Source organism: Myripristis murdjan, chromosome 13, assembly GCF_902150065.1.
Source record: "Myripristis murdjan chromosome 13, fMyrMur1.1, whole genome shotgun sequence".
In the NCBI taxonomy this organism is placed as follows: Eukaryota; Metazoa; Chordata; class Actinopteri; order Holocentriformes; family Holocentridae; genus Myripristis; species Myripristis murdjan.
The window spans coordinates 33011919-33548805 of record NC_043992.1 but is presented as its reverse complement, the minus strand read 5'-3'; the positions used below and the strand labels follow the sequence as shown (position 1 = coordinate 33548805).

General features: G+C 42.1%; 22 protein-coding genes across 40 annotated transcripts; 9 read left to right on the top strand and 13 right to left on the bottom strand.

Moving 5' to 3' along the window:
* Nucleotides 1–35717: 35717 nt before the first annotated feature.
* Nucleotides 35718–47086, top strand: tada2a (transcriptional adaptor 2A). Its single transcript, XM_030067403.1, has 15 exons — nt 35718–35875; nt 37278–37384; nt 37458–37517; nt 37632–37723; nt 38567–38724; nt 39403–39491; nt 39718–39790; nt 39908–39971; nt 41320–41363; nt 43289–43399; nt 43928–43999; nt 45394–45526; nt 45970–46013; nt 46410–46489; nt 46612–47086. Exons 1-15 carry the CDS (start codon nt 35851–35853, stop codon nt 46795–46797), a joined length of 1338 nt encoding a protein of 445 aa, XP_029923263.1. The 5' UTR covers nt 35718–35850; the 3' UTR covers nt 46798–47086.
* Nucleotides 47087–59427: 12341 nt separating this feature from the next.
* Nucleotides 59428–67600, top strand: dusp14 (dual specificity phosphatase 14). Its single transcript, XM_030067661.1, has 2 exons — nt 59428–59746; nt 65052–67600. The coding sequence occupies exon 2, from the start codon at nt 65162–65164 to the stop codon at nt 65798–65800; it is 639 nt and encodes a 212-aa protein (XP_029923521.1). The 5' UTR covers nt 59428–59746; nt 65052–65161; the 3' UTR covers nt 65801–67600.
* Nucleotides 67601–70560: 2960 nt separating this feature from the next.
* On the bottom strand, nt 70561–119872 carry synrg (synergin, gamma). 9 transcript variants are annotated; one of them, XM_030067651.1, is made up of 24 exons: nt 119780–119872; nt 106790–106830; nt 104061–104197; nt 102930–103057; nt 102194–102299; nt 101965–102076; nt 100882–101196; nt 99261–99539; nt 97701–97781; nt 97312–97508; nt 95975–96223; nt 95753–95892; nt 93885–94003; nt 93540–93602; nt 89306–90268; nt 83744–84280; nt 82490–82653; nt 82215–82268; nt 81570–81666; nt 80913–81061; nt 79937–80047; nt 79732–79770; nt 77240–77272; nt 70561–71878 (listed from the first exon to the last, which is right to left on the bottom strand). In XM_030067651.1, the coding sequence occupies exons 1-24, from the start codon at nt 119812–119814 to the stop codon at nt 71747–71749; spliced, it is 4281 nt and encodes a 1426-aa protein (XP_029923511.1). In that variant the 5' UTR covers nt 119815–119872; the 3' UTR covers nt 70561–71746. The 9 variants fall into 9 exon arrangements, with proteins under 9 accessions (XP_029923511.1, XP_029923512.1, XP_029923513.1 ...); XM_030067652.1 differs by having other exon boundaries at nt 97701–97778; XM_030067653.1 differs by lacking the exon at nt 77240–77272.
* A 13521-nt stretch (nt 119873–133393) lies between these two features.
* On the bottom strand, nt 133394–148135 carry hnf1ba (HNF1 homeobox Ba). Of its 3 annotated transcripts, XM_030067304.1 has the most exons (10): nt 147759–148135; nt 145240–145439; nt 144687–144954; nt 144339–144562; nt 139388–139542; nt 138027–138153; nt 137749–137931; nt 136376–136494; nt 135526–135570; nt 133394–133414 (listed from the first exon to the last, which is right to left on the bottom strand). In XM_030067304.1, the coding sequence occupies exons 1-10, from the start codon at nt 148133–148135 to the stop codon at nt 133394–133396; spliced, it is 1719 nt and encodes a 572-aa protein (XP_029923164.1). The 3 variants fall into 3 exon arrangements, with proteins under 3 accessions (XP_029923164.1, XP_029923163.1, XP_029923165.1); XM_030067303.1 differs by lacking the exons at nt 133394–133414; nt 135526–135570 and having other exon boundaries at nt 136364–136494; nt 144324–144562; XM_030067305.1 differs by lacking the exons at nt 133394–133414; nt 135526–135570 and having other exon boundaries at nt 136364–136494; nt 144324–144562; nt 144687–144876; nt 147759–148123.
* A 21710-nt stretch (nt 148136–169845) lies between these two features.
* On the bottom strand, nt 169846–173114 carry dynll2a (dynein, light chain, LC8-type 2a). Of its 2 annotated transcripts, none has more exons than XM_030066670.1 (3): nt 172869–173114; nt 172136–172275; nt 169846–171832 (listed from the first exon to the last, which is right to left on the bottom strand). In XM_030066670.1, the coding sequence occupies exons 2-3, from the start codon at nt 172265–172267 to the stop codon at nt 171695–171697; spliced, it is 270 nt and encodes an 89-aa protein (XP_029922530.1). In that variant the 5' UTR covers nt 172268–172275; nt 172869–173114; the 3' UTR covers nt 169846–171694. The 2 variants fall into 2 exon arrangements, with proteins under 2 accessions (XP_029922530.1, XP_029922529.1); XM_030066669.1 differs by lacking the exon at nt 172869–173114 and adding an exon at nt 172359–172709.
* A 919-nt stretch (nt 173115–174033) lies between these two features.
* On the bottom strand, nt 174034–177135 carry srsf1a (serine and arginine rich splicing factor 1a). The gene is made up of 4 exons (XM_030066668.1): nt 176635–177135; nt 175842–176026; nt 175285–175457; nt 174034–175112 (listed from the first exon to the last, which is right to left on the bottom strand). The coding sequence occupies exons 1-4, from the start codon at nt 176820–176822 to the stop codon at nt 174915–174917; spliced, it is 744 nt and encodes a 247-aa protein (XP_029922528.1). The 5' UTR covers nt 176823–177135; the 3' UTR covers nt 174034–174914.
* A 2763-nt stretch (nt 177136–179898) lies between these two features.
* aldoca (aldolase C, fructose-bisphosphate, a) lies at nt 179899–182587 on the bottom strand. The gene is made up of 8 exons (XM_030066966.1): nt 182476–182587; nt 182073–182284; nt 181746–181800; nt 181455–181615; nt 181278–181361; nt 180446–180620; nt 180132–180331; nt 179899–179991 (listed from the first exon to the last, which is right to left on the bottom strand). Exons 1-8 carry the CDS (start codon nt 182585–182587, stop codon nt 179899–179901), a joined length of 1092 nt encoding a protein of 363 aa, XP_029922826.1.
* Nucleotides 182588–185465: 2878 nt separating this feature from the next.
* On the bottom strand, nt 185466–191498 carry rskra (ribosomal protein S6 kinase related a). The gene is made up of 12 exons (XM_030067046.1): nt 191282–191498; nt 189824–190081; nt 189655–189738; nt 189487–189555; nt 189163–189232; nt 188357–188464; nt 188158–188198; nt 188042–188069; nt 187801–187890; nt 187561–187649; nt 187346–187456; nt 185466–187254 (listed from the first exon to the last, which is right to left on the bottom strand). Exons 1-12 carry the CDS (start codon nt 191309–191311, stop codon nt 186955–186957), a joined length of 1278 nt encoding a protein of 425 aa, XP_029922906.1. The 5' UTR covers nt 191312–191498; the 3' UTR covers nt 185466–186954.
* Nucleotides 191499–191648: 150 nt separating this feature from the next.
* On the bottom strand, nt 191649–214787 carry LOC115369950 (protein KIAA0100). 3 transcript variants are annotated; one of them, XM_030066690.1, is made up of 41 exons: nt 214675–214787; nt 213919–214064; nt 213533–213659; nt 213291–213340; nt 212996–213137; nt 212793–212911; nt 212606–212666; nt 212348–212531; nt 210601–210724; nt 210350–210474; nt 210184–210251; nt 209924–210060; nt 209398–209516; nt 208754–208947; nt 208628–208636; nt 208058–208355; nt 207266–207471; nt 205826–206876; nt 205452–205643; nt 204528–204730; nt 204253–204371; nt 203921–204159; nt 203126–203316; nt 202865–202964; nt 202524–202723; nt 199690–199987; nt 199444–199601; nt 199079–199285; nt 198393–198492; nt 197989–198171; nt 197554–197675; nt 197274–197429; nt 196535–196656; nt 196255–196435; nt 195695–195781; nt 195004–195114; nt 194781–194916; nt 194233–194357; nt 194038–194139; nt 193450–193584; nt 191649–193108 (listed from the first exon to the last, which is right to left on the bottom strand). In XM_030066690.1, exons 2-41 carry the CDS (start codon nt 213990–213992, stop codon nt 192923–192925), a joined length of 6741 nt encoding a protein of 2246 aa, XP_029922550.1. In that variant the 5' UTR covers nt 213993–214064; nt 214675–214787; the 3' UTR covers nt 191649–192922. The 3 variants fall into 3 exon arrangements, with proteins under 3 accessions (XP_029922550.1, XP_029922551.1, XP_029922552.1); XM_030066691.1 differs by lacking the exon at nt 208628–208636; XM_030066692.1 differs by lacking the exon at nt 208628–208636 and having other exon boundaries at nt 203936–204159.
* Nucleotides 214788–215219: 432 nt separating this feature from the next.
* Nucleotides 215220–218029, bottom strand: glod4 (glyoxalase domain containing 4). The gene is made up of 9 exons (XM_030066693.1): nt 217832–218029; nt 217537–217586; nt 217074–217194; nt 216826–216970; nt 216328–216464; nt 216054–216140; nt 215845–215958; nt 215682–215768; nt 215220–215585 (listed from the first exon to the last, which is right to left on the bottom strand). The coding sequence occupies exons 1-9, from the start codon at nt 217919–217921 to the stop codon at nt 215520–215522; spliced, it is 897 nt and encodes a 298-aa protein (XP_029922553.1). The 5' UTR covers nt 217922–218029; the 3' UTR covers nt 215220–215519.
* A 565-nt stretch (nt 218030–218594) lies between these two features.
* Nucleotides 218595–220984, top strand: mrm3a (mitochondrial rRNA methyltransferase 3a). Its single transcript, XM_030067123.1, has 4 exons — nt 218595–219019; nt 219258–219502; nt 219594–219755; nt 220226–220984. The coding sequence occupies exons 1-4, from the start codon at nt 218640–218642 to the stop codon at nt 220831–220833; spliced, it is 1395 nt and encodes a 464-aa protein (XP_029922983.1). The 5' UTR covers nt 218595–218639; the 3' UTR covers nt 220834–220984.
* A 449-nt stretch (nt 220985–221433) lies between these two features.
* Nucleotides 221434–275522, bottom strand: nxn (nucleoredoxin). Its single transcript, XM_030067125.1, has 8 exons — nt 275000–275522; nt 234260–234377; nt 231798–231931; nt 229328–229428; nt 229038–229144; nt 227946–228125; nt 227303–227427; nt 221434–222533 (listed from the first exon to the last, which is right to left on the bottom strand). Exons 1-8 carry the CDS (start codon nt 275306–275308, stop codon nt 222351–222353), a joined length of 1257 nt encoding a protein of 418 aa, XP_029922985.1. The 5' UTR covers nt 275309–275522; the 3' UTR covers nt 221434–222350.
* A 471-nt stretch (nt 275523–275993) lies between these two features.
* txndc17 (thioredoxin domain containing 17) lies at nt 275994–278321 on the bottom strand. Its single transcript, XM_030067190.1, has 4 exons — nt 278016–278321; nt 277837–277918; nt 276785–276860; nt 275994–276485 (listed from the first exon to the last, which is right to left on the bottom strand). Exons 1-4 carry the CDS (start codon nt 278158–278160, stop codon nt 276417–276419), a joined length of 372 nt encoding a protein of 123 aa, XP_029923050.1. The 5' UTR covers nt 278161–278321; the 3' UTR covers nt 275994–276416.
* A 231-nt stretch (nt 278322–278552) lies between these two features.
* kiaa0753 (KIAA0753 ortholog) lies at nt 278553–301177 on the top strand. Of its 4 annotated transcripts, none has more exons than XM_030067187.1 (18): nt 278553–279066; nt 279244–279540; nt 279696–279960; nt 280166–280275; nt 280374–280436; nt 280529–280750; nt 281349–281535; nt 283263–283447; nt 284307–284440; nt 286828–286977; nt 287637–287726; nt 288849–288936; nt 289265–289336; nt 289812–289982; nt 290187–290268; nt 290598–290718; nt 297825–298058; nt 300222–301177. In XM_030067187.1, the coding sequence occupies exons 1-18, from the start codon at nt 278938–278940 to the stop codon at nt 300373–300375; spliced, it is 2754 nt and encodes a 917-aa protein (XP_029923047.1). In that variant the 5' UTR covers nt 278553–278937; the 3' UTR covers nt 300376–301177. The 4 variants fall into 4 exon arrangements, with proteins under 4 accessions (XP_029923047.1, XP_029923048.1, XP_029923049.1 ...); XM_030067188.1 differs by having other exon boundaries at nt 279693–279960; nt 283266–283447; XM_030067189.1 differs by having other exon boundaries at nt 279693–279960; nt 289268–289336.
* An 8211-nt stretch (nt 301178–309388) lies between these two features.
* Nucleotides 309389–392345, top strand: pitpnm3 (PITPNM family member 3). The gene is made up of 20 exons (XM_030067713.1): nt 309389–309841; nt 325494–325589; nt 338833–338940; nt 353887–353957; nt 355160–355380; nt 365151–365340; nt 366373–366495; nt 367656–367843; nt 370562–370719; nt 371676–371846; nt 376520–376726; nt 376875–377023; nt 379793–379909; nt 384113–384229; nt 384347–384495; nt 386100–386249; nt 386698–386881; nt 387181–387309; nt 387532–387932; nt 390869–392345. Exons 1-19 carry the CDS (start codon nt 309817–309819, stop codon nt 387853–387855), a joined length of 2877 nt encoding a protein of 958 aa, XP_029923573.1. The 5' UTR covers nt 309389–309816; the 3' UTR covers nt 387856–387932; nt 390869–392345.
* A 13248-nt stretch (nt 392346–405593) lies between these two features.
* Nucleotides 405594–411864, top strand: LOC115369743 (multidrug and toxin extrusion protein 1-like). Its single transcript, XM_030066409.1, has 18 exons — nt 405594–405720; nt 406061–406162; nt 406454–406522; nt 406635–406783; nt 407688–407730; nt 407960–408004; nt 408164–408261; nt 408364–408461; nt 408585–408698; nt 408781–408848; nt 408966–409074; nt 409211–409286; nt 409419–409488; nt 409637–409769; nt 409904–409998; nt 410189–410238; nt 411021–411338; nt 411861–411864. Exons 1-18 carry the CDS (start codon nt 405613–405615, stop codon nt 411862–411864), a joined length of 1749 nt encoding a protein of 582 aa, XP_029922269.1. The 5' UTR covers nt 405594–405612.
* slc47a3 (solute carrier family 47 member 3) lies at nt 410780–420728 on the bottom strand. The gene is made up of 17 exons (XM_030066408.1): nt 420579–420728; nt 420330–420431; nt 420158–420226; nt 419919–420067; nt 419791–419833; nt 419587–419631; nt 418993–419090; nt 418639–418736; nt 417843–417956; nt 417691–417758; nt 417458–417566; nt 415519–415594; nt 414598–414667; nt 414374–414506; nt 414090–414184; nt 413962–414004; nt 410780–412182 (listed from the first exon to the last, which is right to left on the bottom strand). The coding sequence occupies exons 1-17, from the start codon at nt 420726–420728 to the stop codon at nt 411989–411991; spliced, it is 1656 nt and encodes a 551-aa protein (XP_029922268.1). The 3' UTR covers nt 410780–411988.
* Nucleotides 420729–431262: 10534 nt separating this feature from the next.
* slc13a5b (solute carrier family 13 member 5b) lies at nt 431263–448152 on the bottom strand. The gene is made up of 16 exons (XM_030067692.1): nt 448013–448152; nt 446469–446511; nt 439516–439556; nt 439010–439106; nt 438360–438517; nt 437305–437433; nt 437059–437195; nt 436571–436794; nt 436230–436404; nt 435985–436107; nt 435638–435850; nt 435362–435468; nt 435133–435254; nt 434462–434623; nt 433158–433295; nt 431263–432614 (listed from the first exon to the last, which is right to left on the bottom strand). The coding sequence occupies exons 1-16, from the start codon at nt 448133–448135 to the stop codon at nt 432489–432491; spliced, it is 2118 nt and encodes a 705-aa protein (XP_029923552.1). The 5' UTR covers nt 448136–448152; the 3' UTR covers nt 431263–432488.
* Nucleotides 448153–449534: 1382 nt separating this feature from the next.
* On the top strand, nt 449535–463570 carry wdr81 (WD repeat domain 81). Its single transcript, XM_030066491.1, has 12 exons — nt 449535–449773; nt 450514–451018; nt 451581–455170; nt 455258–455365; nt 455554–455753; nt 455936–456117; nt 456385–456550; nt 457567–457732; nt 457867–458706; nt 458876–459021; nt 459172–459354; nt 461580–463570. The coding sequence occupies exons 2-12, from the start codon at nt 450657–450659 to the stop codon at nt 461904–461906; spliced, it is 6270 nt and encodes a 2089-aa protein (XP_029922351.1). The 5' UTR covers nt 449535–449773; nt 450514–450656; the 3' UTR covers nt 461907–463570.
* Nucleotides 463571–463928: 358 nt separating this feature from the next.
* Nucleotides 463929–468191, top strand: serpinf2b (serpin peptidase inhibitor, clade F (alpha-2 antiplasmin, pigment epithelium derived factor), member 2b). Of its 2 annotated transcripts, none has more exons than XM_030066493.1 (11): nt 463929–464121; nt 464224–464252; nt 464732–464826; nt 465276–465344; nt 465450–465524; nt 465673–465955; nt 466055–466198; nt 466401–466589; nt 466774–466916; nt 467102–467306; nt 467495–468191. In XM_030066493.1, exons 4-11 carry the CDS (start codon nt 465291–465293, stop codon nt 467845–467847), a joined length of 1446 nt encoding a protein of 481 aa, XP_029922353.1. In that variant the 5' UTR covers nt 463929–464121; nt 464224–464252; nt 464732–464826; nt 465276–465290; the 3' UTR covers nt 467848–468191. The 2 variants fall into 2 exon arrangements, with proteins under 2 accessions (XP_029922353.1, XP_029922352.1); XM_030066492.1 differs by having other exon boundaries at nt 464220–464252.
* Nucleotides 468192–469741: 1550 nt separating this feature from the next.
* Nucleotides 469742–503246, top strand: rpa1 (replication protein A1). 2 transcript variants are annotated; one of them, XM_030067902.1, is made up of 17 exons: nt 469742–469919; nt 470375–470422; nt 472222–472300; nt 473542–473650; nt 474112–474200; nt 474793–474864; nt 476201–476315; nt 477681–477783; nt 478262–478330; nt 478669–478861; nt 482252–482388; nt 484211–484359; nt 491461–491587; nt 494854–495030; nt 496040–496147; nt 496428–496514; nt 502428–503246. In XM_030067902.1, exons 1-17 carry the CDS (start codon nt 469890–469892, stop codon nt 502530–502532), a joined length of 1797 nt encoding a protein of 598 aa, XP_029923762.1. In that variant the 5' UTR covers nt 469742–469889; the 3' UTR covers nt 502533–503246. The 2 variants fall into 2 exon arrangements, with proteins under 2 accessions (XP_029923762.1, XP_029923761.1); XM_030067901.1 differs by having other exon boundaries at nt 474112–474218.
* A 17860-nt stretch (nt 503247–521106) lies between these two features.
* tssk6 (testis-specific serine kinase 6) lies at nt 521107–521925 on the bottom strand. The gene has a single exon (XM_030066407.1). It carries the CDS (start codon nt 521923–521925, stop codon nt 521107–521109), a length of 819 nt encoding a protein of 272 aa, XP_029922267.1.
* Nucleotides 521926–536887: the final 14962 nt, after the last annotated feature.

Genomic DNA, 536887 nt, shown 5'->3' with positions numbered 1-536887 from the left:
GCACTCACATGCCGCTCAGTGTGCAGCACAACCCTTTGGTTTACTCTCTTTCAAATGACCCTCCACTTGGTAAATGAATTGCAGGTACACCCACACAGACTGTACACAGCAATGTCGTTCCTGACTGCTGAGCTCACCCAACCTTTGGCCGTTGTGTGTTCAAAGTCAGATGCCAGCCGGGTTACAGGAGGAGGAGAGGGCGGTGGCTAGGAGGGACCGGTCCATGAGGCTTTCCTCGCCCATAAAAAAACAACACATCAAAGGCGAGCTGTGGTTTATGTCGCCGTGCCATGTTGTCGTCCCTTATGCTGACGTTAAACAATGTCTACTCAAAGTGGAGCAGCGTGTGTGTCCGTGCCTGTGTGTGCAAGTCGGTGTCCTGTTGTCCTTCAGCAGTGAGAAAACATGTCCCAAGAGTGGTCAGCATCTGAGCCGAGGTCCCAGCACAGCAGTGGAGGACCTCAGGGGTCTGATGGATGCCTTGATCCTCTGATGGGCGCGAGCAGCTCAAGGGCAGCTGATTCAACAGGGTGAAACACTCACAAGGATTTCTAGGTGCAGCTTTCAGCGGCACTTCAGACCTACTTGAGAATGGTTGAGAATCAGAATCAGAAACACTTTGTCAAGCATCACAGCTGCACCGGGACTCTGACCCGGTTAATTACCGCTGGCATGTCCTATGTAATTGCACACATCAATTGATCTGCCTTGGAGAGAGGAAGAAAGTAACAAATCACATTTACTGCAGTACTCTACTTAATTCTGAGGTACTGGGATGTCACCTGATTGCTGAGTAGTGAGACTTTATACTTTAACTAAACCACATTTCAGAGGAAAAGATACTTTTTACCAGCCAACAGCATATGGAGCAGTATGGAGCGACAACATTAAAATATTGTAAAAGTTAATTTAACACTGAAAGGAACCACTCTTTACACCATTGCTAATACTTTTGCTGCTTATAATTATTTTACATAATTATACATAAGTATCATTGTGAATGCAGGATGTTTACTTTAAATGGAGTGTTTTTCCATCATGGTCCTGTAATTTTTACTTTAGTAAAGGTTTTAGGTACTTCTCCCACCACTGGTCCTGGCATATCCATCCATTTAATAATCTAATCTAGGTTATTCACTGGCAATCCCATCCAAAAGGCAACAGATATGATTCATTAATGTGTTCATATGCAAAAAAAATTGGGCAGCTGCAAAAAAAAAAAAAAAAAAAAAAAAAAAAGTAGTGTGAAAAAATGTGTATATCATTTTCGTGCTGAATACAGACAAATCTGTGGACACTGTGGTGAAAGAGATGTTCCTGTAATTAGTAGCATTCCATGCAAAAATAATTAAAAAAAAAAAAAAAAAAGAAAGAAACGAAAAAAGTCCCACACCACAGATGAGTCATCTAATTCACTGAGAGGCCTGTTTAACTTTGGTTGACTCTCTCGCTGCGTGACCTCTGGTACACATTTGTGTTTGCTGCATTTCTCAGTAAGGCTAAATTTTCCAGCTGCCTGACTTTATAGACTTTAAGACTGCAGATGTGAAGATACTGAGAGCTGGTTTCCTTTTGTTTCCACTCCCAGGCAAGCGTCTCCGTTCATGTCAGCTGGCTCTTTGATCACAGGGCCGACATCAGAGTGCTATCAGCAGAAACTGTGGAGGACGTTACAAGGTTGTCCGCCTGCACTCTCCTCATTGATCATGACCATGACCGTGTTCGCTCCTCTGGAACAGGAGCCAGGGAGTTTGTGGTTACCTGGAGATCAGATATGGGTCATTTATTATTTAGAGAAAGATAGCGTTTCTCCCGTGTTTATCTTGTTTTATTATTACTCTGTTTAATTCATTCATTTAGTTCATTTTCTAAGAGCGTCATGTCAGATTAGATTTTGTGCTGCTTCTATATCATCCCAAATATAGAATCATATAAGTGTAGAACATTTTCTATAGTGTACAATGAGGGAATTGTATTGGTATAGAGGGTGATTTTATCCTCCATTACAGTCTATATAGGCATAGAAGGCCATTCCTATGAGAAAATGCAATTTATTGGTTTTGTTCTCATGTTCTTTTTGTCTTTTTTTTACCCTCTCTCTCTCCGTATTTTTGTTGAGATGTAAGGCACATAGCATTGCATCCGACTGTGTAGTGTGTTATAGAAATAAAGTTAGGTTGTTTTTTTTTTTTTTTTTTTGCTGACATATGTAGTCCCTGTGATCAGTGATTGATTGTTTTCATCCCTGCCAAAAGCCAGTTGAACAGGAGCAGAGGCAGTGACCCAGGGCCAAAGGCCACATTCACTGTTGCTACCTCTCTGTACAACACTATTGATCAGGCCGGATCAATCATTAGGCCGGGTGGAAGGGGCTGGTTACGCTCACAGGCCATCCATTCACCCGCATGTCAATGAGAGCTCCAGCTGATCGCACTAAATAATCTATAAAATGTGTTTGATTCTACAAGGCTGGATAACACGGGTAACAGCGGACCCTCAAGGATTTAAACCTCAGAAAATCAAAAACCAAAGCATGATGTATTAAGAGTCCATCTTTTCAATTAATTAGGTTCCCTTGCTGGAATCTCCTTGTTGTTGCATGCAAACAGAAGAAGAAGAAGGATTCCAGATGCAAATTAGACCTTAGGGAGTTTGGGAATATGTGTGAATGAATGTTTAATTTTTTCTTGAATATCTTTTATTCCAGTATTTCCATCATGGAATGTTGCACTGGTTTGAACAGCAGTCATTACCAAGACTTTCCACATTATTAGAAGATGATATATGCAGTGTTTGTTCTGTGATCATTGACTTTCACATTAATGCACCCCGCACACTGCACAAAGTCTACATCATTTCTCTGCCATTTCATCTCATGTTCAGTCTTAAAATCTTGTTTTTCTTAAAAAAAAAAAAAAAAAAAAAAAAAAATCTGCCAGTAGGATGAGATAATCCCACTTGGTTCCAATGCAAATCGACTTGTTTCCAGGATTTTCTTGACTCAAGTGTCATTTTCTTGACACTAGTGAGCTAATCTGCCTTATTTTGCCTTGTTCCAACACACTGACTCTTATTCCCAGTAAAATTCCTCAAACAAGTGAATTATATTGGAAACAAGTGAGATTATCTCATCCCAGGAGCATGTTTTTCACTTAGTTTAAGAAAAAAAGACAAAATAGTTTTTTAAGATGGAGATTTTTTTTTTTTTTTTTTTTTTTTGCATTGTTTGAAAAGATCTGAGGGAAAAGGCTAGGTAGTGGTCCAAGATGTTTTCTGCTCAACCTCACAAAATAACTGTTACATCTGAGTTTTTCATCGCTCTCGCCTCAACTGGAAACACTTTCCTCTCACTTGAAACCTCTGGACAAAGATGCACAGCACACGGACACGGGGGCCCGCCTGCCAGCCCTTTTCTCACTCAGGGCTCCGGCTTGTCACAGTAGTTTGAGGGGTTATAAAGGACACGCCGTGAAACAGCCAGAAACGCCAGTATTTGACACGTCTGTGAGGATTCTCCGACAGTTCTGATGCAAACAGCCACAGAGGTGTGAGAAGCTGTCAGCCGCTGTTTGAGCCTGGAGTGTACTGTGGGACAGAGGAGTGGATTTTGGGCTTGTGGTTTCTGCATGTCAGCTGCTTCCCAAACAGTACGCAGCTTGATAGGGGAAACAGTGCAATGCAGTGTATGATTTACAGTAATTATGATCCTTGTAAGCTGTATGCACAAGTGCATGTGTGAGTGTTTGTGGGCATGAGGACTTAAATTTAGCAGAAATTGCACAGTCCTGGGAGGCTTGTGAGAATGATTTTTTTTTTTTTTTAGTCCTTTCACTTTTGACAACCAGTAGTTCAATGGTGAAGGAAGCGGTCACCAAAAAGTTTTTTGTCTTTTGTTTTTTTGTTTTCCCCCCTCCAGCCTTATATTACATGCCTCAGACTTTGTTATTGCAGTTTACACTATGTTGAAAGCAGGTCCAGAAAATAAAAAATGTGTATTTTGAACCTGACAGCAGACATTGCATAAAAAGAGTATATATAGAGTGAATCGTGCGTTTTCTGCAGCCTGTGTGAAATGTGAGATACGTTTTCTGCTGACCCTTGTCCTAAATTTGATTTTTTTCTTCTCGTCATCAGCCCTAAACCTTCCACCCCTGCAGTAGTTTTTCACTGACACCAAAACAAGCAGCAGTGAACGAGACACTGGACAATCGCCAATCAGGGAATATTATTACCTGAATCATGCAATGTCCTACTTTACCCAGATGCTTTTCATAACTGCATTCTGTAATTGAAAGAAATACTTAATGGAAAATCATTACTTAATATCCCAGAAAGCAAAGCAAGATCCGTAACTGGCTGAATCCCTGAAAATATCGAGCGTGACTGCAGTGCGGCAACAAATTTATATTTCCTGTGAAAATGCAGGACAGAGGGCAAACAGTTACTCATTGCTTTGTTAAAAAAAAAAAAAATGTAATCAGTGATAATATTCATTGGAATCGATCGCCTCAGCAATGAAGTCTAATGGATTTCTCTCCTAGCTGGGCCAGAGCTTCCTCCTTATGAAGATTATGAAGATTGAAGAAATCTGTGTGTGTGACACCAATACAGGCTGCAGTGGAATGACTGAGGATGAAACCACAAATGGGTGGGTTGATTCAAGCAAACAGGACATTTGCCCCTTGGTGTATACTCACTCCTAGGCTTTGGCAATGTAATGAAGACCTTTTCATATTGTGCATCACATAAAATGAAGCATGTTTAAGTTTCCTGGTCATGTGGCGAGGGTAAGCAGAGGGTTTGTGGTCTGAGTCTGGCTAAATCCACGTGGTGAACCTGAAAGGGCCTGCCAATGACCAGTGACCAGCGCCGCTTACATGAGCAAGCATTCACCCTGACAAATCATCGCAGCAGCGTGTGAAGCTCTAGAGGCTCACACACACACACACACACACCATCCACATCAGAAACCACACTGAAGAATGCAGTGTGTGACTGTACATCCCTCATGGCTTTTGTATCCCTCTAAGAACACCAACTCCCAAATTCCCACACTATCCCTCTTGCATCTTGCAGTGATTTCCACCATAGAAGAATCCCCCCCGCTGAAGAATGACTAACCTAATCCAGTTTATTAGTTTATTCTTACATCTTATCAGCCTTATTCCCACAACAGCCATTTTGAATTTACATCATCCTTGGGGTGGGAAGCTCTGCCCGGCTAAATGTCAGCAGTTATTATTACTATTTCACAGATTCCTCACTGGAAAACTTGCTAGGCATGAATGGATCTCAAAACACGTTTACAGTCTGCCGTACATTTGGCCCAGAGTAGTGAGCTACCACCTACTGGTAAACTTTCTATCTTCCCTACTATTTGCAAGATTTTGCTCTTGAGACTACGAGCTAATTTGATAATTTAGCTCTATCTGAAGTGTGTGTTGAAGTGCAGTTCAGAGTAGCTATCATGGGAATAAGGTCAATATAGTCTAAATCAGAGGTTTTCAAAGAGGGGTTTTTGGACCCCCAGGGGTCCTTGCAGGGCTAATATTTAGAAGGAGGCAGAAAGCATTGGTGGAAATGTCATCTGTGCCTAAAACACCTCAAGAAAATAGTGTTTGTGTGTGTTGTGTGTGCGACTTGTGTGTGAAAAGAAACGGAAACAGACACGGAAGCGAGAGGTTACACCAAGGCTGTGAAATATTGGCCGTTGCGCCCAGAGGTTAAATCATAGGTGGACAGTAGATTTGACAGCGGGTTCTGACATTGTTGTAGGGCTTCAGGAGATCCTCAGGAAAATTAGGAATAGTTTAGTTTCACTATAATTTAATCCACTAAAGATTAAAAAAAAATTATGCAATTAATAACCTATGTATTATTTGATATTTGTCACGGTTCAAGTATAGCATCTAAACAATATTTATACAAGCCAAAAAAAAAAAAAAATCATATTAGGGTCCAAAGGGGAAAAATCACTTTACATAGGGGTCTGTTTTACTGTCAGTGTGGTTCACTGTGTCTGTTTCGGCCTTTAAAAGGCTCATCAGCCAGAATTAGCTCATGTGTGTTAATCTTTCTGTTTGGATTTAACCGTTGCTGCACCAGAATCCCCTCAGTGCTGAACACATGTGCCGTGCTGCGCCTGCGGATTCAAATCTCTTTGACCTGAAGTCTTGCAGTTAATCTTAACTCCAGTCTTTAGCCCCTAAGTGATGGTTTTCTGTGGCTCCGACCATGCAACCCGTAATCTGGTTTTATGGTGAAAGGCCACATGGCAGATACTTGAGCAGAGAGAGAGGGATGTTTAGGATCCGTCTCTGTCTTTCAGTCCAGACTAAAATTAGGCTTTTCTGTTATTATGGTCTATATTTCTGCTGCCGATCCTCTTTTTTTTATTTATTTTTGGAGCTTTACTTTTTTTTTTTTTTTTTTTTGAGATTACTGGCATGTGTATGCGTAACATACACAGTTATTTTGGGGGGGGAATGTTGAGGCAGTTCTCTCGCACATCCATTCATCATCCTAAACCTCTTATCCCAGAGATAAAGCATGAGTCCGATTAGATACTGTAATCAAAGTCATGTCCGCAGACAAGAGGAAAGCCAAATACTTCAGGGCTGTGTGTGCTCTCTCAAAATGCACTCATGATACTTGGAAATGTTGATATTCAGTGTAAAAAAAAAAAAAGAAAAGAAAAATGACGGGAAAACAAATGTCTTACAGCATACATTTTTTTATTGATGGAAAATGTGATGGACAAATTATTGCAGATTTTTATAGTTAATTTCATGTTGGCATTACAAGAAATTAGCTTTGTTTTTTGATTGAGAACAAGCAAATAGTGATATTTTTACTGCAAGAGGTTATGAGGGCTTGTGCTACATGACGGCCTTTCTGATGTTCAGTGCAAGAATGGTGCATGTGAAAACATACATTAAATGTCTCGATTAGGAAAATACATAACACTACAGATAAATAGTTTCTTTAGTCAGGGACAAACCCGGGCCAGCTCTGCTCTACCTATAAGTCAGAGTGTTATACACGCAGAGTAAAGCCCCATAGTAGCTGCGTCACGCTCTTGTCAAGCTCAGTTTAATCCTATTATAACCACTTTCATCATCACCAAGATATCTAGATTAAATTTCCCGTGTCAACAGCATCCATTATACGTGGTGGGATATGGGATTGCTGATGGATCCAGCTTTAGAGGGGCAACTGGAAGTGATCAGTAATGCATAGACTGCGCAGCTCACCACTGGCTCGGAGGGCCACACAATCTGCTCCCCCTGAACGCCATTCAATTTTCCATTCCTGTAAAACGTTTTGTTATTCTGCCTCCCAAAGATGAAGAAGTAAATCAAACCCATGTGATTTCTGAATTGCATTTCCAGATTACTTTTTTTTTTCTTTCATGGGAGGGGAAAAAAAATGTGGAAATCAGAAATACAGAGAGGAGAGGAGAAAATCTTGACCAGATGGTTTAGGCAAGATTATCCTCTAAACATGGCTTCCCAGTCACTCTGAGCCCCTAATGGCAACACTGTCATTCCAGAGGAAGAGCAGAATAAACAACTTCTGCTCTGTGTGGAGCAGTTTGCTCCGCTGGGGGTCCGCAGGCGGCTGTGTATCTATTTGAGGCTGTGTACAGATGTGTGTTTGCAGAAGTGTAGTCAGGGAAGGGTTACTCAAATAAGTGCGTTGTGTGTTTTGACCCAGCTGCATTGAAACACACAGCACCACCCACACTTGTCTTGAGCCGTATTCCCACATCTGTGCTGCGGCTCAAATATCACTGCTTCGCCCACAAGCATCTGCTATAGGCACTGGGTGCATCTTTGTGTAATCCTTTCCTTTGAGATAGTCCAATATCCCACTCACTTAGAGTATCCACCCTCAACCTCCAAGATAACCTTACCTCATAAGTGAAATATTGTGTATTCAGCTCCAGCGTATTAGTAATCTGCCCTGCAGAATCAGGAATCAGGATAATAATCCGGTGCTGTTTCACCCCCTCCCTACACACACACACACACACACACACACACACACACACAACACAGCCGACCGTGTCATTGTGGGGGTTAGGGTTTACCTCATCCCATGTTGCAGGAATGGCCCGTTTCAGTTCACTGGTGGGTGTGATCTTGACCATCTGACGGACGGAGTAGAAACTGTCAGTGAAGAGAGGTAGAAGTGGAGTGGTTGCCAGGGTGAGCGTATTCTGTTCCACTAAGCCGGCCTCTGATAGGCCAGAGCCACGACTGAGGGAAGGAAATTCTGCCAATTGGAAACAATTGATGTTTTGTTGCCGGGCCAAGCTGTCCTGACACAAAGCTGACATTTACTGGCAAGACTGGTCCTCAGGTTTGAAAAGGTGACATTATAAAAAAAAACTTAAACTGTAAAAAAAAAAAAAAAAAAAAAAAAAGAAAGGCAAACAAATCTGGTCATCTGTGTGGTTTATTGAGTAGAAAAAGATTTTGTTTGAATAAAGAGGGGGAATGTCAATAAAGACAGCTCAGTGCCTTCTCTATCTGTGTTAAATTTTAGATAAATTGTGCATTTCAAAAACAAATTTTGCTACTTTTACTTTTTGATTTCTAACAAATAAACAAGAACAAAGTCATTTCCATAAGATGCTTTGTGTTATCTATAAAAATCCTTAAATCCTCCCTACAATATAAACACAGGCCTCGCCTCCTGTACCAGTATACATTTTTTTTAACATAATTTTTATTTTGAGCTTTTCCTAAAAGAATAAGCAAAAAACAATAAACAGACATTACCAGCATCCAAACATAATCAGACATATTCCAAAACAAAAACCAAAACAAAATCCACATATAGAAGCCCCTCTGCAACCCATTGGTGGGTTTTTCTTTACAAATGGATGCTGCGTGGCTGAGCTTTGTTCAAACCCAAACAACTTTATTTATTTATAAAAATGAATTTATAAATTTTAGCAGAGACGCCGTGGTTTCTGAAGATACCAAACACGGCCTTCTGGATTACACGGAAATGTGTGTAAACTGATGCACGAGACATCTAGAAATTTTCTGTTTGATGTTTGATGGTGCAATGAGACACCAGTGACATCTTGGGTTTGAATATTTCACTGAGTACAAGCATCAGTGAAGCGGTGCCGCTGTATATGAGACACTTTTTCCACGATGATACCAAATTATTTCACCACCTTCCTTTAATTTAATCACAATCTTAATCTGGCACCAGTTTCCTGAAGGGGGTCAAAGAGGGGATTGACAGGTTTTTGCTGATATTGTTGGGATTGTGAAGCCGTATCCTGTGAAGTACCAAAAAAAAAATAAATAAATAAGAGCTCGATGTTCATCCTGAAAGAGACTCGCTTCTTATATCACTAAACAAACTCAGAAACCTGCGTGTTAACTACTGCAGCCTGCAGGTTAAAGTAGCCATGCCTGCATATATGGAGCTCCTACGGCTTATAATGACCGGCGAAACCTTGATCACCAGCAGCCTTGAGAGAGGCAGCGCTCGTCATGTGAATTTTATAAAGTGTATTAAGACGCTGATCTCATCCATTGTTTATGAAAAGCATAGGTTGCCTTCAAATTCAGTAGAATGTGTAAAAAAAATAAATAAATGAATCAATCAATAGAAATCTAGGTTACTGATATGGAATGCGCATGATGGGGAAATTATTCACATATTTTATTGAAATCCAATTCATTCAAACAGATCCTCCCTATGTTTAAAGTCCAGCCTCGAGCCACTCATTAAACTCCTAAAACATAATCTCTGTTCATCAATATTACATATTTAGATTTTTTTTTCCATGAATAAACACCTCTTAGTGCCTTAAAATGGCTTAAATGTAACTCTGCACTTCACCCTCTTTAAGAATACACACACACACACACCTGCTGGCACACAGGCTCCTAACTTGTATCATATTTGATAATCTATCCATCTATAAAAAAAAAAAAAAAAAAAATCTTTTCGGCGAATCTCTTCGTTAAACTAATATCTTCATGTGAAGCAGCCATTTTCAAGTTGCTCTTAATTTTTTGGAAATAAAACACAATCAACACCAACGATACGGACAGCACCACCCTGTCAGCTGACACGATTGGTTCACTCGGTTCATAATGTCATAAACGCTGCCTGTCTGAATCCATATTTTTGAGCTTGTCTGTGGTTCACTGCAGCTTCAAAGTGCAAAATCTCTACCACGGTGCTGACTGCTTATTTCACTCCTGATATGTCTTAGCATAGGAAAAACACCACATGCTAACAAGGTTAAAAGCTTGATTTTCATCGGAGGGGTTGTTTAATGAAAAGAGAAAAATGTCCATCTTTGACTACACGCTTTGTGAAGCTGCAGGACCTCCCAGAACTTCTCTGTGAAATGGCAGCAACCAGTATAAAAGTTGGAAAAAAATCCCAACAACAATGAGCTCTGCATGCTTCAGTGTGGGTTTGGCACGCTGTAAGGATCCTACTTTTCATGACTTCTCATTCAACTTGGGTGTGACCAAGAATATTTATTCCGTCGAGACGTTTATATCGTTCTCACCATGTAAAACTGTAAAGAAAGTTAATAATGCAGCTCTGGATGTGCACATTGGTTTCTCCTCCTTCGCTTTTATTCTTTTTTTTTTTTACAAGTCCAAATTGCAAACTAACGTTCGAAAACATCAAAAGCAAGCATCTTTTTATTTAGTTCATCACTGAGCCGAGAAAATGCCCTGCTGTTCCCACCCATGTTAACATGGACGTTCTTGTTGAGAAATCAAACATGTCTCCGTGTGTAAAATGGACGCCGGTGAACAGCTAGTTTTATTTTGATGACCGTGTCTGCAGAAAGTCAGGCATGCGATGATGCGAGGTGGCAGCATCTCCTGACGTCATTCATTAGTTGTGCATCTCAAACAGCCAGACAGTAATTGCCAGTTGCACATGAGTAATTGAATTGGGCGGGTGCGCTTAAACAATTGACTCTAATTGCATTACTCTTTTGGACCATGACAACAATTGTCAGGCTGAAATTTGCCCCTTCAGCACAGCTAATTGCATATGTAAATCAGCAATATTTGGCCCTAACAAGAGGAGAGAGTTAATGTGATAAAGGAAGCCTTTCACTGCGTTTCATTTACAGCAGGACTGGCAGGCGTCCACGGGTGGCGCCCACAGCAGACAAAAGAGACCCATCCACACAGGCAGCTTTATTTGATTGAGTCATGCATTATTATATCAATTAAACGAGAGATGGCGGGTGAAAAATGTGAAGATTTCATTGGCTCCATTTTCAAAGTTGTGTAAAACTAACCAAGGCTTGTGTGATTTTCCCCAACTCAAATGGCTGAGTAATATGTCACACAGGGCGGGGGGAGGGCTGGAGATGATGGCGCAGAGGAGGGGAGGTCACGTTTCAGCTCCCAGTGGCAGCCTCCCCCTCTCTCTCTCTCTCTCAGTCCTTCTACAAAGTTTTCATCCTCCTCAGGGTGTGTGGAGTTGTACTTCACAGAGAGACGGAGCACATCTGGAGCTGCAGCCATGGGGCCGAGCACGGCGCCAGCCCAGCTCTGAGCCAACACCACAGAAACACACACACACACACACACACACACACACACATGCATGCACACATGTACGCACACACATGCACAAACGCGTGTCCTGCGAGACTCTGTTGTTGCACGGCGTTGACAGTGAGTAAGTTTTCACAACATGGTGTGTCACACTTTAGTTGTTATTGGTGAAAATGGGAGACTGAAATATTTTTTTTTTCTGGCAAGTGTATACTTTCAATAACACAGGGAACAATTTTCACTTGGCTCAACAAAGCAAGAAAAGAGTCACTCTACTTAAAAAAAAAATCCCTCCCACTAAAGTGCCCTTAAAAGCTTCTTAAATTAATCCTGAGAAATTAACATAAGCAGATACCATTCCTTTCTCATTGAGGCAAGGCAGACCCTCATGCATGTTAATTGTTCACAGCTTTTATAATCCAGTCTTCCACATGTGGGACTTGATCCAGTCTGCCTGTTTCTGATTAAGTCGCAGCCACGTGGGACTCTAGATGTTGGGAAAAGGATATGTGGTCAATTTTTTTGAGCCTGCGGGATCCAAAACCATTGTCTTGATTGGCCGACTGAAACATCCTCGTCATCCTCACAGTTGTGATTATTGCTAATTTGCCCAACTGTACAAAAATAATACACAGCAAAGAGGGTTGTTTAACTGCATTTGTGGAAAGGATAAATAAAGGATAAATATTTTGATCTTACGCTGCCTTTAATCCTTTGTGTTGCACATGCATGAAAGTGCATCCTGTAGTTGTTAAATCCATTTTTTTTTTTTCCGCAGTTGAAAAAAATCCAAATTTTATGGGAGGAGAATGCTGTCTGGCATTCGGGTAAAGAAATGCCTCCCACTGGGATGTGCACCAGTCACTCAGATCAATACACAAAAACAAGTCATATTGTTTTCTCTCATCTTTCCTGTAGTGTGTAACACATAAACACAGCAGAGTGAAATAAGAGAGCCGGGATGAGTGAAATGTGCACCGTTCTTTCAAAAAGAGCATGCACGCTGAAACATATTGCTGTCATATCTTGTTGCTTACAAGCGCTCGATGCAACAAGGATTTCTGGGAAATGTAGGACATCATTAACTGAAGTAGTGCTTTTGCAATTCTCTCTGAATGACACTGGATACAACAAAAATGCCAAATTACAACGTTTCGGTAACACTTTACAATAAGAGTAAAACAATTAATGTTAGTTAATGCCATAATAAACATTAGGTAACAGGTAATAAACATAAAGTAACAGTTAACTAACTGTTAACTAATGTGTCTAAGAATCATTTACTAATGCTGTTCATGCTAAGGTATTAATTTATATTAGTTTATCATGTCGTGGACAGTCCCAATTAATTAACTGCAATTCCATAACAAGGAATTTAAGGGTTATTGTAGATATTATTAACATTAGTAAATGCCGTAATAATCATTAACTAACTGTTAATTAACCATTATGGCATTAACTAACGTTAAGTAACGTTAATTGTTGTACTCTTATTGTAAAGTGTTACCAGCGTTTCAATACAAATTACTCCTGCAGCAAAGTGAGCAGCACACACAGATGGTATAAAAGTGTATGAATATCTGAGGGTGAATTTTTTTCTTCAACACGCCTCTGTCCCTGCAGCATTAGTCTACACATACGGCTGAAAATCAGATGCCTGCAAAGCTGTCCCTGTGGTCCCTTGGTTTATGGGCCTTGGGTGGAGTCTGGGTGCCGGAGCAGACCAGGCTGGAGGTCTGGGAGGGGGATGGGTGATGGAGGAAGGAGACTATGGCCATCAAGCAGTGGTGCGCTGTGTTTGATGGGGCACCGGGGAGCCCTCCATCACCGCCAAGGTTCTCCAGCTTGTGCCTCCATGCTCCTCGCTCAATGTGTGTGTCAGGTTTCAAGCACATGGAGTGGATTAGCTATATGTGGCACTATACCAGGGCGTCTGCATCACCCTCAATAAGCAGTGACTGATCAGCCCCCATGTGTTAGGAGGGCCCTCTTTGTTTTCTCTGTAAACACAGTGTACATTTAAGACTTGTTGTTGCAGGACAGTGCCCATTTACGCGGCTGAGGCCACTGCTGTAAAGCTGCTTGAGGAATGTTGTTGGAATTTGGCAGTCACGATTGGGGTGAGGGTAACTCAGTTCATCAACCACAACTGACAGATAGTGCGGTTTTATTTTCACACATATCAGTGTAATTGTTGCATTTCCATTTAATCATGTAAAACATCACAGGCCTCATCAGCTAATCCAAGCACACAGCGAGGAAAGGGAAATAAGCAGTTTAAAGCCATCCTCACTGTTTTCTTGATAATTATTTTATCTAGGAAATCCCATGTTTTTCGAGTCCCTCCTTGTTTCAACATTAATCTCCTTCTCACACTGTAATTTAATAACTCTCTGGTGTCCTCCTCCTCTTCTTCTTGCATTTGCCGCCATTGCAACGCGTAAGGTTCCCAGACCAGATAAGCCCATATGTGATATGTCACACTCTATTGATCCCCCCAAGGAGAAACAGCTCTTTTGGCTCGGCCCCCTTCTGCAGACAGATCAAAGCGCAGGGTCAGCCACAGAGCAGCACTCAAGTGTGAGCGTGTTTTGCTCAAGGACACTTCAGCAGGGTGGATGCTTGCTCTTGTGGGAGCTTGAACTTGGGCCTTCTGGCAGGACGGCCTCCCTTGTTGTTACACCACCCTGCTGTCGAGCTTCATTGCTCTAGTGTGTATATCGCACGCTGACTTATGGGTTGTAAGTGGCGTTCATCCTCCAGGTTGGACTCTGCTCAACATTCTTGCTTTTTTTTTTTTTTCTTTTTTTTTCCATAAATGACTTCAGCGTCCTTTGTGTCACGCTCAAGGCTGCTCAGCTTGTTTCACACATTCCTTTTATATCGACAAAGACTTTACAAGCAAGGGAAGACTAAAGCGAACCACATTCAACAGATGGACAACTCAGGGACTTTCAGCTTGTGTCACCAGTGATACACCACTGGTACAAATCTTTTATTACGACTACACCAGCTAACTCCCTCTACCCCTTAAGAGGATGCTTGGCTGTAGTCCCAAAGCTTCAGTACAATGGTACCTGGAGTAGGAAACTGGCAAGCTCCCTCCCACTTTCACAGCATTACGAAGTCAAATGACAGATGGATAAAACAAGGGCCTGTGAAGCTCTCCCTGGGGATTTGGGTGGGGGTTGGGGGTGCGAGGGGCCACTCAGGGAGGCTGTGTGTGTAAGGAGACATTGTACTCCAACCCTGACTGCGGTGCAACGTTAGGTGTCCGGTTTCACGCTGCACCCAGTGTGTCGCATGAACAGCAAGCGAACACGACTCTTTGCTCTTTGCCTTACTTGAGTTAAAATCAGACCGCTACCCTGTGAGGGCGGCGGAGCTTCTTTTCTGAGTGTTTCACAACTACTACGCTGGATCAGAGATGGGAGGGAGGCGACACGGTGCACTCCATCATCAGTTCTAGACCAAATAAACACACCTCGGCGCTCAAAATGAACAGCGTTGGATGTATTTTTTTCTTTGCAGTAATAAAAGTGCATGAGGCTTGGGCTGCATATTTGAAATATTCATGATCTTGGCATGTATAATTCAGAATGTCATTCTGTAAATCTTTTTTTATGTCCTCTGGGTGAGATCTGATGACATGTGGTGTTTAAAAGGCCACTAAAACCAGACGAGCTTTTAGTTTGGTTAAAGTTTTGGCACAAAGCTGTCGTCTGCGTCATGTGTGAAAATCTTTTGGTTGCAATAACCATAAGTAAGTCAGACCATTTTGTATTTGCTTTTCCTGTCGACAATGCACAGTATAGAATGTATAACACGGCCTGTTATTGTTTTTATTTTAAAACATACATTATGTAGATCTAGACCAATATAGTGGTTAGCTGATATTATTGTCTGATATTGGCCAATCACAGATGAATGAGTATCGCCGTGTATGTTGTCTGATATTCAAAACATAATGCAGCAAAAGATGTTTTGGGTAATTTAGAAATTAATAATTGAACTTTGTTCCTTTTTCTTAATTCAAGTTAATTAATGCATATAAAATATATACAGTGCTTCTATCTGTGCCTTTTTTTTATTTGTAGTTATTGATAATTGTTAAAGTGAAGTTTATTAGGTATCATTGCAATGATGTCATATTGAACGGTAAAGTTTATCATTAGGCTGTAAAATGTCCTGTATCCATTACAAATCTTTGTCACAAGTTTTGAAAACCATATTTGAGGGATCACTGCAAACAACAACAACAACAACAATGACAACAAGAAACACCATGTTTGTGTATATGTCAGCTGATATATTGATATCAGAACTTTTTTATTCCCTGATATCGACATCAGCCCCGGCCAAAAAAATCCAGCACTGCTTGGGCTCTAGAGTTATGTCCACTGCATGAATGGTGTTGGCTTAATACTTGGGGTTTACTATGGGCAGCAACTAGCTGTAGTGTTGTACCACTGGTGTGCAGAGCTCCAGTGCTTCCTTCATTCCTTCATTAGATTTGCCATCTATCAAAACTGCACTCATGGTTTAGTATTCTCAGCTTCACTGCTGATGTTGTAGAATCCCTGCACTTTGGTTGTGTATGCTAGTGTGGAAATCATCTTATTAACATAAGCACAGAGGATTTCTCCCAACAACATGGTAAAAGACACAATGAGGCCTGGGGTGCTGCAGTTATTTGCAGCACATAGGAGGCAGCAGAGCTAAATCCATAAGTAGAAAACACAGACTAAGCCAGAGGAGGACTTAGCCAATATGACAAAACTGTTGCTACAGTAAATGAGCAGCTGCTCCTGTCAGCTCAGCCTGGCTACAGCCAAGGATGACTGTAATAATCAGTAGAGGATGGAAATGAGGTTATCTCACCTGAGACAGAGCAGGGTTTGAACATTTTGTGGCTGCCGCACAATGTGGATTGAGTCTTTGTCATAATCCGCCCCCCCCCCCCCCCCCCCCGCCTACAAAGATCCCTGTCTATAACCTCTCTCTTCCACATCTCCACACTGAATGTTTAATCACAGAGTAGATTCGGTGAAGTCATACTCAAAATAGATAGATAATGATGTGTTATCTCAGTCGGAGAGGCTGTGCAGTAACCTGCACCTGCACAGTAACAATGCCAGTCCCCTGAAGAAATGCCAGCGAGGATGGCTCATGTTTCCATCATGTTTTGTACGTCACGACTTCAAGCTCTTGTCTGCTGTTATTAGTCCTGTCTTATCAAGCCAAACCTGTCAATAACAATGTCACAGTGACACGCTGCACAAGAGAGGGAGCGCAAAGCTAACAGAGGCTGGCGTGGGCTATTCGAAACATATTCATGAATGACTCAGGCAAAGTTATCTTTAGCCTGGAAGGTGGAGATGGAGATAAGGTCGTTCAAATCTTCAGCTCTTTCTTCTGCATCAGCGAATCTTGTTTAATATTCATCGTGCAGAAAATGTTGTTGTTTTATGGAGGGTTTTTTTTTTTATTTTGTGGAAAATGTAAGTGGTGCATGAATTACTGAACAGCAACAGAATGCTGAAGTACTGATCACAGGCAAGACAAAAACAAATCAGTATAGAGTAATGATTAAAATAATTATAAAGTGCATAACTCAATTGCAGAGACATAAGGGTTCGTCCCTTTGCAAGGCAGCTTACCTATCAAACCTACAACACATAACAGTGTCCAAAACATTCTGCAGCTACCGTTTAAAGGTAACATTATCACACATTAGAAATAAAATATTTTGCAATGAAATTCCTTCTAAACAAGAAAAACATTTTTTTTCCCAAAGTTTCCAAGCCCAAAACAAACCCCATTCATACTCTACAGACAGCTTTGGCTCTTTTTATCGTGGGTACCCACACTTCTTCAGGCAGGGTGATGTATATTCTCTCCATATATGAGAAAAAAAAAACACTTACAAAGTTCATACAAACTATTACAACAGCCTTTACAAAGGTTTTTACCATACAGGTTTTGAAGATAAACAAAGAAAAAAATGTAGCTGCTCAATCCACAGCAGACAGACAACGGTTTGAACACAGCAGATTATTTGAATCAATCTCGCTTGAAACTGAGCATTTCATCTGAATAACAGTTTCAAATCAACTGGCAACATTCAACAACATGAAGGCAATAAGCAGCAAAAGGTTATCTTCAATTTTATTCAGTCTACACATTAAGTTATAAGGATGTACTGCCATGATGACAGCAGCGTTTTAATTTTTTCAGATAATTTTTTTATTCATAAACTGGCACATATGAGGTAATTCAACTCAACTTGACTCAGTGCATCTCTCATAAAATGTTTGCCAGTTGTCCTTCACACAGACCTAATCTATGTTTAAACAGTAATGTTTTCCCAATTTCTCAAGGCCACTGCAGATTAAAAGAGTTTCATGATGCATTCACAGTCCAGCGAGAGAAACAAAAACAGATCTATTACATGGCTTACAGCCACAGAGAAAAAGGGCATCCTTTCCAACTCAAACAAGCAAGATAAGTCTCTCTAAACCACGTTGTGGAAGATGGGTGAGAGAAGGCTGCCCTCACATGCTCAGTCACTCGTTGCTCACTGATCAAGTCAGTAAGTAATATGTCAAAAAATAGTGAGAAATAGGGCGATAACAGTGTAATGGCCTTGAGTGGGTATAAATCTCAGTCTGCGGAGCCTTTTGAAGACAGCTGAGGAGGAAGAAACTGAGGTTGGAAGGTCATGAACTGTCTTTATGAGCCTTGTGGTGACAGAGAAAATAAAGATAGATTATCGGGAGAGGAGGTGACGCAGGCCTCCCTCATTTGTCCCCTGTCACAGCCACGCAAACAGATACAGGTAACGTATGCAAACCAGGCCGCCCTTGCAAGACATCAGTCTTCCATCGCCATGTGAGCGCAGCCAAATCAACACCAAATCACTCAGTGGGAAAATTGTCTTAGCTGGATGGAAACAGCAAGCAGGGACGGAGCGGAAACATTATCCAAACAAGGCCTCGCCCACAGTAAACAAGCAGCCATGTTTGGACAATGCAGGAAGAGACGAAACCTAAGCTGCTGGTTTGATTTCAGCTTGCAGATGGACAGAGCGCTCTCTTCAACACCCCTTGCTGCTGAATGGCAGGGAGGAGGGCCCTGACCTCTGACCCCAGCTGGATGCCTACTCTAGGGCGAGGGGGGGGCTCTACCTTCTGCTGCTCTGCTGCTGTTTGGACAACATGAGGAAAAAGGCTGCGGTCAGGGAAACCAGCCATATGTCTCCCAAACACACCCCTGACAGTGGAAAAACCTCACAACTTCATCTGCTTTCATCAGCCAAAACCAAACAGAAACACTGGACACGCTATTGACCCTCCGAGGAGATTTACAACATGTGTCAGATGTGAATGAGATTTATGTCATGGCGGTCCAGTGGCCGCTGCCTGTGACCTCTGCTGATGAATAAATTCCACCCAGTGATTCTGATGGGCTTCGTGTCCCTGTAATCTGCAGGTGAAATACTGAATGACATTGTTGGGATTGAGGAGATAATGCCTCGGCCTTGGTCATAATCCCCACCTGCAATTTATGTTCTGAAATCCCCTTGAATCCCAGTAATCCTCGTTAAAATGTGGAGCTGCGGTTACATGTAAGCGCAGAGAAAATGCCTGTATCTGCAATGAGGTTTATCACTGTAACACTTCATCACACCGCCACAGAAATGTACATCATATAGTGACACTGCTGTCAGGTGAAAACCTTGTATCTCCAAAGTACCAGGAATTAAAAAACATATTTCATCAGTCTTTGTAACTCTGTAATCCATCCACTGAACATACTGGAACAATTCATCCATAAATTATTATTATAATTGTAAAATCTGTGACTTTTTAAATTGCTTCTTCTTTATTCAAAGTCAGTCATCTTTTACCTTGTTTAAAATCTTATTTTCCAACTTTCATTTTATTTGAAGTATTCTCTTTTTATCTCACAGCTGTGCAAATATTGCTTGAATGCTGCTTTCCCCAACCTCTGTCCTCCACACATAATCTTAGTTATTATTCACTCACCCCCATCCCAGGTGAATAACAGGTGAAGTGTATTTGTCTGTTAATACACAAAGAGGTATTTTGCAAAGCTCTATAGCAGCAACCAAAGTCAGTGAATGCTGCTTTTTAGAGCTCCAAACAGGGCGGAAAAATCACAAGAACAATACTCCATAAAGCTGATGTTGCCTGATTCAAGTCTTTCAAAGCTGAATGACTGCATCCTGCATGCAGGAGACTTACAGTTGAACTGATATTTAGTGCAAATCTTCACTATAGCAAGTTCTCGCAAAATTCTTCCATTGCGTTTCAGCTTGCACAGCAACTACAGTGGTGGAAAAAAGTTTTCGGACACCCCATGCATTTATGAAATATTGCATGAACAAATCACTCTTAGGTCTTCAAGTGCAATTTCTTTTAGTACAGTCACAGCCAAAATACTAAACAAATCCTAAAAAAGCCATTAAAAACTTAAAATTGATTGGTTCCATAAAAATACATAAGAAATTTTGAGTATTGGGTCATTTTGGTACCAGTGATGAAGGTCGTTCTTTTTATTAAAAGACACAATTTTTGTTGCCAGCCTTCGTGTCTATATAAAGCCAGCACATTTGAAAGTTCTTCAGACACAAAAATGGCTAAAACAAGGAACCTAACGCAGGAAGATCAAGATTAAACTGTCAAGAATTTAGTTTTGTTAGTTTTTCTTGTAAACAATAAACAAAAAAATATAATTTGTATTTGTTTGTATCTGTCTAATGCAGCCACACCTTTTGAAACACAAAAAAGATTTTTCCACAAATATTTCATGATAATATTTGAGATTGTGAGATTGTGTAAAATTTTAAGGGTGTCCGAAAACTTTTTTCCACCACTGTATGACAAAGCTGCAGTTATTGGGGCGGTCTGCTCCTTTAACGCGTGTAACTCACAAGAAATTTAGCGACACAGTTTTCACCTGACTGCGGCAGACTCCATATTTAACCAGTTTTTCACATCTTTTGAGTGTTAATTGATCAGTGATGCATCACCTCTGGGCTAATTCCTTATGCATGGGAAGCTGCACATGAAATTCAATGGATGGGCAGTGACTCATGGGCTGGTTCTGCCCCCAGAATGTGTACTTTGGTAATCTCTCTGCGAGGACCTGGAGCAGCCTGATTACCTCTCTGTTTGAAGCACCACTTCACATACACTCAGGCCAAGTGCGGCAGCGCTCATTGAATAACATCACCAGTGGTAGAAGACAGCAAGTGTAGATAAGTGTTGGAGACAAGCTTTCACACATAAAAACAGCCTTGTGAGCCTTCATGTTTGAAGCTGTCAGCATCTTTTTTTCTCAATTTTTTTTTCTCGCTTCGCTCTTATGTCATCAGCTACCCATGCTGAATAATTGAGATGGACATATTTTTATGTTCGCCAGGGGAAGGAAGTAGCTTTTCTTTAACTGATACATAGACATAAGCATTAAAACACTGGTGGGAGTTGTCACCTCCTCATGAATAAAACACTGCACCATCAAGCCCAGAGGGAGTGTTAGCTTTGTTATCTCCAGCAACGGAGGAGTAACTGGGACTGTCTGTGCATAAGACTGTAGCCACCACTCAGAGTTACAGTAGTATTAGAGATAGCACTTTCCTTGCATCATCTAACTCTAGTATTTATAACCCCCTGTTGTGTCAATGCATCCTCGGGCTCAATTGAGACGCCGGGCTTTGGAGTCGTCTCAGCACTTCTTCCCATGGTTAACATACAGGATCAGCACTTTTCTACCACACACTAACTCTTGGCACACTTGCTCTTCGTTCTCTGAGTGTTTGCCAGACAAAGTTTGCTGGTGGTCCTCTTGGGCCTGCAAGCCTTTCCTGATGGTCCAAAGTGGAGCCGTCTCACGTGACGCTCAACCGCGGGCTCAAGAGATCACCGAGAGGCTGCAGAGGAGAAATAAACAAAAGGAAAACCAGCAGCCCCAACCTGGAGAGCTCTTTCATCGCTGTGGCAATATGTCACTGTCACCAGATACAGGAGCCAGCTCTGTTAAAACACCACTGATCAGCTCAGCTGCTGGGGGATGAGAACAGACAAGCAGCCTCTGAGAAAACAAATTTATAAAAGAAAAAGAGCAAGATCAAGTGAAAATTTGAACAGGCATGGCATTATGCCAAATGCAGCTCGGCTCTCTGGAGCTGAGGATGGTAGAAAACCACATTTCCTGAACTAAAAGAAATTCAGCACTGTTAAAAATGACTGCAAGCTAAATCTAAACCAGTAGTTCCTTAATGGTAACTCTTTGTCAAGCCGGTTACATGAGTTCTTCATTAGCAGCATCTTCACAGTGTCCTCTTTTGTGGTTTTGTTTTGCATGTGATTTTGTGCATTTCTCATTGAAGAATAATGGGAATGGAATCATAATGTGTGTTTTATTCCTGCGTGTTTGACTTATTCTTGGACGTGGTCGATCTAATCCAGTTAGTGCATGTAGCAGTAAGAGAGCCAGCAGGCCTCGCCCCGTCCACACATCTACCCCCTTTGTGTGCGGTGGGTTTGGGTCCAGGGTCACACATGGTGCCGGTGACTTGGTCTGTGCTGAAGGACCATTAGGTGTCAGGAGAAGATGCGTGTTGTTGCCAGAGAACAGCAGGACCAATGAGATCATATTAAACCCAGCCTGAGCGTGTTCCAGCAGGTCTTGGCCGGAGGCTTCGCTCCATTCTGTCCTCTTTTGTAAATAGAGCCTCGATGCGAAGGCTCAATTAAAACTCTTAAAGGCCTCCTCTTCTAGTGCACTGTCAACAATTAAAGGCCTTTTGTGCGCATTTGTGTGGATGTGCGAGTGTGTGTGTGTGTCTGTGTGTGCAAGTAGGCAAATAAAACTTGAGCCCCCTCATGTGCTGCTGTGCTCTGAGAAGATAAGCTAGCCGTTGAAAACCTCGGTGCATCCCGGGGGCCGTGAGGGAAGTCCTACGGCCTAAACACAGGAAGTGTGTAAACTGAGCTAGCGCAAGGGAAACAGGAAGTGAATGATGGATTGCAGGTTATCAGCAGCAGAAAGAGGAATAGTTTAAGAGGTCCTTAATCACCCCAGCACATGGCCAACAAACTGTTAAGCTGTTGCAATGCAGGAAAAAGCAGCTTCTGGGGCTCCTTCACTGGGTCAGCAGGTCACACCACGCAGCTTTTTTAATTAGTTTGCCATTTCAGTTTTCCAGGAAGGAGCATCAACTTAAAAAGCCGACGCTCACAATCTGATGGCGGCTAATATATTTAATGGTGAAAATAAAAGGAATTAGTCATGGATTATCAGCGAGGCTCTGATAAAGCTCACGTACTGCCATGAGATTAAAATGATTGAACAAAAGAACCTGTTTTTATCTGCTGTTTTAGGCGGCAGCCATGAGATCCAACACACACAAACACACACAAAAACCCAGCAAATCAGCTTGAATATGCAGTCGCTTGTGGCCCTTGGTGGTCCCCAGCCAGGTCAGGGCCACTTGCAGTGCCCAGCAGACAGGTGCTGCCACATTTTTCTCAGGCTGCTGCATCTGCTGCTGACAGTTTCCCCCGTAGGCAAATTCAGGAAGCGTCCTCGATCGCTGACCGAGAGATTCCACACATTCTCACTTCAGAGCTAAAACTCTGTCGATGGACGTTTCATTTGTTATGTCCAAAAGTATTTTTCAGAGTGAATAGACATGTCAGCTGTGTTCACCACAGGGGTGGTTATATAATTTTTCTCACATGCCACAATTAATTAGGGTTAGGGTTAGCAACGTATCAATGATTATATTGATTTGTAGGGAAAATTATTTATTTACAGAGTAAATCTGCAACAATACCTCACAAACTTTGCTGAAAATTATATGCCAACCTTTGTGATGGCACAGGTTTTTAACAGACTAATTTTTAACAATAGAGGATCAAGATGATCAACAGTGCAAAACAGCATTTTTTCCTCTTTCTTTCTTTCTTTCTTTCTTTTTCTTTCTTTCTTTCTTTTTCCAGATGAAAGTTTTTCCAGATGACTTTTGCAGTGATAAATGAGGAGATAAATGAGAAACTAAACATGTCAGTAACAGAAAAAAAAAAACAATTGTTAATATATTAACATCTGACATATCAGAAGGGAATATAAATATGCAGGTGTTATCCTTTAGAAATATTGCAGGGTCACAATATCACATACAACATGTGCATATGTGTAGGTAGTAACAAAACTAAGCCCAGACTACTGTATTATGAACCAGACCAAAGAAATCTGAAGGAAACAAATACAAAACCTGTTTACCCTGTCAAACTCAGAGAATGTTAAAGGCTAACTTGCCGACGACCTTTGTTCCCTGTGACAGCGCTCTGAGAGTCACAAATGAAGTCAAGCTTGTTCTAGTTTATCTGGTGACATCAACTGGTTGAAATGAGGTACAAATGAGCTGTAGTCCCCGACCCGTGTCCGTAGCTGCTCCCTGCTACTTGTCCGGTTAAACAAGCAGAAGCTGCATCCTTGGCAGACCAGCAGCATCCTTTCAATTTCAATTTGATTGTTCATGATTAATTCTGGGGTTCATTAAATTTGGTTCGGGTGGGCCTGAGACTTGATCGAGGGGGAATGCAGTCTTTCTACTGTGACATCAGTGCAGTTATGTCTACCTTGCAGTGCTGCGGTCGAGTCACGAGTCCGAGTCAGTGTTCAAGTTGAATCAGTCTGCATGACCTGTGCCTGTGAGCCCAAGTATTGTTAATGTCTTGTAGTTTGCTGGCGGAGGTTACGTTTCATCTCCTAATGACAGATTTCCAAGCATTTAGAGAGTCAGTTATTCAACAATTGCAGTGCTCGAGTCCGAGTTGAGTCATGAGCAATGACAAAAAGAATCCGAGTCCGATTCGAGCCCAAGTCCTGGACTCGAGTACTACAAGTCTGACACCTTGACATGTGCAAGAATAGTATCTGCTCATCTTTTCACTTGACAATCTGTCATTTTTGATTTCACGTTACATAGTGAAAGAGTTTCATGTTTATCCTATTTCGCTGGTTATCTGTCTGAAAGTGAGAGTGGAAAATCAGTTTCATGGCACTGCCCCAGTGATTACTGCGTATGACAACAGTCCTCCAACCATTGCAATCGATGAAGACACTGCCAGAGCGGCGTGATTAAAGGATTAACTATAGACGCATAGTGCACAGCCAAAATTTGACACTGACACTGTTTCACAGGCCCACAGGCAGACAGCTGTGTGTGAGCGTTTTGTTGGAGTTGTCTACGTAGTTTGTTGATGGACTCCTTAGGCAATATGTCTCCATGGCCTTCTTCACCACCAGCACTGGAGTTCACGAGGTCAAATCCATAGCTCTCTTTTGCTTGTCTGTCTCTGGTATCACATTCCCCCTTTTGAAGAAAGAGATACTGCGAGTACAAAAGCTGGACTTTGCTTCTTGCCACCCTCTGGACCTTCTTGCCACAGCTGCAGTGCTTCAAATAGCCGTCCCTCTCACAAGTGACACGCTGAGTCACTCAGTCCACTGACTACTCACATTCAGTTCACATTCATACGCCTGATGCGTACTCACGCCTGCTCAGATGCTTGCAAATGTTGGAGTGACAGTTTTCAGACATTCACCCTAAAACATATTAAAATTGTTTTAACACAAGCCATGCACCTTCTGTTTCTGGTGCTGGTTTTTGATTTAGAGTTTCCGTTTTTTTTTTTTTTTTTTCTGTGGGCGACACAGACAGCATCAAGGACAGCTACAGCATGGCAACACTGGAGTATAATGAGAAGATGCTCCATGCTTTATTTCTCTCTGTATGATTGTCTGTGTTAATGCAGAATTGTGAGTCTAGAATGAAGCCATTGCTATTTTCTTTTAACAGGTTGACACTGAAACTTGACAGTTACCATTTCTGTGTCAGGTGGTTGAAATGTTTTCTCCAACAGTTTTTTTCTCCATTGTAGCTGCTCTGAAAATGACTTGTGGTTTACTTTTGCTGACTTAACCAAAGAACTAAAATACAGTCAACCAGCATGGCACCAGAAGACAAGATATATCACCAACTGTTTCAAACAGCGTTAACACATTTTTCTTTAATATCTGCTTATTCTTATAGTATATGCACTTAAGGTTTAAAAGGAAGGTAGAGTAAAATGTGTATTTTTTCCTACTAACTTGTTTTTTTTTCCTGTTGTCATCATTGGGTGTAGAAAATATCAAGAGACTGTAAGAATCTGAAGTTCTTTCTATGCAGACAGAAGCCAACCGGTCGGTTTCTCCTGAGTCAAACACGCCGTTTTGCCGGTGAGGAATTAGAAGCTAAGAGTGGGGAGCAATCAAATCAGAAAAAAATCACAGTTTTAACTCTTCACACCTCCATCTAACCAGATTCAACTGCAACTTTTACATTATGTTAGATTCAACAAATAATTACGTGGGAGGCTACACTGTGGCTGAGTTTCCTGTAAATGTTGACAGACATAATTGCCATTGTCACTGGCTTTATACATGTTAACTACCAATATTTGTAAGGCAGCTGTGAGTCCTTGGACCACTCTGCACATCATTTGTGTCTTTTGGTTGTAGCTGCCTGGCTGTAGCTGCTCTCCTCTCCTCTGCTCTGATGCCTGATGGTTAAGTAGGTCGGGGCTGGAGCTGAGAGGAACATCACACATCGAACAACACTGCAGCAAGACTCTGCCAGTTGTTTCACGGGCTGGAGTGACATAATAATGACTTTGACATATCACTGTCCTGTGGGCAGGGGGGCACAGCCGCGCCGTCTCTGACACAGAGCGGGGTGTATCTGCATGCCTCCACAGTCTCCCTGTGATCAGCATCCTGACTGCTCGAGATAAGGCCTGGCACAGCATGAGGCAACGTCTGGCTCGCTGCCAGGGGAGCACACAGCCCAGCATCGCCACAAACTCCATCACTGTAATGTCAGCGGAGAGTTTGGCCAGTGCCTTATTATACCACTCCACCATCACTATCCCTCTCATTATACCATTCTAACACTTTGGTTGTATAGACGGTAGTTATGAGTAAGGAGACTTATAAAAGGCAAGGCATTTTATTCAACTAAATCTATTTATACAGAAGCATTTGGTTTCAGAAATGTGTAAATCATAGCACCACTGAATAACTCCTTACTTCTGTGTGAAATGATTATTTTATTATTCTATTTCAAGATTATTTCACAGTCCGTATTTACAAGTGTGTACACTTGAATTTCATAATGCGACCTTGTAAAGAGAGAATGAATAGCGGCGCCCCGGTGGCTCACCAGATAAGTGTGTGTACCGTGTGTGAAGGCTGAGTCCTGACTGCAGCATCGTGGGTTCGAACCTGACCTCAGGCCATTTGCTGCGTGTCATCCTCTCTCTCTCTCCCCTGCCCTTCCTGTCTCTCTCTACTGAGACTGTCAAGCAAAGCAGAAATGGCAAAAAAAGAGAATGAATAGTAAAATAAATGGATAGGCTCAGCAGAAAGAGAAACATACAGGAGTAGATAAAAGAAGTCCAGTAGAATTTCACACCAGGAATATAAATAAATTCAACAAGCTCATGACATTTTGCCATCATTTTTACTATTTTCCTGCATGGAAGTGTAAGACGGCATTACTTTTGCTTAATTTTGCTGCCATTCATTTTTGTGCAGCATCAAAAACAGCTTCCACAGACGTGAAAATTACCTGCACCAGTACATCCATCATAATAAACAAACATACAAGCCTGAATATGGTTTGGTAAAAGTGTCACTGTGCCGAGCTGAGCGATCAGTGTGATTATACTTATTATCGATCACCTGACACTAGAGATGAACAAGAGGTAATCCCTAAAGAATAATATCAGCTTACATCTACATACATATAGCAGGTTACCTACTAATTCTTGGTAAGCTGGACAACAGATAATTTCAAGTTAGCTTTCACTCCATAAAGATTTTAAAAACAAGCACATGTTAAAATATCTAATGATATGTGTTAGGCTTTACAAAATGATTGAGTAAATATAAACCAGACATAGACAGCAGCGAACTGGATCCTTTAAATGGGAGCTACATCAAACCATCAATAGTTTTTGAATTTAAACGGCTGCGAGGAAGCATTAGGGGGTTCAAGCGATCTCTTTTAAACTAATAACGGCTTTACAAAGCATCATTTAGCCCACCTAAAGATCCACGGCACAGATCCTGGTTTACATTTAATGACTTCCATTCCTCCATGATTGGTATTGATCGACAGAGGGTTCATATTCTTACAGATACAAAAGCCGCTCTCTTCTAAATCCATTTCAACAACAGTACTGTACAATAAATCAGACCCCCAAACCCCTTAGTCAGGGAAATAAATCCCATGTGCAAGTTGGGCTATATTGCATCAACTGAGAGACAGTGAGAGAGTGAGAGAGAGAGAGAGAGAGAGGGAAAGAGAGAGGGAGTTTCATACGTGCAAGTCTCTGTGTGGCTGTGTGACTCGGGGCAGTTCTTCAGCCAGAGCTCCATCTTTACGAGCCCACAGACAAAATCACACTGGAGCATGTGGTTTTGATCTGCTCACGTGCAAGGCTGAGGCCAGTTAAAGCACCAGTACACAACGATTATTCACTCCACTGTGCCACAGCAATCACAACCACATGCCATTCTGAAGCCAAATACCCCGGTCCTCGTCCCTGTTTTCTGCCGTGTCCCGTCCCGTGGGAGCCCAGTTCCCAAAACTTGTAAACAATGGCTCTGTATTCATTCAAGATTTCAAACAGTCCTGAGGCGATGTGGCCCCTCCCAAACATGTTTTATTGTGATATTGGATTATAGTGGTTAATGTGTAAATAGTTGTGGTGAAAAGGAATTCTGCCTTTTGTGTTTTTTTGTTTTTCTGGTTTTCCTCGAGTCTGACTCCGGAGTGTCTGGCAGGTACGGCTCGCAGCTTGAATAAAGTTGCGAGCGTCACCCAAGATTCAGGAAGATATACACATAATACCAAACGATTTGCATTATATGCTGAAAGTTGCATCAGCGGAGCCAAGGACAGAAACGGACTCATAGGTCATTATTTTCACATGTGTGTGTGTGAGCCCATACGATCTTTCGGGGCTAATATTTCAGTCTACAGAAGGAGGGAAAAAAAACAGTTTTATTATGTTTGCCTCTGCCAGTATTTGACTCTGGCAATGAACGACTGCAGGAATAGACATGTTGAATCCAAGCCTGACAGCCTCTGCAACCTGCTCCTTCACATGCAACAAGCATGATAAATTCACTTGTCATCCGCGTATTCCACATCAACTTCTTCACTCGGCATTTCATCACCGCAGAGACCCCCGGTTGCATTTTTTATTTCGATTTAATCAGATCAGAGATAATAAAGTGCTGCAGTAGTCATGTCTTTGTGTTTTACTGAAAAGCTAAAATTTTATGCCGGATACAGCACCCGCTTTAAGTTTATTAGGGCTGAAATGTTGAGCACTTCATTTTATCTGGCAGATACGTGCTAAGCTGCAGTCACTCGTCCCTCTTGTCTCGCCTCGCATGACAACATCACGCCTCCCTGGCTGCCCCTTTGGGATGATACACTTGCAAAGTTACCCCATTTGCCCCCGTCTGGACTGAGATGTCTGTGAGTTGGCGACAGCGTGTCATCTGGTTGTTTGGTGTCATTGTGTCCACTGTGTTCACAGACCACTAGCAGTCTGTTAATAGCACTCTTTGCACTCTAGTGAACTGTAAACCAGGGAAAGACGTTCCAATTCCCCACCCTAACAGCTGCCTAATCCCTTTCACTGAACTAAGGGACACCCTGGACCTAGAGAGAACACCCAGACTGGGTCCCCGATGGTGGGTGTCTTCCATTTCTGCTGTGTGGTAGACAGTGACGGGGTGGACAGGTCATAACCCTCGACTGGTAGGGCTGTGGGAAGCCGGGTGAGAGCTGAGCCCTGGGCGAATGTGTCTTTTTATCTCTCCCTTTCTCTCAGTCTCTCTCTCTCTGCAGTCGCATTCCAGGTCAGACCCTGTAAGGCATTCACCGCTCGCTCCTGCTCTTCAGCACTCGCCACATTCACTTCTCAAGAGCAGGTGACAACCAGGAATACTTTCACTCTGTCGACAGGCCGCATACCACCACGAGGAGAGAATACGGCGATGACATGACTCGTTTTTCACTGACTAGTGAGGAAGGAGACAGATTTTTGTAAGGCCTTTCATAATGCAGAATGAGGTCATCTCGTCTCGCTGCGAGGATATTGTTATTCTCACAGCCCGGCAGAAGCGCTAGCTTGAGGGCACAAAGCCATTTATGCTCCAGCTACAATAGTTCAGCCTTTTTTTTCTAAACTTTTTACATTGTCCCGGGTGACCCCTCACTGTTATTTCTGTGCATTCTGCCCAAGTCCACCATAGATAATGCCTAATGCACGTCGTCATTCTTCCCCCAGATTAAGCTGGGGGGATATTGTGTTAGGGAGCCCTCCCCTGTGTGTTGAGACCCAGGGAGGCTGAATGGGCTGCAGGGAGCCGGGCTATAGCAACAGGCCGGGCTGTCTGCGGCGTCTCTCCAGGGCGACACTGGGAGAGCCAGAGTGTGGAAGCCATCACGGCTCCCGCTGCTGATGCATTCTGACAGTGTTGTGGTAGATCCGCTCTGCCGTAAGAGGTACATAGGAAACACTCTGTGGTTCACATGGGGAGCTCTTTTTCCATCTACAGCTTCGCCTCAGCGGGGCACTGCATTTATGTGTGCGTGCATGTGCATGTGTGTGGCCGGACTTCCTCGTTTCAGGAACAGAGATGCGCCGGGCTTTTCCCAGCTCTCCAAACATTTTCCCACTCCCACTTTGGCCTCAACGTGGTTCCTCCTGCTCTCCAGAGTGTTTGAATTAACCCGACGGCTCTCCAAACACTGTGGCCCGTCGGCGAAAACTCCAGAGGAGACCTCGGAGGTATTCTGGTTTGCGAACACATGTTTTCTCAGAGGCCGTGTGTCGAGGTGCACCGCGTGGGAAACACTTGCATTCCACACCCACTTGTTGACCCCTCTGAACTCTCACAGTGCCGACTCCTCAGAGCCACCTTGGCCGCGGGGAGGGGATGTCCACCGAGCTCTCAGGGATCGATGTGACAGGGCGCTCTGGCTCAGCAAAGATAAACCGATGACATATCCATTTAATTAGCCGTGTCCTCATTCAACAGTGCCTACTCACTCTGTTGGTTTTGAAGGAGGTTGGGCGGATCACTATTGACCTTAATGTGACATTCATGTAACATTGCCTCAAGGACCCTCCGAGTCCTTTTATTCTCATTAATATATAGAGACATGGAACATAACAAGGGCTTCAAACACCTTTCAGCCTTTAATGTTCGCACATTAATTAGCATTGTCAAGTGACACATGTCATTACATCAGGGGCTTATTAAACAACGTCCACATAAATCCTGCTCAAACCTCGAAATTCTCCTCTTCAGCACTGATAGGTGAAGGCAGCCAACGAAGCGGTGAAGTTTAACAGCTGGAAAGACTCTCGCTGTGACAAAAACGCAGGCGTCGCCTCTCGAGCGCTCCGTAAACACACGACCTCTCCTGCCCTTGAGATGTTTTGCGCCACGTGAGGAGCCCCGACGTGCAACGATCAGCTCAAAGGTTTAGGGTCACTGGTGCGATGGTTTCCTATCGCATTTGGTTCACTACCATAAAGACCCTCTCACACAGCTAATATTAAGCAATTAACAACAATATCTCGAAAAAAAAGATAGGCTTGAGTATTGCAATATTATAGTTTTCCCCAAAATGCTGTATTTATTCTTTAGCTCTCTGTATCAATATGTATTATTCATGCACAGGTGTGATTTTGTCTTAATAAATTGGAATGGGAATTAGTCGGTCACCCAATTTATCATATCTTCTGTAATTTGTAGTGTGGTCTTTACCTGCTCTACCTGTAAAGCGTCATGAGATAACTTTTGTTGTGATTTGACGCTATATAAATAAAGATTGATTGATTGATTGATTGATTGATATAACATGCTGTATAGCCTTATTTATAGATTTTTGTTGTTGTTGTTGTTGATTCTGTGGAGTTTTTCAGTGTATCGTTATACAAACTGTATTGTGAGCCATGTATCATGATATATATTGTATCGTGAAATCCTTGTCAATGCCCAACCACACTAATAAAAGCTCCATGTGTCTTCTTTATCATTGGAAACATGTTAGGTTTCAATTTCAGGGATGCAAAAAAGTGGCTTATTAAGAACTGCTGGGTGTTCAGTTTCCTGCACCAACACGATGCAGGGTACACAGACCACACAACTGTCAAAGTGCCCTTCAGCAAGGCAATTAATCTTTAATTTAGGAAACTGCACAATGACTGAACCTTCTTCCTGCTGTATCCGGGAGGAATATGCCAAAAGTTCAGTTTATTTAAGATCGCTGATGAAGTTCTAGTCACTTTCCAGAGAATTTTACACATACAAAGCCAGTGTTGCATTCATAAATTATGTCACATTGCAAGGCTTCGCTTTTCTTGACCCATCATCCTTACTTTTTCCTCTTTTCTGAGCTGAAGATTCATTCATACTGTTTATTGAGGGCAAACGCTTCGTGTTATGTTCCATGCGTTCTCATTAAAAAATAGTCTATATGGTAATTTACAATTAAACACTTGATTGTTATCTCCTAATCTCATGCAAGCTGGCATGACTCAGCATCTTAAAGCCAAAATCTGAATACACTACAGCATCACAATAAACCCACAGCAATCTCCGTGGGCTTATTTTATCATCCTCCAAAACACAGAGAAAGACAAGAACAACATAAAACGCTTGTATTTATTTTTTTCCATGTGTGATGAATTTATCCCATTCATTGGTATGAAGAGAGAAAAAAGCTGGACCTTCTTCTGTGTACATAGCAACTGTATGATAATTAGAGAGAGTGGCCAGATGGGGGCAGGTAGTAGCTTAATTAATTTGAGCTGAAAGTATCTTTTGAAGAGTGATTATGCAATTACTGCTGACTTCCTTAATCTCAAGATAAAGAAATATGATATTCTGTGGTGGCCTTATCCTTACCTATCTAGTTTGTAAATCTAAGCCTTCAGCTACATGTTCAGTCAAAGCAAGGCTTCACCACTGACAGCTGAGGACACTGACATTGTCCAGGTGTCTGTTGGCGTTGTCTTTTGTTACTAAATTGGGCTCATTTGAGGGCCTGAGTCTATGGCCATAACCATTTTACCCCTTTGCTTTTTGAAAGGACTTAATCTTGTTTTGGTACATTTTCCTCAGAGGAGCAGTTTAACTGTTTTCTCTTTTTTTTTCCAGACTCTAAGGCGTGTGGCAGATGCCCTCTTTTCTTCACAGGGGCCCTCATATTCAAATCACAGCAGCTGGGAAGTGCCTTGGTAAGGGGAGTATGACTGGGCGGGATAGGGGGAGTTTTTAAAGATAGAATGGGGCGGGGGTGTGCATTTGTTTGGCCGGTGCATAATCTGGCACGCGTCTATACAGAGAAACCCCAAGGCTCCGAGTCTTTGATCCAAACAAGCAGTTTGAGGCCTGTTGGCTGGGGGTCTGTCTGGGCTTTCAGGCCTTTCCTTCGGGCATGAAGGCAAAACAGAGGAGAGAGGGACTCTGGGTAGGTGGGGGAGGTATGGGCTGGAGACACAGCAGGTTGTCTGCCCATAGGCGGTGATGCTGCAGCAGGGGCCGTAGAAAGGGAGCGCACATGTCAGTCTCTGAGGCTGACATTATTTCCTTTGTTAGTCTCCATGTGGGATAATGGATTCTGCCTGCATTCACCGGCAAGATGTGATTTTATACAGTATGCTTCCACATATGCCAACTCTGGTGTTGCAAACAGGCTTGCACGACAAATTTGATTTTATTAAAGGCATGTGGAGGCTGCTGCACTTGCTTCACACAAATTAGGGTGCAGCACACGTCAGCTTCCTGCCAATTTCTGCTGCTCCGTCTACTGTAGTGACATCAATAAAAATAAATCTTTCAGAAACAAACGCTCTCGTCTCAAATACAGCGGTTGTGATCCTCAGTGGACTGAGATAAGGGTGAAACTTGGGTTAAAGACAATATCCTTTTCCAAGCACCATCTACATACTGTACTGCAAACACATGGAGAAGAGAAGTTCCTCTCTGAAAGATAAGTGGATCATAATGCTCTCATGGGATTGTTAGACAAACTGTGTTCTGGCAGTGAGCTGCAAATTCCACCGAGAGTGAAAGTACGACTGTCCTTTTATTGTGCACAATCTGTCGGGAGGCTGCTGTTTCATTAGTGGTGCATGTGAACTGCTCAGGGCCCTCGTGTCCTGAAGCAGCTGGTGTGATGCTGAGTTCATTTCTCCACCCGAAGGTCCCTGGCAGCCCCAGAGGGGTGCGGGGTAGGCCGCTCTTGTCACTCTGGATCCTCCTCACAGAGATGGCTCAGGGTAAGATCAGGAGAGGATTTCACTCCAGGTTTAGGCCCGTCTGCAGTTTGGCAGCCGCACTGTAGCCCCCTTGATGGGATTACAGCTCTTGTAGCAGATTTTACAGACAATTACCTATGTGTGTGTGAGCATATGTGTGTGTGTGTGTGTGTGTGTGTATGTGTGTGTGTGTGCGTGTGTATGTGTGTGTGTGAGTGTGTGTGTGTAATTTTTCGGTGTACATGCTGTGAGGCTCAGGTTTTTAACCACTAAGAAAAGAGTTCAGCGATTTTTGAAACAAGGTGAATGAATGAAATCCAAATAGAAAAAAGTAAAGTGATGGGTGTAGTTGCACTGAAGAAAAAAAAAAAAAAAAACTCTTATAAAGTCATTTAGTCTTATACTCATCCTTAAAGTCTTGTTTTCCTTGGAGAACAGCTGGGATGAGATAATCCCACTTGTTTCCAATGCCAAACAATTTTTCCCATTTTCTTTACACCAGTAGGCAAATCTTTTATTCTTATTCTAATTATATCTAAATCAAACAGTTGTGGTTATATTCAAGAAACCAGAAAAAAATCTATTTAAAAATCAGTTTGGGAATGTTAAGAGTTAGAAATAATAATTTCTTTGGTGCTAAATTGTCAGGAATGCCTGAAATTATTCAGATTTTTACTCAGTGCTGGACTGAGTAAAAATGGGAGTAGGCTGCACTTGAGCTGAGTTTTGGGAAAAACAGCGGCCAAAGTGATTTCAGCTGGATTTTTTTTCTTCTTCTTCTTTGTTGTGGTGGCTGACAGGCAGCCTTTCTGGATGAGATAGATTTTATGGAGGGGGAAAAATACTCTCAGTGGGTGTAGGTGTGTTGGTCTAATACTGTCAAGCCTTTAAGAGAGAATGGTTTTAGTTGTTGAATATGTATCTGCATCACATCTTTCCTCAGGGTCCCATATTCATAACCTCTTTAATCTCATTAATATTAGGCCTATGTAGCCTATACATACACCAGCTGGTGGTGTGTACATGACAGGGAGAGAGAGAGAGAGAGAGAGAGAGTGTTGCATGTCTGCTTTTGTAACTGGTGCAAGATCGCCACCCTGTGGTGGGATGGAGAATGACTACAGGTCATTGTTTTCTTTGCAGCTCTGCAGTTCATATGACGGACTGTGTTCAGCCAAATTAACCTCAGATTCACAAAGCAATGTTGCGCCAGCGGGCACAAAACATCACATATCTCCGGAATACTTTGACATTAATTTGAAATCCACAAAAAAATAGAGCTTGTTGTAAGACAATCTCTTTACTCCCTGTATCTGAGTGTAATGCTCCTAACCTTGGGACCCACTTACTGGAAACATGGTAGCCCCACTATTATCTTCACCTTTATACATAATGCACACAATTTATTAATACACAAGAAGGACTAATGTACATATTTCTGCAAAATGCACATTTTTTTTTTTTTTTTCAAATTTATAATGCACATATTTTTATATTCAAATTTTTTTTCTATTTCTTATGATTGCACTCATGCTTACAATATGTTCTCTGCAGTGCCTCCTACGCTTTACAAACGCAGCGCCACAGACATGTTGGTCTACAGCTAGACCCATGTAATGTCAGCCTGTGGCTAAAAAGCTTTAATTACACCTGACAGTGTGGCATATTAATCATCTCTGGCTGGAGCGCAAATATTTGGGGTCGACGGGGGCAAAGACCGAACCATCGATCCATCTTCACTCGGCTAGCTTTGTCTTCCTGCGCAGGCTTACTTGTCAAACGTGAACAACAGATTGAAGCTAATACAGCCGTTCTGCTTCCAGCTTTGTTAACCCTGACAAAACCTTATGGACCGCCTGGCATCTTTTGGAAGTAAGTACTAAACATTTCAAAGAGTTAAATGCAACATTTAACATCGCCTGCCGACCTTTGTCTACATTATCTGTGGCTAGCTGCACACATTAGACGCACGCATGCTAGTTAGCGTCACGTTACAGCCTTAAACACAAAATGAAGCTATGCTAACTCACACTGACAGTTTCAGTGTTGCCACGGTAAGCTGGCTAACGTTAGCGTTTACTTTTAGACATAAATCCCTATCAGCCTTACAGCATGTTGTGCCGCTTAAAACTTTAATTTTAGCTCGTTAACACGAATAAACGTGTTGGTGTTTTCAACCCGAGGTAGCCAGCGTGTGCTAACGTCGTTAGCTTAGCCGGCCTTGACAAAGCCACCATTCACATTAATAATTAGTCCAGTAATAATTAGTCCAGTCATTTTATGAAAAAACCTAGGACAAATTGCAAGAGAAGCAAACTCAACTGATTTTGTATCCTCAGTTTGTCCTGAGTGAGGGGAAAAAAGTCCCAAGAAATCCCATTGGTGGAAAGTTTTGAAAATCACCTATTTATGACCACATATTACCAAAAAAACACTGTTTTTAACACACAGGGGAAAGGGGTTCAACATTTTACTTTCAGGTATCACTATAAAAATTCACAAGATTACACACACAAAGACAAGAAAAAAAGTCAATTACAAGTTCTTTGAATTATTCTGTTTACACATGCATATCACACATTATATGATTTGATTTGCGCTCATAAGGAATATAAGGAATTAATGCCAGAAGAGACATTTAAACAGTGAATTAAAAAGTTACTATATATAAAATAACCTTGCATTAAAAGGTTACTATATAACAGTAAATTAAAAGGTTACTATATATATAGTAATCTTTTAATTCACTGTTTAAATATCAGTTCTGGCATTTATTCCTTATATTCCTTATTAGCGCATATCAAATCAGATAATGTGTGATATGCATGTGTAAACAGAATAATTCAAAGAACTTGTAATTGGCTTTTTTTCTTGTCTTTGTGTGTGTAATCATCTTGTCAATTTTTATAGTGATATCTGAAAGTAAAATTTTGAACCCCTTTCCCCTGTGTATTAAAAACAGTGTTTTTTGGTAATTTGTGGTCATAAATAGGTGATTTTCAAAACTTTCCACCAATGGGATTTCTTGGGACTTTTTTCCCCTCACTCAGGACAAACTGAGGATACAAAATCAGTTGAGTTTGCTTCTCTTGCAATTTGTCCTAGGTTTTTTCATAAAATGACTGGACTAATTAAATAATAACTTTGTTTAATTTGTTATGTAACCACTTTTTCAGTTTCCCAAGTTCTCATATATCCTCCACTACACGAACCGTAGTTAGGGAATAAAACTCAACCCTGTGTCTTGATATTACTGATATGTCCTTTATGTCAGATGACCCCTTCGATAAACCTCCGTGCCGGGGCTGCTCGTCTTACCTCACCGAGCCTTACATCAAGTGTGCAGAGTGTGGACCGTCGCCTTTCCTGCTGTGCCTCCAGGTCAGTCCGTCACAGTGGACAGACACCATAACAGCCCCTGTTGATGTTACTGACACAAATGGTTTTGTTGCAGTGTTTCACCAGAGGATTTGAGTACAAGAAGCACCAGAATGATCACAAATATGAAATCATGGTAAGCAAATAAAAGCTCATGTCTCTTGTCCTAACTAGAATAGGCCGACACACACACACACACACACACATGTACATTTTCACCGTGTGTCCTTTCCCTCACCTCCTCATGCAGACGTCAGACTTCCCCGTGCTGGAGCCGGGATGGACGGCGCAGGAGGAGATGGCCCTCCTGGAGGCAGTGATGGACTGCGGCTTTGGGAACTGGTTAGTCTTTTATCGGTCTGTGTTTGCAGGATGAAATGGGCATGGGATGATTGTAGCTGGTCAAGCGCTGCACATGTGATGGTTAATAATATTCAGTGCTTGAATCCTCCAGTGACAGACTGCTGTCCAGATGTTTTATTTAGCACATACTGAAGAAAGACAAAAGTAGATTAAGGGAACTAAATTAAGCAAATGACTCAAAAACATTAAACTGATTCTTTTATTTGTTGAGGAAAGTTATCCGATCTTACATGTTTAGGTGCTGATGTGTTCTCCAAAAGCTGATAGAGTCAGCTGATGATATAAGGTGATGAGATTGGTTGTAGAGGTGTCCAAAAGCGCCTGGTTTAGTGACCAAGTCTGTTCTTTTCAAGAAACACAACAACTGAACACAACAACTCTCACATGACCTCAGAAGAATTTTTATAGAGAAGCACAAACTTGGAAAAGGCTACAAAAGCCTTTCTGAAGACCTGTATGTTCAGCAGTCCACAAGAAGGCAAACTGTCTACAAATGGAGGAAATTCGGGATTTTGGCTGCCCTCCATAGGAGTGGGCATTCTGCAAAGATGACACCAAGAGCACAACATGCTGTCCTGAGAGAGGATTTGGTTTCCTTTATCTAGTTTCAGGATTTTTGTGAAAATCTGACCACATTTTAGCTCATATTTATGTAGAAATATAGAAAATTCCAAAGGGTTCACCAACTCGCAGGCTCCGCTGTACACTCACTATTTTGAAAATGAAATTGAGTTATTCAAAGACCTTGGCAGTTTTCACACACCACGTCTTTCAACTAATCCCGTACACTTCAAATCTAATAATACCTTTTCACTCCTACAGGCAAGATGTGGCATACCAGATGCGCACAAAAAGCAAGGAAGAATGTGAGAGCCACTACATGAAGAACTTCATCAACAACCCGCTTTTTTCCTCCACCTTGCTGAGCCTCCGACAAGCGGAAGAGTCTCGCACTGCAGACAGCGCCATTCCTTTTAAACGTCAGTGCACACATCTTCCACCACCGTCCTGTTCATTTTTTTTAAACCGTTACAAAGGTTATTGGAGGATTAGGGAGTGACAAAATCCTGTCAAGGGGCGGACAGGCATTCATAGCCTTGGATATGTGCTGCCACCCACCCACCCTCATTCCCATCTGCTGTTAATATTTAGCACGATTTCACTATTGAGATGAGGCTTTTAAATTATAGTTAAAAATGTTGATGTTGTGGTGTCCCAGAGCTGCCAGTGAATAGAGATATTGACACAAAAGAGAAATATGCCTTCTGGCCTGAGAGACTCGACAGTTGGGCAGAATCAGTGGGTGAGTCAGGTCTGTGCTAGTTTGCCTCAGTTCTCCATCTGTCGGAGTGTTAAAGTGCTTGGCAAATATCTCACCATGTCCGCCCAGCAAAGCCTAAGATAGACAGCCCAGTGAACATTTTTGCCATTTCCAAGTACAGTTGTAGGTCTTTTAAAACCAAATCTAAGTCAGATTGTTTTTTCCCCCCTGATTTTCATCCTTAAGTAAGAGATTATCTTCATTTTTTTTGAGTTTCTTTGAATTTAATCTAGCTAGTTATTAATTTTAAACATTGCTTTGTGGACTTAAGGCATTATATTTAAGCTGCTGTATGCACACTCACGTTGTAGCGCACATGTTTTTTCTGTCCTCACAGCCACAGACGATCCCCCGAGGCCCACATTTGACTCCGTGCTGTCTCGAGACATGGCTGGATACATGCCGGCCAGAGCCGACTTCATGGAGGTGAGGGGACAACTGTGAGCATTTCTGTGCTACCGTCGAATTTCATTCATTATGTCTAAAAGGCAAAACAATTCAATTTTGATGCATTTATTTGCATATTGAGCTGAGCCTGACTGATTTGATTTTGTTTTACCGTGAATGAAGGTATGAGACGATAAAATAAAATTGACTATGACTTGGATCAAACCAGCATTTTATGACAAGCATCTGTTGCTGTGCTGTCTAGGAGTTTGACAACTATGCTGAATGGGATTTGAAAGACATTGACTTTGTGGACGATGACTCAGACGTCCTCCATGGTGGGTAGAGTCTTTTTTTTTTTTCCTTCTTTCAGAGTAACTGACAGAAAATGGTGTGCATCTGGTCATTTACTCATTTAGCTCATCTTACATTGTGTTTTATATCCTCTTCCTCAGCACTCAAGGTTGCTGTTGTTGATATTTATCATTCAAGATTAAAGGAGCGACAACGCAGAAAGAAGTAAGTCCCTTTTATTCAAATCACATAATGACCCCAGTCTGTCAGTAGATGGCATTGTAAGCTTTCATATGGCTATATGGTTTGAGCTTCATTGGCCATAGCTGTTTGATAGTTTATGATTAATCCAGATTAGTTACTAAATTAAGATTTAGGAAGCCATTTTGAACTCCACCTATACCTTTTCAAGCACGTGAACGTCATACCAACATACTAATAACTTGTAAACAGTAGGTATTATAGGTAAAAATGGTATTGTCAGTCACAGAGAGTTTGAGAGACTGGGGCTCTTCTTGTTTTCTGTATCTCTTTTAAATCTCTCAGTACAAGCCACAGGTGCAGCATGCAAGCTGCTGGAGTTTGTATTAAAATCTTGAGTATTTTTGAAACTGGTATAATTTGTCTCCCATCTGTTAAACATTGCCCAGCTATCTATTTGTAATTTTGCCCAGTTTTAAACTGGCAGCAAAAACAGCATCTTCAGTGCAGTTGACTGCAGGATAGACTTTAGGAAATGCTCGGCAAAACATTGTTCAGCAATAGGCCTGTATACAGCAGAATGCATATAACGTTTTTTTAATCATACCATGAAACACAATTTGTCAAAATTTGCCGGTTTGACTTCAAGGCTGCTAATTAAAAACATATTTAATTTAAAGTTACACTAACAAATTGAATCATTTGTTCGTTTATTGGATGTCCTTTGTGTTCTGGCATACATTGGTCACACATGATTTCCCCATTTAATAAAACATTTTCACAGCTGGTGTTGCTGGAATTGGCTATTTTTTTTGTGTTGTGTATTCTAGTGATGTCAGTCAGTCAGCTGTCTAGCGAAGGCCTCCTGCCCTCGCTCTGCCAAGCTGTCATTCTTGGGCGCATGCATCCAATTCCTGCTCTAATGCATCCATCACTAAATCAGACTTAACGAGTTCCTGCTCCCTGAACTCCGTGGAATGGCATGTCTGGCTGGGGAGGCGTGTGTGTTGTCCAGATCCCCATTTCTGCTGCTTGTAGTCTGTCAAAGTGCTTCCAAGCCAGTGACATGGGCAGAAGACCCTGAGCAGTGACCCCTGAACTATGGAGCGCACTCGGGGATCTCACTAAGAGCTCCTCAGGCGATTTGTCTGGAGAGTCAGACCAGCACAAGTATTCACCTGATTTCACCTAGCTGCTTTTTTACACAGACATATATTTTCAGGTTTTTAAATACTTTAATCAAATAAGACATTTAAGAAATCACTTAATATCATTAAGTACATAGATTAAATTTGTAGATTAAATTAAATTTGTAGAAATATAGTTGTTGCTATCCATGTGGGCACACTGTCTAAATCTCTCTTTCTTTCAGGATTATCCGAGACCACGGACTGATCAACTTGAGGAAATTCCAGAGTGAGTCTTTTGAGAAACATATGGGCTTGGCTGCTACAGAGTTCATAACAGCTCAGAGAGGCATCTGATATCTAACAGCCAGCTTGGCCATGTGTCTGCGTTTCTGTGGATGCACGCAAACAGCTCTGGTGTAATACCACTGTTAACCTTGTGGCCCCTCGGGTGGCTGAAGGGCCGGCGGAGCTCGTATTTACGATCGAGGCTGTGAACAGTCCAAAGGGGCTGCGTGCCAGAGTGTGCCACAGCATAATTGCTTCACTATGAATAGATCCCTATGCACTGAACACTACTGGTCTGCCGGTGGGGGCTTCATGAGGTTTTATTGATCCAACCCCTCGCAGGTTGGATTTCGCCAAGCCCTGTAATGTAATCCTTTCCATCTCGGGTTTATGCTCAGGAGGTCAGGCAACGACGGCTTCCAGGAATGTATTTGTCCAATCAAACCTGTTTTTTTTGTACTTCTGACCGCACAGACCATTGTTATCTCCAGGTGTTGCCCTGTGAAATTGTCTGTGGTTTGGGAGTGGAAGAGTGCTCACCTCATGTTTTATTTATTTATCCTCCAGCCTCCAGTTAGCCCTCCTCCCTTTCCCTTATCTCTCCAGTCTTTCAAGACAAAAGGGAACCCAGAGTAGCTGTGGAGCTGCACTGGTTGTCATGGAGACTGTCAAAGATTGTGTGTGTGTGTGTGTGTTCATGGGTGTGTGTCACACACAATAATGGACGCAGTATCCAAGCTGGGGAGGCTCATAGTGTCATGCCTCGGCAATTGCCAGAGGCAGTTTGACCAACAGCATTATCGTAGTTGCAGGGCAGTAGTGTCTCTGAAGTCGCTCGGGGGCTTGTCACATTAAATGATTCAAATCTGTGTGTTGGTCCAGCACAAGCCTGAACTCCACTAGCGTTGCCTCTTTTGCAATCAGTCGTGTTTTGATGCACCTTAACATGGACGTTTGAGACATAATAAACCTCTTTGATGTTGATTTAGTGTTTGTGCACAGAGCCGTGGGTTTAACATTGAACCCTGCGTTCAGTGTCTACAGTATTTCAAAGAGCATGACTGAAATGATTTCTTAGTGGATGCACCGAGATGGTAGCTGCTAATTAGTGTGTGGATTCAGGAGCCTGATGAAGGAACTTGACCAAAACACACAGAGCCACTCCTTTCACACTCCCATGGTAGCTTTCCTCTTTGGCTTCGACACTTGTCTGTTACTCAGCAACGCCGGTGGAGCTTTGAGACGAGCACAACAAGCCCTTCAGAGCATGTGCTGCTTGAGGGGAGGGGGGGCAGAGCGAGTTAAGTGTTGGTGAATACCCATCAAGGGAGCGTTTACACTGTTACCAATCTCATCGGGGGGGGGGGGCGCTTTTGAGGCAGTGAGGTCACCGGATATTTTATTACATTTTCTCTGCTGTGTGTTCTTGAGCCACTCATATCTGTGCCTAGAAGAGTCACAATATTACGGCGCACCAAGCAGAGTTAATGCTGTAATAATCGAAGCTGTGAAAATAAGGCCCCCTGAGCAAATAATGGATCAGTGAGTCGGGCTGGTGATGAGGACCATGTAAACCCAGCCATCAAATTATGCGCTTATTCCATGTTTCTTGTCAGTTGAGTCTAAATCCACCCTCCATGATGTTGATTATTGCAACTTTAAATAAAAATGATACCTTTTTAATACTGGATCACAGTTTAACACGCCAACCAAAGAAGTCAGCATTCTTTCACTGAATAACTTTTGGAATGAACTGTGGAGGCATAAAGCGGTGATACCCAGCAGTGTAAGAGTTTCCAAGGTTGGATTTTTCCTTTACACGGTCCCCCAAGGCCTGTGCTCATATTCACTGCCTACTCAATTCTCTCTTTCTCTCTCTCTCTCTCTCTCTCTTTCTCCCTCTCATGCTCTCTCTCTCCCTTTCAGTGCTGGAGCGATGTTACCCAAAGGAGGTGCAGGATCTGCATGATGTGATGAGACGATTTGCCAGAGTGGTTGGACCCATTGAACATGACAAGTTCATTGAAACTCATGCATGTGAGTATTTGGCCGTGTCGTCGCAGCGTGAGCACGTGCATAGGCTGTGTGAAAGCCCGATCCTGTCACAAGCAGCGAAAAACACCTCCTGCAACTCCCTCTCGAACCGCCTAGACACTGCAGCTGACAGTCACAAAACATATTTAATTTATTGGGAAAGGTAATTTCATCACCACGATAAGCCTGTCGGATTCGCCCTCGCTCTCGTTGTAGTAGACGGTCTGTATGTTTGTATGTGTCACACAGACATGAGTTTGTTTATGTTTGCTGCACGACTTCATTTTGTTAGGATGAAAGAGTCGACGTTCAGGCGAATGCTGTGCGAAACAGTCTGAGTGACGCAAAGAGTGTTTTATTGTGTCAGAGGCAGCGCTGGGACTGGAGCGTGGGATGCACTGCGCTCTGATATTAGGATGCACACATCTAAAGGGTGGAAGAGTTCAAGTGTTTGTGTGTCTGTCTATAAAGGTTTGTGTTTGTGTGTGTGTGTGCGCTTCTGTAACTGCCACAATTTCTCTCTCCTTCCAGTGGAGTTTGAGCTGAGGAGAGAGATCCGCAGGCTGCAGGAGTACAGGAAAGCAGGGATCAAGTCTTTCTGCAGTGAGTCTACCTTCACCTTTCTCACCCCTCCTGTTCACTAAGGCTCTAACTCAGGGTTGACCGACCTAAGAAAAATATCTAAGCGAGGAAATTAATTCAAATTCAGACTTCAGCTGTGCGGCTGCTTAACTCCTATTTTGGATAGGGCATCCAAATTATTGAAATCAGCCATGTGCATCACAAGCATCTCGAGCTGCCAGGTTTTTTGTCAGTGGATGGGTTTTTGGGATGCGGAGTTTTCAATGCATCTGCCGCGTTCCCTTTTTAAACAAGCGCTTTCCTGCTCCAGAACAAAATTGGCATTCAGGTCTTGGTGACAGTCCATGAGTCATAGTGGAACAAACAAATAGGCTTGTAAATTCAGATGCTTAAAGCTTTGGCTACAGTTTGTAGTCACATGGTACATAAAGGAAAGGAAAACTGAGTCGTCTATTGAGTTGCTGTGTTGTAAAAGTGGCACTTCTCTAGGCCACTGTTGGAATAATGTCAGCGAACAACCGGGGTAGTGAATAAAAACAGAATAAACTTTGTGCAATGTTGTATTTGCTCTCTATTTTGTCTAATGACCCTGTCACTCATCCATGAAGCAGAAAGATGTTTATATTTCTATATTTTCTGTTTCTCAAATAAGTGGATGTTCAGTTATTTGTTTGTTATATCACTATTTGAATATTAATGTCAGTGTTCAGATGAAGAGGGGGAGGGGCTTTGCATAGTGAAGTTACATGTGGCGTGTTATTAAGCACGAATGACCTTGTAGTCCACCGTACTTAGACCATTGCATTGCTCTCTTTGGGCTCCAAATATATATTTTGTTTATGTGAGTATGCTTATGTCGCATGTAGAAAGAAACTTGCCACTTTGTTGTGTAGTCAACATTAAAAGGGCACAAATGGCTGCTGTGGCTGAATTTGTTATCCACCCCCTGTCGCCTTTGATTGGATTTCTTTCTCACAAAATAAAAAATACAGTACTGGGGGCACATTTGAATAGATCAAATGAAATTGAATGAAATGTATTAGGGGAAACTGTTATTGACAAAGTCATATTTTATTGCAAAGTTTGTAGACAGTGGGAAAACTTCCTGGTGGCACAGCAGTGCCTGTGTCCTGTTGGAGATGTATGTGTTTGTTTGGAATGCACTCTCCCATAGCCCAATTTGTTTTTGTTTTTTTTATAGGCAAATTCATTTAGAGTGAATACCCACATATTTGTTTATGAAATGTGATGATCTGAATGTCAAAATAGGTATTCAGGACAGCTCTATTGTTTTCTTACCCTAAATCCATGGGGTATCGTAGTATATTGTCTTATTTTTCAGGTGTTTTTCAGTGCAGTCCAGAAAACTCCCCTGTGATCAATCTTTTGACCTTTCCCCGCGTGTCTGCTGTCAGGTGCTAAGGTGTACGAGCAGGTGAAGCGAGTGCGGGAGGATGAGCGGAGGAAGAGGACCATGCTGTGTGACGTGCTGCAGTACATCCAGGACGGCCGGGCCTGCCAGCAGTGGCTCAGTAAACAGGCTGCAATGTGAGGCCACACTCCCTTTTACCCTCTGTGTAATGCCCTGTCATCCGTCTCTGTCATCGCACTGCACACCAGACACACCGAGATGAAAAGAGCACACGTATGCAGGACTGTCACACCTCTCCACCGCAGCCTGCCCTCCTCACGTGACACTTGTTTTTTTTTGTCTTTTTAAAAGTGCCACTGCTCTTAAATTTTTTTTTTTTTCCACCTATGGTCTTGCCCTTGGGTTTTCCCCAACTTGTGCTAATTATCCCACCTTAGAAAATGGAGTCAATGCGTTGATTAATCCTCTCACTGGACCAGGATCCCAGAGAGCGAGAATAGTGAACAGAGCCTGGACTTGCTGTGTGGATTTGCAGGCGTGTGTGTGTGTGTGTGTGTGTGTGTGTGTGTGTGCACATGTAAGCCAATAGTGAAGATAACACTTTTTCCTCTGATTACAGAGATGCTGGCATCACTCCTGTTGTCACGACGATCACGATGTCAGGTACGGAGTCGCCGTCTTAACTGCCTCCCTCCACCTCTCCCCTCCCCTCCCTGTTCTGTTTTCCTGGCATGGCCCCAGGCGCAGCCACGTTAATGTATTCTCTGAGACGCTCCTCTGTAAATACACTCGAAAAATAGGACCCAACATGCATATTTATCTCTCTCTGTTTTCCCTTTCAAATTTGCTGCCTTTTCCTTAACCTCAAGTGCACAAACGGGGCGCACACTCCCACGCAGCTATATTTACACAATTCGCACACCGTAAATATTTGTTCCCACATCCCTTCCAGCAAAGGGATTAACTGGTTTTTGTCAAGCAGCCATTATGTTATCTGAGGTGTAGACCAACACAGGAGTTGTATGTGTGTTCGCCTGCCATTGAATTCCTGTTTTACAGCAACAGGTAGGCGGAGTGCACCTCCCCTCAACCTGACCGGACTGCCAGGGACGGAGAAGCTCAACGAGCGAGAGAAAGAGGTATCGTTATCCTTTCTCTGTCCCTCAGGGTTCATACAGAGAGACTAAACCAGGACATTGTGTGCTTTTTCTAAATGCCAGCGTGCCTGTGTAACCCCCTCATATTTGTTTTGTGCCTGTAGCTGTGCCAGGTGGTGCGGCTGGTACCGGGGGCCTACCTGGAATATAAGCAGGCCCTGCTTAATGAGTGCAGACGGCAGGGCGGCCTGCGGCTGGCTCAGGCCCGAGCGCTGATCAAGATTGACGTCAACAAGACGCGCAAAATCTACGACTTTTTAATTAAGGAGGGTTACATTTATAAAGCCTAGGACAGCTTGGGATTGTGCTCTTGATGACACGGCTGACCGGGTTGTAGTTACAAGTCTTATTGTTTTCTACTCATGCCGTCGCAGTACAGATGTGTCCCTTTTCTTGTAAGAAGAGTCAGTGTCGGTCCTCTGAAATATTTTAACATTTATAACATCTTTTAGTGTTTTGGAATCTGTTTTACATGTGTTAAAATTGACAAAATCTCTTTGTACAGTGCTTGAAAATCTGTGAAAGTGAAAATGAGGATGTATTTATTTCTCCTGTAGTAAAAACATTTTCTGTAAATTATGTGGACTGTGTTGTTATTTTTACCCTGACCAAATTTGTCCAACCGGGATTTGAAATATTCTTCAAAACAGACCTGGCTTGGATACAGATATCCACAACCGCACAAAATAATATTGCAGATGAGAGAAACAGAGAAGAGCAGAAAATATTGGTCAGTTGGTCAGCTCCCAATTTATTCAACAGCAGCTTTCAAGTTGCACCTTTCAAATATGATGGTTTTCTTCAATGAGATTTTCTTTATCAATCTTAAATTGGGTACAGCGTAAAATACAGTGGTTATTTATTCACAGTTATGCACCTTATTTGCTATCAAAAGCAGAAATACAAGGCTCTGAATCCTGACTATGGGCATGCAGGCATTTTAGAATCAAAATAATTGTATATGTACACAATTTACCCTGGACAACTTTTCAACTTTTGCTATAAACTCTTTAAAAAAGAAAATATTACCATGGATTCCCCCCACCCGACCCACTGATGACTACTGCATGTTTACTTATGACTTTGATGCTACAGATGCACATTATGAATCCCCCACGATGGCAGAGCTGTATCGTTCAAAGCCAGCCGTGCTGATTTCACTGTCTTGTCAGCATTTTTTGAAAAACTGTGCTTCGCCCAAATCACAGATTCACTAGCATCAGTCGCTCCTTTTCCCTCTCCATCTGTGGAAATGTGGGCCTGGTGTGATGTGGGAGAGCTGTGACTAATGCAGCACAGGCCGGCAGGCGGCTACCAGCCTCACATGGGCTTATCGGAGCAGAGTGGAGTCGCCGCATCAACCTCAGCTAACAGGCTGATTAGAACGCCAGATTCAACCTTTGATGATAAGGCCGAGATGGCAGTGGATGAGAAAATGAACTGAAATGCAGGGACTGGATGTGGATGTGAAGATAGTTATGATTCTGGTTCCACATGTCTTATTGAAAAAAGAAAAAAAAAAAAAAAAAAAGCCAGTGGAGTGGCTGCTCATTTGACTTGCTTGTGCTCATTTCAGCCCACAATTTTCCCTCATGTCACACTTGGCGTCTTTAGCCTTGCCTCGGTTCCCGCCAGCCTCGCAAGCCAGAGTTCCCTTATGAGGTTTAACAAGGAGAGATTTGATCAATTATTTCTCTCCAATCATTTTTCACTTCAAAGCTTGCGCTTTATGGCTGCAGACTGTGGCAACTTGTGCTTGGGCTGCTTATCAGTGGGAGTGATGTGGTGAATTTTATGAACAAATATGACTTGCTTTTTTCTTGATTCAAAAGAGAGGCATTGCAATTGGAGCAAAAGCAAACCCCTCGCTGAGTACTGAAAGGTGAAGCCACTACACAGCAGCTTCCAAGGTACACAATAAATTAGATCCTCCTAATATTTGAGGCGCAGTCCCTTTTTTTTTCCCACAAGCCACATCTCATTTGTCCAAATCTCTTCTTTAATTCCTCTGCTTCTCTGTATCTCCTGCTTTGTGTTTGGTACAGATTGTTTATTACATGTTATGCTATTAAATGGCACATCCAACATAGGAGGCACAAGACACCTTTATATAACACAACCGCAAACAAACTGTGTACTTTATGAAATCATATTGATTGATTGATTGATTGATTGATTGTGCACGGTACCTTCTAGGCGAGTGGTTATCAAAGTGGAATCCCAAGACCCTTGTGGCTCCTCGAGGGACTTCCAGGGCCCGAGGAAAACGAGGACAAGTTTAATTTCTCTGTAATTTTATTCACTGCAATTTCAACAGAGAGAGAAAGACTATTTTGAATCTATTTGTCATGCCAATGTCATGGCTAAATTATTTAATATTTAACACAAAGAAAAATATCCTTCAGCTCAGGGTTCCTAGAGGAAAAACCTGCAGCTTAATGAGAGTCTGCTTGGAGGTCGGGGACATGAAAAGCCCTGCTCTAGGCTATTGTAAAACATTAAAACCTACATGCTACATGGAGGAACCTGTGAGGCTCGGGTGTATTTATTTATTTATTTTTTTCACTATCTTTTGGTGTGGAAGTATTGGCATTTGGTTGAACCTCCCCAGCTCAAAGGCCGGGTCAAATTAACTTGGTTGAGTGCTCCAGTCTATTAGTGTCTTACCACAGCTTGTATGATCTGTGTATTTCTCTGAGGACATGTGCGTCTCAGCCTGCCACCTGCCTCATACTTCCTTTGACAAGAGAGAGGAGGAGTGAGAGAGAAGACAACTGTCAGATGTCAGGACAGGGAATTCAGAGGCAGGTGCAGTAAGTCTGGAACAATATCCGTCAAAAGCACGGAAATAAAGGATTGGAAGAACGGCATGACCAGCTAACCTCTTCAATACACCTTTGTATTGTAGGCTCTTGCGTTGATTACCTATTTGTTTTTTTTTTTAGACAGAATATATGCTTTATGGGAATAGGAATCTTTGGCTTAACCTTGATTCAATTTGTTTTACAACTCACGAGTCGGTGGTTTGACTTAAGAACTGATTTTTCTTTCAATTTGAGTTGATTCAGTACTTTTAACCAAGATTTTGAATTTTTAAACATATACAGTAATGTAAGACTATCCTCTGGAACAATAGAATTACTAGTACTTTCACACACACACACAAAAAAAAATAAATGTGCAGTATTTTGTTTGACCAGTGCAGCATTAGGTCTTTTAACCCTATAAAGCCATTTGTATCATATATGATACACATTATCAAATAACACATTCCGTTTTCAGTTTAATCAATACTTGACCAAAATACTGCTGTATACATTTGGATACTTCCCTATTCACCCTGGACCATACCATTGGCACTTCAAGTACTGTCATATATGATACAACAGAAAAATCGTATAAGACATTTTTTTTTTTTTTTTACATTTTGTTATAGGACTAAATAAAGGGTTCAATTTAAAAAAAAAAAAAAAAAAAAAAAGAATTTTCTGCCAATTCTGTCATAGTTCAGGCTTTATAGGGTTAAGAATCATGAAAAAAAATTGATTGAAAGCATTTCATATCAGTTCAGACCAAAATCAGAGCAATCCATGCTATTAATTTCTTATTCTCATAGTTGAGTCAGCATGAACTGTAATGAGTGCATCGATGCACTGACTGAATGGCTACGCCCCCGATGGACTGTGTTCACATTGCTGTTTATAGGCATTTCGATGTGTCACATCACGCCTGAGCAGGCTCGTGAGCCCGGCTCCTCACCTGTACTCCCAGCGCGTGTTGTGGCATGGCCTTCTCTTTGTCACTGTAAGTCTTGGCTGTAGTGGCAGGGCAGCAGATGGAGCAGATGTTAGTGTCAACGCTCTGCATGTGGGCAGAGATGCACCATTTCTCAACTCACCCACACACTATCTTTTTAGACACACCATTTGCCTCCCTCTCTCTTGCCTCTTCTCTCGCTCGCCACGACACCAAATTGATGCTGACTTCCTTTAGAATAAAACAATGTATTTGTGCTAATCTAATAAAGATCACAGGCTGGTGAGAGAGATTCAAACAGGCACATTCATATAGCTTGCAAAGCTGTCTCCTCACACACAGTCCCTTGTCACAAACTAATAATAATCTACATCAGGAACAATTGACTATTTTTCATGATTAGACGTTTTCCTTTATTCTGCAGAAAACAGAGGATATGAAATGCAAGCTTCAAAGGAGATGATACAGCCTAGGTTGAGATGCACGTGAGCGTAAATCCACAAACCACCAGGAAGCCCTTTCTTACATGGATGTTAATTAGCTGTCAGTCATATTTGTTACTCTCAATTGCTCAAATGCTTTGACAGTGACGTATCGAGGTTTAGACAGACTGAAAGGTCTTAGATCACACAATAATAGTTAAGAGGCTCATGAAGAAAAAAATGATTTTTGAGTCGATGCTTCCATCATTTCTCTGAGCTATTATTTATCAGACCAACAAAAGCACTATATTGTGGTTAAAAAAAAAATAAAGAAAAAACACATTCTTCCTGTAGGAAATTGATCTATTGGTTTTAGAGCAGTCTGCGTCGTATTGATTTTTAACTTTGCTGCTATTCTGTGGAAAGGGAAAAAGATGTTTCCTTCCACACTGCTGAAAACAACACAACAGCACCGATTTTTTTTTTTTTTTTTAGCACTACTCCTACGTTTTTTTTTACTGTGTTGTTGTACCTCTGTTTAAAGGGACAAACTCCAGCCATTGGCATTCCTCTCCCTCGCCTATTTTGCCCATTATTGCCAGGCTGTGATTAACACAGAGGTGAACCCGTCTTCCATTGTCAACACACAAGGTTCCCCTGGCAACCAGGTCCGTGGCATTCTGAAGTCTGAAAAAAAAGGATCAGCTGTCGGGAGGAGGGGCGGGGGGGAGAGCTGTGTTGAGACACACACACACACACACACACACACACACTGTGGCCCTGTTGCTCATGCTCATCTGCTGGGCAGAGGAGTCGTGACTAACCAGAGCAGTGCACAGAATTGAAGTCTGCTGTACCCCCCACCCCCCCATCTATCTGTGTACGTGCTTTTCCTCACTGAGTCACTCTCATGCAGGAAAGAGAGCAAGCAGATGCAAGCCACTCGGCGCTCAATAAGGTATAGTTATTGCCGAATCAAGTAATACTTAAACAGCATTTTGGTTGTTTTCCCTTGCCGATTCAGTTTTTCATTTTATTTTATTTATTTATTTATTTAATTTTTTTTTTTTTTTTACAGTGCACTGAGCCAAAAAAAGGATGCCGGGAGAATCTGTGTCATCTCCTCTGGAACTGTGTGATGCTGCTGTGGCAGGTCTAGCTCAGGTCTAGCTCCTTTGTGCAGCAGCAAATGTGCCTGTTTGATGTAAGAGCAGCCCTGATCAGAGTGACAGGGAGACCCTGCTGCTCTCGCATGTTGCCACAGCAAACACTTAGATCCCATGTCTATTTACCGCAGACACAGCTGGAGTGATGGAGACGCCTGTGGGATCGGTGGCAGCTTTATTTAGACCCCGCCATTCCCCCGATAACCCAGGTCCAGCATCTCCATCAGTGACCACAAAACACTCTCCACCCGCCTCATCTTACCAGGCCTCAGCCCTCGGTCAAATGCATCAACGCGGCCTAAAATAAACATCTCTGGGTTTAAGCTGGGAGATTTACAGCGCATCCTCACACTCTTTTCGTTTATTTTCTCAGGTCTGTTCGCTCATCGGTTTGTTAGCAGAAGACATGGATGCTGTGGAAAACTGCAGAAGCTTTGATCACACAGCCTGGCTCAGTCCTCAGGCCAGTCTCTCCCAACTCTCCACAGAAGCCTGCTAACTCCACTCGCGCTCTTGGAGCTTTCCTCCTGTGAGGTCTGCACGAAAGAGACGGAGAAGCACAAAATGCCTGGGGATGGCCTGCTCTCTCTCAGCTTTGGCCAATATTTCCAGCCACCACGCATCTTTTTCTGCCCCGGCTCTCGCACCGGGGACGCTGAAATGTGTTTGCTGTCATCCTCAGCATCCTCGCTGAATGATTACCCTGGATAAATAGAGCCGGGCCTGGACGCAGTGAGCGTTTTTTTACTTTATTGGTTGGATTGATAGATCTCTCCTGGGTCAGAGAAAGTGAAGATAAGTAACCATAACTGACCGGCACAGGTTATTCATTGTCCACATATTTGAGAGATGTGCAAAAGATTTTACTGCCAAATCATTGAGGCTCACCGCACACTGTTAAAGCCCATCAGTAACCTTGTGTGAGAGGCGGTCAGTGTTAATCAATGTCACTACCCACTCCTTCAGTGCAGACAGCTCCGTTAAAATGTGACTGCAGGTGCTTGTTGTTAGGGTGATGGTGTCAGTGTAAATTTCCAGCCTCCGTGGCAGACTGTGGAGCCATATTAAACAGCAGCATCTTACCAGAATGCTTCTGACTCATCTGACATTTCAGTCTCACCTCAGTCCCTGTCTCTGCAGCCTCCAGCTCTCTCTCTCTCTCTCTCTCCCTCTCCCTTTCCTCTCTCTCTCTCTCTCTCTCTCTCCTCTTTCTACCTATCTCCTTTCCTCCTAGGTTAGCACTTCACATGTTACATCCTTCATCCCTTGCTCATTCCATTTATAGGCAGAACTATTTGCCACAGTGTCACAATTCCCTCCTCTCGTCGTACGTTCATCGGGTGATTCCTAATCAACATTGACACATAGCATGAGTAATTATCTGTCTTCAGTGCTTACCCTATAAAATGATGCATGGCATTGTACAGGGACAGGGACTCTTATTTCCCTGTTTTGCTATCCAGCTCGGAGACAGCCAGCCTTGCACCAGTTTTTCAGAAGCACTGCCGGGTACTGCTAGTGTTTGTTTCCAGTTGATTGAATTTGGAATGTAATTAGGAGTGACTCTAAGGCAGGGGCCATGGGTTTATGGATAGCGTAATATCTCCCTCAGGATCCCTTTGAAAAAGGATTGACTTTGGAAGGCATGTCTAATTATGGTTTTGTACACTGCTTATATCACAGAGGCCTCGCGGAAGCCCTGCAGATGCAGCTGTCCATGAAGGTTTCCGAGACCGTGGCATTGGATACTGTAAATCTTGCGTGGTCAACACTCCCTGACCACTGCCTGGGCTCAGCCTGGGCTCTGCAAGGCAATCAAACTGTTACTTACAGGCCGGGCACAATGAGGGCTGAGTCGACAGACGCTAAGTTGCTTACAGAACATTTTTTTTTTCCTTTTGTTTTCCATGCACGCTTTTCAGCCTGTAACTGGGGGTGACATTTAAATTGTCAGTGTATTCATTTTTTGATAAACACATCGCATATTGGAATTCAGTTCAGGATTGCGAAATACATATAGCCTTTTCCGCTTTGGATTACATTGTTTACAGTCTCTCCAAACCCCAAGCTCAGTCTCGGGGTTTGATAAGTTCAAGACGCGCAACATGATCACGCAGGTCTCCCCAGGCAGGGGGCTGGTAGCATTCAAACAAAATTCATAAACAGCCAGCGTTGGATTTCAGACCTGCTGATGTTATTATAGCAGGTGCTCCTCTGACCTTTTCTGTCTTTGTTTTCTTTGAGCTCTGAGCCACAGCGCGGAGAAGTCCTTCACATGTATGTCTGTCTGTATGGCATGTCTTTATGGTGTCAAGTTCAAGAAGACCTTTAGCTTCAACTGGCCAGTACTGTACTGTACACCAGTGCCAGTGAGGTTTCATAACCCTACATTAAAGAGCATACTGGAGGATTTAATTGCTGTCAGCAGCCTGTAATGTATGGCTTTTGACCCACTGCAGTGACTTGGCAGCCGTTAGTGTTTCCATAGAGATCTGCATTACAAGACACTCCTGTGACCCTTGTCTAAACGAATGTACTTAAGGCATGAACATTAAAGCTTTGTATAGGCTTTTCACCATCGCTAAGCTACCACAGCTTGTATTTCTCCATCAGATACAAAATGTATGATCAATCTAGCTGTGATCTGTTGTTGTTGTAATAGACAGTTTTCAGGTTCCATACTCAGCCAACCCCTGACAATTGTATCTCAGACAGCCCATTAAAAACAAATGGTCTCTTTTGAGCTACTGCGGCTGTTGTCTGTCTACCTGTGCCACATTATCAAATCAAATGCACCTCAGTGACAATGCAAATTACATCACTTTCGACGTTTTGACATATGTATTCATGGATAAAGTGCAAACTGCCCTCAAAACTTCAGAGCTCTGGCTGCAAAACTAACTGAAATATATACTATTTTTGTAGAATAAGCCTTGCCATTAATAGTAAAATATTTTACAGAAAAAAAAATGTAATTCCCCTATAGGGACTTTTACTTTGTATAAGACACTCTACAATGTGTATACTTTATAAGTAGCAATAAAGTCTAAAAATGATCTTATAGTTCTTGGTGTTTTCTCTCTCTCTCTCTCTCTCTCTCTCTCTCTCTCTCTCTCTCTCTCTCTCTTAGGTTGCCAGTATAATATCACTATATTATAGATCTATTGGGATTTCTGCAGGGAGCAGTTTGTTGCTCATGAGGAAATTCACATTCTAGGATAAGAGTAATGTACATCAAAGTTGTATTTCAGTGAGACTTAAATAATCAGAGGATTTGTACTTGTATTTCTCCATTGCTCGGGTATCCTACTCTCTTGCGTTGTGTGTTGGGGAGGCGCTTGTAGTCTTCCCACCACGGCGTTGGAGGGGCGATTACTGCCACAGGGAACGAAAACGCAGAGGAAAAGGAAGAGAAACAGGTGCTTCTGCAGATTCTTTATGAGGGGTGATTAATGCCAAAGAGACGAGGAAGAAGAAGCAAAAGTTACATTGCTGTTCCTTATTGCAATGTATGTCAAAGTCAGACAAAGCGACATACCACGAGAAGGTGCTGCCCCTTATTTTTGTCTGTGGGGAAAGCCTGTCACATGCGGCACTTGGATGAAATGGTATTTCGGTGCCCTGGAATCACGCTTTGACCATTCATGTGGTATTTTGTACTTGGGCACTGGGCTGGGTGCAAGGGTGGGAGGGGTGGTGCAGGGGTGGGGGGTATATATTTAAATGATGGCGCACAAGGCGAAATGTTGCTATTTTGGTAAAACTCATGTCATTGTGATAAATGCCCTAAGGACCACGTCTAATTTCAGCGCAATGCCACTGCCAATCACCTGTTAATTTGGCAAATTCTGCCATTCTGCCATCCCGCAGCCTTCCAGGATGCTGCAACTCTGGATGGGTGCTGTCAGGAGGCCTATTATGCACATGGCTTATTATGCCAGATATCGCCACTGATTCATCAACACGCTGTCGAGGGCAATCACTGTACAGTTATCCATTTTCATGCTGAAAATGCGTTTTAGATTATTGGGCAAGTCGGGTGGCACATTACAGTGCAGTCCTTAGGAAGTCAGTGCATTCATGGACATGCTGTGTTTTGCACAATAATATGTCGTGCATGATACCAACATGACTCGTCAGTGGAAACATTACAAAGAGTAAGGCACAGGGAGGCTGAAATTAATGTGGGGACGGTGCTGCTGGACAACTTCATGTGCAGTGCATGGCAGAGGAACCAGCTGGCATAGGAGTTGTAGCCATGGACTGACTTGTAAGGATTTTCATAATCTGAAATTTCAGAGCAGCACAGCACTTTTGGATAAACATATGAGTTTGTCACTGCATTTTGTCTTTAGTGTTAGTAGGAGCTTAACTCATACATCCATTATAATGGACAAAATTAATCAGTTAGGTATGAAACTATACAAAGCAAGAAACACAGTTTTTCACCCAGTGTAGTGATGCACCCCATCATCAACTTAATTCTGAACTGTTATCATAAGATGTGTATTTACTTTGGCAATTTATGGTCTATAGACCACTTTCACAATATATATACCATCTGCTAACCATCTGCAGGATGAACAAAAAACCCAGTAATTATTATTAATATTATTTATCAATTATTATAGTCATTATTACATTTATATGGACCCATCAATTTCCCATGATGAACCAAAACATCAATTTTCTAAAAACAAAAAAACAAAAAACAAAAAACAAAAAACAAAAAACAAAACAAACAAACAAACAAACAAAAAATCGAAAAACAGTCAAAATTCAGTGAAGGGGGGGCATTAATATTCAGATATTATTCAAATATTCATTCATGTTTGTATACAGTACAGGCCAAAAGTTTGGACACACCTCCTCATTCAATGCGTTTTCTTTATTTTCATGACTATTTACATTGTAGATTCTAACTAAAGGAATCAAAACTATGAATGAACACATGTGGAGTTATGTACTTAACAAAAAAAGGTGAAATAACTGAAAACATGTTTTATATTCTAGTTTCTTCAAAATAGCCACCCTTTGCTCTGATTACTGCTTTGCACACTCTTGGCATTCTCTCGATGAGCTTCAAGAGGTAGTCACCTGAAATGGTTTTCCAACAGTCTTGAAGGAGTTCCCAGAGGTGTTTAGCACTTGTTGGCCCCTTTGCCTTCACTCTGCGGTCCAGCTCACCCCAAACCATCTTGACTGGGTTCAGGTCCGGTGACTGTGGAGGCCAGGTCATCTGCCGCAGCACTCCATCACTCTCCTTCTTGGTCAAATAGCCCTTACACAGCCTGGAGGTGTGTTTGGGGTTATTGTCCTGTTGAAAAATAAATGATGGTCCAACTAAACGCAAACCAGATGGGATGGCATGTCGCTGCAGGATGTTGTGGTAGCCATGCTGGTTCAGTGTGCCTTGAATTTTGAATAAATCCCCAACAGTGTCACCAGCAAAACACCCCCACACCATCACACCTCCTCCTCCATGCTTCACAATGGGAACCAGGCATGTGGAATCCATCCGTTCACCTTTTCTGCGTCTCACAAAGACACGGCGGTTGGAACCAAAGATCTCAAATTTGGACTCATCAGACCAAAGCACAGATTTCCACTGGTCTAATGTCCATTCCTTGTGTTTCCTGGCCCAAACAAATCTCTTCTGCTTGTTGCCTCTCCTTAGCAGTGGTTTCCCAGCAGCTATTTGACCATGAAGGCCTGATTGGCGCAGTCTCCTCTTAACAGTTGTTCTAGTTCTAGTCTGCTGCTAGAACTCTGTGTGGCATTTATCTGGTCTCTGTTCTGAGCTGCTGTTAACTTGCGATTTCTGAGGCTGGTGACTCGGATGAACTTGTCCTCAGAAGCAGAGGTGACTCTTGGTCTTCCTTTCCTGGGTCGGTCCTCATGTGTGCCAGTTTCGTTGTAGCGCTTGATGGTTTTTGTGACTCCACTTAGGGACACATTTCAAGTTTTTGCAATTTTCCAGACTGACTGACCTTCATTTCTTAAAGTAATGATGGCCACTCGTTTTTCTTTAGTTAGCTGATTGGTTCTTGCCATAATATGAATTGTAACAGTTGTCCAATAGGGCTGTCGGCTGTGTAGTAACCTGACTTCTGCACAGCACAACTGATGGTCCCAACCCCATTGATAAAGCAAGAAATTCCACTAATTAACCCTGATAAGGCACACCTGTGAAGTGAAAACCATTTCAGGTGACTACCTCTTGAAGCTCATCGAGAGAATGCCAAGAGTGTGCAAAGCAGTAATCAGAGTAAAGGGTGGCTATTTTGAAGAAACTAGAATATAAAACATGTTTTCAGTTATTTCACCTTTTTTTGTTAAGTACATAACTCCACGTGTTCATTCATAGTTTTGATTCCTTCAGTGAGAATCTACAATGTAAATAGTCATGAAAATAAAGAAAATGCATTGAATGAGAAGGTGTGTCCAAACTTTTGGCCTGTACTGTATTTAAATTTAAAAATGAAATAAATTTTATGCCAATTATGAAAGAAGCAGTATCTGTGGAGGCAGATGGGATATCTGCAGACATCTAAGACACTGTGTGGTATCGCAGTCCAATGTACACATGGCTAAATCATAAATAGCCCAGATGTTTTCTTGTCTGCCCAGTGACACAAATAGCATTCTCACCAAAAAATAAATAATAATAATGATAAAAAAAAAAATAGAATAAAATATTTTAAAAAAGAGAGACAAATATGATCTGTTTGTTTTGTAATAACCAACATGTGTTGCAGTTCTTCTAATGTTTTGTTTCATAGTAGTTGGCATTCAGTTTTCAGGTGCATTTCTAAGAGCTAAAGTAGTGGGGTGACGAAACAGCACCGTCATAGTCAGGTGGTCGGCCACCACAAGCCTCCAGAATACTTTCACTGCCGCTTGGCATTGATTCTACAAGTTTCTGAACTTGACTGGAGGGATGGAGCTCCTTTCTTCCCAAAAGTGCTGTACACTGAGAGGGATACTACAGCAGGACTGCAGTGTATAAACCCCTGATGACAAAGACTGGTCTACAGAGATGTGGACAGAAAGTGATGTGGTCAGATGAGTCGTCCTTTGTCATATTATGGAAAGGTGGGCGAGTGCATGTGTGGGGGTCTCTGTTATACTTATGGTGGGCCTCTTCCACTTGTGTCCTTAGAGGGAAGGCTCACTGCAAATCAATGCAAAAGTTATTCTGAGTGATCACCTTGATCCTGTGATGAAACATGTCTGTCCTGATGGGAGTGGTCCACTTTGTTATCTCGGGTGAAACCTGTTTTCCTGCTTGCAGCTGTAGCAGTGGCCTCCCCTAATGCCTGTTTGTTTATGGAGTCTGTTTTTTTTTTTTTTTTTTTTGGTGATTGGTGTTCTCCACCAACATCATCAAAACATCAAATGAGGAAGAGTCACATGTCAGAATTATGCTCCATCCCTCCAGTCCCACCAGAGCGCCAAAAATTTGGAACATTAAATAAATAAATAAATAAATAAACGCCTCTGATGCAAAATAGGCCACTGCAGTGTGAATGAAGTGAGGCAGAGGGAACACCTCCTAACTTGTGACAGTAGCACACAGCCTCCCTGTCTCCGTGGCAGTAATCACCCCTCATACGGTGGGTAACGCTGCCCTGTGCACGCCGCTCCTGCCATCGTAGACCAGGCGGATGCTGTGCTGGCGCGTACATCATATTCCTGTTGACTTTACCACTGTGTTGCTGTGTGTCACGTTTTGTTCCTGCGCGGTGTCTTGACCTCATTTCGGCTGCTCGCATCATCGGCTCGGATAGGTAAAGGTCCGGAGTGTGAAACAGCAAACCCATGCCCGCCGGACAGCTGCGTGCCTTGAACGCGCGTTGAAAACCCCCCATCTCAGCCCGAGTGAGAGTGGCTCGGTAAGTTGAGTTCTGTTCGTCTGGATCACATGGAAACTACATGTCCAGCTGTGTTTTTAATACCATACGGTGGCCTGTTTATTTGTTTTGTATCATGAACCGCCACTGTAGGCGCACATTTGCCCAAATACGGGAGATGGGCAGTTTTAGGTTATCATGTATAGTTTATATTATATCAGTTTTGTAACACAATCAATATGATGGGGGTTGATTGGCAGGGAGTAACTGGGCGCACCTGCCACGCGGCTGTGCGCTGTGATTTGTAATAATGAATTCAGCCGCGCACTCATGTCGTCGCGTAATTTGTTAGTGTAAATAGCAGGCAGATTATCGGCATTAGCTGTATTAATTATATAGGCGAGTTGAGCCATTGGGCTATTTCCGTCAGATAACTTGCACACGCGCACACCCGCGCGTCACGCACACAAGCACGAGCAGCGCGTGCGCAGTGCTCATTCACATCTATATCATAAATTATTAAACTTGTGGAGTCATTCACTATAGCTGCCCGTGCGCACACGCTGTGTCGGTCAAAGGCATGCGGGATTAGACACTTTGCCAGTAAAGGCAGGCTTAGTCTATTTCTTAATTTAAAGTTTCTTTCTTTTTCCGGAGGAATGTGGTATAATTCAAGATTATGTGCATTGTAGACATAAGGGGCTTAAATATGATTGCATTAAATAGAAAACAGTACATGTGCTGCATGTAAAGATGCCCTGATCACCACATGCTACCCCGTTAGAATAAAATAATTAAAGTAGACATGCATTTCATGTGCACTGCTTATAGCCAGCATGGATGGACAAGCCTATCCAAGCATTATCATTAACTCTTGGCAGGGATATCTTTGACAGTGTTTAATGTTTGTTGATTAGAGTGATCCTGAATATAACTGCTCTCTTGGATTTCTAGAAAGTTTTTAGGCAACATGGAATACTAAAAACAGCGTATTACATGTGTGTGAAATGATAGTCGTTGACCTCTTTGTTGCTGCACAGTAACTGGATGTATCTTTTATAAATCATAAATTCTTAAACACTGACAGACGATCGATCACAACTTCTGTCTGCTGGGTGATATTCCCTCATGCAGTACATACGTGTGCTCTCCATCTGTCAGCACAGGGTGTGTGACTTCATCCCAGGCCTGTAGGGTTTGTTTGTCCTCCTTGTATAGACACAATTAAAGTGAGCCAGTGTGTGAGAGCTTCCACAGCTAGGTGTAACACCATGGTGTGTGTGTGAGCAGCACCCGGTCGCTCATACTGCAGGAGGCTGTCAGAGCCTAACCCCGTCCTCATGTCAGATTCGTTCTTCCATTTCTAAAATCTCTTTTATACCCACTACAGTTCTCATCATACTCGTTACCTCGTGTAACTGTGCTGTTCTTATTGTAGAGGTTTGAAAAGCTCCGTCTGATTCTGTTTGGAATAATTGTAGCAACTCGTCGCAGCCGTGAATACAACGGTTTTATCATTACCCCCCATTTTCTCCTGATTATTATCTGGTATGCACACTGCAGTTACTCTCAAATGACACCTAAGAGGGAATAAATGGATAGCACTGGGTTGAGAGACACTGCTGATTGCACTATGTCTGCTTGTGCCTTTCACTAGTTGTGTCAGACAGCGTCTTGCTGATCCAGGTATTTCAATGTTTTCAAACACATCTTATTCCGTGGTGTGAATGTCAATGAGGAATGAGCTGCTAGCCCAGGCAGATAAGTTCAGCTCAGATCAGGTGTCGACGTTCCACCTTCAGTGTTGCAGAGTGTTGCCGCTGTCCAGACGCTCTGGTTTCTCTGCAGGTGGCTCATGTTTCCAGTTTGTGTTAACAGAAGTAGAACCGGACTCCTGTGGAATCTTCCCATATGAGCAGAGATCCCCATCGGAGGGGTTGTGAGGTGGGTGCACCTGTTGACAGGTCCACCCTGAATAACAAGGCCGTTTTGTGGAGCCGTGAGACTCCAAAACTTTGCATTCATGCACAGAAAAGAAGGCTTTGAGTCCGGTAGCGATTGCTTAATATGGCGTAGGAAGATGCTCCAGTAAATATGTGCACTAACACAGTCAAAGGTGCTGGTCTCTGTCCCATGAATACTACTGAACCTCCACCGTGTTTATTTTGGAGAATTAATCCTCAGAGCAAATTTGATTGACAGTGAGCTGCAGTATCCCTTTGCCAACATACAGTAGATTTTTTTTTTTTTGTGGCGACCGCCTCTGCATAATTCTCCCTCCTCCACTCTCTGCAACCTCACTCTTTCTGTCCAGGCCAGGGTATAAATAACCATGTGGAGGGAGCAAATCTCAGCAAAGCCAGTGCCGTGGTACATCAGCACTTCGGAAATGGCCAGGGATTATTTTGTCCTCTTATCTCCCCCATCTCCCGTTGTTACAGCTTGCACTGTCTTGCTCTGGTCAGTAGGTTGCTGCAGCAAACACAGCTTGTTCTTGCCTCGGCTAATGGTATCTTTTCAACCATGAATGAATGCATTGAAAGTTTATTCCAGTGGCCACACAGAAAATTAATTGCATTTCCCTTTGTAGAACTGAAATCGCATGGATCGTCATTCAAATCGAAATAATTTGTCTCATTTGTTGATTTAGTAAGATCTCACAGGTGCTTTCGTGGTTGCAGTGCTGCCTGTGTGCTCTTACCTCAAAACCTTGATAATCGCTTCATTACAATTAACATCTGTTGCACCATGTCAATGCCGTTACAAGCCAATTAACTCCAAACCATGTGTTGCACACTTGCACACATTCCCAATCACCTCGTCAGGATACAAACTGCTAAAATTGCCCACACACTGCAGTCCAAAATAACAAGTGAGTGTTTTTTTTTTTTTTTTTTACTTTATACGTAGATCAACTCAGAAATAATGGTGCAGAAAAGCCGGCTTCAGTGCTGTCCTGACGTGTCCAGAAGTGGTTTGGGGTAACAGTGGGCGTCTGCATTTACAGAGCACCCCAGTGCCAGAGTCAATGTACTCGTTGTCTAATCGCCAATGGCAACTGTGCGGTGGAAAGAGGAGCCAGCTGCACCATAGTGTGATCCATAGCAACCATTTCAGAGGCAAGGTGCAGGGTGATTGGCAGCCAGGAACAAGCAAGCGATACTGTGCCTGAGCAGGGAGGGTCGTGTTGTTGTTTTTTTTGTCCTGTGATCATTGCTTGGAGAGAGTAGCGGGCCACACTGAGCAGGCAACGCTGTGCTGGGCAGCGGATGGGGGGATAGATATTTTTATCGATGGGAAGGTGATGATGAGGGAAGGCAGCTTTGACCCTTGGGGAGATAAGGATAGCTATATAAACGTTGGGGTTTTTCTGTTGCTCACAATCTAGCTCCTCTCTCCAGTAGACAGAAAGCTGTCCTTTATCTACACCATTAAGTAGAACTAACATTCATGAATATGACCACAGATGGATGCTGAAATACATACTGAAAGGCAGAAGACATGAAGACAAAGACAGAAAAAGATATATTTAACACCTATTTCCCAATGTAGACCTCATGTACTTTAACAACCCAGTGCCATAGGATAATGAGTCAATACTATGTGTGTTTTTTTTTTTTTTTCTTTAAATCCACTGATCACGCCTGGGCATTTTGACTCAGAGGTGAATACTCTCCCAGGCCACGCTATAAACACAGGTAGCACATATCCTCTACCAGGAATACTGCCAGTGCAAGGGATACCCACTCTAATCCCATGACTTTCCCATTTTCACGCAGGCTCTGGGAAATCAAAACCAGAATAACAGGGATTTGAACCATGAAACAACATGTTCCATGTGGGTGGAGACTTTCTGTGTAGGGAGTAGTGAAATATTTGACAGCTGACGTTTTCATTCTTTACCCTCTGAGATGTAACATTTTCCTGAACGTTGGTGGAAATTCATTGGGTGATCAAAGGTCTGACACTTTCATTGGTTTTTCAGTTATGCCTTTCTCTTTTCCAGTGTTTTGGGTTTCATTTTGATAACTGTTGAAATATTTGTTTTTTTGCAGCAAGTGGCATTGTGATGGATTTTTGACCCTCACCGATACTGACAGCTGTATGTGTCGGTGTGTGCGCTGTGTACACGCCGATGTGTGTGTTTGGCTGCTTTAGGCAACAGCCACTTTGAGGTTCCAAGCAATAGCACGTGTTGAGGTATTTTGCCGCACAGATAGCAGGTTTAATTCATATTTAATGTGGTTGATCTGTGTGGCTTGTTAACCAGACTGTGGCAGAGCAGGAGGGAGAAAGCCCTGCCAGCCAGACTAGTGCGCAAGAAGTGGATGACGCACGACAAGTGCAACAGTGTGTGAAGTAGTGCCTCGAGCTGTGGACCCTCTGCTGATAACTTAAGCATTTAGGCAGGTGGCTATTTCCACCATGAATACCAAGAAATGTCACACTGGGTTTCAAATAATATCCTTTTTTTTTTTTTTTTGGTCTTAAATTTGTTTCATGCATCCTCATATTCTTGTTATTGCTCTGGAAACAACTCAGGGGTAGACAGTGGTGATTGTTCTGTTTGTGTTGATGATCCTTTAAAACAGCAGAAAAGAAAATGATCACAAAAGTGTGGCGAGTGCTTTTTCTCGCCGCTGTGACTTAATCATATGTGATTACATTCCTCCCTCCTGTTTGGTTCGAAATGACATTAACAGTGGTAGCAGCCAGAGAGATGAGAGGTGTGATCTGTATGCAGGGTCTGTGGATGGATGAACATGAGATGAGGTGTGTGTGTATATGCCCTCGGGTGTGTATGCTCATGTAGCAGAGAGAGGCACATCTCTGTATGCAGCAGGTCAAAGAGGGCGGGTAAAGAGTGAGGCTGCAGCGTTGATGCGATTCCACCAATGAAAAGGGCGTCACACTCGCCCCTATAGCTGTTCCACTTGTTGTAAGGAGCTTCTTTCTCTCACACATTCACATGCCCCGTGCATTAGGATACCATAAAAATGTGATATTAAGAACATGGATCATTAGGTCACAGCTTCACAGAAGTATACTGGTGAATTACTTGACTATTAAGTGATCTTAACAAAACAACAATGACCTTAGGTTCACTGGGTGTTCGAGTTTAAAGGCAGACACAGTCTTATAGGGTTGTACAGCAAAGCATTTTCCACAAATGGCTTTCTTTGCAAAGTGCCATCCAAAAAAGGATTTGAACACCAGTATTTCGGAGCCTTTGCAAATAGGAGCAATGGCACGCTTCCATGCTGAATTTTTTTTTTTTTTCTTGGTCTGTCAGGCTAAGTGTTCACATTTAAACACAGTTTAAAACAGAAATCTCTCTCTGTTTCAGGCATATCAGAAGCTGTCTGGTCCCACTGCACCGCTATGACTTCAAGCTCCTGAAGACTTGCCTTTTCATGATTTTATTCTCAATCACTCTTAAGCCCACTTGATTCCTCAATGGGTTCCCGCAGCCAAGGCTTTTTCCACCACCATCACCATCACCACCACCACCGCAGCTCCATGGTGCCTGCAGCAGTGCCGAGGCTACTGCCAGAGAGCGGCAGCTTGCTGGGGGGCATCGCACAAATCACCCCCAACCTCTTCCTCAGCAGGGGCAACGTGGCATCCAACCGCAGCCTGCTCTTGTCCAAGGGCATCACCTGTGTGGTCAACGCCACCATCGAGCTACCCAACTTCAACTGGCCCCACGTGGAGTATGTTAAAGTCCCCCTGGCCGACATGCCCCACTCGCCCATCTCCCTGTACTTCGACAGCGTTGCAGATAAGATCCACAGCGTGGGCCGGAAGCGGGGGGCGGTGCTGGTGCACTGTGCGGCCGGGGTGAGCCGCTCGGCCTCCCTGTGCCTGGCTTACCTCATGAAGTACCACCGCGTGTCTCTGGCCGAGGCCCACGCCTGGGTCAAGGCCCGCCGCCCCGTCATCAGGCCCAACGGCGGCTTCTGGCGTCAGCTCATCGAGTACGAGAGGAAGCTGTTTGGCAGAAACTCTGTTAAGATGGTGCAAACGCCCTACGGGGTCATACCTGATGTGTATGAGAGGGACCGCAGGAACCTGGCTCCCTACTGGGGCCTGTGAAAGAGGCCTGGCTGCTCACCCACGGGGAGGGGGACGGAGGAGGAACGTGAGCAGAGATGATGGCCACCTCGATTGCATTCCAGTCCTTTCCCCCTTCCGGGCTGCAGGTTCCTGCATGTTCCCGCAGCCAGACAGGCAAAGTGAGATGTGTGAGTGTCCATCCATGTGAAGCTTAACTAATGAATACTGGTGCATTTGGACAGAAGGAATCTAAACAATATTGATGACTGGTTATTGATGGTGTGGCTCTGCGTCCAAACCAACTGGCACCCCGCACACACACATACCTCCAGTTTTCTCTGAGCAGCAGCACAGCCACTTCAAACCCAGAATCCTTCGGACCAAAGGATTGATGGGACCACATTGATGTCAGGCACCAAAACAAGATAAAATGCTCAGAGTGGAGGGAGTGTGGTAGCAGCTACCGTGGATCTCCTGGTTTGTCTTTCCAGAGAAGTCTGGGAAGGTATTTCCTGTGATCGAGACTCGGCGGTGCTGACAGTGGTGTGGCTGAAGTCCTTTTTCTGACGTAATGTCATGTGATGGTATTGTGCCAGTTTTGCGGTCATCTTTAGTGTGAGGGGCAGCAGTATGCTCTCAATTTATGGTAGCATTCAAATGACCATAATGGTCCTATTTTGTCTTCTAGTCAGCAGTGGTGATCGTATCTGTCCATTACAAATACTGATTGCTTAAGTGTGCACAGAATATCCCCTGGTAGCTTTCAAGTCTAGGCTTAAAATCACTCAGTTCATTCCCATTCATGTTCAAAAAATGTAAGAAGTGCTTTGTGAAACTTGCAAGTTGCTACGCAGTGATATTTACTAAAATAACTGTTTTACTCTGTTACAATCACTTAAAATGTGCAAATTAATACCAAATATGCATTTGAAGAGGTTTTTCCACTTTTGGTCAGCTCTCAAGTAAAATGGTGTCCTTGCTGGAGCTAGCTTTTTACTTTCGACTTATGCTGGGAATAGTAATTTGATGGTAATGTGTGAATTTTACGTGACTATGATAGTGTAAAACAGTAATTTTAGCTAACATAGGTCAGGTATTCACCAGATGAAATTACCACTTTAAAGTTTCACAGAGCAGTTTTTCACATTTTGAACATGAATATGAATAAATCGGACTAAATTAGCCTTGACTTGTAAACTACACTGATATTTGTGACGGACGGATACAATCCCGACTGTTGACGAGAAGTCAAAGTAGGACTGGTGTGGTCCTTAAAGATTATTACTGTACAGAAAAAAAATGTAGACAAATTATTTTATTGGAATGTATTGATGGTGAGGGAAAAAAATGGTTATGGTGCACTTTAAATGAACATTTAAAGATCATATTTACCTTTTTTAAGATGAAGATTATAGAAAAAAAGATCTAACATAAAATGTGAAGGTTTAAAGAAAGTCCCTATTCACCACAGGGCTGAATGTGCTGTCCTGTGACTATTCTATACTATAACAGATATAGTGCTATTTGATGCTGTATTAAAAAAGATGTCCGCTGCCTCCAGGGAGTTGATAGCGCCGTGATAGATGCTTGGGAGAAACATGATTTTTCTAACCCGCTGTTTTTGCCTTGTGTCCATATTGAATAAATGTGAGGTCCCAGAAAGAGCAGTGCAGTACAGTACAGCATAAAACTCGATATACAGTGTATTTCTATTGGTTAACCAGCCTACTCTTGTGGTTCGGCAGTCTTTAAAGAACAAAAAAAAAAAAAAAAAAAAATCACTTTTAGGGGTAAATGACTGTAGCTGGAGAGTCATGTTGTTGTCGTAAGCAGAAACGGTAATCTGACTTTACAGATTGTTTCATGCCTCAAGACGATGATATTAAAATGTAATAAAAGAGCTCATGCCACTGTTTGTGTTCAAATTTGATAGAAATAATAAATCACTAATATGCAGTCTCTCAGTCTTCTACTTGAAACACAAGAAATGCAACAGAAAACGCATATCTACATTATTTGTAGCACAGTTACATAAATCACCTTTGTGAAACCTGCACGGCTCTACAGGAGCGTTACGTATGCGTGAGTGCGTCGACATCAAGGCAGGCAAATTTTTAATGTCCTTTTTTTTGTAACTGCAACCGGAGACATCTTTTTGAGAGTGTTCTTCCATGAAAAGGCCACGCCGATTCCCTCAACAAAGCACTGTTTATGTTCCGCACAGCCATTTTCCCAAGAGATGTCTTCAGATGTCACGGAGGCATTCTATCATTCATTTTCATTTGGTGTGGCTACAGAGCAGCAGGCAGACAATGATGAGTGCGATTTGTCTTGTGCCCGCACTTCTGAGGGACCTCCACAATGGTCTACACAATAAGTGCCATTACCCGCAGAGACAGGGCCCGTCTGATGACAGGCCAAGCATGATAGCGATGGGCCCAAATTATACGTTGTACACCATTTTCCCCCCAGTAAAATGAATCCCCCCACCTCCCGCCTCCCGCCGCCTCTCTTCAGTTAATGTGAGTACATGCACAAGGCTCCTAGGGCACAGTCAAGCACTAAGTAAACACATCCTTCAAAACCATCAGGATATTATCATTTATCATTAAACCGGTAAGCAGAGCACTTAGGTCGTCCTGAACGTCTGGCCGGCCGGTCGCCAGCGGTGCAGTCCATGCAGAACGAACCGCTCTGATGAACTTGGATGAGATGCCGTTACGGCGGCGTGCGCATCAGGAACTGCGGACTTTGAAAGGGTCAAGCTTTTCTGCAGATTGCCTTTGCTTTCGTTAAACCGCAGAGCGCATCAACACAAACAGCGCCTGTAGCTGCTCTGAGTCTGAATCACCAAGTAAGGCCTTCACCGGTCTTGTTTTATTCACTTTAATCAGCTGGAGCTACCACTCCTGCATCTGAAGTTATGGATCCAGTATTACCATTTTAACAAGGCCATATGCTCAAGGTTGGCTAACGGGCTGCTTTCATTACTGCTTCAAACCCAGATTTACCACCGTCTTTACGGAACAGTTGACAACCTGACTCCGGTGTACGCGCAGCAAGGGATGGTTAAAATGTTGGTCCCGATTTAAAACACACAAGCAAATACACTGATTGTGGCCAAAATCATCCTACAATGAGTTTCAGAACAGCTGTAAACAGGATAGATAAAACAAGGTGAAGATGCTCTTTATAGCAGCAAACATTAATGTAAATACTAATGTAATGTTAACGATCCCAAAAGACAGAGGACAAAAGTAATGACAAGGTGGATGTGAGTAATATACAATGAAACAGAGGTACAGCTTGGGAAGAAAAACATTGTCCCCAACTTTATTTATAGGTGTAGTTTTATAGATATCTCAATTTTATCCTTAGGCTGAGGTTCATCCAAGGGGGAAGGGCAGGCCTTGGGTAATACAATTCGGGCAGTGGTGAAATAAGTCATTCGTTCTCCGTGAGCAGCTGAATGAGTACGATTGTGTCTTTTCTCTGGTGTAAGAGTGAGTCATCTGTCCATTGCCTTTAAAGCCAGGGCTGTCTGAAGTGATTGATAGAGTGGACAGTGAGGCGGAGGACGAACTCTTGCTGTGGCACTGTGTTCAATTTCTAATGAACATTTCAACTGTAGGAATGTCTTGCAGTGACGCCCAGGCCGTTAATGGTTAAATTGAGGCGCAGACGTCATACATCTTCTCAGTACCTTCTTTTAAAGGTAACAGTAAGAAGAGATTTCTATAGTTACCTCTTTAGAAGCGCAGGATCCTGTAGATTTGGATTTGTACGCTCACATCCGCCCCCATTTAATCCTCAGGTGGAAGTCTTTTAGCAGCTGCTTTTATGATCTCATTGACCTCCTTAATATAATGACAGAGAGAGCCTCTCTGCAAGATAGGAGGGTTTTTCAAAAAATATTAAAGCAGGAAACAAATCTATTGACAGAGAGTGCAGGCCATCAGTTGAACTTCATTCGAAGGAAAAGCTGTTTTTAATCAATAGTTTGATATGACCATGAGATACCAAAGAGCTGCATTCAATACAGGGGCACTATCACTCCCATCTGGCTTTTCCACAGTGAGCGTTTGAGTATGGCTCGGCAGACAATAGGCATGAAGATGACAGGCGAAGGGAACGGGGGGGAAGGAGAGAGAGAGGCTGCATTTTGAATTACACAGCCTTACTCAGTAATTGATTTCAGCGTTTGTAATTTTCTGTAATCCTGCCGCTCACCGTGAGTGAGGGGAGAGGAATTCATTTTCTACAGGAAATGAATTAGAGAACGGTGAGAGATAAAATGGATGTTGGAGAACACACCTGAACACAAGTATGAGAATGACAATGAGACTGGTTTCACAGAGCCCCAAGACGTCTTGTTTGATTGGCTGGGCCCAACCACCAGCTTGGGCCCAGCAGGCTTGTCAAAGGAGAATTTATTTCATTTTGTCACAAAGTGATGGAGATGAGGCCTCTCTGGCCTGAGAGAAAGTACATTACTGAGTAAAATGACTGAGGGAAATGTGCAACAATCTTCATGCATTTGGAACAGGGAGTTGTGCGTGAGAGCAGGCACAATAAGATCAAAGGCTACCTGAATTACATGACTGGTTCCATTTTAACACAATAATACTGTCATATGAAATCTCAGAACAAATGAATCCAGAAGACTGGCCCCTTTTCTTTTCATAAAAACAAAATGAAGGCAGTAGATTTTAAATTGTGCTCAAGCAGACAGCAGCTAAAATCAATCGAAACCATATAATGGCGAATTGTATTGTGGGAGGTACCGTACACAGTGTAAATAAAGTTTATGATACTCATTTATTTACATCACTTTCACATTACAGTTAGTCATGTTTACAATGCTACAGCATGAGACTGTAATACACAAAGTGCTGCTGCAATTTTAGCTCAGAATCACAGTTGACTTCATTCCAGACTTTCAGCGCTAGTCCACACACCAGCATAGCAAGACAGAAAAACACAAAACCTGCAAATATTTAAATCATTCCCTTCAAGTCCCAATATCACAACTTTTTTTCCCCCACAAATACCTAGAAAAAAACTCATTTAAATACCCAGAGAACATGAAAGTGTTGAAATCTCCTTTCAGCAGTGCAAAGGACATTCAAAGCAGTTAAATCAAAGCAAATACATAAAATGGTAGATATCTCTGCCTTTCAGCACTGCAATAACTCGTATGATAAAGTTTTCAAAATGATATTAAAATGATAACCATGGAGTACCGTTTTAAAAGACCAAACCAACCAGCACAATTCAAATGGAATAATGGGTATATGATTCAGCAGCTCTGACTCAACAGGAACAAAGCGAATAGATTTCAAGTCATGAATAAAATTCCTCTTTGCCTTCCCCATCAAACAGAAGTAAAGCTAAAAGTGACATAATGGAAAACTGAAGCTAAGTTTACATTTCATTTTATCTCAAAATGCCTTCCAGTGCCACTGTTCTCATGATATTGCATGGCTCTAGTAGTTTGAATGGCTGAGTCACTGATGAGTGCTAGTTCAGAGACATGAGATCCATTTAATACTGACAACATTTACTGCTGTACAGTGGGAAATATCTTTAAAGCATCATTAGTACTATATTTCAGTGTTAAAAAGGCTGACCTTAACGTTTTAAGTACTAGATATGGAAAAACAGAACAAACAGGTAACAATGACAGCATAAATAGTGTACTTTAATACAATTACAGAAAAAGCTTCCGAGTTTGAACAAACTACCAGAACTGCACATGAACAGTCTTGGTTTCAAAATCCGAGTTCACCAAGTTTGAGACCGAGGGCAGGTGCAGAATATAAAAGACAAATAAATAAAGAGGGATCCAGTGACTTTAAAAGTCCTTCAGTGCGCTCACTCTCAGCCCAAGGTGAGAGCCCATGCAGCGTGAGATGCCTGGCCTTGGCCGCTCCACCTATCCAATGTTGATTACCTGTGCCCGTTGCCATGGCAGACAGTCAAAGCTCAGAGCAGGTCAGGGAGAATGAGGCCCGGGGGTTTGGGCTCCACACAGTTGATCCAGAAATTGGCACAGCTGGCGTGATACTGGTGGCCCCCATACAGCAGCTTGAAGTTGTCTGTCTCTGAGTTGAATGCCTGTCAAAATGAAGGCAAGGGGTGAAATATTAGACTTGTATTACACTGCCAAGAAGCCCATTTAGGAACACAAAAGGAAGGAAATACAGGGCATGGACAACAAATGGGACTGCTATCTTTTCCCCCACACTGAACAAGCACTTGTCCTACCTACTGCTGAACTGTAAAAATTGCTAACACAACAACTGAGAGTTATCAGCCTCCTTACATTATGGCATTTACTTTGCAGGGCTCCAGACCAACTCTTACACCGGTTGCACTGGTGTGTCTGATTTTTTCATTTAGATGCCCCAGCACATACCAGCCTGGGAACCAGAGGAATCTGCGAGCTCATATTACCTGCTCTAGCAGATTGGTCTGGCCCCCCTCCCGTTAAGACAGATTTCTAGGCAACCCGACTCAGGTCGAGCCAATCACAACCCTTCATCTAATATGGGGCAGGTTTGATATGATGACTGACGTCAGTGATGCTCAGTGGTCGCTCAGCGCACCATCACATGGTGCTCTGATTGGTTATAGGTCTATCCAATTGTGTCCGGAGGCATTTTGGTCTGCAATCGTTGATAATGCCCCTTGGATATCAAAAATGAACTGAGCAGTTCCAGACTAATCGCATTTGTGAATTGATTTGGTGTTGCTAGGCGAGGACAGCCAGTAATTGAGGTGCATTTACAATACTTTTTAAGCACAACCTTTTTTGTCAATTCCCGTAGAATTTGGTCATTTCTTAGCATATTATGAAAATGACTGTAAACAGGAATAAAGGTGCAGATAAATCAGATAAGATGCATAAAGGAGTAGATAAATAAAGCACTCTTGCCAGTTATGCTTTGGCCACACTTTGAAATAAATGCAATGCATAATGTTGGCTTTTTTAATCATATCTGAGCCACAGAAATTGGACAAGCCATTCTTCGTGAAAGGTATATATTTTGGCCTTTGTGTGTAGGCTCTGGCTCTGACTTGGAGTCAGATAGGACCAGGGGCAGGGGAGACAGGTGGACTGGTTAGCTCTGCCAATGATGGTGGGTCTGTGTTGGGCCTTTCAGGGCCAGGGACAGGTGCAGTGGGCACTGCAGCATTTTGCTTGATGAAAAAATAATCAATACTTCTCTTCATTTTGAATTAGTGGTATGTTTTAAGGCTGTGATGGTGCTCGAGGAGGAGTACAGGGTATGGTCTCACATACACACACTATAGTTTTTTCCCTCCAGCTGGCTTGGCTCAACTCAGTTTCTCTCAGCCTTGTGTGTCTGGGATGTGCGTTTCCATTACAACAGGGCTACCCACTCAAAGGTGTGTCTTTAACTAACCGCAAAGGCCCACCAGTCGCCTGTGGGTGTGCTGACTAGTTTTTCCTTCCTTCTCTATCAGAACCCCCCACAGTGTTTTGATTTAAAAAATAAATAAATAAATAAATAAATAAAAATTTGAAAAACAACTTGAAATGGCAGCTTCCCATGAACAATATTAGTGCAACTAGGAGATTCCCTGAAAAAATATTTATATTTACATACATAGATTATCGGCTACTACATAAGTTTCATGAATCCTGTTTTGGTATTTCCTGGTTGTAAGAAGCTCTGTTCCAGAGCTGTTAAATTTCTCTCTGAGCAATCAATGTTTACGAAGCCCTCTGCCAATGCTGCAGCCCACTTCAGGTCCGGTGCGCTTTGGCCCTACTCGAGAGATGGTCATTCTCGAGCATGGGTCAGCACAACTAAGCACACTTGAACTGGTAAAGGAAATGCAAATCAGTGCATCATCGTTTGACTTGTCGCAGCCATAAGTGCCAACAGAAAAGCCCGATTAGTGCTGCATAATTCAGCTTTTATATATGTGCTCCTTGATGAATATTTCAACCTTGAAGTGGCACGTGAGAAAAACAGCCTCTGGCACAAAAAAGGATTTGGAATACAAATGCACGTGAGCTTGCATGCATGCAATAAGTACTCAGGGAAAAATGTTTCTCATTTGTCTAAAATGCTTTGCTACAAAACCAATAGTGACTGCTTATGCAAGAAAGACAAATGTAAAAAATAGTCCGTGTACGCAGAGAGCATAACGACTTTAAATAGCTTAAATTTAAATTCTTGGAAAATAAATGAATAATATATCTTGTACAGTCTGAGCGGCACCTATAAAGTTTTAAAGGGCATCACAATCATGTCAGCCAGATGCCATGAACTCCATATTCAACACATCTAAATCTAACTAAGTGTTTCTAGGAGATTCTGAATTGGCTCCAGAGACTCTCATCAAAGCATTTCATGATTAAGATGCTCATAGAAGAATGCTGCTGTGTCCCAATTCAGTTCAAGAGTACTGCATGCTGGGGTGCTTGAACCTGTTGTAGAAACTTGTAGATGAGTGGCAAGGCACCCTCAATATTTCTATGATGGTGGACGAGGACACATCTGAGAATCTGAAAATTTGACTATACACAACCTTCTACATATACACTCAGTGTCCACGGTATCAGGTCATGCAACAGCTCTGCCATAAATTCTGCCTTTCAAAAAAGTTGATGATGTTCATGTTTTGTTGACATTGTGGAGAATGTGTCCATTTAATTCCATGTACATTATTGAGGTTGTAGTTTGCAGAGGTCTTGCACTGGACTAAATTATATTGAGAGGTATTTTGAATTTTTTGTCCTCCGAATTTATATACAATTCAGCTTTTATATATGCTGTACTTCATAGACACAATTCATAATCAATGCTTTCATTTAAAACGGATAGACTTACAGGACTCACAGAGACCTTGCTAAGCATTGTGAAAGGGGAAAAACAAAAGCAGCAAGAGGGTGGTGTGCGTGTTGCCTAGAGACATGCTGTGGATAGAGCTATATGCTCAAACTGTGTAACAGTGAGGTAACAGCTAGAGAGAGAAGTGCAGTGATTGACCAGTAGTGCGCTGCGTTCCATTAAGAAATTATACTGGACAGAATGAGATGCAAGGCATAATCTCAAAAACAATTACTTAACTGGATTCATACAGCAAGATATGCATGTCCTTATCTAAAATCACCATGTCTCGCAAACCATTAAAAAGACATGCTTTGTCCTTTAGTGCCTGATGATGCAAATCAGTCATGCATCAACTAAATGCAATCATCTTATGTAAGTCCAATCAGCTTGAACGGAAGCAGTAGTTGTAAAGCTGTGAATCTGGGGACCAAAAATGCCGCATGGCTGTTTGTGGTAGGTCTCCTTGTGGCAGAATGTTAATATTAGCCAAAATCACTGGGCAAGAGGTCTAAATCACTAAAAGAAAAATTAGTCCCTGCCAAAAAAGAGTTCAAGATCTGGGCTGGCTCAAGTCAGGGAAGGAAATTCAAATCGCATCAGTACAGAGCCAAAAGTTTCACTGAGGAAGAAGGTGTGACACAAGTAAATTTTTCATTGTGTCTATGTCCTGTACGAGTAAATGTCAACTGCTTAAAGGAGTACTTCACCCAAAAACTCTATACACAGATGCTTCCCGGAGCCTGTGTGGCCAATAAGCAAGCTGAAGGTGGGTCTTCATTTCAGATAACATCCAAGCCAGTCAGGCACAGGTTCTCACAGAAGAAAACAATGGTTTATTTAGCAATGTTTTAGCGGAAGTCCACTGTTATGGGACATACTGAACAAATAAATGGAGAGTCAAGACTTGGGCTGTGCTGCACAAAGACTTTGAGAATTTCATTCAGATTATTTCTTATCCTTTTGCTGTTTGTGTTTGGTCACGCCAGACTGAAAGAAATGGCCACAGTGTTTGGAACCTTGAGGTATGTTACAAAACCTTTTTAGTTAGACATTCAAGGTAACTTGAAATATCTAGTTTTTAGGATGAAGTGTTCATTCACAATCCATTCATTAGGCTGAGACACAATAAAAAACAGGGTTAGAAATGGGAGACACTTCATCATTACAGGTGGAATCAGCGATTCTGGAGAAAGATTACTGATATTTGAAATTAGCAGCCAAATTTGCGATCCCTTTCGCTCACACTGCCTCCTTTCCCCCATTTCCCCTCCACCTCCATCTGCCCTGTGCATGAGCACGAACACTACCTGTGGCCCTTTTCAAGCCACTTAGTTTGTTTCCCATTTACAGAGCCACCTGGGGCTGTGTACCAACACTGTATGATTTTTTTTTTTTTTTTTTTGTTATCAGTGCATACACAGACAGAACGGACAGCTGGTGGATCTTGAGGAGATAGTCACTGAATTCATTGACCTCAAATATCTCCAGAATCGCTGACTCGACATTTAAGGTAAACAGTGTGATAAGTGAAACCTGCTGGATTCGCTCTTGGCGCCAGTGCTCTGTATAGATCAACTGGACGATGCTTATTGCATTTTTCTCTTGACACACTGTGATAATTTTAACAGCTCCCACACATAACATCTGAATATAGCTGTTTAGAGAATGAACTTGGCGCTCTGACCCCCAGTGGAGTGGAGTGCTGTGATGTGAGCTTGCAGTTTCAATGGGCCCAGCTGTGGCACTGCGCTTGCGATAAGGAGATGCTAATGTGTGTTATGCGGTTTAAGAGTTTGCATCCCTGGTGAAAAACTGGAGATGAAGCTAGAGAGAAAAATGAGTCATGTGCGGTGAATCATAGCCTCCCACACAGAAGAGGGAGATGCATGCATAAAGCAACAACTGCATACACAAACCCAGAGCACACCATGAAGTCAGATACTTTTCCACCTGCCCAAATGCGGTCTGCACCACCGGGTGAAGTGCTTTGTCACACCGACTCAAAGACACATTTTCATTACGCTTTTCTCACACACTCAAATTTCACAAGCATAGTGAATTCTTTCTTTGCTCTTTTGTGCCTCATCCCACTTGTTTCCTAAAACCTGCACTTAAGACTGCCAAAGCTGGAAATGCTGGAGAGAGAGCATGCAAAATGAAAGGCTAGTTTCACAAAGACACAGTGTAGTACCTCCTCCTTGCACTGCAGTCCTCATTCCATTTCCTTCTCAAAACTCTACCAACTGTTCCCTCTCCACTTTTCTCACATCCCAACGTCTGCTTAGACCTAGCTGCATGCTGTACATTACAAGGCTTTTGGGATAAGTAGTCACTCACAATTACTGTGACACACCAATGTGAGTATTCATGTTTTCAAGCCAGCTGGTCAGATAAAACAAAGGTCAGTACTACTAATTCACTCTGACCTTTGCAGCTGCATCTAAAGGTTAGGACTCTCGATTAGGAAAAGTATTCCTACTGAGGCTCTACTTGATAAATAAACAAGATGCAAATCTACTTAGAAGGTACAATCTACCATTCCACATTTTTTATTATTGCCAAAAGAGTAAAAAAGAAATTTAAAAAAAAATAAACAACACATAATTACCCTTAACCTCCTGTCATTGTCTTTAGCCAGTGCCTGTAAACACAAGAGGTGTCAGCATATTCTGGTGTATTCATGCAAAGGTATGAGCAAATGAATGAGGCCCCAAAATACAGTTCAGCTGTTCAGGACAGAGCTCCGTTCCCAGGTCCAAAGTTGAAAGAATCCTACATATCACCCCACCGCTCCAGGGCTCCTACACATTTTCCATGACAAAAATGTTTTTTCTTGAATTTACCTTCGTTTTTAACTGCTGTTCACTTGTGTAGACTTACTGTGCACTAGCGGATCAATGTGGCTATCAACTAGGCCACTACTGTCTGTGTTATTTTTCAGTAACCAATATCACAATATGTGAAAATACAATGGGTCTCAATCCACATATATTGTGCCATCAATTTCTGCTGGAGTGGAATATAACGTTTTTAAAATCTTTTTTTTTCTTTTTTTGACTTTTAAGATGGAATTGTCAAATTTATTTCCTCTATGTTTTCAGACTTTCCAGTATATGCGTAGGAACCCTGCTAATCTGAGTCGTGTGAAAGCATGCTGGCGAGAGAGATGGACAACTTTACAGCAGATTTCCAAAGTACAGACAAGCAATCGATTTGGAAGAGACACGCCTATTCAGACATGAAACCCAGAGAAGTTTGGTGCCAACTGTTCAACAAACTTCTGTTAGTGCTGCTGGCTTATTTCCACAACAACTAAACGCCAAAATTACACTGACTTAATGATTAATCCAAATCCTTGAGGTACTTCAGAAATCAGCATTAATATAAATAGCCAGATATGCTAAATTATTCAACTGAAAATCCTTTCCGGTGCTTCTCCCTGTAATTGCTCAAATTAGCACATCATTTAGCTGCTGAGATACTGGAGCATCATTGGGAAAAAAGTGAAACTCGTGACAAGACTTGTAACGCCTGTTGTCTTGGAGTGATAATCCAAGATTCGACCTGCCTGCTGCCTGTTGCCCATCTCTGCCTCGCGCCTTGAAGTGGAGAATGACAGAAACAATGAAACCGCAGCCACTGAGGATTATCGGTGTAACATTAACGTGGAAAGACTGAGAATTTTTATGGACAAGGCACTGCAAACCTGAACTGCACATGTCATGATTCCAGTTCTGACTTGATGCGACAATACTGTTTCCTGTTGCATCTTTGCATCAACAAAAAGCAGTAAAGACTTCAAAGACAGGCCACTGGATTGTAAAGATCAATACTCTCTGCCTGAATTAAACCGAGACAGCAACCAGTAATAATGTCCGTCATCAAGTATTTTGTACATTTCATGATGCCTTTGATGCCACTGGATGTCTCACACACACACACACACACACACACACACACACACACGCTACTGTAGATTTGGTTGAAAAATAAATACTGCCTCCTCACCAAAGGACAATAACCAAAACCAATGCAGCCTACTGCAGCTGAAGGCTTCCTTTCATTTCATTATACTCCAAGGGCACACTGTCCTCCATTTGGCTTTTGTGCTTTCTTACCAATGTGACTCTGCCAAAAATGTAATTAAAAGATGGTTTATTAATCTCATGCTAGTGGCACAGTGACAAAATAAAACTGCGTTAATTTCAAGCTGGCTCTATGTACATAAGAGCGAGCGGTGAGTGAAGGATGGGGAGAGAGAAAAGGAGAGCGAGCAGATCTATTATCAGCTGTACTCCCTGCTTATGACAAATGTGTAAGCCACATCTGCTCAGAGCCTAGATGCCTCTCAGTCAGCCATAACTTGCCTGGACCATCCATCTGGCTCTGGCTGAACAACAGAGGGAACATAAGAAACAATCAAAAGCCACAGTCTTGCCCTCCCAACTGCAGGGTCCAGGAATACTATTAGCACCTCACTCCAATAAAAATCACAGGCACCAAAGGCAAGGGCTTGACATACAGCAATTCTGCACATTGTGCCTCGGTCAGAGTTAATAATGGGGTGAGTGGTTATCAGAAATTGAAGTGAAAGGTAAAGGCACAGGTTTTTGTTAGCAGTAAGTGGTGAGGCGAGCAGTTACTGTCAGGTGGAGGCGACAGAATCGAGAAAGAGACATTTTCAGAGAGGCAAACTAGAGACCCTGAGTTTGACCCCGAAGAACCATTCCCAGAGTGCCAAAGCCCAAACTGAGGCGCCAAAGTGACAACTCCGCTCCTTTCACTCCTTTCCCGAAGAGCCAACGCTGCCATCATCACCGTGTTATTTCATCATCCTTCCATGCATAAGCTTTAAAAACAAGGATGACCTCAACAGATCCACCTGTAATTTTGAAAGTGTGAAACTGTCTGATGCTTTCTGTTTCTTGTGTGTCTCGACAGAGAGCTGTTGTTAGCTATGAAAGAGGAGCAGTGGAGAGAAGTGAATCTTGTCACTTTGGCCCCCCCGCCGACTCTGTCTATAAGTGGAGAATAGGCCCCCTGAGGCCCCCAGTAGGAAAGAGTGGAATGAGATTTGGCTGACAGTTCACTGTCTCATACTCGTTTAAACAGACGTCCAATAGTGCTTTCTTCTTTGTTCTGCAAAGCATTTCAAAGTCAAAGAAATGTCAGTTGTTATCCACTGTGGATGAACACAATATTTATGTAAAAATGTATTCACTAGAGGCAGTCTGTGTGTGTGTGTGTGTGTGTGTGTGTGTGTGTGTGTGTGTGTGTGTGTGTGTGTGTGTGTGTGCGCACAAACCTTGCTGCGAGAGTCGACATTGAGCAGGCACACCCCGCAAGCTAGCTCCTTGGCATTCTTGATGCCGTGCCTCAGAATACAGGAGGTGAAATCTAGGGAGCTTTCATCAGGCTACACAGACCAACACAAACACACACACACACACACACACACACACACACACATACACACACACACATATTACTTCCTGCTGCAGGGCAAAATGTAGTCATTACTATTCCTACAGTAAGAGCAGTGAGAACAACCTTGCTTACAATAAACATCTCCATGCATCATCAGCTTTTCCCAACAACTGTGCTTTACATCAACAATGTGGGGTGAAAACGCACACAAACTTGTACTTTCAGCTATTCATCAGCAGCAGTGACTGAAGGGGGGGAAAAAAAGCTATCTGCAAAGTTTCAATTAAAAATAATGTCCCTATTGTTCTCTCTCCCTCCCTCCTCTTGATACCGTGTCACTATTATCTTCTGGGATTTGAGAAGCAATATTCTTCCTTCGGCTGGCTGTGAGGATAAGGACCGTCCATCTCCTCGCTGTTTTTATTTTATTTTATTTTTTATTTTTTGGCGTTAGCAGACAGCTGGCTAAATAAAATCCACACGGCACTTGTCATCCTTGATCCAAACACTACCCTGCGAAAAGGCAACAGCTACAACTAAAATCGATGGGTCATCATTGATTTAACACTTTCACCATGTTATCGGTGGCCTAGTCATTGTGGATTTACCTATGATGGGGCTTGTCATTATGTGTATTTGTGTACCTGTACATCCAGAGTGTAAATATGCTCGGATGGTAACAGAGGAATAAAATGACAGCTGGATATGTAAATCTGTTTGTGTGCATACTATTTTTTACAATCTATGGTGTGTACACGTGTGTTTCTGTATGTCCCAGCTGTATATAGTCCTGTGCACGGGCACGTTTGTATGTGTGTGTGTGTGTGTGTGTGTGTGTGTGTGTGTCATCTCACCGCCAGGTTGGCCAAGGACATGAAGCCCATGAGGTTGTTCCACACGCGGCTGATGTCCTTCAACAGCTGCTGAAGCTTCTCAGAGCACACCGCTGTTGCCTTGATGCCCAGCTCCACGCGTCTGGTCACGCGATACACTTCCACCACACCTGTCGGGAGAAAACACACACACACATACACACTCAGAGACAAACAAAAAATACTTCACAAAACACACCATGCAGATATTTTTATAGTCAGGCATTTTTTTTTTTTTAGCTCTATTTACAATGGAGGCACACAGTGTTCTTGGTCGCTCGCTGTGACATGTTTGCCACTCACAGCTCATTAAAAGCAGAAAAAACAGTGAGGGTGCAGGACCTTGTCAGGCCAGGCAGAGATAAGCCATCACATGTGAGCTGGCATCCACAGCCAGCGCCAGTGCCCATTTAATCTTGTCCTCTTACCCCCTGCATCCTTCAGAGGGTTTAAGGCAACATGTGGATATAAAACTGTGTGCCTACTTTAATACACTCTTGGCCCCAGTGTACAATCAGCAGCATCTTGTTTACAGGGTTTCAACCTCACTATGCCACTATATGATGAGTGTGTGAGTGTGGGTGTACGGTGTGGGGTGTGCGGTGTTATGCATGACAGTATGAGTGTGTGATTCCTCACCCAGCAGGTACTCCATGCCCTGAGCAGACTGGATGACCTCAGTGCAGACAGAGGAGCTGCTGATGCCATTCAGGGTGTTGTTAGCTTTGGTGATGACCTTAGCAAGGACAGTCAGAGCCCAGAGTCATTATTGTTATCATCATTACCATCATCGCCGGCATTTTCATCATTATTATGCCTATCAAGGAGGTTACATTTTTACCCATGTTAGCTTGTCTGTCTCCTAGCAGGACAACTCAAAAACTGGGGAAGTGATTTCCATAAAATGCAGTGGGCAGATTTTTTTTTTTCCAGGTTTTGGGGCAGGAAGCAACTGATTACATTGTAGTAGTGATCCAATTCTGAGATTTCCGCCGTAAGATAATTGTTTTTGGAGCCCTAGTGATAAAACTACCTGAGTTCGAAACTTAATTCCAAATCCTATGGCCACGGTCAAGAAATTAAATTTCAGCGATAAGCATCATAGCTTTGGGTGTAACAGCAAGCTGGAGACTGTTGCCCTCTAAGCATCTACAATATTATAAGTACATTTCCATTATGCTTTTCCAAGAAGAGATTACACACTTGACTGGCATGGGTCAGTCTCACAATTAACAGATCACACCACGGAGAAGAGTAAAACACTGGGAGGAAACAGAAACGCACCTCCAGGGCGCTTTCCAGACACCTCTGCCACTCGTATGCGTAGCGCTCGCTCTCCTGAAACAACAAACCAGAGAGCCTGTTGAGTAAATACAAAAGGTGAAATCTGAAGAAAAGCAGCAGCTCAATGTGAAGAGTAAGCTTCTGTAATCCTCAGCCTCTCCGAGTCCTCAACATTGTGCTAAAATCCCTGTTCAGCACATCTGGTGGTTAATGACAGTGCTAACAGGTGGTGCGGTTAGCGCGGCTGTGACAGAGCATCGCTGGCGTGGCCTCACCTCCACCTCCCCGGTCAAGTCCTTGTACTTGTCCCTGATGACAGGTAAGGCGGGCTTCTCACTCAGGGTGTTGGATCGGTCTCTGAAGGGCTGCTCCGGAGCCGGCGATGGAGGCGAACGCCCAATCTCTTTCTCGCCCAAACTGTGACTGCGCTTGTGGGAGCCTGAGGCAAGGACAAGAGAGAGAATGTAATTGCATCAGAGAAAACCACTGCACACTGTATAAAGACAAAAATATTTGGTTTTATATTGACTCTGAAACCCATGACAATGGCTCATTTTGAGATATGCACCTGTTTCATTGCCATCGTGTAAGTAGGGGCTTTTATACTTCCATTGTGTTGTGGCTAATTCCTCCCGGACAAGGACGGCATAAACAAATACTTAATTTGTGACAAACAATAATTATGTACAGAACAGTGGCACAGCAATGCAGGTATGAATAATTCATAGGGACTCAGAGACATGGACAAATCCTGGCAGGGTACCACGACAAATACAGGCACATTACAGTGGGGGTGGAATTGAGTAAGTGGGTGCATGTGTGTGTGTGTGTGTGCCTATTGGAATGGAACAGGTAATCTAGCCCTCTACCCCACCAGAGACACGCATCATCCTCCCCACATCATCCTCCTCCCACGCTCTAATCTACCGCCACCACCCACTCAACCCCACAGCCCAACTATGATCAGATTACCCTCCCAATGGGCAGAGAGGCATAAGTAAAACCCTCTTATAGACACACATTACATCCAGCAGAGGGAGAAAAATCTATGAGGCAAATGAGCTTTTATCACACTGGAGGAAATGCTAATAAATTATTTGTGGAACATAACACCAGCAAACAGCAGTTAAAAAATGAACAGCCTTTAAGTGGATACGGTTAATTTCTGCTCATGGATTTGCAGACCGGCGCTAATCCATCTCGCCAGTCAACCACTGGAACAACGATGTAATCACAACACTGCCATCTAATGTCTGACAACTTTACTGCAGACCTAATGGTGATGCCATGTGGGGGTTGGGTGGGCACAGATGCTCCACAGTCTGAGGCGAGTGATAAGGAGAGTGCTGCTATGCCACATTAAGGCCAGGGGCTTAGAACTGCTCAGCTGAGTCAAAATTATAATTAAAAACATGTGGTGATTGGATACAATTTGGATTTTAACATCACATTTAGTGAGAGAGTATGAGAAAAACATCTCTAGTGACTGAAGCCGAGAAAAAAAAATGAGCTGGAAGACTGTGACTCACCTTGAACAGACAAATCAAAGGTTGCCAGTTCGTTCTTGATCATCTCCTCGCTGGACTTGACTTTGGCCTGAGAGCTGGCCTTGAGGAAGTCAGATTTGCCAAACTTGGGTTTATCGCCCTGGAAGGCCCCAAACTCATCAGAAGCTTCACTCTGGTTGCCCTCAGAGGCCGCTTCGGCAACGGCGGCCGGCGAGTCCGACTTCTCAGACACTGTACTCGCAAAGTCCCCAAAATCATCATTATCAACGCCGCCCTGCTCGGCGGAGCCAAAGTCAGCAAAGGCTTCGAATTTGTCGTCTGCCAGTGAGCCATCCTCGGCGGTGATCTTGGTTATGGAGGCATTGGCAATATTTTCTGAGCTACCAAAGGACAGTTCCTTCCTGTGGGTGGGGGCTAAAGAGGAAAGAGCGGCACCTTCCAGGCCCTGAGGCTTTCTGGGCTCAGCAGGCAGACATTCCTCCCTGTCAGACCAGTCATAGCTGGCCAGGCTGCTGAGGGCCGATGTTCCAAAGGGGTCAAATTTCATGTCGTCTCCTTCTGTAATGACAGCACAAACATACCAGTGGTTCCTAGGAATAGCATAGATGCTGACATGACAGGTGCTAGACTAATGAGCCTTGACAAGGCAGCAAGGTCTCTGTCAAACCACTGTTAGACTAAGTGACACATATACACGGTGCAAGTGAAATCAGGTTTATTATCGTGGCAATTTAGGCCTGTGTGAAAAGGAGACATGTCCTGTGTCACAGCATCATCTACGCTACGTAGTCAGGTTGTGGTAAACAACAAATAACAATGATATCAGATGTATTTTGAAGGATGTGACCCCCATATTTAGCACATTAAGTTGCAAATAGGGCTGGGCAATACGGAAAAAATAAAATACCATGATATCTGTTACCCAATACCTTGAAACTGATAACATGACAATATTGTAGGGATGACTATTGTTGCTTAATTAGATATTTACACACAGGATTTTTGATAAACACTCACTGGTGATGTGGATATGATGGTCAAGCAGGTAGAGGCAATTAAAAGAACAGCTAGATTAGTCTATTAAGTTGAGAAATTTGCATTCCTCTACAGTAACTTTAAAAGCCTTTAAATACCTTTAAAAACAGTCATGCCACAATACTGTGATATGCACAATCCCAGATGATACCTAGTCTCCTATCACAATATTTATAAAAGACTAATACTGATATATCACCAAGCCCTAATTTCAATTGTTAAGATATTCTGCACTCTGTGGTGGTGACTGTTCAATATTCATACTAGCAACTCATTTTTGCTGTTGCAACTATACTCCATATCAGACTTGTCCTGTTTATTCCCACCCACCTCTTTGAGAATTCTGGTCGGAAAATTATCTCAAAAGAGAAACCGAGCTGTTGCGATGTCTGTGCGGCCCTGTGTTTGTGAGAAGGATATTACTGCCAGCTTCTCACTGAGGAAAATCAAGCACAAACACTAAATCTTGTAGTGGACCTTTCCTTTACTGTGGCTGTGTGACAACATGTAATGTCCTCTTCACTGGCAAACAGCTTTCCTCACAATAATGGCAATAGATCTGTGAAACTAAATGCAACTGGCTGGCTTTATTTCATGACAGACCAACATCAATAAAAGCTTGTTTTCTTTTGCTACATCAGTTCTGTGTTTCCTGAGCTGTTTTGTGTGCACAGAGCACAGTTTTTGTGGCGAATTTCTATGTAACTTTATGACTGATGACAACTGAGACACTGGCACCACTTGTGCGTATTTGTCAACACTCGAAAAATCTGCTCTCCCTCCCTCCCTCTCTCTCTCTCTCTCTCTCTCTCTCACACACACACACACACACAAACACACACATGCACACACGCACACAAATTGAAACTGGTGTCACAGGTGAACCCCACTTGACGGAATACTTACATACGAAAAGCAATTTGTGAAATTGACAAGGATCTAGTGTTGTAAGCCTTGTGTCATATGCTATGATAATAACTACATGGCCTCTCAGGATAAGGAAAGAGAAAATAAGACGGTACGCATTTCAGCAATACCAATAGTAATATTTATTACGACAACATGAGTAGAGAGAGAAAGAGAGAAAGGTCACAAAATACTGTGAAAGAGGTCTATAATTACAAGAGATTTGTCAAACTAACACTTGTAAAATTAGATTCCAATCATTTAGAATACAAGGGCATGCAGAGTCAGAAAAAGGAGGAGGAAAACAAACAGCGAAAAGGTAAAATAAAGGTATAATCTGAGAATATAGAAGCAGAAACCAGAATGAGAAGGCACATTCACAGACTAAAATCAGTAAATTCTGGGGAGATGACACATGTTATGTTGTCCTATTAGGATGTAAAGCAACAGGTTTTTTTTTTTTTTTTGGAAAAGAATTGAATACAGACACTTGAAAAGCCAGGTTGAAAAGATAATTCAAAGAACAAGCTCAAGGCAGGATGCATTAACCCTTTGAGGACCTGAGGGATTCTCTGCAATATGACTGGGCAGGGTGATGGGGGCCGCCTGGAGTGACACAACTACTTGTCCCACAGGTCAGAGTCAGTAAAACATCCAAAAAATCAATGTTCAATAGTCACAGTTTTAGAGGATGCCATCTTTATGCATTTGGTCTAAAAATGAAACGTGTTTAAGATATTTTAAGTCCAGTCTTACACCACACAGCTAATCCATGGTATGTATTTGGACCTGTTGTCGTTGTATCATACATTCTGCTGGCGAAATATGGAGAGATCACAGGGACCATGAAAGTGAATGTAAACATATTCAGCGATCTTGCTCAAGCACTCAAAGGGTTACAGAAAACAGCGAGGGCTATCCTTACACCTGATATCTTAGAGAGGGCCTTGATTATGTCGAATCACAGATGTTGAACATATTTAAAGAGACAGTATCCTTTTTCTCTTGCTACAGTGATTGTTTGTCATAGCAGGCTAATGTGCACAAACTCTTATGATCCCCTAAATGCTAGCACATCAGTATTACTCAAGACAACAATGTTTACTTCTCAGTCTTAACCTAAAATATTTTTATGAATACTTTAGTCTTACTAAATAGGCTACATTTAATTTACATAGTCGACAAATCACAACAAGGTCAAGGAGTCCATCTAGTCTCAAAATAAGGGCTCATATTCCTGTAATAAAAATACACTATTAAATCTGTACGTATACCTTTTATTTTCGGATAAAAACAACTTGCAATACTGTTATGCATAAAATGTCATCTTATAATATGTTCTTGTCAATTTCACAAATTGAAAAGGCAGGCACACTGCAGCAAAAAGCAAGGCAGGAAGGGTAATACTAAATTCATTTTGTTCTCAGAGAGCCAGGCTGTAGACCCGCACATGATCATTCATGTTGGAATACCACAGATAACCATGAAAAAAAAAAAAAAGAATAAAAAAACAAACAAACAAACAAACAAAAAAAAAGAGGGATTCCTTTTTGTGCTCCTGACTCAAAAGGAGCTTCGCAAAAGAAATACTGTCTCTTTAAGATTAGCTTATGAACATGCCCAGGAACATAGTGCAAGCATGGTGAGGTGCTCAGACTGCTCGGCCTGCTACACTTTCTGAACAATTTAAGTCCTGGAGCTCTCCAAGAACACTGGATAAAATACAGGTGAGAGGAAAATGTGGAGCAGCTAGCGTAAAAGGTTATTCGGAATGTATCAGTGCCACCCTGGGCGCTGTCTTTGTACTATCAACGGTAGCCTAACTGTTTTGCTGCAGCTCCACGGGCTGTTGTTTAAACTCATCATCTCACTCTCAGTACAGAAGAGCTCGTTTTAGTTTAACCAAAATTCTCCATTGCACAGTAACAGATATAAGGCAATGGGGATGTTTACATTTATCATTTCTTCTGAACAAGAGGAGCAAATGATCTGTTTCTTGGATGAAGTGATATGATGTATATGTGCCTATTTGTCAAACTGAAAATATGTTGAAATACTTAAAGCTTAGATATAACTGCTACTCATGCATACAGTTGGGTGCACGATAACTGACAAAAAGCATATCACTGTCGTCAGATGACACCTTCAACTTTTCAGGAACTATCAAGAACCTTGTTTTCTTTTAGCTCTACAACCACACATTTTTCAGTTTGGTGGGTATTCAAAGGGTTTCATAGACCCAAGGGTCATGCAATGCTCCCAAACCCCATGAAAAATCACCAAAACTGGAGTTACAAGGTTTCCATCTGACAACAACGATACACTGTCTTGCATTACGACAAGGGCTGGCCTTGAAAGTATACTGTGGAACATGAGACATGACATGGAAGGTGAGATGCTTGATGAATAAATGATGACCACCGGAGAGGAAAAGGAGCGCTGATATGGACTGTGCCTGAATATTAAGGAAACTGTGTAGACTCCCCTTTAATGTGTCGAAGGTAAACTTTAACTCCTATTTCATGGAAGTGAGGTAGGGGACAAAATGCCAACACACTATTATGGAAAATAAACATCTCATAATTGGCGGGCCATTTGGTCCAAATAATACTGCATGGCAACTCTGAAAATACTGAAGGGAGATATAGCTGGGGACGGCTGACAAACACACACACAGAAAAGCATGCATTCACACACAAACACACTCGTCTAACACCTGTTAGACAACCTGCCACTCCACTTTAAAACAGCTTCTTCCCTGTATACATTAACACTTTTCCTATTTACGACAGAAACATTTCATTCTCAACTCATCAAAATTATTGACTTGGTATTTAGCACAAACCAGATTTCATCAGTTTAAAAAAGGTGAATGATAGTTTTAAGAGAATGCCTTTGGTGAACTGCAGCCTTGTGTGGGAAACAGTAACCAAAGATTTCTTCCTGCAGAGGCTCATCACCATAACAAGCTACTGCATTCATCTGTATTCAGCCTTTTTGTTCGCATCACTCAACATGTCAGCAGCGCACACATTACAATTGGGCCTGTGGAGACAAAAGGTACACTGAGGGGAAGCGAAGCGTCTGCTACGGAAGCGCAGACAAGACAAACGGGAGCTTATCCGAGCCACACAGACAGTAGCCGGGACCTCGTAAATGAACTATGACAGCCATCATAACCACACGAGGCGCTCAACATTGCTGAATAAACAGAGGTATGGGCCTTCTTCTTTCTGTTCTTTCTGTCTGTGATAATATACGCAAATACATATGTCACACATCATAACAAACTTATATGTGCAGGGAGGGAGTGAAGAAGTATGGTAGGGAATGGAGGGAGGGATAAATAAATAAATATATAAATAAACAAATAAATATATGTATACTGAGGTGAAAGATGACACGTGAAATGAAAGACATGATGTGTCTGATCTGACATGTCATGTATGTAGTGCTATGTTTGTCTTTAGTGTTTGAACATGAATCAATCAAATTTGGACCTCATTACTTGCCCTTTGACCCCTGGTTTAGTTCAGTGGGCACAGTTGGGTACTTAAGAGGAGAGGCCACTGCTGGCCTTGGGATTGGTAGTGTGTGTGACTGGATGGTGGCCTCACCAGAGCAAACGCACTAGTTCCTCACCTGTAGCGGGGGGCTGGTGAGCCGAGAGACCCGGCAAATCCAGAGAGCTGTCCGACATCACATGCTTCAGGTCTCCGCCCACGTCCGACAACTTCATGTCCAGCTGCACTGAGAGTGCATCTTCAGAGTCCTCTTTCCCCACGCTGCTCCCTCCGATGGACGGGAGGTCCAGGGACTTGACGGAGGCAGAGTCCTCCTTGGCCTGTTTGAAGGCGGCCACCTTGTCGACCAAGCTCTTTTCCGAGGCCCCCAGTGCTGTGCAGAACTTTGAGGACTGGAAGTCGGCAAAGTCGTCCGTGTCGCTCTTCAGGGATGAGAACGAGCCGCCGCCACTCTCCTTGGTATCGTCGTAGGCCAGCCCCCCTTCCAAGGAAAGCTGTTTGAACACGTCATACTTGTCCGAGCCCTGCTGGGGCCGCTGTTGAGCAGTGGTCTCCCCTCGCACCCCTAAACTGCCGTCGCCTTTGGGTTCCCCTCCAGAGCTGCCAAACGCCATAAAGTCTGCAAAGTCATCCTGAGGTGCCGCTGTGGCCCCTCCCGCCGTTGGAGCTTGAGCAGCATCGGAGGAGGAGCCAAACAGGGCAAAGTCCCCAAAGTCGTCAGCCCCTCCCCCTGGGGGCTTGGCTCCCCCTGGCAGGAGCACTAGAGAAGGGGGCACAGACACAGAGGGGAATGTGCTAGGTTTTGTCTCAGTAGGAGCAGGGGCAGAGGGAGCCATAGAAGAGAAAAGATCCAGGTCTGCCATGTTAAGAGGGTTTTTAGGCTGAGAAAGAGTGACTGCTGGCTGTTGCTGCTGTTGTGGTAGTTGTTGCAGAGACTGAGAGTTAGGGAAAGCAGAAGGGAAGGCAGGCTGGAAGATCTTGGCCTGGTCTGGGGGGTCTAGTGGAGAGATGCTGTCGGCGGTTTTAAAGTCCGTGAAGCCATCATCAGTGCTGACAGATTTGAAATCGGTGAATCCTTCGCCTGTCAAGCAAAAAGAATAATTTAAAACCATTAAAAAAATTTAACACAGCAGACAGACATGGTGGACACTGGCATGAGACAAAACTAGCCTCAGTTGACTCAGCCAAGATTTTTTCATTTCACAATCCTACAAGAGAGCAAGGTGGATTAGTTATGCCTTTGTCATATTGTGAATGCTCACAGGGAATTTCCAGTCTTCGCGTGAACTGTGGTGTCTGGGTCGACTTGCAGAGTGTCCAAAGAACAGCACGCATCACTGCACAAACAAAGCTATGTTGTCTGAGGAGACACACATCCCCACTACCATGCAATGAGCTGACCAAACTGGGACAGAACATTATTAAGCAAAGAAACTCCACTTTTGCACCCTGCAAAAAGTGTCCATCTTAACGTGCACTTTAGTTTCATATTCTGTCTTGCAAGACATTTGTTTGCAGTTTGTTGCTGTATGTTTTCTACATATACCATATTTTTTCTACATACACACACACACATACACATATATATGCATATATGTGTGTGCGTGTAAATATATGTATGTATATGTAATATAGATAGATAGATAGATAGATAGACATATAGGTATGTACTTGGTACATTATGTCTTTTTACAGTGTAATGTTGTGTCTTCAGCGCAGGGACGGGCAATAACAGAGGGCAGAGAGTCTGCAGGTTTTCATTACAGCCAAACACTACACCGGGCGATTTCACTGATTAGCACAGCTTCTATCAGAGAGGAGGAACTAATCAGTGAAATCACCTTGGATGTGTCTCAAACTGCGCCCTGGTTCAGTAGGTAGTGAAGTGCACGGGGAGTGAGCCAGTTTCTACAGTGTCCTAATGTCAAATTTGTTCCAGTTCACTGCAAAGTAAGGTCCCTATAAATTTCCCATGATGCACTGCAGGCCTGGAATTTCATCATTTTAGGGGCAAGGCCACTTGGCCTTGTTGTCAATATTTTGAGGGCACAGAGGCCAAATACCAGGGCATCAAGGCCATCAAATAAAACAATGATTTAAAGTACAATAATGAATTTAACTTGAGTGCTGTGGATGATTTTATTTTTAATACATAGTATAACTAGTCCCTGTTAATTTCACAAAATTATTTATTGGTATTTACATACTACCAATATTTGTGCAAACTCCTAAGTCAAAGGTTCATTCAGGCTAAGCCCTGGACTAATCAGAGTAACTGGACTCATCATTTGAAGATGGGGATAGGGGGTCAGGGGGTGTTGCAGGGTATGTATTGGGGTCACATCAAGGCCTGGAAGTCATTTTTAAAAATTCCTGCTTACATGTTCCACATAGGGAGGATTTTTACACTTAAGAGGGATACTACTTGTGAGCTTAACTTGTCCTTGTCCTATTCTTACCTCTAATTGCATTTCCTTACTCTCCTCCAAATTAGCATCAGGGATTCTCTGAAGCATAATGTTATAATGTTACATAGCTGTCATTTGATATATTCTGAGCCAGTTAGCCTGAAAATTGTCTTTGAACATTAGTCCTTGCCCAAAGCAAACGACATCTTGTATAGTCAAGCAGTCTAAAAAAATTTGCAGGGATGGGAACAATAAATCAAACGCATTCTTTCAAGCACAGAGTGTGTTTAGGAAGTAGCTAACAGCACTTCCCGGACAAATGCAGTAATCTGGATTAGCAGCCCAGGGGAGCATGGAGTAATTAATCATGTGGACCATGTGGACTCACATCAAGCCCAAGTAACTATACAACCCACCACTCTATCCAAAGTTCAATTTTGCTTTATATTAAAACCTTTGTGGATACAAAACAGTCAGGTTAGCTAAATTCAGCAAACATTATGCAGTGACAACAAGCAACTGACATGTTAAACCAGCTGTCATCATTTATCATCCAACCGCTGGAAATTGCTTCAACTGACTCATCGGTGTCCAATGTACATCAACGTAGCCACCTGACCAGTTCCCAAATTTCAGTTCACTACATACTGATTCACTATCTACTGAGCTAGGGTGTGGTTTAAGGCAGATCTTTTGTGCAGTCTGTGGCTGGAATGAAAACTTGCACTATGTCTCACATGACTGCCCATCCCTGCTGATGAGGGACCTTACATGAGGGCAGTCAGCTGGCCTGTTTAGTTTGCAACCATAGGCATTTCAGAGATGCAGAGTTCAACAAGGAAATAATAAAAATCTCAGTCACTGAGCAAATTCAGCAGATTTAGAGGTATTGAAATGTAAATGCTTGTCTTCTCAGCAAGCACAAAAAGATACATTATTTAAGAAATATCTTGAACACAATGGGTTTCCTTTGGAAACCAGTGACGATATCTGAAAATTAACTATTTCTTCCATTTGTTTTAACAAAGATGAAATTTTATGACTGAGGAGTAAATTAGATTACCAGTTAAGATGGATATTTTTGCAGTAAGAACAATCCTTATATCCTAGACTTCCAACTTCCAACTCAGCAGTGATTCATATTTGGAACAGATTCTTTTTTTCTTTCTTTCTTTTCTTTTTTTTTGGCCTTAAACAACATTTTTTTTGAAACATTAAATCGCAATTGGAATTCACATAGGAAAAAAAAGGGTATGCATTCTTTAGTACCAATGGCTACTCAGCCTATGAGGCATAATATATGCATGGGCTAAAATAGAGAATCTGTTCACACTGCTGCGGCGTGGCGGAAAAGAGAAAACTAATGGGCTCATTAAGGAGATGGAACCTGACAATTCCAAGGAAAGGTCACCGCAAAGCCAGACTTACTGGAGTTGTATGAGCTGTCCCCATCGGAAACTGTTCTAGTGAAACAGGGGCAGGAAACATACCGACATCAATATGGAACACTTGCAAAACAAAATAAAGCCTGTGCAGGTACAGAGTAAACATGGCATGAGAGTCAAAATGCACTGTATGAACCTCTAATCAACCGCCATATGCAGCTTATAACACAATGTTATTTCACTCTCTTCTCTACCAATTAAAACCAAATGACAACAAACAATGAGGTTATTTTTTTAGTGGCTGCAATATTGCGCTTGAAGGTTTTTTCCGTCCTGCAGCCATCTGTTGCTTACAAGGACCATCTCAGAGCCCACTATGTCCTCTTTGTCTTTCAGCTAAGAAACCGAGGGGATTTGGCTAAGGAACAGAGATCTAAAAAGGAACATGTATTACAAAGTGTGTGTGTGAGAGAGAGAGAGCCAGGGAAGCAGGAAGAGAGAGCGAAAGACAGTGTGTGTGACCTCATCCAAAGTATCAGGGTGAGGGTGAGTTTCTTACCAACTGGTTTCTTGTCAGCAGGTTGCTCCAGCTGTCTGAAGACGCTGTATTTGTCTCCCAAGTCTGGATTAGAGCAAAAGAACAAATCCAAAGGTTTAAGAATGGACGGCAAAATACAAAGTATTTAACAGGCGGAAAATACTTCCCCTATCATCAAGGTTTGCTACACTCCAGCGGCAAACCAGACTGTACTGTCCAAAAATACATGTACTGAACGTATAAATTATTAAGAGTTCCTTCCTAATATTGACTGGTACCCTCATTCACACAATCTGCATCAAAGATGTGTCAGCTGGGGCATTTGATGGAAAGAAGAGACACGTGCATATGAAGTATAGGACGTACCTGAGGCAGGGGGTGTTGGCTCTGCAGGCTGATCCACAGAGAGCTGCTTGAAAACGGCGTACTTATCAGACGAGGAGGAGGAGGAGGAACCAGACACTGGAGTCAGCATGGCAGGTGCACTGCAGGGACACAATAGCTATAGTCAGTCAGCAGGGAGACGGGGGTTCAATACTTGAGTTTAATCCCCATAAGCTGCCTGAGCTGATTGAGCACTTATACTGCACTCCAGAAGTTTGGACAGGGACAGATTTTTGTTGAAGCTTTTGACTTCCTATGCTGTCAATGTGCAGGCCTGACCATTACAGTGACTGTGGGACAGACGCCCAGACAGTTGAGGGTATTTTTATCCATCTCATTGCTTCATATATCTTATCTCACTGTTTTAGCGTGCCTAAAGGAATTAGATACATGTACACTAAATTAAAGTGAGTATTTAAAAAAAAATGTATAGAAAGTAAACAAGATGTAGCTCATCATCTTCATCACATCTAATGATGATGATGGTGATGAAGGCTGTATAGGCTGTAAGGCGTCAGCAAGCATTACTGTGTTTGTGGCAATAAAATTCAAGTGAAGTGTGAGTACACTGCAATACGTTCTTATTTTTGGATGTACTGCTTTTTTGTGACTTCCAAGTTTTGGCTGGATTTAGTTAAGCACTTCAATCACGTCTTTTCTAGTGCTCCTCCACCTCCATTATAGCAATTTACTGTGAATGTAACGACCACTGGCATTATGTCTAATGCTCTTGTGAGAAGACATAGAAAGACGTTGTACAAAAACTGCTGTAGTTCCAAAACAGTGTCTCTGAAATACGGCTGCAAAAAAATGCTCAAATTATAGCTGACCATCTGCAGCTTTGTACAGCCAGTCATTTCCCCTCAAAAACAAGAGCGTGGATTGCAAACTTCAGTCCCCATTAAATGTGTTGTGTGTCCATATACACATTGAGATCACTATGTATGAAAAATTATATATAACTAGACATCTGATAAAGATGGAAAACGTTCCTTTTTCTGTCTCTTCTTCCTGTAGGCAAACATGCTATGCCAAAAGTTAAAAACACAACGAAAAACAAACATCTATATAAATCCTTCAGTATATAAATATATTCTAAGGAGCTGATCCGTTAACGTACACAATTGAAAATCCACGAAAGAATCAGGGATCTTACTTTCCAGCTAATATCTTCCTCAAAGTTTCATCTGTGCCAGACAACTGACAGTAAGTTATGCCTGCCAATTCTGGCTGACTAACCAATATAGGCCTTTCAGTCTTACTTTTAATTAGACAGTGATCTTGGACAGCTGGGAATTCTCGCTACACTGCTGAAAGAGAATTGTATTTTTTTTATTTTTTTTTTTTGGGGAGACAGGGGAAGGGATGTAAAAAGTCTCTACCACTCAGATGTGAGATACTTTGGTTCTGCTTTCTCTTTGTCTTTCAGAGGATAATTGCCTTTCAGCCTCCCCTCACTGAGAAACGACAGACTCTCCACATGGGTCTGAAAAGTAATATAAAGAAATGAGCTTATCTACTGTCCACTGAAATGAATTCATTAAGAGATGACCCAGAGTCATTGTTATGCAGGGGAGGCTATTACAAGCTATTAAGACACTGTGTATGATTGTATGCTTCCTAAGACTGACAACGCAGGAGACATGAATATTATGCAGAATGACTCAACTATAAATAACCACAGAGTACAGAATGTTCGTTTCCCTCACCACAATGCTCTCTACATATCCCTCTCAACAAATGTACTTCAGGCGCAAAAGGATACAAAGATGATTCAGCATTCTGACACTGTATTATTTCTTTTATTATAAACATGATATCGAAGCTGTTCTGCAAGTTTCATCCTGTACCTGTTTTGCTGCTGAGGTGCTATGGTGGTTGGGAAGCTTCCACCTGATTCTCCCTGGAAGTCAGAGAAGGCCTGGTCTCCTGCACCTGCTTTGGGAGCCTCCTGGAAATCCTGGAAATCGTCATCGTCTGCTTTGGTCCCCTAAATCAAGAACACCTTAGTGAGCAACGGTGAAAGTTATGATGGATAGCAAATGGCGCAATCTAAGGCATGACTATATTACCTGTGCTACAGGGGGGAAATTTGTGATGAAACTGGTGTTTTGAAGTGTCTGAGCTGGAGCTGCGGGTGTCATGGCCATGACTGGTGGTGCTGGTGTGGGCATGGCCATGGAGACAGGGGGCTGGGGCATCATGGGCTGCTGGTGTTGAGGCATGACAGGGCCCATGGCTATGGCCAGAGCAGGGAGGTTGGGCACTGGGGGAGAAGGGAACTGACTCAAGATCTCCACATTCATTGCTGGGAGGCCACTCTGAAACAAAGGAAGAAGGTTTATGAATGGTTCTGAATTAGGGTTCGGTGATAATCAATATAATATTGATATATGTGATTGACATATGACTGATATAAGACTTGATATTGTCTTGGGAGTATGGATATTGTCATCTTGTGTCTTTTGCTGGTTTTAAGTGCTGCTTTACAGTAAAGGGATTACATTTTTCATAACATATCAGACTGTTGTATCTCTTTTATTATTTGCCTCTACCCGCTTGGCATTGCTAATAACTGACAAAAATCTACTGTGTGTAAATATCTTATAAAAGCACCCACAGTTGTCCCTTGAATAAAAATATAGAAGTATCTGGTCAAAGATGTTGTAATACTTAATTTTACCCAGCCCTGCTTCCAATGTGATGTCACCGACTCTCACATGTCATTTGCTTAAAAGCTGTACATAAAAATGCAGATTCTAATGCTACTGACTTGTCAAATTATAATGGCTCATTAGCCAGCTTCAGTGAATAGCTGGTTCTGCCAAAAGAAATTCAATCATAAATCAAGTACATCAAGACAGGGTGGCTATTTTGACCCTGCATTATTCAATCCAATGCAATCATCCATTCAGTCCAGTGGGAAGCAGGCTGTGATGAACGTATGTAAATTATTCAGCAAAGTCAAGTTGCACTTTCACAGATGACACAGGCAGATTCTGATTTTCTTCCAGCGTACAAGAGAATGTACTTTTTGTGCTGGTGTTTTAAGACTCTTGAAGATTTACAACACAAAAGGTGTCTTATTATTCTTCGCATGGAAGATGTGGCATGCGGTGTGCTGTGAGCTGCCTACTGATTTGCATTCTCCCGGGGTGGTAGTGACAGGCCCAGGCTGAGGATGATAAGAAGCCTGCTGCCAAACTACGCTGCGGGGGACTTAGCCATATTCATCTTACATTGCCTCACAAGCCCTCTGCTAAGACACATCACTGTCCCTTTCTCCCCTTTTCCAAATAATACCATCTAATTTTAATATGGAGTTTATGGCAAGGGTTTATGGAAACCATGGGGAATGATTGGTGAAGCCGTTTGTAAGTAGATCATTTGTTGTGACGCCAGCATCTACCTGCGCCACTCCAATTAGAGCAAGTACAGTGTACAGCTCCTCCTTGGTAAGCATGCCGGGTGTTGTGCGGTTGGCTGATGCCCAAATTTGTCCCAGTGCCTCCCTGGGAAGGCCTGATGACATGAGTATGGGATAGAGCTTGGCTGTGTCGATCCCTGCTGGAGTCATGGTGAATTCAAGGACCTTTTTGAACATTTCTGAGGATGTAGAAACATAAAGGAAATTAATCATAATCATATATGCTAAAGACATTTAGATAAAAAAAACAGACAAAATACTAATCTGAAATGTAATGCAGCAGTTCCAAAAGCAAAAAGGCAATGTTGTTTCGTTTATTTTCAGAAAGTAGCACAACATCAAATATGATCTATTTCATAGCAAATGTTTACCTGGGATGAGGCTGTCATTGTACAGCCAGCCTGGCAGCATGGGCTGGATGTGTTCTTGTTGAGGGTACACACCAACACCTGCTGTCACAAAGAGACACAAAGTGTTAGTTTTTACAGCTCAAGCTTTGTCCAGGCGTACTATCTGCCAAGTCTTTAGGCAGCCAATCCTTGCCTGTATCAAACTCAAAACTACAGTAGCATCTTACATCTGCTGTCTGGAGGATGTAATAGTTGTATACACTGACTTAATGCATGTTCTGCTACCTCAGACATCGATAAACCAGTCTTTGTGTGATTACAGACTGCTCTGTTTATTCCTCAGGAAGAAGTTTGTAAGAAAGATAAACAAAACTCACACTGACCTAAATGCTCTCATTCTCTTCAACAGACTAAGATTTACTTTTTTCTCTAAAAGCAAATTGTTGTCAAATAGAAAACTTCTAACTCCAACTACAGCGGTTTTATGGTTACAACTTTTGGACTGATAAAAACCATTCAAATCTGACATCTGGACAAACTAAAAACATAAATGGTAAGCAAGTTAAAAGCAATTCTGTTTTGTTTTGATTTTTTGAAAACATTTAACATTAACATTTTAGAGATATGAGGTTGTCATCCCACAAAGGCAATATATGATCTCTAGAGGTAAAACCAAAAATTTTCAAAATGCTCTGCCTTTTAGTCACTAACACTATATCTGCAAGACAGATGTTTACTCTAGCAGCTACTTTGCACATAATCATCCCATCAGACAGGCTCGACTGTCTTGGATAGTTAAATGAATCTTATTACAAATCTCCCTGCTCTCCATGATGAGCCACTATATTTCCCTCGATGGTGCAGAGGACACAGACACAGCCAAACAAATGAGAGCACAGAGAAGTAGCAGAGTGGCATGCAGAATCAGGCTTGGAGTACATTTGGGCCCCAGTGGCACCAGCCAATCCATGCGTATCCCTGTTAAACCAAAGCAGTCAGCATGCACCAGAGGTCATTCTCTGGGAGGTTGTTACACAGCGAGGGAACAGAAGGCAGCTTATTGAGTCAGCAGGTAATACCCCGGGCCCTCTACAGACACAGTCCATTTCCACATTGTGTCCAGAGAGGGCCAACATGAGAAAACCATCTTATGTGATTTGGCCTGAAGTGACATAAGTATGAAGCTGGCACAGTAGAAAGGAGCGAGTTGGCTTAGGAAAAAATGTAAAGACACCAGGCGGGGTCCCTCACCATCACCATGATCCCACACTAATCAAAAAGGTGAAGAAAATGTCAGTGTGATTTCATTGAACATCACTTTGGCTACAAGAGTGATACGGTGTTAGTCACAGTAATTCACAAAGTTCTGAATCTGGCACAACCCAATTATTTCCCCCCAAAAGTGTTAAAGGTCAAGTTAAAGTGTAAACGAACATAGAGGTTTACAAAGAGCGGACATATTTACCCAGAATAGAAAGAATGCTAGATCCACATGCCCTGCCCTGATAGTGTATTAATACTGCAGCAAAGCGAGACAAAGGGAGAGGCCGTGAAAGACTAATAAACAGGCACTTCTCTCACCACTGTTACTACTGGTTTGAGGGGATGAGTCAGCAGCTGAGGAGGGGACAGCAGGCGCCGACACTGAGGCCTCATGTAGCGTTTCTGTGGTGAAGACTGAACTCAAGTCCTCAGTGGCCTCAGCCCAGTTCCGGGCTTTGGTGCTGGACTGAAACTGGGCTGAATGTTTAGCCATAGGACCCATTTCGGCCAAACACTGCTGGGATTTAAAGCTAACCTGGGCCTTCTTATCAGCGGTAAAATCACATGAGGAGAATAGCTTCTCTTCCAGGGACGGGCCTAGAGGGGTGGACGAGGAACACAGTTTCTTGATATCATTCTCTACATATCCGTAACAGTCTAACTCTTGCTTTGATCTGAAATTTACAATTCCTTACTGATTTTATGCATTTCTTTTTCTTTCGATCAATATTTTTGATCAGATGGTTGGGTTCTTTATGTATTTTTTTTATGTCATTTATTTGCACTTTGAATTTTGTAGTATGTCTGGTGACTCTTGATGCCAGTCTGTGGTTTTTGTTTGGTAACCTGTGTGTTTTGGTGCTTATTATGTGAATATGCCACATGCCGCCAAAGACAGATTTCCACTAATGGACAGCTAGGTTTTTCTACACTATTCAGTTGGATTCTATTTATGTTTAGACTGCTGTCATAGAGTGCTTGTTGCCTTGCTGAACTGTATTTGACACATTTTGCTCTGCTGTACCTCGTGCATCAAACCTTTATTAAGTGAGTGTCTTTTCATGTGTCAGCACCACTTAGCACCGCATCAAATTTCTTATGCATCCTTTATACATAGCAAATAAATGCAACTCCACTTCTACAGCATTTGAGTAAGTAAAAACCATATGAAACATCAAGCTACACAGTGTCTCTCTTTAGGTGCCATTTCTAATGCCCTCTAATCTGTTTATTCCAGATGTTAAACAACTAGGTCACAAACTCCTCAAGGAACTCTGGATGACATTTGATGGAGGGCTGGGCTGCTGCCTAGCTGTTATATTTCTCTGGAGGGAGGGGGGGGCTGATCTGTCTTTCTTGTCAGTCATAGTCCATAGGCCGTCGGTCTGTCACAGAGCAGGAAACGCAGCTGCTCATCCAAGAGATTAGAAGGCAATTGACACACACCGGTGCACAGACCGTGAACAGGCCTCCTGTTCTTAATACTAGCTGCTTGATCACAATAAATGGAAGATTCAGCTATAGTGGTTCAAAACTGATTAAGAGGTACTCTAACACACAAATTCCTACATTCCCCTTTTATAATGATTACACAGATTTGGTTTCAGAATTAGAATCAGAAATACTTCATTGATCCCCAAGGGGAAATTGGGTAAATTAGTTTATCCTGCATCACACACCTTTGTTGTTTGCTTAGTAATCTTTGGTAGCTTTAAAGGCTTAGGTAATGGGGCCATCTGCTGTGCCGTCTGCATGCTCTCATACAGCAAAGCAGGCCAAGACCAACCCAAAATCCCAAGGTGTCCGGAATAAACATTTTGCATCAGCAGGAGCAGCAGGGCTACTAGTAAACAAATCATCTAGACTCATTTACGGTGTTAATGGTTGGCTCTGAGTAATGGAGATGAAGGGAGGGTCGACAAAGCAAAAGAACAGTTACCTTGAGATTTAGACTGGGAGCTGGTGTTGACAGCAGAGTGTTGGGTGGCAGTGGGAATGGGCACAGAGGCAGGGGGAGGCTGAGGGGAGGAGGAGGAGGAAGAGGAGGAGGACAGACCTGCCTTGAGGGAAGGGGACGAAGGCTGGACATGGGCCTGAGAGGAGAGGTGGAGGTTGGAGGAAGAGGAGGTGGCGGGGGGGAAGGATGCAGAGGCATCTACAGGCCCCTGAATAAAGTCACTAAATTCGTCATCATCCTCGGAGAAAGCGGGGGGGAGGGAGTGAGGGGTGACAGAGGAGTGTGATGGCGATGAGTCTGCAAAAATGAAGAAATAATGATGATGACACATGGCACACACTACAGTGGAGAATGAACAAAAGGTTGCAAAACTGCAAGAATGAAACAGACTATTTTGTGCGAGACCAGAAATTGTAGTAATGCAAATTTAAGTAATTTAAGACTTGTAAACAATTAATTACATTTAAACAATTAATTACATTTAAATTAAACAGAAATGAAATACTATATACCCAAAAAACTACCGATTATCAGTACCTAGAATTGCAACAAATCAACACCAGAATAACGATTAAGCATTTAGTTTGTGCTCATTTTTTAAATGCACAGCTACAATTTTCTGAAGTGCACAGAAATAAGTAAATGAGGAGAATCTACAGTTGTAGAAAGTACAGAAAGTGACAGTCTCACAAACAGATGTTGTACTGTACTGTAAAACTATCAACGTAAAAATAAAGACACAGCATCAATATAAGCATAATGACAAGTGTCCAGACAATGTGGAAAATGTAAAATAATAATAACAATAATAATAATGTGATAAAAGAATGTGCCAGGAATCAGTGTTCTCCATGATAAACTTGAAGTCCAAGATGCCGTACTTTGGCCTGTCTGGCTGCCAGCTGACCAGGCACCATGCTAACCTGTGGCTAATCCAATTATTACTCTCCGAGGGAGGCTTTCCAGCTGGGCTACATGGGGCAGGTCAGGGTATGGATTCCTGATGAAGAGGCACAAGAGTTAAAAACCCAGGGACCAAAACTAACAGGGTTTGGGTGAAGGTACCTGGCTTCTTGGTCTGTGACGACGGGGTGGGGTGCATCTTGGCATCTCTGCTGAAACCGTCCAGATTGCCTTTGATCGCCTCCAAGGCGTCATCACGGCTCTTCTCCCCTGTCTGAGAAAAGTACAACAGAGAGCTGAAGAGATTACACAGACTTGCACTGTCCCACTGGGTATGCCTGCACAGTGCAGTGGTCAGCCAAGCAGGGAGGGCTGGTGTGAAGAGGCTCACCTTGGGTTTGACACTGCTGAGAAGCCTCAGTTTCTGTTTCTGCTCCTCAAACTGCCTCCTTTTCCTGTCCTCCTCCAGCATCCTCTGCTGCTGCTCCAGACGCTTCCTACAGAGCACAAGGACAGAGCATAAGGCGCACAAGTCAAAGTCATGTATGTGCACACACTCACACACAGAGAGGACTTAATAATGAAAAAGTTGTCACAGATGACATTTTCTTTATATTTTTCTGCACTGAAAACTTTCAGTTAGGAACCAAAAAAAATTAAGTTTTAGTTAGTAATATTCTTCATTGCTCAACAACTGATACGCTATTGACAGCTATTTGAACCATTTCATTGTGTTACTGCTAATGTCACATTGGTAATACCTCTAATCGTGTCATACTGCGGATGTGTGGGGTATTTCACAAAGCAAGATTACAAAGTTACAAGATAAAAAAAAGATTGTTATATCCTTATTACAGAGACTTGAATGTGTAAAATAAAACTTGAATGATTACTTTAAGAATATGATTCAGTCATGCATGTTGAAGATTGCTCATAATAAACACATTTTTAATGATTATACAATTTTGAAGTTGTCAGGATAACTTGCAGATTCTGCTTTGCTAAAACACCCCCTTGAGGTTCTGTTTGATTTATCTCAAAATCAGTTTGGCATGCAGTCTTGTAATATTCAGCAAGTCAAAGAAAGTCACACACAGAACCATAATATTAATGTATAAAGGCCTTACTGGTGCTCCTCAGCCATTTGTTTCTGCATGTCTGCAGTGTACTGAGGCCCGGGAGTCCTCATGCCCATAAACTGTGGCTGGCCCATGAACTGCATCCCGGGAGTCTGCATCCCAATAGCCATCCCACCCTAGTAAACATAAGAAACATACAACCAGAGGTTACCAAACTCATCCCTCTGCATTCGCTATTTAATGCTCACGGCAACATGAAACCAGTGCAATTCAAAGCAACATTAATGAACAAACTCTCATTAAAGGCTACTGGGCTTTGCTGGAGTCCCGTTCATGTATTGACGTTTAAAGCAATTTGCCTTCCAGATTAATTTGGGAGCAAACAGGAGGAGAGGAACCAAAATACCCAATTCAAATGTTAGGCTATTTCTGCTCTATTTGTAAACACTAGACTAAAAATGGGCATTTCTGGGAATCTGGAATCTGCAGAGATACATTTTTATCTGTTTGTCCCACCCGGCAGCAATGTAGTTGTACAGATGTGATAAATAACACATTCACCCAAAAATAATACAGGGACTTTAGCTGCAACATGTTTATGAAAATCATCCAAGAACAGATTTGAAAATTTAACAGAAAACAAAGTCGCACTATTTGATTTCCAGAAAATATTTTTAATTATTTTCACATTTTCATCAATCAAAAGCAATAGTTTAGCATTAATTTTATTTTCAAACTTGAAATTCCTCAAAAAAATCCTTTTGATTTATTCTGCAGCAGATGTTCAAGGATATATTAGAATGTCTAGCAAAATGGAAATATACCCTGTCTATTCAACATTTTTGACATTATTTTAAGGCCACAGTGTGAGCACAATTTTGCAGTTTCTTTACTTGCATAAGCAAAAATGCTAAAAGAGAAAAAAAATACCACCTGCCCTCGGGAGCTTAAAAAAACAATTCTATGGAAAATGGTAAACAAAACTATCTGTTCAAAGTGTCCGCCTGTTCAAAATAATATAGCTGAAAGTATCTATCTCTGTGACCTGGGCATTTTTTCAATCTTCAGGGGTCCACGGTGCCACAGAGATAAAACTGACAATTAAATATCTAATGTGTCACTTAGATTAAGCTGCAGGAATATATGACAAACAAACCCGAGCACAGATGCAAATCTCACCTGCATAGGCATGGCACCAGGAGGCATCTGTCCCCCAAAGTTCATTCCCATCATGCCCTGCATGTTAGGCTGCATGACCTGGACCATAGGGAAGCCCTGCTGTTGCTGCTGCTGCTGTTGTTGCATGGGTACCATACCTGCACAGACACATACAAACACATTCAGTGCACATGCATCATACATTAGCATATATCCAGCTGACACTTGCATGAAACATCTAGCACTGAAAACTGTAATGGGATAATATTACTATTTGAAGCATAAAAGTAAGCACAATAAAAACTACACTCAGTAAACAAAAAAGTTAATACAATTCTAGTTTGGGGATGAAAACCCCCACTCAGGACTTGAGTCAATATTGCAAATCAATTTCCTAGAGAGTAGGAAAACAACTCAGGCTCAGCAATAGCCAAATCTGTTCTTCTAGTGACTACAGTGACGGCTCAGAACAAAACAACAAGAGTGGGGGAAAAAAGGAAAAAAAGAAAAAAGAAAAGCGTGTGTTTGTTTTCACAGATGCTCTAGCTGAGAGCCAAAACTGAGCAGCCAGCTCCTACTGGAGCCTCCAGATGAGCCTCCAGATGATTCACCATGTTAGGGCTCAACCAGGCTGAATAAATGGCTTGTTTAGGGGGCCGCATGCATTCTAATTTGTCTCACTAAAATGACAATGCCAGCGGGAGCATGTAATGACCCCTGAGAGACGCTTGTCACAATAGTGTGTGTATGGTTTATGAGGAGTGTTCCTGCAAAGTCAACAAACAGCCTAAATATGAAGAGCATGCATGGTTAAATGATAGTACATCTGAGCCAAGCAAAGTACAGCTCTGGGCATGTGCAACAATGGCACAAACTCAAATGTGTTAATTCCTTGCAAACAACTACTTATGCTTAATGGCATAAGTTACACTGATCCTTGGCTGCAGTGGGGAAGAGTGTATGAAAAACACTAATGTGAAACAGAACAGAAACACTTTCTGGCTGCTGGCTGCTTCACCGATGGCATTTACAGCCTTGAGTGGTCCACTAACATCTATTGCTTATCTTCAGTCAGCATGCAGTGAAATCTGTGCCACCAGACAACTGAATTTAAATAGTAAGTTCTATAATTTGTATGTGATTGGTGAAACTGAATGTTGCCATTTTAATCTGAATTTTAAAAAATTAACTTATGTTTATGCATTACGCCCAAGCAAGGTCACCACTATGAGTCAAATGTAAAATTCCCTTTTTTTTTTTTTTTTTTTTTAGAAGTTTTTAGACTTTCCATGACTAAAATGTTGAATTCCACTGATCATTACAAAATGTAACATGACTTTTTTTTTTCCTCACACAAAATTTTAAACACACTTCAGATTAAGAGGTCTTATTAAAATTGCATCTTCATATTTTCAAATTAGGTTAATTTTGAAATAAGCAACAGTGAACGATGAACTCTCTTCGGAATTATTTTGGGAAGAAAGCTGCGAGTCGGACATAGTGTACCCCAACTCTATGTGGTAAAAACAATAGGAAATCGGAATAAGGATTAAAAGGAAAAGAAACAATTTTCATTTTTTCCACTTTACTAGTTAGAAATTTTTCAAATTGAGGCTGACGAATCCCATAATACTGTAAAACTTCAATTAAAAGTCAACTCCCAGTTAAATATTGAGTTGCTTTTACTGGCCGGGTACATGTTTTGACAAACAAAACACCGGCCCCTAACAGATGCTAGGCTACATTAAACATTCATATCAAAACTCAAAACTGTTTGTGCGTCAGGCTATATAACCCAGCGCTTGTTGACAAACTACAGAGCAGGTGACAGCTTCTCCTGCCGGTGAAAAACACCTTCCTCTGCACAGCAGCTGTGCGTTTTCTTGTCACATCCTGCTCACCGCCCCAGGACAGAATCGGCACACTGGCAGAGGAACCAGCATGATTTAAAGTTTATAACTCTCAATCTGAACCCTATCAAGCTCAGATTATGTTATTATTCCAACAGATATGAAGGGTTGGTCTCTGTGCTGCAAAAGGCAGGTTACACATTCCCAGAGTGTGGGTCTAATGTGTGTAGTTAAGTGAAATAGATACAGAGAACAAGAGAGAAAGAGTGAAATAGATACAAACAAACAAACAAACAAAAAACTAGACTCAGGAGACTTGGAGATATATTTTTCATTATATCTATCTATATCTTTCCTTATTCAGTATCTTTTGATATTTTTTTTTTAATATTTTTTGCAGAGCAAGAATTGTGTGCAAAAACAAAACAAAGGCAGGTCCCAAACAGATGCAGGTCCCAAATACAGGCCAGTTACTTTTAATTATTAAAACAAATAAATACCAGGACTAATAACTGAAGTTTTATGGTATACGGTATATGGTGTCCTTTATTAATTTCTATGATCTGAGTGAACCCCAAACAGGTTATTGTGTTTTGTTTTTGTTTTTTTTTTGGTCACGATCCCATTTCTACATTCAGCCAGTCTCTATTCTCTTCTAAGTGGCATTTAAACTGCAGCAACACTGAAAGCTGGCCCACACAATTTTTATAAACTCAGATTTAAAATGTCAACAATAAATTTCACTTATCACACAAAAATTCTGAACACGTAATTCAAATTTAGTTGTCTGTTGGCACAAAACTCACCCCACAGCCCGGCCTCTGAGGAAAATGGAGCAGACATTACAAGGACAGCCTGGAGGGAAGACAGAAAACGAGTGCTGACAGAGGAATGACTCACCTTGTGGTGGTCCCAGGCCCCCTCCAACAGGATACATAAAACTGAGGGGAAAAAGACACAAGATATGAGAATCAGATTAAGGTATATGACAGACTGCATTTTGTGTTATGTACACGTATGCTGTGACTTTTTTATGTTTTGAACTCATGAAGTGGTGAGCTACTGAAAACCACGACCCATGCATCCAAGAACCATACAAACTAAAAGCCATGACTTAATTTTAACCGTTTATTCTGCACCAAGTGTATGAGAAAAAGTAGTAGATTATTAATTTCAGTTGTATATGAAAAATGGACTTCATAATTGTCTTAAGCCATTATGAAACAACGACATTTGTGGTAAGTGACTGTTAATTATCATTACTTTCTGTGCCGTATTATAAAACATTATTCAATAACTAGGATTACAACAGCCATAGTGCAATGACAGAAATGTGTGTGACATACAAAACTTTGCTTCCTGCTTTGACTGAGTGCAGACGCTCCGCTCTTTGCTCTCCGCTTTGCTTTCTTTTTTTTTTTTTTTTTTTTTTCCATTTTAACTCTTTTCTTTTACTTCACATTTCTTAGAAAAAAGGTCCTGGACACCTATACATCCCTCGGAGCTAAATCCATTATTGAAACTCAAGGTTATCACTACTTTTAGAGCTGTTTTATTTCGCCGGTGAAACTTATCAGCGGCGCAAGCCTGCACTACAGTGACTGAGTGTGAGGAGCTCGGCTAACTGAGGCTAATCAGCAGCAAGATGCCTCCCTTTTCCACAGACGACTATCTCAAGCTTCTCCAGAAGATTGCGGTGCTGGAAACTAAAATTCAACGGCTTGAAATGAATGTGGAGATAAATGGACAATATGGGAATGAAACAACTCTACCAATGACCCAAAACAGCACACAGGAGCAGGCTAACGGACAGCTAATTAGCAGCACCACCAAGAAGGAGAGCTATGTAAGCGGCAGTAAATCTACCAGTAGTCCTCCCTGGAACCTGCTTGGAGCAAAGCCAAAGCATAATTCAGGTAAAGACACATCTGATATGCGAAGACGGCTAACAGGCAGAACCCAGCACCAGGAGATTAGTGATGAAACTGGTTGGCCTGCATTGCCCTCACGCAGGAGTATCTCTTCAACCCCTGTACCGGTGAGAAAACAGCCATGGACGGTGGCTACAAAAAGAAATAAGACCAAACCACACCGGGACTCTGAGATCCGCTTGGAAAATAGATTTGCACCTCTTGTTCAAGACCATGACTGCCCAAAAGAAAGCTCTTCCCCAGACGCTGGAAAAAGGTATGTGACTAAATCAATCAGTAAAAGGCTGCAGAGAGAGCTGACCACTGGGCCCCAAACACTGATAGTGGGTGACGGAGCTGTGAAAGACCTAAAACGCTTTTGCAGCATGAAATACACCAAAGTACTGTGCTTTCCTGACGACATGGTGTCTGATATCTCAGAGAAAGTCCTTAAGATCACTGATGAGCATCCAACGGTCAAGTCTCTCATCATACACACAGGAGCTCTTGATATTGTGAAACAACAATCAGAGGTACTGAAACAGGACTTTATGGACCTTCTGAATAAGGTTCAAAGTCTAGACATGGATGTGTATTTGAGTGGACCTCTACCAATGGTACGACGAGGGGATGAGAGATTCAGCAGGCTGATGATGCTCAGCAGATGGCTCAAAGCTACATGTGCTGCTCTACCTGTGAACTACATTGACAATTTCCATATTTTTTGGGAACGCAGGCACCTCTTTAAGCCGGATGGATTTTACCTGAATAAGTCAGGAGTGCGACTGTTGTGTTCCAACATTTTCTACTCTGTGCGTCAGACACCAGCAGCCCCTGCCAAGGACAAGCAGCAAGACAACCCAAAACAACCGATAAGTCGGCGCTGTGGGGATGAACTGCTTGTGTCTGAGATAAGAACGGACCATGGAGGACAGCTGACCCAGAAAGATGTGTCAGCTCCAAAATCACCACCCTCACCCCAACTAGAGGAGTCTGCCCCAGCCCCAACTGGAGAGTCCCAGTCTTCACCACCCCAGTCCCCACCAAGCCCCCCACTTGCTCCTTCCAGTCCTGACTCCCCACTTCTGGATTTCACTGACAGGATGAAGGACCTTGTTAGTATTGGAATCCAACTTACACCACGTCAAATCCCCATATTTTCTCCCCGAAACCCCCCTCATGCCCCTCCCATTCCGCCACGCCTGAAACACCCATCGACCAAAAGTCATCGGGCCCCTCCACCCCCCATAAACCTTCACGACTGTGATTCAGACTGATATGTGCCGGGTCCAGGCTGTGATACTGATATCAATAATGTTCTCCAGGAAAAGTCAGGGCCCTATGGAGGTCAAATAGCCTTTTCAATCCCTGTGATAATAGGTACACATCGTAGTATTCACAGACCATATGGCACCTGTCTTAACAATCTGAAGTCTGTCAATGTTCAACAGCAGTCATCCTCCTTTCCTGTCACATCATCCCTACAGCTGAAACTAGCTCTTTTTAATGTCAGATCATTGGCCAATAAATCTTTCTTGATTAGGGATCTGATAACTGAAAGGAACTTAGATTGCATACTTTTAGTTGAGACGTGGCTAAACAGTGTTACTGGTACAGCAACACTGCTAGAGGCCTGTCCACCAAATTTCCAGTTCTATCAGTCAGTCAGACAAAACAGGAGAGGAGGAGGGATTGCAGCCATTTTTTCTACACAGTTAGTATGCAATGACATTGACCTTGGTGATTTTGCATCATTTGAATATCTTGCTTTTGAGCTCAAGTCAGAACAAGCAGTACTTATGGTTACACTATATCGGCCACCAGGATACTCATCAGCATTCCTACAGGAGTTTACAGAGATGGTCTCATTTGCCATCACTAGATATGACAGGTTAATAATGAATGGAGACCTGAATATTCACATCAACAAAAAGAACGACTCCAGTGCCATTGAGTTTATGAACATACTGGACAGCTTTGCACTCATTCAACATGTAACTGAAGCCACTCACCAGCATGGCAACACCCTAGACCTGGTAATAACAACAGGGTTAAACATTGGGAATGTTTCAGTACTTGAACTGCCCATTTCTGATCATCACTGTGTGCTCTTCAATGCCACCCTAACCTTAACAAAAACTAAGAGGGAGTACCTGGTTACAAAGAGATTTCTTGGTGATGAGGCCGAAGCTAATTTTGCTAATCTCATGAGATCATTTGAGCCACATAGTGGTGACTGCACTCTAAATGACATGATTAAGCAATTCAACAATGCCCTGTCAGCTGCTTTAAATACTGTTGCCCCACTAAAGGTGAAAAAGAAGTTTACAGACAGAATATCCCCATGGTTGAACAATAACAGTGTTAAAAAGGCAAAGAGAGCATGTCGGGCAGCTGAAAGAAAATGGAGGAAAACCAAGCTCACAGTTCACTGTAACATATACAAAGAAGCCTTGAACACCTATAACAAGGAAGTACGTCTGGCAAGAATGAACTATTTTTCCAAGATTATCACAGAGAATTCAGGAAACTCTAGAATATTGTTCTCCACTATTGATCAGCTACTCAACACTGCTCCCACTACACCACAGATCTCTGCATCCAGATGTGAAGAACTTGCACTGTTCTTCAATAACAAAATAACATCAATTAGAGCTACTATTCCTGTTAATCCATACACAAATGCAAACGCAGGTGATCTCAGAAAATTCTGCAAAAACAATGCAACCATGGGGAAATTCAACAGCATAACATTATCTGAGCTCTGTAAGACTGTTAATGAATGCAACTCCACTACCTCATGTGTTGACCCAGTACCTACAGCATTTTTTAAACGGGTGTTCAACAGTGTATCAGGTCATGTCCTGGCAATTATAAACATGTCACTTCAAACTGGCATCTTCCCAGATGAGTTCAAAACTGCTGTTGTAAAACCTTTACTAAAGAAACCTAACCTAGATAGTAATGCACTAAGCAGCTATAGGCCAATATCAAACATACCATTCATTAGTAAGATACTTGAAAAAATAGTTGCAGTGCAAATAAATGCCTTTCTTAAAGAAAATAACATCCTGGAGGAATTTCAATCAGGCTTTAGAAAACATCATAGCACTGAAACGGCGCTTGCTAAAATCGTCAGCGACCTCAGACTGAACTATGATGAAAATAAGGTCTCAATTCTTATCCTCTTAGACCTTAGCGCTGCGTTTGATACGATTGACCATGACATCTTAATCAATCGCCTTGAAAAATTGGTTGGTCTCTCTGACTGTGTGTTACACTGGTTTAAAACTTACATCAAAGGGAGAAAGTTTTACGTCAGACTGGGAGATCATGTGTCTGGGGAACAGGACAACTGCTATGGAGTTCCACAAGGGAGCTGCCTTGGTCCATTACTTTTCTCACTATACATGCTGCCACTCGGTGACATCATCAGAAGGCACAATGTATGTTTTCACAGTTATGCAGACGACACACAACTGTATATTTCTGCTGAACCAAATGATGCTACAGCGATAAATCCCATCACTACCTGTCTCATGGCGGTGAACAAATGGATGAGTGATAACTTTTTAAAGCTAAATGAAGACAAAACAGAGATCCTGTTAGTGGGCCCCAAAACAAAAAGAGAGATGCTGTCCACTAACCTGGGGAAACTGGCTTCCAGGATCAAATCTGAGGTTACAAGTCTTGGCATTGTATTGGATCCAGATCTTAGTTTCAAGTCCCACATTAACAAGGTGACGAAGACATCATTCTTCCACCTTAGAAACATCGCTAAAGTGCGACCATTTATAAATCAAAAAGATGCTGAAAAACTGATACATGCTTTTATCACAAGCAGACTTGACTACTGTAACGTACTTTTTACTGGCCTTCCAAAGAAAACTACTGACAGACTTCAGCTCATCCAAAACTCTGCTGCTCGCTTATTAACCAGAACCAGGAAGAGAGAGCATATTAGTCCGGTCCTAGCTGCCCTACACTGGCTCCCTGTAACATTTAGAGTTGACTTTAAGGTTCTCCTACTTGTATACAAAGCACTTCATGGGCTAGGACCAAGCTACATTGCCAACTCCCTTATTGGCTATGCACCCCAAAGAGCACTGCGATCGTCTGCTGCTGGCTTATTGGTTCCCTACAACAGTCGAAAGAAAATTGGGGATGCCGCCTTTGTTACGTATGCCCCCAAGCTTTGGAACACACTACCTTTAAATATCAGGGAAGCCAGCTCACTAGATATCTTTAAAAGAAGATTAAAGACCTACCTTTTCACTCTGGCCTTTAACTAGCTCCTGTTTTATTTGTCTTTTATCGTTTTATTTGCATCTTTTGTTTTATTTCAAAGTTCTCGCTTTTAGCCTTTTCCTTTTAATTTGTGTTTTATTCTTTTTAATGTTTTATTTAATGTTTTCAAATGTTCTTCTTTTTATTGTGAAGCACTTTGAGCTGCAATTCTTGTATGAAAGGTGCTATACAAATAAAGTTTTATTATTATTATTATTATAAATTGTCAGACCATAGATGCTTTTCAGAGGTTTTTAAATGGGAAAAATCAATAGACACTTTGCAACTTCAAAAGAATCTATCTCATGGTTATTCATTAGGATTTGGTACCCTCTTGTGTGGATGAATGATTTGACATGCCTGTGCTGAAACTGTTATCTTGATATGTAACCAAAAGTATCTGATTCTTGTTTTATTTAATTGAATTCTTGAATTTGTGCACACACACACACAGACTCAAGAATGTTTTTTCTGCTTTGATGTGTCTTTTGCCATCTTTTACCATTTTGTTGTGTTAGACTACATCTGAATGCAATGTGTACCTTACTGTTCTGTGTGATTCAGGGACTGCATGAATAAATTCGTATTGACCCCGAGCACTAAATCTGACAGGTAAGAAAAATTGATCCAATATATCTTTGCTGTTGCACAGAATGGCATTTATTGATCAGCAAACAAGCCCTCTCAGGCTTGTTGCAGACTGTGTCTCTGTCTAAGCCTTTGCTATACAAATAAGAAAGTGGTTTAGTATGGTCTCATTTGTATAGGCAAGACAGCAGCACATGAGCTGATTTTTCAGTTCCTGATCAACTGAGATTTGATGGCTGAATCAAAGCAGAAGCAACAGCAGCTACTAAAAAGCTAGGTGATGAAAAGGGTTAGGTTTTAGACAACTTGGACTCTGTGACAGTAGCTAGATCTCTGCTGAGTAATAGGTCTTCACAAAATAATCAGAAAAGGGCTCTGTAACTCAGCCAAGTCCGCCTCACCAGAGCTAACCTACATAAGCCTTCAGCAATAGTCAAATAATTTATTACAACTCACTCCTTCCAACTGAAACTGATGATGCAGAAGCAAACAGAAGAGAAAGATGTGGGGCCTCTGCAACCCCAGAGAAATATCAGTCACAACCCAGACCAGGCCACTGACTCCAAGCTGCATTTCAGCATCACTAATCCAATAGGTGACAGAGATTTTAACCCTGGCAAAATTGTGTTTTCAGAGTGATAGCAATGATTGAACTGTGCTTAAAAGGTTTACTGTCAAATCTGATCTGTGCTCTCATTTTATGATTAACTTGCCTGTCTCCACAAAAACAGTAAATGTGAAACATCAAAGCATAAAGCAGTAGACCTCACACATAATCTCTTTCTGCCATCCCTAAGTCAAATGTTTTTCAAGGAAAAGAGGCAACAATCTCCACGTACAGCTAAACATAACAACAGACAGAGGGGGGCGCGAAAGATGGGTGGTGCATCAATTCTGCAGGTGATCATTATTAACTGACAACATAAAAGTGATCAAAAAGACCGGGACACACCAAGCCAACCAAGGTCAACAGTGAGATTGCTTTGCATCCCCTCACATCTCCTGTTTAAAGCTTTCCATGAACACGCTGCAATGACTGTAGCTGACAAAACAACACGCAGGCACTTTGTGTGTCTGCTTGACAGAAAAACTCTTCCTGCCAGGAGGGGGCAGTAGACTCAAAAAGCCTCCGAATCATGGAGAGAAACTGGAGTTTTGTTACACAGTGTGAAAAATACGTATGTCTAATGAGAAAATGCATGAACTGTCAGTCTTTTGCTTATGGAAGAGGGCTTGTTCACTATAATTTGCTCTCTCTCTCTGGTGAGCCTGCTTGCTACTAGCTAGCTAGCACAATATCCACACGATTGAATTTCTGTTTCTTTTCTCACACTCTGATGGCTGAACAGTCAATCAGAAAGCTTTCTCTCACCAACAGCCTCCACTGATGATTTGATATGCTATTGTGGCCAATCGTCTGCTGATGAGGGCAACAAAGGGTCTTTAGAGTTGTCGGTGCAGGACACACCACACTGCACAGACTACAGAGGATCGCCGGCCACAGATGGCACGAAGAGAGCCGACAGCTGACCATCAGCTTTGTCAGGGGCTGTGCAGTGATCACATTATACTTCATTAGAGGACCACAAAGTCTCATAATGCAGGCTGGGAACCCATCATAACACATTTCAAGCATTGCCCACATCAAACTAGCAACTCTCAATGGCCAATGAAAGACACATTACAAGACACAAGCAATTTATGTGACCATTTAAATTTCATTCATATCTGTAATTTGAGCTTGACTTGTGCATTGGAAAATGTGACAGTTCACAGTATGTTAGGCCAAATAGCATTTGTCTGAGTTTGTTTTTAAAGCTCTTTAAAATGCCATGTAAAATTAGGCCTAAATATAGAGCCAATTTCAGATTCGAATTAAAAGAAAACTCTGCTTTCACATGAAAACTCCACTTCAGACAGATAATTGACCACCTCAGAAGACCATTCAAAAACCATCAGCACATTCTGGTGCGTACTTACAAAAATAACAGTGACAATCATTTTAAGTGTTTTGTATAGATTGCCCAGGTTTCTGGTAGTGAGCTACTTAAATTTATTGGAGTTTGTTGTGGCAGTCTGAAAATGCCAGATATTCATCCCAACATTGTCAGGACAAATGACAACTTAAGAATGAAGGGGATGTTGGAGTGTGTTGGGACAATGTGGACACTAAAAATATGTACATCTGTATGATGTTGCAAACATTACAAATTAACCATTTTACATAATCAAAAAACATGAAAAAGTATGTGTAGCTGCCATGGGCAAAAAAAAATTAGGAAGTTGCATTTCAGAGTGAAAGAAATGTCATCAACCCAATAAATTTCTACTGGGAACATAAGCAGATATCAGGAAACAGACTTTAGATATGATTGTCCCCAAGGGGAAATTCCTTTCCACAGCAGAGTACACATTAGACAAGACTACAAACAGCAGCACACAGTAACAATGACAGATGACAATACACAACACTGAAGCCTGTTCGGCAGGAACTACTGTTTAAGGCGGTTCTAGCTGTGAGGATCAGACTTTTAGTGAAAACAAGCCCTTCTGCACCTTAGTGTTGTGTACCTGTGTCCAGAGGGCAGGAGGGTCAGGTGGTGGCTAAGTGGGTGTGTGATGACCTGCTCTACTGAGGCTGCAATGTGTGCAATGGCCTTATTGTTTAGCTCCGCAACGCTGGGTGTGGGGAAACCAATTATCCTGGCCGCTGTGGTGGTTAGGAATGTGCATAGAAATTGAGTGATTCAATTCTGAAACTGAATGGTTGATTGAACCATTCAGTTTCTATGGGTGTGTGAGTTTGGCCCACTTCGTAATGGATAACATATTAAAGACGCAAGTGGAACAGTTTGGTAGTATGGGCTGAATAATGCTCTGGTACAGCAGCAGAAGGAGATGGAGGGCAATATTTATTTGAGTGCTTTGAGCTTGCAGATGACTGATAGTCTTTGGTGGCTCCTTTCTTGGGTGTCATTAGTGTGCTGGTCGAAGTTGAGTCTATTGTCCAGAGTCACTCCGAGGTATTTGAAACTGTCAGCCAAACTCTTTGGTTACTGATGAGAACGGGGTGGTGAGGTGACGGGGGACCAATTATTATTCCCTTTGTCTTGCTGACACTGAGGTGAAGATGGTTATCCTCACACCACTGGGTCAAGTGTGCAGCCATGTTGTGATATTCCAGAGCAGAGTGGCTGTCTTTGAATAGAGCAAGACTGAAGAAGAAATGAGCTCAACACACAACCCCGTGGTGCTCCGGTGTTACTGGTGAGTGCAGGTGTTGTGTTTGTGCCCACCTGTACAGCTTGCAGTCTGTCACCGGGGAAACTGTCAGTGTTTCAACCGAGGGCACTTCATAGCAATCACAGGACAGGGTTTGTTTTTTTAGGACTGCTACAATAGGAACTGTGCATTCATATGTAATACTACACTAGAGTGAGCCTAAGAAGCCTTACAATAGCGTCTTAAATATTTAGGCAACAGTGTTTCTGGAAACAAATCTGTATGAATAAATAAGCTGTTTTTACTCTCTATCAATCAAAATGATGTTATAGAGATATTTCACCACAGCAAGAAGATTACCCTACATGGAATACAAATGTAATATGATGGGGTTTATCTTCAACGATGACATTCAACTTGGAGCGATTCAGCGTCGGATCCCCCCCATCTGCTCACCCTAAGATTTGCAGCTTAAAAGGCTTTCATAGGAAAACTACGGCACTGCTGCCCACCATATTGCGGCAAATAGCAGGTCATGGCTTAGCAGATTAACACAGAAGGAGATCAACAATGATAGCAGCTGCAGAAACTAGACAGACCATTGCTTTACAAAAGGTCTGCACTCATCCAACAGCCATCATAAAACCCTTCTGAAGGTTAGGGACAATGGCAGGCAACACAGTCATTGTCAGATTATCACTGAAGAAAAATAAACTAAAAGCATTTCTGAAACTGTGTCTATAGTATAATAATTATGCTCCCTAAAAAAAAAAAATAATAATAATAATAATAATAATAATGATAAACACTACATGATTAGGTTCCTGTTAATCTATCAAGTGGCCTTTAGCAAAGTGACCTAGTGAAGTCCACACCCACAGAAAACAGGCTGAGCTCCTTCATTATTTACCAAGTTAGTGGACACAGAAGTTACTGCCCTGCTACCAAATATCAGCATAGCAAAGACTAACTAGTCCTGTGACCCAACATAAACCACAGGCTAGAATGAGGCTGTTGTAGGTTATATTGAACATATTAGTCATGTGGCTAAATTTAGGCCAATTTATAAAAAAATATATCTATATATTTAATACTGCAGAGAGGGACAGCAAAGGCAGGGGAGAGAGAGGGTAAGGCATACAGCTGAGCCAGATTCGAACCCATGCCACTTTGGTCAGGACACAGCCTTGATATGTGGCACACACTGTACCGGGTGAGCAACCGAGGTGCCCCAAATTTAGGCTGGAGCACCCTGTCTTATCCCACAATAAAACCAGACTGATCCTGGATTTTTGGGTAAACCAAGTATCAATAGCAAAAGGGATACCCATATTGGTATTTACAACTAAAACACTTCCAATAACAATATATTTGCCAATATTTTTTATACAAATAGCATCTGCACCAAGAAATAGTCAAATATGAGAAATAACTGTAATAACAATAAGTACTGGAAGCTGGATTCTTTCTGACTGAATAATAATTTTACAGTGTGCACGACCATCTGCTACTCTGGCAACTCACTGCTACACAAAAGTATTGTAAACAAAAGAGTCAGCTGCACAAACTAATCATACAGATATGTCTGTGTAGCCAGTATTGTGGTGATAATATTGACCGGCTGATATATTGGTCATGCTCTCCTCCACAGCTGAAGCAGATATTGAGGAACATTACATTTCCTGCACAGAAATACCATCTATTGTGTGGTACTTGCTGCAATATTGAGAAACTTTTGACAAGAGGGATGCTTTTTCAGGGCCTCGTCTGACATCTGTGGGGTCGGTCGCCTGATTAACCCAGTTTAGTTCAGATAGTGTAGCCAGCTTGCAGAAAAGTGGGAAATCTGGAGCCACCATTTGGTCAAACAGACCTGATATCATACATCTCTGTCATACACAGCCACTGCAGGTGTCATTTTACAGTTTAGCTTTAAGACATTAGTTTACCAGGAGTTATTACATATATGGTCAAGCCACACAGATGAAATAAATGTATCTTAAATGTCCAAAGAGCCACATGGTTTGTGACAGGCTACAAGCTAGGTGTCAAGGGCTTTCATATACTGCACTATTGCTCCATCTCCTGGCTCTCTCCACTCTGGCCTGCAGACATATTTTAGTTTTATCATAATTGTCTTGTCTAGCTGTCAGATGGCATTACAGTGAAATCTACCCGATTTTTTCCTCAGGGTATCTATACATTCACATCCAAGATAATGTTAAATATTTAAGAAAGTTAAAAAAAAAAAATGTCAATGTGCTTGCCATAACGTGTGCCAGGCTATTATAAAGTACTGGAATACAAGAGGCAAAAATCTGATATCAAGAACTTGTTCAACATTTCAAAAGTCGAAGTGAAACGTACTGATTTTATGCCTTTTTCATACATTAATGGATGCTGGACAACTAGTAAGCCTTCATACACTTTATATAAATTCTGAGTCATCTTGGTCCACAGATGTCTGTTCTGTCCAGCAAATGTAATGAAATTAATCAACCGCCTGTATCAGCCAAGGAATAAAGTTGAGGATTCAGCAGCAGCAGTTAAAACGTGGCATTGCTGCATCCCTACCTGATGTATTTAAAATCAATAGTTCAACTGCTTTGAGTTTGTGTGTGTGTGTGTGTGTGTGTGTGTGTGTGTGTGTGTGTGTGTGTGTGTGTGTGTGTGTGTTAAGAGCAATGGATGAATATCTTGCTCAAGTCCAAATGATGTAGGTCATAGCAGCACAAGTCAACATATCCCATGCACGCAGGTCAATTTAATTCTGCTGTCTTAGGATCTTTAGTTTCATCTGTAGTATCAATATCACCTGGCCAGTCGAGAGGCTTGTAGCCAGCACACATTTATTATTCAAAGTGCTCAGGCCAAGGTAAAGCTCATCTTATGAAAGAATCATGAGGCTAACCTTTTCATCTACTCTGAGACCATGCTTAATAAACCGCATCCTGACATGGGATACAGCTGAATATGCTAAACATTTGCAACTAATCCTAAATAACTTGTTGGGGAGGCAGGTAACACGCATGTCTATTTGGTAGCACCCTTTTCCCGTAATTAAGCTGATTCACAACAAGCAGTCTACCAGTGAATAGTAGTCTGACTAAAATAATAATTAATAAAATGGCCTGAAACACCTAGAACTTTCCTGGCTTTGAGCGAGGGGAGACCCAGCTGGAGTGTGACAACAGACAGATTTCAGATGACAGCACATTCACGTCCCATCATCATCACCACCATCATCATCATCATCATCACCATCACCGTCTTGCATGCACGGAGAGCTCAGATGCTAGATGCACATAAACTACCGGCATGACACCACATCTACAGTATGAGTGAGGGGCTCACAGCGGATAAACCCTGTGTGTGTGAGCTTGGTATGATGAGGGGTTACAGAGGCATGTATTGGTGCTTGCTGGTTGTTGACTGTGCTATACTGCCGGGAGCCCAAGAGGAACATTTCTATTCTTCTCATTATGCCACATATAAGCTACCGTTAGCTGCCTAGAAACCCACTTCTGGTCTAATTTATCGACACTGAATCCTGTCAACGCGGATAAATGGACACAACATGAACAGGGCAGCTTCCCCCGGAGGAAGCCCAGTCGCAGCTAGCCTGGCCTCCCTCTGCTTTGACCCACAAGGCACTCACCAGCGCCGGAGGCACAGCTAGCTAGCTAGCTAGCCTCACAACTAGCTGTGACACCTGACAACCAGCCATCTCATTACTCTGCCTCGACAACAAAACACCCCCTCTTATCGTCCTCTGTAGCGTTATGGCCGCTCGCTGTGTAAGTAAATGCCACCCACACGCGATTTTGTGAAAATAACAACAACAATATTTTCGGACTCGTTTCGTTTTAGCACAGTAAAATACCTGCTGCCTCCTCCGGATCCTGGCCGTAGCGCCATCTTGATAACAGTAGTCACTCGGAGGAAGACGTCGTCAGCGGTGACGGTGAGCTGCCTCTTCCGGTTTGATGCAATGCACATGCTCGGCCGCCAGGTGTCAGTGTTGCAGTAGGTAAAGGCCGAGCTTTGTTCAATCACAATCACAATCAGAGACTCCTCATTGATCCCCGAGGGGACATTGGGTCAGCTGCAGTTGCTCAGACTCAAAAAGTCTATAAGCGTAAGTGAAATTATAAGAAATAGGAAACTTAAAAAATATGTGCATTAGAAATTCGTTAAAAAGATGCATTATGTGTGTTATGTAAAAATATGTGCATTAATCGTACAATAACGTTACAACAGTATATACACCACTACTGAGACACTTCACAAGGACAAAAAGCCGGTGTAATGTTTATGTCTGCAATCTCATAATCAATATTTATGTCCTCCAGAGGCTAAATGAGTCTGAGAGCGGTTTGCTTGGTGCTTTTAAAATTATTATTGTAATTATTTCTTTTCTATTTAGAGTATAGACGTAAGGTTCTCTATGTCCAAGGAAATCCAGCTTCGGTTCCCAAGGTCCTGTGTTCCCAGGCTCATATGTTTTCGTTTTGTTTTGTTTTTTTCAAACACAGATACACACACGCACATGCACACGCACACGCACACACACAAACACGAACACAAATTAGTGGGGTGAGGTGCCATATTTGAAGAAACAGTGTGCAGGAGGTTATTTGATTTTAAAGTACAGTTGGAGAGTAAGACGAGGTAAATGTTTTTGTTGAGCCAACCGGTGTTGGGAGTGTGGACAGTGCAGAGGACAGTGGTGATAAAAAAAAAAAAAATGGTTGAGAAGCTTATCAGAGAAATAGATGTACAGTGTAGGTGGCCTGGTCATCACAGAGTGGGTGGTTTTTAATGGTTTATCGGACACATTATGTGTTGCTTTATGATAGCGTGTGGCCAGTGCTGACACTAAAATCTTCTTCTCATCTTAAAACTTTTAAGTATTCATATAATAGTAGTATTATAGTATTCATATATTATATTCTAATTGATCGCTGGAATGTTAAAATGAAAAAAACATGCTAAAACATTTACTTAAATCCTAATAACTGAGTAACTGATTATTATTCACTGTAAGGTAATGGCACAAGTGTTTGAGGAGGAGAATATCTTTAGGAGTAGTTTGCCCATAAACACTTTTTTACTTTTTTATTGAGCATGAACAATCAGATAATGTATTTTTGTTAAAATACCAGAGGCATAGACATTATTCTCCTACTATGTTGAGGAAACATGGGATAGAGGGAACATGGGGATATTTTGAAAATAAATAAATAAATAAATACATTGAGGGAATCTAGGGGTCCTGGGAACATAGATAACCCCCTGACCCCCCAGTAGAGGGTGTCAGCAAACTAAATTTAAAATGGTTTAGTGGCCACCTTCCACATCCCCACACTGAGAACACCAGTATTTATACTGATGTGCATTGCAAACTAATAGAAATAAGTTACATAAAAATACATCCCAACATTTTACCAGATGACTGATAGTAATGAAAAACACAGAAAACAATGATACATCAGCTTCAGCTTCACCTGGCCTTGTAGTTTCGGCCTCATTTTCTTGCTAATAATATACAGACAGGTTTTCTGTACCATATATTTTTAGATTTTGGACTGGTATAATTCAAAATATATGTTTCTTTGTTTTTTTATCATTGTGCACACGTTGTTGATTGCCTTTTAGTCAGTATAATCCAAAAAGGAGATTTTTTTTAGAGATGTGTCTGTATAAATGAGCATTTTTAGGTCCTAACAGCAATTTGCAGCACCCATCATTTGCTCTGACCCTCTCTCTTGTCAAATTGGAAACCATGTTCATGCACCTGGTCTGCTACTTCATCATATTGCAGCACAACTCGTCTGTCCTGAGTCAGTTTATTAGACTTTGTCAGTAGATTTGTCTGTTATTACCTGTGCATCGTATAAAGTGATATTTTTATTTGCTAGTCATTGGCACCAGCATTTATTCTCCAATGATTTGTCCAACATTTTTACTGGCTGCTTGAGGTATTGAGGCCATTGTGTGGCCTGACACATAAAGTGATTCAGCTGGCAATTTCATTGTTACACCAATGACAAGGTGGAGTTACAAGCATGAGCCCGTCTCCCATTGTCTTACCGGGTGCTGTTGTGAAAGATTTACAGCTTAATTAGAGCAGTGTGAGCCACGGGATGACAAGTCTCGCTGCTATCCATCACCTGGCTGCCCTGAACCCTTTCTGTACCTTCAGTCTACTCAACATAATAATTCCAGTCCATATCCATGACAGAGGGAGAAATGCGACCATTTAGGCCTCAGAGCAAGAAACCGCTGCCACTTTTTTTTTCTAATTTGAGTGTATGCTTTTAGCCATTTCAGGTCAGCTACTGGGTGGCAATGCCTGACACACTTTAATAACTACATATAGTCATTTTTGCAATGGATTAGTGTGACTCACTGGTTTTCAAAGTGGGGTTTGCGGATTTGCTGGGGTTCTTGAGAGGCCTCCAGGGGGACTGCAGCAAAATTAAAGAATATTTTGATTTCATTGCAATTAAAATCACTGGAAAATGTTACAAGATAAAATATGTATAACGATTTAACACTCACCATAAACCAACTTATCTTCACAAAAAGGCTCCAGAGTGTAAAAAATCACTTCAAATAGCAGTCTGCGATTCAATGAAAGTCAATTTGGGAGCCAGGAGCATCACTAAGTGTAAAAAGACAGAGTTGTCTGTGTGATGTTGTCTCTAATCAACTCGAGTTCACATCTCTGTCAAGGTTTTATGCGTTAATGTTAATTATCCCTTGTGTGGTGCATTTGTTTATGTGAGCTCCTAAACACTGTTTGGATTATGTTTGCTGCTGTTGCTCCTGACTGATGAAAGACGATTAGGGCTCATCACTCTCCTTTTCCCTCCTGTTCTCCGCAGCGCTGTGAATCCATTCACAGGCCTGTGGGAGCGGGGCACGGACCCCCACCCCGCTGTGCGCACCAGGTTTAGCTGGAGGCCAGCCGAGTCAGTCATGTCCCCCCGATGGTTGGGTCTGGGCTGGCTGTGGGCAGACCCCAGAGGAGGTCCATCGAGAGAGGTGAACATTAACCAAGGTCCCATTCTGGGCATCCCACCATTCTCCATAAATCATTAACCCCTCGAGCACCAAACCCGTGACAGCATCAGCATGACAACATCAATCTGTCTGGATTCCTCTATACCAGGGCTTCTTAAAGTTTTTTAGTCTGGCATGCCAATAGAGAAGATTCAGATCCATCCTTCGACCCGGGCTAGTGAAAACAGAACGGCACTGCCTTGTAACAGGCCTGCAACGTTTTATTTTGTCCTAATGCTTAGTTTACCATCACAGTTTGATTCTCATCTACACTGCATATGATTCCTCTCTGGTATAGGTAGAAAAGCATGTGAAAACGAATGACGTGAAAATTTCCCATACATCTAACTTTTATTGAAGCTCATGAATACGTGGACATGAGACTGAATATTAAATAATTTTCCATATATTTGACCCTGTGTATGGCACCAAACTATGTCCCAGGCATTTTAACTCTCAAATGGCTGATGCACTTTTTAGATTCTAGATTAAAAAGAGGAGCTGATCGGGCCTTTGTCTCCTAAAGTTCAACAACTAGCTTAAGAAGCATAGTCTGAATAATCTGTGCCCTTTCTTTTAAAATAAATTAAACTGCTTTAGAACATTTAGAACGTTTAGAACATAATGTCTTATATATTAATATTTTCTTGATTTTCATCGACATTGCTTTAATAGTTTTTGTTTGATGTCTTTTTCTTTGATTCAATGTTTTTTGCTCTGTCAGTAATGCAACCTTGCATGTATAATGCACTGTAACTTTATCAATTTTGTTTTTTATTTAGTCCAATGTAAATCACCTCTTACATGTGTGTTGTTGGTTTTTAAGATTATTTTTGGGGCATTCCTGCTTAATAAGGTAGGCACAGTGTGTGTGTGTGTGTGTGTGTGTGTGTGTGTTACATACTGCTACAATGGCTACTACTACTACTACTACTACTACTACTACTACTACAGATATTAATAATAATAATAATAATAATAATAATAATAATAAAAAAAAAACATCTAATTATTCAAAAGGTCTTCGATCACAAGCCCTAGAAGTACACAATACTCAAGAACACTCAAGAAATACTATGAACACAGGTCATGATTTATAGTATCATCATAGTATCTGTAATTGTTTGATGAAGGCTAAATGAAGCAATCGCATGATAAATTAATGAGAGATTTGTTGGCCGATGTAAGCCACTTTCATTTTCAAAACCCCCAAAATGTGAAAATGGTGTTGAATAAAATAACATAAGATCAAAGGCCACCTATCTTTTCATGGGTCCAACCTAGCTGTCACTGTAGGTGGTACTGGCGGCGATGCATGGTGAAGGCTGCTGATTGTTGCAGCCGAGGCCTGAATGATCTCCATGACGGTGCGAGAGCACAACAGAGGAGCCCTTGATCAAGGGGTTTTGATGGAAGACTCCTCTGTCAGAGCAGCTCCATACATGTGTATGTATTTCTCCATAGAAGGTTGGCGTAAACTCTGGTTCGCAGTGACCAATTAGCCCTGGCAGAGAGTGGCCTCCTGACCCTTGACCCCCGCTGGGTAGTCTTATCCATTAACCCCTTGGGCCCCAGCTGGAGTTGATGTAGTAGCCATTCTTCTAGGACTGCTAAACACACTGCCACATTCACCCTGCAGCTTCCACTTTCTGTCCTTTTGTCCCTTCAGTCCGCTCCCTGTGTGTCAGCTCGCTCCTCACGTTGACCTCTTCTGTCCTCCGCTGCACTGCATCTGTAGATTTGCCTCCATCATCCCCACACTGCTGCACCAGACACACAGTTAAACTCTCTCATGCAGCATGCCATACATTTAGTACAGGATTGCACTGATTTTATGTCTGGATACATTCTGAGCATATGTAATCATGCCCTTGCAATCACCCTGTTTTAATTACAATTGTCTTCAGTTTGTCCAGCAATATATTGTTTAATGTAAAAGCATTATGTTATCATAATTAACTGCCTTGATTCATTGAGACAAAATCACAATGTTTCATTCCAGTGCTCTAACTATATATTTTTTTTACCACTTGTTATTGGTATAAAACTGTGTATTTACGTGTAAAGTAAGGTAAAGGTTTGCCTTCAAAAGGCACAGCAGCAGCAGCAGTAAGTAACTTCAAAGCTAACATCAATGCAAGATTTTTTTTTCCTGTGTTCCAACAGAAATTGTTTCTCCATATTCCTACAAGAAATAAAAAATAGCACTACCTATATACAAAAAAATGGTAGAGTAAGTTGGCATAGGAATAGGACACAATAGATCTGTCCGTGTTTGTGTGTATGTAGTGCCTTATGTACATGTACAAGGGTTTTGTGAATATACTGTATGTATGAGAAGACACCCTTGTCTCTTTTGTAATGCAGGACGGGTAGTGCTAACAAATCTGGAGGTCACACCCAACAAGTAATTTATTACATATTACGTCTCAGTAAATGAAAGCTATTAATTATGAGAATATCTGCCTCTTACATTAAATAATCTGGTGCTTTAGAAACTAATAACAATCATAATTAAAACAGTGATTACAGGGGCATAATTACACATCCTCAGACTTTATCTGGGCATTAACAAACACAGTGCCCATAGTGACAGACAGTGGATCTCCCACAGTGAGCACAATTTAATACATCACACAACTACAACAGACATTACAATTAGACTAATATTACTGATATGCAGATTTATTGAGGCAATACTATCTCCATATTAAAACTCAGATATTAACCAGTCACTATAATGCAGTGTTTGATTTCACATTTATTCTATAATTGACCAGCACAGTACTGGTGAAAAGTGGCCGAATGACTCAATTTAATTTATTCTTAGTGATATTTTGGTTGGATTCCACACAAATGTGCATCTTATCTTAGCAGCAGTAGTAGAAGTTGTAGGCTTAAAATTAAAAAATAGAATAAAATCTACACCTCTATAATGACAAAGTGGTTCAGATGTGGCCAATGGGTGAAAGGAGCTGGCTTGTGTTCATGTAAGTATCAGATAGTGTCAAGTTGAAGCTCTCAATACAGGGGGAATCAAACTTTTCTAATGGCGTCATGAGTTGCCAAATGTTGACGGGATCAGCCGTGACCTTCACCAGCCGCTTCCTCGCCCTGAAGTCATGCGAGTCATCAGGAGAGCTGATGGAGGAGTCAGTGGTCCTTTATGATTCCTCGATAGTTTGCTTATCTCAGACAGATGCAGCACTGAACCAAACAGACATGGAGGACGAGACGACTGATTGTCTCATAGAACTGATCCAGTACTGTCCTGAGTACTGACGAGGAATTTGAAAAACTAAATTCTGACAGTTGAGTCTCGTGTGTGTAGGACAGTAAGCAGTCGTGGTGTTTGACTGACATATTATGCTTGAGTTACATTCAGAAACTATATATATATATATATAAAAAAAAAAATCATTGTACTAGGGCCAACTGTCCCTTTTGTCATTATGTATTAATGTGTACATATTTGTATAAAATGTTTTGTGTTTCCTCCTTAACCGATTCACAGTAACGTGTTTCTATCAGATAGTTTATACAGGGTAAAACAAAGCTGCATATTTTTTTATTTAGGCTCCACACAACAAGCGGACCAAAGTGGTTTGGTCCGCATCCTTTTCCAGCCTGCAGAGCGGCAGCTCGGTAACTTTCAGTCAGTTCGTCAGCCTGAGAGGAAGCAGCCTAATGAGAACTAGCAAGAAAACCTCCTCAAGTGAAAGCCAGTGAGTCATTTATCACACCACTTGTTCACCAAGCACAAGGTTGTAATATGAAAAGCGATATTTTTCCCCTGCTTGGTCCAAAACCTGCCTCTTTCAGCTCTCTGTTTAAGCTAATAGCTAATGATTGCTTACAGGCTGAAGCGAGTGCAGGACAGTGAGGGAGAGAGAGGACAGACCACAGGAGGAGCAAATACTGAGCTTTTTATTCTTTCAAAAAGTCTGTCAGGATATTAATGTCAGAAATAGTTCATATTTTACTGATATTTTGAATTTGTCTCTAGATAGATATCTTTTTCTTTCTTTCTTTCTTTTTTTTTTGCATTTTAAGTTGCATTATTTTGTGGCACAGTTTCATTTCATTTTCTTATTTAATCTAAAAGGGACAGTGTACAGCTCAAACATATACTGTATGTCACTATTTGATGCCATATCTTGCTTTGTTTTTTTGTTGACACTACAATAAATCTGTTTTTTGAAGAATAGTTTGATGTAGTTGGATTATTCAAGGTATTTCCTCTAGTTTTAGAGCTTATTTTGAGTTTCTAGTTCTTGTAAAGCTACTTTGATGGACTGTAGTGGAAATGGAACAGTGAGCAAAGACATTTGGTTAGAGGATTATTGCTTTTAATACCATTATTTAAAACATATGAACGTGCTGAGGGCTCAACGCTGTATGGCAAGTTTCAAAGGAGCGTAAGAGAGAAAGAGGGTGGTACAGTCATGCCAGACAGCAATTTTTTCATGTCCCCCCCAGGAATTTCTCTCTGAAATGTTGCTGTTTATTGTCCCCTCCAACAATGAAATGGGATTTTCACCCCTGTGCACATCCAAAACTTAAGGTGCAGACTCTTTGAAAACAAGTACACACTACTACTATTAATACTATCACTACCACTACTACTTCTACTACTAATACCACTACTACTACTATTGCTACTATTACTACTACTACTACTACTACTACTCTCTCAACAACTTTCATCTGCAAGTCAAGGATGTTAATAACTTCCAAAAAGCACAATGGTTTGCTTGATTTTAAATAGTTTTAGCTGAGAGACATAGTGATAGTGAGTGTGGTAGATCCAAGTTACACCAAATATCAACAGGAATTATTGCAGCCATATCAAAATAAAGCAAACCAACAATGTACAAAAAAGGCTTGGATATCACTGAGGATTTTGTGATTAATCCCAAGCAAATCATCCCTCGAAACCACAGTGAAACTAAATGAAAGGTCTGGAGATGGAGATAAAGCACAACCAATATACTCAGTCTATCAATATTATCATTCATTGATCAGCAAACATTAAAGAAATCTTCTTGGCGTACCCATCCAAGAATCTTCTAATGCATCAAAGTGTTATACATAGTGTATTTCACCTTTAAATTTAATTGAATTTTAAGAGTTTTTGTGTTGTATTGTAAACTCTTCTCTCCAAAACAGATGCAAATGAGTCTCCCAGTATTTCAGCTTCTTTTACAGAAAAGGAGTAAAAGAGAAGCAGTCATATCTTTAGAGGCCTCCTGGGTCTAAAATCAAAGGCCTCATTGATAACCAAATGGAGCAACATCATTGGATTACAAGGGTTTCCCCAGCAGGGCTCCCCTATTGGAGGCTGTCAAGCCCAGGCACAGAAAAGCTCGGTCAGGACATTTCCAAGGAACATAAATCACATTCATGTCACTGATGCTGGAAACCTGCTTACAGAGCCCCAGCCCAAGTTTGACTTGTAGTTTGTGATCTTTGTTTCACACAATGCAAACTTAAATCTCAGAGTTGGTGAGCAGACATTTTTAAACAGGCTCTTATCAACTCTTTTGTCCATCAGGCCGGCCCACCAAGTGTAATTATATGACTTTATAGTCCCATCTGCCTACTGACTGCTCTATTGTTTGGGCTGTCATTAGTTTTGCTACCTTTCAAGATTAAACTGTTATTTTTATGCTCGGTTATGTCAGAAAAACTAAAAAGTGAAAATTCAGGAAGATGATGGTTACAGAGTGAAACAGGCCTAAAGAATGCTATCAAAAATAAATGATAACTAACTAACTAAATAAATTTGATTCACACAAAATCCTAATTTCTGACTAGATTTTATGTAGTGGTTTCAAGTATTACTGTAACTGTGATCTGTAACTGTAACTGTGTAATCTGTCGCTTTTCCTTTGGGTCCTAAATGTAAGTATTTCCATATCCTTAATGCTTTTTTTAAAATGTGACTACATGTTTTAAAAAAAAAAAAAAAAACCAACAGGATCTGATGCGACATAAGCCGCACAATGCGACATTTCTGTAAAAAGGGGATGTCCCATGTTGTTTCAGACAGTACTGGGTTCATAGCAGACACGCTCCTCCCCTGTCCCAGGCCTGCTCCTCTGTCTGCTGCACAGCATAGAGGATGCCATTAAAACAGGTGATCCACGACAGTCCAGCCATCTGAAGTGATCATTAAGTAATTTGAACTGAAACAACTTCAGACTTCCAAGATTGGATCTAAAAAAAAAAAAAAAAAGTCAGTTCTACTTGGGTCCCATGTTGAAGATGGAGGTGGGGGAAAATGAGGGAGTGCAGCCGACCCGTGCTGGATTCCTATATGCAGAATAAAAAAGTGGGATGATAACAGCCATCAGTTATGTTCCCCAGTCAATTATCTGCATTTGCACACTAGGAAAAAGAGGCTGTGTGTGAGGTGCTGAGTGTGTTGCCGCTGCTCAGTGGTGAGACACACAGGTGAGATGGCGGCAGGCTGAAACACACTGCATCTACTGGGTTCTCAGTGTGTGCTGTCACCGTCTCAACTCCCTCAGATTTTAATGTTTTAAGTCTGCTTGTGTGTTTATGTAAAGTTTGCTTTCATACATCTTGTTTGTGAAGTCCTTGTAAATGTTGGACATCTTGCACCAGCCCCGTATTGTTAGACTGTCATCTTGAGCTGTTTGAACACCAGTTAACCAGCTCAAACCCCTCATGATTCCTACGGATTCCTATTAAGTTTCCCTGTTTTTTCCAGTAGAATGCCTGAGGACACTGCTGCCTTCAACCATAATAAGTCCACCTGTTGCAGGAAGTAGAGCAACTTAAACCAACCAAATTTAACTAGAGGCCTTTATCTATTCAGAGATAGATTTGATTTGCATTTTTGGTGCAAGCTGGTGTTAAGTTGACCTTGAATTTTAGTGAAAAACTTTTTTCAATATCTCTTTTTTTCAAAGATTGACATTATTTGTATTATTTGTTGTTATTTTGGTTTGTTTGTTTGTTTGTGTTTTTGCACATTTCTGTTTTATGACAGACACAGTGGAGAGAGACAGAAAAGGCTGGGAGGGGATGACGTGCAGGAGCCTCAGTGAGTGGTAGACATTCGACATGGAGAGCCTCAAAACATCCTCTCACTTTGCTCTGGACCCCTGGAACCTCCGCAACGAGCTCTGGAGGTTCCTCAACTCCAGTTTTGAAACCATTATAATGGGATTTGGGCAAACAAAGGTATGCAATGTAGTTTTCCTTGTAATATTTCTCACCAAAACACATTGTCTGTGTACCTGAAGGCCAATAAACATGCTGAATTCATTTCTTACCTCAAAAGACACTTGGAAAGCCTTACTCTGGAATATTTTCAGTGACAAATTGTTCACATCTCCATGTATAATATACCACTTTCATGGTGCTAGAGGAACATGTCATGTAAATAAAATTTTCTTCTTTCTTAGTGTGAGCTATCACACCACCAAAGGTCACAAACTGCACTGGGTGCCTTTAAACCTACTGAGATACACAGAAAATGCTGATAAATTGGTATATTGGCTCTTTAGACCTACTATTTTTAGGCTGTTTATAGCTGAGCAACTGCATGCTTTATCAGAGAACTGATGTTAAAAATATATAGGGTTAAAGAAGTTAAAACCTGGACCTGTAATAGCTATAATTTTGAGTAATGGACAATCTCAAGTCTTCTGGATAAATTCATGCATGTGGTTTGGAAACTAACGCCATCATAACCTAATATCAGATATTTTAAGTAGTTCACTTTGGCAGATCTTATTTAAAGAATCTTGATTGTAATTGGTGTGTAGCCACATCACAGCTATGCTACTTTTAAATATAAACTGAAGCAACAGGCAGTTTTTTTTTTTTTTTTTACAGTGTGCAAAATGTCATCAGCAGAAAGAGGCTGAAATGAATTCTGCTAACATGTCAGGTTCAATGAACTTGGTTTCAGAGCTGGACTAGTTGCGGCTCCGTGTATGTGCCTGATGCTGGAAAAGCTCCATGCACTTTAGATCGACACACTTCAAAGAAGCTGTGCTCTTATCACACAGCAATACCACAAATCTTTGTAGAGGGCCATAAACAGAGATTTACCAACACAGCTCAGTGACCACCTCAAAGGTTAGACGCACTATGTTGCTCATTGTTTCTCTCTCTCTCTCTCTCTCAGTATCTATTGTGCATCTTGTCTTCCTCCTTTCTCTTTCACTGTCTTTATCTTAAAGCATAATTCTTTCTAAACATTATTTGAACAAGCATTAAGGAAAAAGGGGAGGCGGGGGCTCCTTCCAAGCACACAAAATAACAAAGAACATGAATTCAGTTTGGAAAAAAACAAAAACAACTTTTACTTGAAATATCAATATTTTCAGACAGTATAAATAATGATTTTAAGATTGATTTAAATTTTATACAAAAATAATACATTAGGAGAAAAAAACAAAAAAACAAAATCATGTCCAGTCACAGGTTGAGTGCCCTCTGATCAGATGGCAGTAAATGTGTCCATAACAGTCACAAACCAACCAACATAATAATAACAATGTAATGACCTAATATTGAACTGGAGACTGGATCTGCCACACCTTTAGCATGCAGCGGTTTTGCTTCCATTTGCAAAGTGTGAATATTTAAAGCAGTGACAGTTAAAGAGAAAGGAAAACTGCCCAAAAAAAAAAAAATAGGTAATACCAAGTTTGGTCCTCATCTCAAACCTTCCCATCGATGTCCAGGAAAAGTGGAATTGCAAGTGTGTAATACTGTTTGCGTGGGCGTCTTAACCCACAGTGAGGGCTCCTCTCCCCACCGTTTCTCAATCTCTGTGGATTCCTGTATGATTAGCATGGCCGCTCTCACAACATTATGCTCTTTCATCTCTCCCCTTCGCAAATTACTGCGCTATGACCACTGTTTTGCTTCTGAATACTTGTCAATGTTTTCATTATCCCCCGGGGTGGCCTGAAATGATTTATGACGAGGAGTATTAACAACATTTTGTCCTATTTGGTATGCCTTCACATTGCAACAGGAAGTGGGAGAGGGAAGGGTGGGTGAGTCCCATTCCTGAAATTCACCTGAACCCATGTGCAAACAACAGTCAGAGGTTTCCAGGGAGGGGAAGGGCCATATTCAGAGTGTGTGACTCAGTCCTCCCCCAAGGCAGACTTGGTTTATAGATATGGCATATAGCGTTTTAGAAGTGAAACTTAGCACACAGTGACAAATAGAAGCTGTAGAAATAGAAGCTCTTGAACTCTTAACCTTCTGCATATTTGTTTACCATCCATAGCTTTTGTGTTATTTCACAGGCAGCTTTATCAATAGCGACTACATAATCAATAATGGTGACTTCGCTGATAGTGCATATATTCATTTCCAGTCTCAAGTGTGTGGAGTACGTTCTGTTTTAGTTTTTTTTTGTTTGTTTGTTTTTAGTCTTTTCCAGTATCCAGTAACCCACCGCGTATGCTAATAGACACATTGCATAGTCCTTCAAAGTTTTTTCAAGATTGTCAACATCTTTCGATCACAGTATACACAAAAATGATGACGTCCTCTAAAAGGGGCGCTCATCACCTGCACTAAAACACTAGTACAGTAAACTGAATGTGAAAGAATATCGTGGAAGACTCCTTTAAACAGAATGTGAAATAGCTAATGCATCTACAAAATCAATACAGTTTTTCTTTTTTTCTTTTTTTTTTCCCCCAGGACAAGGTTATTATGATTGTCACACAGTTCTCTGCTTATATGTGCAAGGTTATTGATAATACACTGCAGCCTGGTGGTGAGGGTCATGTTTCGTGTGAAGGCAGAGATTAATCTGCTCGATGGCACTCAGGGACTTGGTGTGAGGGAATCGCCTTCATCGAGTCCTTCAGCCTTCACAGAGGCTGAGCACTGTCTCTATTAGTTTCAGTGTACCTTCATATTTCCACTTCAAATCACAGTATAACATAAGCTGTCCTGGGACCTTCATTCCAGTCCCATACCACAGAGTTCACAGGCCACGTTTGCCGCTCCATTTGGTTCTTTGTTCCTTCGTAATGTCACAAATGGGATGACTGCCTCTTAATGTACATTTTTGAAAAGGACATAAAAATTGAATACTGTTTTCAGTAGATTGTGGTTTTTTTGAAAATAAAAAAATACAAAAAAAAAAAAAAATCATACATCCTTGTTGATCATTTGTGTGTGACACAGGAAAATCCAGTCTCCTCACTTTCAGGTGTGTAGTCATGACAATCTGCAGCGAGTTCGCCTCTCTCCCTGTCTCATTTCACCGCTTGCCCCTCCGCCGCTCCTCCTCGTTTGTTGACTGACTCATCGTCCAGTGTGCCGTTGCCAGTTATTAAGAGTTGTCACGGTTACCACGGTGAGAGGGTGGAAAAATGTGCTCCGGTTGCTGGGCACCGAGGAAGTCAGGTGCACGCTCTCACCAAGCTTGAAGAGGACACTGCGAAGAGAGAAAGGGGGCAGAGAGAGAGAGGAGCAAATGTCAGACAAAATAGGCCCGGTTATACAAAGCAACAAAAAAAAAATCTGTCCAGTAACCCAGGTGCATAATGTGCATCATTTCCTCAGTTTTGTGCGAGTGGATTGACAAATGAAACCCCTACAGTGCTATGTAAACCTATCACCCCGGCACCTTCATGCGCCACACCTGACTAAATAAATTCCTCATCCCTCTTCTGCTGACTCTGAAAAGCCTTGTCTCCATTGAAACAGGCTTCTTTTTTTTTTTTTAGATTGTTTGTGGAATTTATTTTTTTCCTTTCTCTGCAGGGGTGGAGGCAGCTGACCCCGGTGTGACCCTGTGGCCAGCAAACAGCCTCACCTGATAAAGGTGACCTGCGGCTAAGACCTCAGTCATTAGACACTAGGCTCTAAGTAGAGGTGGGTTTAGAGCACTCTCTGGCATAATGGGGGCGTTCTCGGTAAACAGTGACTGTTATAAAGCTCGAGCATGTTGGCCATGTCACGAGAAGAACCCGCAGCCCTCTCTCTGCACTGCCCCGTCCAAATAAAGTCCTGATAAGAAACTACCTGAGAGAACCTGCTCAGCTAATTGCTCTCTAAATATTCGGTTTGTGAAATGCCACAGAATAAAGCCATGGCATTTACTCACAGGGCACGGCTCACGACCAGATACTCTTTCAGTTCTTTGTGAAAAGAGTTTTGATAAACAGACCCCAATTTTTCTTGGGGACGCTGTGCTGTGCAAGTTGTACCTTGTTCATAGTCTCTAAGAAGTCAAAACTGCTCAAAGATGTGTTATTTATAAGGGTGTAGCAATTTGTTTAAATTCTGATGATTCAATTGAATCAATGTGCAATGCAGTCAAATAATTAACAATTCTTTTCTTTAGATTTAGTGGAATACTATCAATTCTAAATGCTGAAGTAATTCTGTTGGCCTTTTTTTTTTTTTTTTTTTTTTTTTTTGCATTTCAGAAGAAAAAAAGGCAAGTTTTGCATTACAGTACGTTTTTTTAATGGATGTAAAATTTTGGCTAAAACCGATTCACTTCCAATTATTAATTCAAACTGTGGTTTAAAAACTCGAGTTGAATCGAGTTGTGCCAAAAACTAAATAGATAAATAAAAATCATATTTAAATCGAATCGCCAAGACATGGAAAAACCTCATAACTCCCGTTTTAGTCATTTTCATGTTTTAACTTCAGTGGAATTATCACACTGCAGGGTTTTCTAAATTCTTCAAAATCCTTTCAAAAGCCACTGAATGAACACAGGGTGGTCACTCTGCAAAAAAAAAAAAAAAAAAAAAAAAAAAAAAGGAGTTTTGTCCTTGTTCCTGAAAGGTTGAAATCGGGGAGATATGAGGTTTTCCACCTAACAGTGACAGTGTGGTGTGTTTTGAGCCATCATCGCATGAAGCCATCAGTCTGTCAGCAGCAGTGCAGCGGTACGAGCGCTCTGCCTCAGCGTGGGAAATTGAGCGTGTGAAAGCACCGTGGACAGCATTTCAGGCTAGAGCGATCACCGAGAGCAGGGAGAAGTAGGAAAGAGGAAGAGATGTAATTACTAAAAAACTCCACCCGCCCACCCCTACCTCCCCATCCCATCTCCAACCTCACCGTAGCATGGAGAGAAAAGGTAGCAGGACATAAGCCTGGAGAGCTTTGATTAACAGTGGGGCTCATTTCCTGATCACAGAGGCAAGGCTTAGCCAGGCAGAGGTAGCTCTCACCAGGGAGAGGAAAGCGAAAGGAGGCAGCGTTAATCAAGGGCCGTTCAGGCTGAGGGCACAGGTGATTGATTGGTCGGCTCGCTCAGAGGAAATAGGAATTCTGAGGAGTGTACTATCCATATATCCGTCTGGTCAATTAGTTTGGATTCCTCCACCAAACGAAAGCATTTGAACTGCATGAGGTCAAACCTAGTATCAGCCACACTCCAAACACAAAAGCGTCGGAAACCAAGAGAGGCGCGCTGGTGAGTGCGCGGCTGACGACTTGTCTTGAAACAATTTGATAGCGTGAGGTACTGATGATTTTACCCCGTGCATTTAGACTAGGTGACTGAACTGAGAAAACAGTATTTACCCAGGAGAGACCCCCGAGTTGCACCATCTTGTTTACTGGAGCATCCTAATGTGACAAGGATTAAACAAGTCAACACACAATCATAACACACACACACACACACACACACACACACTCCTCCCTGTGCTAATCTAGCTCCTGCTGTCAGTGTGTGCTCGGATTGTGTTGTGTCTCTTTGGCTAAGGATGTGATGGTGATTTTTGTGCACCAATAGAAACTGACCAGTATAATACGCTGCAAAAATTCAGCATCGCAGCAAGTCATTTAGTCTCATAGTCAGGGTTAAATTCTTGTGTTTCTGCCTGCGGTATGAGATAATCCCACTTGTTTCCAATGCTAACCCACTTGTTAGTGCCATTTTCTTGACATTAATAGGCTGATCTGACTTATTCTGCCTAATGTCAGCATATTTATAGGTGCTCCCAGAAAATTTCCTCAAACAAGTGAACCTGCATTGATAATAAGAGGGATTATCTCATCCCACAGGCAGATTTTTCACATTAAAAAAAAACTGAAAACTGAAAAAAAAAAAAGATTTTAACACTAAATATGAGGCTAAATTACTTTTTACTATGGTGATTTTTTGCAGCGTAAATAATAGTTGTCATGTAAGAGTTGCAAAATGCTGAAATGATCAGACACCAGCATTACATTTAAAAATGTAAGCATGTTGCAAAATGAAACAGATTTGATGCATTTTAAGTTGTGGCTACATCCGGTGCAAATACCTCCCTAGTGATTAATGCTATAAGTTTGGACTAAAACTCAAAGTGACAAAGGACAAGATTGGGGGGTGGGGGGGTCTAATCGTGGATTGTGTGATGTGACGTTGAGTGTGTTAGAGACTGACCGACTTGCTTGAAGACATGGAGCTAAGGGTGCTGATGCTGTTGGCGTCTGTGACCACCATGGCTGAGGGGAAACGTGACGGGTGGGAATATTGCGGGGGCTCTTGCTTGTGAGGATACACTGCAAAAGAAAGCAAAACAGACAATCACTTATAATCCCACAACTGTAAGCTGGAAAAAAAACTGAACTGAACGTTGCAAAGTTGAATATCAGATTTAAATCGACACCAGCCGCTGCTTATAGCATCGGCTCCAAATGGAAGCAAGAAAAAATGTGAACTTCAATACTCAACAATTATGTAACAGCATATCAATAAACACACCATCACCATCATGGCTGGGCAGTGATCGCTTTACACCAAAAAAAGGGACCAAAGGGGGAAAAATAGAGTCAAAAGACTTTAATTTGGGCAATTGAGGCCCCAAAGAAGACTGAAATATTATATAAAAAATATCTTGTGTACTGCAGCTTTAACTTATAGAGGTTAGTAGTACATTTATTTATGTATGTGGCACCTTACAATACAAGTAACTAACAAGTGCTTCACATCAAAATAAAGGTAAGCCATTCAAAACAAGATAAAAAGGTTAAATAAATGATGCATAGGCTAGTCAATGCTTAGGCTCAAAAGTGATTAAAAGAATTTTAAATCAAGCAAAAACTATATAGCTTATTAATTTACAAAGACTAGTGTGCAAACAACAACGCGACTACATTTAGTAAAGCGTCTGTAAACGCTGATGTATTCTCACCGCCAGAACAGAATCCAACATTGTTTCACTGAAACCGTTCTGCTCCTGTGCCTGCTCGCCTACTTCCTTGTTCTGATGTTTACATTTTGCGTAAAATTTTCTCTTTCCGCCTTCATCCGCTGCTTGTTTCCGACTGTGTTCAATTATTAACTGTCATGTAGCTCGGATGTTATTACTGATTTATATCGAAATGAACACGCGCACTCTGTCATTCTCATTCAGAGGGTCTTCCAGAGGGTAAAAAGGTCAGTGTCACGCAGAAGGTCACACTTCAAATTTCGATTCTGTCCAGGAAATGGAAAAGTGAGAGTTGTGAAGGTTGTGCCATAGTTAATAATCCATTTAATTTTTTTTTTCAGCGAATCTCTTAGTTATATCAATATTCTTCATGTGAAGAAGTCATTTCGTGCGTTCAATCAATGTGGAAAGAGCTGCAGTGCGATAGTTCATTTTGAAAGAGCAGCAGCCAATAGGGAAAGTTCAACACGAGGCCGACATCTTTGGCCGCTCAACCAGTCGTGTAACTTTGATCGCTCAGTCACTCAGGCAGTTGCGAGGGTCAGGCTGGCCCCGCTGTGCGGCCCAGCCAAGAAGAAGGCAGGAAGTGGTGTGAGCGACTTACTGTGTGAGTGTGTGACAGTGGCCATGAAGGGCTGCTGGTTCATGTGACTGGGAGACTGCTGCATCAGGCTCTGCTGGTGGGGGCTGTGGAGCTGCGGAGAGAACTGCACCGGCTGCAGCGCCGCCAAGCTGCCTGCCACGCTGTTGATCACTGGCACTGTTTGGGACTGCGATGTGTTCAAACCTGGTGAGATGAAACGGGACCTTAGTGATGCAAAGCAATCTTAACAACTTTCCCCCTTTTCTGTGTTTAGCGATAATGGGGAATGGGAGACTTACTTTGTGCTATAGCCATGACTCCAGAAAGAGGCATGATGAGGTTCTGTGTCTGCTGATGTGCGTGATGGGAGCTGTGGATGTTGGTCAGTGTGCTGACAGGAGGAAGTCCTCCACCTGAACCTGAAATCTGGAAAAAGATCAGAGAGATATTAAGAGCTGCAACACCGTTTTGTGCCTGTAATATTTTATTATAGCCTACCACAAGGTTCAAAGTTGTGAGAGCTTAAGTGTGCATTATATACATTCAAATAATTCATTTTCAAAGTGTAACATGTTGTCTGCTGAACAAGCAAAAGAGATAGATGTTGACTTAGTTCTGCTGCTTTTGTATAGTAATGTGCTTGTGTAGCACTTAAACAAAGCACACAAGCCAATACTGATAAGAGACAAAAGGTGGAGAAAAAACACATACAAAAAATGTCAGCATGGAAAGCTGTGTGTGTGTGTGTGTGTGTGTGTCTGCGTGTGTGCATGGATGCAGAGTGGTATGCTGATGTGAAAACAACATGCACTTCAATCTGTGCACTGAGGGGGTAAACATGAGTATAGCACTGGCTGCTGTTTGTGTGTGATACTGGCATGTTTCTACATGTGTTTATGCAAACACTGCCATGAATAGTGAATTGTACAGTGCATCAGCAACAGCATGGACCTGTATAACGTCTATCTAGATGGGTGTCCTCCCACTACAGTAGGGCTGCATCTATTTGACTACCCCCGAGTGGAGGGATGACTCAAACACTCATCTGCAGATAAGAAACTGTCAGTTCTGACCTGCCCCACACTACCCCGCCTGCCCTCTCTACAGTAATTTGACTTCATGCTGAACTTAACATGGAGAAGTGTTATAATTTACTAAAGAAGTAAGTTTGCGTGTCACAAACTTGCTGTTGCACCTTTTCAAAGCTATGGATCCATGCATAGATTTTGTTTTCCCTGACCAAATATTGGACTAGGGCAGAGGGGGAAACTCATTCCTTTCTCTGAAGTAGAAAAAAAATAAACACTAAGCATAATCAAATGCTGGCGTCATTCCTCTGGCAGAACAAGCAGCACTCTCCCTGTGGCTTCTCTTTGCAGGGCATGTAATCAATAAGAGCAGAATGTTTCTTTGTCAGGTTTATTGGCTGAGCAGTGAACATGCCTGGTTCACTCTGATGAAGGCTGTGTGCTAGTCCAGCCATGGCCTGCCACCCCGTCTCCACCTTCCAAATAAAGCAGCACACAATGTGCTAATTGTTGTCTCTTGCCAGTGGGTCTGTGGGAGAGGAGGTTCAGGAACCTGCTTTGTACGTTTATGCTAAACGCAGGCCTGGTCTTATCTAATCTCAGGCCACGAGGGCCCAGGTGTGTTCACTCACCATCTTGGCATCAGGTGACAGCAGACTGTGGCTGGGGTCCAGTCCGCCTGGAGACACCTGCTGTAGCACCGACTGGCTGGTTGCCATGGCGTTGCTACCGTGGTGACTGATTGCTGTGGAGGAGCTGACCTCACCAGGCCCCTGGCTATACCGGACTGAGGAGGGAACGAGTGGGAGGGCGAGACAGGGAGGGAGAGAGAGAGAGAGAGAGAGAGAGAGAGAGAGAGAGAGACATGTTGATATCAGTCTTTCTTCTTGGTTTACAACATATGCGTCACACAGCCATAACTATATGGGGCAGAGAGATAGCAGCCTGTGGTGAACAGTGCCACCATCACTCCAGTCAACCAGACTCACCTGCTCTTTGACTCAGACAAGGGAGAACAGAGCAAACAAACACACTGACCCTCCCGCTGCTGCTGCTATCTGCTTAGCTCAGCCAAGGCCACTCACTGTGTACACGCACTCACAACAGCAGGCCTCAAAACTCCCATCAGACAAACCCATCCATACCAAACGCCCAAACAACCACGCCGATGAGACGTTGGTAACTGTATCCGTATTAATTCTCACCATCTTCATACATTCACAAGACTCCCTGAAGAAGCTAGTGAGCTCTTTAAGTGCCATCAAGTAATCCCATGTCTAGACTACTTGTTGTCTCTTACTGGTGGCCAAAGGAATGCTTGACCCCCCCTGCCATCCCCAATCAAAATGCCTGTTTGCCAATGCTGGCCCCCTCTGATACCGACAGAGCAAACATTACACAATTACAAGCGATGTCAAACACATTCTTATCCTGTGGTCTCAGCCTCACACAGGGAGCGGGTCCCTCCCACAGTGGGCTCTCTGAGAGGCCTTATGTGACAGCGCAGAGACAGACTCTGTTTGCACTCAGATCTCCCATCTTCCCAAAGCCCTCTGTCCCTGACCCAGGTATGACAGAATGCATGAACTGCCAAAGTCAGTCACAGACATGACGGGACACAATGATACACACCGCCGTTCAAGATAAAGGAGGAAGAGGTGAGGCTTCATCCTCCACAAAAGTGACACCAAATGCGACCACTGGGTAATGTTTAAACCCTAGGAAGTGTATTTGTTGCTGCTGAAAATGTGAATCACATTGAACAGGTATTTGCATCTACAATTTTTATTCAGGTGCGTCAGGGGAAAAAAAAAAAAACACACCTCATTCTGCATGATGCCTCTTGCATAATACTACTGGTGATTTAGTGGACAGGAACACTTCTATATATTTCAAATCGTATATCATATATTGCTCAAACCTTTGCTCTTTTTACAGGGCACGGCTTTTACAAGTCACACAGCAGTAATTGCAATCATCTTGCCGCAGACACAAGACATGTAATTACACTTGCGGAGATGTCTGAAGCCAAGACTCTCGGTCGTATTTCATCCTGTAAGTACTTGTCTTCCATTCGGTCCATCCTACAAGAGGACCATAGACTTCATATTGTCTTCAGCAACATACTAGCCACCCCACAACACTCCACCGCGCCTTGTAAACACTGCCGCAGAACAATAAAGCACTCCATTGGACTCATGACCCCCATTGCCACACAATGGCAGAGGACTCATAAACAGGCAGTTATCTTGGAGCTGGGTAACCTCTTAAAATGTCATGGGGGAGAAGGATGCTATTCAGGCCAGTTTTGTGCCTTTGTGTCCAGCAGTAATTCTAGCAGCAGGGAATCTCCATGTAAGTAAGGAGGGTTTCCGCCATCGACTAAGACAATCTGGGTATCCAGAAAACCAAAGATCCAACTGGGGGATCCCCACGCTGAGGAATAGAGTCTAACTTTGATGACACCATTACTTTCTAAGAGTATTTGATCTGGATTACTATCACCATCAATGATTCCTTCAAAAAATGTAATATGTTAACAACCTAACAACCTATGATGACTGACGACAGGTTAAGTAAAAGAGTCGTGCAAAACCGAGGAGCACTCTGCAAGAGCAGGGGGAGGGCGAGAACCTCAGAAGGGGAGTGGTAGCAAGGAGCTGCAGCAGGTTTAAAAGGCTCTCGCTCCCTGTGTGACCCATGTAATATCAAAGCCTGCCTCCTCAACCCCAGGCAGTGCTCATTGTAGTGCCAGTGCATATGATAGACCTCCTGGATCTCTGCAGGACGTATCCAGTCTTTGTAGCTCTCTGGGACACCAGAGGGACCGGTGGAAAGTGCAGTCCCAGGCCGTCCTTTCTAAATGTTCCCCTTCTCCAAGCTAGCCTGAGGTGACACAATGCAACTCAGCCCACGGACAATCCCCCCTACCACTGTGTCTGATCTGGAACTTCTGAGTCTGCTAGTTTTGTGCTGCAGAGAAAAACAGCTTGGATTACACAGCTTCACTTATTGGTGCTTTGGTTAAAAATATTTAACAGCAGCCACATTATATTTGCTTTGAGTTACTTTTGCACAAAAATTTATTGTATTTTATCCCAGCTAAGGTTTGTGAAAAGCCATCTGAATCCTGTAATTCAGTTGAATATTCATGGCATCAATTGGCAAAGGTACGTTTTTACCCCTGTTAGCTGAAATTCACAAAAAAAGATTGATTACTTAACCTCAGTAAACAGAATATTCCTAGATGAGTAAATACTGCACTGGAACTGTTTGACTGTCTATCCTGTTGTGATCAACCAACCAGTGAACCAAAACAGAATCAATAAAAACTCCCAAAATAGGGGTTTTCTTAGCTCTGACCCAGGAGTGACCTCTTTCATATAACTGAAGGTGTGGCAATGGTTTAAGGAGGGGGTTACTAGCTTTCTCTATAGGCGAAGAAGGGGTCATCAGTCCTGTCTGGTCAGAAAAGAGCCAATACTCCACTGGACAGCTCCTGCTGCTCCAGGTCTGCGCCCAGCCTCAGCAACTATACTATTGCCCATAAAGGTGAGGGGGGAGGCTTTAAAATCAGTCCTCCTTAAGGCCCAGGAGAGATAAATGAACCTAGGTTACAGTCACTGCAGTCTTCTAATACACCACAGACAATGGGACCCCCTACCAAGCCAGGGTATAGAGATGAGAAGGCAAAGGAGCCCCTTATCAAAGGCCTGGGAGATGTAGTAGCAAAGGATTTTAATTGTCCATTAAGCATGCATAATACAGGCTGTGCCCTAGCAACGCAATGAGATGTCCTGCTGGGATATTATTGTCAGGCCAGGGGCTGACACTGAAAAACAGCTGATGCTGTCGGCAGGATGCCAGCAGGTCGCCTTGTAAGCAGCCAGCTAAGGGCTTGGGGGAGCAAAGGGCCTTCCGCCGCTGACCCTTCCCCTCTGCCTCTTCAGCCCTCCTCCCCTCCTCAACAAGCCTATCGCTGACCCCTCCGGCTTTGCAACCTGAGGTCACTGCCTGGTCAGGTGTTCTGGGTAAAAAACCTCAAGCAAACAGATAATCCACAAGTGGGACCAGTTTATCCAAAGGTAAAAGAGCAAGCCAAGGCAAACAGTTTGTTTTCTCTTCAAAGCTCACCTCATGTTCTAACACGAGAGGACAACAATAGGCTCTGATTGAGTCTCTCAAACCACAGTTTTATAGAGGTGAGTGACGGCACGGGGGATAATGCTCTCCAAAGCCTATCAGCTTCGTTTTTATGTCATATAAGCCAGTTAGTATTGACACTAGTCAATACACAATGACACTCAATGCAAACAACAAGCAGGGGTGAAATGGTCAGAGCAATAATACTTAGCATTTCCTTGTTTTGGCAACTCTCTGATGGAGTCATTAGCAGTCAATGTAGGGGGGGGAAATGTGGAAATTATGGTGTTATGTTGAGGTAATTTGGATGGGTCGGTCCCCCTCCCTGACCCTGGCCTGACCCTGGCCTGCCACAGGATTGCTGCTCTTTGTGCCATGCTTCTCCATGCTGACTTTGGAGTGGAGATTGCAGGTACAATGTGGATTGTTCTCAGTGTGTTTTCAAAGATCAGAATAACAATGGCATTTGCTCAGCTCACTCACTCATGGTCATTGATCACTTGTCCTCTCTCTCTCGCTCTCTCTCTCTGATCTCATCAACTGTGTTTCTCTTGTTTGTTTTCAGTATTTCTTAGTGTAGGGGAAAAAAATCATACACTATACTTCTTCTGATCATTGTTGACATAGAATTTAAATGATATGCACTCAGTGGCCACTTTATCAGCTCCACCTGTATAATCTAATACAATCCAATACAAATGTTCTGCCATAAAGTTTCCTTTTCTGCTGCCTATAATGCTCAGGTTATCTTTTTGTCACAGTAATAGAGGTGTTCATTCAATTCTATGTTTGGCATTGAGCTCATAGTTAGCGGTGCTGTTCTACTGGACTGCATTTTATTGAGAGCTGTTTCTACTATTCTGTCCCCCTCATGTATAATAAATAGGGAGGACAAAAAATTGGAAACAGTTCTCAATATAATGTAATCCAGTACAAGACCTCTTCAAACTATAACCTCAATAATAAACATAGAATTAAATTTACACATTCTGCACAATGTCAACATAAAACTGAACATTATAAACTTTGTCAAAAGGTAGAATTTATGGCAGAGCTGTTGTATTACATTGTTCAGGTGGACCTGATAAAGTGGCCACTGAGTGTATATGTATGACACCAAACACAAAAAACATACAGAGATAAACTGAACTGTATTACATAGAATGATCTTTGCCAGTGGTAATGGTCTAAATTTCCCCTGACTTTGCATCCATGTTAGTATCTAGTTGGGGGAATAACACAAATGGCTTCATTGTGCTTCTTTATTTTGTTAGTGGCTGCAGCAGCATCCTTAGATTCCATGTTAGTATCTGATTTGTCTGATTATCCATTGATTAATGCAACATTTAAAAAAAAAATAATTAAAGTCAATCAATCATCGTCAAGAATGGTATGTGTGATGCTGCGCAGTATGTTACGTGACGCTACCTGGCATCTTACTGGGAGGCGATGCGCTGGTCTGGGGGTGATGTGGAGAGCTGTGTGACAGCAGGGGGTTGATGCTGTGAGTCGGCGGGTTGTAGGCATCCATCGCCAACTTCTGCCTGAAGGCCTCTTCCTTGCGCCGGTTGGCAAACCAGTTATAGACTCGCACCTCGGTGACCAGATTAGAGCCGAGGCCATGAGCTTTGGAAGGGGAAACTCCTCTCTGAAGACACTCAGCTCTGCAGGAAACAGGAGGACATAGCATCAACAATACAGGAGGGGAAAATGGGGTATATCAAACCAATAATGAGTAAATTTATGCTTTTTAGTTGTGTTTTTTTTGTTGTTTTTTTTGTTACCTACCTGTTGCACTCTTCCACCAGGGCTTCCCTCTCCTCTTTGCTGGGGTTCTTTTGCCTTTCATAGGCCTGGTAGAGGATTTGTTGGGATGCGGGCCCCCATTTGAAACGGTTACGTCTCATTTTCTTGCAGGAGGGTTCAGTGCCAATGTCCTCGCCGGGCTGCCCCATGCCCTGACCAGACGGATTGAACTCTGGGAAAAAAAACACCGGATCCTGATTGCCTTTGTCTGTCATATTGCTGCCAGAACCTTGCACTGCCTGGTTGAACTCTGAAAAATAAGAAGAGGTACATTTGATAAAGCTCATGTCCCTTTTAAAAGTATCTTACTAAAAAAAACACATTGTTTTGCAGAGGAGACTTCAAAATAAACAACTAAACAAACAGATGACAAGCATTCTATCTGAGTTTGGATGTTGTGAGGATTAATGTTAGCTGGATGTGTCATTTAGCAGACGAGGAAGTCTGAATCCATTCAGGTTGGAAACCCCGACAGAGCGACGTATCACAATAACAGGCCAATGCCAAACTGTGAGAAACTCAAATATTAACTTACGTCTGAGAATTTCCCGCTGTTTCCTGACATACCAGGTGTAGAGGGCCGCTCGCTTCTGCGTTTTCATGGGCGTGCCTTTGTTGAGGTGCTGGGAGAGGTGAGACTGGTTCAGCCCCGTTATGTCCACCACCTCCCGTTGGGGAATGTTGTGCTGCTGCATGTAACCTTTGATCATGCGGGCAGCACGCCACGGATCCTCACTGGGTTCAGATGAAACACAGGAGAAAACAGCAGTCATTTCACAACTGTGCTGTGTGATACATTTGGCCACGGAGGGAAGAAATGGAGGGAAAGCCACCTTTCACCCACCTTTTAAAGGCTGACAGAATATGTCTTAGAAAATAGTGTCAAACTAATGTAAGTTGTATGGAGAATATGTCTTATGACGGAGAAAAAGCATGACTCAGTGTTTTTTCTGAAAATATAATTGATTGCGTTGACATTAGGGTTAGTAGGGTTAGGGTTAGTCTGTTTACTATATGACAAACTGGAGGCCTTCGTTTAGCCAAGTTCTTTATTTACAGATACATTTCTGCAGCCTGCATGGTTCTGTGTGTAATATAGCCTTTATATCATGATCAAACACCCAGCCACTCATGGATTAATCCAGTCCCTTTGGTTTCCTTGTTTTGCAAGGCCTCAAGTTTAAAGGGGCTGTAAGGGAAAATAAGCACCCTCGCAGACAACCCGTTTATCATTGTAGCCCACTCAATAGGCTGTAAATACTTTCAAAGGTTAGTTCAAGTGACTTCACTGAGGTTGAGAAACTTGACTTAGCATTTGTCGCCTATTCATCTGAGTTCAGCCTTAAAACAATTACATTTATTCAGTTTTGCAGAAGCCTGCTGCCATCAAAATGTAAATGCATGGGGTAATATCCTCAGTTTATAACACTGTGAGTTATAGTGGTAATACAGTTGAAAATTCTGAAATTCTGTAATAATTGTGAAATTGAAAATAACAACAACAACAATAATAATAAATTATTAAGTTAATTGTTGGGACATTTGGTAATTACCCTGTAAAAGTACGTTGTAGGAGTAAAATCACAAGTAGGCCTAGTCCTACTATTTTTAAGGTGTGATTCACATAAAATAAAATAAATGATCGAGGGCCAATTTAAGTTATTTAAGTCGGTGTTCTCTGATTGATCCTCAGAAAATAAAATACAATTTAAGGCCTAATTTGTCACGCATAACTACATGTCTTGGAGCAACCTGAAATGTATTAGGCTCTGAACTAAATAATTTATCCCGATGAAAAGCAGAATCCAGTGGAGAATAATGTATATATATTTTTTTTATGATGGTGTCCTGAATGCAAGAATCGTGCGTCAATTTGAAATGAATAAATGCGTCAGAAACTCCAGGCGGCTTCACGTTAATCCATTGGCCTATTTTTTTTTTTTTTCTTACCACGGATCAAAAACCACGGAGGTAAAACAGACACTCATCCTACAATCAGAGATTAGCAGCGCAGACCCACTCACATCGGTAATTATGGCAAATCTACACACGTCTGTTTGTTTTGGAGAATGTCGAGACCTACATCCACGTCTGTGGGTTAAGTGGGAGATGTTAGTTTATAACTTTTGACAATGAATAACCAGATCTCCATTCACTCTAATCACACGCCACTGTGTATCTTTCAGTTGATGATTTATAGAATAAAATTAATAATAACTTAACTACACGTGGGTTAGTTTTGATATTCTTCCGGTCTTGCTGGTATAGCCTCTAATATTAGTTTCATTATGAACTATATTATTTTTGAAGTCACAATTAAAAATAAAGAGTTTAGACCCAACGTCCACCTACAGTTTGTTTCTCTTGATAGGTTTAGGCCTACTGATAAGGTAATGTAGGAGAAAAAAAAAACAAAAACCCTTTCCTTATCGATAAACATATTATTATTATTATTATTATTATTGTTATTATTATTATTACAGGTGATGATACAAGCTATTTTATTTTATTTTATTTTATTTTAGTTAGGCTATTGCAAAGCTCCACTGGTCCCATGTAGGTCACTGCAGGAGTTTTATCGTTGTGAGAGTGGAGTAGAGTTAATAATAAATAGCTCTAGGTTCAGTTGATATTTTGCTAAGGTAAAGAAATAATAATCCATGTGGATAATTAGTAACCAGAATGTGAAAACAAAGCTCGTGGCGGGTTATTTCAAACTTGTAAACAAAGGGGAAAAGGTGATGAGGTGCCTATGTACTATTATTATTATTATTATTATTATTATTATTATTATTATTTCATTGTTGTTGCTGCTGCTGGCAGTAATAATAATAAGAGCTTTTTAATCATTAGTCGGGTAACTTGTAGTTGGCCGAAACTTAAAAAGGAAGAAAAAAGAATGAGCTAGCTAAAACTAGTGCGCAAAAAAAAATTAACACCTCGCTGACTCTTCTCCCCATTTTACCATTTTCCCCTGGTCGAGTTCGTCACTTTTAGCCAGTTTTTTCTTGAGTTTCTCACTTCAGAAATCAGCCAGAAATGTGTGAAACTTACGCCAACATGCGGTCCACCTCCGCTCTCTGCTCGGCGGCCTCCTGCGTGTTGAGCGACTGCAGCTCCTTCAGTATCGGCGGCGTGTCAAAGTCGTCCCCGTCCTCGGAGCCTTCGTCCCCGGACAGTTTGCCCTTGCTGTGCCCGTTGGTGAGCGTGTGAAAGACGGGCTTTGAATCCGAATCGCTGCCGTTCATTTTGGCACTCGGCGGAGCGGGGGACATCTGCAGGTTCTCCAGTTTTACTCCAAAGCCGGCCGGGCTCGGGTCCATATCATCCAGGGCTTGGATCAAAACATCTTTGGTAACTCCTGAGTCCAACAAGGCGCTGAGAAGTTCCTGCTGCAGGGAGGTCAGCTTGGATACCATTTTAGAGAACATTAAAAAAACATATAGGCCTGTGTGTGAGTGAGCCGCAAGAGAGGGAAGGGGGAGGATGATGAAAAGGGAAATCAAAAGTTCCTGTCTTCCTCTCTGGTCCAGCGTTGAGCAGGGCTCTGTCGCTCCTGACACCTGATCGGAGCAGCGGCTTCACTTCCCTGTTGTGGGGAGGATGGAGCTAATTTGTCATGATGCTTTGCCGGCGCAGGGGAATATAAAACATGGTAATTAGTGGGCCGGCTGATGGGGGCCTTTATGCAAATCCTGAATAAGGGCCTGCTCTGGCTGAGGCTGAGGTAGACGTGTTTACACTGCAGCACTGTTGCTTTTATTGGCTCCCCTTATCAGCAAAACTTTCATGGACTTTGGACCCAGTTGTATGTGCCATAAAGACTCTCAAGAAAGACGAGCGCTACATATTTCCATCGCTATCAAATTGTCAATAATGGGTTTTTATTCTAATAAGCGAGTTTTTAAATCACTAGGCCTATTATTATTACTATAATTATTATTCGCAGTAGCGGTTGTAGTAGTAAGTAGCCTAGTAGTAGCATAATTGTTAGGCAATTATTATTATTATTATTATTATTATTATTATTACCCTATTATTTGTGTTGTTGTGGCTGTTATTATTCATGTTTGTTTCTATTTCTGTAGCCCATGTAATTAAAGTTATAGACACATATTCGTATTTTATAGAAACTTTTGTAGGCTATTTAAACTTTTCAATACTTATAGAGGAAATTAAGTTTTCCCGTGCCACTTTGTTCCCTTCACTTTCGCTGAATGATACAAGCTGCCATACAGGAAACATGGAGAACAATAAAATAATCCAGAGGAGCGGTGATATGTAACAGGTGTGTAAATCTCCTGTTGCTGATCATTATAATGCACATACAGAAAAGTAAAATGGACGAGGCCCACATTTCGCATTTTTAGGGAAGTGTTGATCGATGCTTTTTATTCCCGTGAAGGAATTTATTTTCATAACTTACTCTGATACTATTTCACTACAAATTCACATCCTGAAGGTTTTTCATGGCACTATTCTGCAGTTATTAAAGTTATGTAAGTGGGTTTACCCCTCAGGCAAGCGCCTCGCTCACTATTTCAAACATTACGGACGGAGGAACATAAAATAGGCTTTTTCACCAAGCAGGGCAGGGAAAATGTTTTAAGTGATTTTTTTTTTTTTTTTTTTTTTTTATTGTCAAATTTTTAAAAATGCGAACCAAATCCAGTCTCATATGCCGCACCTGGTTTGCACCACGCACATGAACCTTATCCCAATGCACATGTACAGTAAAAAGTTGAGCCAGTTATTGGTCTGATGTGTAAACTTCCAGTGTAGTATCAATGTGGTTGATCATTAGTAATAGGCAGGATAGCCCTAAACTTATTCTAGGGACTTTATTCACGGGCAATGTGTTAAATATGCCCAACTCATATTGTCAGTAAGGTTCAGTAAGGATTTTAGATAGTCTTTGTGACAAAAGGATAGAGTAGGATAATAACTTTCAGAGGATTACACACAACCAGAAAAAATGTCCCAGTCAGAATATTAGGCCTATATAGTTATATCATGGGGTATAAAGCACCATAAAGCAGGCTTATGATAAGGTTATTAGAAATTCACAACTGAGCAGCAAAGATACACTATTCCCTCTAGGAGTATTGTAGGATTATGATAGGCCTACTGGTTTTTGTGTTTTAATTATTAAGACTTTCTTTCAGTGAGAAATATCACGGAAGAGCTTAAAAGAGCTCCTATCATCTAGACAAGTGTGTGTGCTGCTTTGGGTGTCATTACACAGATAATGCAGCTCAAACGATCCGCTCTCTTATCTCCTCCATTGTTGTAGGTGCATAAAGTTTCCTTGAGATGCACACCTTACCTGCCCTTCGCACTGGTGTAAAATGCCAGCCCGTGATGTGTTATGTGGGTGACGTTAATAACCCGGCCGGAGCAAGTAAATTACAGTCTGCCTGCAGGTCTGTCTTCCAGTGACAAGTTAATGACTCAAGTGTTAGCTTTCTGGACCCAAAGAAGCTGATTGATTTTCTTAAGAACAGAATAAACGGGCCATTTGTTGTCTGCCTCTAAACCTTGTCAGAAGATACAGCAACCAAATGGGAGAGGAGGATTAATCTAAACGTTAGGTGGTTTTCAACTCAAGATATGTAAGAATGACTCATGCAGTAAAGTCTACTTTAAAAGCAACAGATAACCCCCTTTAAATGAGTTGAACGCTGCCAGGATTTTATTCTCTTGCTCAAATTCAGCTGAAAATTCCTGAAAATAAATTGTGGACTTTATTTCGAGAAAGCCACTTTAATTCTCCTGAGAGATAACAGCACAGAGTGCAACAAAATCAAGCAAAATCCTAACAGGTTCCAGTGTTAACACACACACATGAACACAGTCACAAGGCACACAAACACACACACATACACAGATACGCACACAACTCATCTGGTGAGTAATAAGGAGGATGAGTAATGGGAGGTTGAGCGCTTGCACTGGAGGAAAAAGGTTTGCATGTATGTATGTATCCGGGCCCTTTCACTTGCTTCCATTTAAATCGGTCATCCATTAACAACAAATAATAACAAACGGCAAAAACAGTTTATCCAGTACAGACCGTCATGTCTGTTGTGAAAGCGGCCTGTGTACTGGAGCGTGGCGTGGAACATGGACAGCCCATTGCATTCTCACACACAAGTTAGGGACACACACACACTCACACGCACACACACACACTGTGATGGTTGAGCAACAAGGACAGAGACTGTCCACCTGCTGTCATCTCACGGCATTGTGTTAGTCATTTGATTTAGGAGGTTATATGGACTGAGAAATCATGTGGTGTTTGACTGTTAATATTGTAATGGAGCTCCGATAAAACATATTAGGACCACCGAGATGTATGCAAATCTCATGGCTGAGCCCAGGTGTTCTGTTTCACTAAAAAAAAATTTTTTTGATCGCCATCCACGGTTGACAATTTGACTTGACTTTAAATGGATGCAAAGATGCTGTAGCACTGAATACAGCTGGAGTTTCTCTTACAACACTTGGTGTGAATTGTTTTACACACCACGTAAAGCCGCCACTCATTGCCTTGTTTGCCCTTTTTTTATGTGCTTGGTGAAGTCTCTTTACCATTCAAATGTCAAATGTGAGATAGTGTACTGCACTTTGATAGATGTGTCATCTTCCCGCTGTTTCTTCATCAGAGACTGGAGGTCATAAGAGTGAATCACTGAGGGATCTAGCCCTCTGATAAGAGAAGCTTTTAGGTCAAATCAGATCAGACACACAAAAGATTAAAAGAAATGTATGGAATATAGGAAATTAGAAACAGTTAATACATGAGCCACTATCTATTTCTAAAAGCTCAAAACATTATAGTACAGATTTTATGTTTAAATCATGCAGTGGACTGACATATATGCTTATTCTTTTCCATCAAACAGGCAGACCAAGACACGGGCAGCACACTGGGCAGCTGGATCCAGCCAGTCTGGGCCTGTTCTCTGTCATCTGGGAGGTAGTGTGAGTACAGGTGCTGACCCAAGGGTGCTCGACTGCCATTGGTGTCTTCACTGACCTCTCGTAACCCTTTCGCTCGTCATCCCACAGCCTGGTCGGCGCACAGAGCGGAACATTTGGAAACTGACTGGAAAGGGCAAGGGCTGCATGGCATGTGCGTGAGCCTCAGGGACCGGCGGCCACGTACCGTTCCACAGACTGAGCTGGACCTTAGCCTCCACTTGAACTCTCCGACCGTTCATCCCTCCTTCCAAGGGACTCCATGTAGCTGCATGCACTGGGTCCATACTGTTAAATTCAATGACTTGCCAAACTTTTCAAAATCCACATGAATTATAGTTTATATTCAAGAACTTTTGAGTGTTTCCTATGCTTTGCGTTGTGTTTCAACGTTTCTAGCAATGCCGCTATTGAGGTCCGAGAAAGGTTGAGGCTGACAGCATTAGTCGGCAAATCAGAGAGAACAATCTTAGTAAGAAGTAACCAAAAGGTGTGTTTTGTCTGATCTGGCACGGTTTGCAGTGTCTGTGAACTGTGAAGAAAAATGTCACTGTTGACTTAGCACATAATATTGCATTTTTCTTTTTCTAACCAGGGAGTGTCAGGAAGAAAAAAAAATCCCCCAGGGAGCACCCAGATTATAAAAATAAAAGATAAGAGTGGCAGTGTAAAGTTCCCATTTCCCTCTATTCTGGTGAACTACCAGATAAAACTTTGATTAATCATGGTAAATCCCAGGCCTATTTAGTGATAATCAGATGTTTTCAGGCTGGCCAATGAGGTTATCTGTCATAAATCCATCAGTGGTCAAGACTAATTCTGAAAGTGCTTTGATTGCATCACAGTTTCTTCTCACTGGATGGAACAGTAGCTTTGATCTCTATCAGAGCGATGAGATTTCATCACTGTGCCCATGAATCACAGCAGGATGGTTGGCCTGTAGAATGGACAAGCACGCACTAAGAAAAGGACAAAAAGAGAAAAGATAGAAAGAGTGTGTTTTACTCGCAACCAATTGACAGATATGAAGATAAGGAAGAGGAAAGTGATGAGGAACGCTGGTATCCATTCACTCCTCCCAATTACTAAACATGACCTGTGGATGATCCTGCCCAGGGTGAGTGTGGGAGGCCATGGCTGCCAGTCTGTCGCCCTCGGGGCCCGTCTCACTGTGCTGGGACAGTGTTGGCTCTGTCAACATGCAAGGGTGTGTGTGTGTGTGTGTAGAGACTGAGATTTTCCTCCTCTTTTCTTTTGTTAAACCATGTTGGCTTTGAGGTTGCACTGCTAGTCATTGTTTGAGCTGCACGGAAAACCGATCTCCGTCCCCGCATTATTTGATTTCTCCTCCATATTTCTTTTGCATAATATTCTTTTGGTTTCACTCTGGAGCAGCGTGGCCGGTATGAAACTCCAGATGAAGTGATCGTCCTTGATGCTTTGCGGTCCACAAAGATTTAGACATGAGAGAGAATACTGTGAGGCAGTGTTGGCCTGCGTGTCGGGGCAGCATGACCCTTTACATCATGCGCTCTCCTCTCCCCAGCAGTTAAGGGTCAGCAGCTCCTGGCAGCTATATCCCAGCACCACTAATGCATCCTCTAAGAGCGAGCCCAGTCCTTCCAAAGAAGCTTCACCTGCTCGCCCCGAGACAGGACAGGAGCTTCCCTGTAGCATAAGAGCAACAATAATTGACTGGAAACATTGGAGGGGAAAAAAAGTCTTCATGAGTTCTTGTTGACTTTAGACCTGTGGCCATTTGCAGTCCTGTTTTGAAAAGTTTTGAGAAATATGTCAAAAAGGAGAAACTAGGTGTGCTGAAGGATTTACTGGACCTTCTCCCCCACTGACCCACTGTCACCTTGTCCCCCTGCCTTGTGCCTACCTCTTGTATAAGCATCTGAAAGTCTCGAAAACTTAATAAATCCAACAAGGTGAGGTAGCCATACCAAAGCTCCCCTATTCCTTGAACTTGAGGTTTTCTTCTCTGTACAGGGCAGAAAAACTGGGAACCAGGTTAATACAGGAGTCCATTGGTTGACCTATTTAGGGAATATGCTTTATTTTATCAGCAGCTGATGTGGATATACCAGTGTGCATTGCTGTAAGTATTGTAATGCAAATATCAATGCAAAACAGATTACTGGCTGTTTTTTTAGACAGGCCACACTATTAGAAAAAAACTGCCAATTTCTCAATCAGCCAAGCATTGACAATAAAGCTAATAATAGGCCACTGCTGATACTGCTTTTTAAAGCTGATGTCAGCCGATGTATCAGTTAATTCCTAATTATAATGCTGTTTTATGGATGTGTGAAGATGTTTTTCTTTTTTATGACTCTCGTGTCACGTGCTTTTTGTGTACTTATTTTATGTGATTTTATGCTTGTTCCTATGTGCCTGGTGAAAGAATGAGAATTTTAATCGAAGCCGATTTCTATGAATGGTGAGACTCCGTTTATATCACACACACATTCATGCACACCGATGTTGGGCAGGTGCACCGTGCAAGGCAGCAACTTGTCAATCAGAAGCGGTTACGGGTTCAGTGTCTTGCTCAAGGACACGTCAACAAGCTCTCAGGAGGTGCCAGGGATCGAACCAGGAAGCCTCCGATTATTGAGTGACAGCTCTTCCTCTTCAGCTGGGCCGCCCTTTAATAGCATTATCACAGAAGATAATCACGTTAATCTGACAGTGGGCTGATGTCATGTTTTCCAAAGTGTATGTGTGTGTCTAAGGTGTGTGTGTGTGTTTGTGTGTGTGGTGGAGGTGGGTGTCCTGATTGGGCTTCTCCTGTGCAGTCGGCGAACCTGCTGGCCATCCTCTCCCTCTAGTTGTCTTCATCCTCCCCAGCTGCAACCAAAGCTGCCGCTGCTGTTGCTCTGGCCTGCTGGCTGCTGGTCAATATTGACTCAGGGATTGAAGCAACAGCCACTTTGTCAGGGTATGAGGGGGGCAGAGGCGCTATCTCTATGGCATCAGGTAAAAACACAACATGGCTGGTCATCTCATGTCACAAATACACAGGGATTGTTTTGAAAAAGAACAATGGTAAGGCTGTAAAATTTGGCAGGATGACCCAAAATACTTTACCTTAAATATTTTAAATGTCATGCAGCCACTACATGTAGAAAATCATACCATGGAAAATCCTGTTGTAATACCACAGGAGGTTAAAATAGCATAAAGAAAGTTAAGGTCAGTATTAACACCATATTAAGCATCACAGATACACAGTAAGCCTATGGGAAAATATAAGAATAACAAGTTGATTTATCAATGTAGGAGTAAATCAAGTATGGAGATTGTGCAAAAAAAAAAAAAAAAAAAAATCTTGATAAATAAGCAGCACAATCATGCAATCAAAAGAAAGATGCACCACCTTTCACTGACATTTAAATTAGCCTTATTCAAGCAGAGATGCCTCATAGTGATTATCGATTCTGATTTTTTTTTTTTTTATTTATCATGTTTGCTTGGATTTGGAGTCACACTTCACACAAGCTTTTAGAAACAATTCCTCAGCCTCTAATGCTGGTCAATTAATCAGGATCAGCATAGGGGTTAATAGCAGCGTCACAGTCAAACAGACTGACTCAGTGGAAATAAATGAGCCAAAAAGCACACACGGGCACATTGAGGCATGAAAAGAAAACTTCAAGGTAAGTGTGCAGTCCACCAACAGGACAACCACACAGTTTTTTAAGGTTAAACAAGAGGTGCTGTCAGCAATGCGAGTGAAAAGTCAGATTAGACAGATGCATCAGATAAGCTCCAGTCTGTTGTTTACCAAGACGCGGAGGAAACTCATTAAGCTGATCTCACACCCAGCACCTACTGGAAATGTGTGTTTTCCAGTTTTTCATTCAAAAAAAGTTGGTGGACAGAAAGATCTTATTTTCCCAATGGAAACCGGCACATTAGCGTTTCTGGATGGTTGCTTCTCTTCCTGAAAACACGACTGTTTCCATCATTGTGCATTGTGTATGAAGACGTTCTGTTTGCCTGGACAGAGAAACCACGTTTATCCCCCAGTTATCTATTAATGATGATAAACTGGTCAACTGGAAAAATTTGCATGAGTCCAAAACTCTGTCAGGAATGCTGTCATGCTGAGACGCTGGCCGTTGGTTTGATACCAGCGGTTCGTTATGCACACTTCTGTGATGTAATCATGCAAACATAGGGCCCCTTTTGTGTGAGTGTCAAGTGCCAGGAGGCTGTGTGGCAAGCTCTTGTTGAACTCACTGCTGCCACCTAGTGACAAGTAAGACAAACAGCTCCGGTCACATCCTGCAGGTAAGGCCACTCAGTATGTGTGAATATACAAAAATATATTAAAGCACATGCACGTTGCCTGTGTATATTGGCGCTGTCAAGTCAAAACAGTGATACTGAAATTTTGGTGATTTTCATTTTTTTTTTTAAGTTTGTGGGTTTACCTGCTCTTCTTCAGGTTGAGAAGGTTAGACAACCCTGGGTTTTATGAAAGTTTTTCAAAATCAATCAAATGAACGAGGAAATGCACAGTGGCTGAGCTAAAAACAAGGCCATTTCGTTCACCCGATAGCACTGCATGCACACACACACACGCATATGCATACACACACACACACATGCACACAGTATCACCACTGACCCCATTTTTATCAGCCAAACTGTGTGCCAGGTCCATGTAAGGTGTGTCAGTGTGTAATAAATTTGCAGAGAGAGAGAGAGAGGAAAAAAAAAAAAACATCAACATGTTTAATCAAAGGAGAGCAAATCAGAGCCGAGCCATTAGCTGCTGAACTCAAGGCATAGTCAAACACACATCTACAAGGAAGAGTTTGTGACAAATTACAGCACGATAAGAAGTCTCTTTATTAGGCAATGCATTCTGAAATGCGCGTTTAACGTGGTTATCAGCTACAGTATTTACTTTGCCCTCTTTAACATATGCCATATGCTTTGTGAATTGCTTGTAACGCTTTGTGAGGGCCAAAGTTGGCCATGCCATTTTTTGAATTTTGAATTTTGGAAAGTGTGACTCATACTTGGAGCTGAATGTTCCTTTCCATGTCATGAATGGTTGGTCACAATATTGCGTAAGAATAGCTGTCTGTGAATTTCCATAAGCCAACTTACTGTTAGGAGTGAGAAATACACAGTGTATACTCAAGCAGAGAAAATGACACTAAAAACTACAACAAAAACTCCTCAAGAATCAAACCATCCACTGCTTTTTGCCACAGACGCCCGCTCGAATACATTTTGCAGGTCTCAGCTCAGCAGGACGTCTTGGGCCAAGGTGTACCCAGAAGTCAGCGGCACATGTGATTTTGATCTCCCTCCATGGCTGCCACAGGCTGCCACCCTGATGTTTTTCTTTCTCCTTGTCTCCACAATTAGACATTCAAAAGTAATTACCTGCTCGGCTTCCTCCACGATTAAAGTTGGTTTCACAGCTCCCTTATTAATGCAGGAGCATGCACACCTGCAATTAGCAGCTATGAGAGGTGGAATGTTCTGACTGAAACACTACAGAACAAACACTGATGTGCACACTCGCACACACACACACACACACACACACACACACACACACTCACGGACGCACACAGAATTGCACAATACTAACACAGGCACAAACACAAGACGAGCAAAATGTACATTCATGCATGCACACACACACTGATCAGTATCATTTTTTTATAATGCTGTTTTTACTATAAAAACAATGTGTTGTTTTTTTATTGAATTATGTAATTTTCATTTATTGTAGGCGAAACTGCAGATGGCTACTGTAGCAAAAAAAAAAAAAAAAAAAAAAAGTACCAATCATCAGACCAGTAAATCAATAGGGGAGAGTGGGGTAATTTGTGCCAAGGGGCAAGTAGTGCCACCCCTGTTATCTAGAAAACCATAGAAGAAGTTGGTCATGTGACCACATATTTTTGAAGAGGCATCCATTTCACTCACCCTGCAAAGAAGGGAGACACATGGCTTGAGAGGTAAGGACATTTAAGTTCAAAAAACATTTTTTTGCCCTCCAAAGTAAAATTTCCATGATCGAGGCTTTTTGATTGCTGTGTTTGAACAATTATAGAAAACTCTGAAAACAGTTCACACAGGTTTTAGTACTTTAGTAAGCTACACCATGAGTCTATACAGTTAGCATGATGTTAGCTCAAAACAGCTGGGGGATGCATTTTTTTCAAAATGGTGGGTTTGGGGTAATTTGTGCCAAAGGGCCTTGGGGTAAGTTGTGCCAGTGGCACAACTTGTGATTATATACTATATATTACTTTATTGTATTTTATTGTTATTGTACATTATTTTCTTACCTTTGATCACTAAAACTATTCAGATTCAGATGAAGATGATTTTCAGGTGCTCATTTTGGATTTTTTATTTTGTTCTGGGTGTGTGTTCATGTGGCGCTAGGCCTTGTTATAGAAAAGTGGCCTGTGATCTTGTTAAAATAATAAATAAATGTTAAATAAATAATTTTGTGTTGAATTTGTTTTGCTTTTATATAGCATTATCATTTGTGAGATTAAAATGATCTGTTTTACTTCAGTTATCAATGGCACAATTTACCCCAATATATTCTCTCTAATGGCACAATTTACCCCGCACCAGGGGCAAGTTGTGCCACAAAACCACTTTTTTTTCAAAAGCTATATTTCTCAAACAGTTTATATAAGATCCAAAGTGATTGTTCCCAGGGATGCACAACATCCTAAACTATATGTGCATATTTTAGTTGGAGGCATTACTGTAATCCCCTCGCTTTAAAGGCACTTTAAGTAAAAATTGGCACTACTTACCCCACTCTCCCCTATATCTATTTTTGTATCATTCTTAAAATATTCATATAAACACAACAGAGGGTAGAATTTTTTTTTTAAGAACATTTTTATTTTACATTCCTTTTTTTGCTGTTGAAAAAAATCGTTTTTAAAGAGACTCAATGTCATTAGCAAAATGTGTTCACTCTTACAACCACCCAACACCTAAAGAAGATTTTTATTTTGGCCATAAACACGCCAGCGACTTGAAAAAGTGACAGTAGCTGCAATGACCTTTAGTGTCAAGACTATTTTTTCTGTCAGCAATTTATTTGCCTGGTGTGCCAGACGCAGTAGCAGGTTATCTATCCAAGTCTATAAGCTCTTTTTATTTCTTTCTTTCCTGTTTTTTTTTTTTTTTTTTTTTTGTTAACAGTTAATGTATAACCTAGTGTGCGAGGAATCAGCACATTTCCGTTTACCTCATACACCAATCGATGCTGGTGTGGCTCCACTGCGAGGGAGCTAAATGGGATCATTGTCAAGAGCTTGGAGTTACTCTTCCTTTCCCTTCTTTGGATGGTTGATATGAGCCGGTCACAATCCTGTCTTCTCTGACTGAGTTTGCTTTGTTTTTGGTATTGTTCTCTTCTGTGTAAGCCCGACCTGTGTTCCCCCTGCACACCTTCCCTGCCCCGGGTCATTCGCCCCCTCCCAGCCTATCAGCTCCTTGCCTGTTCCCCCTGTCCACCCACCTGCTCTTTATTCCCTGATTAGTTTTTTGTTGTTGTTATTTTCTGTTCTGTCTTCTGCCAGTTCATTGTCACCTTTGGTTTTATCTCCGGCTCCCAGCCTGTGTGTTGTTCCTGTTACCTTGCATTACCTGTGCTACTGCTTTATACTTGAGTACAGAGTTAAAATCTCAGTTTTACCTCCCTGCTCTGCATTTGGGTCCACTTGCCTGCTCTCACAAATAGGCTGAATTGCTGTACGTAGTCAAATTGTAAGCTGAAAAAACCTCCAAACTACAATTAAAAATGTTTCTTCAAAAAGTGCAGTTCTTGCATTAGAGGCTGTCAAGGCAAACAAAAGGATCCATCGCCCACTGACAACATGGCAATTTGATGCAAGCTGTTAATCTGACACAATACGCTCCTGTTCTTCACACAAGCACAGGGCTTATTTTTACAGTAAACATGGACTTTGATAAGAAGGGTCTCGACGAGGCCTCCTCTGAATCATCTCTGCTCCTTCAGTTTCTGCCTCGTACAATTAAGAATCTGGCCCTGTGCCACCTAATGTGAAACCCAAGTTATCTATTATTTCATGAGTAAAGAGAAAAGCTTCACACTCAATCAACCATGGCGTCTGTCTTGTCACCCTTTGATTGCCTAAAGCACGTACAGTTGCCTTCGCTGCAGTCACCGGACATGACTCTTCATAGCGATAAACCTCTGAAAAGCTGCCTTGTTTCCTCTTACACAAAGTATTTTCACATTAATTCTGATACTATTTTCATATTCGCTGAAATTGCTGTATTGCATCATGTCATTTAAGGCAACAGGATTTGAGAGTTTGCTGAAATAAAAAAAAGTTGTATCAATAAGTCTGCATGTAGCACATGTTTTTATTCAAAGACAATAAGTACCTATGACTGTCGCCTCCCTGTTAGTTACATATTTTCACAGTGTCTGTTTTCTTTTCTTTTTTTTCTTTTTTTTAATCAGCACAGCAGTTCAGGCACGCTCAACTGACAATAATGGGGATGGAGATGGTACTGACGGATCTGCCAAGAACCAACCCACAGAAAGCCATTTTCCAAACCCGCCCCCCACCCACTCCGGTGGACTCTGGCCCCCTGTCTCCACGCTACTCTGCTCATCCCTAAAATTAATTCATCCGCACATCTCTGTCCCTCTAACACCACATTAACCCTGACCACAGGAGGCATCCTGTTGGAAAAAATGTCCCTCTCCAGCTTCACGGTGAAACATCAGTTTGACCTTTCCACCTCAGCCCCTCTCCCTGCTCCTTTCCCACCCTCACATCCAACTCCTCATTGTTTTAGTCTTGCTTCATCTACGTTTCAACACAGGCCAAATGCATATTCATTTTGCTCACTGCTTAGGATGGAGGAGAGGCCAGCAATGTTTAAATAAGCAGAAAAGACCCATCAATACATCAAACACCCTCTGACATAAATTTAACCTCTTATGTAGCTTCAAAAGCCGGAAAAAAAAAAAAAATAAAATAAAAATCCATATTTTATGACAGTGGCACATACATTTTCTGCATCTTCTGGTGACAATGTTTCATTGAAGGTGCATCTCACTCACATTGAGTGAATTATTCAACCCCAAGATGCCACTGTTTTATGACTGCACCACTACATCAAACTATCTGGATTTATTTGGCAAAATTCTATGCTATTCTACTTTTCCCTGTAATTCAACAGGACATGTTTGGTGTGTTTGGAATCACCACTAGAATATAAAATAAAGCTCTGTAGGTTTGTATAAAGATCAGCCACATGGCACAACTCAGCCGGCAATGGCTGAAAAGGTTTTAACCTGAATTTGAGCACCCTCTCTCTAAACATCTCTGTTGTGGCCGTGCAGTTGTGAGGGAGAGCCATTTGAATGAGTCACGCCACACTGGGTGCTTTCTGGAGGACAGAGAAACTGTAATTGGGGGCCATTAGCTGATGCCCAAGACTAGTCATGCAGGGTCGTGTTTGTAGATTGAGACATGGTGAATGCACAGTCCCACCGCCTGTATCAGTATCCCCTACCTGTGTGACCTCCATGCCTCCCCACCTCCCCCCAAACCCCTGCATGACCCCCTCCTCTGTCCCAGACACACACACACACACACACACCGCCCTCGGCCACCCGCTCCCACCCCCCCCTCCATGTCCTCTTGCACTTACCTTGGAGACCTTGAAGAGACTGCAGCCCAACTGAAGCCAAACAGCAATCAAAGAAAACGTCTCTTTTATAACAGCTTTAAAATACTTTAAGGGCAATCTACACCCCATCAATTACCTTTTTGACTGCGACTCCATCGCCTCGTTTTACCTCGGTTTATTATTACGACTGTAGCCAAGGAACGTTTCCATAATTAGTGAATGTGCATTAGCTCTGTGTTGGTTATGAAACTCAGTGCCTCTGTACTTGGACAAGAGCACAACGCAATGTGAAGGAGAGAGGCAGCACCTCACACAGCAATAAAATAAAATAATGGCTATATAAAATGAAGTAAGCAGTAAAGTAAAGTAAAATAAATTTTAAAAAATGATCATCTTTGCTTTATTAAAAAAATGGGAATGAGTGTCTTTGGGGTTGCAAAACTGATATGCTTTTGATGCTAATGCATTTGAATTACTTTTGGCTGTTTCTTATTAACTCCTCATCCGGTCTTGTTCCGAGACACTGACACTAGACTGGAACAGGTGAAACTGCACCGGAAAGAAGGGGATGTTTTTCTCCCTGTATGTAGAATATTTCACTTGTTTTAAGAAAATAAATTTGAGCAGAAGAAAATGTGACCTGAAAGTGGATTTTTTTTTTTTTTCACAGTGCACGGAGGCAGCACAGCAGCACCCTGCAGCCACAGAGCCGCTCAGTGAAGCCGAAGTTTCACAGTCCCTCTCATAAAGCGTCGCCCCGCTTTATGACCCTATTGCCCAACATCACATGCCTTCACTGCTGGGATATGATCTGAGATAAGGCGAGAGGGCGCTGAGACAAGTATCAAGCTCTCTCTCTCTCTCTCTCTCTCTCTCTCTCTCTCTCTCTCCTCTTTCTTGACACTGCTCCCTCAGTCAGGCGGACAAAGACAATGGGGAAAGCTGGCATTCTGGTTTGGTGTCAGTGACGAAGCAACAAACCAAAATCCTGCTGAATGAAAATCTTGCACAAGCTTGTAGCCTATGAAATGACATCTTCATATATAGACCTACGGGGGCAAGTGAGCGGTGTTTTGAAGAGCAACCGACTGCTGCTGCTTAAGAGGATATCAAAGAAAGCTCTGAATCACTGAGAAGCCCTTGTTGCATGCAGGTTTTATAAATCTTGTCTTTATGATAAGCTAATTACCTTATCCTTGACAGCAGCACACAGCAAGAGCAGTAAAGGGGCAGGATTATGAGATGATGGTCCATAAAGGGTTTGGCTCAGATAAGATGGTTTTGTGGGAGTGAAAGAGAGGTCTGGTGGCTTTAGGTCAACAGAAACCAAATATCCTCATTGACAAACCAGGCAAACACAGACAGATATATTACGAGGGACCCCCAGGGGAAAAATCACCACACATGCGATTTTGCTGATCATTTAGGAATCCTTGGTTTTATCAGGAGCAAAGTTTGTGTGTGTGTATGCGTCTGTGTGTGTGTGTTCTTACAGTACCGTCTGCGTAGGTCATAAAAGTATCGCGGCCCATGAAAGGCAGGCATTTCAACCTTTAACCTGCTCCTCCATAGTCATGCTGGATGTTTGCTAAGATCCGGAATGACATCAAACCTGAGCGTCATTCAGCTGTTTGCACAGTTATGTTAAATTTATATGATCATTTTCATTCTGAAAAATAAAAAAAAGTGTGAAAAAAGTGGTTGTGATGCACAACATGTCTAGACTGTGTGTGTTTCTATGCAAACAATCCTGATGAATGAAACCCCCAACCCGAGAGGCCCAGCTTTGTGATGGTTCGAAATGGCTTTATTAATGAGCCGAACTGCGTATGAGCGATACCAGAGCTGAGTGAAACTGCACGGCGTGACTGCCTCGGCAACTTCCTGCATTGCAATGCAAGGCTTCATGGCTGCAGTCCATTCAGAGGAAACCATTAGAACAAACTGCTTTCGGGGGCAGCAAAGCAGACCGGGCATGAACATTTATACGCCAAATCACCTTTGGGTGCCCTACGCAAGGGCAAGCCACACACACTGTTTGTCAGCACACACACACACACACACACATGCACGCACTCATACCCATGAGTATTTCGGTTTAGAGGAGGACAAAGACAGAGAAAAACAATAATACACTTCTGTTACATAGACATCTGATCTTGTCTTACATTGGAATCATCGGCCTCAAATAAAGGGACACAGTCTGATATTCCTTAACTTCTCCTTTAACATTCTCCCTTTACCGCCCAAGCCCCTGTTAAACCAATAACGAATGTGAATTAGTCTCTGCTATAGTGATTTTTGTCCAATCTAAAGTCGTAGGCATGCAGGGTTTATGTATAATTTCATGAAAATATGAGGTGTGAAATATGCCTAAATTCTCAGCGTAATTCGGTGCTATTTCAGACTGAATGCTTCCCTCTGGATTCCTCTCTTATAGAGCTCATAAATACTGCGTCTCCGAGAGATGTTAAGACAGGAAATGCAAAAGCCAGAACATCTTATCACACTTTTTTATTTAAGGAACACCGAGGTTCCAGTTTCATGGTGTGATTACAGCTGACACGGTTACAGCCTGAGATTAGTGGTGTCTAGGAAAAAGAGGACGACCAGCCCATAAAGACAAACTTGATTTGGTTGAATGAGCAAATCTCACGCAGAAATTCAAGTCATGAAACTTCCTCGATCCATAAGAGGATATATCGTCACATAGGAAATGTACATGAACTATATAACACATGAAAATAATAATAATAATACACAACAAAATTGCTCCACTGATCCTTTCGCTGTCTGCGCTTATGCTGTCAAATTAAGATACAAAATTAAAGGTCTACTCAGAGTTCAGTTAATCAGGTTTTCAATCATTTTACAAAGCAATTGGTCAGATTTTTGATTGTGCTCCATAATATTTTTATTGTAGTAATTTGATAAGTACGACCCAGTTTATCTGTTCTTTGCGCTCTGGCTTTGTTTGACGTTTCATCTTACCTCATTATCATTTTTCCACTGAATCTTACATTAAAGATTACACAGAGACAGTTCCTGTGAACCACATAACTTGTAAAAACCACATAAAAACTACCCATAGACAGACAGACAGACAGACAGACAAATAGATAGATAGATAGATAGATAGATAGATAGATGTACTTTCTTCAATCCAAATTGGGAAATTCTTTTCAAACTGCTGTGAAAAAGAAAAAGACTCGAGAAAGAAAGAAACGAGAAAGAAAGAAACACAAGGAGTTTCATCACATAGGAAAAGGTTTCCCTCTTGTGGTCAAATCACTGAACTGCAGACAATCTCATCAGCCATCTCGTGTGGGTTTTTTACAGGGCTTTGTTGAATACTGAGCTCTGATTGGTCAGCCAAGAATGCTCAATTCTAAAGTCATAATCTGATTTAATTTGTTACTTCAGTTTGATGAAACTGCAGGAGCGCCTCTTGTTAACTGATGGCATTTGATATCCTCTGACTTATATAATATGGAAGTGACTGAAGATGATGAACAGGAATGGGGGGAAAAATCCTCTTTGTTTTACGCAAAAACATATGCGACAACTAAATTCAACCTTTTTTTACAGTTTGATTCTATTCTGAAATACAGTGTGATTTCTTTCACTTTCTAGAAAATGTTAAAAATGTCCAGCAACTATAATGAGAGGCTCTACGCTGTACATGTGGTCAGACAATATCCTTCAACAGTCATTTTCATCCACACATACCTCAGGTCCTTGTTTACTTTTCAAGCCGTTTCAGTGTATGTAGAATGTGTCTTGGGCTTGTTTTTTTTTTCATGTGTGTCTTTGAGCAGAGTGCATGTGTTTGTATGTATTTTTTTGATGCTTTTACAGTGTGGTGATACATCACTGGGCCACAGTCAGAATTTGTAGCCCAGTTCTTCATTCTGCAATGGAAAAGAAGCATGCAAAGGGGAGACTAGAAATGAGAATAAGGACTTGTTCGTTCTCTTACGGCCACAACAAACCTTTGAACTCTGTTTCCTTGGTGTTTGTAGCATCATAACACATCCTCTGGTTGGTCTTGGAAAAAGTAAATCATCTTTAAAAAAAAAAATGTTGTCCATTTTTGCTTCACCCAGTTCGGCCAAATGCACAGCAGCCACAGGCATGCAGGACTGAATATCAGTTTTGTGCAAACAGGATGTTCATGGAATGAAACAGTCCAACTTCAGACAACAATGCCCTACGCTCCAACCTACACACACTGTAGGCCTTTTGCATGGCCTGTTGTTGTGATCAGTAGACAGTAAACAGTGATTCATCCGCTATCCGGCGCCTCCAACACCTTTCACAGGTTTCTGCTGAATGTGGCAGCTCCACTTATCTAATACATTTATTGGTAAAAGCACCAGCTAGTTGTTATATTTATTTTATGTGGCTATTACTTAGTTATGTCCAGTTATTACTGCATAATTAATGGCCTGCAATTTAAAGGTTTAGCCATTAATACTGTAGCAAAGTTATCTTAGTCTGTTGGATTTAAAGCTCTTGCTGATAATTTCTCAAAATTTTCCACAAGAAGATATTTCAAGTACATCAGCGTGCATTTTATTGTGAAATCCTTCCTAGAGTCATTACTGATGGGCTGCAGTTAAGCCCATTCAAATGAGCACAAGTAACGGATTCATATTTCTGTAAGATACAAACTGAAATCTGGTCATCCAAATTAGCACAACAGGTTTTTGCCTCAAGAGGTCGTAAAATGTATCTTTGATGTCCAGTAAAAGCTCGCCTTTCAGTCCACTCAATTATCTGTTAAGCCTACATTTTAATTTGGTTCTGACCATGAATTATAGCTCCTTGTGGAACGATGCCAGAGGCAATAAAAGGGAAGCAGCCAGAAACACTGAGCTCTTTTCCTTCTCTTGCTGAGCAAAAAGGAGAATAAGTCTAAATATGAACGAGGCAGATCAGTCTATGATGTGCTTCTGCTTTTAATCTGGGTAAGACATTTGACAGCGTTTTTTTTTTTTTTTTGGCTCAAAAGCAAGTGCAATATCAATTACTTTGTATCAAAACACTGCATGTATCCAGAGATTACTTTGATAATGATTACCTCAGCACCTGGCATCTGGAAGTCAGCAGATATTACACTGCCAATCGCCTCATTTGCGCCTTTACCAAAAGTAGATGTGATGAGAATGTAAGCAAAGCTGACATGTTTCTCCAAAGTAAAGATAACTATTGGCATCACGATTGAAATGCAAAATAAATAAAAATATATAAATAAATATATGTGGTCATTTGATAGTAATTTGTAAGATTACTAGTTTAATCTGACCACAAGACATGGGATTCACATCTACAAATGATAAATGAATGAACTATCACATATGAAACCATGAGGTGCTGCTCATTGTACAAAGCACCACGTATTTCTCAAATAACCACTTTTTTTTTTTAGCTAGTGGCTGACGTGGCTCACATACCCACTGGCACCTCTGTGTGAAATATCTGGCTTTGCCTTCTGTCCCAGATATGGCTCAAAAGCAAATCCCACAAGCCAGAAACTTTCTGCCCCAGAAACTGGACAACATCTTCCCTAAAATAAAAACATTAAGGTGATCTGAAGTAATTACATTTTAAATGTAGGCTATGAAAACAAGACCATGTCATCTCATAGCAGCGACGTGGGGGGAACGTATTCTCCCCTGTAGTAACATTACTGTATCCTAAAAATCATTTTCCCACACAATTTAACTGAACTGTCAATTCCGTTTTGAGGGAAATGTATTGTTGTCAAGGATTCCATGTTTTTGTATCACAAATGTTTCTAACCAACATATCTTGTATATCTTGTCGGGTGGCATTTTAGGCAGTTTCCTTACCTTCAGATACCAAAACAACCTGGTTAAGGTTAGGAAAGGGTCGTGGTTAAGGTTTCGTTTGCTAAAAATGAACATTAAGTAACATAATGTTACCTAAAAACGAACAGAACTGTCGTTTGACACGCGAGTCAAACTCTGGTCTCCCAGGTGCAAGTCATCCGCCAACCCGCCTTCCTCCTTACACGGACTTTAGACTGATTACAAACCTTTGAATCACAAACAAACAAAACACATTCCCTACCACATAACCTTACCTGTACTGACATATAAAACAAAATTTTCCAAAGATTTACAGTCAACACACAAAGCATTGGTGACACCCTCCTGACGCTGAGCTGCAGCCTCTTTTGTATAATTTTCATCTCAACTGTGTAGCGCTTAAAAACCCTTTTCTAACTCATCTGCAACTCTCATCTCCACCTCCTCACTTGCAATTAGTATTTGTTAAGAGAGTACAATATCTAAAAGTGAAGGTATCCCCTAATATTTTGTGCATTCATTATACACTAACCGTACAGCATAGCAGGGACACATGTTCTGTGCATGAAATAAAATAATCATTAACCAAGATGAAAGCTTTGAAGCCTTATTTATTTCACTTATCACATCCACCTAATGTTCTACATGAATGGGAAGAGATTAACAGGGGATTTCTGAGACAATGGAGACACTGGGTTTGCAAAGAGGACATTTTCTGATAGCTCCACAGAGTATCATATAGCACTCACACTGACCTCGGTCTGTCTCTAGAAATAATTCATTAGTCACTTGTCCTTTAATTTGTCGGGTCAGCAATACCGGCTCCTTTTGCTCTTGAATCTGCAGATTCTGTATGGAGACATCAGACAACAGCTATGCAAAACACTGTTAGTAAATGACTACCTGTGCTGGAAAGAGTACTACAAATGTTACTCAAGTAAAAGTGCTGTTACTTTGCTGTTATTTTAGTAGAAGTGGAAGTACGGCTGTGAAAATCTACTGAAGTAAAAGTAACAAGTTGCCCAGTTAAAATGTACTCGGAGTAAAAGTTAGTTACTTTTACATCTGTGTTAGGTGTGATGCAGTTGGAAAAACATGGAAACTAGATTTTTTTAATGGTGCACTGGGCAAAATTGCTCAAAAACGTACAAGCACACAAAAAAGCTACTCAATTACAGTAACATGAGTAGATGTAAGTTACTTCCACCTTGGCTCATCACACAAAAATATTGTCTTCTTGCTGCTGTTCAGCTCTGTGAAAAACACAGCGGCCAGCACATGCATATAGCACAGTATGTCTTGAGATTTAGTCATGTTGTGGCTCAAATCATTCACTGTTTCAGCTCGCTGCACCTATCAAACTGCAGTCCAAGTATGATTTCTGTTCAGTCCGGTGCTTGCAACTATATGCCATCCTGAGTTTTGTTAGTGTGTGTGTGTGTGTGTATGTGTGTGCAGGTTATTTATCATTCCAATCAAACTCAGCACTTGCTGATTTCACTGATTAGCTCCTCTCTAATTGAAGGTGTGCTAATCAGCGAGATCAGTTGATGTAGTGTTTGGTGGGGAGTGATCACCTGCATACACATCAGCACGTCGTTGGAAAGCACTTGTTTATGCCGCGCTTGTGTCGGTACTGATGAGGCAAAGGGATGGGAGGGCAACTTGTTGCTGCAACTTTGAACCTTTCAACTCCAACTGTTTTGAACACCCATGTCCAAAATAATTTTATGAGTTTCAAATCAAACACCAACCAAAAAAGTCATGGTTTATTATTCAAACAAGCCCCATAGGTTATGTAGTTACTATTAATGAGTGGTAATTTGATTGAATCTTGGACTTCCAACAAAGGTAGAGTCGCTGCATTATTAATGCCAACCCTGTTGACATACTTCCACAATTTGATGAACAAACAAACAAACAAAATAAATAAATAAATAAAATAAAATAAAATATCCCACATCCTACTAGTAATCACCACTAGGAGGCTGACATGAATGGTTTGTTGTTGTTTTTTTTCCATCTGGGCCAATGCACCGCTGGACCAGATGAGCTCCATCCGCCCTCCACAGCTGCAGCCATGCTGTGTGCCTCACTGCCTGGGTGCACACAGTGACTGTATGTACTGTACTTTTGTTGTGGAGGGTTATATTTAGTCTTGTCTACTGGCTTGTGTTGTCCTCTTGCATGGCACGAGTCGTCCTTGAACCACATCAGTGCATGATGTTATCTGCTTGTGCCTCTTCACTGTTGTCACTCAAATGCCTGTAGTTTTCTGTACTTGGCAAATGAAATGATTCTGTCTACACTTTTTTCAGATTAAAGACCCCTAAATTGATGTGTGTTAGACCCATGGAGATGGTTAATGTGACTTTGTCCCAGGGACCCCCTTCTAAAAATGTACATATATGACAAAATGATGCAAATGGGTGACTATACTGTATGTATGAAGGTAAAAATTTAATATGAAAATGATCGAACTAGCCACACTTTTCCTGATTATGCTAAACCTCACTTAGCTCTGTGCAGAACCTCTGTTGACCCCCAGACCTCTATTTGGGATCCACTACTGGACCCTAATTTCTATATAGCCTATTGACAAGGAACAAATGATGAAAAAATAAAAGACCACAATGTAATAAGTCAACAATGAGGTTCTATTTTATTGAGTTTATAAGATTTTGGTTCTGTAGTAATCTACTGGATAATTCTAATGAAGTGCAATTGTACTCAAGCCAGTTACAGTTGAGAGCAATGACAGGCACACGTTTTGTGCAAATTTAACAGCACTGGAATGGCTCCTACATATACACAGCAAAAATACATGCCAGAGGAAAACAATACTAAATCAGTTTACACTGACAATAGTTAGGAAGACTTTCCTTGAAATCAATGTTGATCCAAGCAAACACTTGAGAAATACACATTTCATCCACTGCTGGAATACAGGAAAGGACAACTGAGTAAACATTCAGTCCTTTGTCACAACAAGAAATGTGTGATGTTACCCAACTGCGACTAATTCCCTCCAGACTGCAATCCCAAAGAACCCATTTCATCAGCATTCAGACATTGTGCACTGCTATTCCAAACTGATTGTATCAATGTTGACATGACCAAATGAAAACCAGAAAAATCAGTGTGTTCGACAGGTCGCACACCGCTTTAAGTAGCAAGTTTGAACTCTTAATGCAATGTTTGTTTTTTCCTGCATGTCTGGCAGTAAACTGGCAAAGCAAAAATAAAGGATCGGGGTGATGCATCTAGATGGTATCACGAGCCACGTTAAGACAATGCAACCATCTGACAGACAGGGGCCGTCGTAGAGTTTAAACTACCGTGGGCCTGTGGGGGGCAGATGTATTCTCCAAATCACCCTTTAAATGCTTGTTTGTAGCAGTTTTGGGGTCAAAGAACAGTCACTGGCTCAGCTTAATCTACATTTGTATGACATTATAAACAAAAGCGAAACTTAAGTTATGCAAATTATTTAGCTCCAAGACAAGTGCTCCCTTATTTAATGTCTGATGATATCCGTTAAAATTAAATCATGGCAAGAACATGCACAAACACAGGTTTCGGTAGGGGACTTGGGAGATTTTGGTAAAGAGGCTATAGTGTTAATATTTGGGCATTACAGGCTATGGTGTTTGTATCCAAGCATTATTTGCTCCACCTATTCACAGTGAAAATTAACGGGTATGGGGGAAAGTGGGGACTGTTTCATTGATGATAATATCCCTGCAAAAGCTTGCACTGGCATACTTGTGTTGGTTGGTAACTGTAAAGTCTGATGTAATGACAACATTTTGGCTTTTTGAAAAGTGGCCATGATGAATGCATACCAATGTTTTTAAAATGACCTGTTGAGCTGTTTTTAACGCAAATATTAAAATTTTGTCAAAGGAGCTGCTGAAGAAAAAAAATCTTCAAATTGGTAAAATTGTGCCAATAAACTATGAACTCTGTATGGTGTAGCTGTAATTCTTCTGGAGACCAGGAGAGGCCTTACAGTAAACCCTTAACCCAACTTCTGTTGTTACTCACATCTTGTATTTTGGTATTGTGTTGATAATGTGTTGTTTCAACTGGTGCACATGGTTTGATTTTTTTTTTTTTTAAACACACATCGAAATTGACAGATGTCAGAGCGTTATTTCACAGGATTTGGCAATGCCACTTCTGAAGGAAAGCAGATGCACCACTACATTCTCTAGCTTTCCTTTATTATACAATCAAGGGCCACGTTTAATCTTTTACGACCTAGATTTAACAGCGTTAACAAAAACTACTTCAGTTGCATTCAAATGGCAACTGCCAAAAAGTAAACTTATTGTAACATACATATTAAATAGTGTATAGTCCATGCAATTGCGCACGGCCGGTTTGCATCAATATGGTATGTCATTATTTGTGTATGGGAGACATCAGCCACCAGTGCATTCCCGATATGGTTCAGGGAGAAGACTCCACACCTCAAAGAAACTCTCAGCCGGATTTGAAGAGCAAGATGGCCACTTGGCCCAGGTAGAAGTAAATGAAATGCTTTGTCTCGTGGGTCACATAGCTGCCGAAGTTCCTCCCAACAATGCAGTGCCATGTAGGGTTGTACTTCTTGTCAAACTCCTGCAAGGGTAGAGGAGAAGATTTATTTGAAGCAAGCGGCTGCAGATGCTGCCTGAGACAAACTTATTGGCCTCCTTGTTAGATCAAGACGAGCAAAGGCAGAGGCAAGTGGGGATAAAGGGGGGGATCAAGAGTTGTTTGTTCCTGCACAACAGGCCCAGGTTCCACACACCCACATCCACACACACACACACACACACACAAAGCCACATGATGAGCAAATGTAGTGCCTGTGTCACCGGTGTAAAAGCCTACAGCTCCAGGCGAAAACGCTATCCTCGGACGTGCCATGTCCTCTCTCACCTTCTTGATGTAAGCTGCAATGTCCTTCTCTATGTTGTACTTCTCCATGGCCTGGGTGGCACAGTCCACGGCGTCCTGCTGCATGTCCTCAGACATGTCTGCGTTCTTGATCACAGCTTTCCTGTCAGTCATGTCGTCAGCTGGGAAGACAACACATTCACTCGGACTTGCTGCTGCACTGAATTTAACACCACACGTGGTGATTGAACGTGCAAACACTGACACTTTCCCAGGCCGTCCGGATCCATCGTCAATCGCGGCGGGCGGACGTCAGGGGACACAAATCATACGCAGAAAACTGGCCATTTGATAAAGTGGAGGCAGGCTAATTATCCCTATTAACACACTGGCTTATATTCAATCGTCAACATCTCCCACTAAGACCATGACTTGAGCGTTGCATAGATTGGCTGCGAAACTTGATACAGGTGGAGTTAAATTACTTGGCAAAATCACTTTGCGATACGGGCAGGTTTTTCTACATAAGCAGTTTTAATCGCAAAGTGGTGCCATTTTCACCTTTAACGCTCCTATTTGCACAAAATAAGCCTGGCCGTGGTCGCCCAACTCCACACATGCCACACAACCCACATGCCTGCTCAGCCGTAGCCCAAATAAATTAAGCCACATTTCATTAATAGCACAGCATCGGGATAAACTGGAATCAAATTGTGGAGACATGCAACTCAATGTGCGTCTTGTATAGGTGTACAACGCCAAATCTGTCACTCACCTTTAAGCGGGCTGCCTGAGCACTTCTGTCAAAAAAATTTTGGTGTTTCGCCTGGTGAAGAGGTTGGATAGGTTTTGATGTTGCTGCGGCTAATTTTTTTTTTTTAAGATTTAGACAATAAGTATGTAGGTAGGCTGTGTGCACGGCTATTACAGCTCCCCCGCCCTCTGCTGCTTGCAGCACCCTTCCATTGGCTGAGGAGCAGCCTCGGTGTGTTGTAAGCGTTTTCCTCCAGCTCCTCTCTGCCAGCATCTTATTTCATCCCACAATGCATCATTGACAGTACACCACCGGGCTGTGGGCTAAAAGCAGTGAGACCTTGGCAGCAGGTATCCCCAGGCTTCACTGGAGCAGCAGCAGCTACCATCACAATAACTACCATCTCCAAATCATTTCAGTAGAAACACCAGTGTTGTGTTGCAGTGGTTACCCTCTTGACCTGCTCTGGGTTTTTAAATAGATGATTAGAAACAATGCAGTGTGTTGCTCCTTTGTTCTGGCACCATTTCCCCGCTTAACCCTGAAAAATGCTTATTGGAGTCATCATTACACATTTACTGTACACTGAAATGACCTACAAGTGGATGACATAATCAGACTATCTGGTGGCTCATGTAAATAATTTAAAGGTTCTTCCAGGGTACATAAATGGCATGTATAGAAACCTTAATGTGTGGTCTATTTCAAACAAAAAACAAACTAAAACGTATATATTTTTTTGAAGTGTTTTATTGAAAATGCTAAGAGAAAAGTAAGATTAAGCAAAAAAGATACAAACTACTCCCAAATGAGACCCCCAACCTCCCCAATTTAATTCCCTCATACCAGGCATCTACGATTCCATCCTTTGATCCAACTTCCTGGTCCTCTGTTTCGTTTTCTTGTAAATAAAGCCATATCATTCAAAAAAAAATTAAGATAGATAGGCTATAATGAAAAAGTTGCTCTGGGACTCCATAATTAGTTCCGAATCAACTCATTTGATTCCTGGAAAACGGATCCCGTTCCAAGCATCCATCCTTGCCTATCCCTTCCCTAATCGATCCACTCATCCAGCTCCAAGGATTGGGATCCACTGAGACACTCCTCCAATCAAAACCTTGAAATACCAGGAAGAAAATCAGAGGCAAACCGTTAGAATAATGTCAGATTTGGGCCTAATCCATTTTTTTTTTTCATGTTGAGCACTCATGACAGACACTGGTCAAGAAAAATGCCAATGAGCACCAAACTGTCATTCCCTGAAGTCATACATTTAAGTAATGAAGAGATTTTAACTGGAACACCTTCCCACCCAAATAGCAATTCAGATTTTGCACGTGACAGTAAAGATGTTACACAGCTACACTGATGTCACAATACTGATTTAGGACTGCTCATTCTGGCGCAAGACCAGAGTAGAGTGTTAAAAAAATTACATGAAGTACAGCACATAGGGCTTAGTTAAATTATGACATGCAGCATATGGCAACCAATTAAAACATCAATTTATGGAATATGAAGCGTACCATAGCCTCTCGACCTTACTCCTCCTGAATTAGATGTCCTATCCTGACCATACAAATGAAATGTGCTCCACAATGGTTTTATTCCAAATCATTCTTTAATCCTTATCTTCAGATGTCTAAAGGAAGACACAAGGGTAAAATACAGTTAAACATTAGGCCCCCCACCCTATATACCCACCCCAGCCATCCCGTGAGGAGGAAAAAAAAAAAAACTCAATTTAACACTTGCAAAAACATTGAGTGCAACTCGTTACAACTCAACCTTTTTGAAGTTCAGCACAGCACAATTTCTAACGTTGCAAAAATTGAGAAGACAGTCAAAAAAAGGGGAAGGGTGCAAAACAAAGGACAAAGCTGGAAAGGGGAGGAAAGGTGAAAGGGGTACATCTACATACCAAGATCATCCACAAGGACATCGGGACATGAAATGCAAAAAATTAAAATCAATAGTTGACATCTGGAAAAACTTATAAGGGGTAAAAACAGGAGGGTATACAGGGGATTCATCAAAAGAGCAAAACATCGATGGGAGAAAGATTTAGGAACGAGAGCGAGAGCGGCTGTGACGAGGCGAGTAGCGGGGCGATCCTCTGCCACGGGCACGGGAATTGCTGCGGCTGCGGCTGGCGCTGCGACTGCGGCTCCTGCTCCGGCTGCCACGGCTACGGGAGCGTGATCTTCCATAACTCGGGCTGCGGGGACCATCTACTTTCACACGAATGTACGCAGTCTCTCCCTGGCAGACACAAGAGAACTTGACATTGAAAAGACAACACCCTTTCCCTGCATTACTGAAAGTGAAACTAAGTGGACGTGTGGGCCAGGAGTGCTTCAAACATTGGCAAGTACTTACCTTGCGACAGGAAAGAAACACTATCCATGACAAAGAACCAAATCAGTACACATACCTCATGTGAGCGGAATTTGGTGTTGTCCAGCTTTCGAACGGCATAGGTCATGTCTTCTTTGCGCACAAATTCTACAACCCCGGTTCCATCTCTGTAAACGTCAGCGTAACACACATCGCCAGCCTCACGCATGTGGTCCTTCAGGTCCTGCCAGCTGCCACTCTGGGGGAGCCCTGAGAAAGGAAGAGAAAAATAAAGTTAGATGCAGTCTCACCTTTCTAACTCTACTCAAAGCCAGGAGTATTTCCAGTTAGTAACCACAGAATTTAACAGTGTTGAAATAGTTCATTACATCTGGCTGGGCAGCTCTGCTGTAATCATAAATAATTGATATTAAAATAAAACACAGGACATTTATTTTGTTTCAAGTCACTGAAATACAATACTGATGATGTCACTGGCTTGTAAAACTGGATTTGCATGTTAGACAAATGTGTAAGGCAAATATTTGTCCAAATGAAAGTGAGGGTGCAGGAATGTCAGTGAAACATCTTTAAAAAGAGGGCCATGAGACAACCCTCCTGCATGGCAGTCTAAGGCATGACACCTGTACTCACCCGAGACTACGACCCTGTTCTCGGAGCGTCTGGATGGGGGCCCATATCTGCCCCGAGGAGCGCCAAGTCCCCCCCCGCTGAAGCCTCCTCTGCCTGAGCCCCTGCCGCTCCGGGGAAACTCCACACGCAGCCGGTAGCCGTCGTAGTCATATCCATCACGTCCGTACACAGCATCGTCTGCGTCCCTGGCGCCGACACGTTAAAACAAAATTAACACATGCTTATGGTTGGGTGGCGAGCGATGCATTTTCATGCAAGAAACCCACGAGAACAAAACAGTTCTCGGGTGCACAGCTCGTGGTCAGCCATGTTAGCAGCTAACATGATCTGGTTTAAGGTTAGCTAATCCCCCCTGCAAACATGCAAGCACGCACAGGAGTGTTTTTTAGAAAATTTTACAATAGGAACCAATTCCTGCTTTTTGAATTGTGAAAAATGAAGCAGATAACCGAGCCAAATGTTAGCTATCTCTCCCGCCACCTTACGTATTCGTGTCCTGGGTTTAACTGCAAGCCAATAACAAAGCCAAGTGCCTTTCCGCGTTTCATGCACAAAAACATGCAGAGGAAAGCCTCAGCAGCGTGCCTACAAAACACTGCGAACGCTTTCACAACTGCACCGCAATGTTTGGATCAGGAAAAATAAACATAAAGCCACGGTATAAACAGCAAATACCACCGTTTTTCCAAAAGGTTTACGGGTTCAGGTGATAGTCTGGGCCCACGAGTTAGCCACACAATATGGCTTTCTGTGGCCTTCGCACAATTCTGGCAAAGTGGCGCTAGCCGCTTACCTCGGGTCCTCAAACTCAATAAAGGCGAAGGGAGGCCCCCCTCTCCGGTTCTTCAGATCGATGTCTCGGATCGCTCCGTATTTGTAGAAGACATCTTCCACATCTTTGGTGCGGATATCGGGGGGGAGATTTCCCACGTAAATTCGGCAGTCGTTGTTGCCAGCAGGGCCTCGCACAACACCCGACATTGTAGCTGGACGGCTACCTCGACGGCTAACTACACGCTAACTGGAGCTAGCTAGCTAGAGATAACGGTTTGTTGTTTAGCTGTGCGAGTTGGCGCAACGACTTCGGCCGAACCGAGACGTTTATCAAACAGCCTGCAGCCGCCGGACGAAAGCCACGAAACAATAGTACGAGATACAATATCCGATGCTCCTAATGTGCAAGTTAACGCTGTGTATCGTCGGGCTGTGTTTGCAGTGCGCCTCCTCTCTCCTGTTCACGCCACTCTTCAGGAACCGCGCTTCTATACCGAGGCATTCACGCGTCCCGGAAACGCGCGCGGGGCTGCAGCTGAAATATTCGCCGCATCCGCCAAAGAAAATAGTCCGCCAATTAAACAGGTGAAGTGATACTCGCCGCCATCATGCCCTCGTGGCACAATAGCGATCTAATATATAAGGTGTGATGTGATGAAAAATAAACAAAATCGGGTGAAGTGCCACTGGCAAATTACAGTTTAATGTGTGGAGATGGTGCGGTCAGTCTCAGAGCTTTATTTGGCAAATTAAATGCGTGGAGAGTTCATTAGTTCATTATTTTTATTGGGTACAGCGCACTAAATGAAATGAGAAATTCCCTTCAAATATCCCATAGAACTACTAAGGGCACACAAGAGAGGTGTATAAGAGTTAAAATTGTGACACAGCTCATGGTAAAGCGTGTGTGTGGACTGCTTTGGCAATTGTTCTCTGTAAGTTATAAAATAGCATTTTATTGAAATATAACTGCAATTTCCCAATTTTTATTAGAATAAGGTAGAATGTCTGAACAGCAATTTTTTGTTGACATGGGACACTCAAACAAATTCTATAGTAGAAATGTGGTTTTATTTAAAACCAACTACTTCCAAGAGATACATTTAACAAACCTGACTTCAAGTTATAAACTCCTTCTGAAACAATTGATGATTAAATCGGTAAGTATTCTATTTTTCTATTAAGAATAATGAATACAAGTGAGATTACATTTTCTCCAAACACATTTCAGAGTTATTTTCAAATGCTGAAATACATGCTAAACAGTACCCTAAACTGAGGGTTACATTCTGCGTTCACACCAGTATTTATGCAACAGTCTTTTCACTAAAATTGTCAGCGTTATACTCTGGAAGTGTTAAATCAACACTGCCAGTGTCAGTAAAAGACAAATCAACACTTATCAACACTTGAAAATTAAGCATTTTGTGCTGTAGAGTTGATGTAGATCATTTTACATTTCTAAACCACTTGGTCTCTTTTATTTCCATAGTTAGGTGTCCCATGTGTGGAGAATTTCCCCCTGTGTCAGTGAAAGGTCCAGTTTGCTGTGTATGTAATGCCAGTTTAACTAGAGGCTTGGGAAGTAATGTACACTCTAATGTTTCCACTGTATTTCAACAACTCACATCATTTTATTTGGACCACATACATGTCTTTTACACACTGGTTCTTTAAACGCCATGCCTATTTCTTCATACAGACTTTCATCCACCACAAAGCAGCTTTTACTCATATGTGAATACAGGCACGTCCATCGTGTTTTCTAAAGAACCAACCCAGCCTGTGGTCGATTTTCCAAAGCATGGAGAGGACAAAGTTCACCAATGGTGTCTGTCTAGAAGTACGGCTCCAGCATGTTAAATCCACAAACCTCTTAGATTTTGAAATTAGACGTATCCATTCAAAAGTCTGAATAAACTGAGACCCATTGCCTGGTTATTTCCCATCTATTTACATCCACAGGGAAATGTTTGTTGTTTTCTATGCTTGTCAATTTTGCTCATCTAAACAAATTCAATGATTGCAGCAACTGAAGTTACTTTTATATCAAGAATAAAGACTTTGCTGTAATATCTTAAATATTGAGTTGGTACTTTTTATTATTAATCTAAGTTCTTATTCACATACAGTCTTTGTATTTGTAGTTTTGATGAGTTAATTCACAAGCACAGAACACATCAAACATTTGCCCACGGATATTTCCAGATGTCTGGAGTGATAAGCTGAGAATTCATTTCTGTGAAGATCTGATCTGATCATGTGGCCTGTCTGAAGACACCAGACACAAGTGCCCAGTCTTTCTGGCAGAGAGGGAGGGTAAGTTAAACTGCTGCTGGGCAGTGGTCCAAGAGATGTATTGGCCTGGGCAATGAACATTTATAACTGTACCATGTAAACAGCTATCATCAAAGTGTCTAACATGCTCTGTCATAAGAATGTGGTCTCAGAATTACTGTTAAAATATAATTAAACTACATTAAAACAAGCCAGATACAGAATAATGTTTTTTTTTTTTTGGTTGTTGTTGTTGTTATTGTTGTTGTTTTTCAATTGGCAATGCCTGTAAGAATACAAAATGTCCACATTAGAGTATGATTGAACAGTCTTTATTGCTCTGATATTTATATATGAACTACTTTTATCAGATGCACAGAGAATATGAATCAGAGTGACAATTTTTCCACAGCCTATCACATCAAACTGGTGTATTCAGTCAACATGGAGAATCACCTAAGTTACAATAAAATGCAAGCTAAACACACAAATACATGTGCACATGCATACATACACATACACATACAAACACACACACACACACACACACTGGATGTTCACTCGACTTGAAAATACTTCCACATATTAGGTGGGGAATTTTATCACTTAGATATTTAGCAGTTTTCACTATTTGATTACCGTGATCCAAACTAATATTATTGTTTTGCAGCAAAAAGTTCAATTCTTTTACAGCACATGGCAGGGTAATATTTCTTATTCCCGATTGCACAGCTTTAGTTATGACATTATCACTAGAGCATGCATCCATAACAAAGGATAAGCAAACATCTTCCATTCAATACGTGCATTAAAAATACCCAAGGCCAAATTCTGATTGTCCTTATATGTCAAGGCAGGGAAATATGCTGTCAACTGTTTTAACACAATCAAAAGTGTTCGCCGCTGTTTGCTAAATATGTTGAAATAACTTCAGTATCTATACTATGAATCCTTTCTAATCTATGTTGTCATGGTAGAGGCAGAAGACAATGCAGTCACACACTGCTCAGTATGCATGACTGGGACCATAGACGCGCTGGCCAATCTCGCCACAGTCATCACCTCCAATATACTTCCCCTGACATGCCAGACTGTTCACCTGTGGGTCAGAAAAGAGAATGAGCAAGCAAATAAACGTAGAGCAGTTAACAAACAATGTTAACTGCTGATCCAATAACACTAGTTAGGTTAAAGTCCACATTATGTGATTCATTCACAGCAAATAAGGTGCGAACATGCCTCTGCTCTCTTGATGAACTGCTCAGTGGCGGCGTTCTCGTTCTCTTTATGTCCTCGCCAAGTCCTGAGCGCGGAGGCCTGCAGGGCCCGGCCGTACGAGAATGTCAGGATCCAGGGTTTGACCAGAGGGCAGTTATTGATGGCATTCAGGTGGATGGAGGCCTCCTCTTCACTCTGACCGCCTGAGAGAAATGCCACTCCTGCAGGGAACCGAGGATACAATTTCCTCTCAGCGAACATCTTTGTTTCCACTTATCTTATGGGATCCCTGTTTACACTGTTCCACAGTCCTGACAGCCTCACAGCTTTCTTACCTGTGACCGCTGGGGGAACGGTGCGGCGCAAGGCAGTGACAGTTGCCATGGCAACCTCCTCTGGGCTGTACTTGGTGGGGCAGCTGTGCCCCGGAGTCACCATGTTGGGTTTGAGCAGAGTGCCTTCCAGGTACACATGGTGGTCCGACATGGCCTTGTACACTGCGGCAAGGACCTGCAATCATTTCACCAAAGACGTGGAAGCTGAACGCTGCTGCTGGGAAATATAGACCATCCCTCTGTTCATCTCCCTTTTTTTTTTAATCTCTTAGTGTTTATCTCTTTGTGCTCTTTGCTTTGATAAATGACAGACCTTGTATTAACTAGTGGTGGGAAAGGTACTGAAATTCCTTATCTAAGTAAAAGTGGAAATGGGGGAAAAAATACTGGAATTAACATACAAGTCCTGAATTTAAAATGTTACTTAAGCAAAAGTATAGAAGTATTAGCAGTAAAATGTACTTGAGTATGAAGTAGTAAATAATTGAAGCATTAACCTGTTAGATGTATTTTTATAGCTGTAACTGCACCGTATACTGTTGACTAGTTTACACTCTAGCAATGCATCAGATTCTATGTTTTGATGTAAAACCTTAGTCAGCAATATTGCTAGATACTACAGCTGTCAGAAAAATGTAGTGCAGTAAAAGAATAACGTCTCCCGCCATGGAAATATTCAGGTAAAGTGTCACTATCTAACAACTGTCCTTAAATACTATACTTGAGTAAATGCTCTTATTTACTTTCCATCTCTGGTCCTAGCTAACTCGTTTATATGAGGCACGGGCAGTGTTACACAGGCATGCACACACTGAAGGAGAAGGGAACCCACTTTCTCAGTGATGTACTGGCAACGTTTCAGATCATGATCTCCATCAGGCAGAATCTCTGGCTCTATGACGGGCACTATCCCATGCTGCATGGCAGAGAGAGGATGGATCAGTAGAATGAAGCCCATGTGTCACATCACACAGACGTTTACACATGCTGCTATCAGAGGAGTCCTGACCTGCTGGCAGATACTGGAGTAACGAGCCAGAACATTTGCATTTTCTGTAATTGCCAGTTTAGAGGGATTGGTGTCACTGATTTTGAGCACACAGCGCCACTTTGCAAAGACCGCTCCATCCTTTTTATACTGTGCACAGCGCTCTGACAGGCCATCCAGACCTGTGGAACAGGAGAAAGGATAATAATACTACTAATAGTAATAAAACCTATAAAGTGTCTTACACTGTGTGTGTTCCTATAGGTGATATTATCAGTTAGCAAAGTAAAACCAAAGTGGATTTTGTCGCACCCTGTGTGGTGGTTTCTCCACAAGTTCCAGCCAGTGGGACGACACCTTTGTCAACCTGAGGAATAAGAGATATAACAATGGCAGCCAAGGTCAGGGTCTCACACATAACAACTACCTGTACAGAGTGGGATGTCAGGTTTGTAATCCTGATTTTTTTTTTTTTTTTTTTTTTTTTTTTTTTTGTGATCAGGAAAAAAGAGCAAATCTAACAATTCATAACATTTTCTCTGAACAGCTCTAACTGAGGAGGTACTGCTCTTTTATTATATGGAGTAGTACTGCTCAGTAGTCCACATGTGGAGATTAGTTGGTCCTGAACTGTCACACCTTGATGCCAACCAGTATGCCCCTGTCCTTGATCATTTTGACAAAGGGTACGCCGTTATCAGAGTGCTGGTACAGCGTCTCGTGGAAGAAGATGACCCCTCCGATGCAGCTGTTGATGCGGTCGTCTGCGCTGAAGAGAATCTGCCGGTATTGTCTGCGGTTCTCCTCTGTGTTCTCCACTCCCACCTGGGCCAGCCGCTTAGCCATGCTGCCTGTCACAGGTCACATGCAATTCAGACAGGGCTTGTGACGTAAAGCTCAGAATATGTCTCTGATATACGGCAGCTCTTGGTCACAAAGCATGCTATGATTGTTTTCAGAGCAAAAGTTGCATGACATGTGGACTCTCAGTGAAAAATGTGTCATTATTTAGCATAAAGAGTGTGCAGAGCAATATACAGACCCACAGACTCATCTGCAGCCAGGATGCCCTTCCCTGGGGCAACTATGCGCAGAGCCGTGTCATGCAGGTCCTTCTTCTGCGCCGCAGAGAGCGTGGGGAACTGGTGTGTCATCCTCAGAGATTGTCTTACAACCTTGGGAACAGGATGTGATTGAATGACTGAGCTTTCTGTTCATTTACAACCAAAAAGTGGCAGCTATTTACATCTCTTTTAAGCCACCTAACAACAAAAACATAATCAGTTTCATGTCTCTCCCACTCTCTCTCTCAAAGTGAGCAGCGCTCACATTGAGGAGTAATGGTGATAGTGACAGACGAGTGGTCCTTATTGGTATTTTGATAATAATTATACTGAATGCTGACACTGATGAATTATTTGCTTCTACAGGTCCAGTCCCAAGAACATGCAGCCAGCCATGCTTTGGTTAGTTCTACTGGTCCCATGCAAATTTTTGGGTGGACAATGCAACTGCAATGTTTATAACTTGAAAATAAAACAGGAAAGACAGATTACTTTTACTGAGGTTATACATCATATGGATGACAACATTCGTGGTAAAAACAAAAGGTATAATTAAATTATTACAATGATACAATAATTAAATAATTACAATAATACAACAATAGTGCAATGATAGATCCCAATTTTAAATATTCCCATAAACCGACCAAACTCTGCAAATTTGCTACCAGTTGATGCTCTTTCCTCAGGGATATAGAGTCAGTCTATAAAGTTACATTTAAAAAAGAGTCTTTTTAGGCAATATATTTTACTAATATTTGTGCAAAAGTCTCCTTATTTTGCCTATTGTTATTATGTTCACAGCAACTTTCTAAATGCTTAAGTCTCTCTCTGACTTTCTAGAGATATAGTTTAGATATTGATGACAAGCCACTTAATAACAGAATAAGCGCTTGATATAGTAATAAAGGTTAACAGTAACTACCAGCATCAATAATAAAGCTTTGTAGTGTTAAAAAAAATAAATAAATAAGATTCCAGCAAGCCAATACAAAGAAACGAGCAGCAGAAACTTACCAGGCAGAATGTAAAATCAAAAGTATCTTGTCCACTGATGTGATGAGCACTGATGGAGGCTCTCAGTCTCCCCAGTTTGTATCCAGCCAAAATATGTCACACCTCACAAGCCAACACCCCTGGGCGGGGCTTGTACACCCGCATTAATGTAGGCGATTAAATAATTTGTGACTTTTGCCCTATATAAATCAGGAATATTCTGATCAATCAGATTAAGATATATATAGAGAAATGATTTGTCGTACAGATGCTTATTTTTCATGCAGATATTGTCAGTTTCACATTTCTTAAGTCATTTTACAGTCAATTACTAAAGAACAAACTTGTGTCTTTAACATACAGAGTGGAAGAGAATGAGTCCAGCTGGATGGGAATAACGTGGCAATTTATTTATTTATTTATTCATTCATTTATTAATTAATTTATTTATTTTGCAAGTTTTATTCATAAGGTGTTTTCACAATGTCTGGTGGCCTATTTTGGGTCCCTGTCCATATTCAGTCTTATTTGGAAATAATAAATTATGTAGTCTATTATAGACCCCTACCCCTAAAGCAACCTCATTTAAGCTTTAACCATACCCACTGGCATGCTATTTTTATTTTAATTAGTTGAAATGTGCCCTGGGCAAAGTTTTAATTCTCCTGATAATTTGGTCTTCACCCTCAAATTCACTTGGGTATTTCAGTCTCAGAGCAATTCATGTACTCAGTGGCTCCTTGTGTGCCTTAAACTGTAAAGAATGTAATGGGGCATTTCAGAAATAGAAATCATTTCCAGGTTTCAGTCAATGTAAATGAACATGGGAATAAAGCCCAAATTAGACTCAAACCAGGTCAGCTAAGTTATTTTCAATTCAAACCCCCTTTTCAGTATGTATCATGCAACCACAAGGCTGTGGTTAATCATCAAGTTTTTGTTGAAAGTAAATTACCATAACATTGTATTTACTAAATTCTACTAAATATAAAACATGAAAAAGTGAACATTTGTTAGTATATCACACATGGAAATGTTTTACTTTGAGTTAAAGGATACATATATTTTAATCTTCTTATTCATGTTTAGTAATGATGCAGAATTATGTTGCTCCACACTTGTGCAGGAAGCTATGTCCAAGAAAGTGCATGTGCTTGAGAGTTTAATGTTATTTTCAGCAAGACTCAATGGAATAGCTCACTGTCTTTTCAGGGGACTCCTCTCTTCACTATTGTGGGTCAGTGTGCCTCTGAAACTAGATATGGGTCACTGGACTGCCTGCCACTGGAGCCACAGCAGAGACATGGTGGACCTGTCTAAGACAAGGGCCTGAGAGGGAATTCAATGTCAGGAGGCAGCGGGAGGAGGAGTCTGTGCACTCCCTTTCAAGAGTTTTAAATAGGGAGATGACTTGAGGAGGTACAGCAATTATATGTGGCTCTCTCCACTGGGACAGTTCCTTTTTTTTCCCTCTGTTACCTAATTAAAAACATCTAATGACAATCCCTTATCTGGTCCTCAATTTTCTGTCCTATTAAGGTTGTCCTCAATGGGTTTGTGACTGCTCCTCCAAATAGGCCAACCTGAGGCTGAAAGTTGGCCGTGATGTATCCAGGTATAGTGCTCATGTGCCAGTGGATTTAACATGTGTCACCTGCTAGATATTCAAAATGTCTCATACCAAAGTACACAATGGACATTTTTTTCCCTCAATGAGCTGCCCCAGCAGAAATCAAACACTGGTATGATTAACTCAGGCTGCACACGGCCACTAAAACCAGTGCATAATACTGACCAATATGGTGTTTAATTTTGTACATCATAATTTTGTTTCAATTTATGGCCATTGCCCTAGTCATGATGGCTAACACGAGCCATCTAGAACAGGACAGATCTATTTAGGTAAAGAAACAGTGGGTTGTAATATGACGTCTTTTATTTATTTTATTTAATTTGTTTTTAAAAGGTACACTCATACTTTGTAAAGCTTTCTGGAAGTTTTGTCAGAAAAATATGTGCAAAAACTGAATAACTGTTATCCAAACGACTCAACACGGTTACAGTTTCTAAGGAATTTCCACGTGGCTTTTAAGGAACAACTTGTGCAGTTTTCCAGAGACTTCAACACTCAATTCAGCGGTGCCGGGAAAACTTAGAGGGAGATGATTGGAGGGAGTGGCCTGCTTGATCTGAGCCTGAAAGTGATGGCACACAGGTTCCTGAGGCCAAAGATGGATGATGGACCTGCAGTGGTGTGTCCTGGAGCCTCCCTGTGGAGCTGTTCCAGGCACGTCCCACTGGGAGGAGGCACTGGGGCGCACCCAGAGCACGCTGGGGGGGCTTTACATCCCAACTGGACAGCCACTGCACCGGCAGCAAATGAATGAATGGATGGACATTTTCCATGTTATGGAAAATGTAGATCTATAATTTCAAAGTGTATTGATATTCCATATCACTCATATCCATATATAATTTACCTGTGGGTAAGAATAATTCATTTCCCTGAGACTGTAAAGGGGAGCACAAGGATAAAGTGGTGAGAGAGCTGGGTTAGAAAAAGAGATCAAGATGTCATAATTCTTGTGTTTAAAATTTAAATAGATAAATTTAAGGCTTTATTGTAGATTAGTAAATAACATCTGCATAACAACTATAAGTTCATAAAACAATTTTTGAATGAAATTATAAAATACCTATTTATTTTACTTTAATAGCAGAAAAATGAAAAAAAAAAAAAAAAAAAACATCCAATTTTACCCCTTTCTTTGTTTCTAACACTGTAAATAATTTAAGAGTAAGATGAGATGAATGTTGACATGTAATACAACACACCATTCACGCTCATGTGGTGCAGCGCTCAGTGCTCAGTGGCTGCACATGCTCTATATCCACAGCAATAATTTGGGATATCCTGATGCTTGTACTGTTTACAATAACCTTATGAGGAGACCTAAATCAGCTACCTGGGATATATAGATACATATGTATAACCAGAATATTGATGCATATAGACACCAAATCCTACTCACTTTGGGTAATTAATAAGACTTTCACTGGGTTATACTGCTATATTACTGTGTGCATGTGCACTCAAACTACAAACTAAAGAGAAAACGTACTTTTAAATGTTTTTTTTTTATCTACAAAATTAGGGTTATTTAAAAAAAAAATGAATACATTAAATAAATAATGATAAATAAAAAATGAGAGCCATCCCACAACATTATGCTTACTTGCATACAGACCACAATGAAAGGTTGAACTGGCCCCCTAACTGGCAGCAAGACCACAGGAGGCAACAATATAAAGCTATTACAGTCCAGAAATATAAAGGGGAATAAGCACCTTTCATATAAAAATATTAACAGTAATAAACAAAGACAGAAATATTCATCTTGAGTGTTGCTCATTTACAGTCGTTTTTTTTCAGCATTCAGGCACTGGAGCAAAACCCTGTCTCAGGCTTTACAACTCTGGGCTGTAGCTTCGTTCAGGTCAATGTTCGTTAAGGTGGGAGACAATTCGGTGGGTGTTGTGGGAGAGTGGAGGATTTTATCACAGTCAAAATTATGAAAGTAGTCCAGCGGAAGGCCCCTCATTGCCTTTGCTGGCCAATCCGGATGGCTCTTGAGTTCCAGGATGAGTTCAACAGGTGTCTTTTGGAGGATCTGAGAGTCAAACGAAGTGCTGTGAAAGAAAGTCTGCCGTCTGAAACACTCCAGGTTTCGAAGGCGGTTCGCTGGATTCTTGCACAGAAGCTGAGTCGGTCGAGACAGAAAGAGACAGTATGAGTGTAGCTCGTTCAGAAGGATCGAGGCGTTCATATTAGAGTTAATAACAAATGCTGACCTCAGTGAGCAGCAAGGAGAGGGGAGTGCTGAGGGTCTCGGGCATGAAATAAGGAAACTCTCTGACCTTCTTCAACATGGCACCATGCTCTGGCTCTGGAGCTACAGGAAACTAAAGGCACATTGAAATGCTGAGGCAAATGTGTACAAACAGCAATGTCCAAAAGAAATGGCCTAGTACCAAATTATTTGCATGATAATGTCCGGTGGTCTCACCTCTCCAGTAACCAATGCGAACAACATAATGCCAAGCGACCACCAATCAGCTGCGTGGTTGTACGGACCCCCACTGAGGACCTCAGGAGCTGTCCAGACAAAAAACTTCAGTCAGTTTAGGAATTCCTTGAGACGCTTTGATATCAGGTATATCACAGCCAACCGGACTGCAAACACCAATAAAGACATTTAATTTATTTTTATGATGTGTTCCACTTACAAGAATCTGAAACATCTCACCCATGTACTGGATAGTCCCACAGATTGTAAAGGCTCGTCCTCCCCGTTTCAGGCGCCGAGACAGTCCAAAATCAGCCAAACGAAGGTGACCTGCATCACAACACAAAATGTTACGGCTAAAAGCTGAAACTGATCGATTTTAAAATACTATTTCCAAAATACAGTGTATGGTGTTTGACATGTCATTTACAGAAGCAGCTTTTTTTTCTTGATAGAGGTAGTATATAGGGACAAGCATTACCTTGGTCACTTAGTAGGATGTTCTCCATCTGGAAAATCAAGAAAACAAATCTGGCAACGGTCATTAATACACATATGCAGGCCTATACACTCTACACAATATGAACTGTATCATACCTTTACATCCCTGTGCATAATCCCCAAGTCATGCAGGAATCCTGGAAATAACACACAAAACCAAACAAGAACACATAAGTATGACAGGAACTATTTCATCACACTGAGTTAAGAAGGAGGACAACATTATGCTTCAACTTGCGGACAAGTGCAAGTCAAGAGTAAAAGTGAGTGTTGTGACCATCTGGGGAACACTGACCCAGTGCGCTGCCTAGCTCCACAGCAAACACCCGAACTTCGTCTTCCCCAAACCGGCCTTTCAGTAACCAGTAAGTATACAGGTCTCCACTGCCGCAGTAGTCACACACTGTGGAGGGAGACACACAACAGCACTGTGACCATGAAACTGGAAACTGGGATGGGTGCAGTACACCGTAAAGCACACACTGGGATAACACTGCCCTTTTGCAACATTTTGCTGAAATAAAACATCAGAAATTAGGGAGCAAAAAAGGAGAAAGGACAAAAGCATTCACATATCACACTGTTAGCTGTGCGGGGAAGAGAAGGTAGTACGTTACGTCACTCTATGGGAATGAGGTTAACTCAAAGAAACACAAACATTTGTCTTTTTACTATCCTACTGAATTCCATTAAGATGTGACATGTGCCTTATTTGTCACTGTACTGCATGTACATACAGAAGAGAGTGTGCACCACATCAATTTATAACTTATTTAACACTGGATACACATTAAAAAACTTCAAATTGGGGAATAATGTCACAGATGTCAAAAGATGCAGATAAAGGCAGGGAAAACAGTAATACAGTGGTACAGTATTACAACCACACACCCTGCATTCTCACTAGATGGCAGTGTACATCTTCAGTATCCAGTGGTGAGATGGGTGGTCACACTGAGTAAAGCAGCAGGACTGCAGAGTCAGACATTACCACCTAATGTGTGTTACTACAGAATCAGAGGGGAAAACTCCTACAAACACAAAAAGGGGAGGACGGTAGGGGGTTAAAGGGTCTAACTGTGCCACCATTCATCAACTCACTAATGAAGAGATGGCGCTGTGTCTGCCAGCAGTCCAGCAGATTGTGGATAAATGGATGTTTGAGCTGCCGCTGCAATGCAACATTCAACACACAGAGAGCGAAGAGTGAACATATCAGTGAGAGATGACCAGGGGAACTTTTATGCTCTAAACGCCACCACAAACAGCAGCGTGAAGAATGACTAGAGATTGCTGCTGGACAGAAACACTGTCACACAATAACATCTCACTGCTGTGGGAGTATTTGTTGATAATTCTGTAAAGCTGAAGCCTTCAGACACAGGTACTGGCCTCACAAATCCATGAAATTACACTGTGATATACCTGAATGATGACCTCCTCCTTTGACTGCTCCAGCACTCCATGCTTTAAGATCTCAGACTTTGGAAGGACCTGTGTGACGATACAGAGAATTACATGGAAAAGCGTTGCTTTTATATTTAAATCCTGCTGTAATACTTGTTGTTAATGCTGAGAGACTTTGAGATTCACCTTAAGAGCATAAGTCTTCTCTTTCATCTTGTCCCTCACTTTCAAGATGGGTCCAAATGACCCTTTGGCAATGAAACCTAGAATCTGTGGGCACATAAGTATAGTTTTATTTTTTCCCCTCTAATTCAACCAGTTTCACTGGACCTTTTGAAGTTGTGGTCTGCAGTACCTGGAAACTGTCTTTTCCAGGAAATTTACGGTGTGGGAACTCAGGCAGAAATACAGAGATGAAGCCTGGGAGAGTCTTGTCCACGCCTGGCTTCTCAGCACCGTCCTCTGAAGGGAGCAGCTGCTTGGGAACGGGTGGTCTGTCACCCAGCGCCACGGGATCTGGGTGCCCGAGATGCCCGAGTCTCCGGGCGATGGAGACCCCCATGTTGGAGAGGAATCCAGGCCAGTGCTGATGCTCATGAGCTGGCACCTTTCTCTGCATTTAAAGGACAAAAAAAAAAGTGCATATAAAGATGATTCTATGAGATCATTCAGAAAACCTCTCTGCAATAAGTCAGAAAAACAACCTAACTGAAAAAAACAATTTGATTACATAAAAAGATGCCTGTAAAATATTTGGAAAATATATTCAGTCCATGGCCAAAAGAAAAGAAAAAAAAATCTGTGACCATAAATGAGGCCTGGAAATGTTAACCTTATCAAATAGAGCTTGTATAGAAAGAGAATTTATGTTCTTATAGTGTCAATTTAGTCAGACAGTACTCATGATATGTATCAAGATGATGTACTAATTTTATTAAATATACTTTTTATTTTTATTTTTTTTAGTAGGGGGCATAAATTGGTAGGAAAAAATGGTAGGTGGGAGGTTGATTTTAGGCCCATGATAGGTGGAGTTAATGAAAGGTATAAAAGCAGGTGAAACAGACTTTGGGTCACTTGATGCACGGACCAGCTGGGTTTATTGTCCTCTGACTAAAGTGATATGAGAAACCAACCTACTGCATCAGATTTTGAGTGATTCCACATAGCTACTGAAGAAGCCAAGGTGTGGAAGAGGACCATCACTCATCTGGCCCAAGTGGTGGGTTGTTCCACCACACAGGCTCATCATGACTATCTGAAAAACACACTTGGCAGTCAGCTGTGATTAGCTGTAATTAAGCCTTTCCGTTGAACAGGCGTTTACTGCTCACGTGATTACACCTAGTCAATATTTCTATTACTGGCATGAGTCCAGTTTCATCCTGAGTGGTCCAGCTCCCTGCAGCGCACTGACCTGGACCAGTGAACCTGCACACGCTTCTCTTCCCCGGCCAGAGGAAAGCGTTTCTCCGCCTGGTCCCTTTTACTGCAGCTCCCCCCTGACCCCAAAGGCGACTTGCATCATGGATTATTCACATATCAGTGCACTGAAAACACAGCCACCCCACACTATAAAGAATCATTTACAATGCATTGTAGCTGTTTTGATTTAAACATCTACAGGCCCTATCTTATGTAACAAAAATATTAATTGCACGGCCAAGCGCAACACATCACCGCGTTTGTTTCCAGCCGCATTACACACAAGCCATCTGGATTTCACCATGTGGTGCACAAGTGCTCAAAACATGTATGCATTTGTACACAAACTGCGAGCTATGCTTTATCAAATCACAGATGATTCACTCACCTCTCTGTTCTTACTAATGTCGCTGCCCATCACATCCTTTGGGGGTAAATCAGCCCAAGTATTTGTGAGATAGAAAAGAAAAAAAGTCCACTGAGATTTCTTGCTCTTTGCTCCTTAGAGAAGCGCGGTCGTGTCCCGTCCATCCCGGTGCTGGATCCTCATCAGTGTGCGGTGTGACCGGCTGCAGAGGAGGGAAGCTGCAGCCTCTTATCGGCCGGGCTTCTCATCCGGAGCGGCAAGGGCTCGATTCCGCTCCAGTTAAGGCTGTCAGATTAATGATCAATCATCCTCTGTGTTTTCCCAGCTGCAGTAACTCAGACCAGCCGCTTTATCCCACAGAATAATTCAGACCGACATCAACTTGTGAGAGACAGAAACACTTTTATTGACAGATTAACAACAAGCGAAGCGACCGTTCTGACAGAAAACAGAAATGACGGACATTAGAAAAAAAAAAAATCCACTTGGATAAAAACAGTGAAGTAAGTCAGTCCTTTAGGTTTAACAGAAATGTTTAGGCGAACCTACGTTTCAACAGATGTGACTGAAATATCAGGATTTGGCAGCAGTTATACAAGTGATTCAACAGAAACCACAGTTACAAAAATATCAAAATACTTTGCATAAAAAGTGCTCGAGTGTTAAAATTACAAAACATCAATCGGCGATTAGCTGCGACATATTTTATTATTTTTTTCCCCAATGCCATACTATACAACACATAAATATATATTTTGCTGCTCTCTTCTTGGTGTATTGCACTGGTGTGAGGTACAATAAAACACAAGCCGGCTGAAAGATGCAGGCAGTCATATAGAAGTAAAAAAATAAGCTAGCATATTTTGTGGTCACTTATAGGAATGGGCTTGTCATAATGACAGTCATACAGGGATATACACTTTTTTTTTTTTTTCATTATTATTATTTTATCAGCTTTATATATAGATATATTTATAGGTATTTCTAAATCTAATTTTCACAACTGACAGCATTTAAGTGGTTCTCAAGGTGCTTTCAACTGAGTCCTGTTTATTCTACCAGACTTGAAAAAGTTTGACACACAGAGTTCCTGAGCCAGCAGGAAAAGGTGCTCTCCATCTTGCATTTATAGAGGCAAAAAAAAAAAAAAAAAAACAGTAACAGTGAAGTGCTAGCTATATGAATCACCCTGGTTACACTGAAATGCAATCTAATTGGTCACTATTTTGAAAGCTGCACAGGTTATGAAATGCAGTGAAATTTTAATGGCACATAAATAAATGAAATCATATGTTGGATCAAAAAGGCACCCTGGTAATCCTGCAGCTTAAGTGGGTTTTGCTGTAGGGAACTTTGCCAGGGATGTTGGGGCATGATATCATTTCGGAGAAATGTTAAAATCTTCTAGAAAAAAAAGAATTCCAAAACATTTTTATGTTCAGCAGGCTCTTGGGGGCATAAGAAGGTACAGTAACTCCTGACACAGTTTAAATCTGTCCTGTTCCCAAACAGGCTCCACCACCTCCTCTTCCGTTCCGCTTCACCACATCAGCCGGTCTGCTCTTTCTCTGATCCCTGTACTGAGGGAGTGTGGTAGCTGCCGTAGTGGGCCATCCAGGCGGCTTCTGCCTAAGTGTGAGAGTGTGTGTTTGTGTGAGTGTGTCACTTGCGTCGGCTGAAGATGCTCTTCTTGGTGGAGCTCTTGTCTGTGGTGCTGAGCCCAATGAGGAGCTTTGCCTTCTCATCTTCCTCCTGCTGCTGCAGGCTGTTGTCTGACTTCCCTTCAGAAGTCTTCATCCGCAGGTCTGTGCCTGAAGCAGGCTTCAGACGCAGCTTCTCCTTTATCATCTGGGTAGCAAAAGTTTCAAAATTTTAGTGGAAATTTACATGGTTTCTGTGGCTTGCACTTATTTCAACATGACTTGTTCTTTATTTTTTTTCTGTATGTGTATGAAATTAGAGAATACTGAATTTGCAATGATGGATAATGGCTTCAGATAACTGACAATATCAACAATAGAGTTTGACGGCACTGCAAACAAAATGTGATTGTAAGAACAAATGGCACTACTGTGATGTTGCACAACATATCAGAGTGTGTGTACAGAGCAATAATCTGTATGGGTTTGAATGGGAAAACTGATTGAGAGATGACTCAAGGATTTTGCATGAGATTCCCCTTAATGTACCTGTGCAACAAGAGCTTTCCGACTGTCCCTTTTCACAGCCATGGCAAAGTCTAGCCAGGTCCAGGTGTTGTTATGGTACTCCAAACAGGGCAGAACCAGGTTCAGGTCCTTCCAGTCCACACTGCTCTTTTCTCCCTGAGGATAGGGATTTTATATGGTAAAACATTAGTTCAAAATCTTCCAAATAGCAGACAGGCAGAGAAAACAGTTAATGTTTAGATAAAACAGTTTATTAACTAAAATGTGTAGCAAATTAACTCTGCCACTGCAGACATGTAATGGTTATGCAAATCCCCGAGGCCTCAAACTCAAAAATTTCAAAGTGGGTAAAGTTTGTGCCAGTGAGCCAATAACATGTTGTGTTTCGCAATGAACTGTGATCATTCTGCACAGGTGACTGGACCCAGTCTGAGGACAATTAGGACCAACACTCATTGTGTGCACAGTGTGCACAGTATTTCAGTATGTCAATATCTATAGCTACTTCTGTTCAGGCTTACTATCCATCATCAATACTGAATCGAACTGAACTGAAAATAAAAATGGATGCTGAATTCAGCGACAGTGCTTGGATATATGAGAACCCACCTTATAGCTAACACAGAGGGGCACTTGAGGAATCTTAATGTAGATGAAGGAGTTGTTCATGGCAGCCCTTTCCTTCATCTTATCGATGTCATCGACAGGATGCTGATGGAGGAGATCAGCGTCAACCACATTATTACATTTTGTCTATTGTTAACCTGAACATTTGAGCAGAACAGAGGCAAGAAGCATTAATACCTCAGGTGGTTTTCTGAATGACCTCCTGACCCCGGTGGTGCGGTTCAGTCCCTGAGCAACACCTTTGCTTGGGCCCATAGCACCCATGGTGTCCTCTGACAGCTGCCGAGGCTTAACGGGGATACCTGTGTTACAGAGAGGCTCAGCATCAGCACAGTGGCCTCTGGGTGACTCTTCAGCATACACCCAATACTCCCACTGAGGCTCACAGAGAAGCAAACACACACACACACACACACACACACACACACACACACACACACACACACACACACACACACACACACACACACAGGTGTGGGTATACACAAACACACCTCAAGGTCATACCCAGGCTGACAGAGCCTTTAAATGGCTTGGAGCGATGGCATAAAATATCATTGGGTTATTCAATACCTCACACAAAGGCCTGGCAAAGAAAATGGAAACTAGTATTGATTGGTTAGCTGCCCAGTATGGATTTCAGGGTTGTGAACACACGCAGAGGACAGAGGCTGGGGGCTATTCAGCATACAGCTGCCATCTTGCTCCAGCTGACCAAAACATACCAGTAGTAACCAATCGGAACTTGTCTTCCTCATCAGTGACTTCCTCCTCCTCTACATTTCTTCCCGGGAAGAAAAATCCCATCATTCTTTTGAAGAACTGGTACATTAGCTGAATGGTGAGAGGCACCACATTCACCTAATAAAGAAAATAGTTATTACTGTAAAGTCTTAAATATACAATCCAAATGTTTGAATGAAAGTGGTTGCATGTGATATTTCTGACCTCAAAGTGTTCCTTGACAGAGATCCCTCCCACAGGAGGGCGCACTTTACTGAAGATGCGCAGGGCAAACTGGCGGACTGACTGGCGGGCATTCTGAGGTCGAAGTACCACCTACAGGAAATACACAGAAGTTAATTTTAGTGACATCACAATTTGTGCACATTTGTCATCATTATGAACAGCTAACGTGACATACTACATCGCACAGTGCTCAAATAATGTTATGAACACAACATGGAAAGCACCACTGGATTGGAAGTGCAGTTGTGATGAGATCTTGGTTGCACATGCAGCAATGAATCTGTCAGTGTGCATGCAACACTGATATCACACTATCTGAGGAGCCACTGAGTGATCCCATCTGGACAAACAAGATGGAGTCAACACAGACAAAGTCCTGTCACTGTATCAGCACTGTACATACCCTCACACGCTGCAGAGGAAACCAAACAGAAAGTAACATATTCAAGTAAGCACACCCTGGTTGGCTTTCTGAACACATGATGACAACATCCATCAGATTTTGCAAAAGGATGAAAGTCATGGTTGTCTTTGCACAGGAGGCAGTGTCACACAGTCCATCTTTTAATAGGGAAAAAAAACTAAAGTAATATGTTAAGACTGTTGCATAGTTACATTTAAACTTGATGTATGGCAATAGAAGAAAAAAAAATCAGAGTAGTTGATTTACCTTGTACGCTGCATTGGGTAGGAGGTTGTTCATTGTGAACCAGCCCAGTTCCAGGAGATGCTCTGCCGTGTCGTCAGATTTGTTCAGCTGTAGGGGCAAAGGATTCCCAAAGTGTGGTCAATATACAGCCCCTGATTGTGACAAAGCGCAATATCAAATGTTTCAGAGATGAGATATCTGATAGTGACTGCCAGTGCCAGTTTTCCATTGGTAGCTACATTTCATACATACAAAAAATGTAACAGTAGAATATGGTGCAGACCATATTCCTGTGACACTAGCATGGTCATGTAATGGAGAAATGCTGGAAAAGGAGCTAAAAACAAGAGCAAATGAGAAATTCATGAGCAGCTGTTTGTTATTTTTCTCAAGTTAACAGTAACCTATGGCAAATAGTGGGGAAAAAAAATCAGAGGTAAAAATTAGAGGCAAAAGAATAAAGTGCTTCATAAAGACATGAAAGAAAAAGGACTGACTTTGTGGTTCTGCCTCGAGAGGGAATGTCATCCCACCATTCCCCTCTATAACCTCAGGCAGCTGTGGTTCCCTGCTGTACCCACCTTGCTGTACATGAATCCCTGCAGCTCCAGTTCTGCGATGCCGAGCTGGCCGTCCTCTTCAGTCAAACACCAGCGAGCCTGGGCGAAGTAGATCTCTGTCCTCCTCACCACACTCACATCCTCTGGCGGCTTACGCAGCTCCAGCTTGTTCGCCCGTTGCAGCTGGAAATCCTTAAAACACCTGGAAGACAGGAGAGGTGGACAACGATGAGGAGAGAGGAGTTTTAGCCTAGGTTTTGGTCTACATTCTGCTAATGAAGAATGGGGGCTGAAGTGAGACCTGATGAGGATGTTAAGCTCTTCACTCTTCATCTGCATGTCAGTCTTCTCCTGGTTTAGCTGATTCTGCAGTCTCAAGTTGATCTCTGTCAGTTCATCGCCACTCAGTTCCTCTGGCTGTGCCTGCAAAGCAATAAAGGAAGCAGATAATTAATATATTGAATGCAACTGTAACACAGAACGAGTAAAGAGACGTGTAACTTCACTGTCCACCTCTCCCTGGAGATTTATATAAAGGACAATGAATTAGCAATGAATGAGAGGTACACTTTATGTGCTTTTCATGTTTTTTTTTTTTACTTTTATAACCAAGCAGTTCTGGAGTCACTTGATGACGTTACAGATCAGGCTTTTCTCTCACTTGGTTTTAGTTTCAGGAGACTCTTGGTCATGTATAGATATCATGATCACTGGAATAACAAATCTCAATTCTGCTTTAGGATGGCTTTTTAAGATTAATTAAAAATACTTGCTCAAGGCTGCACAGGTAAGTTCAACAGTTCAAACCATCAGAAACCAAAGACTGGGTCTCACTCTCTGGAAGGATGCAAAGTTTTTTTTTTTTTTTTAATGTTCTTGTATTCAGCCATGTAATAAGATGAAAAACAAAACAAAGCAAAACAAAACAAAAACAACTTTGCATCCTTTCACAGGGTGGGAGCCTCATGCTTCAGTTTGTGAGGGCTTGTCAAGATTTAAATCATTATTTAGCAAATGACGCTGAATGGCATGTGACTGACCCTGATGTTGGAGTAAATCTGTTTCTCCAGGCGTCTAATCTGGGCAACATGTTGCCTGACCGCTTCCTGGAGGTGCAAGATGCTGCTGCGCTGCTCCTCAGGGTTACTGGAGATTTCCAGCTGGAAACGAACACGCTGCTTTTTCTCACTGTGTTCCTGGATGCATCACACAACCGGACAAAATAGACAAGAATGACAGAAGATGGAAAGAGTGGTAAGAAAAATTGACACTGATAGCGATATTCTCTGTGATTTAAGACCATTAGCAGCTCTCTCTTACCTTCCGTTTGGGCTCCACGTGCAGCAGCAGGTTGTTGACTATGTCCAGGATCATGGCATACTGGACCGGGTTGGTGGAGATCTCAAGGTCATGATGAATGAGGGTAAAGGTGTCCACAGCGCCTGCAGAAATAAAAAAAAAAAAAAGTAACACCTCTGGAGCTAATACTTTGCATCTTAATAAAAATACCAAATGTTCTCATACAACTCTCTCACTTTACATTTTGTTTAACCAAATTCATGGCGATATTGGATTCCCTCCCCAAAGCTGTGTGTGCCTGCCTGGTCTAGCTTCCATAATCGGATTCTCTGTGGCATGTTTGGAGTTATAATATAATCAAGAAAGGATACTGGCTTCTTCTCCTTTTACATGAAACAGGTATATTCTGCCTGGCATGAACACAATTTGTAGCCGCAGACAGGTGACGTGACGTACCAGCCTGTTTTTTCAGCAGGTCTTCTTTCTCATGGTTATTCTGTAGCTCTAGTGGTTTAATCTGTGTGGCCAGCTCTGGGTCAATGTCATGGCTGTACCCGATGTAGTACATCCGGCAGCTACAGCGGGAGATGATACGCTGTACCTGCTGGGTTTCATTCACCTGAGCTGGCTGGTTCCAGTCTGCACAGGCAAGAAAAAAACATTTAGGTTAAAGTGGCTCACTGTCTTATCAACTCATCAAACACGCATATGCCATGAATCACTGTGTATTGAGGCTGGACAAAATGCGGTCAGTGTCCGGCAGCATGAAATATTCCACAGCAGCAGTCTCAGGGATTAGCTGGTGGCTACCATGTGGTGAAACAACAAGCCTGTGTGTGGGTAGTGTCACAGTGTCATACCTGTAGTGGTGCTAACCATTCCTCCCACAGCCTGGCCGCTCTCCATCAGCTCCAGCACCGAGTCCAAGTTACGCTGCCTGTGCTCCTCTATGTTTTTCACCTAAACACAACCCACAGCAAGAAGTAAATCAAAGCAGTCACACCAAACCACTACACTCTAAGTAGGACACATTTTTCTTCAACTTCAAACACTGTGCCTCATCCTGCTGCACTAACATACCATTACGAGGTACACTGTTTAAACAATGAAACCATGGAGCAATGAGGAAACACTCTAGTTCTTCAGCTTACCTGTGTAATAGCCACTTTATAAGATTTGGTAAGTTCCCATATTTTGAAATTATTAAGGTATTTCCTACTAATTTCATCAAACTAAATTAAATATTAATCAGACCTATTTAGTGAGAGTTACTATCAACTATAAATCCATTTTAACACTGAAATAAACAAGAAACTGACAACAAAATAACACAACAAATCCCAATTCAATCCAACTCAACACAAAACAATGTTCTATCAGAGAACAGGGCTAAGTGGCTGGCCTGGTTTCTCATTGGCCGGACAGTGCACCGAGAAAAGATAATATTTTTAAGACCTCGATTTTGATAATACACTTGAAGACATTTTAAGACATATCCAGGCCTATGAGAAACGTTGAGGTAACATGTTTCTAGAGCTGTGCCCACCTCCAGCCACAGCTGCCTGTCCTCATGTTCAGAGGGGTTTTGCTCCATGGTGGCAAAGTACTGCATGCCGTCCAGCAAGCAGGTCCAGGTGGTCTTCTGCTTCAGGGTGTTGTTGTACCAGGCGGGGTGGTGCTCACACTGCAACAGCTGGGCCTTGGCTGCAGACACCAGCACACAGCCTGCTGTCTCTGTGCCACGCAGCATCATCTAGGGCAAAGCAAAGCAGAGGAGGATTAAAATAATAGAATAACTAGAATACTAACATGCACAAGCAGGATTTTATATGAGTTTACATGATACTGCGGTAAAGAATACTGTAAACATACATAAAAATGAATAAAAAAGAACATGGTCCAAGCCGTTACCTGACAGTTGACCAACTCAATAAACCAGTTGCGGTTATACACATCATCAGTCTGACAGGCTGCGATGCCACACAGCTGGTCACTGACCGCTGAGTCCTCCTCTGAGAACACCACAAACTTATCGGTCTCCTCGATGAGCTTCTGGAGCATGGTTGTTCCTGCAGGATGAGGGAATAAAACCTGAATCTAAAAAGAACAGACTAAGGTCTTTTTCTACAGAGTCTGCCTGCCAAGCAAAGTCCTCACCTTCATTCTGACTTTTTTCAGTTCGGGTGGGTGTGGGCATAACGGGCGTAGAGGGGGCTGTGGTAGGAGAGTAGTTGGAGGGAGAGCGTTTGAGCTTCTTGGTCTGCAGCTGTGTGTCGATCCTCAGGCCCTTCAAAGCTTCAGTGGAGAGGTTCCTCTTCAATACAGCTGCCTTTTTATAACCGTCATACAGCCCAAAGGCTATGTTCCTGTTCGTGGTGGTCCAGGAGGCACGCAGGTCCACCAAGCGCAGTTTGTGAGTGTAGGAGGCATTGTTCTCATCCTTGGGGTTCACCTCCTGTAAGAAACATTCAAAAAGATTTAAAAAAATACATTCTACATGTCAAATATAACAGACATATAAATGTTGTTTGAAGATTTTATTTCATCCTCACATGCACAATAAATTACCACAGTCACTAACATGAGCTGCTACCACAGGAAGGTGACTAACTGATTGAACCACTGAGGAAGTGACATGTGCTTGTAACAATGAAGTAAAATGAAAGAGTAAGACATGAATAATTTGTTATCCCATATTTACTCATGTTTTCTACATAAATAAAATCCAGATGAAGACTTGAAAAATTCCCTCTTAACCTTAGTGGATGCATTGATAATATAAGATAAATTGGGTACTTTGTTGATTAGTCTCTTAGTTATGTTATGCAACTGCAATATGTTGATTTAAGATAAGATAAGATAAGATAAGATATTCCTTTATTAGTCCCACGGTGGGGAAATTTCACGTATTACAGCAGCAAAGTGGATAGCAAGATATGAAGCATAATTTACACTATAAACACAGGGTTCATACACTTTTTTCATGGTCAAATTCAAGCACTTTTCAAGGACTTTCAAGGTAAATTTTTTCAGGTTTTCCAGTACCATTAAAGGAGAAATCCGGTGTATATATATCCTTTGTTTTTGTTTTTTTTAATACTGCATACAGGAAATACAGGTATGCAGTATTAAAAATCAGAAAAACAGAAAAAAAACAGAGGGAAAAAAGAAAACAGCTTCTACAGCTAGAAGTATTTAGTCTGCCCTCTCCTTATACAGTAGATGTAGGGTATAGGTAGATCCCCCTAAGGGAAAATTCAAAATTGACATAACAATTGCATAAGTATAATGAGATTAAAAAAATAGATTACATTAAATGAACAAGAAAACCATTTAAGAATATTATGATAATAATAATAATAATAATAATAATAATAACAATAAATATATCAATATAATTCATATATATTATTAATATACTGTATCAATATGGTTCATAGATAGATAGCTTAAAAATAGAGAGAGAGAGAGAGAGAGAGAGAGAGAGAGAGAGAGAGCTTGCTGCTTTGGTATACGTCTTGCGCTCCAGTAGCCAAGCGGTGTCTACTCTTATGTCTATCATCTTATGGGCTAACATCAGCTGTGCTTCAATTCTAAGTTGTGGGAAGTTCCTGCAGTTTACTGTTGAGAAACGCAGGTTTTGTTCTTAACTTAGCCCTTAATAATTGTCACTAATTGACACTGCCATTCAGACACATCACATAGTGCTTCTACATTTAGGTCTAGCATGCAGCTAATGGTTAGCCACAGTGGTGTAGTCTAGTTTATTCTAGTGGGTATACGCACGCACGCACACACGCACGCACGCACGCGCACGCACGCACGCACGCACGCACGCACGCACGCACGCACGCACGCACGCACGCACGCACGCACGCACACACGCACGCACACACACACACACACACGCACACACACACACACACACACACACACACACACACACACACACACACACACACACACACACACACACACACACACACACAGGCTCCCTTTCTGAAATGTTAACGTTAGCTCCAGCTGTAGTGTCCCCCGAAAAATGGTCAAAAAGAGCCGCTTCGTAACACAGAGAAGGCGACGTTATGAACGGGAAAGTGAACGTTATGTCAAAAAAACATACTGATACGTATCTTTGCGCATTTTAAGTGGTTATACGGAAATGCGGGACCTTTTCTAGTGGGTATACGCAGTATACCTGCGTATCACGTAGACTACACCACTGGTTAGCCAACAAATCACACATGTAGGGCTAGTCATCTCTGTGACTTACTTTTCATGACTCGAGAGTGCTGACTCTCCCATAGCGAAAAGTTGAAGCTTCTTTTTGCATATTTTGCAGCATGCTACACGTGGATTTGGTCCATGTTTTATCCACTGTTTCTACTTTTCATTACCCAGCCAACGTTCATTAAAACGGCAACCTCCCGGCACGTTGGTCGCATGCTGCTGCACTGCCCTCTTGTTGGGGGCGTGACACATGACAATCAATCCAGCTCTTGTGAAACCCATCAGAGCGTGAGCTGTGAAGGCGTCATTTTTAATCCGACTTATTTTATTTCTCTCCATTTAATAAGTGGTCCATTTAGTCAGACCAGAAATATGGTAACAATTTCAAGCATTCAAGCATTTACAAGCACGTTACCCAAAATTCAAGCATTTTTCAAACCTTGAAAACATAACATTAAAATCCAAGCATTTTCAAGGTTTTCAAGCACCCGTACGAACCCTGTAAACAGTATATACAGATAATAAGTACCAATGTTTTGTTTATTGTACAGAAAAAAAATCATCCATCCATCTACCTATCCCACCATTCAATAAACTTTTCTTGGATCTTTGTATCTAAATGTACACACCAGTTTAGAGGCTCCATGGTCCAGTCATTGTGGACCTGACAATTATTCTGGGGGAAACCCTGCAACGCAACCACGGTGGAAACCAAGATCACACCCAACCCTATCCAGTCAGTCAAAGGAAACTCTAGTTACCTCTTCCACCCGGTTGCTCTGTCGCTGGTAGCTCAGAGACGACAGGCTGAGCAGGTGAGTCTTCTTCACCTGGGCGTTCATCTGGTGGTCAGCCGTCTCATCCCACGTGGAAGCCATCAAGTGAACCGTCACCTGTGACAGCTCACTAACCATCTGAGTCATGTTCCATTCAGAGATCAGTCTCCTCATCACAGTGCCAGCTGGGAGAACGTATGAAGAAAACATGCATCAACCCATAGATATTAAATAAGTAACAAAAAAAATGTTATGTTGGGAGTCTACTTGATTCATGATTTATGTATGAATGGTTTGCTATTTCTGAAACATTAGGATGCCCTTACCTTGTGGGATGAGTCTTTGTGCCCCTCTAGTGAAGACGTGCCCTTTACTGCACTCCACCTGGATGCCTCTCTGCTGGGCAAAGGAGGCCCAGTAATGCACCTGGAGGAAACACAAAACATGGTTACATTGGCATTGCTATGGAAGTGCTTACAAATGAAAACCCTCCACACTGTGGAAGGGATTCCACATGCAGATGTCAAGGTAAGGAGACCAAATGTGGCTGCATCTGTAAGGCAACCAAAAAAAAAATCACCACTAACTTGTAGTTGTGGGAAGCTAGCTGTGTAGGACATCTGCTTGTAGTGCTGACCCAGCTTCTTGCGGATAGGCCTGAGGCTGTGGAAGAGCTTGCCTCTGCAGATTGGTCGGGAAACACTGGTCCAGGTGGCCCAGAAGTTCTGCATCCATCGCAGGGTGCTGCTGTACAGGAGGATCCTGGGCTGACAAGGCTCTGCAAGGAAGAAGTGTTATTCTCTCCAGTATAACCATAAATATAATTAATGAGGGATTAGAGTTGCAAAGGGGCGGAAAATTCACAGTAAATTTGCAGAAACTTTCCATGGGAAGTTAAGCTGGGGAATTGGGAATTTTGGAAATGCTCCAAGTTGTAATTTATAGAAAATGTACCATATATAAACATAAAAATAAACATTTTGTTTTGTTGTATGCAGACATGCATGAAAACTAATCCAAATTCTAAATACAAAGTTTTTACATAATCGATTCCTTCATAGAAAAACAAAAAATATGAAGGTTGAATAAAATAAACATATACCCTGTGACCCACCAAAAAGTCCCATTCAAGCTACCATATATATTCAGCTGAATTTGCATTAACTCTGGTTGTTGTAACCGAGTTTACGCTGCAAGATGTTTTTTTTTTTTCAACATTTAACTTCCCTACAATTTTACAAATTTCCATTCTTCCAGTTCCTGTTTATTCCCATATATTCCGCTTAATGCCCATATATTCCCGTTAATTCCCATGGACAGTTTCCAACACTGAAAATTCCCTGAACTATGCAAGCCTATGACGGATACACATAAACATGTACCATGAGTGCACACACCGGTGTCACAGTGTTGGTTAAGGTCCATGGTGATAGACAGGTTGAGGTTCTCTGAACGAAAAGCTCTGTAAGAGTCGTGAGGCTGTCCTGAAGTCAGGTCGGCCACATTCTCTGCACAACAGAGCATTATCGCGTGATGGTCGTGGGGGTTTCCATGGCAAAGCCACTGGAGGTCAAGGGTCATACACAGGTTGGGCAGGTGTAGAAAACAGATATCATCATACCTGACAAAAGTAGAAACTAGGGGTGAATAGACAATTCTCTGCAAATACAACTAGCTCTTAAAGCATTGCTCAACCTCAAGTACCTCCACTTACTTTGAAGCTGTCCTGACGTTAACATCCATGTCACCTTTAAAAACAAACTGTCCAGGGTTCCAGTCAAAGTTCAGCTTATTCCATTCCCAGTGTAAGTTTTCTGTAGTGTTATAGGGGTCCTGTAAAAATTCAAGATTCAACTTTATCTGTCATCCAGTAAAAACTATTCTTTTCATTTGTATCACATTTCTGTTAATACGAGACAATGCACATCATAAAGCATTTAAGTCATGAAAGCTTATTAGATTTTGTGTGTTTTTTTTTTTTTTTTTAACCTCTGTAGCTAGCTGATGAAGGTTGGCCTGGTCAATGTCCATAACCCAGCGTCCGTGCAGGAGGAGACGACTTTTGTCCCACCAGGCAAGGGGAGGTGAGGGGTCAACGGTGGGTTTAGTCAGCAAGTCAACCACCTGACCAATCAAAGTCCAGGCAGGGTCCCAACATGGCCCCCACACAATAGTGTAGAGAGAGATATTGGCTGTATATATACAGAGGAGACAAACATTTTTAGTGTGACACAATGTTACCATTCAGTTTTTGAAAGACCGAATATCAAGTGAAACATATGAGTAAGGCAGCATGATCATGGTGAAAATGATAATGCTAATGATAATCCTTGTATTTTCCTAAATAGTGATGACAATTCACAGTGAAAACATTCATGTGTCTCAGTTTTAGGAAACAAAATGATGCATTTGCAAAACAATTCCCCTTTTTTACAACAGTATTATCATTTAAAGTAGCCTGAAAGCCTGAAATAGCCTGTTTTTACTCTTTTTGACCCTTTTTTAATAACGACACTGCTACCACCCCATGCGAAACTCTACTATATCTGTGATTGTTTATCATCATCTGGTTTAAAACTACATTTTTAATGTTCACACTTGGAGGACTTCACGCTCTAATTTTGGGCCAACCCATTCTTTTCTTGCTTGTTGTTTTTTCAAAGATGATCTATGCAAGGCCTCTCTCTTTGTCTTCCAGTGCAGGGGCCTGCCTCTCCCTTTTAGCTTTTATGGCTGTATGTTATTCCTTCAAAAGGTTCTGGTGACTCACTTGTAATGGAAGGACTTAATGTTATATGGGTGGGACTTGCGGGAGAATTGAAAATTTAACACTATAATATTGCCACACCTCGGCTATCAATGTTATGATGTTATCACCAGTAAGATTGGCATTTAGTGACTCTCATGACTCACATTTGAAGTCATAGTAGAACTTGAGTGGTGGCATATTCCTGTGGACGGTCACATCTCCCCATGGTGGGCCGAGTGGGACAATCTGTCTGCGATGAGCCCGAGCCTGGCCATCCTGCTCAGTCCCAATCAGGCGTCCTGACAGCTCCCAGTCCCGGATTTCAAACAGGTAGCGGGGGTAGTCACGAATCCTCACTGGCACAAAGGACAGAGAAGAAAGGGGTCAATTATTTTTGTGTGAACAAAAGAGCAGCAGTCTAACCAAACAAATCAAGGCCTTAACTACATTTAACTTCCAATTTAGCTTCATTTACCCTCTATCAGCACTGACCACTTACTGTTTTGCAACACATGCTGTAGTTTTGTGTGTGACTAACCCAAGAAGGCAGTGAGCTTGAACTTGACAGCACGGCACCACTGGACCACCAGAGGGAGTCCATCTCTGGGGAAGGGACTGATTCCATCAATGTCCCTCAGCTGATCTCTCACCCTCTCTGGCCCATGAAGAGACTGGTCAGCCAAGGCCACCAGTTCCAAGTCTGACACAGTCCAGGTCAGCAGAGACTTCCTCATGGGTGTATTGGCATAGAGGCGGCGTGAGCGCTGGATGTAAATCTCAATGTGCTTCTTCTCCAGTGAGCTGTACAGCTCTTCTATTTTCCTGGCAGGCAGAAGTTCTCCATGCTGCTTGCGCAAATCTGCCACCTTCTTATTCAGAAGCTGCAGACGCGTGGCACTTTCCTTGCTCTCATCCTTCATCAGCTCATAGTTGTCACGCAGCTTTATCTCAAAGATGTCATCCAGGAAGACAAACGAGAACTGGCTGATTTTAAAGACAAGGTCAGGGGGTAGACGTTGGGCGGCGGTGGACTGAGCTGGGGAGCGATGCAGAGTCTTCAGCCACTTCTGCACGCTAATGGCCATGTCAAAGGTGTTTGAAAAATTGTACTGGTAGGGGAACTCTACCGCCAGGGTAGGACAGGTGAGGACCCAGACACGGTTGTGAGGGGTGGTGAGGAAGGGGAAGGTGTCTCTGTGCAGCTGCATTTCAGTCAGCTCTGGGTGTGTCTTGACATCTAGTTCTTTGAAGGAGAAGATGTTGTTGCCATCGAAGTTGAGGACCAGGGAAGGGGACTGCAAGTGCACAGAACCGGCGTGTGTGGAGAGTGAGAAGGCCTCTGTAAGCAGGAGAATATAGTTGTGTTCACTAACATGGGCAGTCAAGTGAGTGCAGCCAAACTCAACACGCAGAGACAGTGTTCTGCCATGCCCTGAATCAGTTTCACTGTCTCCAGGTGTGACGGGACTGTCCTTTTCTTGCTCTCCACAAAGCACAGCCCAGCAAGCTTGGGCTTCGGTCATGTGCTGATACAAGAACATGTGGTCTGCTGGCGTCCAGTCCACAGTGAGCTCCTCTTCACACTGAACCTAATTAAGGCATGACAAGCAAGAAATATGAGCATCAAAACACAGAAATACAAATACAATAGTTGGCACAGCTGTGTCATTCCAGGGGGATGAACTATGGTTGGGTAATACAATCACTATCAAATATTATAATATCTTTGACCGAATATCTTGATGTTATGTTAATATATGTACAAGAGATTTTTGATCTCTTGTGTAATTAGTAATGTAGATATGATGACCAAACAGGCAGAGGAAAATAGAAGTTCAGAAAACTGCATCCAAGGCAACACTTCATCATGTTGCAATATAACCAGAACTCCAGACAAAATCTAGTGACGTGTCACGATAATGATGGAATTTCAATGTATCGCCCAACCCTAGGAGGAAGTGGATGAAGACCTGCCTACCTCTAAGGTCTGGCTGGTGATGTGGTGACAGAAGGCTAGACTGGTGAGTTTGAGCACAGGGTTGGGAGTTTGGGAGGCAGGGCAACATGGTTCCATATTCTCTGTGAGTTCCTTGACCACAGACAGGCTAACACCCTGCAGAGACACCGTGGAGCTTTCGGGAGAACTTAACACCCTGACAGTGTCCATCCGCAAGGACACAGCACCTACGGGGAACAGGAAAAAATAAAAGATGTTAATTAATGAGGGGCTCAAAAGGAAGAGGATTTCATATGCAGTGCTTCACAGTGTGAGGCAAAAACACAAAATACAGGGCATTCAGAGACAATACAAACCCAAGATAAAGTTAAAATTACAGAGAAACACAGGCAGCAAGTTGTAAAAGCATCTACAACATTCCTTTTAAAAACACTAAGAGGAATGAGGAAGCTGAGGTTTGGCTTACTATGAAGCTAAAGGCTGTATAACACAATGCACATAGAAAAGGGCATTCATAGTGGGTTAGGCCTATTAACTACTTCCGCTTGGGGCTTTCATGGTCTGCTTCAGACAATATTTCTCGTAGTTTCCCTTCCTCTGACAAACACAGTGGCCCTTGTTTGTGGTTACTGTCCTCCAAGCAGCTATCGGTCACATCTATTCTGTGCTGCCTGTTTAACTGTCCTGGCACACACCTTGCAGATTTACTTCATGAAGTTGATGTTGAACTGATGTTAAAAGGCATAATTGTTACCATTCTTATATGTCTTACTTACAACAATTTCCACCATTCAATATTCAATGTTCACTTACCTGCCAGATTAGAGAGTGAAAAGACATTGACATCCTCCAGACAACACTCCAGTTTGAAAAGCAGCGGTAGGTGTGGGGTGGGGGCGGGCTGGACGACATCGCCACTAGAGGGAGACACAGAGGCAGCGTCTGACAGCTGTGCACTCCTGTTGCGAGGCCAACTAATGAGGGACACCAGGCGAGACAGACACAGCGCACAGGTCTCCGACAGCTCCACCTGAAGCCCTTTCAGGCTCGACTCCAGATTCAGGCTTGGAGACTGGCCACTGGAGTCCACATGGGACCGGTTGAAACTCCCCTGTAGAGATGAGATTAAAAAATCCTATCATCACTTTGATTATGGTGACATTTTCTTATCCTCACCTGAACATTCAGTAGTACTTAAAACTTGAATTAAAACTTATAACTTAAACTTTTGTCTATTTGTCTAATTTGTAGTTGGGGAAAACAAGGATTTCAAGAATGTCATGAAATGAAAATTTGGGGCCAAAAGTACATTTGGCTCTTATAACAGTAGAGCTATGCAGACATATAAGTGCACGTGTGTATAGCTACACATCTGACCCTTACGTTTGATGCCTTTGTATTAAAAATAAATAAATAAATAAAACAGAGGAGTGATAAAAATCAATGTATATACACTGATACTATAAAATGAATTTCAGAAGGCGACATCATCATTTGTGCTCATAATACCTGAAGACTGAGGGAGTCTAGGATTAGCGCCTCTCCCCACACATGTTTGCCAGGTGGGTGGGGAGCTTGTTGGATGTGAGACCCTTGACCCACCCTCCACCAGAAGTGGTCCAGGGACAGGCAGGCACGCTGGTGCACATTCTGGGATGTCAGGCTCTCTTCGCCATGTTTAATGTCAAGAAGATGCTGCAGTTCTGGAGACATGGAGAAGACACAGTGACTTTGGGAAATAAAGTTGAAATGTGTTGCTGTGCAGTGGTTTGACTGGTTTTTGCATTAAAAGCCAAAGGAGGATAAAAGTAGTATTAGTTAATGTGTAACATGTAAAAGGCACTTTACATCTAAGAAAAGACCTTATCTAATCTAGGTTGCCATGTTTGGAAAGGGCTGAACCAATAGTTGCCAAGACCATACTGACTGAAATGATAAATTGAACAAATTCTTTCAAACTATGTCAAAAATACTGAAATCAAAAAGCACTAGATGTCACACATGCATTTTAGAGTCCTTATTACCACAAACATTTGTTGTTACAGCCTGCTACAAAAATGTCTTCATTTCACACGGTAACATTAACAGCACATGACTTTCACCTGATTTTCTCTGTGTGTGTGCATGTGTTTTATGTGAGTGACCTACAATACCTGTACGGGCAGAGATGAAGCCCAGAGCAAAAGGTGTTGTGTCTCCCAGCTGGACGGACACACTGACGTTGGACACAGACGAGCTGATCATTACAGGAGCGTCCAGGTGGGGGAAGCGCCTAAGGAACAGGAAGGTGTGCAAATACTCTAATGGACTACACAACACAACATCATCAAGTAAGACGGGATGAGGGATGCACAAACAAAAAAACATATGGATGAGGAGGAGAAAATATTAAAAGGGATTAATATATTAAAAACAATGTGGTGGAAACATTTTATAACAAATTCCTGATAGAATTTGAAGTGGTTAATGATCTGTCAAACAGAGAAACTACAACCCAAATGACAACCCAGTCACACAAAAAAATAGTATTCTGCTGCACTTTTCTATGTATTTAATTTAAGCTAAAGTTTTAGAGAACGAAATCACTGATGAATACACTGAATATTAGTGCTTAAGATGCTACCTGCAGCAATCTATAGGTTAAGACACTTTTGATTCACTTTCTCTACTGTGACTTGCCTTTTCCTGTGTGCTGCTTTCCTGTGAATTAGCTGTTCCCATGGAAATAGGTCCAACCAATGGGAGAACTCCTGATGACGGTAGTGGATGATGCAAGTGTTGACTATAAAAGACCCTGAAATATCTATTGATGTAACCTAGAGGTACGACAGTGACAAAAGAAATCAAATCAAAAGATGTTAAAGATGAGTCATAGATTTAAGAGGCTTTTATGATGAAACGTGACCAGCCATCTCTTTTTAGTCACCAGTCTGCCTTACCTGCAGGGCAGTCTTGAGAGTGTTCAGGCAAAGGATTCTTTGCCGACTTTGTGAGAGGAGAAGTCCGTCTGTCAATAACAAAAGGAGACAATTATTTGGTGATTCTTCCTCCGCTGTGCATCCCTCTCCCACTGTGTTGTACACAACTGTTTGCTGGTCCACTCACCTTCAAGAAGGAGCTCCAGGTGGCTCTGGGGGAAGCTCAGCTCAGGAGTGAAGCTCTTGAGAGGAAGCTGCTCACTCTCACGCCCATAGCTGACCTTAAGAGACTTCAGAGTCCAGTTCAAGTGTCTGCACGGTTTGGAGAAAAAAAGTCATAAAAATCTCTGGGGATTCATTCTGTCCTTCAATGAGGTATCATCTCGTGCAAAATAAGATCGATGTGGAATACATGCAGTATGTGAAACGTTAACTCACCTTTTCTGGCTGTGCATGGACAGAGTTACATTTGTATTCTCAAATTCCACATTGACCTTCTGAGGAATCAACTGATGAAACTGTTCCACTGCCTCAGTTTGGATGAAATGACTGGTTTCACATTCTGAAAGCAAAGTATCATATACAGTATACTTTCATTAATATATTTTAGTACTCTTCATTGATGCTACTACGGTATGCTCTAAATTCAATTCAGGAGTACTGGGGGGGAATTAACAACACAGGGGACAAAAATTACATCTCTCTTGACTCAGGACTCTTGAAACTATGATATTCAGATTTAATTTACTAATCAAAAATTTGTTTGCTGACATGAGCAAATGATAATCCAGGAAATTTGGCAATATATGCATTTGTGTAGCAATTATATTTCACTAATCAGATATGTATAACCTCATGTGTGTAGATGAAGGGGAGTACGGGAAAAAAAACAGGTTTTGAACTGCAACCAAGGGTATGACATCTATGTAATTGTGGGAGGAGCTCTATTACTAGCAATACTAAAAATTTCTCTTGATGGCTTGGTTTACTGATGACTGATACATCCTGATGCTCTGACTGTGAGCATATAAACGCGCAAGAGGCTACTGAGTCATTTCCATATTTTCCCTTTTGGTTTCCCCTTTTTGGTTCTCCATGTGTACTCACATGTACTCACCAATTCCTCTTTCAAAAAAATATTCCGGTAACAGAATATTGCCTATAATTCTAGTAGTAATATTAATTTCTCAACTGATGAGTCAAGACTCAAAAGACCTGCAGACCTATGCCAGTGAAAGGAACAATATGAAAACAAATAACTACAAAAAAAAAAAAAAAAAAAAATTTTTTGTTTTTGTTTTTTTAATTACCACTTGACCGAACATTTAGCTGTTTAGGATCATTGTAAACCTTCAATATACTTGTATTTGGTACACTGAGAAGATTTAAGTTTCTGTCTGTCATTGAGCCCAAAGACATATTCAGCACCTGGACAAACACGCCTCTAAACCTTGTCCTCATTGTATCCTTCTATGTCCCAAATATATCAGAATGAGTTTTAAAAGGACCATGTCGCCTCACTTTAAATATACTATAACTATTTAATGCTTCTACTTCACTTACAGTTTTTTTTTAATGAAACAGCCCTGCTATTGTCCTCAGGTTATCATGCAATATGCCCATAACTACTAGTTTGTTTACTGGCTGTATTTAACTGGGAGGATGAGTCGACTGTGAGAGGACAGGCACTGACCTCAAGAGTCCAGCTAGTGGCCAAACTGGCTGTAGGTGATGAACTGGTTACTTGGGTGGCTAGTGAATGATACTGTTTGTCCAGTGGTCTTGTAGATTTATACTGGCATAGTCTGATGTCCTCTATCATCAAATCACCATTTGCAAATGTGTTAGTCCATCATTCTTTTAATGACTGAACTGGGTTAGTAATGGATGCTTGCCCAACATTCTGGCACAGAATGTTGGGCGTGATGGCAAACGCTATAATACAGCCAAGAAATTGAGGAAACAATACAGACACTTCAGAGATAAATTAATTAGTTCCTCACAAATAAAAGCAAAATGGAATGCAGCATCAAAGTGAACAGGTAAGAGACTGAAACTGATAAATAATTGATGGTGCTTGATCATACTTTGAGATAAACTCAAAGTGATTTATTCATGCCCGCTGCTGGTGGGTCTAACGGTTTTGTGAGTAGTGGTTTTTAAGCTGTTCCTTCCATTTGCTCACCAGATGCACTGTGAATGCTCTTTGGGGGAGACGGAGGCGGCAGCAGTTGGCTGAGGAACAGACCCTCATGCAGCTCTGCTATAAGTGTCCTCGTATACAGGGACAGACAGCCTGGCTTCATCTCTGGTAAGCTCACATCCCCAGACAGTAACAGGCTCAGGGAGACTTCAGCCAGACACAAGTCCTACACAGAAGAACGTGTTAGGCAGAAACATTGGATCACAAGTGAAAATAATTTCACACTCTGATCTAACTCACCAATCGACTGCTTTTAAGCACTTTACTGCTTAGTTGCCCAACTGAGAAGTCCCAAGCCAACCTGTAATGAATGATTAAAAAATAACTTGAAAAATGGGTGAGGAAGAGGCACTAGCGATCATACTAACAAAAATAATTTGATTAATGGTTGCAGATAGAAAGACAGTGTTGTGGGTTGCATAGGTACCTTTTACCCTGGTGGTTGAGTAACAAGTTGATGCCAGTGATAGTCATATGCCATAGGGACTCTGTCAGAGTTAGGTTAAGCACCATCACATTGATTGAGCTGATGTGGAATGAAAGCAGCTGAGGAAACAAGATAAGAAGTGAGATGCTGCCCAAAATGATCGGTTTAATTAGGATCATAAACCTCTGTGTGAGGCTTCATACCTGTGAGAGAAACCGTAGTGTTGTGGGGCTGATTGACATCTTCCCTGAACTTTTTCCATGGCTCTTCTTTACCAGAGGTCTCAGTGGTTCTTGCAAGTCAAACCTAACTCTGGTTTCACCTACACACAATGCCAGGTACCTCCTGGTAAACAAACACTCAGTTAACACAGCTCACTGCAGGAACTATCAGCTAATGCATACACACAAAGCAATGTCAAGTATCATTTGTCGTACAAGGATTTTGTCTTGGTGGATAATCTGAAACAACCAGCTGAGAATGAATTTGAAAACTTACGGCAAGTCCTGATTTAAAAGTTTACTTGATATCCATATTCTGTCGATTTCCTGTGGCACAAAAGAATTATTGGTACAGTTCAGAGAGACCACAAGTGAAATAAAAGTGCCCACAATATAAGACACAACTGCTGACAGTGGTCACTACATGTTTAGCCATTACTAGCCCAAACATGTACCTTGGACATGTGCATAAGCTTGGTGCATAAATGTTGTGTAAGCAAAATATGAGGTGTGACTTACCACAGTATGCTGGGGATGAAACTGGATACTAATTCCTCGAACTGAAAACAATCCTACTGATCTGATTTTCAGCTCGGCATTCAAGGCATTTTGGAATATTTTCACAGTTAGAGTACATACGAGCCACCTATGAGGAACAGACAAAACAATACTGTGTGAATACGTCTGCACTACATCCTGTTATTCCTACAACAATGAAAACAAGGGCAGAGGATATCTTTGCTACGTCCCACTGAATGCAGTGCTGGTTTTATCTCAGAAAATTAAAATCCTCACAGTTACCAATATTGCATAACATACACAGCTTGCTTTCTTGCTATGAGAAGTAGGACGGAAAGTCCTGGACAGGCTGTGCCTACAACTTTATAAATCACTAAACACCTTACCTGAAAATGAGGACAGTTACTACAATTACTCCAAGCAGAAGGCTTATAAGGAAGGAGATCAGCATGAGAGACATTGTGTCCCAAGTTCCTCACACCTAGAGATAACTCCTGGACATGGGGCTGACTGCTGCTCCCTTTGGTGTCAGCTGCTGTCAAGGAGGAAAAGATTTGCTTCAGTTGTGCAAGAAAACACCTTCCACGTAGGGTGTTTCTAGCTTGGCGTGACCGCTTACTATCAAGCAGTAAGAGCCCGTCAGCTTTACTGGTGCTGTAACGTGAGCTAACACTGAAACTGGCTGAGTTACCGTTAGGTTAACCATGCACAATTATAACACTGTTAGCTTACCACTAGCTACAAGCTAACCCTGCTAACTAACTACAGTGTAGTTCACCCGGACATGAAATGCCACATAAACTTCTTCGCTACATGGAAATGGCGTGATAATATTTGACTAAACTTACCACTGAGTAAGCACCAGAGGCAAAACTGTCAGTCATTGCTCTATTGGCTCCCACACAACCTCACACAAAACAGTTTTAACTATTTGCCGCCGCGTCACCCAAAATCAAAAACCTGTTTTAGCACAGTGAGCTAACGGTAACGCCTGCTGGGGAGCTAGCTGGGCTTCAACTCCAGGCGGACAGATAGGCGTTTTAATGTTCATGCAACTAACTAACCTGAACACTACGATCGCTTATCATTTCGCCAGGCAGGTTACATTAGCTTCAGTCAACAGAAGTGGTACATTTCTTTACCCGGACATGATCTGAGTGCTAGCTGGTGGCACCCATTCAGCCTCGGTTGCTGTCTCAGTTGTCCTGTTCCCAGAGTAAACACAGGAAAACACAGGAACACACAGGGACTGGAGTCAGGATGAGTCCAGTCCGCCCTGATCAGCTGCCTTTACCTCTGACCTGTGGCTGTGGAGGTGTGACACCGCCCAGGATGCTGGCAAAGCCGATACATCATGATCATCACTTATGACTATAAATTCAAAAACTATGGGTTACAATCCATACACATCTGCCTGTCTGCAACTCTGTTTACTAACGTTTTTGCTCATTATTGACAAAATGTTCACAGAAATACCAAAGAAAAACAGAGTTTGATAGTGTAATTTATTTCACAAAGAAAAAAAAAAAAATAGACAGGAGACAGCATTTCTTCCAGGGATATGAAATAAGCACATTTGTTCAACTACTATATTACTGCCAATGTAATTTAAATATACACAGCTTAACTTTTACCATTGTGTGATGCTTACTAAATGTAATAATGAATTAGTGTTAAGCGTGCACTCTTACTATCAGCATGATTGCAGAATTTACCTTGAATGTCACAACATACAAGACAATAAGCTGATACCTGTCCTACCTTTTTTTTTTTATTAACTAAAATTTAGTGGAATGTGTTTTTTTCTCCCTCTATCTCTCTTGGAAATAGTAATGCAAGGTAATGCTATTGTGCAACATGGCATGCCTCCAGGGAAAAATAAAGGAGTGACCAATTAAAGAGAAATTTCAGCACAGATGCCTTCCACCTTTTATGAACTGGCAGGGAAACACATCCAGTTGGTGTGCAGATTTCCAGGCAGACCAGTTCACGCAGCAGCTTTCTGTCTGTTGTGCTTGGCAAACCACTCATCACTTTTATCTTCATCCATAGCCTAAGAACAAATTTAAAAGTACAGAGATCACAGACACAGCAAAAATGCAAATCATGCTGGATATTTCATGTAGAGAGATGCTGGAGCAATACCAACCTTATCAAGCAGTTCATTTCCTTTGGGATCCATCACGGAGAGCTGCCTGAAAGCCTCGTCTCCAACAAAGCAAATCTCATGGCCGTCCTAAACAAACCATTGTACAGTTAATAATTCACAAAGACTGATTGTATGTGATTAAAACATGCTGCATTGCACTCACTGGGTCAGCCAAAATGACCACTTCCACTGTAGCTTTTCCAGGAGTATCCAAGCTGACTAACGGTGTGAGAATTTTCTGATTTTCCTTTTTCATCAGGGCCTCAAGGCCGGGCAACTGAGGGGTGAAATACAATGATACCACGGTAATGATAATGATTGATATTCTAGTTCTCCAGTCTTAAAAAGTAATTCACAGGATAATATTTTTACTTGCTCTCGTGGGCATGAAAATGCTATTCTGCCAAAGGCTGTTCCATGGTCCACAGCTCCACCAATATCGCGAAGCTCCAGCTTACACTGTGTGAAGAAAAAACAAAAGAAACACACACACACAAGAAAATATACTCTTCAGCTCGGCATTACACACGCAATACAACCTTTTACGGTGTAACCACTGACAGCCACTCTTATTCTAACACAGTAAATGCTTGTATAAAAAGACTGAGATATGATTCCTGTGATGTTTATTTTTCTTTTGACTCACTTGATTGTCTGTGTATCCCATCAGAACTGTTTTCTTCTCCTCGTTTTTCTCTAAAATCTTCATCCCCAGTAGCGTAGTCCAGTAATGGGCTGATGTCTGGAGGTCAGATACACCCAGGCAAACTTTCTGCACCGGGTCTTGGAACAGATGAACAGAATAAACAACTCAAACAGCAATTTCCTGACTCACAGCTTCCGCTTCATACTAACATACTTACAATACTGCACTCATTCCTAAAGCTACTGCTCAGTACAAAATGAACAAAGTATACACAATTTTTTGCACAGAGTGAAACAGTTTTTGTCAGTTGTTTGAGGTTCCCATTCGAGTACAGTCATACACATGAACTAATTACACACTAATACCTGCAGTGTAACTTTATTTTGTTGAACTGATGAAACATTGTGCTTGCAGTTGTTCAAAACACTGACACAATTTAATGATTTCTCCCCTCAGTGCAGTGAGTAAAGGGACATAAATAAGGCCTGTGAGAGTCACCGTTAGCGGGCTGGTCTTTGTCCACCAGGTAAAAGCGATACCCTCCCGGGGCCTCGGTCACATAGAGCGCCTCTCCTACTTCAGTGATGGGCCATCCCAGGCGCTTGGCGTTGCTCACAGCTTGGCTTGACTGCAGAGTGAGCCCCTAAAATGGACACAAGGGTGGCAACATCTTATTTCTGTGGGCTGCTGCACATGTATGACATTATCTGTGTTTCCAATGCTGGGATAAATTAACGCTCACTCACCAAGATATCATTTCCAAGGTGATACTCCCCCACTCCGTAATTGTATGTCAGTTCAGCCACAAAATGGTCATCCTCTGGACCATAGCCAACCATTGTCTTACTCCATTTTCCATCATAAGGACTGTAGGGTGGCATGATAAAGTTATCAGCATCAGAAATACTTTACTGATCCCTGAGGGGAGACTGGCTCAAATATGCGCATTACAAATTTATAAGAAAAAAATGATGTGTACGTATGTAGAAGTATGTGCAACAATCCTACTTTGTGCATTAGTCCTAGTTGTAAAAAAGTATGTGCATTATGTTGAAATATGTGAATAATCCTTCCAAAATATTACAACAATAAATACAGATATAAGAAAGTGAGCATATTAGAATTTGCACATAAGAATGAGCATTAGGAAACAACTCTGCGTTATAAACAGGACAAAAACCACTTCAACACGGCACAGAGCATAGCTACCCGTTGCAAGTTGCTTTGCAGCCCTCTTCAAACTCCTCATGACGTAAAATCTGAAATGAAAACACGGTCCACATGAAAACAATCAGCATGCACCATTCATCAGCATCTTATTCTCTTTCATGAAAGCACTCTACGCACACATATGGGTCACTGCCATAACAGGAAACAGCCATAACTAGTGACTGTTGTGCAACAATGTGGCTAAGCATGACTGTTCAACATCAACAATAAAAAAAAAGTTGACCACTGAGTTACCAGCCATGTCTGACCATGACATGAAGCTCGGAAAATGTACCTTCATGCCCAGCACATCTCGGTAAAAGGTGGCTGTTTTGCGCCTGTCACCCACTTTGAAAACGAAATGTAAAGCTCGTCTCAAAGCCATGCCGCTCGATGACAGATATCCAGATTTCTGTACTCTAAAAACCTCCCAGATCAATGTGTGGGGCACGATTGAGCGTCCTGGGTGATCGATTCTTCGGTCATCGATTTGAGGAGCGAGAGCGAGAGAACGCGCCTATCGGTTCATCCCACCAGAGTACGCATGCGCAGCAAAGCGTTAAATGATTCACAAAAGATCATCAGAATCAGAATACTTTATTGATCCCCAGGGGGAAATTACTTTTTGTTACAATAACAACTCCCACTCAAAGTGTACAGTAAAAAGAGCAATTAGTCAAGAAAAATAAAGGAAGGAATATAAATATAAATATAAATATAAATATATAGAGAATAAAAAGAAAGAAAAAATATATGTACAAGTGCAAACATGGACAGGAGTTATTGCACTATAGGTTATTGCACATAAGTATGGTATTGAATATGGATTATTGCACAGAGGGAATTTGCACAAGAGTTATTTTAGGGGGCCAGCCCACTGACTCAGAGTGTCTGACACTCAGAGTGAGGAGTTGTACAGTAGAAGCTGATTTTACGACTCTCAAGGTGTTAAACTTGCATGAACAACTCATGACATATAAGTGAATGCCAGTATGTTAATAATACAGGCGTACAGTTTACCTAGGGCATTACATAAACAGCGCAGTAGGTGGCGGTGTGTAAATATGTGGTGATGTTTGACACGAGAAGAAGACGCTTCAAAAATGGCAGCGTACATCAGAGGCGTGATATGTCTCCTTTCCGTGGAGCGAAATGCGCTGCTAATGAGGGGGAGCGGTTTCACAGTGGAGTCTAAAAGGTACGTCCGTGGACTGAGAAGGAAACCCGTCAAAGTGTTGTTTCCCGACCGCAACACGGAGAAAAACGCCCGGCCGCCGGAGCCTCACACGTCGGACCCGGGCATCAAGAGGGAGAGGGGGCCAAAAATCACCTCCGTCTCCTCTAAAAAAGCTGACGACAGCGTCACTACCAAGTCCAGCCGGGACTTCAGATCTGCCCTGGAGCATCCTAATGTCACCGCAAGTAAAGATAAATTGGGAGATCTCCGCTACGAGAGGGCTTTCCCTGGGGATAAAAGGCTGTCGTAAGTGCTATAAGTTCAGAAATTTGCATCCCATAACTGCGATGTAGCCTTTAAAACCATTAAAAAACAACACTTATGCCATATCATAGTATTACACCATCCAAAATTACAGACGATAACTAGTCTTATGTCACAATGTCAATATAATATCAGCATGTTGCTCAGCCCAGGGCGGAACAGTGTCCTGATAGAGTGCTAATTATTTATTTGGGTGTTGTGTCATCTGTGTGTCCGCCAGGAGGTTGGTGAGCATTGCCCGCTCCAGGACATTTCGAGAGCACCAGGGTAAAATCTTACTGGAGGGCAGACGTCTGATCTGTGATGCCCTGGAGGCCGGTGCCAGTCCGCAGATCGTCTTCTTCAGCACCGTGGAGCGGCTCAGCGAGCTGCCCCTGGACAAGCTGAAGAGGGCCACTCTCGTCAAAGTCAAGTTTGAGGACATTAAGATGTGGTCCGACCTGGTGGCCCCGCAGGGAGTCATAGGTAAAGCTGGCACATTTTGATGTTGTAGTTCACTCCGCAGCAGAGATGCAGTGAATAGTTGCCTGATTTCACTCCTCCTCTTCTTCTGCAGCGATATTTTCTCGCCCAGACCCGTCACGGCTGAAATTCCCACAAACGGCTCATTCGGTGCCGTTGTCGCTGATATGTGACAACATCCGAGACCCTGGCAACCTTGGCACCATTCTGCGATGTGCTGCAGCTGCCGGGTGCCATGATGTCCTGCTCACCAAGGGTAGGCGAGATCATGTCAGATGAAAGGCATGAACATCAGCTTACACTGCCTGTAGAGAATGGCTGAGACGGTACACTGAAAATCAGTATGTCATCATACAAACTGCAACAATCATAGGGCAGAAACATAATCTGCAATATTTGCTACTCTTTATTCTGCTGTAATCACAAATGAGACGGCTTACCCATCACAATTTCACAAGCTTGCCACTTGAATTATATTATTTGCACTTTGTAATGACATTTTAAAACCACTGACATTCCAGAGAACCAATGCAACTGACAGATTTGCAGCTCAGAAATAAATTTAATTTTGCACAGTCAGACTTTGTTATTTACTACACTGTATTGTAGTCATTCTGAACTGTGCCATCCGTATCCATTTTGAATTGTGTCATAAACTAAACATGTTATCTCATCGCTACTCTGCTTAGTTACTAATTGTGACAATTTTCCCCCCACCGTGAACAGGTTGTGTGGACACTTGGGAGCCTAAAGTGTTACGTGCTGCAATGGGAGCCCATTTCCACCTTCCCATCTATCCCAGCTTGGGGTGGGATGACATTGAAAAACACCTCCCTAAACCTGTGACTGTCCATGTGGCTGATAACTCCTGTGGCTCAGATCGAGCTGCAGAAGCAGCAGATGCACAAGTTAATGCATCATGCAAACCTTCCAAGGCAAGTGACTATGGGTGGGTCAGCACAAAGCCTAATAACAAAAATATGCACTATGAGGAATACAACTCTGACTTGGATTCAGATTCAGATTCAGATGGCGAAGATGCTGGACTTTCACTTCCTAGAGTGGACACAAAACTGTACCATGAGAACTGGGCGCAGAGTCCTACGGCTCTTGTGATCGGTGGTGAGACACATGGTCTGAGTCCAGAATCGGTGGAGTTGGCTGCGAAAACCGCCGGCCACAGACTCTTTATTCCTGTGGTTCCGGAGGTGGACAGTTTGAATTCGGCCATGGCAGCCAGCATCCTTTTGTTCGAGGGCAGGAAACAACTGTTAAAACTAATGGCCACTTCGGAAAGGAAAGGGAAACGTCAAGTAAAGCAACAGTCATCATAATTTTCCCTGGAAATGAGTGTGTATGACTTCTAATGTTCACGTTTTCCATTAAAGAAGCCCACTTCTTACCTCAGACTGAATTAAATGGATAGATAAAGAATTCCCATTATGTACCCTTTCCTGCTAAAATAAAATAGTGAGTGAATTTAAATCAGTGGTTTGTTAAATGCCTGGCAAAATTAAGAAACATTTCTGATTTGTCTGCATATGTGTAGCATGTGTTTTATTCCTTCCAATGTGGCCTGCAAGAACAACTTAATTTTGCTGTGAGATATGTTCAGGACTTACACGAAATGGATTCACATACTATCTACAGTGTGTGGCAATCTATAGAGTCTTTCATCTATCATGAAAAAGCTGTGAAATTAATGAACTGTGTGGTCAAAGTAAAATTTGCATTTAACTTGGGTTTTGCACAGTATCAACAAATTTCAATCTGAATGGTGTCTCCTGCAGTAAATGCAACATTGCCTTCTCTCGCACCCATGAATTTAAATAGGCCACATCTATCCATGGAATTGGTTTATTATTGCACTGTGTATATTTTGCATATCCAATACCTAACCTTGATGGAGCTTATAATACAGGGACAGAGCTTTGTGCTTAACAGTGAATTTTTAATGGTTGTGAGAAGTCATGACTTGAGATACAACCTGGGAGTAACAGAATATAGGGAAATATACATTCAACACTTTTCAAATTTCAAATGCCACTTTTGTGCCTTCAAAAATATCTGGCCTTTTCATAAGGGGACCTTCACAGAAAATCCTCATAATGGCTGCTGAGATGAGAACCACCTTTAACAACTGGCAAGAGATGACTTTCACTCACATCATGACACACAACAAGACACAGAGTTTTAAACATCAGTCATTGGTCTATTACAAGCAACGTGTTCTTTACTGTATGTGCATCTGGCGTACTTTTTTTTTTTTCTTTCTTTCTTTTTAATGGATAGGACCATAAAGGCTGACGGCTACATCCAAACTGAGGTTTTAGCACATTTGCACCGTGTGTACATGTGAATTACAACTGAAAAAAAATGTTGCAATCATTTTATTCTTTCAACATATTTCAAAAACAAACGTAACAAGGATATTGCGGATAAAACAGAAAGCAAAGAGTCAACTGAATATGTAGGTCCACTGGGTAACTCTCTGGTTTCTTCTAGAATTCAGAAATGCTATGGAGTGAAAAAAAGAGGCCAACAAAAAAAACAAACAAACAAACAAAACAAAACAAAAAAAAAGCAACATAATCTCCATATATATTACTGTACGGGCTATAGTCAATGCAAGGCACCACAGGAGAAGGAGAGGACTCCATGAAAGAGGGACATTTCTAAAAAGTGTTAAAATGTCAGTAAAAAGTGAGATGTCTCTCTTAACAGTCTGACAGAGTAGGGGAAATGAGGGAAGAGGCTGGGAGGGGTGAGGGGTGTAGCAACAGGTCAAGGGTTGATGATGGTGTGAGGACTGTTTTGAGTCCCATATTCCATATATATCTGGACCTCTTCTTTAGATGGGCTCTGGTTTGAGCTTCTCAGCTAGGAAGTCGCTGACAAATTGCTCCACTACGGCTGGTGTGATCTCCTCTACATCCCGAACGTACTTGGCTCGGGCGGACATGTCCAGGATAGTGAGCAGAGGTGCGGCCTCTGGGAGGTTTGTATAGTCCCGCAGGGAGTCACTCATGTCATCCTGTGGTGATGGAAGAACAGGGTTTCAAGAGATTAGCGCAACGTCACACCATGTTACAACAGTGCATTCCTCACTGGGTATGTGTGCTACTTTGACAAACATGCAAGGCAAACACTGGATAAGCTCCAGATGAGAAGACACTTCAGCTTGCGTACTTCTCCATCGCTAATCAGTTGAAACTTGCTGTTGGCAAAGAAAACTGGGACAGCACCCATTACGTGAACTGTGGCACGTTAAGATTACCCCCATAAATTCACAACTGCAAGGCACAATCTCAAGAGTTCTGCAGGAGACTGTGAAGTACTCTTCTCTGCCTCTTCCTGCAGGCAGCCTGCCCAGAGAAACCAGAAAGCCTGGGCTTAGTCATACATCCTGCTGTGTGGGAGAGCTCAGGAGGCAGGAGGGGAACCAGGTGGGGGTCCAACAACATCCCTCGTTTTAAAAGAGTCGTTCACATCAGGCTGGGAAATCAGAGACGCATCGCAGTCTGTTTGAACCGCACGTGGGCAGGAGAGGGAGCAGTGTGTGTTCTTGTGTTTTTTGAAGAAATTATGTTAAAAATAGCACACTGTGGGGTTGAACCTTTGCTGAGGACACACATTTTATCTCTTTACTGTGTTTTGAACAGGTTTTTTCGGACGGGCCTCGCCCTTTGTCTTCCTCAGGCGTGATTTCACCTTTCACCCTTTAACATGTTATTGCAGGAAATAATAGGTAACAGAAATAAATCACTTACACTACAGCAGGCAGGCAGCATCTTTCAAACACACTAAGAAGGGCCATTACTTATCCAGACTGGGAACAAAAAGATGTTTCGTAATTCACCTGTAGTTCCACTGTGGCATTACCACCTTGACAAAGATGAACTGTCCCCGTCAAATCTCTAAGCAGAATGGATTTCATGTGTTTTGTGCAGTCACACACTTCACTTTTGACATGCTGGAACTGTATCCACCCTGTGTTGAGACTGCCTCTGTCACGTCCTCATGACAGGATGACCTGATTTCCCCCTAAGCTTAGCCCTCTGTCTCAGACACAGACTTGGAAAGACTGAATATCACTTTCATATAGAAAAGAATGTGCTGCAAACGCAGAACTAACAAGAAAGGGCCAGGGGGTGGCACTGCAACAAAGAGCTGGACTTGTCATGAGGACAGAGCCTGTGATGTTTATACTGTTAGTTACTGTGGCTGCCTGATTTATGTACCAATGTGTGTATTGGCATGACAACCTGGAGATATAGCCACTTTGGATGGATTTCCTGGTACATATTCCAGCTCAAGTTATTCTTCTTTCAAGTCTTGCTGCTATGTCTTTCCCTGTTATCGCGAAATCTGCAGCTATTCTTCCTAAACGGATCAAACCACACAATCAGCTCTCAGACTTCTCGCTGAATAGCTTGGCTGCACTGCTACCTAAAAAGGATAAGTATGCCAACACCAAGTTTGTGACCTCTGCTTTGCAAAACTGCTAACAGATGGAACAGATGAGTTGCACTGTGGTATTTGGTTGTAGGGAGCTCACTTCCTCAAAATCTTTACCATTTCATTATGCTGCAAATCACTACACATCGACCACTTTATACTCACAGATGTGAGCTGTCGGTATACTTAAGAGAATATTTTTATGGGTGGAATGTTTCTCCATTCTCATACAGCAAAAACAATGTTTTCCTTGCATGCTCTCTTGCAACCATACTGTGCGTAGATTATAGATCATCTGGGCACACAGTGGAAAGGAACCACAAAGAGAGAAATCCCACAATCTGTCACTGTGGCCTTTCCAGCCTCTCTGATATGAGAAGATGTAATCTCTGCATCAGTCTTCGCCTCGGTAGGAAGTCATGCATCTTCTTTTGTGTGGCTGCTATGCTTGTGTAAACTGCTTCTCGTGAGGTGCAATGGCTGCAGCCATTCCAGAGGCCCCCGCCCTCCCCAGCTCGGCTCAGAACAAAAAGACAAAGGGCCTCTCTGCTACAGGCTGCAGTCGCAGCTGTGATAAGGCTCAGCGTGTGTTTACTGTGTGGAACCTGCTGTGCCGTGTCAGGCTTATTTTGCCTATTGAAGCACTGTGGCATTTCGCAGACAACCATCTGATAAGGCCTGAACAGATAATGATAATAAACCTCCCATTGACCAGTGGGTCAGATTTGCATCCATCTGATTGGTCGACTTGGATGTCTGAGGAGCTGTCATTGTGAAATATGTGATATTATCAACAGTGATTGGTTAAGCGATACCCTGTAAGTCTGTATTCCTAGGGAACTTATCATAAAACCATAAAATCACTGCCCGATGTGTACAAGCAAAGAATGTCATTAAAATGTAATTAAACAGTGACTAAAGGCTGTCAACTGAATTAGATTTCAGCCTATCAGTTTACAAAAAAGGTGACAAAGCCATGATGAATCCTTGATGTGCCCTTCTGTGAAATATAGTTGTTAGCTATAATTGTAACTGTCCCCAATACAATTATAATTACTGTAAATAGGACATTATTAGTTACTGTAAAAAGGAATTAGAAAATACTACAGAGTATTCAAGATATTGTATTGCCAAAGCAGAGCTTTAATGCAAGAGACAGCCTAGTGTCATTGCTTGAGTGTTTTTTTTTTTTTTTTTTTTTTTTTTAATTTATTTTATCAAATAAAAGAAACAAGAGCTAAGACATTGAATGGTATGATATATACAGAAATAAATAAATTGCTGGTAAACTCGTTTTAGTAATTAATGCACAAAGATTTTTATCTGGATATGCAGCCCATTACACCCCAAGGTTATTGTATTTCATCGAGACACCAACAAACCAGGCTTTGAGGAGCCGAATCACAAGCAACAGACTTTGCTCATGTGATTGCATAACACTGCTAGCCTATAGCTCATTTTGCATGAATCAGCCAGTATACAGCCAGAATAAGAAAAAAAAGGACCAGTGATCTTTCCTCCTGTCCTGTTTTTACTTTGATAAATCATGTGGCTCTTTGTGCTGTCCTGCTTTCACAGAGTCTGACAGTGCAACATTTTGAGTGCAGTAATGAGATCCTCTGTCATTCTGCTCAGGTTGGGCTCCCCCAGAGGGGCTGCCAGCATACTGCTGTCTCATGGACACAGTAAACCAGCAGCTGGCCTGGCGAGAAGCATGCAAGGACCAGGCCTCACCCAGGCCAAGAGCCTGCAAGGCGTTGTGTTCTGCTTCTTTGAAGGGCAGGACACAACGCCTGTGGCAGGAGGGGGATATCTGACAGCGAACCCAGTCTGGAAAAGAAGCCTAGTGATTTAATCGTTGGTTGACCCAGACACCAGGAAATTATACCTGCACTGCTATGAAAACCTATACCTGCTTCAGCACATGTAACAAGAGCAAACACAACAAACCAGCACTGACCTCACAGCCCCGCAGGCCTCTATGCCTCGACAAACTCCAATGCGAAAACAAATTTGTCTTTGTGTTAGGATAAATAAATATTTGCAAATACATATACCAATACAGCCAAGGAGTGTGATATTTTCTGTGTCAACTCTTGTTTGTCCTTGTGACAAATGAAAGGCACTTGTCCTTGGTGTTTGTATGTCACTGACATTTCAAGGCTGACATGAGAGTGGGGCAGCCTTGGACAGACATGTGGACACACGGTCAGGCAGTTAGCACATGTGCAAGCCCCATGGTGGAAACCTAAGCCTGCCCCTGCCGGGTGACATAAGAAACCAGCACTGTCCTCCCAGGGCGCCGGACAGAGAGAGAGAGGGAGAGAGAGAGAGAGAGAGAGAGAGAGAGAGAGAGAGAGAGAGAATGGGAAGGAGAGAAGCTCGAGGGCAGAGAGTGGGGGACGTGAGGAGGGGGCAGCTAATCTGGCAATTATAGCTGCTGTTGCTGCTAACTCCAAAAGTTCTGGAAAGGTCGAGCTGGAACAACATGAGATAACAAGAGTTATGAAAACTCAATGTTCCCTCCCACACAGCGAAGACGGGGGAGAAGATAAAGGAGGAGATAGGAGACTGATTTGGAAGCGGTGCGAGGGAGTTGAGAAATTCTGCTGGCACCCTCTGGTCCCGGCTATCCTGAGTCAAGCACCCAGGTGAATTGTGGAACAGGGAAGGGATTGTGTGTCTCACTTGCAAGTCTCAGAGGCTCAAACAGGGGCCTGTGTATGGAGTCAGATGAGGCCACACTCAATTGAAAACAGAAGAAAAAAATATTGCATAGTAAGCATTGTTGTCAGCATTGAGCAATTTGTCAATGAAATCAAAGTATTTTAAATAAAAGTGAAGTTTAAAAAAGTACTTGAAGTGCTTTATATTTGATTTTCTTTGCAGCACATTGTTTGCAGGACATGCATTGTAACTTTTTCTAGAGGAGTAAGGCGTCTCCAACATTGGTTCAAATGCCAAGTATTTTTTTTTTTTTTTTCAGTACTCAGTTTTTATTTATGGTTGTTTGGTTTCATTTTTTAAATCCCACTTCACTACATGGATATCTTGCAATATTTTTTCTCTTGTTTGCAAGTTCTATGTGGCCTCGTCTTGACTCCACACCTCTCTAATGTTACAGTTTCACCAATCACCGAGGTGGAGTGCAGATATGTTCGACCGGAGCGATATGACATCTGATAACTGCAGCAGATGGCCCATTACAGTACAGCGGTGACTCATCCACTCAAACACACAGAGATGAGCTACCTTATGCAAGAATGCAAACCAGTGTGAAAGCTAACTGAGCGATGTAAGACGGTGTGAATTTGTGCTCTTCTGTCTGGATCGACTGCATCTCACCTCTCCGGCCACAAAGAACAGCAGCGGCGTCTCCTCCTCCTTGGCTTTATACTTGGCCATGAGCTTCTCTGCGATTGGCTGAATTAGCTCCTTGGCTGGCTCCAGCTCACCTTCCTCCTCGGCGTCTGCACAAATCGGGAAGAGGAGGGGAATACAGACGTTTCAGATCCAATCTGATCTTAGGAGACAGCAGAGTGGCCTCAAGCCCTGAGGTCATCACTGTGCACCCCACCACTTTGGTCTGACTTTGGTGTTATTGGCTTGTTTTGTTTGATCGCTCCCTTGTTCCATTTTGACCTGAGTCACCAGAATCGCAGCCAACACCCGGAGCGGAGCAGCACTGCAGCTATTCTGCCTCAGTCCTCACAATAGCAAGCTGCTCTCACAAGATTTATGTGCAGAATGTTTATGATGCTGTTAACAAATCCATTACCATATGCGTCTTTGCACCCTCTGTACAAGCATAGCAATAAATAGAGAAAAAATATTGCCCACGGACCTTTGACTCTGCAAGAATTTTCCATAGAGTCTGACATTCAATCTGCTGCACATAAATGCCAATTCATGCACTCACGAGGAGCGCTAAGCAGGGCCCCATGCGGAGCCGTGCTGCAGACGCCGCGTTGAATGCCCATCTACTCACCCACAAAGAGTACGAGGCAGGGCCCCTCGTGGAGCTGCACGGCGTTGGACTCGCTCAGTTCCAGCACGGGCCGGGGGTGCCAGGGGAAGAGCCGGCACTCGAGGTCGTTCAGCACCTCCACACGGCCCTGTCGCGTGATCATGTGTCCTTCTGTGTCCAGCAAAATCAGGGTGGGAATACCTGAAGAGGGAGAAAGGAAAAGAAAGGATGAGGATGACGTGTGAGAGAAAGAGAGGAGCGAATGATTGGGCAAGAGAGTGGAAGCTGCTGTGGAGGCCACCCTCCTCTTGTTTCCCATAATTATTGCTTCATGATGCAGTAATGTTTCCTCTCCTGCTGAGGTTTCTTGTCTCTTGTTGCATGCTTTAGGCTGCACTCATTCTCTGACCAGCTCTTGCTCCTCTGGCGTCTCTCAGCTTGACTGACTTGTGCTGTGCCCACTATTCAGGATTTTTTTTTTTTTTTTTTTTTTAAACTGATCCTTCTCGCTCCCACTAACTTTCTGATTAGGATCTCGCTGCCATATTAACAGCCTTATCAGAAACAGACACCATCTGGGAGGGAAGAGCCTGCGTGAGTCAGTGTGTTCCTCAGAGTGCATGTGTGTGTGCGTGAGGGTATATGTGTGTGTGTGCACATGGTGTGAAGCCTACAGAGGTGGGGGCCTGCATGAGTTGCAGGGCTTTGAGTGCTGGAGGGGGGGCAGTATCGACTCGTCCTCGGTGCATTCCTCACATTCCGTCAGGAGAGGCAAAGAGCCAGCACGCTCTAACTGCATCCACACTCCTCTGTGCAGACAGAGGAGGGAATCAGAGGAAGAGAAAGAGAGAGGGAGGCACAGAGGGGAGGGAAACAGCCCTTCCGTAGCGAGCGAAACAGCAAACTTGATTACCGGCCCACATTCCTCAGGCTGCGGGGCGATCTGCATCGCTGTTCCCCTGCCCAGCACGCACAACTGGCAGCCATTGTGCCGTTGCAGTACACGACATGATTAAGGCGGGCAGACGTGCGTCCAACCTTTCGTACTTTCTCTCCGCTTGAACATCTGAGGCGACACGCAGGAGAAGGAGGAGGAGGAGGCTGTAAAAATACCTTGTATTCCATAGAGTCTGTTGAGTCGTGATCGCCGAGCCTCGTCTGAATATGGTACTGCCAACCACGGCATCTCGCTGAAGTACTGCTTAAAGGACTCCTCTGACCTGCAGGGGTCGGAAAGCAGAAAACGGCAGCGAATCAAGATGTTGGCCCGCTTCCATTAGCAGCTGCATTGAAAAGGCTGCCTGCGTGTGTGTGTGTGTGTGTGTCCGTGACTGACAGAGACAGAGATATGCATGTGTGAGAAAGAGTGCGACAGCCGATATTACTGACACGATTAATCTTACCTGTCGGCGCTGACGAACACGATCTCAAACTTCTGACCCGATTCCTTGACGGTGCGATACGATTCCACCAACACCCGGGTCAGACTGCGGCACGGTGGGCACTAACAGGCAGACAGAAAGAGAAAAAAAAAGAGAGCGCACGGGGTATTATAATGGGTGAGTGTGAACACAAATGGTGACAAATATTTGGGATTGCTGCTCGGGGGTCTTTCCCGACCACTTCAACCAAACTTCCAGCCACACAACTAGGAACAGACTCTCCTTTTGCATCCAGCTGCTTTCAGATACACTCTCTTGAAACACTAATCCTGTTGTAATGCTCTAGCTCCGCAGCATTTGTTGTTATTCACAGTGTGTGTGTGTCAGTGTGTGTGTGTGTGTTTTGCGAGCCCCCCACTCCAGCCGAGCAGGGGGAGTGGCGGTATGGCTGGCATTAAGATGACATCAGAATGCCATGGCAGCAGTGGAAGCAGGAAAACAAGCAGTCTAGTCTAGTGTCGAATCGATCTCACTCTCCTACACACTCGATTCTCTCTCAGCACTTCAAGCTCCCTCTCCGGCTCGCTGACCACAGTGGTGGATCTACTGGAAAAATACAAACACTGATTATTTATATCATGTACACACGGCAGAGAGCAAGTGAGCGCTCCACTGTGGAACTGCATTACTTTTATCTTAATATGCTAGTTTTCCGATACATTATCAGTGACTAAATTCTCTATTCGAATAAGTAAGTTGTAGTATCTTTATTACCACTATCTGTTTGGTGTAATAAAGCATGAAATCTATTCTTATTTGCTCAGTAGATGCAAGCCTGATTGCGAAAGATGCTATTTCCCCACTCGAGGCGATGACAGTGGATATGTTAAGTACACTCGGAGATTTGATTGTGCATGTTCCTCTCGACCCCGAGGGACAGAGGGAGTGGGAAGCACAATCAATGTGGTGGTCACAGATTGTTTTGTTGCAGTTTATAGATGTGGTGTCACATTTTTATTGTGTATATTTCGCACGCTCTGAGACGTTTTGCTCGTGATAAAGGCAAAGCACTGAAGGGACTGATAAGGCTCTTTTCGGAGCAAGTGCACTCTCCGGCTTTGCAGTGGATTTGCACGAGGCAATTCAAAAGTGTTTTACATAAGATTTAAGAAGATATAAAAACAAGATTCAAAAGGCAGGATTAAATGGAAGGGGGGGAAAATGAATAAATTAGTTACAATAAAAGTTTAAAAAGGCTCTAGTGCATTACAGTTACAGCGCATAATTTAGTGAAAGGCAGTGGCATACAGGAAGGTTTTTAAGTGCAATTGGGATTTTTGGCTTTTTTTTTTGACAAGCTCTAGTTTTTCTCAAAATGCTTTTAATGCAGGCATGTTTACAATTCAGGCATAAAGGCCTTCATTTAGAGTGTTATCAGAACCAGCTGTAGTCAGCATTATCAAGTGGATTATCAAGTCCATTTTTTTTCTTTCAGTAACTACAGTAGGTTACATCATCAAGGTGAACTTAAAAAAAAAAAGCAAAACAAAACAAAGACCAATATGTTTGCATCATGTGGCCTTTCTCTATTTAAAAAGAACAACAGTTGGCAGCAGTTCAAAGCTATATATTGGCTCTTTTGGTAATGCTTGGGTCTTAACAACTTAGTTTTGAACATAAATTGAATTGCACTTCAGTACGGCTTCACACTGCAGCTGACAATGATAAACTGCCTGTTGAATATGGACCTCCCTTTGCTGCCATGGGCCATTTCAGGTCCTGAGAACATGGGGGAAAAATCTGAGCATTTTTATGGCTGAACGGACAAGAAAGCCAGGTACTGGCATTCCGTGTCTGTAATATAACTTTAATAGATTTAACCAGGGGGACTGTGGTGTTAAAACGCCATAAAGAGAGTCATGTAATGGCTTTTGTGACTTGTCCCTTTCAGTTTGTGTGGCTTTGGGGTTTGAGCCAGCCTCCAGCTCAGGCGTCATGGGTCTGAGGGGCTGGTCTCTGAGGCTGCAGCTCTTGCAGCTGGGTTTGGTAGCCTGCACTGTGTCTCATCAGCAACGGCTCACCAATGATATAAATCCTTTCATGCATCGCTGAGTCATGACCTTCACGAGCTATCAGCAGGCACAGGACAGAGAAGAGACAATAGCCTGATGTCAGCGGGGTGTGGTGACTGATGTGTACTTTTAAGGGCCAGAGGAGGTGGTGAAAGCAGACAGGGACAGCTAACCACTGTTAATGTACACATACTAACACAATGGAGCCCCGTGCACCCTCCAGTGCCCCTGTCTTTTATCTGTCATGTTGACTGCTCTGCTGATTCCTGCTGGGGCTTACCGGTGCTGCCCTCGCTTTTACTGCTGCCTGACTGTTTTGATAGTGATAACACTTACAGCACAGCATAGTTAGGGGTCCAAAAAGGCTAGATCAAGCTCCTTCCCCTGCCCCTTTGCCTCTTTGTCCTCTCCACACTCACCCAGTGTGCTGAGAAGTACACTCCCACGTAGTGTCCCTCCAGAGAGCTGCTGTCTGTCGTCTGCCTGTTGTTCCTGAGCAGAGGCCCTGCCACCACCTCCGCAAAAGGTTTTGGCCCCCAGGGGAACTCCAGACCTGAGAGAAGGTCAGAAAGTGGAGGGAATGATGGAAGGGGGAAGGGGGGAAGATGGTAGAAAGACACAGAACAGAGGGAGCCATGTGTCAGGTGCGTGACAGAGAGGAAAGCTTTTCTGTTTAACAACCCCTCATTGAGAACTGGAGCGCTCTGTCCATTCTCTGTCATGCCTATTAGATATTAAATAAAATCACGTGCATTTGCCGCGCATACATTACTCACAGGCTCCTGTGTGACTGGTGTCATCTGCTTTTGGTAATGTGACTGCACAACAGATGCAAAATGTGGTTTTAATGATGACTGAAAGCCATGCCTCCCAAGTGAAAGAGGGCCGCTGCCAGCAATACTCCCTCCTCCCTTCGCTTTCTTTCACTCTCGCTTCCTTTTCAAGGTGTCTGCATTGTCAGTGTCAAGCTCTAGAGATGCATTTGGTATGACCAAATAAAAAAAAACGGGGGTAATCATAAATAAAACCCCTGAATGGCTGCTTCATAAAGGCCTCTTTATGTGAGCCTGGTTGTCTAGGGCTTCACTAGGCAGGAATGACACGTCTGCACTGTGCTGCCTCTGCCTTTTATTGTTGCCCTGATTGTAAAAGTGCACTCCATCTTTGCGCTGCAGGCAAGTCTGCCACCACTCAAGTCAGGCCTTTCATCAACAGTGAAAGGGAGAGGGTCCCGAATCACCCAGCCACCCACCCCCTCCCGTCCTCCATGCGTGGCAAACTTTTACTGCCCTCTAATTCTCACAACCCTGTAGACGCCTCAGCTGATTGGATTTGTGGCACTCTCACACTAGAGCTGGGAGATAAAGACAAAATGAAATATCGTGATATTTTTGACCAAACACCTCAATATTGTGACGATACTGTAAGATTTCGATTTGATGCTTTCAAAAGATAATTGCACACAAGGTTTTGATTAACATCGATTATTGATGTGGAGATCCAAGCAGGTAGAGGCAAAAAATTCTGGGTCACAACAGTGTCAAACAGTGTGTACGGCTCTGTCTCTGTGACTGACTGCAGCAAAACAACCTGTCTTTACTGACAGTGATGCAGCATGGCTAGAAAGTGCAGAACCCTCTGGGGAAGGACGGTCAACTCCCACATACAGCACTCCCCTACTTTGCAATGTAATCAAATGCCGTCTTTGCTACTAAAAGGAGGGGATTAATCTCGTCTTTCCCCACATCTCGTTTGGCGGTACAGTTAATGAATCATCGAAATAACACAGCGGCGGACACGCACTGGGTTTCATTAGGCGCGCGGCGAAATCTGTCACTGCGCCCATGTGAAATCCATTCTGCCCTGCTGCCGTGCTACTGTACCACTGCGCCGCTAATTCTCCCCCTCTCACATGACTAATGGGACTTTCTCATGCTGACCAGGCAGCGTCCCGAAGAGCAGGATTTAAAAAATACCGAGATCTTTTTTAGCCGCAGATCGCATCCGCTCTACCAGAATGGAATGCGAGCCCACTCTTGCTAATTCTCTGCCTCTCGCCACTTTAAAAGCGCAGAAATGATAGGTTTGCAGGAGTGGGAGTGAGACATGGACACTGTGTAACATTCATGCAGCACCGCAATTACAGCAGCATCAACAAAAATAAGGAGGGGTGGGGTTGGGGGGTGGGGGGTTATTGTAAAATATGTCCTATCCAAATGCTGAATGATGTGGCGAGGCATTTGGCATACATCATTATTATGAGAGCTGGCAAGTGTGTATTGTTTATTGTGTCTCTCCATGTGAGATATTTATCTCTGTTTTTGACAACTTGTGGGCTTCAAATATCCTTACAAAAATAGAAAAGCCTGAAGAAGGGTAATTTATCATTACTGTTTTCAAGGCTTCTTCAACAAAAGGGATATTTTTAGGGCTGAGGGCCTTGGGTAAAGATTAAACACTGAATAAAAGGGATTCAGGTTCGAGTTGGAGGTTAAGCGTTTTCACTAGTATTATACCAGGGTGTGTGTGTTTGTGTGTGATATGAGGCTAGATATCACTTGGGATTTGTGGATATTGCAATATCAAGATATGGCGTAAGTTTAGTGTTTTTCTGGTTTTAAAGGATGTATCACAATAAAGGGATGCAATTCTGTCATTTTACTACACTATTATTTTCTATTATTTGCCTCTACCTGCCGGGTCCCTGTCGCCATGTTATTAATGACTGTTTATTAAAATGTCTTGTAAATATCTTATGAAAGAACAGTGACCCCTACAACAGTTTTATGATGTCAATATCAAGATGTTTTGTCGAAGATATCGTGATATTTGATTCTGTCCAGTGTGTGTGTGTGTGTGTGTGTGTGTGTGCTGATCTCACCTTTTGGGTCATCTCTGACCACCAGTAAACCGTTCCGACACACCACCTTCCCCGTGGTTGCATCCACAAACACCAGAGATGGGATGCTGGTCACTTTGTACTTGTTCCACAGCTTCATCTGGAGAGACAGAGGACGATAAGAGAAGCGGAAAACCGTGAGTGGAAAGACCTTATAAAAAAAAAAAAAAAAAAAAAAAAAAAAAAAAAGCACATTCTTATTCATTTCAGTTTCAGAGCTAGAAAAACAGCTGTGACATGACTTTTCTATGTGGTCTAAAATCAGGTCTTCGATACCGGCCTATTGCTGCTGCTTTCTGACCAAACTAACAAATGTCAGTCAGTTACTGTTTATACAGATAATCCCCCTCTCTATTGCACAAAAGGGACTCAGGAAAGTTTCATGTTGAATAAAAACACGAGAGCAGTCAGCCCTGCGGTGAATTAGCTGAGGGCGAGAATCACACTGCTGCAGGGGTGATCTAACTTTAAAGAGACTGTATCGGAGCAAAGTCAACGGGGGGCATTTTGTCCCTGCTGTGTCATGAATAAGGGTAAACCAGGCTGTGCAGCGGAAAAATCTACACTTGACAGATCGCTCTGCAGCACCACTTCTGCCACTCGGCTGCTGGAGGAAGCCTTTCCTTTATCCTTCCCGAGTGTATAACACCGTAAATTATTGAATCTTGTTGAATATATGATGCATATTTTGACAGGCATTTATGGGGGATCGGTGGCTTTAAATGCAATTACCGTGCCTTCTGTACGACGGGTTGGTATTAATACAGCCACATAAAATCTAGATCAGTCTCTTTATAACCGGAAATATGTGCATGGGCTGATGCTATTTATAGGGTTCAGCAATCAGTGTAGTCCTCAACATCAAAGGGCAGATCAAGCATTTCCCATATCTGACTCACTTTCCATATCAGAGGGAAGAGGCCTACTCTGTGAATGGAAAATTGTTATTTTTCCTCAAGAGCATCAATCACTGCGATGTGAGGTTGCTGCTTCAGCAACTACAGAGCAACCAGAAGGTCCCTGGTCTGAATTCCTGTACCAGATAAGAAAATTAAGGTAGGGGAATGGAGTCAGGAACGCTGTTTGTGTCCTCAAAAGCTACTGTCAAAGTGTCCTATGAGGAACCAGGCCCCCCGCTGCTCTGGTGGAGCAGTCCAGTGACTGTGCCGTGATTGCACTAGGCAGGTGTGTGTGTGCATTTGTGGGTGTTTGACCCTTGGTCTCCTTAATAAACATTCTCAAGGGTGTTGTGGTGAATTACAAATGTGTTTTAGTCAATTTAGCCACTTAAATAAAGATTAAAAATACCCTAAGTTATATCTTAAGAGTGAGATAAATACCAAACTTCAAGTTGAGGTAGGAAAGAAAAGACTACACCTCGACCAAATGAGCACATATTACACCGTGCCATAATGTATATGATGTGTTATACTGTACCAGTCTCTGGAAGCAGTGTAACACAATGATTTGAGTTGTCAGGATACTGCAGAAGTTATTCTAAGACGACGTGAGCCAAATGAAGTGAGGACTGCTTTCCATGGGGCTCAGTGAAGTAAGCCGGGAGTTCGGTTACCATTCAGCTCCGGGCTGATGAAAACCTTTTGCTGCTCTTTTCATGAAAACAGTGACTTCACTGCGCGAGCGGGGCCGGGAGACTCTGACGTGCAGACTGCATCAGAGAGGAGAGAGCTTTCACAGAGTGTGCTGCTCCTGCTACGGTGAGCGTACGATGACATCTGGGGCTTGTACGGGGTCGACCACAGCCCCTTTCTGACTGCAGAGGTCAGACGGTCTCTCCTATGGAGAAGACGACGCGGAGCCTCTTAGACTATGTTGGTCTGGAAGTCCCTCAAAAGCAAACTTCAGTGCCTGCCACAGTCAACAGTTTTACCACACACTCCATGCTCTTATGGGCCTCTGGAAACTCAATCTCTGCTTGCAAATTGATGAGGTTAGGGGCATTAACTGTGACTGTCTCCAGTAACTAATGTGCCCAATACGACATCTGTGTAACTCAGTAGTGTAGCCGTTTCACTTGGCTGCCGGCTGTCATCCAATGGGAATAGCAAGGGTGCTGATGATGTGCCGGCTTAGTCGAAAAAGAGTGAGGGGGACATGTAAAAGCAAAGAAGGCCGGGTGAGAGGGGGATTGGCTCTCCGCTAACACAAAAATGTCAAGAAATGGCTCCCATGTCAAGGCCCAGAGGTATCCACGCTGAGCTACATAGTGGCATATTTAAGAGCTAAAATGATGGTGAAAACAGGTGGTAAAAGAATGACAAGGCTTCCGTAATGTGCACCAAAACTCAGGAACAGGCATCTGCTGTCTTATTAGGATAATATTAAAGGAAATGTGTGAGGCTAACACCAGAGCTCTGAAAGGTTTCCATCCAGCAGGTTTTTGTTATGGTAGTTAGAGAAATGGAAACCACAGACAGCTACCAACACCACTGCAGGCTGACAACACAGTGCAGTGCATTCCTCCAAGATAATTTTCAGACAATTGCAGCACAAGCATACTCTTGCATTATGTTTATTAAAAGTGGAGCGGAGGATGGGTGTATGTGCCCAATCTGAGGCTTTTTCCAGGGCCATTAGGGCTCTCATCCTGCAGCATCAAGGGGCCTGCTGAAAGAGAAATTGGTGCAGCAAAGTCAGAGGCAGAGCCCATTCCATCTCCTTGTGCTACCACTAATTTACTGCATCACTGAATTAACAGTGTGTGTGCTTCTAGATTTGGCTGCAGCTCAGAGTACCACAGGATCCTATATCACCTTCGGGTTTCAATTTGCCTGTGGAGTGTGTATGACAGCTACAAGGCTGTTATGATTTCAGGGCAGATGGCTGACCTTACAATTTCAACAGTTCCATGACCCGGAGTCACTGACAACATGGTGTGTTTCCATTGACATTCCTGTTGCTGGCTTGGCTGAATTTGCTTGTAAAACCTAAAAACATGTCGAGAGAATCCTCGCTTTTTCAAACATGAGGATTCTGCCAAGAGCGTACAGTTGCGGCGGGTGGAAACACTGAAGACAATAGCGGGAGTCATTTTTCCTCCCTGAACTTCTGTCACTCTCACAATGACAGTGCACTCTTTACTCCTCTGTCCTCCTTCTGAATAGAAAACATGAGGCTCACATGCCACAGTAATCACAATGACTTTCTCCGAAACACTGCCTCATTGTGGATAGCCACAGGCTGCGTGTTACAGCTGAGACAATAAATATACATGGTGACATGATATGCTGTGATATAACACACATAAATAATCATTCCTTGGCTGAGAATCATCTTCAACCTGACATTGTGTTGAACATATTTTTTTGTAGCTTTTATTAGATTTTATTAATCTGCTATGGTAATGATTTGATTTAAGCGCCGGTGACGTGATGCTCTGTGTGCTTTACGGCGCTGTGACAGATGTTGGCTGCATGAGATAAGAAACTGAGTCCAACAGAGCACTGAAATGGTTTCACTTTTACTCATGCACATGCAGACTGTTAAAGATTGGGTTCGGTGCAGCAAGACTGCATGCCGCCACTCTCAGCATTCTCAAAGGACACTGCTATTCATTATCAACATCAACAGACAGGAGGCTTGGCTATATAGTTACACACTGGATTAACTATGCCAATAACCCCCATAGAAAGCCCACCAACTGTTAAGACTCTAGGGAGAGATGGAAATCCATACTAACAATCCATTTACTCTCCTGGACACGCAGGCATTAGGCTCGCGCTATGCCCGGTGCTCATCATGCTAATTGGATCACGCATGGTTGCGGATCCATTTCCAGAAGCAGAGTGAGAGCAAAGCAGCCCACTGTGGGGCCAGCAGATCAGCCTGATTGGACATACCAGGCCTAACAGGCTAAACTCCACTGAATGGAGCTATCTGTATGCATCTCACATTAAAGCCTCTCAGAAGAGGGTTGAAAAGGTTATCGCCCCACTGATCAAAGTGGAGTCTGAAGAAAATGCTGATTTTGTTTCAGTGTAGCTAACCTTTTTTAATGGAATCAATGACTGCATTAATTTACTGCCTGCACCCATGTTGCTCTATGCTGTGACTGGAAAAAGGAAAAAAAAATACAGGAGGGAAACAAAACCACTCCCAAGATGTCCATATCTCCCTGTTAAGTGTCATGCATGGCGATCGCTTTCATGCTTCTTTGCACTGTTGCACTTTATTAGCAACATTCGGTTGTTTAAAGGGGGTTAGGTGAGGCAAGGAGCCCCCGCTCCCTGCAATACTTCACAATCCTCAAATGCACACACATCTGCTTCAACTTTAACTGAGTCCTGCGTGAGCCCCCTGCAGCCAAGGCCCCATCTTACAGTGAAATGTGGCCTCTGTCAGTAACCAGTGGATCTCGGTGGTGGCTCGCTGTTTGAGTGTCGCCCTGTTGAGAGAACTAGAGTGGAGGGAATTTCTCCAATAACCACACTGCCCAATTCACCTGTCACTGAACCAGCTCTATCTTTTCACAGATCTGCTTTCAGTGGGCAAGTCAGGCCTGAGGCGTCTGCCAGATGCTTGTGTTGCCACTTGGTTGCAACAGGGCAGCTAAAAAGCAAATTTAGCCCCATTCAGTAGAGTGCATGTGCACCACTGCCTTTGTATCTTTGAGTGACATATGTTGGACAAACAGCAATAAAGCAGAATATAATAAAAGCATTAGACACTTATGTCAAAGCTATGCTGCATTACCGTGATGACGACAGCACTCCTATATTGCATTTTGGGATGTAGTTTGGACTGTTGTGACTTCATGGGCCTCTTGGGCGCATTTTGAAAAATCTCCTTTCCCACAAACAACCTACAGTATTCCTAATTCATAACTGCACATAGTAGAGTCATGAAATTTAATTTAACCAACTGGCGAATTCTCAGTGCCTTTCATTATAGCACAAAAATGTTGACCATATAATCTTTTCATTCAAGTCAAGGGGAGTTTATTGGCACGGTGCTTTCTGTTAGGCTGGTACACAGCTCAGACTTCTATAAAACCAGTAATGTGTTCCACATTATTCAGAGAGAAGTGAGAAGGCAGGAGAAAGTAATGTCATGTCTCACTGTGATTTGATTTTCTGGTTAAACAGACAGTATTTTTCAAAATGGAGAGCAGGACATGATTAAATTCTACAGCGATGGAGGCCTACAGAGGAAACAACAGTGTAGACATTATCTACAGAAAAGACAACGGTCACATGATCAAGGGCTGGACTGCTTCCGATAGATCTTGGTTGCTGTACTGTGTGAAGCAATTTGATAAAAGACAGCATGCCATGGAGTTTCTCTGTCTGATGGACCGGCCTGCCCCCCTGAAGACGTGTTCAACAAAAGCATTTGTCTTTTACCGGGTCTTTTTATAGAACGTGCCTGCAGGCAGTGTGATATCTGACCATAAAGATTTACTGAGGAAGGACAGGGGAGAGGAGGCTGTTGGCTGGACTGCTGTTTTGGGAGACAATGGCATGCGTTTAACATAGCCTTAAAAAAAAAAAAAAAAATCTGGCAGCATGGATTCAAACGATTTTTTACATGTAATGAAAAACAGCGTCCAGTTCATTCGTCATCAACTTTCAGCCCTCGTAAAAAAAAAAAAAAAAAAAAAAAAAAAAAAAGACATTGTGCATTTTGTTCTCAGTCTTTAGGTTGAGGACGGAGCAGATGAGAAACAAACTTGTCTGATTACAACCTACACTGGTAATTTGCTCCCTACATCTCCTGGCTGTAGCACTGTAACTCCCTTTTGGCTGGGCCCCTGCAGCTTGCCTTGACTTACATTCTTCCATGCTGCACCCCGCCTCTGCTCAATCTGCTCCCGAGGCTCTCAGTAACTGCCTGTATCCACTTCAAAACCCTGTTGCTGCTCTTCAAGGCTACAAAGGGAACCTTCCCCTCCCACCTCTTAGCTGTACTTCAGCCCTGTACCCCGGCTAGTGGGTTACTTAGTGCTTCCATCTGTGCTGTGACCTGACCATCGCTTTACCCCATCAAGAAGACTCTCCTATGTTCTGTCTCCCCGGTGGTGAAACACACCTCCCACCCCTGTGACAGCTGCACAGTCGCCCCCCCCCCGCCCCGTTGTCTGTCCTCGACTGATGACCCCTCTCTTGTTGTGCCTCGGTCCAACCTGCACTTGAAATGTGCATATCGTCTTCCCTCCACATCCACAAGACAAAATAAATCCTTTTATCTTGCCTAAATTCTGTTTTATCATCTTTTTTTTTTTTTTTTTTTTTTTTTACCTCTGGTTACTATGGTACAGACATCGAATTCTGCTCCACTATTTGCACTTGTACAATTTTGTAAGCCATTCTGAGTGCCAGCTAAATGCATAAAATCTAAGTGTAACATTACAGGCCACTCACTCCGCTCCACGGTGCTCATTACAGAAGTTCATCCTGCAATATATAAAGCCCCACTCTGACAGGAAAATGCACTTCCCAGATTTTCTCCAGAAGAAAGCCCGCTGGTTTCACATCAGTCCCCCGCCTCTTAAATGCATAACGTCTCCGCTATATCATATTTTTTACACTATAACATTCACTGGCCCAGCCATTTTAGCGGTGGATCCTCCATGCAGACTGATATGCTGGCTAAATTGCTTTTTCGATGACGGCCCCCGTTGCCATGGTAACCCCCCAAGTCAGGACATGTCACCGAGTGCCAGACACATTGTGAGCTCTTAGTTAATAATTCAGTGATAAATTAACGGTTTTGTGAGGAAAACAGGTGCCAGAATGTCAGAGGGCTTAGGGGAAATAACCGCCTAGAAAAAGAGAGGGGAGACAGAATGAGGGAGCGAGAAATTGAGTAAGGGAACCAGAAAGAGCGAGGGGTGGTGGTGGTGGTGGGGTGGGGGGGTGGTCCCCTCCAGCCTTGTGTGCAGGCACAAAAGCTACGCTCTGAATACAGGCTCTAAATCCAAACTTGGGCCCTGTATGGCGAGAAGTTTTTATGTAGTGAAGAATGTGGCGTAAAAGGGGAATTGTAAAGGAGTAAAAAGCCAGGGCTCAATAGGTATCTGCAGCATTGTCTCTCCACAGGCGTGGGCTGCCCCTGAGGCCTACATTCTGCAAGGCCAAAGGTCATTACGGCAGGGGGTGCATTCTTCGCTCCCAGTGGTGTTTAGACCAATCCGTCTGCCTCCCTCCCCCTGCAGGCACCCTCTCTCTCCCCCCGGCCTCTGATAAATGACAAAGAGCACAGTAGTGAAGTAATTAACTATACACACATGCACAGTATATATATATATGAGAAGTTGACAGCGATGTCATTTTATTTATAAAAATAAAGTAGCGGCATAGTCACAACCACAATGCAGATGATATTATTTGGAAAACGCTGATGTGTTGTGTGACTGCTTCTAGCTAACACCTAGGTCTTGGCAATATATTGATTACAATATTATATCAATATTGTGACATGAAGCTAGACGTCGTCCGGGGTTTTGGATATCATAATATCATGATATGGCATTGGCGTTGTCTTGGTTTTACAGGCTGCATTACAGCAACGGGATGCAACTTCAAGCTGTTTATTATTTGCTTCTACCTGCTTGGTCATCATATCAAATGATCAAACATTTAATTTGTAAATACCTTATGAAAAAAAAAACACTATCAATATCAAAATATTTGGTTAAAGATAAAGTGATATTTGATTTTATCCATATTGCCCAGCTCTAACTCCACTTGTACAAACACCGGTTATGTGTCCTCTGCTCCTTTAAGTTTCACCAAGTAATGGGATTGCAACCAAGACAAACATGTCACAGGTGAATCATTAAATATTGCTGAAAAAAAAAAAAAAAAAAAAAAAATTCAAGTGAGTAATAATGATTTACTGTCAGCGAGATAACAGTGAGCATGTTGTCCGAACTTAGGCAGTTGATACTCCCACTATGTGCCATCAGCCTGCATTTCATCAAGTTGAGGCCTGCAGGGTCCTCCAGACAGAGAGGTGATACAAAGCTGGTCTGGTTCCGGACCAGCTGGGCCTGGACTGTCACCGGCCACTGCGTGATCTTTGGAGACCGCCATAATACACTCAGTGATGGCCCGCCTCATGATTCAGAAAACCCTGTGGATTTTTGGAGTTTTTGCATGCGGTCTGCCGGAGGTAATTCAACACACGCTCTATCATGCATTAACTGTAATCCAATACAGTCTGGAATGGACCCTGGCAGCAGGCAGAAGCATTCGCGTATTCGCAAACACACGTACTCCAAATGCTGCAAATCACATGCCCCCACACACACCTTGTGCTGCACCATTAAGCCTCTGCTACTGCCCCACCTTCAGTGTCTCTAAACTCAGGAATCTCAGGCGATTATACATTAATAATAATCAGGCAAATTCATACTATAAAATGCACATTAGAATAAGCCTTTCAGCACACGTTAATTTTTATGCATGTGCTTTTCACAGATATTGCTCAATTAGCTCAACTGCGCAAATCGGTCGAATGCAGCAATGCATAAATTATAACAATGAGGTTCCATGTTGCTATTATTTCCTTGTACCCCAGTTTCCTGGAGAGTACCAGGGGAGGGGGCTGGGCGTGGAGCTAAGCCAGCTTCCCTGTTGTGACCTCTGTTTAACCCTGCATTTAACTCCCACTCCTCCTTCGCACTGGAACCCTGGGAAGTCTGCCGGAGCCGCTGCTTGGCTCCCCAGTCCCACCCCAACGCCACGCATTAATATTTATAGAAAGGAGATAGACAATTTCATAGAGGCATTATCAGTGGGCGCATAACCAAGGCAACCCTGGATTCTATCTTCTGTCTAGCACAATACATGTTTACGTGACTGGTTTAGCAGCACTTAGCGTTGTGGTTTTCTTTTGCACTGACACTCTGGACCGGCCTGCAGCGAGAACACCACATGAGTGTAATTAAAACACGAAATATGAGATTGATTTCTGAAATGTTGTTTTCACAGCTAACTGCTTATTGCATTCTGGTATGTGGTGAGTAGCACCTATGGTATGTCCTCTGTACGTGCCAACGTGTATTACAAACTGGGCATGCAGCCTTCAGGACAAAATAATACGACTGAGGCATTTACTGCTGCCCTAAATACGCTCAACAGACTACTTAAGACTACTTTGAATAATGTCATGAGCACATCCAATAAAGCGTAATCTACACAGTAAGTGACATATGTTGAGACACATGCTTTCTGTGTACTTGGGCGAGTATTTTTGATCTGATTGTAGCCTCCACAGCCAGCAAGGAGCCTCATAAATCACAATGACACCCTGTGTCTGCACTGCCTCATAAAACAACACGGACTTGTGACAGAGGCAGCACACCGAAAACCTCAGCAATGTACACACACACACACACACATGTGATACTATATATAGTGATATGAGCTTGACAACTGCCTTCTGCTCCAGGCATCATAGGAATCCAATTTCTCATATATACTTTACAGGGAAATCTCAGTAGAGTATTACTGGGGACTGTGATGTACAGTGATGGGCTGGCACCTCAAGACTGATTCTCTTCTCCTTAAAAAAGGGAATAGTCGTGGCTCCTTCTGCCCATTACCTGAGCCAGATTAAGTTCCACGGTGACATTTGGTTATATGGTGACACTTTATATCCATCTATTAACCCGTTTCCTCCTCTAGTCTTACGCTCATTAAAAAGCACATCTGTTTTGCTGCTGCTGCAGGCAGGCCTCGTGGGTTTATGGAGTAGAGTGTACATCTGGACCCCCCATCCCTCACACACACACACACACACACACACACAGAATCACAAAACCCTCAGCACTCTACTCCACACATGCCTCATTCATGCCCCCCCCTCCCCTCCCCTTCTTTTCACAGCAGGACCAGCAAATTCAGAATCACATAAGCTCCCCCACCGCCGCCGCCATTCCATCCTCCCCACTCGCCTCCTCCAAGATCTGCTTGGCTCCGACAATGTGCTCTCAAATCAGCTCAGACTGGCTGGACAGTTACTCAGACACATGGCCACAGATTTCATTTGTGTTCCTGATTAAATATTCCACACACCATCATACAAATTAAATAACCATCAAATCTGGACCGCATTTCTTGGGGTGTGGTGGGGGGGATGAATAACTACTTTGTCAGCCCCAAAACAGACATGCACACAAACAATATTGATAACATTTCTAATACATGTTTCCTTACATTTAGGGCCTATAAATGAACAGCCGATTGATTGTGATCTATCATTTGGCGCAGCTGAAAAAGAAAAGTGAAACTCTTCAAAGTTGAAAAAGACCTTTAAATTATATCTATTGATTCATACAATTTCAGTGGGACATTGTACTGTCCTCAGGAATATTATTTCACTTTTACTGCAGCATAATACACATACCAAAAAAGCATCCATCCATCCATCCCACTTTTAAAGTCACAGTCGCAGAGGCAAGAGCAGAGAAACTTCATTCTGGTCGATTGTATCCAGAAACACCAATATATAACCAACACACACACACACACACTTTGGAGGGCATATCTGACAGGGTTAGGGAATGAACATGATGGTTATATGCCTATATCACTGACATATTCTCGCACTATTGGGTCGTATGTACATTATTTGTCATAAAACTCCAGATGGAGGTCTATGTATTTTTAAAGTAAGAAGCAGAGCTCTTTGAATTGTTATAAAAAGGCAGAGGTGGAAGTAACTAAGTCCATTTGCTCATGCTGCTGTAATTTTGTGTGGCTGAGTAGTTTGAGTATTTTCAGTAAATCGGTGCCATTAATTTTACTCTTACTTAAGTCCATCTCTGCTCGAGTATTGAACTTCACCCCATTTTAAAATCAGATCCATTACAGAGAGCAAATGATCAATGACAGATTGCAGAACCTTTCACAATAAAAGCTTACTCAGCAAAGAGGAGAAGAGGAATCTGGCTCTGCTTTGTTGGTTCTACTTTTTTATCATTTCCAAATTTCCAATAAAAGCCAAACAATGAAAACTGCTTGATGGAAATGAGGACCACTGAGACTAAATGTGAGGCATGTGTAGGAAAAAAGGGAAAAATATCAACGAGTTGGCCTGACAATGAGAACCACGTAGACCCAACCTTCATAATTATGTGCTTATTCCATATGTGTGAGTTGAGTCAATGGGGTCCTCATTTCAGTCAATCCCCTGCAGTTATGCGCAATGCACCTTTAAAAGACTCCAGTTTGAACCTTTTGTAACTGCTAGGAAAAGATCACACTTGAAGTTATTATTTTGAAAAAGTCATTTTTTTTTGCAGCAGAACCTCTACTCAAGTAAAACCTCAGCAAAGTAACAGTGCTTCTACTCGAGCAGCAATTTGTTGCACTTTCTCCATCACTGTAGAAAGGGTCCTAAGAAATTCATGACTTGCTCCTTTCAAGTGTTTTGTTGAAAGGTTTTGTCCAAAAGAAAGCACTTAGATGTGCTAAAAACACTGCAAAAGACCTGATCGTGATACTGAATCAGCAAGACCAAGAGAAGACGAGGACGTCACAGTGACAAAGAGGCACAGAGAGGCTACCAGGTTCGGCGGGGGAGGCGGGCCCTCCATCACGTCCTCGTAGTGGAGGGCTGACTGACAGGAGGGCAATGGTCCTCTTCTGGGAGAAGGCGCGGGTTCAGAGTTCAAGCCGTTAATATCCGAGCTGAAATAGCATGGCTTTCATGGCACCGGTTCACTCCCGGCCTCCGTCCAACCCCTGATCCTCCCTGACCTCATAATCCCACCTTTTAAATGAAATTTTACAAGGACAAACCTTTTAAATAAACACTCAGCAGCCTCTCTACTCACCACCTCCCCATCTCCCAGACCTGAGGGCCTCTTTTGCAAAGAGATATGGATTTGTTTTATGTACGCATGTAAAGATCCCAAGGATGAAACAAGGCAGAGGGGAGGAGAAAAAGAAAAAGAAAAAAAAACAACCGTGTAGCATTTTTTGCTGAGTGATTTCCATTCTCTGAGGTAGAGCGAGCAGTCCGGCATTTGCACTTGAAGCTTTCGCTGCATCAAAGAATGAATGGCATCAACAGAGAAAGTGTGAGCTTGGCTGTCTGTTTGTAATTCAGCTCCACAATCCTGACAGCAAAGATCTGAGGCCTCCCGCGGATGCAGGCCGAGGTCAGCTTCCCTCACTAAGCCTTGGCTTCCTACAGACTCTTATGATATCTTATTTCAGCAGTTCAGGGGCTTTCTAGACAAGATGATGTAATCCTCAGGCCCAAATCCCCCACTCAACCCACCACATCTCCACTATTCATTGAGTCATTATCGTACAAAGACTACTTGAAATGCTTTCTCATAGTCAACAGCAATCAAATCAAATCACTCGATGACATTTTATTGAAAGCAGTGGCCTTGCTGAATTCGACGGTATAGTGGAGGCAGGAGGGAAAGAGAAGAGAGTGGAAATGATGTATTCCTGATATGGATTTGATGCCATGATGCTACTAATACTTGGCATGTGTCTTAGCCTAACAAGCCAGCAGGACACAGTTGCAGTTTCTAAGCTGCCTCCTGAATCCCCATTTCAATTCCTGGCTCCGTTTCCCCACAAATCAAGCTTTAGTCTCAATCCACGAGAGCGGAGTATTTCATTATTAACCCAGAGGGATGTGACGTGGCTGTACTCAAACACAGACTTTTCGTCGGGTCACAAACAAGCTGTTCAATGACTGCAGCTAAAATGTTTGCAAAGACATATGACTGCCTTGGCTGAGATGGCGAGATTTTCCTTTTTTAATCACAGTTCAGATAGACAGTGTGTCTCCTCCATCTTTGCTGTTTTAAACATTTCAAGCTGCACATCAGAGCGAGGGAAAGGTTGGTCTCAAACTGCTTCACAGTGATTTGTAATCAGGCTTAACATTTAAAGGAGGAGAAAATGCTTTTAAAGCCTGCCAATAATCGGGAAGGTAGAAAAAAATGCACTGTGGCTTTGTGTTCCAAAGAAGTGCTCACTCCTTTTTTTTTTTTCCAGCACAGCAAATGGCAAGGACAACCAACGTGAGCTGCGGAACGACGGATATGGAAGGAAGGAATGATCTTATCTTTATCAGTATGTTTGCAATCATAATCAAGAAGCCATGAATTTGAATTTGGCTAGTCTATCCTGGTTGCTCGCAGCATCTGTCTGATGAGAACACAATACTGCTCAAACAAACAAATCCAAAACTTAAAATCAACAACGCCTCTGCTGCTTCCACACCAAGCATTTGAGACCATTAGCTCATGTGATCTTTGTAGTCTGAAGTAAAGGGATCCTGGCTCAAAGGGTGGGGAAGGGGTGTCCTTAAGCGCTTGGACTTCCTCCAACAGTTCCCTCTCCTCAGCTACAGGAAACTAGCACAAAAACTGCAGCCAACAGAAAGCAGAACAAAATGGAAGAGGAGGAAGAAGAGGATGAACCCAGGGACGGAGATCCAAATGCCTGCCCTGAGCTGACAGTCTGATGCGGCACATTAAAAAAAAAAAAAAAAAGAAGAGCATATTGTACCTCATAATCAGTGACTAGCATGTTTAAACAATTCAGAGAGCATCTTACAAAAGTAAACATGGGTAAGCCAAAGGGTTTATACATCAATTTCCTGAGAGCGATCCACGTTCAGAAGATAATGCAAATATGGCATCCAGCTAATGAGAAATCCCTGAATGCAATATTGTCCCATGCTGGTTTGAAAAAGCTGGCCAGGGAAATGTGATTAATGTTTTCCACAAGCTCAGATGAGGAAGTCCCGAGAGAGAGGGGGAGAGAGAGAGAGAGAGAGAGAGAGAGAGAGAGAGTAGCACTTTTCAGAGGCTAAAGCTCAGTAATAGGCAAACATTAAACCAAGGTTTCTATTGCCAGGGAAGGAGGCCCTCCCATTAATATGAGTCATGGGGAGACCACAAGCAGAGGTCATAAAAATGCAAAGGTCAAGACCAAATTTATCACCAAAACAAGCAAAAATCAGCACGGGTCGGAACTGAAGGCGGCTGAAAGCAGAGCCGCTCCACGTTCCCCCGGAGTCACGCAGACAATACGTGCAATCTGCCAGCGTTTTGTGCTGGTAACGCTCCACATTAGACCAGATGTGAGTGACACTGAGCAATGTCATTCCTGATCCGACGGTTGGAGTCGAGTGCCCCGGAGCTGCGCGCGGAGACAAAGAGGACACACATGGGTGAGGTGCAGCTCTCCCTGCGTCTGTGGCAGCCTGGAATGCGCTGTGGGTTTACTGGGTTTATAAATAACCGTCAGTAGCAGGCAGACACAAAAGGCAGCGCTGTTCTGAGCAGGGCCGCTCTCGCCGAGCACCCTCTCCGCCCTGAAACTTACTACCACTGTCTCACAGGGCTCGCTAGCACCAGCTGCCCCACCCAGTCTGCCTGCCTGCCTTGCCTGCCTCCATCACTAGCATCACAGCCCAGCCGGCTCTGAACAGGGAGCAGTCGACCTTTAAGAGCTTACAAGGTGCTACTGTGGTTGTCGTGTGTGCATGTGTGTGTGCGTGTGTGTGAGAAAGGGAGACAAAAATACTGACTGAGGGAGAATGGCATCCAACACGTATCTTTAATCCCACATCCAGTTTGCTAAATGAAACAGGGCTGGGCAGCTTATCAGTATTATATCAGTAAAGTGATAGGAGACCAGCTATTGTCTGGGATTTTGGATGCTGTTGTCTGATATTGTGATAAGACATAAGCTGCATTAGAGACCAAAAATGCAATATTCTGAAATTATCAAGACTATTATGTTATTTGCCTCTTTCTTGGTCATCATATCCACATTACTAATGATTGTTTATCATATATGTTGCGTTTAAATACCTTATACAAGTATCAATAGTCATCACAATGTTGGTGTTGAGGAATTGGTCAAAGATATCACGATAAATGATTTTGTGTGTAGCACCCAGTGTCAACCTGAAATGACTCGAGGCGATATTTGAAAAGCATCAGCGACTCAGAAAATGATCTATTTTATTTTGAGGCAAACGTCTTAACTCTTAACACCAAGCCATAATGTGCTTTAATGCAAGCAATCACTGAAGTGTTTTTATCCCCCGTCTTCTTTTTAAATGACGGAAATCACATTTTGAAATAAAATGCTGTGGGTACATATAATCCATCTGATTACGACCAAATTGCTTGGCGGCATATAATCTTAAAATGAATTTAGGCAGTCTCGGAAATAACGAGACACAATGCGGCTGTTCTGACTAAGTAGCATAGCATAACAGCATGAAGAGTGGCAGGCAGCCTTTTGAAAAGCAGCGAGTGCTTCCGTGCAAAACTATGCGCCGCACCAGAGCTGACAGGAACAGATTATGACGAAAATCAATCTGTTTTGCCACGTTACAGCCCTCATCTCTTTCTCCTGGTTGCTGGGGAGCAGGAGCCTGCTGCTTGGAGCTTAACCAAGATAGAAATCAGCCTGTTTTTTTTTTTTCTTTCTTTTTTTTTTTTCATCTCTCAGTCCTCTCGCCACCTTTCCAGTCCTCCATTCCTTCCTCCTCTCCCTTTTCTAATGAAGGACGGTAATTCTGTGTAATGGCATGCACTGAGTGAGCGAGAGAGGCAGGGAAGGAAGGAGTGGGCGACGGAGGAGGGGGGGAGTGAAAAGGTGATGGGCTGAAAAAAGGTTCCACAATAGCCAGTCACACCACATTTAAATGCTTTTCTCCACTACACAGTGAAAGTGGAATGTAAGGAGGGCTGGACAATATGCATTTACGTATGTCCTGTTCTTCACACTGTGGAAAATTGGACTGTAATGCCAACGTCAGTGACACAGTTTTCTCTCAAAAACCACTATGGAGGAATGACCCCATCCTGGCCAGCTCTGTTTTCCCTGGCCGGAGAGCAAGGTTCCTCTCTCTCTGGCTCGCCAGGACAGAGAAACAACAAAGGCATGGGAGAAAAACCAACAGAGAGCCAATAAATGAATATGCCTGAGTCACATTCAAAATGACTGATAACACCCAAATCCAACATTTGCTTGGCTTAAGGAGCCGCACATGCCATCTACTCTTCAGTGCGAGCTTAGTAAGGGCCTGCCTTTACTTAAAAGTGCTTTTTTTAGAGAACTTGACTTGAGCTACTCACCTGGGCAGAGCTACCTTTTGTCATCCACCTTAAAAGGAGGAGAATGAGTGTGTAACCTAAAGTTATACCTCATTTAATACTGTCTGTGTCTGTTTTTCATTGTTTTTATATAAATAAATACAAACGGTCACGGGCATGTGTTGAATCCAGCTTGAAATGAACTGCTGTTATGTGACATGTGACATGTTTTTGTGGGCATGTCTCCTGGCAGAGATTTACATTTCTTCCTGTGGGTGTTAGGTGAATGACGCAAAGCAGACTGTGACCGCACTGATCTGAAAACACTCAACTTGGGCACGATGGAATGAGGATAAATCACAGAAGCATTGAACAGAAACAAAACAAAGAAACAAAAAAATTAAGATCTCACGTTTGCTGTGATGCATTGTCTACCTCAGGCAAATTTCATGTGTGTGGAGGCTGATTTCCATACGGTAAAATAATGAATGGCAGCAAAGAGCTTCTTCTGAATGCAAGAAAACAAGCCCTGATACCTCCAACTATGCTGACTGTGTGCAGACACCACCAGGAATAAGCTACAGGAGAGGGGCTCGGGGCTTAGACCACTGGCACAAACTTAAAGAAAAAAAATAAATAAATAAATAAATAAAAAGTGAGGATTATCCTTAAACGTGTGTGATGTGAAGATGACCCCACCCTAAACAAAGCTGCTTGTAAATGTTCATTCACACTCACACTTATTGTGCTGTGGCTGCAGCCCACCTCTTACTCTCCGGGTCCATTCACTGCGATCGGTGCTTTAACCCCGGCGCTCAGCGGCACGCAGCGCGATGTTACTTTGCAGACACAAACGCAGCCGCTCGGTGTGGAGCGGATCTAATTAAATGCTGTTCCACATTAACAGGATTGAGCGAACCTACAGTTTCCTGCCTGCTCCCTACGACCTGTGAGTGGCATTCGGTGTAATGCATATGAGCAGGCGCCAGATGAAATGTTTCCTAGAATACAAACGTACCACCAGACACAAGCGAAACCGACATCCATACACACAGCTGACCAGTGCACATTGTGCCTTGGGGTGGTGGAACATGGCGGCGTGGCAGCGGCGTTACGGTCACACAATGGGCGAGTCGAGGGATCACCACGGTGAAGCTGGCTTCCGAGGCTTAAGGTCTTTTTGTAGCCCTGGGCGATATCTAGAGGTGTAACCTGTAATGTCATTCTCAATCTCACTGTAATTATAGGTTTAGTTCTACCTCTCTCATCTGTCCCGCACTTAATACATTTCTTCTTCGCCTCCAGTCATTTTGTTGTCACTGGGCTTTAGGGCTTTGGATCAAACCCCATGCACCTCAGGCTTTACTCAGCACACTGCCAAATACCAACCAGGAAACTGTGGTCTGTCAAACAAATAGTATGTGTGGTAGTCTGCAGAGCCCGCTGTGTTTGGAGCTGGTGGCTGGATTCCCCATCATAAACGAACAGCTGAATCCCAAGTGCTAGCTGCAGATTTTCTCATTGGGGCTGCAGTGTGTGTTGGTGAATGAGAGCAGAGATTGAGCTATATGCATACCTAATTAATAGGCACCATGCCTGTCAAGAGACGGGAAGCAGAAAGAGGGGGGTATCAAATCAACTCGGCTTCACTCTTGGCTGGCAAAGAGACGACAAACTCTGTAATGTACCACTCAGCGACGCGCCCGCCTTCGAGTCCCTCGCTTGATCCAGCTGGAGAACTAAACAGTCTAAATGGACAAAACAAAAAAGCACACGGACATCTGAGCGAAGAGCTTTGTGATATAAACAGCAGGCCAGTGTTCTTACAAATGAGGAGACCATATGAGAGTCCACAGAGCTGGCTCTTTTTCCACCTCTGTTTATGTGCTCACTCGCTTTTGTTGAGACAACAGCACAACTGGTCAAGATCTCAGCGGTCGCCCCTCCAGCGTGGCCGACTGCACGGGCTGGGTGGAAATGGGTTTGCTCAAACAAAAATTTATACTTTCTGACAGATAACCTACCACAAGCAGACCGCACAGACCGGCCTTTGCTCCTGCATGTCACTCCGGCTCACCCCGGGCTTTGCGGCCCCACAGCACTTCCTGTCATTCTAAGCAGCTTCAGTCACTCCTTCACCACAATATCCCCCTTTTAAAAAGTGCCAACAGTCACTGTGCTCCTCCTGGGGTGACTACAAGAGGTTATGGATAGGAAATGACTGTAAGCCTCTGGATATTACCTCACATTATTTTTTTTTCCCCCTCAGTGCACTGCATATAAAGTGTGTGTTTAAACAGTGAGTACACCTTTCTGTGCTAAAGAGCATTCACAAAGTTACCACAAACCAAATATTGATGTTTATTTATATCCTGTGTTGGTGACCGGTGTTTTTTTTTTTTTTTTTTTTTGGGTAACTTCCTAAAAATGATTTGGCAATAATCTGTGACCATTTCATATTTAAGTAGCTAAATGTGTCTTTCTCAAGAACCCCCCCCCCCCCCCCCCCCCCCCCCCCCCCCTCCGCCCCCCGCTATACAGGAATCGATGTGCTTCACGCTTTCAACAGCAACAGCAGCCGCATGTTTGGAATAAATAGAAGTGCTGCATATTTGGCACGAGCAGCAATAAACACCGAGGCTGAAAAGACAAATACAAGAGCACCAACTACATAAATTCAAATTTGAATAACAGAAAGGCCAAGGAAAAGACGTCACAGTGTTACTGGCTCTGATCGCCGCAAAAACAACACAGCAATGGCCGATTAGCACCAGAGATGTCATCAAAATAACAAAGACCTGGTGGATTGCCGCTTTGTTAGGGGAATATTCTAGCAACATTCACACCTGGAAGATCCCAAGTGCAGCCGCTGTCTTGTAGTATTGGACAATGTGCGGTGTCACTGAGCGGTTGCGAGTTCAAAGCCCTCATGTCATGTGATGCTATGAGGTACTGAGTCAGTGTAATGTGCTTCTTGATCTTCCCCTGCCTTTTTGATCTTCCCCTGTTTTTGTCCAAACCACATCACAGTCCAGCCACAAGCGAGCTTCTCGGGCCGTTAGGTGCTGGAGGCCCACCCGATCCTGCATCGGCGTTTGTCTTTTATTGTCTAAACTAGTCAAGGCCACATGAAAAACCCACATAACATTACTCAAATGTGTCTTACTTGACAGTCAAGAGTCACAAACATATGCGCTGAAAGGCACTTAGGTATCCTAGTATTGTATTCAGCCATCTGTTGACTTGTCCCTTTGTCTCTGGTAAGACATTAATCTAGAAAGCAGTTTTGCTACATAATGTTTTTTTTTTTTCCCCCAGAGGAATACAATGTTCACTTGTGTAACCCTCAAAATCCATCTGGGTGGTCCGGCCAAGTGAGCAGCAAAAAAGGACCAGCCTGGACTGGTTCAGCCCAGATTGGACGTTTTGTATGGGATACTTTCTTTTTCAGTCCAGTGCAGCTACCGTTTCTCCTCTCGGAGACAACGACATCCCCGCCACAAAACAGACTTGTCAATGCCACCATTATTTTTTTAATGAGCTCACAAACATCCTGAATTGCCTTACTGTTTCACGGGGAGATTCAGTCAGCAAATTTCATACATCATACAACAAAAACAAAAAAAGCACAAGCAAACTCAGGCCTATATGGAATTACCGCCGAATATGAGGACAAAAGGGACACGATGCAATGTTGTTTTATTTAATTGATTTTCTTCCAGAGTCCATTCCATGATGGTCTACAGAAATCCAATCACCACTAATTGCTCCTCCGCACATAAGCACTTGGCCAGTAATGACTCCATGTCTTTCACACTGTCAATTTTTTTATGTCTCCATAACCATGGCTAATCTCTCACTCCAATCCGGTAATGAATTCACAGCACACCGCCCCTCTCTTCTTTAGATCTTAATGATTAAGTGAAGTAATTGCCCGAGATCGCTCAGGGTCGACTTCGCCATTAGTAAACCTTGTGTGTAATGCCAACCCACCGGGCAGGTCTGGACAGTCGCAACAAAGAACTGCAGTCCAAAGATGATTTACGGCGACACTCAATTGCAATCACAGAATTTTATCTGCCATGAGAACATCCATCATCTACAGTTTATTTGATCAGATGTCCTCAAGCCTTACGCTCAACATGCCATCTGTGCACGTTGCTTTGCCTTTTCCATAGACTCCGCAGTTGTGGTCAAGGTGGAACAGGAGCACGAAACATGATCCCCTAATAGATAAAACACTCATGACATGTTTTATTCTTCACCTAGGTCCTCTGAACGTCTCTCTACCCTTGGCTCTGTGAGTGTTATCATCAGTATGTCTGATATAAACCTCTCCGCACAGCCACTGGACACGAGGCAAGGGGAGTTTTTTAGGGCTAATTCAGCATAAAACCCATGGCGTATCTCCTTATTGGGAGAACCTAAAAGCACCCTCTGCTAATATAGCCACACATCAATGCATGCTATCTGTGGGAAAAGCATCTACAATGGACATTGGGAGTTTTATTTGATTAATTCCGGAGAGCTGCTAAATTGCTGCAGTGATGTGTTGCATTAAGCCACAGTGAACAGCACAGAGCAAGGCTTTAGAGGCATGAAAAATAAAGTAGGATATCCTGATCGAAGTTCTCTGTCAGGGTACTAATGGTATCTCGGTCTAAAAAGTCTAAATGCAATGAACAGATTACTGGAGATACGAGATAAAAAACAATTCTTATAGAACCAATAATTACTCCAATCTGTAAAGATTAGGTACATGAGCACAAACTTTAAAATCGAGATTAATAAATAGCAACCAGTTTCGATAATGCCCATTAACCGCACCAAAAATGTGCTTCTCGTGTTTAGTGTGTGACCCCCAAGAGTTAACGTGTTTGCAGTGTGGCTCTACTCCAGTGACTAAATGCAGCTAATCAGATGAACCAATGACCTCTGACCCCGAATTTGGACACTTTGTAAAGCCGCCTTTCATAACTCCACATATTTTGCAAAGGTAATCCTATTTCAATTCAGAGGTCTTCTTCATTTAACACAAAGCAGACTGCCTCATATCACAGGAGAGACCCCCTTTCCAAAGCACAGCAGGCAGCCAACATAATTTATGAAGAAAGGCACGACAGAAATGAGAAATATGGGTATCATTAAATAATGTGCACTTCAATAGCTGGTGTTCTTTCATTACGGGGATTAAGGTAACTTAGAAGCTTATGTTTCACCTGCTGAATGAGAGCAGACATTACAGACATTCTGTGGTTTAATGGTACGGTATGCCAGCTCCCATTTCCATATCCATATCAATCTGTGGGTTGGTTGTGATTAAGACAACAGAATTAGTTGTTTAGTTATGAGAGAGGAAATTGGAAAAGTTCTCTATTTTTATATGTATGGTACATGGCTCCTTTAAGGATGTTGGAGCTACAAAGGGAGTAAGCTATCAGTTGAGAGGGGACTTTATTAGCGGTAATGGCCCATATTGAAATAAATCTCTGGAGCAGCAGTGTAGCATTGATGCTTAACAAGCCCTGTCAAGAGACGGCTTTGCATATATTGAGGAGTATTGTGGGTGCTGACGAGGCCCCGCCGCAGGACAGGGTCTGCATTCCTCGACTATATCCAGACACTTCACAGACACAGAGGCAAGCAGCTTCTTCTTACGCATCACCTGAAAAGCCTGATTGGCTCACACGTCCGGCGTCCCAAACCCAGCTAATAATTAATAGCCTGTCAATAACACGGCTGGCTCTGTGTTCTCGTAAAAACCCATTAGCCCACTGTATCAGCATGGTGTAATTGTTTGTTTGAAGTGGATTTCTGGAGTATCACTGCCTTTCAGGCCCTCCTCCAGCACTCACTCTCACTCAACTTGAGTGACATGGACGCTTGTTGCGGCGTGGGGCGGAGGGCAGGAATCACTCAGTGAGGGTTGTAATGAAAAGAGCAGCCCTTGTACGGTTGGCACGGGGCAAAATGCCAGACTCACTGCAGGCAGGGTTGACTTCATAAGCGAGACCATTTTAGTTCCCACCATTAACAGCACATCAACGATCCGACCAGCCAGCCGCCAAAGCCTGAAACCCAGCGCCCGCCCCCACCCATCCCCAGCGCCTGGCCTTGATCTACAATTACCACCCGTCACTTGCCATTCCACTGAAGAAAAAAGGCCTTTTAATGCATAAAGGGATAAATGGGTGAATAATTACATTTTTAATCAAGCTGAAAGAATCTCTTCAGTGGTAAAACAGGGGAGCGTTACAATGGCAACTGGGAGAGAGATCTGCTTATTTGGACAGAATAAAAAGACCCCCCTGGGTGATAAGAGGCTACAGCTAAACCGAGATGTTTGGCCTATGAATACCTCAATACTCAATAAATGGGCCTCTGTTCACGGACACACGCACACAAATGTACACATGCAAATACAGAGCACATTGTGTACAGATGCAATACATCCAGTATGAAAACGACATTGATCCTATAATAATAATATATTTCGTATTCCTCCAAGTCTCAGATCTGCAGGATTACAACAAAGAACACCCCGAGAAAACAAATCTTGATGAGGGAAACAACAAAGCATTTCAATTCGTTGTTTTCATCCTTCAGCATTTCCTTTCTTCCTCTCAGCACGCCCGGGTCCCCGCGGTCTCCATGTCGGGATTCCATGTTGAACGTGTCATGTTGAGCGGTATCAAAGCAGACTATAAAACAACGGCATGACAGGTACGCTGCATCAGGAGGTGGGACCTATACTGCTGGACCAGCTTGCAGCCCGGAGCCTCCTGGGAAAACGAGCTAGGAGGGAGCGGAGCCAGCTTCAGCCTGGATGAGCTGTGTCAACTTAAAGCCAGAGTCTATATGGGGCGCACATACTGACAATTGCAACGGTCGCCATCAATGTGTGCTGATAAAATAATAATGTGGAAAAAAAAAAAATGTCCTATCTGTGATTCACCATCCTATGTTCGCACTGAAGGCTAAATATTTGAAGTGATTCACAGGATTTCAAAGTCAATGTTACGGTATTTAACTTCCATATAAGCAGCTTTGCGGTATTTCCAAACATTCGTTATTTGCAGCAGCTTTCGGAGTTATTGGTTGATGTTGACAACACAGTGGGGTGCCTGGCCTATAGAGGAAGCTTACTGGAGAGAAGCTGGAGGGAGGAGGGGGGGCCGAGGGGTGGGGGAGGCGGGGAGGCTGGGGGGACGGAAAGAGGATTATGGGGGGCCAGCAACGAGGGGGCTATTGTTAGAGCCTGAGAAAGTGTGCAGGAAGAGTGGCACACACTCTGGAAACACAGGCAGAGCCTCCAGCATGAAGAATAACAGGAAACACAGAGATACAGGTCGACACGATAATATACACTCTTAGCTCATAAAGACTCTTAAATTATGTTACGGTACACCACAATAAGCCTCCATCTGTACACAGAGGAGTTTATGAAGATGGGCAATCCATAACATTTACTGGATAAAAAAAATATATATGAGAGTCATATTTGGGTGAACTGCCTGTTTAGCACAATTTTGGCCAAAGCAATTGCATATTGGACTATTTCCATTTTTTAGTTTGCTGGGTTTGGCAAACTGGGATGACAGAGTGCTGCTCATTTGGGAAATGGCCGGGCAGAGGGATGTTGCTGAGAAGCAAAACCCACCACGCCTGTAAATGCAATTATCAAAAAGACCTTGGTTAGGGGCCATGAAGGCTGTTGAAGCAGTATATATTTGTGACAAAACAGATTTGACTTGTTTTGTTATCACACACGTGGATTAATAAGTTACTAAGTAGTTTAGAGGGAGTAGTTTAGGAATTTCACCCACACCTGCACCTCACAGGAAAGAAGGAGACAAAACGTCAATTGTGCAAAAAGCGCTGCAGAGAGGGAGTGAAAGAGTGTCATGAAGAGCGAGAGAAAGGTATACATGGCATAAGCGAAAGGAAACCTGACCCAGTTTGCTCTTCTTGGTCTCTTTTGTGTTGGTGGGAAGAGGACACTGCTGTGGGGGTGGAGTCTAGAAAAAAAAAAAAAAAACAGAGCACAGCAAAATGGTGCCTGCGCGCGAGTGTGTGGCCTATCCCCTCAGGTTGATAATAAATCTTTAAGTGGTCCTGTCCACAATTAAGTGTCTGTTCCCACTCTCGGTGTCACAGCCTCTGACCATTAAACTTTAACTGCATTTACTTTTCCAGAGCGACACCACAGTCCAACCAATCCCTGCTAGCCAGTTACAGCCCGGCCTGAATGCCTGAAAAAAAAAAACAAAAAAAAAAAACGCTTGGACCTGCATTACACCCTTTTGAAATTCTTTCAACAGCAAAAACAGCTGCAGTCGTACAATGTTGACTAAGCTTGCATACTGCAGTAATTATTTCAATCCTCACGCTGGCATCCTTCTTCAGTTTACCAAGGGCAAAAACAAAAGCAGGCCCAGGCTCCTGGTGGAACCCCAGCTCTCGTTTCTGCTGAGGCTCGACTCTCAATGCTGGTGTTTTAACGCAGCGCCAACACAAACCGTAGTAACTTTTGCCTGTACCGCTAAGTGTAAAACCCCAAAACCAGGCCTAATCAGCTTATTTCCCCGTGGCATCTATATAACTGGCTGTGAGCGGGGCGGATTTCCATCATTCACACCAAGTCGTGATATCTGTGTGTTTGCATAATGAGGCCAATGCAGGAGAGGCAATTAAAGTGTCATTGTGCGGCAAAAAATACTGCACAAAATCACAAGTTATATTTATAATGACAGCATGGCGACATCAAAGTGAAGTCTGACAGATGTGTTTCACTTTGTCACACCCTGTAATGAAAATCAAAAGCATGGTAATCTAAGGAATTTTACATGGCGTATTATGACACGTAATGGCTGCAATTTGAAGATCAAAGGTGGCGCAGGTCTTTGAGAATGCTCCGTTTCCTCCCTTCTTTTCATTGCTGTCTTTTAGCGACGAAAGAGCGGAAAAGGCACGGGGCCGCCTCTGACCCCCCGATTGCCGATTCTGAAGTCCTGTGGGCGACATCAGAAACTGGAATCATCAAGGAGGAGTCGGCAGCCTGATTAAAAGAAAACTGGGCAGCAGGTTTGGCTTTCAAAGGCACAGTATCGCAACTGAGAGGAAGCTAAACGGGTGAAAGGAAGGGCAAAAAAACAAAAACAAAACCAAAAAAATACAAGATGGCCCTCCACAACATGACGTTCACAGACCTGAGAGCTTCACCTCTGAAACTTCCTCCGAGCCACAGGAAGACCAAACCAAAACAGTGGGCCACACTTGCGAGGCGGAGTGATCGAGTAATGTGTGTTGGAGAGAAACTCCACTTTCCTATTTCAGACAAAAGGACTTAAAATATTTAAAACAACCTTCAGCGGCGCAGCTCTTCTGCCATTTCATCAAAGCTCTTTGAATACCGCTGGCACCGCTCTGATGTTCGAGACTTGGCAAAGACGCTTCATAGGAGATCCAATTCAAAATAGTCACACTTAAGAAAACCCTAATATATTATTACTTAATATTCCAGGGCAGAGTGTGGTACACCCATTTCTCAAAACTGACAACTAACTGGCCACAAAAGACATGCAATCTGTTATCTCTATCCATGAACTTACATAAACGGCTTTGCTTTTTCTGAAATATTCCAACCTTTGAGGCCATGCCAGATATTTAACTTGGCTTTGCTTTCAGTTGCTCCGAAAAAAACCCCCGTCAAAGTCAAGGAAAAGCATGCCAGTGTGACTCTGTAAACCAGAAAATAGACAACCGCACTTATATGTCTCTTCATCAATAAAGGACTAGATCTTTAAGACACTGTTTTGTGCTTTAACCATTAAATCCTCCAATACGGCCCTATGGAAGAGGCTGTACCTTTTAAAAAAAAAAAAAAAATCTAAGACCACCAATAATAGCCTTTTAACATGAGTAATGGCAAAAGTTGCTTTGATATTTCAGCGTTCTACTCTGATGTCAGTAATTAGAGAAGGTAATTATAGTATACATTATGAACATATCTCCACCCCACTGGCAGATCCCAGCCCAGATTTCCCCTATCACCACAACAAAGTACGAGGATTCCTTACACTCCCTCAGCCTCTCAGCTCCTGCCGAATATTATAAATGATTCGACTGAGTGAGGAAACATAGATGAGAGTTTCATAAAGCACCTGTGAGAGTTTTGACAGCCTTGCAGAAAAATCTGGCAAATATTTTATTTTATTTTTTCTGCAGACCTTCTCATCTTTAACTGTATTTTTGGCCAGGGTTTTTATCGGCCTGCGGAACATCTTGGCTGCAGAGACAGTGAACACCTGGAGCAACAAAAGCGGCGAGGGGAAGTGATGGAGAGTCTGCAGTGCCTTTCGGTCTCGAGAGGTTAGGCCACACAGGAATGTCTACGGACGGGAGGGGGAACCGGTCCGCATGTAGGGCCAGATTCGCCCCCCGTTTTCACTTCAAATGCTCTTTTGCACTCTCAACGGTGAAACTTAGATCAAAGCGTTTGCCTTTTGGTGCGGGTCGGCCTTCTCACCTTTCTCACTGTGAACCCGATTTCATTCACACTCGACAAAACCGTTGCCGCATTGCCATTTGCGACGATAAATTCTTACGCCTTATTCCCCTTTCAGTCATTATTAAAAACATAGCGCATACCTCTGGCTCTTGCCGTGCGCCATAATTATATGATAGATGAAAAGAGAGAAGGGGAATAGGTACTTGGCAGAAACGCTAACATTCCTGACACGAAACCTTCATCTCCACAGTTGGCCTTTATTCTGCTCCAGTTCATCAGCTTTGCGAGTTTCTGTGGCGGATTGTATGCACACAAACAGTTGGCTATTCATGGGCCTATATGGATAATACCTATAACCAAAGGAGAAAAAAAAAAACAGGCTAACTGACTACAACAGGGACTGGGCTGTCAGAGTGAACCGGTTACCTGAGGACTTAAAGAGCACACCTGCTGGTTCCAAAGCCAGCAGGATGTCAAATGAGCAGGTGGCGAGTGACAGCCCGGTGAGCGATGGAGCGGAGGGAGGTTTAAGTATTATGTCTGTGTTTACGCACTCCCAGTCCTTCCCCAAAACCTCCTGCTCGAATTCAAACACCTCAGAGGCGAGGAGTCCCATCAGCAGAAATGTTCTCACTTAAAGCTCACACATGCTCTCCGAGTTTATTACCTTCAAACAAAGCAAACAGAGCAAACATTGAGCACAAAAGCCCAGAGGCCCGGTCACATGTGGAACAAAGATCGCTCGAAATAAAACAGAACGTCTGTGTTCCCGCTACATCAATGGCTATAAAGACACCCGAACAAAACATTCAGGCTTTGTGTGCGGAGACAATGATGAAGCCTTTTCAACACATTAGAAGTTCCAACGAGGAAGAGAGGAGAGTTATTATTGATTAGTGCCTTGCTGTCTCTGTTTACTGAGGAACTTAACAGAGATCATTTTTGCAGTGTGAATGCCTCGAATGGGCCTTCAGGTTCAACTTTTCACTAACAAACAGAAAAAGATGACTGGCCGCTCAAACCAAGATCAAGATTGTGTCGGTCGCTCTTGGAAACGGGGAAAACACGGTGCTGAAGGTCTTCGACAGGGCTTTAGAAAACATTTTTTAAAGATTTAGCCACAACAAAAAAAGGAGTTTTAATATTTCCTTCCTCATTCTCACATTTCCTGATACTTGGACCGCTTGGATCGCCCTCTTAAGCTGAACTTAACTGTTTAAGTCCTATCCGCATACTACGTTTGTGTTGGTGCAGCTGGTTGTTCGACATGTAATTTAAAAAAAAAAAAAAAAAAGTAGCCATAAGATCGAAAGTACACTGGAAATGTTAGGTGAACTGTGCCAGACCACTTCCCTCGTGGGCTACCTCGCTACCTTAACGTTGTAAATCCAGGCCAACACATGGCATATGTTAGAGGTTGGATCGATGTCAACTTTCAAATGTTCGCACCACCACAGCAAAACGCTCCCACAGTGTCAAGCACATTACGTGCACAGAGTCCATATAAACAGGGGGAACATGTGCACTACTACCTCTGCATCAGGTTGTCAGGCCATGCTTTCTCTGCAGCAAACAATTGTTGTGTCTCAAATCGCACACTTCTGCACTTACACTTGGTATTTTGAGTGCATAAGTGCGTTCACACTGAAAATACTAACAAAATGCAGTGCACTGCAAATACCCGGATGTACACTCAAAACGGTCAAAAAGTTGAGTGTGGAGCGATGGACACTTCTCACCCTAACGGCACCACTGACCGGAAGTAGCTACATAAAAAAAGCTGACTTGACTTTTCGTTTTACGACTGTTAATATGTCACTTTATTGAGTTTTATTTTTTTTTCCAGACGAGAAAGTAACTATGTAGATTCCAAATATGTGGTCAGTTTGTCCAAATAACGTCTGTTTTGAAAATTGCTTCGACGTTTTCGGATAACTCAAGCTAGCGATTGTGCAAAGTACAGTCACTTCCGGTTGTTTACAAAAATAAAACTCTTAATACCTTAGAAGCAGTGGTGATGCTTTTATTTTGAAGATAGGATGTGTGCGCGTCTACTTCTGGATAACTTTACCACCGAAAACCAAAGCCGGCCGCGGCTCCGGTCGGCATCAGGCGGGCCGGCCGCGGCACACCAACTCTATGAGCAATAGTTTGCAAGTTCATAATTTTTCACGCTGCCTTCCAGTGCATCTTCCCCTGATTGGAGCCCCACGGCTGTGTTGAGTTATCTCTCCCTCCAGTGCCCTTTGGGAATCGAGTCAATCATCGCGCCGCTCAACAATGAGTTAACAACGTGCAGCAGAAGAAAGACGCTGGCCACAACCTTCTGCGCCAGTAATCTCTCTTTGAGGCTCCGGCGTCTCTAATTGCCTGGCCACTTGTGTCCGAGGGCTGCCCCCGTTCCTCCGTGAAAAGATGAGACCTCTCGTGCTCCTTACAACAGGCTTAAGCTGATAAACCCTTTCATTCGACGTGGCCGTGGGATCGGTGCGGAGTCCCAAACAGATTGGGTTAAAAAAGACTAATCAAAACAGCGATTAGCCCCCAACACAGAGACATAGCTAAGCCACAGCATGGCCACAGCAGGGGGGTGGGGGGGGGGGGGGGGGGGGGGGGGGGCACGCTCTCCCAGCCACCACCAGCGCCTGACGGGTTTGCGTGCTCTTTTTCTAGACTTGCACACATGTCTTAAAGTAACTACAGGCCGGAGTATGTTTGGAATGCATGCGGCGGGGCTTTTATTGAATAACAGAGACGTACAATTACGGATTTCACAATAGGAAGTGACAGCTTCAGAAATGTACGCTGCTATTATCATGAGCTAGACTCAGAAACATGAAAGAGGCACCAGGCCTACACTAACACTGCTGCACCGCTGCCAACACTGATCCCAGCCCAGCCTGCATCTCCTTCACTGCTCTCCTTCAGCCCTCAATGGGAATCCCTCTCATTCAGATAATCAGCACCTGCTATTTCACACCTTCACTCTGTCATGGCTAGCGTCACCGGGTCTTGCAGAGTCCCCCTTCTGATTTTCCCTCTGTTACACCGACGGTGCCAGAGCCTCCATATGGGATGCCATCAATACATCATGTAGCCTGCTGCTGCTGCACATTGTACAGATTCCTTAATATGTCTCTCCAATGAGGTCAGATGAAATTGTACGATTTTCAGCTTAAGTCAGTAAACAAGGCGCATTTCACCCTTCACCATGTCTTTTCTGGAAACACCACACCCCATGTAAAGAGCTTGCAGCAACACAGGATGAACGGTTTTTGTCAAGAGCTGAATTCGCCTCCGTGCTCAAAGTTGGACAGAAACTTACATGATGCTGACCTTATTCTTGGCTTTGGAAAATTTGCTCATGTTACCTCATACTATTTTCTAACTTTGTTGGTCACTTTCCACTCTTGTTGTACGCACTGAAATGAAATAGCTGCAGTTTGAATTGCCACAGTCTGTGAGTGGACGTGTACATATCAGTGAGCTGAAAAATAAGCACAGCCTCTCATAAAGCTTGCAAATATAATGCATTTCAGTTTATAGGGAGCAGTGTAATAATATTTGTTTTCCGGATTGGCTTACCCAGCGGCCTTGAATCATGGCTTATGAATGTGTTTTGTGTCCAACGGGTCATGTGACTTGTGCACACACACACACACACACACACACACACAAAAACACACAAGATGCCGATGAGAGATATCACCCTATCCAGTTTTCCAAGAAGATAGAATATGTAATTATGTGGGGAGCACATTGTTGTGGCGGTCAAATAGCACCGGCATCACAAATTAAATGAACCTGGAAGCCGACTAGTTGGGATATTTAGATTAATAATCAAGAAATCAGAAAGGCATTCTGCGAGTCTAAATGCAAATATCCGTGTTTGTGTGCAATCTCCTGATAGAGCAGGAGCTGACGGGAGCCTGAGAATTAAATCCAAGCGACTTCCCTGTGGCTATTACAAAAATAATGAGGGAACCACAGGCCGGAGATCTGCTGAGAATATCTCCCGATTCCCCTCAATTCGGTTCACAATCTCCACTCGCTCTTAAAGCAACAGACCGACGAATGCAAGGCGAGCACGCAAATTAGCAACGAAATTCCTGAGTCTCGTCGAGTTGCTGAGCGCCGACATAAAATATGTTTGAAGATGCAGATGCTTTTAGTTCTCCTCCGCAACTGTTAGACTCTTGACTTGCTGCCATGCTAATGCCATGAAGACTGGCTTAAAGAGCTGATTCCATATTATGGAAAAAGATTTTTTTTTTTTTCTTTTCGGGAAGCCATCTAACCTTATTAGACACACGACTATCTACTCATCCGCCTCATTATCCCATTGGAGATTAACAGCTCGCTCGTAAATTTCACATCTGTCGTGGGGGAAAGCAAGGATCAACCATCAGTGAGAACCAGCTAATCCAAGTTATGTGAGGTCAGCAGTGTCACAAAAAAAAAGAAAAAGAAAAAGAAAATCACATGTGGTATGAATGCCTTAAAACACTGAAATACAAACACATCTAAACCCGCAAGTCAGAAATAAGTGGGGAGGGGCATTTTTTTGGCGGGGGGAGGCATTGGAAGCGCTAATTGGTTGTGAGCTCCCGGAGATGAAGACGATTAGGTGACTTGGACTGATCGCAGCCGTGCGATTCTCCCAGTGGAGACGGAGTGCCGGAGTGCAAGCTGCTTTCAACTGTCATAAAAGACGGTGACAAAGTGCTATTTCTGGATTTTCTGATTGTTCGGCTTCCTCTGGTGCTCATAGTGACACAGGTAGGGAACCTTTAACATCTTCAGGTTCACTGTCATGAGTGAATGGGGCTGGCGTGTGTGTGTGGGAGTGTGTGGTGGTGCGCCTGCTGATGGGCTGTCACTGAGCCACTGTTGAGATGTAGCTTACCGAAAACACTGTCCAAGGCACTCCATATACAGGAAAAAGACTAGTCTCTCCGCTAAAAAAAGGATAACTCTCCCTATATCTGCCTTTTTCCTCAAGACTGATTGATTGATTCCTTTTCTAAATAGGTCATCTCACCGAGACCGAGGTCTAATTTGCAGGAGAGGCCATAGACATGTATACACACACACACACACAAAAATGCACAAGGTCACAGTCTGTCATATAGCCTACAAAAGCCAGACAGACGCAATTCAAACAAAGCAAATACAAACGCACAAAAAAAAAAAAAAAAAAAAAAAAAAAGTCAGAAATAAGTGATGTAAATTAACTAATTCAGTTTCTAGTTTGGAGCAAAGCATGTAAAATAAGTTTTGCCCAGCTCTAAGACCTGGAGATGTTATGATCTAGCACCATGATGTCTTTTCAAACTAATTAGAGAACACAGGTAGAGTCATTTTTAATAAGCACCTTATGGGTAAATAACAGCCAATGAAACTCCCATTGTATTTTTTTTTTTTTTTAAAGATGACCAGCTAACCTTTTCTTGTAAAATACAATGGTGAGCAAAAAAAGTGTAGATAATGTCCCCGTAATCGAAAACAGACCATTGCAGAGTGTAGTATGGCCCACTGAGTACTAGTAGAAAAAAACCTGTTGTGCAAACCAATTGTATTTTCTTTCCAATTTTAATTTCATTGTTTTCTAGGTATTCAATAAAGTTCTTAAGAGTCTGTTGTCCATCTATTTATACTTGTTTTGAGCATCTTACATTTGCTCTCCAGCCCTCCCAAGTGACTTTCTTTACACTTTTTTTTTTTTTTTTTACTCCCACTTGCTGTTTACATCCATCTTCTTTTCCAGAGAGATGTGCATTGGATGCTACTCTGTGCTCTTTCTGTCACGTAGCTTTAGAAGTCCCACAAAGCCCAGCAGAGCATAGCATAGCAGAGCAGAGCATTTTCTCCATACCCACACACACACACACACACACACACACACACACACTTTGCCTGAGGGACTGACTGAACTCCCATCTCTTTCTCTATACTACCAGCCCTCCTTGCACACCATAGCCTATTGTATGCACACAACTCAGCTATGATCAAAAATGAAAGACAGCACTGTTCTCAATAATGAAAGATGGTACGATCGGTGCTGTGGTCAAAATCAATGACCAAAATTATTTGGCTTATGTTACATACAGACACCAGCATTGAGTACCTGTCAGCAAATCCCTCAGCTTCATGCAACAGCTCAATTGTAGGCAAGACGGCAGGGCTGGTGCCAGTGTGCCAGGCTACAAGCTGAGGCAGCGGGTGTGTTGGCCCGGTGAGCGGTTACACTTCGATGAAAACACCACGGAGAGGAAATTTACACCTTGCATCCCCAGCGGTGCTTCATCATGGGAGGGAGGCGGTCACATGGAAGGGAAAGGGTTATCATCCAAGGGGAAACTTGTCAAGATAGAAATTCTCACACTATGAATAAATTTACATAAAATCAACACTGCCACTCACTGGTGGAGCAGATATCCTAAAGGAGTTAGGGAATCGTTTTATCATCTTTCAGTGACTCTTAAAACCAGGCCCCAGCAAGAGCGTGCTGTACACGCATTGTTGCTTTGATTTATCTTTGGACATACGATCAGCAGCGACGATCGAGGGGGGGGGGGAACAGGGTAGTCACAAAAGAGCCAACATTCAATCTCGGTGAGATAACAAAAAGGAAAACGAAAGACAGCTCCGGATGGCAGGATGCCCCTGGGGCGGCTGTGCTGTTATTATGTTGGAAAGGGCTGCTGAGCTGCGGTGTGGGGCAATTAGAGACCAGAGGATTGACTGGGGGAGGGTCCAGGCACAACAACCCGTCCGTGAAGTATTCTCAGCACAGAGAAAAGGAGCAACAAACCTCCATGTTTCCACATTAACCCGTATGTGGCAGCAACATTATGAAAAAAAAAAAAAAAGGGGAAAAAAAGCGGGGTTGGGTGGAACAGAGCAGATGAGGATGGATTTATGAAATGAAATAACAACCATCTGTTTATTTCCATGGAGAGAAGCTCGGTCTAAGCTGCTTTGCTGTCATCAGTGGAGTCCAAAATTAATATCAAGCGCCTGCATGCTTAACTTTCTGCTGCATGTGTTTGGATGATCTGCCTGGTAAGTATGCGGCAATTAGGCTGGTTTGGGATAATATACGTAAGCAGATGAATCATCTGTTGTTCTCATCTGAGTGTTAGTGCAGACACCGCGGCCAAGACAGGGGCTGCGTCTGTTATCTTTAACGTCACTCTGCTTTGGAAAAGTTCTGGCTGAAAACCACAGGGGCTCCAGGAATGGTCCAGCTGGAGAGTACGGGGACAAAAGAGGAAAAGCCAGTCCCAGAGTATCATTTCAGCGGTTCATGGACCACAGGCTGAGGTCACAGCCTTACAGCTATTGTGTGCTGTCGTTTACAGGCAGATAACGGAAGTAAAAACAGATTGGGTTGCAAAGCGGGAATGGAGTTTACGAGGCACACAGCTCGTCTGTTTTGCCAACTCTCAGATGGGTAACTTAAGCCCCCGAGCTTCACCTACGATGAGATCTCCACTGTCGCCTCTCATAACAGTACAGATCTCGCAGTGAAGAGGATACAATGGCAGCGAAGGGAGACAGTAACACAAGCTCGGTGCGAGAGGTAACAGTTGGCATTGCCAAGCGTCCACAGCCTTCACTCACTAACACGCCGTTTCCTTGCCCTCCAGCCCTTCGCGCTGCGGAGGAGCAGGTGTCTGCCCACATTCCTCACATAAGCTCTTGTCAAACATGGCGCACGGCAACAAGGACTCGCAGCTGCAGGACAATAGAATCACATTAAAAACTACAGGACGGCAGCCAGGCACAGACACTCAAACCCAGAGTCAAGGTAACGGTTTGTCGAAGGTCAGAATAAGCCTGTGTAACCTGAGACATCACCGAAAAAAAAGGGGAATGCGGTAAAAAAACAAAACAAACACAAAGATACATGAGTAGAGTCTAGTAATGGCAATAGCAATGGTTTAGTTACACTAGTAGCACGCAGGGGAAGTATAAATGCATCAGTTTACTTGAAGATTTTGTTTACATTGTTGTCTCAAAGAGATTTGGTCACATGGTAGCAGGCATAGTGATCTGTATTAAGTATTACCTCACCTCCACGATTTTTGACTGAACCTATCCACAAATAGTGGAAATCCAATCAATTCAATAAAAAAAAAAAAAAAGAAAAAAAAAAAAAGAAAACACACTTACGAGATGCAAACTCTGATGCAAACCCTGATAAAATGAATGTTTTCAGCCTGAATCGCTTCAGAAAGCCTGTGCTATGTATTTATTCGCTGCTGGGATAATTCAGTTGTGCACGGCATGTAATTTAAGAACATTTACTATCTCGTTATAGATATTGTGTCAACACAATTTAGTTTGACAATTACAACCTTGACAACAAAAATGTTTCAATTACCCCCTAAATCACTCAAGTGTGTGAGGAAAGAGTTTCTCCAAAGCTAGGAAGTGAGTGGTAGGGAAAAAAATAATAATAATAAAAAACATAAACAGGTGGTGGCTGCACAAATTCCCTAAGGCAGAGAGTTAATAGCTCATTTTTCTTACTTGACATAACTCTAAATTTCAAAATTACAAATAATAGCTCTCTCATTCTGCGATGCAAAATATTAACATAAAACTTTGCTTCAGCTGTGGCCGGGGTTTCACTAGTCATTTAATCTGACAGGGTCAGAGGGCTTGGTGTAAGGATTAGCTCACTTTGTATTTGGTTTCAGTTCTAACTTTGGGTTATTTACTTAATCCTCTTTGTGTTTTGAAGGACACAGAAAATCCACAAGAAAGTGCCACCGTTTCCAGTTTGCAAGCCTTCTTTGGAGCGGCAGATCACGCTAGGCCACACTTCCTGATGTTCGCGACAGTCCTGGCATCCTCCTCCCTTCTTCCTTCATTAATTAACCATTTGAGGAATTATGAATTTGCCCATTCTAGATACTGTGTGGACATTGTGATCACCCGGCATATTCAAAAGCATTCTGCGCAGCGCTTTGCGGTTAAATATTTTAATTTTTTTTAGGTTATTCTAGGAAATATTTCCCCAGGATGCAAAACCCATGTTGTAACAACGAGGAACATTGTTGTGCAAGATGCAAACATTGTGGTTGAGGTTTCTGCTTTTGTTCTCCACACTGATGCTTTTCTTTGCTAAAATAAGCCTGGAGGTCCCATCATTCACGGAGTCCCCATCGCTGGATCCCACACATCCTGGTTATATACATCCTGGTTATATACAACTTCTAGGTTCATATGGCTGATTGGGAATAGTGAGCTTACTGTTGATTCTTGCAACATTTTTTTTCTTTTGCGTTTTGATGTTTAGACCTGCCCCTTCAGATAAGCATGTCAGATATTTGTTTTTGCTTGCATGCATGGGGGACAACATGGGGTTAGATCATATGCAAAGTCTACAAGAACGGCATGTAATATCCTTCTGAATCTTATTTGATCTACAATCAGCTTGAACAAAATTGGTGAGAGAGTGTATCCTTGCTTAATACAAGACTTAACTGTGTGAAAACAACACGCAAAAGAACATGCAAGCACGCAGGCCAACACCGAGCAAAGCACAGAAAAAGATCAAGAGCTGGGTTTTATCACTTGCAGATAAAGCAGCTCCGCTTTTTTTTTTTATTTTATTCCAGTCGTGTTTACTGAAATTAAAAGCAGGCACCATGTATAGGGCTGGGGTACATGATAGGCAGGGTGCAACACAATTTTCATCAGATCAGCGACATATTGATGACAGGCACCCTTAGCCCCTCTCCGAAGCCGCCTGCAGATGTGGCATTGAGCCCAGAGAACGGGCGCCCTGTCTCTGGGGGCTTGCTGAAGCGCAGAACCGCCGGCCCCGAGGACTGAACAAGAGGCCTTTCTCTCACTGAGATGTGATCCTCCCCCTCCAAGACCTACAGGAGCAGCACTGGCAGCGTCACAGTTTGCTCGCCCCCATTGGTAGAGCTGGGCTTTCACATAGACTTGGCCGAGGCTTTAATTGATTTACATGGAACTCTCCCACTCCTGCTGCACAAGTCCATGTAAGGCAGTGCCAGCGAGCCAAGACACTCCTCTCACAGACAGCTGTGCCTCCCTCAACAACAGGCGGGCATCCACTCACTAAAACTTGCTGTCCAAGGGTCCCTTCAGACACACACTGGATATGATATGAAGAAGAAACCCTCAGACTCAATGGCCTTTGTGTGACAGCAACTTTGGGATGGAAAATATCAAATAATAAAAAGAAAATAGCCTGGAGTGTTTCCACACATGAAATTAAAAACGAACAGGAACTCGATGAGCAGCCAAAAAGCTGTACTTGTTTTGTAAGCCTTAAAATGTAACACTCTCTGGTAACAAACTATCCTCTAGTTTTCAAACTGAGGCATGCACATATGGAAATAATTAAACACCATTCATTGACAACTCATTCATTCACTGGAGAGCCAATTCAGCTTCTCAGTCTGCTTGTATTAGTCACAAAACCACCAAAGAAGTGCATGACAGTGTTTGCTGGTTTCTAGGACAGATTATGTGGAGATGTGCAGAGGAGAGGTACGACAGTGCACAGGGCCGTCGTTCCTTTGTGTGCCTCCAGTCCAGATTATCCCTTCCTGATTAAATAAACATTTCCAGCAATTGGAAAGGCCTGGATAGACGTGAAGAGAAAGAAAAGAGGAAAACCTCGTGTCGGAGAAACCCAACTCGGCCCAGTACAGGGCCAAGTGTGAGTGTGTGTGTGAGTGTGTGTGTGTGGAGGGGGGGCTGTACAGTAGGAGAGGATGAAGGGCCAAGGTGGGTGATGAGGCTCTGAAAGAAACGATTGAGGAAAAATTGCATCCTTTGCCAGGAGATGAGTTCTGCTCGCAGTAACTCAAAAAGAGCCCAGCTATGCCGGAGAGGGGGGTGAGTGGGCCACTTACTCTTCCCAGAGCCACAACATCAACACAGCCCTCCACTAGGTCAACATCACTGGCCAATTGGGTCTCTCTGCGGCACACAGATATTTGTCAATGGCCGCAGCGTTCACACTCACCGATCTGGGCACATCTTGCGCGGTCTCGGCTCCTCTCCTGCTCAGAACCGAATCAGAGATGATCTGCAATCAAACTGTTTACCACCTAACTTCACACTCGTTCAACTGCTAAAAGTAAGACTTGCCAGATATGATTTTCCAGTGCAAAACAACCTGAATTCGTCGAGCCAAATTAAACCAAAATGTCTCCCCTGCTGCCCCAGCACTTTTCAAAGATAAATATTTTACCATGCTCAAGGATTTAATACCCTCAAACTCCATGCCATATTTTGAGTTGACCATATTGAGTCTCTCCCAAGATACACAAATCCCCACACAATAGGCAATTAATTAATGAGACAACAATACACTGAGAGCAACAACTACCTAAACTGTGAATTAAAACTAATTTTCCTTGAAGGTGGACGTTTTAGTGCCAGGGGGGGCTACACTGGCACTCACACGATAAACACAAACCGAATGGACAGGAGAAATGCAGCATTGTAAATAAATGCAGAACCCAGAGCTGCAGAACCGCTATAACCTTGTGATAATATTTGAATACTGACATGAATGCATCATGAATTCAGTGGAGGATGGAGCAATGTGCTACACATGGCCTTGAATAAAGTGGACGAAAAAAAAAAAAAAAAAAAGCTCTTCCTCTTGGAGATGTCACATGGTTCCAGCGCTGTTACCTTGCACAAGTTAATGAATGGTACATGAGATTTCACTGCTGGCTTCTAATTGGACAACAGGCCAAAAGGTTAGGGGGAAAAAAAACCCTAAACAACGGCAAAACTGCATGCCTCTGCAAAAAAAAAAAAAAAAAAAAAAAAAAAAAAATCCATAATTGCATTGCTCTATTCTTTGACAACCAATGGCTGCACAGGAATATGAACAATGGCTGCTGATGCCACGTATATTTTCCGGAAGCATTCAGAATACAATAACGCTGCAATGTGGCAATTGTTTTGCTCCACCCAAGACGACCCCCACTCCTCTGTCATTATTATCTCAGTCACCTCTTTTTCACACCTGGACCCCGTGATGAAGACAACCAGCAGCCATCACTGGCAATCTGAAAACCATTATGAGGACAGGGACTCAGGCTGCAGCACACGTTACCTCCACAAGAAAAGGTGAGCTTCTATGACCAAAGACGGAATAGGAAAATGCACAGATTTGGTGGAATTTAGTTTAACCTGGCTAAACATGCTAGAATATTACAGTTACATTTGCCCAATTACAACGCAAGAAGAAAATTAGTTTATCTTTTGACATCTACATTTTTGTTTTTATTACTTTCTGAAACATTTTTCTGGGGGAAAAAAAAACACCAACACCAACAACAATAAAAAAAAAAACTCATTACAAACTCATTACCACCATTTAGACAACTGAAGCCAGAGCTGCATTTAACTTTGCACACAAAATGAGCATTCCCTGAATTGAATGACTGATCCTGTGTAACTACAGCTGAGCAAAATGCTTTTGTTTTTGTCTCACCAGCGCTAAGATTTACATTTTGCTCTGTGCTGCCAACAGGACACTTGGATGGCCCACCCAGATCCTGCTCAGTAAATCACAGCTGCAACACACAATGTCCAGAACATCCGCACACCACACACACACACACACACACACACACACCCCTATAATTTGAGAAGCTGTAGCTTCATGGAAATGCAGCTACAATTTGAAACACATCACTCCATGACTGGGAATCATAGTCATTGGCAGATATGATTTTAATTTTGTTATAAGAAATCAGAATTTATGTTGGAGATTGTGTGTGTGTGTTTTTTTTGTTTGTTTGTTTTGTTTTGTTTTGTTTTTGGTGGGGGGAACTGTAGGGCAGTGTCATTTCTGAACAAAAGGGACAGGGCAAGACTGAACTTAAATATCAAAATTGCTTATCAAATCTATTTTTCACAACAGTGTTGTACAATTAAATATGTAATAATACATATATGGGCCAGATCAATACAATTTAATACAATACCAGATAGTATTATGATAAAATTATTTCTCTTTTTATTGTAGTTTATTTATATGCAATTGTTAAACCTTTAACTAAACATAATGGAGAGGATGCCAGGTAGGCTAAATATAAACATATATACTGAACAGAATAAAATTCAACTTCTGCTATGTTTTACAAAAATAAGCAAATATTAAAATACTTAGTAATGAAGAAAACTCTGGTATTTCCAATGATGAGATAATTCAAAATGATTTTTACTGTGTAGCCTACAAGCTTTAACCTGCATAATGGCAGAAGCAGAAATAAAATGCAAGAAAATAACACAGATTCTTCTTAGTATATATTTGCAGATACAACCGGAGCTGAATTTTTGGATACCTGTTACAATTCCTCACACAAAGACATTAGGGAATGGAAAAAGGAGTGACAAAAGGAAATTCAGTCCCTCCATCTGTTTCCTTTCTTATCAATACCTCACAATTTGGGAATTTCCGGCCTGCCACATTTAGCTTATCTGAAAATAATTAAGACAAGGATAACTTAGGCCTGCTCTCCACCGAGTGTTATCATCAATGAGCTTTGTTGCAAGGCAGAAACATGGCAAAAAATAAAAAATAAAAAATAAATCTCAAGACATGCCTAAAGTCTGTAATTATTATTCTGGACAAACACTGTTGACATTTCACTGACTTTATTTTCCATAGCATCAGTGCAATACCAAATGAATAAATGACTATTTTTTTTTCAAGGTGACTGACTGCAGAATATTAGAATGTATGTGTACCATACATATGAAGAGGTGTGTGTGTGTGTGTGTGTCATGCACTAAATGCAGTTCACCGAATAAGGTCTGCAGCTGACAATGTCTGACTAAAAAAGCGAATAAAATTAAAAATCAACTTTTTGCTGATGACTCAAGTCAGCTCTGTGGGAAGCTGCCTGACACAAGTTAATTAGAAAAAAAAAAAAAAAAAAAAAAAAAAATCATGACCCAAATTAAACGAGTACACCTGTGCACTGGGGGACGAGGCAGGCATGGCCTAAGGCTCTTACAGGGGGTTTCAAACCACTAGACAGCAGACTAGGTATCTCCAGGTTATCCACCTCCCTGACACTGTATTCCTCCTCACCATCATCATCATCATCATCACCACCATCATCACCAACCTTACCTTTTTGTGTCTGTCTTTGAAAGGTAACGCAGGCCATTGCATCTCCTGTAAAAAGTCTTGCCAGTGTTTCTGGTCCTGATCAGACGAGATGAAGACGATTTCCAATTTGTCTTTATGTTCGGACGTCTTTTTGAATTTGCTGTAGAAGTCGCACAGGCTGGCGTTGAACTGCTTGCACGGGGCGTTCAGGCTACATCCAAAGAAGAGCCCGACCAAGGACAGCTTGGCGCCCAGCGACTGCACGTCTACCTCGGCTTTCTCACTGTTGACAAGCCGCTCCCCGAGTAGATTCACCAGAAACTCCGACATCGCCGCTACAGTCCTTCAAAACACAATATTGCCCTTCAGCCAACACTGCTGCACATGAAACCGCTAGGCTCGGCGACAACCAACACTCCCTCTGTCTCCAATTTTGGGTTTTGGTTGAGCTCCCAGCCCTGTAGACGCTGCGGACGGCCGGCTTCCCGTCTCTCCCCGCTGCTCGTCCCTCCAGTGTGAGCGCTGTGCAGGAATGCGCTCCGGTTATATCGCCCTGACTGCAACACTGATTGCGCTCTTTTTTTCTCTCTCTCCAAAGCACACACTTTCATCCCGACAAACAGTTAAGACTACAGCGGCGACACTGTAGCACCAGCCCAACCTATGTAGTTTTATAGATGTCTTAAGCATAGGAAATATTGGTTAAATCTTTTTAAAAATCAGATTATACATGTACTCTACCCTAAAACTGACTTTTTTTTTTTTTTTAGTCAAAAGCAGCATGAATCGGGGGTTTACCGTATTAAAAAACAAACGAATAAACAAGAAAAAGCACTATATAGTTTTAATAGCATTTTAAAACCTGAATTGATTAGATTTCAACAATAATACACATTAATTTCTGCAAATATCACCAAGGCTACAGCTGCATTGGTGAGAGCCGCAAGGCAGTGTGCATTCCTATGCGTAGGGAGACACCTAGTGTTCATTATAGGAAAACACCTTATACGTGATGTTAAACATCGACTCAAGTTTTATTGTGCTCTACTGCAAGGAAACCATACACACACACACACACCAACACGCCGACACACACAGGAGAACACTGACAAGACTTAAACAAACAGATGTTGACACAGGAAACCAAATTCAATAAAAAAAAATATTTGGGGTACAATTACAGTTCAAGATTAAGCAATTCCAACCATATGGAGACAACATGTATTCCTTCATTTCTTCTACATGTTTCTCTTGCAGATATTCCAGTATAAAAATCATAGTGTTATACAATGGGTTGTAAGTGTGAGGCTGCAGCTGCGGACTGACTTCATGTATTACTGGGTGTTGTAGAATCTGAGTAGTGGCAAATGAAATGTGTAGTAAGACAACAGCAAGTACATCTTGAGTGATTTGTGTTGGAAAATTAGGATTTAATCCCTCAGTCCTCGGTGAACATCATCCTCACCAGTTCGGCTTTGAAGCACTGCTCCTCCACCAGCTTCTGAGGCTGCAACAAACAGACAGAGACAGATGGAGGTCTTTCAACACAGGTACAACAGAGGAGCCTCTCCTGCCTGAATCAGACTAATGCACTTCACGCACGAGTCACTACTGTGAAACTGTGAATGGTAGCAGAGGTTCATGAGGGATCCTGTGCGAAGAATTTGGTATGCTTAACTGGTATATATAAAACTTTGTCTTGAAATAAAGGGACATTTCTTTAAAACATTACAAGTAAGAGACTAGACTAAGTAGAATCCGTGTCAGTCAAATAAGCACATCAGAATAGCTGGAAGTCAGTCTTACTGTGCCGTATCGCATCAGCGTGGGAACGCCGCTCAGCTTCAGTGTCTTCTTGAAGTCATTATTTGGATTCTTCCAGCTGAGAGATGAAAAAAAAAAAAAAAAAAAAAAAACTTAGTAGGCAGCTGATATATGTAGTCTTAGAATAATACTAAATTTGTGAGAGCAGGCTGAAAAATTTTCCACAGGATATTTGACTTCTTAAAACAGCATTTGGGCAAGAACTTAGTAAATATGCAGAATTCACTGTATACAGTTAGTCTGACAGGTGGGAGCCTAAACGTTGGACCCTTTCACATATATCTTCAGTAATATGCACTTCTCAAATCCATCCTTTACAGAGCATCCATATGTGACCGACTCCAAATTTGTTACTCTTATTGCGTGAATGCAAACCAACTCAATTTCAAAATTTCAGAAAGATTTTTAAGATGCAAAGGAGCAGCAGCAGAGTTGTTTCCTTTCCCAGACAGGCGAGCAGAGTCACTTTGACAAAACTTGAAGTCAGCTGTTCAAGAAACACACTGAATAATATTTTCTTCCTTTGTTCACCCTGAGGTTGCCTCTGGCTTGTCTCTGAAAAAAAAAAAATAAATAAAAAAAAATCTGTATTTTCTCCTATGTGCCAATTACCTTGTCTAGTACCTTGGAATGACATGTATATCACACATGTCCATTTTACTGACACTATGCATGTGGCTGTCTGGGCATTTAAATCTGCTGCACCCATTCTATGTGGCACTGCATGGATGTGGCATCTAGAAGCTTAAAATGTAAATTTACATTTTACATGACATCCACAGGAATGGATTCCTAAGAAAATAAAAGCAATAATCTGATAGATAAAAGAGGCTTCTAGAGATTGTATTTTCTTACATTTTAAGAAGTCAAGAGAAACCCAAACTGAAGAATTATCCAAATGTAAAATGAAATCTACCTCGATCATGTGCTGTAGTGTTTAGTGACATCAGGTGTCATCTGACTGAGTCCCGAGGCTGTGATGTGGTTGACATTTTAACACGAAACGTGGGAACACAGGAGGATATAATACTTACTAGTCCCTCTGTCCAACTTGGCAGTAGATGAAAACAGAGCCCTCAGGAAGGTGAGACATCTCTCCTCTTACAACTGGCTCGGCTGAGGTGGAGGGAGAAAAGCTGTTAAAACGGAGTGAATGATGCACTGCAGGTCCACTAAACATGACACAGTCTAGCAGCACAATGATCAGACTTGCCCGCTACACAGTCCGGACACCAGCTCTTCCCCTGAGCGTCTTTATCCCCAGAGAAGTAGGCGAAAATGTCCTTTCCCTTCCTGTCAGAGACGGCTTGGCAGAATTCATCATAGCCACGGACATTTACTTCTTCGTAGTGGGCCATTTTTTTAAAACTACAAAGAGCTCAGTTGTGAAAGGCACTGCTAAAAGTGAGAGTCAAGTGGTCTCTGGTCTCCAAAATCACAGGAGTGCAAAATATACTGAGGACAGGAGGAGCAAAACTTCAGTGATAACACTTCCTGTTTGTGCAAAGGTTCTTAAAGGGGCCGTGCATTCAAATACTAATTGCAACAAGGGCATCAAAACCATAATGGACAAGTGCGCCTAAACAGAAATCAGCACAACAAAAGGTTCAATAAACTAAACATACAATATTGTAACGTTAAAAGTAGCCGATGACGACAGGTAATCAAAAAACGCAACGGCGGTTGTGTTTGACCTACGTGGCGATCCGTACTTGTTTCAATCGACTTCCTCTTTGTCCGTAGGCGGTGTTTTGTTGTCATGGCGGCGTTTCAAATAAATGACTAGCTTGGGTACAAAACTACCCACTTCATTTTCCAATTAATTGCATTTTAATTTACCCCAAACCACTAAGTGTGTGTTGCAAAGGAATGCGGATAAACAGCATTAACCAAAAACAGTGGCGACACAGTCGAAATGGTCCGGCGGCCAGTGTTTTGTGTTTAATTGGCGATAATCTCTCCAGCGTCGTTAGCTTAACATTAGCCAGCTAATTGGCTAGCTAGCTCGAAAATCTATGTTGACATCAGTAACAGCGAAGTTTCATCGATTGGCTCGCTAACTCGAAAGCAGTAAACATGTGAGTTGTTGTTGTTTTTGTCAGTCTGAGGAAGGTGGTTGGTTTGTTGTGTTTGCTATGATGGCGGCACCGTTACAGCAGATGGGTCCCACTGTGGAGCAGCAGAGTCCGGGCAAAGACCGGGTCGTTTTAGGCTCACACCTCAGCAACCGTGGGACTGTGACCCCCGGCCTGTCTCAAACCAAGGTAACGCTGAACAGAGGTAACAGAGCCTACTGATGCTACATTGTCCATTTCAAATAGACAGAACTAATCTCATGAGAAAGTAGTGTGCGTAGTTCAGAGAGCAAGATTTGCTATCAGAGTAGCTGCTTACACCTCATTCCTGGACTGATTATAACAGTGGCATCTCAAAAAACACAGCTTTTGTTCAGTGAAGCCATGCCTGCAAGTGTCTGCAATCGTGCCACCCGTGTAGGCCGACCAGGCCCCATCGTGATTGAGAAGCTAATTCCAAGGTTAGAGGAGCAGGAGAATGTGGACAGCAGCTCCAGGAGCTCCATAAGTTTCTCCGCTCTTTCTGAGGAGAGGCTGCGTGCTGCGGTTAAGCTGGCCAAGCGAGATCTGAGGTGGAGACGCCATGAGTCACTGAAGAAATCACCCCTCAAACTGCCACAAGAAGACCCCCAGCTTGATACAAGCAGTGCAGACCTGCTGCAGGTCAATCACTAGTTTGTAGTTTCACTTCCTTTTTCACTTTTCAAGTATAAAGCTGCATCAGCCATATTGACACATTCATCCCTGACCTAACAAAGTCCAATCCTTATTTATTCCATCAGTGATCCAAGTGTGTCTTTTTTTCCTTTCGAAAGCAGCTGGCAGCCACAGCCGAGGTAAAATCAAAAGCCTCCAGTCTGCAAGAGCGGGCAGCAGCCAGGCCTGAAGCCAACCTGCAGATTCACACTCCTCAGAGGCACTCTGCTTCCCTCATCCATGAAAATGGCCAATCACCTCCAACCAGAGACCCTGGACCAAGGCAGTCGGCTGGAGGCCAGCAGCCTCAGTTAAGCCAGGAGATCCATAAACTGCAAAATCAGCTCCAAGTCTACATCCAGAAAATAGAAACACTGGCCAACAGAGGTAACATGCAAAAGTAGCTTGTTAGATTAAGTCTGTGATGCTGCAGATGTCCTGTGTGTGATAATGTTTTACAATGTAAACAAAATACTGCATGTTTTGCAAAGTTATCACATACCACATCCACACAGACAGCACCACCATAAAATGCAGTTTATGTGGTTTTATACACACAATGAATTACAAGAGGATGACATTTGAACAACAGGGCACAAAATGGAGGAGCCTGAGGATCCCGAAGAACAGCAAAAGATGGAGATTCGCAGGCAGAAGCAGGAAGCCCGCTCCTCACGCATGATCTATGGTCTCCAACAACAGGTATATAAATCTAAATCCTAAACCTAAACTAAACCGTGCTTTAGTTTGCTTATGTGACACTATAACTGCATAGGCTTTTTTTTTCAATTGTTGAATAGGTGAGAGAAATACAAGAAGATATAGAGAAGCTACGATGCCAAAAAAATCAGGACACCAAAAAGGTATTTCTTCAGCCAGTTTCACCGATAAGCAAAAGTCAGTGCTTGTTTTTGTTTTGCTCCAAGGCAAAAAAATTAACTTGCTGCTCTTCCAGGCCAGGGCAATGGACAGGCTCGCAGCTGCCCATCGTGGGGCAGTCAGGGCCATGCAGGACTTCATCCATCAGCCGTCCTATCCATCTGAGGGCAAGGTGCCGCCTCATTACAGAGAGCTGGGCCAGCTGATTCGCCAGCTGTCTTTGTGCTCAGCTAAGGTTGAGGTGGACCAGGGTTCAGCTGTGCCTGAGACTGCTCTAGACATCCTGCAGAAACTAGAGGTAAGTAATGTGAAATGGGAAAAAAATTCTGTATTGAAGAGTGGGGAAAAAACAAAATGCACCTATATATCTGCTATCAACTTAATTTTCTGCTATAAGAGGTATCCTATGCATTTATTCTGACGGTGTGTTTTAGGTTGTTGTAATTTATTTGTTTTTTGGCACATCTTCTTTTGAGTGTATGTATTGTTGCCTTTATTAATATATGAAAAATGAAAGAAACAGAGCAAGGTGTGGTTTTCCTAACTACTATGAAAAATCTAAACAACAGCCTGGTTGTTTTTATAATGCCCCCTAACACACATAGACTAATAAATAAATAAATCAATCAATCAAAAAACAAACAAACAAGCAAACAGGGGTGAGTAGTTTAGAGCATGGTACGAAACATCATCTGTGACTGCTCAGCTTTGAGACGTTTTTTTTTGTATAATAAACTGAAATTATTATTATTTGTAATAAACATATGAATTCAACTCATAAAATGTCCCTTTTAATAAAATATGTTTGACAATGCAAATTATTTTGCTGAGGAGCTGTTGAGGCTGTCAAGTGTCAAAGCCAGGATATTAATTTCTTGTCGCTTGGTTCTTCTTAGACTCTGGATTCTGTCCTCAGTAAACAGGAGAGACCTCAGCAGAGGCAAGCCCAAGCATGCAGCTCCGGTCCTCCTCACAGCAAGTCTCCTCATCGCCGTATGTCACCTCCTAGTGCACTCAGGGGTCCTGCCATCTCGGGTCTCAGGGGACCTCGAAAAGCCACAGGTCCTAAAAGGAGCAACCGCGGTGAGTAGTGTGCAGGTGTCTCTTTTTTCCCAGATGAATTGCTTTGTTTAAATAATTTACTATTGCATGAAGACCTGTGCAAGAACATTTTTACTTGGAGACTCTAAATTTCCAACTTTATTTTGTTGATCTAGTTGCGTTCTCTCCTGTCCTCATGCAATAACTATTAGAATCTATTTTGAGACCTCATGAAAATGAAATGAACATTCATTAGTAGCACTTGAGTAATGTATTCCTTCAGAAATATCTCGCTAAAGGCAATGTCCCACTTGCTGGTAAAGATTCTGAAAATAGCACTTCCACTGAGTTTGAGTTATACATATACCTGTGGGTAAAGGACAAACCTGCCAGTCTCCCTTGTATCTGAAATCGCCCGAGGGCTTTTGTGTGATTTGTGTTTTAGCCTCCAACTGTGCGTAAATTGCTGCACCCGGGCTGAAAATTGATAAGAGGCCATGAAGCAGTGACAGAAAAGCAGGGACTGAAGCTTATAACTCTGTACTGAGGTCCCCTGCAGCTTAGGTTTATGAGCAGTTAACTCCTGCTGGTTCCTATTGGGCTGAGAGATATCCTGTGGGAGAGATGTCACAACCAACATCCACAATGAGCTTCAGCTGCACTTTAAATCTCCCCGGCAACAAATGCCCTTATACCATTACCTAAGCCATTTTACTACTTATTTAGCAGTCAGCAGGGATCCAGCTGTTTGTTATGAGTGCTAGCCGATTGTCCTTTTGGCAGTTTCTTTAGTTAGCACAGAAACGCTTTATCCTCATAGGTTCCAATGTGATTTACCAATTTCTTTAGTAAAGGCAGACACGAACAGAGGTTAAAGATCCTTTCAGTCCATTTGCAGTGGCTAGCCATTGGAAATAATGGGTTTCTGAGCGCAGTGGTGCCGTTGTCGCATTGCAGTGCACCGCTCAGTGAGCTCACACCCAAAGTTCATCTCGGCTGAACTTTGGACAATGCGCATTGTGACAAATACCTTCTTGGCCAGTAGAAACAAGGCAGCCAGCCAGGCACAGAAGGCAAAATAGGGCAAAAGATAGTCCTGTCTCTGTCAGAATTCCCTGAGTTGTACAACACAAGGTTACACTTATATTGAGACCTCAGGAGGGAAGCCCTATCTTGGAAACACAAACTTGTACTGCTACAAGTTTTGAAAAGTTCCGCCAGAAGTTTGAAAACTTTCAACTATGTTGCTCTGTCCACGACATCCCCAAATATCTTGTCAGATGTGCAGTGAGCCCTGAGGAGCCTGACGGTCTTTTCAGACACAGTGGAATTTGAGCTCCGCTCGCTGTGCGTTCAGTGCACATCTGATTTGGTCTTCGGGGGAATAGCCAAACTCTTCCAATAGGACTTTTCAAAGCTTTGTAGCAAGACAAGTCATTTTGTTGTTGCCAGCAGCATAATGCATCTGTCCTGTGCTTAGCCGACTGTTAAAACACACCTGATTTGCCTGATGTGCCTACTTGGTTGGAAATATAGGGTGTGAGATCACCAAGCACCTGTGCTTTGTTTGACACAGTGAAAAACTGTTGTGGTATGGCACAAGCCATTGGAAATAATGGGTTTCAAAGTGCAGTGGCGCTGTTGTCATGTTTTGTCTGAGACGACCAATCTAAGTTCCAAAAACTATTCATTTATTTCCATTTAGACAGCCTCTGATCAGTTTAGATCAAACCGGATCAACGGCTTTGTTGTTGTTGCATGTTTGTCAGCAGGTAAGAAAATGGCTTCACAGAAGCCCAGAAGCTCTTCCATCCAAGCCACAGATCGTAGAGAGGTGCTCAGGGTTGGCTTGGAGAGTCTCATCCAGCAGAGGGAGCAGAGAGAGACTCATGGAGGATGTAAGCCTAACACCACCCACAGAAAAGAAGGGACTCTGCACTCTGAGAAGAGCAAGGTTAGCATGATCACTACAGTGCTGGCCGTACTTTTAGAAGTATATTGTATTGTATTGTATTGTATGTCACATTTTTTGGTTCTGGAGACTCTAAATTACCTACAAGTGTGAGTGTGAATGTTGACAACCTATCCAGGGTGTCATTTTGCCCTTCTGATCCGTGCACCTTGACCATAGAAACTGAATGATTCACTCAGCTTCTATTACACTTGCATAAACTTCAAGCCCATGGCCCCAAATAAGAACCATAAGCAGGTTAAGACACTGAATCAAAGGAATGAATATATTTTTGAGTGTAATTCTGCTCATGTCTAGTGGTAGCTCACCTACATTACATGGAGGTTTTGTTTAGGTGAACCTTTAACTGAACCAATCAGGTGGGCAAGCAGGAATAACCCAAAATGCCGCAATGTAAAATATTTTTGATAATAATGTGCATTTATTGATTTTTAGTATCCTTACAGGCAAATAAAAGCAGTACAACAGTTATGTTTATGATACAGTTAATGAATTACATTTCATTGACTGAACTTTAGACCTGCCTCTCAATATCTGACAGTTCATTCAGCTCCATCATCAGCTCCATTCCCAACAGGTTCAGATTAGCAATCTTATTTTAAAATGCCTTAATATTTTTAATCTTAATCCAGTCAATTCAAACAGCATATATGCCCTCAAACTGTAGGATATAGCAGCCTCTTGAGCGAAGGTCTTTTGACAGCTAATGACATTAATAATACACTGGATTAATCTTTGATTTATACCAGCACTTTGACTGGAAGTTGCATTCACTCATTTGAGAAATATTTATATGTGACATTTAATATTATTTTTAAAATCTTTTCATATATATATAAAGCCCAATCAGATGCGAGATGCAGGTTTCCAGCAGCCTACAGTCTCTTCTCGGCTCAGAGTGAACCAGATCCCTCAAAAAGAGCAGTCCGTGCCCTGGATACCCACATCTCCCCACTCTCCTCCTCCTCCACAACGGTGAGCCTTTTTTCAGCCTTTTTTCACTGCTGATAACATACTAGAGGACTTTTGAATTCATCCCTTATTCTGAAAATGAACTGCATCACACACAACATATTCCTTTATTTTCACCTCTGTGTTACTAAAGGTTTCAGTTCAGTACATTCAACCAAGAAATAAAAAAGGAACATGTTGCCAGACATGATCTTATTTACACTACATAAATTACAGTTTCATTTTACAGAGGAGAACTAACACAAATAATAGCATTAGTAGTAATAGTAGTACAAAAAATAAAATAAAGTGAAACAAGAGAGGAAAAGATGAGGCAACCTTAATATCTTAATCTACACGCAACAGATTACCAGTATTTTTTGTATCTATATCAGATTCGTCTGCTTTGATAAGGACACTGTATGATTCCTGAGATCATCAGGACCTCTAACCTCACAGCAACTCGGGTCATAAAACATGAATCGTTATGTATTCACATAAAGCAACCTACACTAATGCTGTGCTCAAAATGAAGAAAAGGCACAAAAGAGTCTTGGTGAAGGCTTAGCTGCAGAGACCTAGTTAAGTGGGCTGTGCATTTATCAGTGAGAGCTGGCAGAGAGTAGGCTTTGTCAGAAAAAAGATAATGTTAGCAATGCTAAGATCTTTTATTCATTGCGGAATTGGAGTTATTTCAGCATCATCCGTTCATTCATTCATTTATTTTCCATACCTTGTTACGTTGTTCCTAATTAGGGTCATGGGGATTGGAGCGTGTCAGCTTGTATTGTGGAGGGCAGGTAAACAACCTTGACTGGTTGGCAGTGACAGGACAAACATGTAGACAAACACTCTCACACATTCACATGTATGGTGAATTTTAGGGTCTCCAATTCACCTCATTTGCATTTCTTTGGAATGTGAAGGGAAACTTACATGAACATGGAGAAAAAAAATCTATGCAGACAGGAACAGGGCCAAGATTAGAAATTAGGACCTTTTCACTGTAAGGTGACAGTGCTAACCATTGAGCCACCAAATCTCATGAATATAACTTTTTAATTTAACCCCTTAATGTTCCAACGGCCTGCTGGTGGGCCCAGCTGAGGCTGTAGCAGGCTCAGTTTGAGTGAGTGAAGATACAGGTATCATATGAAAGTAGACGATCTAAGGAATTGATTGATGTCAAGGATGTCATGCTAGGTTAGGCTAAATTTTGGTGAGGGAAAACTGGCATGGCCATTTTTGAATGGGTCCCTTGACCTCTGACCTCCAGATATCTGGATGAAAATCAGTTCTATGGGTACGCATGGGTCTCCCCTTTACATGCCCACCTTATGCTAATCACGTGCAGTTTTGGGCACAACCATGCAGTTTTTGCATGCAGTACAAATATGCTATTTTGGCCTATTCTAAAATGGGGTATTTGTGCATACTAGGGCCAAAACAGTTTTGGAGTTGCATAAATTGGTTGAGTTTATGAGCAATTTCCCAAACAGAATGCTTGTCATCCCATCACTAAAAAAAGGAATTCTTCCAAATCTCCAAATATCAAAAGATTCTGATGCCAAGTAAAAGCACTGCAGGATGTTTGACGATTGCTGTTAATTCTCGAGTGATCTTTTTTTTTTTTTTTTTTTTGCCAAATCTGTGTAAGAAGTGTTATCAACCCAAAACTTGCTGCAACAACAGACACATAATTGAGCATTTAAATGGCTCTCATAATGTTTTAACCCTTATACACTCTAAATAAATGGATAAGTAAATAAAAAAGGCACCTTACCAAAAACAGTGTTTATTACAGATTTTTGTCTATAAATCTGTAATAAATGGATCTAAAGAAAGTGGAAGAATACTGAGGGCTTACCTGTGTTTGATTACCACACACTGTCCAAATATGTCAGATATAGTAGACAGTCAGATGCATGGGAGATTCTAAATTGCATACAGGTATAAATTTGGGTGAGTGTAGGCAACCTGGCCTGGATGTCTTTTTGCCCTCTGCCCAGTGCATACAGGGATAGACTCCAAGCCCATGGCCTTAGGAACCATAAGCAGTTTAAGACAATGGAATAAATGAATTTTCAAGTCTAATATTACTCTTGAGGTGGTGGTATGGGTATGAGACACTGAAATTTTTTTTAGGTGCATGCATGTTTTTCAGGCATGTTACTTATGAGTGGGGTGACTCAGAGCAGGGTGGGTGAAACTGATTCTGTAAACCCCTCACACTTCCAGAAAATGTTGGCTGACCTTTGGTGCAGACCAAGTCTTGGATTAGAGTTTCACCTCACGGATATTGGGGAGACCTAATTGTCCTCTAGTGAGTGTCCAGATTTAGGTCTCTCTCTGTCTGCCTTTCCCTGTGTCTTTGAGTCTCATTCTCCTCCCTGCAATATAAATCTCAACAGATCCCCTCAAAGGAGGAGACCAGAGCCTCGATGTCTCTTCTCTCCTACGAAGCCCTTATCAAGCCCTCCAAAGCAGCGGGTGGCCAGGGGGCTGGAGGCTGAGCTCTTAAGTTCAGACAAGAAGAAACAAGCCCAAAATGAAGCTCTAAGGTCAAGCTCCTTTCCTATAGCACTGAACTTGATTTTAATGATATCTGCTAATCTGGCATTTCAGAGTGAGTGAGTGTGTGTGTGTGTGTGTGTGTGTGTGTGTGTGAGTGATTTCTCCAGATAAAGAAACGAGGTTTGAATAAGAATATAAATATTAAGTCCACTGCAGTGGTGGGTATACGTGGACATACCAGTTTACGGTATACCCACCTATATAGCCAAAGAGCTATTGAAATATATAGGAGAATATACCCACTTTGTCCCTAGTGATCCATATAGAAATACAGCTCTCCTGTAGTCACTGAGACATTTTAAATGCATGCGTCAGACCCCACTTGCTGTGAGCCACAGGCAGCACTGTGGTTCCAATTCAATGTTAATTCCTTCCAATAAATTAAATCTAGGTGCCTGCCAGATTGAGGTCATTTTTCCTTTTAAGTGATTAATAGTTGGCCTGTTTTAGTGCTTATTAAGACCCTGTTGATTGAGTGTTCCACGTATTACTCTGTTTAATCAAACCTTAATTACTACAATTGTGCTTTCCATTTATTCAGAGGCTGGCAGCTGATTTTAGAGATTAGGACTGTAGGATATTTTTTTGATGAAATACTAATTGAACTTGTATTTTGTGTTGGGTGATGATTAATCACGTGGTACAGGCAAGCCTGGCTGGATAAGATGACCATGCAGAGACTGAAAGAGCTCAACCAGTTGAGTAAAGAAGAGGAAGAACGTATCCACAGATTAAGGTAGTAACATTGCTATTGGTTTGGCAGACTTTGTGGTTTATTCTTTGTACTGCATACACACCAAAATGGAAGTAGATGATTATAATATATCAGATGTAGGATCTTGATCAAGGTGTACAAATGCACAAGGTGAATTAGTGTTTTTGCAATCTGTTTTATTTTTTTAAACATTTTTTTAAACATCATCTGTTTGTCAGTAAATAAACAAAATGAAATTTCAATCCAGCACTTCATATAAAAGGTTAAGTTGTCATTCAAAATGTATATGTAGTAGTGATAATAGAACATAAATTTCTTTCTGAAATAGTAATTACTATTGATAGTGTAACAAGATAAACCAAGCCACAGAAAGGTGACACAGAACAGATACGCCAACAGTCAAAGTAACTGACTGTGAAGTGACAACAGACCTACAGTTCCTCCGTGATGTGATAAAACCACCTAAACTAACACATCCCACAGCTTCTAGCAAGTGACAGATATTGCAAGATAGATTTCTCAACCCCTCACTTTTTTTTTTTTTTTTTTTTTAACATATTGGTGTATGCGCTGGTGAAGTCAAGTTCAACTAAGAGTTTCTTAGGAGTTATTAAGCTCTGCACAGATCTTAGCCAAAATAGCTATGAGTAGTGTGTCAGACCTGGAGAAATTAGCTTGTAGACTTCTGTAGTGAAACAAGCCAGAGTTAATTTACTAAAATGTTCATCATGCCTGCCCCCATTCACAGTGGTGGGAGTGTGACAGTGTTGGTGCCAGTGTGTGGCAGAAAATTTGCAGTTAGCAATTTAGTCAAACATCAAGCCAGACAGATATGTGTGGATTGTTCTGTTTGGAGAACACCTCAGGCCTGAGAGAAACATTTTAGATGTGTTGGATGGATTATCATTCATGAAAGCTTTTTTAGGCTATGTAACTGACTAACTTGGATTAACCATGATAATAAGTATCAATATAACATCTATCATTGAGACTCAAACATCAGGTCAAAACAAATTTTTAAAGGTCAGGCTCATCACTCTCTGTGAGATTACAGTGTCTCATTCTGTGTCTGAAGATTAAAGCTGTCAGCTGCAGAGCTTCACTTGTCACAGCCTGTGCTCTGCTTCTGTTTTTGAGTTACAGGTCTGATTTGGGCTCTCCGAGTCAGTGGGCCGAGAGAGCTGAGCAGAAGGCCAGAGAGAGAATTCAGCCCCTTCTGGACGAGGTGCAGGTATGTAGGATTGCTCACCTCTGCCTTTTTCACAGCACCAGTTTGTGTTTGTGTGTGTCTACATGCACACACACGCGCGCGTGTGTGTCACATCTTATGTAGCACCAGATTTTGCTTCCTTTTATATGTCACTAGAAACGAAGGGGTTGAAAAATCAATACATCTTATTTGTCACTGAAAAATCTATACAGCGGGTATTTACCCTCACATTTTTTTGCCACAGCGAAATAAATAGTGATTTTCTGACTAGTGGGTTCATTGTTTATGTGTTAAGAGGGAGTGAAGGATGTGTGCCGTCGACTGAGCTTTTTCTGTCTGTTTACCTCAGCAGATTAGCGAGTCCAGGAACAGGAACAGCTCCTCACTGAGGAACAGGTTATCTGAGCAGGCTGCTGAGAGGGTGAGCCTCCCAAATCTATTCTAACCTCGGATTGATTTTAACCTTTTCTATGATCTGCTGGTATTATGACCTTCACCTGAAGAATAAAAACAAGTTGAGGAATATCTTTAAGTTATGCAGCAAGATTGTTGACACAGATTGCACCAAACTCTCTAGCTTGTTTATGGTCAGGGCTACTCCGACATCCTCTCTGATCCTAGTCACCCTCTGTTTGGTGAGTTGCAATTGCTCCCATCTACCCAGAGATGTGAACTCCCTTCATGTCTGATTAACAGGTTCAGAAATTTTTTGTGCCTTTAATCATTGGTTGTATGAATAAGTCTATGTAAATTTTGTCAATATCATTGTTTTTTTGTTGACTGTTGGCTGCTATCTTCAAAACAAACCCCCCCTCATGGATAATAAAGATTCTCTCGAACCTGAATTTTCAGTATTATGTTTGCATATTTTTTCTCCTCTCTCTTGTCCTCGGCAGGCAGCAGAGAGTGCGGAGCAGCTAAGCGAGGCCCTTCTGGAAGATCTGTTGGATGACGCCACATGCGAGGCGTGGGCAGCCAAGACAGACAGACAGCTGGAGAGCCTGGCCCAGCGTGGGCTCCAGGCCCCCACCCTGGAGAGTATGCTGCTGCGCATGGAGGAGATGCAGGTATCTGCTGAGGCCTATCACTGAAAGGTTGCAGTCGAACCCAAAAGGTCACCCATGGTCAATTTTGTTTTTATGACAGTATTGGTCTGGCAGTGCTGGGAGTGATGCAGCGAATACAACATCCCACACGGATGGTTAAGTTCTGTCTGGCTGATGTTATGTCTCACTGGATAACATGCTGATGAATGTGTGTCCTCTCTGCAGCGCGATCAGGATGAAGTGAGGAGGCGGTTTGCCACTATTGCCTATTCAGACCCTCTTTACTGGGACAGAGTAGAGACAACCGGTGAGAACGAGAATCATATGATCTCCTTCCATGTAGAAATGAAAATGCCTGTGGAAATTTTCCATAACAGCACAAGCAGCCACAGTCCTCTGTGTGTATGCCAGACATTTGATTTTGACCTGATGTTCCTCCTGTCGTCCTGAAGGTGGAGATAGAATGACAGTTGACTAGAGGAACTGAATTCTTCATGACTCAGTGCTCCTCTTCTTTTTTTTTGTCACTCTGCCCCCAACCCACCACCCCTTCATACACACACACACACACACACACACACACACACACCCCACCTCACCTCCCACCCATCTTTCTCCTGTCTGTGTTCTTCCCAGGATCCCAGTGCCATGCTCCGGGCTCCAGGCCAGCCTCTCCTCAGCCAATTAGGCTCACAAGGCCAGCGCCGAGGCACAGCTCAGCGGCTGAAATTGTCCTAGAGAAACCTGTAGAGACTGGGTGGGTCACCATGTCCTTTCTTGCTTTTTCCTCACTGAAGTCACTTTCATTTCTCATTGTGGCCTACCATGCTGTTTTACTTCATCTTAAAGAGACACTCACCAAATACTGGAGTGTTGTCCAGGTGCTAAGTGATCATATTGTGTGCAGCAGCAGTATGTGGCGCCATTTAACTTGCCTCCAAATTGATTAAGCTGAGGCTCCAGATCTCAACATGCATCACCGGTTGCCATGGCCTAAACAATACTGGCAAGTGCTGTCCGGCAAATTCTGAAAATTAAAGATACACTGGCTCAGTATATTTAGCCTTCTTTTTAAAAAACATCAATATCCAAAAGGTGGATTTTAATAATGTGGAAGGTTTTAAGTCTCACTTTTGTTGCAATATGTTACAAGGAAAAATACATATCAATACAATCAGCGTTGATTTTTTGATTTTTGATTTGAAAAGTTTATTTTGAACAACAACAAAACAAAACAGCATGAATAACAACAGACAATGAAAAGTTTGTTCAAAAAGGAGTGGGAAGAGGTCGAAACTTATATAATCCCACCCCTTCTCCCTGCACAAATAATTGATTAGCTTATCCTGCTCATCCTGCTACTATCAATAGCAATCATGATGATAATACTAATAATAATAACAATACTAATACTGCAAATTGTACTATTACCACCACCACCAACACCAACACCAACACCAACAACAACAACAGAATAAAAAAATATGATAATTATAATAATAACTATGAAAATAATTAATATACACCAGTTAATCCATTAACGTGTATTTAAAAGGACAAAGACAAAGGGACTTAACAATAACTACACACAACATAAAAGAAAAGAATCAACTAATAATAAACAGAAATAAGTATAGTAAACAATAAATAAAGAATAATTAACAGTACAGTATCCTGTGCACACCTAGTGACTGTCACACCCCCACGCCATCCTTGTATCCCGTGAAAACATCCTCTTTGGACACCGTTTGATCCCCTCACCCAGACTGTTCCCCAATCTCACCCCACAGAATGAAATGCAAAATCTTTTCTTGTTTGTACGGATTTTGTTAATCTTAAAGTTGTGTTTTCCTCTTAACTGATATCCCCCCTCCCGATCCCTAAACAGTTTTTGTATGTTTTAACGTTTCGGTCAGTGTAGCGCTTATGGTGAAAAGAGACAGTCCTATTCCCAGTCACTCACCGAAACCGGTCAGGTACTCAAAGCTTTGAGGATGGCTGAATTTCTACACTTAATCTCTTGATTCTTAATCATAGAAACTGTGTTTTTTAACAGTCCTTTTAGTTACTTTCAATTTGGCATCCAGACTACAAGAAAAGTAAAGTGATTAATGCCTATCAGAGTGGAGAGTTGTCTTTGTTTTGTGTTTTTTCTTTTTTTTTTTCTGTGATCTGCTCATGTCCCATAATCACTCTCCCACTGGGAGACACACATGCACGCACATGCGCACACACACACGCACATAAACGCAAAATCCGCTTGGTGGCTTCCCTACCCAGGGCAGAGTCTATTCCTGACTCTGGCAGCACACTCCGTGGAGAGTCTCTCCTGCCCAGGGCTTTGGCTGCAGCTGCCATACTGCTTAGATTAATGAGAAAAATGGAAGGAGGAAGAAAGCGAAAAGGAAGAAGAGGCAGCCAAAGACCGATGGTGGAGGGGACTGTAAGTTGTTGACAGAGAGAAGCCAGCATGATATAGCCTCTAACAAATTCAAGTAGTGCCATTAGCAAATTAAAGCCAGTCTGTCATACAGTGCCCCAGGTCCAACTCCCTCAAACTTTGCCCCGAGATCCTTTGTGCCTACACATCCATCAGCTAATGGCTCTGTTTTTGTTGACAAACACAACGCAGGCAGTTTGAAGTCAACTATTTACTGCTTACTCTGTTTGAAGAGTTCTTTCTTTACTAGCGGTATCCAGCCTTGTTTCTTCTTAATTGGAGCTGCATCATTTGAGCTCCTGCCTGGCTTTTTTTTTTTTCTGAATCATATGACTCAGAAAATGAGAATGTGCCAGTCAACCCAAGCCAAAAGTCTGTCTGTCTTTTATCCTCAGTCTACCAACTTGCAAGGTCAGATTGCAGATTGTACACCGTGGTGAGCAGCCAGCTATGTCATGTTTTTTTTTTTTTTTTTTTCTTAGCCCCATTATTTTAAAAAAGTGACCGAGTTTAGCTATGTTGTGGCTGTGTTTAATTGCAAAACAGACATACAGAAAAGCAAAAAAATAGGTATTTTTTGCATTGCAGGAACAAAAGAAACAGCATGTGTGTTATTTTGTAAGATGGACTTGACAGACACTTGATGAGTCTTGCAGTCAAGGGTGCACTGACTGTTAGAGAAGATAGTTAGAGAGAACATCCGAGGTTGTTACATACTGTTACTACGAATTGATACGTTTATTTATTTATTTTGTTTTTTGTTTTTTTTCTCGGTGTACGGATGGTTCTGGCCCAGGCGCGTACTGGGATGCTAACCCAGAGGAGCAAAATGGAAGAGTATTTTTAAGGTTTCGTTATGTGTGTTGGATATTACTGTTGTGTTTTTAATGAGTTCAGAGACTTTTTGTTTGGAAAGATGGTTTTCTCGGCGGTTGTTACTGCAGCGAGCGTGGGTTTCGTGTTTTGTCTTGGATTATTGATTGAGTGAGGATGGTGAAACCCTGCAACCTAAAATAAAGGAGCTACGTTGTGTCCAGTAACTCACGCCTCTTGCCAAGCACATCACAGAATTCTCTCTCGCATTAATATGCATGATACTTCACAAGTTCATGTTCAATAATGAGACAATAGATAGCGAAGAAATTGTTGAAATGTCCCACTCGATGTGACGGCGGAGACGAGTGTTAAGCGTGGTTGAAAAGCGCCTGCATATTTCATGTGTCTTGAGATTGTTTGCCATACGGAAATTCTCCCCACTCTCATTTGAAATAGAACTACTGTTGATTCCAATATGCTGTCGACATTAGGCACCTCACATCCGCACTCTGAATAAAGCCTCAGTGTGTTCAGAGGCTATTCTCTACCCCCTTAAGAGAATAAATCAGTCAGATACTTAATGTGGAAAATATGTCTTCACTGCCCAGGGGCTGAGGGATGTTTTCCACCTAATTATTTTTCTGTGTTTGTGTCTTTGTATGCATGGAGCACAAGCATGGTTTGTCAGCACTTGTTTCAACAGGGATGACTGATAAAAAGAAGTCAATAAAGGGTACACTTGATGTTGTCAGTGGCTCCCAGTGGATCAGAGGATCACCCAGGAGATTTCCCCCCACACAGCAGCATTTTATCTCCACCCTTACAACTTGTTGCAAGCATAAATGAGCATGTAGTCAGTGCACAATCTATTGTTTTTCTATTTCCAATACTGCAGTGTCAATACGCTGCATATTATGTTTTGTCTGCAGTCAGCCCTCATATAGGCAGTTTGCAGTCCTTGTCAGAGATGGTGTATCGCCTCATTCAGAAAACACCATACAACGGGTGATAACATTCACTCTAAAGAGTAGTCCTTCAGATAATTGTGGGATGACACTTTCTATATCGGTTTCCATCTTCAGCCTAATATAGAGGAAATGAACTGAAATGCTGTACAGCCAAAGCTGACACCGCCTCAGCTCCTGTGCTCAAAATGAACAAATCCTGTCATGGACAGCCATCTAGATTTAATTAATGACGGTACACCACTTTGATGCCGCAGTGTAACCAATCAAAATATTTTACTTAATCAGTGGACATAGTGCTGCAGACGAGGAAAAACTGTGTGTCACTTGGCTAAATTGTTCCACCCCAGTTAGTCATTATTGCATTCATCATCGGCACAATCTGTGTAGATCCCCGCGTACCTCTCATCAGTTCAGATGAATAAATATTCACAGGGCTTTCGCAGAGTGCAGACACCAGTAGTTATGGAGTTAGTTAATGGCTATCCTCGGTAACTGCTCATGTTCAACAACGGTGATAAAGTAGAAATGTTACCAGGGATTTGCATAATGTATAACTGGTGGAGGAAAGAGACGGGGAATTATTAATACTGTTAATACTGTTATCTTGATCAAATTTTGTTCCCACAGTGATCATAGGGCGATCCAGTATGCGACAGCCTATAGACAGAGCTGGTGTTTGTTTTTGGGTGGAATCCACTTCTTTAGTGTTGAATGTAGCAAAACAATGATTATGGCTGTGGGTTTGTGAAGGAATAACGTCAGCCTGGCCGCTGATGAGTGTGGAGAGCTCATTATGTGTGTTGTCTCAGCCCTGATTACCTGTATTTACAACTGCTCAGCATGGAGAAACACACAGCAGGCATCGACTCTTTACAGCAGACAGCAGAGTCATGCATGTCATCTTAGGTTGCACACACACAAACACACATGCATGCACACTGGGAAAAAAGTATCTAACACTGCCATCGAATAGAAGCAGCCCTCTCTCGGTGGGCTTATAACTTGAGGCTTCTTTGATGGTTTTGTTTGCTGATTGAGAAGCACAGTGGCGGACTGTTATTGGTTATTGCTTTCTCAGTTGTTTGATTTAGAAGGCCATTATAGAGGGATGGGAAGGGAGAGGGGAAGACACAGTGCTGGTAGACTGCAATTTTCAAAGGAATTATTCAGCCGGCTTGTTTAAAAATGAGTTAAGGTGTTTGCTTTCTCTTTTAGCTTTTTTTTTTTTTATTACTTGCAGGTGCATGGCCTTTTCTTTTTGTCTCTGCTAAGGCTATTTTCATTTAATCTTGAGCTTTTACTGAACTGTGTAAAAATGTGTAATAAACAACAGGATGTATGATAACAGCATACGTTGCACGTGTTAACCTTAAGGCATATTTATTTATATTTCACAGTTATCAGTTTTGCAACACATTTACAGTTGAATGGACACTTATTTGTTCGGTTACAGTATGCCTACAGTGTAATGCTGTTTTTTTTCATCGCCCTTTATGTGTCTAATCGCTATGTCCTCTTTGACTTTATTTCAAAGTAGACTCTAAGATCTCTATATAATCTATATCTCTCTTTACCTGGACTCTTTGTTTACTCGGTGTGCATGTGCATGTGCAGTCTGACAGCCATGGAGACAACAGAGGTGAGATGTTTTGTCTGCAAAAAAAAAAAAAAAATCTGTGGATTTAAGTATCCATGGTGAGGAACTCAGACAGAGAGCCCTGATTGTCCCCCCTTGGCTAATGCTCACTGACCCACTGCTGCTCCATCAGCAGGTCAAACAAATTAATGAGAAGATGAAAGCCCCTCTCAGCCATTCAGCAATATCCTGGGCTTTTAGTGTATTATTTTCTCCCCCTCTTCAGCATGTGTGCTTCCTCCCTTGTTCACATCTCCACTTGTTTTCTCAGGCCAAGTTTTTCGAGGAAGCTGCAGCTCACATTGCACAGCAGAAGGCTTCCTGCTAGAGCTGCAACTGCGATCACCCTCACATCCAGTCCGGACCTTACTTTCCCAAGCAGTTGATTGCCACCTCACTAATTCAAGTCCTTAAGATTTTCTGTGAAATATCAAAGACTGCCATGTAGTCCATCAGTGAGGAAGAGGCAATATTGCAACGGCCCATACCCTTCCCACCACACTGTTTTGCTTCCACCTGTTTCCTATTACATTGATCTTTCCCCTGCTCTCCAAAGCTCACTGGGGTTTCTGTGCCTCTGTAGCTTGAATCACCCCCTACCACCTCTGAGCCACATTTGGCTTTCTCTGACTCAGCTTCAGTGCAGCTCGCATCCCATTTGATATATCACATATGGTGCTATGGTTTGCCAGGTCCTCTGTTTCCCGGGCAGTACGCTGCTGGAGCTTTTTGAGACAAGTGAGAAAATAAACCTGAAAGTCATCTGAAGTAATTTCACGCACCTCGCCATGGGGATATATAGCTTACTGTGCTTATCTGTTTTGGTTTGTGTTTTCCTTCTGCTTGCCAATTTGTCAGTGGGTGTGACTGATGGGGAAGGGATCGTTTTTGACTGATTCAGTGGCTCATTGGGGTGCATGGGAGATTTACAGGCCTACTGTCTGAGTTTTGCTCCCCTGTCAGTCATCACCCACACACAGCAACATACACACACTCCAACAGTGAATACGCAGTTTCAGTAATATATTAAAAATAACACCACTAATGTCATATGCGGCTGTTGTTGAGGGTGTCCTCATTGTCTTTCAGCACCCACAGTGAGCTTGATGAGACAAGAGAGAGAGAGAGACTGCCACTAATACGTCACTTCGGTCTGGGGACTTATTATCATTCACATCACCTTGCCCTTGCTCAAACTCCAAAAATAACTCACAGATAAATATACAAGATTAATCTGCTCTTCGAGAGAATATCTTGCCACATGAATTTCTGAAAGGTGTTCCTTGACAAGGACTGCAGGCTGGTTCATGCCCACAATTGAAAATTGGCACAGAAACCTCAGGGGTCTTTTGATTTCCCCACTTTATAGAGAGGAAGGGAATTTGCTGTGTGTACGTGAGGGGGGAGTGTTGGTGGAGCGGAGTCGGTGTTGCTATTGCCCCTCGCCTGAAATGCCCATCAGACAGTAAATCAAGCTGTTTTGAATTGGCAGTGGTATTGACTACACAAACACTTCTATATCTATGGCTCTCCCTTGTTGTGCAGCTTGACAGTGACAACAGACACAAGTTCAGCTGAGGCTGGGGCACACAATAAAGAGGCACTTTGCTTTGGGAGCTGCTGCAACACTAAATATAGCAACAAGAGTGCTGTTGCAAGAGCCAGGCCTATTTGTCCACGCAGAGAGGATTATAAACCCAGACTATGGAAGTGCCCAGCTGAGCCCCCACTCACTCTGTGGAAGGGTCAAGTGAGTGAGCGAGCGTGTAAAGTCACACCCCTCCTGAATTCATCACTCTGATCCTATATTGGGCAGAGTGAGTGTGTTCATTTAACAGGGCCACAATGCTGCACTCCACTCTGGCCACATCCTCAATAAATAAGTTCGCTGCTACCTCACAGCCCGTTAGCCCCTTGAAACAGTGTGTATTGGGTGGGACAAAGTCGTGAAAAGTTGCTGTGAAAATTCCCAAATATGAGCCTCCTCCGTTCTGTTTCTGCAGAATCAGCATTCTGTCTGAGAACAGTCTGACAGAAGAGGCATCCCAAGATGGTCAGCTGCCCAGAGACGGCACCTTATTCCCAGGTCCAGTGGAGAGGAGCAGGGGGACCCCGATTTCCGTGCCAGGCAGCATGCTGAGGAGCATCCAGCACTATAGGAAAGACTACGAAGCCTACCTCCGCCTTGTGGCTCATGAAGCTGTCGGCAACTTCAACCCCTGGGCCATCGCAGACAGGTAAAAAGACTGTGACTGTGAGGCCAGTGGAGATTTCTTAAGGCACGATATTTATTCTGTTTGATATCAGCACTAGTAAAAAGTCTGATTTTGTTTTTTCTTTAACAGTTGTTATATATCTCTGAGTTTGTTTGTGTTTGAGCTTTTTTTTTTTTTTTTTTTACATATAAATTTGCACTCCACATTTTCAAAATTACGTAAAGCTTGATTTCTTTGCCCAGAGCCACCTTGAGAGAGATTTGTCATATCTGCTATCTGATTCTGGATGAGACTTGGAGTAGGAGTTTGCATTATTCACTTGGCCCAGGGCTACACAGCACTTTGACAGACACAATGTGCATACAGAAGTACCCGCTCAGAGAGAATCATGCAGATCTTATGGTTTGCATAGAATGCCTGTCTCTGCTGTTCACTGTTGTTCTTCTTTCCCGCCCACAAATTTGCATACTTAACAGAATTCTTAAGTTGGTGCAATGCAGAGGATTCCCTCTCATCTCTGCGAATGTACCGAGTGCATGCGTTTGATAGATTAAACTGGTCACACTGTCAGGCATTCAAAGACAAGACAAAAATAAGTGAATAGCCTGTTTTTCTAGCTTCTTCAAAAAGCTAGATTTGTCTGTCTTTTTGAGATGCTTCTCTCTCGTTATCACAAAAGCATGTGGGAGTGTGAATTGCTCAAATTTCTTTTTTTTTCCTTAAATTGAGTGTTAGAAACTGTTGGCTCAGTCGCACCCGTGCGATCTGACTGTTTGTGTCACTTCAGTCCCACGTCTGTGCATCACTAAAGTTTTCAAGAGGTAGAACTGTAGTTTTGGGATTCCTGAATTTGGAAGGGAAGGTTGTTTTAGGAGAAGCCACCCAATTATCTCAGTAGTTTTGGGTAAAGAACACATGGACACACACATACACACACACATGCGTACATACATAGGCATCCCCCACTGTTCTGAGTCAGTGCAGAAAACGGTCTGTGTGATGAGAAGTAGTAAGCAGCACTATCACCACTGGAGCCGTCTGGCAACTTGTCTGGCACTTTTACTTCGAATACAGCAAGTCAACATCAACCCAATGCTGAGGAATCACTGGTGCATATTAACTGCAAGCTGTTGATTTATGCTGGCTTTTCAGTGTCTTCAGAGTGCTGATGATGCAGAAAACATAATCATGCAGTACAACTATCAAGGCTGTTAATATTAATACTAACAAGATGTATACATAAAATGCTCCACTTAGTATACATTGTGCTTGTATCGGGTCCTCAGCTGCACTGTTAGTCCAGCAAAACACAATCATTGGCTTTTTTTTTTTTTTTTTTTTTTTTTTTTTTTTTAGTTGCACAAACAACTTAAAGATTTGATGTTTGTTCTGGATTTCAGTGAGTGAGTGTACCACACCTTTACCCTGCTTCAGCCTGTGTATCTGTGTTGACCAAATGATGATCACAACACTTGGGATGCTCAGTCAAGCCACAGATTTGGCTTGGCAGAGCAGCCAGCTTACCAGTGTTTTGAGTTATTTTCCTTCATTTCGCAGCTCTCAAGGCAGGGTGCAATTTCAGTGAGGTTTTCATGTCCAATTTTACTATGAAAGTCGGGGGAGAAATTGTTTGGCACAATCTTAGAGAAATTGCATCTTCTGTAATGTTGCTTATAGTAAAGCAATAGGGATGGTATATATGCTGATATATTTTCTATGAAACCCACAGGAGTGGACTCATGCAGTATTTAAAAGTGTAACAGGTATCTCATCCAAAATCAGATACCCTAAACTCCCATAAAGGCATCTGGTCTTAAAAAAAGTATTTCAAACAAATTTCACAGGAAGATAATAAAGCCATCTAAATTCAATAAAAGATGACATCTGATTTAGCTTTATGGAGTACTGAACAAAAGCTGTCACATTAATGCTGCCGCATGTCTCCCCGTGTCACACTATCACATTGTTATCATCTGTTGTGATGCAAAATGTTTTTGTCAGATGCTAGACCCTGACTTCCTAGAGGGAGAGAGAGAGAGGGATGGAGGGAGGGTTGTATTATGTTTATCCGACTTCCAGAGGAGACGCATATCAGGAGCAGTTTTTTCAGCATGGTTTTGTGGTTTTGAGGAAAATATCTCCATTAACGCCGTCCAATGTTCTTCTTCCTCCCTGTCCGCTCAGTCTGGCAGACGAGCTGCTCTCAGAGGCTCTGGCGGAAGTGGCGGCGGAGTTCCAGGACGTCGTGGAGGAATATGCGGAGGCCGTCTTCACCTCCGAGTTCCTTCAGCCTGTCCAATCTCCCCCTGCTTCAGTTCCAACATTGGTCAGCCAATAATGAATCACAGGCCTACCAGTCAGCTTAGTCATCATGTGGCCGTTTTAATATTTGGAGAACTCTTTCAAAACACTTTGGGAGGAAATCTGTCTGATAAAGTTCATTACTCAGTATCTCGATAGAAAGAATATTAAATATACAAGTTCCAGCCTACAAAAGTGTTATTTTGTCAACCAAGGATGTAAGTTACCTGCTGCCTTTTGAATATCACATTTTACGCAGCTATTTTGCTATCAATGGTTTTGTAAATTCAAATGAAAAATGTGTCATTTTGGAATGAAACACTCCATATATGTATATATTTATTTTGTTATTGTACAGGAGTTAGTTTGGAAATAATGTTTGTTGGTTCCTGCTTTCATGTGATGGTGCAGAACTATTTATATCTGAGTTCTGGACTTTTGAAATGAATCCGTGGGGCACATGACTGTCGTGTTGCACAAGGAGCATCCCACTCCCATTTGGCAGATTTCTCTCTTGTGGCCCATCTGTATCTGTGATTGACTTCCAGTGGGAAAGTTAGTTTAGTTTAGATAAGCTTTGAGAGAGCATTACGACATTACAGAGGATTATAAGATTACCCCCCCTCCCTTTGCACTTGGTATAAATCTCCCTGAGGATTACTCACACTTTCTACTTTCATGTTTGAATATGGTACCAAATTAATTGCATAGCATACCTAACAATATGAAGCCAAGGGCGCTGTGCCTTTATTGGTGCGGGTGTTTGTTTTGTCGCTTGTAATGTGGTTTCCGCTTAGGTTTTAATGATGAAATAAATGGTCTAAACACAGCAAACTGCATTATTTCCCCTGACATTGTTTTGTTTTAGTAAATTATGGCCAGCGAGACAAAAAAAAAAGAACACGGGAAAAGCAATGTACTACATGTGGACTCTCACTGTCTTTATGTAAGTATTCTTTTGTTCAGCACCACTTTCGTAAGGTTTTTTTGGGGTATCCCCTGACTTCTATTTTATTAGATGTATATTAATTTATCTATTTTGTCTCTTTCTTGTAGAGCCCTACAGTATGCGCACATTAGCTAAAATACTTTTGGAAGAGACCAAATGAATTTGACATAATGATGGTGAAATGTTTGTCAATCCTGAATGTGAAACAAAGGGGGGAGAGGGTGGGAGGTTTGGCAGACCAAGCAACTGTCTCAAGCCCTTGAGAGCAACATGAAAGCCGGGCTGACGGAGTAGAGGGGACACATCCAGATGTTACACTGGCCTGTGGGGACCATCCCTTGACAAGGGACATACAGTGACTGAATGAATTAGCTCACTTTGAATCAGCTGCCCCTATTTTCTCCCGGGCTGTTGTCTGTGTGGGCGTCTGAATACGTGCAGGCTCTCACAGGCTCGAGCACGTTGCAGATTTCTCCTTTGGATGCAGGACAAATTCACATTGGAAGGTTTCAAGCAAAGGGAATGTCGCACTCCACATACTGTAGTACAGAACTGAGACAGCCCTGACACTTTGAAATGTAAAAAACTGCGACACATGAAAAAGATTTTTCAGCTTGTATCCTGGAGCTAATGTCTAATTATTTGTCATTGTTAGGGTTCAGAATAGGAGTCAGTGAAGGCTCTCAGTCATCTAGGACACGGTTATTCAAGAAGTGTCGAATTGAGGGGAAGTGGACTTGTTTGTAGATTCTTGAGGATGTTTCACCTCTCATCCAAGAGGCTTCTTCAGATCTGACAGACCAATGGGAAGTCGCAGGTATTCAACCTGTGTGGGATCATTATCCAGTTCATTGATGCTGCTACCTCATTAGCGCTCTTCTGTGTTGTGATGGACGTTAGGGTCACATGGGGTCAGGGTGAATGGTTCACTTTCACAGCAAGGGATTACAACACAGCATTGTGGGCTGGAGATGAAGGGTGTCTGAGACCTCCTCCTCTGTTGAGAGATGAGTTCTCTGTCTTGACTTTGATAGCTTCCTTCACTCATCTGTCCTCCCTGTCCGAGTGAGCCATGCGTTTGTTAAATGGGTGTGTAGTTTCGCTGATATATAGGTCGGTCCCTTCCTCACTGCATTAGACTGAATACAATAGATTGCTCCTCTTGTGTTTTGGTGTGCCGTCTTCCAGCTGGAGCAGTTTCTGTCTTGCGGGGTTTGAAAAACACAAAGATGCGGTGCTTGTTGAGAATCCTCCTCAGTTTCTCAGATGCGTCTCAAATCCTCTGCAAGAATCTATAAACAAGCCCTCAGTTCAAAATAGTGTCATTACTAGCCAGTTTGTAGCTGCCAACACATCCATTCACATATTCATAATAGACTCAGACTGTATGATCAGTTCTCCGCTTTGCTGCCTTTATATTTGCAGATGATGCAATCAGTTTTGTTTTTAAGTACACTAACAGTCAAAAGCTTAGACACACCCTCTCATTTAATGTTTTTTCTTTATTTTCATGACTATTTACATTGTAGATTCTCACTGAAGGCATCAAAACTATGAATGAACACATGGAATTATGTAGTAAACAAAAAAGTGTGAAGTAACTCAAAGCATGTTTTATATTTTATATTCTTCAAAATAGCCACCCTTTGCTCTGATTACTGCTTTGCACACTCTTGGCATTCTCTCGATGAGCTTCATGAGGTCGTCGCCTGAAATAGTTTTCCAACAGTCTTGAAGGAGTTCCCAGAGGTGTTTAGCACTTGTTGGCCCCTTTGCCTTCACTCTGCGTTCCATCTCATCCCAAACCATCTCGATTGGGTTTAGGTCAGGTGACTGTGGAGGCCAGGTCATCTGCCGCAGCACTCCATCACTCTCCTTCTTAGTCAAATAGCCCTTACACAGCCTGGAGGTGTGTTTGGGGTCATTGTCCTGTTGAAAAATAAATGATCGTCCAACTAAACGCAAACTGGATGGGATGGCATGTCGCTGCAGGATGCTGTGGTAGCCATGCTGTTTCAATGTGCCTTCAATTTTGAATAAATCCCCAACAGTGTCATCAGCAAAGCACCCCCACACCATCACACCTCCTCCTCCATGCTTCACGGTGGGAACCAGGCATGTGGAATCCATCCGTTCACCTTTTCTGCGTCTCACAAAGACACAGCGGTTGGAACCAAAGATCTCAAATTTGGACTCATCAGACCAAAGCACAGATTTCCACTGGTCTAATGTCCATTCCTTGAGTTTCTTGGCCCAAACAAATCTCTTCTGCTTGTTGCCTCTCCTTAGCAGTGGTTTCTTAGCAGCTATTTGACCATGAAGGCCTGATTCATGCAGTCTCCTCTTAACAGTTGTTCTAGAGATGGGTCTGCTGCTAGAACTCTGTGTGGCATTTATCTGGTCTCTGATCTGAGCTGCTGTTAACTTGCGATTTCTGAGGCTGGTGATGAACTTGTCCTCAGAAGCAGAGGTGACTCTTGGTCTTCCTTTCCTGGGTCGGTCCTCATGTGTGCCAGTTTTGTCGTAGCGCTTGATGGTTTTTGCAACTGCACTTGGGGACACATTCAAAGTTTTTGCAATTTTGCGGCCTGACTGAGCCTCAGTTCTTAAAGTAATGATGGACTGTTGTTTCTCTTTACTTAGCTGATTGGTTCTTGCCATAATATGAATTCTAACAGTTGACAGTACACAGCTGTCAGCTGTGTGCCAACCTGACTTCTGCACAACACAACTGATGGTCCCAACCCCATTGATAAAGCAAGAAATTCCACTAATTAACCCTGACAAGGCACACCTGTGAAGTGAAAACCATTTCAGGTGACTAGATCATGAAGCTCATTGAGGCCAAGGGTTTGCAGTGCTGTCAACAAAGCAAAGGGTGGCTACTTTGATGAATCTAAAATATAAAACATATTTAGAGTTATTTAACATTTTTTTCTTTGCCACATAATTCCATATATCTTGCTTCAGAAATTTGATGTCTTCAGTATGTATCTACAATGTAGAAAGTAGTAAAAATAAAGAAAAAACATTTAATGAGAAGGTGTGTCCAAATGTTTGACTGGTAGTGTATATCTGTTGTGGACAGCAAGCATTTTGGCGATGTCAAAATTAGATTTTTAAAAATTCATTCTCTCTGCTACATCTTAACTTATATGAGCGTGTCAATTCTTTGGCCCACAGCATTACCACTGTATCCATGTAGAAAGTCATATTACTATGAATGGATCCAATTAGCACTGTTTTACCCATTATTCTATTTTCCAACGGTCAGAGAAGCTCAACCTTCCTGCCAGCCAGCCTGATCCATTATTGCTAATTTCAAAATTGGTGTGGACAAAGATGATACACTCAGTGATGCATTTAGGGGGCACTTAGCCATATATCAAGGCTGGCTTTGAACATTTGGAATGCTTTCGGAGCATTTCCAGTTAGTGCTTGGTACTTACACCAGATGGCTTTGATATGGCTTCACAGGAGGCTATTACTTGCGTTGCCAATTCACTATGGATATTCTTGTCCTCTACGCTCAACTGTCAGAGGGAGAGTTGTAGATGATTGCAGTTGAGAAATGGGTCATCATCTGGTAATTTTGAAGATAAATACTGGCATTGTTTACTTTTCCCAAGGTACAAAATTATTGTATTATGGAAAAGTTTCTTGTAACTAAAATATTTTGAAGCATCATTTCCTGTTAGAGATCATAAAACATTGGTGACGGCAGGCTCGCTTTGCAGTTTTTGGCTGTCTACAGTATTTGTGAAATGAAAAATTACAACGCTCAGCTACAGCGTTGCTGTATAACAAATGCTACTGCTCTCATACCCAGCTTCTGGCTATGAATTTATTGTCTGAAACAAGCAAAGAACAATACCCCTACAGAGAGCCAACTGTATTTGCATTGATGGATCATGAGAGATTGGCAAGTTCATCAGTCAAACCCAGGTCGGTTTGAAGTAGAGGGAATGCAATTTGACGCCGCCGTTGTTTTTCATTGTTTCTCATCCCTGTGTAAGATGAAGTCAAGAATAAACTGACACATGAAATAGTTTGCGTCGGTAGTCGGAGCAGTATGGCCTTTACTCCTGCTAGTTCATCACTCATGGACTTAGGCATGTTCAGGGGTGGACTGGCCATCGGGCACACCGGGCATTTGCCCGGTGGGCCGATGTGCTAAGTGGGCCGACAGTCCCCCGACACTTTTTTTTTTTTTTTTTTAAATTATTATTGAAATAGCTGACCGTAAGATCAGTAGATCAGCGGCCCGATTGACACTGGGCTGGCCCAATCACATTGCTAAACAACCCCTTTTGCGTAGTGTGGTCCCGCCTGCATAATGATTTCGGCAAATAAAGTCATTGCAAGAGTTTGTTTACTCAGCACCGGGCCGGCCCCTGAGACACGCTGCTCTGCGGCCCATTGGTTATTTTTCTTCACTGACACGGGGCTGGCCCAATCATATCACGAGCCTGTGGCTCGGTGAGCCGGTGTGCAGTGCAACGCGGGTCGAACGTTATCTCATAGGATCTACTGAGATGGAGAGGAAACGCAAAAGTGGCGCAGAGAAACTGCGAGAAAAAAAGCGGCTGTCAATTTTCAAACCGATCGGACTTTTTCGCTTTTTCGTAATTTATCAATATGAATGAAGAACAAGCCCAAACAATACCTGAGGAACGCAATTCCCGATGGTAGAGCGGATAGTGCCCCCGTTTGCCATACAGGAGATCTTCGGTTCAATTCCCCACCCGGACAAAAGTTGGGTTTTACTTTATTACCTCACTTTGTTGTTAACCATGACAGTGAAGTGATTCTTATCATTCTGCCCGTCATTGGCTAGATGACACATACTGTGGCATTTAGGGTTTCTGTAATTTTCATTTCTGTACTCTTTTTGTGAATTTGTAACCCAGGTGCTAAATTATTATTATTATTGTTATTATTATTTTGCCTTGTTTTGTTTTGGGTTTGTTTTGTTGTTGTTGTTGTTTTTTTTTTTGTTTTTGTTGTTTTTTTTTTTTGCCTTTTTTAATGCCTTGTTCTAACTTTATGGGGAGATATATATACCAATCGAATCAGATTCAGATTTAAAGGATTTGTGTGGTATACTGTTGGCCAGTTGTGGCCTTTTCAATAGAATAAAAAAGTTCAATTCCTATTCATCTATTGTATTTTATTGTTCCACTATAGTACTATAGGCCAGTATGATTGGGGCAGCCAAGTAATTTGACATATTTGAACAATGTTTTTAAAAAGTAACGTAATAGTTACTTTTCCTGGTAATTAATTACTTTTTAGTAGAAGTAACTAGTAACTATAATTAATTACTTTTTCAAAGTAACGTGCCCAACACTGCTGATGACAGCTAACTAATTGCATGGCATTATAGTTTTAAAGAGTTGCACAGTTGGTATACACATTTAAGAGAGCAAAATGACCGGAAAGGTGTGTGTTATCAAATGTGGTGGGCCGGTCTGGTCCAAAATGCCCGGGCCGATTTTTTGTCCCAGTCCGCCCCTGGGCATGTTTCAACTTTTCAATGATCATCTCAGTGAGTGCGCACCACACCTTAGTGCAGTGGTCTTACCGCATTTCAGTTCATTAAAAAAAGATAAAATGGCAAAGTGCTCCAATGAATCACACACACTCAATATTGTAGTGTAATGTACTATACCTTCCAGCATTACTTTGGGAAAGCATCTGGTCATTTTGCAATCCCACCTGTCTTCCATTAGTGTGATTTGTGGTACACTATGGTCGAAACAAAGGTAACACCAAAATAAATCTGTCAACTGTTCTGGCATTTCTTATTGCAGTGGGCTCAAGTGAACAATTTTGTTTTTTAGATTCAGTGTTACTTCATAGTTTAAAAATGCCACACTTGTTAAAAAAAAGCATAATGGTAACTAATTATAACTTCAGTATATTCAGTAGATTTCACATGCACTATACATATATTTGCATTTTCATGTAGCTAAATTGGTGCCATCACATTTAGAAAATTATTTCTCATACTTTAGCAACAGAGAAACATTGATAGTCAGTGACTAATACCATTGCAGCAACATAATGAAATGTAACCATGGATGGGATGTGTGATGCAGTTGAACAGTTATCAAAGAGGACTTGGACTGGACAGAATTATTCCACCTCTAAATCTCACCTGGGGAAAAGGTTGGAGTGCTGCTGAGGCACAGTGTATGGAATAATTTAGCTTTCACATAAATCTTCCTATTGTTAAAGTGCAAAAGCTATCGAGTTTTTAGTGCGTAACATCAATCTGCATAAGGTCCTTTGGTTCCTCTAAGGTCACTGAGCATGTTGCTAAAACCGGAGCTATCAACATGACTGTGCCTTATGTGCTCAGTCCAGTTTGCTGACTGCCACGTGTTTTTTTTTTTTTTTTTTTTTTTTTTTTGGACTTATACACAGTGGCATACCAATAAATGTTTATGGGAGCATTGTCCAGTGTGCTGACTCTATATTTCCATGACTTTTTAATAACTCAAAGAATGCATTACTTTACTGAGAGAAGACTAGTCATAACTTTCTAATGTCCCACAGTGGTAGTCTGCCATCATAAACAACTTTGCACAAAACTGATGTTCTGTGGGCCCGTGCACAGTGTGTTTGATCCCTGCCAAGTCTAAGGTTATATTGAATTTAGCTGCCTAAATATTCATACTCTAAAACATCAAAATAAAGATTTTTGATTTATCTTTAAGTGAAATGTTTTTAATGGAATACTGGATGTTTGTGTGTTGCCAGGTCTACTCAAAAAGGGATACAAAATCCTGTAACAGGAGCTATGGAGAGAAAGATTCTTACAAAAGAAATTCTCTTAATTCAATTAGTCTTTTTTTTTCTGGATCCAGTCAGTGAAGCCATTTGGTGTAATCAGTGCTATCTGTCTTGTTGGCTCCCTGGCCTTGAGGCTCCTTCCTTTTACTTTTTCTTACAATGATCTCAGTTCAGTGTCCTGGGCCAAAACTCCATTGTCATTTGCCTTCATAACTAATACAAATAGGCTGAGTTCCTCTAGTGGAGTCTGGTAATGTAGCGTGGCCAGCTCCAGAATAATGGTTCAGCCACAGGCTTTTTCTTCTATCAATATTCATTTGTTTGGTCCAGGCTGCCAAGTGATGCTTTGACCACCACCCTGGTGTGACTGTGAATTCCTGTGTTGCCATGAGCCGACCGATGAAAGAAAATTGTTCAATGTCTCCCAGGGGCAGAGTCAGAAAAATCTTTTTTTTTTTTTTCTTTTTTCTCAGTTTTCACATTGCAGGCTATGGTATTCATATCCAAAATAAAATAAGGGGTACTTGATGTGAGGCATCCTTCAACTTAACACAAACCATGCCATTGATTTTAAGCAGTTTAAGGCACTGGATCATGTGCTGCTTCTCTGCACTCCCTGCAGAGCAAAACAGTCACGTTCCAACAGGCTTGTGACACGGGCCTTGTTTTGATGGGGTGGCTTTATTTTAGGTCTGTAGAAGCATTACAGATTTTCTGGGTGGCTGCCCGATGTGACGCTGATGGCACCTTACAGCTAGTGATGGATGGATGTCAGGGTTGGCAGCAGTTGCCCCTTTGTCCTAAAGTTTTAACAATTTCGTGTCACTCTGCTCTACCTGTTCATAGCCTTCATCCATCACAAGGCCACAAACATGCAAAATGCAGGGGTAAATTCCCCAAATCCCTAGAATATTCCTTATATAGAGGAACATTCTAATAATAACAGGGACTACCATGTCTGTGGCACCCAGGCTTGAGTTTTTGGTAACCTTACAGTACTGCCTGTGTCTCCCACATTGTATATTTTTGTGACATTCCTATGGGGACTTAAATGTCTGTGACATAAAATAGTATTCTTCTCATTATAGGATTATTGGCTCCTGGGGGAATTGTTTAACTAGCCTGGATAATACCCTGAATAGGCGTGGCAATGACAATATATTCCCAGTTAACGACTTTCCCATCACAGCCTTGTTTAGTTTTTTGACTGATGGAGCCAGCGGGGCTGCAGCTCTGCTTCACCCCCCAGTCTTTGCCCATTTCGCAGAGTCAGACCGCGGGGGGACGAGGAGGACGGACGCCCTTCAGCCGCGGACGTGCGCACCGCTGGAGGCAGTCGAGCTCTGACTGTGCGGGGCTTGTTTGGAGGAACTCTGCCTGATGTTACAGCGGAGGGGAGCAGGGTGGGCATGACATGTGAGCCAAGTCTGCACACATTCACAACCAATACCGAAACTATGTCTGCGGCACGGGCGGATCGTTGCTGTGAGGGACTTGACACAGGTGAATGAGAGCGTAGCTGCACATTTCCTGTTTTTTTTTTTTTTTGCTGTTGCCCTTTTCTCTCCACGCCGGAGGAGAGGGACACGGCAGACGCGGTGCTTGTTTCACCCTCCGCCTGGCAGGCGTCAAGGCGCAGGGACGGTGGAGGAGGCACCTCTGTGTTAACTAACCCGACCGCCTCACCGCACACGATCCCGGCTCAACGGCGGAAATCACAGAGAGGACACTATGTCGAAGGAGGCGAGAGGAAAAGGTAAGGGACCCTGGTGTGGGCTCGTGAGGATTGTGCCAAACGCAGCAGGCTCGGTCCGCCCGTGCTAACAGGTAGAATGAGTCAACCTGCGTCTCGTGCTGGAGGTTGGCGCGCAGAGCCGCGTGCTGCGCGGAGGCAATCTGTAGGAATGCGCGGCGGTCACACGGAGCTGCACGGATACCGCTGCACGGCGCCCGCTGCGTCCTGCCGGAGCCCCGTCCGGCCAGGGGCTCCAGCTGCCTGTCCGGACAAGCTCTGGGTCTGGCTACTGGGAATGGGCACAGTATCAAAGGGTGGGAAAACACACCTGCTCTGCTCCTGTATGTGTCTATCTTAGTCTAGTCAGAGGGTGGAAAACAAATGTTCTATTCTATTCTATTCTATTCTATTCTATTCTATTCTATTCTGTTCTATTCTATTCTATTCTATAATTTTCTGTTCAGTTCCATTCTGCTCTCTTCTATTGTTTTTTGGTCTGTTGTAGTCTCTAGTTGTCTTGTTGCCTCCTCTGCTCTGCTCTGTTCTCTATTCTGCTCTGTTCCTGTCTGCCTCCTCTGTTCTTTTCTCTTCTGTCGTTTTCTATTCTGTTTTGCTGTTTTTTTTTCTTTACTTAGTTCTCATCTGTTGTAGTCACTTCTGTTGTTCTCTGTTCCTTTGCAGTCTCCTGTGTTCTGTTGTTTTCTGTTATGCCTTGTTCTGTTGTTTTTGTTTTCTGTTCTAATTTGTTGTCTTCTGTTCGTCTCTGTTCTTGTTCTGCTCTGTTCGGTTCTCTCCTCTGTTGTTTTGTTCTGTTGTGGTCTCCTCTCCTGTTGTTTTCTGTTGTGCCTTGTTCTGTTCTGTTGTTTTAGTCTAGTCCATTCTATTATAGTCTAGTCTAGTCTATTATATACCTAACAGCTAGCCATAAGCTAACACATCTCCAGTGTTCAGCAGTTCTGCTAATAACCAGTGATTTGAAGTGTCTTATTAATTTTTCTGGTAGCTCATACGATTATTAAATTGAATGTGTGGTATGTCAGATAAGCGTGGATATGACAGCATTTGAAAAGCATCTGAAGTCATGAAATGTCTAATGAATCACATGAAAGCCTCAGCCTTCAGAAAAACCCGCTGGGTTGGACTCAGTTTTGATAGCAGGTCTTTATTCGTTGTTTTTGTGTTAAAACTTCCTCATAGTGGAGGGAGAGATTTTTGAAGACTGCTGCTTTGCCAAACCACTTGCACTGTCTTACTTGCTGCTAGTTTATTTAGTTTAAATGTCTTTAGAGTTCAGGGCTGAAACAATTTATTTTACTTTATTGCTTGTTAGGATTCCAGATTCAAATACAAGTCACCATTTTTGTTTGTTTGTTTGTTTGTTTGTTTCTTTCTTTCTTTCTTTCTTTCTTTCTTTCTTTCGCGACTGTATTGCGCATAAATACAAACTTTTGAGACCATACACATTTTTACCTAGTATTCATCTTGAAGATACATTTAAAAGTCAAATCTGTGTGTTGCAAACATACTGCCAGTTCATCGGAATTTGAATGATTTTGAATAAAAACAAATCTTCAGTTGTGTGACAGAAACTGAAACCATAACCAAAAGGTTGGCGTAATTAGGCAGAATTTCCTTCAGCTGTATGACCTCAGTTTAAGATGAGCACCTGTTCTGCAGAAGCACTCTATAGCAAGAAAGCAGACAGAGTTTCCCCTATGGGGATCAATAATATATGAGATCATTCCTATTACTTGTAGTGACAGAAAGTGGTACCACTGGAAAGGCTATATATTTCAGTTGTGGTTTGGGGTTTAAAGTATTGCTGCCTGTACGTGGATATAATGTAGTATCTTGGTTTTAATCCATCCAACAGCTTCCCTGGACACAATAATACAATGGCGTACAATGCAGGCAGCCACAATCTCTAAGGCAACACGAATAAAATGTTTTTTTTTTTTTTTTTTCTCACCTGCTACCTGACTGAAACGGAGTGACAGGCTCAGATCAGGTTTTACAGGGTAGTGAACATACCTGAATTCAGAATGAGAGACGACCCAAGCGTAAGCTATCAAAGGCCCAGCGTACGATCCAAATGTAAGAGCGAGGCCACATTACAAAACAGGGCACTGAAGATATTTTTTTTATTCTGACACTGATAACAGTTTTCATGATGACAGATTTCTTGAAATCAAAAGACTTGAGGATACTTCAAAGCCGGGCCTCAGTTAGCAGTTTGAAGGGGAAACTCACAGAGGTAATATATAACATCACAAATACTTAGTCTCACAAGGCTAGCATCCTGTCATTCTCTGTGTATAGCATTGTCATTTTGCTCTATAATATAAGACAAACTCACAAATATGGTACTGCATAAGCAAATCAATACTCCCGGTTTTCTTTTAATGCATGGAAAACATTTTTTTTTTTTTTTAATCTCACCAGCTGCAACTTGTTGTCACCTCCATTTAATCTTAATTACAATGCAGTGACTCTGACTATAAAACTCACGATTGGAAATTAAAACGTGAAGCCCCGGGCATTATTTTAACCATGCTCAATAGACTGATGTGAACCCTGCACTGCTTGAACAGGCCAGTGGCAGACTGATGAAGATCTGCAGTGTGTGAGGTTACTGTCCATACATTTATATGTCAGGCATACGCACTATCTATTTTCATTTTATATCGCTTGACCTCTCATTGCAGTTCTAATCTCTAAAGCAGTGCTGCATTTATGGGAAAGTGTTCTTCAAAGTCCCACCAACATGGCTCATGGCTGTTTTAATTTCATGTCTTTCACTCTTGTATGCAGATCTTATCTCTGTCACTTTCAATTAGAGGAGTGCTGCAGGGAATCCCACTCTTTTTAATTATAATTTTAAACTCTCTGCCTCTCTCTGCCTCTCTCTCTTCCACTCTGATGGCAGCCAAGCAGTTGTGTAATATTTGCATTGTTTTCCAGGATGGAGTGAGCCTAAAATAAACCACGCATATATCAAAGGCACACTGTATATTTTTCGAATCAGATCTAAGCTTTACTGTTTGAAGTGCCTACACTTCTCCCAGAGACGGCGCATGGCCTTGGACCCAGATATGTGAAGTGTCTATCAGACCCTGACTCTGTTTTTTTTCCCCTTACAAAATCAAATACTGAAAGAGTGTTTAAAAAAATTGAGAGAAGAAATACAGGTTTACAAATTTAGAAGATTAAACTTTGGTCTCCAGAATCAAGCAGCTGTGCTTTAGCATTAAAGAATACTAATGTTCTTTTGGGAGCCACTTTTGAACACATAAACTCAAGGAGGCTAAATGGCTGTCACCGTTCTACGAGGCATTTTTGTTGTAGCTGCAACCAGCAGCAAGTAAAAGACACAACAAAGGTTGGTTTGCCCCATTATATAAAAAAAGAAATTCACTTTGCATGTGGAAGCACATTGCTAAAAACAGTATAAACGGATATTGGCCAACCCAAAAAGGCAAGTTCTAATTCTAGGTGAGTCAATTTAACGCCAAGCTGGTCACAAATTTAGTTTAGTTTATCACAAATTAATGTTCATTTATCCAGGGAACACTCCACACACACCCCTCTGCCTCACATTCCTATGATTTAACATTTTCACACATGGGAGCTGCAAATACAAACGTCTCCTGGCAGCAACTGTGAAGCACCACTGGAGTAGCTGGGGTTGAACCGCCTTGCTCAAGGGCACCTCAACATTAGAGGTGAGGGAAGAGAGAGTGTTACGTATTCACACTCCTCACCCACGTTTTCCCAGCTGCTCATGGGAACTCAAACCATCAACCTTCTAGTCACACACCTGCTTCTCAAGCCTCCCGGCTACCAGCACCCACATGTTTGAGCTGTGGCTCAAAGCCAGATTGGCATCACGCTGCCAAGCTGCTTTAAGAACTCTTGCTTTTCTAATCGCCTTCGATTGTCACAGTCATCCCTCCCAGAGTTTGGATCTTCTCTTACTGATCCCTGCTCGTTCTCCACCTGACCATCCCAGGGCACCGTCTGAGTTATTGCACCTCTGAACATTTTGTATGCCTCAAATTTGGTGAAATTAGACCAATTTTTCATTTGCTGTCCAAATAAAATAAACGAGCACCTACTGTTTGGCTGAATTTCAGCAACAAGCTAAAAATAGAGCAAGAGGATGCAGTGATGGACAACAGCTCTCTCCCTCTCTCCTTCTCTCTCTCCTTTTCTGTCTGTAACGGGGTCTGCAGAGAATGCTAACCATTTTCTGTCATCATCCCAGCATTTTTGTGTTTAATACAGCTGTGTGTCATATTGTTCGCTGATAGCGCCATATGTAGGGTGCGAAATACATTTCCTTCCAGAGAGCTTTTGTTTGACCGTGTCCATCATTCTCCAGACTCAATTCTTGTTGAACAATTTAAGGCAAACATGTTATATACTGTAATACTCTGCAAAAGATTGTTGTGTGTAGTGAAGTTGTACTGCCAAATGCTCCCCTGCTCAACAAGCAGCACCACAATGTTCTCTGAATTCTACAGAGGCGTGTGCTAATGTATTCAGCCCCTGACCTCTGTCATTTTATTTGAGCATACAAAACAGTGTTAATTTAAATTTAATGGCTGTTTGTCATGGGAAAGCACACTGGGCCTGTGTCGGAGAGTGGCGACTCACCGTGCATGCAGCATCTGGTCCGATGCTATGCGGGGTCGGAGAGGGGCCGCGACAGGACATTGGCTCATGTGGAGCCGGGAACCAAGCTGCCATGGCTTTTGTGAACTGAGAAGTCACTGCAAACAGCCGTGACGTCGCACAGTGCATTAATATAAAATGGAATGCCGAAACAGACTTTCCTTTTTCAACTTTGAGAAACTGCTTAAAATTTATGGATGTGCATGTCAAGAAGCTCTCAGACACTCAAAGTAGGCTTTTTTAGAGGCACGATTACCCACCTCTCTAATGCTGGACCATTAGCAAGCACATTTAGCTCAAAATCATACCACTGAGTCCTGTTAATACAAGTGAAATGTCCTAGGATGTCCTCAGTGGCTTCATGAAAAGGAAGAGGACAGCATTCTCATTTTAGGGGCCTAGACTTATTTATATAGACTTACCTGGTTCTTAAGGACTCATCCCATTAAAAAGCATTATACCTGTTTGGAAGGAAACTTGTCTGAACTGTTTACCTACACACTAGCTCTCAATGTCTTGTCGTTTCCATCTCTGTGTCATGTATTTGAGATCAAACTGAGGTCTAATTGCCTGCATCCGCTGCTTTAGAGACTAAAGCCTGGGCCACGGCACCCTATTCTCCCAGGCCTGCAATCCACATAGCCGGTGCCACCAGGGGCTGCCTCTGCCTCTTCACATACACATATTCCATTCACCCCGCAATCTGACACAAACCAGGGTGAAAAGCAATCTGACCTCTACTTTTGACACAACGACCCTCGGACACCGGCGCTATCGTGTCCAATACAGATTTTGCTTGCAGACTCCCACAGAAACGTCTTGCTCTACAAGCCCTTAATGGGTGTCTTTGTTCCCGCATTTTAAAACAAAAATAGACATGTTATACATCAAAAATGTTCCACATTTTCTGCTGAATCTAATGATGCCAGGGTCAAAACAGCTGCAAAAATAGCTGGCAGAGCATCTGTCACAGTCAGCCATTTAGCCGGCAGCCTGCGCTCGTGCACTGACAAATGGCTTGTGTTTTGCTTTGCGTTACTATAGAGTTTTCAGATGGTTTTTTTGGTGGATTTTGGGAGAAAAAACTGTTTTTAATGTGATGAGGTGCTGTCCATGGTGTTGAAGTAGGCGTGCTAGGTGCTGAAATAGGTGGCGCCCTCCGTATGAAAATGCCTACAGTGCGATCACAAGTGTATACATGTGAACGTGCATAAAGATGTGGAACACTTTGGGGTTTGAAGATACACTCACCCTGATTTGTGGTGATTGTGGCGTAGACAGGGGCAGTGGAGGCATGGCGGGCTTAGTAATGAAGACGACCAGCGTGTGGTGGTGTAGTGGCACAGCAACAGGAGAAGTTCTCATCTACATCACTGCACTGCAGATTAAAAAGCAGCCATGATGTCTGGAGGATGAAAGCACTCCATGTAAAAGGTGACAAGTGAGCCACAAAGCATTTTTGAGGAACGATCAATCTACCCCACTCCTCTCATTGGCTGTGGCAATTGATTTTGATTGTGTGCCGAGATGGAGTTTAATTAAATTAGAGGACAGTCTATTAATAGCTATTTCCAGTTCACAGAGGATCACACGCCGTCATTCTGTGCCGTTTACCTTTTGCAGCCCATGGCATGTGCAGTGATCTGGAACATAAACTGACACAGACCCAAACACACACACACACACACACATTTTTCTTTCACTTTGTGGGTGTCTGTATTATGTCTAGTCATTGCCATGTGATTTTCATCTTCACCAGGGCATGTTGCATGTTGTCAGAGTGCTTCTCATTTCCTCTGCTTTCTCTATGCACAGATGAAAAACATTATCAGACTTCCTCTCATGACGTGGTAGATATCACACTCAGCTGCTGCGGCTAGTCCAATATTCCCTTGGAAGTGGCATGCGTCATCCTCTCGCCCTTCATCTCTCTTTACAGGGAACCAGTACCATCATGTAAGACCCGGCAGCTGTTTTGGATGCTGCTCGTCGCTTAAAATCTCTCAGGTTTTTTTTTTTTTTTAAATGCCGCAAATGGAGAATGAGGAGATTAGTGCTTACACAGATTTTTGACCTGCTGGGGTGGAGAGGGGTGAAGAGGGCAGAGAGAGAGATGGAAGAGATTCCTGATCAGAAACAGATTAGGTCTCTGATGAAGAGAGGCTTTTCCACCGTGGGGCAAGTCATTATGCTCAAGGCACACAGTCACTTTATACTGCCTTCTCGAAGGTCACATTTAGCGTCTAGGCAAGTTTAATATTCAAGAAGGTCATATGAAATTGTAATGCTTTCATCTTCGTTCTTACCTGCGTATTAACTTCACTGGGGCGGGGCTGCTGACAACAGATGGCAAAAAAGACACAAATGCATATGGGAGTCTTTCCTTATCATATGAGGAGAGTTATGAGAGTTATGACGGCTTTGAACAAGTTAGTTCATGACTGTAAAAAAAAAAAAAAGAATTCTGAAGCTCAGTGATGTGTCTCAAGTTGCTATCACTGTTTGTTTAGCTGGTAGACTTTCAATGCTGCTGTGCTCCAGTAAATGTTTTTACTTCATGCATTCACCACTTTGACATACAAGTTATTATGAAGAAGATGGTTTTGCAATAAAAAAGTGGGATATTCATGAAAAGGATGCCCTTGTGTGAAAGCCAGCTGCAAGATGAAGTCAACCGCAAATTAAAGGCAGCTGCATGATGAACCACAAGGAGATCATAACCAGTATAAATGGACCACCAGCCCTTCTGTTAAACCCTTCAGGGGCTAATGCAGCAAGGAATAAATGCCCCTAAGCATTGAAATGTAAATTTGTCATATGCAATGTTTACTTGTGCCCACTGGGACTCCAAGCCTGCCACTGTGCACCAGAGGAGGCTAGAAAAAACATCTTAAAAGACATTCACATATACAGGCTTTTATATATTTTGTTTTTCTATATGTTGCTGTGTTCTTTGGTTGCCTCGTTATAAATAAAATCTAACACTAATAGCACTACACACATAAATGTTGGCTTTCTTATTGGGTGGACACTTGCAAATATTCCTATGTATATATTGAGCTTATGTTTATTTTATATTTGATATTTCAGAACATTCTCAGTACATAACATTTTTGTGGAGTATTTTTGTTTTTACTTGAAACAAAAAGGAAAAGGATTTGATTTTATTATCTGTCCCAGTGATCGTCTATGCAGCGAGAGAGAGAGAGTTTGCAGTCAAGGTTAGGTGTTGTTCTTTTTAGCATGTTTACCTGGCGGCGTAGCGTAGAAACACAGAGAGAGATGAATGAGTTGAATTATAAATCTTTCCGGAGTGGTGCTTGGGCTTTTTTCTTATTTCCAAACCAGACATGCCATCCTGCATTCATAATGTCAGTTGTCTTCAGCAGCTGCCTTACAAGTCTCTCTGCATGAAAATCTCCCCTAGATACTCCAGGCCTCCTCGATAATTGTGCTTCCATGGAATTCCAGTCTAATCCTCTATATCCACTCAACCTGTATATAAATCTCTGCAAATGAATTGTGCAGTATTGCATAGATTTCGGCTGTGTTTTTTTTTTTTTTTTTTTTTTTTCTCATTATGAATACCTTACAGTCTAGAGTTAGTCAGGTTTGACCCCCTTCTTAATTTAATGACTTAACCCTCCTGTTATGCTCAAATTTTCTAACATCTTTTATGTTTGGGGTCAATTTGACCCCAGCAGTTTAAACCTCCACAAAATTATTATGATTAAAATTGTTACCAAAGTTTATGTGTCAGGTACTTTATGTTTTTTTGTTGACTACCCCTCCCCCATTCATTTTTGGTGTTTTAATGGCTTTATATTAATTCTAAGTATAGATTTTTGTTAAAGTGTGTACAGGACATTGAAAACATATGATCATGTGAATTTCATGTTTACCTGGTTGTACCCATTAAATTAGGAAAAGTCATTAAATATGAAGCAAAAAAACTATGTTAATCATTTATTTAGAGACGTTTAACCTTGAATGGGGTCAAATTGACCCCAAACGTAATAGGAGGGTTAAAAGGGCTCATGCAGCTGGAAATGAAAGATTTATGACGTGATTTTTCTTGGCAATCAGTAAAATCGCCCTGAGCAGCTTATCGTCTGTAACTGAGCAAACTAGCAACTCCATAGTGATATTATAACATTTTTTGGACATAAATCAAATATTTGAAAAAAAAACAACAACAAAAAAAAAACATTTATTCTCATTACCTCTATAATCAGCATGTGAGTATTACGGGTCAGGCCTCTCAGATGTTTGTGCGGTAATTAAACAATCAAATACATTGCTTATTGATCTCTGTTGATTCTGATAAGCTGTCATCAATCCTGCAGTGCAACTTGGTTGTCATACACTCATAACTATTGTGCTGCACCTGCCTCCCTCATTCTGTTTGACATAACTCTGACCTGAGGCGAACATGAGTCATTTGCCCTGGCGCACAGGAAGAGAAATCCTCCACTCACTTCTGTCTTTGCGTAAATACCTTAAAGTGCACCAGGTGGCTTCTGCTGGAACAGAGTCAATTGGAGTGTGAAAAAGTCAGTCCAATTTCGCACAGTTTGCAACAGGCATTATTGCAGGAGGCATTGTTTTAGTGCAATATTTACTTTCTTGGTAAACTCTGACAGCATGCCGCTATGAATGGTGAAAAGTGTCCCAGGAAAGCACAACTTTGTTCTGTTGTTCACATGAAATATAGGCCCGTCTTTACATTGACGTGGTAAGCAGTTAATGTCATTTTTTTAATAATTGTGTGCATGAAGCCTTTGAATCTAGTAGACATGTTGCCATTGCCTGGAATGGAAAATTTTAACTGTTACTGTATCTTTGGCTCAACTTATTTGACTGTCTTGTTTAAGATTATGCTACCCCTCTCTATTTATACTATTTTACAGCAATGCAACATCTGTATGGGTAGACCCTCTCTTTGGCTGAAATAATCCAATGCTGTTCAGGGACCTACACCTCATTTTGTTAGTTCTAACTAAACCTAAAGGATCAAGCTGTCCACCTGCCTCCGAAGTTGAAAATCTCACGATTCGACTCAGCATTCATTTAGTGATATATGAAAGTCTCATTAATTCATGCACACACACAAGCCATGTGTGTGTGATGGGGAGAGAAAGCCGTACCTGGATGTGTGTGACCGATTGCTTTAACAGGCTGCAGGCCTCTGTGCAAATGCTTTTGGAAGTGGATAATGGAAAGAGGGAGAGATGAAATAAACAAGAAAGGATGAGATCAATCACGAGTAACCTTGTGCCGTCTTGCTCTGAAGTGAAGGTTTTTAGACGCTCACACAGTTGTTACCTCTGCATACTGAGAGCACACAGAGCTCAGGCCAGTCAAGTGCCTGGGCGTCCCCTTGACTCTTCCCGTCTCTTTGTGTGTCCTTCTGCGTCTCTCTGTCGCTTGTTCTCTTTCTCTTTGTTTGTTGCTGTATGTTGCTTCAAAAGATCGCATGCTTTAATGTTGCCGCCATGAATTGATTTGGTGACGTTGATGAATCACCTGCGCGGGTATTTTCACTTGATGATGATGTTTGAACCGAGTCAAGCAGGATCCAAGCTTAAGTTATCGAGAAGGGAAAATATCAACAAGTGCTTGGCAGTAAAAAGTACATTTACTTGAGTTCTGTGCTTAAGCACATAGTACCTGTACTTCACTCTTGAGTATTTTTTTTTTTTTTGGAAACTTATGACTCTTACAAATGTTGTACTTTTGACTCCACTACGTATCTAGGAGGGCTGTAAGCCCGTAGTGGAGTCATACGTAGATACGTAGATACTCTGACAGATAAGGACTTGTAAGCATAGCTTTGAAGTGAGCTGTTGATTTTCTTCTTCTTTTTTTATGGCAATTGGCCATATGCTGTGTTCCTCACAGGAGAAAAAAAAAAAAACAGTCGCAGCACCTACTCTGAGCTAGGTTTGATGCAAAAGCGTAAATGTGTCATCCAGCTCTGAGAAACAAACAGCGTTTAAATAAAAAATGAAAATCACAATGGCTGTCCTTTTTGTGGATTCCAGCGTTTCTATAGGCTTTGTGTAGCATACTGGTTCTACATTCATTAGGTGGTTTCAGAGAGTTACAAGGTTCTGTGAATGTATTGCGAAGACATTACAGCAATGTGTTGATATTACAAATAAAATGTTCTTCTGAATACTTTACTTTATTTAAGTACTTTAACTCAAGTAAAAAACTGACTGAGCAACCTTCACTTGTAGTGGAGTAATATTGGATATTGTTACCAGTAAGCAGCAGTGCCCACCACTGCTGCTTACTGGTAAATTGCTTGCACTAACAACAGCACTACTTGGTTAACCTAGATTTAACTTGCATATAAAGCTGCCCATCTAAAACACTATATCTTCATGGCTCATCAATACAGTACATCTGAGAAGTAATGTGTCGTGCATTTTTTGAAATTACAGATGGAAAAAGCCATTTGTAATTTGTTTAGAATAAAAGAGGCATATGGGCTGATGTTGAGCTTTTTTTCTTATTTATTCTTTTTTACCTTTAAATATTTAGCAGAGCACAGTTTACTAAGAAAAATGTAAACCTTTTGCGCAATGTGCATTCATACTGATGTGGTTGTCAAAGTTCAAGGCAGTTTATGTTCTCAACAGGTCCATTTACTTCACTAAACATAACCAAGTTATGCTGTTGATGTGATGGTGGAATTTAAACTAATTTTTCAACATCCTAGTTACAGTATCCTTAGAGAATATAAAGGTATTTAAATGGCAAAAAACACATTTTTCCTGTTTGTCAGCTTCTATAAACTATTTTGCACTGCATCTGTTTAAAGTCAAACAGTAAGTACATTACTTATCATGTTGTTTTGACATGAACTTCACTGTGTGCCACCATGACTGTTTTTAATGCTTATTTACTCAGTATAATTTCTCTCAGTTGGTTTCATTCTATTAAGCCCCTTAGGCTCTAACTCATACTTACACTATGGCAAGGTTAATAGTTTGGGCAGTTCACTCCAGTCACACCAGTGCTGGTCAGCAATGCCAAGTGCTAATGTATACAGTAGTTTACAGTAGGTTACAACTATAGCTTTGGTTCTCTGATATCATGAGAGATGTAACGTGTCTCACTACAGAGTGTTGCCCTTCATTTAGTCCTCAGATGATTGTGCAAGTATATCATTATTCCCATTTGCAGTGATTGGCTTGTAGATACATCAGCATCAGCAGGCCATTCAAAATAAGCACATGTCTTCCTGGCTCAAACAAGTTGGGTGGTCTGATGAGATGCTACCCTTATGGTGGTTTTATGGTCATAATCCGAATTCCTCTCCCTCAAACATTCCCACAGTACTTAACTGTGAGGATATGCATACCCTTAAAAGGGTGTGAGATGGCAGCTGAGGCCCTCTACTGTGTACTTTTGTCATTTTGTCTCTGACACAAATCACTGGTCAGATTTCCTACACCTTGAGGGAAAGGTAAACCAACTTTATAGCTGCTAAACCTTAGAAATATTTGATTTGGGTGGAATTGGCGAGGGCCTTCCGAGTATTTCTGGGTGGTTCCGCTTGCCAAAGCAACAGCTGCACACATTGACGAGTGTCACTGCATCTCCACATCTGCACAAGAGTTTGTGTATGTTGGTGAAGCTTGACTACTGGAAAACATTTTCTGTTGTCACAGCATGTTTTTTTTTTATTTTTTACAATTTTTTCCCCCCAGTATTTCTGCTTTATTTGATAGTGACAGTAGAGAGCATGCAGCACAAGCCTTGCTATACATTTGTTCTTTTTACGTTTACCTTATCCCAGGTGTATCTTAAGGTACTGTCTTTTAAATGGCTCTACTGAAGGCAGTGGTCTCTACTTAACAAGCCACATGATAGGGAAATCTGATGGGGCACAAATATATTGCCCAACCGTCATGAGTCCACAGCTTACATTAAACACTTGAATAGCTGCCAGATACACTCTGACAGCAGAAAAGGATTTCCCAGCACTCTTACAGGAATTCCCTGTAAGAGTGAAAAAATGACTGGCTGGGAGTAATGGAAAACCACAGTCTGCAAACTTGTGCATTATTCCTTGAACATACATCATTTGCAATTTTAAACAGTCCTTGCCATAGCCAGCCTGTCTCTTAGGTAGAGTGAGGTGTCCACACACACAGGAGTTTGGGTGATGGAAGTTGGCAGTGACGCAACAGTTACAGGCCCTGTGGTCGTGAACTGCTGTGCAACACCGCTGCTTCCCTCTCTCCTGCAGGGAGGAACATTTCTCGGATCCAGAACTCACAGGTATTTAGGGTCAAGGATGGTTCAGGGAAATTGGCTGGGCAGCCAGGTGTCTGGGGCCCATTGGGACTGAACCGCTGACCGGCTACGCTGCTGCCAGGGTAAAGTTTTACAGAAGAAGGAGCTTTGGCTTGTTTCCATCTCTTTATACTGGGCCTAAAGGCTTCCCCTTGCATTTTCATCTCACAGCATTTTTGCAAGGTGGCAACAGTAGTGCCAAAAAGATCCCTGGGACTGACTCCATTGCCTAGTCACGCTTCTCTTTTTTGTCAGACAGGTGGAGAAAAGTCTTTTGTGGTGCTTCACTATTGTCAGCGTAAGCCTGGCTTAAAGGAAGTGTAGCATGGTAGTTAAACGGGGGACAAGATAATCAACAGGCTGTAATCCCAGAGAGAAGCCAGTTAATGTGGCTGTGATACCCCAGAGTGGTGCTGTGCAGTCACAGCCGAGTCAGGAGCCAGTGTTTTGTATAGTCCAAATGATAAAGAGAATGTGTGTGTGTGAATGAAACACGTTGGGATTATTTTCAAACCCCCAAACCAGGACCTTTAAGTGCAAATGCAGCACTATAGGTGTTTTCATCAGGATGGGGGGGCCGTTATTTCAGCACTGAGCACACCTACTGACACACCTTTCAACACCATGGACAGCAACATGTTGTCTGTCAAAATCCAGCAAAACATACTAGAAAACTGTATTATAACACTAAACACAAATCAAGGACAACATCGGTGTAATGCAACATATTTACTGATCGTCAGATACCGTTTCAAACAGAAAACAAGGTATTTGTCAGCGTGCACAGGCGTATGCTGCCGGCTAAATAGCTGACTGTTACAGATTCTCTGCCAGCTAATCTGTGTTGAACATGATGTTGCCAGCTTCCAAGGGTCATAGCGTAGAGGACAGATTGCTTCAGTCCTGGCACCAATAGATTCAACCGAAAATGTAAACCGATTTTGGCATATATAATATTCTGTATGTATGTTCAGTTTCGAACGTAAAGCTTGAAAGCAGGACAATCCCGGACAAACCAAGCTAGCTCTATTTTTGGACATAAACTAGACTTTTTGAGAAACAACGTAAGCTACGCACCCACATAGTCAGTTGTATTGAGAGAACTCACTTTGTTAGTGAAATGCAAGAAGAGGATTTTCTGTAAGGAGAAGGTCTGCCTCCTCTTGATATAGGCATCAAGATTACTTGGCTGGCATAATGATGCAGAGCTACTGAGGACTATGTGAAACTGTAGTGAGACAGCGGAGGAATGCTCTTTCAGTTGTAGGATTACATTTGGATGAAAATAGCTTGTAAGTTGGATCATGTTCAGAAAGGTTTAGCAGCACCAGCTAGTAATGTAGCTTTGCCGCTCACCATTTACACACAGCACATGTACAGCACTGGCAAGAGCATGTCAAACCAGCTGAGATTCTCCAAACAACAGTCTGATGAGCAAAAACACAATGGCACAGAGTCGAGCACACATCAGTTTAAAGAATAGAGCTTGAAATATGAGCTAGTGTTGAGCTGTGCTGCAGGATTTATTCCTCAGCTATCCATGCCTGGGTCTGATTCTGTCCCCTGCAGGCGTTAAGTGCCCTCTAGAAACCAGTGTGTGAAGCAGTCTAGCAATTTGGCATGTAATAAAAATACAATGTGTTCATGACGGGAGGAAAGGGAATGTTGATTAATAAAACACAGGGCCGTCTTTTTCTCTAAATCTTCTTATTAACTTATTTATGTAGCCAGATTTGCCAAAACTCCTTGTAAGCGTGCACAGAAAGGAGACAGTTCTACCAAGTCAGTTCTATCCATTTAAATCTGTTTTTTAGACAGTTTTGGTCACTTTGAGCTTATTAGCATTGCAGGTATTTCTTGTTAGCTTCTTCTTATTACGACTACTTATTTTTTCCTATTGCAACTTAATTCATGCATGAAATGTAACCTGAATCGACCCTAATAACCACACCTACTCAATAATTGAAGTAGTGAAATATTTGATGCAGGCAGAGTCCTGAATCAGAGCCATGTCTTTGTTGAAACATTATGATGGATGCAGACTATGGAGGAAAAAAAAGCGCCTGTGTCTGTCCTGCAGGGGCACACACCACACCATCTCAGAGTGCAGAGATGCTTGAGTAGGGCGCTGAGAGGGTGAGATGCTGTTCAGCAGAATTACCCTTGAAACAAGGGCCTGAAAGTCATTCTTCAAGTAACCTTGTTCTTATCTATCATTGCTTTATTGAGCCTATTAGTGGCAACCTTAGCAGAGCAGGGTTTCATATTTTGCCAGTTGTACAGGGCTCTCTGTTACAACCCGGCTCTTATTCTGAGATTTTTTGCGAAATCACTGGCTGCTCTCTTAATGATGCATTGTTTTATATCACGGTGCTTAAGAATGATTTCGTCAACAAATGAAAGGCGCTCCAAATCCCTTTTTATCCATTTTTGTGTGTGTGTGTGTGTGTGTGTGTGTGTGTGTGTGCTGCTGCTGCTTTTAGCTGATGCTCTTCAGCTGCTCTGATAATGGAAAGGCCACCTCGTTCTGCTTAGGGCGCTGATGTAGAGCTAACAGCTAAAAGACGAGGGGGGTGAAAAAAAAAGACAAAAAACCTTGATTTGCGTGCTGTAATTGCAGAATCCAGACTGTCTTTTGTGGTCCTCACTTACTAAAGAACTGATTTGTTTTTCTTTGTCTGGCCCACAGGCTCGTCACGAAAGCACAGCGCCTCTCACTGGTGCATACAGAATATTGCACAGGAATCCGTCGACAGCTCCGACGAGGAGTTTTTTGATGCAAGAGGTTGGTATCATATTTTTAACTTCTAACAGATTATGACCTCGCACACGTTACTTTGCCTTTTCCGTTGTTCAACCCCTGTATCTTTTCCTGTCTCTCTCTCTGAGAGAGACAAAAAGTGTCCAGTTCAATTTTTAGACGGTAACACTTTACAACAACAGTACAACAGTTAACATTAGTTAATGTTAGTTAATGCCGTAATGGTTAATTAACTGTTAGTTAATGATTATTATGGCATTTACTAATGTTAATAATATCTACAGTAACCCTTAAGTAACATATAAATTAATACCTTAGCATGAACAGCATTAGTACATGATTCTTACACACATTAGTTAATGGTTAGTTAACTGTTACTTAATGTTTATTACCTGTTACTTAATGTTTATTACGGCATTAACTAACATTAATTGTTGTACTCTTATTGTAAAGTGTTACCTTTTAGAGCTTGGTGCTAACGCTGCTTTCGTTAGAGCCATCAGATGGGGTAAATATTAACTGCACTCCTTTATGAACACCGTTAAAGGGACATATTCCCTCGGCTGTACACACTTGTGAACACCAGTGGACTCTCAGACTCTCAGGAGTTTTGCTTTTATTTCTCAAGGCTGTGAATGGAAAATCAAGGTCAACTGTAATAAATGAATCACAGGATCCTCAGGGAATATTCTGGCTGTTGTGTTGACGGGTGCAATTTCATGTTTTTTTTTTTTTTTTTTTTTTTTTTTATTCTTCTTGTTGTTGTTTTGACTGAGTTGTGAGAACTCCTCCTGCAGAAGAAAGAGTTTGATTGCCAGCGCTACTCATCTCACAGCACCCCGCACCCCCACAGAGAGAAGCTAAACTGAAAAGGTGTCTGCAGTGATGTAACAGCGAGGCACATTTGTGACTGCAGAACAGGGAAAACACAATGGGCTGATGCTGGAGCGATATGTGCTACTGGAGTCGCACACAGCAGGACTGTGGGGGAGACTCGCTGGTGCTGTGGTCACCTCTCTGTTGGAGCAAATTGCTTATGGATGATTTTTTTTGTTGTTGTTGTTATCACCCCTCTCCATCTTGATTGTTTTTATTCAATTTTGCCGTCCAATTTGTAGCCGCAGATTCCTGTTACATCACAACTTTCACAATACATGTAGTCGAGATCTCAGCCAGGCCAGAAATAGGCACATTTGAGAACATTAGGGTACGAGTCTCCTCATTGTCCCAGATGGAGTTCATCACTGGAATATTTACCCACCAATTATCCGCTCCAGCTTGTCCAAGTGTTCATTCCCCCGCGCGATTGATGGTGGCGATCCAAACCAATTATGCATTATAATGTACTCTCGCTTTAAATGCATTAAGATAATCAACGGCCGACGGAGTGCTTTGACAGTCGGGCGAGGATGCACAACATTCCGCCGTATCATCTGAAACGGCGCTGAAAACGAGGCCTGCCGTCTCTGTGGGTAGCAGATTAGACGCCATCTGGATCGTGCTCTGCTCCGTCGTGTTCCACTTCTGAGTTTCGTCCTTGGAGGAGCGTTCTGGCCGGCGCAGAACAGAGTCCTCGCAAATTTACGTCACTTTGTTCTTGTATGCGGGGATCTGATTAAAAGTTTGTGTGTTTTGTCCTTCTCTCCTCGCTGGTCTCAGCCGTTCACCCTCCCCCTCTTAATCTTTTGCTTGCTCTTCCTCTCTTCCTCCCCTTCCTTTTTTTTTTTTTTTGAGTTACCCCTTCGCTCCCCTCTTGGATATTCTCTTTGCCAATTAGCCATGTTTACCCCACACAGTCGAGAAGCGCATGAAATATTTACTCTCACTGCTGCTGTCCCAGAGCGCAGCCATGTATTGCTTGAAATGCGACTGGTGTCATTGAAGATATCAGTAACCAAGAATCATGAGGGGGGGGGGGGGGGGGGGGAGATAACGTGGCTTGCGTTATGTATAACAGATGTACCTCATCATCCTCACATCCTCTCCGGAACAGCATTCCACACTTTGCTATGAAATATCTTTACGGAGAGTGGGAGGGAGCCACACTCAGAGGAGAGTTGTGCTTTGTCTGTTTTAATTACATGGGGAGATAGTCCACAGCTGCGAATTGTGCGCCAAATGAAAACAAGGAAATGAACCAATATGTAGTAGACTGTGATTATTTTCCCGTCATTCCATGTAACCATTGCTGGTAATATGTCCCGGTGATGTATTAAAGGTTTTGGACAAAGCCTCCTCGATAAGCAATGGATTCATTATTCAAATGTGAATTGCACTTTTTGGCCTCTTGCAACAGGAATGAATGCAGTGCTGTTGTGATTTGGGAGAGAGCTGGCAAACGGTCAAGTGAAACCAGTTATTTCCAAAGCCGTCTTTCATGAGGCATGTCTCTCATTCACTTGTAATGAGGGATGCTGCCGTTCACTGTGACATGGAGCTCCTATTAACGTCCAGATGCGCACGGTGAATGAGTTGGTAAAGGTAAAGCGGTCGGCTTTGGTCCTCAGCTTTTAAATCCGACTGTTATTTTCGATTTCTAATTGGCTTCTCTGGAGGCTGATTCTTTGCAGGCTTATTTTTGGGCGACCCGCCCATCACATCGCATTTTTCCATCTTGTGCTGATGCGCAATATTCAAATCATTTTGTGGCATCCGAGAGTTTTTCAAGTAGTAGGTCATGAAAACCCTGGATGGTCCTTTCAAGTTGGATGAAAGCATACCTATCTTAAAAATGATGCTTTGAGAAGATACAGTGTAGAGGGCTAAAAAAACAACATGAAAGTATGTTTAATTTTTCCAAAGAGGTAATAAAGAGAGCTCAGGAGATGTCTTTTCCTTTTGTAATTGCTAATTAACTCCAGTGAATTCAAAGTGGGGCTATGTCCTGCAGAGAAGGGAACAGAGAAAAACATACTGAACATAAACATATGCCCAGCATGAAGGATGCTCTTCCTTAAAAGGAAACCAGCACAAGGTCAGAAAAGGTTGCTGAAACTATGGCGCACTACAGTGGCCTGCTAGCTGCAAGACAGGGGCTCTCAATCTTGGCTGTGTATAATCTCTCAACTACTTCTTAATACCATGGGGCAGACAGGATATATTTGCCATTACCGAGAAGTTTCAGCTTTATATGGCAAGGAACACAGAGAGGAAAACAAAAAGAATTAGATTGAGGAGTGAAAGAATGACTGAGGGGAGTTTTGCGATGTTACTTGGCTCAAATCATCACAACAAGCTTTGGGGAGTTTTATTTATGTGCTTATGATTAATGCGCTCACCCACACTGTATAACCCTGGGCCCAGCAGAGTCATGAAAATGTATGAAAACTGTCAGGAATTTGCTTAGTGCTCCGCTAAAGAGATGAACCCTGCCTTGAAGTGGCTGTAATCTGAAGCTCTGTATGAGAGTTGTTGAATTTTTTTTTATTTTTTTTTTTTTAATCCTTCCTCAACATCTCTGTCCTCCCCCTTGGCCAGCAGCAGAACACAGCCGACCAGCTCCTCCAGTTTTATCTAAGACAGCCTCTAAGCAAGCGAAGCACACTCGAAAAGAATGAAGGTCTCTGTTTCCAAGATAGACATGCCATAACACGCACACACACACACACACACACACGTATGTGTCTACATATAAATCAAACGGCATTTAACCGGCAGCAGGTATTTATCAAAAGGGGACATTCCTGCTCACTGCAGCCTCATTTTATTGCAGCGTCAGTCACTGAAGACGTATTTCACGTGTGTTACAGCTCGACCCGATCACGTTCAGGCTTATTAGATTATTGAATTACTCCAACAGAGAGGATAAATCCACCTGTAATATTTTTGTGGTATTCCTATAGTAACTGTATCACGTCTTGGGTTAGAAGGAATGTGTTTAAACATGCTGGGGCACGAAATTTTAAAAAAGGCTGCCACCTCCGATTTTTATATGGAAGTTTGCATTTGATCCATCAGCTGACAGTTCATTCAGTATAATCAGACTTTCATTCAATACATGTAATATTTTCCTAAACAGATTGCCATAATATGGATATATAGATATAGGTATGGGCTGGGCTTCTGAAACTGAAGCATGACACTTAAATTGGAAGTGCCTGGATTTGGATTTGACTTTGTATTCCTGATTTATTTTAATGCATATTTTGTTGTTGTTGTTGTTGTTGTTGTTGTTGCTGTTGTATGTTTGAGCATGGTTTGTGATGTGTACAACAGTGTCTTGTAAGTCCATGTGGGCTGGGCTTCTGAAACTGAAGCATGACACTTAAATAAAAGAAAATCAATCAATCAAATATAGATATATGTGTGTATGTTTGCATATTCACAGACACTGTTCAGTAATGGGAATCTTTCAAGGAGATGTGACAAGGGTGTGTGTTTGTCAGCGGTGTCAGTGTGTGTCAGATTGGGTTTGTGTGACCTGGTGTGGAGGCATCACATCACAGCTGTTGGCTGGATGGCTGGATGCTGTCGCATCTGCTGGATCATCTCTGACATCCCCGCAGCCGCCTCTAGCGTTGCTGTGCACATGGGTACACACACACACACACACACACACACACACACACACACACACACACAAACAAACACAAACACACGCGCACACCATCACTTTGTCACCTCATCACAGCCCCTTGAGCCGTCCTGCAGTGATGATGAAAACAGAAGTGTAACAAAGACTGCTGAGTCGGAGACTGACAGGCAGATAAGCGGACGCACAGGCAGAGTGAGGCGAGGTGTGTGAGTGGCTTGTTGACCCGTCCACATGCAGTTACCTTCCAATGCCTCGTACGCTTTACATCACATGCATCTAATCCTGCAGCCGGGCTGATCAGTGTAATCAATAATATATCAACATCCTGATATGAAACTAGGATTTTTGATATTCTAATATCATTATATGGCACACGCTCTGTCTTTTGTCTGCTTTACAATATATGGATACAATTTTCTGTACTTATAAGGCTGTTGTAGCTGTTTTTACTTATGACTTACTTATGATTGCTTATCAAAGATCTCTTGGATGTAAATATGAAAGCACCAGTAGTCGTCCCTGCAATCGTCACACTGTCAGTATCAGTGTTTTTGGTCAAAGTAATTGAAATATTCGATTTTGCCCATATCTCACTCAGCCTTTAGGCTCCAGTGTGTCTCCTGTCCAGCCTCACGAGCTGCCGCAGGTGGCTGTTCAAATGGAATGAAAGGAGATAAGAGCACATATAATTAAGAAAATCAGAATCACCAGCACTTCTCACAGAAAGAGGTTAAAAGGCTTTATTCTTACAGATTGTCCGAATAATATACACTATTGAACATGGATTTGTTTGAAGCTTTCTGCTCCCTAAGGAAGGCTGAATGCTGGATGGTTAGAGAAGTTTTTAAGCTCCATTTTGAAAAAGCCAGTGGAGTAAACACTTTTTACCTTTTTTGAATGAAGAGTGCCTTGTTTTTGTTTTTTTTTTTCTCTTGTTTTGTTTTGTTTTTTAATTCCTTGATGCACCCAAAGAGCACCTTCTTAGACATCGTTCATCCAAATGTATCATGCACTTTTTAATTTTTTTTTTTTTACATTTAAGACTTCACTTAGTCATAATAGCACCATCTCTTCCCTGCCGGTGCTTCTCTGTTGGATTGAAGACCAGATTTATAATACTGATTTAAGGGGATGTAGCACCGTGCGTCATCCAGGAAAATGTTGCTTCTTTGGGTGTGTTCCAGTTTCGCTCCTCATATGAATGCAGATAAGAACACATAATTGACATTTCCATCAGCCTGCTCGCTCTCAGTTGACATTTTTAATGTAGCAAAGCTTTATTAAATAAAACTGCTGAATGACTGATCCGTGATGGGGGCAGAAATTTTGATGGGAGGTTATTTAAGTATGCCAAAATAGGTTCAAATCACAGTGGGTGAAAAGAGATTTTTCTTGTGTGCTAGGAATAAATTTACGGTCGCACTGTGTCATCTCATAAACTTTAAATGTGTTGTGGATTTTCTCGTGTGGTGTTTTGGATCGAGCCTGGCTGCTGCTGTCACCAGTGAGCGGTAAGGGCCCGGTGTATTTATGCTGAATTGCTTTCATTTCCTCTCTTTACTGCATCTGAATGAATCAACAAAACTTCAGTGGCTTCACACTACTTGCTGCCAGATCCAGATGGCTTACATTTAATAACAGAGATGCGAAAGCACCCTACCTTTTCCATCCTGCGTATCCTCTCCCACCTCTCCTCGCTCCGCCTCCGGCTTCCAGCCCCCAGCGCCGCTCAGCCCTCCGTCCTTTCACCTTCTGCAGCCCTTCATGCACACATCAGGCTGTGCGAGCTTGCTCACTGAGGTGAAAAAATCTCATTTTTTTTTTTTTTTTTTTTTTTTTATTATGAATGACTGTGCCCGCTGGCTGTTCAAGCTCATGCCAGCTCAATTGTCACATTGTTTATTGATGTGAGCTGTTGACAAATTTACTGTGTGTTAATCCAGATTTGTTATCTGATGACATGAATTTGAATAACGAAGGGAATTGACAGACTGTGCCTGAAAGGAAGAAGCTCTTGGTTTCAGCTGCTCCTGCAATTTAACGCTGTAATAAGTTGTTCCAGGAGATAAACCATGTTTTTCAACAGCACATCTATTTATAATAGGGATTCAACCTTATTATCGCAATGCTGCATCCCACTCTGCATTGCTTTGTACGTGGAAACCTCTGTGACTATGTTTTGCCAGATAAAATAACTGTTATGTGCAAGTTATCCAGTGTCACCCGTACAGTAATGACATTTTTAATGACAAAAGCCATTATTAACAGTAAAGAGCTGCCATATCTTGGTTTGAAAACCTTTGTTCAAGTAATTAGAGTGATCATCATGCACCGCTCTGGTAGAATTATGTTCTTGTTACAATAGTACAATGTGATGCACCTTACCTAATCTCATCTGACATGCCAAATGCAGCGCTACAAGCCTGCGTGTATCTGTAAGATTTCATGCATCATAGCTGGAATCCAGAAGAGGAGAGGATCCTCAGTCTGGATTAAATATTTGGCTTCCTCTTGCAGTGTTTTCATTTTGGTTATTTTAATTGTGAACACTTAATATTTTGTAGACATGACTCACTACATAAGAAAGGTGCTGTAGGTTTTCAGGGAGGGTTAGTATAGACCAGGGGTCAGCAACCTTAGGCTCGCGTGTAAGTTTAAGTGATGGCACACTAACAATCAGTGTGCAACAGAGGAATATTTTTTTTTAGGAAATGTTGATGTGCCCTCCCATCTGAATGCCACATTAGCCTCCCTCTTGCACAGCCTCTGGCTCTTACGTGGCCTGTTTTATTCAGTGTGATTGATGGTACAAGCTCCTGCTCCAGTCACGTCGACAGCGCCGGTTCGGGCTCGGTAGACGATGACAGCCTTCCTACCTAAGAAACCTGAAGTAAAGGTTAGGGCCTGCCAGGCCTCATGGAGAGAGAAGTGAGGTGCCTTGTGTGTTTCATTTTTTTCAAAATGCTGTTTGCCGAACTTCAAGTGTTGAACGTCATTCCGAGACAAAACATGAGAAAACTTTCTAGGATGAGACAGACAAGGCTGAATCCATCAAACATGCATGCTATGACGAACTGTGGTGAAGTGGTGAACTCTCAGGGCTCTAGTTTCGCAGACCAGGCGAGGCGGGGGCGTAGCGCAGATGCGCTTCGCCAACTGGGTGTGGCCAGGCGGATTTTTCAAGTTTGGCACGCCGTTCTCGGTGGCGCAAGTACTCCGCCGTCCCTCCTACCGGCGCAAGGGAGGAGAGAGGGCGTGGAGTGGGTTTGACACAGCCGATTCACATGTAACCAATCAAATGAGCCCCTGTCCTCGCCTTTAAAATGCGCTGCGCGAAGGCGTAATGAAAGTTTACACAGCTGACATGGAGGTCTACTGCCGCAGGCCGAGCGGAGCTCAGGAGACAGGCGCGGAGCGGAGACCGGCGAGCAGTGCGGACACGTCACCAAAACCTCACAGGCAGGCTCCCGGAATGTCAGGCACATGAACGATGCAATAAATACCGAAAAAAACACTATTCAATGCTACGATCACAATCAGCACATACATATATCTCCATATCAACTGTCCCATCACAGCTGATGTCAGATCAAAGGAGATTGGCACCGTTTGTGCTGATTGTGAGGTTTTGGTGATGTGCGCCAGCCAGCCAAACTTCCACTGCGCCAGCTCCGCTCCGCCTTGCGCTGAAAGTAGACGTGGTTTCAGATGGTGAGCTTTTGGCGCACCTCGGCGAAGCCTTTTGGCACGAAACTGTCACTGCGCCAAGCCGAATCTGTCGGCACCTCCCCCCGCTGCGCCGCCACTCCCATCTCGGCGAACCTCCGCCTGCGAAACTTGGAAACTGTCCGCCTCTGCCGTTTCGCCGGTCGAAACTAGCTCTGCGCGGGGTTCGCCTTACTGCGCCACCCCGCGCTGCGCCGGGAAACTAGAGCCCTCAGAGTCTATTGTTGGTATGCATGTTGCTTATATGGGAGTGAATTATTATGTCTGATCCTTTGGAGATTTGGATTTTCATGTAGTATCATAATTACACTTAATGCTATTGTTGATATGGCACAAGGATTAACAAGGGAATTTAAAATTGCCACTTAGATTCAAAAAGGTTGTTGACCCCTGGAATAGACTACCCTCATACTTACATGCACACACACACACACACACACACACACACACACACACACACACACACACATATATATATTCACCACATCGCCACGGAGTTTCTTTGTCGGTGTTTGTGTAAAAATGATACGGTGTTTATCAATGCCTGTATAATAATTCACTCCAGCCACCTATTTTTCACTCGCTTTAATCTTATCTCAGCGTGGCATGTATCATCTTGTGAAAGGAAGGATGAAATGAATTTCATTTGGTTTTCCGGCATGTGTGTTGCACTCCTCGTGGATTCATTCATCAACCAGAGGTTGTGTTCACCTCGGTCTGCTCGGTCCCCTTGTTATTATTATGATGGACTTTCTTGAAACGTTACGGATTTGGCTGAAATGTGGTGGACAGATGGTCCTTGGCTCAAGGATCAGTAAATTGGATTTAGGAGGTCATCTGAATTGCGAATTGACTTCATGACTCACTTGACCATGTGCAGCTGGGGAAGTCAGGGATCTCCAAGTCAGCTGCTAAATAGTGTTATGGTACTTAATGCTAATCGATCAAATTATAAACACTATAGAGGCTGCAGCTTTGCAGTTTGCAGATTTTGTTCAGCCTCTTTTTTGTTGCCGTTTTTACCCCATGATGTCCAGATACTGCGTTGGCTGTCTCTGAGCTCTCGCTGTATAGAAAACTCCCCCCAGCTAAAGCCCATCCAGCACAGCATCTCCTTTGTGTGATCTGCCGCACAGAGTCGAATTGACACACTTCACATTGAACAGATAAATTGTATGAACTGATGTTTGGGAGTGTAAAAGATAAGATGAAACTTTAATGATCCCCATGGGGGGAGTTAGGTCGGTGCAGCAGAAAAAAGGAATAGGAGACAGTAGGGGAAAGACAAATCCTCTATCAGCAATATAAAAAAAACAATATAAAACCTTAGCAATAAAAACAGTAAAAGATTAATGGCACAATAAAGTGAAGAAATACAATGTAGGCTACACCGTGTACAAGCTGCGAAAATGCGTATTGCATTCCCATAAAGAGGTCTTTAGAGGGCCATGTATATGTGCAGAAATTATGCCCCCATGAATTGGGATATATTACCAAGGAAAACACATCCAAATGATCTCTCACAGTATCACCAGCCTACATTATTAAAGGATCGAATTGGAAAAGTGAAATATGGGCAAACATATGCAGAAAAATGCCCACAAATACTCCAGCGGGGAGGATAATAGCAGTACAAGATACTTCATAGAGCCAGCTCTCATAACCAATAACCATCATCAATAAATGGTAAATTGCTAATTAAACTTGAGTTAATAGTTATTTTACAATTACAGACAATGAAATGTTTACTTATTACACCAATTTTTATTTTATTTATTACCAATTTATCACTGCACACATCATAACATTTTATACACAATATTAAGTTTTTGTTAATGATTATCAAATGATTTGTAAACCTTAAAGAAATCATTGTTAAACATCAACAAACATATATTGGATATATTGACGAACCAGATATTCTTTCACAATCTGTTAAAGAGGTAATAATTGGTTTGTAAACCGTCTATAAATATTATTTTGATGGCTATTATAAAGTTTCAATTGATTTTATAATATCTTGTTAAATGGTTAGTAAATACTTTGTAAACCATCTATATACAGTATTTGGATGCTATTATAAGGCTGTAACTTCCATTTCTAATAATCAGTTCATGATTAATAATTAAAAATATCTAACTTTATAAAGGCTGTCCAAATAATGTTTAAAGATGCACTACACAGCTACACAACTATTTAATAACTATTAATTATCTAATACTACCATCTATAGCAACTTTATAAAGGCCATCCAAATAATGTTTAAAGATGATCTACAAACCAATCATTACCCATTAACAAAGTGTCATAAAATATCTGGTCCATCAATATATCTAATCTATGTAATGTTTGTAGATGTTTAACAAACAATTTCTTATAGGTTTACAAATCATTTGATAATGATTTATAAATACTTAATATACTGTATATAAAATGTTATAATGTGTGCAACAATAAACAGTTAATAAGTAGCTTACTATGTAATAAGTTGCCATCATTAATTGCCATTTCATTGTTTGTTAACTAAAAAATAGCTATATATGAAGTTTAATTAACTATCAAGATACCATTTGTTAATGCTGGTTATTATAAAGTGTATTATAAAGCGTACTGCCCTGGTCGGAGATGTAAACAGTGTTGCAGGCTGTAAGACACAGATGGGAACAGCGAGCCACACAACCAGGTTGCGAGCATCGTCTATTGGATCATGTGTGCCGAGCGTGGACTCTGCCCTGCCAACTCCAGATGGGAGACACCGCAATGTCTGATTGAGAATGACAGAGCCAAGATCCTGTGGGACGTCCAGGTCCGGACGGATAAACAAGGACAACTAAGCAGACACCGTGGTAATGGACGAGGAAATGAAAACAGCAGCGGTGACAGCCATAACAATTCCCAGGGCCTGAGAAGTACCAGGGGCTGAGAGAGAGAGTGGAAAGTGAGGGCAAGCGGTCCCAGTGGTGACAGGAGCTCTCAGGGCTGTGACCCCCCATCCACCCCCAGACTGGGAGAGTGGATCCTCAAGATGTGAGGAACAACAACTGACAGTCTCTAGAATGAGTACGGCGCTGGTGACACCTCAGATAAAGTCCCTGAGTCTCTGGTGGGAGACTCAAAATTCGGGAAGATGACTCATTTAATCTCTTATTCAGGCTTAAAATCCAGTTATCCTTAAAACAAGTGAAAAATCTGCCAGCGAGATGAAATAATCCCACATGAATCCAATGCTAACCAACCTGTTTCTGGATTTTTCTCGGATCAAGTGTCACTTTCTGATTGCTCTGCCTCATTCGTCTTCGATTCAACACATCTATTCTTGCTCCTAGAAAAAAAAATCCTGAAACTACATTGTAAACAAGTGGGATTATTTCACCTCACTGACAGCCTTTTTTTTTTTTTATAGTTGTTTAAAAAAAACAAGACCGTAACACCTTGTGTGAGGCTAAAAGACTTGTTAAAATGAGATTTTTTCGCACTTTACATGAAGTGTTGTGACATTTAGGTTAGCGTCATAAAGAACCACCTCCATGTGGTTAAATCTGCTGAATCTCTGAGAGTCCTGGTTCAGGTTTTTGTTTTGTTTTTTCTCCGGGGAATCATTTCTTGTTTTCGCTTCATATTGACTCTTCACATTTGGCCATTTGATCGCCTGTTTATGCCTTTCAGCTCCATTTTTGTTTCCATCCGTGCTGTACATCTTTGGCATGCCTTTTCACCATTTTACAGGATCATAATTTTTTATGCTGTGTCAATGGAAGGTGAATGCAACCAAACAAATGATGACTGTATTTTGAGTATTTGCGTAGCGCCGTTGCTGCACCCGTGATGATGAGATCGCGAAATTGAGCAACGCTGATAAATTGAAGTGGAAGGGTCATCTGTGGTCATTTTCCTATCGTGAAACAATCACGTTGTCTATTTCCCCGTCTTCCCCGCTGACACTTGCTCACTCTGAGGTGACAGGTTGAAGGATATTTCCAAATCTCTTTTCCTCTCCTTTGGGGCTGTCTGCTGCAGGCAAATCTCACCCTCCTATTTTGCTCTACTCCTGTTGATCAGATTTGATTTGGCTGTCGTTTTCTCACATCTTCCTGAAGCAGGAGATGGAACGGCTGTAGCCGGTTGACCGTGCGCTCCGGATTGTTTGTGCATTTTATTTGTTTGTGCTGCGGCATGCGAGTTCCACATCACCGTGGTTTTTGTTTTGTGTCCCCCCACTCAGGAGAGCTCTCCTGTCGTGACTGTCGGAGGCTCCGATCAGCTCTCCTCCCTCCAACGCGTCTCGGTAGTCTGGCTTTTCAAGGGCTGGCTTGAGCCTGCTTTGCATTCTCCTCCCGTCCAAACACTGGACTTTTTACATCCCGCACGGCTCTGTTCAGATCCAGTCTCTCGCTGACCCCTCTGCCTCCACACCCTGCTCTTTTTCTCCTCACTTGCATCGATGTGTCTCTACAAGTGTGTGTTAAATTCCTGCATTATTACATTCTGCTCAGTGCCTGTGAACAGAGGGTAGAGAGGGGGTGCAAAACCATGGGGAGTGGGGTGTGCGATTCAAATGGACAGTCTCTCTCTCTCTCACACACACACACACACACACACTCACACTGGCTTGTCTGTCAGGTAGGGGCTCTGCACACTCTGCAGGACTCAGGCTGTCACGGATGACAGTGTTGCCGCATCACAAGTGGACAAACCGTTTTAGTCGTGCTCATCCACAGGTTGCCTCTTTTGTCGGCTTCACAAATGATCTGAAACAAAAGAACGCAGAATTGCCGGTGACAATCTGGTGCTTCCTGTTTTTTTTTTTTTTTGTTTTTTTATGTCCCTTTGCTTTGATCAGGTGGTGGAAATTCCACAACAATGAGCTTCCAATGTTTTTGATGTGCAGCGAGAGTGATTGGGGTTTCGTCTTTGTTGCACTGATCTTGTCTTACCCCCCCTCTCTCTTTCTGTGTGTGTGTGTGTGTGTGTGTGTGTGTGTGTGTGTGTGTGTGTGTGTCCCAGCAGATGTTATGGAAGGGAAGAGCGCCATTCTGCTGGGCATGAGTCAGTGGAACTCAAATGACCTGGTGGAGCAGATTGAAACTCTCGGACACATGGAGGACCAGTCACATGGTGCGTTCTACACAAACACACTCGCACATGCACACACACACGCACACACACACCCACACACAGTGTACTGTATAGCCTCGAGCCCAAGAAGAGGTGCAGCTGCTTCTGTAATACTAATAGAGGATTAATGCAGGACTGCTGGCTGGACAGACAGACAGACAGAAAAAGGAGTGAGTGCAGTATTTAGCCTGAACTGCACCACCACTCTAGCCCACCTCTGTACGTTTCCCCCTTCCTTTATTGATTTGTTAGCACTTTGTTGTTTTTATAGCCTTGATTTTCGGACATTTCCCCTTCCCCTTTCCTTTATTTGTGTTTGAGTTTATGTGTAGCCTCCTCCACCTTACCGCTCTGGTTTGAAGGCTATGAGGATTAAGGCAGCAGCCACCGCTCTTGATTTTGACTGAAAGAGGTTTTTTTTTTTTTTTCATCCTTGCCAAGAGAATGAGAGTCTCACATAATGCAACGCATGCAACACTTTCTCCGCCGTCTGTTTGCTGTTTTAAAAATTTACCACGTGCTTACACCACTGGAGAAGTCCCATCATTATGAATGCATGCCGCTTTGTTCAAACCCGCAGAATTTTGTTTGAAATTCAAGTGGGGATGCCACAAATACGTCCCGCTGATTTACAAGGAACAGATGCGCAATACGTTATATATGTTCAGTTTGATTTGATGGTGCAGCTACAAAGCAACGGCATGTGGGGTTTGAATTTTTCCCTCAAAGCCTGATGCAGCTTTAATGACGCACTGTAACCGGCAGATACATCCAAAATATATATGGATAGATATGTGGCATTGCTGTACCATATGGGGGAAAAAAAATCTTACTTTGAAGAGAAAATTAGAAGAAAATCCAAATGCAAATAAATAGATGTATGTAGAAACGGTGGTGAAATATACAGGTGAGATGAATCATCAGCGTTCCCCAACGTAAAATGATTCTCCTGACGATTTCTTCATCGGAGAGGGTGATTTGTTGAGATTCATTTAACGAAATCTTTGATGTGATTATCCAACCACGCTAACGGAATTACATGTTCCTCTGAGATTAAACACACTGGATTCTTACCTTTGCGTCGTAGTGAGCCAACAAGTTCGGTTTGTACCTTTTGAAGATGATAAACGAGCACGGAGTTGTTGCTCCTGCGCGCTCGCTGATTAACGCACATCAGCGGTTTTAATAGAATAGTGGGATTCCCACGGCAAGGGGTTTTTATTGAACAGAAGGTGCTTTCAAAATCATCAGGATTAAATTGCTGTTCTATTCTTTTGACTTAATCTCTGTGTATTATGAAGTAATACCACTAAACTGAAGTGGTGCTACCACTGTTGTTATTGTTAACATATATCACATATATAAAGATGTGGTGAAGATTGTGGTAAAGATATTGATGTTCTTGCTGTCATGATTATTATTTAATAAGTAACCCAAACCATACATTTATTCATGCCCGGTTTTTTTATGGAGTTCTTTGAATATCATCTTTCTTGTTTATCTCACCAACCCAGGGCATGACCTGCAAGAAAACTGTGAGCAAGAACGGGGTGGCTTGAGCAGAACACGAATAACAATCAAGATATCAGAGATAGTTTGGCCATAGGAGGGATTCATCGTTAATGCGATCATCCTCACTGTCAGCTCAGCTTCTCCGCTCCCCCGTCAGTCCAACAGAGAGCTCGTAGGCTCCCCAAGAAAATATGCAGCACTTGTTTTTGCCTTTGTTTACTGATCAATGGCCTGGCTCTTGTAAAGGTCATCTCTGAGGTTTGACAAATTGAAGTAGATATGCTTTTAATCACAGTGGTTGTGGTCTCTGGCCCCCTCCTGCAGAGACAAAAGAGGAAGCTCACTTAGGGGCACGGCGCGCTAAATGTCAGCGTGAGATGCACACGGTGTCACTGCAGCGGCCTGAAGCCGGTGTGCATCTGACCTCAGACATGATCGCACGGCGCCCGCAGATGCTGTACTTGTGCCTCTTTCCCACCACCTGAATAAAGCCGGTAAATATTAAAAAAAAAAAAAAAAAGGTGCAGGCGCCGGCCGGTCTGCCTTTTGAAAATGAAAGCTACAGCACAGATTAGATACCTTCTGCAAATGTAGTCAGTGTGAAAGCGCATCTCGTACAGCAGGTGCTCTCCATTTCAATCACACCATGTGACTGCGACAGCAAAGCGTGTGTGCAAACACACTGTAATAATAACACATAATATTGTGTTCCACTGAAGCCCTTATCCGGTCGTGCATTCAGCTCTGTGATATCATGTTTCACTCGAGGCATTGCGAGCCCTCGGAGGTAGACAGAGGGCCTGCTGCTGGACTGCAGTGTCGTTCCACAGCTGAAGTTGGTATTTATCTAATTGCTTTGATGATAATTGTGTCTTATGAGGTGGGCGTGGTTCTGTGTGTGTGTGTGTGTGTGTGTGTGTGCATAATGTTTCTCTCTCTCTCTAACTCTCTCCCCCAACATAAGGTGCACAACAACAAAGTCAAACTTGCCTGAAACAGAAATACAGTTGAACATGGTGCTGCATACAAATTTGTGCCTACCTGCCGTGGCTTCGCATTGTTCGTTTATTTACCCCCCGCACCAGTAAGGGCTCAAGGAGATTAAAGAAGTAATTGTAACCAAGGGAAACTGGAAATAGCAGGGACAAAAACTCAGAGAACAACAACAACAACAACAGCAGCAGCAGCAGCAGCAGCAGCAACGGCGGCTGTGGTGCAACAAAGCCGGCCGAGAGAATATGAGCACTGAGAGACGGGTGGATCAGTCTTAAAGGTGCAGATATGCTCTAACAAGCACAGCAGCCTGAGCCGCCAAAGGATTCATTTTCAAAGAGCTGACCATGAGGTGTTAGCATCAAGATGTAAACAAAGGCAGCGAACCGCACAAATAGATTTTGCACAATGCGGCACAGACAGCCATCTTTTCGACCAAGTGCAAATGGTCACGCTCCGGCGGCGAACGCATGAAGAATCTGACTCGTTAAGCCTCCAGGGGCCGGATTCTCTAAAGGTTCTTACGATTAAATTCCCTCTTAAGTTCCACTTTGTTCTTATATTTGGGTTTAAGAAGAATCTTAAGATATTTTTTAATTCACAAACGAAATATCTTAGGAACCCAAACAAAAGATCTTAAGAATGCTCGCAACTTTATTCGTATGCTTTTTCTTAAGAATAAATGGGATTCTTGAAATAAATGATCTTACTATTTTTCTTGAATACTATTGTAACTTTAAAACAGGTAAAGGTCGTCTTAATTAACCACATGCTGCGTAAAGGTAAGCTATTTTTCAAACATCTTTGATAAATTTAGAGCCAAATTTGATTATATAACATAGATTAATACCTTAATAATTTTACATTGTATAAGTTAACATAGTGATAATCGTTATCTAAACTGTAATTCAGCCTAATATCTAAGCCAGTATTGAGACACATATAGGCTATTGTTTCTGAATCTATATGAGGAGATTTTGTTTACTCACCAATCACCACTCAAGTGTCAATTATATTTAGATTCTATTAACTAATAGGTTAGTAATATCGTCGCTGTCCAATACAAAGTATGTATCTCAATTTTTGAGAAAACACTTTTATAACATCAAATCAAAGTCAAGACCATAATGGATATTGTTTTGTTGTATTTTAGATGGAACTGCTGTGGGTTGCTGTGGCTAGAGAGGGCAATCCAGAAAGGCCTCTGAGAGACCGGATGGATCCCCTGGCCCTTCCTGGGTAGATAGCTGCGAAGTTCACAAGTGGAAAAAATCAAGAAGTTCGCAAGATAATGTATAGTTCTTAACCCTTTATAGGGCAAGTGACTATTTTTGGTAATTTCAGAAATTTTACATATCAGGCCCATCCCCTGTCTCAGTTAGTTCAATAATCATTTGGTCTTCACCCAGCCAATCAGCAAAGATCGCTCTACATCCCAGGTCACATGATTGTGGCATTTGACCAATCTCATTGGCTTTGATTTTCTATTACAAAATGAAAATTTTAGAAAAAATTTTTATAGAAGTAATAAAGTCCTGTCATGTTCTCTAATAACAGTCTAGGGTTGGTTTTTTGAATTTCAACGTATTTCAATGAGTGCCCTATAAAGGGTTAAGAAAATAACGGGGAATAGCACTTGAGAACATTCTTATGAACTTCTGATTTTTTCCTCTTACGAAACGCCTTAAGATTATTAGTAAGAACTTTTTAGAGAATCCGGCCCCTGGTACACTGAAGCCAGCTTGGCACTTGTTATTCCCAGGAATGTGTCCCTTTTTTTTGTCCTGATGTACCTGCTGAGCTTCGTCTCTGCTGCAGGTGCACCATGGCCTTTATGGGGTTAGTTGCTTCCCCACCTGGTTACTTTAGAATTACTGTCAGTGGCTTATCATAAGGACAAGGCTGCAGTGAATGGCGGTGCAGGAGTGGCTTGTTGGGGTTGTACTCACTGAAAGAGATTGCGGTGTTGTGCCGGCGCAACAGCACCGCGCTTTCCCCGAGAAAACAATCTGCAGCTCAGATCTGTGATCATCAGGAAACCTCAAAGGCTCAACTTGACCGCTCTCCGGCAGGACCCGTGTAGTGTTTATCAGGTAAAGCAAATGGAAGAGTGAGATCCGCTCGCCTTTGATCTCCATCTGTTTGTGTTTTTCCCCGGGACCCTAAATGGGTTTGCAGCCTCCCTCGCTTTGCTCTTTCTATTGCTCCTTCATCCCCGCTTTCACTGCCCTCCGTTTCTCCACCCATCCATCTCTCCCTGCCCTCATGTCTCCCACTCTCCTTTCTCATCTCATCATTAAGCATGTTCTCATGTCCCCCCCCCCTTTCCCTCTTTCTTCCCACACTTATATCACCACAAGCCTCTGGCCACTGTAAACACTTTATCTCTCAACAGAAGAGACCAACAGCAATGGAAAACCTCTGTGACAGGGAGGCATGCCTGGAGGACGACTCCCCCGTATTTTCCACTCCAGTCTGATAGTCCATCTACCACATTCATCACGGGGACGTTTTCGAGTCCTGTGATCTAACATCAGCCGCCGCTCCAGTGTGTTTGGGGCCCTCCATCTGTTCACTATGCACACAGTCTTATCAATGTATTTACGCTGCGCTCCTTTCATCACCATTTTTTTTTTCCCTACTTCATTCACTGACTGGAATATAGTCGGACCTGAAATAGCCACGTTATGTAACTGATCTCCTTTGAAAATTATGGGCGCTATGATAAACGAAAAACTTAGTGACTCCGATTTGGCCGCTGCGTTGGTGTGTGCTGCCAGGCTCAGACACCATTAGCTAAAATGACCGCATCAGAGCGAGAAGACAGTTTGGTTAACATGACTAAGTGATAAGATATGCCACACGAGCAAATACAAGCCAATATCCAGCAACATAATATGCGATGAAAACATAATGCCACACAAACTGACCCACAGAGACGTGTATTGAAGGGTAGACTGTTTTTCTATTTTGTCTGCCGCTCCTCTGCCCTCGATGCTGCCGCCCCGTAGTGCCATTCAGAGACGCATGCAGAGAGAGAAAAAACACAAATTTGAGCCCGCGACTCATCTGTATTCCACCCATCCGCTCCTTCTGGTCAAATCATTTTTAATATACTGCTCGTGGGCACAATCTCCCTGAAACTTTAATTCCCATTAAATAACATTTTTTCTCCCTTTTTTCAACCGCTATTTTCCCCTTTAAAACAAAACTGCCCAGAGAGTTAGAGCTGCAGAAAGAAAAGCATCTTGTCTCTGGAATAATAAAGGATAAAGAGAGAGAGAAAGGGAGAGAGAGAGAGGGAGGGAAAGAGAGAGAGAGAGAGAGAGAGGGGAGATCACTGATTATAAGGATTCAGTTCTTGATGTCAGGGGTATCAACCTGACATCATACGCTCGGTATATCTCTTATTTTACAGCCCTGTAGCTGAAAGCTTTGCCTTTGCTGATAAAGATTTTCTCTATCTTCCTCTGTGTGTGTGTGTGTGCATATGTGTGTGTGGGTGGGTGTCTCTCAATCGGTTCGTCTGTCTCTATCTGCGTTCTATCCGCATGTGTATGTTTGTACGTGTGAGTGTGTGTCTGTGTGTGTGTGTCTGTCTGTGTGGGTGGGTGGGTGGGTGGCCGTGCGCGCCGTGCATATGCGTGCGCTCCTGCTGCACAAGTGTGTGTCTGTGTTTATCTGCACGTGTGCGCACATGTTTATCTGACAGGATACGAAGTCAGAAATGTGTTGTGATCACACATTGAGCGCAGATAATCACACCCAAACAACGCGGTCGCTGCCTGGAGCTCGATGGCGGCGGTGGGAGGTGGTGGGTAGGGGGGTGGGGGGGGGGGGGGGGGGGGGGGCATATGAAACAAAAAGTAAAGGAAACCCATTTGGCTTTCAGCTCCAGATAGAGACATTAACGGCTTCTTTGACCTGTTATAAATGTTAACATAAGGAGTGCTGCTGTTTATGTGCAGCAAAAGTCGTATGTAACTGCTGAGGGATCTTTGGGTCAGACCGTGTGTGTGTGTGTGTGTGTCTGTCTATATGTATGCGTGTGTGATCGGAGGCGGTCAGAGGGGTTTTTCACGCCGTGGAGCTGGTGGCGTCTCCTGGGGTCTTCTCACAGTAGGGCTACACGACAGACCATGATGTCAGCACCAGCGAACAGATGGCTGAGCATGTTAGCATGCCTCCACGGTGCCAGCGGTCAGTGGGAGCCGCTCACCCAGTCAGGAGAAAACAGTTCTCCAAATGAGCAGCTTAACCTGCTGCTACCTAACAGCACTCACTTGAAGTCACCATTAAATAAGAAATGACCTCCTTCCCCCTTTTTGGTGAGTTTCCCATGTCATTGTCAGAGCCATGTGCACACCAGTTTTTTTTTTTTTTGGTCCAGCTCCGATGTGACCTTGCACGGCACAGAGGACATCTATGAATACATAACTTTGACTGCATGGTAAATAGGACAGCTTATGTATTTGTTCTGTACAGTTTGAAATTGAATTTACTATTTCTCAGTCAAAATTACATCGCTGACTATTAATACAAACACTGGCCAGGTTGAACAGGTAGGGGAGCGCGGGGTAGAAACTAACGCGGGGTAAGTTGTAACACGGACTTTTAAGGTAGTTGCACAAAGTCAATCGGCAAGTGCTTCAGGTTAGTTCGTCACATGATCGTAAGAGAGCCTTGCGCGAATTTTGGGGGGAATTGGCTGCATTTTTGAGGAGATACGTGTAAAAGTGTGTTTTACCACCAAGTAAGTGAATTTCTTTACCTTTCTAATTTTTTGACTACTGAACTGTGTGCGTGTGTTACCGAATCCAATCTTTCATCAACGTGTTAAGCATCATGTTGCCTAAAACACTGCACTGATTCAAAACATTTAGCTAACTCATAGTGAGTCAGGTTTCAGACCAGTGACTACACAGTGGGGTTGGTCGTAACGCAGTGTTACAACTAAGCCACAATAAAAACAACTGCATATTTGTCACTAACATAAGAGTAACATTAGCTACATAGTGTAGCTGTTTGTGTGTGTGTGTGTGTGCGTGCGCGTGTGTGCACAAGGTGGAGCATGTGTGTGTGGATATAACATGTGAGCCCCTATCATCATGGGATTTCTACTGTATTCTTTCTAGTAGCTAGTGTATATTGAAACAGATACTCCAACTAGTGTATTAAAAGATTTTTTTCTTCTGTGAGGCTTACAAGCCAGAGTTATGATTTATGTGGTGTCACAATAACCCCATGTGGGATGGGTTGATTGTCTTTATTCATTCATTCATTCATTCATTCATTCATTCATTCATTCATCCACAGAACGATATTACCTCTGCAGTCTGCACAACACTGCACATCTGTGTGGGTTTTTACTATTATTATAAACCAATTTTTTTATTTCCTATGGTAGGCGTATAGTATTCTTGTAATATCCTAAATGGGACTCACGGCGTACTTGTGGTACTGTAGGCCTGCGTTTATATTTTTGGCCACAAGACTTTTATGGCAATATTGCTATAGTGTCCCTATAATATTCCTATAATATTAAAGTATTAAACTGTGTTAAACCAAACCTTTCTGTAAGTGTTACAACTAAGACTCCCTTCATTACAATTTACCCCACCTGTGGGGTAAATTGTAACATTTCTCTTCTTCCACTTAGGGTGAAATTCCACGGGAATTGTAGGTTCTAGAAACAAAGTTAAAGTGTTCATTTGTAGCAGAGATGTGTATGTTGCTTGTATTAAAAAATGAGTTCTCTAACTCCTACATATCCTACATTTTTTTTGCCTTTGGCCTGAAACGTTAGGTTCTAACCCTCGCTCCCCTAATATGGTGCAGTTTTGTCAGATTACAAAAGCAAGATGCCCATAAATTGCACTTTATTGTGACTTTTATTTACTGTAAAAATACAAAAACAAAGAAACCCTCAGAAATACCACTTACCGTTAATGCAAGTGGCCAGTGGCAGAATGTAACTAAGTGCATTTACTCAAGTACTAATGTGCAGTTTTATCTCTCTTTTATTTTGATCAGTCTTGTACTTTTTTTTTCTTTTTTTTTGTAATTTTATACTTTTTACTCCACTACTTTTATTTAACAGCTTTAGTTATTAGTTACTTTGAAGATTTAGCAGAAGTTAAGCTACTCAGCAGTGGCATATATAAAGTCATTTCAAATTCGCTCCACCTTAACCAGCTGCAACATGAAAGTGATGAAAGTAATGCATCAATAATTACAGTCCAATCACATGATATATATATGATTCTACAATGAGCCATTCTGCATAATGAGAACTTTTACTTTTGCTACTTTAAGTCTATTTTGATGATAATACTTTTGTAGTCTTGTAGTAAGATTTTGAATGCAGGACGCAGACAAATTATTTTTACATTGTGGTATTTCGACTTTTACTTACCACAGACACCGTTTGGATGGACTACTTGCACTAGGGCGAAGTGGGATAATATTCTTTTTTTGAATTTTGGTGGAACTGTTCCTTTAACAGTTCCTGTGAGATATCATTGTATTGACTCATACTTGTTCATTATCTTCTTACAGAAATTGACATTGACGTGTATTGAATCACAGCGGTGAGCTTCGCTGAGTCAGCGTTCTCCATTGTACATTTCCAAGAGTTTCATGTCGTATGAAACTGTGGCGCGCCTCGGTGAATTAAGCTGAACCCTTTGTGCTAAGAGCAGGAGCCGAACTTAAAATGCAATAGAAAACCAACTTTGCCGTTTCCTGCGCGGCTCTCAGATACTTCACAGTCATAGCTCTCTAACGAGTTGACTCACACTCCAGCGGGCAGGAAACTTTGAGGGCATTTCGGCATTTTCATACTCCCACTGACGCCAGGAAACTGCATTCTGGAAGCCATTCTTCCCGGTGATGAATGCAGTGCTTCGCCTCGCTCTCGTCCTCCTGTTCTTCTCTCTTCTTCCCATCTGCTCGGTCTAAGCCGACGGAGGAGTGATGAACAGACAGGAGACTCCGCAGGGAGGCGGGAGAGCGCCCGAGAGAGACAAAGAGCCCACCCTGTAACAACATATTTGATCAAATTCCTGGAGAAATGACAGTCTAAATCCTAGTTTCCTGGACGGAACGACACAAAGGGATGTGAATATGAATAGTGGATCAATAGTTCATCCCTCCCCAGCCAGCACTCTTAGACTTCCCTCGCTACCCTTTCTTTTTTTTTTGTCAACACTTTCAGCTTCAACACATTTATAACTGGGGTCCATTTTCTCTCTGTCTCTCCCAGGTAAGTTCAAGTGCTGAGAGATGTGCCGATGTGCTGTTCTGTACCTACTGTGATTTGGCGCCTGGCTGCGTTTGAAGCCACTGGATGCGGCCGCTGTGCTGCTGAACTCCGCTCTCCACAGAGCACTTTCTAGGTTAAGTCATTTTGTTTAGAGAGAGAGAGAGAGAGAGAGAGAGGCAGAGAGAAAGAGAGAGAGAAACACCCAGTATCACTAAATATCACTGAGCTTCATCATGCACATATTGACTGGCAGGATCCACACCCCCTGAGAGGAATCATAAAATATGAAAACATGAAAAAAAAAAGAGAAGAGACAGAGGGCTCCCTGCTGTCTTTGTGCCGGGGAAAAAAAAATTGGCCTCATAACCGCAGGAGGTTAGTTTACACCACTGAGCCTCAGCAACAGAAAGACAATTATGTCAGTTTACTCCGATGTCAGATAAATGTCTCATTCGCAGCAGAGTCTGGGAACAGCCTGGTGCCAAACGATGAGATCAACATTATTTCCACCGACTGTCTTCACTCTAATTGGCTAAACACACCTTTCTCTCGCCGGTATGCTTTCCAGCGCAGTGCCGTTTGTGAGCCGCAGGTCTTTGGACGCCGGTTTGGGTTGAAGAGGCTGCCTGCTTTGCCTGCCGCGTGGGCGTCTTTTGATTCTGAGGCCGAATCTCCGAAGCTTCTCTGTTGTAGTCCTCCTTTTATTATCTGTAAATCCTGTTTGAGTTGCATTTAACCAACAGAACACCCTCCAATGATGAGGTCTCCCGTGAGCCGTGACCCCTTGAACTGGGAGAGGCTTCATTTAAGCCGGGGCGTCAAGCACTATTTCACACCCAACTCCAAGGAAAAGAGAAGATTTTAAGTGATTTGCCCCTCTAATATTCCGATTGGTTATTGTCCTAACGAGCTATCGTATTATTAGGTTACGACGAGATAAGCTGCTCTGCTGTTTTAATGAGAGACGTTCCTCATTATAACAAGATCCTGAGCCTTTTATTTTGTCGTCACCATGGCAGCAATCCTCCGCCGTGGCGTGCTGGCGAGTTCCATCTCGTGTGTCTGTTCCTTGTTTGTGATAAAATCCAAGGGCTCGACACTGCCAGCCCGCCTATCAGAGAAGCCGAGGTGACAGACAGGCAGGTGCTCTTTGGCGCTTTACCTCTCTGACAGCAGCTGATAACATAAATAACGGCAGCAGCGCCTCAAACCAGCCTTATATCAATCCAACCTCCATAAAGTGAGCTATATATAATTTTAAAGTGCGTTTACCCCTCACAACAAAGTTGGGCGGCGGTTTTCTTCTCATCCCTGCCTATTTGTCTCAGGAGTTCATCTCACAAAATTACCCATGGATTTTTCTGACGGGGGCTTGCTTTTCTTTTCTCTTTCTCAACGTGCGCTTGTTTTCTTTAACTGCCACTTGCAGCTATATTTTTAAATCGAAACCCACAACGGCTCTTGTCAAGTTGTTATGACATATTAATCGTTACATCAAATTTACATGAATGGAAAATGTATTACAGTGATGGGATTTTGACGCCATTACCTCAGATTACTTTTGTGCTAATGGTTATTGCATTAATGATGATTATTATTACATTAACAGGTTCAACATTAGATAATCACAAAATTCACATCGCACCACATGAGACGGCATGAACTTTCTTTGTGATCTTTCATTTACAATGAACTGACCCAATAAAGTATACACATACACAATACTGTGCAGTTTCATGTCTGTGGATTGATTTGGAGTTCATTCATCTTTAAAAATGTCCAATATCACTTGATGGAGTGAAAAAAAAAATAAACAGTAATATTATCTCGAAGAAGATAGTACAAGTATCCCAGTCTGAGCCCAAACTATTGACACAGATGACGCAGGAGAAGAACAGATTCTTTATAATCCCACTGAACATTTGTGGTCATGACATACCGACCGGATTAACGCACAGTTTATTCAATATGATCTCGTCTCTCTGCCTCTGTGGTTGAGCAGCTGCTTTCATCTTTGCATTGACACGCACAGTAATGTTGGCTGGCATCTTTCTTAACGTTAGCAAATACAGCATAAAGCAAATATAACATACTGCATGTGTTGCTTATAGAGCAGTCCGCTTTAATGTGAAATATCATAGAAGCGTCAATTTTGAATGCATTCAAAATTGCATTATTTCACACACTGTAAATGTTGAGCTCACAATTAAATGAAAATTAACTTTTGCAACCGACCTATTTGTCCATGCTACGCTCACCTATTTTACAACACATTCAAAAGAGTTAACTAAATTTTTTATTTTTTGTACTTATATATACTGTACTTCATATGCATCTACTGTACTCCATATGCATCTACTATACTTCATATGCATCTACTGTACCTCATATGAGTCTACTGTACTTTATATGAGTCTACTGTACTTCATATGCATCTACTGTACTTCATATGAGTCTACTGTACTCCATATGCATCTACTATACTTCATATGCATCTACTGTACCTCATATGAGTCTACTGTACTTTATATGAGTCTACTGTACTTCATATGCATCTACTGTACTTCATATGAGTCTAATGTACTTTATATGTTGTCTTTTATTGTTTTATTTGATTGTTTTATTTGCCTTTTCCTTTTTTTAATTCCACCCTGTGCTGTTTTATTCTTTTTAATGTATTCTTTTTATTTAATGTGTTTCAGATGCTCTTCTTTTTATTGTGAAGCACTTTGAGCTGCAGTTCTTGTATGAAAAGTGCTATGCAAATAAAGTTTTTATTATTATTATTATTATTATTATATCAAAATAATATCACTTCCTCCTGGAGGACCCACAGCAGCAGACATCCAATTAAGCCAATAAAAACATCACATTTTTGAACAGTCGAGTTGAACAGTCCAATCAAATAAATCTTCTTCTCAGCGGGTGGCCAGCTCCGTTAAGCCCGGCCCTCAAAACCGGCTCCGGCAGGAAACGCATAAAAAATTAAGGGAGTAAAATTCACTGTGACTTCAGATGAGCAAACAAGTATTTTTTTTTTTTTTTTTTTTTTTTTTTTAATGAGTATGGCCTCTCTGCCCGCAGTATGTTATTAAGACAGTGAGAAAATAGTCGCAGGTTTTGATCTGAGGCCAGCGGGGAACCAACCATTCGACCTTCTCTGGGCACAAAAATGCAATTATGAAAACAAGCAAAAGCACCAAAGTATAAATGGTCAGATGTTGTGCTGTGCTTTGCTTTGAGCAAGGTAAAACTGTTGCAGTAATGAACTGTGTTTAAGGCTTTAATGGTTTTTTTTTTCATAGGAGACACACAGATTTCTATTGCTGTTCCTCAGAGGGGTAGATGGTGGTCACATGTCGGGACGGAGGCTAATGGGAATTTGGTAGCGTGTTTTTCAGCACCAAAAAAATTCTCCCATTTCTCCCATTCTCCCATTTTACGGCAAATCAAACATCAAACTGGACATCTGCGGAGATATCAAACAAGCTTAGATTTGTGATATTATAGTTAATGCCTCATATTGCAAGATGAAACATGAAATAGGGTGAGACTAGAGCGCACCAGAGAATTTATATTATGCTCAACCAGCCTTAGGAGTCTTTGAAACCTGAAATGAAACGCCTCACCCTGCTTCAAAAACCCATCTAGAGTACCTCTCAGGGGCTTTTTTTACCCTTCCAACAAAAAATACAGAAGTCAACTCAAGCTCTTTCCAGATTTATCCCCCCATGAAAATAGTCAAATTTAATACTCAAGCCTTACTTTGTGTTAAAGTGCTACTAATCTGAGATAAATTCATTAGCATGCCTATCATTGGAGTGATAGTCTAAATGCTGGGGCTTTCTACTCTGCCAATGGTAAATTAATATGATCATTTCAGATTCTTGTAATATTTGTTCATTTTAGCAAGGCAGTTTACAAATTTCAACATATTTGCCATCAGTCGCTTCACTCTAAGAATATCAATCTTGAAAAACCTGGTAAGAAATACAGGTAGCTGCTCATCAAACGAGGCCGATTTTTTTTTTTTTTTTTTTTTATGGCTAAATCCCATGATGTTTTCCTTTCCCAGTGTTTCTCCAATAAAATACTTCACAAGGTTTTTAGAGGAACTCTCTGTACTACCTCTCATTTTCAGAAAAAAAAGGAAAAAAAAAAAAAAACTCCCTCCATTGATTTCCTGTTACTTTGTGACCAAAATAGTGCTGTGTGCTGTGTCCCTTGTGTGTGCTGAGCTGTAGTTCCAGGCAGGCAGGAGGCAGCATGAGAGCGGGTGGCAGGCTGGGCTGTGGACAGACAGGCAGACAGACAGGCAGGCAGGCAGGCAGGCAGGCAGGCAGGCAGGCAGGCAGGCAGGCAGGCTCTGGGCTGGGAACAGAGGAGAAGGGAGCTGACAGTGCGTGAGCCTGTGAGAGCCTCCCATGACAGTCAGTCCCAGATGAGGAGGCCAGATAAACAAGTAGCAAAACACAGAGCCAAACACAGAGCCCAGATAGATAGATACATAGATGGATAGAAAAACGGGACAGAGGGAGGAGGAGAGACAGAGAGAGAGAGAGAGTCTCGGAAATAAGATGACACAGCGTGCACAGACTTCTGGAGAGGGTAATGAGTTTGGCTGGGATCCCATGATATGCTGCACCACCACACAAGCAGAGAAGCCTCCGTTCGGCACAGTTGGAAGAAAATGTTTGTCTCCGTCCCTTCATCTCCTTGTGTTGTGAAGAAGTGCATTGTCACTGTCTGCATCAGGCAAGCCAAAATCCAGTTCTGTGAGATACAGCTGCTGCAGCAGAGATGCAGCCATGTTTCAGCCGTGTGCTGTGAGCACTGGCATCTGATTCACTGGAGCCCAGAGGTGAATCGACCACTCACCCAGTTTGGAACAGGAACGAGGAGAAAATAACAGGTTTCATTAATATTGAAACTGGCTATCTTGTCCAACCTATCATGAGGCTGAGGTGGCTGGACCTCAGGGAAACAGACTGGGAAGATGAAGGAAGGTGATAGCATGATGTCTGACAGGGATGTCTGACAGTGAGATGGACACAGGGACACAATCAATATTCCTTTTTGTTTGTGGTTCTTGCATTGACCCTTTGTTTCTCTTTCTATTCCCTCCATCACTTTATTTTTACCCCACACCCTACCTGTCCCCTACCCAAACCATGCAGAGAACCTGTACCACCTGGGTGGCCCGCGCTGTGCACCTCAGAGCAGCATCGAAGGTCTGGAGGACCCGGAGGTAGGATGACAAAAAAAAAAAAAAAAAAAAGCATTCGGACATGTAGATTTACCCTCGTATTTGGCTTCCACACCTCCTGCCTGACACTATAATTTATTGCTGTGCATCATCTACTCAAAGTGCCTTTGAATCTTTACAGACGGCTTTTGATGTTGTTCAGTTCCGCTTGCAGAAGCTTAAGCTGGTTTTAAATGCAGATAAGTCAAAGGTCATGTTATTCTCCAGCGCTAGGTCACTAGCTATTCCCCCAGACCTTGTGACGTTCCAAGGAAATGTCATTGAGCTAGTCCCAAGTTATACGTATCTTGGCTTCATTATTGATAGCCAACTGTCCTTCAAGGCTCATACAGCCAGCCTGGTTACTAAGCTCAAGATCAAGCAAGGTTTCTATTTTAGAAACAAGTCTTGCTTTTCCTTGGCAGCTAGGAGATATCTGGTGTCTGCAACATTTTTGCCTTTACTTGATTATGGGGACATACTGTATATGAACGCCTCTGCCCAATGTTTGCGTTCTCTCGATACTGTGTACCATTGTGCATTACGATTTGTAACTGGATGTAAAAAGCTTACCCACCACTGTACCCTGTATGCCATATCAGGCTGGCCATTTCTGTCTGTACGCAGGCGAACACGCTGGTTGAGCTTTATTTACAAATCTCTTTTGGGCCTGGTTCCTAGTTATTTTAGCATTTACCTCCAAAGAAGCCAGAGCCATTATGGTCTGCGCTCCCACGAAGTACTAAAACTGACTGTTCCAAAAGTAAAAACGGAGAAAGGCAAAACGGCATTTAAATATGCCGCCCCTGCAGATTGGAACACCCTCCAAACTACTCTGAAGCTTCCAGACTTAGTTTCTTTCAGTGCCTTTAAGGACACCCTTCAGGATCTGGAGTGTGAACTTTGTGGGAAATGCTCCTGTCCTTGAACTCATTTGCTCATTTGCTGCCAACTACATCGAAGCCTTGTAATTGTTTTTTGTTTGTTTTGTTTTCCCATGTCATGGAACTTGTTTGGTCATGTGTTTAATGTGCTGCTGTCTTGGCCATGTCACTCTTGGAAAAGAAATTGCATTTTATCTCAATGAGTCTTATCTGGTTAAATAAAGGATAAATGGAAAATGGAAATGGGCCTTCCTCTTCTCCTCTCCCCCTCCTTCTGAACCCCTGTCTTATCCTTTCATCTCGACCTCCTACCTTTCGCAGAAGAAATGTAAGACCCACGTGTTGCTGCTCGTGGTGCACGGTGGAAACATCTTGGACACTGCAGGTGGAGACCCCGGCACGAAGGCCGGTGACGTGGCGACGCTGGCGTCGGTGCTGGAGAAGGTGACACGGGCACATTTCCAGGCTGCTGCCGAACATGTGATGATCAAGCTAGTGCCGTGCCCAGCTGTGTGCGCCGAGGCTTTCTCCCTGGTGTCCAAGTGAGTGGCAGCATCAAAGCAAGCACTCTCATTGATCAAAGTTTCAGTGAACCTGCCCTTTCAATATAAAAGTGTGTCATTTTTTTGTTTTGTTGTGGATTTTTTTTTTTTTTTTTTTTTTTGGCTTCTGCTGCTGTTGCTTTCAGCACATATTTGCTGACCTGCATTCTATTTGCTTAAGTGCAGAGCCCTGGTTTCTTTAAATCAGCAAGGAATTGGCTATGTTTAACCTCAGTTTATCGGCATGAACAGACACTAAATGGCAACGCAAATGTGCCATTCATTTTCAGTTGGAGGTGTTGATGAGTGGAGCAGCACCAGAGGTGTTTTTGCGAAGCAGCAGATAAAAGCTTGAGCATGTTAAATTTTCACGCAGGTGCATGATAAATGCAGACTCAGCCCACCAGTGCATTTTGCAAGAGTAGAAATCGGTTCGATGTTCGATGTATTCATGTGGTTCACCCGCTCACTGGAGTTTATCTTGGTAAAATGTTGTGCTATTTTCTCGTAGAAGATCAACCATGGCCGAGGAGAGGTTAATTTTAGCAGTTGGAGAATTCCTGAAGTTATTTGATGTTTCCTCAACTACATACCATTATATGAATAGAAAAGCTGCCTTATAGGAGCTGGTTGGAGCATTTCTGCAGAGACTTCTGAATTATTTATTTTCAGCCTGCCAAATTTCCCTCCAAATGCATTCTTTCATAGGCCTATACAAGTCAGTGTTTACTGTCTTTATCTCCATAGTGACACCCCCTCAACATTTGCAGACTTCGTGTTCCCCTTTTTGACAAGCAGAGAAAACGTGTACCGACACACGAGGATGATTTGCCGGAGCTGCCATTTGCCACCTGTTCAATCCTTTATGAGGATGAATTCTCCAACAAGCAATTTTGGGAGGCTATTTTATCTGACGTCACGCATGACAGCACACCATTTAAGCTTGTCTGACATTTGAAGGAGTCAGGTGGAGAATCTGAATGCGCCAAAAGCATACAGATTTCTAATTCAGCAGGCATTCCTCCAGAGGCCAGAGAGATGCCATCTTGGCATCGGTGTTGAAGGTTAATCAGGAAAATATATTGACCAAGGAACCCTGAGTAGTCAGCGCAATGTTAATTAGTATGCTGATGACATTTCTCAGCCCCTGGAAGCATGTGGCCATGTGGAATATTAAACTCATAACCTTTCTGACTGCTGTTTTTAACTGTTGGTTCAGCCCCCATGTCCTGAAGGACAGAGGATCAGTATGAAAGAGTAATGACTGCAAATGGCATCACTATATCCATTGATCTTGGGGTCTTGGAAAGTAATGTATGTGATGACTCACTATGATGTGTGTGTCTAATTACTTATCATTCAGGTCTCATTTGTTTTATCAGTTTCTGGGAGTGGAAAATAATTGTAGATGCACAGGCAGCGCCTCGGTGATGAGTAACAGTCGATGGATGTTTCTTTGGTGTAATAAGTAATCTAGAATAGTTTCCATGTAAACAAATAGCTCCTAGTAGTTTTCAGTGGCATTCTTTCTCCTGCTTTCCTTCACCTTCATAATTACCTTGCTCATGTCTGAAGAGCTTATGAAGTCTGAAGTATGATGGCCATTCCAATATTTAGATAGACTCGTGCTCTTTTTTGGGCATGTGCTCTGTCCATGTGTGTCTCTCTCAGGCGATGCTGCTGGCGATGCGAGTATGAGAGTTGCTCAGGCATAGCTAATTTTCCTTTCCCCACATTTCCAAGTCGTTACAATATGCAGCTTTTGACAGTATCACTTCCTTTTAGCCACTCTCCATTTATTTGCTGGGGATGTTTTGTCTGAATTGTCACTAATCAGCATGGCTGAGAAAATGTGCTTGTTAGAAGTCAAGGCTTCTATTTGGCCATGTGACTGACATTAGCCAGAGGAGGGTAATGACTGGAGGTGAGAACACTGTAAAAAGATCTGAAGCATGCTGGCGTTCACATTGATAAAATATTAAAAAGAACATCATCCCTTGGGAATCCAGGAGTTATTGCCACATTTCTCAGTAGCCTGTCCTTGCATGCATGTGGGCACACACACATACATGAACATGAACACGAACACAGACTGAGGCATGCACACACATCTGCAAATGTATCTATACACATTAAATCATTATTTTTCAAAAGAAGGAAATGCCATTTTGCTAAAAAGAGCTTCATGTGTTATATTAAAGGTCCAGGTGAGATCCATCTAGTACCATTTTACTGAAATATTGACTGAAATGTAACTAAACAACAAACTGTTTGAAAAATGACATTACCGAGTAGGAATGTGTATTTTGGCTATTCTGTGAAATTAGACAGAGCCTTCTTCTTCTTTCTATTTAGGCCCAGATGGCTCCAAGTCCTCAGCATACTCTCACAATATGTGCAGTCAGTACGAACTCATACACCCACACACCAACAAACACAACACTTACTCAATTGCACTTTTGTTATTTAATGGTGTTTGCTGTAATGACAGTGCTGGACTTGTGGGTGCACTCAGCCTCATTTATTTGCGTGCCAACATAAACATCAGAGGAATCGGCGGCCACATGGGAAGGGATTGCTGCTGTGTGCGTAATTTATTGTCATACTGGGATTTAACAGCTTGGTTGAAAATCGCACCAAGGAGTGAAGGTGGCAGAACCTCTTAGCGCCTCAAAGAAAAACTTTCACATAAACAAGCCTCTTTGGAATCGGCATTTGATAATTCCCTGTGTAGGATGTCCCCATAGAGAGGGAACATGTTTTTCAGCATGTGTCTTCCTTGTTGCAGTGTGCCTGGAAGGCTTGCGGTGCTCTGAGCGCTCATTACGAGCTCTGCCTGCTAATGAATGTACCTGGCAGTGCTGATGACGCACCGGGTGTCAAGACAACACAAACACAAACCCTTACACATACACAGTCACGTAAAAACACTCCACGCAAAAAAACAGTTGGAAAACAGAATGTGAATTGCACAGTATGAATCCTCACCATAGCGCATCCAATTAACAGTCCACAAAGAAGAACTTCCCAAATTGATTTCCTTTTGCATCTACTGCACGGCATTTATCACTGTGGAAGGAATAAGAAATTATGAAAAACTTCATCTCAACAGTGGCCGTGTAAAAGAGATTTAAAAAAAAAAAAAAAAGAATCTATCTCCTAGTTGTGTTAGTGTGCAGATTGTGTATTCTTTAAGGGGAGGAAATGGAGGACCAAGGAGAGGAAGAGCTTGCCACTCGTCCATGTGCACCGTGAGTGACCTCAGCTCAGGGAGACAGAGACTCATTATTCTGGCCTTCGGCAGCTAGGGACGTGCTGCAACTTATTTCTGGGCCCTCTCCCTAATTAAAAAGACCACAAGGTGGGCCATCGCCGTCTACGTTAACGGTGCAAATGATGTGCAGTGCCAAGCCAGCCATTAAAAAATGGGGAGGGCAATTAAGCAGGAATCTGACACACTTCCGAGTTTTTTGGTTTGATGCTAATGGTTAGAGGCAAGAGGGTGGTGTGGCACAATAATGGGGAGTATATCTCAAGGTTATGCTGCGTTAGATGGGGCTGATTTGAGGTTTAATCTGCTCAATCGGCCTTATCTTCTCCCTGCTGCCACAGTTAATAAATGGAGAGGCTGTTGTTAATGGAGCTCCTCATTGTTGCGTTACCATGAGACCTTGAAGATTTCTGTACATCGCTCTCTTTAGCGAAGACTAGTTCACATACCTTTTGACATCATCGTGTGATTTTGTTTCTCTGATACTCACAGTGTTTCTAGAAAAAAAAAAACTTACACTGTCATCGGAGCAAAAGCAATAAATTGCAGTGTCGGCTGGAGTCAGAGGTGAAGGAGCAGCAACTTGGATTTGAAGGTCTACAGTTTATTGATGCCCGTGGCAAATCAAGTGAGGCCCTCTCCATTATGTCAGTGAGTGATTTGTGCTTGAAAGATACCTCAGTGAATCCTCAACATACTCTAGTTTGCATAAACATTTAACTAATGAGAGCAGAAAGATGTGAACAGGGCAAGTGCCAGTGCTTGTGAGCGAACGCCTCATATCCTCGGTTACGGGGGCAGACTCGACACAGTGGAGGGAGACGCACTCTCCTATCATTTGAGGCTTTGCTGATGTGAGAATGCTGATGGCGAGGTCCAAAAGCGGCGGCCTCCTTTCACTCTCCCTGTCCTTGACTTGGGAAGGACTGGCCTTGCAGGATCCAGGCTGTGGAACACGACGTGTCTGCTTAATCTTTCCTGACGTGTTCTGTCAAAGTTACACGTGCCTGTTATCGCCCCACTATTTTATCAATAACATCAGCACTTTAGAGAAAACTGTTGTTCAGATTATTAAGATAAATTATAGCCATTAACTGGAGATAGGATTTAGATAGTGTGGCTGAACGGCCTTTGTACATGTTTGCATAGGCAAAGGTGTTAATTATGGTTTCACCTTAATTAGTGACCATTGATTCTCAGTATAAAACAACCTGCTGTCCTCCAGGAAATTAGATCCACAAACCGCCTCAGCAAATGAATGCCCAAGTAAAGTTTTGTACACATGCACGCATAAACACACAGACACACACACATGCACACATGTAAGCATGCACACAAACACACACACACACACACACACACACAAACATGCTCATAATTTGTTTGAGACCTTTTGAATGTGAAACAATGCTGTTCCATGGAGGCAATAATAAATGCTTGCATAAATAAATCACTAATTACAGAGCTCAAATAAATAATGAAGACTCAAGTGAGAGGTGTTGAGCAGCTGTTGAACCTGTTTTGTTGTCTTGTGACTTGTGAACTCAGTTCTGAGGCATGTCTGTGTGTCTGGAATGTTAATTAGAGCACTTTTTGGCTCCTTGGTGAGGAACTATGTCATTGTCTGTGTCCGTGTGTGTCCGTGTGTGTGTGTGTGTGTGTGTGTGTGTGTGTGTGTGTGTGTGTTTGTGTGTGTGTGTGTGTGTGAGAGAGAGAGAGAGAGAGAGAGTAGCAGTTGTTAACCACAGTCTGCTAACAAGGTTGGGGCAGGCCAGCTGCCATACAGGAAGGAGTGAACCTTCACCCCTGCTCTAGAGGCATGCTGGGACTCCAATAGTTAATAAAATGCCACCTTGTAAACAAATCATTATTTGTTGTATAAATTGTAACTCTGCCTAGTGGTGTTCTGTGGTATTGCCTGCCAAGTCTTTTTCCTACAACAGTGTGCTGTCTCTGTTGTACCTGAGTTGAATTTTCCACACAGCAGCATCTGCCAGAGTGACACTGTTGTTATGGTAATACCGGGGTGCAACTTCAATAACATACAGAGTATTCCACTTTTCTCCTCTTTTTTCTTGAAAATCTGCATGGGAGAAGCCCAGGCTCCCTCTCAGAAATCTTCACACACTTTACAGATTCCACACAGCAGAAGCAAACAGCATCTCAGGAGGCTGTAGATGCTCACTACACACTGTGCTACTGACAGCTAGACATCAGAGCCGTACCCTCGGGGAGTGTGTCTCCTCACTCTGGCTCATTAATAGTAACTAGTCCTCTGGGCAGATGACCACGAGTGAAACTGCTACAGATGGAAGTGTTTAAGCCACAACCCACAAGACAACCATGCTTTACAGAGCTTATAGAACAGCCAAGAGGCGTTTTTTTACCAATATGCAATGGGTGGTGGCAGTACCCGACTTTTGTCATATATTTTTTTATTAAAATGCAAATGCTTTTAAAATGTAGCAAAGAGAGCAATGAAAAGCAAAATGCAATGCATCACACCCTGCATGCAACAGTCCATATTATTCAGAGGTAACATTGAAAAGATGGGTTTTGAGATGTCATTTAAATCTTTTGACAGAGGCTCCAGTTCTTATAGTTGGAAATGTTGAGTTTGCCCTAAAGGTAAGCAGCCATGGCAAAAAGCGCAACTCTGGCTTTCAATTTCGTCCTTGGGATGGGAAGATGCCCTTGAATGGAAGATCTAAGAGGTCTCGTTAGTGTTCATAAGATCAATAGCTCATAGGTAATGCCCCATGCAGAGCCTTGTGGGTAATTACAAATTCTTGAAATCCATTTGAATCAATTTAAGTAGTAGTCAGTGGTCAAGGTGAATGGAGTAAAGATGTGAATAAGCCTTTCCATGTTTTGGAGGGAAAGAACTTGACAAATTTTGTGAGATATTGCTCAGTTGAAAGTAACACATATGAACCAAGGAACTGAGATATTTGTCAGTTTTTAAATGAAAATCAAAAATGACAACCAGGTTTTTAAATGGTGATTTCATATTGCTTTCAGGACCAAGGTGCTTATTTGCGATCAGGGCTGATGAGAAGAACCTCTGATTGGAATTCAGTTTGACAGCAAACTTAAGTTTGTCATTAAGGTTAAGTGAAATATGTACTTTAGTGTTGTCCAACATATACAGCCAAAGCAATGGATAATGTGGCTCAGGGGAAGCTTGCATAAAGACAATGAAACAGACTCCAAAATCGACCCCTGGGGCACTCCACACGAGTGTGACACTTGCTCTCTAATATAGACTCCGAGTTTTCTGTTTGACAGGTATGTAATTACCTTTAAGTAACTTCAAAAGCTGTTTTGCTACAACTCTGTCCAAGATTTTTGTTGCAAACAGTAATTTAGAGAGTGTTCTGCAGTTGTCTGGTAAAGATGGATGACATCCAGGCTTCTCAAAAGGTGCTGGGCTGTAGCCATCTTAAAGTGATCTGAAATGCAGCCAGAGGTGACAGAGGACTTCAAAATAGTGAGCAGTCAGGGTAAAGCAGTTTCAAAGATGTCTAGACAGTTTGTGTTTTTATTCATCAAACAGCTGCTTTATTGCCGACCTGCACTTCAGTTTGCATTTGATCCATCAGCGCACTGGGCAGAGTCAGGGAGGATATTTTTTCCACTGGAAAAGTGATGCTGTCAGGGTGTTTGGCTGGACCAGAGCTTAAACAGAGGACGTCAGCTGAGTATGCAGCTCTTCAGTCTGTCCTGGGACACATGTCTGTTTACACCTCAAATGCAATGTGGACAAAAAGACCACCTCCAAATGCGTCCTAAGCAATCGGATCTCAAGACGCAGTGAGGACGCATTGCTGCTGTTTACACCTGTCCTTAGAGGTGTGAGCTTGTGATCAGATTTCTCAGGATGGATACCAGTTGGTAACAGGGTGTTTGAGGGATTTACTGGGGATGATGTCTAGGGGAATAACAAAATGTCAGTGAGATTTTTCAGTGAAACAGGGACAAACTGAGTAAGCCAAACAAGAAACAAGGTGATGCAAGAGGAGGTCTACGGGCTGAAATACTGGGTCGAATGGTATCATACTTTTTAACAGCTGTCATTCTGGACAAAATCAAAGACAGAAACAGCAAGAGGTGTGTTGTTGACTAGCAAGTTTTGAGAGGGCCAGTACTATGTAAGATTGATAGTTCAATAAAATAATTAACCTGGACATCAACAGCTGAAAACTGGGATAAGTTCTGAAACAAATAATTTAAAACCAATGAGACAATCGTGACCTGATTGCTCATTGATTAAGCAAGAACGTACAATATATTTTATTGATATGATTTCTACATGGATGACTGTATCAAAAAGAATGTATTTATGATCAGAAATAAAATCAAGTTAAGTCCAGAGAAAACAATGAGTATGGTGATGGTTGTGAGTGAGTGTTTGGCAGTATTTGTAGCAGTGTTTAGAAAGTGATCACAGACAGCAGAGATGGTAAACATGAATGTGCTGTGCATAGTGTACTGATGTCATGCTACATGATTTCTGTAAAAAAAAAAAAAAAAAAAAAAAAAAAAACATGACTCAGCCATCAATAATTCAGCACTAGAGTTATCCATTTCATAATTCAGCCACAACTTTCACACCCCATCTACCCCTCTCTTGTGTATTGGTTATTTGTGTTGATATTACTTTTCTTTTTTATTTGCTTTTTGCTCTAAAGTTTGCACTAAAGTTTTAATAAATTATCCATATGTGATAGATGTGTTTTAGGATGTTGGCCTATGAAGATGAATATTTGGTGTTTATTATTGTAAAACTAATGAAGTCAAACCAAGCTAAGTCAAAATGATACCAAACCAGCTTCCAAATTATCTGCAGACCCCCCCAAAAGTTATATAAAAGTAAAATTTAAAAAAGAATTGTCGCACAGTGACCCCAATTGTTTTATTATTATACTTTATGTGCACTTTCCACAGGGCATATTTAAACTTGCCTTAGTATTCGGTAATAATAAGAAGAAGAAGAAAAAGAAAATTCAATTCTGAAATTCTTATCACCACCTAAATAAGAGTTATGACTCTGAATGTCTCTCTTGGGTGTTATTTTCTATTAGTCTGTGATAAAAAAAAAAGAAAATATTTTGTTAAAACTATACAGAAGATACGTGCAAATAGTGGATGATGTTGTGGCAGACTGTCACTCTAACAAAATTAAGTGATTCAACTTTTAAAAAAATGTTTTCACCGCCTCCTGTGTTCAAGCATTTCCCAGTTATGGTGGGAACAGATTTCCTTGGACATTAAGACCATCAGGGGTCCTCAAATTGGCCCAGCTATTTAAAACCCTGCGCTCATCAACTCATACTGTGAATCAAACACAGGGAGAATCACTTCCTAATTGGCTCAGCAAAATTATGACCATCTTATGGAGATTGTGAGACGGAGCACTGGGTGGTGCAACTATTACGTGACGCTTGTTTAGGTGAAGGTTCTCCAACAGTTTAGGGGTATGATTTAAGCCCAACAGATTTCAGTTTCTCCTCCTTTTATGCCTATTTTTCCGCATGAGTAAACAGCTAAGCTGCTCCCAGCGCCATATTGCTGCTAGCAGCTATAATTACTCGTAACTATGTACTGCAGATGAAAATATCACCAACCAGTAAATCCTTTTAGTCCAGATTGCTACACTATGAGAACATACTGCCTATTTGACCAGAGCTCTGCAATTACCAAACACCCTGTTTAGGGTTAAATTATGCTTTTCTGTTAAAGCTACAGTACATATCAGTGCACACTTATTTTTATTTTTGGGGTTTTGCACCGTGCTAAGGGTTTCTGTCTTCCTCAGTGGTGTGTGGTGAGGTGTTCATGGCTGCTGTCATATTTCAGCCTTGGTGTGACCGTGCTGGCCAGTTCCTGTAATCGGAACATCTGATAAATGGTGACAGGGCTGGCACTGCTGCTCAAGGAGAGTGTGCAGGGCAGCACAGTCCTTCACTGCTTCCCCACGCTGTCAAATAAATGGTCTTGCTTGGCCACTTACTATCCTAAACTGAACTATACACAGACATACAACACTAATACACACACTAACACACACACACACATACACTGTACCATCGTGAAAAGCCTTGTCTGATAGCAGATACAGTGCATGGTGAACTGATTGGATGGAGGATTGCCAAGTTAATACATGTAGGATAGCCAAGGGGAGGCTTATCAAGAAAAGAAAAAAAAAAAAAAATAACTGTGGCCCCTTTTCTTAGACGAGTCTTTGGGCTTGGGAAGCATCTACTTTGTGACTTTTCTCTAACTTCTATTTGTACATTTCTGTGCATGAAAGTCTGACAGCTGTCTCTTTGCAAATGTCTGAGAAAACACTAACCTGGGGCTGTGCCAGTGGCACACATGTCGTGATTACAGACGATTTCATTTTCTGACTAGTTTCATCTTTTATTCCTCCTTTCTTTATTCTCTCCATGCTCGCCTCCCTCTTCTCTTCCTTCTGTCCTACTTTTGCCTGTCCTAGCTTGAACCCGTACAGCTACGATGAGAGCTGTGTGTCCAGTAGTGTGGACCACCTGCCCCTGGCGGCCCTGCCGCTCCTAGCCATTGTGTCACCACGCTACCAGGACGCGGTGGCGACTGTCATTGCCCGAGCCAACCAGGTCTACCATAGCTTCCTCCAGTCAGAGGACGGCCAGGGATTCACGGGTCAGGTACGTCCATCTCCATAATGAGACAGGCTCCTCTTCTTCTGCCTCTTAAACCCCTGCAGGGCCTGCTGATGCACAGGACATGAGTCATGAGGAGAGGAGAGTAAAGGAAAAGAAGGGAAATGGAACGGGTAGGGAGGAGAGAGAGAGATTTCTTACACTCTAATCCCAAATACGTGATCCAGTAATGGGCTGCGGACACTTTAATATAAGTCAGTGATTGTCAATGGAGGTAAAAGATTGACTTACAATGGGCTGCATAATCTGTGGAAATAGTGGTAACTCAGGTTCCCCGAGGACGGTGGCTTTCTATTGTGTCAGCAGGGCACATTCAGCTCCCTCATACATGGCAACAAACAGGCTTTTGATAGCGCCTTATTTCTGCTAATTATGTAACGTTGCATCAAGAGACGCTGCACAATTAAACGGAATTCAAGAACGTGAACTGTGCGCTCTCAAGCACAACTTCCCTTTGCGTGGCTGAGATCACATCGAGTATTCATAGTGTAATTAAAAAGCAAGGGAAACAACTGTAGTGGCAGTGTGTCCAGCCAATTAATGAATAATAGGTTGTTTTGCAGCGGAAGGAAACTCCACACTCCAGCAACAAGAGAGGATGTGCAACTCTGAATGTAAATGCATACTATAGAATACGAACTCTTTCAGTTTCAGTTGTGTACCCCCACTTACTGAATTTTATAATACCAACTGTTTGTCTTGTTGATTGTCTGAAGAAGGTTGTCAAGATTGAAATGTCTTGGATTTCACCAGTAAATAGAGATAAACAGAAATGTGTTTTTCAGACATAAAGAATGTACTGCTTTCCTAGGCTGATAAATCCTATCCTAATAAAATATACTGCTTTCTTAGTTCTCAGTTTTATATTGACATTCAGGGCCATCTCCCTTCCTGTTGCTGTTGAGGATTACACTATCGGAGTGCACCATATACGGCAGGTTTATAAATCTTGTCTTTTATGTGCATCCTTGTATGCAACTGCATGTGTGCGCATTTGTGTGTGTGTTTTCTGAGCAGGTGTGTCTGATGGGCGACTGCGTGGGGGGCGTCCTATGCTTCGATGCACTGTGTTTCAGCAACCACCAGAGGCCTGGCAGCCCCAACAACAGCAGCAGGAACAACAGCACCGAGAGTCTGAAGGTAGGAGCGCAAGAGCACAATGATAACATGATGATACACCGGGCTGTGTGGGTTTGTGGGAAGATGAACAGACGGTTAAACCAAATTTCACAGTCAATACATCCCGATTACATGCTTGTTTTATACCCTGTCTTCATCAGTGGAGTTAATTATTAATTTGTCTGATAATTTGGTTGGAATGTCAAAGCCATCTGCTTGATGGAAATATGACCTGCAGTGTGTTGCGGTGCAAGGGTGTAAATGCACACTTTTGACATGCCTCTCATCCTCCACTCATCGTCTCTGTTGTGAGCTAGCTGCTCATTTCATGGAGTTTATACCCCCAGTAAATACTGCATGGAAAGGGAAAAATATTCCATTAAAAGTTAATGTCCTGAAATAAAAATTTAAGTAGAGAGGTATTATCAGTAAAATGTACTTCAGTATCAAAAGTAAACATACTCGATCTGAAGAATGATACCCAGGTGGTACTGGGTCACAACTGCTCCATATACTGTATAGCAGGGATGCACCTGAATCCAAATCCATATTCAGCAAGTAAGGAATAATGGCTTTCTGACAGGTAAATTACCCTTCTGAACATTTTTCTATAAGTTGGGCTTTAGATAATTCATGTGATATCTTTGCAGTTTGGGTTTACTTGTGAGGGATGACGCTGCTTTGGCTCTCTTTGACATCTTTTACTTTGAAGCAGCATAAACCTGGATATCATGTAACAAATCGCATAGCAGATGGAGCTACACCAAAAGAAAAAAATGTAAAACCATCCTTATAATAAACTTGTACTACACCTTGTCACTTCTGTGACTGTGATGGTGCTTCCTCTTCCTTATGCAAATAATAAATAACTAATTGATCACAAAAAATACCTAAGTAAAGACCCAGCACATAAAAGTTGCACTTAAGTACAGAGTAATTGTACTTATTTACATTCTAATTCAGCCCATAACCTTTCCTCAGCCTCACTGAAACATGAATCAGCTCGGCTGGCTCACGTCTAATGGAATCACCGCCGCCATGTGTTTCTCCAACATTCAAACTGTTGGTCTAAGAAAAGCATTAGCCTCTATTTATCTGATTGTGTGTGATTACGTTGTGCAGCCGCCGCTGTGGGTGATTATATGAAGCTGTGCATTCCACTCTCTCCTCCACCCACTCAGGATAATCCGGGCCTGCTAGGCGAGGCCAGCCCAGGTCTGAGCTCCAGCAAGAGGCTGAGTAAGAGCAACATCGATATCTCCGCCCCCAACGACGGACATGGCCAGGGCAGTCAGCCGCTCAGCCGCAAGCAGAGCGACTCGTACGATGGAGACACCTCGTCCACGTGCCAACACAGCTTCTTTTCCAGGTGCAGCATGAACATGAACGTGTCAAAACATGCACACAAATAATTGCTTGTATTACTATACATGTATGGATCTTCGCTGACAAGGGTAACTCCTCAACCCCTATCACTATCCTCAACCCTCTCCAATACATGCCTGTGTGTAAAGTAACCTAAGCCTAAAATAAAGCCTAAAAGCTTTAAGCTGAATTCGGAAAATCCTGCCTGAAACACATTAACACTGTTTAAAAAGAGTAATTTGAGATTTCACTGCGTTTCTGGTGCCGTTTTGTTGTTTATGGGCGCATTTCTCTTTTTCTATTGGTTACCTCTCCAAACATGATGCATATAGAGCAGCTGCAGCTACAATGAGCCCCAAGGGAGAAACAAGTAACCTCTCTCTCTCTTCGATGTCGGATATCTCCCTGGATGTTTTGTTAACACCGATGCAAATTGGTGAGGAAGAGCTTACTGTTTTGTTTTTAGGGGTTAGCATTGAAACCTGACAACTAACACTTTTGTTTCAGATTGCCGTTTTTCCCGCCTATTAGATGCCCTTGTAGCTGTGTGGAGAAAATCTCTTAGTGACAAAACTCTATTCACTTTTGGCTTTTTAGCCACAGAGTAACAAAAATACCAGATCAAACACCAAAAAGGAACCAGAAATGTAATGTGAATCGCCAATCCCTGTTCTCAAAAGGTTTTTAATGTGTTTTAGGTTGGGATTTTCCATTAACCCTAAACCCAAGTCCTAACCTTAACCCTGCAAACATGTAATATACTGAGTACAATTATATGCAGTACTATTGGACACGCTGGAGCTACACTGAGACGTTAGGAGTTAAGTGTCTTGTTGAAGAGACAAATATTGATTACCATTTCCTCCCCATTTCCATGAGGATTGTTCATGTAATTGTTCTTTTATATCTATATCTCTAAACACAGTGTATGCACGGCACACTCTAGTTAATGACGTCTGCAAGCTGGTAAAAGCAAATTACCACAGTACACATACTGTGGTAGGAGAATTTCTGGTGTCCCCAGTTGTGAAATTGTTCCTACAGTGGCTTGTCGTGATGTAATAAATCTTGTGATGTAAATATGACATTTCATCAGCCCATCAATGATGAGGGCATTTAGGGGGTTGATGGGATGACCCAGATGTTGCACGCTGGTCCTTGTCCAGGTTTTCCTGGAATGTGTCGCTCTGCCCCCCCTCCAGCCTCCCCTCCACCCCCCACCCCCCACCCCCCGCTATTTATCATTATTTGCAGCTAGACTGCCCTGTCTGCCTGCCTGCCTGCTCCAGGACTATAAATAGCCTGTTTGTGCCTGTGCCAGCTAGTTTGCATGGGAGACTGAGCACTGCAGGTGAATGTAGCTCGGAAGTGATGGTCGGAGAGCGTTTGGCTGCCACTTCAAGCAACCAGTGTTCCCATTCCACATGATACAGTACACTAGGCCTACACCATCACAGCTACACCCATGAGTAATTGCCACAGGACTCCATCAGCAGTTCACAGTTGTGACACGGTGTGTCCATGGCGACGCACCTGTCTCCAGACCTTTTCCTGTTCTAGATACACTCGTGATTAAACCTGAGCTTGGCGATGTGAAGGACACCTCCTGATCCTGCACGTCCCACTGGGCATTCCCAGCCAACAAAAGGGCTTATTAAGTCTCCTTTTCTCAGACATCATCCCACTCATCACGAGAGCCCCTGGGGCAGCTGTCTACCTCTTGTGCACTCTGTTTTAGATGTTTCCACTTATCCCTTGTTCTGTTTTAGCCCTGGCTGGGAATTGTCCATGAGGCCATGTGCTAAACAGTGATAGCACTGCTTTACTGGAAACCAAAGAGGGTGCACTCAACAAGTTGAGTTCTTTTTCATCCTCATGTCTTGCTCCATTTTTTCTTTTTCCTTCTTTTCTTTCTCCCATGTTTTATTCATTCATTCATCCATTCATTCATTTAATTCAGTCTCCAAAGGGGAAATTCTTCTTTCACCCTCTGGCTAGGGTTGAGCGTCTTGCTTAAGGATAGTTGGGCAGGTACAGCGATGCTAGGGATCATGTTTAGGTCCTAAAGTTGTGGAACATCTTGCTGCCTTAGAGTCTGCTAAGAGAAAAATTCAAGAGCAGCTAGACAGACAGGCCCATGACATCCTAAAAGCTTTAGGAAGTGGATGGACTGAGGGAATAAGCAAAGGAGTGGACACATGAAGAGAGAGAGAGAAGAGAGGCTGCAAGAACAAAAGCAAATGGTACAGGCAATCAAAGCGCTATTGATTTGGCTTCTTAAGGTGGCGGCAGACTGTAATCCTTTTTCCCCATGCAGCACGTAATGGGGAAACGTTGGCATTGGCTGGCAAGGGCGCACAGATCTCGTCAGTCAGGAGAGGAGGGGATATGATTGAGGCCAGCTCGGCTGTTCAAACCAGTGTAACCCTGATGCACCGTCTGATGCTCAGACAGGGTGAATGAATAGCTCCTCAGGCTGAGTCACAAAGGCCCAGCACCGACAAAGACTCCAGTATGCTAAAACAAGCAAACCGAACCAGAATCAGTAAACACAAAACAAAAGCATCAACAATCAGACCTCTACGTTTTCCTCCCTAATTTAGCTTGCACAATTTTTCCATTTTTGAATTTCAGGGAATTCTTGCTTTTCACTAAAATTCATCCTGTCATATTTGTGGAATGCAATAACTTGTCATGCTCTGTGCCCATGTCTGCTCCCCAGTTTAATGAAAGAGGGTGTGGAGGTGCGCGGCGGCAGCAACACCAGTCTGGTGTTGAACCCGGGTCGATTCGACTTTGAGGTGTCAGATTGCTTCCTGCTGGGCTGTCCGCTGGGACTTGTTCTGGCCATGAGACGCACTGTACTGCCTGCCATCCAGGGTAAGCAGAATAGCAGCAAGGCTAAAAAAAAAAAAAACACTACATGCAACAGGTACGTGCATGTACCCTGTCATGTACATGCATACACACACACAGCAGAAGCTTAATGCCCTTTTGTCAGTGCAGAGCTCTTGCAGCTATGACACAAATTAAGTCAGAGGTCATACTCGATAACCTTGAACGTCCAGAACTAGTGAGATTTTCTTAACCAAACACAGACGTGAAGGTCACTCTCCAAGAAAATGTAAAGATTCAGAGACATTATTTCATGCAGTTCAGTGAATTGTTCGGTATAAACTAATGTTTATACCGAACAATTGTACTTAGATCTTATTCTTTATTTTTTTTTTATCTTTTTTTTTGATTTATTTAATCTGTAATCTGTGGATACTGCTGAAAAACTGTGAATTTCCTGCGGGATGAATAAAGTATCTATCTATCTATCTATCTATCTATCTATCTATCTATCTATCTATCTATCTATCTATCTATCTATCTATCTATCTATCTAATGAGATAAGTATAAATATGTGTTGAATATTTTTGCAGTTTACATTTCCTTTACTCTTTTTTTTTTTTTGTTATTGTTTTTAAGACAAATAGACGATGAGCAGATTTTGAAAGGGGTAATAATCAGGAGTGTCGGCACATAAGTCTGTGGCACCGTCCCCGTCCCCCACACCCAAAACTGAATACCATATGTCCTAGTAAAATTGGTGAAACAGTTTTGCAACTTCCTCTACTGTGTTTCTAAACCCCACTCCCAGAAAACACGTTTTTTAGTTCCCACCAAGCTCCTACAGTCAGTCACAGGTTAACATAGACAGTCATAGCAACCACTGCTCCCAACTGCTGTTACATTATTGTGATTCACCTAATGCAATCTGCATGCTGTGCCAAAATCCCGCTGTTCTTTCTAATGGCTGCCTCTGCCCATTGTGTTGTCTGACCCCCAGTGAGCCAGCTTCATCCAGCCTGCTCTCAGATTTTCAACCTCTTCTACCCCTCGGACCCTTCAGCCTCCAGACTCGAGCCGCTGCTTCAGCCCCTCTTCCACAAGCTGTCCCCATTTGCGGTCCCGCGCTACCAGCGCTACCCCCTGGGGGACGGACGCCCCACGCTTATAGGTGAGAGACACCATTTGCTACTGAAAATCAATTTAACAGTGTGAGAGGATGCGCACAGTTTTTCTGGTGCTACTGAATAACTCATTTGTTAAAAAGCTTCTTGCATTTTGCAGTTCAAAGCTGGTGCGAAACCTCTGAGGAATTCTGCGTAATGGGACTGGATTACGGTCGTGTTCAGGCTGGTACTCTGCGATCTAGCGATGTGAATTTTCAGGGGCAAGCATGTACACAGATGTGTGCAAGGGGCTCTCCCATCTGTTTGAGCTAGCCCTGCAGAAGCAGAGCTAAATCCAACCCCTAAAGCCTGAAGTCTGAAGTAATTACACTTCATCGTCTTGCGGTGCAGCACCTTTAGCCCGCCACCGCTCTCTGAGGATCAGGCACAGTATGTGAGATATTAGTCTGCTAGATGTGGCGTAGAACTGCTGTAATCCCCGTGGAGGGCTTGGCTGTGGAGTCCTGAGTCCTTAATGAGCTGCTGATTTATTTGAAGCATGTTTTTGGCCTCCTTTTGGGACATGGAGACTCACTCTAAACAGCAGTTATGACGCATCGCCCGGTCCCTCTGCCTCTCTACCCACCTAGCTCACACACAGAAAGTAGGACAAGGGCTGATTGCTCACGCTAACTGCACTGTGAGCCTGAACCCAGATGAGAAGATAAGGCACTGCGATTGAGTTTAAAGCAGCAGAAATGAAAGCGATTTCATTTACCATCGCTGCAGATCGCATCAGTACAAATGAGTACAGTACAAAGTACACGAGACATACAGAAGCAATAATTGTACCGCTCCTTTAGATCCTGTTTAAATGAGCCTTCACTGGTGCACTTGTATGCTTTTCCTTTTTTTTGGATTGGTTTGATTTGCTCGCTCGTGCTCAAAAAGGAAAGCCTCGAGTAATCTTTCCGTTTTATTTGCGTGCAAAACCTACAGGAAAGACAGACTCGGTGACGTTAATTATGAACAGCACATTTCATGTTGTAGTGCTGTAAATTGAAAGCCACCGTTATTAATGCGGTGGAGCCAGTGGTGCTGAGAGAGGTGATGGAGTGTAAAAGCAGACACGCGGCGTGGGCTTGCAGGGGTTGCTGGGTTTTAATCACAGGTCTAAATCCCCACTTCATTGATCGGGCTTAGAGGCTGTCAAATTATGTGTTGAATTAAAAACCAGTGACAGGTGCACACAGGCGCAGAGGCAGACATACAGAGGCAGACACACACACACACATTACCTATTTCCTGCTTTGTAATACGGTAATTATTTGTTATGAAGGCATGGAGAAGCACGCTGGGCTCCTATGGGTATGACTTCAACATCTACACGCATCAGCAGTCTAGCTTTTATTATGACAAACGGCGCTAATATTGAGAGAGTAAGCCCTCTTCCTATTGATCTCAACTGTGCTCCAATGGGAAATGCGATCATCCCCGAGAATTATTGCGCCTTGAGTTATAGTCATTTGTATCGGTGATGATCACATGACTAATGCTGCATTAAGATGGTGACGTATTTCGCCTGCCGCGGAATCCATTTCCCTACAGGAAGCTACTACACACACTGAGATAGTGGCAGAGATAGTGTTTTTTTAGCTGGGTGAGTTGGAGTTAAACATCTCTTCAGGTCTCTTGTTGTAAAAAAAAAAAAAAAATCGACACTTCAAGGCCACAGAATCATCTCTCTCCAACATTTCACAAATTCCCTCATTCCATGCCGGTCGTGTGCTGGTTATTCTGTCTCTACCGCATAGGTGTGACCTCTGATGGGTCTGGTCTATCGCTTTGCTTCAGTGCGAGATTTCTGCAGCTTGATCTTTCCTTGCTCTTTCTGTCTCGCTCACAAAGACAAACATGTGAGCGCACAGACTCTTTGTGCCCTCGCCCTTCTTCCCTTTTTGTCTTTTTCTTTGTCACCATCGAGCCGCACCTTTCCTGCTCACCCCTTGCAGCTTTTTGATGCTCCTCTTACTCTGTTTGAAGCTGTTTTTTTACTCTGTGTGTGTGTGGGTGTGTGTGTGTGTGAGCGTGTGTGTGTGTGTGTCAGAGAATGCGTCACAGTCAGTGGCCCTTTTCTCTCTTCTCTACCAGAGTAATCTCTCTCTCTCTCTGTCTGTGCATTGTGCTGTGAAAGAAAGACAGAGCCCCGCTAACTGAAAGAGGATAAGGCCTCTCTGAGAGGAATGGGGCAAAGCTCATTAAAGACAGCAGACTGCATGTGTGTGTGTGTGTGTGTGTGTGAGCGTGTGTAGGTGTGTGTCCACACGTGCGTACGGGAGTATGCATTATTTCAAAACTAAACAAATGCTATATTTCCCACCACTATAATAGCATAAATAATAATATCATTATTGTGGGTTTGTTGTTATGCTCTATTTTGTTTTGAGAATATAGATTAAGATTGTGTATATGTGTGACATTTCTTCATTATCATAACTGTCCAAACTCTTTTTTTTTTTTGTTTGTTTGATTGTTTGTTTGTTTATTTCTTCCTTGGCTGTGACGGTGCAGATGTATTACCCACACCTGATTCTCCCTCACGCCTGGGAGAGTGGCTTTTAATCAGCATTCTGCTGCGGATGCCAATCCTTCACAGGCCTGGGGATTCAAACAGGCGGCACGTTGGGTGCATCTGATTGTTTGCTTAATTTGGCAGCGAAAAGGTCACACCAGAAGCAGAGAGTAACGTGCCAAAATCGGATTGCTTAATGAAGTCAACTGGCCGACCCGGGGGGAATAATGAAACCCATGTGTATATGCAGCCACCCTTGTTCACTCATACTGTATGCAGGCAGGAAGGCAGGCCACTCGTGTTGTCTAGAGTGGAAGTAAGCTCTGCAATGCTAATCTTTCCATTTAGTCTGAACACAACGCATGTAAACAGAGAAACTTGTGTCGGAGCAAACAATCAGTTCAAATTATTACTCCCAGAGATGCAGCCAGGGCGATGCGAGGATCCTCTCTCACCAGCAGCTGGCCCTGACACAATGCGTCCTGTTTAACATTCGGAGGCAGGCGCCCCTGTTCTCATATTCTGTCTCAGGTCCTCTCAGCCGCGCCGCTCCCTGTGCCAGCTCCCCCATTTCAACATGTAAATCCACTCCATTACATGAAAAGCCAGTCTTTCATAAGCCGCTAGCCCATGGTCATGGATACTCAAGAAACCACTGGGGTGATATGACGTGGGAGCAAGATGAGTACATGATACAGAGCGAGGGGCATCCATCCATCCATCCATTGTGTCCTGACTTGTTTGTGACACACATGCAAACCTGCGAGTTGCACCTCTTACATGTGGGACGTGTACTCAGCAGACGTGCACACGCAAACACAAAAATCCACACGCACACTGTGCTTAATGGAGTATTTTCAATGCAGCAGCTCAGCATAATGAGAAAATATTCAATTTGTCATCCTCAGAAAAATAAAAAAAGAGGCCCCATCAAACGGTTGTTGATGTAATGAGAGAAGAAATTGTCCTTGCTTAGCAGTTAGGTGTATTTGTCATTGGCAACATAATGGGTCTGTGGTTCTGCAGGGATTAATCAGGAGAGAATAGGTGAAGGCTCTATTTTACTATCTCCTTTCTCTTTACGCTCATCTCTGTCTCGTCAGCCCGTTCCGTGGGCAGAGTCGTACTCGTCGATGGCAGCTGCTCGTGTTTCATTAAAGCCTCATGATAACATCGCTGCAGCGGGACAATGATCGGAACAACGTGGTCGCTCCCAGGTTGGTTTAGCCCCTCGCTTACAGTCGGCATTTCATCTCTGGAACACCGTGTCGCAAAACACAGCAAGATACACCCATTTGGACATGAATCAGGCGGCATCCCGCGTCGTAATGCTTTCACAACAACACGCGAGTGCAGGTAACAGAGGAAAATATGTGCTTTAGAGGTTTGGTTAAGAAGAAGAAAAAAAAGTTTCAGTAGTTTGTGGAAGAAAACTGTCGGTGGGTGTTGTCAGATGGATCTCAGGCCTTATAGCTATGTTGTTCAGGGCCCTACTCAGCAATCGGAGACATTATTATTAAATGGAAGTTGTATTACACTTTACGCAATCATCTTTTTGTAGCCAGGATCTGAAGTAGGATTTAAGATAAAGGTTCCATTGAACTGAGCCAGCAGACGCTTGTCTCTCCAACAGTTGAATTATTGATGGAATCTGCCACTGCTGGGCTTCTAGGGGACGAGCAAGTAGATCCAAGATGCCGGGTGAAACCAAGTCACCAGGGGAGATGATCATTGTTTTATTGCGCAGCTTTTTTCACAAAGCAAACAGGTGAGATCTCTGCACAAACACGCCCGTGGGAGAGAAGAGCCCCGCTTAATGAATGCTATTTTTTTTTTGTCGGCCGGACCAACGTGCGAGATGCTTTTTGCGACTTTACAAAGTCAACACTGTTTGATTCACGCCATGAAGAAGAAAGAGAGCCTCCTCTCTGTCCTTGGCCTCCTACTTAGTGCGAGTGTTTGGTTTTCCTTGATAAATACAAAGCAAATCAATAGACAGCATGGGGCTATCTTATTACGCAAACTAACAGAATTGATTTAAAGGATGTGGCCAGTCAATTGTCCTGTGATTAAAGCATTTCCCTTCATCTTTCCCCTGCATTTATCTTTTCCCTTCTACATCTCTCCATCCCTCCTCCAACCTCATCCTCTTCCCGCTCTCTCCAGTGGACAGTATTCATAGCTACCCAGATGTATTTTTGGAAGGTGAGCAAACTCCTGGGGGCTCCGTGTCACAGCCCTCCTCCGAGACAGAGCCTGATGGAGGAGGGAGAGAGGGAGGAGGAGAAGGAGGTCGCAGGGCCAGTGTGACCAGCGTGGAAAGTGAAGCATCCGTTTACTCAATGGGCCGGCTGGGGAGCACGATTGCCAACAGTGAGTGAGAGGGAACGAGGAAAGGGGAAGCAGAGAGAGTCTCTGGCTTGCTGCACTCCCTTGTCTTTATTCAATTATCACAAGTACAGCTCCTAAATTGACCTTGAATTTCCCCGTGCATGTGCCTGTACGTCTTTGTGTGTTCCAGTCTCTAGTAGCTGGTGGGGCTCCAAACGGCTGGATTATGCTCTGTACTGTCCTGATGTGCTGACTGCCTTCCCCACAGTGGCTCTGCCCCACCTCTTTCACGCCTCCTACTGGGAATCCACCGACGTAGCAGCTTTTGTTCTCCGGCAGGTAGGCAGTCTTTGCCCCTTCTTCCAACTAGGCTTGTGCGGTATCAGGGTATTATGGTATACCAGGGTATATAGAAATCCCAAAAGTATAATTTTCAGTACCATCAAAAATACAGGCACTCTTCTTTCTATTAAACAGATACAGAGATGCCGTATTGAGGTGATGTGTTGTAGTGCACAGCACGCGCCAGCAGAGGTCACTGTACTGAGCAGTTCAGGTTCAAGTTCAAGTTCAAGATTTTTATTCGTCACATGCATGAATGTACGGGTACAGCAGCAGTGAAATGCGATTGCAACAACTCCAGCACTGTGCAAGTAAAAAAATAGATAGAATAAAATAGATAAAAAAATTAAATAAAAAATAAAATAGAAAGTATATATAACACTCCTATATACAGTTGTCCCTCGCTATAACGTGGTTCACCTTTCGCGGCCTTGCAGTTTCGCGGATTTTTTTTAGTGCAATTTTGCATGCTTTTTTTTTTTTTTTTTTTTTTTTTTTTTTATTATTACAGCGCATTGTGTTCTGCGTCCTGATTGGCTAAGGAACTGTAGACCATTGTCAATCAATCTCCTCCGTGCCGTGTCTCCTGTACAGTACAGAATGCGTTCATTCTATAATACTGGACTTATTTTTCTACGAAGGTTTGAACTTTGAGAGTGTTTAAACGAGAGAGAAAAGTGAGGAAACGTTAATGCCTGTCTGAGAAAAGTGTATAAAGTGTGTAGTGAGGGGTTTTACAGCCTTAAAACATCTAGAATAATTGTAAAAATGAAGCTGACTACTTCGCGGATTTCGCCTATTGCGGGTTATTTTTAGAACGTAACTCCCGCGATAAACGAGGGACCACTGTACAATATACAACCTATGTACAATATACAACAATATAAGTACAAATAAGTAGAAGAAACCCTGAACCAGCTGAACTGAGCAAGACGGTGACTGCGAGTGGTGGGGATAACATTACCAGACTAGTATTTGGAGTATTTTGCGTTGTAAATGACTTGTTAATATTGTGATTTTTACACTGCACATCAAAAGTCACGTCTCGAGTCATCTCTGTGTTTCCCAGGAAAGTCATCAAATTTGTGTCTCAAGTCATAACGAGGCAGCACCATATAACTTTACGCCACAAGCGCTTTTATTTATAGCATGAGTGGGCCCAGTGCGGGTACCAGTGCAAGTACAAGTTCTGGTACCCTTATCCACACGCTGGGCTGCACAGGACAACAGTGTATTGAATCTCAGTCTGTTGTGATTTCATTTACATCTGCTGTGTCTGCCAGCCTCCTGCTCACTGAGTCCTACGGAGGAGCAGGACAAAAAAAATAATGTATCACATCATGTCCTATTTACGGCCATCAGAAACACCAGCAGTCTCCTAACTTGATCATTAGAAAGCAGAGCTCCCAGGGCTGTGAGGTGAGCCGTCTCTTCACTCCGCCTCTGGCTGCTGCAGCATGTCATCAGGGTGAGAAACGTGAGCAGAATAAAAAGAGCACATAGGAAATAAAAAAATGTTATCGGTGCCACTGGGAAGCTAATAAACCTGACGACCATTATCTTGGATCAGTGGATTCCAGCCTCAGTCGATAGCGTGTCATAGAAATTGATAGCCGCGGACCTTGGGTTGCACAGCAAAAGCTCACCGTAACAGATATTTACTGTTATTGGCTTTGTTTAAGATCAAGTTGAATCAATTCCATGTCTTTCAGAGAGAAGTTCGGTTTTAAAGAGAATGTGACGGCTGACGGCTCAGTTCCCCAGACCTTGCCTCTTACATCTCTTTGAGCTATAGAAGCCCAGTAGGTTCAAGCTATCCATTGATTGGGTCGTAATTGGCATGCGTGGCTTCTTTCAAGGAGTGAGCTGTAATTTTCATTGACCGTGCTCCATATCATCCACTAGCCCTTAATTGGTCTCAGCTGTATTCTTGACAAATGAGCGTTCCATAACAATTGGGACTGACAGTGCTTGAGCATCACTGCAGGTCTAATCTCACTTAGAAACATGCTTGGACAGGACATGGTGAACCTCCTGTATCTCCTGTTTTTTTTTTTTTTTTTAAACAATGTGTTTATTTTATGTATTGGTTTTTCATAAGCTCACAAATGGTACAGTCATCTTTGATATGAAGCAACAAATTTCCATTAACCATTCAGAGCTCTTTCCTTCCTTTCCTCTTGGCTTCAGTGAAGCTCATTCAGATGAAAAAATAAAAACCCGTAATAATAATAATAATAACAATCATACAGCAAAAAAGAGAATAAATAGAGGAGTATGCCACTTGCACAGGTAAGTCTGGGTATATAGAAATCCCAAAAGTGTGATTTTCAATACCATCGAAAATACAGGCTCCCTTCTTTCTATTGAACAGATACAGAGATGGCGTATTAAGGCGTATCTGTTCAGGCATACATTCTTCAGTTGTTCCTGTTGTTGTAAGTTGGTTCCCCAAGTCAGTGTGATTCAAAAACTGTGAACTGTTTCCAAATATCCTCCTGGGTATTCATGTTACCTTTCACTGTATGATCACGTCTTCCTTTTTTCTTGGGTTGTCCCATTGTGCGTGCCACTCCATTGCAACAAATGTTCAAGTGTAGACGAGAGGGGCCATAGAGGCAGGAAATTGCACTGTCAGGATAATGGAGGAGTGGAGTCTCAAAGCCTGCCTGTGTGTTCTTGTGTGTATGTGTGTATATTGTGGTTTGTGACTGCAATTTTCTGTGTGTGTGTGTGTGTCTGTCCTTGCATATATGTTTATGACAGCTCATGCGATGTGACTGTGTGAAGACCCAGGAAGCCAACAGCTTGGACTCGGCTCCCTTCTCTCCCTCCAGCCCGCGAGAAAAATGGCTCCGCAGGAGGACACACGTCAAACTAAGGGTAATAGAACCATAATTTCTTATTCATGGAAGATAAACGACATGTCAGCTTGGAGGATTCTAACCTGCCGGGTGGTGTAGCAGTACATAAAATGCAAGCATCCCATTTTGCTCTATATGTAAACAAAGCTACTACTGCTGCTGCATGTTACCGCAAAGTGAATTTATGGCCTTTTTTACGTGAATCTGCAAATAGACATCCAAACTGATGTGGACACGTGAAATATTTTAACAAAACACCGGGGACTTGGACCCGAAATATTCAGCAAACTGTGACATTTTCCGACTAAGGTGCTATCACACATATACCCAGAAAACACACACACACTCACACACACACACACACACACACACATGCACAATCTCTCTCTCACTTTTTCTACTTACAGTACACAACATTTCCTCACATCCTCTGCTGCAGTGGCCTTGCTCTCAATCACACTAAAAATACATTTATCATTAACTGCTGAGGTTGTAATGCTTCAGCGTTCTGGTGTGTGTGTGTATGTGTGTGTGTGTGTGTGGTCTGTGGCCTGGATCTTAAAATACACCCACACTTTCAGTGTGGAGGACCGAGGCAGACCCACACAATTACCTGATACAGCTGCTGAGCCCTGCAGACTCAAACCATCAAGGTCATGATGCTATTCACCCAAGCCTCCTTTCACTGCCATTTTCTAAACACCAGCATTTAGTGGCTACTTACTTTTCACGGCGCTAAAAATAGCACCGTGTACCTGGTGAACCATTGGGAGCATATTGCATCTTATAATCCATGTGCCTGAAGTTTCATGTGAATGTGATGATCGTGCTCACGCCTAAACTCGGTGATGAGAGTCATCCTGGCGTGAATAAGATATGTAGAGATTTACAGCTCGGCTCCTGCTGCTGCATGCTGATTCAACCTGGGCACTGCCAGCTCATCCGCCGCAGAGCGATACTATTCAGAGAGGCTTGGCATCTATTTCTGATCTTCCTCTGCTAATAAGAGGTCTTTGCCCTCGGTGGAGAGGGACCACCGCTGTGCCTGTTGTTTCCTGTAGACGCTGCTTTTGCCCTGGCGGGGGTCTACCTCTGCGGCTCATCTCCTCCTCACACTGTGTCTGTCTGCTTTTGTGTGTGTGTGTGTGTGTGTGTGTGTGTGTCCACGTGCGGATGATTGCTCTGGTACTTTTAATTATACCATTTTCACATGTGATCTCGCAGAGAATTACCAGTGATCTGTGCTATTGGGGAAATTTAACTACATATTGAATACTGTTGGACCTCTATCCTTTCACACAGTAGCAGAATGTGATGCTGTGTGTGTGTTTGTGTGTGTGTGTGCATGTGTGAGCTTTCACTGCATGACGTGCTTCCACTGGATCAGGAGGTAAGGCCTTGCGCTGGTAAATGATTAATTATTGACACGTGTAATTGATATGTACATAGGTTGGCAGCTGGTAATGTTTAACCTCTTCATTAGATGGCAAATCCTTTGAATGAGCTTCATTATCCAGTTCCACTATGTAAAATATTCAACCACGACCTGCTTAATTACATCAGGCTGATATCATTTTTTCAGATGAAAGTATCAATCAAGTGCAATGAAGTAAATTTTCACCTACATAAAATGGCCTTTATTCTTACGAAATCAGATCAATTAACAGGAGTGGAACTGACAGAATACATTGGCTCTCATTATATCAATGAGTGCACTTTGAATGTGCATTGTTTTGAGTATTATTTGAAGTCAGTAATTACTTCTGATTGTAATATAACATCAAAGATATGCAAACACGTGGAAGGAACACTGACTAATATTAAATCCACAAATGTATTCATGATAGTAGCATGCAATACTTAACATTAGCCAAGAAATAACCTAATCACTTACCTCATCAAAAACCAGCTCAAACATCAACCAACTGTAATTCCTGGTTATCATTTTTTTCAATTGGCAAGAACCCAATGTAATCTTATTCACATTTTTTAGTCATGAATCCACTTATGACATCAGTATCAGTTTTATTTTTAGACCGCTTTAAATAGTTGGTCTTGTTATTAACTCAAAGTTATTTTGAGGTTATTTTGAGTACATTTCTCATGAGCTGCTTAATATTTGTACTACTTTTACGACAGCAAGTATGCAATATGTGCAATATATTATTATTTTCCTTACTTAAAGTAAGTAGAGTGCTTCAGCCATACAGCCTATCACATTATCTCCATTTTTGACATCTTTTCTAGTATTTTTCTACAGCAGTCCTAGTCCTTTCCAGAGCAACAGGTGTAAAGGTGGAGCAGAGATATGACCTGGATTTTGTAAACACAGAGAAAATAGGCCGGAATAGCAGCAGACCAACTTCAAGTGAAGCTGTTTTCCCAGTTTAGACAACTTGGGTCCAATCGTCAACTTATAATAGCGCATTTCATACTTCACATGATCTCTTGCTTCAGTTGGTAAATAAAGGTTGCACTCCTGCACATTGTCTGCACTGCAGCATTTTATTTATGCAACGTTTCGGTGCATTGACCTTGCTTGGTTATTGGCAGACTCCACCTCAGCTGAAAAATCTGCAAAGTAAAGGAAATATGTCAGCTGGAGTAGAGTATTGGTACTGTTGGGCGTCTGGCTTCGTGGCTCCGTAGAGAATTGCTTTTCTGCAAATAATGCCGATATGGACTGTGTAACCAGACAAAAAAAGAGAAGTAGGCAAGACGTAGACATCCATGGTGTTGGTCAGTTCAGTAATGTTTTACATAAAAGTACATGGTTTGATGAGGTTCGTCTCTGTCTAAATTTAGGCCGCTATGACTCTGTAAGCTGGTGAGCCCTTTAGCCCTCAGTCACCACTTGAATGTGCTGTGAGTGTTGCTTAACCCTATAAAGCCTGAACTATGAAAGAATTGGCAGAAAATTCCAATTTTTTGAAATTGAACCCTTTATTTAGTCCTATAACAATATATATAAAAAAAAAAAATTCAAAAAATATGTTATTACACGACCTTTCTGGTGTATGATATATGATATGTACTTGAAGTGCCAATGGTATGGTCCAGGGTGAACAGGGGAAGTGTTCAAAGGTATACAACAGTATTTTGGTCAAGTATTGATTAAAGTGAAAACGAAAAACAGAATTGAAAATGTGTATCATATATGATACAAATGGCTTTATAGGGTTAAGAGGAGTCTAAGTTATCCCAGTGAAATGGTTGGAAACTGATGTTAACATGCAGTCAGCCATTAATGCAAACGACATTTTTTAATTACACATGTATTTACAGTGATGGTAGGCTGGCCAAGGGCTGACAGTAAGGTTTGCTCGATATGAAGTAGACATGGCCCTGCGATGGACTGGCAACCTGTCCAGGGTGTTTCATTGCCTTCGCCCTATGAGCGCTGGGATAGGCTCCGGCACCCCCCCTGCGACCCTTGTGAGGATAAGCAGTTTAGAAGATGAATGAATGAAGTAGATATGACATTATGTACACAAATTTGATCCTGATGATTTAGGTGGTAAAAACGATCAGTTCCCAGTCAAAGTCAGCACAGTGCTGCTGTGCTGCCAAAGTGGGCTGTGTGTGTGTTACTTCACTTGAAAGCCCTCTGTTGGAACAGCTCACAGATGTGAAACTCCCATGTGTGTGTGTGTGTGTGTGTGTGTGTGTGTGTGTGTGTGTGAGTGAGAGAAGAAAGGTATTACTGTAAAAAGCATGTGCGCTGAGCCAAACTTGCCAGGATAAAATGAAGGTTACAGAAATGCCACAGAAGATTGTAGGTAGCCCTTCAAACGCCTGGCATGGTGGCCCATGAACAAATAAGCAGCTGCTTTTTGCACCGACTGCTACCCAGTCAGAGAGTCATAAATTAGGCTTCTCATAATATCCCATTAAACTGCTCTCAGCACGACGAGATTTAGGGATTTAGCTTTTTCTGCTGGCTCACTTGGAGGTATTCACCCAGTTTGCTGAAAGGTGAGGTAAGGAGAACAGAGCAACACAAGGAAGCTTAATAGAGATTTGACACCCTCTTTTGGTAAGGTCCTGCAGTGCATAGCAGCACTTCAGACACCTGGTTGCCGGGCAGTGACATTTTTAAACGTCGTGAAGAATCCAGCAGCAATTCCTATTTTGTGGCATAGCAGTTCTTCTAAATAGAGGAAATGTGAGGTGAAATATCAGTGATTTTATTTATTTTTTTGTGCTTCCTCTTGTCATGTAGAATGTCACCGCCAACCACCGGGTGAATGATGTCATCGCCACCGAGGAGGGACCTCAGACTCTGGTCGGCCGCTTCATGTACGGCCCGCTGGACATGGTCACTCTTACGGGAGAAAAGGTTTCAGCGCCAACATGAATGCTTTTTGCTCATGTAGCCATAATAACACAAGCGTGTCAAAGACTTCCATTAAACGCTGTTGTTGTTTTTTTGTTTTTTTTTACTTGCCCCTCTCAGGTAGACATCCTGCTCATGACGCAGCCTCAGTCGGGACGCTGGGTGCACTTTGACACCGAGGTGACCAACAGCAGCGGCAGAATCACGTACACCATACCCAAGAGCAAGAAGCTCGCCCTGGGAGTCTATCCCATCAAAATGGTGGTCAAGTAAGCATCACGTCGTGGTTCCTGTGGCGGCCTCCGTGCTGCTTGTCCTTCTGATGAAGTTTGATGTGAACGAGGTGGTGCAGAAACAACTAGACGATACGCAGAAAATGAATCACTTATAGTCCAGTAATTTTAAGCCAAATAAGGGGTCAGCGTCAAACAAATTGCAACAGAAACAAACTCAACTGATTTTGTATCCTCGACATGTCCTGAGTGAGAGAAAAAAAAGCCCCGAAGAATCCCACTGGGGGAAAGTTTCAAAAAAGACCAAAATATAGCCCATTCAAATGCCTATTAACTTTTTTCTCATGTGAATAGGGTAAAAATGTTAACCTTTAGGTATCACCATGAAAGTTGCTGAGTTGATTACTTACCTTAAGACAAATAAAAAATGTATTGCAAGTTTTTTGAAATTGTTTAGTAACATGAGCTAATTTGCATACATTTGCATAAACTCTTTACTACAGAGGGCATATAAAGTGGTCTTCTTATGATACTAGCATGAAAATTGGGATGAGCTGTCTCCATGGGTCACTTGACAAGTAACCACTTAGAAATTTCAAAATGGCTGCCATTTTTCAAGATTGCTACCACCTTAGTGGAGCAGTTATGACATGCTGCAATGATAATTGCTAAAGACTGGTTTTAAGTTCCTTCTTCCTTAATGTTCATTGGTAGCCTAAATGGGTTCCATTCAGACCTTAATGTTTAGTATTTGACTGTTATATGTCAACAGGATTGATTATGAGATTTTCAACTGGCTATACCCAAGGTTATCTGTTGTAGCATTTATGCAAATTAGTGTGTACATAATTCAAATATGCACCATTTGCTCATGTCAGTAAACAATTTCAACAAACTTGCAATACATTTTTTATTTGTAGTAATCAACTCAGCAATTTTCATGGTTATACCTAGAGGTTAAAATTTTTACCCTATTCACATGAGAAAAAAGTTAATAGGCGTTTGAATGGGCTATATTTTGGTCTTTTTTGAAACTTTCCCCCCAGTGGCTTTTTTTTCCCTCACTCAGGACATGTCGAGGATACAAAATCAGTTGAGTTTGTTTCTGTTGCAATTTGTTTGACCTTGAGTCATAAAATGACTGGACTATTAACTCCAGCCACACTAAAATCTTCAAGAAGCTAAAATTGTCTTAGTTTTCTGTGTTCATATCATTATAAAATTAATACTTTTTTATTTATTTATTTATTTTTGGCTGCTGGTCAGATTAAAGAAGCAATTTGAAGACATCGCTTTAGGCTCTCATGAGTATTTGTTATTGTTTTTGACACTTTATAGACTAGCTGAAGGGATTTATTTAAAAAAAAAAAAAAATAGCTGACAGATTAAATAATCATTATTTGCAGCCTTTCAGTGTAGCAGTGAGTAGAACTAGACTGAAAAGCCAGACTTGCTGAACTGATACCCTCATTGCTGATGTTCTTACCCATATTGGTGTGTGAACTCTACCATCGCGACAAGAACAAAGGGTGGCCCGGGGATGTTTGTGGGAAGTAACCGCGCGTAGCAACAGCACTTCTCTCATTTCTTATGCTCTTACACTTCCTGGTTCTCTCTGTCTTTCATCTCTCTGTCCTAAGGGGGGACCAGACAAGTGCAGAGGCCTACTTGACAGTGTTGCCACGGGGCATGGAGTGTGTCGTCTTCAGCATTGATGGCTCTTTTGCTGCCAGTGTCTCCATCATGGGTAGTGACCCCAAGGTCCGCCCTGGAGCTGTAGATGTTGTCAGGTACCTCTGTGTTAGTGTCTGCATTGGCGGAAGGGTGGTGGTTTTGTGTGTGTGTGTGTGTGTGTGTGTGTTTTTTTATCTAACCTTTATCTAACTGAGCCATTTTGGAACAAAGTCTTATTTACAAGGTCAGCCTGGCAGAAGGAAACTCGCCCCTTGAGAGATTAGGACAGAGATTTAAAAGAGATCGGACAGATCTCAGATAAAACGATTCGGCGCTGTAGAGCAACACTATCCTCTGTGTGGGTGTGTGTATGCTCGCGTGCATATGTTTAGGTGTTTGAAGCTGTCTCCTCTGTGATAATGGCACTTCTCAGAGTGTTGATTAGCTTAACTCAACCACTTAATCAAGTCTACCAACGCGAAACTCCTCAGAGTTGCCTGTATTGATCAAAATATCACTTTTTGATTCGATGCATATAACGATATGTTGTGTGTTTGCTTGCAGGCACTGGCAGGACCTGGGCTATCTGATCATCTACATCACAGGCCGTCCTGATATGCAGAAACAGCGCGTCGTATCGTGGCTCTCTCAGCACAACTTCCCCCATGGGATGATATTCTTTTCGGAAGGCCTGGTCCACGATCCCCTTCGCCAAAAGACCATCTTTCTCAGGAACCTAGTGCAGGAGGTACTTCACCGGGCACTTAGCGAACAAGCCGTCCTTTCTGGCTTTAACTGGACATTTAGTCTTTTTTAGTAAGCACTGCCAGCAGTCTTTTTCTCTCACATCTCCCTCCTGCAAAGAGCCTTCTTTATTCAGTTACATTATTTCTTTGAAACACAGACATGCACATGCACAGTAATCACACACAATGCAGAGTAATCTGCCTTGACATTGAATTTGCAGGCACACAACAGTGTCGCCTTGGGTTGTACTGCATCAAAATGCCGCACACATCCCCAACTGCTGTTTTCCTCTCTCACCAGTGTCACATTAAGATCAACTCTGCCTATGGCTCCATGAAGGACATCTCAGTTTACAACATGCTGGGCCTGGGCCCTTCCCAGATTTATATTGTGGGCAGGCCCTCTAAGAAGTACCAGAATCAGTGCCAGGTAGCTCAATTTTTTATTTGTCTTTCTTATCCCTTTCTTTGTCTTTCAAGTATCTCCTGATAATGGCTTTTGAAGATGTTTCTGTCTGCCCTTTTTCACTCAAAGGTTTTTGTTTTCTCCTGTCATTCTTTATGTCAGTGTCTCTGTTTTTTTCTTATTTTATTCTACACTCTTTTCTTTCTGAGATTTTCTAACTCCTTCTCCTCTGTGTGATCTGTCCAGTTCCTGAGTGAAGGCTACGCATCGCACCTCTCCTCCCTCCAGTTCGGGCACAGGGCCCGACCCAAGAAAACTTCCTCGGTTCGCATGGTTCTCAGGAAGGGATCGTTTGGTCTTTCGGCGAAGCCTGATTTCCTGTGTAAGCGCACCCACCTGCGCAGGACCATGTCAGTCCAGCAGCCTGACCCGCCTTGCACGCCCAATCCCAAGCCCGAGCGCGCCCAGAGCCAGCCGGAGTCAGACAAGGACCATGGGGGAGGAGGAGGGGGAGGCGGACAGGGCATGTGGGGGCGAGCCTCCATGCATCGTGGAGACACAACTCCCTGACGTCGAAAAAGAGACGGAAGGATGGCGGGAGGACAGAAAAGGAGGAGAGCAACGGGTAGTCAGTGTCCAGGGCCAAGGTAAGATCACGTTCTCCACTGGAGATTTGAGAACTGCCTGCAAGCACTGCAAAAAGTCAAAATCTTACCAAGATTATTTGTCTTATTTCAAGTAAAAATGTCTTATTTCTAGTCAAAATATCTCATTACACTTAAAATAAGACATGATCAGCTCAGAAATAACTTGTCTTTAGACAATTGAGAATGAGATATTTTGACTAGAAATAAGACATTTTTACTTGAAATAAGACAAATAATCTTGGTAAGATTTTGACTTTTTGCAGTGAGGAAAATGAAACTCACTGCCCTTCAGGGAATAATTCACGATTGGAAAGTTGGTCTTTTGATAAAACTGGGCTGTCTGTGCAGTAGAAAGGCACAAATATGTTTGAAATTGGTACGACATGACCAGAGAAAACAAACAAAATGTGGCAGTGTGCTGTATGTGCAAAGCTAGTCATGATTGGGCCTCATAAAAAAAACATGTATGTTTTCATGCTGTAAGTAATAATTTAAATCATGAGAAGTGCGTCTAGAGATTGAATTGTTGCTGCATCACACTTTATATGTTGTTATAACTGTAAGTACGAGCTTCCTACTCTGAAAAAAAGTTCACGTTTTCGTCCACATCCCTGGCCGTATTTACGTTTTTACTGCAAGATTACAAGATTTACAAGATTTCCCCCACTTTGCCACAAAACCTCATATTATATTCATGTCAGGTTTTTATTTTGCTTCTGATTTTATTCTATTTTATGTAAAGCACTTTTTAACTTTTGTATTCAATAATTGATAAGTAAAGCATATACTGCAATTATTATTATAAAACAGAACAGAAGTGCCAAGCATAGAGTCCAGAATGGAGGCATTGCCAGTAATAATAAGGTAAGAAAAAAAAAAATTGCCTCTGGTAGCAAATTAATTTTGCCTCTTGCCTACACACCTCGGCAAGTCAAAGTTCAGTGAATTTGCATGACTAACCAATGTTTAAACAATGAGAGATTATGCAGGATTGACCTCTTGTGCCCACTCAATGTAAATCTGTGAGGAAGATTTTTTATTGTTTTGGTGCAGGATGCTCCCACCACCTGTTCTCCTTTGTCTCACCAGTTGTAAATGCTGTTGGCAAAAATGCTAATCTCTAGCAGAGCTGCAAAAGTTAACCTTCCGGCCCCACATCTCCCACACACACACACAGCGTGCAAGAAAATCCTGCCCTGCAAAACCAACTGTGATCCCCCATGAGACAGGAGTGTACCCCTGCCATGCACAGGGGGCAGCAATAATCAGCAATCAGAGAACAGGAAATGCCCACTTCGACACACATTGGAATAAAGCAGACCTACAGAGTGTGTTGCCAAGTTATCTTCTTTTCCTCCTCCTTTCACTGTGTGCCGTTTACCACTTACTCAACAATCTTATAAGACACGATCACACAGTAATAAAGTGCATCAAGATGCTCATAAATGCCACAGTGCTCCTCAGCTTGCTGCAACAGGACTCGTGAAGTCATCTTACATGGATTACGAATAACTGAACTGAACTTCACCGTTATGTAACATGAGTAAATTAGATAGATCGATATTTATTGTCATTGTATATAAAAACACAACGAAATTTCGTCTGCAGCACCAAAAATCAGCATAAAAAAGGACATAAATACAGGTTAAAAATAATGCACAGATATATTGCACAACAATAAATAAATAAATAAAAATAAGTATTGTTCAGGTGAATTGCACTTGTCTAGTTGTATTGCACTTGCAGTGTATGTGTGTTTTATGTTTAAGAAGGGAGTCAACAGCTCTTGGAAAGAAGCTGTTTTTGAGTCGGTTGGGAGGTGCTGAACAGGGAGTGTCCAGGGTGTGAGGGGTCCCTGAGGATGTTGAAGGCCTGCTTGTGGAGGCGGCTTGAATGGATGTCGCTCAGGTGTGGGAGTGGGGAGCCGTCAATCCATTGAGCAGTTTAGATAGATAGATAGATAGATAGACAGATAGATTTACTTTATTGATCCCAAACTGGGAAATTCTTTTAACCACTCTCTGAAGGTCTTTCCTCTCCGCTGCAGTACAGCTGGAGTATCAGGCTGTGCACCCATAAGTAAGCACACTTTCAATGGTACACCTGTAGAAGTTAATAAGCAGCTTCTGTGGAAGACTGCTGTGCTTCAGCGTCCTCAGGTAGAAGAGACGCTTGTGGGCCTTCTTGATCAGGTGTGAGGTGTTGAGGCTCCATGTGAGGTCTTCAGAAATGTGGACTTTGAAGCTGGGGACTCTGTCGACTTCCTCCCCATCAATGCACAGCTCAGTATGAAGTGTGTTCTTGTTTTTAATGTTTGTGACCCTCTGATGCTTAACGAAACATCGATTCAAGCACAGATTGATTTTGCGTGCTGCCGTTGTTTTAGGGCATGGTCAATAACTGCTCACCTTGATTGGCTTGTGTTCTGTGATCAACACATTACATTTACACCTTCAGTGACAGAGGTGTTACTATTTGCACCAACAAACTTTACACCCTAAAAGGTCAGACAGAGAATGAACAGAAAGAAAGAAAGAAGGATATAGGTCAGGAAGAGAAATGATGGAAAGGTCCACTGAGATGGGAAAAAAAAGAAAGAGAGGGAGAGTCTGAATACTCCCATATAACTATTCATATGGCAACCTGTGTAAGAGATGCTATTATTAGACGTAGCTCCTAGGAGGAACGAATGTAAATTTGCCCATGATTGTAATTATGCAAGTACTGATGAGCTACAAATGCAGTGTCCTGCCATGCTTGAAATCCATTCATTTCTAGATTTAGAAGGACTGTTTGTGCAATTTGGACGACTGGAGCTGTGTTGAGTGAATGATAGAGAACACAAATACTGATCAGTGCATTAACTTTTCTTCTGTTTTTAGCTGAAAGTAAAACATGTGACTAATTTGTCTTTTTTTATTATTATTATTCAACAGTGTCGTTGATACCTGCCTGTACCTTGGATCCTCTGCTGGTGACCCCTGCAGCAGTGCTTTACCTCCTGCTTGGCCCTCTACACTTTGACACCTGTTTGGTCCTTTTACTTGAAATGCTCAGTGGATAATGTCACTTTGTCTTTGTGCCTGAAATTTTAAGCTGTTGCTTGAAATAGCAGTGATTATTATGAATGTCGGTGTCCAGCTCAAAATAGGTCTGATGTGGCAATAGTGAAGGCGTTACAGTGAAACAACCGTGTACTATAAGAAGAAGAATGCACTTCACTACTGTGCTACACAGAGTATACATATGTATACGAGCACACATGCACTCATGCTCATGTTTCATAAGATGACAAATGCATCTTGAAGGTTTTCCCTCTGGACTGGAGACCTGCTGAGATTTATGTGGAAACGTCCCAGCTCAAGCAATACATCATCCGACGCTCTACCGCTCTAAGACCCCACACACACTGCTGTGCTGACAGGCGGTCATGCTGATTCCTGCAGTGACACTCCGCCAATGTAAATACTCGACATGCATCATCCCTGCGTGGGCGCCTGGACACGGCCGCGCTGTGGCCTTTGGGTTCAAGCCGTAGACACGAACTCTGTGATCTCGAGCCCAATCCGCCAACCCGGCTGAACCCTGGCCTCTGCCTCCACCTCAGTCTTAACTGTTTTGTGTGATCCTTGCTCGCCGGCTCGCTCGCTCGCTCGCTCCTCCCCACCCCTCAACCAGTCAGGCAGAACATGCCTTTCGACAGCCGCCTCAGCCTGGCCGCGCGGCCACCAAACCACCGTGGCGTGCACGGCTCAACCCCTGAGGTTGCACTTGCACTACTGAAGTACAGCGCAGTGGCTCTCAATTAAGCTGTGGTACTTGCTTCAGACACAAAAAAAGTTGTATTTGTAGAGTTTACTGGAGGCTCAGAGGGAAGGACATTGTGTGAAGTTGTTTAAAGACGTGGCAGAGCTGACCAAAAAACGAACAAAACATGTTTACAGAATTGTAATTCAAAGAGAACCACGCAGCTGTAGAGAGTAACCACAACTTGCTGTTTAGCTGTACATTGAAAGTGACAGTTTATTTATTGTCATCGGCATCAGTAGTTCAGTAGTTCAGTGTTCAGTTGCTAGAGAGTTGCAGTAGCTCCAATAATAGCAGGGTATTGTACAGTAGACCCCATGCCAGTTGAAATGCCCTTGCATCCATTTATAACAACTGCACTGGAACCGATAGATTTGTGATGAAATGTTACGCTCTCGTGTGTGCTCGAGGCTGATTCGAGTCGTACCGTCGCTGTGTTAAAGCTGTGTGCAAGTTAAACATATTTTTCTATGAGGAAATACTGTACATAGAAATATTTTCAATGTATGTTTTTGAACTTTTGTCGTTCGAATTGTCAAATGGTTGATTTTGCCTTAAATTGTATTTGACGTTGTGCAAAGATGTAAAAAAAAAAAAAAAAAAAAAAAAATCAGAGTTTATTTGCTCGACCAAAGTATTGAGTATTTGAGTTTAACCTTCACTGCAAAGTGCATTCTATCTAGTTGATATCTTGTTTGGACATGTATTTTAGATGTTTGTGTGTGTGTGTGCGTGTATGCGCGTGTGTGTGTGCGTTTGTTTCAGAGTTGTAAATATCAAGACAACCAAGAACATGACAAATGAATAAAGCCTCTGCGTTGAAGAATCAAAAGCCAGTGGGAGACCGCTGGAGCTCAGCACTGCCGGTTTTTCAGACTTGCACGTGTATTTTTGGAGGTTGGGACTGAAGCCGTGTGTGTCAGAGGACTGCATCAAGGAGGTTTTTATAACTGCTGTGGAAGAAAAAGGGCTTATGAGTTTACGTTAAACTTATAAAGCCCCACGGTGGAGAGGAATGGTGGCTGCTCGCTGCAGATGTACAGGCCTGGACAGAGGTTATCGCTCACTCTTTTTCTTTCACCTGTCAGAAACCATCGGTGGTCCAGTAAGTTTCCCATCAACTTCGTAGCTATTTGAATAATAGTATGTAAATGTACAGTATGGTTCCCTGTATTGCACTACCAGCAGTGCACAAAATAACATTACTTGGTAACTGTATAAGAATAATATTGTAGAGACTATACTGGAATACTAAATTTGACTTTATTTTGCATATAGGTAGGTTCAAATCAAAAACATGGCATTGTCATCCAAGCAATTAAAGGATCATTCCCATCAATGTGTACATGATAGGTGACCACAGTAGTTTGTACGGTGCATAGTGGTATTTCTCTGTCATTTCGTTACCTAGGCGGGATGAAATATTTAAACTAGGTAGCATTTTTTTGTACAAGTGTTAGTAAATGGCAAATCATCGTCTAATGGTTAAATGGTGAATGTTCTGTGCATGTTAATTAAGTATTGTAATGACTATCAGTTGTTATTTCATGGTGTTCTTACTTTACAAATGATTGACTTTTATTGTAAATTAATCGTAATTATTCACAAATATTAAATTGACCCCGTGTTTCTAACTTCTTGGTCAAATGAACACTGCACTTTATGATAAATTAGCTCACTTTTCGGTGAAATATTATTAGTTTGAGTGTATCTGAGACAGGGTATTGTATAGTTGAAGAGCAGATATGGTCAGCACATAAATAAATCACAAGAATGTATGATTATGACAAAATGTGAAACGTGTTGAGATTTTCAGTGCATTTGTCAGAATGAACGGAAAATGAATATCTGTTCAATTTCTTCCCAGATATTGAATCTTTATCAATTCCGGTGAAAAGAAGCATCCTCTAACATTAGGAGGTAATTTAGGAGATTCAATTTTTCTTTATAAATGATTGTTTTAGCATGGATGTGACTGAACAGACACCTCACTAGTTTACGTTGTGCAATGATTAGTTTCCACAAATCATTACAAAACTATTAGACTGCCCTAATTTGCCATTTATTAATAAATCTTATAGTAGAGAATATTTGCACCTCTGAAATAGGTTTTTGTGCAGGTGCATCAGGTGAAGATGTTTTATTTTAAAGGAGCAAAATCCCATGCACTGTTTGTGTGCAGCATAATTTGTATCAAAAAAATAATCAATGTAAATGAGTAGTGTGCAAGGTTTTGTTCCTTTGAGTTACCTAATGTTATTACATATAATGTATGTTTCTGTTAATTGACTAACATAGTGTGACGGTTTTTAGAATATGACTGATTGCTAATTTTATGGTCGTATTATCAGCACTTGACACTGGCCTTTTGACGAATGAGGGAAAACACCTGGTTCACTGCTGCAAAGATATGCGTTTATTTAAATATCAAATTTATTGTTTTGTACAGATTTCCTGTGGTGATAAACATGTTGATGATGACATGTTTCTGTGTTATTGGACTTGGTCCATCTTTCATTCTTGCATAAATAAAAAGATTTGTCTTAGCATTATTCTTTCCACGCGCTCCTTGTTTCCAAAGATAAAGCCTCAGTCACTGGTGAGAAGCTTTGTCCCCTCAGGTTCAGGTTTTAACATCAGATCTGACATCTAGATACTTTCATGTAAATTATACAAGGATTGCAAAGTGAAACCTCGACGCCTCACCCCAACACCCAGTGAAACACATCTCAAATCTTCACATCCTAACTTCCAAAGAGATGCTTGCATTTCCACCAAACATGGTGGAAAGCTTGGTCATGGGCCAGGGAAGAAGGCACAGCTGTCACTAGGGAGGTGTGGCGTATCACAATAAGGTTCAAAATTTCTTAATGGATTAGTGTAACATCACACAATTTTTATGAAAGGTTTTTCACACTGTTTGCTCTACGCCTACCTTCTCCTAGAGTCTCGCCAGTTCCCTTTTATTTTTTATTTCCTCCAAAGTGGGCTGTGTGAGCTGTCGAAAAGTTGTCTGGGTGTACTCCTTATTACAGCTTCAGGACCAGTGGTTTGAGCTCCACTGACTTTCCTTCACTCCTTTGTGTATCTGTTCATTTCATGCCATGTCAAGGGATTTTTAAAAAAAAAATATCCAGCAGCCTCACATTGTATTGATCGGAGGATGTTTGGGGGGCTGCACCACTGGCGGGGGGCAGTGACAGAGACGGCCACGGCTTCAGGCCTTGTAGGAATCCTCATCCACTGCCTGACAAATCAATCCAGATCAGAGCAGCAGCCTCTACCTAACCATTAAATGGCAAGCACATCAACGCTGATTGCTGAAAATCCATCACGATTAATTAGCCAGTGTGACAACCCAGAATGAAGGGTTGGCAGAAAATGCTTAACACAGGGAGCCATCGAACAAGCGAATTTCAAGCCTGTACGTATGTAAGTTGTGTTGATATTTGCAGTATAAACCTGATATGAAAATATAAAGGTTCAATAACCTGCCAATCACTTGGACCTGATGTGCATGAAAAGCCAACAGTGATTGAAACTGCATGTCTCCTGCAGTCAAATGTGTGTGGTTTTGCCATGTGGATCCGCATTTCTCAATGAATGAGAAATATAAAATGCACCTGAAATTTGCTACACATAGCTTACACGATCAAAACGTATTCATACATTGAACCTTGAACTGTTAATGCTACATTTGCCTAGAAATAAGCAGCATGTGACTGTAACAGTTAATTCAGCAGATCTTGAAAATAATAGCTTGACTGTATTGGACTGATGAATTGCCTTGATGACAATAAAGGCCTGGAAATACCTGCCCAGATGCTGCAGAGGACCCTCTCACATCTGGATACCCCCGACGCCTCTGTGAGATTTACATTCTTTGATTTTTCAAGCGCCTTCAATACGATCCAGCCCTGGCTGTTAAGTGAGAAGATGAGAGAGATGCAGGTGAATCCATCTTTAGTCTCATGGTGCTTGGACTATCCATCCTCCCAACCACAGTTTGCTCATCTGCAGAACGGGGTCTCTGACATAATCCACAAGGTACTGTGCTGGGCCCGTTCCTGTATACCATCTACACAGCAGACTTCACACACAACACCAGCGACTGCTTCCTCCAGAAATTTTCCGACGACACAGTAATCGTTGGCCTTATTAAAGGAGGAGAGGATGAGGAGTACAGGACATTAATTAAGGACTTTTTTAACCGGAGTGGCAACAACTTTCTTCATCTTAACACCGCAAAAACCAAAGAGATGGTTTTGGATTTTTGGAGGAAGAGGACTCAACCTGCACCTGCACCAATCAACATCAAGGGCTCAGAGGTGGAAGTTGCCTCCAGTCACAGATACAGTGGTGGAAAAAAGTTTTCGGACACCCTTAAAATTTTACACAATCTCACAATCTCAAATATTATCATGAAATATTTGTGGAAAAATCTTTTTTGTGTTTCAAAAGCTGTGGCTGCATTAGACAGATACAAACAAATACAATTCAATTCATTTCAATTGTATTTATTTGTATAGCCCAGAATCACAAATTACAAATTTGTCCCAAAGGGCTTTACAGAAAAATACAACATCCTCTGTCCTTAGACCCTCACATCGGATGAGGAACAACTCCCTAAAAAAACCCTTTAACAGGGAGAAAATAGGAAGAAACCGCAGGGGAGCAACAGAGGAGGGATCCCTCCCCAGGACGGACAGACGTGCAATAGATGTTGTAAACACAGAAAACAAACAACAAAAGATATGTGGATAGATGGGTGGCGGATGAGGGATGATGACGCCAAGGGAAGCCAGATGCACCAGAGCAGCCAGGGACCCGGGCCACACAGCCACCTACACCATGAAGACCTGGATCTAAAATAGAAAGAGCACGCACTCGGACAAACAACGGACAATTTCTTGACAGTTTAATCTTTATCTTCCTGCTTTAGGTTCCTTGTTTTAGCCATTTTTGTGTCTGAAGAACTTTCAAATGTGCTGGCTTTATATAGACACGAAGCTTGGCAACAAAAATTGTGTCTTTTAATAAAAAGAACGACCTTCATCACTGGTGCCAAAATGACCCAATACTCAAAATTTCTTATGTATTTTTATGGAACCAATCAATTTTAAGTTTTTAATGGCTTTTTTAGGATTTGTTTAGTATTTTTGGCTGTGACTGTACTAAAAGAAATTGCACTTGAAGACCTAAGAGTGATTTGTTAATACAATATTTCAGAAATGCATGGGGTGTCCGAAAACTTTTTTCCACCACTGTATCTCGGCGTGCAGCGGGACAACAAGTTGGACTGGTAGGATCCATGTGGAGACAGTGTGCAAAAAGGCGCAAAGGTGACTCTATTTCCTAAGGAGATTGAGGTCTTTTAACATTTTAATAGTGTCTATCACTCTGTGGTGGCCAGGGCTCTATTCTTTGCAGTGGTGCTGGGGAGAGGGGGCACGCACAGCAGACAAGAATAGAGTAAATAAAATCATCAAAATGGGCCAGTTCTGTTGTCAACACTGGACTGGACACTGCCCAGCAGGTGGCAGAAGAAACGATGCTGTCCAAGCTGAGGGCAATACTGAATAACCCCTCCCACCCACTCCATGCATTGGGGGTGATCAGAAGGAGCACCTTCAGTGACAGACTGACTGCACCGAAGTGCAAGTCGGAACGCTGCAGGAGGTCTTGCCTCCCTGCTGCAATAAAACTTTTTAATGAGCACTTGGACTAGGTCTTCAATGCATTAGCACTTTCTTTTAAGGGTCTTAATTTAACTTAATTTATGTATGAATGTGTGCTGAGATGGCTGCTGCGACAATGTAATTTCCTGTGAAGGATTAATAAAGCACTCATCATGATCATCATAAAATAAAATGTAAAATGGATAATTAGTCCATTTCTACATCTGTGTAAAGTGTTCAAAATACCCTTCAAAATTTGCGGTGGCTGTGATTTCCCAAGCCACATTTAGTATCACATGGTGACACACAGGGCCAAAATTATGCTTTAAGGAATTAAAACCTTTCAACTGGTCCTGGACCGGCCTTTATAAATTGTGCCTTTCTTTTTAATATTCTCATTTGTTATTGCCATCTGAGAGGGATCTGTGCAGGGGCAGATGTGAGGCAAAATGCATGTACTTTCTTTTTCACTTATTTGTTTTCACTGACAAGTCAATCTGGCTTATCAATATGTGGAATCCAGGCAATTTTCCCTTAAGACTGATGTACTTTTTTTCCACTCATGTTGCAGGCAAGGACAAACAATGTAGTTCTCTGCCAAATGGACTCTTGGGTCACAGCAAATAGGTTTTTAGATTTTACAGACTGAGGTTTTGGGACCCAGTTAGGCCCATGTAACAGGCTTCCCCAAGGTACTGCTATATTTGCTTTGCCATTTTACAAAAACAATTCCATAGAGAAAATATGAGTGGTGTTATTTATAGGAGACTATTCTAGGCTAGATTGCTGCTTTAGGCCCTGATTTAATCCCTGCCCTCCACTTCATTCCTGCCAATCAGGTGCAGCCTAATTCTTTGGTTACAAGGCTGTTTGCCACAGTGGATTATGACATACAGTAGAGCCGCAGCGCCATGAAATCACGCTCAAATTTGACCTCCAGCAGGAGTAAGAAAGACAACAACACATATCTGAGGTTCCTTTCCAGGTCTTCCAGGGCTTAAATTTGTAAGAAATCAATGTGTTTGACTTGTAAATGACTTAGGATTCACATAATGCCTTCAAATAGAGCCAAAGTGCTGAGATTTAGTTGGATTTGCAGTCGCGGGAATGATCATGCAACTTGCAAACTGTGCTACTGGGGATGCTTTGAACATCAGTGAATACTCCATTCTTGCAAACAATACACACTTTGTTGGACAGAGTGGCTTCATTGTGCTGAAAAAAAAAAAAAAATCTCAAATCTGGAACACCGTTGAACCTCGATGCTACTTTATTGTAATTTCTGACCTGTGCCTTAGTGATAAAACATAATGGACAGAGATAGAGACTCATTCTTGTGCACTTGAATTCATGTGTTTTGCAAAACCAACAGGTCAAAATTACCTGGCAACACCCTAACACTCAGCCTGACCTCGAGCTCTCATTGACAGCAGCACCTCTGAATCAGCCTGATTGTTATTCCAAAACAGCAGGCCAGGGCTTAGTTTGTCCTGTGATCTGGCAGATGACTTCTGCATGCCACTGTGGTGATGGGCAATGCATATCAATCTGAATAGATCAACAGTCCTGAGATAGAGAGAGGGAGGGAGAGAGAGAGAGAGAGAGAGAGCGATAGGGAGATTGCTTATGATGACAGGGGCAGCTTCAGACGCTGCAGATCATGCTGCACAGGCTGCCTGCTGAAGCACATTCCTACAGTCAACAAGGACGGAGAGGGAAAGCGTTTTCCTACGGCATGCCAGAATGAGAAACATGCATACCGCTGTGCAGGTCGCATAAATGCTAGCTTTCAAGTTGCTGAAGGTTAGCAGTACAAGTCTGACTATCATGGCATCTGTCATACTTTTTGAATCAGCTCTTATTTCCATGAAATGTTTGCAGTTTAGTTGCTGGGTCTTTTATTGGGCGATTGGATTAGAGAGAAATGATTGTTTTCATGTTGTCCAGCTTGCTCTTTGGTCTGAGGAGTTGTCTAAGGTCACAGGTGAAGCCATAAATGCATGGTTTAGTTCTCTGGAGTCATGCAAAATTCAGTAAAAAAAAAAATTCAGAGCACCTCCGCTCATGCTGTAATTTTCAGTGTGTGGGGCATGACCAAAGGGTGGACTGCGGCGAGATTAAAAATAGGACCGAAAATCATTCTGGAAGAAAAATACACATAGGCTGGAAGGTTTGAATTTAAAATGCAAACTAAATCCTGTTACATTAGCCTGCAGCACGGTGTCTAAAGTCAGTTTTGGGTCACAAGAAGATGTTTTTTAAGAAGTTTGAAACCCACTGCCTTAGAATACTCACAGGGCAAGGCACAATCTGTAGACAGCATAAAAAGGCAGTGATTTTTAATGGCCTCAGGAAGAGAAGGTCAGATGCCTGAGCTACATAACAGATGATCCTCCACTGCTCACAGCGGCATCAGATGTGATGGCCCGCCTCCAGTGATAGCATCTGATCAGAGCATTCATGACCATCATTAGCCAAAGTCATCAATATTTAACCGTGGCAGGAGGATTAATCCCTCGTGGAAAAAGAGGCTTAGCAAAGTTATGTAAAGCCCTCTTTGCCTACCTGGGAGAGCAAGATGTCTAAAAACTGTAACAAAAAAAAAAGCAAAGAAAAAAAAAAAAAAAAAAAAAAAGGCTAGATGCCATAACCATGTTTTCACCAAATAACTGGATTTATTTTCCACTTCTTTGGTTTTTAAAAATTCATGGTTAACGAAAGTGTTGTGAAAATGTGGCTTTACTGATGTGGTCTCTTATGATTAAGCTGCCTGACAGCAAAGGGAATTATTAATCCCTGGCTTTGACCTCAGAAACATCAAACTTGGTAACTTATTGAGAGAAATTCCTCTTGCAGTGCTGTCAATGACAAAATGAGAGGGAGTAAACACCATACAATACTTTTTTTTTTTTTTTTTTTTTTTAAGTTTTATGTTTTCGGCTTCTTCCTTGACCCTTGGCTACCTGGAAATCAGGGTACCTGTGCACAAAACAACTCCAGTGTCCATCTTCCTTTCTGCAGCAAGCAGGAATGCAGTGAGGCATTGTGGGTCAAATAATGTTCATCAATTTGCAGGAATAATTTTAACTTTGAGTTTAGAATGCATAAAATTAATTTGGAATGAGGGTGAAAAGAACTAAAGCTCAAAATGTTTCTGGAGGATTTCTACTTCTCCCTTCACTCTAACCCTTTTCCTTTGCTCTAACCATTAACAAAGTGCTGGAATGGGTTTGTTTTTCCCGACTCCACTGTCTCCACTGTGCCTGGGTGATGGGCATCCCTTGAGACGCCAGTTACAGTGACTCGGCTGTCCATGCCTTTTTTGTACAATGTACAGTTTAGCCACGGCCCTGTTGGAACATGTTTTTTTTTTTTTTTTCTATTCTTCCGCTAAACTGTCACAGCTTAGATAGGACATGACAGCTTAGCCTCACCAAACACAATCACTTTTTCTGTGTCTGACAAGTGGAGCGTACTTGAGAGGAATATGGAAGGAATATTTCATCATGGAGCGTGAAAACCACAAACTGTACCACTGGGCAACCCTGGGCGATTGAATTAACATTAATTAATCTACCTAAAAAAAAACAAAAAAACCCTTCATTAACATTTTCATGCGCAAAAAGTTCCACCTGGGTTCGAGTAAAAGGCCATCGGGCGCTCTGGCTGATGTTGTGCCTGCTCCCTGGGCCGAGCGTGACCTGTGCCTTTATCGACTTGACCCTGACCGAGCCTAAAGAGGGAGGAGGGAAATTACCACCGGCTTCAGGAGGATTTTACACTACTCACTCTGATCAGCCACATTTATGATTCATTGCATTAGATTTCACCATATTCTTTATTTGGATCCCCGTAGCTTCCACAGAGAGGTTGCTTATCTTCAAACACAAACTAAATTGCAATTTATAAAATAGCAAGCATAAAGCTGCTGCAACCATATCGTCTGAAAAGCCACGGGCTTTAAATAAATCCCTTAATTATTGCATCTAATGCTCATACAATACACAACCTTTTGGCAGCTTTGGGCAGAGAGTCCTTTCAAGATGCTATACTTTAATGGTTCTGCGTAATTACCTAATTGCCTTTTAAGAATTATGTATGGCTTTTAAATTACATTATGGTGAGGAGGCTTGTTTTCACAGCAGACAAGTTGCGGTGCATGAGGGAGTGCTGTTTTTTAATTTCCCTGCTGTCTGACACGCACAAACCAGACAGAGACGAGGGTAGAGAAGAGAAGCTCTCAAGAGTGAGTTCATTTTCAGCCGGAGGGTCTGTAACTTAGAGAGCATCAGCGAATAAAATGACATATCAAGATGAAATAGCCTTGCCTTAGTCAACAAATGGAGAGAGGTAGAGGTATTCTCGATAAAAAAGCGACTCCCTGGATAGACAAAGACGGCGGAAAGTGAGAGAACAGGAGGCAAAGAGAGAGGGACAAGGTTGAGAGGAGGGGGCAAGACGGGAGAGACGGAGAGAGATTAGAGAGAGAGAGAAGCAGAGATAGGGAAGCAGAGATATGAGGTGCCATCCAACGGAGTAAGTGAATAAAAAGACAAGAACAGCACGAGGCAGAAGTGACAGATACAAATCATTGGTGATGTGGCACCCGGCATCCGTGAGAGTCATTCCAACAGCCTGAATGATTTAGCCACCCGCAGCCTCGGTCTGGGCTCGTCACATTAAAGACGACTCAGTGCCTCTCGTCCGGAGACCGAAGGCCTGAGAGAGCGCGCACAGACTTAACACAAATGCCAGGTTCTGCTCTTTCCTCACCGTTATCATCAAAGAGCCACTTTCATCTCGACTGCGCTCACCTTTTCTACTTGGTGAGTGGTGATGAGTCAAATTTGGGTGAGCGCCTTGCTCCTCGTCCATTAGGTGAACATTATGTGTCATCTGACCTGTTAAAACTGGTTCATGTCAAACCTTTCCACTTGCGAAGTTGTCCTCTGGTGGCTGTCCATTAAAAAAAAAAAAAAAAAAAAAACAGCCATCCAGGTTATAGCATTACTTTTTTTTACCTTAACAAGACTTTTTTTTCTTTTAATTGGCAAGCAGTCCTCGTTTGTTTCGATAGATAGATAGATAGATAGATAGATATACTTTATTGATCCCAACCAGGGAAATTCTGGGGATTCTTTTGGATAAGAGATAAGGGATGCAAAGACCAAGACAAACATTACAAACAGACATGCAAAGAGCACTCGCTTACTTTTGTTCATTTTCTCTACATGTTTTATGTTTTTCAGAGCCGTGCAGGGTGTGCAAGACAGAAGGCAGGGAGATTATTACTGTCACAGAATTACTTGCAAATGTGTTTGGAGAGTTGTGTAACTGTACCTCAATCCGTGTGTGTTACAGACACATTTACAGATTTGTTTACACATCAACACGTTTTTTATACACCTGCAAATCTGAACGCCGGCGTGGAGATTCTGTGACACATTACCAATCAGATTATGCACACATGGACTGTGAGGACGCATTTTCAGATTCACAAATTGCAGTAGGCATTTAGCGAATCTTTTGCACATTTACACACGCATGGATTGAGATAGTTACACAGCTCTGCGCACACATTTGCAAATAATTCTGCCACAATAATATCCTCAGTAGTCCTTCACAGGACGAAATACAAATAGACAGTCACTCACACTTACATTTATAAAGATAAACCCTCAATTCACCTGGGACACCACAAAAGCACAAGGAGAACAAGACAAATTCACACATAGAGCACCACAGTCAGGGAATTGATCCTATTCATTCTTGCTGGAGCAACAGAGCAACCAATGAGCTGCTATGCCACCTCCAATATGCATATAATAATGCACATACATAATATTTACAAGTAAATCAAACATTTAGACATTTTTCTCATGGTGTTTTGAGTTAAAACAAAAAAGAGGGTGGGAAGAAAAAAAATTAAAATGATAGCTTAAGTGTTCATAGGATGCCCACAGGATGGGACACGTTGAACTTTTGGAAAAATTTTGCTGTTTTTGGATTGGACTCCTGCTCCCTCCAGTGGAAAACACACATGCACTACAGAGACCAGAGGTCGCGCTACACTTTTTCGTTGTCTGTCATTTTGACTGACAGGGTCGTAAAAATCCCGTCATAATCTATTTTTACCAGTCACTTTAATTTTTTAAATGATAAGGACATATTCAATAGCATTTCATTTTCATTCATTTTTAATTAATATTCAGTCCAAAGTTAGCTGAACAGAAAATCCAAACCATATCTTTTTAAAGAAACTTCTGCCACTCAACTGCCGCGACGTTTTGAATGCGGCAAATTTAATCATATAACATATATACATTATTTGAAATATTAACTATCTTGTAACTATCTATTGCCATTCCAAGCCCATCGCCATTTATTCTTATTAACCCTGCAATTAAACTAAATCCGCCTTGATTTATTTTGCTTTCTATGGTTGTAGAATTGTCAGAATTGTGTAATGACTGAGTGATTTCGCACACCATCGGAAAGCTCCGGTTCTCTGCTCTCAGAAACCGTCTCATTTTTTTTCGGTCGCACCATTGGTTCAGGACTCTTCTGTGATTGGACGGTTGAAGTGTCAGTAGTCCTAAGGAGTTACCGTAATGGCACTGTATATAGGCGCAAAGCTCCGTTTCTCCGGTTTTAGACGTTTTTTTTAAGTTTCTGTGTGTCATAAACGGTCTAGGAGATAAAGATATGTAGAGTAGGCATGCCGAATCCTGTCGGCGCCGACATCATCGGTTTAAGAGACATCTTTGCTGTCTTCCCCGGGCTTCATTAACCTGCGGTCCATCCTGTGGGCTGCAGTGCGTCACTGAAGGCTAACGAGGCTCACTTTGGACGGTACATGGAGCGCCTCACTGTCAACACCCAAGTCCCGCCCCCGCCCTACTTCTGATTGGCTATCAGGCCTATTGTTAGTGCGGTTGAGAACGAAAGCTGCACTTCTATTGGATCCAGAGATATGTCTGTTAGATAAAGCTGGGAGAACCCAGATTTTTTTTTCGCAGTCACACCGGTAAGCCGGAGAACTGGCACGGCACCGGACTGCTATCAGCTCTGTCATTGCCACCAAGTGGTCAGGGGTGTGAACTGCAATCTGTCAAAATGACAGATGGCCTTCAGATTTTTCCGTCACCGTTTAAAAAAAACCGTCAATGACGGAAAATATTCGGTTAACGCGACCTCTGACAGAGACACACCAGCACAACCTCTTGCTGTCTAACAGCGGAGTCACATTCATCAAACAGGTTATATTATCTTATTCGAAAAAAGCCCAACAAATTTTTTTTAAATCAACAGATTGTGCATTTTTAATTCACACAGGCATCAGTCCACACTCCGAGACACCGTAAGTCTTATATGGAAATATGTTTCCCAGGCAGGAAAACATGTAGCCTGGCATTGAATGTGTGCTCCTGTTTCACTCTGCCACAGATGGCCAGGTGAATCGGTCTTTTGCTTGAAAGTAGCTCAAATGGCCTGTTGCCAGAGCCATGACTGGTTAACCTTTACTGCTCTCCACTAGGACACTGGGCCATATGACATGTTAATATTTGATGCTGTTATGTTCCCAAGCCCTTTAATGAACACATCTGTCTGGACTGATGGAGGCTGATTGGACTGATTTCATTTTTTCAAAGGACACCTGCGCAGCTATTAGCATGCGAAAGTTCATAAATAATCACACCTTCTGTCTGTTCGCATATCAGATTTGACAAGGGTAGAAAGTAGGTCGTTGTTATTCAAATTCAAATTCAGTCAACAACCTCTTTTTCTCATCCATACTTTCATTTCTATACTTACGGTGGCCATGAAAAACTAAAATGTTCACACACTCTCCATTCCAGTTGTTAACACCTTTACTATGCACCTAGCAAACATCCATGAAAAGTGCAGTTTATACGTACATCGAGACAATGTTGAACGTGTCCCAATGTGCTTGTTTAAGTGAGGGACTTTCAAAGCGGCATCATTTTTTCTCACGCCTGCGAGAGTCAAACCTGGTGAAACACTGTGAGGCTAAGCTTGGGAGAATTAATTAGTAACCTTTCACGGTGTGAAGAAACGTGACAAAACAGAGCAGCATACTGCTCACAGAGAGCAACATAAATAAGTACAATAAAGAGTGGACTGCAGAAAGATCGAAAAAATCAAGGACTGCACCGGCATCTGGGGCCAGAGACATGGAGGAACCGAGTGCCAAGCTGTTCTGCTGTGAGTGGGTGCGCCGCAGGGTTCCCCTGGTGTACAGAGAGGAGCTGTACCATACCCTCAGGATGGCAGGACCTGTGGTAAGGACTGGGACTGTGCATCTACCCTGCTCTGTCTGTGGGATCATGTGAGTCCAGGCTATCTCTGCTCATGAGTCAAATTATACAAATGAAGACTGATGAGAGTGTTTATCTGAGCAAAGGTTAAGAGGGCAACCAATCCTTGGACCTTGTGTCTCAGTTTGAGGAGCAGAAGAAAGTGACAGTATTTGGCACTTTGAAATGAGTGATAATAAAAGTGACCGTTCATGCACCAAGTCACAGCTTGAGTACAAAATTTCTCCAGCTCGTATTTACTGCCGTTGTCAATTTACTGACTGAGTTCTGATAACTATATCAACTGCGCCGTTTGTCTTTCTAGCTCTTCTCTCGAATCCTACAATACATGCTTCCTTTTGTCATTACAATGTTCTGTGGTCGGCTGGGAAATGAAGTGATGGCTGCCTATGGACTAGCTTCTGCTGTAAGTGATCTTGTGTTTGTCAGATGATCCACAAAGTTCTGGGAGCTGATACAAGGAAAAGACATGTTGAGCTATAAGACAAGGAAAGTGGTAGAGGCAAAATGAAATACTGTGTTACAACTATACTCTGGGGATAGCTTATGATAGCTTTAAAAGCACAATCACAATGCTATAGCAAGTGATCCTGTTCCTTTAATCAATACAGTAGGTAGCACAGTTACTATTGTGATTGTCAGTCTTGCTTATGCCACATTCTGGACTCCTGTAAATGTCTTTGATGTTCCTTTTCAGACCATAAATGTGAGCACTGCAGCCACTGGCTATGGTCTGACACTGGGATGTCACACTTTGGTGTCTCAGGTTTGGGAAATTCTTGTCATAAGATGACACTTACTATGTTTTGAATAGTACCAGCTGTAATCCCCTGCCTTCTCATGCGGCTGCTGTTCACACTGACTGTGCCGCTGTGCAGACATTTGGTGGTAAGAACCTGCTGCGAGTGGGAGTGATTCTTCAGCGGAGCGTCCTGATCCTGCTGCTCTTCTGTCTGCCCTGCTGGAGTCTGCTCATTAACGCCGAGGCCATCCTGCTCTGCCTGGGCCAGAGGCCCGAGGTGGCCAGGTAACCAACCCCATCTACCCAGCATCATTTCTGTTTCCATTACCATTATTTTGAAGACTCCCTGTAAGTCTGAGGATATTCCTGTTCACCTTTTTTTTTTTTAAAGAGGGATTGTCTTTATTTTTATTTCTTTATTTAATTTTATCTCATTTTATTCAATTTAGTTTAATCTAAATAAAAATTTATGTTGTCTTATTTTTGGTTTATTTATTTATTTATTTTTGTTTTATTACATGTCACAACTCTTTTCTTTAATTCTTTGTTGTAAATCGAGTCATTAATTACAGGTTTGTTCCTACACTGGCACAGGCAACAACCAATTTTACAAGTATGGAGCTTGTTGTTATGTTTTATTATTTTTTTCTTCTGTCTTCTTAATGTTCTGTTTTGTTAGAGTGATAAGCACATTGCAATGTGCTACATGAATAAAGCTGGATTTGGTTTGATATTACTATTACTGTTTCCACCACTACAAACACAGCGAGCAGCATTAAACTCTGTGTCTCTGGATAAGGATGATGGGTTAGTTTGCATGATATTTAGTTAAAACGGGGATCTTCATCCTCCCAGCTGAAACCAAACATCCTCTGCATTCAAATCAAATCTGGAGCCGACAGATTCTTCAAAGGGCCTGGCACGAGCAGAGGCAAACACTTTTATTGCCAGTTTACTAACCAAATAACGTGCTTACTGTTTGCAAATGTCAATACACAATAACCACTTAGGGTAGATAATTTATTTTGAAAAGGCAATTTTCTTCTGACAACTAAGTCTCTGAGAGGCAACTGAAATAATTGAGAATGTACCAAAGGTGTTAAGTGGTGTGTGTTATTTTAGAAAAATGGATCAGTGCCTGTTGCCTTTGGTTTGGTACTAAACACATTTTTTTTTTTTTTTATTTCAGAATAGCTCAGCTGTATATTATAGCCTACCTGCCCGCAGTGCCGGTGAGTTGTTGCATTTCTTTCACCTTTTATTGTGCAAATTAGTTATATTTTCAGTGATGCATTTGCTGAAAAATACCTCCACTCATACTTGAATGCAGAAAGGTTATGCTCAGCTGGCATTTGATTATTATCTGTATCACTGGAGTGGTGAAAGGCTGAATCACACCGTTTCTTCATTCATAAACATGAATCCTTCCTCTCTCATCTTTCTTCCTGTCTCTGTTTTTAGGCCACGTTTCTGCATCATCTTCTGTTGTCTTATTTGCAGAACCAGGTACGCTGTTATCCCCCCTGTGCCCTCAACATTCATTACATTCTGCATCATCTCATTTCACCGAGAATCAAAACAATCTTTAATGCAATTGCCCTCGGGTCTTGTGGGGAGGAAGATATTAATAGCTGTGGTTCTATCCTCTGGTGTTTCTGTTCTCAGAGCATCATACTACCTCAGGTGTACTCGGCTGCCTTGGCAAACGTAGCTAACATAGCGACAAACTACATCCTAGTCTCCTGGCTGGACCTGGGAGTTCAGTACGTGCACTCACCTCAAGCTAAAAATTTCAGCTCTACGTTAAAATGAATGATGTGTCGCGCTGATTTCAATGTGCATTTCAATCTGCCCTTGTCTTTCAGTGGATCTGCAGCAGCCAACACCCTGTCCCAAATATACATCTGTGCTTTTTTGTTTGCTTACATTTGGTGGAAGAAGCTACATGAAAAAACATGGGGAGGTGAGGAGGAGTTGTTTCAATAAAGATATCCTGTTGTTTTCCCTCTAATCTCACAGGCCACTACTGTATGTTTATTATTCGTCTTCTTCAGACTGATGAATGAGATTCTCTCTCCCCCTGCAGGCTGGTCTGCAGAATCACTGCAGGAGTGGGGCTCCTACATGAAACTGGCTATTCCCAGCACATTTATGACATGTTTCGAGTGGTGGATTTATGAGTTTGGGGGCTTCTTTGCAGGTAATCTAAACGTTGCAGATCACTCGATGCGATGCATGCTCTGTGTCATGACCTTGAATCCAGCTTTGTCTCTCGTGGTCAGGAATGCTGAGTGAAAATGACCTGGCAGCCCAACATGCCGTGATGATGGTGTCGTTTATAAACTACATGGTACTGTGCGCTCTTGCAAGGCACTTCAAAAAGCGATTCTTTTAGAGATGCTTACGTGGAACTAAATCTGTTGAGTCACCAACCTCAGTTATCTTACAAAACATCATGAATCCACAGTTCCCCCTCGGTGTGCAAGGTGCAGCCTGTGTGCGTGTGGGTAATGCCCTGGGTGCAGGAGACACTGAAGGGGCCATCCGGGCTGGCAAGGTATCCATCTTGCTTGCAGGTCAGTTAGAAAAAAGCTCTGTTTGCTGTAGCTGAGCCTACGGTATATTAGTGTGCAAGAATGCAATATTTAATATCTTAAAACATTTTTCTACAGTTCACCACTGTTGCTCTCTCATTTAACTGTGACGTTCCAGGTACCATGGCGATCGTTCAAGGCCTTGTGCTTGGCTCTACGAAAACAGTGATCGGTTTCATCTTCACCTCTGATCAGTCAGTCCTCACAACTGCACAAAAATTACAGAAACACCATATGATTACTGATTACTGCACAGTATAGATTGCTACATGCAAAGAGTGGCCGACGCGAATTGCATCTAAATGATAAAACCTCCCTCATTTCAGACAGATTGCAGATCTCGTCGCTTATATGATGAATGCATACTGTGCCGTTCAGTGCTTTGATGCTCTTGTGGTGAGTCTCACATTTTTTCTTTGCGTGTAGAGCAAGCACATTTTTGTATATGCTGATATTAATGGATTCAAATGCCGTCCTCTGGTACTGAACAAAGTGTCTGAGTGTGAGCACATAATAATCAAAGATTTCTCTGTTTCCGTCCAAGTGTGTGTGCACAGGCATCTTTCTGGGTTCAGGCCAACAGAAGATACCAGCTGTAGCTAATCTGATTGGTTATTATTGCATTGGACTTCCACTGGCAATTACTTTCATGTTTGTGGTCAAACTGGGATGTTTAGGTACACATCTAAAGTCGACATTTTATTGTCATATTTGGTTCAAGACAAAATTAGGGTTGCACTGAAAGAGTTGAAGTAAATGAAGTCTTCTGTGCCCTTGAAACAGACAGAAAAATGTGTCTTATCTTCGACAGGTTTTTGGTTGGGCCTGCTCGTCTGTGTCTGCGTACAATCAACCTTCAACATCATTGTCATCTTCAGGCTAAACTGGAAGAGACTGACAGAGGAGGTATGTTATTGGCTAATCTCACAGTCGGGATCATGCAGGGATTCAGCTGCTGAGAAACGCTGACAGCATTTAGATTTCTATTTCTACAGTTTCACTTGGTGAGACACACCTGTGGCATTCAGTAGCTGTTCACCAAGGCTAAGACAAAGAAGACGTCGGCAGCTGAGAGTTTGCTTTCGCTTATTCACAGGCTGTGAAACGAGCTAAGAAAAACACTCATGTGGCCTTAATGAAAACACCGTCCCTGTCTGATGCTGTGGGTAATGATCCTGCTGACCTGAGAAACACCAGTGGGACGGTGAGTAACCTGCTGCATGCAGCTGCTTTTCATAGCCTGTTTAACAGGCACAGCGTACAGGCTCATCAGCGGATGTTTATGTTTTTCCACATGCACCACAGTCATATATTCTGAACTGCAGGGGTGCAAAAAGTGTTCATATCCTTTAATAAAGTACCAATACTATAATGGAAGAACATAATTTTACTTAAGTAAAAGTATTAGCAGTAAGAGTATTCTTGAGTGAGTGTTCTTTTATGAAGAATGCTTCTGAGTGTTAAAGTGCTGATGAATTAATCTGTCTGAGGCATTTAGTGATGTAATTGTGCCATATACTGTTGACTCATTTCAACACTAACAATGTATTATAATTTATATTATGCATGTAAAAATGTATTTTGCTAAGTAAGTAGTAATTTCAGCTGTGAGATAAATATGGTGGAGTAAAAAGGACAATATTTCCCTCAGTTCCTTCTGTGATGGAGCACTGGACTCCAACTTTTTTAGCCACAGATGCAGAACATTACAAGGCGTGTGTTTCAACAAAAATTCATTTGTAAAAATGGAGGGATTTTGATTGTATGTTGTGAAATCTCTAGTACCCGTACATGATTTACAAAATGGTTTGTTGCATTGTAAAGTGTTGGTGAATTGTAGTAAACAGGCCAAACATTCAGAATCAAAAGCAATTTCTGTCCTTCACGGTTAAGCAGCACTTTCTCTTCCATTTGCAATGAAGCCACAGCCAATATGTTTCTGTTGTCTCCCAGATGGGTGTAGATGGCTACATCTCTGTGAGCACAGAGAGCAAAGACGGGAACGCCGAGACACAAAGTGGAGCAGAGCCGAGGAGACGCCGTCTCTCCCCGGCGCAGCTGATCCTGAGGCGAGGCCTCACTCTGATTGTTTTACTTGCTCTTCTGGCTGTGGGCATCAGCGTCCACTCCCTCGTGCCCCTGCCAGAGAGTCGCTTCTCAGAGGGCAACTTAACAGACTGGATCAATACGACCCAGCCTACTGATCAAATACAGTCCACTCCGCTGGGCTTAGAAGCAGAGTTAGGGTAATTTGAAGATCACAGGATAATCACAGAATCTTTCTATTGAATGTCATAAAAGCAGATTTTTGGTTTGGCTCATTCTCTTGAATGTAGCTCAGTGGCAAATTCACTGGAAACTGCAGTAAATGGATGTTTTTGTGGTAAACAACAACAACAAATCATATACACAATAATGTCCAAGTTGCAAGGTCCAGACTGGTGATATCCTTTTTATTCTGTTTTTCTACATTGTTCCTCATCTTGTGTCTCCTTGTGCCTTTCTTTTTCCTAATAAACCCACTTTTTCTTTCACTTTTTCTATTCATCTGCATGTTACATGTGACAAATTACACTATATTAGTTTGTCACGTAACCACATCCTCTGTTTCCGTATGGTTTAATGAAACTATGTGTAAACTGTCAGCTGTTTCCATTGTCTCCTGCGCTACTGGTTGATTTTAGTGTAGTGTCCTAAAACACACTGGCTTCATTAATAAATCTTTGCTCTCAGTGCTGCCTGAATTTTCTTTTTTCGTCTTCCCTCAGATGAAAGGGAAAGCTGCAGTCATGTTTGTGCTAGCGTGCTTGTCTGGCTACACTGCCGTCGTCTGCAACATAGCCCGTGCTGATGGCTGAGGCTGACTTTGCTAAAATGAAATGAAATGCATCTCTGCTCATGTAACCAAATTAGTGATCAGTAGGTTGGCGATGATGCCAATAGCCAGGATGAAGAGCATGGCAGCCAAGGCCAGGCCCCTGCGCAGCACCAGCGTCCTGTGGGAGAGCCACCCGTCCTCTGCTTTGACAGCTGCTCCCTCCTCAGTGTCAGCCACGCCCTCAGAAACCCCCAGGTCATCGGACTGAGCCGCTGGACACAAATCAGGACACAGACAACTCTCAAATGTTTGCATTAAGGATGTTAACATGATATAATGTATAGAAAGTAAAAATAGTTAGAATGTTAAAACTTCTACTTTGAATTGTGGAAGATACGGGTGAACCCTCACTGATACAGAGCATTTAGTCAGACTTTAAAAGAGCTATGTGTAGCTTTTTTATGAAATCATTATCAATAAAATCGATGTCACACTACTAATCGTGGTATGTCGGTATAATTTCCACACACAGAAGAAATCGTTTCCCAGACAGGTGTTGGCCTGTATCTCATGCTAGTGCTGCCCTAAAGTAAGTCCAGTGGTGGAGAGAGTGCTACAAATTGGTACTCGAGTAGAAGTACTGTTACTTTGGAAGCACTGCTGTAAAAATCTACTTTATAAAGTAAAAAAGTAGCTCTTTTAAAATGTACTCGGAGGAAAAGTTACTGAGTTACTTTTTTCAAAACGTGAGAGTACACAGTTCAAACTACATCATTTTAAAGGTGCATTGTGCTAAAGCGCCGAGGTGTTGATTGAAGTGTGGATCAGGCCGACTCACTGATATTTTCCCCCTTTTTCCTTCACTTATTTTACATTTCTGCTGCGCATTTCAGTCTAAATGGTCCTTGTTTCCCTTAGACCACCTGCAGTTTTTCATCATTCACCTTTTATAGGAAATTTAGAAATAACAAAAAGTAGAACCAGCAAAGTAGAACCAGATTATTCCTCTCATCTTTTCTGATTTAACTTTTATTGTGAAAGGTTCCACAATCTGTCACTGAATTACAATCTGTCATGTTACTTAATTACAGTAACTTGAGTAAATGTAATTAGCTACTTCCACCTCTGATCAAGTCTGTATTTATCATAAACCCTGTTATTGCCTCCCATAAAGTGACGCAGCAGATTTCCTGTGAACTCTCACCTGGTGGCACACCGTGTAAAACGCAGTGACGCAGAGACAGGCGGAGGCAGCCAAGCCTCCTGGCAATGGTGACGTTTATTATACAGTGATTATACTGATCTGTCAAAATTACTCTGGCAATGACATATCAATGAACCAAAAACCTGAATTTTGTTATTGTATAGTCGCATTCATGTCATTTGAAACTCTGGTGACTTTTGCCTGCCGGACAATATTCCCAGCAGCATTTGAATGCAACATCTACTTGCTACAGTATAGAGACAGCTGGCACAGCGTGAATTAGGCAAATCTAGGAGATGATGAAGTAAATATTAAACCTTTGTACCCAAAGCACAATTATTTAGCTTTGGAACACTTGGATTATGACATGTGGATTAATTCTACGTTTGTGTTTGTTTGTTTGTTTGCTTTTGCCCTTTTTAGAACTCTAAAGATAAGTTGTTCTGAAGCAAGGAATATGCTAAGGCAGGAATATGCTTTAGTTGTAGCTGAGTTTCTCTTACTTGCAAGAGCAGCAGTAGCTAATTTCATTCACTCATCATCAATACATGCCTCATTACATTTTAAATCCTGACTATTGCAGAGTACAGATTCGATGGGCTCTATTTAAAGCAACAGAAACTGGACAATTAGGGCATTTTGTCGAGGTCTATGTAATGAGCAGTTTTTCAATCCAAGAACTAGTTTGAGCTCTGTACTGTCATCCCTAAAAATGCTATGGGACAGACCGCATCAACAACACACTCTATTGTAGCTTATTTCAATTCACTGATAAACCTCCACTTATCAGCAGTAGCAGTAGTTGTACAGGAGAAGGACATTCTTGTATCCTTTAACCATTACTTACTTGTATCCAGAGACTTCCCGTGCACTCCAGCTCTGATCTGAGCCTAGAAGAAAAATTGATTTTAACTTTTATTTTAATGAGGCAAACTAAAGGTTTGTAGACAGGGAGCTGTACCTCTGAATACCAACCTCTATAGTGACTTGCTTCCAGTTTGTTCTGATCAGGTAGACAATTAGAAAGGATGATTGTAGGAACACGCAGGTAAACAGGCCCGTCCACAGACCTGAAAAGAAGGAGCACAGTCACTCTAAAAGTTTAATGTCACAGAGAAGAGAAAGTGGCTCAGGCCATTTGTTGTCTGGCTAAAACAGCAGCAGTCTAGTGATGCTGATGTTGAAAATTGTTTACCAATGAAACAACAATGTGGCACGAAATAAGGAGTGGGTGGGGGTGGCTTTAATGCAGATCTTACCCTTAATTCCTAATTTAGCTGCAAACATCAGAGACACTCCAATAGGCATGCCGATGCCGTAATATCCCACAATATAGCAGATTGCCCCAACTTTCTGTTTCCCTGCTCCTCTTATAATGCTGCCAGAGGCGGCCTGATCAGAGCAACAGAATAAAGAGTTAGTTAGATCATGGATTAATCTATAGGTACGTAATTTGATCAAGATGGGATGCAGAGCTACTTACTGACATTGCATCTAGGAGAAGGAATGGAGCATAGAAAGACATAACATCAGCAACTCTTTCTCTGATTTGTCTGTTGGGAGGGAAGAAGTGAAATTGCATTCAGAATTAAAAAAACAGCCCGAAGAAACAACAGGAATATTCATTTCTTAGGTTACACTTGAGGCATAACAAATAGCATCAATTCATGCACAATTTCACACATGGAAAATCAGCTGTTCATGCATATAATACATCATGAATCATCATGAACATGCATCTGCTGTAGTAACCATGTCTAACACTTGCCCCACTGCAGCAGTAACACATTAAGCCATGCATTAATGAGGCAACATTCATCTCTACACGATCACCAAGTCTTACGTGAGCGTCATTAATGCTTAACTTCATTTTAATCACTGCAATGTGCTGCTTCCACAGTGTATAAAATAGTGTGTGGAGTATGAGACTCCAGTTCATGCAATTTCATTATTATCTATGATGAACTGCATGCATGACTTGGATATTTTTTATTTGCAAAATCGAGAATTACACTATACTAAGTGCTAAACAACACCGTCCTAAAAGAATATCCTCAACACCTGAACTGGCCACTTTCATGTAAATAATGTTAATCTCAACTGGAACAACGAGTGGCGTCTGACATTTACTTGAGGTTAATGTGTAACAGAATATGTAAGCAAAGTTCACAGTTTTTCTAGGTATACAGTGGCACAGTGGTGAAAGGTCTTTTAAATGATCTGTGTCTTCTTTCTAGTTTATCCTCTTCTTTATCTCCTACTCTGTAGACATTAAAACAACACATCCTGAAAAAAAAAGACTGTGTTTTCTCACAGTGGGGTGGTGGAGATTGCAATATCAAAGCCTCATTGGGTAACTAAGAAGAGCTGCACTCAAACATTACACAACAAATTGTTGACTCACTCATCGTTTGTAAAGACGTAAGAGATATGGTCTTTCAGGCTCCCGATGATAACTGCCAAGCAAACAGAGATTGACCCTGTGCACGAGAGGTAATAGAAAAGCAAAATGATTCACAAGTTGTATTACACACGCATATTAAATGTGCCAGCCTCATAGTTTTTCTGTGACTTAATAATTCTATTTTAACCTTTATTTATCTAGTTGACTGAGTACAACATGCATCTTTCTAGCAACAACTTGCTTCACATTCACACAGTTCCATACATACAGAGCTCACAGTGTTTTATTATGGGCTGTTGTGCAGCTCTACTGCAGGAGCTGGGGTTTCCGTGCCTGGCTCAAAGGGTAAAACTGTATTTCTGAGGGAAGTCAAAGTGTTCCTCGTATGACTTTTCCACCAAAAAAGTTCTGAAAAGTTCTCAAACTGGTTTGTTCAAGATTCTAGGAACCAAGGTACAGACTAAGGAACTCGCTCACATTGTGACCAGTTTTTGGAGTCAAACCATATCATCGACGGTGGCCTTGCCAAAAAACAAACAAACAAACAAAAAAAAAAAAACACTCTGGTGGAGCATGCATGGCGATGGCATCACGGTGACCCGGCGTGCCTGAATTTGTGCAAAATGAATGCCATGTTAAATGTTTTAATCTCTGTTCTGTGTTAGCACAAGCATTTTTCCCACTGTTTATAACCACACCACAAAGTTTTCTTGGTAGTTGTCTCCATCACTCCTGGTACAATAATAATACACACCCACTTGGTTCACACTTGAGAACCACTATTATCTTGTTCCAGCTGAGAACCAGCTTTTCTGCTTGGGAACCAATGTATACTTGCTGGAAATCCAAAGCACGGTTCAAAATTTGGTATATAAACCAGAGAGGAATCGATTCGTTCTTTATATCAGTCGCTCATTCTTACTCCAACTTTCCCAGCCAGCCCTGGGAGTCAAATCAGCAACCTTCTGGTCACAAGTCCTCATGAATTAAACAAATGAATGCCTAAATAGAATCTCTAGCCCGCTGACACCCTAATTTATGAAGTCAAACGAGACTTCTACCAGATTTTATGACGGCGATGTTATTTTTAACTCCATCTTTTATTTATTAATGAGACAAAACTGTATGACAGGCATGCTAGTGCAGCTTGAGGACATGGGTTAAACTGGTGTATGTATCTTTGGAACACACTACCTTTAGAAAGCCAGCTCACTAGATATCTTTAAAAGAAAATTAAAGACCCACCTTTTCACTCTAGCCCAGGGGTGTCAAACTCGTGCCATGGAGGGCCAAGAGGCTGCAGGTTTTCATTCCAACCAAAAACTCCTCCAGGTGATTTCACTGATCACCCTACTGATCACCCTACCTCCAAACAGAGAGGCGGGACTAATCTGAAGTGAAATCACCTGGTGGAGTTGTTGGTTGGAATGAAAACCTGCAGCCTCTCGGCCCTCCATGGCACGAGTTTGACACCCCTGCTCTAGCCTTTAACTAGCTCCTATTTTATTCCCACACTGTGTTGTCTTTTATTGTTTTATTTGCATCTTCTGTTTTATTTCAAAGCAATTCTTGTATGAAAGGTGCTATACAAATAAAGTCACCTGTAATACACCTGTATGGCACCTGTAATACACCTGCATGACACCTGTAATACACCTGTATGGCACCTGTAATACACCTGTAGGACACCTGTATGACACCTGTAATACATCTTTATGTCTTTAAGTAGCTCTTATTTTATTCCACACTGTGTTGTTTTTTATTGCCTTTTCCTTTTTTAAATTCCACCCTGTGCTGTTTTATTCCTTTTAATGTTTTATTGTTATTTAATGTGTTTCAAATGTTCTTCTTTTTATTGTGAAGCACTTTGAGCTGCAATTCTTGTATGAAAGGTGATATACAAATAAAGTTTTATTGTTATTATTATTATTATTATTACCTGCGCAGAGAATTGCCAGTTTAGCAGACATCTTGGCCTGCTGTGTCTCCCCGGCTCCCAAGGCATTACCGACTCGAACACTCCCTGCCAAACTGAAACCTAGAGGGAACTGACAACAGGGAACCCAACATTTACCTACAAGTACGCCGCACACATAAATAGATACACATTGTATATATTCAAAATTCATTGCTGACTGCTTTAATTGGCAGACAGAAGGATAAATATCTCACCATGTATGCAATATTTGCCAGCTCATATACAACTGCTTGCGCCCCAAGCTCCTCCTCACTTATCAAACCTGTCGGTGGAAAACAGCCATTAGGTATCCCACCGCCACTAATTTACACTTAAAAACACAAAGTGACCTGCTGCTGCACATTACCTGCCAGAAAACCTCCAATCTCATATGTCCACCACTCAACACACAACATGAACATGCTGGGAATGGCCAGGCGGATGTAGGTGTCCCACTCTTGAAGGCACTCTTTTGACCAGCCTGCACAGGAACGATCAAGCAGTCAGTCGCTCCAGCAAGCCATCAATCAACTGATAGATCATTCATTTGGTCGGTCAGTCTCGCTATTCATGATGCAAAATTATTTTTTTAAATTTTGTTTTAAAATATAATTCAAGGTGCTTTACAATGAAATATTATCTTGAATGGGCAGTTAAAAGATAATTACTGCATCAGTGAGAGTGAAAGCAAGACTTAAAAAGAAAAAAAGACATAATTTTGAGCAGAAAAATACGATAAAGAAGAAAATGCTCCCCTAAAAGTCCTGTCTCAAACCTGGGGAAAACATATCACTTCTTCTCAATTCTAAATTTCCTCTCATTATATAAATGTGTTATCAAAAATGTCTAATCACCACTGTCAAAATCTGACAGCTTAAATTAAAAGTTGGTTGTCCTGACCAATAGTAGATTTGAAAACAAAACCATATACGAATATGAAGCTTTTAAACTAACAAGCAAGCAAATAGGAGACTCTGAAATGGGTGTTTGATGAGCTAATTTTCTTGTCTGAACTCTTGATACAAGTTGACATTTGCATTCGGATCACTGATTTTATGTGTCACAACTCATTACAGCAATACACTTGAGTCACTGGGCTAAAATCATTAAATCCCCCAGATTTATGGAGAATTATCACCCTCTGATGCAAATGATCTACTCACCTCCCCATGTGGCTTTATGAAGACCTTTCCAAATGATGTACACATAGAGAATTAGAGCCAAGGCAAACTGGGAGACACAGTTGGCAACTGCAGAACCACTGCAAAGAGTAATTCAAAGCATGGTATTGGCCACGTATTGCTATCAACAGAGATGAAATCTGAGAAATCACATGCAGTCCAGTTCATTGTATCCCCATGGTGTCACATGCATTTATTACCAATGTGGGATTTTACCTTTTAAACAGCTCATTTGCTGTGTCTCTTTGGTTGGGATAATCTGCTTATTTATCACAATCACCTGCTATTTCCACTCCAAAATGGCCATGTGGTGATGGAATAGATTGCTGTACTCACACTACTCCCAGATTCAACACGAAGAGAAAGATGTAGTTGACGAGGGCATTAAGGATGTTGACCACAGCTCCTGTGATAACCTGTGGCCAAATGATGCCCTGTAAGATGGGAATACCACATATTATTGTTCCAGTCAAGTCAGTCAGCATCTGAATGGGGACAATATTCTCTCAAGGAAAGAAATCAGGAAGCAACATTTTAATGTCCGATGCCGTACCAGTGTAAAGCCTGCAGCTGCACCGTGGCCAAATGACCAGACAATAAAGGCAATGTGCTTTTAAATTGACTTACTTTACTAAATGTACCTCTTTGTGTACAAACACGTGCCTGTATGTTGCAAGTTCAGAGCCAGAAAGACGACCTGGCTCCATCATATCACAGTTGCCTTTAACATTGTCTGCAATCAATTCTTTATGGAGCTGTTCAGTATATTGTGATCAAATCACAGACTAGAAGGAAGGACAATCTATCGTCTTCTTTCTGACATCAAGGCAGCAATAATAACCAAACTGACTAAAGACATAAAGAATTATGGAGGCTGAATTTTAGTAAAATTCTCTTTTCACATAGAAGCGGCTATGCTAAACAACTTACTTGGTTTTGCAGGTATCTGCTTTCCAGTGAATAAATGAACGCAGCCTGTAAAAACAAAATTCAGATCAATCTTAGATCTTAGAAGTTTTTTTTTTTTTTTTTTTTTAAAAAAGGAATAACTAAAACAGTGATGGTGATTCTTTCTGCCACCATGTTTCCCATCGTTTGCATGTTATGGGTGTAACTATACGGTTCTATACTTACTGGGAGCGCTGGCATGAATATCTCCACATACATCTGAGACAACCTAAAGAGATATTCCATCAAAAATAATACTCCTGTGATTTTCAAAAGTGTGCAGCAGATTAGGGTGGCACACTGAGATGGCTTACCTGGCCACTTCTGGAGGTTGTCTGACTAACAGCAGAATGGACTCTGTGTTTATGAGGATGGCCCAGCAGGGGAAACATGCCAGCATCAGAATGAGGATTGCCCTCTGCAGAATCACCCCAACTCGCAGGAGGTTACGGCTCCCATAGGTCTACAAGCAGAGAGGATTTTTACATGAGGCTTGAATAACATATGTAAATATTCCAGGTGACATTTCACAACACCCGGCTGTTGCTCCTACCTGAGATATCAGGGTATCACACGCTGATGCTAACCCAGAGCCGATAGAGATACCTGTGACATTAATAACCTGAGGAAACAAAGTGAACGTGGTATGGATTATTTTCTACTGCTGGTTTACTTCACCAAAAGTATTGTTAAGGTGTCAATAGAGCTCTAAGGACAATACTTACTGCTATGGCCAAAGTCACTCCTGCCAACTCTGACGTCCCTAAATGGCCACAGAAAACAGTGCTGACAAAACTCACTAGAAACACCATAAGCTGGGCCATTATCTGAGAATAAAAGACAAAATCAGTCAGGAATTAAATAAATAGCATTTATTCTGAGAAAAGTCCTCCTGTGCCCATTTTCATCAGTGGTCTTGTCTACACTTGGCCATGGTGGCCATGGTGGACTGAATGACAGCAAAGGCTACTTACCACAGGTCCAGCCAGTTTACACAACTCCTTAATTTCTGTCTTGAAGCCAACAGGGAAGAACATGCGAATACGCCTCATCACAAAGGAACCACAGATACTCTGTGACGAAAAATGGGAGTTTTCGCTGCCGCTTTTTGTCTCAATCTCCATTGTTTAGGTTTCACTGTATAATGCTGCTATGGACCTGGTGTTCAGTCAAGAGGCTCACTCGGCTCAGCATGGATGATGGAAGCTGTTGTAAAGTGCTTTCACATGAGCCGAGTGAGGTCGGTGAAGTTACGTCACACAGCCGCTGCCTATGTCTCAGCGATAAGGCAAAGGTCAAACTTGACTGACTACCAAGGATTCAGAATTTCTGACACAGATTGCACAAAAAGGGCTTTTCTGTTATTTAGAATTAATAGTTTCACTTCTACATTCAGCCTGGCATTATTATATAAGTTGAATCTAATCTAATCTAATCTAATCTATTAGAGAGTCCTCTTCCAAACTTTGACTATCTATCTATCTATCTATCATAAAATGTTAATCTATCTCTGTAAAAATGAAAGAACATGGAGGGAGGAAAACATAATGTGTGTTACTAGCACATTCAGTTCCTCATATATATATATATTTTTTTTTAAGTAATAAGTACCTAAGTTTCTAAGGAGAAGCAGGAAGAGGAATAACACATTTTTTGACATTTTTCTTTTTGTTTCTCTTGTTAATGTGGGGAATTTCTACAGTCACAGCACAGTAGTTCTAGTATACCGTGAAATTCAAATATGAATATTCAAATAAAACAAGCTCTCAACAACAATTTAACTCACTGCACAGTCTCACTGTTGTTGCTACTGGCTCACTTTAAAGTTGTCTCTGCTACACTAGAAACATAGTCCACCCTTGGAGTCATTTATGACAGACAGTGTCATGCTTTTCTTATGATTTTAGTGTCATAATCTTGCAAAGGAGCACCACTTTAAATTCTGTGAGCATCAATTTTAACAACACGGTCCGCTGCCTTTGAAAGGTTTTGCTTTGACGTCATCCTGAGGAGGATCAACCATACTAACACTGATGACTCATTTGCTTAAAGGGGTGCATGTATCTTCTGGATCACCATGTTTAATATTCTGAGAGTGATATACGTCAAGGTGGCTGTCTCGCTCTGATATGATCTAGCTAATAAGTTTGCTGGTCATGGCGCAGTACACAAAGGCAACACTGAACCTCGGGGTGTGAAACAGTTTGTATTTGATCCAATTATGTGAATAAAAGCCTGTTTAAACGTGACTGCAGGGGCTCCTACAGGAGTGAGCCAGCATATTCAGTGATAACCTGATGTAACTGAAATCCCTGCATGCAATCATCACCGCAAAAATAGAAAAGGCAATCACAGATGTTATCAGGCTTGATTTGTTTATTCATCATGTATGTATTTATTTGCTGATTGGTTTACCTGTTCATTTATTTGTCTATCAATTTAGCAATTTATTTATCCATGTCTCTCCATTCATTTGTAATTTGATAAGTTATGAAAAAACAATTCAGTTCATTCATTTTATCCCCACACAATATTAGATGAATGTTTTTCCCCCTTCCAATCATCATACATTTGTAGGTCATTTATTCAGTGAGGCATTTAAACTGCCTGTTCATGCTGCATTATACCAGCAGATGGAGCAATTTCTCTACTAACACATGATTTCCTCCGTTACCTGCCATTCTCTGAAGTGTAGAAAAGGGTGTAAAAGTGCATCTTAATATCAACACTGCATAAAATAATTAAGCCAAATAAAGCAACTAGCACTTACACACATTTGAATACTAAATCTTTATTCTTGCAGAGGATGCAGCTTTTCAAGTCAAACATTTTTTTACTTAAAATGACTGCCAAAATGAAAAATAAATAAGGGAAACAAAGTATTCTGAAATTATGAATGTGGGATACGTATAATATACAATACAGACACTCCATTTCAATTCCACAGGCATGACCCCTATTAATTGTGCAGTTATCCACTCAATTGTCAGTTACTTTGGTGACCACTGCACAAAGAAGAGTTGAACATGATGATCTCATTGTTTTAGAGAGAGCTGCTTATTAGAATAGCCTATGTTTGGCAAGAGCCGTGGGAAAGAAAACTCATTTTGCGCATGTGTTGCGTGCCGCAGTGGCACAGTAAAGGTGATGCTGGCAGAGGAGCAGGCATCATCAACAGGAGGCACTGGCAGCTGACAGAAACGCATCGCCCATATAGCATGATACCTTGGTTAGAGAGGGAGGGAAAGAAGTCTCTTCAATTGAGGGTCAGCTGCCTGCAAACGCTAATCTGAGGCACCACCAGGCAGTTCAATCAAAAACGCTTCGCAGAGGGAGGGATACAATGGCTGGGTTGCAGTACTTTAAACCCCTTATTACACCTAAAAATGCCCTTTTGCGAGTGAAGCGGCGCAAAAAGTGCATGCAGTCATCTGCTCAGCTGTGGAGTAAAGTAGCATGGTCAGATGAGTCATCCCTCACCCTGTTTTTGAGCACATGTGTGGTGCATGCAGAAGACGTTTCCCAAGGTGAAGTGTTTTGGCAGCTGTGTTATGTTGCTGGGTTCATTTCCCACCGTGGTTTTAGATGCCCTGTAAAAGGCAAAGCAGGACCAAAACAATGCGCAAATACAAAGCCACTCTGGTAAAGTTAGAGCTGGGCAATATATTTTATTAGTCGGGCGTGATGCAAGTCAAGATGTGGTGTTGGATTTTTTATATCGTAGCAGGCCCGGACTGTACATCGGGAAAACCGGGAGATTTCCCGAAGCGCCGGCCTGTCACTGGCCCGGTGGCCTGCCCGTCTTTTTTTTTTTTTTTTTTTTTTTAAACAGGTCGCCGGCCAGGCCAATCAGCTGTCGGTCCGGTCCGGCTGGCCTCACCAGTCTGATCTTTTTTTTTTTTTTTTTTTTTTTTAAGTCAGAGAGACAGGCCAGGCCAATCAGAGGCCAGCAACCTGTGAGGAGGTCAAGACATGATTGGTTTGTTTTGATTAACACCCGCCCCAACAGTCTGAGTCCGTTGTAAACAGGCAGCGCATGTTGAGGAGGGGGTGTCGCGACTCGTGTGTGTGTGTCTGACTGTTGAGGAGAGGAGAGGAGGCGGAAGCAGTGGCGGTTCTGCCTTTGTTGCCGCCTTAGGCAAAATTACTGGCTTGCGCCCTTCATGTTACTACTCCGCGACGCAGCACCGGCCAGCATCAGGCCGCTCACCTGTCAGATCCGGCAGATCTGACTGGGTGGACAGCAAGACACCAGCAAGACGCAGTCCTGCAGTGCCCCCCCCCACCGCATTAACCCCCCCCCCGCCCACGCTCTGGCCTGATACCTCACTGATTCGTGGCCTGAAAAAGTCTCCCAGTCCGGCCCTGTATCGTAGTATGTCATCTCCTGGATTTAAAGTCTGTATTACAGTAAAGCTGTGTATTTTTCTTAATTAATTCGACTGTTATAGCTTTTCTATTATTTTCCTCTACCCGTTTGGTCATCACATTCACATTACTAATGACTGTTTATCAAAATTCTGTTGCCATACCTTATGAAAGCAACAATACTCATTCCCACAATATTGTCATGATATCGATAATCAGGTATTGGGTCAAAGACAAGATGATATTTGATTTTGTCTATAATGTCATTCCCTAATTTGTATCCTGTTGGGGAATATTCCATGATGACACTGCCTCGCCTGCAAATGCAATGTCTGGTCAGTGAATTGTGTGATAGGCATGGAAATTAAGTCAATCACCATACAGACGGTACCATCGTCCCAGTCACTAAATAACCCAGTTGAGCACTTATGGGCAATTCTAGACTGCACCTTGTGTTTTTGTGCACCCACGAAAATAGGGCCCATCCTGTTTTTCTGTCAGGTCCATGTCCATAAAGACAGAAAACAGGATGAATATAGCAAAACACTATCCATCCAGCAAACAGTAGTCTGAGTAAGCCTGTATCCTACGTCAATTTATTTATCCTAAACCATCACAGAAGCCAGCCTGATTTTCTCGCAGCCTCTTGCAATCTGTTCTAAATTTGACTGGTCTGTTAACATATTGAGCCAATGGTGAATTCATAATTTAATTCTGTCTTTCCAGTTGAGTAATATAGTTTTCCTGGCTACTGTTTATCCTGGATGAAAGTTTAGAGATGTGGGATGTTGGGAACAGAGAGATGCAGTGTGGCAAAATGCCATTTAACATAATACATGCACCACATTTGCGCAGGAAGCCCTCAGTGCAATGTGAGGCCCTATGCACAGCACGTGTTCTGCTTTTTGGAAGGAATGGCCCTGGAGAGATGGAAGGGGAGAGATGGACGCTGAGGTTGAGGATCTTGGACAGCTTTCCTATGACCTCCGAACAAAACCACACAACTGGTGTGCAGAGCCAGAATGTATGGAAATGGTTGTCTGTTGCAGTGGGATGATGTGTGCAGGTGTTTCTGTCTGTGAAGCCCATATGGTACATTTTGTGAATGCTGATTTGTACTCTCTGTAGGATCTTGCAGTGAATTAACTGAAATTTTGAGTTATATTACATGGAGAATGTGTTGCTGCATATGGTTTGCCCATTGACGTCTGAGTGGTGTGTATTCAAGTCTGAAGTCCTTTTGTCTTTTGATATGGAAATAATTTTTTTTTTTTTGGTTGAAATGAATATAGATTTAGTAGTACGAGAGGAGTGCAATTGTGGAAGTTATGGATATCAATTTTCTTTTGTATGGTCTGTCAACTGTACATGTTGATAGTGACAGTGGTGGGGTAAGTTGGATGTTTGTTCAAGAAGATCAAGGGTCATGAGAGAGCTGCCACTGAAAAGGTGCCCCAGGCTAGTTACTCCTCTCTCTTTCCATGCAGGGAAGTAGATGGATTCCTTATTGATTTTAAACATAGGGTTATGCTAGATAAGGGGTGAGAGTAAGCAGAGATAGTTTAAGTATGTCATTTGCTCTCCACCAGGCAGCGAGAGTGGTATTTATGGTGTTAAATTTGAAGCAACTGTGGTTTTTGACTGATTTATCTATGAATGCAATATGCTGAATGGGGAGAGCCTTACAGATGGTCTGCTCACGTCAGGCAGAATTGCAGTTGCTCATGCAGTGTATGATACGCTCAAGCTGGTGGGGAAAGAAGTAGTGGTAAAAATTTGCTGCATCATGCCTGCTATATTGTTGGGTTTTTGGAGTATAGTTAGGCCTTTTGGGATGCACTTAGGTCTTTTTCCTTTCCAGAAAAATGAATTGGCTGTTGAATTTAGAGAGGACAACCAGCCCAGGAGTGGACTAATAGGGTTCATTGCAGATAGTTTAGTTTCAGGAGAATTTTTATTTTGATGGTGGACATGTGGCCAATTAAAGAAGGTGGGAATTTTTTCCATCTATCCAGGTCGTCTTTGACGCATGTAGTAATGGGATGAAACTGAGTTTGAACATGTCATTTGGATTTGTTTAGACATGAATTGCAGTGTATTCAATGGGTTGAGTTGCATAGTTATAGGGTAGATCCCGGACCTCGACATCCCAGTCAAAACTGCTTAGAAGGAGAATCTCATACTTAAACAAGTTTATGGAATAGTCAGAAACATTGGCAAAGCTGTCAATCAGATTGTGGGCTGATGGGAGGGAGATTGAGGAATTTGTTAGATATAATAACATGTCATCAGCATATAGACTAATAATATGATGGTGTGAATTGGTTTTAAAGCCTGAGATGCTGTCATTCTGTCTTATGGCTGAGACCAGCGGTTCAGTGAAAAGTGTGAAAAGTAATAGTGATGATGTAAATCCTTGTCTAGTACCTCTGTTTAGGTTGAATGATCTAGATGTTTGTCCATTGATGATTACAGCTAACATAACATGCTAAAGCTGTGTTATGCAGAAGCTTAATCCAATTGGTAAAGTAGGAGTCAAAGACAAAATGGTCCAAGCATGTGAAGAGAAAATACCAGCCTACCCTGTCTGGAATACCTTTTCAGCATCTAGAGTTAAAGGAATGGCAAGATGTCTTATTTCTGTGTCAGTTTTGGGTTTTATATGAATAAATTATGTTGAATAATCTTCACATTTTTTTCTGAGGAATGTCTCCCTTTAATGAAGCCAGTCAGAGCTGGATGCACAAGTGATGAAATTACAGATTGCTATCTTAATGGCAAAACTTTGCTTATAATTTTAATATCAGTGTTCATTAATAGTGTCTATGGTGTGTAGGGTCTTTGGTTTAAGGATAAGTGTACTCAGGGCCGTATTCACATGGTGGGGAACTTTTAAAACTACCGAGGATTTCAGAGATTATTTTGAGAAATACGGGTGCAAGAAGGGACCAGAGATGTAATCTGGAAGCCAAGCAATGACATTTCGTTGCAAAAAACTCACTGCTGTGTTTTTTTGTGCAATGACAATAAAAAAAGTCTAGTCTAAGTCTAAGTCTAATGATTGTAAAATTTTACTTGGGTATCCATCTAAGCCGGAGGAGTTGTTGTTGGGCATGAGCAGTAGTGATTCCCTCAGTTCATCTCGGGTGAGTGGTTTATCCAGATTCTCTTCCTGGGTTGTGGAGAGTTTTGGGAGGGAGGCATTCCTCAGAAAAGTATCGGCTTCTGTAGATGTGGTGTCATGGTCAGGGGTGTATAGTTTGGAGTAGTAATGTGTGAATGCTTAATTTATTGCAGTGTGGTCTTGTGTTTCCAGCATTATCTTGTTTTGACTTGATAGGTTAGATTTTTCAGTTGGTTGTTTCCACTGGTTAGCCAATAGTTTACCAGTTTTATTACCAAATTCACAATGTCATTGACGGAGTTTTGTTTTTTGTTTTGTTTTGTTTTGTTTTGTTTTGTTTTTTGGCCAGCGAGAGGAGAAAACATTATCCTCCTCCTCTTCTTCTTCTTCTTCTTCTTCTTCTTCTTCTTCTTCTTCTTCTACTTCTACCTTTTAGTACTGCTTTTGCTGTTTTCTAGAGAGTGGGAGAGAGTGATGGAGAAGGATTTTTTATGGTATAGGCGTAGGAAATAGTGGGAATATTCTCTGTTATCTGGATTGTGTAGTCTTCAGATATCCATCAATCCACATTCTGACATATATTGTTTACCTGTTCATGAGGAGTGGGAGAAGCTATGGTAGATTGAAATAAAGGACCAATCAACATCTGGGTTCAATACAGAGTTAACATCACCTCCTAGAATAATATGGGAATTTGGAAAGTCGGCTAATTCTGAAAAGAGGGAGTGAAAAAAGTCATTGTTGGGACTGTAGATGTTACTGTCTTTCCCTCTGTTGCAGCTGATGATAATAAAACGTCCTTACAGATCAGTTACAGTTGATTTATTGGTGTATTTTTGCTAATCAGAACGAAACTAAAAGTTTAGTGGTAGGTCTGGCCAATCCATCTGGTCTTGAGTTTCTGAAACTGTCTGCATGAGATGGGTTTCTTGTAACAGATATGTATGAATTCAGTTTGTGCAGATGATTCAATACTTTACTATTCAATACTTTTTCAATACTTTTTTTTTTTTTTTTGCATGAAAGAGGATTCATCTTATATTACAAGGTATTATACTGTCATGCCAATGTCATGATGCTACTGGTGTTAATAATGAGAAAAAGGCTGTGTTCCACAATGTGCTTGTAAGAAGGTGGCATGGGGGGGGGGGTTGGACAAGGCACAGAGAGCCTGTCTTGTAATAACTGGTGTGGCACTATAGCGACTTTCTCAACAATAAGCCGACAGGCCTAACCGGAGCTTACCTGGGGGTATCTCACCACTGCACAAATGATCCTAACAAAGAGGTTATTTAGCAACAGTGACTATGGACTACCACTCGATTTTGTAAAGTGAACCTCCTGTAGCACCATATTATCTTTGTCTGCAAAGTATAGTGGGTTTTTGCACTCAAAGATTGATAGATGAGTTTTGGAAACCTAGAATTAAATTGAGCTGTAGCTGTGGAGCTTGTGCTGTGCCTCTAGTATAGTGTACTGGATGGATAAAGGCGAAAATGTAACCGCCATTGCTTGACATTACCTGTGATTGCCCAAATGATAGAGTCTATTAAGTTTGGAGAGTATTGATGGAGACTATTAAGTTTGTGTTTGGTTTTGAGTAATTCTTTGCTGATTATATTTGTAGGTGTTTAAGAGAGTTTTTTTCTGGAATAACCAAAGTTTTTATATTTCATATACGTTACAGCGTTCATATGTGTTATCTACACCAGCGCACTCTCAATGTGAACCCAACCCTCCAATCCATACACGCACTTTGCGACTCTGGAGCTCCATGTTTTATGACGTGGAGCTGCCATTTTTAAGCACCATGAGTTGTTGGTTCACCGTGATTGCTGCATAGTTTGCGGTGAACTGCAAGTGCGTGCTGAGTCTTTTAGGGGGCGTGGTGTCAGTGGGATTGGAAGCTGCCACATTTGAGTGGTAGGAAGGCCTACAAACAACAACAAAAACAAAGCCTCGGTCTGCTCGTGTGTTTCTGAATGCAGAAATCTCAATAAAGTTGGAGTCATAAGTTGTTTAGTGTCTCTCACTGCCCTTCAGCAACCTCTGCTCATCTCACCTTTAAAAGAGATTTTTGGTGACTTTGGTGCTGGTAAAAACTCAATGGCTTACCTTCACAGCATCAAAATTATTGTAAGGACAATATCTCTTTGGCCTGGTCAGGATCAGCTCAGCTTGGTCTGTAACGGTGCAAAGAAAGGCCCTCTGTCTTTTAGCCACTGGCCAGAGAGAGGTCAGAAACCGAGACTTGAATGACTAACTAAAGCCATTTCTACACACAATCCTTTGAGAACCAGGAGGGATTGATTGTATCAGACAGGGCGTATATTGTCCTCTTGAGTAACTGATACATACAATGTAGATGGCAGCTTAAAAGGCATTCTTATCCACAAAACTTTCTGTGTTGGAAATAGATGTAACAGGTGGACTGGGTACAAAATGTGCTTTTCATTTCAGCCCAGACCCTTGTTCTGCTCTCTGTCTGACATTAACTGCCTGTAAGAACATTTTGTCAAATCACAGTTGGTAGGATGTTTCACTGGAGGTCATTTGCTCTGCCTGTCACTGGTTCGCTCCACAAGCAGAGGGCCTAGTTTATAATGAGGTAATAGGGAGGTTTTTGAGTTCACTAGAGGTCTTGTGTGTGCAGTAAGTCTCATGAAACTTCACCAAAGAGAATAGCTTACAGGTTCCATTTCCTACTGAACCCTTAAATTTAAATATAGCCAATAATAGAGGCCATGATACATGCAGACGTGTTTCAATTGGATAATGAGTGGGTGGCTGAGAGGCAGCAAAGGGAGCGAAAGGCACTGTAATTACATAAGCTTTTTCCCCCAGTGGGACCTAAGATCATAGTGATCTGGACTGCTCTATACACCCAACCGCTTGTTAACCGCTCTTAAAGCTCCTAACATTTTAATTGTCCAACAGAACTGAGGTCAAGGTCAACCTTTGATGTGATCTTTTCGATCTTGCGCTTCTTCTTCTTTCCCACTACCTTTGCCGGAGCGTGACATGCTCTCTTCTTCCGCAAAATACCACCAACGTTGTAAAAATACTAAATGGTTTAGTGCTGTATACTGCCATGCACTGTCTTGTGATTAACTTGTTGAAAACAGTGAGCGTGTGTGAATCTCACATCATGTCTGACATGATTCCCATGGTGGTCAGTGTTCTGCAAGTCCAAATATAAATAGATAGCAAATCTCTGGATTGTGATAAAATGTTTGTGAGTCTACACAGAGACTTGTGAAATATCCTCTTTGTGTTGGAGCTGATATTGTTTATGGTGTGAGACGACACAGGACAGTACATGTCTACTCTGACCCTAGGTTCACAAAATCCCTCAGTGAGAGGACAATGACACAGACCTCTTGCTGAGGTGTGGCCATTCACCAAAGGATTACATGGCTTTCCACACTGTGTTTACAGGATTATATCAGCCTATGCACGAGACAAGGGGTCACTGAGCAAGAGGCAGGGCAAAATAACTGCACTTTCAAATGCAGAACGTAGACATATGAAGCTGAGGAAGACTTGACTGGTGATGAAAGTGTCATCATTGGGATGCAGAAAACAGTGGCATGACAAAGCTGTTTTTTTTTACAACCAGGATTGTTTTCCCACCTGCTTTATCAAAACCTCATCATGGTTTAAAAGCCTTCACTGGACCATCAGTGTAAGCTATAAAAAGTTAAAATAGGTAACTTACAATTAAAGCAAGTATTTGACCGTGCAGAGTTCAAAAACATAGCGTGCATGAATTGAACCAACAAGAACTCTAAAAGTGTACAGGCAATAACAATAACTCTGCCATAGCCATATTCAGTATAGACAAACTGTATGTTATGTGAGGAAAAGGAATGTGTTAGTGGTACTGTTTCTGTGAGAGAAGAAATGACTTGGCTCCATTTGACAGGGAGCTCCACTGGCACTTGTTTCCCATGCTACTGGAAAAGGTTTAATGTGGGATTCTCCTTAGAAATACGTTCTTAGTAATTTTGTCCAGATTCGTTTGCCTGGAAGAGAAATTCAGCAGTTTATGATGAAACTTCACGTAATGCAATTTAGCTGTGCAGCTTAGGAAAATGTCTCTTTCCATAGTAGTACATCACTGTGTGCAGAGGCAACATTGTAACAAAAACACTAAAACTCAGTTGTATTATTAAATCAGATGTCTTTTATTTGACTCTTGACTTCCATGACCTTGACATGATCTGTTTGCCAGTGTTTTAACCTGATGGAGTGATATCACAGTGCTGGGAACATGATTTCTTCAACCCATTGGACATACAAGCAGCCAAGACACTTGATTAATCATTTTTCAATCTTCTGTTCCAGTACACATATGCACTAAGTCATGTGATATAAAATAACAACATCATCAACAACAAAGCTATACATAACTAAATATTTATTAAATACATTTAATTAAATTTCAACTATAATCCATTACTTTGCAGTTACAAGTTTCACAATGTCAACATACACTGAGCCTACTGTACATATTTAGACAGTGTTTACAAATACAATAAATCAATGTGTGTATAAGGTACATAAGGGTTTCTTGTTTTGGCTTGATGACACAGTATTCAAAGTTCAAGTGATGTTGGAAGTACCAAACCACCAAATGTCCTAATGTACACGTCATCTTTAGGTTAGAGTGGCTACAGATGAGAGAGCATAGATGAGAGTTTTTTAAACTGTACAAGTTATTGCGTTAATCTATATTGTGTTAATCTATAAATCCTCAAATGGCTAACCCAGCTAGCAGTCTAATTGGCTTTGGATCTGATTTAAATGAGATTTAAAAGATATGTCTATACACATTGTTTACTTATTTATATTGCTATACTGTGTTTGAAAGTGGGTGCATATGACTTTGAGGAAAACTTACTTTTCTCTTTGAGTTTATTTGACTGTTCAGCTCTACATAACTTACTTCTGTTTTCACGTTTGCTGCAAACCAACTTTCCTTCGAGGGATAACAAAGATTTGACTTGAACAGCAGTGCTTCTACTTATCTTGGCTACTTATGAAAATGAAACAGTATTTTTTTTTTCATTTATAGGAGGTGAATACTGTCTCCAGGGCATACAGGGTCTACTTTAATGTGTAACTCCATTTCGGTGCAATATAAATTCAACAAGACTTTTAATTCCACTCTTCAGCCATTTCCTCCATTCCCACTCACATTCATCACCACTCTCTTTCACAAGTATCAATGAAAACAAGCCTAGATAGGCTTGTGTCCCAATAGCACCAGACACAGCCAGTCCACCATGTCTTCCTGTGCTGTCTCTCTGACCAGAGATCTTTGCCTGGCTCCTGTTGGATGGGGAGGGATGTGCTTGGAATATCTCCCACGGCCGAACCACAACCTGGCTCATACCCCTGTGACGTTGGCCCAGGCAGGGAAGGAGTCCAGGTGAAACATGGCCTTACCCCAGCTGTTGATGGCCATTGTAATGCAAAGGATACCAATAATGTTCATGACTATTCCCGTCCTGGCCTGAGGGAGAGAAAAAGCAGACAGTGATTTGAGTAGTTTCAGGATACGACTGCATATGTATATGAACACATGAATGCAGCAACAGTAACTGTTTTTTAGGCCAGTATGGATACCAATTTTACATGAGAAAAATCACAAATATGGAGGTTTATATGGTACATTATTAAGCTGAAAGGGAAAAAATATATACTGTATCAATATAGATTGTGCACCGCTTCTTACCAATATGACTATGCTAAGGTTGTTTTGTTGCACTTTCCGCACTCACATTGCTACATCAGTGTTGCAGACACTGGAGCTGGAGCAGTTTCTGCTGGACAATGTAATTTAAACTACTTCAAACATATTTTCTGCATATCTTTTTGTTTATTTATTTATTTATTGCTAACATATATGCTGATACTAACGGTTCTGCAACAAACCAGTATGAGCAGATTATATCAGCCTTACTTTTACATCAGCTGGGCTCTATTAATGATATCCTGCAAGTGACAGCTCTGCACAACTGGACTATACTTAACTGAATGAACACTGTAAACTCACCATGTCAGCAACCTTGAGGTAGCCATAGGAGAAAACAATGGCATTTGGTGGTGTGGCGACAGGCAGCATGAAGGCAAATGAGGCACTGAGAGTGCAAGGCACCATGACGTACAGAGGATTCATTCCAATGGACTGGGACTGGAACAAACGAAAAGAAAGCGTCAACAGTCTGAGGCTGGGATGAACACAATCTTGATGACTACATTCTCTGCTCCTCCATCTGGCTATTTTTCTGCACCGTAATCACTGACTCATAACTCAGACTGAAATGTGTGCAATTCTGCGCTGGGTGAAAACGCTCATTAGGTGGGTGTAATTAAGATGTAATTCTTGTACGCTTGGGGCTGACTCATGGTAACTAAAATGGAAAAGCACTACATATGTAGCAATAATGGCAGACTGTCACAATGCAAAAAACATCACACTGCAGAGTTTGCCTCAGAATTACATATCCCACAGCACAGTAGCTGACAAGTGAACAGTAATTTTTGGCTCTCAAAATAAATGGGTGAAAATACTTTAAACTTTGTAATTATTGTTATTTATCCCGCAGAGCTGTATATCAGTTAACCATAACAATTTTTTTTTGTCTTGATTTAAAAAAAAAAAAAAATCAGATAATGACTCATTTGACAAACTGAAACATGAGGTGACATGCCACAAGCCATGACAGCCACAACGTGTCATCTCCCCACTTCAAACTGCGTGTAATTGTACAAACACTCCTTTTTTCCCCCTTTTCCCTCCCTTCCTCTTCCTCTTGCCCCGTTTTCACATGGGACTGGGACACTCTTGTGCACCCATTCGGCTTTTGTCCTCGATAAATTTCTGTCTGAATACCCCTGCTTGGCACTTTCTCCATCAGCCCAGCTCTGGTGCTCTCTTGAGTGCTGTACCACTGGGCACTGTAATACCATTCTTCAGCTGCAATGGGGTGGGCACCATTACAAGACACTGAGCTGAATTGGTGTGTTTGGCAGGTTGTTAATGGGAGGAGGGGCCCGGCGAAGGGGAGCGAACACATTCAGCCCAATTGACTAACTAGAGGGGCAACCACACAAGAGAATGTAGGCCGGCTCCCACTGGGAGTAGCTTCAGAGCTGGACTCCAATTGGGGGATCAGTTCACCAAGATCTTACACGTCACCTCACAGAGCCACTGCTGGCAAATACTAATGACTGCCTCATGCAAACTAAAAATACACCACTTCTGGTTATGTGTGTGTGTGTCTGTGTTTTCTTTTTGGTGGTTGTTGGTGGTGGTTTTTAAAACTGTCTTTTATCTTTCTCTGTGAGGATTCCTACCATTGAGGCTAGGACAGGTAGGAAGAGAGTCGCAGTGGCCACGTTACTGGTGCACTCAGTGAAAGTAGCAATCAGCAGGCACAGGATCATAGCAATTGCCCATGGCGGGATGGTTTGCAGGGGAGTCATTTGATCTCCCATCCACTTGGAGAGTCCTGATTCCTGAAGAGAGAACATAATGGTTTAAGTGTTGTACTCATACATATAATGTACAGTCGTTACCCATACTTTTGATCGGCAATTGTGAGTTAGTCACTCTCATTCACTCAAATTTGCTGTTTTTCTTTTGCATATTTCCTGCACAGAGAAAGTGCAGAAAAAAGTCAGATTACATCCAAATATTCATAATAAGTACACAGAAACATTGCATTCTGCCATACAAACCAATAACAACAACCTAAAAAACCTCTTGAATTACACATAAAAGTTACACAGCCAACCAGCCACCATTGCCACACTCCCGCACCCACACCAACATAATACCACACAGACATTATCATGCCTTTTGTATTATGTGTAAGCTATGCCGAATAAAAAGATCTTAAGTTTATTCTTGAATCATCATCAGGTGCATCTCAGTTCAGCAGGCTACTGCACTGCTTGGGCTTGCCAGGACTAAATACCATTTCATCAGACTTATCCCAACAAACATGACTGAAACTGCTACTTACTTCGCTGCCCTTGGCCAGGGCAAATCCTCCCCCAAGAAGAAGCACTATGCTCCATGGTAACTTCTTTTGGGCCACTTTCCAGGTGAGCAGAGCTGGAGTCGGGCCAGAGTTTTGATGGGGTGCTAAAGATCCCAAAAAGTCAATGACAGTGTTACTTCATTGTTCAGCTTAAAAACTCAGACATAACTGCACATCACATATTTTTTTGCAGAAAGATACAGTGTCTCACCATTGTCAAAACTATGACTCCTCCATGAACAGAGACGTGGTGCTTTAGAGGGCAAAATAAACAGAAGGACTGCAATGAACACTGCCACTGTGGCATCTGTGACGTATCTGAGAGGTGCAGGGATGAAGGAATGGAAACAAAACATTTACTCTAAAGTCTCCTCAAAGCGGAAAAATTATGAATTTGTTTTCTGTCTGGGCTATCAAGTGCATGAATGTGACAATGAAAATTAGATGTGTAAAATAATCAAAGATTTGAAAAAGTATGTAGACAGACTCTGCTTTGGAGTTGAAGATGTCTGTTGCCCAGCCGGCAACAAAGCCGGGGTCCCTGGTAAACCACAGCACCACCAGCAGAATGAAGAGACCCAGGACACTCATCTCCCCAAACGACATGGGACCCAGCTGACGATGCTGCTCGCGGATCACATTATAGGCAGCGATCTCCTTCTCTGTCTTCACAGACCCACATCCCCAGGTCTTCTTAAAGCTGGAGGGATCACACGGGATGAAAATCTTTGTGCCACCTCTACATTCAATTAAGCTCTTGATGCGGCACAGATTTTTTGATGTTCATTCAAGCTTCTGTCAGACCAATTTGATTTTAATCATCACTAAACTCACTTGAAGCCCATGAAGACAAACTGCAGCCAGAGCCAGGCCAGTGTGAGCATGAGGATCATGTTAGGGAAGGCAAAGCCGAACCAGGAGGCAAAATTAATCACATCTCCGTTTTGTGGAAAGAGTCTATGGGAAAAACAACGCAGAGAGTGAGCTATTTTAATGAGCAAGACTGAAAATATCAAAAGGTAATTCCTAAGTACCAATACACACACTGAAAACATCTTTCAGAGCTCAGGGATACTCACTGGTTCATCTGTCCCTTGAGCACCAGATTGGGACCTGTCCCTGTGAGTGTGGCTGTGCCTCCAATGCTGGCAGCATAACAAACACACAGAGTCATGCCTTTACACATCCTCATCCTCTCCGCTGCTTCTTTGCGCCTGGCAGCCTCCACTTCTGCATCTAAGAAAGTCACCACCACTGGGCATTCAAATAGAAGGCATGGGAAAAGATGAGTTATTAGCAGCATAGTTTTACAAGTACAAAATGTTTGTTATGCTGCACAAGACATTGTTTCAAAAGGTTCCCTCAGATGAAACAGAACAACATTTCCACCGTATTCACACCATTTGGCCCATCTGCTCACCTTGTCCTTCACTCTGCTTGCCCGTCTGTCCAGGCTGTTTGCTGTCAGCGTCTGCCGGTGAGACCTGCTCCTCTGAGCTGAGGATCTGAGGAATCTCGACCTCGCTGTAGTTGTTGAGCTGTTCCAGCACAGCTTGGACAATAGGCACCATCATGGCAGTGGTGGCTGTGTTACTGATCCACATAGACAAGAAGGCTGTCACACCCATGAAACCCAACATCAGACTGTCAGGAGGAGAAAAATATTGTTAGTTATCTTGGATTATACGAGTGAGCATGAGTGTTTTACAATAAAAAGTGACAAGAGAGAGAAAGATTAAGAGCCTTTCACTTTTATGACACCATTCACAAACTCAAACACCATTTCCTTATCTACATTTTCCTTATCTAGCTGCTGACTGGACTGATTAGGTAACATTCGGAAATGTCTAAAAAATGTCAAATATAATAGAGAATCTGCAGGGGGAGGTGTGCCGCTGAGTCACTCACAGTGCTGGACGCACACCAACGAAGAGCAGCACCCTCAAGGCGATGCGCTTGTGCAGATTCCAGTGCTCCACAGCCACAGCCACCATCAGCCCCCCCACAAACAACATGTTTGTGTCCTTCAGGTACTGCATACACACCTGCAACAGTTAAATCACCTCACTTGAGACATGCATCGGTGAAAAACATAATCAGTCCTCACTGAGCAACATCAATTCATCACTGTAGTAAGTTGTCCGATTTTCTTACATCTTTGGACTTCATGATGCCAAACAGCGGGAAAAGGAGGGCTGGGAGCAGTGCCGTCACAGCCAGCGGTAGGGCCTCTGTGCACCAGTACACCGCCATCAGGATTATCACATAGGCACATGCTGCCTCCTGCACACACAAGTGTAGGAACATGTACATGAAAAGTGCCGGATAATGTGAAAGACAGCATATCAGTGCAGAACTGCATCTGAGGCCATGCAGTCACTATTACATAATTTTAAATGACAGGTTATAGTAGAGATGGCCGAGATAAGCTTCAGAGGCTAAAGATCAGTGTGCTGCTCTATTGTTTTTAGTCACCTGTTTGTACACTTACATGAGCTAGACCACAGCTTCACACAGGCCATTCCTTCACGGCAGCTTTGCTGCGCATGAAAGTGGCTGCGGTGACGTGGGAAGCATGGCTGTGCTTATCATAACATGCTTGCAGCCTGTGTGTGCCTATCTCACATGTAGCAGTGGCTACATGGAGAGAGCCTTTTGACTGTGTTCCCACGCCGGACATGATGACCCTTCATATTAAGTTAAAATAACAGGGCTAGGGTGCAACAGCCCCGGGCAACACAGGACAGTTCCCATGCGTTTTGCCTCAAGTGCACTGTGCAGCAGCCGGACGTCGCATCAACAGGTGCAAGCGCCGAGTGAACATCAGCCTGCCGGCCTCATTCATTTTGACGGCATTTTGCCAAAACAGATCTCTAATGTCGCACTGGAACTGATGATTAATTTTATTAATCCTATGTTAAGATTCTAAGATCGTAAAAAGTAGGCTACTCATTTCTTCTTCGTAAGTAGGTCTAACATGTATTTAGATAAAAAAAGATGATGATGATGATGAAGAAGAAACCATACCTGCAATAATAATAATAATAATGAAAACAAACAAAAATAAATGTTGCAAATTGCAATCAGCTGATTTTACTCTCCACCCAAAACTCACTATTCACCACCATTCCCCAAGTTTTCCAAAGTAAGCTGTCATTAAACTAAATCTGAACTTTCCTTTTAAAATAAAATATTCAGGCTCTACCTACCGTTGTCCCGATCACCAAAGGCAAAGGAAGAAGAAGAAATGGTGTTGAGAGGAGAATAATCTCATTCTTGAGCCCGCGAAGACTTTTGATGAATGCCATCCTGAACTGAGAGGAAAGCGGGGGAAAGCAAGTTTCTCGCACCATGGATCGGCTTTTTACTTGCAGTGAGGCGGGAGGAGGGGGAGAGAAAAGGGGGGGAGTCCCACAGAGGATAAAAGAGGAGAGAGGCGAATCACAATGAGAGAGAGAGAGAGAGAGAGAGAGAGAGAGAGAGAGAGAGTTGACTAGATTGCATGCCACATTAAAACGCATTGATTGAGTCTTCCCCAAGAAAAAAAAAATCCCACATGATTACAACCCCCAAACCTTTCGTCCAGTAAAGACGTGTCTGGCCTCCCACTGGCACACACACTTTCTCCACAGTATTACTGTTATATTCCTATAATAGGCATTTTCCTCTTAGATATTGTTGTTTAGGGTTTTCCTGTGACATTTGCATGACATTTATTACAGGATTATTACAGTGCATAAGGGGTTTGTCAGCCCAGTATGACTCGCTGGCTCCGAGACAGACAGAGAAAGAGGAAATAAGAGGCATATAATAGCCTACATGGGGATATAATATGCCAGAGTACATGGTGAATAATTACCTTCAGCGCTGACCTCAGCAATTAATGAATGGGGGGTGAGCTCGCTCAGGCCTGACAGGGGCGTGGACACACTCTTTGGGGCAAAAATAGGCCAAATCTAGAGGACACCAAAAAATGCTGAAAAACATGGGTCCAAATATTCACGTCGGAATTGGGCAGGGTTGGGGTGTTAAAGTACAGATATTAGCACACTCAAAGAAAAAAAGCTGGATTAAAAAATAACCCCAGCTCAGGTAACTGTGGGACAGAAAACATGCTGGGCTGGCTAGAACCAAGTACTGGGTTCTACTGTTTAACCAGAATGCTCATGTGCTGGGTGAAAATAACTGAGATGCTGGGTTTAATGCCATCCATCGGGTTATATCTTGTGCCATTGTACAGATGTTTTCTTTTTTTACACAGTAAATACATTGCACAGCCATTAGAGGTTAAAAACACTTTATTACTTTGATAATTAACTAACAATATTTGATAACAAACGCCTGTGGGGTGTTCGCCCAACGCACAAGGGGATGGTCTTCAGCTGCGGTACCAAGTCTGTTCCAACCTGTCAAAAAGCATAAAGAGGAGGAATGGTTTGGACTCACTGCTGAGGAGTGAAACAGTGTTGGTGGAGAAACATTCACTGCTTTGAGAAATCCATACAGACTGAAGGTCAGTGAAGGACTTTTTTGTCTCGTTGACACTTGGCCATGCAGTAAGCTGTGACAAGAATCATGTAAAACACAAACATAAAACAAATCCAAAACGGTTACAGACTTAAACTAACCGCTGGTAATGTTACCTGATGTCCACAAGGGGATTGAGTTAATGGTGCCTAACCTAATGTAAGATAGCTATTCTTCTCCATTATTTCACACATTATCATTTCTTAATCTCTGGTATAACCATCTACCCTCATCAGAGCTGTTGATTCAAACCTTTTGCAAGAAAGAATTTCCATTCGGCCTCTGTTTCTGTTTGGTTTGAGGGAAAACTATAATAACACAACCATACAGGCTGTGTTGAATTGGTTTTCCTCATGGAGGAAAGCGAAGAGAATCAAGGCAGATAGCTCTCATCCTCTTTTTAGCCAGTTTGAGCCTCTGAAGTCTGGGAGGCGCTATAGAGCCCCTCTGGCTACAAGTGTATTAAAAAAATCCTTAATTCCAAATGCCATCGTTATTCTAAACTCAACAAAGTGACCAATCCCCAGACACTGACTTGAACTGTTTTATCACTACTTGTACTTATTATGATACTATATTTTAATTTAATTGGTTTTATGGTGTCCTTATGGTGTGCATGCATTGCTGCATATTTGTATGTCATTGTTTCTTATTGGTCTGTTTTATGTGTTGGTGAGCCAAAGACAATTCTCCACCCTGGTGGACAATAAAGATTTATTGTACAGTATTCTATTCTATTCTATTCTATTCTATTCTATTCTGACTGGCCCACCTAATATAACATAATAACCCTGTGGCTAATCCACCACTGCGTTCAGTGAAATGACCCAACATAAAAGACACAACCCCCCAAAAATGACCCAACAACTCAATGGACCATACCAGTGATTTTACATACCAGTACATACAGTACCATAAATTTTTTAATATCTAAAACATGTACCTATATACTTTACAGGACATCTGATTTATTTTCTATGACTGATGAAAGCAGACTAAAGTATTGCATCTAGTTCAGTTTAAGTTAAATGCTTATCAACAGTGTATGAGGACACTTTATTTTTCTGAAAATGTTAAATGCCCAGTCTGTGCCCAAGGTACATTTTGGAGCTATGTTGTCAAGGAGCAGGCCTGTTAGTCATCTCTGGTTTGGATACTGTTTAATATGAATGAAGATGCACTATACTATTCCTTCCACACTCATTTTGTTATTGCTCCTGTTGATTATGTCCTGTAGTGTCTTGTAAGTGTGACACTAAAAAGTAAATTACTACTATTACTACTCCCACTACTTTATATTTCTGCTAATCTTCTCCCAAAGAGTTGTATTTCAGAACTCCAGTATCATTTCTCCTATCTTTAATCCAGCCAGTGTTGTCAATCCGTTCCGCTATGATATGAAAATGAACTTTGAGAGACTTCAAACTTTCTTCACAGCAGTATTTCATCATTATAATAAAGTTACCAGTATTAGTTTCCCTAAAAGCAGCAGCACTGTTGTGTTTTGATGACTTGAAATTGGATGGAGTGAAACGGTCACTGTGCTGGAAAGTAGTTCCCGGAGAATTGCTTGCTTCACACAGCCAATTATCAGTTCCATGGTTTATGAATGGCAAGAGCTTTGTGAGCTGCAGAAGCAGAACAGTATAAGGTGGGTGTTACAACCCAAAAGTCAAATTTGAAAATCACAACATTTTGCTCATGTTGTGAAATCTTTAGCAGCCCCACACAATTTGCAAAATGGCTTATAGCAATGTAAAATGTGGGTATATTGTAGCAAATGGGCCAAACATTCAAAATCACTGGTACGGTCCTTTAATCCAGCCACTGGTTTACTGACACAATCCAGCCTTTTTAGTGTGCCTAAAACAGTGAACAAAAAGGAGAGGCATGCCTCATAAAACCAAATCCTTTGCTTGGAGACATTTTGTTGCTCACTAACGGATGGATACAGCACTTGAAACAAAACTGACAGTTTGCTGGCCTATATTGTACATGAATGTGAGTTACAAATTAAGCTTCAAGGCTGTTCTTTAGCAATGAAGAAATTTCAAATAGCACTTTTTAAATAAAAAAAACTTTTTATTTTGGTCTGTGTTTGGTAAACATCATTTTCTTTTGCATGCAAAGGGAAGTCTGGCTTCCTCGAAAACTCCACTAAATTTAAATACAAATCAATTCCCTTGTACCAGACTTCATGATATGATACAACAAACATATTCCTCCAATGTTCTCTTTAAGTTTCATACCTGATTATAGCTGGACTGGCCATATTTTGACTGTGAAGATTTAGCTATACCCAAAAGAGGTGCATTTAGACATGTTTCAAACTACAGGATGAAACGAATCCACTGAATGAAGTTTACTCTCACAGTCTCTCTATTACTTTAAATCCTGAGAGGGCAGCAAGCTCCAGACACCACTTGCACCCATCCCATACAGGTCTGCACACACTCCTCCAAGTGGGTGACATCCACCTGTCACCTACATGTGTGCACTGTAAAACTGAACACCCCAAGGCCAGACTCACTGCATAAATTATCTTTTTAGTTAACGATATTTTGAAAATGGGATAAATTTCCATTTTGTGCAAGCCGAATGAAAGCATAGTCTCAGCACAACTAAGTTTTTCGACAAACCCTTAGAGGGTAGTGATCACCTTTTATTTAATCTGAACATGGCCCATTTCTTATAAATGGAGAGGCGAGGGAAAAGGTCCCATGCTTTAAGGCTCTCGGGGGTGCACATTACAGAGGAGCTCAGCCGGACAGAGGCTTAGGGAAAGCTCAGCAGTGCCTTTACTATCTGAAGACATTACAGAGTCTGCCCCAAGAACTACTAGTGAACTTAAACTGATGAGAGCGTACTGACATACTGCATGACACTGTGGTATGCCAACTGAAATCAGGCTGACCGAAAAGCACTCCAACGGATAGTTGACACAGCACAGGATATGATCGGGACCCACATACCGGACTAGGACTCAATCTACACCTCATGACCCCCGTGGGCTGTCAGCATCATGGAGACTCCATCCCACCGCAGCCACCACCTGTTCAACCTCTTGTCGTCCTGCAGGAGAGGAGAGGAACACTACTGCATTAGGGTGGCCCAAAAACACGAAAGTTGGAAAGTCTAAGCTCCTAACCCCTAAATTGGTTGCAATACATGAGAAAACTCTGCTGGTGAAATTTTTTTTCTCAATCGGACAACATTTACCCTTCTCTCATCGACCTTGAAGTTTAGCCATAGACTTAACAGTCTTTTTTCACATGTGAATAGGGTAAAAATTTTATCCTATAGATACCACCATGAAACTTACTAAGTTGATTACTTATAATAAGCCAAACAAAAAATGTATTACAAGTTCTTTGAAATTCTTTGTTTACATGAGCAAATTTCAAGTTGATCTTTAGCCTCAGTTGCAACATTACGTTTTCCCAAGAATGAAGGTGAAATTGAATGAATAAAAACAACAATCCTTGAAAACAGCAGAGTTTTCTCATGCATTGCAACCAATTTAGGGGTTAGGAGCTTAAAAAATATGAAGTTGAAAATTTACATGTAAAAATGGGCCACCCTATGCTGCATGTACCTCTCGGATGAAACAGCTTCTTTGCCGGGATTGTGGCACAATTGAACAATTGAATTGAACTCCCTTCACACCCACCCCCCTCCTCTCCCGCTGGTTTGGCAAAACCAGCACTTTATTTTTATTGCACTACATGCCCTTTACTCATGGACGTATCTGCAGTAACTTGTGCAATAACTTGATCACTGTGGGAAGGAATTGATTAGGTTGTTTTAATTGCTTTTATTATCAATTAATTAATGTTCACATTTCATTTGGCCCTATTTTAGATTTTTTATACATAGTGCACCAGAAGCTGCTCTGTAATTTCGTTGTCGTGAACAATGACAAATAAAGCTGCCTCTGTCTGTCTGTCTATCTATCTATCTATCTATCTATCTATCTATCTATCTATCTATCTATCTATCTACCTTATTTCCCCCGAGGACAGGCTCTATTCATCGCCACACTAGAAACTCTGAGCTGAAACTGACTCACTGTAAACTCACAGTGTCTCCAAAGTACATTGCATACATTTCAACTATATAAAGATTTAACCATCACCATGACAGTTACAATTGGCACAGTTGTTGTTGGCCCCACTGAGGGCCTAACCTTGACAGTGATAATACTCCTCATTCAGCCAGAGTCCTTAGCTCTGATGTAATTTGCCGTTCTTTCTTGAATGATATCGTATGGCCCCAAATCATACCATTGCTGTCGGGTGAAACCTCATCTCTTCAAAATGTAAACTTTTCAGGAGCTAAGAAAAACTGCCTTTGGTTTTAGCTGGACAACTATATGTTTTAGAGTTTATCCAAGGGTTTCACAGAGAGGATTGAGAGGATTTCACAGAGGACAATGTAATCCAATTCAAATGAAGTTAAAACATTTGGAGTTCCAAGGCTGCATAGGAAAACAGCAATATAGCTGTGGCATAGTCTTATATGGCATAAACTGTATAGCTGAACATTATCAAATTATTGTTGTCTTCATGATGACTGAAATGTTTAAAACATGGAATTTGAATCATTTCTGCCACCAAATTGCAAACTTGACTGAAAAAAAAGATGACTGAAACATTTAAACCATGGGTTCTTATTCATATTTTTGCATCAATTCTATTTCTAGCTTTTAAAAGTCAGTCTCTGTGGCCCAAGACAAGTTGAGCAGCTGAAATGCATGGATGCAGTTAACAGCTCCATCACGAAATCTAAGTAAGTTCAGGGCAGTTCAAGTTCTGTTACATAATTAAGAGATTGTCCCATAATTTGAAGTGAGGGAGGCCCCAAACAAAATGTGCTGGGCCCAGGCATAAGATGAGGCCAGCCTGTTCTTGTGTTCTAAAAGAAGAGTACGAGCAAAAGCAGGAGTGCGATTGAGCCAAAGAATGTCATGTTCTCTGGCTGCATCTTTTCCGTGAAACGTGATGGCCGTAATTATGCTGCCTTTGGTGGTGTGCTTGGATGAGAAGAACTTTTAATTTGCGTCCCTGTAATCGTGAGACTACAACCCAGAGTGGGATTTTAACATTCATGCCTATAGTCACATTGACTTCTTTTGAAGGCATGCAAATTTTATAACAGTGCTGACAGTGCAGTTGTTGTGTTTCATCAGAATTCATAAAAATTCTGCACAAACACTTGCGCTGCATCACAGCGTTGTGCAGCAGTTGTCCAGCGGTTTGGAGCAATTCTTGCAAAACTTTTCATGCTGTGCTTTCCAGGTTCTCAGTCCACTTGCTTGCACATGTGGACTGTGCACTAAAAATAAATATTAAAACATAGGCAGGTATCACACAGTACACTGTAGTGCACCGCTGTTTTGCACAGGTTTTCAAGATTGAGCGTGCCACATGGAATCTGCTTTTTCTGAGGCATATTACCATTTACAGCATTCAGTCCATTTTAATTATCAAACCAAAGCAAATGATCAGAATTCATTTTTCTATGAAGCATGCCTCTCAACTCAGATGAAAGAACATAAAATGAATTTAATTTTCAGTCTGTCAGGCACCAGGCGGTTTCTCTCATTCTGTGGTGCAACATTAACCTTTCTTTTTCTACTGCAAGTGGCTCACATTTTCAGTGAGATTTCCAAACTGAGAATGTGTTTACGCCATATTTACATGTCCACCATAAAATAAAGGATTTCACATTTATCTTTAGTAGACGTTCCCACATGAAATCACTGCAAATAACCGGATAGTGAGGATTTATAAACAAAAAGCCTGTTATTGAACAATATCATATTTTCTGGGATTCCCAGTGGCATAATGTGAGATGTGGGATATGCAATTTGTGGTTCAAGGTGAACTGTGCAAAACTGCCAAGGAGGAAATTGAAGTGAGGACCATTTAGACTCAACTCACAAAAAAGTATGCAATTTGCTGGGTGGCCAATGAGAACCATATAGACTCAGCAATCCAGTTTTTGTCATTTGAGTCCAAACGGTCCTCACGTAAGCTGATTTTGCACCTTTTGCACCTTTACATGTGAGTTATTCCTTCAAACAAAACAATATGTGAATTAAATAGTGTGGCATTCAGGTATCATCCTGCAAGAATATTACTTAATTTCTTTTCATATGTAGGTGTATTACTCAGACTTAGGCAGGTAAGTCAGCTAAGCATCTTACTCAGTTATTTTCCAGAGATTATCAGGTAAGCAGTCTGCTGAAATCCTTTCAATAGGTAAATCAGGCGTGTTTATTACTCATTGTCACAGGTAGCTGACTCATTTTCTTCTCACAGCCAAATCCAGTAAGTATGTTTGTTGTTTTATTTTGGTAAGTATGCAGGTATCATCACAAGGTGTGTACATCAGGAAAAAATGTCAATGTATTGTGTGGTTGTCCCATTTTTTCCAGTTCAGGAAAATTATATTTCCTTTGCCTATATCTCTTGGCCTGTTTGACTTATATAACTTATCTACAATATTTATTCACAGATTTTAATTAATAAATATATTTACAGATTATCTTCTAATAAAATGTGCACAGTGACCCTGCTACTATGCACACGATGTTGACATTTCAAGCTTATACAGGCCATTTGTCTCCATGTGATGAAAAACATGGCAACATTTGGCATAAATGAAAGAGAGAGCCTAGTCACATTCTTTAAAATAACTTTTAATATTGGAGTTGATGTGTTAAACCGATGATAATCGGTTAAACGTTTTGAAAGATTCGGAAACACACAAACCAGGTGGATTCTTACTTTGCTTCTCACTGTTGTTTTCCCTCCATGACGGTGTCACTTCCTGAAAATAAGTAAACCAAAAACTGTTTGCTGTCATTATTCAAACGCTAATACATTTTTGGCTCAGTGAATGCTTTTTTTTTTTTTTTTCTTAATTCAAGACTATATTAGTGTTTGTACACCATTACATTTCCTAAGATTTTTGTTCCACCAACTATGTGCCATACATGGTGTGAACTATTTTGGTATTTTAAAAACTAACACCAAAGATTGACTAAATTAATACATCCCCTACACTTTCACTATTGCTTTAACTTGGAAAAGGGGCTTCCATGGCATTTCTGTGTTGTTCTTCAACACTTTATAATAGAGTCAAAGCAGTTCACTGAAAGTGAGCTGCTTTGAAGTTTGTGGCCAAATTGCTCTCAGTGTTGAGGGTATGGAGTGTAATGCACTCTAGAGAGATTATCACAAACCAAGTCATTTTCATCCAATGCAAGCCCAGGCAAACTTAACGTGACCGCACCGTCCCATGACCAATAAACAGGGATGAACTGGGGCTATAATTTGCACCAGGACAATTAGCCCTACCATAATCTCAACAAAATGCACTCAAGATAAAAAGTACTCCACGTCAGAAATACATTTGCAGAGATGTGCATACTTGTCACCATATACAGGGGTGGACTGGGACAAAAAAAAAAAAAAAAAAAAGTCCCAGTGGATGTTCTCCACAGCCCCCAGTTTAAACACTGTCACACAGCTGCCCCTAACACCACCAGCAAATGTAGACTAGACTCATGTATAAGTTTACTGAAGCAGAGGACAAATTAAACAAGAAATGATGCCGTTTTGAACAATGAACAATGCTGCATCATCTGTAATCCAAAAATAAATAACCAACAACAACAATGGTGAATGGAGACATATTTTCATATTTCATTTGTTGGTTGACTGAGCTCCTGATGCAAAGAGTAAACAGCAGACAACGTGTAAAGATGAACCATAAACTATTTTCTGTATTTTGGTGCTGTAATAGGTTTGTTTACATTTGAAATTTCTATAAACAGTGGAGTCAATTAGATGCATATGTGCCTTTATAATTTATATGATCAAAAAAGCAAAAGATTAGGTCAGTAATAATGATTGCTTTGGCATTTAAAAATCCTTTATTTTGTGTCTCATTACATTTTTTTCTGTGTTGAAGATGCTTCTTTAGAGACAAATTGTGCATGATTTGAAGGTTAAAGCTGTGGTGGTGAGGTTAATTCCTATGGCGTACAGGACACAAAAAAACCCCAAAACAAAACAAAACTGTCCTCTGTGTTCACAATCTATTCTCTGCTTTCATGTAATTTTAGGGCATTTTCAGAATTTAAACACCTGCATGTGGCCATAGCTATTGGTTAGAATATCACTTTTCTGCCTAAGGGCTTTGAGTAGACAAAAAGAATTATCATGATCTTAATAAAAGGTAACTAGGCCTACTTAAGTGTCTGGCCAACTTCTAAGTATAGCTCTTAGATAAACCAGCATTCTCTTACCACTTTGGTTATACTAACCTTTGGGCAGCTTGTGCCAGGGGCAGGGTGCTGGGCTCTGTAATCCTGTCCACAGGCTCTTACAGGACTAGGTGTGACAGGAGAGGTAGCGCACAGTTCGGACAGCTTTCTGCATTTGCACATATCTCAAGAGATTTCTTTCCGACTGCTATCTAATTTCTCTTTTTAGTTTGGCTTCTCCTCTATCTTATTTTTTGTAGTCATTGCTCACTCTGTCTCACATGCTGCCTAGCGAGGGGAGGGGTGGGGCCGCAGGGGCCTGCCTGCTGGGTCGCACTGACTGACAGATAAGAGCAGCAGACGTTGGGTGATAAGCCTAGTCCATAAAGTCATTATTAGAGGCTAAGGTTTAAAATATTAATTATAATAAATGGGCCGCTTCGGCCAGTCTGTCCCCGCCAGTATGCTGCTCGTCAGGTGGTGTGGTCAAAAGTAAAAGTTCAGTCCAAGATGACTGGAAACTGTGACCTTAATGGGTGAGTAGCAGGGGCCAAACCACTTCTACAATAATGCTGAGCGGGGGCCAAACAATACCAAAATGTCACTGTTGGAGACTGTTGCCTAAGGATGAATTAAAGTTTGAAGTTTCAATTTGAGAGCTTATCTGAAACTGCCACACCAGGGGAACAGTGAACAAACGTACACAGGTATAAATATTCAGGTGTGATGGTGTTTTACATATTCTGGCGCTGGTCGCTTTCACAGGACCAGTGAAACAAAAGAGTGAACTCTTGTAGTGGACTCTGATTCGGACTAAAATTGAACCAAAACAATGAGGGGAAAAAAAATATCTACCTGCAGCATCACAGATGTTGCTGCATAATGCCACCATGTGGAAAGGACTCTTTACTACACTGCAGTCTTTCCTGATCAGGAATCAAGAAATGTCTATTTAAGTGCATGCAAAACGCCTGAAAATAAAACTCAGTATATATATCTATATCTATATCTATATCTATCTATCTATCTATCTATCTATATATCTATCTATCTATATATATCTGTATATATATATATACACACACACACACACACACACACACAAACATTTTTTTTTTATTTGTCAGAGGTAAAATGTCATTGGTCGAATTTGGTAAGCGTATGCGGTGTATATGAATTTGTGTGTGTGTATGTGTGTAGCTTGGTGTGGCACCAGGGGTTCCCCAGCAAAATGTGCAATAGTTTTATTCAACTGTTATTTCATTAATCAGATAATTAGCACAGTGAGAGAGCGAATGAAGTTAGACCTTTAGACGTTTTCCATCTTGTATTTAGATAATGTCAGATAGTTATGTCTCACAGCTCTGAATCAAATAATATATCCTCGATCGAGTTCCATTTGACACAATATGAAGCAGTGGTCAGTGTTAAAATGCATATGGATCTGGGGACTTTTGAACTAAGAAAGTCACACACACACACACACACACACACACACACACACACACACACACAGAGTGCTGTGGCTCCCAGCTGCAGAGCAACAGTGTTATCACATGAGATGGGGCTGGCGGAGTGTCACGTGAGGCTCAGTTTCTACAACATGGCTCCGACTTGCACAGAACAAAACACCGTCTGCTGACTGACCGCCGTCTCTTCGCCGACAAGCCAGTAAACCAAAATGGAGCAAGTCCATGTCGTCCGGCAGCATGTTCACAACTTCCAGAGTTGATGTGTGACAGACTCATGATGCACGAAGCCAGCCGGGCGCCGTTAGCTTCACGTTAGCGGCCACGGCTGCTAAGTTACAAGTGGAGCGAGGTGAGCTAAACCAGCGTTAAACACGAAGCACTGCTGTTGGCTGTCATTATGCTGTGATTACAGTGAGGTCAGGTCGGAGTGTTGCAATAACTGCTTACTGCTGTGTTAATAGTTTAAGATAAAATGTTTGCTTGCTAAGAAGCGTAGGTAGCGTTAGCTGTTTGAGTATTTTTTTTTTTAAGCTAGCGTTAAGTTGTCGTTACTTCCCCTATCCTGAGCCACACGCCTGTCAAAGCCTCCATCATCACCGTGGCGGTATTACAAAAGTTAACTTTCGAGTGAGTCACAGTGATTCAGCCGTGTTCATTTTTTTTTTTAACGCTGTAGTTGTACCATTATATTTCCGCATCAAGTGACCATTGCTTATAGTAGTATATGTTACCATACTCAGTCAACTTCACTTACTGTAACGTTTACTGTTACAGAGTCAGCCAGGCTATGACATTTGTGAGGTCGGTAAATCCTTACAGGAGCAAACAGTCATATTTTACATACATTTAAAAGTACAGATATCCCAATCAGTGTAGGGGAAGCACAGTCATGTGAGCTGAGCTCAGCCTTCAATGCTCAGGACTTGTAGTCATGTGCATTCAATTACATTGCATGGGTCATTCATTGCAGCAATAAGTCTGCTACAGTAGAGAATTATTAACTTTTAATAACCCCTAGTTTTGATTTTGAATAGCTGAAGTATTGTTAAAATGTGCTTGCTCATTTATATATTGCAATTATTTCCACAGAGCACGGGCTTAGAAGGCAAGTCTGCCTTTGGTGTCATCGATTTCTATCTCCATGGAGGCGTGAAAGTCACCTTCTTTAAGAGACAGAAAAGGCGAACTCAGCTGGACACTGTGTGACTCTGAGCTGGCATTGGAGACTCACCATGGATTGGCTGATGCATGCAGTAGAGAAAGACTTGGGGGTTGACCGACGGCAGCTGGGCCCAGGTCCTCGTCCCCGGGAGGTTGTAGCTCTTGTTCCTTCCCGCTGGGTGATGGGCATCAGGGAGAGGAGGGTCATGCGTTGTCCTCGATTTGACAGTATCAGTGAAGCAGAAATTCGCACTTACCTTCAATGTTCCCAGGCAAAGCTGCCTCCTGGATGGACACGAGTGTGCATTCAGGGTCTAAGGAAAAGTAAGCTGAGCTACAGATTGGCCAGAGACCCATGCTATCAAGAAATGGATGCCACTTCACAGGATTCTTATGTCAAAATCATGCAGTGTGTATCACAGCGTAACATCAGGTACTGTCCATCTATTTAGTCAATGACTGTGAAATTGCTTATTGCCTCATCTGGACAACTGCTCATTAAAGTAAAATTCTCTATTTACAAAGAAACTGTGACGTTCCTATCTGTTATGTTATGAGCATACCTGTAGTTTAAAGACAATTGGAGCCTGACTTTTTGTAGTCTCTCAGTATTTGTTAGTTTTAGTGTCCATATGAGCTTTATTCAATTGCATTGCTATTCACATTGTCAAGAGAGTGAATCTCTTTCTAAATCCTTGTTTACTGCGTTCACAAGTCTTGGCTGTCTTGTGTAGCATTTGGGAAGATCTTTATGTCCACAGTATCTAAACTAAACTGTCTTAGTTTCTTAATTATTTTTTTTTTTGGGTGTAAAATATGCAATTCTAAGGGTATATGTCCCTTTCAGTGTCTTGTTTGTGAGTGAGTGTAAAATGTAATTCTATGTGGGATTCATTTTTGAGTTTGAATTGCTGCAGTGGTACCAAAAGAAACCTCCAATGTAGTGATTTTGTTAAACATGATCCAATGGTGTATCTGTTTTTCTTGTTTTTCAGGAACCTGTGGCGTGAAGCTCATTACAACCTGGTGCAGCCATATGCAGGGGCTGCTGAGCAGATGCACATCGCAGCTTTAGATGCCGTGCGTCAAGCCCTGCAGAAGCTCTTCAATTCAACTTTCTTGTCAACTGACAGAGTCTCACCATCCCTTTCTCCAGCTAGAGAGAAGGAGAAAGAAACCCCTTTCCCTTCCAATTCCTCCTCCTTTTCCAAATCCCAGTCAGACAGTCTGTGTCCTAATGTTCTCCCTGCAGAGGGTCTTCTGGAGTCAGCTGAGATGCTCTATGTGGTTCTTCCCTATACTCAGTATTCACTCCATGATATTGTCTCCTACAGCCCGGCCAAGCTTGCCAACAGCCATGCCAAAGTGCTGTTCATTCTGTACCAGTTGCTAAAAGCTCTGCAAGCATGTCATGCAGCAGGGCTTTCTTGTGGAGAGCTCTCCTTGCAGGATATAGCAGTAGATGAGCAGCTCTGCAGCCGCCTCAAGCTCAACCTCTCCCATTATGAGGAACTGGGGACAGAAAGGGAGGCAGACAGCTATGTTACTGGCAAACAAGTGCCAAAAAGCATCCTGCCAAGGGACAGCACATGTGTGAGCAGTGACAACAAGAGACTTTGCAGAGACTGTTTTGATGAGCTCAAGACCCTGGTCCTGGACTGGGTCCATGGTCGAATCAGTAACTTCCGCTACTTGATGGAACTGAACAGGTTAGCAGGAAGGCGAGAAGGAGACCCTAACTACCACCCAGTGCTGCCCTGGGTGGTGGACTTCACTGTGCCATTTGGAAGATTCCGGGATCTCAGGAGGTCAAAGTTCAGGCTCAACAAAGGGGATAAACAGCTGGACTTCACTTATGAGATGACCAAAGAGGCTTTGGCAGCCGCTGGAGCAAATGGGGGAGGAGGAGGCGGTGTGGGTGGAGACTTGGGGATTGCTGTAGGTGCTGGTGGGGCTGGACAGTCTGACCACCTCCATGTACCCCATCACATCTCAGATGTACTTTCAGACATTACTTACTATGTCTACAAAGCCCGGCAGACACCTAAATCAGTGTTGTGCAGCCATGTGAGATCTCAGTGGGAGCCTAATGAATACCCAGCCAGTATGGAGCGCATGCAGAGCTGGACTCCGGATGAGTGCATTCCAGAGTTTTACACAGATCCCTCCATATTCCGGTCCATCCACCCTGACATGCCAGACCTGGATGTGCCTTCATGGTGCAACTCCTGTGAGCAGTTTATTGAGGTCCACCGGCGCCTTCTGGAGAGCAGAGAGGTGTCTCAGCACTTGCATCACTGGATAGACCTCACATTTGGTTATAAACTGTCAGGTAAGGAAGCTGTCAAGGCGAAGAATGTGTGCCTCCACCTAGTGGACAACCACACCCATCTTACTAGCTATGGTGTGGTTCAGCTGTTTGACCAGCCGCACCCACCCCGCCTTGCTCCTTGCCAGTATGCCCCACCAGAACCACCTCTCCTGGGCCTTGCTGCTCTTAATGTGCCTTCTTTACAAATCCCTCAATTCAACCCAATGGCTGACACTGTAGATGGAATGGTGCCGGAGTCCACAGGGTGTGAATCCAGTGGCTGGACTACAATAGACAGAGATGAAGAGCTTGAACAAGGTATGGAAGCGCTGGACTCTTTAGCTTCCACTGGCTTGCCCACATCAGCCTCCTGTTCTGTGCCACTGCCAAACATCAGTACAGGGAAGATGGGAGGAGAATACCCAGCACTGATTGTATCCCAGTCTCCAAGTTCATTTCCTTGTGAAGGCACTGGCAACACCACAGGAAGCATGGCCCCTAGCTTACGCAGTGCCATGTTACAGAGAGGAGGGGCGATAAACAAAAAACATGGGGAAGGGAGTGTGACGGTTACAAATGCAGAGGAGATCAAGATCATCCTCCCTGAAGGCTTCAACCCATTACAGCCTCTGGAAGAGCTGGAGAAGCTGAACAATTTCCTGGTGAAGAGTCTGCATGCTGATGTACCACATCCTGCAGAGTCTAGTGAGGAGAGGAGAGAAGGGAGGATAATTGTAGAGTCTCTATCCTCCCTTTCAGAGCTCTATCAAAGGGACATGCAGGCACTTGGTGTTCTCATTGCCGAAATCTTTTACTCCTCTAAACTGAGAGGACAGAAAACAAGTTCCCCCCTTAGACAGCGTTTCCAAGCTGTTTTGAAGCTGTGTTCTGCCAGCCTCCGTGATGTGCCACTGTCTTTGCATCACACCCTGGAGGTGCTGCTGCAGATACAGAAGCATTGCAGAAGAGCACATGCATGTGTAGAAGTACCAGAGTGCCCTCTTCCACTCCTTTTCAGATATGACCCTATCTATGAGGGTCTCCCTCCTCCAAACCCCTGTCAGTTACTGAGCCCAATTATCACCCCCATTCCTTTTCCCGCCTACTTCCCAGCTCTTCACCATTTTATCTTCTCCTACCATGCCAAGATGGAGATTACTTGTAGCCTTCAAGGAAGAGATGTGGTCTTTCATCTCTGGCAGCAACTGGAGACGCTGTTGCGGAGCAATATCACAGCTGAGGGACTTGAGATCCTCTTGCCCTTCGTTCTGGCCCTCATGCTTGAGGAGTCCACTGCTGTCTATGCTGCCTGGTACCTTTTTGAGCCCATCTCTAGAGTACTGGGCCCCAGGAATGCCAGCAAGTACTTATTGAAGCCCCTGGTCAGTGTTTATGAGAACCCCCACTGCCTGCGAGGACGTTTCTATCTCTACACTGACTGCTTCATTCTGCAGTTGATTGTAAGGCTTGGCCTGCAAGCATTTCTGTCCAGCCTGCTCCCCCATGTGCTGCAGGTAATCACTGGCTTTGAGAGCTGCATCTCAGGCTCTGGTGGGGAAGCTTGTAAAGGGCTGAGAAGTGTGACGTGTAACCTTGGAGAGGAAGAGGAAGAAGACTTCCAGTGTGGCAGCGGACAACCATCATCTGGGTCTATTAGTGGGAAGGTAGGAGGTAGCACTGGAGGCAGTGTTGGGGTGGTAGGAGACACAGGTCTGGTAGATTACTCCTCTGGCATCAGTCTCAATGATCAGGTGTTTCTCTCTGAGGCAGAGGACTTTCAAAATGGATTTTATGTCAACAGTGGAGCTGGGGTGACGTCGGGGAAACAGCAGAACCAGAACTCAGCCGCCAAAGATCAAGACCAAGAGTCTCTAAGTGTTGGTAAATTAAGTGACAAGAGTAGTGCAAGTGAACTCTCATTAGGGGACGGAGACTCCACACGGGACCGAGCCAGTATCAAATCAGCTGACAGCAGCCAGGATCTGAAGCATGCCAGTGAAGGAGAGGAGGGAGGAGAGCTGGAGGAAGAGGAGATGACAGAGACCAACGAGGGTAAAGAAGGGTTAGATGACCCCGGTGTGCCCATTGTGGAGCTAACACTCTCTGGTTGCACGGAGGATTCAGGGGCCACAGTGGCCACTCTGGAGGGAGAGTCTGTGAATGGGATGCCATTGGAAGAGACTGAAAAAGGCATCGTGGGAGCAGAGGAGGAGGAAGAAGAGGAACATGATCCTTCAGAGGACTCTGAGGAGAAAGAGCAAAAGATTCTTCTTGGTGAGTGAGGGAGGTTGATTATACAAGGCACCTGTTGTTTTTTTTTAATCTGTTGTTTAGTGTCACTTTCGATATTTCCACACACAGACACGGTCTGCAAGACGGTTAGATGGCTGGCGGCAAAGCTTGGACCAACAGTGACCTCTCGATATGTGGCCAGAAATCTGCTACGATTACTCACAACTTGCTATGTTGGTACGTAAATGGCTGACATAATATAGTGTTATTACCACCATTATACATTTACATAATTGTACATGTTCAGTTTTCACAGAATTTGCAAAATTGTACCCTGATGTCTCTGTAATTAGACTGTTTACAAATAGTTTACTTCATAACAGCTCTTGTTTTCTTTCAACCCTTTTCTCTTCCTCTGCTTATAGGTGTTGAAAAGCACCAGTTTGTCGCCCCTGCACCAGAGGAGAGCAATTTGGAAAGCGTGGGGATGGGAAGTGTGTATGAGAAGAAGCCTGTGGTCGGTGACCAGACTGCAGGGCCTGTGTTGGACTGTCTCATCTACATAGCTCATCTTTATGGGGAGCCTGTACTCACCTACCAGTACCTGCCCTACATAGGCTACCTGGTAAAAATAATAATAAAATACAGAAAACCTTTGATGAGTTTTAATATTGTCTTTTTTGGGGAATAGGATATTTTTTTCTCCAAATTTGCAGTAATTACTTTTTAAAGTACCTTTTAAAGAGATTTATTTAGGAATATGAGTGTGCTCTTCTTTCCTTCAGATGTATTCTATGTGTGTTCCAGGTGTCTCCACCTTCTTCACAGCGTCTAAACACGCGTAAAGAAGCAAGTCTGCTTGGGGCTGTGGTCCTTACCCAAAAGATAATCGTCTTTCTCTCTGATACCACTCTCATGGACATGCTGATGAAGATTAATCAGGATGTGCTCCTGCCATTACTGGACCTGCTCACTTCTCCCAAAATGGGGTAAGCACACACACAAACACACATTAACACACAGGTATGGAGACACCACATGTCAAATGTCAGATTGATATCAAAAGCTATAAAGAAATGCATTTGCGTTTACATTTTCACATCTTTAAATGACAAACTATACTGCACATAGGATTTTAGCTCAAGAGAAATGTAATTTCAGTACATGAGGCATAATTGGATAAGGTGCTATATAGAATCCAACCATGAATCCATTTCTCATCCTCTGCTTGTTTCTCTGCATTCTGCTATACTCAGGTTCCCCAGTGGGGTGCAGACACGCTCTGCTGTCTGTCTCAAGACACTCAGCCTGATGGCTCTCATTTGTCTGCGCATAGGCAGGGAGATGGTACAACAGCATATGGCTGACACTCTGCGCCGCTTCTTCACTGTCTTCTCTTTGCTGCACTGTCTGCAGCCTCAGGTACACACACAGTGCACACCACGCACGAAGAAAGGCAAGTGAAGACTGTTTAAAGAACATGTTCAGCAAACAGCTTCATGTCAAAGTGCTTTACTGAAAACAACAAACACAAAAGCAGAGGGAAATAAAGGTGTTAAAAATTAGAAAGACAGAGAGAGAGAAAGAGAGAGAGTGTGTGCATCTCCACACACACACACACACACACACACACAACCACACAACCACACAACCACAGGTGTGAATGGATATCTATCTCCCTGACAGTGCTAATTGTTAGTCTAAATGTATCAGCTCAATGTTGTACAAATTTCTTTATTTAGAAATGTATAGAAATTTCTTTTAAAGGACAATGCCAGTCTTTTTTTAAGTAGGTACAAATAATTCAGGTTAAATCTGTCGTATAATTTTTAGTGGTTTCTGCATGCTGTCGTCTGTAGTTCTAGATGTCAGACTTAGTTTTCTTACTCTTACTGTTGCAGAGGACATTCAATGCATTTCATTTTCCTCTGGTATGAAGAATAACATCTTCCACAGGCTTGAAAAATGCCTTAGTAAGGTAATCCATCACAGGGAACATGCTGCCTAAATTATTTTGTCAAGAAATCGTTTTGTTTTATTGTTGTATTTGTGAACGAAATTAAGTGTCTGTCAAAAATAGTCCCTGTTCCCTGTTGTGTTGCTCTACAAACGTTATTCTCACATCCTTGTTTTTTTTTTGGCAATTTTGTTGTGAAGGCATGACATAAATCCAAGAAAAGGGTGGCACTGAAAAAAAAACAACAAAACAAACGTAAATTTAAAATGATGAAAAACTATTAACTGTTAAAAAATCTAATTGGTTAAGGCTCACGGGTAATGTCATCTTCTCATGAACACAAGCTGAAACACTAACTAAAAATTAGGCTGGCATTGTTCTTTAAGATTAGAGTTGGCATTAGTATGTAATAGCATATTTAGCATATTAACACAGGATTTTGAAGTGTAGAAATACAATGACTAATACTGTTTCACTGCAGCTGGAGAGCGCCACCCGCAGAGTTGTGGGAGAAGTCACCGTGGTGGACGTGAACACACCTGAGGAGTCAAATGTGACATATGAGCTGGGGGTTTTGGAGGAGCTGCAGACTGTATTTAACCCTGAGATGGCCTATGCCTCCTACATCCCTTTCTACTGCCTCATAGGTAACAAACATCCTGACTTGTGTCATACATGCATGGTGCATACTTTTCACTTTCTGTCATTGCCAGATATTTTTGTATACTCTTTGTTTGTATATTCCAGTGGTTCACATCAGTGTTGTGCTGTGCTTCTGTAGGTGACACAGCAATTCGGAAGCTGGTGCCCAACCATGAGCTGGTCTGGAGGTTGGCCCAGTCCTACCATGAGAGTGTGAGCCCTGGGAGTCCGGAGGCTAACCCCACAGCTGCATCCAGGGTGGAGCTCCCGCACTCCTCCATGGGCCTGCCTGTAACCAGACGTGCTGGTCGCAACCCCTTTCCTGCACCTTCCACAGCGTCCACCCCCCTGGGATCAGACTCCCTCCCTGAGTCAGGGACCTTTGGCAGCCACCTGGTTGGAAACCGCATCCAAGTGTCCCAGGACACTGATTATGGTGGTAGCCCCAACCTCAGCTCTGTTGACTCCTGGGGTCGCCCTCACCCCAGCCACACTGCCCCAATCATCACTACTGCCTCTACCTTCACCACTCCCTCCTCTGGCACATCATTCTCTTCCTTTTCCTCCTCCTGGGTCAAGGGTCCCACTCCAGAGGACAGTGCCCTTAAGCAAGAGCTCACTCGTAGCAGCCGCACCCTGCAGGGCAACTGGCTGGCCTACTGGCAGTATGAGATCGGCCTCAACCAGCAAGATCCACATTTTCATTTCCACCAGATCCGGCTGCAGAGCTTTCTAGGTCACTCGGGCACTACCAAGTGTCTGGCACCGCTAGCAGGAGAAGACTACTTCCTTTCTGGCAGTAAAGACAAAACCGTGAGGCTTTGGCCGCTCTATAACCATGGTGATGGAACAAAGGAGGTGGAGCCCAGGTTGACATATACTGATCATCGAAAGTCTGTATTCTACGTGGGACAGCTCGAGACTTCACAGGAGGTGGTCAGCTGTGATGGCACTGTGCATCTGTGGGACCAGTACACAGGTGAGGGAGGACAAACACAATATGTGTCTGCTGATGATTGGAATTATGCAGCCAGAGCTGAGCAATAGTTGTTTCATTAGTAAGAGTACATGGAATTATAAATGGTGGGGATGAATGTGTTTAAATCTGCTTTGTTATGTAATTATATCCTGTTGTCTGTTGTGCCTAGGCAAGCAGATCCGTTCGTATGAAGCCCTGGATGGGAAAAACCCAATCACAGCTGTCACCACCATGCCAGCTCCACACTGTAGTGTTGTCTTTGGCAGTGCTGATTCTGTTCTCCGCTTCATTGATCCTCGTAAACCGGGACTGCAGGTAGCCATTCTTCTTAAGGAATCTCAGTCTCCGGAGACCCTTGCCATCACTTACCAGTTGTTGCTGCATTTTTAAAATCATGGCAGCTTTTCCATGCTCTCTAGAGTCATTTCAGGCTTCAAAGTGACACATATCCCCCTGTGTTCCCAGCATGAGTTTCGTCTGGCGTACAACAATGTGAGTGCCGGGCTGATCCGCTACCTGGCAGTGAGCCCTGGAGGTCGGACAGTGGCTGCAGGCTTCTCATCTGGCTGCATTGTTCTGCTAGATGCGCGCACAGGCCTTGTTCTGAAAGGCTGGCCTGCTCATGAGGGAGACATCCTCCAAATGAAGGTCTGCCTCAGTTCAAAATGGATATGTTTGTGTTTTGCCCTATGCCAGTATAACAGAATGCAGCTGCCTCTGGCTAATGTATTAGTCACAGGTGTGCCCAATAAGCAGGAGATTTGTTGTTCTTTGACAAATGTTAGGTGATCTACCTGTGGCAGTGAACTCCACAGTTCCATGAAAAGCGTGGCTCCTGATAACAAGAATTATACAGGTGTTGAATGAGTCAATTTCATTTCACAATTTTTATTTGAAGTAAAGATTCTGGCTGTTTTCACTAGTTAACATAATGTTTAAAATGGTAACAATGGCAAAATCACTAACAATATGAAATAAGTTTTTTAACAAAACTGATGACAAAATTTCTCCAAGTTCCTTACTCTCTAATAGAGTTTTGTTGTAAAAGCGATTTATTGAACATGCAATAATTCCTCATAGGTATGTTAATTTACCAAAAAAAATTTGATCCTGCAAAGAGGCACTGCACTCACTCAAGTACATACACGCCAGTCTGTGTAAATACAATGAGTCTTTTCAGGCATTAGATCAAATAAAGAGAACTGGAACTAGGAATAGGAAGTATTTTGTAGGGTTTGGGTGTGACAGTGTGATGGAAAATGGAACATTTTTTGACCTCAAGGATTTTTTTAACACCCTTTATTAACCAGATTTGTCAGAATTTAAGTCCTGCTTACAGAAGCAACCAGGCCCATGTTCATTCGTTGATTGGTGTCATTAGTTTCTTGGTAATTAATGCCTTCAAATCAAGCTTAACAAAATCAACCTAGAATATGTCAGCGGTGTCAGCTCATCCCTCTATCCTTTTAATAATGAGATCAGAAATGAATTGTAAGATGTTGGGAACAAGGGATAAGCCTAAGCACAGGCACAGGGTAGTCTAACTGATTTATACTGTATTTGGTGTCAGGAGTGTGTATGCTGTGTTTGTGTGTGGTCGGGGGGAGTATCCTGAGAGGTCAGAAATCAATTATTAAGCCCTCTGGAGGTGCCGTGGGCTTAATTCAGCAGAAGATCTGTGATGGCAGGAGATGATTTGATAACTCCAGTGACATACCTGCACTCACACACTCAACCCTGTGACATTTAGATTAGATTGCTGGTGAATGGTGCTGCCTGTCTGGTGGTCCTGTAGATTTATCACACACAGCCTGAGGTCCTCCGTAGATACTATTTGTGGGTTGTTTCCACACTCCTTTTCATATGAATTCAGCTTCTGTATTAATGCACATTCTGAACTATGGCACAAAGGACTGTCACGTCCAGCCCCTTGTAGATGGTAAATGTACAGTTTGGGGTTCATTTTAGCTTATGTCTACTTAAATGCTCGGTGAAATCACGTGCCATTCCTTGTTTAATTTGTTCACAAATTGTCTTTTACTTGGATGAAGAAGTTCATGGCAAGCTCATGGCATTTTCCACACCTATATCTCATTATCCATGTGACATTGTGGAGACCAGCCATCCATAAAAGAATAAGGAGAGCATGCCAGTCAGGCTTGTAACCATACATATGTAGACTTTGTCCTGTTTTGGTATCATATTTATTGTGTACAAAAAAAAAAAAAAAAAAAAAAGTGGCAGTTTTTCCTCATCTCAGAACACAGCCTAATCTTGCGCAAACAGGACTGTTGCATAATCCCTTTTGCCATTTCTGTATTTTTGGTCTCATGGACATACTCAAGCTGGTTGTCCATTTTTGTAGAAGGTGGGGCTCTAACTTTTCATCCTACCTTTTGGTTTTATTTTGACATTCCAAAAAGGCAGTGGAACAGATATAAGTGTTCAGACCAGGAGGATGGTGGAAGTTGTACCCGTAAAATTTATAGTCAACAGAGCACAAGGGCTGAGCAAACTTTATTTAACCCCGAATTGTGGGGTCAAGGATTGTATCTCTGGTTTTAAAGGCACAAGTTTAGGCAAATATGCACATAAGTTACTCATTAGAAAGATCTCAGTGGTTCTCATTGGCATATACATACGACCCAGAGTTCCCAATGCATGTATAGTTAATTCTTGGTGGCTCTAATATTTAGGTGGAGAACACTGATGAACTCTGTCCACGGTCTAATCTAATTTGAAATAATTTTATTCGAAAACATATCAAAGAAACCGGTGGGCTCGCTCCCAATGTATGGTTAAGTGTGGGTGTATGTTTGTCTCGTTATGACCTCAACACTCTGTGACTTCCTTTTTGATGTTTTTCTTTTCAGGCCGCAGAGGGAAACATTGTCATCAGCTCCTCCACTGACTACTCACTCACTGTGTGGAAAGATCTGGAACACAAGCCCCTTCGCCAGTACAAGTCACCCTCTGACCCCATCCATGCCTTTGACCTCTATGGTCCAGAGATCGTGACTGGAACGGTGGCTAACAAGATAGGAGTGTACTCTATGGCAGATATCTCTGTCAGCCCAGTTAGCAGCACCAAGCTGAGCTCAGAGAACTTCCGAGGCACGCTCACCAGCCTGGCAGTCCTGCCCACCAAGAGGCTTTTGCTCCTGGGCTCTGAGAATGGTGCCATCCGGCTGTTAGCTTAGGCTAAAGCAGTGGCTCTCAGCTACAGTAACACTCTACCACCGACCTTACAGAAGTGTCCTGATGGTTAAGGCTGAAGCCAGGTGCCTCAGTCCCCTCTCCGGCCCTCCTGCTTCTCAAATTGAGGCCAGTTGTATCGACGGGGCAAGCTGCCAACTCCTCTAAACTGCTTTCAAATGATAGCAGCACCAGTAGTGCAGTAGTTGTATGAGCTTCATGTCTACCGAATCTTACCGCTTTGGCTGTAGGCACTGACCAAATTGGTGGACAGGAAAATTGTACCACGCTATTGAAATTTACCATTGTACAGCAAATCACATGAGTTTTTAAAGCATTTTGCCTATAGATAGTATATAATGGGAAATTCTTATCTCAACAAAATTCAGTTATTCTTTTCTTGACGAGGTCAGTTATTATTTTCAAAAGAATGAATCAGAAGAACTGCTCAGGAAGGTGGAACCAAACATGGTTCTAATGTAGTGTTTACACTTTCCAAATAGATGCATACCAACACCAAAAATACATTCACTTCACCTTTCATTTCCCATCCATGTAAGAAACACATGCATCCAATGCACTGATTAAACTATGCAGTATTTGTAGATCAAACCATCTGTTTGTGTTAGCGTTACCCTGTGTATAATGAGAATTATCTCACAGCAGATTGTTTATACGTCATGACCAATAAAATTACAGTTGCTGTTTTTAACGGTGACTGTGTGCATCTTCTCAGAGTGGACATGCTTCAATTCACGTCACATACAAAAGTCAATTAGAGATGCACAACCTTAATTAAACTGCACAAATATGGCCTGAATTCCAACATGTAGATTCTCACCAAGATTTTAAGATTGAATGTTTTTAAACCACTAATAAATTACTTGAAGTAGCTTTGAAATATTCTAAATGATGTTCAGAAATTCTTGGTTTAGCAGTCAGAGAAAGTGTAGCAACATAAAGCCGGGAGTATCTCTAAGTCATGAGGAATTGCTGCGCAGATGCCACTTTGACTAGATCTGCCAGCTGTCGGACTTAGCAGGTCCTAATCACTGACTACACAACCTGGAACAGTCAATGCCAAGATACCACAGACTTTTGTACTCTAATATTTCTATGTAATTGCCTTTTAACAATTAAATATTCAAAGAATGATGACTAAAGTCATGAATGGCTCCAAAAGTCTTTGAATTTGTAATTCAACTAGCTTCTCATTACTTACTGCAAATGTGTATTGAAAGATTTTCCCTCTGAACCCATCCCAGTTATTATTAGTGAAATTTTTTTCCCTAAATGTCAGTGTCACACCATGGCATCTGTCGCCAAGTTTTCAGTACCTAACATCCAACAAACAAAGCTGTGTTTATTCTTGTATGATTTTGTTGTCATGTTCTGAACATAGTTTGCTTACTTTTTATGAATATGAAAACTTTGAGTTACTCACCCAAAACTCAATATGCTCTGACGACTATACTCCACTTTTTAACATTTTATGTGTTTTTGTAAACTTGGAGTCAAAGCTCTGTAGTCATTAAATAGACAACTGAAGTAGTTGTTGCATATTGATAATCAGTTACGATTGATCTGGTTTATATTTTCTGGCACATTTTAATGAGAAAATACATGCTTATTTATTAACTGGATTAATAAAAGTTTGCTCCATGTTATTTATTTGTGTTTCAGTTGTTGTATATGAATCACCTAGAATTACCCTGAAGAGTCATTAGAGCTCTAATTGGACAAAGTCCCCTCTTTTGTTTGCTGATGGTCTCTGTCAGCTGCTGTCATGTGATCTAAAAGATACTGCTCCTGATTAGTGGTGAAATATTTTGACAAAATCAGCTGAACAATTTTTTTTTTTTTTTTTAAACAATTAGAGTTCACATTGTAACCATCATTTCTAATAAGAGAGCAGCCAAGTGACAAGGTCAAGTTGGGAATTTATCCACAACCTGGCCAAGAGTTTCTGGGAATTGTTTTCTATGAATTAACCAATGCACTTCAGCTGTGAACATGCCCTACTTGTTTGCCCACGTAAAATTGGATAGAGCACACTTTTGCAATCAAGCTGTCAACCTTGTTGCCACACAAAGATTCTGATGTGTCATGATAAATCATTTAGCTGCTGCACAGCCAATTGTCAGGCTTCAAGGTTTGACCCCTTTAGTCACAGCAGCCACATTTACAAACAAATAGTGATTAAATGAGGCCCCAATCAATGTAAGTTGATATTTAACTGTTTGCTGAGCAACTGCCAATCTTACACTGGGGAATTCTGCCATTCACATTCACTTGGTCTCTCTTTTTTTTTTGACAAGATAGCAGCTGTTTTATGATAATTTAAATTCAAGGTAAGATCAAATATGTTTTATTAACTTATTGGCACAGTGTTGTAATTGAATGTCTTTTAAGCCAGGATGGGATGTGCTAAAATCTAGAGATATTCCACATTCAGATATTCTTGTTTGTGGAGTGTGCTTGTACTCACGCAGGATTAGTTAAGGGGGCAATATTACAACAATATGAACTACTTTTGTGATTATAAAATTCAACGGTGCATTGTTTTTTCTAATTTGTGGACATCTATCGGTATCTATGCATTGAATACAGTTTTTCATACACTAACAAAATGTGATTCTATTCAAATGGAGGTATGGCAGCGACTGCTGTGTTTTTGTGTGATCGTTGTCAAACCTTTTGACGTGCAAAGATCATGTGTCTTATAAAATTAATGTATTAGAACAACTATTTTGAAAAAATCAGACCAGGAAGATTGATACATATTTTTGACTTCCACTGGAGTAATAGTACATCGTTTGTGTACCTTCAGTGTTTTAGGTGTTGCCAAATGATTTTGGTTCCTTTCAAAGAGAGAGACAGAAATATTTGAGACCTGTGGACAATACAGTGAACAAAGAAACTAAAGTGAGTGGTTTTAACTTGTTTTGTTCCATGTGATTTTTGTTTTATGATTTATGTTTGTGGTTTTTGTGGTTTCTAACCATGACCGGGAGTATTGAAAATATGGTTTATTGTTTTATTTGACAATAAAACAAGTGATAAAGAAAATTAGGGGCAAGTTGCTCAACTCTTCTCCTGCATTTTATTTTATTTTATTTTTCGGCTACTGCCTTCATTCGGTACAGGAGAGGAAATGAGCGACTTTTTTTTTTTTTTTTTTTTTTTTTTTTTTATTGAACCTTGCTCCTTAAGCCTGCAGCTTGCTGTGTGTACTCTTTCCTGTATGGACTGTAATACCAGGAGTGAAGAAGAGGCTAAAATGTATTATAAGATAAAATAATAATAATGATGATGATGATGATGACAAGTGTGCCACACACATACTCAGCCAGCCTAATTTCCTTCTGTTCCAGCTACACTGTAAGGACATGGATCTTCGTCTGACACTCCTGTTGATCTGTCTCTGCAGAGAAGGAGTCACTGTAAAGCACTGAAATTATTAACCATCATCACTCTTATTCTGGATGATTATAATTTGAGCAGCTTATGTCATGGAAATGTAATACTGTATACTATCCTCTTAACAGAACGGTGAGGCTGGAGAGGATGAGGCAATCCCTTTGGTGCCTCTTATTCCTTTGATGCCCAGCCACCCCAAAGAGGTCAGAGGCAAATCAAGAAAGCTTTAATGTTTTTCTTTTCTCATTTTCCTTGTTTTTGAAGAGTATTCTCATTCAAAGATAACAGAATGAAGAACACAAGCAATACATAAGTCCTTTTACTGAATGTTTGCGTATTCTTTTCCTTCAGAAAATAAATGTAAGTACACCACAGCCAACAAATGCGGGTAGCACACAGGTTCCCCCAGCTGCAACAGCCGTGACTAATAAGCCCAATGGGGCCTCATCAGAGGAAGAGCAAGATGGGGGTTGTGTGTCTGTGGGTGGCAGCCTGCAGTCCAGGGAGGCCGTGGCCAGCGCCGTCCAGAAACTGGGCCTGCAGCTTCTGCAGAACCTGGAGACGACGCCAGAGCAGCCTAATGTGATCATATCTCCTTTCAGCATAGCATTAGCTCTCTCCCAGCTGGCCCTGGGTATGCACCCCCTGTTCAGTATTTTTTTTTTTTTAACATACATCTTTAATAAGAGTAGTGCATCAATTTGTTCCCATTATATACTATTTGTTGTTTCAGGGGCAGCAAATGAGACGGAGGAGCTGCTGATGCATCATCTCCATGCGAGCACTTTACCTTGCTACCACGAGTCCCTGCATAACGTCTTAGAGCAGCTCAGAAACAACAATCTGCAGATTGCCACACGCATCTTCCTGAGCCAAGGTTATTGCTATTATCTCTTGGGAATCATGACAATACAAAGTGTATGGAATCATACAAAAAGCTGGAACTTTGCAATGGCCTTTCTTGTTTGCAGAAACATCCTTCTGTGTGCAGTTTGCTGTGGTTTCATATGCATAAAGTTGCAAAACAAGTGACTGTGTGAGAAGAAATATAGTCTGATTTTTGTGTGTATGTGTTTTAGGATTCGAGCCAAAGCAAGACTTTGTCCATGAGTCCCAGCGGTATTATGACTCAGAGCCAGTGGCCTTGGAAGGCCTGGAACAGATAAATGACTGGGTAGAGAAGGCAACAAATGGAAAGATCACTGACTTCCTGTCTTCATTACCACCCAATTTGCTCCTCATGCTCATTAATGCTGTCCATTTCAAAGGTAAATGAGAACAAACATAATACAGCACTTTTTCAAATAGTGTGAATTTCCTGAGAAATGCTGATTTCCATCGTAGGGAAACTATAGCTGTTTTTTACGCATTTGTACTTGTCACAAGATACTTGTCTTGCGCTGCTGATTCTCAGTGACTTCAGTGATAAAGCTGAGATCCCTTGTCCAACAGGAGAATGGAAAGCTCGATTTGACCCACGCTTCACCTCTAGAGGTGTGTTCTACATCGATGACAAGCACATGGTTGATGTTGAAATGATGGAAGATGCCAAACATCCGTTGAGTTTATACATTGATAATGACCTGGAAGCTCAGGTAAAAAAAGGTTGCCACTGTCTCTTCTTTGAAACCTCGTCATTGCTCTTGAAATGTTCCTCTCTTTTCTACTTCCCTTTGTGCATGAAACCTATTTTCCTCCTCTGTTACTCACAGTAACCATAAGAAAAAGCCTTTAAGTAACTACTTTTTTACACCTTTTTTTTTTTTTTTTGCCTGTGTAGGTAGCGTCCTTCCCATTCCAGAAGTCCATGAGTTTACTAGTAGTCATGCCTATGTCTGGCCGGGTGAACGTGTCATCACTTGCTGCAAAGCTTAATATCTCAGACCTTTATGATCGTCTGCCCAAGGAAAGAGCCGTTCAAGTTAAAGTCCCCAAATTCAAATTGGAATATACTCAAGAGCTACAGGAAGTTTTCACCAAACTTGGTAAGACCTTTTTACTATCCATGGTGATTAATACTGCCATGGTGCAAACATTGTTTTTTATGAGAAAATAACACATTCAAAAATACATTTTTACCACAGATGTCATGACATTTTTGAAGCATGGTATTGGAATAAGGTAAACCTACTTTATCCCATGACTTCTATCTATCCTTTCTATTCTGTGCCAGGCCTAGGAGAGATGTTTCTTCATCCCAACCTGGCTGACATAGCAGACGGCCCCCTGTTGGTATCCAGTGTGATGCATAAGTCCAGCATGGAGATAAATGAGGAAGGTGCAGAGGCTGCTGCAGCAACAACCGTGGTCATTTCAAGGGCATCCAACCCTGTTTTCCATCTCATCCAACCCTTCCTCCTTGCTCTTATGGATGATTTGACCCAAGTGCCAATCTTTATGGGTGTCATCAACAACCCTAACCCTGAAGCGCCTATCTTGCAGAGAGGAGAACTTGGTAGTAAAGATAAAGTAGAATTTCCACTTGACAAGACATATGTAGGTTCCTTTGGTGGCCCGCCTAAGTAGGAACTATCACCTACACAGCTGTCCCACGAAAATCCAGACGAGGAGCTCGTGATTGCACACATTTAACTTGCAGTATACAGATAGCTGGGTCATAATGTGTGTTAAAACCGATGATACATTTTCCCTTGTTTTGTTACAAAATAAATAAGGAGCCCAGTATGTCATATAAGTCTTACATTCTTAAGAAATGTCATTGTTTTGCCGCTGAAGAAGACATATCCTGGTGATGCAACTCATAGTCAAAACAAATATTAAATTGCAGTTTAATAAATTGGTTTGTAGTCACTGTAGAATTGCAATTTCTTTTTTTACAACAATAAAATCAATGATGTGATAATTCTCAATTTGGTGTCCCAAATGTGTATAGCCAAACCAAACAAAGCAGCAGCTGCTCTGTGTACTGTAGCAAAGCTCTACATTGAATCAATATAGGCCTAAAGTGTGTTTTGAAGTTTTTAATTTGAACAGGATACTGCTTTTGCAAGATTTGGCTCACTTAGCAAAGACATATATGTGTGCCACAGGCCTGTTGATGCATTCAGGGCAACCTGGAACAGGGGAGTTTCCAAGCCTAAAGGGAGAGCAATTATAGGGTATGTTCCAAATTAGGGGATAAATATTGACTCTAATTAGGCCTATAATAGGTGATAATGATAACAAATTGTATTTGTGACTGATGTTTGTCTGCTCTACCAGACACTTTAGTGTTTAACCTGCCAGTAGTCCCTACCCATCCTCTCCTTTTGTCTCCTCCAGGTAAGATAAGATGGAGGAAAATGGTGGCATTATCTGGCTTTGGGCAAATAGATGATAGAACCCGTACCCTGTCATACTTTTTTATTGGAGGTTTTTTTTTTTTTTTTTTTCCCCAATACATGAAGAAAAATATACAGTTAAAAGGGCAATATTTCAAGGTGATATACACTCAGTGGCCACTTTGTCACATCCACCTGTACAATCTAATGCAGTTCAATGCAACAGCTCTGCCATAAATTCCACCTTTTAAGAAAGTTTATAATATTCAGTTTTTGTTGACATTGTGGAGAATGTATAAATTTAACTCTGTGTTTATTATTGTGGTTGTAGTGTGCAGAAGTCTTGTACTGGACTACATTATATTGAGAGGTGTTTCTGATTTTTTGTCCTCCCCATTTTTAATACATGAGGGGGACAGAATATTAGAAACACCTCCATAAATTGGCAGTCCAGTCCAACAGCAGCACTAACTATGAGCTCAATGCCAAACATAGAACTGAATGAACACCTCTATTACTGTGACAAAAAGGAAACCTGAGCATTATAGGCAGCAGAAAATGTATAACAATATCAGGAAAACTGGCATTGCCTGTACTTTAACACATAAATAATAAAACATCAAAGTAAGAGACTTCATTGAAAAGCTGTCCATGAACATACCTACAATAGACAGCTGATGAGTATGCCGGAAACAATATCCACGATGCAACTGTTTCTCGGGGGAAAAAAATCCAAGGCTGATATAATAAACAAGCTGTTCAACACCATGACTTACAAATATATTATTTTTGTTTTTTTATTGACAAAAACATAGATAAACATACAGGACAGCAACATGCAGGACAGGGGGTATAGTAGTAAAAAGTATATTTTTGCATTAAGGAAGGACAATAATACTTGGGGTGGGGGTGGGAGGGTGAATATGAATGAAAATGAAAAAACATGCCCGAATCTCCCAGTTTTTCCGCCTGTCCTTGAACGCACCGGCGTCTACACAGCGACATACGTGCGATGCTTTTGGCGCTGACAAAGATGGCTGGTCTCCTGTCAGTTTTTCATGAATTTCAGTCGGTTCCTGCGGACAGAGGTGGGCGGCCTCTGGCTGATGTCAGATCTGTGAGCGGAAGCGGAAACTGGACTTTTTAATGTGAACATTGGCGGGTTTGTGAACGCGGTTGGCGCCACAGCAACACAATTCAGGCGCTGCTGTCAGTGATAGACACACACACTCGCTGTCCAACATCACATTAAATATCTTTCTTTACCGTCGAATAAACTGCGCAGACATGGCCAATCTGACAGAGGGAGCGATAGAGGTAAGAATGAGCTTTGTACAATATCTAACTACTGACTGTAAGGTTTTATTTACAGCAGGGAATTCAGTTAGTGTTTGAAAAAGCGAAGATATGGTGCTGTTTTATCAAAGAAAACAAAGTCATTGTTAGCTGCCTAACGTCAACGGCTCTCTGTGCTGGGCTTATTTTAGCAGTTAATGTTTGTTAGCCAAGTCGAGGCAGTTTTTTTTCCTTATTTTTGCACTATTGTCCATCGTTGTAGGAGGCCTAACAGCTTTCTAACGTCGACATGTGTTAAAAAAAAAAAGAAAAAATTTCGGATAAGGAGTAACGTTAATATTAACGCTAGCTAGCTGCAGTTTTATGACAAAAACATTGCCGAGTTTTTTTGTTTTTTTTTCTTTACCGTAATGTTACGCCAAATATCGCGTTTAAGACAAATGACATACAAATGACTCTAATTGTGTTGTCTACAGGCTCTATCAAGTGGTAATAATGTCAGTGAGCCGGTGCTGCAGTTGGTGGTGAGTATAATATTGTTGTTGTCCCATCATCTCTAATGCTGGCTATCAGGGTTGCCAGATCTGTGAGACAAAAGCAGCCAAACAGCATCTCAAAACCAGCCCAAAACCCGCCCAACCGGGTATAAAAACGGCCCAAAAATCAGCCCAATACCAGAACTCAAAATATGCCTATAAAAATCCATATATGTTGCTTTTAAAGTCCAACAGCATTGCTATAATTGCAAAATGCACTATAATATCTATAACATAACATCATAAACATTAAAGGCAATTTCCCAGGCAAAGGCAATTGAAAATCAATTCAGCTCACCTGTTAAACTGCTGGCTGTCTCCAACATAAAAAAGAACGGGAAAAAACTCCATGAACTTGAACTATTTACAGCGTTGTCCAGTTTCTTTTTAGACATGTTGAGATCCCTCACCCTGGTCCCTGTAATACAGAACTGTACTGAACAAGGCCACAGTTATGCTACAGGTCTGCCCAAGCCCAACCCGCGGACAAAATTTGATACCCGCGACAACACTTAAAAAGTAGCCCAATTTGGCGGAAAAAACGCGGACTTGGCAACCCTGCTTGCTATGTTGCTTTCAGTGTCTAAAACCAAAGCTGATTAGACAGAGTTGGCCTGTGCCCCAGCCCCAAAAATGTTTGTACAACGGCAAAACAAAGTGATACCAGCTCCTAAGACCATGCCATATACAGAAATCTGGATTATGTAGCCTGAATCCTTATTGATTAAGATGCATTGAGGGTACACATTTTTCAAACCAATATAATTAAGGGGAAACGATCAAGCTCAAACCATGCTGGGGTAATAAAACTCCTAACCTGGCCATTTCCCTCTCCACACTATTGTTCAGCCAACACCAGTACCAGTGCTGATGTTTTCAGTGGGAAGCTGCTGATAGATGACATTTTGTGTTGGTGTTTAGTATCACCAGTTATGAATATTCAGTGTTTCTCCCAGGTCTGTATTGTCGTCGTTATGGAACAACATCTAAAACGGAGCTGCACAGGACTGCTTGGGACTTTATTGTAGAGTTAACAGCTCCATATGGCAGGGGAAATTCCCCCCCTTTAAAATAAAGAGTTGATTAACAAAAACAGAATTAAACATTTCAGTGAATAATAAAAACCTACAAAGAAAATAAAGCTTCATTGCAGGTTTTACAGACTGTTTTTGTCCAGCTGGCATCACATTACTGGTGGACAACAATGACCAGTCAATAGAAAACAAAAGGATAACATCTGCCGGTTATTTTGGCAAAACATTATATTGGTATAGTTCTAGTATTTTAGAGTTGAACATCAGTGTTATGGTGCCATACAGCCGGATTGTTTTATTTAACTGTTTTGTTTTTAGGGAGTTTTAGATTGAATCCTTTGTGAATGTCTAGAAATAGGGCTGAGTTATGTTTAGGACCTCAAGGGTACAAAGACCCAAAACCCATGCTATGTTTTTTTTTTTTTTTTTTTTTTTTTGTTAAGACAAGCAGATCAGTGTGCCTCGGTTAATTTATGTATGTGCTAGATCACTGGGATCTGTATAAAATAGAGTGGTGTCTAATAGCTTTATTTACAAAAGACAGGAGACATGGGCTCAAGGGAGGAAATTTGCATGTGGTTCATATATTTTTTTGTATTTAAGGAAATACTCAACTTAAATTGTTTCTTAAATGTTACCAAATCATAGCCAAATAAATGTTTATGGAAAACATTAATTTCTCTTTAGTGGAGCCAATCTTGCAAATTACACTTAGCATTTATTGAGCCGCTGGATTTGTGCATCTTCTTTTAGAACATCCGTAAAATTGATGGGGGGAACGGTCCAGTCCGCTTCCGGCTGATGATGAGTGATGGGCTGCATACAATGTCCTGTAAGTATTTTATATTACATAGTTGAAAAGAGAACAAGAGAGAGAGAGAGAGGTTAGCACAGAAGGAGAGAGGTATGATGTGATAAAGGTCTTGGGGTGGATTTGAACCTGGGACATTGTGGTTACATCTTTGACCACTGAACCTCCAAGATGCTCAGAAAAGTATGGTTTTATTAATCTTTATTTCCCTAGAAACATTGTGCTGTGTGCACAGCCTGTGTTTCCTCTGTATTCATTTGGCTGTGGTGCGCCACCACAGCAAGAAAATTACCACCACAAGAGAAAATGTGAAATTAAAATTAACATCATAATTTAGTCTTACTTTCATCTACAGCTAAAAGTAGCCCTAATGTTTTAGAAGTAGTGATTATATTATGATTAAAAACATTTTTGGAATTAGATCCTCAACTTGAAATGTAATCTAGACTCCAGCAGCGACAGAAATGGGACAAAACTAGAATTATCACCCAAAGCAGCACAACTGCATAAAATTACAGAGGCATACTGTCATTATCACTTAGCGACAGCCTTCCTCATATTCATACAAGCAGATACATTTACATGTGTGAGCTGCCCATTATAACCACTCCACACTTACATTAATAGCCATCGGTAGCTACTGAGCAGCTTCAATGGATGAAATGGGTCTTGCTTAAGGTGGGACGTGATGTGGGAGTGGAGCCACTCATTCCCATTTCTGACCTAGTTATTCCTCCAAGACGATCAGGCGGTTAAAAACTTGCAAGTCTTCAATCATAAGACGCCTGTACCTAACCTTTAAGCCACCGCTATCAAACAATTATAGAAAAGTAACAAAATAGCTGCAGGGAACAAGCTTTATATCTTAAAAAATTGCTCCAGCACATCATTGAGAGAAACAATGAGCCATGCATGAAATTTTATGCTTTGATTACTCTCTGCATTTCATTTTTGGATGAGGTTTGAGCCAAGGTTAATTTGGTGTTCAGCACTCCAACTGCAAATATCATGTAAGGCCTCATGTTCGACCTCAGATTATTATCTCCTAACAGATGTCTTTGGTTTGTTTTTAAATAGCCTAAATTCTTAAAACAGCTGGCAGTTTAATTGTGTTCAGTAATGTGCAGGGATTCTCTTAGTTTTTGGACAGGTTTCTGTGGATAAATTGTCAGCATGGACAGGGATGGGGGTATTCTCCAGGGCCCCCTGGTTGAATAAATTGGACCTGAATGCCCGTGTTCTCCTCCTCTACCCTTTTACAGCCTTCATGCTCTCCACCCAGCTGAACCCCATGGCTGAGAATAACAGACTGGCCCCAAACTGCGTCTGTCAGCTTAAGAAGAATGTGACCAATGTGCTGAAGGATGGACGGTAGGCAGCAGTTCTGTTTATTTCTTATCTTTTCAAACTGGCAGGCATAGTCAGTTCAGCCTGAGAAAAAAAAATGCATTTTTCTGCTTTGTTGGACTGTTCAAGGTGATATTTATGATCATAAGCAGCTCTGTTTCAAAGCTAAAATATCACAGAACCAAGGCTCTGATCTTTGATTTAATCGAGAATTGGAGGCTGATGTGGTGAATTTATTTGGTTATGTCAGCCTTTATATCTGTGAACTGTATTTCATATAGTAATGCTGCACGACTTTTATGTTTTTTAATTAACTTCATTCTTGGTGTAAAGCAGAAAAATATTGAAAAAAAAAAGACCTTAAAGATGCACACACAGTGTTGGCAAATTGTAGGAGCAATTACATACATTAATATTCACAGGAAAACATACGTTTGTGTGAATTATATTTATGTTTTTCTTGTTGTTCATGACTCTTATGACAGACGGGTGGTTGTCATTCTGGACATGGACGTTATTATGTCTGCTGAGGACGTTGGTGGGAGGATTGGAGAGCCCACTCCTTACACTGACGGTGATGCTTCAAAACACAGTGCGCAGCACATTCATAATATTTTAAAGCAAAATTGAACTTTGGTTGAGTGTTGGGTTGTGAAATTACCTGGCAGTTTTAGTCTACATGGTGATGTACACGAACCAAGTGGATTATGCCAATATAAAAAGCAGCAAATCGCAGTACCCATTTTTAAGCCATTACATTTATTTTTGAAAGACCTTTCATATTATTTCTTCCACACATAAGGTTATTATGCAGAAGTGTCCTGTAGACGCAACCTGCCGGATCTAGCCTCCAGTTCAAATAGCAAAATCACAAGAAAAGAGATGTTTAATTTCCTTCAAAAATGGCAACTGTGACATGTTGCTTTTTACGTTGAAATTCGGTGGCATTCGTTTTATGTGCTAAAGTGTTATTTTGGGAGCTGTTTTGCTGCGATATGGAAATGAATGGAGAGATAGAAATACAGTATTCTGGATTAGCAGCCCAGGGGAGCACAGAGCAAGTAATCAAAATATTTCCCCACCATGTAGCTATACAACCCGACACTCCACTTGATTCTTTTACTCCTTTCTCCTTTTCTAATCCTAGTTTGAAATTTTCCCTGCAGGTCAGACTAAAGCCCCTCAGTCGGCCCCCAACCCTCCAGTCCGTCCCCTGCAGCAGCACAATGGAAATGACGGTACTTTTTTTTTTTTCTCTTGCACCATCTCTGACAGTGAGAATTAAATTGAACAGGAATTTGAAGCCATTTTTTGTGATATTTCAGTTTTTGACTTTTTGAGGATAGTAACCAAGCAACCACCAGATGGCAGCATTTCTCTATACCCAACTGTAGTTTTGGTTTGACCCAGAGAATTGCAGCATATGAGATGCCAGTAATTTTAATAGCACAGTTGAGAAAATTTGCCTTTTTAGATCCTTTTCTCAACATTTTTCCCCTTTTGGTGAATGTAACCTCACAATGCTGCTAAGCTTCTCATATGAATACTTCACATCAAAATTTAACAGGCTTGTTTTGTTTGTTTACTGTACCTTACTGTGTTTGTAGGATTTTATATTATTCTATGTACAGGTAGATGCACATGCCAGCCGTTGTGTTTGTCTTCATTTATTTTGAATGTGTGGTAAAAACTTTGTAGGAACAATGTGAGGAACAGCCCTTAGCTCAAGTTGATGTTTTCTTTTTGTATGCAGCAACACAGACAACCAGGATAGATCTTATATTAACCCTGTGAACAAACATATTTTTTTCAAACACTGGCAGTTGTTCATGTCAAAGATAAGCAATGGATCACAGCGTAGCAAATAACTTGGACCAGGAGAGATGTGCAATCCGGCTGTCAGAAGGCTTTTGCTGTCCTCTAGTGTGTGTCATAGCAGGTATTCATCCCTCTAATCTGCCGTGTGGGAATTGAGGTTGTGGTGAGCACCCTCCTCATCAGCACAGTCATTGTTCATTTCTGTGTGTGCGCTGCTTGATCTGGGGGCTTAATTACCAGAAGTGCAGTGGTTGGCAAAGTGGGAGGACTTAAGTGGACACTTTGAACTCTAATCCGCCGCGTGAGACGCACACAAATCAAATGTGCAGTGCTTGTTCAAACGGAAAATCTCAAAGTCAGGCAGCACCGCTCTCCAGGGGGAAGAGCAGCTCCAGTTTGTTACAGCATTTCACACTCTGCCCTGATTCTGTGAAATGTGAATCATCCCTCTCACCAAAATGCTGGATCACACATCCCCACAACTTGGTTTGACAGGATTTTTGTTTTCCCCCTCTACTCTTTTCTTTTTGTTAGTTTTTCCAAATGAAATGGTAAATATACTTTGTGTCATTAGGATTTTCTGTAATGAAACTTCCCTCATGAAGTGAGATAATTACAGTGATCAAACAGTTGCAATCCAAAGAAATTGGATTTTTGTAATTTGTCTCTGATGAATAATGTATGTGCCTCTCACTTGACTCCTCTCTATCACTGCTCCTCATGGATCATTGATTTTTCTCTTCATTCTGCCACCAGTGAACAGAGGTTTCAATAGAGACTTTGGGAAGAAGGCTCCACCTGCTCTGCCTGCAACCCCTGGTGGCGGCTCCAAAGTCGTGCCCATTGCCAGCCTCAATCCCTACCAGTCAAAGTAAGTATCTTTTGGTCAGCGGGACAATTTCTATCACACGTTTTTCCAAAATTGGGACGATAGCAACAGTAGAGTAGTCAACCTTAAACATAAAGAAATGTAACTACACGACACCAACAAAATTTAAACAATGTGTGAAATCAGTCTGCCAAAATTTAGCCATTTGTTTTGGCTTACTGTAGCAAGGAAACTAAACAAAGTGCAGTAGGACGATCAGTCCTTTAGGTGAGTATCTTCAGATCTATTCATATCTATAATGCAACTCGTTGTATTTGAATCAAACATTTTGAGGTAAAGAACAATGAGGTGAAGTTTCACCTCTGGTAGTGGAAACAGGAAAACAAAACAGTAAAAAAAAAAAAAAAGCTGCTCACAGATAAGAATGAGTTTTTATTTTTCACATTGCCAGTATTCTAGGCCTTTTAAACTAAAAACACTTCTACAGCATGTAAGTTAATATGCAAATGTTATGCAGATATTGCAGGAAAGCAAGCTCTGTAAACTTAAGCCTTTTAGGCCCTTGAGGCATTACCTTGGAGGCCTTGGAGGTATTAGGTAACAATTTATCAATACCCAATAACACGCACTTTGCTGTTTCTTTTCCTTGTCCAGTCAGATGAATGTTAAGGGTATTTGTGCGAAATCAATTAACATTTGAGATAAGTTGTAGGTTTACTACATATTGGTTCATGAATTGTTCCAACAGTACCATAGCCATACAGCTTCATGTCAAACTGCATTTTGTAATTTGACTATCATGCCTGAAGTATTTAGGATTTAATATTTAAACATTTTGGGGATTTGATATCCCCAGTAATGGCCAGAAGTACACTTTTTTTTTGGTCTTTATCTCCAAAGACCTTAGTTGATGATTGCTAGAGAGAATACTAATCTCTGCTGTGTGTGTGACTGTCACAGTTGTCAGTCAAAATGGACTGCCCAAAATATTATTGCGAAAAAGACAAGCTGATTATTTGCTCTGCATATAAGATGCGTGATTGGAAAGTAAATTGATATCTACCCGAAGGGAAGGAGAAATTAAGGAGAAATAACACTTAAATCCAGATTCAAATCCTACCTTTTCTCGTTTGCTTTTAATTGCTTCTAGGGTTTGCCTGCGTTCGTTTTTATTTTATTATATTTTATTTTTTATGTTATGCTCTGTTTTGTTTGTATAATTTCTACATCACTTAGGTTGACTTTTTTATGTGCTCCATAAATAAATATGACTTAAATATGACTTGACTTGAATTAAAATACTCATAGTATGGCAGAAATCATATGATGTTGCACAAGTATAAACTTTGATACCGGTATATTTCTGACTACGAATGAATTACCATCAAACTTGTCTCCCACCACTAGGTGGACCATCCGTGCCCGTGTCACCAACAAGAGTAGCATTCGTACGTGGAGCAACTCTCGTGGTGATGGCAAACTCTTCTCCATGGAGATTGTCGACGAGAGTGTGAGTACTATTGTGGTGTTATTTACAGTTGTCCCTCACTATAACGCAGTTCACCTTTTGCGGCCTCGCAGTTTCGCAGATTTTTTTTAGTGCAATTTTGCATGCTTTTTTTTTTTTTTTTTTTCACTGGACTTATTTTTCTACGAAGGTTTGAACTTTGAGAGTGTTTAAACAAGAGAGAAAAGAGAGAAAATGTTAATGCCTGCCTGAGAAAAGTGTATAAAGTGTGTAGTGAGGGGTTTTACAGCCTTAAAACATCTATAATAATTGTAAAAAATAAAGCTGACTACTTCGCGGATTTCGCCTATTGCGGGTTATTTTTAGAACGTAACTCCCGCGATTAACGAGGGACCACTGTAATTGAATTAATTTATTTGCTTATTTATGTTCAAAATTGTCAGTAGAACCTTTGCAACATTTTTGATTTAAGTTTGTATGTAAGTGTGTCTGCTCATCTGTGTTTTGTGTTTTAATGCAGGGCGAGATAAGAGTCACTGGTTTTAACCAGGAGGTGGACAAGTTCTACAGCCTTATCGAGACCGGCAAGGTGAGGCCTGCCTCCTGATAATGATTCAAAATGTTCTAATTATCTGCCAGTACTGTCTTTCACTTTGTTGTCTAAGACGGATTTGGCCAGTGACTGTTCTATAAACAGCTGCCAGTACTTTGTGAATTGAAATCACAGAGACTATGAATGACTCATCCTGCTGAACTGTACCCACACAATAAGCAGCTTATGATCATCCGCCAGCCTTTGTTGACACCCCCCCACACACATACGTACCCCTGACCGTATGAAGTCGTATCTTGCTTGCACCATTCAGGCAGGTGAAAGACTTCCCACACCCCTGTTTAACATGTGGTTCATTCATCTGTATGGCCCAGGTGTTCTATATCTCCAAAGGCTCTCTGAAGATCGCCAACAAGCAGTACTCATCTTTGAAGAATGACTACGAGATGACACTCAACGGAGAGTCCACCATAATCCCCTGTGAAGACAGCAGTGATGTCCCCATGGTGCAGTGTGACTTTGTCTCCATTGCTGACCTTGAGGCCAGAGACAAGGATGCCATCGTGGGTGAGGATTTAGGATAATGATAAGCATGCCAGTGCATTATTGTTTCTTCAATGGAGACATCTGGTTTTGGAGGGAGGATACACATGATTTCTCAAAAGGTCACAAATGGTAGATGGATGAACTTCTAATCTATTCATTCCCGATTTTTGTTTGCTGAACCCTGTTTTCTGCTTAGTGTATTTTTAGGGGCCTTAAATAAAGGTCCTCCACTTTTGCTGGAACCCCTTCCGACCCTTATAACCATCCAGGTCACCCAGTGCCGCCTCCCCCAGTGAGGCGTGCAGAGAATAAGATGACGGATGAGCAGGCCGTCACAACACACACAAAAAAAACAGTATGCTTCCCAAACTAACTTTTATAGAGAAAGGTTTAAAAAGAAAAATGGTATTGCTGTTGAAAGAAAAACTGATGCTGAGTTGGCATTATTTTTCTTTTAGACAGGTAAGCACAATTTATGTGCTTACTTGTCTCTGAGGTAAGAACACATGTAAGCACATTTGTTATATTGGTTTTGGGAAACTAGTCTAACCCCACTAACTACATCTAAGACCTAATTTTCCTCACTGAGAGCCACAGTGCTCCGAGTATGCAGGGCTGAACCTGATAAAGGGAAAACTCAGTTGGTTTGTTGAGTATTTCCATTTTATACAGTTAACAGGACAAGCACTGTTTGTTGGCATGATTAGTTGCTGTAATGACACGATGCTGCACGATGCTACTAAAGTTGTAAGCTGTTTATCTGTTACACTGACCGTGGAAGTTTAGCCGACAAATTAACTGAGGGATTATAAATTGGATGCTTAGATATGGTGTGGTTTTATGTTGTCTTCTGTATTCTGCTCTCTAAATAAATACACATAGAGCAGAGTTAACCTCACACAGCGAACAGGAGAGAGAACATTATTGCCCATCAGCTCTATTTATGATGATCGTTTGGTCTTTTGGCAAAAGCCTTGCTGATGCACATGAATAACTGGTCAGTGCAGTCTGTTTTTATGTGCCACAGCAAAATTATTACCCTTGAAGGTAATAATCTATGGCTCACTAATTTTTCGACAGAATCTCCTTTGGACATAAAGATTCTGTTCCTGCTGTGTTTAAGGATGGAACTAGCATATCTTGATAGTCCTTTAGCCTGAATACACGCTGTCTGCACCCTTTAGCGGAATAGCCAAAAGGTTTGCAGAGGCATTGTGTTTTGCTAATAAGTACCTTTTAAACAGAGACGTTAGACTGGGTTAAACACTGAAACCGAATGTGAACTGGAAAGTGGTGACAGAAGTTGATTTTAGTGCTTGCTGACAACTCCATATTTAGCTTTTCAGTCATATGCCAGACGGAAAACAAAATTGACACATGCCTGAAATATAAAGGGGATTGAGAGTCTGCTGTGTGGTTAGAAAATGTATATGATCACAGTTTCCCCCTATAATGGTACAGGCTGGCAATGAAACCCCGCCAAACTAACAAAGGCCTCTTTAGTGTGTAAAACTGCCAAATATACATTCATTTGGAAATCAACTCTCATTTGCGCTCAGGAGCCTTTTTTGCAGCACTGTAGTTTTATTTCGAAATGTGAGTTGTTGCCTGGGAAACGCATGGCGCCATTGGAGAGCCACTGTTGTCAGCAAAAGCATAAGTGTATGCAGCAGTGACACTACTGAAGGACTATAGAAATACAGGCGGCAGTATGCCTGTTAACTTCACTCAGTCTGTCTGCAAACCGCATGTTGCTGTTTCTTACTTTGATTATAGAGAGAAACAGTAGGTGCCTCTGTTTTTTGTTTTGTTTTTTTTACTGTTTGTTCATTTTTTCTGTCTTTTTCAAGAGAGACCTGAGAACAGCAGCAAAACATGTACAGTGGAGTATAATTTATGCCCCATGTTAGTGTCCCTGCTTGCTCCCAGTCAATGATGCTGCACTTTGTGCCATGTTTTATGTAATGTTATTGTAGAAGGCGTGCTACATGGCTATGGGTTACTTTGCGGGCCCTATCATGAATATATTATTCCTAATTAATTGTCCTGTCACTGTTAAACAGTTTGAGAATTGATTACATTTGTTTCACCTGATGAGTGGGTGTATGCAGTCCTGTTGAGAAAGTGAGTGGAGGCAGGTTTGGGCATTGTTTTCATTTAGATTAGTCATTCTTCTTTGCACCAGCAGGGGTGCACAGTGTTCCTTTTACACATGATGTCTGGGACTTCCTTCCTGAAGGAGTCATTTTATTCATTTGGATGGTGGAGTTGGTTTATACAATACCAACTGCCACTATTACCACAGTTGGAGACACACACACAATACAAAAACAAAAACTCGAGTTACAGTTGATAAATAGGACTCAGTTCCAGCCAGGAATGAAATGCTGTTTTTGAGACCTGCTGTTTTAACAAGCAGAAAACATGAGCATGTACTGTTTATTTGTCAAGAAAGCAAACATTTCAGAAAAAAAGCTGTACCATACATGTGAAAACTACCTCTACATAGCGAGTGAAAAGTTTGACTGGATATGATAAACATGGTCTAAGGTTGATAAAGTTACCTACTTTGATCCTAGAAACTAGTTTAGTGCCATTAGCTAGATATCACACTACCTTGCATAAAGACCTTACTTTGAAAAATAATTATTGGTCAACCTGAATACTGTACTAGCAGTATAATACACTTGTAATAACACAGAAAAAATATTAATAATGTTAACAGCCTGTGGCATAGATGGTCTTTGGTCTCTATGACTGAGAAGGTGAGCAAAAGAGAATGTTTTCATTGGTAAAATGAATATGGAGTCTGTTTATATGGAGTCTGTCTAACTTTGCTAAATATGACTACAGTTTGTGGCACTGGACTGGTTGAGTAATTTTGGCAGAGTCAAGGTGAATGAGAGTATAGATGTAACAATAATGTCATGCCTAACACCAAGCAAATAGATGGCTCTGTATTGTATGCCTAATAGCAGCTGGTCAACAATGTAAGTTTGCTGCATTAAATGCATTTGTAGAAACCTAATTTAGTTTTATGGATTTTCTCCTCAAAGAGATGTGACTTAAATTACGAATGCATATGCCTGGGAGATGCAGGCCTGTAACCTCACACATGACTTGAAATAAAAAATGAGTCTCTGATTTCCCCTGAGCCAATTTGTGCTGGAAACCATGGGACCCTGACTGACCTGTGACTGTCAGCCACACAATCAATATTTATGATGCGTATATGTGGGAATGTCCGTCTAGAAATTTAGACCATAGTTGATCAAGGTCTTGTCAAGGACATGCTGTATGTCACCGTCTAGAGGGCTCTAAGTTGTAAACAATGAATCTGTAGGACTGCGGGAGAAATGGGTCTGTGAGCTGTGCAAACAAATAACAAAAATTCATGTTTTCCATTTGAAGATGTGATTGGAGTCTGCAAGAGTGTGGATGAAGTGACCCGCCTCACCACCAAGTCCAGCCGTGAAGTGTCCAAAAGGACCCTCAGTCTGATGGACATGTCTGGGAAAGTGGTGAACGTCACACTGTGGGGGGAGGAGGTAAGATGGAGACCAAAAAGTATGTTCGGGTGATATATCAATACTATATTAATACTGCGATATGAGACCAGATACCGTCTGGGTTTTTGAATGTCATAATATCTTGATATGACAAAGTGTTGTCTTTTGTTTTAAAGGCTGTAATACAGCCTTGGTCATCATAACCATATTACCAGTGATTAGATTTGTCAAAAATCTCTTGTGTGTGTGTAAGTACCCAATATTGTAAGAAAGTTAATATCAAGCTTTATCAGACTTTTTTGTTTATGAGGAAATACAAATTACAATGAATGAATGAAACTTATCTGAAATGGAGTTATAATCACCCAAAGAAAATCTTGGTTGACTGAAATTCAACGTACTCTTCAACCAGTCGATTGGTCATTGGGGGAAAAATTATCTGTATGTTGTCTCTGGAATCTAAAGATACCCTACACCGAGGCCGTTTAGTTAATCTACAGTACAGTGCACTGAGTGCACTCTCCTACCTGGTAGCCTAAATGAGTCATAAATAAACATAGAAAGCAGCCATTGTCACTGTCTGAAGAGCAACTTTAGAAAACTTTTGTGGACCACACGCAGGCTAAGAGGCTTAGATGGAATAAGAGTGCTGGGAAAACAAAGCATTTTGCCTTTCCCCTGGTATTTCAGTGAAACACAATGTATTTCATTGGTCGCATGTGTTAAACAATGACATCTAAAATGCACTTGCATTGCACTTTAAAGGGAGAGGTAAACAAAAATACATCAGGTCTGCATATGTTCCTCCTGTCCTGTGACAATGACAAACACTTCTGCTTATGAAAATAGCACCAGCTATTGTCTACCCAATGTGAGGTCTGGCCAGACAAGAGCATATCAACCAATCGACCTGAAGAGCACATCCCTAATCTGAAGCTAGTTCATGCATATTTACAGCATGTATTTGCCAAGTGGCATTACCAGATGGTTACCTGCAGGCAAGACCCTTCCTCCTCCCATCTTCTTTCCTCCCTTCTTTAATTGAAAAGTTTTGAGATTATATTTGCATGCATTTGGAGAGCACTATTCAGCAGTTGGGAGATGCATGCGATTTAACAGTGTGCCTTGTGTTTAATGGACGCTGATGTGGTTGAATTCACTGACTAAATATCCTGTCATGGAGTGATGAAGGAACTGTGCTCCTGCAGTTGATATTACCTGTGGCTCAGAGGGACTGTGCTTAGTTTGCCACCATTTCTTTCCTCCTGACAAGTAGCACAGTGTTCCCTCTTTGTTTGTTCGACAGATAGCGCTTTTCCAGAGGGACTTGCTGAGGTACACAAGATGTATAGTTTATAAAGAACAATTGCAATGGCAAATAGCAGTGTGTTGAAGATATTTTCAAGTCCCACTCCACCTCCTTTTTTGTCCCACAGTCAGTGTCCACAAGTTATTATAGTTAACTAAAAGTGCAAATGAAAAAATCTTTTGGCCAACTGAAATAAAAATAAAAACATTAAATATTTAAAAACAAAATGTAAATCTACCCTTAACTGAACTAATACCAAGAACTGTTACACCATTTAATCTTTTTATTAGAAACCAATATAAGAAAGAATTAGAAGCACATGCAGTGATAAAGTCACTCATAATTATTATAAATGTCCTCAGGTAATTCTTCTGTACAGTCATTTTAGATGTATTCTGATGTTGGCTCAGACCTTCAAAATACCGAAACATGACTTAAACTCAGCTTAAAGTGAAATACAAGAAAAGATTTTAAAAACAAATGAGATGAACACAAGCACATTTTAACCCCTCTGTACCCCTTTTAACCGTATCCAATTTTTTCTGTTTGCAGGCAGAAAATTTTGATGGCTCTGGACAACCCATTGTAGCGATTAAGGGGGCCAAGCTGTCTGACTTTGGAGGCCGATCCCTCTCTGCATCTTTCAGCAGCACTCTGATGATCAACCCAGACATCCCCGAGGCATATAAGCTCAGAGGCTGGTAAGTGAGCCTAAGCCTCATAGATAATACAATGCAGGAAATGGCTTATATAGTCTCAGCAACATATACGCATTTGGAAAAGTGCTTCTCCAGCAGGTGTGCAACGTGCTCTACATGATATGACAGAAGGCATTTTGCATGATTTACGTATGCATGTACCTATAGAAGCTAACCCTTGTCATGTATATGATACTTTTGAGATTGCAGACTTCAGAAGTCTTGTGATTTGAAAGGTAATTTCCATTTCCCGAGAGTGTGCATGCTCTGGCTCTCATTAGCAAGATTAGGTTTCCTCTATTTGCATCAGTGTGTGTGTGTGGGGGGGGGTAACTTCCATTCACCACATATGAATGGAAGTCATTCTTAATCTGTGGGGGGGAGAGGGAGGAGATATATATATATATATATATATATATATTATTATTTTATTTTATTTTTTTTATTTATTTATTTTACTGCCCTAATCACCTCTCCAGGTGAAGTGGCAGAGGTTCTCTTAACATATCTGGCATCCAGACTCATTTCTTAAATGTTGATAAGCAGTTGAAGTGTTTGTTGATTAAATGCATGTACTTTGGTCATGTGTACTTTAAGTAAAAATAAACATGAAAGAAAATTAAACACACAGGAATACATGGAAATTAGCCAGGTTGTCTTTTTTTTTTTTTTTTTTATCACAGAAACAGGAGGAATACGTCATGTACAGTAGCTATTTTGTGTGCATGTATGAATCAGAATACAATAGCTGAACTTATTTGAAGTACCACAAGCAAATGCAGAGTTTTAAGATGGTAGACACTGTCACAATTAACCAGGCATATGCTCCTATTCCCTGAAGACTTTTTAATTTTTTTTTTTATTTTATTAATTTTGATTTATTTATTTATGTTTATTTTAAGTTTCATGCAAAGGAACAGAGAAACAGTTATGACTCAAGCTTTCATCTTTTCTTCAGGCTCTCTTGCCAATTCTGCGATTCATCATTGCCTAAATTATTGGCCCTCCCCTGTGTATATCATGACCAGAAATAAGCATGTATGTTTTCTTTAGCCTTAAAGGTGTTTTTTTTCCCCTCATTTTTAAAACAAAGAGTTACCTTGTCAATGTTTTATATCATAATTTGAAAATGAGGGCACGCTGTGAGATGGCTCTATATAGTTGGACAGGCTAGGATAGAAATGATTGATGGATGAAGCAATGTCCACATGGACTTAAAAGGGGCTGCCATTGCTCCTACTTAACCTTCACTTCAACTCTGGCATACTGATTGATCAGCCTTTCTTATAGATCCTACTTCAACAGGCCAGGGCTAGCCCTCCTCTGACATGAAGGCAAATGTCTGTGTTTCACAGAGGAGATCAATCGATTCCATCCAAGAGGGTTTCATTTATTTACCTCCTAATACCAGTGTCCGCTCTGCCAAGGAAAATAAAATGAAAGCCCGACAGTTAAGTGAACACAAATAACAATTCCAATTTATTTTCTGGCATGTTTGTTGCCTTTTTTCCTGCCTTGGAAAAAGTTGGCTGTAAGTATTTTTAGTTGATCAGAAGACCTGATCTGCATAATCAGAGCGGTGAAATGTGACTCTACTCAGTGGGTGGGAGAGAGGCAAGTCAACAAAATATGCTCGTATTTGCCACTTCACTGGATGTCTTGGCCATGGTGATTTCCCGATGATAGTTTTATCTTCTGCTCATAGCTTTCCTCTGAATTACATTGCTGACGCTTGTTTCTCAGAATGCCATTTGACTCGGTGCCAACTATTGTCTCTGTAATTAGAGAACTTTTGAACTTAGCATTTTGGCTGTTAAAATAAGATTATTTTCTTTAATAGGGCTTTTTTATATTCACAGAGCAGTAGAAAATGCTTTATTATCAAGACCAGTCCTGGATGTGCTTATTTTCCATTACCATTATAAGTACTGAATCACTCAAGTTTCCACCTAGCTACTTAAACATAGGCTTCTCCTACTTCCTGTCTTGTTTTCTGCTGAATGACAGAAGGCTGTTCCCCACTTCCTCCAGTAGCTTCTCACATGGACAGCCAGAGATAATGATCTTTAAAGCTTTGTGTTGGTTTATCCACTGCAGAAGAAGGGTTGGCCCATGCTGGTCCTTCTTGGACAGTGGGTTTCTGCAGGTTCACAGGCATCCACTAATGAATGGTTTAGAAGTCACAGATGGCAGGAAACTGTACTTGACTCATTAGTCTCTCAATCTGAGTGAGAAACGTGAGACAGCATTGCTATGCAGCATGTCTTCCCTCAGTAGCATGTCCAGCCACACACTGTCAAAAGGAGCTACATTACAGAAATGATGGCTGATTGTAAGTAAGTTGTTAGTGCATGTTTTCATGGCAGGATACTGGCTGTTGAATACATAATGTGTTTTTCATTCTAATGGCGACAAGCCTGGGGCTCAGTATGGCAGCAGTCTACAAAGTGTGCCCTTTAATGACTGTTCTTCAAGCCAAAATGTGATTTGTGGTGAACGGAACAAGGAAGCAAATCAATTAAACTCTGAATAGAGCCTTTCACATTGTTGTTTTATCTCACTCAGAAGAACCCAATGCTTTTTCTCCTTTGGTTCAAAAACTAAGCACTTTTATTAATTATTCAAGAATGCTGAAACATCATTGTTCTACGTCTTAATTTGATTGTGTTTTGGTGCAGACCTTTGGGACATCCTCAAATGAATAGGCCATCGTTGGTGGGCTGTTGACTCAAACTCTTGCAGAGTAGCAGTGGTGCCACGCAGCGGATCCCAGGGTGCTTGTATGGAAGGCCGAGTGCTCTCGCTTTAATGTCATAATAATTAATCTTGCGGAGATGGAAAAGGCTTTAATTTCCTCAAACAAGAATGCTGCACTATGCACCAATTATCTTCCTTACACAATACACTATTTTGCACAGAGTGCCAGTAAATCTGTGTTCTTCTTGAAAATTACATGAAAGAACTAGCTCTTGACATATATTCTTCTTTTGTTCTGTGTACAGTAGCAGTTCTCCATTAGGTGGTGACACTTTTTGAGGTGGTGCTACTGCCCTTCTCCAGAAATACACCATAACTCCCATGTGGGCTGCATTTTGTCATATGTCTTCTCTTTTCTTGAAATCTTCCACCAGCCATACACTATTACTCAGTCAAACGCATGCAACCTGACACTCATTCTTCACTAGAATGACTCCAGGCCAACCGTTTTCACCAGCCATGGCCTCAGCATGTAGTCTGGGGGCTGCAATTATCTGAGTCCAGAAGCAAACATCATTAAACGCAGAAGCCTAATGAACATGCTGCCTTATTATTCAAATGAAAATGTCATTTTACTCAGATGTGCCACTGCAGTGTATTGTTTAGATTAAAAGGCTATGTTATGGTAGAATAATTTAAAAGGTATAATTTGTAGGAGAGCGGTTCAACGACTTCTTTTTCTCTAAGTTTGCTCAATCTGTAAGACTTCTGGAATATCTCAAACCACATTTCATATCACAGGCCTCAAACAGGCTGGGAAGATGTTTGTGCAATAGTAGGCTGCCTATTGCCTCTGAGCTATCATTGGCCAAAGTGCCCTTCAGCAGAGACACTTAACCTCTTGCTCCTGCACTAGATTTGGTCCCTGGCCTGCAGCAACATGTCATCATTTCACTGATGAGTTTCCAAGTTTGCGTATGTATGTAGTTGTCCTTTAACTGTAATGCTCACAGGCTCTTAATGTAAATAAAACTGTATCTCAGTTAAACTGGCCGGTTAAATAAGGACTCAGGATTATTTCAGGAATGGGATGAGACTATCACTGTCACAGATTTCAGCATAAAAAGACACCATTGGTGTACAGTATGAGATGAATTGCAATATAACATATCAGTCTAGAAGAGAAATGTTATCCATCTTGACCCATAATATCACCCACGCAGCCTTACAGGTAAATATGAACGCCTGTTTTTACTTCAGATGTTTTTCTCTCTCCTGTTACCTGCTTACTGATATACTTCCTTCAGCACTGATTTGGCTTGGTTATAGCTACAAAAGATCATATATGGGTGGTCATTTAACTGTTGATTTTGAATCACTCTGAGGGCCCTATCTTGTGCCACCCGCTATCCGCTGCCACGACCCGCTACCCGCAAATTGCGGATTTAGGAACTTCCGCTATCCCTAAACGGTATCTTGCGCCACCCGCTACCCGCTATCCGTTATGCCGACTGCATCATTTGCGCCTGGAGGTGCGTCGTGGGCGTGTTTCATGCGCTATCCCTAAAGTTGCTATCTTGCACACACACTTTATGACTTTATGAGGTATGACTATCCGCTATTCCTAAAGTTTGGGCTGTTAGGAGAGGCGGCTTCAATGCGCGCCCCGACGGAGCCTCACCACGCACACGGTTGGACTGATACCGGGACGCCGCCGGAATGGACTGAGTATATTACTCATATAGACTGTTTAGAGGAAAGACTGTTTTAATTGGACACTTGCGCCAGCACGTTTTATTGTTTTATCATAAGCCAGCAGCTGTGCTATATCTTTATTTTTAATATTTTATTTGCCCAATCTACCTACACATAGTTCCACCTCTGCCTCTTGTGTGTGTGTTGTGTGATCGGGGGATTTTACTCAATCAGTACAACCTTGTGACACGTCCACTTGGACACATGTGGCTCCACCTCCCGAATTAACTCGCCTATAATATAATATATAATATGTATATAGCCAACTTGCTTTAGCCTCAGTAGAAGCCCTGAGAAAATCTACCTCCCTCTCTTCATCGCGGGTTTAGGATTTAGGATTTAGGATAGTGCATCCTGCCCTTAAAGGCAATGGCACCTGGCACACTGATTGGTTTAACTGGCATAACGCCCAAAACACGCCTATGCATAATATAGCGGGTAGTGGAGGTGTTTTGCGGATAGCGGGAGGTGCACAAGATAGCAACTTTTACGGGGGAATGCCTCTTCCTAAATCCTAAATCCGCAAATAGCGGGTTTAGGGAGTCTGGCGCAAGATAGGGCCCACAATCTTCTTTTTCCCTTCCTGGAATTAAACTAAACTATTTAAACTAAATGACAGCCTGCATTTTTGTAAATGCAGGAAAGGGCTAACTTTTCTGTGTCATCTGTCTGAATCTCATTCATCAGTTACTCAGCTGAGAGATCGATGGCTTGTCAATTATAAAATCCTTTACCCATGTTACCCAAGCGTAATGCTAAGTCATGCTAATTCAAAATAAATCAAAATAACAGATTAGCGGGCAGGTTCATCTTTCTGTTTCATTCTCTGGAGGTGTATGTAGGACAAACTGTTGAGTATTCAGCTTTTAAGTGTTCACAGAGGCTGTCACAGAGCAAGAGAATAACTTTTCAACATTTAGTTTTACTTGTATCCTCTTTAATCATATGATATTACCCAGGCTTTCTCTTATACCAGTCTTTTTCTTCTTTAAATCTTCTTAATCTGTCCTGAAAAATATTTCCCTGCAGTTCTTCCAACTTGAAAATATAGGGGAAAAAAATACATTTCTTTGTTCATCCATAAACCAGTCGTCAGGTTGGCTTCTTTTAAATTCCACATAACGCGGTGCTTGACCACATGCCAGTCATGACAGATCAAGTGCCTAACACCAAGTTACACACAACACGGAGTAATCGTGTTTGCAGTGTGTTTGCTGCTGCTCTCAGGCCCAGCATCAGAGTCTTAGCTCGGGGCTGAGAACACTGCTTACTGGGGTTTCCTGTCATCTGTTCATACTCCTTTTTTACTCCTTCTGTCATGTCTCCACTCGTGCCCTGTCCTTGTTTGTTGACACTCTGACATGTGCATGCATATATGTTTGGCCTCCTGCTGTCTGTTTTGATGTTCCTACAGTTGGTTAGTCTCACTAAAGCCACGCTGCTCTAAGCTGGGATCTGCCAGCCTTTCTGTCAGTCCACTGCTGCGCATTTTCTGCCAGCTCCAATTTGTTCTCCTTTTGTCTCCTTCATCAAGATCACTGTCTGCCCTGCCATTTCTGTTTCCTGTGTTCCTCATTCCTCGTATGTTGAGAGAGCAGCAGAAGCGTTTAGACTGGATGCTGTCACAGTGATGTCTTGTTGAGCATTTTACAATGTGTCTTTGGTTATCTGTCAGTTCAGATGTCTACAGAACTCATGTTATATACATTAGTAGCACTGTGGCATGGAGCCTACTTGTCTGCACTGCTCAGTGGTGTGATGCATTTTTAATTAGTTGAGTAACTTTATCTTCTCCCTTGTTAGAACATCTGTCTTAAAAATGTTAAGCCAAGTTGGAAAATAGCAAAAGCATTTGGGTTGATTTGATTCACATGGAATTTTTTTTTTTTTTTGTTCAATCTTGACTGCATGCAGGCACAATTAAAACAAAGCAGTGCAGGTACCCTGGTGAGGGAATAGGTGCCACCGGAAAGAATTGTTCACATTTGTCAGTCGGAGTAGGAAATTGGCAGCCTGTGTGTCGCTCAGGCCGCAGACCGAACCGTTAATGGGGATATTTTCAATTAGTCATGCCTCCAGGAGCAAGGCATGCTCTCTCTGTATTTACAACCTGACCTCCCCATTGCACGCCACCATGCCTTGTAGCCAACAGATTAGTAAGCACTATTGATCTCTGGGACCATTTTAAACTGAGTGGGGTTTTTTTTTCCAATTGCATTTTACCTCCACCTTTCTTCTCTCCTACCGTCTTTCCTCTTCTTCCTATTGTCTTCTCTGAATTACCAGAAGCACTGGGAGAAAATGGGTTTCTGATTTCACCGTAACAACCCTGACCCTGGCCAGCTCATCTGTCCCTCTGCTGTTGATTCATTTCACCAGCCTCTCAGCCTGCCTTGCTCTCAGCTGAGCCATCCCTGCTTTGACAAACACAAATGGCTACGGTGGCTGGAACATTTTTTTTAAAGCTAACTGTTAATGTGACAGCCTGCAGTTTGTCGTCAAACAAATGAACAGCAATATATTGTGTTTACTTTGGCTTGACTCTGATGGATTTTAAATGGAGAATTCTGCTGTCCAAAATACATTTGGCTCACTGCGATGGATTATGCCAAGCCTGTAGTAACTTGTATCTGTTTCTTTGTGTACGTATAGGTATGACAATGAGGGACACGCCATAGACGGAGAGTCTCTGACTGAGGTGAGAGGTAGCGGTGGAGCAAACACCAACTGGAAGACTCTGGCTGACGTGAAGACTGAGCACCTGGGACATGGAGACAAGGTACGCATACCATTGACCTGTTCACATAGTTTTACCCTCACATGCACATGAAACATTCAAAATATGACTGCCACCGACATATTGTTATTCCAGGATGATTCTTTCAAGATATTCAAGGACAAACTTGAAGACTAGTATTGAATCCCAAGCAACAACTGTGAATGTGCTCACAGAAAAAATGCATTTTAAAATCAAATGCAGTGTTCATTGCAGATCTACAGTATGGTTTTGCTGTAGTGTGTAACCTTGTCGCTTATATCACCATTTTCCTTTTTTTTTTTTTTTAAGCTGACAATCACAGTGAGTCTTCATAATTATTCTCACTCATAGTAAATTACTCTGTCACCAGGGATCGAGGACCTTGTATTTAAAGTAGGGTCCCTCAATGCTTCTGATCTGCTGCTGCTTATTAATCACCTGCATTGTGGGTGTCCTCTCACAGCGTAGTGGTATATTTTTGGGTGAAAGTCACATTTATCTCTGATATCGATTAGCAAGATAACACAGACTCCATCCTTTACCCTCCATAATGAAATGATTGCCCTCAGATAAGTAAAGTAATATCTGTTCTTGTAATTTCCTCCTTTTCATTATTTTATTTTGTATTATTTTTTGGAAGAAATGGTTTGCAGAAAAATGTAGAGGGATAATGTGTACTTCTCTAGAGATTATGAATTGTGTACTTTACCATAATTTAACATGCTGTGCACATTAGTAATCTTCACATTACTATGAATATGTGGCATTAAGACATTGGATAACTCTGATTTAGGTGTTTGATTTTCAAAGAAATAAAAGGTATTAAGGTAGGGTGCAACCAGGAGAAGACTAATAGTGGGATTTCTGATAAACCTCATGTTACTGGTGGAGCATGTTAGACAGTTCAATACAGACAAAAAGAGGACCTGAAGGCATCTCATTCCTCAGCAAACAGCAGGAAGTCCAAAAGTACATATAAACAAAACAAGAGCAACAGTGGTCTCTAATCCCCATTTTGGGACAGCTTCTTACAGGTGTGTTTGTATATCTCAGTGTGAAGGATGAGGTTGTTGATGCTGTTAGATCAGTGGTTATAAGGTTGTGTGTGTGAGTGTTTTTGTGTTGCCCCAGGCTGTGAGCGACCCTGTCCCACTTCTTCTGCCCTCTTAATTCTCTCTGCTCTGGCCACACAGCTGCATGATACCCATTTACAGATAGCCTAGCTTTCTAGTTGCCCCTTACCCCTCAGCGCCGCCACTGTAGCTGTTGTATCATCTGGAGATCTAAAATGCTGCTTAACTAGCCTATACCATTTTTCTTCTCCGAAGCGCCACCCCCAAAGTCCCGACTGTAACCATCAGCCCCCTGTCAGGAAAAGGGCTGTCTCCTGGCATTAACTCTCTGCTGTTGAGCACAAAAGGTTTAACCCTGGGCTATGGAGCCACGAGCTCCACCACAGCATGGACTGTGATGAGGGCTGGGACTGAAAGGAGCTGAGCGCATGCTGTCCCCAACCCTTAGGAGACACCTGACACCCAGGGGCATGGGGTCAGGCCTCTCAAGCTTCCCTTCCCTACTAAAGTCTGCTGCAATTAAATGTCCCTGTCACAAAGTTTTTGTGCCACAATCTGAAATTCCCACATTGTTCCCTTGCCCTCTGTGACAGCAAATGGTCACCTTCCTCCCATTGGCTTGACACTGCATGTGTTAAAGGCCTGTGACAGAGACCGGGAAATGAGTTCTTCTGTCCTCTTCCGCTGTGGCAGTTTTACTGAATAACACACCGATTGAAGAGGTGTTTACTTAATTGACTTAAGAGCTGTAGAGGTTGATCTCGGTTGTTTTTGTAAATCAAAGCACATTCATTAAAAAAAAGCTCAGCCAGCAGCCCCTTGTGTTGGGACAGGATGATTTTCTCCTATTTGGACACTGTCATTTTCAAGACTCTAAGGCATTTTTATTTGTGCATAGGTACATGGAATATAAATTGTCCTGTTTTGGAAGTTAATTGGGGTCGAACGCTTTTAGCATACTGATGCAGTGGTCAATATTCAGCATATGGAGAAAGAGGGAGACAGGGAGTTCTATTTTTATTATACTATAGAGAAATGTTCCATTTTGAGATTTATTTAATTATATACGTGTTTACTTTCCTAGAAAGTGCGTGTATAAGACTTTATCTCAGGCTGTTTTATTAGACAGTAGAGAAGAACTGCGCCTTGCAGAAGTCTCAGTGCACCAGCCGGCAAGATGTCCCTTTACTCTCCCAAGATATTTAAATGAGGCTGTTCTTGTCGATGAGGGTAGATCAGGATGTTGAGACCACTAAAACATATTTTTTTCTTTGTGTAATCACTTTTTAGGTTCTAATTGGGCAAGGATGCATTATGAATCAGCAAACTATACCTGTTTTTCTTTGTTTGCTTCTGAATAAACTCAAATCGCAGATGCTTTTGGCCCTCAGCGATTCTACAACATAGTGCATGTACATAGTGAGATGGATGATTGGTTGATATATTCTGCTGTTTTGCTCTGCTCCTAGGTGGCAGCCTGTTGCCCTGCTCACTGACCCTGAACAGGTTCCTTTGACCTTGTTCTCAGCGTGCAGAGGCTTAGTGTCCTCTTCTCTGCTGCCACCACCAAAGATGAGGCTGGTTGGGGGAGGCAGAGAGCATCCAAAATAATCAGCTGTTGGGCTGTAACACCTTTCTGTTGTCTACATTAGGGTCTTCAAAGTGTGATGGTGGGGAGCAAACCCTGCCTGAGTAGTAGAGCTGATGTGACTCATTTCTAACTTTGGTTACATCTCTTCATCACAGTGCATTCAGGGCTCCTTTTGTATTCATATATTTCACAGCCACTGTGAAATTCATGTCAGTTGCCTGTTTTTTTCCCCATACCAGCTCAGAATGATTTTCAAAAGGCTGTTGATGTGCATTGGGATTCTAAACTTTGCATATTCCCCATTAAAAATGATGAGACCACCTCACTTGTTTGCATTTGTGACAGAAACACAAGTACTCTGGTTGCTATTGTAACTTTTGCATGCTTTCTGCTTTCTTATTATTCACATACTCCACTATATGCGCTCTCAGATGTTGCATGTTAATTAAATTATATTTTTGTTTGTCATAACCCTGCCATCATATTTAACAGGCTAAGTACAAAGCTTATTATATAGTGTGAGGTATAGCCACCAATACGCTTAATAATATGAGAAGTACACTGTAGTAATATTATGGTGTCTGTTACTGAGTTTCTGTTTGTGTGATTTATTTCCTATTTAGGCCGACTACTTCAGCTGCACTGCTACTGTAGTGTACCTGCGCAAGGAGAACTGCCTTTACCAGGCCTGCCCCAGCCAAGACTGCAATAAAAAGGTGGTAGACCAGCAGAATGGCATGTTCCGCTGTGAGAAGTGCGACAAAGAGTTTCCTAACTTCAAGTACCGGCTCATCCTCTCTGTGAGTGGCTCAGCATTGGGAGCCTTAAACTTCTGTCTGGCTTTTTTCAGCTGTGCAGCACACACACATACACACACACAGACACACATGCATGCACACAAGCATATATGCAGACACACCGCCCCTGTTCTGCCGTCTAAGTTCTCAGCAGACACCTCTGCTGAGGCTATGGGTGTCATCCTGCGGGTGACTTATGTAGTGTTTCTCATTACCCTGTCTTTCTACTCTCCTCCTGGCTCAGTGTCCTTATTCATTCCTCCTTCCCTCATCTTTCTGTCTCTCCAAGGACTGCAGTCACACTCTCCCCTTATGGCCCATTCCCTGTAGTTCAATGCTGTCCCCATCTGCTCCTCATGGTCACATTTAAAGACATTCATTTTGAAGTCAATTCTGCTCTTGCTGCTAGCGCCGAGTAACCCAAGCTAATTTTAGATTGTTTTTACATTTGTCTTGCGTTTAAGTCAGAATTATGTCAAGTTAATTGCTCTATTTTTCCTTACTGTGCTGTTAGTCATCTTACAGAATGTGTTGGGATGAACACGAATACACACCCTTTTCTCTCAGCTTGTCTACAGCCAAAAATTATTTCAAAAATAACAGCATTAAATACTAAAACTCATTTAGTCAGCAAGAGAGCGATTGGAGCCAGACATCTGAAATAAGCGGCTTTTCTTTTGTTTTGTACCTCTCATCAGTCAGCATATTGCTGTTTTTCACAAGCTGTAACATAAGCTGTGAATTTGCTTCCACTGTATGCATCACAAGTACACCATAGCTCTCTGTTTGATGCCCATGCTTGCCAAAAGGATATAAACTAATTGGAGAATGTAATGTAATTTCTTGTATTGTTATTTTTTATGAGCAAAAGTATCCATTCAGTCAACAACTAATTTGAACATTCAGCATTCGACACCGTTATCCTAAGAGGACAGTGATCAATTCTTCTGGATGCATTTGACTTTTCCTCATATTGACTCTTGCCTTGTGTTTTCTCTATTATCTCTGTCAGGCAAATATTGCAGATTATGGGGACAACCAGTGGGTGACATGTTTCCAGGAGAGCGCGGAGGCCATTCTGGGCCAAAATGCTGCTTACCTGGGTCAGCTCAAGGAATCGGTGAGATTCTCCTGCCTGAATTAAACTCTAGCCTCAGGAAGTGGCCTGGTCAAGAGCTGCAGCTCAGGCTTTGTTACGCCCAAATATTTGTACGCGCACACACACACACAAACACAAATGTATGCATGCAAAATTTGTTGAAATGTGTTTCCTGTAAGCATAATTATATGAACGTGTACAATAAGGATCCATTAAATCAGTGAAAAGCACCTGCTTTTTACACGGTTAGAAGATTGTTGTGGTGAAATTGAGTCATTCCATTTTTTTCTTCCCGTTTCAGAATGAATCTGCCTTTGACGAGATCTTCCAGCAAGCCAACTTCAATACTTTTGTCTTCCGCAACAGAGTGAAGCTAGAAACGTACAACGTAAGTAGAGCAATACTGGTAATTATTCTGATTAAGTGCATGGGGTTTGTGTTGGTTATAGCATGTAGTCTAAATAGATAGTGTTTCTATTGAATAGGAAAAAATATGCCTTTGAGGAAAAAACATGGGATCGCCCCTGAATTACCATCATTCTTTGAACCAGATGTATGAATTGAAGATGCGTAGCATGTACACATTCTTTGTGTGGTTTGATACTTTTTCCATTACTTTTTATTTTATTTATTTATTTTTTTTAACAAAACAACCTTACATTCATTTTGATTGACAGGGCAATTTCAAAATATAGATATATATATATAAATAAATAAAAAGCTGAGTGGTTGTCTTAGAATGCTGCTCATTTTCAGTGGCTTTGTGAACAGTGCACACACAGATTAGTCGCGCTCACTATTTCCTGTAGGCCACACAGATAGAGGTTTGTTTTGAGGGAAGAGCATAAAAGAATTGATTGGGCTGGGACTCTGAGCAGGAAGTCTGGAGCTGAGCCAGGGGCTGCATCCGTCATCAACACACAGAAGAGGCCACTGTGTCTGTCACATTCAGCTCAGCATCCTAAGTGCCAATGGCGCTGCTACAAGGATGTATTGGCTGCTGCCTGCAAACCCCATATTACTTCACCAGAGGCACCTGCAACCCTCTTGTCCAAAATTTTTTCCCCCTTTCTCGATACTACAAGCCAGCCTTTGTGGGGTGTTCTGATATTCTGTAATGTGAATAATGTTTTAAAAGCTTGATGTGGGACAAAGCAAGTCCTATTGAGAAGGAACACCTCAGCCGTTAATGATGCCCATCAATCCTGTTGTATCAAAGTGAGAGTGAAGTTTTGACAGGATCTCTCTAACAAGGTTTATCGGGACACTTAAGGGAAATTAAACTCTGCATTTTTAAAATTCAGTCAAGCATTTGCAATATTCACAACATGAGATGTATAATGCAGTTATCCCCTATAATGTAATTACAGCACTAAATCACTGTCAGCAGATTTTAAAGGTCACCATGCCTTTACCTGATGTTCTTAAAGCATTAGATTAGCAAATGTTCCAGCCATATACTGTGCAAATACAATTTTTTCATACATACAAGCCTATTATAAAGTTGGTACTTGGGTTGTGGGTGCTCCTCCAGAATGCCTGGATCACAGTTTGATTGTTAAAATAGAAAATACACAGCCTGTGGCCATAACAGTGAATTTAGTTATCATGTATGGTTGCGTTAGTTGTTATGGTGTGGCACTGCATGTGTTACTTTACATGTTTCACTGCCTGACAATATGAAATATAAAATTAAAATTAACTGATGTAATTACAAGAACAAAGCTGATCAAAGCTGCATATTTGTTCAAAAGATCAGGAAGCCTGAATGTATAAAGTGAATTATTATTGTTGACAACAACACTGAATGAAAACCAAAATGAATTAGTCCTATTGATGCTAGTTTCTTTAATGCAATTTAAACATTCCAGCATTCAGCTATGGCTAATTGTGTTTGTCAGAACAACTCTGATGTGGGATTGGTGCACGCAGGCTTGACCTGTATGCCTCAGTGCAGTGACATACAACTCAAGGTGTGTTGACACAGTGACACTCAGTCTGCATGCCTGAACCTCTGATGGGAGCCGTCACACTAAATATGCAAAATCTGTCAAAGGGGAGGCAGATGCATCCCAGCATTCAGCAGTTCAGTGGTATTAATGCCAAAATTGGATGCATGTAGGTCATTTTTCTTCAGCTCTCTAAAGTGTCATTGGATGGATCTCTATCACTGTAGAACTTGCTTTGAGTGTCAAAACATGATGTGTTAAATATTCCCACACAGTACTCGACTCTCTGACAGGCTTAATTCTTAAATTGTCTTGAATCAGGAGTAACTTCTTGTGGTTGTAATATTGGAATTGTTGTATTGTTATTACGTTCTCACTGTCCCGTGCAGGCCTTGTCTAGACATAGTAACTGTTTTAAGCGTCTCAAAAGAGTGACATTGGAGAAAAAGAGGACACTGAATATAAAGCCATTTGAGGTTTTTCATTGCCACCCCGCCCCAATCCCAGCCATTGCTCTCCCAGTTTCAAAAAGGAATGTGGTGGATTTGCATAGTAAATGACTGGCTAATTTTTTCTCATTTTGCCCACATAAATCCTGCCTTTCTTGCAGGATGTGACCAACACTAATCACTTGACGAACTCTGTCGCACTCTGGAGCTATAGTGCAAGGCAAGGGTGGGAGTATTGAGAATAGAGTAGAGATTCCCACATCTGGTCCTTGGGATTTGGAGTACTGCTGGCTCTCTGTGCTATTAAATAGCTAATTGCATTTATGTGACACCCCATGTCTAAATCAGCAATGCTTGGTATCCCAAGGACCATAATTGGTAACTACTGATGTCGAGGGATGTGTGCAAGGAACCAATGGAGGTTAGGAGGCTAAGGTGGAGCTGCAAGAGAGTCTCTTTGAGTTCCTTTTTTCACTGGAGAATGACAGTTTTCTGTCTGCACTGCTCTCTTTGCATGATTCTGCATATAATGCTACAGTCATTTCAGAGAATCTGCTAGAAGTCATCCATTCCCATGGGATACGTGTTTGACGGCATAGCAGCACAATGCCACCTAGTGGACAACAGCATTGCTGGTAATATTGTTTGTGTAGGATATTTCAGAGTTTTGCCTTGCAACAGACGGTCAATAGCAGGAAGAAGGAAGAAGACAAATACACAAGTTTCTTCATATTGAAGCCTAAACAATGAGTTGACAAACTTATTTGGAAAATTATTAATACCAAATAACTTTCCTGACAGCTGACTGTGATGATGGCACACAATTTCAATTTTTTAGAGGCAGTTTTTATTCCATTTCCTCCATGGACTATAATTATGTTCCATGAGAGCACATGCATTCCTTTGAGGCTCTGGTGGTGTAGACTGCATTGAAAATACATCAGATGCAGTGTTTTCAATTATGAGCAGTGCACTATGTCGGCGTATTGATCAACTGGCCTTCACTGAATGCATTTATTGCTGTTGTTGCATGCCATACCCCTCTCAACCCAAATTGTTTCATGCCTTTTTTAAACAGCCTAATAAAGGCAAAATGGCCCAAATTATTTTTTCTATTATATATTTATTTTTAGCTTTTGCTGTAAAACTAGCAAAATGCCAAGTAGTTAAAAAATGTTTGAGTTTAAAAATGAATTGAACTGACTGATCTACAAAGTGTGAACCACTTCTGTCGGGTATTGTCCTTTCCCATCTTGCATCTAAGTATTTCTGTTTCTGTGTTATTGTAAAAATTATTAACATTCAATTCCATGAGCAGTGCCAGGTCCAGTTTGCACAAATGTGCATAGTAAGCTGTGCACACATGCATGACTTATCTATTGGAGCGTGTTTTAAATATAATCAAGCAGTCCATTTGCCTGCATTTAGAGAAGCCTGGTATCCTGAATGCATACTAACACATCCCCTAGCACAGATTTTTTATTTTTTTTAAGCTGCAACTACGGAGTGAGGAGTAACCACAGGGCAGATGCACAGACCTTCCTTTTCACCACTTTTACAAGCCACGTGAGAGGAGCTGTATAGCTACAAGCGCCCCCTTCATCCTTTCCTCCTTTTCCTCCACCTCATCCGGAACCTGAGGGAGCTCAGCTCGGAGCAAACAGCAGCTCCATCTCCCAGTGTCAGCTAGATGCAAACTGCAGTGCTGTGGGACTTTGTTGTTGCACTATCGCTCTAGAAGCCTCGGTAGCTCATACAGCCTTGCTGTAGTTGTTTCCTCAAATATGTACATACGTGTTAGGAACCCCTCCCACACACACGCATGCATACACAGAGCATGATGTAGCCTAAGCCTGTATGGTTTCCTGTGGGCACTTGTCTCACACAGGTTTGACTTAGCCCTGCTTTGTTCATCAGCATATTTAACATCCCCTCATTACCTCAGCCAGAGGAATTTTAAAGAGTTTGATGACTAGGATGTTGATTCTAAACTTCATCTTTAGCCTTGCGTGAGGGTTGCTGGGGGCATTTATATGCAAGTATTGGGCAGATGAATACAGACTAGGTAGATGAATACAAATAAAATAGAACATAGAGGAAACAGTCTTGTCTCAGAAGACTGGAGTTATGTGTAAACTACACCATTTTATGACTAAACACAGTTTGTACCCAGAAAACTGAAAGCTACCGACAGCCTGCCTCATGATTTAGATTAAATACACCAGCCTGTTAGAGATGAGTGACTTGTTCTTGCCAGTGTATTGACATTATATCGATATTGTGATTTGAGACTAAGTATTGTCTGGGATTTGGGATATCATAATATCGTAATATGGCATAACTGTTGTCTTTTCTTGGTTTTAAAGGCAGCATTATAGTAAAGTTATGCAATTTTCTTAACTTACCTGACTGTTATAGCTGTTTTCCAATTTTCCTTTTTTACCTACTTATATAGGAAGTACTGATGATTATTTATATTTTAAAAAATCTGATGGTGTCAGTGTTTTGTGAAAGCACCAATAGTCATCCCCACATTACGGTCGCAATATCAATATCGAGGCATTTGGTCCAAAAAATTATTTTTGATTTTGCCCATATCACCCAGCTCAAGTGAGCATTACATCCAGTGAAAGATAATGGTGAACACAGATGATAATCCTGTTTTGGCACTGCACCCATGTTAGCTTTGTTAACTCTCTGAGTTACAAACACCACTTTGTTTTCACAGCGGGAAGCTCTGCAGTGCTGCATGTCTGCTTTATACATCAAAATGACACTTGCACATCCATCACTTTATCATGGAATCTCAGTTTAACAAACTTGAGCTACAAAATCTAGGCAGGCTGTCCAGGTTAAAGCTTGTGTATGGGAAACACATTAGAACCGAAATTAACAGCATTTGTAAATTTGCCACAGTAATATGATTAACTAATAATTATAATTATATAATTAACAATGTTTGTTTGAAATTCAGCTCTTGCCCAGCTCCACTGAGCACCAATCCAAAGCAAGATGATTTACATTTCACCTACACCAGTTGCAGGGGGATTAATGGAGACAAAGTGAGTGTAACCTCTGTTTAAATGCAGAGAATGATGGCCCTGGTAGAAATGACCTTCTGTCTAGACAGTTGTGGAGGTGGTTATGGCATTAAAAGCTGCTGCCTCTGTTCTTCCTGAAACATTCATTTGAATGCCAATGCAATTCACAGGCCCAGTCCAAATGACTCGGGGAGAAAAGAATTAAAAATTATTTAATATATGTATACACTTTGTGTTTATGTATACACGCCGAGGGTTGAAACATACATTTTTATATGCATTATACTCACTGTTTTCTTGAAGTATTTTTCCTGTTTACAGGCACACAGTTTGCAGACTGAGCATGAATTATTTTGTTAAGCTGGTGCACTTAAATTGACTTACACAGCTTTCATTTTTATTATTCATTCATACCACTTTTTGCTCTGTTAGAAATAGTATACATACTATTGCCATATACCTATATATTCATTCCATCAGATCCAGCAGGCTTTGCAGATTGGCCCGTATTTAGATATTTAAATCATGATATTTAGACAGAACTGTTCTGTAATTGCAGTTGTAGAGGCTTTTTCATGGCAGGATGAGCAGTAAGGCCTGATGGTTAATTTTCTTTGTGTTCATATTTTTCTGATTCTGGGGGAAGCATCCTGGCTTAGAAAGCAACCGCAGCTAAATGGATGCAAAGGGAACATTGATAAAATGTTTCTGGCTTGTGTTTGTGTGACTCTAGCAGGATTACTCAGCACAGAGGGACACTGCACCCACAGTGAGCATCTTGTCCTTGAACTCTTGGGTTACATGAGAGGAATGTGGATGTACATCATGTGATTGGGTTTTCTTTCTGTTTTCCTTTTGATAGGACGAATCCAGGATTAAAGCTACAGTGATGGATGTGAAGCCTGTTGACCATAAGGAGTACAGCAAGAGGTTGATCATGAACATCAAGAAACTGGCGGCCCAGTAGGAGCCCGTGGTCTGTGCCAAATGCTTTGGCTGTGCTTGCTTTCCCATTTTTTCCTTTGTTTCTATACAACCAACTAATAGCTCTAGTTTTGTTTCCAATTTTTGCCCATGAAGTGTTGTTCTTTTCTTTCCCTATGAGTTAATCTGAAGCCTCTGAGAACTAATGGAACAGTTTTGGCTGTTTGCTACCTTTTTATTTATGGAATCGTGATTGGTTGGACAAATCTTTGGAAGCTGCTGGCTTTTTTGCTGATGAATGAAACAGTCAGGGATTGTTTTAGATGTTGGAAATAAACAGGGAGTGGGTCAGTTAAAGCAGGAGAGACATAATCACTGTGTCTGTCTTAAGTTAGACAGTTATTCCATATATTGTAGTTATGCGGGGGTGTAGACTGCTTTAAGCAGAGGGCCAGCACTGTAGCTAGCACTCTTTTCACTCTGACACACAGTCAGAATGGCTGGGCTGGACCTGCACATTCCTGATAAGACCATTTATTCTACTCTCCCACTCGTTTTCACTCCCTCTTTCACACAAGCAAACACAAGCACACGTACACAAATGTACAGAGGTAGACCTAGTGGGAAACTGTACTGCGCTGTATTTATGTAGATACAAGGTGTTGTCCATATATTCTGTACCTCTTTTTTTGAATGATTTGTAGTTGCCTTTTTTGGGGACAATTAAGAGCAAGAATAAAAATGTTTATACTCAAAAACATTTGTGTTCATGAGTTCTTTGTTCCGTTTGCTAACACTGTCTGTGATTGCTTGCTGAAATGACACAGCTGCAGCATAAAGCACCAGACCCTGACCTCTGCCTGTTAAAGGTAAGTAGAGGATGTAGACTACATCTTTAGTAACCGTGGCTTTGAGTTGCACTATGTTTAGAGGATTAATTCAGCAACTGGCCCACAATGCGCCCTATCTCCTGAGGTCTGGTTCAGATGTGCCACACATTCCCCCTGCAAACTTGACTTTCATGTTGTATTAAAGCAGAACATCAGTGAGGCTGTGCCTCCCCATTTTTCTTCTGATAACCATCTCGTTTCTGCTGAACACTGCATCTGTTGCCCGTTGTGTGCTAAGATGGATTAAAGCTGTCTTACAATGGTGAAGAAAAGGTAGCTCTTATTTATTTATTTTTTTTCCAGCCATGCTTGAAAATATCGATTGAGTTTGTCTGTGATCACCTCTATATCTCCCTTCTGACACTACTTATTCTGGTAGTACTTTTCCTGTGACTTCCTAAAAAGCTCCTGTACATTATATTTTCAAATGCGATACTGTGATAAGCAGTTCCCTATATGAATGCCTCTGTCCATTCCTGTCACAGACTTCCTGCCTGTCATTCATACAGCAGGCATGGAAATGACCTGTTGGCTCTGCAACTGTTGGGACATTTTATTCAGTGATGCACAAATGGCTGCTGGGGGGAAAAAAAGAGAGGATGGTTCTTCTGGGTAAATATGGATTTCTCTCTTGGGAGTCAGGCCCAGCATGTTATTTTCTCCTGTTATTTACATCTAGCTTCCTGTAAGCACTAATTTGAAACAGGAAGAATACAGCTATTCAAGCCTCAAGTAAAGTGGAGTCACTTGGTGATTATCTAGCTCTCACACCTGTTTTTCTCTTTCTAATTTAGATTATGCCGATTACATGCTCCTAGTTAGGTTGAAAATTAGATTGTGATGCATTTATAATTGATTTTGCACTTGTTAGAATGAGATTGGCTGACTAACTAGACTGAATTGCATTATCTAAGTCAGGAATAGTTGGCACTTGCTGTCTTATTAACAGCATGCCAGTATTAAAATATGCAGCTGTGGCCACAAAAACCCTGTCAAAATAACCTACAAGATTAAAATATACAGTTAGGTCCATAAGTATTTGGGCAGTGACACAATATTCATGATTTTGCCCCTGTATGCCACCACAGTGGAGCTGAAATGGAGTAATCAATATGTGTGTGAAGTACAGACTTTCAGCTTTAATTTAAGGGGTTGAACCAAAACATGGTATTAACCGTTTAGGAATTACAGCCAATTTTATACATTGTCATCCTATTTTCACAGGCTCAAATGTAATTGGACACTTGACTAAAAAGCAGTTTCCTGGCCAGGTGGGCCTTTCCCCTTGTTATTCCATGACCAAAAAATAAAATAAAAGGTCTGGAGTTCATTTTAAGTATTTGCATTTGGTCGCTGTTTATCAGAACCCTAAACATGTGGTCCAAAGAGGTGTCTATGCAGGTGAAGGAGGCCATTATTAGGCTCAAAAAGCAAATAATAAAAAAAAAAAAAATGTTTTGGTATATCCTGAAAAAGAAGGAATACACTGCTAAGCTCAGCAACACCAAAAGGCTTGGAGGACCACAGAAGACATCTAAAGTGGATGGCAGAGGGTAAACAGCAAGGTGCAAACCACTGGTGTCACTCAAGAACAGGGAGGACAGATTAGACTTTGCAAAAAACATCTAAAAAAAAAAAAAAAGCCTGTCTGATTCTGAAGCAAGGTTCTTTGGACAGATGAAATGAAGATGAACTTGTACCAGAATGATGGGAGGAGAAAAGTGTGGAGAATGAAAGGAACAGCTCATGACCCAAAGCAGAGCACATCATCTGTCCAGCAGGGTGGAGGCAGTGTTATGGCATAGGCCTGTGTGGCTCCGGGGGAACTAGGCCACTTGTTTTTATTGATGACCCAAAACATACTGTGAAAGCAACCCAAGAGCTACTGAAAGTAAAGAAGTGGAATGCTCTTCAATGGCCAAGTCAGTTCCCAGACCTCAACCAAACTGAGCTGCTCTTCACCTGCTGAAGACCAAACTGAAGGCCCAAAGACCCACAAACCAGCAGCAAGTGAAGGCAGCTGCAGTAAAGGCTTGGCAGAGCATCTCAAGGGAGGAAACTCAGAATTTGCTGATGTTGTCCATGGACTCCAGACTTCAGGCCGATTCCTTAACAGTTAATGCCATATTTTTGTTCAACCCCGTAAATTAAAGCTGAAAGTCTGCACTTCAGTCACGTCTTGATGCCTCCATTTCAAATCCTCTGTGGTGCTGTAAAAGGACAAAACTATGAATATTGTGTCATGTGTCCAAATACTTATGGACCTAACTGTACCTTGTGGAGCGGCACTGAGACCGTCAGGGTTATGGGTTTGATTCCCTCCTACTGCCACGTAAGTTTGAAATGTGTGCACATGCCATTTCAAGCCATGTTGGATGAAACTTTGAGCCATGCTGCTTTTAATATTCATCTGAGAGCGTGCTGTAAGATTCCGCCATAGGTCTCTGCCATGTTGACAGTTAAACAGAAAATGGAAATCAAAGAAACAGCCGAATGGAAGCGCAAATTGATTCACATCACTTACATTTGAAGTCAAAAGATGAAAAATACATTTCAGTCTCAAAATAAGCAATATAACTAAGGCGTGACATCGCTCATAGTGTAAGACAAGGTTGACACCAGTCATGCATACTTTAAAGTGTACATTATGCAGAAGGGGTGTATAGGGTGAATAAGTGACACGTAAATGTAAATATAGAGTAATGCACACACAGGAATGATACACAACATGTATTAAATTTCATGCCGGAGTAATGGATTGGCCAAACGTAAGATTTAGCCTTTTTTATGTGCGAGTGTGTGCTATTCATTCAGCATTGATGTAAGACAGTGTCCGAGCCAAATCATGAATTATTCCTCAAAGGTGTCATGATAATGCTGTTATCTGGGGTGTGGCAACAGCGAGGAGCATCCTTCAGCGTCCATACTGCTTTACTGTATGTGCACCCACTTTTATGCTAGCAGGCCAAAGACCTAAACTGCTATGATTTGGCTCTTCTTTCCATATTTATCCATACTTTCTGTCAACATCCTTTATTTCCCCTGTTTCATCCTACCTTAATTTCATATTGCTCTCTGATGTCATTTTGCTTTCTGAGTATTCTGCTTTTGCTGTGCCTGTTACATCACTTTGTAAACTCTGTTTTTAAAGGTGCCACATAAATATAAGTTTGTTGTTATTGTTGTTGCTATCATACACCGAGCATAAATAAATATCCAGTTTTTGATTTATGTGACCTGGGTTTTTGTAGTGCTTTCTAAGTGAATTTGAAAATAATATTCGACTTTTGAAAGTGACCGTGCCTTTGTGTCTGATGAAAAATCATCTGCAGCATGTGAATATGATTTCCATGAAAATGCAGAACACTTCCTTGCTTTTGCAGGTGTGTCGGATGGAAAATGCCGCTCTCATACCATGTTGTCACCATGCATTCTTCACCAGGCACAATACGAGGAGAGCACAGAAGAAAGGATTATCAACCTGATTAAGAACCCCAAACACCTCTGCCTCGGCTGTGGCAGAGCATTCAAATTATCTCTGTGGCATGCATCAGTGTGCCTTCCTGGGACCGGGCTGAGTTTTAAAGATAGCATGCCTGCTGCCTCGAGCTGTACTAATCACAGTGCAGCGGGCAAATTGCAGGCATTGCTGCTGCGGTATCAACATTCTGCACAGGGATCGATGATTGCTGCGTTGGTCGTGCTCATCTGATTTACTCAGGTGTTTACGGGTTTGACATTTCAGTCTCCTCATGGGAAAACATCAATTAAGAATTTACACCGCCTCCAAGAACAAAATCCATTGTCTTCTACATTCAATCACCAAATAGATTGAGCACTTAACGTACATTATATCCCGGGACGACTCCCACTGCGTGCTCCTGCTCGGCTTGAAATGTGATTCTAATCAACGTCGGCCACCGATTACGTCTTTTCAAGGTCAACGGCTGCAAGGTTGAAAATGGTCTTCAGTTGTAATTACAAATATTTGTCCCGTTCATCAGCCGCACATCATGCCAGTCATGGAAAGACATTTTACAAACATGTATGAGACATGTATGAGACAGGGAGTGGGGCCATAATCGCCATACAGGAACAGGTTTATATAGCAAAGGAGCTGACAGTGTAAGTTTCTGTACAGGAAGTGTGTTGCACAGTGGAGGAGACAAAGGGAAAAGGACAGCTCGGGAAAAAATTGTGATAAATATTCAGCGTTCCCTGCGTGGGACCTGCTATTCATATGATAACACTAACTGTCTCCCAGAAAGCCCAGAAAGCAAAGATGTGTGTGTACATGTGCGCACCAGCTCAACAGCATGAGTTTGCATGGTATGGATGGTCGTATGTGTGTGTGTGTGTATGTGTAGAAAACACACGCTCAATCATCTTGGGAATGAGGCAGTTAATCCTCCACAGTGTCAATTACATATATTCATGGAAACAGTGTAATGGCGCCATTAAAGAAAATCAATACGTGTTCTGACAGTCCATATTGCAGCAAGCTCAAAGTGGAACTTGATCGGTGAGGTCAAAGACCCCAATCAAACTAATCTGATCATCAGTCTAGTCTTAAGCATTAAGGGGGGGCACCGAGTCCCAAAACCACTCAACCCCTTAGATGCTCATAACGCAATCACCGACTGCAGCATCTTTTATAGGGAGTACGTCTGCGGATGATGATGAGTTATTGTGGTCGCACACAGCTGACTGTGACTCAGCTCTGCCCTTTCTCAGCTTCCTGTCGGCTCGCTTGTAGTGTTTCTGCTTCTCTTTGGACCCGTGGAGCCCCCAGCGAGCGGAGAGGCCGTACGTACGCGGTGCCGAGCTGAAGGAGTGTGCTGTGCCGACTAGGAAAGACCACAGCCGTGACACCATGGAGACAAATGGGCAGGAGGAGGACCTCTGGGGTACGGCAGTAATGGATGGGAGTGAGCAGTGTGTGTATCTCACAAGATTCATGGCCCTTGTTCCGTTCCCGGGCCAGAGGGGAGTGTATTTGCTTATGTATGTGGATGAGAGGGGACAGGTGCGTGCGGGTGTGCGTGCGTCTGTGTGAGCATCAGCCAAGTCTAGTCTGGGGACCTGTTGACCAAACACCAGTCATGTGGCTGCAGCAAAGCCTTTTTTCTGGCCGGCCGAGCCGAGAGCAACCCTGGCGAGAGAGAGCGAGAGAGAGAGAGAAAGCAGGTTTCAGGCACGGTCTGTGCTCTGTCATCAAATGGGTGCAGAAAATTGCACTGACAATCAAACGTCTGGCAGGTGGAAAGCTGATCGTTGCAATAATTGTTGTATTCAAATAAAGTAATAATCCATTGTTGCTGCTGAAAAGCAGCGCAGATTGAATCTGTAGATACAAATGTGTCTCTGGCCCCTATCCTGTTTCCACTTTAATTGGATTTGGGTATAGATAGGGTTCTGTTTGCTCCTCTCGAGCGCTAGATTATAAGGCCATGTAGAGAGTTTGTATTGTTATTTTCTCTGCTGTGTCTCCTTGTCGTTGTCACGAAGGTCCCGAAAAACACACTTTTCCTTTGATTCAATTTCAGGGAACCTTTTTGAGTTCTGTCGCTTGTTCCTCCCTTGCAACTATTCTTCGCAAAATGTCACACTGGGGATGGAGTTTCTCTGTACAATTCTCTTGGTAAATGTTTAGTGGCATTTTCTATTCCAAAAATTATATACTTTTACTCACAGCAATTTTCAATGAATCACCAAACAGTCCAGATAACACATTAGGTGGACAAGGTGTAAAGGTTTGATCTTTTCAGTGTGTCTGGATCGCCAAGTGGTTGTAGAGGCCCCCTGTAATGGGAATGTCACAGGTTTGGTCCCTGGAGCCGTTACCGTGTCAGTGCCTAACAAAGTGTCCTGGAGCAAGACACTAAACAACACACTTTTTCTTTCTTTTTTTAAATTCTGCCTGCCTCTAATACAATTCAATAACATCAATCACCTTTACCTCAAGAGTGTGTATGTGTGTGTGTGTGTGAGAGAGGGACTCACTGTATGTGAGGGGTACTGTGCACAGAGCAACACGCTCCTGGAGATGCTGTGCAAGGGGCAAAATGTTTACTCAGGGATAAGTGCCAGCAATCTGCCTCTTAGTCTAGTTTGTCCCAGACTTTGCTGTAGTAGTGAAGAATGGGGTCGGGTGATTCATGTTTTACATTTTGTGCTACTACAGGAAAATACTTCAGGTTGTTAGGCATCCTTAGAAACTGATCAATGCACCCCAGCGCAGTGAATTTAGGTCTCTTTTTGATTCTTGCACTTGGCACACATCCTTGGTCAGTTTTCTCACATCTTCTCACTGTCGTTCTGTCGTCTTCTGATCAAACTGACTTCCCCGGCTGCTTTTTTCCCCCACTCCTGCTTATTTTGCATTTGCAGTCTCACGGCATAACCATATCTATGTCTGCTCTGTAATATTAGAAGATACCTCTTGAACACAAATGGGTTTGAATCAATAACATTTGAATAAAGAGAATGTCAGTTTATTTATTTGGGGTTTGCTGAGACATGTACTCAACTTGCCCCGGGGCTAGTGGCACATTTTATCCCACCGCCACGACTCTGGCAGATCTGCTTCACAAAGCTAATTAGGCCCTCAGCTGTGTTAACCCACAAACTAATGCAGCCTCAGAACTACCTACTTTCAGAATCATGACATCTTCATCATGTTTACGATGCCTCACATAGCAAACGTCTGGCTCTGTTACAGCGTTCTCCAAGTACTCGCCTTCGTCACAGATTCAAGCAAACGAATCGCTCTTCCCCAGTTGGCCTCACTCGACTGATTACCAGTGCAAGCTAGAGCTGATTTTTTAAGGTTTTTCTTTTAATTTATAAGGCCTTGCATGGACTTGCACCACCTCACCTATCTGAGCTAATTATACCATACACACCAGCACACCCTCTTCGCTCTCTCGTTGCTCGTCTCCTGGTCATTCCTTCAATTTACAAAAAAATGCGTTGGCTGGAGCGCCGTTGCACTATGCCCCATATCTCTGGGATGGCCTCCCGTTACCTGTTAAAGAAGCACGTTCAGCTGAAATGTTCAAATCAAAACTGAAAACCTGCCTTTATTCACTTCATGACGCTCTACCCTAGAACCTGGTCAGGTCCAACACCTTTTTAAGATCCCTTTAACACTGATGTTTTTAATGTGGTTGTTCTATTTTAATTATTATTTTTATTTCCGTGCTGTATGTTTTAGCCCATTTATTGCTCTTTTAATGTGGTTGTTATACTATGCATTCTGTTTAATTGCACTGGGACCATGCTGCATGGTGATTCTGGACTTTAAATAAAACTGATTGATAGTTTGGTTGAGTTCGTTTTGTGTATGGCTGCTCACCCGCAGGCTCAACTTACCTCTTTCTTCTCTACTGTTCATATGTAAAGACTGACTGGTGCAATCTGTCTCGTGTGTGTGCCTTTGTGTGTGTGTGCACATCCAGCATGACCATGTGTGCGCATGTGTATTTTTGCACATCCCTTTTGTTTGCTATGTGCATTTCCATATGTATTGAGAGAGAGAGTGGCAGGGGTTTGTTCTGTTGCTGTGAGCGATCAAGGACCAGAAACAGCACCACAGGGGACTTCTGAATAGTGCTGGTAGATTTTTTCAGATGCCCATTACACTGTAGAGGGAAAAAAAATAAAACAAAGGGGAAACATCAAAGGTCCGGCACATCACTGAAATTATTATTCCTAGTATGGTTTCCAATTTCAAAATATCTTTGAAGTTTCATGTTGCTCTTTTGTAAACCTGACAAAGGAACTGACACTGCATCCTTTGAGATCCCCCGGTCTTCATTGGGTATGTACAGGTGCAGATGACCTTGTCTAGGTTCTCTCTAATTGGATGACCCATTGCTTTGAATAAGAGCCACTCATCAATGAATACTGAGGAGTGGTATCATCTCAGAGTTCATTGAAGTGTCAAGATAACAAGTGATTAGACAGTGTAAGGAGACACGGAGTGAGTCTGTCAAAGCTCACCGCCACACTGAAGATACTGAGTGTTCACCCTGTGTTTTTTTTTTTTTTTTTTTTTTTTTTTTTTTTGGCTGGATCGCAACGGCGGGGCAAGCCTTACAAACGCCAGAGTCTGTCACTGACTCACTGACTCACTGAGTGATGAAGTTACACCACTGGTCGGCTGAGTGTCGGGGTTTCCCCACTGGCCGTTGTTCTTTCAAAATGAATCGGCATGAAAACTTTTCTATTTCATCTTCAATGGGCGTTCACAGCGGGTCCGCTCATTGCCAGCCGCTGATTCCAAATTTATTGCAGGCGACAACAATACAACTTGAAATGGCAGCTTCACAGGAACACGATTAATATAAATAAGACATTCACTGAAAAAAAATATTTTTTCACATGGATAGATTATCAGCTATGATACGAGTGTCACTTTGGCATTTCCAATCAGTGGACTGCAGTATTTTCACTTCACCTTTTAGTATCAGCTCAGCTCGCTTGGAACCTTGATGGAGGTGATGCAAAAAAAAAAAAAAAAAAAAGAAAGAAAGAAAGAAAAAAAAGAAAAAGAAAAAAAAAACAGCTCCTATCCTCAACTTTTGCCCGATGGCAAACCAAAAAAGGTGAGGAGAGTTTAGGAAAAGTGGCTTATTTCATATAAAAAAAATAAACCAGTGCTATTTAACTGTATAAATAATCAAGGTTTGAAAACTGCAGTCCAGTACAGCCGCTGTTCCCAGAAGTGAGGTCAGTAGGTACAGCTGCTTTTTAAATGTAGTCACGGTCCAGCCATGTACTGGGTTTTGACCTGTTCTTGTTTGTTTTGTTTTTCCTCTGAAGGCTTCAGTTTCTCTGACAGGACCGAGAGAGCATCACAGTCACTCGTGCCACCTGAAGTACATTTGAATGACACAGATTCTGTTGGCGTGGCTTATGTAGCAGAGCTCAGTTCTTGGGTTCCCTTCATGCCAGCCTCCGTGCTCCACTCCTCGCCTTCATCCAACACTGCCTGTCTGTCCACTTCAAATTTTACACCACTCTGCTATGCTCCCTTTTCTAACGTCTGACTCTATGCAGAGACATTTTAAATGGCCCCTGTGGTGTGGAGTTTGGACAAGCATTTTGATTATGTAACTGGGCCCTCACCTTCCTCCTCTCTCCCTGCTCCACTCCTTCATGCACCGGCTCTCTAATTGTTTAGAGATGCTCCTAGGCTTCCCCTCAGGCCTGAGTGTATGACCTGTTGTGTGTGTGTGTGTCATGTGTGTGTCTTTGCACGTGCCTGAAGGACATCACAGCTGAAGAAAGGCTGTTCCACATTACTTCAGACTCTCCCCATTCTCATCCCTGCCTCCTTTTCTCTCTTTACAGTCTCTCCCTCCCTCCCTCCCTCCCTCCACTGTGTTTCTAAATTTATACTTTCTCTTTGAGTGGAGTTACACTTTTAGCATTTCCCCCCTTTTTTTTTTTTTTTCTTTTACACTGTTACCATCCTACTGAGAAACTGCTTAATGTTGCTTTGGAGGGAGAGAGAGCACTACAACTATTCAATATTTGCTGGCTTATGCCTGTGTTTTTTCAGTTCCACAGATTTGATGTCTTCAGTTTGTGCTCGCTCCCCAGTAATGGGTGTCGAACTGGAACTCATGCATTCAAACATATTTGTTTGATTTACGTGCCAAGGTCTTGCTGGAAAAACGAAATTTGCTTGCTCTTTTGTTCTCCCCAGGATACAAGTTTTATCTCCATGTCAAGTGGCCAGGCCTGGGGAAGAGTTTAGCCCTCGGCCTCACCTCAGCACAGTGGAGGGGGTGCAAAAAAAAAAACAAAAAACCCATGCCTTGCTTATGTCTCAGCAGTCCTCCCCTCCTGGTGCTCTTGGCGATGCACTGTGGTGACAGAGTAATTTTTCCTGCATCTACACAGCCCTCTATCTACACAAACACACTCAGCTGCCCCCTACCCAACTGAAGAGCAATTGGCTTATTTACTCACTGTCAGTGCAACCTTCTCCTGTTTCTAGAATGAGATGAAAAAAGTAGGAGTCAGGGAGAGCGACTGCACTGTCTCACTAGCTGACAGAGTGCCTGCACAGGCAGCTTTATTTTGACATCTTTTTACAGACCCTTGAAGACAAGCCTGAATCTGGAGAAACCCTTTAGTCATTCATGTGGATGCAATGGAAAGGGAAGAGCACAGCTGCTGAAGAATGAAGTTGAGTAAAAATAACCTCAAGAAAGTATCTGCAGTTCTTTTTTTTTTTTGTTCTTCATACCATAAAAAGTATCAATATAATGTCTTCATATTCTTAATGAGAAAGTACATTTAGCATTCATGAAAAGTAGAGCTTCATGGCAATGGAATGAACCTGTCAGGTCCCACTATAACTCAAATATAAACCATTTCATAGATTCAAGAACACAACATTTTTGTGTCATAATGTGCTGGCAGCTCTTTTATCAAAGGTTTAGCCTGTCATTTCAAGGGTTCAATAATGTCTTTTACTGAACAAAATAAATAAACAGAGCCAGTAGTGAAGCAATTTTGGCAGCACTGGTGGCTCTTTTCTTTTTCTGGCCTTTAAATTATTATCTCCCCTCTTCTCTAACCGACTCTAACATTATCATTTTGGAAGAGGGATGATACTGTGCTGCAGACCCACTACCCAGCTGTCTAGGTGGCTCAGCTTCTGCCCTGCCAGCTCCATGGCTTTCATTCAACAGATAGCCTGCAGCTATCATCTCACATCATTACTTACAAACCATTGTGCCTCATGTTTACCTAATAAAATCAACAAACTGAGGATAGGGGAAGAGGGAGAAGCCGAGGGATGCTTTATGACAAACATTAATGAGGGAAAATTAAGGTAATGTGCAGCGTTACTCTTAGGAGCTATAATTAAACAAGACCATTCAATGCCAAATGTGTGTCTACTGAGTAGCTCCAGGCAGCGCATGCATGTCTGTGGTGGAAGAGATAACACTGTTGTGTGGGTGGGACTGTCTCCTTAAGCCAGTAGTAGCCTGCACTAGCACCCTTTGTTTTTGCCTAATTGAAGTCCCGATTTGGCCGAGTAGTGACCTGTGTGTTTTCTTGGCTGGTGTTTGAAGTTTTTGTGGTGAAGGAGCCGCAGGGGTGAATTTAATTGTCTATATGTCTGAGCAGCATTTGTGCTGTTTATCCCATCAGCAGCTGCACTGCTGAACCGCACCGAGAACGTGACAAAAGTAGATGAACATGCGGGAAATACGACACATCTGACCCTGAGGGTACGCCTTTAACTTGAAGCTGCGCTGGAAGCTTTACAGAGAGCAAGGTGGTGTGGCAGTGTGATAGGAGGCCTCACTCGCAGGATTCAAAGCCAAGTGGAGCAATTGTTTGGTCAACATCTAAATCCCCGCTTTCATGTCTGTCAGTGCTGGAACCAACAACAACCTCTTGTGGCTGGACCCTACACTATGTCTAAAAGCAGAGGGCCTGCTATTGTCCCCTGCTGCGCTCGACACCCTGAGTTGGCCTGATAAAGAAGCAAGACAGAGGAAGAGCCAAGGATGTGGTGACACCGAGAGCAGCACTTAAGCCACTGAGGATTCAGTAAGAACGTTTTTTATCTGCTATGCATAAACAATGCAGTGCAGGAGATTATGTTTGAAAGATGGAGAAAAGGATTGGGATCTCTCCTGCAATAGAAGGAGAGGAGAAAACAATTATCTTCCCAGTTGGGAGTCGTAACACTGTCAGGTCACTAGATAATCATGTAAGATGAAAAGATAGGAAATTCATTTATTTTAAATAGTTTAACAGGAAAGTTTGGGGGCATATACAATAGATATACAACAACAATATGTTATAAATGAGTAGGATCACTGACCACGCACACAGTGAAGAAAACTATGGTGCTTCTGGGCAAAGCGGTCAGACATTCATCAACACAATGGTCATGCCATGGTTTACCGGGGTCCCCTTGATGTCTAAATTCCCACGGCAGAGAAGCCAGATTAAATTTGGGATTGACACTGGCATACTAGGCAATATTGAGGTCTCAAGGGTTTGGTGAAGAGCAGAGAGTGCATTTTATCACAGGAATGTAAGAAGGAAAGTTTTACTTTTGGAGCCAGCACAGACACGCTATTGAAGAAAATTCAGTTCATTTGAGGAAACTCTATAGCGAGCCTATGTCCTGTGCAGACGACAAGAAGAAGAGGGCTTTCATTCTTGATCTGAATGAGCTTTTTATATAGTAAGAGCAAGAAGCAGAAGGCTCAGCACAACAAAACCACTCCACTAGATCAGCTGATTATGGGTCTGAAGGCTGTAGTACTTCAAAGAGAAATGCAGGTATAGTGAAAAATCCGGCCTTGTCTTCTGAGAGTCTGTGCAAAGTCTGTACATTGCATGCAGAGCACCAATTAGAGGAACTGTTTCTTTGAGGATTAGGCCCCTCCCCTGCCTGTGTCCACATCAAGTGATCTTAAATATTAGTTGAAGAATTTGGAAACTAAGATACACCAAGAGATGCAGTGGGTCCGACTGTCCAGGTGGAGGAAATCAATCACCACCAGTTCTCAGGAATAATAACATAAAAAAATAAAAATGTCTGTGACCCTGAAGAAAGCTCCTTATGGGCTGAAAGATGTTGGCCTAGTCATGCTTCAATGAAGGTGTTTTATTCTCTTATTGTCTGAGTGCCTCAGATCTTTTTATCCATACTCTCAGACACGAGATTTCACCCTTTTTAGCGAGGTTTTGTGCATCTCTCACTGTAGCCCGACAGTATGTGTCTCACGTTTAACCAGGCTAGCCGTATGCAGACATTTTGTTCAACAAAGTGTCAGCCCTAACATCAAAATCCTTTAAACTAAATCTTCCAGCAGTTGTTGGGTAAGTTGTTGGTTAAGATGCTTGGAAACAGATAGATACCAAAAGCCTGCTGGTGGCTTGAAAATCCCCTATGTAGGCTGTGCCATCCTGAATGCCTCTGTGGCTGAGATCCTTGATAAGGCAGCTGTCATTGCTAAGGCTGAATGTCTACATGTTGAAAGAGGAATCCTTGGAATGGCTGTAGTAACAGAGAAATTTTTCAGGGGAGCTCATCACAAAATAGCAGAATTCAGGGTCAGTTTCTTCCCCTTCCCTGAGGGAGCAGGAGCATGTCTTCGCAGTCTGCAAATGGATTGCCTAGGGAGGAAACTGCAGACAGAAAGATTGACATGGAAAGCTAACTTGAGAAGTTGAGTTAGTTGATGTTCTGGCACAGACTGATACGATACTCTGGGATGGTTATCCCCATGGCTTTGTGCTAGAGGAAAGAACCACAGATGGGACAGAATAGCAAGTTGCTAAGACCCTGGCCTGGGTTTATAAAGGAGGTTGGGTGTTTTACAGGGCACTACAAGCATTTTATTCTTGCCTCTTCTAGGTATCAGTGCTCTTACATGTCCTATACCACAGCAGTAGTACAGCAGCCCAAAGTAGGAGGGATCAGCCTATAGCATGATCAGAGTGTCAGTCCACCTTTGAGAGACGGAAATATGCCATGCAAATTTCCGCCTTACTAGTCTGATTTCTCTAAGCCATTCCATCTTCATACAAGCGCAAGTCTTGAGGGCCATGGGGCAATCCTCTCTTGGGTGCAGTATGGCTGAGAATGAGTCACTGCACACGCAAGCAGGAGCCGTTATGGAGAACAGTGACAAAGTTGAACCTCATTCATAGTCGAGATGCCATAGCCCTTGAGTCGACCAAGACTTAAGAGTCTTAAGACTCTAAAACTACTTATGAAGTTTCACTGTCACAGCCTTCACTGACAACAATCCTTTGTCCCATCTGGATACAGTGTGTCCTGGGACCACTGAGCAAAATTGTGTTGCCTAATTAGTAAACTGCCAGTTCAACATCAAGCACTGACCAGGTGTTTCCAACAGAAATTCTGATATTATGTGTAAATTTCCACAGTGCCAAAGTGGAAGCAGGGATAATTACCATCCCAGAGGAAGCTGACAGCACAGAGGACAAGCTAGATGATTAGATGATGCGTCAACAAGCCAATCACATGCTCTGTTAATCAGTGCAACAAGGACACATCCAGAAAGGCCAGACAAGTGACACAGCACATCCATTCCTGTCAGTTCCTTTGAGACTGGTCTGACTCCAGCAAGGGCTTCTGCAGAAGTTGGTGAAAGAACCACATACAGGACAGCCTTTGCAGTAAGCTTAGTTCCTGCTGCCACTACAGCACTACCTGCACTTTTCACAGGGAAGATGGGTAAAACTCTGCTGCTCGCTTATTAACCAGAACCAGGAAGAGAGAGCATATTAGTCCGGTCTTAGCTGCCCTACACTGGCTCTCTGCAACATTTAGAACTGACTTTAAGGTTCTCCTACTTGTATACAAAGCACTTCATGGGCTAGGACCGAGCTACATTGCTAACTCCCTTATCGGCTATGCACCCCAAAGAACACTGCGATCATCAGCTGCTGGCTTATTGGTTCCCAACAACAGTCGAAAGAAAATCGGGGATGCCGCCTTCGTTACTTCTGCCCCTAAGCTTTGGAACACACTACCTTTAGACATCAGGGAAGCCAGCTCACTAGATATCTTTAAAAGAAGATTAAAGACCCACCTTTTCACTGTAGCCTTTAACTAGCTCCTATTTTATTCCACATTGTGTTGTCTTTTATTGTTTTATTTGCATCCTCTGTTTTATTTCAAAGCAATTCTTTTATGAAAGGTGCTATACAAATAAAGTCACCTGTAATACACCTGCATGACACCTGTATGACACCTGTAATACACCTGTAATACATCTTTATGTCTTTAACTAGCTCCTGTTTTTATTCCACACTGTGTTGTCTTTTATTGCCTTTTCCTTTTTTTAATTCCACCCGGTGCTGTTTTAATCCTTTTAATGTTTTATTTTTATTTAATGTGTTTCAAATGTTCTTCTTCTTATTGTGAAGCACTTTGAGCTGCAATTCTTGTTTGAAAGGTGCTATACAAATAAAGTTTTATTATTATTATTATCATTATTATCATTATTATTATTATTATTATTATTACCTAGCGCACTAAAGTTGCTTTTTCATGGAACCTCTTTTGGCAGAGGTTGAGCAAAGATATGCTAATTCAGAACTACCCTGTTAAATGTTTGCCATGCCCAAGCAGCAGCTGCTATGGCACAAATCTGGGGATGTCCAGATAGTCCAGTCATTTTATGAAAAAACCTAGGACAAATTGCAAGAGAAGCAAACTCAACTGATTTTGTATCCTCAGTTTGTCCTGAGTGAGGGAAAAAAAGTCCCAAGAAATCCCATTGGTGGAAAGTTTTGAAAATCACCTTCTGGCATTTATTCCTTATATTCCTTATTAGCGCATATCAAATCAGATAATGTGTGATATGCATGTGTAAACAGAATAATTCAAAGAACTGGTAATTGACTTTTTTTCTTGTCTTTGTGTGTGTTATCATCTTGTGAATTTTCATCGTGATATCTGAAAGTAAAATTTTGAACCCCTTTCCCCCGTGTGTTAAAAACAGTGTTTTTTGGTAATATGTGGTCATAAATAGGTGATTTTCAAAACTTTCCACCAATGGGATTTCTTGGGACTTTTTTTTTCCCTCACTCAGGACAAACTGAGGATCCAAAATCAGTTCTTCAGTTGCTTCTCTTGCAATTTGTCCTAGGTTGACCCCAATTTTGGCCTAAAATTACTGGACTAAGATGTGACACTCTCAGACAAAGGACCTGAGGGCTGTACTACGAAGGAGGCTCAACATCCCCAGGCTTTGTGTTCACTATCAGGCTCAACAAAACCTAAAGCTCCAGTCAAAGTTAAGTGGTATCACGACGGTGGTTATCATCAAGGTTTGTTAAGTCCGGCTGTCAGCTTTGTGCTCTGTGCGCGTTCACAGAAAAGGGGGCGTTTTGGCCTCATATGATTCTACTTCCGCGAAAAATGGGCCATTCACGGGCTGCATATTTCACGCAAGAGGAGCAGCTTGTCCTCATGGAAAGCTATGAAAATTTTAAAAATAAAAGTAACGCTAAGCGCAACACTGTGGCCGCAAATAAGGCGAGAGAGCAGTTCTGGCGATTAATTTCAAAGGAAGCACAAAGGTTGGGGACTCTGTCACTTGCCATTTTAAATAATTGCTGCAATATTCATTCAGTATTATGAATTTCAGTTTATAAATATGTAACTTGAGTAGCTTTATGGGAGTGTTGCCTAGGAATTGGAGGTAAAGCCTGAGGTTGAGTCAGGTGACTGAAGGTGTGTGTGGGTGAGTCTAGCAGTGTCGGTTGGTTACCATGGTTACATGACCATTTTTTTTTTTTTTTTTGACCACTATTTACGCTGTTTAGAACTAGCCTACTTGTCAGTGGTTTCAGATAATTGTTTGTTACATTTGAAGTTTAACTAGAATTATGGAGACATTTCTGTTGATGTTTGTTTGCTCTTTTTTTGTTAAATCTTTTTTTCTACATCGGAATAAGTGGTGTTTGGACTGCGTTTGAATCACCACGGGCTGCTCTTGTCCAATCATCACTTTCGGATGCCGTGGCAGTCACCGTTATAATATAAGGGGTTTCCTTTAAAAAAAAAAAAAAAAAAAAGTAGGCTACTATAACAAAGTCTGTGCTACAACGGAATATTTCTGACAAACGTGAAGTCTGTGCACCACTAATAGTGCATTGTGCATATGTGCCACCAATCACCGGACAAAAACCACCTTGATAGAGCAATTATATCACCACTCCCTACAAGTCCCCAGGAAATAGGACATGTCATCAGGTCATGTGTCATATTACTTTCCATTGAAGAGATAGAGAGGATTACATGGCACTACCAGCAATGTCCTCTTTTTTATACGCAATATGCTGGATACACAGTCAAAAACTGTGTGCTCTTCCTGGTAAACAAACACCACCACCTGAGCTCACCTTTACACCCTTGTGCGCCCACATGCCACCCAGTGGTCAAAGATAATATTACAACAAATAATAAACATAAAATGGCTGCCAAAAAAACAGAGAGAAAATTCATTATCCTAAAAGATGAAAGAAACTATGCTTCTTTGCTGTTAATTTAAAACCTTAAGTACATTTTAGCTGTTGAATTCTTCATTAATTTTTGTGTCTTACTCCCAGAATTAATTTCTGGTTTCATAATGAATCCTTCTAGGCACTGATTAGAAATGAAACCTCTCCGCATCCCTTTGGTTCTCCATCCTGAGGACCAGGTTGAGAATCACTCATGCAATATTGTGTAAAGTAGGTTAAAACACAGCTAGCAAGTCCTGGTTTCCACCACAGACATTCACAAACAATGCATTATTCATATTATAAATACTGAATCTTTCTCAAAATCCACATAGCTATATTTAAGATGCAGACTAAATATCCACCCGCCAAAAAAAGACAGAAGAAATAAAGAAAAAGAAAGAGAAAACATGCCCATGATACCATGATACATCTTCCAAAAATAAGACCACCAGAAAGCTCAGGATGTCCTTGCTAAAAGTTTCAGTACACCATCGTGCATGACTTGGATAAAATCAGTCAGAGATTAATGAAAAATGAATCGCTGTGTCTCAAAAGGATCTGTAACAAATATTAGCAGGGTGCTTTGGTTAATGCCATCATCCAGTTAACTCTACTGTGACACTTATGTGCCAAATGTTACACAAATTAACTTTGAGTGTGATTTGCCAGTTGCGCATTCAGGCACACAGCCTAAGTTTATTGAGCGATGTTGTCACTGTCCTTTTCCAGCCAGGAGTGTTGAACCACCTGCTCGATGCTGGGTCTTAGAAAAGGGCTGAAGTTCAGCAAGAAAGAGATGAAGGTCCGACAGGACACCGCCAGCTCCACCCCATCTGGAAACGCCAGAGGCCTCTTTTGGATGTGTGGTAACTGGGCAATGTTGGTGTCATCGAAAGGCATGTTCCCCGTGACCATGATAAAGAGGATGACCCCAGTGCTCCAAACATCAAATTTTTTCGGGTCATATGGGGTGCAAAGCAATACCTCTGGTGGGGTGTATGCAGCAGAGCCACAGAAGGTTTCACTCAGTTCAGGGAATCCCACTGCTGTCCTCGCAAACCCAAAGTCTGCAATTTTCACCTGGTCATTCTTCATCAGCAGCACGTTCTCACACTTGAGGTCTCGATGGGCAATATTATTTTGGTGCAGGTACGTCACAGCACTGACGATCTGGGCGAATATGTCTCTGGACTTGTCCACTGGGATTCTTCTGACTTCTTTGATCTTTCGTAGGAGGTCCGTTGTTGCCCTCTCCATCACAATGCATACCCATCTGTTGCGGAGCTCCAGCAGTTCATGCACACGGATGATATTGTCATGTCTCACGATTTTCAGAGTGGCCAGTTCCCTGGGTAAAAACTTTTTGACAAAGTCTTGAGGAGCACTTTTGTAGTTCACTATTTTGATGGCAACTTTGGAGCCATTTTGTGCGGTGGCCAGTCTGACTTTAGAGAAAGCTCCCTCACCTATCGTTGGGCCAAACGTATATCCCTTGAGCACGTTGCTTTGACCCATCAGCATGATGATGATGTTTCAGCCGCAGATGACAAGTGCTGTATCAATGCAGCACATGAAGTCCCTGTACAGCCTACGTTGCTTTATGACATCATCTGCCTATAAACAAGGATTCTCTTATGGCACAGATGCCTTTTTGAGTTTTATTCCAAAATATATGACTGTCAGTTGGTTATAGAGGAGTAGCTATGCCATCTGCCATCCTTATAAATGATGTAAACAATTCGTAATGCATCAACAGTAGGTCTAGTTTTGTATTTATTTATTAGTTTATTTGAATAGGGACTATGCATATTCACATAGCAACATTTTTGGTGGTTTACGCAAGGCCAATTCAGACCACACCCACTTCCAGTTGTAGTAATACAGATACAGATAGCAGCATTGCCTTACATCCTATATGCTGCACCCCTAGTGCTTGTTTGACCCTTTCAGCCTTTGAGGCAACTAGAGAAGGTAGATGTGTAATCAAGAAGACTGCTGGGTATGTGAGCATTTCAGACTCCCAGTGAAATCATTTTGCCACAGATCACTTTCATTAAGATCCACAAGCTGTTTAGAAAGATTTAGTGGTCATAGTATGTCCTTTCTGGAAGTGGCCCTGTTCATTTCCCTTGTTTAGGAAAATTTTGAGACATAATTCAATGTGTGAGTCTGACGGTTATACGAAGTTAAGCTTATATGAAGTTTTGGCTGACACGAAGATAGGGGATTTAATTTGTTCCCTTGAGGGTTTTCCGTTGTGAGACTGTGTAAGATTTCATTTTCCAATTCTTTAGCCAGCGACTTGTATCATGTTTCTGCTGAAGTTATTTTATTGTGTGTCCCTGTCAGGTTTACCTTGTAATCAGTCTGTTGCTGTCAAACAAGAGTGGTAGAGGGGCTCAGAATCACTCTGCTTTCACTGCACAGAGATACCACAACAAAAAGCATAGGAAACTTCATCATCTCTAACCAGACTAAATCAAGAGAAAATAGTATTTTTGAAGTGATAGTGATTTATTTGAAGAACATCGGTTACACATCAGGGCCTATCAGTATGGTCTGTCAATGTGTGGCACTTAATGAAGCTCAAAAACCCGAGCGCTCTCTTTAAAGGAGCCTGATATCAGTGGAATACAAATACTCAAAATCAAATCTGACAAATCAGCTTTGTTCAGCAGCTAATAGTTGTCATATTGCTCCTTTCAATGCAGAGGGGAACCTAACATGACCTTAAGAACGGCCTCAAAAAAACGGACACATCAGTCAGCCTGTCTAATCCTTCATGATGGTCCTCTGAGCCTTGCGGGGTTTCATTCTTGCACCAAACCGGTTCTGTTAACCAGTTCCATTTTTCAAACTGGTTCCAAGTTAGCAAAAATACCCAAATTTGTTAATCCCCAAGTCGAAGGAATCCTCTTATCAAAGCCCCTGTGCCCCCCGGTGATATCATACTTCCTCAGCTCCTTCTCACCAGTGTGTTTGTCAACATGAGCGTTCGAAAGCTTGTTTAAGTTCAAGTTCAAGTTCAAGTTCAAGGTAACTATCGCCCCAAAGAAAATAGGAAAAGAGTAAAATAACGAGGGAAAAAAAGGTAAAATGAGTGAACGGCTATGTCAGCATTTCCAGGTGCCTCCTTTACTGCCTCTTTAGGTTAAGAAAGCTGATTTCTGTTGGTTTAAATGTTTGTTTATTTCTGTTTGTTCTGACCTTAGAATATTCAGTAGGCTAGAGGAAGAAAACGGGAACTCGGGGTAAAAAGGACCTCTGGAATCTGCCAGGCTAGTGTTTTTGTTTGTGATACCTGCTTACTATAAAGGTCAGATAAGGAACTGTGCTTTACACCTGTGATTTTATAGCTCATTTTGGCAATCTCGAGTTTTTTTTTCTTCTGTATAATACCAAGGTAACCATATCAGCAGATAAATGAAGAAGGTAACAGAGATTCAGTGTAGGCTTTGTAGAACAGCATTATGCATAACATGTCTTGGCAACCGACTATGTCTGTATTTCAGTATATCTATCTATCCATCTATCTATAATCCATCTATAACCCTTATTAATGGTGCATTGTGGAGCATGACAGTGGCATCTGAAGTCGCTGCATGCCTTCAGTGTTATTCTGCTGAAGAAAAGCCATGTCACACCAGCCCACAAAATCATCCAGCACAGGTCCACGGCTCGTGTCGTTCTCCTCACTAACAATGACTGAATCATGCACAGATTTCAAAAAGCAATGGTTGTCATTAAAATGAAATGGCTGTCATTGTAGGCACACCTTCTCCAAATTAAATGAAAATACAGCAAGATGTCGTATTTTTTGTTATGGCCCTGTCAGCGACGAGGGGTTGCACAATGTGTGTGTGTGTGTGTGTGTGTGTGTGATGAATATGCACGTATCAATGCAGCATCATGTTAAAATGAATGAGTGTCACGTTTCGGGATAATCGCGTGCCCCCTTTGTCAAACACATTATGTGAGAAAGTTTAAAAAAAAAAAAAAAATCAAAAAGCTGCAGATTCATTAAGCAGGTTGGATACTGGATTCATAGTCAAGCTGCTTTTCAGCACCAGCTCTGCATACATGCATGCTGGAGGAGTTGTCGTTCAGAGCAAAACAGCTGCAAACAGCTCGTCGGGTGTGACTTTGAGAGTGATTTATTGTCCCTTAATCAAGTTGTAGCTTCAGCCAAGCAGTGTGATTGAGTTACCAGTTGTGGTACAGTAACTAGTGGACATTAAAATAAAAGCCACAATACACTGCACAAGCATTGCATCGCCTGTGTGCTGATTATCACAGTAAAGAACACATAAACTGGTATAGATGTTAGGCTTTCATCATGCTGTTGAATGAAATGATCAAATTTACAATAGTTGGTGGTGAATGAGCCATGTCCTCATTTCCTTAAAAACATAAGATGCTGCATACATTTCTTCGAAAAGGAGTTTTAGATCAGTTTGTCTATTCCCAGAATCTTTATGCACATTCAGGCAAAGGCAATTATTTCTGTGAGACACTCCCAGCCTCCATTTATAACCATAAATCACACTGGCCAAAACCCACACATCTGTCACTGGAATGCCGCAGTGGCAAATGCGATAAACAAACACCCTTCTGCAAATATCAAAATTATTTAATGACATAGTTTCAATTATCTTCAGCTCTTCCTCCCTCCTCTGCCAGTTGGAGTAACGGAAACAAATAAGGGGAGGAACTGAGTCGAAGCTAAACCTCCAGCTGTAAGGCCGCGCTGCTCCATGAGAGCGAGACGCAAATATATTTTGTATCGCCGCGGTAATGTGGTATCAACAACAAATGTCAACATGTATAGACATGATTAGATCGTTTTTATTTTTTATTTTTTTGTTTATGGGCTTGCAAGACTTGTTAATTCTGAAAAAGAGCCTTGTCTTGTGCGCAGTGAAGCTGTAAAGCAAGAGTTTACAGTTAATAAAAGCAAACAGTGTTCAAGGTGGTATGTAATTAAAATCAACATTTTGAGGGAGAAATTTTCCTTGAAACACTGGTGTGGCAGAACAGTGCATTTGCATAATTATGTGTGTGTGTGTCTCTGGGTGTGCACGTCTGTGTGTGTGTGTGTATATGTGTGGGTAAGTGATAAGTGAGCTAAGCCTGATAGCAGACAACAGAGACTGAGAGGGCATCCTCTCTGACTGACAACTCAATGAGAGTGCAGTCACTATGTTCTCTCTTTTACTAGGTGCTATTGATTTGGCTAAAATTGATTATGGCTTCAAATGGCTTTTCAGCAGACTATGGGCTCAGTGGAAATGCTGTGATTGAGTTAAGATGAGCACGGGTTGTTAGGTTCGAATGAAGAGCTGTGCAGGCCAAGACAGCAAGCGAGAGTGGAGTGTTTGGAATGGAAGTGGGAAAGTGGAAGTTTGAATGACGACAAGACGAGAGCTGACAGTGATTTACTCGCTTCCCACTCGACAGAGAGGGGAGTTTTAGAGGAATAATTCACTCATAATGCATCATGTTTTGTATCAGGTACTCACCGTGTGCTGCCTGCAGCCTCCAACAAAGAAAGCTTTACTCGCAAGCCTTCAAACTCGTATTCCAAAAACACCAAATTATCTGTGATCCAATGGAAAAATCTTATCAGATGGGGATTCCTGAGGCTACATCTGATGTGCATCAGTTTGGGGTCCTTGACTCCAAAAAGGTTGAGAACTACTGGTCTACAACACCACACCAACTGATTAATTCAACATTTCAGATACATCCCTAATCTGAGCTAACAGATTAATTCAACATTCTGACCGATATCCTCATAAAAACTAATTATGGACGTTTGGCTCACCAGTCGTTGTTCGTGCTCAGCCCGCTGTAGTTTATTGTAGTCCAACTGTGTATTCCACCATCCTCCATAGAACGAAATAATCCAAAGAGATTAAAGTATCATCCCTCTCTTCATGGTGGCAAACCTGCCAATCACTTTGTCTTTGTCATTGTTTACATGTGCAGCTGAACACACAGCAAAGAGAGGCTGGATAGTTTTCTGGCCTTAATGCAAATATCTTTTAATGAGCCTCAAATGGCTGAAACTTCGCTTGGCGCTACTCAGATGTGGGTATGCCTGATCCATGTCGCTGACCATGAGGAACGGTAGGACCGCATTGCTGTTAAGATCTATGGCTAACTCAGAATAGGACGCTGGCTGTTTGCCTTGGCCTCGGGTGCAGTAAAACAGCACGTGAGTGTTTTTGTACGAGCATCCACACTCACGTTCATGTTCGTTTGTTGCAAAAAGAGCCGTACTGTGCACAGCTCATCAAAACTGTGAGCACGTTCAATAAATGCCGTTCTTGTAACACGTTCTTGTAACACGTTCGTGCACAACGCAGATGGGTGAAGTATTCCTTTAATCACGGAATAAACATAAAGGAACGCAAAAGCAAAAGCCCCCCTCCACCGTCACACACACACCGACAACTGTTGCTGTCTTTACATCGCCGTGGCTAATCATGAAAGCACTCCTGACATTTTAGTTATTGTCATCAATGAACTCAGCATGGCCATATTGTCCCCGGGAATACTAATTGTGCCGCAGCAGCGGGGTGACATTCCTCATCACACTCCTCTCCACCCTGGTCGTGTGATTATGGTGGAGCCAATACTGAAGGCAGACCCCGTTGATGATGGAGCTCCCACACACTGCGACCCTGACCAGCCCTGCTGATCAATGGGCAGCTTGGGGCCAGACTGTGTTTATTGGCAGCTGCTGGTTGCCTGGATTAGATTGGCTGCACCTGCTGTAAATGCTTTTTCATTAAGCAAAGGCCTTTATAGTCAGGATTACAAAACGCCTGCCAAAGCTGGCCCCTTAATTATTGTGTCTATTGATTTCCTAATAGCATTCTTAAGTGGCTGGAGTCTTGGGTCTGTTTGTGTATGTTCACGTGCGAGTGTGTGTTAGTTTTTGGAGGAGAGCGCACAAACAACATGGAGTGCACATGAGTAATATGTTGACTGCAGGAGAGTCTGAGGGAAATTATAATTAAGCTAACTTGTAATTAGCATGATTTCTCTGATGAAAGTGACGGAGCAGCGCAGGAGAGAGCTGAAAGCCGCTGAAGGAGTTCTCAACTCTTGGATGAACTTTTCTCCAGGCCCACGTTGCCTATGAATTATTTCAGATTATTTTTGAACACAGCCCTACAGAGAGACTCACCGAAACCTCAGATTACTGTAAAATACTGCCAATAATTTGTCTTTTTCCATCTCTATTAGCCTACAAGGTCAGCCATCTACAGTATGTGCAGACAGTTTCATCCTGCATGGTATAAATTTAGAAATCGACTAGGAGAATGAATCCTCATGCCTCCAATGCAGCTAAAATACTCTCCAGAGACATGACTCTTCAGTTGCATACTGTAAATTATTTATGATTATGAAAACTATGCCTCTGTTCATGTATCTAGAAAATATTTCTTTGCAATTTGTTTCAGGAAAAAAAACAAAAAAACATTTCCACCTTGTCGGTACTGTGTGTGACTGGGGGCTGATCCAAAGCAGCCTTTAATGCACAAACTAACGCCACTTCCTTTGCAAACAAACCTAAGTAACCATGTTGCAAGTACTGAGTTTTACATTGATGGAATTACAGTGTACACCAAAACAGCATACTTTTTTCCCAGTCTTCTTAGATGCATTTTTGAATTACACCGCAGTCAAAGGGAACCACAAAGTAAGCATTCCCTGATATTAGAAAACGGACAAATAAATCGGCTGAAATGGTAAACAGTAGGGCTTTTAACAGCTCCCACTTAAAAAAAAAAAAATATCCAGTGCTCCTTTGTGTCTATAGGAGAACTGAACAGAGAATTTTGTTGTTTATTTTCATTTCAATTCCCCCTTGATAGGAGAAATGTTAATCCTTGTTTTTCTGGAGTCAAGAGCCCATGAAATAGGTAGAGGAGGACGGGCGCCTCTGAAGTCTGTTGTAAAATGTCATCATGTTGATAATGTTCCTGTGAAAGGCCCATGAGGTGAACAGAGGACTCTCACTTTTATACTGTGGGGAACGCTGGAGAGCTCTTCACATGCTACATAGCCTCTTCTGAAAGCCAAACAGTAATTGGGAAATTCCATGAGGCACGGCTCATGACTGGGAAGTCGGCACAACCTAACATCGCTTTTGTTGTGCGAAAACCTTCTAACCCCAATTTCGGCGATTTTAATATTTTCCCTTCAGCCAAGTCCTCTGAAGGGTGAGAAAATCCTCCGACATCTTTGGCTTATAAAACCCCTCCGAAACCTGTGGGATAATTGTCGTCGAGATAAAACTGACACGTTTTTTTTCTTAGCTCCTGAAAAGATGACCTTTAAGACGTACAAGGTTTTCATCTGACAGCGATTTTGCTCCGTACACCTCCGTCCCATGTCTTTGTTTCCAGCTTTGCCCAATCATTTTAAGTGCTGGCTAGTCAGAGTTGCCTCTGATTAGAACCGCTCTGCTGGTTGGTGCATACTGTTCCCCTGACCTCCTAAACTTTACACGAGGGACCGAGGTAGAATAATTTGGAATTATGAGTGGCAGAAGCAAGACCTCTCACCTCCGGGTTGGAGGCCTCTGTCATGTTGAATGTGTGTTTTGCTGACACATGCTGACAAAATGCTTAGCACTGTGTGAGGCTGCAGAAAGACATTTGACCTGATCTCTGTCAGTAATGATGTGATTATGGCTCTAAAGCGAGGCGTCACCTCACGCCCCCCTCTACTTTGTCAGTGTGTCAGCCACCATGTTTTCAGGGCGGTGATGTATAGGGAGCGGAGGGGATGGGGGGTAAAGATGAACCCATACCCCTAATTATACGCAGCCCTATCTCCTTAAAATTACATTCCCATACAACTAAACTGCATTCACAATTATGTTTCAAGGGAAATGTATTTTTATTGTGCTTTTCTGCCTTACGTATCATCAGTATATTTCTAATCACCATACAGTATCCTGTATATCATGTCGGGCAGAATTTTAGCCAGTTTTCTTACCTCTAGCCACCAAACTCACGGAGACATGCTGCTCGATTGCACACACTGTCACAGTTTGTTTTGTGTTTTGTTTGATGTAAAATGTTGTCTGAATGTGGTTGGGGTTTGTAAGAAGATGTTTTTGTGCAAGTGTGGGATGAGTGTCCTGAAGTCTCTGTGGATTCTGTAGATTATCGGATGTTGATGTGCAAAAAAAATTTCAGCCTTGGCTGACAAACTGTAAATCAATTAATCAATCACTCAATCAAAAGACATGGTTATGGTCAGGGAAAAATCGATTTGTGTGGACTTTTGACAAAACTGGTTGTTTGAGCCATTTGCCACCACACCTTCCACATAGACTTGATAGGACGTAATTACAAGCACTCTTGTGATATGTTGCAAACAGTTGTAATCTGCAACACAATATATTCCCTTTGAAATGCAACTGAGTATGTAGTTTAGCTGTATGAGAAGGGGATATCTAGGAGACAGGGCTACTTTACAATATGCAAATGCTGTGAGAAACTAGCTTTTGCCTACATTGTCTGTATGTGCCTTATATTGTCAAGATTTTAAATTGGCTACATATGAATATTTCCTTTCTATGTAGTCCATCTTTCCAAAAATACATTCCAAGCTCCTCTTTTGTTTGCACTATCAAGTTTGTCACAGTGCCCCATGAATTAATGTTGTTGTTTTGTTCTTTCTTTAAAATATGCATTTTGCTTTTTACTTCATCAAAAGCGGAGCTTGATTTCAACTAGCGGGAGGCTGTGGCTGTTAGGCTGTGTCTTTTTGCCATCTTATTATTGAACAGTGTCACTAAATCAAAGCTTAATTCTCAAAAGAATATTCCTGATCTTGTCTCCTTTGTCGGTTTTGTCCTTCAGGCATTCTTGATTCAATTCGTGTTGTAGGAAATTATTTTGTGAATTCAATAATAAAGGCCTCTGTAGTTGTCTATTGTTTTTTGCTTGCCTCCTGAACACGGTGCAACATTAAATTTGCAAATTTAATAAGGCCTGGAGAAGGGACTCAAAGGTGCTGCTGCTGCACTTGTTTGATTATAAGTCACAGATTTGATCACACAGAATCACAGATGATATCTTACAAGAAGCCTCAGCCCGAACATTTTAAACAATCCTGTTCTTGCAAAACTGCTCGCCGGCCATGTTTTTCATCTGCCGGTCTTGTCAAAATAACAGATGAACCATTATGTACAGCAATCAAGAATTTAGAGGTACTTCATTTCACCTTTGTCCTCATTTATATTCCACTGAATTTTAGAAATTACCCTCATCAGAAACGGCCTTGACTGTCTTCAGTCCAGCGTTCCCATTTTTCAGGTGCAGTGAGCTCCACATCGCTGCTCACGAACAGGCCAACCTGAGCTCAGGTAGCCCGAGTCATCTGCCTCTCTGAATGCTGATAACTTAAAAGATCACGTGAGCACACTCGTGGATGTGTGAGTGGGTGAATGGAGGATTGTGCCTCAGTCTGACTGACAGTTTAGTGATGCGATCATGAGGATGTTACCACTGTATTTGATTTGCACTGTGATACACATAAATATCTGAGTGGAAAAAGGGAAGCAGGGCTTTGCCATTTCTAATCACAAATCTGACATGCCCCCTCAGAGAAAACATCTCAACCACTGCAGGAATGTAGAAAAAAATCAGGATTTTTAGAGGATGTTATTTTTGCAAAAATATACTTTTTAAATAATATACCCACAAAACTAAATGTGAACACATTGATTTACATAATCCATATGTATGTCAGTACTCATGTCTTTAATGTTTAAACACTAAAGCCTCTCCATTACAGTTTAGACATTGCAAAGCACAACACATGTTCTGTAGCAACCAGTGGCAACTGGTTGCAAATTAAACATGTTCACATTATGATTCTCCTTTATGAAAACTGTAATGAGCCTGAGAATTTTTCAAAATTTCATCTTGAGTACCATTACCACCTTGTTAAGATACATGGCTTATGAACTTCACGATTACATTCATGATACATTCATGGCCTATTTTGAGGCTTAATTTTCCTCATAAACGCATTACGTTGTGTTCACAATCAAAACGCCTCACCAACGCACACGGTTTGCACCCGTGAGGCTAATCAACACGCTGATTTCATTTTCACCCTCAAAGGACTCTTGCAAAGCTTCATATTGGAATATTTTGAAAGTTGGATTGCTTATACCACCGTGTGTAATAATGTGCCACCCCGTGCTCAATTTGTTTTATCCTTTGTAAGGGATGCAGGGATGTACTGTGAGGTGGATTTTACACCGCTGCACACGGCTCTTTTAAAACACTGTTCAGGTGTAAGAGGATAGCTTTTGGAGGATTTGCTTTTACCTCAACAGTTTTCTGCACTGATATTGATGTTTTAATCATATGGTACATTTACCTTTTATTTTTTTTCATCTTGATTATTCATGGTTTTATCTTTTTTCCCTAACCTTTTTTTTTTTTTTACTTCCTTTAGAAAATGCTTTGTAACTTCATAAGTGGCCTTTAAATATATTATTATTTTTAGTCGTAGGAGGAGTTATGGTAGCATGTAAAATTCAACATTACCACAGCAATCAAGTTAAAGCCTGAGAACTTTTTCAGTGCAGCTGTTATTGTCTAATCTCTTGGTGTGACAACCGTTACTGTATCTCTATTGGGAAATGCATATTGCATGACCAAAACAAGCAGAACATCAGTAGCTTATGACAAAATCCCCCATCCTCTATCTGTCCTCAGCTCTCATTCTGGCCACCACAGCATTCACTCCTTTCCCAAATGTTGCTGATGATGAAGAGTGGGCACATTGCAAACCACTTGCCGTACGAGCCAAATGTCAGTTTTCCATACAGCAGCTCTCAGATGTGAGGCAGCGGTGCAGCAGTGGCAGAGCAGGCATGCAATCAAACTTTGGGGATTTTAATGTTGGCAGCATTAATATATTCCCATCCGGGGAATTGGGTGTGTGTGTGGTGTGTGTGTTCTGTTCGTGCATGCTTAGGTCTTATAGGTGTGCAAGTGTGTGTGTGTGTGTGTGTGTGTGTGAGGGTTGGGTGTTGGGGTTGGGGTTTGGTCAATGGATGTAGAGCCGTGTCCTGGTCTTCTAAAAGCAGATCAAAGCCTTTCACAGCCCCTGCTCTTAATTGAGTGCAGTGGACAGTGTGCATGTGCGTCACAGGATCCCTGGCAGAACCAGCGCTTGTCCTCAAATGTCAGCTTTCTTCTCTTCACCATGAATTAAAGGCATCGCCTCTCTTCCTTGCGTCCTTACGGGGGGTTGTTAATGCGTGTGAAAGAAAGGCAGGGTAAGTCTGTTTGATCTGACAAGCTTGAATTTAATTGACTGTGATGGGCCCACAGAGGACACATGAGGAAAAAGGACAGAAAGGAAGCAAAGGTGGTTTCTTTTCTTTTTTTCTTTTTCTTTTCTTTCTTTTTTTTTTTTTTGCCTCACTGTTCCTCTTTTATATTGTTGATAGAGACGAGTGCCAAAACTTTTCGGGAGAGAAGAGGCATTTGTTACTTTGAACCACAGAGGGACATCCTTAGCACAATTTTGCAGACTTTATCATTTATTTGAGTTGTAAAAGTCTGGCAAACAGATGGAAGCCGGTTTGCCCGTAAGCTTGAAGTCCCTAAGTGGGCCTGAAAGAGTTGAGCCTTAACTCTTACAAACTGAGCAGAGCGAGGGCTCTTTAGACACTGATGATATTCACAGCGGTCTCTAAGGAGGGTTTTTGGGGAGGGGGGGTTGGAAATCCATGGCGTCACAACCATCCCAAAATATGTTACATCTTTGATCAGAAACTTAGCTTCATGAAAACATTGAAAAGATTTAAATTCTGAAAAAAAAAAAAAAAAAAACACTTTCCACGCTGACTGATGTATAGCTCTGCCGAGGTAGTAATTTCAACATGTAATGCACTTTTTTCCCTGACAGCTCCCTCCCTGGTGTGTGTGTGTGTGGGATAGAGAAATCTTGTAGCAGCGCTGACGGGATAGATAGAATCTCTTAGAGTCTCCGTGTTGAGAGGACTTTGTAAATGAAGTGAGATGGAAGGCAGCTTTTCCAAGAGTTTAACATCTTATTTTTAGCGGCAAAGGGAATGGCACACCATCATGAGTGGCGGTCCCACTAGTCCCCTGTGACGGAGTGGTGCTCACAACGCTGCCGTACCGTTTGCTGTCACTGCTGTGGGGCTGTGACGTGAGAGCTCGCATCTCCAGCTCAAACCCGCGGGGAGATGGAAAAGGACACTGTCGGTACATTTTTACATTTTTATGGCATGCTCTGCAAACGTTATCACAAGAAATGGCAGGCTATTCTTTGCTATTAGATTAAAATGAAAAAAAAAAAATCTGTAACACTTTTCATTTTCTCCGTCTTTATCCGTCTTTAATCTTCACATCTAGATTTCCATTTATCACATCTGTCACTCAGACTTGCCCTGACCCTTTTTACGTGTCTTCCTGCTAGCCAGTTAATGCAGTTTTTCATGCAGCTTGCTTGTCTTCATTACAGTTCATAGCCCAGAGTCACAGATCACTCTTAACAACTTCTGCTTCTGGGTCAGCCCTTATGTCCATCATTTATCCCACAAAAACATGGTGAAGTCTGATGAAATAAGCATCACTCTCGTTAAAGCAAACTGACAGCCACGCTACGTGGAATTGATGCCATTTCTACAAACACGGGGCATTCAAATGACCTCTCGAAATATATATATTTTTTCATGCATCTTCAGGGAGCTCACCTAGTTAAGTAAAGGTTAACTCAAATGATTAAAATGTAGTGGAGAAGTCTCCTGACGCACCGTGTGTGTCAGGAATCCTAAAGTGTGTCGATATCCATTGCTCGCACTGGTATCACTTATTGTTTTAGATAATGGACATTAGGGAGCTCAGGCAGCTCTCCCACATGCTGAGGAGCAGCTGTTTAGGCCAGCTGCACTCCCCAAAAAGTCAAGGGAAACCTGATGGGGAAGGTCGCTGGGGGTTTGACTGTGCAAGGAGAAGTTACAATCTAAATAGACACACTTGGAAGGACGGCCCAGCTCTTTTCATTTCAATTACTATTAAATTAAAGGACCACATCAACAGCTGTGATCATATCTTTGCATCATAAATATCGGTTGCCTGAGTACATCTTGAATATGCTTTGGTAGCTTTGAAGTCTAGGCTAAATTCCTCTAGTTCAGTCTCATTTATGTTAAAATAATATTTTAACTACTCTGTGAATTGATAGACATCGGTGATTTAATCTTGTCAATACATGGTCGGCATGTACTTTTGCAAGACTTACTGTAAATCCATTAACATTTGCAAACTTGAAAGAAACTGTTTTTTTTTTTTTCTTTTTTTTTCTAAGTTGCCTTCAAAGGTTCCTGCTTAACTTCAGCTTTGTTGTGATGGTGACTGACAGGGCAGAAGCCAAGAATTTGCAGAAAAGAAGAAATCGTAGATCGTGTTCACACAGTGGTCATTTTGCTCACGCTCAGGCTGGGAAGCTAAAACGCAGGGAATCTGACAAAACGTTATTGTTTTGCTGCTTATCGATTGATTAGCAACTGCCCATATTTCATAATAATTTACATTTTATCTATCATACCATGTTACATTTTTAAATGGTCACTGTCGTCTAACAGTAGCTAATGTATGTGTATGTTGTTTAAGCCTTAAATACTATAGGCATTTTGTGATAAAAAGAGGGTGAACCTAGGAAAAATTGCAACAGAAACTCTTTCAACTTTTTTAGTCTCATAAATATGTTAACATATCAAAAGTCCTAAGAAGTGGCAGAAAGTTGATGTCCCAATTTCTCATTGACGCCCATGTTAAAACAATGATTTATGCATGTTTTTTGTCCTAAGTCCACAAAAAAGGTTCAGTACTGTCCACAATCGATCAGAAACTGTGTTGGACTTTGATATGTTATAACCAACATATTTATGAGACTAAAAAAGTTGGAAAGGTTTCTGTTGCAGTTTTTCCTAGGTCATTTTGCATAATGCCCATTCTGAATATGGTCTATTCTTTACATTCTTAACATTCTCAACCCCTGTTACTTATCTGATCTTCTGGCCATACCACTTCTCAACCCCTCCAATCCTCGAATCTTGGCCTTTTATCCATCCAGCTGCAAAATGTACAGTTGTAGCCCCAACCCTCTGGAATAATCCCCCAGCCTATCTGATTTACTGATGTTTTGCTGTAATTTTTGTTGTTGTTGTTGTTGTTTCAGTAAAAGAGTAGCTAAACCCCAAACCCAGATCTCTGTGAAGCCTGACCTCTAATGGTGAAAAGCCTGGTGCCTGCCCTTTGGTGGCAGGTGAGGTTGCCACCTGTTGTCGCCACCTGTTGTAGTCTATGGCTGGTGACATCGCCTGCCACCAAAGACTAGGCACAGTTTTCACCGTCACAGGACAGGCTTTGGATTTGGGGTGTAGTTAGTCTCTAACAGCTGGACCCAAAAACCTCTTCAGGCTTTGAATGCCGAACACAGTCGATATCTGTGTCCACATTTTTAATTGTACAGTAACGGAGCAAATCAGTAATTTTAGCCTATGTGCCAGCCAAGTATGTGTTACAGCTTTCAAGTTTCCGTTTCCATTAAAATGTAGTTGGTCCTCCTTTGCAGCTAGACCAGCTTCCACTCCTCTGGGAAGGCTTTCTAAAAGAGTGTGTCTGTGGGAATTTTTGCCTGTTCATCCAGAAGAGCACTTGTGAGGTCAGACACTGATGTTGGACAAGAGGGCCCGGATCACAATCTCTGTTCTAGTTCATTCCAAAGGTGTTGGATGGGGTTGAGGTCAGGGCCGGTCAAGTTCTTCCACACCAAACTCAGCCAGCCATGCCTTTATTGAGCTTGCTTTGTGCGCTGGGGCTCAGAAAAGGGCCTTCCCCAAACTGTTCCCACAAAGTAGGAAGCAGAAAATTGTCTAAAATGTCTCCGTGAGCAGAAGCATCAAGATTTCCCATCAGTGGAACTAAGGGGCCGAGGCCAACCCCAGAAAAACAAGCCCATAGCGTTATCCCTCCTCCAGCAAACTTTACAGTCGGCACAATGCAGTCAGGCAGGGAACGTTCTCCTGCCGTTCACCAAACCCAGACTTGTCCATCAGACCGCCACATGGAGAAGGCTGATTGGTCGCTCCACAGAACATGATTACACCGCTCCATCTAACGCTTGGTGTTGTGCTTCGTGATGTAAGGCTTGCATGCGGCTGCTCGGCCATGGAAACCCATGCCATGAAGCTCCTGGAGCACAGTTTTTGTGCTGATGTTGATGCCAGAGGAGGTTTGCGTCTCAGCACTCGGCGGCCCCGCTCTGTAACTTTACATGGTCTGCCCCCTGGTGGCTGCGTCGTTGTGGTTCCTAAACGCCTCCACTTTGCAATAATACCACTTTCAGCTGCTGGTGGAATATCTAGAAGGAGATTTCAGACTTGTTGCTGCGG

Excerpts from the sequence above, each read along its gene's own strand:
- tada2a (XM_030067403.1), top strand. The coding sequence starts at position 35,851 with ATGGACCGCCTGGCATCTTTTGGAA. Across the intron at positions 37,385-37,457 it reads CTTTCCTGCTGTGCCTCCAG|TGTTTCACCAGAGGATTTGA; the intron begins GTCAGTCCGTCA and ends GTTTTGTTGCAG. Across the intron at positions 41,364-43,288 it reads CAACTTGAGGAAATTCCAGA|TGCTGGAGCGATGTTACCCA; the intron begins GTGAGTCTTTTG and ends TCTCCCTTTCAG.
- srsf1a (XM_030066668.1), bottom strand. The coding sequence starts at position 176,822 with ATGTCGGGTGTTGTGCGAGGCCCTGCTGGCAACAACGACTGCCGAATT. Across the intron at positions 176,027-176,634 it reads ATTGAGTTTGAGGACCCGAG|GGACGCAGACGATGCTGTGT; the intron begins GTAAGCGGCTAG and ends TGTCGGCGCCAG. Across the intron at positions 175,113-175,284 it reads CCAAATTCCGCTCACATGAG|GGAGAGACTGCGTACATTCG; the intron begins GTATGTGTACTG and ends TGTGTCTGCCAG.
- dynll2a (XM_030066669.1), bottom strand. The coding sequence starts at position 172,383 with ATGGATCCGGACGGCCTGGGAAAGT. Across the intron at positions 172,276-172,358 it reads TCCGGACGGCCTGGGAAAGT|CTGACGACATGACTGACAGG; the intron begins GTCAGTGTTTGC and ends TTGTCTTCCCAG. Across the intron at positions 171,833-172,135 it reads TTGCAGCTTACATCAAGAAG|GAGTTTGACAAGAAGTACAA; the intron begins GTGAGAGAGGAC and ends CTACCCTTGCAG.
- nxn (XM_030067125.1), bottom strand. The coding sequence starts at position 275,308 with ATGTCGGAGTTTCTGGTGAATCTACTCGGGGAGCGGCTTGTCAACAGT. Across the intron at positions 234,378-274,999 it reads TCAAAGACAGACACAAAAAG|ATGAAGCTGTGGAACAAGTA; the intron begins GTAAGGTTGGTG and ends CTGTCTCTCCAG. Across the intron at positions 222,534-227,302 it reads TGTTCTTTGTGGCCGGAGAG|GATGACATGAGTGACTCCCT; the intron begins GTGAGATGCAGT and ends CCATCACCACAG.
- synrg (XM_030067651.1), bottom strand. The coding sequence starts at position 119,814 with ATGGCGCTACGGCCAGGATCCGGAGGAGGCAGCAG. Across the intron at positions 94,004-95,752 it reads GCACCTCAGCAGCAAAACAG|TGCACCTGCCATGCTGACTC; the intron begins GTACAGGATGAA and ends GTGTCCCTGCAG. Across the intron at positions 82,654-83,743 it reads CTTTGATTTGTCTGTTCAAG|GCTCCCACAAGCGCAGTCAC; the intron begins GTGAGTCACAGT and ends TCCTTGCCTCAG.
- pitpnm3 (XM_030067713.1), top strand. The coding sequence starts at position 309,817 with ATGTCGAAGGAGGCGAGAGGAAAAG. Across the intron at positions 386,882-387,180 it reads TCAGGAACCTAGTGCAGGAG|TGTCACATTAAGATCAACTC; the intron begins GTACTTCACCGG and ends CTCTCTCACCAG. Across the intron at positions 387,310-387,531 it reads AGTACCAGAATCAGTGCCAG|TTCCTGAGTGAAGGCTACGC; the intron begins GTAGCTCAATTT and ends TGATCTGTCCAG.
- txndc17 (XM_030067190.1), bottom strand. The coding sequence starts at position 278,160 with ATGGCCCACTACGAAGAAGTAAATGTCCGTGGCTATGATGAATTCTGC. Across the intron at positions 277,919-278,015 it reads GTGTCCGGACTGTGTAGCGG|CCGAGCCAGTTGTAAGAGGA; the intron begins GCAAGTCTGATC and ends CCTCCACCTCAG. Across the intron at positions 276,861-277,836 it reads CAAGTTGGACAGAGGGACTA|CTGGAAGAATCCAAATAATG; the intron begins GTAAGTATTATA and ends TTCATCTCTCAG.
- slc47a3 (XM_030066408.1), bottom strand. The coding sequence starts at position 420,728 with ATGGAGATTGAGACAAAAAGCGGCAGCGAAAACTCCCATTTTTCGTCA. Across the intron at positions 420,432-420,578 it reads GTAAACTGGCTGGACCTGTG|ATAATGGCCCAGCTTATGGT; the intron begins GTAAGTAGCCTT and ends TTTTATTCTCAG. Across the intron at positions 419,091-419,586 it reads GCAGATACCTGCAAAACCAA|GGCATCATTTGGCCACAGGT; the intron begins GTAAGTTGTTTA and ends CCCATCTTACAG.
- LOC115369950 (XM_030066690.1), bottom strand. The coding sequence starts at position 213,992 with ATGTCTCTCATGCTGATCTCCTTCCTTATAAGCCTTCTGCTTGGAGTA. Across the intron at positions 210,061-210,183 it reads CTCTCAAGACTGCCCTGCAG|GTTACATCAATAGATATTTC; the intron begins GTAAGGCAGACT and ends TCGTACCTCTAG. Across the intron at positions 197,676-197,988 it reads CCTGCTGAAAAAACAGGCTG|GCGCTGTGGACACCTTTACC; the intron begins GTACGTCACGTC and ends TTATTTCTGCAG.
- tssk6 (XM_030066407.1), bottom strand. The coding sequence starts at position 521,925 with ATGGGTCAAAGCAACGTGCTCAAGGGATATACGTTTGGCCCAACGATA.
- LOC115369743 (XM_030066409.1), top strand. The coding sequence starts at position 405,613 with ATGGAGGAACCGAGTGCCAAGCTGTTCTGCTGTGAGTGGGTGCGCCGC. Across the intron at positions 408,262-408,363 it reads TGGCTGGACCTGGGAGTTCA|TGGATCTGCAGCAGCCAACA; the intron begins GTACGTGCACTC and ends CTTGTCTTTCAG. Across the intron at positions 409,075-409,210 it reads GGTATCCATCTTGCTTGCAG|GTACCATGGCGATCGTTCAA; the intron begins GTCAGTTAGAAA and ends GTGACGTTCCAG.
- dusp14 (XM_030067661.1), top strand. The coding sequence starts at position 65,162 with ATGGGTTCCCGCAGCCAAGGCTTTTTCCACCACCATCACCATCACCAC.
- aldoca (XM_030066966.1), bottom strand. The coding sequence starts at position 182,587 with ATGACACACCAGTTCCCCACGCTCTCTGCGGCGCAGAAGAAGGACCTG. Across the intron at positions 182,285-182,475 it reads GGCTGCAGATGAGTCTGTGG|GCAGCATGGCTAAGCGGCTG; the intron begins GTCTGTATATTG and ends GACCTGTGACAG. Across the intron at positions 181,801-182,072 it reads GCATACTGGTTGGCATCAAG|GTTGACAAAGGTGTCGTCCC; the intron begins GTGTGACAGTTC and ends CTTATTCCTCAG.
- serpinf2b (XM_030066493.1), top strand. The coding sequence starts at position 465,291 with ATGGATCTTCGTCTGACACTCCTGTTGATCTGTCTCTGCAGAGAAGGA. Across the intron at positions 465,525-465,672 it reads TGCCCAGCCACCCCAAAGAG|AAAATAAATGTAAGTACACC; the intron begins GTCAGAGGCAAA and ends CTTTTCCTTCAG. Across the intron at positions 467,307-467,494 it reads GGAAGTTTTCACCAAACTTG|GCCTAGGAGAGATGTTTCTT; the intron begins GTAAGACCTTTT and ends ATTCTGTGCCAG.
- glod4 (XM_030066693.1), bottom strand. The coding sequence starts at position 217,921 with ATGGCTTTGAGACGAGCTTTACATTTCGTTTTCAAAGTGGGTGACAGG. Across the intron at positions 216,465-216,825 it reads CAAAGACCAGCCCGCTAACG|ACCCGGTGCAGAAAGTTTGC; the intron begins GTGACTCTCACA and ends ATCTGTTCCAAG. Across the intron at positions 215,959-216,053 it reads TTTCATGCCCACGAGAGCAA|TTGCCCGGCCTTGAGGCCCT; the intron begins GTAAAAATATTA and ends TTCACCCCTCAG.
- slc13a5b (XM_030067692.1), bottom strand. The coding sequence starts at position 448,135 with ATGTGCAAATGCAGAAAGCTGTCCGAACTGTGCGCTACCTCTCCTGTC. Across the intron at positions 446,512-448,012 it reads CTGGCACAAGCTGCCCAAAG|GAAGTGACACCGTCATGGAG; the intron begins GTTAGTATAACC and ends ACTTATTTTCAG. Across the intron at positions 438,518-439,009 it reads TGCTGAGGTCAGCGCTGAAG|TAAAAAGCCGATCCATGGTG; the intron begins GTAATTATTCAC and ends CCTCACTGCAAG.
- hnf1ba (XM_030067304.1), bottom strand. The coding sequence starts at position 148,135 with ATGTTCTCTAAAATGGTATCCAAGCTGACCTCCCTGCAGCAGGAACTT. Across the intron at positions 137,932-138,026 it reads AGTCATGGCTATAGCACAAA|GTTTGAACACATCGCAGTCC; the intron begins GTAAGTCTCCCA and ends TCATCTCACCAG. Across the intron at positions 136,495-137,748 it reads CACTGTCACACACTCACACA|TGTATCCTCACAAGCAAGAG; the intron begins GTAAGTCGCTCA and ends TTTCTTTTGCAG.
- wdr81 (XM_030066491.1), top strand. The coding sequence starts at position 450,657 with ATGGATTGGCTGATGCATGCAGTAGAGAAAGACTTGGGGGTTGACCGA. Across the intron at positions 458,707-458,875 it reads TCTGTGGGACCAGTACACAG|GCAAGCAGATCCGTTCGTAT; the intron begins GTGAGGGAGGAC and ends TGTTGTGCCTAG. Across the intron at positions 459,355-461,579 it reads GAGACATCCTCCAAATGAAG|GCCGCAGAGGGAAACATTGT; the intron begins GTCTGCCTCAGT and ends TTTTCTTTTCAG.
- mrm3a (XM_030067123.1), top strand. The coding sequence starts at position 218,640 with ATGGCAGCGTACATCAGAGGCGTGATATGTCTCCTTTCCGTGGAGCGA. Across the intron at positions 219,503-219,593 it reads GGCCCCGCAGGGAGTCATAG|CGATATTTTCTCGCCCAGAC; the intron begins GTAAAGCTGGCA and ends CTTCTTCTGCAG. Across the intron at positions 219,756-220,225 it reads TGATGTCCTGCTCACCAAGG|GTTGTGTGGACACTTGGGAG; the intron begins GTAGGCGAGATC and ends CACCGTGAACAG.
- rpa1 (XM_030067901.1), top strand. The coding sequence starts at position 469,890 with ATGGCCAATCTGACAGAGGGAGCGATAGAG. Across the intron at positions 482,389-484,210 it reads TCACACTGTGGGGGGAGGAG|GCAGAAAATTTTGATGGCTC; the intron begins GTAAGATGGAGA and ends TTCTGTTTGCAG. Across the intron at positions 496,148-496,427 it reads TGGGTCAGCTCAAGGAATCG|AATGAATCTGCCTTTGACGA; the intron begins GTGAGATTCTCC and ends TTCCCGTTTCAG.
- kiaa0753 (XM_030067186.1), top strand. The coding sequence starts at position 278,938 with ATGATGGCGGCACCGTTACAGCAGATGGGTCCCACTGTGGAGCAGCAG. Across the intron at positions 279,961-280,165 it reads AGAAACACTGGCCAACAGAG|GGCACAAAATGGAGGAGCCT; the intron begins GTAACATGCAAA and ends TTTGAACAACAG. Across the intron at positions 288,937-289,264 it reads CCCTTCTGGACGAGGTGCAG|CAGATTAGCGAGTCCAGGAA; the intron begins GTATGTAGGATT and ends TGTTTACCTCAG.
- rskra (XM_030067046.1), bottom strand. The coding sequence starts at position 191,311 with ATGGGCAGCGACATTAGTAAGAACAGAGAG. Across the intron at positions 190,082-191,281 it reads ACATTAGTAAGAACAGAGAG|AGAAAGGTGCCAGCTCATGA; the intron begins GTGAGTGAATCA and ends CTTTAAATGCAG. Across the intron at positions 187,255-187,345 it reads TCTCCTTGCTGCTCACTGAG|CTTCTGTGCAAGAATCCAGC; the intron begins GTCAGCATTTGT and ends CGACCGACTCAG.